The 567,733-nt window shown below is 43.9% G+C and overlaps 27 protein-coding genes, 1 long non-coding RNA gene, 1 other non-coding gene and 1 pseudogene across 57 annotated transcripts; 14 read left to right on the top strand and 16 right to left on the bottom strand.

Annotated features, from left to right (window-relative positions):
- Positions 1-347: 347 nt before the first annotated feature.
- Positions 348-12,619, bottom strand: FAM199X (family with sequence similarity 199, X-linked). The gene is made up of 6 exons (XM_072334769.1): positions 12,315-12,619; positions 9,548-9,767; positions 7,249-7,398; positions 6,761-6,922; positions 5,399-5,659; positions 348-5,042 (listed from the first exon to the last, which is right to left on the bottom strand). The coding sequence occupies exons 1-6, from the start codon at positions 12,494-12,496 to the stop codon at positions 4,872-4,874; spliced, it is 1,146 nt and encodes a 381-aa protein (XP_072190870.1). The 5' UTR covers positions 12,497-12,619; the 3' UTR covers positions 348-4,871.
- A 1-nt stretch (position 12,620) lies between these two features.
- On the top strand, positions 12,621-31,884 carry COMMD5 (COMM domain containing 5). Its single transcript, XM_072334771.1, has 7 exons — positions 12,621-12,856; positions 15,117-15,277; positions 16,320-16,348; positions 19,590-19,640; positions 23,619-23,714; positions 25,469-25,544; positions 29,468-31,884. Exons 1-7 carry the CDS (start codon positions 12,691-12,693, stop codon positions 29,567-29,569), a joined length of 681 nt encoding a protein of 226 aa, XP_072190872.1. The 5' UTR covers positions 12,621-12,690; the 3' UTR covers positions 29,570-31,884.
- A 2,767-nt stretch (positions 31,885-34,651) lies between these two features.
- LONRF3 (LON peptidase N-terminal domain and ring finger 3) lies at positions 34,652-49,733 on the top strand. Of its 2 annotated transcripts, XM_072334734.1 has the most exons (12): positions 34,656-35,293; positions 35,879-35,997; positions 36,470-36,592; positions 38,449-38,604; positions 39,913-40,156; positions 40,809-40,899; positions 43,447-43,561; positions 43,983-44,104; positions 44,617-44,775; positions 45,779-45,941; positions 46,420-46,569; positions 47,248-49,733. In XM_072334734.1, the coding sequence occupies exons 1-12, from the start codon at positions 34,723-34,725 to the stop codon at positions 47,404-47,406; spliced, it is 2,172 nt and encodes a 723-aa protein (XP_072190835.1). In that variant the 5' UTR covers positions 34,656-34,722; the 3' UTR covers positions 47,407-49,733. The 2 variants fall into 2 exon arrangements, with proteins under 2 accessions (XP_072190836.1, XP_072190835.1); XM_072334735.1 differs by lacking the exon at positions 38,449-38,604 and having other exon boundaries at positions 34,652-35,293.
- Positions 49,734-68,076: 18,343 nt separating this feature from the next.
- On the bottom strand, positions 68,077-118,687 carry KIAA1210 (KIAA1210 ortholog). Of its 7 annotated transcripts, none has more exons than XM_072336053.1 (12): positions 118,487-118,687; positions 93,370-93,446; positions 88,506-88,674; positions 85,647-85,776; positions 82,998-83,156; positions 81,674-81,739; positions 78,236-78,445; positions 77,589-77,691; positions 75,218-76,798; positions 74,297-74,457; positions 73,773-73,875; positions 68,077-70,153 (listed from the first exon to the last, which is right to left on the bottom strand). In XM_072336053.1, the coding sequence occupies exons 2-12, from the start codon at positions 93,434-93,436 to the stop codon at positions 69,981-69,983; spliced, it is 2,922 nt and encodes a 973-aa protein (XP_072192154.1). In that variant the 5' UTR covers positions 93,437-93,446; positions 118,487-118,687; the 3' UTR covers positions 68,077-69,980. The 7 variants fall into 7 exon arrangements, with proteins under 7 accessions (XP_072192154.1, XP_072192151.1, XP_072192148.1 ...); XM_072336050.1 differs by lacking the exon at positions 118,487-118,687 and adding an exon at positions 118,311-118,447; XM_072336047.1 differs by lacking the exon at positions 118,487-118,687 and adding an exon at positions 106,306-106,529 and having other exon boundaries at positions 75,233-76,798.
- Positions 118,688-120,669: 1,982 nt separating this feature from the next.
- On the top strand, positions 120,670-125,738 carry PGRMC1 (progesterone receptor membrane component 1). The gene is made up of 3 exons (XM_072336412.1): positions 120,670-121,036; positions 122,245-122,400; positions 123,815-125,738. The coding sequence occupies exons 1-3, from the start codon at positions 120,715-120,717 to the stop codon at positions 123,913-123,915; spliced, it is 579 nt and encodes a 192-aa protein (XP_072192513.1). The 5' UTR covers positions 120,670-120,714; the 3' UTR covers positions 123,916-125,738.
- A 146-nt stretch (positions 125,739-125,884) lies between these two features.
- LOC140251647 (A-kinase anchor protein 17B-like) lies at positions 125,885-138,040 on the bottom strand. Its single transcript, XM_072335654.1, has 3 exons — positions 137,662-138,040; positions 129,839-131,342; positions 125,885-129,262 (listed from the first exon to the last, which is right to left on the bottom strand). Exons 2-3 carry the CDS (start codon positions 131,220-131,222, stop codon positions 129,126-129,128), a joined length of 1,521 nt encoding a protein of 506 aa, XP_072191755.1. The 5' UTR covers positions 131,223-131,342; positions 137,662-138,040; the 3' UTR covers positions 125,885-129,125.
- A 3,019-nt stretch (positions 138,041-141,059) lies between these two features.
- Positions 141,060-166,246, bottom strand: LOC140251602 (uncharacterized). 5 transcript variants are annotated; one of them, XR_011903436.1, is made up of 19 exons: positions 166,197-166,246; positions 165,332-165,378; positions 165,068-165,129; positions 164,644-164,741; positions 163,241-163,334; positions 162,917-163,142; positions 161,741-162,123; positions 159,862-160,696; positions 159,464-159,502; positions 157,750-157,823; positions 156,459-156,527; positions 155,021-155,125; positions 154,151-154,246; positions 152,778-152,873; positions 152,287-152,441; positions 151,259-151,349; positions 150,829-150,901; positions 147,734-147,851; positions 141,061-141,307 (listed from the first exon to the last, which is right to left on the bottom strand). XR_011903436.1 is itself a non-coding variant. In XM_072335574.1 (18 exons), the coding sequence occupies exons 1-18, from the start codon at positions 166,209-166,211 to the stop codon at positions 141,265-141,267; spliced, it is 2,601 nt and encodes an 866-aa protein (XP_072191675.1). In that variant the 5' UTR covers positions 166,212-166,246; the 3' UTR covers positions 141,060-141,264. The 5 variants fall into 5 exon arrangements, 4 of the variants coding, with proteins under 4 accessions (XP_072191675.1, XP_072191676.1, XP_072191674.1 ...); XM_072335574.1 differs by lacking the exon at positions 147,734-147,851 and having other exon boundaries at positions 141,060-141,307; XM_072335575.1 differs by lacking the exon at positions 147,734-147,851 and having other exon boundaries at positions 141,166-141,307; positions 162,917-163,139.
- Positions 166,247-169,446: 3,200 nt separating this feature from the next.
- Positions 169,447-170,277, top strand: LOC140251745 (testis-specific serine/threonine-protein kinase 6-like). Its single transcript, XM_072335815.1, has one exon. The coding sequence runs from the start codon at positions 169,447-169,449 to the stop codon at positions 170,275-170,277; it is 831 nt and encodes a 276-aa protein (XP_072191916.1).
- Positions 170,278-180,081: 9,804 nt separating this feature from the next.
- Positions 180,082-180,912, top strand: LOC140251747 (testis-specific serine/threonine-protein kinase 6-like). Its single transcript, XM_072335816.1, has one exon. The coding sequence runs from the start codon at positions 180,082-180,084 to the stop codon at positions 180,910-180,912; it is 831 nt and encodes a 276-aa protein (XP_072191917.1).
- A 1,913-nt stretch (positions 180,913-182,825) lies between these two features.
- On the top strand, positions 182,826-197,180 carry SLC25A43 (solute carrier family 25 member 43). 2 transcript variants are annotated; one of them, XM_072335866.1, is made up of 5 exons: positions 182,826-183,143; positions 184,036-184,277; positions 184,625-184,797; positions 194,139-194,273; positions 195,316-197,180. In XM_072335866.1, the coding sequence occupies exons 1-5, from the start codon at positions 182,872-182,874 to the stop codon at positions 195,517-195,519; spliced, it is 1,026 nt and encodes a 341-aa protein (XP_072191967.1). In that variant the 5' UTR covers positions 182,826-182,871; the 3' UTR covers positions 195,520-197,180. The 2 variants fall into 2 exon arrangements, with proteins under 2 accessions (XP_072191967.1, XP_072191968.1); XM_072335867.1 differs by lacking the exons at positions 194,139-194,273; positions 195,316-197,180 and adding an exon at positions 187,681-194,112.
- Positions 197,181-197,791: 611 nt separating this feature from the next.
- On the top strand, positions 197,792-199,807 carry SLC25A5 (solute carrier family 25 member 5). The gene is made up of 4 exons (XM_072334917.1): positions 197,792-197,990; positions 198,104-198,590; positions 198,695-198,835; positions 199,411-199,807. Exons 1-4 carry the CDS (start codon positions 197,880-197,882, stop codon positions 199,566-199,568), a joined length of 897 nt encoding a protein of 298 aa, XP_072191018.1. The 5' UTR covers positions 197,792-197,879; the 3' UTR covers positions 199,569-199,807.
- A 2,828-nt stretch (positions 199,808-202,635) lies between these two features.
- Positions 202,636-207,593, bottom strand: STEEP1 (STING1 ER exit protein 1). Of its 3 annotated transcripts, none has more exons than XM_072334417.1 (7): positions 206,760-206,995; positions 206,529-206,646; positions 206,412-206,453; positions 206,162-206,300; positions 205,577-205,666; positions 205,359-205,451; positions 202,636-204,329 (listed from the first exon to the last, which is right to left on the bottom strand). In XM_072334417.1, the coding sequence occupies exons 1-7, from the start codon at positions 206,881-206,883 to the stop codon at positions 204,267-204,269; spliced, it is 669 nt and encodes a 222-aa protein (XP_072190518.1). In that variant the 5' UTR covers positions 206,884-206,995; the 3' UTR covers positions 202,636-204,266. The 3 variants fall into 3 exon arrangements, with proteins under 3 accessions (XP_072190518.1, XP_072190519.1, XP_072190517.1); XM_072334418.1 differs by lacking the exon at positions 206,760-206,995 and adding an exon at positions 207,467-207,593 and having other exon boundaries at positions 203,287-204,329; XM_072334416.1 differs by having other exon boundaries at positions 203,287-204,329; positions 206,786-206,915.
- UBE2A (ubiquitin conjugating enzyme E2 A) lies at positions 207,449-215,606 on the top strand. Its single transcript, XM_072334419.1, has 6 exons — positions 207,449-207,688; positions 207,943-208,023; positions 208,108-208,133; positions 212,687-212,776; positions 213,754-213,842; positions 214,228-215,606. Exons 1-6 carry the CDS (start codon positions 207,645-207,647, stop codon positions 214,354-214,356), a joined length of 459 nt encoding a protein of 152 aa, XP_072190520.1. The 5' UTR covers positions 207,449-207,644; the 3' UTR covers positions 214,357-215,606.
- A 2,004-nt stretch (positions 215,607-217,610) lies between these two features.
- Positions 217,611-225,600, bottom strand: NKRF (NFKB repressing factor). The gene is made up of 3 exons (XM_072334329.1): positions 225,294-225,600; positions 223,022-223,143; positions 217,611-220,519 (listed from the first exon to the last, which is right to left on the bottom strand). Exons 1-3 carry the CDS (start codon positions 225,485-225,487, stop codon positions 218,529-218,531), a joined length of 2,307 nt encoding a protein of 768 aa, XP_072190430.1. The 5' UTR covers positions 225,488-225,600; the 3' UTR covers positions 217,611-218,528.
- Positions 225,601-226,060: 460 nt separating this feature from the next.
- SEPTIN6 (septin 6) lies at positions 226,061-249,717 on the bottom strand. 9 transcript variants are annotated; one of them, XM_072334340.1, is made up of 11 exons: positions 249,464-249,589; positions 245,997-246,111; positions 239,814-240,009; positions 238,463-238,649; positions 238,074-238,235; positions 235,278-235,374; positions 234,831-234,999; positions 234,208-234,340; positions 233,333-233,523; positions 231,456-231,499; positions 228,977-229,084 (listed from the first exon to the last, which is right to left on the bottom strand). In XM_072334340.1, the coding sequence occupies exons 1-10, from the start codon at positions 249,488-249,490 to the stop codon at positions 231,496-231,498; spliced, it is 1,281 nt and encodes a 426-aa protein (XP_072190441.1). In that variant the 5' UTR covers positions 249,491-249,589; the 3' UTR covers positions 228,977-229,084; positions 231,456-231,495. The 9 variants fall into 9 exon arrangements, with proteins under 9 accessions (XP_072190437.1, XP_072190440.1, XP_072190438.1 ...); XM_072334336.1 differs by lacking the exons at positions 228,977-229,084; positions 231,456-231,499; positions 249,464-249,589 and adding exons at positions 226,061-226,563; positions 249,610-249,717; XM_072334339.1 differs by lacking the exons at positions 228,977-229,084; positions 231,456-231,499 and adding an exon at positions 226,061-226,563.
- Positions 249,718-251,438: 1,721 nt separating this feature from the next.
- Positions 251,439-253,751, bottom strand: RPL39 (ribosomal protein L39). Its single transcript, XM_072334351.1, has 3 exons — positions 253,649-253,751; positions 253,270-253,373; positions 251,439-251,772 (listed from the first exon to the last, which is right to left on the bottom strand). Exons 1-3 carry the CDS (start codon positions 253,649-253,651, stop codon positions 251,724-251,726), a joined length of 156 nt encoding a protein of 51 aa, XP_072190452.1. The 5' UTR covers positions 253,652-253,751; the 3' UTR covers positions 251,439-251,723.
- On the bottom strand, positions 252,194-252,325 carry LOC140252326 (small nucleolar RNA SNORA69). Its single transcript, XR_011903608.1, has one exon. It is a non-coding gene; the product is annotated as a small nucleolar RNA SNORA69 (small nucleolar RNA).
- A 30-nt stretch (positions 253,752-253,781) lies between the features above and the next one.
- Positions 253,782-261,478, bottom strand: UPF3B (UPF3B regulator of nonsense mediated mRNA decay). Of its 2 annotated transcripts, none has more exons than XR_011903365.1 (10): positions 261,161-261,478; positions 260,905-261,011; positions 260,720-260,826; positions 259,239-259,337; positions 258,808-258,918; positions 258,130-258,173; positions 257,280-257,468; positions 256,642-256,793; positions 255,641-256,397; positions 253,782-254,792 (listed from the first exon to the last, which is right to left on the bottom strand). XR_011903365.1 is itself a non-coding variant. In XM_072334332.1 (10 exons), the coding sequence occupies exons 1-10, from the start codon at positions 261,347-261,349 to the stop codon at positions 254,646-254,648; spliced, it is 1,458 nt and encodes a 485-aa protein (XP_072190433.1). In that variant the 5' UTR covers positions 261,350-261,476; the 3' UTR covers positions 253,782-254,645. The 2 variants fall into 2 exon arrangements, 1 of the variants encoding a protein (XP_072190433.1); XM_072334332.1 differs by having other exon boundaries at positions 255,641-255,953; positions 261,161-261,476.
- A 31-nt stretch (positions 261,479-261,509) lies between these two features.
- Positions 261,510-262,241, top strand: NDUFA1 (NADH:ubiquinone oxidoreductase subunit A1). The gene is made up of 3 exons (XM_072334352.1): positions 261,510-261,732; positions 261,852-261,941; positions 262,140-262,241. The coding sequence occupies exons 1-3, from the start codon at positions 261,631-261,633 to the stop codon at positions 262,158-262,160; spliced, it is 213 nt and encodes a 70-aa protein (XP_072190453.1). The 5' UTR covers positions 261,510-261,630; the 3' UTR covers positions 262,161-262,241.
- A 1,825-nt stretch (positions 262,242-264,066) lies between these two features.
- Positions 264,067-267,023, top strand: AKAP14 (A-kinase anchoring protein 14). The gene is made up of 5 exons (XM_072335136.1): positions 264,067-264,301; positions 264,386-264,477; positions 264,622-264,801; positions 265,575-265,627; positions 265,941-267,023. Exons 1-5 carry the CDS (start codon positions 264,187-264,189, stop codon positions 266,026-266,028), a joined length of 528 nt encoding a protein of 175 aa, XP_072191237.1. The 5' UTR covers positions 264,067-264,186; the 3' UTR covers positions 266,029-267,023.
- Positions 267,024-267,504: 481 nt separating this feature from the next.
- NKAP (NFKB activating protein) lies at positions 267,505-272,149 on the bottom strand. Its single transcript, XM_072335137.1, has 9 exons — positions 271,884-272,149; positions 271,536-271,616; positions 270,989-271,062; positions 270,681-270,800; positions 270,493-270,538; positions 270,000-270,115; positions 269,789-269,864; positions 269,149-269,298; positions 267,505-268,510 (listed from the first exon to the last, which is right to left on the bottom strand). The coding sequence occupies exons 1-9, from the start codon at positions 272,129-272,131 to the stop codon at positions 268,336-268,338; spliced, it is 1,086 nt and encodes a 361-aa protein (XP_072191238.1). The 5' UTR covers positions 272,132-272,149; the 3' UTR covers positions 267,505-268,335.
- Positions 272,150-272,225: 76 nt separating this feature from the next.
- On the top strand, positions 272,226-280,217 carry ZBTB33 (zinc finger and BTB domain containing 33). 2 transcript variants are annotated; one of them, XM_072334330.1, is made up of 2 exons: positions 272,226-272,380; positions 275,477-280,217. In XM_072334330.1, the coding sequence occupies exons 1-2, from the start codon at positions 272,353-272,355 to the stop codon at positions 277,513-277,515; spliced, it is 2,067 nt and encodes a 688-aa protein (XP_072190431.1). In that variant the 5' UTR covers positions 272,226-272,352; the 3' UTR covers positions 277,516-280,217. The 2 variants fall into 2 exon arrangements, with proteins under 2 accessions (XP_072190431.1, XP_072190432.1); XM_072334331.1 differs by lacking the exon at positions 272,226-272,380 and adding an exon at positions 274,522-274,591.
- TMEM255A (transmembrane protein 255A) lies at positions 279,937-302,904 on the bottom strand. 2 transcript variants are annotated; one of them, XM_072334348.1, is made up of 9 exons: positions 302,751-302,904; positions 300,084-300,226; positions 295,573-295,635; positions 292,124-292,213; positions 290,232-290,294; positions 289,226-289,314; positions 287,095-287,254; positions 286,352-286,495; positions 279,937-283,188 (listed from the first exon to the last, which is right to left on the bottom strand). In XM_072334348.1, the coding sequence occupies exons 1-9, from the start codon at positions 302,806-302,808 to the stop codon at positions 283,030-283,032; spliced, it is 969 nt and encodes a 322-aa protein (XP_072190449.1). In that variant the 5' UTR covers positions 302,809-302,904; the 3' UTR covers positions 279,937-283,029. The 2 variants fall into 2 exon arrangements, with proteins under 2 accessions (XP_072190449.1, XP_072190448.1); XM_072334347.1 differs by having other exon boundaries at positions 287,095-287,257.
- Positions 302,905-302,950: 46 nt separating this feature from the next.
- ATP1B4 (ATPase Na+/K+ transporting family member beta 4) lies at positions 302,951-311,183 on the top strand. The gene is made up of 9 exons (XM_072334350.1): positions 302,951-303,220; positions 304,493-304,545; positions 305,828-305,990; positions 307,174-307,302; positions 307,729-307,833; positions 308,206-308,402; positions 309,004-309,060; positions 309,321-309,416; positions 310,000-311,183. The coding sequence occupies exons 2-9, from the start codon at positions 304,501-304,503 to the stop codon at positions 310,159-310,161; spliced, it is 954 nt and encodes a 317-aa protein (XP_072190451.1). The 5' UTR covers positions 302,951-303,220; positions 304,493-304,500; the 3' UTR covers positions 310,162-311,183.
- Positions 311,181-329,175, bottom strand: LAMP2 (lysosomal associated membrane protein 2). 3 transcript variants are annotated; one of them, XM_072334343.1, is made up of 9 exons: positions 329,011-329,175; positions 326,084-326,202; positions 325,455-325,668; positions 324,758-324,919; positions 323,800-324,014; positions 322,218-322,337; positions 321,874-321,949; positions 320,917-321,084; positions 311,181-313,317 (listed from the first exon to the last, which is right to left on the bottom strand). In XM_072334343.1, exons 1-9 carry the CDS (start codon positions 329,075-329,077, stop codon positions 313,175-313,177), a joined length of 1,284 nt encoding a protein of 427 aa, XP_072190444.1. In that variant the 5' UTR covers positions 329,078-329,175; the 3' UTR covers positions 311,181-313,174. The 3 variants fall into 3 exon arrangements, with proteins under 3 accessions (XP_072190444.1, XP_072190446.1, XP_072190447.1); XM_072334345.1 differs by lacking the exon at positions 311,181-313,317 and adding an exon at positions 313,832-315,876; XM_072334346.1 differs by lacking the exon at positions 311,181-313,317 and adding an exon at positions 317,308-319,680 and having other exon boundaries at positions 329,011-329,171.
- A 2,481-nt stretch (positions 329,176-331,656) lies between these two features.
- On the top strand, positions 331,657-337,254 carry LOC140251095 (uncharacterized). 2 transcript variants are annotated; one of them, XR_011903366.1, is made up of 3 exons: positions 331,657-331,951; positions 333,291-333,865; positions 337,123-337,254. It is a non-coding gene; the product is annotated as an uncharacterized lncRNA (long non-coding RNA). The 2 variants fall into 2 exon arrangements; XR_011903367.1 differs by having other exon boundaries at positions 333,554-333,865.
- LOC140252340 (U6 spliceosomal RNA) lies at positions 333,420-333,519 on the bottom strand (annotated as a pseudogene).
- Positions 334,590-357,451, bottom strand: CUL4B (cullin 4B). The gene is made up of 21 exons (XM_072334353.1): positions 357,357-357,451; positions 356,075-356,584; positions 353,280-353,395; positions 349,766-349,869; positions 348,325-348,394; positions 347,828-347,901; positions 346,707-346,869; positions 346,520-346,609; positions 346,167-346,249; positions 345,059-345,126; positions 343,864-343,982; positions 343,131-343,323; positions 342,012-342,116; positions 341,627-341,737; positions 340,790-340,875; positions 339,871-339,978; positions 339,595-339,708; positions 338,861-338,966; positions 338,614-338,786; positions 337,920-338,072; positions 334,590-337,553 (listed from the first exon to the last, which is right to left on the bottom strand). The coding sequence occupies exons 1-21, from the start codon at positions 357,367-357,369 to the stop codon at positions 337,458-337,460; spliced, it is 2,655 nt and encodes an 884-aa protein (XP_072190454.1). The 5' UTR covers positions 357,370-357,451; the 3' UTR covers positions 334,590-337,457.
- A 734-nt stretch (positions 357,452-358,185) lies between these two features.
- On the top strand, positions 358,186-364,058 carry MCTS1 (MCTS1 re-initiation and release factor). Its single transcript, XM_072336473.1, has 6 exons — positions 358,186-358,325; positions 358,916-359,068; positions 359,753-359,850; positions 360,958-361,091; positions 362,023-362,090; positions 363,834-364,058. The coding sequence occupies exons 1-6, from the start codon at positions 358,315-358,317 to the stop codon at positions 363,913-363,915; spliced, it is 546 nt and encodes a 181-aa protein (XP_072192574.1). The 5' UTR covers positions 358,186-358,314; the 3' UTR covers positions 363,916-364,058.
- Positions 364,059-366,364: 2,306 nt separating this feature from the next.
- Positions 366,365-368,134, bottom strand: C1GALT1C1 (C1GALT1 specific chaperone 1). Its single transcript, XM_072335653.1, has 2 exons — positions 368,008-368,134; positions 366,365-367,745 (listed from the first exon to the last, which is right to left on the bottom strand). The coding sequence occupies exon 2, from the start codon at positions 367,738-367,740 to the stop codon at positions 366,784-366,786; it is 957 nt and encodes a 318-aa protein (XP_072191754.1). The 5' UTR covers positions 367,741-367,745; positions 368,008-368,134; the 3' UTR covers positions 366,365-366,783.
- Positions 368,135-567,733: the final 199,599 nt, after the last annotated feature.

Consider the following 567,733-nt stretch of genomic DNA (forward strand, 5'->3'; position numbering starts at 1 on the left):
ATGAACCAGCTGTTCTCACCTTTTCAGAAGGAGCTCATTTCCAGGTTGGGGGGGGGGAAGGAGAACAATTTTCATAATACAACACACGAAAACTCCAAGGTTGCAGAGGCAGAGAATTTGAAAGGAAGTTCAAAGACAGTGCAGAACACACAGGTTGGCATTAGCATCCTCACTGCAGCCGACTCAAACACTGCTTATCGCAACAAAAGCCGCCATCACATCCTGCCCGCTGCTGCACAGCCTGGTGAGCACCTCCAGTTTCTAGAATCTCTCCCATACCTGCTTCACTGTAGCAAATGAGAACTGACTTACAATACAGATACGTATTCATCACACACATGCCTTTAAGAGCACAACAGGCTATGAGTTTATAACAAAGTCTCATTAGGGATTTTCAATATTACAGGACAAGTGATAGCTTAATGACTACAGATAGCGAGGATGACAGCAGGAGAAAACCCAGTTATTGCTGGCAACAGAAGTGATCGGGTTTCCTACATCCAGGCCCACAGCTACACAGCATACAGTATATACTCCAAAAATCGTCTGGCACAAAAATCAGTAACAAAAGAGACAGTTTTCAATACAAAATCTTGGGTTATGTAATCTGTAATTTTTTTTCCCCCTAAGAAATGATTCTGATCAGGTTTTATGGTCAAACTACATTAGTTAGGGAGGGACTGGTTGGCCTTCTATCAAAGGAGTTCACCCGGTACATTTTACTTCTTTCTCCACAAAGAGTGAATACAAAAGCCCGGTGGATGAATAACCCTGTTCTGAACAAGATATCACATAGTTTAATAACTTTGCTACGCCATTAGTTTTAATTCCAACCTGTATTCCAATATGCACATGACTATTTTCAAATACAACAAAAACTTGAAGTAAACAGCATCAGTCATCAGCATGGCAATTGGTAAAATCCTTCACAACCTCAGTAAAATCTCTATAAACATTGTGGAAAGTAGATACAGAATGTACATAAAACAGTTCTCTATACAAAAGTGCATTTTAGCAGTAAAATTAGCAAAGAACCTGGAAAAAAAAAGGGGAAAAAAAAGCCTTAATTTAAGCAGTACCACTTAAACTACACCATCCACCTCACCCCCCAACTCAACCAAAACCAAAACCTCAAAGAAAAAACTCACTTTCTCCTTGCTTTGGTTATTAACTGTATTCAAGGCTTCAACGTCACTTTCTTTAATAGAAGAATTTATTTATAATTTGGAAATATCTTAAAGTTAGCCAGGTGAGAGAGAATGCAAGTATGATTGATCAGAGTTAAGCGTCAAAACAGACAAGCTTTGAATGGTATGAACATTTGCATTTGGTAGATTAATAATTTAACTTTGCAAACCTTAAATGGAAAACGGCGTGCTGATTGGGTCCTTTCTGCACCCCAAAACTGCGAGATTCATAAGCTTGAGAATTTTAAACCAATAAATCTAACAGCCATAAAAAAATGGCTTATAAGAATGAACCTCGAGACCCCCAGAACAGTCAGGTTTATGAGTATTTATAGACCAACGCATCGACTGAATTCAAAGCTCAAAGAGTGTTAAGAAAAAAAGAAATGGCTTTAGGCCATTCAGCATAGATGAATAGTAAATATTGCCATTTTATATGCTTCTATACCATATATGCGCTCTGTTGTAAATGCACATGAATAAATTCATATAGTTGTGTGTTTATTTCCATTCTTCCCCCAGAGAATGATTGTGACCTTCACAGGAATCAAACCACAGTATGAGAACTAAAAATCAAACCTAGGAAAGCCTTGCCCAACATCTTGATTGTTCATCTTAGAAAGCACCCCATACTCGGCATACCATCATTTAATCAGCTTCCCACATAAAGAAAAATAGTCCATGTCTTAACAGAGACAAAGGGCGATATTAGATACACACACAGATCAGACAGGTTTGTCAGGCAGCTAGCTTCCTTCCTTATAGTTAAAATTATGTTAGAAAAGAACGTTCTCTATTGTTTACAGTCTTATTGCAATCAGACTTTCAGTGCTCATTCTAAGCCTTTTTAGAGAAAAAGTTACCATGGAAGCAAATCATTAATGTTACACAGCTTAAATAATTACATTTGTATTACAGTGGGTACAAAGCACATAGTTACACAGCTTCAGTACCATGGAGCAATACATCCATTGCTGTTTTGTTATTGTTTTTTTCCTGTGTCTCTCTATTCTGCTTTTTAGGGTGACATTTTCCTTCAATGAAGGAAAAGTGCAATTTTGTTGTTGTTGTTTTTAAACACACTACAAAATAAGTGAATTTTAACAGTCCGTTGTTGTTCTGCATCTATCCGAACCCAGCAAGCTGTAGATAGCCTCCTGTAAAACAAAGCAGCAGCAGCTACGATCACTTAAACTTGAATCAGCAAGATGAGGTTTAACAACAGTTTCAACTGAGTAATGCAACAGGAACCCAATGCAAATTTTAAGCATACAGTATTCTGCAGGATGTGAAAAAAACCTCTCACCCCTACTCAAAATTAGGGTGTCATTAGAAACTAAGAAGGATGCAAAAAAAACAAAGCGCGTGTAGAAGTTTGTGATACAGTCTGAATTCCCACAGCTATTCCTAGCGCTGTTCTCAGAGATTCCAAGTACTCAGCACAGAGGTAAGCAAGCAGACATGAATGTTCTGACCAGAGTGTTCCTAGTTTCGTATTCTCAGGTTAAATCCGGAAGCACAAGATTACAGAGCTGTAAGTTATATGGCACCCCTGTAAACCTGCACTTTTCTGTCCATTTGTCTGAACGGAAGTAACGGAAGTACCCAGCTGGAGATGAGCCACCCCAACCAGCTACCATAGCGCCTGGGAACTTTTCTCCAATACAGCAGGTGAATAATTAGAACAATGTAATCACTTGGATTAATTTATATTCACTTAAGATCAAGCTGAAAATACTATCCTCTCTCATTTAATAACTTCGGGAATCTAGCAGACAGGTATCTCATCAAAACAAATGGGTTCAGCTCTCAGCATCTTCAAACTCCACCATCATGAGGCACTGCACCTTTGTACGCCACTAAGAACTTTTTAGTACTGTTTCTACAGAAGGAAGAGAGGTATCAATCAGTTATAGCGCAGTGCAAGTGAATACTGACAGGAAACGGTCACTTCTGGTTAGCAGCCAAATGATGAGCAATACATAGCTAACATCCAGGTTTAAAATGATATTTTTCTATCAATGGCCAAGTCAATGAGAGTGGCAAATTCCACATGTACTACTAACTAGATTATGGACCTCACTTTTACCTCACTGAAACCCTTTCAGAAGTCATTGTTCAGATATTTTGCTGACCTGATATTTCAGGGCTATAGGGAATGCCACCTCTAGAATTAACATACTCAGCTGTCATGACAAACAAGTGTGCACAAGACATGCAGAATTAGTGAGTGAGTCGCCCCACACCTACATAAAGTGGATTGTGCGATTCTGCAGGATTGGGCCACATGCTGCATTTACAGGCACCTGTGACCACATTGAACTCATTAATTAATGAGAGCAAAATGAAAGCAGTAAAGCATCAGGATTAAAAAAAGAGTAATTAAAAAAAAAAAAATCACCTTCCTGAACTCAGAACTAGAAAATACTTTTATGGCCCTTTAATTTTCACACTGAAATTTAGAAGGATTAATTTCATCTCAGGTGCTGGTGGAAAGAATATTGTAGCCAGTGGTACCAAGGTAAGGACAGAAGTCGCTTTACAAATAGTCATGATGAGGAAACAGGTTAAAATTACTACCTGTAAATCTGAATTTTAAGAGATACTTCAAAAGCAGGATTCCGAAGCACATTTGGAAGAGTGCAACAACCCACATGGAAGACTCATCCTCAGCTGGGTGGCAAAAGGAATAAGCATATAATTAGAAAAGACATAGCTGTGTCTACGCCTAATCTATCTTGCCTATGAAATTAATTTATTTAGACATAAGTTTAGAAATAAAGAAGACACCAAAGCTTTGTGCCTCTCGTTTGCAAATCTGTTTCCAGTAGCATTTTTAACTATTGTTAAGAAGTGTCCCAGACAACTTTATTAAAGATTAATGCACTTTTAATGCATAAAGGTATTACATTTGAATCTCTCTACAGCAATCGTTGGGATATACTGGCCAACCTTTACTATTGATCAGACTAAGACACTGAGCAGCCAAATAATTTTTTAAAGACTAAGTTTGCAAATTGTATGTTTTTGCCTTTATTTATTTATTTTTTAATCTACCTGCTTCCTAAACAACTATACAATTAGGCATTATTTCTGTATACAGATTTCCTGCTTTGGAAGTCCTGCTTCTTACTTTCTGTGCAGTTCAAGGTAATCTGCAACTACTAGAAATGGGATTCGTCACAGTATTCTGATTTTGTACAATCCAACAGAAAGACTAAAGAAAGCCTTACAGAATTAAAGTGTGTTTGGTACTACCTCCCTCTTTGCCCCCCAGGTTAAACAACTCTCCTAACAGGAAAGAAAGAGACAAAAGCAGCCAAGTTTAATTACACAAACTAAGTGAAAATAAAAGACTGGAATATAGAACTGCATACTTAGTGTCATCCAAAAGCATCCCTAGGTATATGCCTTGCAAGAAAGTCGCATGTTAGCCAAGTTCAGTTTTCTGTAACAACTATCTATTCAGCAGCTTTTCAGAAGTCAATTAAGTTTCTGAAGTCTTAGTTGCAAAATTAAGTCTCAAAAAGCTGAAGTTACTCAACTCTTAGAACAGCTTGCAAAAATTACACTTGAGGAAAGACCTGGTTTATACTGTTAACATTAATCAAAATTTGGTCAAGAAATACATGTAAACAATAATACATTTAAGGCTTAGAAAGAACACTGATAAATTCACCCCTGTCACATTAAAACATCCACATCTCCTTCATGGTCCTCTTCAGTCACTTTTAAAGAGAGCACTTCTTCATTAAGAAATAATCCACTCAGTCTTTCCTTACGAGCTTGTCTTTGCTCTTTCAGCTGTCTCTTGCGTAAGGCTTTTTGTTGCAATTTCCGTTGCTTGGAACGTTTCTGTCAAAATATAGAAAACAGACCAAAATGAGGTGCTGTTCAGTATATTAGAAACCACCTTTAAAGCTGCTAAATACATTGAACAGTGCATTAAGGTCTGGTCTGAAAAAATTAATGAAGTTAGATGAATAATTGCCCACTGAACTCTCACTCAGCTTACCCAAAAGCAATCAGAGGACCTACTCTACATACATCATGCCAGAAGGAATAGCCAGAACTGACCTGGCTAAATAACTTCAGCAGATCCACAGTTACTAAACACATTCTTTCAATACAGATACCCCAGTTAGGATCAATTAAGTGACAGTAGTAAGATATAAAGCTTAAAACATATGTATGTAATTAGAAATGTTTACTTTTGAATCCCGGATTCTTTCTGCAGCGCTTGTAGACAAGTTACTATCGCTGTGCGCTCGACTCATGTTGGCACTTGAATTTGAAGCAGAATTAGCAACACTAGAACCACTGCTGCTTGCCGAGCTGACCATGCTGGCACTGCTGCTGCTGACACTGGCACCACTCACACCGCTGGTACTGGCACAACTGTAGCTACTCCTTTTCCAGTTTTCCCTTGCAGATCGCTGACGAGGTCCGTGTTCCTTGATATAGTTTCTCACCTTTGGAAAAGATGCAGCAGAATTACTAAGGCTTGATAAATACTGCACGGAGATACCCCTCTGCATGTAAAAGAAACAGACTGCCTATCAATAATGATGAACAAATTCAGCTAGTCTCTTAGAACATTCTGCTGTGGCTGCTTAAGTCTTAAGCCACCTTACAACCACCAAGAGAACTAATTTAAGTAAGTGTTAACTTCATCACAGAAAGAAGAAACATGAGTAACAAGGTTCTGTTTTATCTTCCCTTCTGCTCATTCCCTTTAGTTTTCAAGTTACAATTATAACACAAAACAGAAAAACTAGCAAAATTCAGCTAAACTAAAATGTTTATCTAAGGTATTAAGATCGTTTATTTTGTTACAATTGAATAAAAGGAAAATTAGTACTTTAAGATGATACTTATTTTGAAGTGTAAAGCAGCCAAATCCACCCAGTGATTGTGGGGTGATTGTTTACCCTTTGCAATCTTTACACTCATCACAATCACAAATACAGAGCAACACAGGAGTTCAGTCTGTCAGGACTCTATCTTTTCCCAATAACACATCACAACACAACAGGCCAAGAAGGCAGTAGCATATACCTACCATACCAATCAGTTGCCATTCTTGTTAGAATACGTATTTTACAACATCTTTAAAATACGTTGGTTTATATCTTTTTACATTAAGTTTACAGTCTCCTCCTTAAGGAGAGGATTAATTCTTCTCCCTCTAATTCCTTTGAATCTTAAACACTAATTTATGCTCAGTTAGCAATTTCATCTCCTCAGTGAGACAACAGTCATGAAAAAGGAATCAGCTTTGTCAGAACTGGTTCCACAGCATAACTCGTTACATACATGCCAACATTTCAGAACTGACTGCTAGACTTCTAACAAGTACTGAGAATACATGATCGGTCTTTTATGTAAGTTTAATATATATAATACGTTTCTGAATTGGTTTCGTTCTTGACAATGTTGTGCACTAGTCTATTTCTAGTCTTGTATGTAACGATGATATAGGAGAATTGATCGTGACTCTAAGATTTTGCAAGACACAACTGACGTTAGAGGGACTGAAAAAAACAAAGGCTTACATACAAACCTTAACTCACCTGTTTCAATTTTTCATCTGTGAGACAGTTTAGTTCAATAATGAATTCACTATCTGTAGGTGATATCTGAGCAGTAGGATCAATAATTTTGATAATGTCAAGTTGCTCTCGAAGGCCCATTTCTGTACTGACTTTGCGACTTAAATATTCAATATATTCAACCTACAAGCCAAAGAAAAGCAAGCAATTTTTGAAGTGTACAAATTCTAAAAGAAAAGAAAAAAAAAGACTAAGAGAATAAAATGTTCTCAAATATTGCTTCCTATGATCCCTGGGTCACTGAGAAGCCGCAAAAACTCAAAGTGCAAGCTTGAGAATCTGTTAAACTACCCATTATGGTTGCAAAAAACAAGACAATGTCAAGAATCAAATGACACTGAATATAGTTGTGCTTACACCTACAGCAATTACCACGTCCTTTAAGATGTTGCACTGATTAGTTCTTCTGTATCTTAACAGTTCTCATGTGGGTAAAAAGTTGATTTCACCTGTTCATCGTTTGTCATTGCGCTCCATGGAAGTTCATCAAGATTCCTATGTTTGTTTTTCTTTTTCGGAAGCAGACATGGAGAGCTTGGAATACTAGGTATAACATCAGAAAGTACATCACTCCCACTTGTAATGTCACTGCCAGGCAGCTTGTAACATGCAAGAGAAAGAACAAAACCTTAGAAAACAGTAGACACATTTAAAGTCATTTCAACACAATTAACAATTCAAAACAGAGTCAAATTAGCAAATCATCGTTTATCTGTATGCTCTAACAACTACCTATTAATTACTAACAAACCTACAGTACTTGCTTTAACCTTTCAACAATCTGCAAGCACAGCAAACTCAAACCACCACTACTCTCAACATAGGCCTCTTTTTTTAAATTCCATTTAAATAAAGAACAGAATGATGTGGCATTTCAGTATTCCCCTTCTCCATCACCGTAAACTGCCCATTACATTCTAAAGCCAAACCTCATATTCTTACTTTAGGAAGGATCACTTCAGAGTAGGTCTCTAATTTATACCACATCCCATAATTACGTGATACAATTGAATTAAAATTGTTGTCATTTTCCTGGAAGCAACTGCAGAACTTTAGCTAACATCACAAGTACAACTGACATATAATTTCTGAATACATTTCCAGTTAAAGTGTGACAGCTGGATTACTCATAGTCAGAATCTGCCAGATAACACTGTCCAAAGCCTCAAAAGTCTTTCAAAAATGGTACAAGTTGAATCAATCATGTCTCTGAAAAAAAATATGGTCGTTAAAAACAAAAAAAGCTAGTTACTAATCAAACATGTTGTCAGCTAACTAAGATGTGAGAAATTCCTTCTTTTCTAAACAATTACCCAGTTTATCAGGCAACTAAAATGTCACAACTCGGTGAAACACTGAATCATTGGGATCCAACCAAATTGCTTCCACAGGCTGCACTGCACACTTGTAACTTCAAAACCTATAGAGACTAACAGACTAAAATAGTAAGAAATTCAGAGCAAATTTCAGTCCCCATTATCTTATACTTATTTTCATCTTTCAGAATAGAATTTGTACTTTCTGGAAAGCTGTATTTTCAGTCCCTATGCTTCATTTACGAGATGCTTTGTCTAAGCTTTATGACAAAATGCGAAAGTATTCTTTGGTGTATTCTGATGTACAATATTTCCCATTTCAAAGTTACGGGCACACTAAAAGTTCATTTAAAAGATTTAAGTGCTGGAGTACTGCACCCAGGCCTAAGGCCCCCAGCACAAAACGCACCTGGAACACAACCACAAAAGGGTCACAAGGATGCTCAGAGGGCTGGAGCACCTCTCATATGAAAACAGGCTGAGGGAGTCGGGCTTGTTTAGCTCGGTAAAGAGAATACTCTGGGGGGACCTCAAAGCAGCCTTCCAGTGCTTGAGAAGAGCTTATAAACAGAAGGGAGATCGCGATAGTGACAGGACAAGGGAAAATGGTTTTAAATCAAGAGGTTAGATATTAGGCAGAAATGTTTTTTACTCAGAGGCTGGAGAGGCATTGGTACTGCTGCCCAGAGAAGCTGTGAATGCCCTGTCCCTGTAGGCTCAAGGCTGGGCTGGATGGGGCCCTGGGCAGTTTGAGCTGGTGGGGAGAGGTTCCAACCTGCAGACGGGAAGAAGCTGGAACTGCATGGGCTTTGAGGTCCCTTCCTACCCAAGCCACTCTGTGATTATATTATATCATTAGAAGACTGATAAACAAAATAGTAAGGCCGAAGATACCTGAACTAGACCACATTGCATACAGACTAGAAAAAAAAAAAAAAAGCAGTTTACACTTTTTCACATCCAGGGGAGACAAAGAGAGCTCCTATATTTAACAGGCACCAAATAAATGGAAATAGGCTACAGCAAGACTTCTATGCTTTATCAAGCTGCCAGCTCAATTACCACAGAAGACTCAAGATGGCCAAATCACTGAAAACAGACATACAGATCTGGTTATACAACAACTGCAGAGCAGATCTCAAGGCATAACTTGCAGCTGTGAGGTTATGTCCTATATGTTGGTCGCAGAGAAATCACAATATGTAACCACTCGTCTTTGAGGAGCCAACCTTCAGACTCTCCTCAGACTAAACAGTCTGGGATGAAACAGAATGAAACGTTCTCCTTATCACTGAAGATTCAGATATCTGCTCTTAAGTTTCAGCAGTTATCAAGGAAAGAAAAACACAGAGGACTTTTCACCGAAAGCTAAATCCAGCACTTAATGACCTATAAAGAATTTTCCATTTACAGAGGAACATTCACAGTTTACCTGCCATTCAAACTCGCTGTCTGACCAATCCCAGTATGTACTGATAGAGGAAGAGACATCACTGCAGACACTGCCTTCGGGAAACAAATCAAAAGAGGTGAACTCCTGGTCATCCAACAGAGAATAGCAGTCATCCTGGTCACCAACTGAAACCGAGGAGAACAGCTCCTCACTGCACTCTGAGCTGGCTACACTAGTTCCACAGGAAGTCAAGTTCCATCTGTAAAACAGGACAAAACAAACAGAAAGTAGTAACTATATTGGCATTGAGTGTTCTGAGAAACGTTTAGTTCTCCTAGGGCTCAAAATGTTATCTCCACTTTGCTTGTCAGTAACACAACTACATCCATATTGAAATCCATTTAAATCATTAAATCATAAGTAAATCTATATTGAAGTTACTTTAAAAGGTCCGTAAACAACACCAAAAACAGCAAGGCAAAAATCCAAACATGTTTGTATCTTTATCGCAAAGCGTTAACACTTTCCATCTCAGAGTGCTGAACCCCACAGCGTGTACGTTTTTTGCCTTTTAAAAACATTTTAATATACAAAAGTTGCCTAAAACTATCACAAAGACTGAAATAAGAAAAACTAAGGAGGAAATCAATTAACCTTTTGGAAAATACAACAGTCACTAATCTACATTCCAAGTTAGAGGCCAGAAGTAATTCTAGGATGACGACCCCATACAAGACTACTATTTAACTGGGAAACGTAACGTGATATACCTGAGGTTTCATTATTCACTGTTTTCAACTCTGAATTGCAAAAGCAGACACGTCCAGAGAATATGTTGTTACAATTAAGTGCAAGATGGAAACGTGACGTATGAAAATGCCGCTATGCCAAATCTAAACAACTTTTTCCTCATAATTTCCTTAAAAAGAGAGTTAGCGTCGCTGCTGAAGTTAAACTACTGAAGACTCAGATTTCACAGAATGTATTTTCTGGGAGGAAGCCAGAATTTAACAAGCTTACAAAACCAGCTTCCATATCTGGATTTATATTACACGTTGGTAAAAAGTAGGTCGAGACAACTATGAGTCAGCACAGCACTGCAGTACAGCCAAAACTATTTGCAAAAGCTTTTAAAATTCACCATACCAATGCACACAGTAAGCTCTCTTTCCATCAGTATATGCACTTCGGTCCGGCTAACTAGAGAAACACTTTCTTATCTAACTGCAAAAGCTGAGCAGTGCCATAATGCAGACAGGCTGCTCTCCACCATCATTATTTAAGCCTCATACCTGGCTGGCTGTTTGCAGCGGACTCACTTCCACATCTATTTGGCAAGCATGAATTCATCTGACATCGAAAGCATTCCACAAACTTCCCTTTTAGAAGATTCAAGAGATCCTACTCTCCCTTTCTGCAACCCCTATCCACGTGCTGTGTCATACTGGTACTGACTTTTGCAGGCAGGGTAATCTATCAGTATATAATAGGAGAGAGGTGATAACTACATAATTCTGAACATCACAACAATTTTGATACTCATTAAACACTAAGGAAAGGTGAGAGAGCAGTTTCCAGACCTATTAGAACACAGGGTGAGGTATAGGGACTCTGCCACCAACCAACCACGTGCAGGCACCTCAGGTATGCAGTAGCATCACTGCAGGAATAGGCAGCCACCTCACACACAGGGGGCCTGCTCCACTTGCTGGGATAAACTAGGTGAGAAAGAAGGGGGAACCGCTTTTACAAGTACTTGTGACTTTAAGAAGTGGAAAGCCCTTGGGAGCAACAGTTTAACCAGTGCAAGGCTAGGCATGCCTTCACCCAATGCAACGCAGTACTGACTCAAAATGCCTTTCATATCCGGGTTTGTGAAATGAACAAGACTGGAGAAAACACTCAGGAAGCACAGGCCCACAGAAAGAGAAACAGAACGAATACATGGTACCCCTCAAAGCAGCATTTAGTCCACAAATACCAAGCATCTTACCATTCCTGTCACTAATAGATCTTAGGATAAAACACTATGTCATGACAACTATTTGATCAATGTTTCTCACACTGAATCGTTTCAGAACCAATAATTAAGAACCCGCCCTTTTGAAAAACACTTTTGAAGCGTTATTTCACACTTCACGCAGATTCAGTTGAGAGACTGTCTACTCATTAAGCTGCAGTAGAAACATTAACAACCAGTGGAAGCATTTTGTAGCACTGGAATGGAATCTAAAACTACCACACACCTGCCAAAGGCTGGAGTCTCACAAACGATTCTCCTAAAAGCTGCTGCCAAACTCAAGTTTAGTTCTACACATACACGGATGCAAATTAGGTTCTTAGGCAAGCAGGACTGTTTCGTTTTTATTTTTCAAGTGCAACTGGCATTTCTTTAGAGATGTACCAGCAGCTTCAGAGTAGGCCATCGCTACAAACCCCAGACTGAAGGATTTGCTCTTAAAGAGAAGCACTGCATGGGAACGCTGCAGTCACCGAGCTCCTGACTCACTCGTAAGCTCTGCAGGCTTGCTGATGTCCACGCCTCTGCTGATTTTAATTACAACAACCACAGCTCCCCCCACGTGCTCGTTCACAGCGCTCAGAACAGCGTTAAAATATAGATACACAAATATATATACATCGGGAAGAACCCATGCGCTTCAAAGCCCAGCGGAGCCCACACCGGTTACCGCCCACGGAGGCCAGAGATGCGCGGCCCTCCGCCAGGTCCGCACAGAACGGAGCCGCCCGCGGCACAGCCTCAGTCTCCGGGGCAGCACCTCTCGCCCCCCCCCGCCCCACCGACCTATTGGAGTGGAAGCGGTGCAGCGGGTCGGTGCGGTGGCAGGACGAGAGCTGGCAACCAAAGTCACTGACATCCAAGCAGCCCTCCTCGCTCAGGCTCCCGCCCCGCGGCGGGTGCTGGTGCGAGAGGAGCGGGCACGGCTCGTCGGGGGCTAGGAACTTCTCGTACAGCTCTTCGGTCATGGCGGCGACGGGCGGACGCCTCACACACGCAGAGGCCGAGCCGCAGGCACCGCCATGAGAGGCTGCTGGCAGGAAGTGCCAGGGCGCCGGACCGGCGGCCTTCTTCCGCCGCGCCGTCACAGCACAGCGTCCCCTGCCGCGCCGGAGGCCGAGCGGCTGCCCAGACGTCAGGGGGGGGAAGGAGCCGCAGCGCCATGGCGGCGGTGGCGGTGGGCAAGGCGGCGGGAGCGGCCTACGGGCACGGCGAGAGCGGCGGCGGCAGCGGAGGCTTCTTGGGGCCGCGGGTGCCGGCCGAGGTAGAGGCGATGGCCCGCGGCCTGCAGGAAGTAGGCAAGGAGACCTTCCGCCGCCTGCTGAAAGGTATGGCCCAGCGCAGGAAAGGGAGTTCCGTGCGGCGGTCAGCAGAGCAATGGGGCCGCAGGGATGGAGGGAAACGGCGCTCTGCCTTCCTCTGCACCAAGGGCTCTTGGCTGTGCTCCGATGCCTTTCCCTGCGTTTCGGTGCCATGTATATTGTTCACTTCGTTCCACCAAACTCACCCACAGCGGTGGGTGTCCCACACACTCATCGTCCCTCGGTCGCAGTCCCGGAGCTGCTCAGAAGCTGCGGGCCCCAGAGAGGTCGTGACCCTCGCGGGAAGGTGTTAGTTATGGCACTGGGGCTGTAGGGCTGAGCATGCTCTGCGTGGCTGCTGCAGGGCTTCTCTCTGTGAGAAAAGTAAGGTTTTCTCAAGGCACCTGCACTGCTGAAACCAGGCATTCCGTTGTGCTTGTTCAGTTGAGCAAATTTTTGTGTGCTAAATGATGGCAGAACAGCTGAAGGGACAAGCTGATCAAAAGAGCAGAACGTGTTTGTGGCTTTCTGAGGTGAGATCACACAAAATCAGAATCACAAAGCCATAAGGGTATAGCAGAGACCTCGGGACATCCCCGAGGTCAACCTCACCATGCGGTTCCCTACAGCGGTGGCACAGCAACACATCTAGGTGGCTTTGAGTATCTCCAGGTAGGGAGAACCCTCTCCACTTCTCAGGTCAGCTGTGCCTGGGCTGTGCCACACTCAAAGGAAAAAAGGTTTTCCTCGTGTTCATATGGAACTTCCTGCGTTCATCCTTTCCACTAACTGCCTCTCAGGCTTTTTCCTCGTTTTAGTCAATAGGAACTCAAAGCATCTGGTAGCTGGCAAGGTTTGGGTTTTTTGTTTGTTTTAAAGTCTCTGAGTGTTACTGCATATTGTTAGTAACAAATGGACTGGGAACAAATGGACTGGGAAGTCTGACTGGTCAGGGATGGCTGAAATTGTCAGCCGCGTTTTGGTGTGTCATACCTGCTTGCTACCCTAGGGGGAGCAAACAGTCCTTCGGATCTCGGGGTAGGACAAGTAAACAATGCCGTATTGGGTCATTACAGTGCTGGTGTCCGCCGCTGTTGGCAGGGTGGGCTCGCAGGCTCTTGTAGGGCTGGCAGAGGTATCCACTCGTCTTCTCTTCTTGATGGTCTGTGTGATTAACAGCTGGAAGAGCGCTGCAGGTCTTTGAAGACGACAGGCTATGTCGAAATTGCTCTGGTACTTGCACCAAGTTGTCTTTTTGGTATTCACCATTATCTCAGGGTTATCCAGTATTGTAGGCTCTGCTAAAATAGAAGTTTGTGACCCCATGTATCATCTACTGGGAGCAAGTGGCTTAGCAGAGGGGCTTCTTTGGGATGTGTTTTGGATTGTTTTCCCTCCATTTGACTGTTAGAAATGCTGTGTCAGCTCATATTTCTGAGTTCCTTCAACTATTCTGAGAAAAAAAAAAGTCTTGCATTCTAGGGCAAAGTGAGTAGCTTTTAAAAGAAGACATGGATTTTAAGCAGTTGTTAAGGTTGGGCTGTAGGAAGAAGACGTATTGTTATAAAAGCTGTCTAGACAAATTGGAACTGTATTTAAATAGCCGAGTAATAGTCAGCAACCTGTGTCCTGCACTGCATGTGATGTAATAAAAGGCCTCAGTGCTGATATGCATTCGGCTTTTTCAGTAAATTGGATTTCCTTCCAGTTCAGGGCTCATCACTGAAGTTGACGTGCCGTGTATAGTATTGCTACGTGGGTTTCCCTGAAAGCTTGTATTGTGCAGACTACAAGACTTGAAGGTTTAGTTTTGCCTCCTTGCTCTTTAATTGTTGGTCTCTACTGCTATCGAAAGATAAATTATGTGAAAAGGTGGAAAACAATGTTGAATTGTTTGCTCTCTTAGCGCTTTCAAACCTGTGTTTAAGAACTGTAATAAAGTTGTATGCAGACTTCCAATGTGAATGACTTTAACAATAGAAGCTCAAGTCAGACTTGAACTCATGAGCAATTGATTTTTATTAATCTTTATTCCATTATCCCACTGGAACATATTCCACAGTTTTAACGTCATCAGTTTCAAAATGCAAAAGCTTAATATGTTGACATTCTCTTCATAAAGTGACTGACCTGTGGTGGATGACGATCAGATGATCACTTCAACTGATAGCTTCATATCTGGAAAAATGTCAGCACAGTGAACAAGTAAAATCGGGTATAGAAGATGTTCACTATCTCCAAGTCTTCCACTTTTTAAAGGGATCTTGCTCTGCTGTCTTATTCACAGTCACTGTTAATGCATTGGAAGGAAAAGACTGCAAAGAATCTGTCAAGCTGATTGCAGAAAGCACCGATCTCTCCGAAGAGCAGCTTGCTTTCCTCATTTCTGGCATGTATACCCTTCTCCGAGAAGCACTGAGACTCCCCTTATCGACTTTCAAACAAGAAGTAAGTTGTGGGAGGGCCTGGAGCCTTAATCAGTTACAGCTGTGCCACATGTGAGTTACCATCTTAATGCTGTTTGCCGGAACGAGGAGCTTCACGTGAATATGTTGCTGCAAGTTGAGTTGTTAGAAGAAACTGTTAGAAACATAGAGATTTTTTTTTGCTTGGATAGGTTTATAGTGAGCTTTTAAATCTGTGCATCTTGTTTACTATGTGTGTTTATTAACTCCTGAAGAAAGCTTTGCAAAGTGTTATTTCATTGGCATCAACTCTCTTTCCTACTCTGTTTGTTCACATATACTGTTCATTTTGTTTACCCTTACTGACAAACAAATACAAGAAATTTTATGTCTTCATAGCTCTACCATAAGGGAAGGAAGAAATTCTGGTCAGAACAATATAGTGGAAACTGGGAGAAAGTGCTATTTCTGTTCATGCTATAGATGTTCTCTGTGAATGTGTGTATACCTGCCATGGTCCTGACTTGGATTCCCTCTTCATGGCTATTATCTTTTTTCTGTTATATCACCTTACACTTGCCTGATTTTATCCTTATGTGAGCAAACCTCTTCTGAGCTTCTGACGCCTCTCTCTAGTTAACAGGCTGTGTCCTTATTCACCCAGGCATATTGGGAAAACACATACTGCAGGAAACAGTGAGACAGTGCTCATCTTTTGCCACTGCCTTTATGTTGTCATAGTTTAAACAAGTTACTGCAAATCATATGTGAGAATAAGGTTATGTAATTACTCTAAAGACAAAGAGTGTTGTGAATAGCTACATGAAAGAAATGGCTGCGGTGCAGCTTTCAAAACATCAAATCTTCTGAGAGATTTCGGCCTTTAAAATTAATTTCTCACAAATTAATTGAACGCTTCTGGAAATTCTTTCCAGTGAGTAACCTGGCATTTCACATTTACTGGCACTTGAGACTAAAACTTTTGGGTGGGAGATAGGAAACAAGTAGCTACTGTTAATTCACTTGGTAAGAAACTATCTCTCATGACTGTATCCTGTAAAATTTCACCTTCTTTGTCTTTGTAGGTTTTTAAGGAAGACCTGAAGGAGCTCAGGTATGCCCGTTAATGCCTGTTAATGCCTGTTTTTTTTTCCATCTGTTTTGTTTGTCATTACTTTTATGTAGCTGCCTTCCCAAGTCAACTTTTTCTACACAACAAAGTTGGTATAGAAATTACCTGCAAATAACACATAATGCATCTGTTGCCAAATGTCATACAAAGCCAGAGGAAAAAAACAGGTGTTGTGTAAGGCTTGATTTAGCACTGAGCATGAGCAGTAAATTTTGCATGCTGAGGAGACTGGTCTAATTTAGTCTGTAATGTAGGTTATGCAAATGTGAGTGACCTTCTCTTTGCCATCTCCACCTTGCCCTGCAGTATATTTTAGCATGTTTGGTAAGATAGTGATAACGTTACAGAAGCTAAGAAACTGCCCTACTTCTTTTTCTTCTTTGAAAGGCCAATGATATAACACTCAAGAAATCCTACTACCTTGTTCAGTTATGATCTCTTCTGCCAGTTACCCAACAAAACGTAACATTTGTTACATTAGTCTGTTCAGAGTATCTGTGAATAGAAGTTTATATTCTAAAAGCCAGATTTCAGATAGGAAAAGCCTATAAAGATCATTACTATCTCCGTAGTTGAGAATAACAGCAGTTGATGCTTCCATCTGTAGAGAAACTTCTGTACCAACCAAGGTTCAAATACTTTAAGGTATTAATTTCCTACAATTCTTTGCATTCTGATTTCTATCTAGGATAAAAGGATTTCTACTTCCTTCTTTTCTCATCCTTATTTGTCTGTTAACCTGCAGATTGCCTTCTTCCTCGGGACAGTCATAAGCATAAGTTACTTCATGAGCAACTTCAGGTAGCTCAGATTTAAATGGATACAGATGGTGAGCTGTAATTGGGGCCATGTTGAACGCTGTCTTGTTTGTTGATTTTGTCTGAAGCAGAGAGCTGGAGTTTGGCTTTCCTTTTGTCTTGTGAGCTAAAAGGCAAGCTGCTTCCTCCAGCACATCGCAGAGATCACACCCAGGTTAAAGTCAGTCAGTAAGAAACTGATGAAATTCTTTTGGCCCAGTGGGAGTTGGTGTTTTTTGAGGTGCACACGGAATGTGTTAAATGTGACTATGGAATAACGAAGAGCTCCAAAAGCTCTGTGACAGTTTTCTGGGGATTGATGAATATTCCTGTATTGAGCAGTGGATAAAGTAGGTATACAGGAGTGTCAGAAGTCACTGGCTACGCTAGCTGCATACCCTGTGTCAAGAAATAAAGATTCCTGAGCACAGAGAACACATATAATTAACTGAGAAGCGGTGTCCTAGCATTATTGGCATCCAGTGTTTGAGCAGGTATTTTGTATTTTAAGGCAGAAAAATGCTTATTTCTTATTTTAGTTTTCTTTGCAAATGTATCTTTTAAGAGGATTGAGATCTGAGCCAGGTTACCTGTTCTCATTTCTCATGCATTCTAGTTTGATCTTTTCAGTGAAGCTGAGAATAAGTGATCTTATTCCTTCTAATTCCATCCATACAAAGTCTTGGAGTTCTGAATTTCCTGGTGATGCAGCTGGTATTGGCTTCTAGTTTTATTGGAAAGCGAGAGTCTGGGAAACATGCCCACTTGTGGTGAATTAGGTCAGTACTGCTGGTTTCATAGGATTGCCATCCCATAGCCCATATTTTTTTGTCCTGACTAACTAAGCCAGTGAGAATGAAATCATACTAAACTTTGGATGCTATTATTTTTCCTTCCTTTAATAACTTTGTGGCTCAGAACAATAACATGAGATTGAGACATCCTTATGGTAGATCTTATTCTCAGGATGTTCCTTTGAAAAATGATTACCACCTGTAGCTCAGGCCTGAGCTGCATCATGTTCTGTGTCTAAACTGCTTTGTATGTTCTAAGATGCTTGAGTTGGGAACAGAACTTTCAGCAAAATCATTAACTGTGGGGCAAAAATAAGGCAAGCATAAATGTAGCACTAATGCTTGACCCACAGTCTTACCGTCAAACAAGTATTGTGATAATTATCATAGTAATTGTATTATAAACCCTTCTTTCTTCAGCTTTTCTGCTATATTCAGAGGCTATTTGATGGATTAATGAGAAACTCTCATCTCTTTTGAGAGACACATGCAACTAAAAAATCAGTCTAGTCTCCCTTCCTCAGTTCCTGGTTTGCCTCAGTTGGCTGCCTTACTAGTATGAATTCAGTTCTCTTCGAGGTCTTTTCCACCCTGGGTAATTCTATTATTCCATGATAAGTACTATCTAAAAACCTGTTTAAACCCCACTTTTTCTTGAAAGGGTTCAAACTCAAATAATAGCCATTTCATTTTCCCACTGTGTGAGTTGATGAGTTGTTTTTTTTTTCCCCCACACTACAAGCCCTTTAGGACAGGTAACTTCTTTGTTTGCTTTGATTGTCTTTGATAGACTGCTGTGTATCTCAAGGCAGCGGTAAATAATGTCTCAGGGCACTGATTCATACTCAGTGTTGGATTTAACTGTGGCAGCTGAAGCAGTTACTTCCTCCACTTGTCCAGCATGCCTCTCTGTAGGAGATTACTGTCTCTGTGCAAAGGCAGCTGAACAGATAATGTTTGCTCTGCAGTCTTTGCAGTTCACAGCCTGATATATTGAACTGGAAATCAACAGCAGCTTATTTGTAAAGCAGCAACAGCGGAGGAATGGAAAAGTAGTGGAGTGCAAAAGGCAGATGGAGTGAGTTAGTCTGTTCAGCTTGTTTTAATGGTCTCATCAAATTTATCCGTGTTCTCCCCATGTTTGATATATTCTTCTTTGTAAGTACTCTTAGCCACAAGGGCTTCGGTTTTTACTTTCAAGGGAGCAAGTCATTCTGTCTTCTTTTCCTTGCACTTTTAAGGTGAAAGTGAAATGAAATGTATAGGCTTGGGATGTTTATAAGTGTGTGTTGTCTATCTGCCTTCTGCACTTGTCAGAGCCATCCATAAAACTTCTTTACTGAGAGAAATTAGGCAAATACAGGGTTCTTCTCAAACTCACTGTTGCCATTTTGGGTAGCACAGGAAGTTGTAGCACAGCTTTTAGGGTTCTTGTAAAAACAGCCTGTCCTCCTGAGAGCATATACTGAGTCAATACCGAAGTGCTTACATAAGAGATGATGGCAGTTTTAAGCAATGCAAAATGGAAAACGTTGATACTATTTTTGTGTTCTGCAATAGGTTTTTGCAGCTAAGCTCATATATTTGTGGTTACAAAACACTTGTCTATTTTCTATTGCTCTTTTCTTTAAGGATACCAGAAGATTTCATCACGGACTTTTCCAGTATCATCTTTGGTAACAGGTCAGTATTTTTGTGTATCACGTGTTGTGCAACCCTGCAGATGTACATATTCCAAGCCTGCTGAAGAAACAGCAAAATTCTCTAAACTCATGAGAGGAAGATTTGTCCCATTATTTGGATTCAGTGTAAATATTTGTTATTCATGGGTATGTATGCAATAAGTAGCTTTTGTTTTCATATTTTTCTTTGATTACCCTCAGTTTTTATCATGTTTTATATCCTCTGTAAAATGCATCATTACCTACAGATGAAGAGTAGATTGCAGAATTAAGTGTTCTTATCATCACCATCATTGCAAATTAGAGAAAAAGTGAAAGGTTTTTGTTGAGAAACAAGCTATGAGTATCCTTCTACGTGCTGTGGTTTGTAGAAACTTTCTCAGGCAGCATTTTATCATGTCTTAATGTACAGCTGAATTCAGACTGAGTGACTTGATACGTATGCTGTTACTCATTCACCAAGCAATATACCTCCTTACCTTCAGACTGTGTACCAGGCAAAAACTTCTTGAAAAGGCTCTTTGCTTTTCCTTAGAGGGATTCCCTTTTTTTTTGGTATGTTCTCTACTCAATTATATTTATCTTCTTCTGTATGTTGAAATTGCTTTAACTTCTTGCATATTTAGTGCTTTCTTCCTTGAGAGGGGAGGTCACTCAGCACATGGCATCACCAACCCAGAGCTGTTTCAGATATACTGACAATCATTGTTGCGGTATCTCACTTCCCCTCACAAAGGTCCGAATGCTGCTACTAACATTTAAAATATTTTTAATTTCCTTGGTTAAAATCTTGATTTAAAATGGATGGTTCTTGGAGTAAAAGATAAATTCAGCCTTCTCATATTTTCATTGTTATTCTGTTTGAATTATAGGTGTGAAAGAATGCAAAATTCATGGTTGCAAAGTGGAAATATTGTTTGCAGTGGAGAACAAAGTTAAATTTAGATGTCATTTGAAGCATGCATGATTGTCTGTTTTCTACTGTGAAATCACGATGCTGGAAAATTTAGCTTTTTCTCATTTCAAAAGCTGTGATTATCCAGTGTAATCTTACTCTGTGTTTTAAGATCAGAGAAGAGCACCTCAGATTTGATTTCTAGACAGATCTGCTTTTGTAATCGTAAGTGTAATAGTGAATCATGCATATGCTTATTGAATTGTAAATATATATGACTGTGATGATAAGAGGAGTATTAAGCAATAGCATCTGATCAAAAATTCAGTATGAGCTAGATAACCCAGAAAAATCAATTCCAGAGTTTTTAATACTTTTTCTGGCATCTTATCCTATTTTTGACATTTTGTTCATTAAGGAACATCTCTGAAGTGCTGGAAATTTAATGTTCTTATTTCTGTGTCTCCATAGTTCCATCAAATTATATAGACTGAAAGGGAAATGAAACTTGGCACATTCACAACGTAAAATAAGCATATGAAATTAAAACTAGCCATAACTTCCTCCACTTTCAATGTTTGTAGTAAATGTACTTCATTTTTGTTTTTAGATAGCATAGCTATAGTTTCTTGAGGAGTGAGCATTCTGTGTGCCATTTGACACATACTCGTTTATACGTTTTCTCTCTTCAGTGGCTTGCTGGGCTATATGGTTATGAGCATCTCAACCCATCCCAAATTTGTCTTCAATTTTGATATTGTTATGTCAGTTACTGCTCCAAATTCTCAAATCTTCCATCTTCAATTGCTCTGTTGCATCCTTTGGCAGGTGATGTTCTTGTCAGCAGGCATACCATTTTGGATGTTCTGTAATTGATCCATATTGCTTTACTCATTCTAACTTCTGTCTTAGGCACCATATGTGTGGTGACAGTGTATTGCAGCTGTCGGCACAGAGATTTTATCAAATGTAGCTGTATTCCATAGGTTGTGGATTCAAGGTTCGTTGAGTCTTTTTCTGCTCCATTTTGCTATTTCTCTTGGAAGCTGATTAAGGATATGTTGACCACTATGCACATTGTCAGCCTTACAGGATCCTTGCAGTTGTAATCCTCTCCACCCTGAGAAGGTGCTGACAGAAGCTGAATCTGAGCTATAAAAACTATCACTCAGAGGGGCTGGTATTGAAATGCAGTCCATTTTGGCCACAGGAATGCCATAATTTAACAGTCTCTGTTTGGACACTGCTGACCTTTCCCATCACTGCAAACTAACATCTTCCTGTTATCCCTCTTCATTCTGTGCCCAGTGCTGCTGCTACACTGAATGGATTGTCCTCCATTGAAGGGAGTAAGCGTGTCTTAAGGATGCAGCAGCAGCGTGGCTGTTTTTAGGCATTTCCCAAATTAAGCAATACTCTTACAGCAACTTGCCACTGAGGGAAAGGCCTGTTCTTATTGTTTAATCCTGCTAATGACCACTCTGGACTGTGACTCCTTATGGTTGCACCCAGCTGTGTGACCTACTTCCTATTCAGTACTCTATAGTGTGTGGGAACCAGCTGATCTATTTTCTCTGCTCATTACTTTGTTGTACCATTTGGGATGTATGTCACTTCTGACCAGCACTGCCCCACAGAAAAGAATGCATTCTTTTTTATATTACTTTTGCTAAATGCGAAAGTGTTGGAGGATCTTAGCCTATCCATATTTGGTACCTTATCAAGTTATTAATCTTTCTCGGCAGTTTCTAAAAGGACCATCTCACTTGCACAAAAGAGTCCAAGTTCCTACAGTCCCTGATTTGTTCAGAGGGGATTCCTTTCTGAGGTAAACTCTGTAATTAGATTATGTCTAGCACTGTGGATAAAGTATGTAATGTTTCTTAGCTGCCCTTAGCTGGAGTAGCTTTGAAACGTACCATAAATAACTACCAGAGACATGGGATACTTAGCAAAAAAAATAATAACAAAAGTGTAAGTAACACCTAAATCCAGTCTGTCCTCCTAATGAACCAGCTGAGTGATCTCATTCTGAAGGCACATATCTAAAAATGGGTGGTTGGTATGTCTTTGTGTTAGATTTGGTTTGTTAACTCTAAACCTAGAGTGTAAGATGCTATTAAAATTTTAAAGACTGTCAACCACCTGAAGTTTAATTGATGTCAGCTATACTTCCTTACAGAATGAAACTGAGGCTTGATGAGCCTGATTCTTCCTGTAATATATGTAATAAAGAAAGTCTGGGCCTTCTCAAACAGTAGTCTAGACAGAAGTTATGAAGGTTGTGTTGGAGTTGACTCATACATTACATAAGGAATTTGGAGGTTGAAAAGTATGCTGGATTAGCATGAGCCACGATGTGATTTCTTTTTATTTTGCTTCAGAGTACTCTCTAATGTCATTACATTTAAAACACTGCTGTGAGCAAATGCTGGATGCTTTCTGTTGAAGGAGCACGGTGAGCTTAGTCCAGCTTTGTGGCTTGAGCCATCTGTCTTCTGTTCTTGCTTGCTTGTTCCTGCTGGATTTGTTTGAAGATAGATTTGTAGGTCCCCTTTTCTATGCATTAGTCACATGAGAATTGAAATAATAGGATAGGCCAGCAACCATGATGACTTACTAAAATCTATAATGACCTGAGTTTACTGGAATTACACAGAATAGCTTTGTCTCTCTTTTTTTAATAGCTGTCATTGCAATTAAAGATAAGAAAAAAGGGTAATCTGAGTGCAGCTGTCTTAAACCCTCAGCTCATTCAGATCCATTGGGTCATCTGTGTGGGTGACTGAGCTCTGGCACAGGTTGTCCAGAGAAGTTGTGGATTCACCCTCCTTGGAGGTATTCAGAACATGCCTGGACATGGTCCTGGGCAGCCTACTCCTCTAGGTAGTCCTGCTTGAGCAGGTGGTTGGACCACGTATCCCTCCAATTTCGACCATTCCATGAAATCTCTTTAGGTGATGATAGATCTACAACAAGAAACAAGTTCCAGACAGGTGCATTCTGAGGAATCTTTCTCCCTTTAGATTGTTGTTGCTTTTGTGAATTTGCATTTCAGCTTCTCATTTCTGATTTGCTCTATAGGCGTCCTGCTTCTGAAGGCACAGCTCTGATGCAAGCAACTAGGCTGCCAAGTGTCCAGGACTTCAAGTGGAGAGTGGACGTAGCTATATCCACAAGGTAAAAAACAGAATTCTGCATGACCACAGAAGAGATTTTGTCCCAGGTTAAACTGACTTCCTGTGCTGCCTAAAATATTAACAGTGTTGAAGTGTATCTTACTGCATTAAATGGTAAGATACAGAGGGATTTTTTTAAACACTGTATACCAGTTGGTATGCAAAAGGTTACATGCACTTAATCAACAGGCTGCTGTCTTCATCTTCTGATAGTGATATATGTATTTTTTTTATGTGTCTTATTTGTTTACTCGCTAAAACTCCTGTGCTAGAATTATTTAACTCCAAGTTTTGGTCTCTCATTATTTTAAAACATGATAGATTTGATACAACTTCAGTCCTCGCTGATAATGGAAGCAATTAGATGGATTGAGCCACAAGCAGCCAGCCAGGGAGGGAAATTGCCTATTCAGCTTCTCAAGTAGGCTATCATTTATGTTTAGTGTGTGTTAAATAAAATTCCATATCCTACTTACATATCTACTGCTGTAGATAGAGGGGCTTCAAAAGAGCACCTTCACATTGCCTTAGTTATACAATTATTATTGACCTGCCTCCTAACTTCTTTCACAAAACAGGAATAAAAACCTCTGTGTGATCATCTTGTCTATGCCTGTAGTGGATGAATTCTTTCTGTTTGTCATAGCAGAGGCAGTTATGGGATGGATCTTTGGCTAGACAGGAAGTAGAAATCTTTTGTTATTTTCCTGATTTTTGTTTCAGTCTCACCAAGACTAACCAAGATGAAAGAAATTAGAAGATGATCCACTGTTTGTCAGTAGCTCAAATTGTTAGCACAAGAGACTTTTTGTTGTGCTCCTGCATTGCAGGATCTGAGGGAGGGTTCAGTCTCACTGCTGATGTAGATGAGAGAACAATAAGTGACTGGGGAGAATCTTTCTGAAAACAAGAAAAAGGTCTCCTAAGTAAAGATTGTGATAGCTACAAGTTCAAGTGCCTCTCAGATGAGCAGTGTTGTAAGCACTGCAAAGGTATCACGATGCAGAAAGATCTGTACCTATAAGAGAACAAAATGTACAGATAAACATCCTCAGATACAACTCTTGCAAGCTTTGGGCAAATCCTATTATTGCTTTCCAAACAGCACAGGAGCAACGCGTTACCCTTTTCTATTTTCCTTCTTATTTTCCTTTACAGTCATCCTCCCCATGGGAATTCTTGTTTATCATCCAGCATCAGCCTCTGTGGAGAGGCATGGCTTCTGGCTGTAACGCTTGTCAGTACCTGAGTAGGTTTTGGCAGCATCTGTTGATGAATCCTGCACAACAGTGACTCATTTCCCCTCTTTGGGTCATCATGTAAGATAAATAGCAATGCACAAATTTAGGATGGAGGCTGGGGGAGCTTGGTTCCTCAGATGAGATGGCAGATAAAAGAATGAAGGAATGGAAAAAGTTAATACAACATAGAAAACTGCACTAAAAAAAAGCCATGTGTTACTGCTAGCCAGAGTTGGTCAGCTCTTATGCCTGTCATAGTTTGTGTAAAACGAAAATCCTCCTGTTAGCATTTTCTTGCTTTATTAAGATATTCAGACTTTTTAGTCTAAATTGTGAAGTAAGTTTGACAGGACTCCCATCTTCATGACTTTCCAACCAGCCAGGTACCTGACCCTGTAATAAAAATTACTCATGTAAAGCCAATAGGAACATCTTAAATTGTTATTATACAATGGCATACTTGTCACACTGCTGATGTTTATTGTTGTAATACTAATAATGTAAATAATTTCAGTTCACTGGCCCGTGCTCTTCAACCATCCATTTTAATGCTGATGAAGCTTTCAGATGGGACAGCTCATCGCTTCGAAGTAAGTCTGATTGCCATAACAAATAAAAAAGAAAGCACTTAAAGTTCTTTTTAGGAAGTTGAACTACTTTCTAAAACATTAAAGTTTTTGTAAACAGTGCATTATCGGTTTGCTTTCCTCCATGTCCACTGCAACCATGTACAATGTGTATAACTGATTGCCAACCAAAATCATTTCATACCTTGTTCTTATGTGCATTTGGCTGAGAGCTCATTTGTTGTACAAATATTAGTTATATTAGTTACTGGAAAGTACTGTTGCATAACACCTAGTTTGTTTTAAAGTTATAGTTTTGGTATCAGCTGTAACTTTCAGACCTCATGATGGCTTTTTAGAGGAGAAAAATTACTAGGGTAGTTTATATAGGATATGATGCACTTGTGAACCTCCTGACTGGTAAAACATTCTTTTCTGTGGTAGTTTTGTTTTCTTTAGCACTGATCTCACTGCTAGAAAGAAAGTAAAAAGCTTATTTGTTTTTTACCTCAAGATTGGTCAGTGGCGGTATTTCTGATGCTGTGTGTAATGGCTTTCAAAATACAAAACAAAAAACATACATTCTTCCATGTTTTAACCTTTGAAACAGAATGCTATTTGTTCTATAAATAACATGGTAGTGCGCATAGGAGTTCAGTGCATAACAGTCATTATCACATTTGACCTCCTAAAAGATTTTGGCTTCAGTTCACATAGTAGTAGTAGTCTGGAAGAAGCACCAAAGCACTCTAGGCTGAGAGTTGGACTGATTTTAGTGTAATGTTTCACAATACAGCTGTTGGGGAAGGTATAAACTCTGTGCTACATTGCCAGGTGTTGGGGGTTTCACTTCACAGAAGATCAGATTCACCCCAGTGTGGATAGTCCTCAGAGCAGCCTGTTAGCCCTCTTTGAGATCTTCCATGGAACTTAAGTGATACCTTGGACTTCAGGTCGACTCTCCTCAGCATGTTGAGTTTTACTTAATAAAAGCTAGCACATGCTCTTAATTGTTACGATTTGGGGCTTTGCTTCTAGTCTGCAGTAGAGGTGTGTTGCTGTGCCTGGCTGGCGCATGCAGAAGTGCAGATAACTGATAGCAAATTGGATGCCTCTTCTTTCAAGTCATCTGTTTGCTGCTGCCAAGATCTGAATACCAAAGATCTGGCTGTAAAGGGGATTTTTCTATGATGGGTGATCTTCCTGCAGATAGTAGCTCCTTGATCCAAAACCAAATGCAGGTAAGCATAGTTCTCATCCCTTCAGTTTTCCTTCATTCCAGCAAGTACTGGTTGCCCTGTTATCCAACAGGGATTATGTAAATTGATAAAACACGAAGATTATCCCATTATGAACAGTTTTTAAAAGTATGTCACAGAAAGAAGTTGACCTGGTTGGTCTCCTCAGCTTTGTTTTGAGTGACAAGGGACTCTGTCAAAGAACTGTGTATCTTCAATGTAGACAAAGAAGTAGAGTAAATTAGCTAGTGCTTTGCAGAGCAGTCTGAGCCAGCACCAGTGCAGGCACAGGCATTTGTGTACTGCACTGGTGTTAATCTCTGCCCCTCAATCTATACCTGTGCTCAGATGTGTTCTCAGAAGGGCCTTATCAGTGCTTTAATATACTTCCTTCTATTTGGCTTCTCAAGCTTGAAATGGTACAGGAAAGTCCATGAGTCTTCTTGCCTCCTCTCAACCCTCGCAGTGAGTCTCATCCATGTAAAATCATAACTTACGGGTGCCATATTTGCATGATTCACAGAGAGCAGACATTATACTTCTATAACCTGATTTTACCTCTTAGCCTTTGAAAAGCTGATCTCCTTAGCTCTGAAGCTTGTGCTTAAACAAGTGCCTGCTATCGGTTTGTCCAGTTACTTTTGTAGCATTTGCAATGCTGAATGGCAGCACATTGTTCTTCGCTGTCTCAAGCTGTCATCTCTTTGAAGATGTTATCTCATTAGCTTATTCAGTAGTCTGATTTATGAAACTAACTGTAAACATACAGTCAGTGCACACAGCCATAAGGCTTCTTCTCCACTGTTGCAGTTACTCATCATTAATCCCTTGTAAAGCCAGGGTTTAACAAGGATAGATGTTGAGATAGGGAAACATGCTGTATTCAGTTTGGATAGAGCACTACTGCATTCATTAGTTAGATAGTTTTTTGTGGTAATATTCTCTTATAAATGGTAGTTTAATTCTTTATACTCATCTCCACCAACATGTATCACCTGATACAAGTGTTTAGTTGAATTAAACAGGTTTTGAATAAGTTAAATAATTAACTTTTCTAAATTGGAAGCCTCTTGTTCTGGGTGCACCATTTGAAAATTGAATATATATTGAGGCCTATATAAAGGTGTACAGGCTAAAAGAACTCATATTTGAGACATGTGTCTTTGTAAGTCATGCTTCTATATACATTTCTTCAAAAACTGAATCTAGTTTAATCTCTTCTAGTTGGCATCCACAAAACCTCATCAACGTGGCACCCCAGGGCAGCAGAGAAGCTTCATTTTGAGGTGTAACAAATCTGAAGTCACTAGTATAAAATCCGGGACTGGATTTTTCTACACAGAGCACTGTCTCCCATACCTCTTGCAGCATTTCAAAAGGAGATTCACCCAAATAATCAGAATTATTATGGTTGTGACCACGCTCTAAATATAACTTTGCAGAGGATGTGTCAGGGTAGCGTGTTGTTATGTGGGTTTGATATTTTGGATTTGCTTATTTGGAAATTTTGACCTCACATTGAGATCTGATGGCAGCAATTCTTTCATTGCCACATTTCTTTAGCCTAAAGAAAGTGTATGATCTGACATTCCCATCTTGGTTAGATAATAGTGGAGAGTTAGGGCAGGTCCTGAGCTGGCTAAACCAGTGGTTTCATTAGTTGGTTTTCTGTGCACTTGTACTGCATCAGTCTGGTTCAGACGTTCGTCTACTGCTTGTGATGACTGGATTCATTAGTCTGTCTGATATTCCCATGTTAGTTGCAAGTGTTGTGTGAGTGAGGAGTGGAAGTTTCCTTTATGGAGAGTTGCACTATCTTGAAATCAGTACTGTAATTTCTGTTAATTAAACTGTGATTTCTAGTCAACTAGCAGGAGCTCTTCTGTCATAGTGGCTTTAGCTAATCTTGGCCATCCTTAAGTTGCAATAACTTTTCTGGTGTTGAGATCACATCTGTTTTCTCTTCTTGTGTAAAATGAGAATGTCCTGTGGCTATTTTCCAGGTTGAATTCTGTCCTCTCATGTCAAAGCAAAAAAATAATAGGCTCTTGGGTGGCCCTTCTTTAGCTGTAGCATTCAAGTGCTTTAAAGACAAAGGCAGCAGATGGTTTGACAGAAGTCAGAACTGGGTCCAAATTAAAAGGCCCACAAATCATGAACCTTGACTGAATCTGCTGAACCACCCTTCTTTTTCTTAATGGAAAATTAGCAGTGGGAAATAATTGCTTTGGGAACTGTAGACCAGCGTGCAGGTCAGGGTGGATGTTTATTTTACTGTTCTAAAACCTAAAGAAATAGCAGGAAAAAACCTGATTCTTTCAGTAACTGAGAAGAGCAACTAGAGTATTTCATGTTTCACAATACCTTCTTAGACCTCACATCTTTGTATGAGGACTCTGCAAGAGTTTAGTGTTACTGAGATCCAACTCCTGATAGATACCTAGAGATACCTGCTGTTTTTTGGCAGCAGAAGCTTCCCTTTCATTCATACGTTATGAAGACAAATGGCCACCGTGAGATTTATTAACCTACAATCCTTTGTCTTAAGTGTAATATATATATGTGTGTGTGTGTGTGTGTGTTTTTATTATTATTATTTATTTTATTTATGTTAAAGAGAGATTGGACCAACACTCCAAAGGCATGCCCTGCCCAAAGCAGGGGTATCTAACCTGTGTCATGCTTGTTAAACTGAACTCTCTGTTTCAGGTGCCAGTTGCGAAGTTTCAGGAGCTGAGATACAACGTAGCCCTTATCCTGAAGGAGATGAATGATTTGGAGAAAAGAAGCGTACTGAAAATCCAGGACTGAGCGCTTCTGTAACTGGGATGTTGACAGAACAGATGTGAAACCTTCAGTGAAGGGTAAAGCGTGGGACCATCACCACTTTGCCTGTCTTATAACTGCAAAGTAGCATTTATTATGTCTGCTGTAAATATTTTTTCAAGTGTTAAAAGCACAAGCTCTTTTCTTAAGACTTAGGAAAAAAAAAACAAAAAATATATTGATGAAAAAGTATAATCCTATTTGCAAGCATTTTTTTTGCATGATTCATCAAAACATTTTTTAAATAACTCTCTTAAATGTAAGAACCATTTCTTCCTGATTATGATTCATCACTCTAATTATTTTTGAAAGCCTGCTACCGGAAGCACCATCAGTGTGTATCAGAAGAAAGCCCAGCAACGTGTCAAATAAAAAACACAACAGCAACAACTATTGTGCTGTAGTATGACAAATGTGAATTTGAGTTTGGCATAAGTAAAATTGCTGTCTGATTTCTTGATAAGTGACTCAAGTATAGGTTCATATATTCAGAAGCTAATTTTGAAGATATATGGGTTGAACTAATTCAGTGGAACTGTGGAAGGTGAAAGGTATAATCTAAGTCTTTACCTGGATGATCAGTATGCACTAAACTGGAGTCATCTTGTAGGTAGTGGAAATGCCTGCTTTGTTTCATATATTTCCCATTTGTCAGCTGAATTGTCTGGGTCTTATTACAGAACAGAAACTACTAGCATGGTAACAATATCCAGTAGCAGAAGACAGTAGCCTTGTAGATCACTACAGCTAATATACTCCTTAGTGGCGCATGCCAGAACCCAGGGTGAGGAGACTGTCTACAGCCCCTGGGAAGAAAGTCGGAGGTGAAAGTAAAAGTATATCCAACCAATACCCAGTCGAGCATGGGCTGAAGGCTCCATTGCTCCATTTGTAATGCTTGAAAGAATTCCCTTAACTAGGATCATATGTTTTAAGTCTCATTTATACTCAGTGGGACCACAGATATGTCCCTAAGGGCTTTGCTAAGAAGGGATGCATTCCTGAGTCAGTGCCTGAAAGAGTTTTCCCCCAGGAGTAAGGACATGGAGACTGAACAGCTAAACAGCACAGCTCGTGGGCCTTGGCGCGGGGTTTACTTACCTGTGACAGGTAGTTCAGAACATATATGCCATTGAATATATAACATTGTGGATTCAGGAAGGCTTTTACACTTCCACAAGTGTTTTTGTAGGAAAAGATAACTTGGCTCTTGGATTTTATGAATCACAATAGCCATAATATATTACTATCCTACTTTTTAAGAGGAGTCTTCTTTGATAGCAGTCCATATCAAGGTACAGACAGCTGAATTGTCACAAACCTGAAAGCCTATCAAACCTATACATGAAGCGTCCTGTAGTTTCATATAAATAACTTTGTAATTCTGAACTGTTCAAAAGCCACATGTTCTGGTTGCTGTCTTTGTAGGCCACTCATCAACTTCCACTCTGATTCATGTACCTTAACTGCTCTGTGAAGCTCACACCAAAGCAAATAAAAACAAATTAGCCCCAATAACTACAAGAGGACTGCAGATTGCATTAATTTGGTGTTTGCTTTTTGGTTTTGCTTTGTGAAGTTTGTTCTACTTTTTACTGGATTCACGTTATCACAAAGTGTGGAACAAAACATTTTCTTGTTGTGACTTTGCCCTTTTAAACGTTTATGTTTACGTGGTTTTGAGCTGGAGAATGTACCTCCACTAAGGCTATTAGTCAAGTCTTTCAAGACAAATGGAACACTGTGTGAGCGCACAGTGCATTCTATTCCTCAAGATATCTGCCAAGTACTTTTTTATTGGGCAACATAAAATAATCAGTGCATACTTTTATGCTCTAAACACAATCTGTTCGTTCGGTGGTTCTCTTGTGACAGCAGCGGTAGGTGTGCACCAGAAATGGGCATGCTTCCTGGCTGCATGCTTGCAGCCAGGCTGACCTTACGGTCTTGTTTGTCTCGCTGCACGTTATTACAAGAGTTTGCTGTTACCGGTAGTTTTCTGTGCACACTGACAGGTACTTAAACACTTGGGCTATTCTTACATACAAAAGGAGCTAATTTGAGTGTTGCTTTTGACAGATGATCTTTTTGCCAAAATGGCTGGTGAGAATGGCTGGCAGACAGTCCCTCAGCTTTGATAAAATAAGCCTTCCAATTGGTGAATTATGTATTAAATATTTGTTCAACATTGAAACATCTTGATTTGGTACCAGAATACTCTGGAATCTGAATACCACCGAACTTCTCATGGGAACATTTATCATTTCATTGCGGAATAAAAATAACCTTGTAAAACTCTGGGTATGTCTGAGCAGAACTGATTTTACCCAGCTCACTATAGGTTCAGTTATGCTTCAGAGACATGGTGTGAATCCCTCGTTCTTTATCACGAAGGGAAAGATCCAATTTGAACGGGATGCTTGCTGTGTGCATCCCAAGGTCTTATCAAGCTGATCACTTGATTGGGAGGTGACAAGGGCCTTTCCTGTGCTATACCCATAGTTTCCCCTGAAAAAAATAAACCCCTGGGGTTGGTGGGTTGTTCTGTTTGTCCTTCTATGTGATGGTGCCATCCTTTTCTTTAGACTGGTGGATGTATTTAGTATCGTAATTATAGTGATTTTTCTAACCATGGCAAGCAACATAACAAGTTCCCCCTTTACAGCTTTTCTTTCATTTCCTTTATGGCATAGGGAGGAATATTAGGCCTCCACTTTTCAATTGGCTCAGCCATCAGTCCAAAACTGTTGTTACCTATGAACTATTGCAGAGTGTGAGAGCACTTGTGTCTAAACACCTTTATTTGTTACGTGGCTTTTAACATCCCTGCTGCCAGCATAGAAGGAGCTCTGTCAGGAAAGATTGGAATGTCACATTTGGGTTAGTTGTGTATTGGAAGGGAAAGAAACAGGATTACTCACTGGTTTTGTGGTCTCAGCGTGTGATGCAGATTATAGCTCCAGAAGAGTGATGTAGAATGTAGTCGTGCTCTTACACTGTTCCACCAGCCATTAACTGCTGGAAGAAAACCAGTATTGTGCTCATTGTCATTAAAAGGAAGAAATTAAACCTCCCTTTGTAGAAAAATCATAGAAGGGAGGTGTGCTTTTGCAGAGTGAGTCACCTCCGAGCTGTAACTTCTGTTTAATTGAGAGATAAATCAGCTCTCAGTCTCCCAAGCAATGCAGGTAGGTAGGGGTTTGCAGCCCCACTGCTGCTCCAAATCCACAGATATCCACAGGTCCCTTCCAACTCACACGATACTATGATGATACTATGATGATATCTACGTATGCGAGTATAGGAAAACTCCATGCTTTCAGAATGTAAGATACAACAAAACAAAAGCAGCACATGCAGGTTAATTATGTACCTTCACATGTGCGACTGTCTTCACTCAGGAAGTCTCTGTGGAGCTGAGCTGGCTGTTGGAGCAAGGTGTTCTACAGTATTGTGCAGCCGTGCCGGTGAGAAGTAAAGCAGTGCCTTGCCTGCAAACTATTGTTAGTTAGTGGCTGTAACGTTCACTGCGTACCTGGCACACCCCACACAATACTCTCACTCACCAGGAGCTAGCAGAGGCAGAGCTTGCTGGTTCCTCCTGAGAAGTCCCAGAGCTGTTGCCCATCCACAATGAGATCTTCACTGTTCTTGAGCTCTGGTTAAACATCTGTGGCTCTGTGACCCTCAGACAGCTCCCAATACGTAGCAGTTTGCTGCTCTTTCCTCTGAGTGCTTCAGCCATGTCCCCGCAGTGTGATCAGGCTCCCAGGGGAATGTGGCACAGTGCTTCTCCAAGACCGCCAGCCAGCCCTGCATGCCTTTCAGTGTGCTGTAAATAGAAGCTGTGGAACTTCCTTTCAGAACACAAATCTGATTACGTTTTCTATGATCATCTATTTGCATTCCCTCTCCTGAATTCATGCGCTGCTAGCAAACCTCCCCTTCTACCACGGCTCTTATCTCTTTAAGCATCTGCTATGTAACTATGTAAATACTGTTGGCGTATCCCCGATAGAGAGATTGTCATCGCATCGCTACTGGTAACCAGCGGTTATGTCACTTTCCCTCGCTTGAATAGGCTTTGACTCATAGTGGTTTTCAGGACAATGGTTATAAAATAACACACAGAAGGGCTGCCGAGACGGTCGTTTTGCAATAGAGACAACTGTCGACCTCAAGAAAACATTTTTCCTTTTGTTAAGGCTGCTGTTGTTTCGTAACACGAGGCTTTCTCTCATGGAAGTTGGAAGACGATCTGTCTGTGTGCTGGTAGCATCAGTTCGCTGGGGAAAATGCCTGGCCATGTGTGCCAGCTCCTGCTGGCTGTCCTGCAGCATCACTCCACTCAAATAGGAGTTCTTCAGTGGTCCTTTCCTGGAGTCACCCAGTGCTGTGCTAATAGGCCAGACGGAGCCAGCAGTGTCAAATACCAGCAGTTATTGAATTCACCTTTTTCTTTGTTTATTTAAAGGACTCGCTTGGGAACTTTGTATATGGAGATATACGTATATTTTCAAAAGCCTTGGGGAGGAACTCTCATTTTTGGCAGGTGCAGAAAGCCTCACAACAGGGATGTCTGCAGGCGGGATCAGACAGAAGCCCCCCTGCGGCACGGCCCGTCCCTCTCCGCCGTCAGAAGGCCGTGCCGAGCTGACAGCTTCAGCGCTACGCGGCTTCTCGTTAAGAGAGCGACCAACCGCGGCTCCGACAGCGCCGCGGGGCACCTGCGGAGCGCGGGTGGATCCGGGGCGAGGCGCAGAACGGTACCCGAGCGCGGCCCGGCGGGGCGCTGACGGGACGCCCGCCGCGGGACGGCGACGGCGGCTCCCCCCCTGCCCGGACGGGCCGCGGGCGAGGCGGGCCGCCCCTCTGGCCGGGACGGGCCGTCGGCGGCGGTTACAAAACCAGGCGGTTTTGTAACAACCTGCGGGAGCTGCCCAATGAGCGCGGCCGCGCCGCGTCACGTGCCCGCCTTTATATAAGCGGCGGCGGGCCGGGACGCTCCCGGCGCGGGGCGGCAGCAGCATGGGCCGGCGGGGCCGCGCCGCGCCCGCGGCGCCACAGCCCACGCGCCTCGGCGCCCCCGGCCGCCCGTCCGGCTCGCGTTCCCGCTCGCGTTAGAGGCGCCGCCCGCCATGGGCTCCCGGCCGGAGCCGCTGCAGGCGCAGAACTTGGAGGCGGCGAGCGGCAGCCGCGGCCCCGAGTGGCGGGCGCTGCTCGGGCGGGCCGACGCGCTGGCCTTCGGCGGGCGGCTGCACGAGGCGCTGCCGCTGTACCAGCTGGCGTCCCGGCAGCGGCAGCTGCGCGCCGAGCAGCTGGAGAAGCTGGTGGAGTGCCTGGCGCAGGGCGTGCGGCTGAAGGAGGGGCTGCCGGCCGGGAGCGGCGCCCCGCAGCCTCGGGACTGGGACGGCTGCCGCTGCCGCAAGTGCCACGGCTTTCTCTTCGAGCCCGTCTCGCTGCCCTGCGGACACACCTTCTGCAAAAAGTGCCTGGAAAGGGACCGCGCGGCCGCCGCGCGTTGCGTGCTGTGCCGAGAGGAGGGCGGCGGGCGGCTGCCGCGGGTCAACGTCATCCTCAGCAACCTGCTGGGCAAGTGGTTCCCGCGGCAGGTGCGGGCTTCGCAGCTCCGCCACGAGGGGAACCTGCTCTACCGGGAGAAGAAGCTGCACGCCGCTCTGCAGAAGTACAACGAGGCGCTCAGCTTAGGTAACGCGCCCGGCCGGAGCCGGGTCCCGGGGCGGGCGGCGGGGGGAGCTCCGGCCCGAAGCGGAACTGGGTCAGGAGAGCGGCGGTTGCGTAAGGCGGCAGCCCGCGGCCCGGCCGCCCCCCGCCACCTCCCCCCCCCGCCCCACGGTGCCGTTGTGTAACCGCGAGGCGGGAGCGGGGCCGCCGCCCCCGGGGCTCCCCGGCACCGCGCCGCGCTCCTCGTGCGGCCGCTGAATGCGCGTAAACTTGGGTAGTTCAGGGTTTGCGACCCGGATCCGCGGCCGTCGTGGCGTCTCCGCGTGCTGCCTGCGCCCGCCCGGTCCCCCCGCCCGGGTCGCTCCCCGCCCGGTGCCCGTTTATGCAATTTACCCGGAGTTATATAATGCGCCGCCGCCGTTCCGCTGGAGTTGCACAAAAGAGGTTTCCGTATTTAATTTACTAGGGAGTTATTTCGGGATGGCTTATATTGGGCTTCGGTACAGTTTGGTAGGTGCGGTGCGTGTTTAAAAATAAAATGCTAAGGAATCAAACTTATATAACTGTTTTTAAACTGGGTTAATCGACCAACTTTTCTGTTTCCTGCAGCTCCCAATGACCACTTACTATACAGCAACCGGTCCCAGATTAACTCGACTCTGAAAGCTTGTGAGGATGCGCTGCACGATGCCGAGACAGCATGCAGGCTGCAGCCCTACTGGCTGAAAGTAAGTCCTCAGCCCCAGCGTGCTGTGCTTGCAGACCTTGGTGCTGTGCTGAGTAGAAAGCCATTCCTTGCTCAGAGCTGACTGATTGGGGAGGCTCCTGTGACTCATGGGCACTGAGCTGCTTTGTCCTGGAGCTCTGTGAGGTGAAGGGAAAGCAGTAATTCTGCAGGAGGAGTCGGCTTTGCTGTTTGTGACCCAGCAGGATTTTGAGTCCATGAGTCTCCAAAAGCTGAGTGCTGTGCTTCTATTTTGAGAGAAGAAAGCAAGCACTTGTTCGGATCTTCATGTGGAGGGAGCAGATTTGTCTGAGAGCAGCCGGGCTCAGGGACGTTGTGGGAACTGTATCTGCCAGAGAACACCTCGGCTCTACTGCTAGGGCTCTCATTGCTGTGCTGTGAAACTTGGGCACTGGTGGTGTCACAGGCTGAGGGGCTGTCAGCGAGCTCTCCGTGATGGCTGTGTTTCATTGCAGGGTCACTTAAGGAAAGGCCAGGCGTTGGCTAATCTAGGGAAAACAGAAGAAGCTTTAAGAGAGTTTCTGTTCTGCCTTGCTCTGGACATGGGGAACAAGACGGCCAAGTCTGAGGCTCAGAAGGTACGGTCCCCTAATCATCCAAACTGCATTGTTTTCATTGACCTGTCATAGAGAGGGTAAGATGTTTCTCCTTCCTCTCCCCTCATTACTGCAGAGTCATTGGGGGGAGGGGTGTCCTGGCTGCTTCTCACTCTTGGGCTGATGTCTGCCCCTTCCTTAAAGACAGGGAGGTAGCAAGAGTACAGGCACTAAGCAGGTAGATAGTACGTAGAAACAATTAGTGTTAGCACTAGCGAACTTGAAGTAAAAGTGAATTGCTAATAATTATTACCCACCGACTTCTGTGATTTCCTGTTTTCAAATTTCTCATGTTTCGTGGCTTGGCACCACGTTGCCACTGAGCAAGAGGGAGCCGGTATGGAGCATTGCATGGGGCTGGGATGCTGAGCCAACACACAGCGCCCAGCATGCTCTGCTGGGAGCAGCTGCTTTCTTCCACCACGGTTATGCTGTGACTGAGGCAGGGAGAGAAGCACTCAGCAAAGAGCTGCTTTAAGATTGTTTGTAAAGGTTGCTGCTAATAATTAATGTTTAAACCAACAGAGCAGATCTGCAGCAAGCCTTTTTTCAGTCGCAGACGAAGCTGTTACGTGTGTTCTTAAAGGGGTTTTGTACATTTTGTACAGTGTGCTGGTGCGGTGTTGTCCACCTCTTGAATAATACAATTACCATGAATGGGTGTTTTGACAATTGATCTCTCGTTGTTGAAGCTGAAAGGTTTTGCACCTCAGTGCTAGCTTGTGATAATAAAAACATAACCATTCTGGTTTCATTGCACTGCACGCTCTTTCACAGCACCACACCCAGCATTGGGGTTGGAGCTCTGTGACTTGGAATGCTCTGAAAGCACTGTGGCACTCGTGCAGTGAAACACTGCTCATGAAAGTAACCAGGTTTATAACCTTGTCAGCCATAGTGCAGTCAATCAGGTCTTTTATCTCACTTTGCATAGGGTTCTATCTCCTGTGATTTTTATTTTTTTTATCATGTTTTGGGGTTTGACAGGACTTTTCTTTTTCTGCGGTGTTCCATGCAGAATTTCACTGTCATTGTATCATGGTTTGTTTTCATAGTCATGCTGGGAGAGTTGCCGTGCACTAGAGCAGGAAGAACATACGTTTGGGTGTGTTTCTAGATTCAGACCCCAAACAGTTTTGTCCTAGACAATTTCAAGCAGTGGGGATCTGAGAAAAACATGGCTGATTACGGCCAACAGAATGACTTGTGCACTCATCTGACACAGAGTTCATCCGTGATGCAATGTCTTGCTGGGCTGTTTCCAAGGCCGTTTGCATAACAATGACATACTACTTTTTATCATATCCTTTGGGTGCAGCTGTGATGTTCTGCCCCTGCTAAGCGCCTGTCCGTGGTGTGGGATCAGAGCTGTCCTGCAGCTTCCTCAGACTGTGACAGAATCACTTCAGCGCTGTTTTGAAATCCATTTCTTGAAGTGTGGGAATTTCCCACAGTCTCTTTCTTTTATGATCGCTAGAAATGTGCCTGCAAGTGGCAGAAGCTGCTGCTCGGTGTAAGTTCACCCGCGTTCTGATAGCAAATGAAGGAATGGCATTATACAATGTTCTTGTATAAATGAATTAGAAGTAGTTCCAGCTTAGTGTATTGGAACAACATAAGTGCATGTGGGTGAAGCCTGTGAGATGAGTGCTTCCTGTGCTCTGTAAAAGCAGCTGGAAGTTTCTGATGTGCAGGAACAACAACAAGGTGTTGGGGGCTTGTGATGAGTTCTGAATGAAATGAAGGGTATTTCTGTCAGCCACTCCCTTTACTTGCTTTGTCATGTAGAGGTTGCGAGGAAGGAACTAAGTAGTGAAGTATTCTGTTTTATATCACAGCTTCTACTTAGTTTGTTTTCACTCATCCCGGGAAATGCTCAGGAACACTTACCCGATATCCTGCAGCTGTTGTCACATCACTCTAGATTAAAGGGGAACCTCCTAAGTTCAGTGGGATCTGGAGGCACCAGCCATGCCCTGCAGAGGTTGCTCAAGGTAATGAATGAGTCTGCTGTGTGGTTCTTCATTTTTCTGTGTGTTGTGTGTTCACGTGGGGAAGCCTTTCCTTTTCATCTCTGGGCGATGGGACGATGTGTTTTCTCAGGCATACTCCCTTACTGGGCACAGAAAGCAATGTAGATCTGGTGAAGCCTCTTGAACTGACTTCTTTACAAAATGTATGCAGGCATTGAGCAGTCTGTAGCCTATCCAAGCAGCTGGCAGGAGAACAGAGCCTCTGCTGTGCGGGTTAGGATGCCCTCCAAGGCCTCAGAATGCCCAAATTTGGGGTTTTAGTTTGAACTGTAACTGACCATGTGTCAGAAAGAAGTCATTCTGTGTTCAGGATTTATAAACCAAGAGACCACTGTGGGTTAGCTGATGTATTTTACACTGCTCTACAAGTTTGTTCTCACAGCTAAGGTACTGAGAACTGATGAAAAGGTTTAAGGTAGTGGGTTTGTGTAAGGACTGCTTTTTTTCCCTTCATCGAAACCTGAACTATGAGGATGTGATCTGCCTATACCGTACCTGTAGGAGAAAACTTTACTGATTCTTGGAAACAGAAGCGGTGGTTTTTGCTCAGCCTTGCTGAGGATAAGCAGTGCCTTCTGGAAGGACTGTTCTGAAAGGAAATCCTCCAATAGGACCCTGTCATGAAGTCAGTTGTTTGAGGGACAGCTTGCTCATCTTTCTACATGTTAAACATTACCACAGCATCTGCTTTTGGGTTCATCTGTGGTGTGGATGTGACAGGCAGATAGGTAATGTCCTGTGGCTGCTCTGTGCTGCAACGGGAGCAGCAACAGTTGTTTGATCTTTTGTGGAAGTAGTCTGTCACACAGAAGAGAGCTCTGTGCCTCTTCTTTCTTGCTGTCAATTTAGTGTTGATACTGCTTCCTTTGAGTAGAACTCATGTACTACTGGTCATTTTGATGGTTGGTACCATCTTCGTGGTATAAACAATACATATTATTAAGATTAGATTATTACAGCATAATTAAGTGATAGCAGTGTATTAAACCTGAGATTTAGATGGATCTCTGCCTAAATCAGGTACTAAGAGCAAGCAGTAAAGCCATGCATAAGGGCTGAGAGTACTGAGTGGTGCTGGGGGGTGGGTGTTGTATGCATACATCTGACGGTCAAGCTATGCCTCTGCAGAGCAATCCTCAAACTACTGTTCTTGAGCTACAGAGTCCTTCCTGTTGAGCCACAGCATGAAGGACTTGACAGGTTTAGGTGTTTTTTCCTTACCATGTGGATGAAGGTGGATGTTCTAATGTCAGCTCTCTCTTTTAACAGGTAAATGTGGAACAGAAAAAGGGCTTTCCTGTTCAAGAGGAACCAAATGTAACTAATTCTGGCTGTTTAAGAAAGTCTGTGCAAACCACAGAGAGTAGAAAGGACTGCTCAGAGGAAGAGAACAAGCCCACCTCTGTGCCAGAGCCTGCCTTCCTCATGTCTGAGAAGTGTGGCCTCCTGAAAAGGAAGGGCTGCTTGGAGGAGGCGAGGGCTGCAGAAGTGCCCTGCAAGCTCCTGAAGAAAGGTATGTGGAACTGATGTACCATCAGGGGAATCTTTGCTTGCATAAAAGCCTAGGAGAAGGATCCAAACTGCACTTCATTCTGTATATTTTTCTCATTAGTTTAATCAGGACGTAACGTGGAACGCTTCTTGTAGAAGTGACTGTTAGTCTAAAAAGGCAACTAGGGGAGCTGAGACAAGTGCTTGTTTGTTGGCAGAGCTCTGGGTCTTGTAACATTAATGCCATGCATGCTTTTGCCACTTTCTGGATCAATTAAAAAAAAATGCTTAAAAGCATGAGTTCTGTTTGCTTGAACACCTGAGGTGCAGCATTTTTTCGTTGTGTGGGATATATATATATATATAGTGGTGTGACAGAAAATCTTGTCCCCCATCAGACTTCTGGCACAGGATATTTTGAAGCTATTAATGCAGCACTAAATTCAATGCACTGTATGTCAGTATAGTGTCACTTCAGTTAAGGGTGGGGGCTTACTTGTGCCAGAACTGAGTGTGATGCTCTGTGTAGGAGATACTGCAGTGATGCTCAGTGGTTCGGCAGTTTGCACGTCGATGTTTAAACATTGGATGGTGGTTGTAGTTGCACAGGCTGGTTATGCTTTTGTAGCAGTGTGCAATCATATGGTAATGTATTTTCTTATTGTTGTCGCTAGATGCAGTCGATACAAAGGGAAGTAGCACTGGGCAACATACTCCATTTGAATCTGTGGATCCATCGGATCTGGATTGCTCCTTGTGTATGAGGTATTATTTCCTTGTGGATGTCTTGAGCTTGTAGAAAACCCCTTCCTTTTACAATCTAGCATCTTGTAGCTGAGCAGTGTGTAGTTTTCCCACTGATCTGAAACCGGTTCTTCTTAGAATTATTCATCCCTTAATGTGTTTCTTGACCTTTGGTTCTGAGCCCTGTGGTGAATAACCATGGGTTGGGCTGCCCCAGGTTGGTGATGGGAAGGACATGAGGTCCTGGTGAGAGTTGAGCACATTAATGGATATGTCACATTTCCCTTTCCCGTCACTTACACACAGCCACCCACTTGCGCTGTGCACACAGCCATAGGTTTCTCCTTTGGAATCTATAGAACTGTGTATGATATCATATAGTACATGAAATAGCTAATGAATGTTATGAACACATCAAGTTTGCATATAAAATTACCATTCTTGTTACAACCAGTGGGTCTTCAGAGCATGATTTTCCTGTGTTGCAAATGTGGCTCTGCTGTGCTTTATGTATACTGATGAAGGGGATTGCTTCCTTTTATTTCAAACACTAACATCTTTGAGGGAAAAATCTGCAAAGGCTTGCTTCTGCCTGGGATAAATCAGATGCGCCCCTCTGCCTCCATCTGCCTGCAGCTGAAATGCGCTCCAGAAGTGTACACAGCTGTCAAAACACTGGTACTGCTAAGAGCAGAACTTTCTTCTTGCAGAAAGCCACACAATGGCTCTGAGCTGCTTTTAATGAGTGCATGTTTAGGATCATGTCCACAAAATGCTTTTCAGATGCTTTTAATGGATTTGATTAGTCCTACTTCCTCATCCCCTGTTAAATCAGAAACAGGCAGACTACCATGCACTCCTAAAGGCGCTGAGCTTGAGGACTGCTGGGTCTGTGTGTCAGCACACGCGGGCCTGATATCTGGAGGGCAGCAGCTCCATAGCACTGTAACAATGAGGACAGTGTGTCACTAGGTTTTCGTCATGCTATTAATGCAGATAGGTCATAACTACTTCCTGCCACGTTCTTCAAGAGTATTTTAGGGATTTGGATCCAGAGACGCTTTGTACTAATTACCCAGTAACCCACTGACCTGCTCACAGGGAGCTGCTATTAGCCTACTTGTCTGGTGAAGCGGCCCAAACATTATTGATCCACAACAGCTCCAGCAGCAAGCAGAGAATAAGTCATGCTTGAAGCAATACAGGGAGAAGTGAGGAAGTGGCGCTCACAGAAATGATTACTCATTTTCTGTTGTTTAACAGAAAGCTGCTGGTGGCTTCATTGGAGGCAGGGCAGGATCACACATCTCAACAGGAATTTCTTGTCTCCAGATCCAGTAACAGCTACTAAATAATTACGTACACGGACCCTGAAACAATGCAGAGTCTGACATTTGCTATAGTTCAAACAGTAGCACAGTGCAGTGAGGTTTCTGTTCACGAAGCAGCTAACAAGGGTTTTCAACCATACAGTCCAGTTGCAGTAATAGGTGTGGCATTTTGGTTGTTTCTTTGTGTTCTGTAGTTTAAATATCAATATCTACAGTAACTAATGACATTTAATAAGGTGGTTGTGGCAGTCTTGAAGGGAGCCAGTAATGTGTATAAGTAGTCATCTTGTTAAAGGTACTAATAAATGTGGCTTTGTATGTTTATAACATCCATGTGTATAATGGAATTTAGTTTGCAGCTTTCTTAAACCTGATAAATTAGGACACGAGTACTATCTGAGACACTAAATGCTTAGACAGATATGCTGTGAAATTTGTGCCAAACAATTTTCTTTCTAGTTCAGAATATTTTGTATTTAAAAAAAGTATTTGTATCAGAGGTACTTACTGTCAAGGAAACCTCACTTTGCAATATCACTAATTGTAATAAGCCAGAACTCTGTGTGTAGAAATAAGTGTCACAGAGGTACCTGAGATGAGTGGGGTTAGACACTGAGCTGTTTTGAGATCTTGGCCTTCTAGATTGAAATATTTTCCTAGCTGAAACATGAACTTAATATAATTGCTTTTCCAGACAAGCAGTTTGAAGGTTAAAAACAATCTATTCCAACAGAACTGCTTTCCCAGTCCAGGTTAGAGTTAGTAATAATATGTGTGGTTTTTTTATAATGTTTGTGGCCTGTTATTGCAAAATGACTGTTTTCTGCTTTGCTCTGCACATCCAAGAACCCACATGGGTTCCACTCTACTAGTTGTGTAAGCGTTGCTCAATTTCATTAGAAAAAGTTGGATGGTCTGGCTTCATTTTCTGTTCATCATTTGTGTTGAATAAAATGAAGCCTGGACCTGTCTGAAGCTGCAGACATCACATGCACTGAAATCTGAGCTCAGAGGCCGTCTTTCACATTAGGCAGCAATAACAAATGTTGTAAGCTGAGTAAAGACAAGGGTTGGATGAAGGAATGAAAAACAAGGCACAACTTTATCTCTGGAGCAGTCAGTAGCTAAATTAGTGGATAAATGCAGCTTTTGTTTGTTGTTTTTTTTGGTATTGTCTTTTTCTGTTACTTTGGTACACGATATTGTTGTCTTCTCGTTTTTGGATTTCCCAATCCAGGCTCTTCTATGAACCTGTCACCACGCCTTGTGGACACACCTTCTGTCTCAAATGTCTTGAGAGATGCCTGGATCACAACCCCAAATGTCCCCTGTGCAAAGAAGGGCTCTCAGAGGTAAAAAAGCTAAGGTGTTCTCAGCATATATTCAGGAGCACAGAATAAGGTTAAGTAGCACCCTTAGAAACCCTCCAAACCCATGTTCAGTTTTGAGTAACGTAAGAAAAAGGTGGCTTCAGATGTCTTTGTGATTCCTGTGACTCAGAGCTTGTGTGTTCTCATCTTCCTTGTATTGACCTTCCCTGTATTTGGGAAGTTTGAGAAGGGGGGGCAGATTGCATACAGGTTATCTGAGGCAATGCTCCCAGCATCAGGAATAGTTCAATAATAACTTTGGTAGTGGTGCAAGCTTAGAAGGTGGTTTCAATGTACTGTAGACGTAAGGAAATGGAGCTTACAGGTGAGTGCTATGTGTGTAGTTTGAAATGTTAGGCACTGTCTGTAACTGCTTGTGGCTTTTGTTTGCTTCTTGCTGCAGTGTTTGGCTATGAGGAAATACTGCAAAACAGTACTAATGGAGGAATTAATAGCTAGATATCTTCCAGAGGAACTCACTGAAAGAAGAAAGATTTATGAAGAAGAAATAGCGGAGCTTTCCAAGTATGTAATGCATTTCCTTAAAATCCTCTCCTGATATGACTGCTGTTAGCTAACAAATAGCTCCTGCTGCTGTGGGACATGCAGATCACAGGATGGGCTTGGGCTGAAAGGGAGCTCACAGGATCCAGATCCCACCACTGCTCTTTGGGCAGGTGGCCACCCAGTAGATGCTAATAACAGAGCTTCATCCTTGGTATCAGTAATTAAAAGAGAATGGGGTCTTGGTGAAATTGTCTGGTTTTTATGCTTTAGAGCACACTGTGCTAAACAAGAAACAGGAGAAGATAGCTCGGATGTTGCCATTTTGACAAGCTGTAAAGCAATGTGGTTGCTCTTTATAGCCCTCCATGAAAGCCACAGAGCAAGATGATGGGTGGGAGCAATCTCACAGGCTGAGGGTTGGAAATTACCTATTAGGGAAAATTCTAAAGAACATTCTCGCACAAAACGTATGTGTTTTATACCTTGTCATTATTTTGGTAAAATGTCATCTGGTTTGTGTTTTCTTGCAGCCTAAATAAGAACGTTCCTATATTTGTCTGCACAATGGCTTATCCCACAGTCCCATGTCCTTTGCACATCTTTGAGCCCTGTTATCGCCTGATGATTCGAAGGTGCATGGAGACTGGCACCAAACAATTTGGGATGTGCATTAGTGACCCTGTGAAGGGGTGAGTGAGCAGCATGCTTGGACCATCTGGTCTACCCCGCTTAGTCTGGAGCAAGACTTCTTTGTAAAGAGTTGCAGATGGGTTTGTGCTACAGTCATCTCTCACAATAGTTCTCCAGTAGAGAAAGTTTCTCTACCACTTAAAGACACAGAGAAGACTGAAGCTGCTCTTCTGAGCAGTTGGATTCTGCCTAATACAGTTGCCTGTTATTCTTGAAGCATATGGTGCTTGTGGGTTCTTGCACAAAGTTGAGCCTCAGACCTCTTAAAACGCATGGCAAGGAAGTGTTCTCCACTGTTTTGAAATCTGTGTAATGCTCTGTCACACACCATCAAACTGAAACAGCAGCAAAGTACAGTGGTGTGTGTTTTTAAAGTAAGGAAAATAGTTAACTATTGGGATACGCTTCTGTCTTCACTGTTCTGAGCATGTTGGATGCTGCAGAGGTAGAACGATATCTTCCTAAAAGCTAGCTGAGCATTTGTATCGTGCCATTTACAGGCTGTCTCAGGAGCGAGGACCTTAATTGCCTGTGTTTAGCTTTCTTCAGTTTATTAGTGAGTGTACCCACAAGGTATATACACCATAAGAAGTGTGACATACTCAGAATCCCTACCTGTGAATAGCATCTGCTGAGAACGTAGGGAAGCTTTTTATTTATAGCTTTTATAGTCCTTCCGTAGTTCTAATATTGTGAATTGCACTTGCTCTGTACAAAGTGTCTGAACTTGCTGGAGTTACGGAAGTATGTTTCCAAGCTGTATAACTTTCATAAGTGGCCTGTACTCCAAAGTGTGTAGTTAATATTAAGCACATCAGATAGCCTGAATATTCCTGATAGTTTTGAAAACAATTGTTGAATAATTTAAGCTATTGCAGATCAGTACTATGAACAGCGGAAATGAGCTGACGCCGGTAAATGCCTTTGTGGTAGGCACTGACTGTATGGCAGTTTTTTGTAAGAGTAAGACTTGTTTACTTGCTTTTGTTCTGATTTAAATAGGTTTGCAGATTACGGCTGCATTCTGGAGATAAGAAACGTTGAATTCTTTGCTGATGGTCGCTCCGTTGTAGACAGCATTGGCAAGAGGAGATTTAAGGTGATACAGCACAGCCAGCGTGATGGCTACAACACAGCAGATATTGAGTACATTGAGGATCAAAAGGTGAATGCAGAAATATTTAAACCGTATGACATTTGAAATTCTAAGCCCATGTATTTGGTGAACTTCTTTTGTGGAACAGTTTCTAGTAAACCAATCTGTGGTATTTACTAAGTACTCATAGTTAAAGCTGGGAGATGTCATAGTTCTGTAATAGAGAAGGTGCTAAATGAACTTCAGCTATTTTCATGATCTTTTGTTCCGTGTTGCATGATGTTTATGAAAAAAATGTTTCACATAGCAATCCAGAGGTGTTTGTCCTGCAAATGTGCGCCTCTGCTTTGGAACATGAGATGAAAAGGGAAGTAATGGATAAATAAGTGTGTTTCGCTAGCATTCCTGATTTGTTTTAGAACTCCCTTGGTTTTCTTTCGCTCATTTCCTTTGTCCCTCCCCATCCCAGAGAGCCCTAAAAATAAACATTGTGCCTTTCCCAGCAGACAGATCTCAGTAACAGCAACCTCTTCCCATATCATTTCAGGTGCAAGGACAAGACTATGCTGCGCTACTTGTTCTCCATGATTCTGTCTACGATCAGGCCTACATGTGGTTTAATTCACTCAAGCAAGCACTGAAGAGTAGAATTCTCAGTCACTTTGGTCCAATGCCAGCTAAGGATCCTGACCCACAGGTATCCAGAGTTAGTGGCTTACGTAACTTCAGAGACACAGGTAGAAAAAGGATAGCTGATGAGCTAGGAAGAATCGTCTTCTGTGAGGAAAATAAGAATGCTCGTCATTTATCCTGCATAAGCAAAGTATCTGGGTTATGTTGGCATGCACCAGTAGTAGCACTATTGTGAACAGAAAGCTCATACTTAATGTTGGTAACTTCCTGAGAATACTTAAGCCACACAATGAATCCCAGGAGGTATAACTGTAAATGCCTTTTTGCCTATTCTACTTCCCCAATTAAATGAGTAAGAGAGAATAGGAAAGGAAACTCATTACTCAAGGACTGCAAATTACAGGGATCCTGAAAGAACAGAATGTAACAACAGAAATTAAACATGAAACAAGTATGAAGTACAAAGAAGGGATGTAGGTATCCCAAGGAACTAGATCTTTAATAAATTAGGGAAAAACCCATAGAAAGCCCAACCTACAAACTTATAGTTTAAAAAAAATAAGAAACAGTTTGGCTGTAGTTTTTGTTTCAGGCCAAGCTGTACTCACAAGCTATTAGGCTAACAATAAGATACCCTCCTTGCTAGTCTGCTATCCAGATGGTGTGTTTTCAAAGAAAATCTACAAAGCTAAGCTCTAACCATATATTTATTCCAACTTCTGCTTCTTTCCCCTTACTGCAGGCTAACCCTAATGGACCAGCCTGGTGCTGGTGGGTCCTAGCTGTCCTTCCACTTGAGAACAGAGCCCAGCTCCCTTTCCTTGCCATGAAATCCCTCAAAGACCGCTTGAATGGCATCAGACGTGTCCTTACATTCATGTCTCGTACAAGATCACGGTGATGGTGAGAAGGAGAGCTGTGAAGTCTCCCGCAGTACTTGACAGTAGAGTGTCTCTTGTAACTTCATCTAACTGCAATAATGTCTTACAGATTTGTGTCAGAATGTTTCCAGCCTGAATTTCAAAGAAAATAAGTTAAAAGGAGCAAGGGATGTTTATGGTTACTTTAATAGTTTCCATTTGGAACTCAGTTTCTGAGATGATTATTCAATTACTGCACTGCTAAATTAATAACAAATGTGATAGAACAAAAAGTGATCTTGTTTGCCATAAACCTTTTAAAAAGCTTAAGAGGTTTTTTTTGTTTTTAATTTATTTTTTTCTGTAGTGGGTAAAGGGTGAACTGTGCAGTTTAATGTGAAGCAGAATTAATAATGTTTATGCATTATTTCAATGAACTGCGTGGTCTTTTCCAAATGGTTCAGGTTTTATATAGCATTGTGTATAACAATGTTCACGACTTCCGTTTGATAATTTATTTTTGCACTATGATTTTTTTTTTGTTTGTTTCAAAATGTGTTATTTATGTGTTCATCCTCTATAGGAAAGTGAGCTGCTCTATTTATAGTGTTTTTATCCTGTATGTACAACTGAGGGATGGGGGGGGGGAGATGATTCTAGCAGTGCACAAAAAACTGCTTTGATCGTTTTTCAGCTATTTCTGTTCAATTACTTCGAATGTTTTTCTATTTGTCCCCAGTCCTACTGTAGCCTAAGAAGGCTTTTTTCCTCCCAAAACAGCCTGCTGTGATGTCTTTGAATACACAGACTGAGAGCTCATGCACAGTTGTTGGATCTTGACTCACTGCTTGTAACCAGGGCTCTGATAGCACAGTGCAGCCAAGCGCATCCTTAACCGTGAGCGCAGGTGTTAAAAATGCTTGGCTAAGTCAAGGCACGGATCAGTTGATGCCAGTGGGGATTTGCTGACAGAAGGCTCACCCTCCTAAAAACAGAACTGGAAGTATTAGTGTTTTTGTTTTAGATGGACAGATGTTTTTTAAATTATTTTTTTATATCAATTCTGGTTGCTGTTGAGATCAGCTTCACTTCCGGAGTGTCTGGGATTTGGTTTTGGAGTGTGCGTATGTGGGTGGAGGGAGGGTTATTTTCAACTGTAGGACTAACAGGGCAGTTTGTACCACATGAGATGGAACGTGTTGTAATAAATGCTGTTTATTCCATCCCAATCTTCAGGTTTCTGTTAGCTTCAAATCTCTGCCCAGCTGCTACGCTTCTATAAGCAAAGATGGGGTAGTGTTGCTAATAGTAGTTAACTCCTAAGGAAAACAAGGGAATTTTTGGATGATTGCTTCTAGCTAATGAGGCAGGTGAAAACAAGGCAAAAATGAGAATAGCATTAACTTTTTTTTGGCTTTAAGTCAACAAGCTGTTGGGTTGTGGTTTTTTTTGTGCTTTTTATTGCTTTCTGTCTACCAGTTTCTGGAGCTGGTCTTCCATGGGGCCAACTTTGACTTTCATTAATTTCAATGTGGGGAGAAGAAAAAACAACAAACCAAAACAGTTGTGGAATGCTACAATTTTTGTTGCTGTTTTTACCCAGGATAGCACCATCGCCCATTCCATGCCTTTATGGAACAGTGCAGTAGAATTCAATGTCAGTTTTCCATGTGTGGTTTTTTTTTTTCCCCCACCATCATTCTTTTGTCAGGAATATACATTAAGAGTAATTGCTGTACTCTCGAGTTTCCATAATATCTTTTATTCCCCCTCTTGTTAAATTGTACAGGACTTTCCCATAAGGGTACCAAAGGAAAAATGGAAGGCAAACACATTTCAGTTTTGTTATGCAAATTGAATATGTATCCTGTGTTTTGCATTTAGCTGTTCTAGAAATGCTACAGCTCATTTCCATACTGCTAGATTGCTGCACTCCTGGCATCTTCTGTAGGTGGTGCTTTCCATGCCTCTCTATGAACAATGTTTAGAATACGTGCTCTGAACAACAACTGTATGATGGCTGTGACATTTGTCTTCGAAAGTCAGAAGCAGTTCCTACTTGTTTGGAAGTGAAACTGCATTAAATGCAATTCTTCCTTAAACCATTATGTATTATGCATAATATAAGGAGACTACATTGCTCCTATAGAAAGTTAGCACTTAGTTCTTTGTATCTGTGGGGAAAAGGACCTCAGATAGCTATTTCATACTGTTTTTCTCATTGATCTTACTGTTCTTTTCCTGCATGTCTTCTGCATACTCATTATTTTGTTAATTCAGAAATTGCCATGGAAAGAATCCTCGATTCTATAAGTGAACATTGTCTTTCTTCCTTAGACTTGAGTAAAGCTGCCAGAATTTCCTAAGCAGAAATCTGTGTATACATGCACTGTGTTGTGAACCCCCAGTGTATTTGGTGTGACTTGGAAATATGAACTGCTGCCTACACTGCATGCAGGTGACCTGCGTACGCACAGCAAATTGACTCCATCAAGAAGTTTGGTCTGGGACTGCTCTGTGGCCACACGTCGTAGGTTAAGGGGTAGTTCATGCATTCCTTCAGAGGAAGAGGATTCTGAAACAAGTTTCTGAGAACACAAGCCTGCCCAGTAAAAGCTGGACAAGGAGTAGCCTTAGCCTTCAGCAGATTGGTATGGTGGTTTCAGCAGTGACCTTTACAAACACATCTTCTAGTTATGCCATGCTGTGGGTGATTCCGGTTGCATTAATTGGCACAAAGTTGTAAATGCAGCATTTATTACAGGCATACATAAACAACGGAGCAGGCTCAGACACATTCACTTTAATTGCAGAATCTGTATTGATCACATCTAACGGGGGGCTGGTGTTTTATTGACACTTCATTGCATTCAAGGCACTAGTTTCATTTCAATCACTCTTGCTTTTATTTAATAAAAAAATAAAAGGGGGGAGGGGAGAAAGCATGTCGTGGATTTACATTTCCTCTGTGGCTTGAAGTAGTGATTATTCTTTTCTTGTGAAGCCATAAGTAATGCATAGGCTTTTTACTGCTACCTTCAGGGAAGGTCATTTCCTTTGACCTTAAGTCATTGAGTTAAGATTACTAATATCAGAAGTTATTCAATTTTCATGGAAATGTGATCAGTCTCTTTTTTTTCCTGTGATGGAGAGTGAAGCCAATAACAGAATGATGCAAGCAAGTGCTGGTCTCCTGCTGGATATGGTGGTGAGCCGTCCAGGCAGCTGGAGACCTGCTGAAAGTGTTAGGCTTGCATCTGTGAGATGTACTTCATTCATTTGAAATCTCTTCCCACTTCTGTAGACTGGAATATTTAACAAAATACATCAAATAGCAGAGGCTGGCTGTATCACCTTTGCAATTTTTTCTGCATGTATTTGCCTTCTAATTAAACGGATGAGTTTTTTGGGGAAAATTACACTAATTTTCCCACTTATAGACAGACTTCTGTAGTAATATTGACTTACGTTGCCTTGTGTAGGAGTGGTTTCTGTGAGAACAGCTGTTATCTTGGCGTGGAGAGCTTTGACAGTAATCCTGAGGCACAGCTGGATTACAACTTGTGCAGTTTGACAGGGAGCTCAGACACAGCTGTAGAATGCAGTTTATTAATAAATTATAAATCAGTGTGGTAAAGTCTAATTGATGGTTGTAGTTTCAGGTGATGTTAGAACAATGTTAGTTGTATAGTCCTTTTTTTTTTCTATATATTTTTTTCCTTTAAGTGCTGATCTCTTCCATGAGTGTTAGCAATAAGAGACAAGCTGTCACGCTGCATGGCTGGCCTGCGCTTCTCTCCTTTGCGGCTGCTTGTGAGCAGAACACCTGAACCACAGATTTCCTCGCCCAGACTTGATTTTTAAATTAAAGTCATTGAAATTTGGATGCAGTAGGTCTGGTTTCACCTGCACTGTAAAGAAAGAGCTTTATGAAAGTCTATTTAGACAGTCTTTTGGTGAATCCTGCTTGGTGCTGAAGTTCTACTGGTGTTTAAATCAGTGACAGACAGGAGTTACACTGAAATGCAGCGCTTAGGATTTAAGAACACACAAGCTTACTTTGAAAAAATACATGTAGGCTCATTGCAGTTTTCTTTCCAGCCCAACTGGAACTGTGTGCACTTAGAGCAGTGCTTTCCTGTCCCCTGAGCCCAGCATCAGGGGCTCAGCTCGTATTGACAGCTTTGCAGCTTGACTTGTAAGTGGTGCAGCGCATCCTTAAGATCTGGTGGTCTGGGGCTTAGTCCAAAGCAGCTGGAAGTCTTTTAGAGCTACAGCAAGGTGGTAGTTCAGCCAAGTTGCTGTTGTGAGATGCTTTGTTAAATAAATGTGGTCTGGGTACGAGCATGAATCTGCTTTGTCAGGATTAAAATGATGGGTAATACTTTAAAAATAACAATTAAAAAAAAAAAAATAATGGAGCTATTACGTTGACTTACTCATCCAGGTGTCATGTGAATTGCTTACTAAGGATGGAGTTTCCTAAGGTCTAAAGTAACCCTCACATAGAAGTGCCTGTATTCTGTTATTGCCATTCTTGAGCTTTTTAAGAGAGTCACAGCCATATATTTTATAAATATGAGCATATGCACCTTTCAATCTTTAAATTTGCAGAACAAAGGTTTACAGAGCAGAAGTGTAGCAAAACCAGTGTACTGGCTTCTGTAATTCCCTGGTGGGGGATGAGGAAGTACAAAAGTGGGGAGGAACAGAGTATCTGTATAAGATGTCTTAATTTGGCACCATATACTTGTCCAATTTAGTTCCATCAAGCGATGTGGTTATAAGAGTGCCAGAAATATATCAAGCCATTCTAAATAAAAAGCTCTTTGTGGACCTTGTATATTCCATTTGTTTGTAAAACATCGTTTTTGTGCACTGTAATGAACTTGAAATGAAACTCTCACGCCACTGAACAGAGCTCTGTTCAGCTACCTCGACGTAAGGCTGGAAGTACTTTGTTTTTTTTCCAGTTTTGTTCACATTGTCATATAAAATATTTTTTAAGAAAAGATTCATAGTCCAAAGATCCTGTATTTGTTTGTAGATGTACCTGCAATTATGTTGTACCAACCAAGTCTGTGTGAAGCCTTGTTTGCTAATTAAAACTTTTGTGTTCTTTACTCTTTGGTTTGCATAACAAAGAACTAAAGGTGTGAACCGCTGTGCCACGGGAGCTGCTATTTGAGGTGTTTTAGAAAGAGGAACAAAGAACGCAGCGGAGATTCTGCAGCCACTGAGCACAATCTGATGTGGAGAAAGGAGCCTGCAGGAAGGAAGGCAGTTGCCCAATACTTAGCCTTTGGAAGGGACCCCTAGGGCATTTTCCCTCTTTGCTGTAGGAGAGAAAGGGCAATGGGAAGTGCTGAGAGCCTAGCATCTAGCACTGTGTGCTTCAGTGCCTCCTGTGCTGTTTGCCTTAGTGAGTTGCCTGTTGCTGTGATTAAAAACAATAGACAGGCTGCCTTCCAGATGCAGCCACAGCCAGGAAAAGTGAGCCCTATCTGCTTGTTAAGCTGCACCTGTGAACCCATGCAAACATGATGGCCCCCTCAGCTAGAAGCTCCATAGCACTTTTGAAGTCCCTGGCTTGTAGAAAAATGGAATTTTATTCATAAACCCAAGAGTGAGAGAACAGCTTTGCAGTTCATCCTACTGAAAATGTGGAAGAGTCACCAGTGTTTAGCTTTCAGAGATGGGCATGAGCTGGTCCTTGTCACCAAAGCAAGCTGTGTGCCGTGGCTGCTCTGCTGCTTCAATCCCATCACCTATAGCACCAGAGATCACCTCGCTGCTCTCTGATTTAAGGTTGCTCAGGTCCTGTATTTATTTTAGAATGCAGGGCACGGTCTGAAGGCTGCATTTCGTAAGCTAACAGCTAATTATGTCAGGGCTGTGGTTTTCAATAACAAACATTTGAATCTGAGCAGGGAAGTACTTTGGTTGAAGTGCTCTTCCACCAGGAAACAGCCAAAGCTGAAGCTTTGCTTGGGAACATGGCAGGTAAATTATTCCTTTTGGTTCTCAGTTTTAATTCCAAAAGCCTTCATTAAGAATGGCTTTTAGTTGTTGTTTAAAGCAGCAAATAAATAAATCTGGGGTAGCAGATGTATTTCCCAACTCTGGAGGTTCAGCATGCTTTGAAAGAGATTTATTCAACGGATTCATGAAGTGTTCTGCAGTCAACTATTTTATGTCTCACTTTAAAATGATAAAGGACTGTGGGGCTAAGCTTTGTTGTCGCTGTCATTCTTAAATCCGTGTTGCTTTCAAACAGAAAATTTTCTATCGGCTGCCACTAAGAACTCCAGAAATCACACAAGAGAACAGATGAAATGGTTCTTCCTAGTGGGCGGTAATGTCACAGGCCTTCTTCCTCAGCTATATTATAACTAGCCACTCAGCGAAGCCAAGTGAAAATGAACACACGGAGGCTACCTGAGAACCAGAGCACCATCAAAGAGCAGAGTTTGCCATGCTTAGCCCTCAGCTGCCACACACTGAATGGTTTACCTCTCCTCGTGGACAGCTTTCAGGTTGGTAAAGCAAAACTGACATCCTGAGTGAGCGTGCCGTCGCTAGCAGCTTTGTGCCAGCATGGCATCTTCTCTCGCAGTAGATCTGCTCTTGACTTGTAATGCTATAAGTGGAAGGAGAATTAAGCCATTTATGTAAGTGACTTTATATAACTGACTTATGGTGTATTATATGATGAAAAAAGGGAAAAAAAACACATGGCTTCTTTTTGTCTTTTCTATGAGCTGCAGGAAGATTTTGTAAGAGTAATAGTAGTAATAAATGGATTTCTCTATGTGTTTGATAGAGCTTCATCTGAGCTTTATCTGCATAGAGGCTTGAGCACGCATAGGAAATGTGGAAATAGGTGGCACAACAACGTGAAAGGATTTTATCAGGTCTGCAGACAGTGTAGGAAATCTGAATTCAGAACATCACCATTTAGACTGTAAGCTCGTTCAACAAAGCAATTAGCATTCAGTCTCTTCCACGGATGACTCAAATGATTTGCGCTGTGACTATTAGTACTGAACGTACCATCTGAGATGTGTTTTGAAGGCTTAGTGAAGCATTCATGATTTAAAAACAATTTCTACAAGTATTATTAATTTTTTAATCAATGAGAAGCCTGAGTTCCACCAAGGCTAAAGAACCTACAGAAGCGTTTTCAACAGAGCTGCATTCGTTTCCTTTATGCTTGACGCTGTTTTTCACTCCCGAGCGAACGCCGGCTATTTAATATTTGGGAAATCAGGGTCAGTAGAGTAAATGTTTCTGTAGCAATTTGGCAGACACACCTTTCATAACTCATAAAGTCACTCCTGGAAAGGCACAACTGGGTCGCAGAAGTGCATGGTGGGATGCTGCTTTCCAGTTATGCAACCAGGGTAACTAGAGGTTAGAGAAAGCACTTGAATAATGAGCTTTTTGCCAGAAAGAAGGGAAGAGAAAAACACAGTGTTTTTAATGCTGGCTTCTGAGCAGCAGCTCCTAATGTGTCTGGTTAGGAGTCATCAAACCGAAATAGAACCGAATGCGTCACAACTTTGAAGAATGGCAATTCACATCCCCAAAGAAAAATACATCTGCTTGCATTCCAAAAGCAAATCCTACCAGCTCTGCCATTCCCACTGATGATGCTAGAGCCACTGGCAGCGTGCTGCTCATCTTTTCTCCCAGCCCGTGTCACTACCTTCATCACTCCCTTCTGCTCTTCTTACTGTATCCATCACCCAGAAACAACGTCGCCCTTAGGGAGTCACATTTTATGTGCACCATTTTTATCACACTAAGCCGAACTCCTGTGTCCCTGACAGCTTATAACACCTTCATTTCTTCCACATTTTCTTTCCTGCTTTTATGTACTTTACTGGATTATTTCTTAATAAATATAATGAGAGAGGAATTCTTACATTGTTTCTTAGAAGGGAAGTTGTCTTTCTGCACAGTGAAGATTTCCCAAGGTTTGGAGGGCTAGGATATGGCCCAAGGGCACCAATTAACACATTAACTAACAGCTCCCATTGAGTCAGTGGATACTAGTTACAAAAAGTGAATCCTGCATTGCAAAGAGACTAAATAAAACAGTGCTTTTAACCACAATTATATCTCCTGCTACAGCTGCACACCAGATAAATATATTAATCAAAATGACCTCATTTTAGGCATGAGTAGCAGTGTGTTATATAACCATGTTAAGTATGCTGTTTTATTTCCCTCCCGCCAAGGAGAAATGGTGTTTGTCTTCTAAGGGTTCCAAATAAGTCTAAAATAAGTGATGGGAGAAAGAACAGGAGGGAGAGACGAAAGCAGGGGAATTAGTAAGCAAAGTGACTCACTCCCTGAGAGCAGAGGTGATGCCACACTCCACTGCTAAATGATTAGTTGCTCTGTAGGAAGCTGATGTCGTCATAAGCAGTCTCAGTGCTCCTCATATGCCCGGCCTTTCTCAGGATGGGAAGAACAGATGTGTTAGAAGAATGGAAGTGCCTTCTTTTCAGACCTCTCAACCAGTGACCTCAGCTTACAGCATTCCTTGTTGTTTCCAAAGCTGTTGGTGAAGGCTGCCCCCCAGAAACCAGGGGGCTTGCAGCATCCCCCGCCATCCTTTCTGTTCTTCAGAGAAAAGCAGCATTCAATTAATTCTTTTCTGGTGCTGCTAATCATGCTTTAAACAAGCTCACGAGCACCCTGAAAAGTAGACTATGCCTCCCCGCACACATAACAAGGCCAAAACTGGTCTGGATTGACACTGCACTGCAGCAAAAATGAGCGAGAGGCGTACATTTTTGCAATATAAGATCACTCAGGCAGAGAACTCTGATAAGCGCTGAAAATGTGAAAAACAAATGGCAGGGTATGCATTTCCCATTTGCTTATTACACACACATAAAAGAAACACTGTGTAGGCTTCGCTGCAGCATACCAGTGCATCCAACACTCAAAGGTTAGTTACATAAATGATAAGGCGTGGGCTTAAATGCTTCATTCAGCTTGTTAATTACTTGCTTTGTGGTCCGAGCCAACATTCTGAAACAGGTTCATCCAATATTGTGTTGCTTCCTCTGCATTTTCAGTTAGCGTATGAAGCTGAAGAGCTGGGAACAATTTGTTGCAATACATCAGGAGAGTCTCTTTTCTTTCCTAGCAATTCACAGAACAAACTTACTCAAACTCATCCACAGATGCTCTTTAAATGTCTTCCTTATTTCAGAGAATGATGAAATATACATCTTGGAACATTCTTTTTAAACGGGGGAACTGCTGGCTGCCGTGAGCTTATCTTTATTATTGGCATTTTGTGTTTCACTGGTACCTTCTCTGTACCCTATTTAAACATGAGGAAATGAATGGCAGCTTGTTAGAGGACTCTGACACACATACTCACCGCATCGCTGGCAGAAATGTTGTAGAAGCTCTGTCTTAATAGTAGATGGAAATAAATAGTTCCATATTCAGTTCAGTAAGCCAGAACACCAGCTTGGTCGATACCATGGGGAAGAACAACTGGTCAGTGCCAAACGGCCTATCCAAAGAAAGGCAGAACACCACTTATTTCATTATGTGCAGGCAGAAACCAGAGATGCAGAATTCCATATTGCCGTGGCAATAAATCATGCTGTACCTGGAACAAACTGTAACTACGCTACAAGGCATCTCATCAAGGTCGTACCTGGGAACTGCGTCTAAGATTTACTTCAAACAACAGGTTTGTTTTAAAAGCGGAACTGTGTAACTTGCCTTCATATCATCAGGGTGTGTTTGCAGACGTCTCAATTTCCTACTCAGAATGTTGGATGTTATAAGAACACAAATATGTTTTAGCAGCTACAATGAGGTGGAAGCAAATATTGTGGAAGTTTTTGACTCCTAACCTTATAAGGAACGCTAACTGACATCCTTTAAACCTCACCTTCTTATTTCTACATGAAGGCAGCATCTTTCTCCTCTATAATAAGGTTGCCAGTTGGCGATTTCTGAGTCACGAATGCAGATTAGCATTTGGATCTGAATTACAAGTCTTGAAAACCGGAGGTTGGCTGAAAGAGAAACCTCGTCGAGTCAATCCTATGGACCAAATGCAAACTACAGATTGCAGCTGCAAATCTGGGTGGAAGCGATCTGGTTGTGTGCAGTGCTGTAGAAAAGGTGATGAGATGTATCTCCTTGCCAGTCTAGGTATAATCTTTCCACATCATTTCTGGATTTTGCAGGACTGTTGCTCCCAAAGTGACTCATTCCTTTTGCTTCCACACTTTGGGTTATTTTCCCTGCTGGCGCTGTCTTGCTTCTCATTCCTCATGTTGTTCTTTCCTGCCCATGGGCCATATCATATCTTTCCATCAATATTTCAGCAGAATGACTCCCGGTTGGAATCAGTATGGATTTCTGCTTAAAAATTGATAGCACAATATGGCCCCAGGTTTCTGTTCCTGTGCACCTGTTCCTCTTAAGCTACAGTCCCTCTGTCTTTAATATTTCCATTCTTCAGATTGCTCAGAACACCAGAGTATTCTTAGCTGTATTTAAACCACCGAATGAATACAATTTCTAAATTAGAACGCACATAAAAAATGCCTTTTTTTGTTACCAAGCGAAGCTCAACTGCACAGTTTAGCAGATCTCACCATACAGATCACTTTTGTCTTCAGGCTAAACATTGGTTCTTCAAATTGAAGAAACTCCAGCTGGAGCTTTCTCTCTCTCTCAGACTCTCGGAGAGTGGGAAGCATTCCAGCCATGCCACCTAGACTTCAAGTAGGTCTCTCGGTTTTCGGGGACTCTCTCTGTTATATACTCAATCATATTGTATTATATTGTGTTATCTTGTATTCCGATATCGTATTTAGTAAAATAAGTTTTCCTCCTTAGATTGCCGCCGCTGTTCTCTTTTCCCATTCCCCTCTTCCCTTCACTTTTGGGCCAAGGACCCTACGGGGCGGCTGCCCCCCGTCACGGGCACAGGTAAATCTAGGTAAACCGTGACAACAAAATTCTGCTTTTATCAAAATGTGAGACTTTCTCCCAAAATTTCCCGTTTTTCTCTCCAGAATGACAGTTTTTCTCCTTGATATCAATTAATGTCCAAATATCTACATTTTCCTCCCGAATATCACAATTTATCCAAGAAACAGAACATGTTCTGTTAAATATCATACTTGATCCCACCAAGAAGACATTTTCTCCACAAAACACTGCATTTCATCCCATAAAGAAGATATTTTGTACACAAAAACATTCTTTTGAGCAAAATATGACATTTTCAAAATAAAATACACGTTTATTTCCAAAATATGAGAATTCCTCCACTTAACATAAATTTATGTCAAAGTTTACACATTTTTCCCCAGAATATCGCTATTAATCCCAGAAAAAAAAAATGATCTCACTAAAATATCACACTTTATCTTAGGGAAAAGAATTCCTCTCCCCAGAACGCTGCTTTTCATCCCCAAATGAAGACCATTACTACACGAATTTCATCTTTTCGGCTGCTAGCCTGTTCCAGGTTCCAGCAGTTTCATCTTCAAATTGAAGATGAAAACCACAAGATGTTCAGGATGCAGAAGGCAAAAATATAGGTTTCATAACTTGACAGTTATGCAACCATTTGCCTTTCATGTATTAAAACATTTAATTTTATGCTCTTATTTGCCTTTAATCTAAACACACATACAAAAAAAATACAAAAACCCAACAACCTGTGAACTGTCTTTAACATGGTGGGAATTGAAAGAAAAACAGTCCTCATCTATTTTAATCATTGCTGGTTACTTTTCCTCAAGATCTCCATTGTTTTCTAATTTACCTTCAGATCCCCCAGTACTCAGACAGCTCTACATCAAATCTCCGAGGCACCTCCACGATGCCAAGGATATAAGCTCTACTTGTGTTGCAGACCCGATCAAGGCAAGATTACTTTCAAATGCAATTCCCCTTACCTACCAAATCTCATTCTGAGCATCCACCCCAACAGCCAGAGCCCAGCATGCACCTCTCACCCAACACAGCACACCACGTGTTCCAGAGATGTGATACTTACAGCAGTGGGATGAAGACAATGGGATTAATCCCTTCACAGATCAAAACTAAATGAGGACTAAGCATGATCTGTACTTATATAAAATCCTTTTCTTCAACTTGGCTTCCCTCTAGTAAATCACACATTAATTCCCTCATGCAAAAATAAAGAAGCAAACCAGCAGAACATTTGCTGACTGTAAAGGCATAAATGAGAACGTTCTGCTTACAACCACAGATACTTTTATCCTGGTTTTCTAAGGGGGCTTCACATACAAAACTGCACCGCCTGTCCACCATCTCCAGTAAGTTTGGAACCAGGGGCTGGTTTTCAACCGGTTTTGCAGATTTCTACCACCCCCTTCATATGAAAGCAAACTGGCATTTGCAGATTTTACTTCTCACATCCTCAGGAGACTCTTGCACGCTTTGGCAATAGCAGCACAGTTCACTGAATGAGAAACACAAACAGAAAGGCTTATGAAGGATTTAGCAATTTTTTGTTAAGCTAAGGTCAAAACCCATTATCTTTAAAATTAAAAACAATAATAACTGAAGAACAGGAAGACAACCAGTTTGCCAGCCACCAAAGGCAGCCATTCCCCAGACTAGTGATGAATGAGACCACGTGGAAAGCTCAATCTGTGCTTTACATCACTGTGTGAACCTGCAGAACTGATACGCTTTGGTTTTGAAGTTAAAGAAGTTTAACTCAGACAGGGCCCAGTGCCTCACAATGCCATTTGGCAGTCATGGAATCATAGAATGGTTTGGGTTGGAAGGGATCTTTAAGATCATCTAGTTGCAACCCCGCTGCTATAGGCAGGGACACCCCCCGCTACAACAGGCTGCTCACAGCCCCATCCAGCCTGGCCTTGAATGCTTTCAGGGAGGGGGCATCCAGAGCACCTCTAGGCAACCTGTTCCAGTGCCTCACCACCCTCTCAGTAAAGAATTTCTTCCTAGTACCTAGTCTAAATCTACCCTCTGCCAGTTTAAAACCATTTCCCCTCATTCTGTCACTACATACCTCCCCCGTCATTTTAGAAGCAGAATTGCTCTTAGGAGAATGAAGATAAGAAGAGCTGAGAGCCTCAGATTTCTTCAAGCAAAACCCATGCCAACATCTCAAAGTGCTCTTGACCCTTCTGCAAAGTCTGGAAAATGGCACAAACTTAACACCTAATCAATGTGAGTTACAGCTGCTGGTAGAAAAACCCACCATGTATGTCTTCATTCCACGACCCCGCAGCCTTGTAAGGGCAGGGATCAGATGTTCCCAACCCCTGAAGAAAATCATCTTCATCTTCTCTAAGAACTGACACAAGTTGGTTGGGTTTGTCACGTTCAGCCAAGCTACACAATTTGGGTCATGCAAGTCAAGAGCAGCATTCTCCTGGTAACGTAGAGACTGAGAGGTGGTTGTTGGAACCTCTCTATGACCAATTGGAATCTGGCAGACCAGTTCCACAGCACAAAGCTAGCTCCTCACAGCTTCTAAATGAAGCACAAAGTCCTTAATGCTAGTTACTAAATGAGTAGTGGCATCTCAGTGGGTTGCCTTGGTGGATTAATTTTAAATGCATAATTCAATATAGAACCACATAAACCCTTATGAATAGAAATAGGGGTTATGTAAGCATGTTCTTACAGCATATATTGCTAACTCCTCAGTGAAGTTACCATTTCCGTGCTTTAGGTATACAGCTGCCACTCAGCCAATTCAAAAAGAGCCAAAAGAACAGCAGGCCTACCTGAAACCCATTGGCCATGTGGGAGATCAACCATTTCTGAGAAATCAATTCCTTTCCAACCAGTAACAGTTTACTTCAGCACACTGTGAATAACAATAAAAAAAGTCAGATTAGTTTGATGATCCCAGAAATACCCAGTCATCTTTTTAGGCAGGGATTAGTGCTGCCTCCACGGCAAATCCCTTTCTCATTGAATTCCTGCAGAACTGACCTGCAAAAATGATTAGCAGCTTCACTGGTTAAAAAATATGGTGAAAGGGTTACTACAATTTATTATTAAACATAATCAGATTAATTAAAGCAAGAACGTCAGGCTCGAGCTAATGGTAGCAGTAATGATGACTGCATGTTGATATAACAGCCATGATGCTCCTGGGCTGTAGCTTAACGTGGTTCATAAGAGCTAGAAAGAGGCAGGGTATTAAGAACAAAAATAAAAACCCCTCCAAACATTCCCAAGCTTTGAGGAATCTCAAACCCAGACCTGGACCAGAACATTACATCTGATTCACAGCTCCACAGCCCTCAGAACCAAAGCATTGGTTTTGGTCTCATCTGGTGAGAGGTCAGTAGAAAAAAGAATGGCATCAAGGAACCCAAAGAAACCAATATATATTAATTTGGAAAGAAACAGCTAATGGTAACCCACTGAGTTTTGGAGGGGCTGCCTAGGAAACATGGACTGTAGAGTGCCAGTGTGAATCTGGGGACGATTTCTCTCAAGTTCAGCATAATTCTGGCATATGCAGAAGATTTGACCCTAAGTTCTATGCTGAGATTTATATCTGAACAATACAGAAACAAAAAAAAAGCCCAGTTATAATCTTATTTAGAGCAGACTAATTCCATTTGCTTTAGTAGATTTGTTCCTGACTGGCAGAGTTGTTCCTGAGATTTGAAAGAAAGCCTGGAGTGCCACTTAGCATTGAAATCCTTCTTGTTATATTACATTTCCTTGGAAAATTGCATCAAGTCTGTTCTTGCTTAAGTCACTCCCAGAAAGAAAACCTCTTTGCTGAGGAACTGTGGGTACAGACCCATACTGTTAATAAAAATAAATGCAAGAGTATAGCAAGAATACCAGCTCCGTCTGGGAAAACTGTTGGGTTCATCTGCTCAGTCAATACAAAGGAGTCTGTGAGTCCATGCTTACAAAATTCCCATTATCAGTCCGAGTGACACTGCACAAGGCACAGAAATGGGATGTTCCAGCAGCACTGGCTCCGAATGCTGCCAGCATCGCTGGCTCAACATCTTTCACATGGCAGAAGCCATGAAAAACTCATTTTAAGGACCAGGCTATTATGCAATAGCCTTGGTTGCGTCAGCACAGCAAGGAAAGCGTTGGGAGAAGGCGGACTAAAAGCTGAGGCTCTGTGCCTGCAAGGCAGTGGCAGGGCAGGAACAAAGCCACTGACTCCAGGTGGGAGAGCTGTGGGCACTGGGCAGCCTGAGTTCCCTGCAGTGTGATCCACCCCTCTGCCTGCCATGCCTCCAGCATTCCAGGGACACAAGCAGTCTTTCGAAAGGAGTGGCAGACTAAAAATGAATTGGAGCTGGCAGTATGGCTGTATCGTCTCATTTTCCACACTGCCTCCAAAGGAGAAATCCAGATGAAAAAGGGTGGGAAAAAAACTATAAAGCAGCATTACAAATGGCATTTCCACTGTCTGCTTCAGCGACTCCAGCAAGGCTACTGCTACATGAGAACTGATGCTACTGGTCACATCGCTGCATGCAGTCCTGTGGCTACCTCTGCTGTAGGAAAGCTACCCCACCATCTTAATTGAACGTACCATGAAGGACACCAGAGATCGCATTTGGACAATTCCTGGCAACAACTCATCCAGATGTTTGTGCTCGTACTCTTCTTGCAGCACTGCAACAGGGAGCTTCTGTCTGAAAGAAAAGCAGAAGGTCCTGCAGTTGAGTGACTGCTGGAGCAGAGGCAAGCATGCTGCATGGAACAGCTACTCGTTGTTTGGATTGTAAAGGCTCCCAGAAGCAACTTACCAAACCTGGTTTTAGAGAAAGTATGTTTTCTTGGAACTTCTGATTGACACCATAGGATCCTTCAGGTCATGCTGTTTGGTGGCACTACATTGCCTAGGGGGGAGCGAGGCCCTCGAGGCCCTTCTGTATGAGCCAAAGCTGTCTCCAAGAGGTCTGAGGCTGATCACAGTTCCAGAGCCACACTGACCTGGTTTCCAGCCCTTGATTTCCAAGCGGTAACACCCAACTTCCCACCATCCAGCAATCCCTGGACTTGAGATAGCAACACCGTCCTCTGTCACAGCAGCCCCTATCACTTTACAGCCCAAACTGTGCTACTGGAGTCTGCATGACGTGGGAAGGGCCATGTGTATGTAAGATGGAATGACACAAAGATAGAAACAAAGATGGTAACAAATATTCAAAAGGTTATTTATAAGGAAAGAATCACTGATATGAATGCCTTCACTGGGAAATGCTGAGGCAATCTCCACCAAAGAGCAATCTCCAAGAGATGCTGCCTTTGTGGTGGTCAGCCCCTAAATGAGGTCTAGAGGAGATGGAGTCAAGCTCCCCCCAGTCCAGGAGCACAGCTAAATTACTCTCACCTGTGCTCCCACAGCTGACCAGACACTTACCTCAGCTGATTAATCAGAGGTTCAGGCTGTGATTACCAATTTCCCATACAGTGTAGCACACGGTCGTGCCCTTCCTGAGGTCCCTGGGAATGATATGGAGCAAAGCCCTATGCTACAGGATTGCACTTAACCCAGAGTCTCTAGGGAGATGACAGGAAGTTTGCCATCTGCTACTCCGAAGGAAAGTCAGCAAGCAGGGCCACAAAGCTTCCTGCTTTCAGCTGATACAGGTAGGAAATAAAGGACATTTCTAGTCAGGTTGGCATGTAGAATATGCAAGTGGAAGGAGAGACTAGAAACGTATCTTCATTTTTATGAAGGAATGTACCAATGTCTTGTTCTACTACAGTCTCATATAAAGTAATCATTAAGTAGTTCCTCTTCAATGCATCATTCCCAGCAGTGGTTTTAATATGATTATAAGAAAAAATAAACTTTCCTGATCCTTGCCAGAGTGCTTCACAAAATCTGGGCTTTGGCAATAAATTCTGCTCTGAAGCTATTAGACAAGTAGCAAGTAAAAAATGATGTCAATATGCATAGCACTTAATATGCAAGGCAAATACTCCTATTGATTGTTCTCTCTCCGTATGTAGCACGTCTTCACAGTCAGAACTCTTTTTTTTATAAACAAAGTGCAGCAAGGAGACACTTGTTTTCATAAGGGATCACAACACCAAGGGTGCTTATGTAATAAATCGTTCCGTCAAAATGCAAAACAGAAAATGAAGCTCTGTTTTCAAGCACGTCTGGTTTCTTTCCATGCAAACACAGATCAGGTCAGTGGTCTTTGAGCTCCACTGGCCTATGAAATGCTGTAGTGGAAACGCTAAGTCTGGTTCACACCTTGAACCAGTGATTGAGCACCTGGTGGGAAGGCAGGGCCAACCCAGGGGAGCTCAGGTGTAAACAGTGCAGCTGAGTGACTGGAATGGTGGAGCCAGGATCCACCCCTTCCCACGTTTCATCTAAGGGTTGGCAGTGGACGTGAAGGGGTTTTTCTGGAGATCTGTGCATACCTGAGTCCTTCTGAAGGTAAGTAGCTTCTTTCCTTTATTTGTGTGCCTGCAGCTGTTTATTTGAGTGAATTCTCTCTTGCTGCAGCTTAGAACCTTGCTGCTCTGCTGTCATTGCTCTGCTTTCCATCATGTTGCAAATGTTCCTCTAAAAGCCCATGTTTTCCTCTCCTTTGCAATGTGTATGATTCAGGCTCCAAGCTGAGTAAGTGCCTGTTGTGTTTAAAACACAGCTCTGGTTTTATGTAGATATATCCTAATTTGTGCATTTACTTGTGACAGAGAAGTCACTTTATTTACTCCCGTATGAATAAAACACACTTTCACAGCTCACAAAGCCCACGGAAGTTGTTTCCTCCTGCATGTACAACTGGTAACATGCCGACCCTCTGGGGGGCACATCTCCCCCTCAGTTTGCTTCTCAATGAGTGTTGCTTTTCTTCACTTGCCCACGTCACTAGTGACGTACAGCCAGTACTTAGGCCAGCAGGAGTGACACATCCACAGAAGGCAGCCAGCAATGTTTCTTGCTTGCTGGTTCTGCCAGTGCCAATGGCACCATTAAGGAAGGCTGCTACGAGGAGCACTATGGAAACACAACACAGCCCCAGGACTTTGACCCTTTCCCATACATTGCTGCCATTGCTACAGTGGCCTTGTTGTGTAATTTGGGAAAAAGTTACCTCAGTGCCACAGAAACATATTCCAGAGAAATGCCAGCTTCTAATTTGGAAGCACTCAACCTCACCCTGCTGTGTTGGAAAAATACCTTTAAGTTAAAACTAATTTGGAGGCCAAAGTAAGACAATAGGGCAAGTATAATGGAGTATCAACTAGAATTGCTGAACAAAATAGGTTAAGGAGATTTCTAAACAGAGCAGTGTTGCCAATACTGACATGTATGCGATCTTGGACTCGTTAGCTTCTCACTGGATTCCTGTAGAAAGTGGCTAACTGGAAAATGAGTTAAGGAAAAAGTAGGTTTGGGCCCATGTGTGAAAATCTAGAAAGTTTAGAGAGAGAAAGGAGCTATTCTGAGGTAGAGAGAAGAAAGGATGAGAGTTTCAGGTATGGAACAGCCTTCTGTATCAGAATGTTTGTGCCAGGCCCTTCTTTCTGCTTTTTCATTTCTATTTCAGACAAAATTTTATTAATGAAATACTCCACGACTTCAGTGGTTTTCATACCTACTTGTTTTCGTCTAGTTTGTCTCATAGATGAGAGCAGGAATTGGCAGTCAATCCTGTTTACATAAACGGCCTGTAGATTTTTCTGAACTGCCTTTAAAGAAAATAGCTATTAAAAGAATTTATTTCAAATCCCTCCTTACGCAACAGGAACCATAACAGCATCTCACTATTTCCATAATCAATAACCTGCCCCTCGAGTTGGGAGAAGCTGCAGAACTTTGGCTTAGCTTCCTTGTTAGAAGCTACGCTGCACAGCATTGCATTTCAAGTACTGCACTACGGTGTCCTGCTCTGAACCTTTTGTTTCTTGAGTTGAACTGATATTCATCCACAGATTCCCCTTCATCCAACCATACCCCTTCATTCATCCAGCTGGAAATACTTGAGCCACTTTTTTTTAATCTGTGAAGATGTTTGTTTGGTGGTTTTTTTGTTCCAAGTTTGGAATTTGCAGTTTATCTCACCTGCTTATTTCTATAAAATGTTAAGAAAAACAAAGACAGGTTGTACTCAACCTCTGCAGCAAGAACTAACCCAGGCTGTAAGAACATTAGTACCCCATAATGAATAAAGACTCTTTGGGTACAAGCCAAAATGTGCATAGAATGCAAGTGTACCAAGACAGAATCCTAAACAGATGTCAGGATTCCCTAAATGTGAGAGGTTTCACGCCATAATCGCCATAATGTTTGTCAAACCAGGGTAGGCCTAATGTTAAGTGCAGGTAGGGTACTTCATGCTAGATGAAAAGAGGGACATGTGTCTGAGTCTGCAGGCAGCTAATTGCCTCCATGGATACTAAAATCCTTCCAGTAACAGTTCTGAAGGACAAAGTATCATCACAGCATAATGTCTTTCCTGTATTGATCTGCAAAGCACTTAACTGAGCAAATGGGGCAAGCTCAACCTTTCTAAGCCAAGATGTTCTGCTGTTATATATATATATATACACACATATATTTCCAAGCAATTAAAAAGAAATTAAAATATTGCTACTTAGGGGAGCTCTGTCCAAGCACGACACAGGAAACAGGACAGTAGAGTTCTTCAGAATGGTTGGTCATTCCTTGCTATTCTAAGCCTACGCTTCACTCTCCTCCACTTTCACAAAAGCTTCCAGTCTCCCTGCTGTGATACTGTACAGGGAGTTGCATGTGGAAATCTGCTTCCTGCAACACCCAGAAGCCCTGTTCTCCTTGGGGATGGCACTAGCACCCTCTGCTGTTGTACAGGAGCACCAAAGCCAGCTGAAACTCAGTTCCAGCCCTGAGTGCAGAGCATCTCAGGAACAACCCTCGAGATCCTTTGCTGAAGGCCCTGAGCCTAAGCAGAATGAGCTTACTATGGTAGTTATTGCTCACCCATCACCTCCAATCAACAAGTGGGCAATGGGAAGTCAGAGTCTCACAAATGCAACAATCAGTTTTTATAAACGTGTCAATAAATCACCAATGATTCAGTGTTGATCTTAAAACCTCACCTTGTGGTTATCATAGTATCATAGTATCGTGCGAGTTGGAAGGGACCTTAGAGATCATCGAGTCCAACTCCTGGGATTCAAGCCCTCTAGTGTAGCAGAGTGGCAGTTTTACCCCTTGGTTATGTGAGTCTAGTTCTGACTTCTTCTTCCCCATGCTTTTTGACCTCTTGGCTGTAGAAAGAAACCGGAATAAAAGAACTTCAGAAACCCAGAAGGTAAGTAAATACCAAACGCAGCATCACATGACTCGTATGTTTCTTTCTTAAAGCAACCCCAAGCAGTCTTCCAGTGGCTAATGAGGAACTCTGAAACCCATCCAAATGAGTATACACAAACTTTCTTGTGACCACAGCAGTGCAGGCTGACCGTGACCTAGAGGAGCTGCAGCAGCCCCAGAACAAAAGGAGCCATCAGCCCTGTTTTATCTTTTTACATAGATTTAGGAAAACTTATTAGTATGACCAACTGTGCTGATCAGTGCCAGGCCACACAAAATCATCCCAAGACAAGATCTATGCAGTATATAGAGAGAGTATACATAGAGAGTAGATAGAGTAGATATAGTATGTGTGTATATATGTATATATATATAGAGAGAATATATATTAAGCAAATACCTCTTTTTATTTTTTTCCTTAATGAACAAGGGCCATATATTGCTCACTGTTTCCAAGGAGTTGCATCATCACCATTGACGACCACATTTAATAGTAAAATAAAAATGAGAATGAATTACAAAAGGGGTTCCTTCAAGACAAAGATTACAAAAGCATATGTACATACCAAACATAAAGGAAACAAGATCAAAAACAAAAACGGGGACGGAGAGATTCTAGTAACATTTGCATTACTTTAGGGAAAAAACCACAATCCACACTAACCAAAAGAGAAGAGTTTGCTGAGTAAAGAAATACATGTATTTTACATAGGGTCAGTAAGTGTCTGATGGGATGGCAGCTGGACAGAACTTCAGGAGTCAAAACTGAGTATGTCCACTTAAGTTACACCTAAAAGCTTCAGAGACATACAAATGCTTCAGATCTTTGCAAACAAAGAAATTACTGTTAAAATAAAGAAAGCAAGTAGTAAAATAGGCCGGGTTAACAAACCAGCAGTGAAATTCTTACTCTTGTTTTATGTTAGCATGAAACAAACAGAATCTATACTTTCAGTGAGCCCACTTGAGTAAGTTTTCACTTATATAGAAAAGTCCACAATCTAGCTCCTAATTAATGCTGTTTTCAATTACTGTGATCTATATATATTTAAATTCAGGCCAAAAACTGGAAGATTGAAGTCTTGATAATGAGTCTATTTTTTGTTTTGCAATTAATCCTATAGCTTTTTCCTCAAAAATACCTACCACCTATCCAGCTGAAAGCTGCCCATCGGCCAAGTTAGCCTTCAAATTCTACACTGACTGTAAACAAGAATTACAAATGTGCAATGCTGCAAAAAAACCCAAAAAGGACCAGTAGGCACCACTGTCTTTTAAGCCACCACCATCATTTCATAAAGCTTTTTTTCCAATAGCCCGCTCCTTTCAATGATGGCTTTATTAGACTGATGTTGGGTTATCAGTGAAAGACAGATGATGCACAGGGGAAAGTAGCTGCCCCTTAATCACACAAGAACATGAAAAATGGAGTGGCCTTTGTTAAAAACATGGTATCACTTCCCAGGTAGCAAACAGTTTCCATCCTCACACTATGCTTTAAGAGAGTTTGCAGATGAATCTCACAAAAAAGAAACCACTCTTTGCCATAATTAAAGGAAGGAGACTATTCCAGATTTCCAAACATACCACCCAAAGCAGTGTCTGCTTGAGCATGGTGGTTTTCTAGCATGTGGGAGAGGAAAGGAGGCATGTGGCTCTGGGTCATTCCACCTGGTATCGCTGAGCAAAGCACACAACCCACAGCACTGTGATTTCAAATTATCCAGAAGTCAAAATTACTCCAACACCCCCAGTGCTGTTTGGATCCCGCAGCTATCACAGAATAGGTCCATTAGCAATCAGAAGCAAATGCAGACTGCCCATCTTAAATGATTACACAGAAGTGTGATGACATCAATGCCCGTGAGTCACAATGATGCATCAGTGTACAGCATCATATCTATTTTATAGCATACAGTAATTCCTTAGCCAAAACCACATTGCACAAAACACTAGATTGTTCATGGAAACTTTTAAAAACGTATTTAGCAAGGGAAATGTTTCAAAAGCCTGAAGCATGTCTTCTTGGAGCATCAGTGTCTTTTAGTCAAATATGTAAGTGTATAACATAACCATCAAGTTTTCCTAGTAGCTGGTAGTAGAAAATGCTCTACTTGCTAATACTTCAAAATGAAGCCCCGGATGGCATTTCTTCACTGTGTATTTACATACAGCAGTCTGAGCAAATGTTCTAAGGCTCTAGTTTCTCAAAAAAATGATCACAGTGAAGAAGGATTTAAATGGAGTTAATGCAGCTATTGACGATACAACGAAGGACGCCCGTGTCATTTGCTATTGTACAATCTGGGGCATTTCACTCCATGCTTTGGCTTTCTTCTTGGCCAGGGATAGCCAGGGTGGTTCAGCAGGACTGCACGGTGTCATTGGCAGGTTAGAAGAGTGTCTCGTTTCCTTTTCAACAGCAGGAATCACAGATGCTTCCTGAGCAATAGGTCCAACTTTACCTGCCAACAAGAAGATATCCATCACTCATCAAAAGGCTAGAGAGTTAAAAACTCAGTTTCTGCCAATAATGCTTCCTTCTCTGGAAAGAAAATCATTTTACAGCCCAGAACGTCTGTGACTCAAGAATAAAAATCAGAGAAATTACTAAACTGGATATCACTGGTCCAGCTACAATGAAGGCTAGGACTGGCTACTGCAATGGAAAAATTTGTATCAAGCTTTTAGTTAACAAACTGCCTGCAAAAGAATCTTCTCCTCAGTACTAACAGCAAGTGTCTAGCCCCTGACATATGAAGATGTTCTTCTAAATTCTACAAACCTGGAGACTATAGCCCCGGGTATTTTTATAACACATCTGGGCTAACTCATTTCTTCATCTTTTCAAACCCTTAATTGCCATGACAGTGCCAAGCAAGGAGCTCCACTGGTTTCTTCTGCTCTGTGACTGGCAAGAATATCTAGGAATAAGACTATTGAGTATGAAGGAAAATGGAAGCAAAATACTTGAAGGGCAAGAATCACCTCAGGCTCACTGAAGGCTTAAAAGAAACTGGTATATGGTTTTCAATTCTTCTCCAGCAATATTGTTAAATACTAGGTAAAGGTCAAATGCAAGAAGGTGGGGTTCTGGTGAAGCTAGGTGCTCCTCTTACTTGCAGCCTAACACAAGCCTGTCATCCTCAGAGAGGGCAGAAGGCTGTAGATAGGACTCCTTGTATGGCTTTGAGTTACAGTTTAGAAAAGGCATCCTCCCTCCATCTTCTTTGAGAATTTTCAGAATTGATGACTTCAGACAGCCCAGCATGGGACATCACAGGTACAGCTCCTGCTTCTCAAGAAATGGTTCACAAGTCTTTCAACATTGTGCTCTCTCCATCCCTTTCAACCCATACAGGACTTCATTTTCATGTCTAAGTCAAGCTGGGAAAACTCAAGCATTTCCTCAATACCCCGTTAGCCTGTGTGTGGCATGTGGCTGGCAAGATGAGGCCGCTGTGCTCCAGCACAAGAACAGAGGCCACATAGGGACTTGAGCAACGCTAAGTACAGGAAACTTGATCTTGTCTGCTTTTAAATCAATGAGAAATGTCAATCAGCTCCATCAGCCACACTCCAGATCAAAGCCAAGAAGTTCCATATCTCCACACAGGAGGTCTCTTTTCACAGCCCTGGCTCACAGCTATCCTTGCAGGAGGCAAGCTATACTTAGGAATAATGGAGGAAGTGTACTATCCACTAAGAACAGGCTGCAGCTCTACATGCACAGCACATTTTTTGGAAGCACCTAGGAAGATAGAGGAATTTCAGTGTATTGAAAGTTTGAACATGGGTTTTCACTTTTCAGGAGACAAACCTCACCATGCTTAAAGTGGCAGAGACAAGAAGCAAGCTAGGTAGCCTTCCCATGGTTATGGCAACATGTGGGCTGTCACACAGCAAAACAAACCAATTGCACTGTTACATAAGTATCTGATTTCTTGGAATTTGCTTCCAAACTTAGCTGACATTGAGCTGTCCCAGCTTTTCTGCTGTGTACAGAATGTGCAGAATTGCACACAAGACCTCAGCCATCTATCATGGCAGAAGAAAACTGCTCAAGTTAACATAAGCCAAAAAGTAAAATCCAAATAAGTATCTATCTCCTCTGGATACTGAATCTGTATCCCCTCCACCAGCAGCACCTTCAGCTGGGTAAACTGCTGGCTGTGCTAATGGGAACTGAATAAGAAGAGTTTACATTTGGGATTCCTAACTTCCTGCTCACATACTGATTGTGCCGAGCGTTTCCCAAGTGTGATTTTCTGAGTAGTTAAAGAGTGATGTTTTCCTTCAATATCAGCACTGGTCAGAGTTCTCTGTGACATTCCAAGAGTGGAAGATTATCCCAAATTGCTGTCCCTGGAGGGGAGAAATAGCCCTTGGTTATCAGGAAAGTAGGTCAGTTCTTGGGAAGAGGTGATGCAGAAAAATGTTAATTCTGCTGCAAGGCCCACAGGCGAGATGAGCTCTGCTGGATGAGTAGCAGCACGCTTTGTGTAGTTCTGGGCTTCTGCTGAAGGATGCACGGCCCCCAAGACATGAATGATTCAGGGCAGAAATCCAGCCTGTTTGGGACAGCCTTTCAAAGGAAGACTGCCATTTAATCTGAGCAGAATTCTCACTTTGCACCTAAAACCATGAGATGAAGTTGACCTGTAAGAGAATACTTTCTCAAAAAGATGGTATTTCTATCCCCTGCCCATAGTTCAGCTAGCACGTGACATAGAGCCTCCCTGCAGGTGCACATCCTTAGCTGGTCAACTGCCTGGAGTAAGAGAGAAAGCTCATTTTGTAGCACTTATAAACTCAAAAAGGGATAAAGGGCCTATAAACAGCTGCCATGGGGAAGAGGCAGAGATGTAACCCCTTAGTATATCTAAATACAAGAATTCTGGGTGCTGTGGATTGTAAGGGGGAAATGGCCTCGTAGTGACAGTGTCAGCAACAGGAATCTGGATCAGAGGCACTCCTCTGACCTACTGAGGCATTTCTTATCTTCTTAGGCAGCGTCTGAAGTCAGTAGTGTTCAGCTCACATAAGATGCTTGTACAGCGGAAGAGCTGGCTTATCTGTACCTAGCTGGAGCATGCTTGGCACCACACTGAGTGAGCAGGGAGGTATAAGCTGCAGCCCAGCAGTAGCCCTGGAAAAGGCATGTGAGTCACAACTTCTGAGTCACACTCTTCCCTGCATTTCTCATACAGAGAATAGGAGTTAATAGGGCAGGAGAGGGGCCTTTCAGCCTCTGTTCTCCCAGGGGTGGAACTGACTCTTAGCTGTATTATTCCTGATGGATGTTTATTTAACCTCTTCTTGAACACATCCAGCAATGGAAATTGCAGACTGTCTAGAAGTCCTTAGCCTATTCCATGCTTCAGAACTCTTTATTGTTAAGAGGTTTTTCAGCCTCCCCAGTGCATTCTGAGCTCATGCAGGGCATGAGCTTCCTCTCTGCAGCAAATTAAGTCCTTCTGTAGACTAAACAACTCCACTCCCATCAGTATTTCCTGGCTGACTGGAGGTCTAGAAGACCTGACCTTTTTGCTGCACTCTTCTGGACAACGTCCAACTTCAGCTGGTCCCTGGAAAATGTTTTTTAGTATTGATCTTTGCCAGTAATAAATCACCATCCTGTTGACATGCCATTCCATGAACTGGCAGTGGAGATGAAAGCGCATCGCTTGCTTTCTCTGCTGAATGAGCCAGTACATGTAAAACTTAAACACATGACCTAACACATACACGATTTATGCAAACTACGACCATATGCAAACTACAGTCTGAACAGGCCTCATAAAAGCTTTGCTGATTATTCAAAAGAATAGAATCACAGAAACATTAAGGTTGGAAAATTTAGATCATGTTGCCCAATCATCCACCTACCACCAATATTGCCCACTAAACCATGTTCCTTAGAACCACGTCTACACAGTTTTTGATCTCCTCCAAGGATGGTGACTCAACCACCTCCTTGCACAGCCTGTTCCAGTGCAAGACCACTCTCCATTCCCTACCGCTCTTACCACTTACTGGAGTAAATTATATCCATTATGTAAAGATGTGGCTGAAAGAGAATACCTGCTGCAGCACACACACTGGTCTTCATTTGTGGTTGCTTCTCCTGAAGCCTCAAGTTAGAAGGCATGTTCTTCTGTGTGTTCTCACTACCACAGACAACTTGCTATAAAAGGAGGAAGAGAAAAAGAGAATGCAAATAAGAAACCTGCCAGACAGCTGTGTTCCTAAAGCTTGCCATTAGAGTTCTGGTAGCATCTGCAAACCTAACTATGGAAATGCAGAAAAAGACAAACAGGAGGGAGAAGGCAAGAAGTAAGATAGTTGTTACAAATACAGGGTCACTGCACGTGCAAGCAAGTTATCCTCTCTTTCTCACTGAGCAGGAATTTAAGGTTCGCACAGAAAATACGTGCAAGAGCCACTGGAGAAGCCAGACCTTCAGTACGATTTCTGCATTGAAGCAGAAGCACTGGAGCAGATCAGTGAATGCTGTCTGTAGGGCACCAATAGTGAGAAAGCTTCTGCGCTGCACAGCAGCTCTTGGTGAAGGATTCACCCCGAGGTAACTTTACTTAGAACTCTACCTCCTCTACCTCCTCTTGACCAACTTTGCTCGAGGTTTGCTCTTCAGCCTTCTGTTCCTTGGCGAGAGGGTGGCCCTGGAAACCCTTTTGTTTTAGTTTTGCCATGGAGATCCAAGCCGGCTGAGAGGAAGCGGTTTCCAAATGTAGAGAGGATGCTTTTTCTATAAAAGAAGTATTTTGGAAATAAAGAAAGGATTTAGGTCGTCAGCATAAAGCTGGAGTGTTTTCTGTTTCAAATCCTTCTGATTCTGTAATACCCTTTGAACACCGGGGAGATAAAATTACCTTCCCCGATGATCCTGTCCTTGGCAACAATCATTTTTCTGTTCATTCTAGAGTTTTTTACCCAATTCTGCTTCCGTTTAAGTCAATGGCAGAACTCCCGCTGAGACCATTATGAACTGGATTTTGCCTTTGAAACAACATCCTTACATCACTGATTACAGTAAGACAGCCATTATTTTTTCATGTAGCCTTTAAAACACAGGCTACCATTTTGCCTTTGGAGTATTTTAAATGAAGTGACTGTAGGAAAAAAACCCATGCCCCCATGCCCAGTGCAACTCCTAGTTAAGGTTTGAACTGCTGCAGTCTTGGAAATTAATTACGGAACAGCAGCAACTTTTACAAAGCTGTGTTAAAACTCCAACTATATGCAGAAATAGGTTGCACCAGAAACGTTCCAGATGCCCTTAAGCTGTTATTCTGATATTGTTCTTGCTGGAACACACCCCTCATTAAGATAAGACAAGAATTCTCTTGACTGGCTAAATCATCAAGCTATGAAATGATGGTAATAACAAACTCAAAGCTGAATTTGGTCCTCTTCAAGAGGATTTTATCTTTTGTTTGCCATTCTTTCTAAGGTCTTACATGGTCATTGCCTTCTACAGTGTTTGAATAAAAGTACAGCACAAATACCTGAAGGTTTAGTACCGTTTTGCTTCTTTGTCCCTTCTTCTGATCTTGTCTTGGGAGGACTTTTGTCTTCCAGATCAGCTTGTTTTAAAAATGATGCTGTGCTGACAGGAAGGCTCGGAGCTGGCTTCCCAGCACCTGCTGGCTTCTGATCCTCCTTGACAGCTGCAGAAGCAGTGACAGCAGCTGAGGGAAGCAGTTTCAGAGACTCAGCACAGCTTTCACTCTGGTACTTCAGTAAAGAAGATGTTCTCCTCAGTTTAACCCCAAATGGATTCTCAACATTTTTTGCTTCACGGTCAGCCCACTCCAGAGAAGAATTCAAATGCGAATCACCATCCTTATAATCTCGATCAAATCTGCTGCAGTTGTTTTTTATTGAATCCTGGACTGCATGTTCTTTTGTTATTCCTTCAAATAACTCTGGTCTTATAGGGGAGGTTGGGGAACTTCTGGTATAGGAATCTTCTTTTGAATTTGAACCCCCCGAGAGAGATCTTTGCCATGCAGGCGCAATGGTAAACCTCACTGGTTTCGCAGCAGCAGTCTTTAGCAGGCTCTGTGTATTTTCTTCTGAGGACTGACTGTCTTTCTCTGATTTCCTGTGAGAAGCTGTGCTCCTTACCTGGGACTCCTTGCAGTCATCATTAGGAGAGACACTGCATGTCAATCCAGCCAAACTTGAAGAGGCCAGACTTTCAATGCAAAGCTTTTCAGAAGTGTATGATGTGCAGGTTTGCTGACTGACTTGGTTGTCCTTTGAAACAGGACAAGGTATTTCTGCTTTAAAGCATACTTCTAATTTGCTGGGAGGTAGCACACAACCTGCTTCTAACACAGACACAGCAGTGTCTATTTTTTTTCCTGCATTGCTTTTGGATGGCTGAAATTCCTTATTTTCACAAGTTTCATTGTCATTTTTTGTTGCTGAGCTGTTTTCAGACTTCAAAACAGCCACTGTCTTGATGTCAGAAGAAGACTCTGAATCAGCTACAGCAACCTGTGAAGCGCTCAGAGCGGTATCTAAGACAGACTGGTTGCAACAGCTCTCATTAGTACCCAGAGAAGCTTCTACTTTGCCAATAAATAGTGCATCCCCCTTTTCCTGGTCTTTGACATTTTGGTCCACAGATTTTGCTGGGGATCTTTGTGCACCATATGCCAATACAGTTATACTCTCCATCTCCATGTCACTGCTACATGAGTCGGCTGCTAGTACACCTGGAAGCACAACAGCTCCTGCTTCAATTTGTTGAGATTTTGGAAGTGCGGATACTTCCACACTGGTATTTTGCTGATGTAATTTCAGTTCCCCAGCAGCCTCATCTGAACAATGCGGCACTGCAGCACTGTGCTGTTCCCCCAGGCTCACTGGTGGAGACTCAGGTTTCAGAAGGGATGTGGCTGCATTACAGTGATGGTCCATATCTGGAAGGCACGCATCTTCTTGCAGCAGAGTACAAGAGTCTTCTGCAACAAGTGTGGAACTGCAGGAGTCAGGGTCAGCATCAGCAGGATATTTTACACTTGGTGTCTCCTTAGAACCACCTCCCTTTGCATTATGTTCCACATGGGCTGATAAGTCTGTATTAAACAAAAGAGAAGAGCGTGCACTTCAAGGTTCAAGCACCATCTATATTAGTAATTGATACCAGATATGCAGTCATTTAGCAGTATTTCCCCATGTTTGGTTTCTATTATCTGAGAAAAATGGCTGTTAAAAATGTTCTAAAATAAAGTTAAATGAGTGTTGTCTGCTTAGGGTGTACCTAATCACTGGCTGTTTAGCTCCCTTCCATGCACATCCCTATTTGTAAGGGATTTATGGTGCTAAGTAAAAACGTATGTGTTATTTTGTAGAAATTTCAGTTGTTTTTACAAGCTAGATTACAGTTGTTTTACCACAGGTACTTAGCTGTTATTCAAATGATAAGAGGGGAAGCAGGAGAGGAAGGTCTGGTAAACAAGCCAATTAACATCACCTTACACACGTAACATACAATTACAGAATCACAGAATCATGGCATCACAGAATGGCTGGTGTTGGAGCGATGCTGAGGTTGTTTGCTTCTGAGTTTCAGCGAACTCATCCCAAGCCAATGTGACTTAACCAGCTGTGTAGCACTGGTACTTCTGAACCTGCTACATTCACCTCACTTATTTTTTAATGCTGTCCTCAAAGATCACCATTTCAGCACCACAGTTTGACTGGAGAATATGATGTCACCATCACGTTTCAGCAGCCAAGACTGGTTTTAAAGTATAAAACCAAGAAGGTGACTGGATTGAAAGAACTCTCAGCCCAAATAGGTCATGTCAGCCTACTATAGAAGAGTTCAATCCACTGTTTTGGAAAGTCACAAGTTTGTGTTACCTTCCCAATTGCTTTTATGCTGGTCACTCTCAAGTAATTCTGTTGGATTTCCCTTCTTCTCTGGAGTTGCACGAAGGCATGCTTCTTTCTCTGTGTGTTCCACCTAAGGAAGTGCAGAAAGATGTTTTAATTAGAAGAATAATGCACAAAAACTGTATTTTATACACACACACACATTTTTGAATACACAAAACATTTAGAAACAAAACCTGTTTTCTGTAATTTACCAGCTCTGTGGATAATGAGCCTGAAATCATTCACGTTTTAAGCTGTCAAAGGCAGCTCATGATGTCTCTCTCTAGAATCCCTGCAAAGGCACAACCCTTCCTACGGCCCTTCCTTTGGCATACAAAGAATTACACCACAGATAATATGAAATTGTTTGTAGAAATAGGCCTGGGCTCCTTTAAATCTGAAAACAAGCTTTTGAAACAAGAGGGATGTTTTTACAAATTAAATGTAACATGCGACCTTTTTTGACTGAATAATGAAAAATAATGAAGTTGCGCTTTTATTCAGCCCCTATAACACTGAAGTAACGGGGTGGTGAAAAATACGTGGTTTCCCATCTATTTCCAGAAAGGAAAAAGTAAAGGAAAGTGAGCATGTTCTTTCTGTACAGCAATCCTTTTCCAGAGGAGACTCACCTGGCTTTGCTGGCTCTTGCTGGTAAAGCCCTTCTGTTTCCGGGGGTTGATGGCAATGCGGTGCCGGGCAGCGGAGGTGTCCAGGCAGCTGATGGGGCTGGCAGGGATAGTGAAGTCAATGGGAAGGGAGCTGCTGCCCCGTGAGCCTGCAGCCCCTAGAGCAGCACAGGTTGAAGGACTGATGGGCCTAGAGGAAGCTGCGGAAGGTATCTGTAAAACACAGACACGTCACTGTAAGATTTGCTCACCCTCCCCACAGCTTTGAAACATCATTCCATTGCTAGCTTACTCTGTTTCAGAAGCCTGAAATGGCTGTATGTTTGGACATAAACCCTTACTTTAATGTCTAATGCACATCTGATGTCTATGCACACCTAATGCTGAGTTCCTCAGTTCTGCATGTTCACAGCTGTATATTACACAGAAGTGAGAAATGCTCACTGCAAGTGCCTCAGCTGCCCCCTCCCATTTACTATCTATCTGAGAAGCCATTTGCAATATATACACGCACCAGCAGGAGACACTGGTGCAGTTTTTATAGCTGCCTTTTCTTCCAGATAATGAGACACAACACAGGAATGTACTATTAAAAAGCCACAATAGTATGGGTATTTTCTCCTCATTCTTTCTAATTCCGAGAAAGTTACCACAACCAATTTGCTCTTAGTATCACTTTCCCAGAATAAAAACCAACGCTTCTCTCCAACACGTCTCCCAGAACCATCTCTCAGACAGTGACGTGGATCTCATCCTCATACCAGTGCTGCACTGGGGAACTAAAGAGCAGCAACCTCAGATTAAATGATCAAAATACAGTGTTTACAGAAGTGCTTGGAGAGAAACCCCTACACATGCAATGGGACTGGTACTGTTACTGATTTGAAATGCAGCCCTGCAAAATGTCACACATGCCCAACAAGACTGATTCAGCCTAACACACTCTTTACTTTGGCTTTGCCCACAAAAGCAGGTGAAACAGCCATGGGTTTGGCATTCCAATTTTGGTTTGGTTTAAGCCTGAGATAGTGCATGGAATTTAAAGCATACGTATGCTGATAAAGTTCTGAAGATAATGAAAGCATCTTAGCAACTCAGCTACAAAAACTGTCTAAGTACGCTGTTCTGTATTTAAAGCAACTAAAGCTCATTTCCTTATTCTTTATGCCATCATAGGTCTGAAACAAATTAGAACAGAATGTCTGAGATTCTGCTCATGTAAGTTTTATACACTGTGAAAAGATGAAGAAGAAAACATCCAGCTAATAAGCTATTACTGTAATTGTCTAAGATTAATGTTATGCTGAGCTCAAAAGGATCACATTCAAGTTCTGCCTTTCAATTATGGAATCACGATTCTGCTTATTTAATACACAAACCACCTGAAACTAGCACCTGAGCCACTGCTGTTATAAATGGCAAATGCATATAGCCTATTCCACCGAGGATATTCAGGATATTTTTTTCCTGTGAGCACTGACAGATGATTGGTATCTTCTCTCACCAACAGTGGAGCAGAGACAGGCTTTGCACACCAGTATTGAAGTATAAGGAAGATTTGGCACTGGTTCTCATGCAGTGATGGGAAGCTCATTTCCTACAGAGCGTTTGTGCCAAAAAATTGTTACCAAAAACAGAAGTGGAGTCCCTGCTTTGGTTTTATTTACACTGGGCTGAAGACACCACCAAGGAAGTTAGATTTCTATAAAGGCTCTGTGGCAAAGCAGCATCAGTGCTGGTCAGTGTCTCTGCAAAGTCACTTGATGCTGGCTTTGACAGCCTGACTTATCCCCAGTTAACCAGAAAGTGGGCATTTATAAATGCAGAAGCCTCCAAGAACTGACACCAGTGACAAACAGGGTTTTTTTCACACAGCGTGAAGCTCTTGTAAAGCCCAGTAACATAACAGAGGGCAAAGATGTTCAGTAACTATCCTCTGCATCAAAATCAGGGCAACAATAAAATGGAAACCACCGCATTGCATGTAGATTTGCAATGCTTAGGATCAAATTCTCTTTTTCCTTTAATAAATACAAATGCTATTAAATGGAATAACTGTTGTTGAGTTCTCGGTGCTCTTCAACATTTTTCTCATCTTTGGGATGAGGTCATTCCATGTAGCAACTCCTTCTACTAGTTCAGATCTTGGTATTACACAAAGACCTACAAATGCTACTGAACAAAAACACACCTGCTGATTGCTTCGGAATTATTATTTTTGATAAACACATAAGGAAGATTTCTGCTAAACCAAACTGCTCACCAAAAAAATACTGCGGTAAAGAAACAGAAAGAAATTAGCCAGATTGGTAGGGAACTGGTGAGAAAAAGGAAGAACCTTTCAGAAGGGGAATTCAGTAAAACACAGAAGAGGGGAAAGAGTTTCCTTCTGTTCCCACCTTTCTTTCTCAAAGGGGATGAGGATGAAAGACCAAAATAGTTCTGAAACTGCAGTGTCAGAAAGAAAGGGTTTTTTTGCATTGTAAGGAATAAACAGTACGCAGGCTTACAAAATGGAGTGTTTTAGTAACAGTGTAAAACAGGATCTGCATTAACGAAAGACACATGGAAGTAACAATAAATAAGGTAAGTTATTAGAAAGTAATGGCAACCTAAGTTACTTAGATCAGTTTGGGCTCTTTCCTGCATAGTCATCAGGATCCTTTCCTTTAGGAATGGAAAGATAAAGTGACAATTCCTACTTCTGACTTCTGGTCAGACACCTCTAGAGAGAATGGGAGTTTCCTCAGCAGTGGGCTGGCACTAAGCATTTGAGAGCGTGGGGTGGGCAGGAACTGCACTCAGCTCCAGCCAGCGGGGACAGTCAAGGAGAAAAACATGGCACTTTGCAAAAACATGACCTCTATATGTTGTGCCAGGCTGGTCAAGGAGTAGAATGTGTTGGCCTGACAGCGGAACTTGCTGCTTGTGACAGTCACTTGTCATCCAGAGTAAATGGCAAACCAGTGCAGACCTTTTCCTGATGAATACTTTGTGTAAAAAGGACAGATCCTGCATTTACTGCCAGTGATGAGAAGTAGGCCATTGCTTGCAAGCCACTGGTGGACAGGTGTTACTAAGATGTAAATGCAGCTGGGTATTTGGGCCCTGGGTCATGGAAAAGGAAATGAAGTGCTTCTAGTCCTTGTATCTTGTATTCTGCTGTGTAACTTTAAAGACTTAGACTGTGTTACAGAGCTGAATATGCTGTTCACATAAACTCCTTACCAGTAGATTTCTGCCTTTCTTTAATTGGTTCTTATTGGAAACTCTGTGAGAGATATGATTTCAATACAGCTGGCACCACTCTGGACTGTTCATGAACAGTTTGTTATGACATACTCTAACTCAAGATAGATAAATGAGTATTGTAATGGCTCCATACAGACATCACATATGGTATCTCAGGAAAGTTTATTAGCAGGAAGAGTAGCTATTTACCTGTTCATCTTCACTGTCTGTCCCGCCTAAACTCAAAGAGCTATGACGCTGAACAGGGTTGGAGGACTGTGGGATAAAATAAGGAAGAGGGTAAGTCAAGGGAAGGATCACAACAAATTACCTGGGACTGGGTATGTAGCATTAAAAATATGAAAAAATACAAGAGGAAAGTTATAGGAAGGGTGACTGCAAAGTCCCTGCCTCACAGAATACCTCTCATTTCTTCACTGGACACCAGACATGAGGTAGGGGAACTTTATCCTGCTACAAGATATGCCTTAAAGGTTGATCTCAAAGAACCAAAATGCTCTGCTGGGTGTATACGCAACAGGGCAACACGCACTTTAATGAGGAACTGAACCAACACATTTTTAAAAGTTATTTTCGTTTTTGGCTTATTGTTTTAAGAACTTTGAATTGACAAATGCTTGCATACTCACTCGAATCCAAAATCATGCATCTGCTGTAGAAAGGCTATTCATGAGAAAGATAATTCCAAGTCTCTCTTAGAGTCCCATCAGCACCTATTCTCATCAGACTCATGGGATTCTAACTTGCCTGTCAATTCAATTAATATTGCCCTGATTCTGAACTGTTTCATTCTAAAGCCAGTAGATTTTTCTGCATTCCCATTACTTCTGTTTTCCCTATTAGCTTTAAAACAACATAAATATCTTCCTCTTTTATATGTGCAGGCAACTGCCAATCTGTCCAGCTCTTTGGTGCTCAAAGACTTGTTCTCAGGCTGGGAGTAGAACAGTGACACTAACACACCCATGAATACTTCACTTTTTATGCGTTCAGCCCTGCGGACCTGCCAGGAGACACTGCCTTGCCTAAAGGCATTCAGAGTTGTCCTGTCAACTGACATATCATAAAGAGGAGAGTAAGTTGCAACTGCCCCAGCAGAGGTCTACATAAAGCCCAGAAAACTGTCCTTGTGTTCTTTGCAGTGATGAGTCCACCATACTCATAGATATAACTCTTTCTAGTTCTGACAGATAGGTACCATCACAAGTGCCTGGCAGTAGAAAGAGCTTTAAATCAGCAGGCAGTTCATTGCTGCAAACAGACTTCAATGAACCAAAGAATTATGCTCATTCACAAATGTGTACCTGAAATGAATGACTCCAGTGGTGATTTACACAAACATCACATCTAAATACCATAGGATTGCATAAAATAAGCAATGCAAAATGGCATCAAAACACATCTTTGTGGGTACAAAGGTTTTATCACAAGTGAACAAAAAAGGCCTTTCCCTTCCTCAATCAGATTTTATTTTTCAGTGCAGAAGGTCACTAAAGTGATGTAACAACTGTACCTTGCTTGGTGAATCGGTCAGAACTTCATGAAGGGTTGAAATGTCAGGAGGGCTTCTAGGCAATCCATCATCCTCCGAAACTGTGCCAGCATCTTCCATTTTCTTTCCAGTGATAACAAGTGGAGGAGATCCAAGCCTGATGTTTTGCTGCAGCTGAAGCTGTGGATAAAGAATAATACAGACTTTCAATGGCATTATCTGCATTTTGGAAACTTTTATCCCAGTTGCTCCTATTAGACATGAGGAGTCTTTTATTTAACAAAAATATTTGAAGGAACAAGCTATTCACTGAAAAAATAAAAGAAATAAAGAAAAAAAAAAAAGAAGAAACATTAATTAAATTTAATTATATCCATTAAGGACCCATAGTTAGAACAAACTTCCATGCAATACTAACATAAAAATCAGTTTTATTCAGTAAGTTATCCAAGACACATTTAACCAGGCAAGAAAATGCATAGCAGTATAACTAAGTTTAGGTTTAAACTTTTATCTTAGGTTTAAACATTCTCTAAACATGACATGTGCCAGGACACCCGAATAGTCCCACAGAGTACTGTGAGCCAGCAGTCCCCAACCCCAGGCTTATGAGGACAACTCTTTTTCCCAAAACCCTTCCAAATCCCACCAGCTTGTCACCATCCTCTGCTGCACAAATCAGTGAGACCCACTTCTTACAGAAAGAGAACTTTATTCAGTTTCTGGTCCACTCTAACAAGCTGCTTGTTCATTTGCCCCAGCATCACATTCTGGTTCTGTCTACAGCAAGAATGATAACAGTCAGGAACAACTAAGTTTGTAAAGGAGTGTGGAGATTCTTTTCCAAGCCTGCACAAAAGAAAGCTCTGGCAGACCTTGACCCTCAAAAAGCAAATGAAGTCTGTAACCTCACAAGGAGCCAGATGTTCCCTCAAACTGAAAAAGCTCCAAACTCAGGAAACACCATCACTAAAACTCTTGGCTTAAGTATTTTGACTATTTCAAACCTGGAATACAGTCGAGGTCTAAACAGCATTTTTGTGCTTCAGCTAAAAAGACCTCACTTGAATATCCCCAGGATAAACATGCAGACCTCTTTTTTCTTTCTGGTTCTTTTCTTATTGAGTTAACTTTGGAAATTCTACACCAAAATTTATGCTTTAAAACAGAGTTAAGCAGCTATCATTTGGTGGGATTCATTTGGAGCGTAACTCCTATAGCTCAAGCAGTTACACAGGGTAGCACAATGCCATCCTCTACCTCCAGGCCCCCAATTTAAATGGCTTTCCTTCCCTCTTATCCTCATCAGTCAAATAAGCACAAGCAGGAATGACAACGAACTGCACAAAGATTGCATTATATGGGGAAGAAAATATGACATACAACATATTTGTGCATTTAATGGGAAGGAACACACAGTCAATGTCCTCTCTCTTCACAACTTCCCAACTCTGAGTTACTAAATTTATTGCATGCAGACAGTAAAGTGGTAAGTGAGAAAGTATGAATTTTCAGTCTTTCTTCTAATAGTAGAAGTTAAATCTACACTGCTAAGAAAATACCTGCTTTTGTTGGTGCTTGGCTTTTCATCTGACAACGGTCAAACTGACAAAACCAAGCTGTCTTTTAAGACTATGAAAATAGTGCTGGCAGTATTAAGTTACCATGCAGGATGGCACGTGGATGAGGAGAGGGCACAGGGAGCTGGAGATAGTGTGAAGAGCCTTTTTTCCTCAGCAGAGATCTATCATACACAAACATGACCGTCCCTGCTGCTCCTATTGTTATGCAAAAAATACCCTGAATTGAAGGTTGGCTTATTTTGCAGTCTCATAGAAGAACAAGTCTCTCTGTGCATCTTCTGTTTCTTAACATGAGTTGCAATTGTGTTTTGCAACATGAAGCTCGCACTGGGCTGAGGAAGAATTTCAATGGCCTTTGGCTGCCTTATCAACAATTTGTTTTCGTCTCTGGAAAAACCTTAAACTTTTATCTCAGTGCTTGGAGCTGGATAACTATTTGAATGCAATTAGTGCAGTCAACAGTTGATAAGGGAGCTGTCAAGGAGGGATCGGTATGTGCTTTGGGAGAAGGAAATGACCTAGCAGAATACAGTATCCTCTGCTGGCAGAGAACGGAAGAATAATGATATAAATAAAGCTGTTGTTGATAATGACCTGACATATTCATCATCCCACACACTTGCGCAGCTCCTGGTGCTAACATGTACTGTGGAAAAAAAAAAATGCAGCCAGAATTGAAAATAAATAAATAAATAAAAGTCCAAAAACTCCAAAAAACACCTTTTGTAACAAAAATAATAGATAAAGGGATGCTCTGCAGTACAGATAAGAGGCCTTAACCCAAAAGAAGCAACTATGAAGTAAAGAATGGAGATTCCATTGGAAGAAGACTTAGTCATTAAAGAAAGATTCAGTTCACAGACTCTTGGACACACATCAGTTACACAGTATGGGACCGGGACAAGGCTGAAAACACCATGACTGTTCAAAGATGCAGCTTCCAACAAGCAGAACAGATCCAAATGTAGCAATCCTGCTTTGGATGCTTCAGTCAACAAAGATACGCAACAGAGGCAACAAGCAGCAGAGTTTCCTAGGAGACAATTAATAGAAGGCAGCACCATGAATGAAAGTAAGATGTTCTCACCTGCAAAGTTTTCACTTTTCCAGGTATGCATTCCTGAGATGACGTGTCACCTGCTGCACTTCCTGATACAGACTCAAAAATGAAGACACTGTCATGGGATAAGGCTTTGTTTCCCATGTTTCCTTTGGGCCTAGATGGAAGGAAAAGTGGTTAATGCCATAGGTACAGCTCTCCAATACTTTTCCTTGCACGGTGATCTTAAAGAAAAGGGAGTGAGACGTATCTCACTCAACTGCAAGCTAACTGTCCGAGGTAGTCACTGCTAGCTCCTTCTACACTCAGGAGGGAAGCAGAAGAACTTTTTAGGATGGAATTGAATGGAAGTGTCTATTTTAGGATGTGAGCAACATCAGCCTTGAACACACAGCCTAGTCTTTGTGGGTTAGAGAGGGAGTCAAGGATGATAGGTCAGGTGATGATGACATTCAGTTCTTTCTCTCTGTATATATATCATAACAATTGGACTTGATGACCTTGAAGGTCTTTTCCAACATAGAAGATTCAAGGATTCTACTTGCATTTGCAAGAGAATTACTGTATTTTTGTCTGGCAGTAGCAAAAAGAACACTGGATGAAATATATGTAGAGTTAACTGTAGATTTCATACAGACGAGTCTTTTAAGTACAAACATATGTGTGCAACTCTGGGAAGTATATTTTTATTTGCACTGAAGTAAAAGACACACTGTTAGTTAAACCCCTTGATGTTTTAGCTACTCTACTTCCAGCACTGCTCTCCCTGCGTAAAAGCTCAATTCATTCATGTGCAGCACCCCTGAAGCTTCTATGCCCAAGGACATGATGGGGCTTTCAACCCAGCTCTTTAACGCTGCCATCAGGGAAGCTTTTCTATTCCCATTCAAAACTCACACCTCTCAGAAAACTAAGAGGTAGTGGCGCATTATGCCCACTTCTCCTTCACAGATGACCAACCTCATCGATTCCCTGCAGCACCGCTGCTTTTGGTACATCTGGGGTTCGCCCCCTAGGTATTATTCAAAAAAGATTGCATGTTAAATGAAAATAAAAAGGAGGTGGAGGAATAGGAAGGGTAGAAGGAGGAAAAAGAAGCAAAACCAATACTCCTGTCTTAAGAACAACAAACAGCAAGATTGTTTTAGGACTAGCTTTGGTATTCAGCACGCCAGGAATTGCAAGGCTCAGGACCTGACTACAGACCCTTCAAAGCTGTACTTCCATTGGCTTTCAAGATCAGGTCTTCCAAATGATTTGTCCAGTCAGCCTCTCTAGGTGTCTATAAAGTGTTCTTGTGCCATGCAGTCTGGACAGGACAGGGTTTTCAAATAGCACAAACATACTTTTTTTTTTTTTTTCATAGTCCAACCAATCCTATGCCTAAGGGGTCAAAAATGGAGAGGTTTTACTGACTTCTCAATCTCTGGTCTTAATAAACAGTTTTATATCACTGGAGAGTAGGGAGAATAGGGCTGAAGAAGAGAGCATCTGGACTTGGAGAAGGGCAAGAGAAAAGTGTTCCCACACAGTCTCTGGACTTTAAGCCAGATCCCTCTTATGGGCTGATGGATTAAGCTCAGCCATTCCTAAACCTTTGGGACCAGGTTAGCTGAGTCACTACAACACTACAATTTCCTCTGCCTTAAAGAGGGGCTGTATAGCCAGTAACTTACTCTGTTAATATTATGCTAACAAATGAAAGAAATAAATCATTGTTTCCTTAAACCCAAACTGTTTTAATGTTGCAGTTGCAAAAGTACAACAGAGAGAGTGGAGAACGGTAGGACAAGGAGGTGCAAGGACCCATAAGAAAGTAATATCCATAAGTTATTCCACCAGGAGAAACCAGTAGCATCCAGCTGCACCTAATATCTTATTTGACAATACAGTGCATTTGGCAGCAACGCTGATTCCATGAATCTCACATTCATGGCTTCTGACAATATCTTATGCATTCAACAACACACTGTAAACCCTGGGAAGTGGCCAGTGTACTATCACACTTGGTCATTCCAGCCCATAGCTCCACAATCCAAGGCCTCAGATACTCAAAGAGAGGCCTGAGTAGTTCACGTGGAAGGAGAGGAAAGCAGCCAAGTTATAGGCTGCAAGATACTGACCCGTGACACCCCTGGTGAGAGACATAACCATGTTCAGAGGGTTGTCCTATTCTAGAAATAAAGCCAAGCAATTTAGGTGTTGTGGTCTATGGTTATAGATGAAGCAATATTAACAGCATAAGTTAGTAGTTTCTATTTAACTAAGTGAAAAAAGGATGGTTTTTTGAACTGACTCCATTCTGGGACCAGAGAACTGTTCTGGACACAAACCGCACTCATATGCATAGCACTTCACGGTGGCTGACACAAAACTAGAGGCCTTTTGTTGCTCTCTGTACCTAAATGGTTGTGCAAGAAAGTTAAACTAAGCAGCATTTTCATACTGGGAACACATAACGCTTTCTTTTTCCTTATCCCAACCAGAGAGCACAATTTATGTTAAAAAATAGCAACTCAACTTGGCGTGCATTCCCTGCACTGCAATATTCAGTCATTCTCCTCTTGTAAGGCTGATGATTATCAGACCTTCCAGGACAGATTTCAAAGACTAAAACCAATCAAAACAATCTGGGCTGTATTCAGTTTTACTGTCTACAGGGTTGGATCACCCCCAGCCCCTGGCTGCCCTCCCCCTCTCCTCCATGTTGGCTTTTGAAGCTAGTAGCAAAGAAAGAGGAAATTCCTGGAATTCCTTCATCAGCATTAGGGCTTGTTTTGCACAAACTTGGACGGCGGCTTCTCCTAAGGGGCCAACTTGTGCTTTCATCCTATTGCAGCAAGAGGTCTGCTTTTATTTATTTATTTTCCTTCCCCGCCAGCTTACCCAGCCTCCTTCGGTGAATGAAGTGTGTTAGCATCCAGCACATAGATGCTGACATCCCTGATGGACTGGCTAGGTTTTAAGTTACTCTCCCCCCTGGGAGGTGGAGGTTCTTTCCTTTTCTTCTTGGCAAAGAAGTTCTTGAAAGTCTGAAATCTGGATTTTTTCTTTCCTGCAAGATGAGAAAAATGAAAATTGATGGAAGTTGGAGGCATTGCTTAGCTTGGAGAAAGTTTTTTTCTTAAATTCTGGAGGAAGCCTATGGAGAGCCACGAGCAGGAGCTGCCCATTCAGTTCTAATCAGCTGCTTTGTAAATAATTCAGTGCCAGAGTCCTGTGAAAGGTGAAGCTGCCATTCTTAGACAGCTTACCTATAAAGAAACACTGGCCTTCAGCTGACAATGGTGCTGCCTACTTAGGTTCCAGGTTATGAAAAATGCACCTTATGTCGAGAACCTTTCTATCCACAACTGAACAGTGATAACACAAATCATACCAGAATAGTTTTAATAAAACAATGCTTTAAAGTCTTTCACTCTGAATGCCTTTAATTTGCCTGTTTACTTCTGCTTTTTCTTTACTCTGTGCTGTAAGAACACAGAGAGATTAAAACTGGCAAGCGAATTTAAAAACCCTAAAACCAAAATATCTGTTTCCACATTAAACCACTGCCCCAAATTAAAATGAGCTCCTCCAAGGTCAGTGGAGCAAGCTGAAATTAAGACACTCACCTACAGGACCCTAAACACAGCAGCTCTAAGAACACGGTTACAAAACTGTTGAGCTGATTTCAGATACTTCACTGTCAAAGTGAAAAGAAATACAAAAAGAACAGCACAGGCTGTATGAGACATAATTGATGTCTTTCATTTTGAGTAAACTAAGATATTTTATCATTATTATTTATATTTTCAATGCACAAGAGCTGCATTTTATTTGTCACTGACTCTTACACTCTGGGCCAAGCTATTGTACTAAGACCCTTGTGGTGGACATAAATGCATATGCAGAGCAATAACATCACTGCGTATCAGAGCCAAATTCATTGTTCAATTAATACTTTACAGAAGTTGGCATGATAAATGTTCACAGCTGGAAGATTCCTGAATAAGCAAGGCATTCTTTCCACAGTTATTGTCTTCTCCCAGTGATGATTTAGTCAGCAATGCTCCTTCTCAACGTGTGCCCTGTACGTGTAGGGATTTCTGCCAACAAGCCTTATCAGGGCTGAAACTGTGCCATCACACAGCTGCATCACGCACCACACAGTAGCCACTTTGAGAAGTAAACAATGATGATGAGATCTGCTCCCCCATCTCCTCGTGGCTCTCAGGCCCATCTCCAGCAGCATGCATCACGAAATACAAGAATGCAGCTGCCAAGGAAGATCTGCACTTCACTTTTCCACTGCTTTGACCTGTCACTGGGACCAAGCTATCTTTCAAACAGTACAGTGTGAAACTGCCAATGGATTCCTGCTCACCTAATGACGAGATGTGGAGCTCCCATGGAGGGTTTATCAGCAGAAGATCTCAAATTCTGCTTATCAGGTAGTAAGTGAACCAGGTGGTCATGGAAAACACACATGATAAATTGTCTCCCTCAAGACTCCAGAGCTGAGCCCAAAGCTTTTGGATTTAAGACTCTCATGAAGCTCAGTGAATTTCCTGCTTGGCCCAGAGAGAGATGGCAAAAGAAGACAGATCACACAGCAATCAGAAGAGCACTGTGCCCACAGAGAACACAGCTGTGTTGATCAAGACTTTAGAGTCTTCAGAAACACCTGTCACTCACATCAGCAGTTACACAACTTACACGGTATGCTCCCAGCAAACCTGACAAAGGGGAATTGGTTTATGTTAGATGAGCAAAACAAAAGATTAAATATTTTCATGAAGCAGTGCCCCCAAATTACCAGTCCAGCAATGCCTGCAAGCACATCCTGAAGACTCAAAGAGCAGAACAGCAGACTTGGCCACATATGGAGAGCTGTCCTGTACAGGCAGCCATCAGCGGTATGGACAGTGTATTACTGATGAGTGCAATTAGATGCCAGTATTTCCAGCAGCATCAGGTAAATGTTTGGAAAACAAACAAAAAAAACCTATCACCACCAACAAAAGAAATGATCCTAATAACATCTAAGGGAAAGATGTAAGAGAAACAGATATTAAGACCTACCACAAAGGAGAACATTGTCAGGGTACTACTCCAAACACACGTTTAGATCAGAAATGGTGCTAACTTTAGAACACAGCCTATAGAAAGGATTTGAGACCACCGCCAATTAGTAAACCTCAGCTGGTACGGGTGGGACAGTACCTGGGTACTGGTGCACAACACAAAGTCCTCCTGTGCAGACACACTGGTTACTTCAGTGCCTCCTCCAGACTCCAATGTATTACTGATGTCAAGGTACAACCCTCCAGCAATAATTCCTCTTCATCTGCATTCTGCTCAGCTGCATATCTTCAGCTGCTTCAGAGTGAGAAATGCTACATTTCTCTCAGCTCCAGAGGATGAGCAATTGCCATATTACAGCATGAGAAAGATACTAAACACTATGCTGTGCAGTGATGAAAACCATGGGGCTGCTCTGCACTGGAGCATTTGATGAAGACACCATTCAGAAGGGTAGTGTTCATATAACTGTCCTGCTGCAAACACTGTTAACAGCAGTGGTATATTTCCCTTATAGGTATGTACATTTAAGTGCGCTGTGACAAGGCCAATATATCACTAAATTGGTAGAGTGCTCCATGACAACTCAACTAATAGTATGCAGAAAGATCTTACTGCTTAAAATGGAAGATAGTTGTTGCATAACAAACATCTAGTCAAAACAGGGTGAGAAAACCCAAGCTCAGACAGCTGCCTACTCCCCACTCACCCACTGATAGACATTGACTCATCATTTCTGAATGCTTGCAGTAGCCAAAATTCCATTTTAAGGCATTAGAAATAAAATATTATATTTAAAGGCTACTGTCCTAACAAGCAAAAGCCTTCCTGAAAGTGAATTGCTTATTCTAACTGATATAGCTCATTAGTTTGAGATAAGAGAAAAGGAGCAGGGATAAGCATCTGCTTTCTCTGTAGAGTTTATTCTGTGTTGTTTTTTCTCTTTGTTTGTCTATCTCCTCTTTCGTTGCTTCTCCTGTGCACTGAAAGAATCAACACTCTCACTGCTCACTGCATAGTTCTTTTCTGTAACAGCACAGAAGATGAGAAGATGCTCTTTCCAGTGCAAAACTGAGACTGTAAAAAGCAGAAGAATTATCTGATTTGGGAGCTCAAAGATCATACTTAAATGAAACAGTTCATTCAGAGATACTCTGTTCTCTCTGACTTCCTAAGTTGTGGTCAGGGCATACTTTCCATTTTTTTTTTCCATCCAAATCCAGTAGATATTTTCACCAATAAAAATACAGGATTAAAAGCAAAGAAACCAACCAACAAAGCAGATAAGATTCTCAGAAGATGCCATTATTCTAGCTTCATTACAAACACTCAGCATTGCTAGACAGGCAATAAAATCAAGGAATTCAGCAAGGTTAGCATTGGATGCTGGTAGTTCATGGACAGTTACGCCGTCTATACTTGAAAGGAGCAGCAGGCACTAAAATCCCTGTAAAACCAGTCAGACAATCAGGGAAAGCCCACAAAATTAACCCAATTGACTTGACTGTGTAGGCTGGGAATTTCAGCCCCCTAAAGCCTTTGGGTCACTGAAAGCTATGAAGAAGAAGAGGTGAGACATCTCTACATGGGATGTAAACAAAGGATATTCTTAAAAAGCAAGGTAGGATTTTTCAGGTCGAGTCAAGTGTCCCTTGAATAATTCGGTAATAGTGCAGCAACTTCTAACTTCCTTGAGGTCTGGTTCAGTTGGAGACAGAAATGTCACTGTTTTTCTTAGAGCCAATGCTGAGGACAGCAAGGGATTTCCTGCCTTCCTTGTCACCAAGATCAGAGTTTGATCTGTTTCCTGAACACCAGCAAACTAGCACAAAATCTGCATCTGTGGGTTTTCTCACAAGGTCTCCAGTGTATCACAAACAACAGCAGCCAATGTGGTAAGCTAGATTACAAATTTAGGAAACCAGTTGCTACTGAGCATCCAACATCACACCACCTTCACCCTTATCCATCTGCCGTGCAAGGTTCAACTACGGGTTCCTTTGCCATTTGCTTCTCTCTTCTACCAATATTCTGTAGGCAGTAGATATATTTCTGAAGAAAGAAGCAAGATGACTTTTGAAACACTGAAACACTGAAGACGGTTGTGAAATGTTAGTCAAAGGAAAAGAAAAACTATCAAGTGGTACAACAGTCACTGCTGAAATGCCTCAGCTTTTGTGGTATTCTTCGTATTTGCTTAGCTCCCCAACACCAGACTGAACATTAGCACAGGGGATTTGCTTTAACTAAGACCACTCTGGCACAAAGGTATTTCCCCTTCCTTCAGATTATTCCATTCTCTCATGGCTGTTTGCTTCAGCCAATGCCACGAGTTGACAAGATAAGTAACAAATGGCTGTCTGTGCCAAGACCAGAGTGTAAGCTCAGCTCCCACAGACAGAGCTGGCTTACAGCATCTGTCACAGCAGATACGACAGCCAGCTCTCCATGCTCCAGTGTCCTGTTTTCTGAAAATCCAAGGCAGAACCAGAAAATAGCCAGAAAACTACTTTCCAGTAGGGCACATCAAACGCCCTTCCTATAATACTGCCAGCTAGCAAAGCCACACAGAAAAAAAAAAGTCAAAACAGAACTGTAAACCAGGTTCCTACAGATGGCCCTCTAACCTGAAGAAAACAAACCTTGGCTTCCAATTCAGCTATACAACCGGAGAACTCCTGCTTACCTGCGTACTCTTCGGCCGTCTCCCCTGGTTCAGGTGACTGTATGACATCTGTTGGCCCCGTAGCCATGATATAGTCACTGAAATGGAGATTAAGGTATTAGTTAAATTTTAGCCCACCTTTCCTGCAGACTATGATCCCACCTCACTCAAAGAAAGAGTGTGTCTGGATCCTTTCTAAAGCTGCATTCCCAAACGCTCATCACAAACAGGGCTCACGCGCTTATTTTGTATCTCAGCCACAGAACTCTTTTTCATTAGCACTTATTTCTCCAGTCAGAACTAATAGAGCAGCCTCACTTCGTGCCAGCGCCTCTCTCTGTTTAAGAATCCAGGATCAAAGTTTGCATCTAATGAAAATGTGACCGGCAAGGTCCGTCACGCTCCCCAGTGCCAGAATCATGAATCTTTATGCATGCTGTTTGCTACAGACTGACAGCTCCATGCACAGTTCCACGTACAAAGCATCTCAAGTAAGAGCTCTGCCGCCAGGGTTGGCATATTGCAGTGCCCTCACAGCAGGCAGCCTGTCAGCATTATTAAAATTAGTTAAGCATCAGCACTGAAGCATCATCCTGGGCTATGCTACATTTGTGGAAACCAATAGATCAAATTTATTTTGGATCCAGTGCAATCAGCTTTTAGCCACAAGCTTTGAAACCTTATCGCAAGCTGGGCTATTGATCAACCACATTAGCTGATGGCATCATCTTCCTCTCTGATGAAAACAAAAGTTCAGCCTAGTTTTAAGATCATTCAATGTTAACTGGCTCCACTTTGTATTTTCCAAGGCTCCTAAATGGGCGTCTGTCAGAAACAAAGGAATGAAGCAGCAGACCGCAAGAGTTACAGTACAAATGTCAAGCAACAATGGCAACGTGACAGTCCTGCACGCAGCTCATAAATACTGTCCTTTGTTGGGGAAGATCCCTAAGTGATACCCTTACACAGCAAGCAATTCCAACCTGCTGTGGCAGGACTTTAAGAGTAAGAAATCTCTACAAACAGCTGAAAACACCCCCAACCAAATCCTGCCCACTTTTCTGTGTGGTCAGACAATTTTCCACTTCAAAGCAGTATAGGACTGCCAACTTAAACTGCTTAGATATCTACTTGGCCAGATAGGAAACTACTGTATTTTTTCTCTATCAGCCACACCTCCAATCTGTCATGCCGCTGCTTCTCCCAGCCCGTGGACAGCCCCACAGAACCTCAGATATAAAAACGATGGGACTGGTGATGGGCTGCGGCTTTCTTCTACTTCAGCTCATCTTTAGCAGCGAGCATAGGAATGCACTAATGCACTGTCGGTCCAAACAATCTCATCTCACCTTGCAAAAATACAGTGAAAGTCATTGCAGGGACCAGGACTGGTTAGACCTTTTCTAAATAAGATGCACTGAAGATGGTTTTGAAACAACTGATAAACAATATTCAGAAGCAACCATAAGTAAGACTTGTATGATTTGGAAATGTCTGCATCTCCTGTGCATTTCAACTCAAATGGTCATTTGTGGACCTCCTCATACAGACTCTGTATTAAGAAGAAATTCTGATCTATATTCCCCCTTGATTTACACACCATGCAGACTGATGTTACAATTTTTCTTTAGGGAAAGGAAAATGCATTTGAAATAAAGCATCAAGGAAGCACTCCGTGAATGTACAAGGACAAACTGGAAAGTCCCCAAACTTGAGCTTATTTTCACAGCACACGAGTGGCACTGACATTTGGCTCATTTGCACCCCTAACTTCTGATATGCCCACCTTCAATATAATGAAAACATATGAGATCCATGTTTGTTTTTGCTGGCTCTACATTTATCTAAATCACTCCATCATCTCAGCTGCTTCCATCAGTCCCTGCAGACACTTCGACTGCTGCACTTATTACAAGTGCAAGCATTTATTTCCATTCGGTGCACCTTTTATACCAGTAGAACTATAATTGCAGGGCAGTTCAGCTCCGAGGCAATCTCTTTACGGGCAAATCAGCTCCTGCACTAACTCAATTTTATAGCTGAGCTCTCTGGGGCATATGGAGGTCAAGTGTCAATTGCAAGGGCACAATGCCTGTCTGCAGAAGTGCCCTCACTTAGGACCCTGATCACTGACCTGATCACTGGATCATCATTCCAGTGAACCAAACAGTGACTTGAGGTGAGGGAAACATCACAGGTTTTTACAATTTACAAGCATTTAGATGGCAAGAAAAAAATACAATATTTACAGCGAAAGTGTAAGTTCTATAACTGAAAGCTTGTGATGCAGCTGAAGGAAAGTTAGCACTTATTAGAAAGATGGTATTATATTAGAAAAAAGATGGTATCTTATTAGGAAGATGGTATTTAGATGTCAAATTCTGGTGGCAGTGTGTTTTATTTTACATGAGAAAAGCCAGCATCATTTCTGGGCTACAAACCCTAGCCTGGGGATTCATGTAATGGAGAAAAAGAGGACAAAAACTCATCAATACCGATCCATGTAAGTGCACAGGCATTAACTGGTTGAACCCTCAGACATTGACTACTGCCAGCCCTTAATGACAGCTGCCAGACGCGGTGCTGCATGTGGCCAGGATGTATTGATACCACATGTCCATTTCGATCAGCACCACATGCACCCTGCATGCTCCCCCAGAGCACCACACCATGAGACAAAGTTTTAAACAAATACTGTAAGCTCGCTGATTTTTAGTGAGAGAAATACTGGGAGAAATGAACGGAACAGCATTTTTGGTGCTTGTCTGGCAAGGAGATGTGAGGGGACAGGTCGGAGAAGGAGTCCACCAGAAGGCAAAGCAGAGGAAGCAATACAACCCTCACAAGGTTGCAGGGCTTTCTTTATTGCAAAGCAGGCAGCAGGAGCTAGCAGGTAATCACTGCCTATCCTTTCCTGGTTTGGTGGTTTGGATCTGGGCTCCCTGCTATCCCATACTCAGCTTCCATCCATCACCTTATCGTGGTGCGTTCACCTGGAGCTCTTCAACTCCTGAGAGCAACTAATCAGTCTGAAGAGAAGGCACTGCCCATGAACAGGAGAAGCAGCCTAGCCTCTCTCTCACCAGCTGCAGCAACTGCAGATACTTGGAATGCTCTACAGTGACTGGGCACATGAAATGCAACCCCAGGAGAGCTCTCTGAACATTCCCTTTTCTCAGCTAAGTACATCACCTGAATATGTGTTATCACATGGGGGAAAATGCAAACAAAAGAGAACTCCTTTCCATTCCTTGGTTTGTGCACTTCAGTAAATGGCTCCTGGGAAATCAGCCCTGTACAGCCCCCAGGTTTCCTGCACTTAACAAAGACCCAAGACAAAGAGAAGATCTCTTCTCAGCCCCATAGAGGGATACATATCCCTTGACACTTTGGACAGTGAGATGTCTCAGCACAGGGGAATGCATGCGCCCACTCAAGCCTCCAGGCAGCCAGTCATGGCCAGCATCCCCCAGCACATGGCTCTCTTCTGAGCTCTAGGCCTCACAAAAGAGCAAGATGTAAGACAGGTATGTACTCAGGTTATGTTCTTCAGTGAAAGGTGACCGGTTAAATTTTTACTTTTCTAATTAAAGCACGTTAGAGGACTTTGCTCTGACAAAATGGGGTTGATTGCTTCTTCCCTGGGAACCCTATAAGCCAACTATCAATAGACTCGTTAACCCACTGATAGTAAGTACAACAAAATTCTGTCTTCAGTTTCACCTCTGTAGCCCCACAGGGTGTCAGGGTCAGTCACAAAGCAAAACCAGAGCCCATGAGATTTCTGTTCCAGTTGCACATCCCTTGAGCCTATCAGAAACAAGGTTTCACTGTTCTCTGTACCCAGAACCAGAACCTGGCCCATCAGGTGCACTTTGAGCAGCATGGGACCCCAAAGACAGCTTGTTAAAAGAGGACACTGACCTCACACAGCTCATCCCACTGGATGCACTCTTCTAGAGTGCAGAGTTTCTAGGACAAATTTCCCATCTCTGATATGCAAGATGGTTTTCCCAGGCCACAGCTGGCATCACCACAACCCAACTGTGGCTGCTTTATGTAGGCACAAGAGAATGGCACAAATAGAAGCTTACTCAGAGACTCCGGCTGCTGCCTCCACTAATGATAGCGAAAGGCGAGGAGTTTACAAAGTTAATGAATACTGCTCGCATCATTCTATGGAGAGTAGAACAGCTTAACAAAGTTTAAGGCCCTTTTCAAAGGATCACAAGTAATATGACAATAGTAGTCTTCAGAAAGTCTAGATAAGCAGCTAATCGATAGAGCATCAATAAAAATGCCCTCCCAGGATCAAATAGGGGTCATAATTCTTCATAGCATCAGATAACAGTCAGCTGCTCCCCTCACAGAGATATCCAGAGTAAACAATGTTCACATAAAGAGATGTATTCACAGCTTTCACCCTGCGCTCAGCCAATACCCGCTCCCCATGCCCCATCCTCACACCTCAGCTTCCCAGCGAAGGCTTGCCAGAAGACAGTTCCCAGTGGGCTGGACTCTCTGTACCTACAGTCTGCTTTGAGAAGTCTCTGTCTGACCGATTCTGAAGGATTTCTGCTATTCAGCAGCTCCTGAAGCAATATGTGCTGCCCTCCCGGCGAGTGTGTGTGTAACACTAATGGAAAGCAGCTGGTGGGCTGAAGCTGACTTTAAAAAAAAAAAGTAGCAGGAGGAAATGCCTTTCATACAGTCACACGGGCTCAGTCTGTAATTGTGTGAGAAGCCAAAAGGATAAGAAGGGGGAAGGGCAAATGACAGAAACTATTTATAAGCTACGAGAGAAAACACAGCGGCAATGCGATGTCAGCAGCCTCGAACCAAGGGGCTCAGTGCTCTGCCCCTGCCCTGCTCCCCAAGATGCCCTCATGCTCAGCACTAAAGAACTGCAGTGTGGCCTCTGTACATGCAGGGACGTGGCTGCAGTGTACAGATGTGGAGCTGTGTTAGCTTAAACCTGGGCAGGTACCACAGCAGCTGAGCAGCTACCAATTTGCTCTTAGCTCAAAGGTCCCACTCATATCCAAGCTACCACAGCTTTGTGACAGCTGGCATCTGTACCAGCCATGTCAAGCTGCTGCCCTCATGCCCCTAATTACTCTGCAATGCTCATTAGCAGGACACCACACCACCACTGTCGGTGTGGGGATCCCTACTGCATGCTTGCATCAGCAGACAGCAGCACTAATATCCACCTGCTTACCAGGAACTAAGCCAAGAGCCGCTTCTCTGACAGTGATTTATAGGACCATTTTTCCAGTGCACTTTCTGGTCTGTGCATATCAGGAGAAACACGAGAGAACTTCGATCCAATCAAGGCTGGCACTTACCCAGCAACTCACTAAGCACATGCAGGGCTCAGCCAGCACTTTGAGCCCAGATGGATGCTCCAGTAGAGGAACGTGCATTAATTGCCCCAGCTGAACTGCACCATTTGGCACCAGCGTAGCAGTAAGTCAGTGCCTTTCCCATGTAATAATTCTTCTTTACACTACAGAACAGCTGGAACAAGGATCTTCCTCTCTTCCTAACAAGAAGCAACAGAGGCAGCAGGCAGCCAGCAATGGCCGAAGGAATGCACATGCTGCAGGCAGCAGCAGCTCCCTCAGATCTGCTGCCATGGGTACAGCCAGTGAGCTTGGGAAGGGGAGGACATGCACTGAACATAGACTCATACAATCAATTGAGTTAGAAGGGACACTTAAAGGCCATCAATTCCAACTTCCTGCACTGAACATGGACACCAACAGCTCCATCAGGTGCACAGAGCCTGTCCACCCTGACCTTGAGTGCCTTTGGGGATGGGGCACCACCTCTCCAGGCAACCTGTGCCAGTGCCTCATTGCCCTTATTGTGAAAAAAATTCCTTATATCCAATCTAAATCTCCACTCTTCTAGTTTGAAACCACTTCCCCTTGTCATGTCAACACAGATCCTGCTCAAGAGTCTGTTCTCGTCCTTCTTACAGTCTCTCTAGATGCTGACAGGCCACTCTCAGGTCTCCCTGGAGCCTTCCCTTCTCCATGCTGCACAGCCCCAGATCACAGCCTGTCTTCGCAGGGAGGTGTTCTGTCCCTCATATCATTTTTGTGGCCCCACACCAGCAAGGATGCAACAAGAGGTAGCCATGGAGCTGATCCAGTCAGAACCACTGCCTCTGGAAGCATCCCCCAAGCAGAGCAGCAGGAAGCCATGTTGCTATCTCCCTATGCCTGCATGCTCTCAGTGTAGGAGTCAGTTCTGGGGACAGGCCAAGCTGAGTTCCTCTGCGCTGCTGCATTCAAACCAAATCCACAAGATGCTGGGTATATTTGGCCACTGCTTTCTGGTTTATCCAAACCCTTAGCGTTTTGTAAGAGTGCCATACTCCTGTCTTTGGATCCCTGCTTATTCTCACAAAATGTGGGACATCATTACATCCTAGGCCTGGAAGAGGCTGTGGATGTTTTTAACAAACTAAGTTGTCTGAGTGATGCAGGAAAAAAAGGGGCTGAAACAATAGCCAACAGAAAGCCAGAACTGAAACACAGAACTTCAGGCTATGTCTGAAGCTCTACTTTTTTTTTCTAAAGCAATCCCTTATCCTTCACTTTGTGGGTTGAAGAACAGCTTAAGGATAGGAAAAAAAACCCATCAGATAGCTCACACTGCGCAGGACACACTGCTTTCAGGATGAGTCAATGAAGACATTTCATGCCCAGGAATTTAAAGTGCACTAAAGAGCAACAACAAAAGGAGCGACTAACAGAAAGGTCCCAGAGTCACTGTGTCATAACATTCACTCTGTGGATCCAACTCCCCAAACCAGGCAGCCAGCTCTAGGCTACAAGAGAGAAAAGCAAACCAGGCTCTGTGGACTCAGACTGCCTTTGGCAGGAAGCTCAGGAAATCACTCCATGTGAAGTCCCGGACCCAGCAGGGCAACATCTATTGGCTGTTCCCATGTGAAAATAAAGAAGGCCGGTTCCGTCTTGTGTTAAAACACACTGTCTGGCTAAACTTCATGGCCTTCCATTGCTTCTGGACCATAGTCAGAGCCAAAGGAAGGACTGGGGCAGCATCAACGTCTGTGAGAGGGGAAATTCTGGAGCTGTGTGTGACTCTGAGGGTTTCCAGGGAACCTCACACTGCTCCTTCCAGCCCCAGCGGGCATCCTGTGCAGCACAGGAGAGCCACCAGAACCAAAGGCAGTCACCCATGTGCCTCATAGATTCATAGAATCACAGAATCATTCAGGTTGGAAAGACCACTAAGGTATTCTAGTCCATCCATCAGTCCATGTGTGTGACTGTCCTAGGCCTTGTCACTCCGTGTGACATCCACCACTTTCATGAACACCTGCAGGGATGGTGACTCCACCACCTCTCTGGGCAGCTTGTTCCAATAACCCTCCACTCTGAGAAGTTGTTTGTCCTAGTATCCAACCTGAACCTCCGCTGGCATAACTTTGAGCAATCCCCAAGTCACTTCTGTCCCCAGGCTACTGAGTGACAGTTCTCTTTAGAGCAGCCACTACAAAGGGGACCTGCTTTGAGATTCCATTCACACACGCTCCTCTAAACTCAGACCATCTGAGCCATTGCTGGTTTGCACCGACAGAGCAGCGAGTTGCATTCAGCTTGAGGAAGGTGGAGACACCAGGGAGCAGAGAGGGTATCCAAAATTGGCTGAAATCCAGGAGGGTGACACCAAAGAGAGCAAGAACCACAGGACGGGTACTGACAAGAGGATATTTTGGCAAATGCACAGACGTGCACATGCATTCTGTAAGATCTTAACTGGCTGAGTCCTGCAAGAAAGGAAGCGATGAGACAATTTGCATTTTATGAAGGAAAACAATGAAATTTCAACTGCTGCAACATTCTTTTCACTCAGCTGAGAGCAGGGGAAGTAATTTGCTGGAGTGAATCGGCAAACAACTCCTCTGCACCTCAGCCAGGCTGTATTTTCCCCAGGTGCAGGGACAGCTTGAAGATTAACACCATGTCTGCAGCACGGTGCTGAGCCAGAGAGCTCACATACATCCCCCTCAAACCTGAAGCTCTGCAGGGATCGGAGCTGTGCTGTTAGGTGAGGGATACTTACAAAGCCTGGCCAGAGCACACAGTTACATATTTCTTAGAATGAATAAGCATAAATGAATTCATCTCAAATAAAAGTCATACATTCAGTTCTCTAATTAGCACCAGATCCTTGAAACTCTGAGGCCAAAAGAAACAACCACAACAAAAATTTGGGGCTGGAACACCGCCTTAGCTCTGGCTGAATGGTCAGAAAGTGGAACCTCTGTCTGCACAGCAACGTTCCCCTGCTCCAGCTGAGCATGCTGCTGTCCCTTTGGCCATGACGCAGCCACCAAGGTGCTACAACACGGTGACAGACCATGTGTGACCACCAGTACTCTGGTGCTTGTGCACCCATACAAGTGCGGCAGCATGCACCGGTGCAAACACAGTTAAAGGATGAGTGAGGACATTGTGGCCCAGACCTCTGCTTCTTCACCTACCTTGCAGTGGAAGCACTGCACTGCTAGCTCACTGCACTGCTCACAGCACAGTGAGCAGCAACAGCACATCATCTGCACACAAAATCAGACAGGATATGAACTGACTGGCTTTAATTTGTATAAACAGTGACGCCCACAATGAAGCCTTGGAGGGCCACCTGCCACCTCAGTACAAATAATTGTTATTACTGCTACCGCAGTGTATGAACGAATCAGAAGGCCTGCAGTTAGTGTTTCCTGTATTCAAAACACTTCTTAAAACTCCTTGATGTGTAACAGTTGAAACAACAATGGATTTAACTCAGAAATACGTGCTTTGATGACTGTAGAGGGTGGCTTTTGGAAAGAATCATGGCATTTTGTGCTCAAACGTATTCTTACAGCAGCAACCCATAAGAGAAGAAAAGAAGTAAGAACCCAGCCTTGCAATTCTCTTGGGTTTTCACCTGTCTCTCCATCTCAGCACTGCCAAGATCTGGTTGGCAATCAGTTGTCCCTGACCTACATAGCTCAGATAGGTTATCTACTGGAAGTACAACTTGAAGCTAGTACTTTTTTGTCTGAAGTATCCGTAGCCAGATTTCAGCTTCTAAGGCCAACTCGAGGCCTTTGCATCACAGCTATTAAATTTTCCAGACATCTGTACAGGGAGGAAACGACAAATTAATCTCTCTCTTTTGCTGAAAAGGTATAAAACCAGACACTCTGAGCTGCATAAGGAAAGAACATGAGGTAAAATTATGACAAGATGTTTTCAGGGCTCAACCTGGCACAGTATGGTAGACAAAAACTCCAGCCAAATGGTGCAGAAGAGTGAAAATCACATTCAGCAGATTGTCCCAAGCCAAGAAGCTTCTGCAGGACAGGCAGCATTAGGAGTGCATGTCCAGCAGACACTTGGTACTATAGTGATAGGGAGAGGGCTTCTGTGCTGAAACCAACCACAGGGGCACAGCTGCCTGGAACTCATCTGCCTGCAGCCAGCAAATGCACAACATCATGGCAGCTGCTTCGCCACAATGGCATGCTTAGCCACCAAACACCATGCAGAGAGAAGTGTGAGCAGCAGGAGGAGGACTAGCGAGGTGGAGTGACTCACTGGCTGTATTAAGACACAATTGAACTTCTTGCACAGGGATGAGTCAAAAGGAATGAATCAACAAATAGAAATAGTTCATCTTTCTGTTAATAATACAGCACCATTGTACTAACAGTGCTCAACTGCCTGTGGTGCCATGGCTCTGCCACCTCCTGGCTGCTTTTGTTCACCCTCTCTATTATTCTTGTGTAAGAAAAGAGGGCCTAAGTCTGAATGCTTTCAGTATTAAGCACTGAGCTGAGCAACCCTTGTGAGCTGAAGACAAAATGCTCACCACTGTCCAAATGCTGGTTAATTGTCATGGACAGGAGCAAGCTCATAGGTTGCACATTGAAGGACTACCAAGGGGTTATAATGCCTGGGGAGTCTTCTGATCAGATCACCATGTCTGACTTGGTCCCAGTGAAGAGAGCTCCCCACTTCCCAAAAAGTATATCCCTTCTCCAGTGCTTTGCCTCCTCTACCCTCTACACACCACTTCCTGAAACCTGGCACTGCCACCTCTGTCTGGAAGTGAACAGCCTGAAAAATGCTTCGCACCTCAGCGTGTGCTGAAGAGCAGAGCATGATGGGCAGTCTTCTGCCATAATCCCTCTGCAGTGGCATGGCTCCCAAAAGCAAGATGCTGCAGGAAGAAAACGAGCTGCTGACAGTTTGGAGCTGCCCGGCTCCCTTCAGTGCCAAGCTGCTACTTCAGTAGCACTTGGTGGAGCTCTAAAGCACTCCCAGGTCACTTCCAACAAAGCAGCAGCACCTAATCCTGAAAATAAACTTCACTGCCAATGACTTTCACCTCAAAATACAAGTATACTGACAATTTTCCAATGCATCCCTTGATCAAGAGCTCTTCTGAAATGCTGAACATGACTTCAGGACAAGAGTGCACATCAGCAGTTTTTGACAGTTTGGGACCAAAAGAAAGAAATGTATTACCCCACTGGAAGTGCAGAGCTTGGTGTAGCAGAACACATTCAAATTAAGTATGTCCATAATTCTGGGATTGCTTGCGAAAGCCACCATAAAATCTGCACTGACCACCTTAACTACAGACCAGTTAAATACGTTTCCTTGGAGTCTGTTATAGAAACTGGCTCTGAGCTGACAGGCAAAGCCTTCAGCCAAACACTTTATATAGCTTCTAACATACTATATTTGTCTTTGGAAATTGGCAGTTTGCATTGACCGTCGGTGAATCTTACTGTTCAAGCAACAACATTTTTAAGCTCATAATTACGTATCTGGCTAGTACCAGCAACAGAAAGGCAGATACTAACAGATTCTTCTGCGGGTCTTAGAAAACTGCATCATATCTGCTTAAAGCTGATGGGCTTTTCCAACAGCAGACCAGGACCAAGCACAACATAGCTCTGCAACAAGGATGAGCTACAAGACTTACTGCAGGAACAGTTCAAGATTGCTGGGGTTGCCAATGTTGGGTAAAGAGAAATGAACATAGAAAACAACCTGTAATTTTCATTCAGCTGATTAAGGTTGGTGCTGTTACATTACATTCAGATTTCTTAAGGTGGCATCTCATCAAAGAGCACTAACAAAGCACAGGGGCGGGACTCAATGCAGAATGATCGGCTCAGCCACACATCACTGCAGCGCACAAAGGCAAAACATGGGACACTGAAGGCTGATGTGACAGCAGCAGGAGACAATGACCCAAAGCAGTTCTTAGAACAGCCCAGGAGCCCCTGCTGGATGCAGCAGCTCAGAGGGAGCTCTCTCCCATTGTCACTGCTGGGTTTCAGCCCTCTGGGCTACTTTGGCTAAATCATTGCTTGTGCGCAAGCCAATTGCTTAAAACATAAAAAGCATTTCATTCACAAAGCAAACGAACTCCCACAGGTCCAACAACCACATGAGGATTTAGGGAAGCTTCTCCTGTGAATCCATCTGATGCTGTCCAGAAGGCCAAATGTTTTGGGTGAAACTCAAAAGGAACTTAATCCAAAATTAATCTCAGGCTCCAAACATAATTGTTGCCAAAATTAACGTCTGAGACTCATTCTAATAGTCAATAACCACTGCCAAAGCTGCACATAAAATTTGTAACGAGCACGAAGTCTTAATAGTCACTAATCCACTTGGGAACACATCACAGGGCTGAGACAACAGGATGAGGAACATAATCTACACACATACCCAGTGTCAAAACCAAACTGAAGAATAATGAGAAAGAAGAGTTTGTTTAGGGAGAAAATGCTGCCCTTTATGAACCAGGTGGATTTCCACAAGGAAGGAAGTGATCATGCCATACAAAAGAAGCTTCATCTGCTGCCCATCCCTTATAGCCTCTCCCTGCCTTCCACAACCACATTTCCCCCTCTTTCCTGAGGTAGACTTGCTTTCCAAGTACTTAGATCCCTTCTTGTAGGCACTGTCACAAGTTTCAAAGGAGGAAAAGAGTCAGCATGGGGTGGGAATGCTAACTGAAATCCAGAAAGAACTGGGAGACTTTGAAAACCCATAGTTCCAGCAGAGTAAAGTGAGACACCTGGCATAAGGAATGCAGCCTTTAGGAGAGGTACAAAGAGGAGGAGGAAGCTGCAAGTTTTACTTCTGAGCCTTCATCCGTACCTTTAAGTACCATCATTCACATCTTCAGCCTCAAGATACAATTTCGCTTGCTTTTCACTGTTAATTTTCACTTTCTGTAATCCTATATTGTATGCAAAAATAGAGCCCTCTACAGTCTGCTGATGCAAATAATCATCAAAACCCACCGCTCGCTTTTTGCAGCAGATATTTTTCTTCCACTCCTTAGCAGGGAGAATGTCAAAGGCAGAAGAAAAGCTGCCTTCATTGTCATTTAAAGCACCAACACTAACGTTTTGTCCCATCCACTTCTACCTCTGCAGCCCACTTGGCAATCAAAAGGATTTCTTGCAAATCCAATCTCTCAGCAGGGTGGAAATACACAACAAACCTCAGGTTAGATATACAAAAATGTTTCATATCAGATTTCTAGTTGAGTATTTTTTAAAGCCAACGTGCATTTCTCTATTTCTTGTTATTTGTTAATATGTGAGCAGCGCAGTTAATTAACAAAGAAAAGGACACTTTCCCATCACTACAACTAGACTGCAAAAGGTTCTTTCCCTTTTCAGTGTTTGCCGCTGGGCACGTATGTCTGTGACGGAAAAAGAAAGAACTAATTTTCATCAAATTGGCATTTCAGTCAGTATTGACTTTTTGCACTTCGTTGCTCAGAAGGGCACTTCAGTCCCAGGGCAGGAGCACACTGTGCAGTGCTGCTGCAGTACCAGAGAGGCAGAGTGTGAGTGTACCCACCGTGGTGCAGGGTAGAGCTCCGCATGGCACTTACTTCTCACTTCTCAGGCAACTGTAGAATCCGGCCATGGTCCTTCACAGAGATGTGCAGGCATTTAATTCATCCTTGTGCACAGATGCCAGCACGAAGACTCGGCAGCTCTGTGCCCTGCTCACCAAGTGCCCACACGCACGCACAAGAAAGGCAGCGTGCCGATGCAATTACTAGCCAGATAAAGTTCCTGATCTGAGGCCCTCAGACTCTGCTGAACCGTGTCCAAGGAGGGCTGTGCCTGCTCCATACATGGTTATGAATTGTTAACTCCCCCTTTCCCTGCCTCCCTCCAGCTCTTGGTGAGCACGGCATCCTAAGTGTCAAATACCATATGGCATTCGGTTCTGTCTCCCTGCGGGACTAATGAAGGGATTGGTTGTAATTAGGATATGAAGAAGCCCCAAAGAGATTATATTGTTATTGTTATTTTTTAAACAGACAGGCTACAGAAAATACTCGCATCATCACCATGCAAACCTGCAGCCACTCTCCAGCACACAAAGGGTGCACCAGACCTTCCAGCACAGGCATCAGCCCAACTCACTGTAAATCACAAGCAGTTCTAACATGCTGCTCCGCACATTAACAGCAAAAACTACATCCCTGCAGCACCACAAGGCCAGGTGAGAAGCACTGGAGTTTCAAACAGCCACTACATCTGTATTAGAAAAACCCAGCCTGGCAATGCCCACTGATGACACACACAGCTGCTGTACCTCACTGCCACTAGGAGACCCTCATGGGTTCAGAAGAAGGAAAACAGCTATGGTTTAATGCTGGGAACATCCCCATAGCAGCTCTGTTCAGAGGGTGACCCGTGCTCAGGGACAGCACGGCTGCCCACCCGTCAGCATTACATTGCATTAAGGCCATGCAGCACAGGTACCCACCATTTTGGCTTGCCTAGGCCACACTGAGTGAGCAGAAATCGCCTTGAGCCACATACACAAAGGTCGCTCCAAAAGTAATGCCCCCCCCAATTTATTTCCATGGAAACTACAACTGATACAGAAAGCACAATCACACCATTTCACAGAGTAAATTCTCAGCTACAGAACGCTATTTTTCAGTAAAGTCACCACTACTAGCTCTGTACTTTTGCCAGTGATGAACAAGAGCCTGTATGCTGGGCTTGTCAAAGCCTGCACCAGTGGAGATGCCTCACTGTCACTGTCACCACTGCTGAAACACACCACTCACTCCTCACTGTGTTCACATCCGCTGCTTGGTCTCTATCAACATTCAGCAAGCATCGATGGATGTCAGTTTCTAACATGGATTGTTTCTTCTAGAATATTAAGAGAAATATTTTAACATCTTTTCTGCAAGAGAGAGACAAAGTTTGAGAAATGTCCCCCTGGTGTATGGTCCCAGGACTGACTGTTGCAGCACCTTCGTAACAGTGCAGAACTGTGTAACCTATGAATTATGAACCTTTGAACTCTGTTTATTTTCTACGAAATCCCATACATCGAGGAAAGCTGTGACACAAATAGTAAATGATATCAAGTGCAAGAGCTGTCACTAACAAACTAAATCATATTCTCATCTAACTTCCCAGCAAAAGAGAGAAAACTTCCACAATGCCACCCACAGAAAAACCTTAAACGCAACCTAACCTGAAGAAGATGTGCTTTGTCTTTGCAAAAGATGCAAAACTGCAGTAGCACAAGTTGCGATTAGTTTCACTGCTGTCCTGAGTTACTGTGTTTGTCACAATGATTCCAGTCCAAGCTCTTCATCCTAATTATGAACCAGCTACGAACCTCAGCCTCCACCCATGGAGAAGCCCACAGGAAAAAAGAAAAGTCAAACCCAAGACTTTGGTTCTAAGATATCAACCACTGAGAAAGAATTCAGGGAGATTGCTGGGGAAACATTCTCACTGGCTGAGCGTACAAAACCTCGGACATGAGGCTGCATTTGAAATCTGCCCAGCATTTAGTTCAGAAAATGCTGCCAAAAGAAACATTTCTAGCAAGAAATGAAGGAAACCTCATCAGAAGCTCACATTTGTATTTAAAAGCAAGAAAGATCAAATGGCTTTCTAGTGGGAAGGCTCAGTCCTGGAGGCAGTGGAAGGGCGTAATCCTGATGGCTTTGCAAGAATCTGGTAGTTTTAACTAGCATAGAGTAAGGCCCCCAAGTTTCAAAAGATGGTATTTTTTACTAACACAAAGCAGATTCTGTGTCTCCTACCTGAGACTCTTTGCCTTCAGAATGTTTCCTGTCATCGCTTTTTTGTCTTTCATGTGTTTGTTTTTTGTCTTGAAGTTACTTACTTGAATGTGCAAATCTTCATCTGTTGGTGCTCATTTAGGTCAAATGTAGCCTTGTTCCCAGGAACTGGCAGATTTACCCACACACATTGCACCACTTAGAAAGACCCTTTGCTTTCCAAGAAGCACAGACTGGTAAACAGTCATTAAAAATAATTACCCCACCTCAGGATTTACTCCTTTTTATTCTCTATCTCCATATCAGTCTCCAAGCCGCTCCATGGCAGCATTTCTTATTCATGGCTCTGATTCTTCATTTCTAGCACAGATCCAAATAGCTGCACATTGAGCTTTCTGGGTAGAGATCCAAAACCCAAGATGTTAATAAATATCATGGCTCCAAGTCCACAGTGCAAGTAAGCAGTTCTGTGATGCTTACACAGGTCGTGCAGTCAAACAGGAGCCAAGCTGGCATTAGCTCGTTCTTTGTCAAGTGCTAAATGAGTGGGCTGCTCTGCTGCCAGTTAATTAATAAAGGCTGTTTTCAGCTCGCTAAGTAGATGAACACCAAATAACCACAGAATACAGACTTTGGCAAAATAAAGATCTTTCTTTAAAGATAGGGGAGAGAGCAAGTTTAGACACCTGGAAGCTGAATCAGATCTGAATTTCCTCTAAAGCCTGTGGCTTGGCCTGACTGAAAAAGCCCATTCTACCCATTTCTGTTTGAAACAAGCATTCCCCTTGACTTCTCCCAACTCACTACCATTGCTTCCCACCCACAGCCCAATAACCTTACTATTCCCTGTGATCACTGCTCATCCTAATCCACCTTCATCCTGTCTGTCTGTCTGCAGGTGGAGCGAGCGCTCCAGATGGCAAGGTGCCCTTCCTCGGGGTGATGCAGAGGTAGTGGCAGTGCCTGTGAAGCTCCCTGAGTTTCTCAATTTCACCAAAGGGAAAGAGCAAGGCAAGTCTGAGCAAAGACAGCAACTCAAGCATCGAGAAAGGCTGCACTATGATATAATTCACTGTTTCGTGGGCAATTTCGGCAAGAAAGACCTCTTCAAAGTAAGTAACCAACAGCAACTGGTAATCCAACACGGGAAACTCAAAATAAGCTGAAAACCAGCCCATTGCCACAGCCACTTCCTACACACACACCCGTACACAGGGTACACACCAGCAGCCCAACAACAGAGGTGTTAGGAGCTACACACACAACAAGCGATGCAAAATATGTTTCACGTCCAACAGATCTACTGCTTTTCTTGCAGCCTTTTGCAGCTAAATCTCCAAGGGCTAACTGTGTCCTTACCTTCTGGGCTCTGAGACAATAAACACTTCAGGCTTCTCAAAAAGCCCGCTTAAAGCTGGCTTGAGGGACATCTGGACATGGTGCATGGTGCAACACAGCAGGGATGGATCAGGTGTCAGACAGTTCTGACACCCACCATCTCCCCAGGAAGTCCATTCCAGCATTTGACCACTCTTTTGGACAATAAAAACATCACTGTTAAAAGCCACGCTATCAGAACTTTAAGCAACTGGGTTGGAATCACCCACAGTACTCTGCAGAAAGGAAAGAAGTGAAGATAAGAGGATTTCTGCCTTTCAGAGTTTGTACATCCATCTGTGATTAATATTAGGAGGAAAATGAGGGTCAAAGCCTATCTCTGACAGTAGAATACAGGAGCCTCTAACTGTGCATTATATCAGCTTCTCATTAACTGATCTGAGCCTGAAGAATTTGCGGTGATACTTGCTTTGGAGTCTAATTACTGTATGTTGATCTAATTATGTCTGCTTTTACACTTTGTGTGCAGTGTCTGGGATTTGGGGTATTTCTGTGGTTGTTATTTCCTGTTGGAGGACTTGCTGCAAGACCCTGCAATAAAAAGAATGCTGCAAAGGCTGCAGCAGTACATATAATCTCTAATTCTAGTGTCTGGCAATTCCAATTATGAACTGTTTCACAGTTTCTCACTAACATACTATCTTCAGTTTTGAGGAAGGAGCAAAGATAAACCTCAGTACGGTATATGCAGCATATTACTGAATTCTAAAACATGGCAAAAAAAGATACCAGTACACTACATCTGTCTTCCCTAGTCTGTGCCTCCTCTGTGTCCACACAGTCAAACACGATCCCCTCCTGGATTATCTAGAGATGAAGGTCAGACCAAGTGTCATTTAAAAGGTAATTTCCCCCAGATTTGCAGCAGGATCACAGAGGTATCCTCAGACTTCAGTGTCAGAAAACATCAATTGCCAAACAAACAGCAGCGATGGAGGGAGGAGTGTTTGAGTCACATTTCACTAATGTGCAATTGATTTGCATGTAAAAATGCATTACTTACAGAGAAATTAAGGACACCCATATATACACAGACAACATAGCAGGAAGCGCTGCCTCTCATGTCTCTGCTTTTTTTCCATCCAAGATCATAAATCTAAAATTTAACATTATAATGAGTTTGAATGAAAAGCAGATTTTTGTTATTTTTATTTTTTGACACAGAGGAAGAGCTTGGTATTTCCTGTGAAAACACCAGCATGGTCAACATTTTCTATACTGGAAAACTGTGGTTCTTTTGTCTGAGTTTCGGTAGTGTGGAAACTGAACAAAGGAGCTCTATTTCTACACTCTCTGACTTAGGAAAATACTGTGTTAAAACACATTACGTTCCAACAACACAACTTTTCCTTCTCGGAGTCCAGGCAGGCACCAATATGCAAGACCATCTGGAAAGAAATGTGAGAACACGGTATGTAGCTTCAGGCACATGGATCACTGCCTAGTCTACATGTCGAACATCAGAGGTAACAGCTACCGAGTCTAAACAAATATCCTGAGACGCCTTGAATAATGACTGGAGTTCTCTACACCCCATTCTTCCCAAATTCCCCTCTAGGGATAGATCCAGTCAATGTCCTTGCAACACACCAAGCTCCCTTGGAGACAGATCAGACCTACGCTGCCACTAATGCCTGTGCTGTGAATAAGCAATCAAGGTTAATGACTTCCCATGTATATTGGCTTCACACTAATGCGGGCCCACCTCTTCGACAGAATTACTCCTGATTTGTTTGCACAGGTATAATTAGGGACTTGCACATCTGGAAAAATGTTCTGAAATCCATCTGCATCCTGAATTTCTACTGCCACTGACATAAAAATTCAAAAGCAAAGGTCATCTCAGATACCATCTCACGGGCTGAAGTAATAAGACGGGAAATCACAGAAGCACAGCTCTGAGGAAAAGGCTGTCTGACTCCAGTGCCTGCAAACACAAGGCTAAAGATAAAGCCACCATTAACTTTCAGCAAAGGGCAGTGAGGTCCCAGAACGTCCTGCCTGCAGCCTCCATTGCTCCAAAGGGAAATGAACAGAAAAATACGAGTTAGAACTACACACTGCTGACATTTAACTCAAATTAGTAGGCAACGGTAACGTCTCTTTTCCTTTGTTAGCTTTCCTCTGCTTAAAGGCATGCACACAGTATCTGTTTCATTTCACAAACTGCAAAATAAGTAGAATGCACTGAGTAATAATAAATTTACTCCCACCACTTGGTATCTGCAAGATTAATCACAAGCACCAGACCTGTGTCCCTCTGCACAGAATGCAGTCCTTCTCCACGCTGCAGACACAGATGGGGAACTGAGGCAGAGTAATCCAGTGACTCTTCCAGAAACCACAAACCGAGACTGAACCCAAAGCTCCCGGTGCCTGGAACTGTGTTTTAGAGTCCTTTCCCATCCTCCCTCTCTCCATAACGACAGTCAGAAAGACCCTACAAGAATAGGCACCCTATAAATATCTAAAATGATAACTTTAAGTTCAACTAGCCAGGCTTCAGCTGTGGGAACTCCTACAGAATCACTGGCATCAAAAGGCTGAGTTACACTAGAAATCAATGACTCCACCTCGCAACTTGGTCCAGCCTGCCCAGAGTTTTCAAATCATCACATAATAAAACATACCCCATATTAAGCCAATTTTGCCAGAAGAGTTCCTTACTCCAGCAGAGTCCTGAGCACAGCAGCCTCGCACATTACTCAGATTCAAGTTCTGGGAGTCTTTAAATATCCAGTTTGTTCCCAACTGTCTCTTACATATGCTGGCACCGCTCCCATCAAAATGGGAAGGGAAAAATATCTAATAATTAAATATCTACGAGCAGGAAATACGCTAATTGCAGAAGAATTTTACCTAAACCTGTTGAATAAATTACAGTTCTGAGTCACCAAGTCACTTAAACTCATGCTTGAAGTGGATCTCAGCTTGGTCCATCCCATTTCAAAGGGTCCAACTACAGAGCCTAAGGATAGTGCTGAGCTGATGGATCCACCTACTGCCATAAAACCAGTGGTATCTGAAAAAGCTACTTGGGAGTCATGACAAATTGAAGTCTATTGCCCTCCTTCTGCTCTATGAAGTGGTTTAGGAGATACACACAGCTCTCCCAGGAAAAATGCCACTATCCAGCCCCACCACTCTGGTCCGTATTGCTGGCCCAGACACAACACACTTGAGATCCAACAGCATTAGCTTTGGGTATTGACTTCTTGCTTCCATCTTGGTAGTTTCTGTCCACTGAAATACCAGCCAACACTGCAAATCCCAATGGGACAAGGAGCACTTGTCAGCATGTGCCATGAGCTGAAAAGCCACCCACCTCTGCCACTGGTTTTAGCAGCACCTGTGTGAGAAGGCAAACACAGATCAAGACATGAAACAGCTCCTCTGAGTACAGCACAGAGGCTAATGCACCAATGCTGCCTGCAAGGGGACAAACTGAGGCACTGCCTGGATATAAGCCAGTGCACAGCCTAAGGACAAGGCACGCTTGCTCTGCGCTCAGCTGCCTTTAGACACAAATGCTAAGCAAGATCTCCATTTATCAAGGAATATTTTTATATAATGTGAATTACAAACTAGATTCGTCTTTAAAAGCAATGAAAGGTTGCTAAGAGAAGTTACAGGATGGATTTGAGTTGTTTTCTTGGCTGCAAAACACCAATACTGCACTATTTTCTCACAGTGGATGAGTTTTACTCTTTCACTAAGGCAACTGTTAACCACGTACGAACACTGCTGAGATTCTGGATATTTCCCCTAGATTGCGCAGAGTTTTTCCCCATAAATTCATACATAATTGCTAAATATAATGAGATATTAGTAAGATAATAACGATAACAAATCCCAAGGGAGTATCACTGAGTGTTGCAGGGTGACTGCTAGTTGTCAGTTAAACTGTTGATATACGATGAAGCTTTTTCTCTGCTCAGAGGCTGCTACAAAACCAGTGAGTATTCATCTCTGGAGAGTCCCGCATACGCTATGCATGGAAAATCCCCTTCACCAGGGAAAGGAACTTTCACAACTCTTCAGGTGTTGCTTTGCTCCCCTTTTTCTCTTTCCATTTAACACAATTTTACACCGCTTCTCATTAAAACCACAACATAAAACCCTTAGCATAGTCTATGAGCTTGACAAATCAACTAACATAAGAACCTCTGTGATAAACGATAGACTTTCCTTGACTCTGATTTCTTGCTTTAAGCTGATTTATTTAAAGAACCTTAACATTTTAATATATTTTCTTCCACAATAAAATATCACAGTGTTAGAAGTTTTAACACTTATTAAATCTTCTCTTCAGACATCACTGTGGCAACAAAGCGATATCTCACAAAGGCTACATCCCCCAAAAGAAAAGGACTTAAAATACATCAGCGCATGTCCATGTTGGACAATCAGTCCATGTTGGTAGTTAACACTTTTTCAACCAAGATTTAAAGAGTCAGTTATATAAACTCACGAGCTGCCTGTGAGGTGCTAAATAATTTCCTTGCAGACTTAAATGAAACACATAACTTGAAACAGCAACAAAGACAAGGAAGCACACTAACACATATGCCCAGCTCGCAGCACGTTCCTGGATAAGCATATTGTGTATATGGGACTGGAGTTTAAACTTATAGAGAAGCTCTTGGCCCATTTCTCAAATACTACGTAAACCACATAGCCAGGCTGCCCTGCTTTCTCTCCCTCACCCTTTCACATCTCCCAGCTGAGCAGTAAAATTCATCACAGAAAACAGAAGGTAAATTCAGAGCTCAGAAATCCTGGCACAGCTGTGACAGAAAACAGGTTGAGAGAATGTGTCTTTTCTAAGCCTTCCCCTGCCCATCACTACCAGTACACTGGAAAACATGAATGGTATTTTGAGTTGCAGAGACAAGATTTATCCTGGGATGTGAAGAAGAGCCTTAGGCCTCTGTTACCTGGCTGCAGTTGTGTGCAGCAAGTCAGCAACGAGACTGGAAACAATGCTGCTTTGCCTTGTACTGTGGACTTAATGTCGTGGGGTGGGCTGCAACTCCAAGTCTCTTAGGTTAGAAATGATTATTAATGATTACTTTTAAAAAGAGCATTGGCACTCAAAAGTGCAAAGATTCACCCAGTGTGTGGCAGCCTGACCCTCATGCTGGCAGGTACCTCTCCCACACAACCTCATGGAATACAAAAATGGTCTTACCAAGAGTAAACTGGGAGGAAGCATAAGGCACAGTCAGCTACAAACTACTGCAACGCTTTCTGACAAATTCTATTTATCAGATTTTCATGTTTAATGGTGACAGCCTCTTCATGTCAGCAAAGATCGGTGGAATTTAAGAGCTGTGTGTTCAGGAGGAAAAGGAAAGGGCTGGAACAGCAGGTAGCAATCCAAAGCACAGCAGTGAAAGCACAAGAAGCTGTGTACCTCCTTGGTGTACCACTTGGCTGAAATTAGCTCAACTTGTAAGCAAAGTACAAGTAAAATTAGGAGCACTAACCTCTATTTTACCCTACAGTCTTTTAACAAACAATTTACAGGGAAGCTGCGAAATCAGACCTTCATTACTTCCTACAGTTTTAAGTGCTTAGAGTAGTGCAGCCACCTCAAATTCAACACCTCTCAGTCAGCAAAACGATGCAACAAGTGGGTATTTTGGAAACAACATTTGGCACTCCCTTCACGTTCAGCTTCCGAACTGCTGCAGGTCCTACTTTCAAGCTTTGCTGGCTGTGTGTTTTGACTTCTTTTTGCCCAGCTTTGGTTTGTTCGTTGGTCAGAAGATTTAACATCTTGCATGACCGTTTGTCTGTGTGAACTATGACCTGAAGAGATCTCATGAGATTATGGGGAAACTGCAGTAGTTGGCAACAGCGAGGGAGGAATATAAGTTAAAATGATCCTTATTAATACCATCAGCTACAAATGTTAGCATCTGCTGCTCGCCAAAGAGGTGGTTTCAAGTTCTAACCTGCAGCACTCCTTCCATTGCACATACAAGCTGTCAACCAAAGATATGGAGATAAACCCCTGCGAATGGAGAGAAATGCATGTAGCTTTATGCTTAAACAGACTGAGCTTGAACAGGCTGAAGAATTGGCAGCTGTTCTGAAACTCATTTGAGGGAATGATAGGGGGACAGGACTGCGTTGCCACTAAAACTAACGTCAAGTAACAAACTCTCACCATGTTACTGAATTAATTTAGAAGAAACTGATGAAATTCAAATGGTATCTATGCTTGTGGCGTTGGCATGGCTTTTGAAAGCTATTTTAGACCTTCAGAGGATGTGTATGTATCTGCGTATGCGTGACTCAACACGATTCTGGTGGCATTCCAGTAAAGTCAAGCCACTGCAGCTCGAGACTGGGCCGCATCCAGAGCTCATTAAAAACACTGAGAATCCTTCCACCCAGACCAGCTCCCCAAATCATCACTTGTTGTTGCAGTCTGCAGCAGGGCTGGCAGTCACAGGGCTCTGTCCTCTGCTTGACTTATTACACAGCTGGGTGCTTACGTTACATAACGAAAGATATTGAGAACAACCACACCACATTCACTGTCCGCAATACAAACACAAGGATTACTGAAAATCCTCTGGGGGGAAAAAATAATTCAACTCTCTAGTTGGCCACACCAACGTGTACTTTCTTTTCATTTATACCGAGATTTCATAGAAATAAATACATATATAGAAACGGATCTCTAACATACTTCGTCAGTATCGAATACAATAAGCTTTCTGGTCAAAGTCGTAGTGGATTTTAGCAGAGATTAGGCAGTAAAGGATTAAAGACGTGTTTGCTGGTATTAAACGTTTTAGACTCTCTCCCATGTACACAAAGTATTGTTCACCAAGTGCTCATTTTCCCAGCTGTTAAAAAACAAGGAACACCTCAACCCTTCCTCAGCACTTATACAGGATCCCAGTATCCGCATGCGCAGATAGGGCTTTCTTGTGAAACGTTCTAAATAACCAGTGGACCCTACGCACCTTTATTTGGATTTTAAATACGGCCCTGTACTAAGCGGGTGCTTGGAGCAAGCTGAACTTCTCACTTTGACCACCATACAGCTTCTTCTGTCAAAATAAAACATAGCTGTGCTGCTGTCTGCAGCACTGGGACTGGTAAATTAAACCACGCTTCCAATGGAGAAGAACGTTAACTCTGAAAGAAAACACTTTGTAAGACAGGAATCTCAACTTTTTGGTTGAGCCTGTGCTTATTGGCCGCAGGAAAGACTGAAGAAAAGTCTACAGAAGTTTCTGCTCCCCAAATATCCAGATACAGCCAAAACCTCTGCTGGAGGTTGCAAAGGGACCAATAGTTTTGAGTCATCAGATCTGCACCAGGCACAGCTCCATCTTGTTGGTCACAGCCCATCAAATCACAAGCAAGGAACTTAAGTGAAACAACCATTCAAACTCAGAAACTGGTTCATATAACTTGGTTTTGCATAGTAGAGAAAGCACATAGTATAGATACATAACTGAATAAAATATTTTATCAAGGCAAGTATCTGTATTTCTCATAACAAATCTGCAAAGGTGCTGGAGTCCAAATTGTCATTGAATACATCGTGTGAGAGAAAAACAAATAGAAAACTGACATTCATGAAGCTGTTAAGAACAAAGCGCCTTTACACTTGGCTTTCGAGGGCTGTTTTAAGGGCTCCCAACAGTAATCGTTAAGCCACGTGTAAACTCCATCAAATTCCCCCAAATATCCAAAGCACAACGCAAAGCATAAAAGAGCAGCAGTAACAGTAACCCCGAGGGATGGGAACACGCGTACTCTTTCCAAACCCCGACTGCAAGGCTGAAGTCGATAGAAGCCCATCTCGGCCTGCGCCGGAGGGCTCGGACGGGCGCCGGGGCGGGGGGGAGGGGGGTGAGCTTTCCCCGCTCAGCATCGTGCAGGACGTGGCACGAGGACGCGGCAGCACGGCGGGGGGACACGCACGGCTCTGGGAGGCGCTGCCCAGGCAGGAGCTGGAGCAGAGAACGTGCAGGCGGTTTGATGGGCTCGGTGACGCTCCGCTCGCACCGCCCGCTGTTCGGTACCTCGAAGGGAGCGCTCGCCCTGACTCGAGCCCCTCCTACCGGCACAAGAGCTGTATCACAGGAAATTCGGCAAGGATGTGCGATTGAGCGAGTTTGCTCCCGGCACGCGGCTGTCTGTGAGTTCGTGTTTGTAACAGCAATGCAACAGCAAAGGGACCATCACGGACACAGCCCGTGCATCCTTCAGCTGGGAGGAGAACTTCGCTGCTCTCAGCGCGTCCCCGCCTCGGCCCGGCTCCTGCACCGCGCGGCTTCTGCTCCCGCAGCCCCGGGGCCGCACGCGTGCGGGACACGGCCGGCAGTGCCGGAGCGATGCAGGGGGCAAAAACGAAGCCGCGTTCGCATCGATCACTGCGGCGAGTCCGGCGAACCCACCTAGGTCAGACAGCTGCTCGCAGGCATCAGGCACAGAGGTCCGATCCCGGGGATCCCGCGGGTTCACGCGGACGCCAGACCCCGCGCTCCGGGGGCAGCGCGGAGGCAGCAACGCGTTCGCAGCCCTCCCCGGGAGCGCGCCCGGCCCCGCCGCGAGCACCCGCCCCGCCGCTCACCCGCCGCTTCCCGCAGCGCTCCGCAGCCCCGCGGCGGCGCCTCCCCGTAGTGCCGGGCTCCGAGTTCGCTCCACGGGGACGGGACGCGGTGCCGCCCCTGCTGCGGTGCGGCGTTGTGCTGCGGGCGGCCCCCGCGGCCCCGGCCCCGCCCGCAGCGCTTCCCGCACGTGTGCCGGGTCTGGGTGCCGCCAGGTGCTCCCCGGCAGCCCGAGCTGGGGTCAGAGCGAGCACAGAAGCAACCAGCCCTGCAACAGGTGGACATGTGGCTTGTATTTGGAAGGGTACCGAATGAAACTGAGCACCTGGGCCATTTGGGGAAAAACAAGTGGTACTCCTTCCACAGGTCCGTCTTCCTACCGCTGCCTTCTTTTTCAGCCACTCTCCCTTCACCTGTGCCACTTTGGATCTGGCCGCTGAACCAAAGGCAGTGAAAGCTCTGTTACGTGAAAGCAACGAGAACTCTTTGAAGCAGAAATGTCACTCATGCCAAGATAAGATTCTGTGCCTGTCTTGTGTTTCTGTAACTAACACGCTACATGAAAGCTCTGCCATCCTTCCGAAAGTCTGGTTAAAATAAATAAAGAAGTGAGTCCCATTTGGAGCTGGTTGATGCTGCAGAGATTTAGATGTATCTCCAGGAATGATGGAGTCTAAAGTCTGCAGCCAACGTTGAGAGCGTGTTTGGCCAACTGGAGCTGTGGGATGAGGGAGGGATTTTGTTTCCTTGGCACCAGTCAGTAGAAGAGTGAGATTACAGCTCCTCATCATTCTTTTCTTTTTCCTTGTTAGAAAGTGTTATGAAGATTTCTACTGCGCATTTAAAATATAATAATAATAAAGAAAAAAGCAGGAATACTTAGAAACAGTTTGACCCACTTTGATTTGTAAGGACATGCAATATATCTGAGTTCTGGTGCCATTTTCTTCAATTCATCCTCTTCTTCAACAAGGAGAACTGCTTCATCAACCCTTCTCATGGATTCTGTTAACCACAGCTTCAAGGAGGAAAAGACTGTTGTCTATAGAATGGCAAGAAGTAACTGTGGGAGCGCGGCTAATGCTTGTGGTATTCAGCTGATGCCAACTCAGTTCTGTCCATAACCTCAGTTCCATTTAAATGCACTGCCAGACAAATGTGCTACTGGGAAATGTGTAACGAGGGGCTCATGGATGCGGGTAATTCCAAATGATGTATCATCATTTTTATTAATGCGCATTTATTTCTAAGTATCTATTCCCATTCCCCCCCCCCCCCCCCAAATAAGACACATCTCGATACATTTGGGTATGATAGAAGGTAAGAAACAAAAACAAAAGGCATACAGTTGAGTAACTTAACTTGTGGTACCAGTGTTTATGTGGGAGATAACTTGAGATTTTATCAATCTTGGCAACATTTCCCAGCCCTCCTTTATCTAAGAATGAACTGCCCTTGCATGGTTTCTCTGGGATACCGGGTACAAACAGAGCTTATTTTCCCTCCCTTCAGTGTCAGTTCATGGTCAAATTCCAGGCTGGGTTATTTTGGTGTTTGGGTTTCTCTTGTACAAAATGTAAGCAACGAAAGAAAGATATCTCAATAGTTTTCTCTTTTTCCATCTAGTTCTCTAACATGTAATATCAACACAACAAGATCTAACAGCACCTCAATACCTGCACTGAACAGAGTTAAGCACCATCAAGGCAATACAGCTCCTCATTTGAATCATTCTAAAGCTCAGGAGATTTCTCCAGTATCTCAGTCAGGATCGAAACCCAAACCCGCCTCATTACCGACCACAGATCTCACTACTCCATCGATGAAACAACGAACTTTCTTCTCCCAGCTCGACAGCAGATGGGAACAAAAGGCAGCACCCACCAATGGAGACCAACTCCAAGACATTCTAGACCCATCTGGACGCCCACCTGTTTGACCTGCAGCAGGAACCCGCTTTAGCAGGGGTTGGACTCAATGTATCTCTAGAGGTCCCTTCCGACCACTGCCACTCTGTGTGACCAACAGCCCTGCTGGCTCACAGAGCTATGGCTCCTTCTGACAGTGAGAACTGACTCTTCCCTCACTTCAGCCCTCCGCACGATGGCGGCGGTCTCCTTACCCGTGCCATGGCCGCGCTCACAGCGCCCCCTGCCGGCAGGACCGCCGCCGCCGCCGCCCGCCCCTCGGCCGCCTCCCGCCCCGCCCCGCCCCGCCCCGCAGCTCGCCGTGCCGGAGCGCAGCCGAGCCGATGGCCGCCGAGGAGCCGGTGATGGCGGGCGAGGAGGCGGCGGCGACCGAGGGGGGCGGCCTGCTGCTGGAGATCGTGGGTTCGCCTCTCAACCTCAGCCTGCTGGGCCTCTGCCTCTTCCTGCTCTACCAGATCCTGCGGGGCGAGCGGCCCGCGGCGCAGCCGGGCGAGGCGGGTCCGCCGCCGCTGCCCAAGATGAAGCGCCGCGACTTCACGCTGGAGCAGCTGCGGCCCTACGACGGCGTGCGCGACCCGCGCATCCTCATGGCCGTCAACGGGAAGGTGTTCGACGTGACCCGCGCCAGCAAGTTCTACGGGCCGGGTGAGGGGCGGGGGCTTTGCTCGGACAGCTCGTAACGCGCGGCCTCCGGGGAACCTCCGCCGCCGCCTCGTTCCGAGCCGTGCCGGCCCCGCAATGCCGGGGCGGACCTGCCATCCCCGGCGCTTGTTGGGCGCTGCTTTATTGCATAATGTTTGTCTTAAAGGAATACGCAGCGAATTGGGTTGAGCTATCTCTGTCAGAGTGCACAGATTGCACGATGCGGGCAGGGTTCTTCGCTTCTAGCAGAGGTCTGAGAGAGAAACCGCACCGTTCGGCCGGGTGTCGGCTCACCCAGCTAGCGGGGTTACATCCGCGCTGCTGTGTGTGTGCCAGCTAAAAGCCACACGGTTTAATGACCGTGCTTTAGACGTTCCCTTTCTGAACGGTGTGAAATATGAGTGGCTCATCACAGGGTGCGGCCAGCTGGTTTTCTTTGCTAAGGAAAGGTACTATTCTTTGCTAAGGAAAGGTACTATTCTTTGCTAAGGAAAGGTACTATTATTCTTGATGAACGTAGGGAAAAGCGCGCTCTGAGAGGCGTGGAAGATGGCAGGCAGTGTGTGGTAACCAGAGTTCACAGGGCGCTCCTTTAATCTGCCTTAAGAACTCTCAGTGTCCAGTTGCAACATGTTTGTCATGCAAGCAAGTTAATCAGTAATGGCGTGTAGCAACAGCCTGTCTTGATAAGGAATCTCTGATACGCTGTGAACTGCTTTGGTCATTTGAGTTCATCTTGTGTTTTGAAAGCTTTAACAGATATCTCTTTCAATGTCCATGGACCTATGACAGTCCAGCATCTGCAGCACGTTTTCAGTCAAGTTTTTGTCCTTCCAGCTCTTGAAGTCTACAGCATCTCATAGAAACACTCTCATAGAAACACTCCATTTCACCTCAGACTTGCAAACCCACCCTTTGTTCCACGTTGTGAGGACGTCCTTCCCACGCCGTGTGCTTACTCCCTCCCTGTTGGTGTACTCCACACACCATTGCCTGCTGAAGTTCCAACAGACTCCTTATATTTCTCTGCATTGCTTTATTTCTTGTGCTCTTCTTCCATTTCTCTTTATTAGCAAGTAGAATAAAGGCTGAAAACACACTCAGAACAGGGCAGGAACTCATCATCTGTTTCACTTGGGGACTGTGATCCTTGAGGATCACGCAGCATCAGTTACTGCTGTAATCATAACGCTTGTGTTTTTATTTTGAAGATGGCCCGTATGGGATTTTTGCTGGGAGAGATGCATCCCGAGGTCTGGCCACTTTCTGCCTGGATAAGGAGGCTCTGAGGGATGACTACGATGACCTCTCTGATCTCAACGCTACACAGCAAGAGACCTTGAGGGACTGGGAGTCACAATTCACTTGTAAGTAATTATAAACCCATTTAGAAATGAGTAGCTAACCAGCGTGTAATCAGGGAAGCAGCAGTTAAAGGGCTGTTAGCAATTTGAAGCACCAGTGTGGAAGCTTACTTTGAGTTAATACCAGCCCTTCTGAGCTCTTGATACAGCTTTTAACCCTAAGTAAATTATCCTACATGACTTCATTAGTTTAGTGGCAAACTGTCCAGCTAACTTTCTTTGCAGAGGATGATCAGGTAAATGCTGTCTCTGGCCATTACCTTTCCAGTGACAGTCAGAGCAGCAAAGGGAAAGGCAACTTGCACACTTGGTATATTGTAAAATTAACAGAAGGAAGTCATTATCATAGTTGCCCTGTTTCTCTGTGCTTCGCTAGCTGTAGTTCTTAAGATGCAGCTCCAACTGCATAGTGCCACGTATTCCAACTTGCTACTCAAAAAGAACTTCCAGCCAGAGTTTTAAGGAGATTATCATGTTGACCTTGTACTCTGCTGGCACGGACTTTTCTTCATGTAACGCCACTTGGTCTCAGCCTTGACCTGGCACACCCCTACTATTTTGGCCCTGTCTTAATCAAGTCTGTTAAAGGTTGCTTTGCGATGCCAACAGCTGTGTTCCGGAAAACAGAACTGTGCTACCAAATTTCTAGCCTAACCTAGTGTTCAGATCTACCGTTTCAAGGGTCAAACAGTAGGATTGTCAGTAAACTGTGCTTTGTTTACTGTGCTTCTAGTAAACGGGACAATCAGTTCCTTTAAATTCCTGTTAATTCTAATAACAATGCCAGTATGAAATACCTATAATTAGAGGTACCTTCTGCTTTGAAACTGACAGCTGGGCATCAGCATTCTTAGTTCTTACGTATTTTTTTACCTGTTCAAATAAAGGCACAAAGCAGAAGCTTTAGCTGCATTATCAATTAGTAGGTCCGTCTTTATCTCCAGCAGAAAGGATCTCTTTGCAGTCCTGCTGGGCACAGTTAGCATACATCACAAGAAGCTTAAGTTACCTGTATGTATATATTTGTGTAACTAACATATTCTGACACCACCATTAGTTCAAAAACTAGCTTTGGTGTGGTGAGAGAAATACTCCAATCTGTGATTCTGCTTCTCTAGCTGGATGTTCTCTCATTTTACACGTCTACATTCATCCATCTTCTGGCTTGGCCAACAGAACAGCTTTATCTCATAAACTTTGCATATTTATTACGCTTGTTAGAACACTAACAGTACTTCAGGTGCTTTATTTTGGTTTCTTCCTTTTACTTCTCTCCACTGTTTGCAACACGGAGTTCAGATGTGTTTCTTTGCAATTAGGCACATTTTGCTAATTTAGGAAACCAATACGAGATCCAAAAAGTACATTTTCAGGGCAGAATAATGACTTCTTGTTTTTACTTGTTTCCGACTTCCAGTCAAGTATCACCACGTTGGTAAGCTGCTGAAGGACGGGGAGGAACCCACTGTATACTCTGATGAAGAAGAAAAAGATGCCCAGGATGCAAAGAAAGAGTAGGATGCAGTGAGGAACAGTCTGTTTTTGTATCTTAAAGGATCGTTTGTAACATTCCACTTCTGTTTCACAAGTTGCAGCAGCAACAAGGCTTACAAAAGGTCCAGACTTACAGCGAATCATGTTTCTCCTAAGCTTCCTCTTCAAATTCAGCAGTAAACTAGTACAGGTCTAATATCTGTCTTCCTCTGAAAGTGCATAATAGGAAGTATGCACCAAAAATGGCTGTGCAAAAGTAAACTGCGACTTTGGCAATAAAGGACTATTACTCTTTTTATTCTATCACTATTAGGGTTGAAATGCAGACCTTTTCACTAACAACCTAACACTGTAGACACAAGCATGAGAGTAAGTCACGAATATAACACAGATTGCACTGAATTTGGTTAGTGTTGGCTTCTGCAGGATCTGGGCCTTGCACTGCAGTCCCTTTAGAAAAGGGACAATATTTGTCCACGAAGCATCATACTCATTTGTGGTGCAAGATAATTCAACATTATGTCAAATAATTTGGCTTTTTGGAGCTAAACAGGGGCTTACAGATGAACCAATAACTGCTTTAAAAAAAGCCAAGAGGTTTTTGAGAAGTTAAATCACTTTTAGATGCTTAGAAAATAAATAAGGACTGAAGAATACTTGATGTATTCGGTCACACAGCTGCGTTAACATTCTCTGTTTACTTCTGAAGCACCTCTAAAGTGTTACGTAGATACTGACTGTAACTGAACATCCTTAAAACTAGGTTCGCTGTGAAGCACGACTTGGTGGGACTATCATTATTCACTTCTCTTTGTAGAAAAACTCTTCAAAGAATTTTAACAAAATGAAACCAGGAAAAGCAGCTGGTGATGATTTTTAGGCCTAAAGGAAGACTTGCTGGTGCATATGATTAACAAGTGCTCTTGTACAGGCAGTTTTAACTAGCAGAAAAACATTCATGGTCAAGGTAACTTCAGGGAGTTCCCTGGACAAAATAAATAATGGTGTGAGGCATTTCCTTGTCAAGGCTTTTGTTGCTCTGGAATGTTGCTGCTAAAAGAAATGGCAGAATCTCACGTACAACCAGCAATAGACCTGGCCATTGAATTGCTTTTATCTTGTTTGTTCTCTTAATCTGTTCATAATTACTGGGTTTGTTCCATCCATGTCATCCAGACTCCTACCAAAGGGGGCCAAATACATGGATTTGACCAGGGAAAAATGTGAATGTGCTCACATCCAAATACGTCTTTAAAATCTACCTGAAATTTCAAGGAGGAACTGATGATTTGCTGATCTCTTATAAATGTGCTGCCTTGTCCAGGTGGTTCTGCTTGGGTTCCAGGGGATATAGTGCCCATTAGTTAGATTTTCTGGTTTGACTCTTCTGATGACTTGTTTCCAATTGGCCACGTGACCAAAATGGTGAGCACAGTCCTGAGTGGGAAGGCACAATGTAGGCAAAATGGTTCAAAAGTGGAGTGTATTGCCCAGCAGGAGCTTTCATAAACAAGCTGTCACTACACGTTAAAGTGCCTGAGACATTCTGCAGTGAGAACCAATGACTTTCCGTCGGTCATAACACTGCTGTGGGGTTTTTCCCTGTCAGTTACACTGGGCCTTCAAATGAGCAGTGCAGTTGTTTGAGCCAGATTGCTTGTATAGTGTTACTGTGTGAACTACCTAATGAAGGTCTAGAGACAAATAAAAGTCTTGTCGTGACCTTTGTGTTGCTGTTTTATTTTTAGAGACATTTGTACTTTCTGCAAACTTCTTCTAATGGTTTACCTCAAATCAGAAACGTGCTTTTATCTGTTTAAGGCAGAAAATAAAAGCCTTGCATAATGGCGGTGTTTGTTTTTATTTACTGCAATTGAAATCAATGGTTAATTGTATGAAAAAAGCCCAAGTAACTGCTGGCACTGGGCAAAAGCTGCTCTGGAAGACCACATTGTAGTGAAGTTAGGCTGAGGTGCTGGAGAAAATGGATGTCTTCTCATGTTTTCTGCTGTTCATTGCAACTTGATCCCTTCGGCAATGACTGGCTGCAATGACTAAACAAAAAGAACCACACCAGGTAGCCAAACAGTTTGTATATTAACCAAAGGAGAGCAGGGTGAAAAGCTAAGTGCAGAGTGCTGTCATCAGTCTCCTTTGTGAAGTGTTGAAATACCAGTTATTCACGTGTCATGACAGCATACTTAATTATCTTACTTAATTATCTCTGCTCGCTCTTACCTCAAGTTGTACGTACGTACAAATGTTTTTGCTGGGAGTTGCATGGTTTTACAAAAGGTGAAGTAAATGGGGAGGCATTCCTACGTACTGCGTTCAAGCTCCAGATTACAAAGAAAAGGCCATATACTACATATGTATTATTATTAAATGCCAAGCAGGTGGACTGATACAGTAATAGGCTTCATGTATTTCTGCTTCAGAAACGATCTGTGGGATCGTGGCTTTGGCGTTCAGCATGAAGTACAACTGTCCACACAGATCAGATAACAAAGCTCCAGATCAGGCAGCTTTGCTTTATCAGTTCCTATCAATGGAGGTGAACACAAGAAGCAACAACAGAACTGGTGTATTTCTTTGTTTATACTGACAAGGGGAAATTCTGTGATCTTTTATATGCAACTATTGCACAGAGAAAAAAAAACTACCCTGTTGGTGCAACTGAAACATTTCGCATGGTTGACAAATACATTAGCAGATCTTTATTGTAACTGTATAAAACACTAAAAAAGGAAATTTCAAAGAGGCATGAATGTTCTCCACAATAGAAAATACTTCTGTTCGAGAAAACAAGGCGCTCTGGAGGGTGGATGTTTCCTAGATAAAAGCAAAATATTCTGAGTAGTCATTCATGATTCTCAATGGGCACTCAGCATCTCAACACGTGAGCAGAGGCAACTGGTAGAACTCAGCAGAGTGTGGCTCAGAAACCGGTATGAACCACCAGTACTGAACACTGGGAGAAAACCAATCTGCCACAAACAGCCACAACTTAAAAAAACCATTGTTTATTAGAGCAGAAGTTACAAATGTGGGTAATACGCTATAGAAGGAAGGCAACGTCATCACATTTACATAGTGACACATAATCAATTGAGCATACTAAAATGAAAGTTGAAATAATTAGTGTCTTGTATGTAGAACTGGTCCTGTCTGTCTTGCTATGGGACTTTGGCTCATAACAACTGTGACTGTCTTCTAAATACAGCCATCTGAGTAAATATGGATATAACTCAAGCTCCCAGACTCAGTTTTTACAGTTTTACTACCATGCAGCAGAAATTAAACAACATTTAACAGTTCTTGTAGAAATGTTATGTAAGCTTAACTATACTAAATAGATATCTCACTGCATGTGCCTTCAAAAAGACAGCTTATCGAAATCTCCTGAACATATCACGTTCTTGCCTCTAAATTGGAGGGATACGGATTTGAAGGGTAGACTAGTAAGAATAAGGAACTCGATGGATGGTCACAGCCAGAGGGTTGTGGTTAGTGGCTCCCATGTCCACGTGCAGACCAGTGACAAGCGGTGTTCCCCAGGAGCCCATCTTGGAACCTGTGTTCCTCAACATTTTAATCAATGACATAGAGATCAATGCACCCTCAGCAAGTCTGCTGATGACACCAAGCTGAACAGTGCAAGGTGACATACTAGAGGGAAGGGATGCCATCCAGACAGATCTGGACAGGCTTGAAAAGTGGATCCATGAAAACCTAACCATGTTCAACAAGGTCCAGTGCAAGGTGCTGAACTTGCATTGGGGCAATCTCAGATATGCGCACGGAGTGGGAGAAGAACTCCTTGGGAGCAGCCCTGCAGAGAAGGACCTGGGGGTCCTGGTGGGTGAAAAACTAGGTGTGAGCCAGCAGCGTGTGCTCACAGCCCAGAAGGCCAACAGCGTCCTGGACAACAGCATCAGCAGAGGGGTGGCAGTGGGCTGAGAGGGGACTGTCTCCTGCTCTGCCCTTGTGAGACCCTATCAGAAGTACTGTGTCCAGGCCTGGGGCCCACAGCACAAGAAGGATGTCGGGCTGTTGGAGCGGGTCCAGAGGAGGCCATGAAGATGCTCAGAGGGCTGGAGCACCTCTCTTCTAAAGAAGGACTGAGAGAGCTGGGATTGTTCAGCCTGGAAAAAAGAGGGCTCTGGGAAGACGGCACTGTGGCCTTCCAGAACTTGAAGGGAGTTTATAAGCAGGAGGGGGACTGTTTACATGGTCTGGTAGTGACTGTGTAAGGAGGCAAGGGAAAATGGTTTCAAACTGAAGGAGGGGACACATATTAGATATTAGGCAAGAATTCTTTATGCAGAAGGCAGTGAGGCCCTGGCACTGCTGCCCAGAGCTATGTGCACACATCCCTAGAGGCAGCCAAGGCTGGGCTGGGGGGGACCTATACAGGCAGAGCTGGGGGTGCAGCCAGCCCATGGCATGGCTTGGGCTGTGGGGGCTTTAAGGTCCCTTCCAACCCAAGCCATGCTGTGACTCTACGATTCTATTTTCAACCTGCATAAGTATGAGCTGTCACCATCCTGACAAACATTGCCCTTTAACTGCCCAACATTCAGAGCTGCGCTTAGAAAATCAGATTCTCAGAAGCGCTACATCCAGCAGTTATTGTGAAATCCTTCCTTCCAAAGAACAGCAGGTTTTCAGAAACACTTTCAGAACTGTGAAGAGTAAACAAGTGTTTTTCCACCATGAACTTTACAGTATATATGTTTTTTTCTTATTTAGAAAGCTATTATTCTCCACTACTATGTATAAATGTCCCCCACAGCTTCCAATTCCATCATTTGAACAATCTGATTGAGAAGGCACTTCATATCCTTGCTCTATGATTTGTATATTTATGTGCTTCTTGTTGTTTCTGTGTTTTTTTTTCCAGGGACTTGATATTACTACATACCGTATCTGTTAATGTAGGGAATTGAGTAAGTGTCAATCAGAGTCTATCTCTGAGATCTTAATCCATGAATCTTCAAATTCTTAGCAACTGGTCCATGAAACCTTGTCTGGCCCTGGAGAAAATTTTGGTCCTTGCATCCAAAAGGTAAATAAAGTCTCTGTTTCTGTGCTTGCTACACCAGTTAGATAATTCTAACTTAAGGAATTATCTAAGGAAAAAAGCCCAAGTATTTCCAATACCTTTTACTGGCTAAAGGGCTTTCTTCTTCCACCTCTACATAGGAGCTTAAAAGCTATTATATAGTAGCTGTTCAGCATCCTCTTCTGGGCTCTGCTCCACAGAAAGTATCTGTGCAGGGGTTTGTCTGAATTAGCTCAAGAGGAAAGAGAGGGCATCCTCTTTCATCTGCATCCATCTCTCTTCTCAATATTAATTTCCTCTCATCTCCTGTAGATAAGTAGATGAGAAAGTTACTTGAAATTAGTTTGTGAAGGGGGAGGGAGGGGAAGATATGGGGAGGTGGCTGTTAGGCAGCTGCCAGCAAACTCGAAAGCATAGTACATTGAGAAAAGGCTGTGAATAACAACATTCTGAGATGAAGCACTGCGTACGGAAATCAGGTGATCACCTAAACTGAAACCCGCTAACTTGAGATAGTAACCTCCCACACAGATGTACTATGCATTGAGCCGCCTTACAACTCTGTGGTTGTTCTAGAGCGTGTTGAGTCATTAGCATGCATGCTGTTATGAACAGAGTAACCACCTATCTACCAATATTTTACCCAATTAAGAGACAAATACTACTTTCCAGCTGCAGCTGCTCAAAGTGTTTCTGAGCCGAACTGACAAAACCTGTAGCTGCAGTGCAATCACAGTCTTTTGGTACCACTTTCACACCGCGTTAAGCTTTTAAAAACACTTACCGTCCATCGCTGTAAGAAGTGTGGCAACTAATCTAACCCACCACAGAACTGTGACTATCAATTGCATTCACCTCAGCTCTGATTTACCTCTCTCTCACCTGTGCGCCGGAGGGTCTCCTGAAGTGGAAAGCAATCAGAAGTGGTGATGCCTGGTGCTGCCGCGCCTGCGTGAAGTGTCTTGAATTTAACTTTGTTGTGGAAGGCTTTATTACATTTTCTTTGTATCTTTCTGAGTGACTCCAGCTGTATGCAACTCTCGGTCTCTGAAAAGCCACATTCATCAGACAAAAAGTCAGAAGAATTTTTCCTCTTTTTCTTCATTTTGTGAGTATTTTTCTCCTCTTCCCCGAAATGTCTCTCACTTTTCTGTCCTTCATGTCTTAATTTACTGCTAGACCTCTTGCATGACTTTTCAAGGTTATGATCACACTGCCTAGCCAAGCCCTCATGGGCAGAATTGGAACAGAAGTTACATTTGCTGCTTTCCTTTGTTTGACCTTCCAGAGTTACATTCTTGAAATAAACCAGTAATTTTCTCTCTTTCTCTCCTGAAGGCAAGCGCCCTTTATTACAATTGCTGTAGATTTGCTCACTCCTTTCTGTACTCTTCATTGCACCGCTGCGTGCCTCACTGAAGTACTTGGAATCACTGATCTCTTCCAACAAGTCCTTTAATTTGTGAGCAGATCTACAAGTTCTGTACGGTTTGGTAACATCATTTCTACCGTCTTCTCGTTCAAATTCCTCATCTCGAGCAGCAGCAGTGCAATCCAAAGAATGATTTTGTTCAGCATGCAATAAGTAATCAACAGAGAGCATGTCATTCCTCTGTATGTGCAACTTTTTTGCAAGCCTATCTGCATAGGTCTTATTTTTCCACACTGTGTCTGTTGACTCAAATTCCCCAGCAGTGATGACCAGTCTACAGTTATCATCGCTAGTGCAATTTCTATCACTGAGATTTTGTACAAGACTTACTTCTCTGAAATGCCGACCCTGCTTGTTACACAAGCTGATGTGAAAGCCACTATCATCATCGCACACCACTCTCTTCAACCAGGAATTGTTTGCAGAGTTTCTTGTCTCTAGGGAAACACGTTCATAGCTTGGTGTCTGATAGTAGTTTAATAAATAATGAATGAATTCATCAGTCTCATAAACCTTTTGCTTTCTGTAACCATCTTCAGAACCCGTCTGTGTGTGAACCACGTTCAGTGTTTGGTAGTCCCTTCCCTCTAGAGATTCAATGACCTTGCAGTCTTGAGTCACTGTAATCAGTAGAGATCCACAGCCAAAGGAGTTGTACGCATCTCTGCCCGTCAATCTGCCAAAACTCAAAGCTGCAGCCGGGTCATTTAAAATTGTCTTGACTATAGGAGAAGTAGATGCACGGAAGGCAGTCAAATCCTCACTACACAACCTGCTACTTTTTTGGGTTAACTGACACTTAAGCTCTTCCTTATGTTCCAAATCTTTGTGCATAAGATAACAGGAGTTAATCTGTTTCTGATGTATGGCTTTTAATGCTGTTCCAGAAAAGGAATCATCCTTCCTTATGCCCACTGAAGGATCCACTTTCTGACTTGCCAACTGCACAAAATCCTTCAAATAAAAATTGGGAAAATGGTTATGTACATTTATTGAGCGTAGAGAACTACAAAGACTGCAAGTTGCAAACTCATAAATATGCACTTCTACATTCAGAAGAATTACAAAGGAGACAAATTTAGCTTAATTCAGAGCTTGATCACACAATCTCACTACTCCTAGGCCAGAACTAAAGACACTTCTTTGTCTCAGAACAGGGCATTCTCACGTAACTAAGACAGTTGTCCTTTCAACTAATTCATCTACCTCACTACAATTGCTTCTGAAAACATTCATTTGATTACTGCATCACAACCCGTGTTGTTCGCAGTAGAAAAATTACTAGATTTTGTAGATAAGAATATTTTATTTAGACTAATTATTTTACTATGCATAGTTTTAATGGGTCCAAGTACAACCAATTTAATGCTTTTCATGCGATGAAACCAAGAAAATAAACATTTATTTAACTCATCAAATCCATATGAGGGCTGCTCCAAAAGTAATGCCTCCTGTGTTGTTCTGCTGGCCCACAACATCAGAGGAGGTGAACACTGATGGAGACCAAACAGTGGATGTCAGGACAGTGACAGCTGAGGTGTGTTTCAGCAGTGGTGGCAGCAAAGGAAAGACAAGCCACATTCTGGATGGCCATGCACAGCTGTCACACCATGAAATAAACAATGTCTCCATCAGCTCATCTGCGTGAATCACTATGTTGAAAAATAGCGATTTGCAGCTGAAAATTTGCTCCATAAAATAGTGTTACTGTGCTCTTTCTGTCTATTGTAGCTTCCATGGACATAAATGGGAGACATTACTTTCTGAGCAGCCTACATAATTAATGCCAAAATCGGGTGTTATGGAGCCCTAAAGTTCACACAGAATGGCAAAGGCAGCCTCTAACTTTAACTCTCAGTGAATGGTGGACCTTTACAAATCCTAAACATTAAGGACTGGTGAAAAATAGAATTGTTAAAGGGTTTTTTTAATGTAGCAAATAATGAAGACAATGTCATGTTAGTACCCCTCAGATTCCAGACTTTTTCACACCAAAGTACTAAAGTAAGCCTCCAAACATGAGTTTCTGTGCAAAACACTCCAATTTGTACCACTCCTCTGCTGACTTTCTCAAGATATTATCTAAATCAATCAAGTAAAACTCATAGCTTAGTGTTGGCACTACACAGAAACTATTAGAAATGAAATCAGCATAATCCATATGAACTTAATTCCTTCACTTGCAGATCTGAGACCAAACATCCTATACATTCCCATCCCTAATTTCTCTGTTTGCAGTGTTGGATCAAGTCTAATAGAGTTGAAGCAGTCCTTCCAGCCCTAACTTGGCATAAAAATGACAAGTATCATTTTCTAACATAGTATAGCTTCAAACAAGTATCAGTGTTTCTGGGTAGAGAAACACACTACCTTTGCTCCAAGGACAGTCACAAGATTTAGACCTCAGGCCTTCTCAGTGTTAAGTCATTCCTAAGACATTCTTTCAAACAGCAATAAGACACCAAATGTCTACCAAATTATTCAAACTTTAACAAATATCCTTCAAATTTTAAAGTATGTTTTAAAGTATTCTTACTTTCACATGGTTTAACAGCACTGTAAGCAGTCTGATAGACTCCACTCTTCTCTGAGCTAGCAGGGATTTCCTTTCTTCCCATTCAGGCACATTCTCTGGCCACTGCTGTTCTTCAGCTGGTACTTTGTGTTGCTTTTGGGGATGCTTTCCATCTCCATCTATCTGCCTCTCCTCTCGTCTTGAGCTTAGCTTTCTTTGTTCTCTCTTGAACTTTTTGTTCATCATCACGTTTTTTTCTGGGTAATTATCAATATGGGACAATTTAGATGACACTTGCTTTACTCTTTGAGTCCTGGGAGCTTGGATGTCAGACTTTGAACTGCTAATAATAAGCAACCTGTCACCAAGAATCCACATTTGACTAATAAGAAATGACAGTTGTTACAATAACATGTTTAAAGAAACATCACATATTGATGGCATGCATCTAACCGATGCACACATTTAGAACGTATCAGTTCTGTATTTACCTCTCCTAATGGTTTGTATTCTAGGCTTTACTTCATACATGCTGCCAAGACACACTCACGTTACCTTTTGTCTCCAAGGACACAATCAGAGACTGAACATATGGATCTAATTCTTACCTTAACAAAGCTCCCCTACGGATTAGCATGAGGGTGACATTAAGAGTTACAAGATCACTTCCATTGTTATAAAAATTCAAGTTGAAGCTGTCATCGCTTATTTGAAACCTTGTCCTGCAGAAAACAGATCTACTAAACAACCGACATGGTATGTTATGGAAAGTCCCAAAGAACTCAAGGAACAAAGTGTTCACACAAGTATTCAAAACTCCTATCTTTAAAGCATTTGGGTAAGAAGATATTCAATTAAAAACAGAAGCATAGCAATGTTTTCAGAGGTCCAACATTTTACATACTGTGTTAGAACCACAAAATCGTTTGAATTGGAAAGGACATTCACAGGCTGTCTGGTCTAACTCATCTGCGACGAACAGGGAAACCTACAGCTCCATCAGGAGATCAGAGCCCCATCCAACCTGACCAAGTTCTATTTGTGCTACAGAACTGCCACAGCATTCTAAAATTCAGGTTGGCTTTTTTGCTTTTGTTTTGATGGTTTTCTTTTCTTTTTTTTTCCTTAGACACAAAGGTGTGTAACATGGTTAATTACCAGTGACAGCGTGGGATGCAATACAAGCGCACTACCCACAGAATCTAAGCTTTTATATACTTCTGTTACTCATACACAAAACTCAAAACCACTGCCCTAATGATAACAACAACAACAACCAAAGAATGTGTAAAAAAGGGTGGAAGGAAAGGCAGAAAAACAGTGCTCATTCCTAGCTTTGGACCTTACAGTCAACTGGGAAGCAGCAAGAAATGCCTGTCACGTTAACTTTACTTCAAACCGTAAAGACACTGATTTGCGATGTTGCAGCACAGAACAATAGAAATAAACATATAAACAACACAACAAAACAACCTCAAGCAGAACCTTAAGCCTCAGTGCAATCTGAGGGCAACAGCTCCCAGATTTCACTCCAGGTCCACAGTATCATAGAATGGGCAAGTCTGAAAGGACCTCAGAATGTCTCTAGTCCAGCCACTGTCTCGTCACACTGACTCCATGTGATGCCTTACCCAGTGTGTTAGGTTGCTTCTCTTTCCCACAGTAACACAAAAACCATAAGGCATTGGTTCAAGTTCTCGGGATTCCTGCTTCCTCAAAGCCTGGGTTTTCACAGCTGACACTCCCTTCTCGTCCCTTGGTATGAAATAGTGTAACACATCAGAAGAAACAGCTGATGGACATTCTCTAAGAGTACAACCTCACCTTTCAACCCTCGGCTTTTTTTTTTCCCTCCCCCCCCTTTTTTTTTCTTTCCTTTTTTCTTTTTTTCCAACTGTGCTCCTGTTCTTGCAGCTTTAGTCTTTCCAGGCTTCTCTTTATGAATCCTTCCCTTAAGTGTCTGGTTGTATCAGAAGTCACCTGTCACAGAAGAAACAGAAGCAGACTTACTAGTCCAGTTTGCCATCAGTACAAACACTGACAACCTACCACGCAAAGGAGACATACTTGGTAACTACTAAATACTGCTGCACGTGAGAATTACCTTCTCTACTCTGGAAATACCAGAATGCCTTCTGAAGTTAACGCCATAAGACGTCAGCCAAGCTCAAACATGTAACCCAAAATGTCCCCTGCTGTGACACCAGGGGTTCACAAGCTGACAACATACCTTAGGCCAAACCTTTTGGAGACTCAAAGTTCAGTACGTTCAGTTCTGACAAAATTACTTCATTTACTCTCCGAGCAACATCTTTTGGATCAAATGCTTGTTTACACAGTAGGAAAGTATGAGCCCTACTGATGTGCACTGCATCTGATCAGCTTCACATGCACAAATGTGAGCACATTAAAAGAAAACGTTCAAGCAAACGGCATCAAAGTGTATCTATTCTAGCAAAGTCAGTGATGTGAGGTATTATTTCCAGCACAAAGTTTGGAGTTAAAGTTTTCTGCTGGAAAAAGACACTGAAACAGGCCAAACTCTGATAAGCCATTATGGACATCAGTTACTGGGCTGCTGAAATGAAGCCTGCAGACCACAAACTCTCCTATAATGCCACCCTAAGCATAGCACGTAACTAGTACTCAAAGAGTACTCCAAGTACTCAAGCAAAAAGGTATGTTTTTCCCTCCATGTGCTTATGTGCCTCCGAAGTTTATAAAGAGTTTTCAATTGGTTTGCAAAGATCTCTCAGTCCTAGCCCTAAGGCAAAAGAAGAACATCTAGCAAGTCAAAAATGTGTTAAATAGGAGAAATGCATTTCTCGCTGTGTAAGTGTATATGAAGCACATCGTTAGTTACCGAGGTCTTGCTGCTCCTCAGCGTGGCCTTTTGGAATCAGCCCTAACAAAATAACATGCTGTTATCTTTAGGCCTTAATTCTTCCAGGTTCACAAGGAATCAGACATTCAATGTATTTCCTTTCAACCACTCTGCTATGCTCACAACATCAGGAACATCTTTGCCCTTGCACTGTTGTTTATGACGATGACTTCAGACTCAAATGCCCCTTGCTACCTGCACGCCTTTCTTCTGCAATCCTATGTTCTGAAAAACCCAATGTATGCTTGGAAAGGAAAACAAACATTACTTAAATGTATTAAAAGCAACAAAACTAATGACCTGGGACTCTGAGGAACTGAGGCCAACCCTGCTGATGAATTCCTGCAAAACCCAATACATTCCTATCCCTCAGGATCTTAAAAGAATACAGCATCATAGTACAAATTCCAACTGGTTGGGATTGTAATAGACCACCAGTTCACTCCGTTCCACTTCAGCTGTACACAGCAACAAGCACAAACCCTGGCCATCATCCAGTCTCCAACTTAAATAGTACGAATCCCCAGACAGCACACAACACTGATTTGGTCAGTGCCACATACACTGAAACATGGCAGTCCTTTATGCTTACCTGCTATCACCACTGAAATGCACCCCCCAAACTACTGCGATGGAAACCTCAGTTATTGCTAATATATAACCATTACCCGCTCACGACTTCAAAGAAAGCCACAAGGATACATCAGCAACTCTGAAGCTGACTAGGTGTCTATATCATTCATTTCACATTAACTTAACCACCTTTGAACACCCTAAAATGTGTCACTTTAAGTTCATCCTCCAAACAAAACCAGACTTTAGGGAAACATCAACAGCCTGGCAATATTTCATATGAAACACTCTTGGTCTGTATTGAGTGCAACTGTAAGAATGATTTCAGTCGAAGATGGCCCTGAGATGTGCTCAGAGGACTGCTATCCTCAGCAGCTCTTACCAGCCCGTCTCCCAGCCAGCTGCTTGCTCCAGGCCCTGGGCCATCACAACTGTTTTTGGGACCACACCATCAGCTGGGCAAGGGATCTAGCTTGGGGGAAAGAGAAAAGAGTATTTGGCAGGTCACTTTTCAGACAGCTCTTGTTACAGCACTTCTCGAGCAGTCCAGAACCAGAAGGAGACCAGGAGAGCGTGAGGCAGCGGAAATACCTTAGCTCTGCAAAGGTAGCAGAACACAAATCCTACCAGCAAACGGCAATGTGGAAAGAGGATGTGCCGACCTGCAGCGCCAGCAGTTTATCACGCAGGGAAACGCATTTACCAGTCACTTGGTGGAGAGATTGAAACTCGGATGGCTTTTCCATAGGCAGTCAGCTTACCCGTGCTGTAAAGCCGGGACAAGACAAACCCGATCCGCCCCCGCCACGAACGGTAAGGCCGCAGCCCGCCGGGCAGAACACGCTTCACGTCCCAGCGGCCCGGCAGGCACCGCCCTCCCGATCGCCGAGGCCGCCCGCTCCGCACCCACCGCTCACCCGCACCGCGGGGCCGGAGCGGGGCGAGCCCGGCCAGTGCCGCAGCCCTGGAGTGTCGCCCCTTTTGAGCGGAGCGGCCCCCGCCCGTCACCCCGGCCGGCAGGGCGCCCCGACTGCAGGCTCGGGGAACGCGCCCGGCCCCACCGAGCCCCCCCGCAGCGCTGCCCCCGAACGAGAGCGAGCCCAGAATGGAGCCGAAGCTCCTCATCCGCCGAGCCCCGCTGCACCACCCGCCCCGCAGCCGCCCCACGAGACTCCCCGGCACTGCCGGTGCTCCCGAGGGAACGGAGCCGCCGAGCACGGCCCCCCCACGGCGCTGCCCCGCCCCAGCGCTCCCCCGCAGCGCCCCGTACCGGGCGGGCCGTGCCGTGCGGCTCCCCTTACCGCTACGGCCGCCGGCTCCGCACGCTTCCGGGCGCCCTTACCGCCACCACCCCCGGGGCGGAGCGCGGCGCACACCGGGCAGCGACGCGGCTGGGAGGGGGGACCGGCCCCGTCCGTCCGTGCCGTGGCCGCCGCCCTGAGTAGGCAGGAGGCGCGGAGCTGCCCCGCTGCTCTCCCCCCGGTGGGCGCCGCGGGCGGTGTTTGTTGTAGCGGTGTTGTGGCGGTGTTTGTTGTAGCGGCGTTGTAGCGGGGCACTGGGGCGGCGGTGCGGGGCGATCGCCCGGGATTTCCTGTGTGATGCTGGGGAGCGACTCGCAAAATTCGGGGCCGTAGCGGGCCCTGAAAGCCCTGCCTGCCCAGGTCAGCTGAGGGACCGTAGGATCACAGGACGGCTTGGGTTGGAAGGGCCGATAAAGATCATCCGTTCCCGGTTTCCTGCCATGAACAAGTCACCCGCACCAGCCCAGGCTGCCCGGGGCCCACCCAGCCCAGCCTGGATGCTGTACTGCAGCTCGGGCCTCACGAGGGCAGAGCAGATGGAGACGATCCCCTCCCTGCCCACTGCCAGCCCTGTTGGTGCAGCCCAGGTCACTGTTGGCCTCCCGAGCTGTGAGCGCACACTGCTGGCTCGTGTCTGGCTTTACACCCAGCAGGACTTTGCTGAGCACGGTCAGCTTTGCGTGGGACCGCAGTTCAAGCCCGTCCATGTCGGTCTGGATGGCATCCCTTCCTTCCGTGCCACCTCAGCGCTCAGTGCCAGCAGCCGTCGTGCTGAGGGCGCACCGCCCGCACGCTCCGTGTGGCTGCTACAGACGTTGCGCAGCGCCGCTCCGAGCACCGACCCCACACAAACACCACGCGGCCGCACAGCGCTTCCGGCACGAAACCGGAACGGAACCGGAAAGAACAGCGGAAAGGGAGACGGAAAATGAACCGAGAGGGAAACCGGAAGAGGCGGGGCCGGGCCGGACATCCGCTGTAGGGCCACGGGCCCGATGTGCGGAGCGTGCGGCCGATGCTGCTCGGCTCCATGCGGCACCTGCCCCGGGTTACCGGCAGCTGTCCTCCTGCACAGGAAAGGAAGGCACAATTGGAGCTAAAGTGAATTGCACAAGCCTTACGCCTTAGCAGATGAGTTAAAGCTGCTTATCTGCAGAGGAGCAAGTCTTATACAGCTTATTTATACAGCTGAATAACGTGAGAAAGCAGTCAGTTCTACACCAGCAGGCCACACACCAGCATAACCAGTTTGCTTCCCACAGGAGAGGAGGATCCTTGTACCTCAAGGTGTTGAAAAGACCAAACAGCTGACATGGCCAAACCAACCCTGAGCTGCCCAAAGCATGCAATGACCTCTTCTATCTCTGCCAGACCCTACAGAACTTTTGAGCTCAAGATATGAGCATTTGCTTCTATATCCACCTTATCTCAAGGCACAAATATTCAGAGTTAGGTAATAACAGAGCAACAGTTCTATAGCTCGTGCCACATCTGGTGCTAGTAAGTTATATACTGTACCTGTAACTGAGCCACAGTGCAACCACTCTAGACACTGGATAACCTGTCTCCTCTTCCTCTGTGTGGCAGAACAAAACCAGCAGATTGGGATGATTTTGGACACTGCTACCAACTGCTGTGACCCTGAGCTCTTCTGCAGCCTCACGTCGCTTCTGTTGTGACAGGGGAGCTCTGAGTTCTGGATGTTCCTGAATTCCTGATATTAAACCTGAGTCAATGTACAGAATTCACCGGAACTTCTGTGTAGTTATGACCGAGTCTAGCAGGTATAGGAAGGACATGATCGGATTGATTCATCAAGTTTAAGGGAAGTCAAAGAAAAAGGTGCATTCCTTCCTGCTTAGCAAAACACAGTACATTATATATGTGGTTCCTGCTTTGTTTCTACCCAGTGCATTGATTTGACCCAATTAAAAAAACCCCAATGTTATGGATTATTCCAGATGAAGACATCTCTGCTCCTACTTACAACAGTGTGGAAAAGAAAATCAGTAACGATTCCTGGTGTTAAACCTCAAGCACAAGAGAGCGTGACCCTGACTGAGCATCCAAGGGAAGGGAAAAGAGTCCTGAGATTGGTTTTCTGCTCAAGGGACTCAACAAAGCAACCTAATCAGCAGCTCAAAAGAACAAAGCAGCACTTGCATCAGTTTTGGTCTCTCTGTACAAATCTAGCATCCCCTTTCCACATCCAGCACTAGCAGGTACTTGCATGCATTTCCCACCCAGGCAAAAGAGGCAGTACACAGGAGTGCTGTGAAGGCTTGGGGGCTTAATCTAAAGCCTGATTCTCCACCGTGTTAATTGCAAATACTGTCTGGAATTGAGACAAGGCATCAAGACCTACTAAAACCAAAGGCCAGATTTTGTACCTGCAACGAGGCCCTTCCTGGCAAAATGCTATCCAGTGTTGTGAGGGCACAGTTAATGGGAGTTAACAGAACGTTCCAAGGTGGAAAATCTCTCTTGCTCTTATTTTTTTCCCTGTCGCATTTCAATGCCTCAGTACCATTTGTAGCATAGGTCACTGTTGCTCAGGAAAACATTTATTCTCACTCTCCCACCCTCTATCAAGTTTTTTCTATAGTGCCAGAATGGTTTTCAGACTGTTCCCAACTGCTAAGTTTTCAATGTCAGACAACCCTACAGCACTCAGTTGATAGTAAAAACAGCAAGTTGAGCTGTGGCAAAAGTGCCTTATAAACAAACAAAAACCCACACTAACTGCCAGCGCTACGCACTGTATACTTCAACCCAACCTGCATTTTAAATGATTCCTAGGGAGCTCTACTTTTGCTACTGACGTTAAGATTTTTGAGAAGCCATCTGAGTTGCCATGGAATTACTAACAGGTCTGTCTGTGCAGATTGAAATTCCTAGGAGATTAAAAAAATACCCTAAAAACTGACGTTCCTGGCAAATGAAAAACGAATGGGCGAGTTCTCAAACATCAGATCTCAGGAGCACTGAAAGATGATGACAGTATAGTAGCTCGGCTCTGCTTGTGATCTGTCTCTAAACTAAAAGATCCTACAACATTATAAGCTGGAGTTCCTGTACACCTATGGCAGTAACAGTGGTGATCCACACTGGAACCAAAGCCACTCAGTCAGGAACGCTGTTTTTCAAAGACAATCTGAATCGGCATATTGAACTTTCAAACTACTTTTAGAAGTTTGAGCCACTCCAATGGAACAGTTCACAGATTCTACCGGTGACGTTCTCATCACCACTCCATGTAGCTCACATTATACATATATTCTTTTTACAAGTCAAGCTCTTCATTTTCAAACGATTACTTGCAATTTCAACCTTCCATCCAACAGGCAGAAATTTCACTTGTAAATGATTTAGAAAGGCAAAGAAATCAAAACGGATTTGCATTATTTAATATTTATTAACAAGAAAGAAAAGCTAATTTGTAACAAACCATATATTTACAATTTACAGAGAGGGAAAACCTCTTTAAGACCAGTGAAACTACGTGCTCCCAGTACTGGGATATATTTCTACCTGGATGGTAATTAATGGTGTTCTTTAGAACTCTCTCCCATTAGACAATCTTCAATTCAGTTCAAGGTGAACTCATGGGGAAGAGGGCTCCGACAACACGCTTCCTGCAATCGTTCTAAAAAACAAAAAGAACAGAAATCAGCTCATCCAAATTAACACAGCCTTCAGATAGAAAGCAATGGAACACCTCTGTGCTTTAGCGTTAGTTACTAGTCAGTAACAACTTCCTATTCTACTCACAGCAGCAAAAATTTTAGAGCATCCACATACTCCAGTGGCAAATAATAAAGAAATATTAGTGTCACATTAAAGCACATTAGTCTAATTCAATTAAATATGGTCTCTAACAAACATGTTCCTCTGTATGAATTTGGAGCTGTCAAAGCTACGCGTGGTTTGAACACTGACACTTTTGGAAGTGGAAATTGGAATTGGACTTGGCAATGGGCAGAAAGAAGGGTAAGAAAGGCTTCTTTTGGTACATCAACCAGAAAAGGAAAGTCCAAGACAGCATATCACTCCTTAATGAGCAATACAGTTAGGCTAGTAACAACAGACAAGGAGAAGGCTGAGGTACTCAATATTTTTGCCTCAGTCTTCACTAGTGGATGCTCTACATGCAGCCCTCAAGCAGATAGCTCAGAAAGCAGAAGCTGAGGCAGCAATGCCCCTCCTGCTGTAAGTAATGATCAGGTTCACAACCACTTGAGGAACCTGAACATCTCTAAGTCTGTGGGTCCTGATGAGATGCAATCCAGGGTCCTGAGGGACCTGGCTGACACAGTTTCCAAGCCACTCTCAAAAGATATTTGGAAAGTCATGGCAGTCAGGTGAAGTCCCTGGTGGCTGGAACAAAGAAAGATGGCATCGCACTCATTTTTAAGATCAGTGGAAAGGGTGACCCAGGGAACTGCCAACCTGTCAGCCTCACCTCTGCGCTGGGGAAGATCATGATGCAGATCCTCCCAGAAGCTATGCTAAGGCACATGAAAATGAAGGAAATGATATGGGAGAACCAGCATGGCTTCACCCAAGGGCGCACCCTGCCTAACCAACCTTGTTGCTCTTTTATGATGGCTTAACTGCATCAGTGGACAAGGGAAGAGCCACTGATTTGGACTTCAGTAAGGTCTTTGACATGGTGCTTCATAACATTTTTCTCAGTTCAGTACACAAGGCACTGGTTGCAAGATTGTACTCAGAGTAGAGGTCAGTAACTCAATGTCTGGATGGAGATCAGTGATGAATGGTGTCCCTTGGAGGTCAGTATTTTATATCTTCAATGACAGTGGCAGTGGGGTTGAGCATACCCTCAAAGTCTGCAGATGACACCAACCTGTGTAGTGTGGTTGATGTGCCCTAAGGAATAGGATGCCATCCAGAGAGACCTAGACAGGCTTGAACAGTGGGCCCAGGTGAACCTTAAGAGGTTCAGCAAATCCCTGATATCAGTACAAACTGGGGGTTGTAAGGATAGAGCACAGCCCCACTGAAAAAAAAACAACTGGTGGTACTGGTGCACTGGAAGCTGAACACAAGCCACCAGGTGTGCCCTCAGCCCAGAGAGCCAACCGTACCCAGGGTAAAAGAAATATGGCCAGCAGGTCAAGGGAGTTGATCCTGCCCCTCTACTCTGAGCTGGAGACACCTCACCTGGAGTACTGTATCCAGATGTGCAGTCCTCAGTACAGACCTGTTGGAGCACTTCCAGAGGAGGACCACAAAAATGATCCAAGGGATGGAACACCTCTCCAATGAATACAGGCTGAGAGAGCTATGCCTGTTCAGCCTGGAGAAGAGAAGGCTTCAAGGTGACCTGATAGCAGCCTTTCAATACCTAAAGTGGGGCTATAAAAAAAGGAGGGGACAGATTCTTTAGCAGGGTCTGCTATGACAGAACAAGGGCAATTTTTTCCAAACTAAAAGAGGGAATAGTTAGACTGGATATAAGTTTTTTGTTTGTAATAAGGGTAGTAAAGCAGTGGGACAAGTTGCACCGAGGTGGTGGATGCCCCATCCCTGAAGACATTTGAGGTCAGGCTGGACAGGGCTCTGAGCACTGCACGTAGCTGTAGGCACCCCTGTTCATTGCAGGGGGGTTGGAAGGGGCCCTTAAAGGTCATCCAGTCCAACTCAAACAATTCTGTAATTCTATAATATTTGTGCACATGCAAATTCGCAGCAGTGGGCACGTGCTTCCATGCTAGACCACTGTGCCAAACAGCATTTCCACAGGCAACAGGAATGAAGATGTAAGAGCAGGTGAATACCTGGTCTAGGCTGCCAATACAAAATCAGGACATGGCATGGTGCCTAAGGGATGGCAGAGCCACTGAAAAATTGTGCCAAGGCAAAAGATATCACCAGAATGCTGAATTAGTGCTACAAGAGGTGCAGAAAACACATGTCGATGCTCTGTGTTATGTTTGGTCAGGGAAATGGCACTGAAAAGGATTCTTTTAGCAATGCAGTGCCAGCCTTGTGCTTGAGGGATGTGGCTCAAGGACAACCATGTGTGCCTGGAGGGGTGTCAGTTCCGCTTCTGCAGTCTGAAAAAAGGCAGATGACAATGACAAACACCTTGCCAGTGATGTCCTAAGCCAACCTTCTTGGGATTAAAACTGTGAAGTCACTCGTTAGGAGGACAGAGGCCAAAGGAAGCACTGCATCACTTCTCTCAGCACGAGCACTGGGAGCATTGCCAGGCCTTGTACAAAGCTTGAAGGAGAGGAGGCAGAGGAACAACCTCTGAAATAATTTGAATACCTGGAATTGAATTGGAAAAGTGAGTCACTGCAAACAACACCAACAAAACAAAAGGCCTTTGAAGAGAGCACTGGAAAACTCCCCTTCCCCCAAGTTACTTTAAGCTGCAAAACAAAAAATGCAGGAAGAGAATATTCTGACTTGATACAGGAGTTGAGAGAACTGAAACTGCGGCAAGTGAATGCCTCCTTACACAGCCACTGCAAGGAGCAAAAGGAGACACAAAGACATACCTTGGACAGACAAGGCAAGGTAACAACTGTCAGCTTGCATAGCAGGATACAGCGCATCACTCTGGTAGCACGTGTATAGATTCCCACAGAGAAAAGGAAGTTGTGATCAACACTTTTGAAATATATGTAATACTTTTCAGTATTACAATTTCAGGAATAATTTGAATTCAAGAAAAGTCAAGAGAAAAACCTGGACACTTAAGCAAAGTCCTTAGGCCATGCATACATTCAATACATTAAAAAATGCTTTTGAACTTCATCTGCACACATAGTTGTATGGAAATAGCCAAGGACAGGTGGAAGACTGAGGCATGCACCTCACTTGCAGCCCTTCACATCTCACCAGAGAGTTGAGCTTTGCAACTAATATGAAGAAAATCAGCCATAATGAAGTCAGAGAGCATTTGCTGGATGCAGAAAGGCCTCTGCAGTTATCACTTCATTGTCCTTCATGGGCCCAAACTGGGAGTCTCATACTTTGCCCTTAAGGTTTTTAACTTCTTAACCGGCTACTTAATTAGTCTTCCTTCCTGGACTTAATTGTAAATTTGTTTTGATTAATTAGCCTCAGAGCTGACTTGGTGCTTACTGGAATACAGGAGAAGTGCTTAGTTTCTTCAGTTTATAACCTACTGTACCCTATAGAAGCCCCTGCTTTGTCAGCATTAACATTTCAAGTTCAAATTGTGAAAAAACATTTTTATAATTAGCTTTCCTTTCCTGTAATTACCCCCTCTGTAATACAACACAAAAGTGGTGATGATATAAAGAAAGGCTAAGATTTAATAAGTTCATGTCTCTTGCCCAGAGGATTTTATTTCATGTTCTCTAATTGAATCTTCCAATTCTAGTAAAGCTAAATGCAAGTGATCACAGCACTGACCAAATCCCAAACCAAGAGTGTAAGCTGCCAGCACAGACAACCAAAAAGGTTTCCTTGCCCTTCAGAAAAGTCACGTTCTGCTTCATGAAAACCCTTCATGCAACCCTAGGCAAGCCAGTCTGCAACAACTTTGGACACTAGAACACTTACTTGAGAAGTAGTGCAGCTCTTCATTATGTTCACACCTCTCATACCGTTCCTCTCCCTCTTTACAGCACGTTGATTACCGAAAACACCCCCATGGTGATACCATCTCTGATATCTTGACCCATTCTCACGCAAACCATGAAGGAGTCCACAGCCCACAGGGAGTTCCTGCAGGTGCAGGCCTTGGGCTGGAGCTGCAGTCCATGAAGGGGAGTCCAAGATGGAGCAAATGATCCATCAGGAGCTTTGGTCCTTGGGGACCCTTGCTGGAGCAGTCCATTCCGGAAGGACTGCACCCTGTGGTATGGTTCTTGCTGGAGCTGGGGAGGGAGGTGATATCAGCAAGGAGGGTGGAGCAGGAGAGACCAAGTATTATGGACCCTACTGTGCTGCTCAAAGAAGAGTGAAGAAGGAGATGGGAGCAAAGCTCACCTTTCTGGGGAGAAGGGAAAAGGTGTTTCTAGTTTTAATTTTCATTGTCCTGCTCTTATTTTTGAGTTGCAGTAAATTAACCTTCCCAAGTTAATTCTGTTTGGGCTATGATGGTCATTGGTGAGTAATCTAAAGCCAGGCAATTTTTCATTTTTCTTTCTCCTCTTGCCCTGCTGAGGGAGAGGAGTGTGAGAGCATGGCTGGCTTCTGGCCTAGGTCAACCCACTGCACCTACTCACTTTATAAGCTTCCTGTACAGATATCAAGAGCACTGCAGTTCTTCAGTTTCCAAATTCAGAAGTCCTTACCTATCAAGCTGCATAGAGAAGTGTAAAATCTTACTTATCTTTTTTTCTGTGAACACTTAGATTTGTATTTCAATTCAACAGACTGAGAAAATACACACTCTGCTTCCTTCAGCTTATTTCATTTATTGTTTGTCTTGTGCTCTATACTAGAAAAGACTACAGAAATACAAAGCAAATGGAGTTTTACAGTCTTTTCTGTGTCTTTGCTTGGGCACAGCAGCTTAAATGAAGGAAAAAAGAAAAGAACACAGGTTTGTTGGTGGGCTCAAAAACACTGAGCAACTCCTATACCATATTCATTACTCAGTGTTTAGCAGCCAACTGTTTTGACTGGTGTCAACTATTTGTTTTCATCTTCAAACTGGACCATAGAAATTGATTGTGAATCTGAAAGGAGGGTTTTCCTATGTAACTGGAGAATTGCATCACAGAGAAAAGCTCTTCCGACTCAGCCTGTGAGCACCCATGTAAAGCGATAGGATAATAAGGTGTTCACTTGCAGCCATCAGTGCTATGAGAGTTCCACACCCCACAGATGGATGGATTCTCTAGAGAGGATCACTGCTTAAATGCTGCATTATAACACACATCACATAGCAGTGTATCAGGAAAAATGCAAGAAGCATCCCTTCGTGCTGAAATGCCTTTTTAGCTATTACAAAAATGAGGAAATTGCTCTTCAGTTTATATTTAATTCCTCAGGTGTTAATTTAATGACAGATAACTAATTCAGGTGCATACTTGAAAAATAGAAGGAATTGTGCGTGCACTTCAAAAGTTTGTTTTATCGGTGCTGTTTATTTCTCTGTAATTACTCAGCTCAGATTCTATGTTGTGTTTACCAATCTAAATATGTATGCACACACATCTGACAGCTTTGCAACCGTTCTCCTGCATCCTCCTTTAAATTACAAATAAAAGCTTTGTTCATTAAGACAAACAGTTTTATAACAAAAAGAAGCCTCCAAAACATTAGATTTTTCAGAACAATCTAAAAACCACTAAGTCCTTTTTCTCGAAGGAAACCAAAGCCTTGAAAAATCTAACTTTTCAGTTAAGTTCCTTAACATGTGTTTCTAGTTGCTATCAAAACGCTCACCACAGGACACATTTACCACCTAACATTAATTTTCAGCTCTCTCAACTACTGCTGTCTGAAAGTAACGAGTTAATATATCAAACCACACTTCCTCAAAGAACAGTGTATGGACCCAAGTAGCAGCAGAGGTGTGACCATCACCCCAACTTGAGTTCACAACACATAACACGTTAGCTAACAATTTGAGCATACCAAAGCAATCACAAACCTGGCTCAGATCCCTACTCTACTGTTAGAGATATTTTCTGTATTCTACTATAAATAAAAAGTTTTCCTATCCGAACTGAATATATAAACCACTAAAGTCTAGGAAATAAGTTAAGCACTGTTCTAAAAGCTGCAACATGGAAATAACATCAGAGAGACTCTAAAAATACATATCTAAGCTACAGTCCACAACATGCTCTCCATGGGCTATTTCCTTAGCATTTTGCCCAGTCCAGACTTTACCACACATCTGTTTGAGACCATCACAGTAGTCTGTGGAAACTGGATTACTAAACAAAGTAGAAAATACAACAGTTAAAAGAATCCCTCATTGGCAGGAAGAAAAATGCTAAATTCTCAGATTTCAGAGGGTTTTTTTCCCCATGTTAGTTTTTTTTTTTTTGCAATATCGCTTTTGATAAAGGAAAAACATGAACTGCCAAAGGTTACCAGTAGTCTGACATACACAGCAATGTAGGAAGCAGGAGTCACAGCAAGACCAACCAGAGGTGAAACATCAACTTTTTCCTTCCAATGACCAGTTCTCATTTGTCTCACTGGACAACTCAGCACCCACAGGAGCCCTGGAATGCAAACAGAACTTTGCAACTCAAGCTGTAGATTTTCCTGCATTTCCATGCACGACAAGACTACAAGTGTCAAGTTAAAATATCAAATGCAGTCCAGACAAAGGGTAAAAAAGCTCAACTCAGCTCCTGCTGTGCACTACTACTTTTAAAAACAGTTGTGTCTGCAACTAGTTCAGCCTGCATGCGAATAGAATCAACTTTGCAAGTTTCAATGCCAAATGCTAATGTCAAATGGAAACTGACACCAGAATTCAAGTGAATTTATCTGCATCTCTAACAAACTCTTCTTCCTCCCCTGTTCACAAAAGCCAAACCCTACTGAGTATAGGTGCCAATCAAGGACAAACAGCTTTAGAAAAGTAAAATCCCTTTCCTTTCCTTTCCAAAATAAGTCTTTTTTTCCTATAACTTTAGAACATTGGAGCCTCTTAAACTACTTTAAGAAATCACTATCTGTTTTCACTACAGACCCAGAGACACCTCATCAGGTGTTGCAGCAAAATATGTGTCACGTCACTATTTCTTAGAATGGAATCTAAACTAACACTGTGAAGGAAAATGAATGATGAAATCAATAACTGATTAGGGCAAGTACTTTTTCAAAACTGTGCAAAATGCAAGCTACATCCTTGACATAACTGATTTTAATACTCAAATAAGAAGCATTTTGAGATGCTGCTCAACAGCTGAACTGTTTTCTGCATTCTACATTGAACGTTTCACAGAAGAAATCAACTAGCTAGGAAGCAACCAAACCATCTAGCCTAAAAAGTGACTTACTTTTCCAAACCCACAGTACTCCGCTGACACTTTCAGTCACAGTTAAGAAGAGCAAACAGGCTTTTGTGGCATTCTGATGCTGAACTTGCACTTGAACGTCTGCCACTTTTCAGTCTCTGGCAAGAATCCATCTGCACACATAACTCACATAACTTCTGCTTAAAACATTCAGGATGGATTTCTCATCACTTACAAAAGAAACAAAGAAAATCCACTCAAAACCTTGCTGCAAAGTTGAGGTAAGACAACAGCAAGGCAGTGCTTCACCTCCATTTGAACCTACCAAACTAAAACGTGCTCCTTCAGAGTGGCAAGCTGACTTGAGTTCTCTGACAACACACATCCACATTTTCCTTTAAGGCCATCAGCTCCACAGTCCATACACATTCACCACCTTTGCAAGACATCCTTCTGCTCCCCAATCTTAGCAGGCAGATGCTCTGGAAATTTTGTTCTCCATTCCCTTCTTTCTGAACTCCCTGGTGGTCTTCAACACAACAAATTTTCTACTTCCCATTTTTCTACTTTCAGCTGGAGCCGATAAGCAGTTAGGCTTGGTGATCACCACATTTGTTCCCTGACTACTGGGAGACATGCTTAGGACAAGAGCAGATGTTCTTTAGGTTTAATGCTAGCCTTTCACTGTTTTCCAAGTGGCAAACTTCCAGATTTCTGTGAGCCTGTCTAAAGGGTTTAAAGCCTTACAGACAGAGAGCTTTATAGGTGGGATTCCCTCAAGCAGTGGAGAGAGTGTGTGTCCATCTGGTATATGACGTGACTCCAAAACAGAAGGGACATTTTAATCTCACTAACTTTGAGAACGCCAGCCAAGACCGAAAATTAGAAGAGCTGCCAAAATCAAGGTGTTATCAGCCACAACTGACTTTAAAAGGAAAAATAAAACAAATCTTATTGTAAACCACTTATAAAATTTGAGGTTGAGCAGAAAATAAGTTAGTTCCCTGCAAACTTAACTTCAACTGCAAATAGTTTTTAGCAAGAGGATGAACTAAATGGTAAACTGCCATACTCCTGTTTCATCTACTCAGGAATTCAGCAAGGCCTAGTCACTGAATGCAAAGATGCTCTCTAACTTCTAAGTATGCACAAAGTTGCCTTTCTGCACACTACTGAAAACAATGCCTGAAAGAGACTGAAGAAGTTTACGCAAAAAATTCACCCATCTAAAACATCTCTCACACAGAAATTGTAGCCCCAGAGTCTAAGCCTTTCCAGACATACAGTTTAGTTCTCACCTGTAAGGTTTTTGTTTGGTTGTTGTTTTTTATGGTGAGCACTTAAGCCAGTTCATCTTTCCTACTTTAATTGGTACTCTGGATTTAATACCAAGATCATGGCTGCTTACTAAGTCGGTCCTTGATCCTCAAATATGCAGTCCCTGAACAGTTTCCAATTCGATTTTCTCTCCCTCTTCTAGAATTGCAGTGACCTCACTTAGAAAACACTCTACCAGAGTAGCTGCAGCTTATCCTTATGCTCAGCCAGAAGGAACCTTGAAGAGCTTAGGAGACAAATGCATACCAACTGCTGTCTAGACCTGGCTTCTGGAGTATACAGCATAGTTACAGGTTTCCCAAAGGTCATCATTATTATTTGTTGATATTTGGCAATGACCTATCGCTGTTAAACAAAATAAAGCTATCCAGAACACCCAGAGCTTTACTATGAAAAATACAACTAATACAAATTTTAGATACTAATCATACCCCTGCTGGACAAGGAAGAAACTACTACCATGAACATATTAGAAGAATGCTGGACCACAGCATGCAAGCATTCCAGCAGGCCATCTCCTAGACAACAATTACTGAAGTACAAGCAGTATGGCTCTATGTGCAAAGAGGGATTATTCTGAGATTTATATTTTTGGGAGATTAGGTATTAAAGTGCACTTTGGAAAAATATGTTTTTCCCACTACTTTTCAAGTATATCTTACTGTCTTTGGATGAGAAAATGCCTGTTGCAAAGCGAGGCCCTTTGCTGCATCACTGAAGTTTGAGAGTAAACTTCTGAGTTGGCTTTGTAGCTCTATGTTGATTTCATCAGCTCTGCCTTAGTTTATAAAGTTAAACTGGGTGCACTTACACTTCGTATGCAAAAAAAAAACCATCAAAAAATACAAGACTTTAAATAGTATTTCAAGCAACTTCTTGGGAAAAAGTTCTTCACCTGTCTTTTTTGAGTTGTGTGAAATGAAGAACACTTTCCTCATCCAGAAGATTACGCACGTTATATCCATTTCCTATAAATAAAAACAGAAAAGGTTTTCTTTAGAAACCACCAGTAATCTTTGATGTTCTGTCCTGGCTTCAACAACTATATTTTTATTTGGTATATTTTGCCAGCTTTACACTGTCTGTTGAATGAGCCTTGAAGCCAACTCAGGTAAACAAGCACTGTTTGTACCACTACCTCTAGATTAGTTCACCAACCATGCCCATCGTTGGGGCCACATTCCCTTCTTCCTAATAAGGTACTTCCCCACTCTCTACCCAAACATAATTCTCCCAACCATTCACCTCAGTATTCATTCCTTCCTAACATGGTAATTTAGTCTAATCTGTTCCCAACAAATTGATTTTTAAAGACATGCACTTACCTGCTGGAACATAGAAATAATCCCCTGAAGTCAAGTAATACGATGTCTTATGCAAGGTGATAATAATCTTGCCACGGATAACATAGAAGGCCTTAACAGAAAGCCAAAAGATTCTAAGATAAGCAACATTTCCTCTGCAAAAGTTTAAGTTATCCAAGAAAAAATACTGTTTTGTTCATCATTTGTAATGAAATAGAATAATAAGATGAGCTGCAACTCCTTTTCCCCATCCATTGAAAATTAAGATGCACAACTTGAAAGGTGGTAGGGGGACAATATTTATTTAATACTTCTATCTTGCTTGCAATCCATTCAGTAAGCACACATGGACACGCATGATTAATGTGAAAGAAGAGTAATGTGCACGCAAATTACTTTCAGTAATTTCCTTTAATTGTAACTGTTTAGTTTCACAACTGTTATAATTTTTTTTTTAGTATTTCCTATATATATATATTTATATGTATCCACAGTTTAGGGAAAAAAAATATGAAAAACCCATTAACTACATATGCTACTTCTAACTCTAAGACTCTGGTCTCAAAGATAATCAGAGGGCTGGAAAAATCTCCTACAAAGACAGGCTGAGGGAACTAGGCTTGTTCAGCTCAGAGGAGAGAAGGCTTCAGGGAGGCTTGACAGTGGCCTTCCAATATTTAAAAGGGAGATTATAAGCAGGGTGGAAAACAACTTTTTGCAGTGCTGGATAGTAATAGGACAGAGGAGAATGGTTTATAACTAACAGAGGGGAGGATTTAGATTAGATGTCAGAGTGGTGAAGCCCTGGCACAGGATGCCCAGAGAGACTGTGAATGCTCCACCCCTGGAGGTGCTCAAGGCCAGGTTGGATGGGACCCTAGGCACCCCCACAATCTAGTGCCTGATTTAGTGGCTGACAGTCCTGTCCATGACAGAAGGAGGTTGGAACTAGGTGATCTTTGAGGTCCCTTCCAAGTCATTCTATGATTCTGTGATTTTCTGCTTACACAAAGACCACTGAAGACAAGGTATGGAAAAAGCATACTTACTATTGTATCCATGTGGACAAACTGGTGTCCCTTTTCTTTAAGAGGTTTCAAGATCAATTTACCAACAGCAAAATAAGATGTATTCAAACTTTTATATATTTTTATCGATTCATCTTCAAAGAAGCACGAGTGACTGCTTCCAGAGTTAATGCACTCTGCAGGGAAAGTCCATAAGATTAAACATTAATACTAACACAGTCATCCTCTTAGTTCTGCCCCTTTTTAAACTACATATGCTATGTATTGTCTCAGTGCAACAACCCCACCAGTTACACTTAATCATCAGCAGAAAAAAAAACAAAAACAAATCAGAACATTTGACTTCCTCTTTTTCTGTCTCTCAAAATGTTATCTGGAAAAGCAGTGAGCATTTCAACAGCTCACCTCTATATGCCCAAAAATGAAGGAGCAGTCTTCTTCCTACAGCAGTCCACACCTAAAAACTTACTACATAATACTGAAAGGTCCTTGGTTATATCCTTTTATCTTACCTAGAAGTACTTCCTGACTTGTTACTGGGTCCACTATGCTGGTTGGCTTAGAAGCATCACCCAGGGGGATATCCAAACATTCTGCTACCTCACTTCCTAAGGAGGAAAAAAATAAATCATTAAAATTCAGGAACTTGTTCTAGAAATTCAACTCAGCTAATGGGTCTTGAACACATTACTCTTTGTTAATACCCTTGAATTTTACGTTTCTAAAGAATAGTGCCTGGTAAAGCAGATAATGCATCACTTCTAGAGGCAGTTCAAAGAAATATAAAGTAGCCAATATTTTTTGTAACATACAGTATGAACAGTCACTACCAGCTCAGGCTTCCATAAACTTGCAAACAAACTTAAAAGCTGTACTCAGATCAAAGGTTCAGATAAATAAGAATCTTGTCTCCCCCGGTGGCCAAAAGCAGGCACACCTTTCACCTCCCAGAATACTGTAATGGAGCAATAGCTTCCACAGAATACCCTTCACATGTAGTGAATAAAGAAACAAGTGCAGCAGAAACATGCAGCAGAAATTCACACCAATATTCTCTGTTATCTCCCTTATTCTTTCTCCAGTGATCTGTTCACCCATGTTTTGTTTTGGAACTGTGTTAGGACTACAGTGTCTCTCCATCCTTGTTAGTATTTATTTCCTCACATAGAAATGCAGCAGTAACAAACAAAAGCTCCAGCGAGTCCCCATACAGAAAGGCATTTTTTACATCAAAATCTCTTCCAGAGAGAGAAAGAGAAAGCACAGAAAAATTTAATTAGGTTTCTTGTCTCTGATCCTACCCCCCTTCTGAGCACTACCTGTGCACCCATCATCTATTGGCTTCAAAAGGTCTAGCAAAGCTCCCCATTCCTAGGTGTTTAAGCATAGATTTATTGCCTACTTTTATCCATCTCGTGGATTGTTTGTAAATCTCTATTCACCTAGATCACAGTGTGTTTGAAATTAAATCACATTCAGATGCAATATTACAGTTGGTAGCAGCAAAATAACCAGAAGTTTTTATACCTTAACTATGCACTATAAAACTGAACGTGTGAGTATCATTAACCAGTGAAGCAATTAAGGGCAGAAGTACAGCTTATTTTCTTTCGTCTCAGCTTCAAGGGCACCACAACACCTCAGGATCAGTCATTTCTCTCTTCCTTCCCAACCCAGTGAAGTTTCAGACAGGATGATACAGCACTGGTGCACTACAGTAACAGGAATGTGTTTCTTTGTATCAGATCACTAACACATCCCATTACAAAAGGATTTTCAGATAGAAAATCTGGAGCTGTCAGAGGAGAAAAATCTTAGAGCAAAAGATTCATTACAGAAGGGCATTTCTGAAGTGTCAAAAGAGGAATAAAGTTTGTATTTATACTTGTTTTAGCTCTTTTCTGCTTATGATGACTCTTCAGTTTATTCTTCATGTGAGGTTCTGCTTCTGCACCTGCTATTCCACTAATTAAAAGCCTTCCTGAAAGAAAAGAAAGTTGAGTGCAACTCACTAACACATAATAATTAGTTTACAAGAGCAAAGATTTGCACAGCATATAATCATTCCACTTTGGTATATATTTCCTTGATGCACAACTTTTTATGTAGCTTTAGAAAGCCAGAACAAAATCAAAAAGCTTCCGAACATCAAGTACCTGAGAGTGCAATACACTTTTGAGATTTTAAAGAAAAGAGTATGATGGTAATGCATTCAAGGAACATTTCAGAAAGCCAGAACAGGAGAGTTAAGCTTTAAGACGAAGTGTTGAATTCAGGGACAAAAGGAAATACTGTTTCCAAGCAGACTGATTAATCAGGAAAAGACCAAATTAGTCTGAGTACAAGATGTATTACATCACCAAGGTTATTTAACACTGAGATTAGATAAACATTATAGTATCTGCTCTAGAAAGCAGTGCCTATACAATGAGAAATGCTCCCACATAGGATCCAATAAGCAGCTCCTCCTATCACAGAATGTCTGACATAGTAAACACACTAGTACAAATTGTTTTTTTAAAATCCTCTAAATTGTTAAAGCAAGTTTATTTAACATGTTCTGCTGAAATTAATTCTAGCTTAATCAGGAGTATTAGGAGAAAGACTAATCAGCTGAAGTCCATAAATAAACAACTTCATTCAAGTTCCCAAATAGCACAGCATCTCAAGGCTTTGATAGCACAGCATCAAACCATAAATTTACCCTTTACTGTCCAGTCAGAGTCAAGGACATGGGTACTTTGGAAACTCGTACCTGAAGGCTTCAATGTATAGGTTAATCGCTCTCCTCGCCAATATTCCAAAGGTTTAAGTCGTATCCTTTTTGTCCGACGAACATTAGGTGTGTTAGAAGGCAGCACTAATTTAAAGGATGAAATCAGTTCACAGTAAGTATGAAAATTAAATACTTAGAAATGGAAAACATTAAACAATACTTAGAAATTGAAAACATTAAACAATCTGCTGTTGTTCCATCTCAAGGGGTCAGAACTTCCCAGGTGATATTTATACCACTTTGCTTTCATACCAAAAAAAGAAAAGGGAATGAGGCATTGCCAGTAGGCTCCTTTTGCATACATTAGTATTTCACTCTGCTTTTTGTTAAGCAGTTACCATGCTAGCTTGACATTGGATTTCTTTCTATATACCTTAGTCAACCACTGATATATAGACAGTAGGAGCTCAGGAATATGGAGCGGCAAACATACTTTAATTACGAAGACAAATCCCTCAACAGTGAAATTTGAAGAATTTCATCAGCAAAAGTGGAAAGGTTTCACCTTGCTTATGGGGCAAGAGAGGAGTAACAGAGGGTGCCTGAGCTGCCTCTCTTCTCCCAGATTCTTATGTTCCATCTCCAAGGTCTGGAAAAAGAACAGTACTCTTGCCAACAGAAAATGCCATGCATTTCCAAGACATCTCAGATTTTTATCTTCTGACTTACTAGAATCAACTTCAATTTTTCTAAGCTGCAATGTATGAATACAGTAAGAATTTTACATTTTGTAAGGAAAAAAATAAAAGCTCCCTTAAGAGTTAAGAACAAATTAGTCAAGAATATTTAAATGCTAAAAAAAATAACGGTAAATTAAAAACAACAACAAGCTTTACCTATATTATTTTGTGCACAACAATATAGTTGTGTGCCTTCAAAAACTACAAGGAAGGAAATAATGAAAACAGATTAGTGTGGCATTACAACCCACCACATGCCCACTGTGCCATCCTCTCCCATAGGACCAATGCAGATACCACAGAAGGAAGCTTGTCTGCACTCTTAGTTACACTGTGCAAGATTAATTCAAACCCTCTCACTGAACTGTACGCAATGCGTTAACTCAAAAAACTGAAAGTGTAGCAATTAAAATAGTAAATGTCAAACACACAAAAAATGTTTTCAAAAGTTAAAAAAAATAAAGAGCGGGGTTATACAGAACTCAAAATAAGAGTTAACAAGCCTTGCCTATAAACATATTCCATGTACCTTCCAGATTGCTTTCCAAACTAAGGTTTTGAGTATTCTATATTTGCATAAAGTAGAAGATGTTCAGTGAACTAACAAATTCGCTCATTTGTTGTTGATGAATCACATTTCTAGGTGCCTCCCTGTGTTTCCTTCAGCAAAAATTTACATCAAGTTGGAAATTTATTTTGTATTTATGTACTTACAAGGTATTTTAAAATAATCTTACCTATTTTTTGCTTGCCTATCTCATCTGACAGTAGATTTTTTATCTGACAGTGCAGGTCTTCAGAACTATCTGAAAATACATTCAAAAAACCATCACAATAGACATTTATTTACTACTCATGACTTTTATTCAATCTATCTCCGAGATCCACAGCTCCTAATGTTAACGTTCCCTCTAACATTCTTTCTTTAAAGATTCACGAAACATAATGTAGATAAAATCGTGTAATTCATATATACAATAAAAAGCATAAGCTTGAAAGGTACAGGAAAACTATGCATTCAAGTAAATGTTCCTCAGACATCTCTCTAAAAAAAGTATTGTAAAAGTATTGTAACTACACGTATAATTTCACTGACTGAAGTGTGAGATCATTTACCTTTACATCCCCCAGTATAACTTCAAAACAAAGTTATTACTAGAACAGCCACTTACTAGGTCTGAAAAAACCATTACATGAACTAAGCAGCACTTATAACTGGCTTTAAAAGGAAGGAAAAGACTTTCTACCTCCAGGATTCACATGCATTACAGCAGTACATTTAACTTGCATAGAGCAACTTAACAGAGAAAACCAAGATATCCTTAGGTGAACAGACTATAGGGTGGGAAACTTAGCTCTACAGTGGCCTGAAGTGATTAAACACAGTACCTCTGCATAACAATGCATCAAATTGGTACAGACTTATTCTGCTCACAAAGGAGCAAAATTGCATCTGAGAGGTTCTTGGCAATACCAGGCAAAGCATTCACAGGCAGGCTAGCAGTCATATACAGAAAGAAGAGTGGAAGGGGCTCTCTGGCTATGCAGCACTCCTTCTGAGGATGCAGCCTCAGTGCAAGAGATGCTCTCCCTTCAGTGGCTGGCCCTTAGATGAGCCCAATGTGGCTCCACCTGGGTTCACCCCTTTTGGTCACCTGGGAGCACAGGTGCAAATAATGTCCCTGTGCCTCCTCAGCCAGCCACATCCATTCACCAGTTCAAGCTGTGACTTTGTATTTCCCCTACAAACCTGATCCTATAAAATCTGTTCTGAGTACTGTGCAAGGACAACCATATCCTGAAAGGCTTGATGCCTCAATGCAGTGCTTGTCCTTACACAGCTAACACAATATTAAGCTGGTGCGTACTGTACCATATACTTGGGCAGAACAGCAATTACAGCCAATTCAACACCTGCATATCTTATTCTGAAGAACAAGTGCTGAGGATACAATAGAGATTACTGTGCAATCACAGCCTATGCAGCTCATACATACAATGCATGAAAATATCAACTTCAAATAGTACCTGAAGATTCATTATTCTCTTCACGAGGCTTCCTTGGTGGAGTATATTTCTCAGAATGTTCCAGAACAAGCCCGCTTCAAAAGAAAGGAATAAAAAGACACCTGTTCAATGTGTCACACATCAAAGAAATGTTACAGCAATAGCAGAAACAGCAAAATCAAGTTGCTTTTTTAACAACACGTAGGTTTTTTTCCTTCCAAACACCTGTCTGCACTTGATTCAACACTGAAGCAGACGACCGCTGTTAGAAATCACAGGTCTTTTCATCACTTGCTCCTCTACTGAGTTCTGAGGCAGACAATCTGTGCTCACATCTAACCAGGCCTTGGAAAATTCTCATGACATTTTATCCTTTCTCTTGCCTTCCAAAAGAAACAGACGTTCTCTCTCCTCTGTAGCATTACAGAAGTAGTTTAAAGAAACATTCTACATGTTGTAAGCAAAGGACAGTAACAAAGTTTAGAATTTCAGCTGCATGTATCCTGTCATAAAACTATCCCCCTGATATAACAGTAATTATCATCCATACACACCTCCACCAGAAAGATTCTCCAAGCATTACACAGAACAGTTGCTGCATCAGTTTGTCCAACTGACATATGCACTAAGCTTGCCTCAACTAAAGCGTTACAGTTTTCAGTAGAATTATAGTAAAAGAATTTGTTACATTCACAATTTGCCTCTTCTATTCATTAAAGAGCCCACTGCATAAAGAAGGTATCTGAATATCTACAAACACAAACAAGGGTTTGGAGTGCAGATAATGTTGGATGCCTTACTCAGCTGGTGTGACGTTACTGGTAGCTCCTTACTTATGACAGAAAGCACAATTTAGAATCATAGAATGGCTCAGGATGGAGAGAACATTAAAGACTGTCCAGTCCTGATCCCTACTGCCACGGGCAGGGTTGCCAGCCACTACTTCAGACTACCCACAATAAACCCATACAACCTGGCCCTGAATGCCTCCAGAGATGGAGCATCCACAACCTCTCCACACAACCTGCTCCAGCACCTCACCACCCTCTGAATAAAAAAGACCTGCACTCTTTCAGTTTAAAGCCATTCTCCCTTGTACTGTCACCATCAGACCATGTAAAAAGTTGGTTCCTCCCCCACTTGTAAAGCTCTCTTCAGGTACTGGAAGGCAGCAGTGAGGTATCCCTTCAGCCTTCTGCAAGCTAAACAAGCCCAGCTCTCTCAACCATTCTTTGTAGGAGAGGTGCTCCAGCCCTCTGATCATCTCCATGCCCCTCATCTGGACCCACTCCAACAGCTCTGCATCCCTCCTCTACTGGTGGCCCCAGGCCTGCACACAGTACTCTAGATAAGGCCTTACATGGCTAAAGTAGAGGGAGACAATCACCTCCCTTGCCCTACTGGCCTCCCCTCGATTGATGCAGCCCAGGATACCTCCCAGGCTGCAAGAGCACACTTCTTGTCATGCTTTTCATCCATCAGGACCCCCAAGTCTTTCTCAGCAAGGTTGCTCTCAGTTTGTATGCATATCTGGGATTGCCTCAATCCAAGTGCAACACCTTCTGTATCAGCTTACTATGTTAGCTACGTGCCTCAGGTGTGAGTTATGATCCATTTCTACTGGCTTCTATACTAGGACACCACAGAGCACAGTAACTGCACCAAAGAGCTGAGCTCTCTCAGTACAGAAGGAGCGAGACTAAATGCAAGTTTTACAGACAATACAGGAAATTACCTTTCAAGACCCACAGCTTCCCCAGCTGCAGCAGAATGTCTAGAAGAGAAACAATTACTGCATTTAATGTAAGTCAGCAGTTTTACCTACTACAGGGAACCATTTAAGAGATTAATAAATAAATAAAAAGCAATGCAAAAACGAACCACCAAACCCTGGATCTGCTACTCAATCTCTAAATCACTCTTCAAAAACTCCAAGTTTCCTTAGGTACTTACAGACATGAGCCCTAGCACCCACCATTAATAACAGAATGGTGGTTACAACACTTGGTTTCTCTATCAGCTACTTAACCACCTGAAACAGCCACTTCTTTCAACAATGTAATCAATGTTCAAAATTTAACTGAATATACCAAGTCACACTACATTTTCTAATGAATTGAATGAATAGCTTACTGCAGTCTCTGGTGCTTGTTACTTTTGCTTTTTTCACTTGTTTTCACAGCAGATTGCTTGTGTTTTTTTCTTGCCACTTCCTGTGCAGAAGAACTGTCAGAATCTGTTGTATTTTGAGGCTCAGAGTCTCTTGTGATTGAGCAAACACTTTTATGGGCTCTGTGATGAATCCTTTTGACGATCTTCCCTGAAGACGTAGCTGATGATCTTTTGTTTTCAGAATTCTTCATGCTGTCTACAAGCTGCTGCAGTAACTCTGCAGCTTTTAAAGGAGTTTTGTTATTTACATCAGTAACTGATTCCAAAGCGTGCAATACTTTCTCAGCTTTTTCAGACTTAGTCAATTTCTGAAGCACAGAAGTCTGTAATTCCTGACGCGGAGGTGAAGTAAGCATTTCATTAGATTCAAAGGGCTCTCTTTCAAGTCCTTCTTCACAAAGTGCACTGTCAGAACTCTTCCATCTCTGTGGCTCAGGATTTTTATTATAATTTCTCTTAACGGATTTTTTCAACTTCTTCCCTTGGCTCTTCAACAGCTTATCATTTGCAAGTTTCTGCTTAGTTTGTTTCTTGTGAACCGAACGCTGATAAGCTTTTGAAGCAGACTGCTGGTATTTGCAAGGAGTAAGGTTCTTTTTTGGAGACAGCATCTGCTCTTGCTGATGCTCAGCTGAGGGCATTGGCAAATCCTCCCTTGGCAGCACCCTTCTTATCTTTTGTTCGTCATCAGATGCTTCTGAGTCCAATCCAAACAGCATCAGTTGTTCAGTTTCTGATTCACAGGACGTCTTTCTATGCTTGGAAGAGCCCTTAAGTGCATCCTTCTTAGATTTTCCTAGAAATACAAAGAACACATGGACATGAGTACCTTTTCCCTATAAAACCCAAAGAAATAAGTTTACATCTAAACACAAAATCAAAAAATCATGCGAACATTAAATATCACAAGAACTGATTTTTCCTTAACATTTGAAATAAAGCTTTCTCTAATTCTTATCATTTCCTAGCAGCAAAAGAGCAGAAATGTTACCTTGTATGTGCTTCCAGTTTTCAGTGCTACCTGCTAGAAAATTCTCCCCAGATAATTCATAAACTGACCTTCTCCATTTAAAGCACATATCTTAATCTCCTTTCTAGGGGTATAAGAGCAAAAGCTTGTGGGTGCCTACCGATTTATCAGCTCATAGGAAAAGACAGAACTGCAAACTTAATTTTTTGGACTCCTAACAGGAGAGGATAGGGTTGGGGGCAGAGGTGATTCTGTGTAGAAAAATACAGACTGTGGCCTGAATAGGCAACTAGCCCATGAGAAAGGGCTTGTGTTAGCTTGGGAACACAAGTCAACTGCCTCAAACTTCTGCAAGTAGCTGGAAGAAACTTGTTTGTGAGAAACTGCTTTGCAGTTATAACCAAGTATCCTTGTTTTCAGTGAATGACCTTACTAATCCTGATACTCCATGCTTTACTGTCTCCCACCTTTACAAATAAGGCCACAGTACTAAGGAGGTGGCATGGACATCTTGCTGGCCAGCCACCACCAGTAATGAGGATTTGGCAGAGACACTACCAGCTAGCCACCGTCAATAACACGGGTACTTCTCTATCAAACTGAAGAATATCAACTTGCTTCCACACATTTTCTCAAGATTGGTAAACCTAAACAGAAGTGCTGGCACTTTTGCATTACATAATCCACAAGTAAAAAAAAAAACAAAACACAGACTCGCTGCCTATATACACCCTGCGTACCTGGAACATCAATTAGGACTCCATTAATCTCTCATCTCCTTAATCTCCAGCTTCCAAACAGCCAACCCCAGAAAAATACCCAGTAAGGTGACATGGAAGGACAAGCCTGAAGATGAGTTAACTGACTTACCCACACGAGTACTGCTTTGTATTTGAGATTTAAGGACCTTTCTCTCACTGCCAGAAGAGATCGGATGGGATTCTGGCATTCTTTTCAAGTCACGTTGCACTCTGACATTCTTGATTTTCTGTTCACTATGTTCTTGAGCCTGTACCTTCATGTTCTTGCATTTCTTATCCGCTGTCTTTTCCTTTTCAGAGGACTGAGATTTCAAAATAGGAGTTGCAGAGCCATCTTTTTTTGACTTGTTGTTCTTGCGGGGTATTGAAAACCAAGACTTAAAAGACAGACAACCTGATTCTTCAATTAAAAACTCACAATCGCTTTCTATTTCTACATCTTGATCTTTCACAGGAGGAGGAGGAGTTGATGGTGCTTTTGAGACCGTGCACCTAAAGAAAGGAGGGAAAAAGCACTTACATTATTTGGGAGAACAACACCAGTGAAAATCAGCTGATTACCATAAAGCACATACACATGCTACAGGACATTCCCAGACAAATGATTCTAAAGCCCATCATCCACTGCACTTAATCTTCCAAAAATGATCACATCTCTGTTGTTTCATTGCTTTGGCCTCAAACGCGTGCCTTATTTTTCAGGTTCTGAGCAGTCAGCTTCTTATCAAACCACAGTGATTCACACTAACTCTTTCTCAGTCTCCTTTAATCACTGCTATGCTTCAGAACTACACAAGCTTTCCCTGTACCCTCCCAATCTACCTATCAAAACATCTGAAGACCAATCCGAAGCACATCTCATTAGCCTGCATACAACTCTGCCGACAAATGCAAACACAAGGTTAAAAAACTAAAAGCATTGTTAAATCCTACCTTCACAAAATATTTTAACGAGCTAAATCCTTTCCCAAAAGAATCTCAGGAGTGGATTATTTTGCAAGCAGACTGTTCTACGTTAAGCCTCAAAAGAAACCTTCTCTCAAGCGTTCCTGTTACAGATGCTAAAAAGATTGAAGAGATGGACAGCTTCTACTTCCATACAAGAGACAGAGCAATATGTTCTGTTCTTTGTATAACATCCCTATTTTCTCTCACAATTTGAGGTCCAGACATACAATTTTTTTTCATCTAATCTGGAATTATTTTTGTTCAGAATACAAACTCATTAACTGAAATCACTACTAATTTACCCTTAGAGTCAAAAACAACGACTACCTCTACTTACGTTTGTACAGGCGAAGTTTTTGCTTCCTCCACAAGAATAGGTGTTCCCACCACCCCATAATTATCCTCAGGATCTGATAACTTGGCAGGACTTTCACATAGTCCTTCCTCATCCTCGAATGTTAACACCCGTGTTTTGCCTCCAGGCACAGGACTGTTTGTTTTGGTAGAACCTGCTATGCAACTTTTTCTTCGTGGTTCTGGGTACAACACACATGGCTTCCCTGCTACACATATTAAATAGGTTTAGTTGTACTCAAAAGTTCATAATACCCCAAAGAAGAGTTAACCAGAAAACCTTACATTCAAAAACAGCACTACTAACCTTTGCTCCTGACTGTCTCAGCTGGTGTTGCAAGTAAGGACAATGCGGAATGACGGGTTCCACTTCCTACCACGTTATTTAACCCTGTGTCTGGCTGACATATTCAACAAAGAATGAGACAATCAAAGAAAAACATTTCACATAGCTGTGATATTCTGACAGGAATATAAACTTCTACCGAAAACAATACTTTCCTTACTTTAATACTTACAAATTTAAAGCACGGTTCTATTTCAATGGAACATTTCAGTTTTCTATTAGCTAAGACTTTCTAAAACTAACTGTGAATTTCCAACAAGTAAAAGTACTGCGTACATAAACAACAATTTGCAGTTTTGAAGAGACAGACTGCTATTCCCCAGGCAAGCTACGTCCTTTGATTAAAACAAATTAATTTAAACCAACTGATTCACCCACAATTATGTTAAGTTGAAGTTTTGCAATAAATACTTGAGATTATTCAGTATTCTCACATCAGACTGAAAGAAATAAATGCCAGTAGAAATGTTGCCCATTTAAATGCTATTAACAAAATATCCTATTTTCACATAAACACTAGAATCAAAGCATCAAAACAGGATGGAATGGGCTGCAGAAAAACTAGATGTGCATTGGTTTTTTAGACAATAAATCAGCAAGTCCTCAAAGCTACAAAGTTATTTTACAGATACTGCTTGTCAGGAGCTGGCAAGTTCCTTTTATAGAACTGTCTCTCAGTGTTGCCCTCTGCCTGACAGCAAAGAGCTGCATCCATACATCTGGTAGTGTCTAAAACGAACCAAACTGAGTCCATGACAGCCATATCCACCATCAATTATAGGACAGCATGCTTCAGTATGAGAGCACAAGAAATGTAACTATCCCAGATAGAAAGTCAAAAAAAGTTAGTAAAAACCTGAAAAAAAGCCATTAAATAAATCTTGTAAGAGACTAATTGCTATTTCAGTACAACAAACTAAGGAAAAAGATTACCAATAGAAAAACTATTACAGAACATTATGGCCTATATATTAATATTTTTGATATACAGAACTTATTCATTCAATGCTCCTACAGAAATCAATCCTAGTGATCCAAATGTGTACCCAAGTGAAGCTGTAACCAGCACTGTGCTGTGATAGCACTGTGATCAATCAGAATGGTTTAAGTGGGAAGGGATCCTAAAGACTGTCCAATTCAACTTCCCCTGCCAACACGGGCAGGGTTGCCAACCACTACATCAAGGCCCCATCCAACCTGGCCTTGATTGATCACCTCTCTGGGCAGCCTGTTCCAGTGCATCACTGCTCTATGAATCAAAAATTCCTTCCTAACATCTAACCTAAATCTCCCCTCTTTTAGTTTAAAGCCATTCCCCCTTGTTCTGTCACTATCAAATGACATAAAAAGCTGGTCTAGCTTACCCTAGTGCTCTGAGTTGAAGTCCTCTCCTGGTTTCTGACAAGAGGAGTTGAGGAACAGGCTGCATTTGGAGAGCTTATTGTGACATCAGTATCATCACCTACAAAGAAAAAGCTGTAAAGGATACTTGGAATCATACAGGCTTTTCTCAAACCACTGTGGTTTGTCAGGTTGCACTAAATCCAAACATTGCAGAAACTATTTACTCAGGAAAAAGATATGACCTCTGTAAGACAGCTTAGACAGTGTTTCAAGGGGCTACAAAGGGGGAGCTGGTAAAGACTAAGAAAAGTATTATCAACTTCTTTTTTTTCTTTCCTATTTAGTTTTGTATTTTGTATTCCTATTTTGTATTCCTACATACAGTACAAGAAAGAAAGGACTCTCTAACCAGCAAATTAAACATAGCACCAAATAAAAGCTTACATTCAAAACAATCCTGTATGTATTTCAGTACATTTTGACCAGGCTGTATATTGATCTTCTTTCTAGAAAGAAAAAAAATCAGTTCAGATTATTAAGGTTGGAAAAGATCTCTGAGTTCATTTAGTCCAACCAGCAACCCATCACCACCACTCCTGCTAACTGCGACCCTAAGACACACCATTAGTTTTAGCATTATGCTTAAAGAAGCCAACATAACTTCTCCAAACAAACGTATCTAAGATAAAAATCATAAAGGGAATTTACCCTCCTTGCCCGCAGAATCTTGCTCGGTAGTATTTTTTTAAGTGATCCTGTTAAGAAATAAGAATCAGCTGTTACTAAGCACGTTGCCGACAAACCAGGACAGCCTCCTGGGTGATGAGTAAACAAGTCTCAAAGATCCCTGGTTTACCTGAAGCCAGTACCAGCAAGTCTTATAAGCATCAGACAAACCCCAGCCACATTTCTAAGCGGATTTAGATGTTACTTATGATAATCAAAAACGAAAAAGCACGAACAAAACAAGACTAGTAAAGTAAGAAACAGCCCACTGCCACCATTCAGGATATGGTTGCATCTTCATATGGTCTTCTTCAGCAGGAAGAACCAGTCGGTTGTTCAGGTAACTGACTGACAAGATGCTGTCAGTTTGGAGACAGTGCAAAACCAACTTCTTTCCTGCTCAGTCACACAACTGAGTTCCTCATAACACATTCACCTATCAAGATCTTTCCAAACGCAACCCCCGCGCTCCTCTGTCAGGGCCGCAAGATGAGGGACAGTTTCAGCACGCCCAGCGCCCCCAGCTAACCCTAACCCCCGCACGGAAGGCTTCAGCGCTGAGCGCAGGCCCCGCTGCGGGCAGCCTGAAGGGAGCCTGAGGGCAGCGGGGCCGCTGCCACTGAGGGACGACACTGCGCTTCCACGGCCGCACCGCGCGGGTGGGACGGAAGCGCAACGCTACAGGCCGGCCGGCCTACCCACCACCTGACAGCGCGCTGAGGAGAAGGCTGCATCCCGGCCCCAAGAGACCGCCCCCGCCGCCCACCTCCCCCAGCCTACGCGCCCGGAGTCCGCTGCCTCTGCTGCCCCTGCTGCCGCCCGGGCCGCACTCCCCCCGCCCTCTTACCAAGCGCTCCGCCATCCCGGGGCCGCCGCGGCCGGAACGCCGCCGGCCCCTCTGCCGCTTTCAAACCTCAGCGGCCCCGCCGCCTCATCCTATTGGCCAGCGCCCGGCGCCCCGCCCACACTGCCTCGTCCTATTGGCCGGCGACCGCCTCGCGCAAACCAGGGTGGTTGTTTTTAGCGCGCGCGGCTCCTACTTCTTGAGGGCCGTTGCTGCGCGTGCGCAGACGCTGTAGGGCAGTTTCCCTCACGTTCTCAGCGCCTTTCTGGTCCCTGAGGGGAGGCAGCTCTAAGGTTTTCATTTGGTCTGTGAGAATTCAAGCGTGCGGATGCCCTTTTTTATCTTCTGCATCAGTCGGGTGCGAAGTCACATTCTGCCATGTAAACAAAACCAAAAGTGCAGCAGTGCGCTGCCGTTTAGCCAAAACCTGAGTCTTCAGCAAACTGAGGTTCTGCATAGAGAAAGTTGACTTTCCTGGATAGCGGCACGTCTGAAGCCTCCCAGCAGTCTCAGCTTTCCACAAGCCGTGAGGAGGTGCACCATGTCTGCTGGGGTTGGGAACAGGTTGAGGAGATAATTAAGAGGAGGATTTTTTGTAAATCTTTCTTTAGCCAAATGAGGGACCTGATCTACTCAGCACGTGGGCTGGATAAAAGTTTGCTTGTAGCAGCCACAAGCAGGAAATGCCAAGTGCGATCATCACTCTTCTTCCTAAATGCTATAGGGAAGGTCAGAAGCAAACTGAAACATAAAGGTTCTGGGAAACTGATGGAAATGTCAGCCCTCATCAGTCCAGCAAGGCCAGTGCTTCACTCCTAACCTACCCTCTCACTTTTCTATTTAAGGCTTTGATTTATCACCTCTTACAGAAAGAAACAAAAGTATTTGTTGTTGGTTTTTTTTTCCTCTGCTGACCTAAAAGCAAAGCACTGAGACTCCCTCTTTGAGGTGCTGCTTTTTCCCTCTTCCCTCAGTAGTATGAACTCTCTGGCTGAGGCTGACACAGAGCAAACAACAACAGGAGTGGAAAGGGTGAGGTTAAAACAAATCCTAAAAGCAAACAACAGGCAGAAGAAACCAACAACCAAACAGCAGAATTGATATCTAGAGGCCGCTGAGCAACAGCATGGAGCAGCCTGCAGAAGCCCCTCAGGCAGCACCCTGGTGAATCTCCCAGCAGAGACAGAGGCACACAGGTCTGCCCTTGTACTTCCAAGGTTACCTGCCAGCCCAGTGCTCGCAGTGCCAGGTAAGCTGCACCAGCTCACAAAGCTGACATGTTTAGGTGTTTCCTCAGAAAACTACTGCTAGGTGCTGGTAGAATGCTTCTCCATGCTGGCTGATGCAAATAGTTGTTCTGAAATGATGATATCTGGCTTAATTTGTGCTTTCATCTCATTTCTGTTCAAATTAGTCAAAAACAAACAAACAAAGTAAAATAAGTTACACAAGCTAACCATCAGAATCTCCAGGATCCCGTTATAATTTAACTACTGAATTGTATTATGATTATCACATCCTTGCTGAAATATGGATTGATTTTGAGCAGTTTCATAGCTACCTCCACAGAGAAAAGCTAATGCAATACATTAATACCAAGGCAGTTTGGGTGGTTATATTGCTTCAATGCATGATCTGTTTTCTGGAGAAGCGCATCTATCCTGAAGTCTCTAGCAACACACCACCATGTATTAGCTGTGCCTCTTTTTTCCTGTTGCAATGAGCTGATGGTTCCACATAGGTGGACTGTCTTCAAAATATAACTATGATCTACTGAGCCAGGACAATTATTTACAGCCCAAACTAGTAAATGCCCACATGCTTTTAATCAGTGCTACCATGTTCAGAGCACATACTTAACCAAGCTGATTGCTCTTTTTTAGCACTTGATAATAACAGTCCCAACATTTAGGGACCATGCCTATACTCACACCTCCACGGAAGCAGATGCACAAAGTAGAGAAAATGAGTTATGCATTGCAAAAAGGAGGTATCATCAAGAAACAGAAATAACACTGTGGCTCACAAATACAGGAACAAACCAGTAGCAGAGAAAACAGAAACTTCAAGAAACAAAAAGGAGACAATTGATTAGTGGTTCGTTTTTCTGCAGCACTAAAAATTATTCAGTGCTTTAGTGTAGCATGGCAATACCCTCATGTTTAAATAAAGCTCCTTTTACGGTCCTTTATTTATATCCCTCTATGTAAAAGCTCTTTGTTTCATGAAAAATCCCTCCTTCTGAACTATGGTTAACTACGATAATGAAATAGAGAAAAATGCAGAAACCATTCTCCTCTCAGTTGCATATGAACATATTATACACCCTGTAAGAAGAGCAAGACAATTATATTTACCTTGTGATGATGTTGATTTATGAATGCTACTGCATGTAATTCAAAGCGCGCAAAATACCACTTCATGTGCAGGAAGCACAGTTAGTAGGTCAGACTACTCACAGGCTCCTTGCTATTGTCCCCTACCTTGTCTTTACTTGCCCAGCAAGTAAAGCAGTGATCTCAAAATTATGTACAGACACTTAGACTGACCATATTTTTCTAAGCCCCTTTAAACTGATTAATATTAAAAACAATTAAATTCATTGCAAAAGATTTCAAGTTCAGTACCAGACTAGGATATGAGAAAACAAAGCTTAGACCATATACATCTTTCTACCTTGCAAAAAACTAGTAAACCATTTTCTTATTGCGTAAGGTGCATAGAAGACAAATAATTACAACCATCTATACAAATACTACAAACTTTTATTTAAATCAGCTATTTCTAACAACACTTCCTGCACTGTCATAATCAAACACTAAATATTAACATCCAGTCAAGGTGGCCTGTAATTAGAGGTGCTGCGTATCACTCTCCAGTGCCATTCTGTGTAGTTCTGAATTTAATGCAACCCAAATCCTGCAGAAAATAGCGATGGGTCCCCAGAGTGATTCTTTGCTCCAGAACACTCACAGTTAAACTCTAATCATCAGACAATCCCTGTTCTGAAAACTCAAGAGCAGAAAAAAATTAAAAAAATAAAAATATTCGGTGCTGGGTGTGTACGCAGGATGGGCTGGGACAGCCAAGAAGAGTGCAGAACAGATCACACTGATACCACAATCATAGTGAGGCGCTTCCCTGCCTCACAATGCCTGAGTGGACCTTCAGCCCCAAAGAGCACCTGTGGGACCACTGCAGGTGGAGGAAGGTCAACTGCGGACACACTTCCATCCCATCCACACCAGACAACATGCCAAACATCGATTTAGACAAGAAGGTGCTCCACAAGCTGGGTTTCACGCTGGGGGAGACCTTGGGAGAGGGTAAATTCTCCAAAGTGAAGGCGGCCACCTCCTCCAAGTACAAGGTCCCCCTCGCTATCAAGATGGTGGACAAGCGACGGGTCACCCAAGATTTCATGCAGAAGTTTCTGCCCCGGGAGCTCTCCATCCTCCGCAAGATTGACCATCCCAACATCGTGCTCGTCTTTGAGATCTTTGAGATGACCAACGGGATGGTCTACATTGTGATGGAGTCAGCAGGCACTGACCTGCAGCAGCGGCTGCATCAGACGGGCAAGCTGCCCTGCGTCCCCGACGCCCGGGACATCTTTGTGCAGGTTGTGGAGGCTGTGCACTACCTCCATGGCTGCAACATCGTGCACCGCGACCTCAAGTGTGAGAACATCCTGCTCAGTGCTGATGGTCGCCAGGCCAAGATTGCTGACTTTGGCCTCAGCAAGGAGGTGAGCAGCCTCCCAGAACTGAGCACCACCTTCTGCGGGACAGAAGCCTACGTGGCCCCGGAGCTGTGGCTGCGTTTCCCCCATGATGCCAAGAAGGTGGACGTGTGGAGCCTGGGGGTGGTCCTTTTTGCCATGGTGACTGGCTACTTGCCCTTCCACGGCTGCCTCTGCAACATGGTCCAGAATCAGCAGGATGGGGTCCTGCACCTGAGGAGGGTGTCCCAGCTGCCGGAGCCCTGCCAGGCCCTCATCGTCCAGCTTCTGCAGTTCTTCCCACACTCCCGGCCCAGCGTGGAGCAGGTGGCCAGCAACAGCTGGCTGAAGGGGGATAACTAAGGGGGGATCCTCCCCAGAGGCTGTGTCGGGACTGTCACATTTTGGTTCAATAAATGCTGTTGAGAAAAAGCTCATGAGCAGTTTGAGTAGCAGGCTGTAAAATAGGTTGGATCTGGAAGGAGTTGGAGGGCGAATTCAAATGTCTTTCTGGGCCATTTAACACTGCTGAATTGATTATCAAGCCAGAGCCACTATCTGTTCCATGGTCTGAAAACCAGACAAGTTTTAAAGCACAGTTGTGGAATCACGTAAGATCACAGAATGGCTCGGGCTGGAAGGGACCTGGCGCAGATCAATGCCTATCTCACCCCCTCAGACTGAGGGAAGGACTCAATGAAATTGACCTGCCATCGCTGGAGAGGATTGTGTCCTCTGGCAAAATGGGCTGTTGTCTCAGGCAATGGTCTCAGTCTCGGAGCCAGCGCTGCAGTGTTGGTATGCCTGGTTGAGATCAGATAGTTTCACAGGCAGCTCCCATGCTTTAGCAGCTGCCCACGTGGCATTTTGTCCAGCACGTCGTAGTTTCTGATGTAACCAGCAGCCCATGTTCTCAGATGGTGAATCCTTAATCCATCTAACTCCAGTCAGCATCTCAGCTTCATTGTTTCCTGGTGACTGTAGAGGTAGGTGGCCAGAAACGTGGTAGGCATTTATGGCCCATGTACATTCCAGTTAAACATGTATGTTTATACACATTCCATATGTCTAACCACATAGTTCTGCCCCACACTGGTCAGGCATGAGTGACCCATTCCTGGGTGGCCCACTCTGCAATCGAGAGTGAGCAGGGGATAGAGCCCTTGCTGTCAATCACTGGTGCCTGTTGTACATAAGAATGTATCAGCTGTGCAATATGGGTGCCTGATGGCACATGACGAGGCATTGTCGTCCGTGCCGTAATTTTCATCTCCCCTAAGCAATCTGCATTTGTGACCCTCAGTAGTACAAAGAGAGCTTGCATCGTAACAGAAGGTCATCCTATCAACAAAGCAAAGCACCACAACCGTATCCTGAAGGTCCCACAAGCCCTGTGGCTACTGCCCTCACCTGATTAGAATCTAAAGTCACCAGCTCAGAAGTGGCCAGATCCACTCTGGCAGTGTCACAAGTCCTTGCGTATAATAAACCTGTGGTGCTGGAGACGATTGTGGTGCCAGGGCTGTTTGTGTCATCGTGTGCTCCCACCACGCGCTCCGGCCCCCCTTTCCATGAAGCAGGAGCCCTTTGTTGCCTAATGTAAAATGGCATTGGTTTGCATAATGCCAACCCTTGTGGCATCGGGTGCATAGCCCCGGTCCAGGCAGCTGCACGGCCCTTCTGTTTGGGCAATTTCAGCAAAAATGTCCTGGCTGACCACATGCAAAGCAATTCTGAAAGTAATTCCATCGCTGCGAATGTTGCAGCCATCATGTTGCACTGATGATGCATGGTGCTCACTTTATTACAAGCGTCTACCACCTGGAAGAGGATAGGTTTATTCAGAGGCTGGAGAATTTTCTGACAGTCCTCGTTAGCATTTTCTATAGCCATCTGTTGTAGCAACATTTCCCATCCCTCCTCTTTTTCCGCCTGTTTGTTCAGACTCTCTTTCAGTTTGTCAATAAACTGCATGAAAGGTTCACCCAGCCCCTGCTTTACGTTAGTAAACAAATGTTGGGGTCTTTCCTGCATCAGGGACCATTAGAAAGGCACCTAGGGCTAAGTCTTTGGGTTGGCCTAAAGCCGCAACATTCAGTTGTACTTGAGCGGTTGTGGCAGTAATTGCCTTCCTTCAGCAAGGCTCCTGTACCAGCGACTTGTAAAGGGTCCCCATTTGGCCTACCCAAGTTCCCCATTGCCTTTTGTTGGGCAGATTCTCTCCATAATCCCATCCACATCATCTATTGAGTACTTCTTAAAATCTTGTCATAGAATCATAGAATCACACCATGGCCTGTGTGGATAAGGACCTCAATGATCATATAGCTGGGGAATTAGCTGCAGAGCATTTGTGCCAAAAGCAGACAAGGGACGTCTCCTTAAACCGTTGTGTGAGAGCACAGGAAAGTGCTACCAAATGCGGCCTCATCAAGGTTTTGGTCTGTTTTGTGACCAGAAGCTGAGCAGAGGAGCCCCTCTGAAGCAGGTCGCTGCAGTTGCCTGACTGCACAGCTCTTGCTTACTTCATGCAACTGCTGCATTGCAATAAATCTGGGCACGCTCCAGGCACCGGACGGATAGGTGCAGGGATCTGTCACGCAGCACAAAGTGCAGCGCATGCGAAACAGCATCAGCTGAGCAAACAGTGGCCTGGATGTTGTTGTCAGCTGTTTTGACTCGGACCAACAAAACTCTTTTGGTCCGCTGTTTAGTTCAATTAGCGCTTTGGAGACAGAACAGTAGTTTTCTGTTCTTCCTGACAAGACTCTCTGTAAATGGTTTATGGGCTGGTTCGGCCCAGTTCCGTGATGAGCGGGGCGGAGGGATTTCTCAGAATCCGTGCCTCCAGAGATAGGAAAACAGGGGACCACAAACTATCTGGAAAAAAAGTAAACTGCAACAATGTGATGAGAAATGAAATACTTTATTAAATAGAGTATCAGGAAAAATAAATAAATAAATAAATAAAAATAAGACAGTATAATACAATATAATTAGAACTGGGATTGACAGAATTGGATATAATGGAAAAGAGAATGTATGAAAAAGGTCTTATGCTAATGCTGAGATGTAGATGCGACAGTCAAGTTGAGCAGCAGGGAGGATAGCCAAAGGAAAGTGAGAGCATCAGATGACCCGCCTATGCCTTATGTGCATTCCCCCCTGTGCAGGAATGGTATCAGCACAGCGAACAGCCTCCTGGGGAACATAGTATCTTCTCTTTGGTATGCGGAACTGGGGCATTAGCACTTTAATTCCCAGTGCACTACATGATGTTATGATGTGGAATACCAATGACTCTCAGTTCCTTTTGCTTCCCGCTGCTGCCTCAGTGACGCTTCTTCACTGATTTCAAACGCTCCGCATACCCAGCAGTGCCCTTATGTGCACCACAGAGGTGTCAGCTGGAGGCTACCCTTTGAAACTGCTTCCGTTTCAGAATTTCCAACACACAATAACCTCCCGAGCGTGATAGTCCTTCAGCATAAGTATCCCTGTGAGCCCCCTGTGCCAAGCTAAGCCTGCTGCGACTGCAGGAAGGATGCACTGTGAGGTGGGGGTGATTAATTCTTGAGGGGCTGTCCTGCTGTGTCCCATGGGAGCTGCACAGCTTCTGGATGGCCAGCAACCAGCTCTGAGAAGTCACTGGGTGCTGGTGGCGCAACGCCGCTACTCTTCCTGTCTTGTGATGCAGCAGCAGCAGCAAATCCCGAACCCAAGCCCCCTCCTGAACAGAGCACGCCATGGCTGGCCCTCACCGTGAGTCCCCCAAGCAGGCCGGAGAGGTTCCTGTTGGCAAGGGGCCTCAGGCACAAAGGCCTTTTCCGTTCCTCTGCCACTAGAAGCACCCGTGCCTGGTGGCTGCCGTGTGGATATGGCATCATCCCAGACACATCCAGCCAAGGCAGAAGCTTTTGCCTCGGCATCTGTGTGCTTTGACATGGAAAGGGCTGTGCTCTGTGCCTGGCCATCTGACTCTCCTGAAGCTTCCGTGTCCGTGATGCTGGAAGAGCTGGGCATTTGCTGAGAAGCCTGCGGGTCCTGGCAGAAGTCTGTGGTCCTGGGGTTGACCCAGTGGTTTTCGATCTTTGGCTCTTCATCATGACCACCATCTCCCAGCTCATACTGTGAAACACAGGGAACCTCCTGCCCTGCTCTCTGCTTCCTCAGTTTCCTCGCCTGCCTGCTTATTTCCCTGAATTCGGCTAGGCTTTGCCCAGTATACGCCATGCAACTTGTACTCATCTCCTTCAGAAGCTCTTGCTTCGATAACAAGATCTCTATACATGACCTTTCAGCCTCATGGTGTGCCCACAGCTTAGCAGCTATCACTTGGCATGAGATGCACGGTTCGAGGACTGCTATGTGCTCATCAGCCCGGTTCCTCTTCTGGTGCCCTGGCGCGTAACCCCTGCCTGAGGAAGCAGGCTGAGCTTCTCTGCAGGCAGCTGCTGTTGCTGTATGCACTTGGTGATCAGACAGAGACGGCAAGCTGGGCATGGTGTCTGTGTTTTCCTGTAAGATGCTTCTGTGGGACAGTGTCTCATTGTGTTTCACATTGTTTGCCTGCAAGAGAAGTCAAGGAGAGAGGCCAAGTTACTTTGGGCACATCCCTGTGTAGCCCTCTGTGGCCCCTCTGCAAATGGTCCTGCAGCCTGGCCTTGTGGCACAGCTGCGTGGGCTGCTGCCACCCTGCACCACAGATCTGGTTGGGAAGAGACCAGCTCTTCTCTCTCCTGGCTCAGTCTGCTGTGGGGACAGCCCAGCTGTCTCCTCTAGCATGTCCTGCCTGCTTGTCAGCAGCCTGCTTGTCAGCAGCTCGCAGGACTGCCAGAGCCACTCCACCTGTGCCTGGTGGCTGTCGTGTGGACATGGCAGTGGCAGCGGCAGCAGCCTGTCCTTGTGGAGGGCAGATTCTGGGCTCTGGCTGCCTGCTGTTACTTTGTGGGGTGGCCTGCAGATCACCTGTGTGACAGAGAAGGAGAGGGACTGAGGCACCCATACTGACTCGACAGCACTCACTGTGCCACCAGGCCTGGGCCCAAGGTGCGGCCAGGCAGCTCCTGGCCATGGATGGCAAAGCTGAGCATGGCCAAGCTGCTCTCTGCCCTTGAGCTTCCGGGGCCATGTGGGAGCTTGGCTTTCCCAGGCATCAGTGGCTCTGTGTGGAGATACTCCCCGGTGTCAGGAAGCCCAGTGCTCAGGCTGTTGGTACTCAGGGCCAGCTGGCCGATGTTCCCCAACACCATGCCCCTCCTCCTGCTGCTCTGTAAGATCCTGTCATGCTGCTGGTCTCTCCCTCACTCCCTGAGCCTCACCTGGTGGTGCTCCTGGACGCTTGGCAGCCCTTCATTGGGCTGGGACTGAGCCTTAGGCTCCTCTTCCTTTGGCATCTGCATGTTGTCATCCAGAGACCAGAGAGAGGCACCCAGGGGAGCTGCTGCCTTTCAGCACAGTTGCTCTCCTCGGAGTGGGCACCCCAAGGACTCTGGCCCTGTCAGGGATGTCATTGCTATGAATACCCTTCTATGTCATAATGGCCTTTGGGCATGGTGCCTCACCCATCACAAAGCCCTGGAGGTGGTTGTGGGCCCACAGAGGCCCATGTGCTAGCAGCTGTCCTAGGGATAGCAGCTTGCATGCCCACAGGAAGGCATGGGTCAGCAGGGCCCCCTGCATTCTTCTGCCACACCTCCCCTTAGTCAGCCCAGTAGTCATCCATGGGCTCTTTCCCATAGCTCTAGCACCCGAGACCAGGCACAGCTCTTGTGGCAGGAGAGTCACGGACTCCATTGCTGGTGCAGAATGAAGAACTTCTATTGTACATGCTTACAACCTTTCATACCCATGCAACATCCCCTTGGTCACATGTACCAACCAGGCACCTTGTGTGTGTTTACTTCTGGCATAAGTAGCTACCAAGCTTGTTTACTCGTTTGCAAGATAATGACTTTCTTTGTCTCACAACTCCTCCTTTATTAATTTGAACAACAAGCATTTGGTATTAATATGAAGAGTATATATCGAGAAACATGTAACAACCGAAAAACACTTTAATCTGTGTGATCTTTTAGACCCATGGTCACAAACCTTGGTATCACCCATCAAACTAAACCCATGAGTTTTCAACATGTAGCTTTTGCCAACAAATAAAACAATTTTGAGGTAGTTGTCAGATAGCTTGACGCTGAGATATTGGCTGTAGTATCTACTATCCGGTTGCCTCCGTAGCTACTTTGGTACCCAGAAGGCTGTCACAGATCTGAAGAAGCAGCAGCAGATGTTGATGGCACAATCAAGCAGGGCCTTATGACTTCGGCTGGAACCCATCAAGGTCCAGCATCTGTGGAGACACAAGCATAACCTCTTCCACAAGTTATTAATGGCAACGGACCTTCCCATTGACCAGAACCCCAGTTTTTAACCATCACGGGTGCCTTCCCTGGAGTGCTTGCTCGTTCACCATTTGTTGAAGCAGAATGTCGAGCTATTGGTGGTCCACTCTTAACCTGCCACCGGTTCCAAAAATGTAATACGTACGTTGCTTTGGCCAGTCTCTCGGATGGGGATACACCACCCATTCCCCTTTTTTGTTTTAGCAGCATGGCCGTCAGTGTGCTGTGGATGTGTTCGATAATAGCTTCGCCTGTGGGTGTGTGTGGAATACCTGTAACATGTTTAATGCCCCAGGCCTGTAGGAAATAGATGCGTGTCAAGACATAGCTCAGGCTATTATCTGTTTTTATAATTCGTGGAACTCGCTGAATTGGAAATGCAACTAAGAGACGCTTACAAATGTCCCATGCCTTTTCTCCGGTATGAGGGGAGGCTGTGATCACACCAGAGAAGGTGTCCACTGTAACATGAACATATCTCAGGTGTCCAAGCTCAGGAACATGAATGACATCCATCTGCCACAATTCTAGTGCCTTCAGCCCCCTTAGGTTGACTCCATAAGACAACAGTGGTGTGATCTGCTGACAGGCAGGACACACAGTGGTTATTTGGCACACCTGGTTCAGTGTTAGTCCAAATGATTTCTGTAGCACTTTCACATTTTGATGGAAAAAGGTATGCGATAACCATGCCTGTTCAAATATACTAGGTGCAACCACAATACCTGCCAGTTGATCAGCAAGTCTATTGCCTTCTTTTAACAGTCCAGGCAAGGTGGAATGGGATCGAACATGTGCAATGAAGTAACATTCCTTTTGCATATTAAAAACCAAAGGTGTGGGATAAAGAAAGTCATTATATTGCTAATGAGTAAAAAAGCTCAGCAGTAACTTGAGCCAGACGTAAACAAAGACAAGGCACCTGGCTTCCACATGTGACCAGTTGTTGTTGCACGGGTATAAAAGGCTGTAAGCACCTACTGTAAATGTCCTTCGTCTTTCATTCTGCACCAGAATGCCGCGTGTGCAAGGGAGCTTGGAGCCCTCTTGCCTCAAAAAGGGAATACAGTAATGCGAATAGCTGCTCATTAAACACCTCTTTTAAAAATGCCGCTTCTATCCTGGTGACTATTCCAGTGATATATGCCGAGTCTGAAACAATACTAATAGGGTCAGAACATTTTTTAAATACGTGCACCTCCACAGCTAACTCTACTATCTAGGGAGATCCCTCTAAAATATGAATATCAAACATTCACCGCCCTTAAGAGTCCTGCCAAACAATAACTGAGCATCCTGTCCTTCCTGATCCATTTGTAAAGATAGTTAATGCATCTAATGGAATAGGGGAGCATTTGGGAAGATCCTGTAACCAAAAATCGGATTGTAATAATCTATGCCCTGGCAAATGCACTGATATAGTTCCAGGGAAGCCTTCTGTGGCCACCTGAAAAAGCAGAGAACTTTGAAACAACCACTGTAACATATTTAGAGATACTGGTAAAATAAGCACAGAAAGTTCCAACCCGCTCAGCGACATTAGTCTTTGCTGTACCCTGATGATGAGGTGTTGATCATTTCAACCTCTGAAGTGATATTGAAAACAGATGAGGCAGGAAGATCCATTCTAACATCAGGAGTGGGTCCTTTAATTTTGCATCCCATTGAAATAGGAGTGCACATGGCTGAAAGTCCGGATTCATAATTAACAATTGAAAGGGGAGAGCTGGATCATATCATTGAACCTGTCATCTAGACATTGCTGTGGCAACATCTGTGATGGTGATTTGCCCTGCCAGCATTGAATTTCACCCCGAATTTAATGCCGTGTCCCCTTTTAAATATTGGAATAACGGATGCAGCGTTTTGTTGCTTATGCCCAGTATGGGTCTGACCCAATTTATGGCTCCTAATAGTTTTTGCATATCATACAGGGTGCAAACCTCTGTGCTTATTTGTAAGCATTGTGGTGCTACGTTATGATTTGTAATTCACCAACCCAAATATCTCCAGGGTGAGCTCTCCTGAACTTCCTCAGGAGCCACTCATAACCCCTGACCTCTAACACACTCAAGAACAATGGTCATTGCATGCTGCATCTCTTCCCATGACTGGGTTGCCACAAGAATGTCATCCACAGAGTGATAAATAATTGCACTGGGCAACTTTTCCCGTGCAGGGGATAGAGCCTTTGCTATAAACCATGCACATACAGTGGGAGTTGGAAAAAGAACCGAGAGAGGAACCGGAAGAGGTGGGACTGGGCTGGACAACCCCTGTAGCGCCATGAGGCCTGATGTGCAGAGCCCGTGACCGATCAATGTTGCCTTGCAGCCTGGCTGCTTACCGCCCTGCGGCACCTGCCCCCGGGTTACCGGCAGCTGAGAGCAAGGCAACTCCGAACCAAGCGACAGTTTAGAAAGCTGACATTGGTTTATTGCAGCTTGTCTCCCCCCAGCTGTGCGCCGAGGGACGGAAGCACACTCGTTATGTCTGTTATAAAAACAAATGGCCGTCTGGTCCCCGAGGAGCACCCTCCTTTTGCCAGCACTGGGCGCACCTCGGTGTGCATGCAGGGGGTCCTTCCCCCGGCCTCCAGCCCAGGAAGCATCCCTGCCATCAGACAGGCCATAAGGAGGGACCGAGGGTGCTCTTTGGTGACCCTCGGGACACTCCCTGCACAGGAATGCCATCAACGTTTAGGCCCTTGCAGCTTGCCTGTACAAATGGCATCTGCAGAGAACTGTGTGCTTCTGAACCCCAGCCTGGACAGCAGATGAGACTCAGTGCAGTGATTGCTTGCCCATAGGAGCCAGGGCACTGCAAAGTCCCGCCCCCCTCCCTGGTTGCACATATGTAGCTATGGATGCATGATTCAATTAATTCCCTTCCTTCATGGAACTTTCAGAGCACTGTACAAGCTGCACTCATGGCAAGGCTCTCAGGAGCACTTTTTCCATGAGGACAGGCTGAGACACCTGGTGCTCCTCAGTGGAGAGAAGGTTCCAGAGGGACCTCATAGGGGCCTGTCTGTACTTGAAGGAGACCTGCAGGAATGCTGGGGAGGGGCTTTTATATGGGCATGTACCAACAGGACAAGTGCAAGTGTTTTTAAACTGGAATAGGCCATATTTAGACTGGATACTAGGAAGAAATTCTTTACTGTGAGGGTGGAGAGACACTTGAACATGTTGCTTTTGCTTTGAGCACAGCTCAAAGAAGTTCAAAAAGCTGATTCTTCTGAAAGACCAGGCTGCCCATCCATAGCACACCAAGCGGGAAATCCCACCTTGACAAACCACTTCCTGCACTGTCATAATCAAAAACTAAATATTAACATCCAGCCAAGGTGGTCTGTAATTAGACGTGGTACGTATCACTCTCCAGTGCCATTCTGTGTAGTTCTGATTTTAATGCAAGCGATATTCTGCAGAAAATATCTATGGGTTCCCGAGGTGATTCTTTGCTCCAGAACAGTCACAGTTAAACTCTTATCATCAGACAATCCCTGTTCTGAAAACTCAAGAGCAGAAAAAGATTAAAAAAAATAAAAATATTCGGTGCTGGGAGTTCTCCCAGTGTGTACGCAGGATGGGCTGGGACAGCCAAGAAGAGTGCGGAACGGATCACATATCACAATTGTAGTGAGGCACTTCCCTGCCTCACAATGCCTGAGTGGACCTTCAGCCCCACAGAGCACATGTGGGACCACTGCAGGTGGGGGAAGGTCGACAGTGGACACACTTCCATCCCATCCACACCAGACAACATGCCAAACATTGATTTAGACAAGAAGGTGCTCCACAAGCTGGGTTTCATGCTGGGGGAGACCTTGGGAGAGGGTAAATTCTCCAAAGTGAAGGCGGCCACCTCCTCCAAGTACAAGGTCCCCCTCGCTATCAAGATGGTGGACAAGCGACGGGTCACCCAAGATTTCATGCAGAAGTTTCTGCCCCGGGAGCTCTCCATCCTCCGCAAGCTTGACCATCCCAACATCGTGCTCGTCTTTGAGATCTTTGAGATGACCAACGGGATGGTCTACATCGTGATGGAGTCAGCAGGCACTGACCTGCAGCAGCGGCTGCATCAGACGGGCAAGCTGCCCTGCGTCCCCGACGCCCGGGACATCTTTGTGGAGGTTGTGGTGGCTGTGCACTACCTCCATGGCTGCAACATCGTGCACCGCGACCTCAAGTGTGAGAACATCCTGCTCAGTGCTGATGGTCGCCAGGCCAAGATTGCTGACTTTGGCTTCAGCAAGGAGGTGAGCAGCCTCCCGGAACTGAGCACCACCTTCTGCGGGACAGAAGCCTACGTGGCCCCAGAGCTGTGGCTGCGTTTCCCCCATGATGCCAAGAAGGTGGATGTGTGGAGCCTGGGGGTGGTCCTTTTTGCCATGGTGACTGGCTACTTGCCTTTCCACGGCTGCCTCTGCAACATGGTCCAGAATCAGCAGGATGGGGTCCTGCACCTGAGGAGGGTGTCCCAGCTGCCGGAGCCCTGCCAGGCCCTCATCGTCCAGCTGCTGCAGTTCTTCCCACACTCCCGGCCCAGCGTGGAGCAGGTGGCCAGCAACAGCTGGCTGAAGGGGGATAACTAAGGGGGGATCCTCCCCAGAGGCTGTGTCGGGACTGTCACATTTTGGTTCAATAAATGCTGTTGAGAAAAAGCTCATGAGCAGTTTGAGTAGTTGTGTGTGGGGGGGGGATTAAACTTCATGTCTTGGTGAGCCTTGGTCAATAACTTGGTCAGACTTGGTCAGACCCCTTCGCAAAGAAGATGAATAAGCCTGCCATTGGGGCAGACAACCAACAGCACTCTGAAATCCGGAGTAAGCATGGGATAGAGCCCTTGCTGTCAGTCGCTGGTGCCTGTTGTGCATAAGAGCCCTTGCTACAAACCATTGCTATATAGAGGGACTGTTTTTCCTTCCCTGGGGTAACACTGTCCAATGGTATCGTTTAGCTGGTTCAGACACATTTATGGAGGGAACTGAGAATGCAAATTTAGGCGCATCATGAGGATCCAGCAGAATGGTGAAGCAGCAGTCCCTTAAATCAGAAACTCTGTCCACTGTCCTGGGATCTGTCCCCCTGTTCGGACTAGCATTCACCTTCTCAAGCCATCTCCTGTCATAGAATCACAGAATCACAGCATGACCTGGGTTGATAATGTCCTCAGTGATCATCCAGTTTCAACACCCTTCTCGGGCAGGGTTGCCAGGCACTAGACGAGGCTGCGCAGAGACACATCCAGCCTGGCCTTGAATGCCTCTGGGGATGGGGCATCCACAACCTTCTTTGGTAACCGGTTCCAGTGCATCACCACCCTCTGAGTGAAAAACTTCCCCCTAATATCTAAGTTAAACATCCTCTGCCTCTGTTTAAAACCATTCCCGCTAGTCCTATCACTCTTCCACCTCATAAACAGACGTTCCCCCTCCATACAGACCTGGGAATTGCCTCTCGCATCAGCTGCGGAGCATTTGTGCCAAAAGCAGACGAGGGACGTCTCCTTAAACTGCTGTGTGAGAGCACAGGAAAGTGCTACCAAATGCGGCCTCATCAAGGTTTTGGTCTGTTTGGTGACCAGAAGCTGAGCAGAGGGGCCCCTCTGAAGCAGGTTGCTGCAGTTGCCTGACTGCACAGCCCTCAGGACCGCCTGCATCTCCTCTCCCCTCCTACTCTCCGCCTCCTGCACCTTTCTTCTGAAACCCAGAAATCGATGCATAGACACTTAACAGCAAAGTTTTGCTTCAAAGATTACATGATTCAGAGTCCATTCTACTTACACAGATAGTACATATTCATTAGTTACGTGCGAGACAACTGACGTGTACACGCCTATCTGAGGTAATGATTTATGAGGTTTCCGGTCCTCTACTCTTTGGTCTCTTCTACCGCCTAGCATCCTTTTAGCATTGTGGCAATCCAACCAACAGCCTTTTGCTTACTTCATACTTTGCTTGTCTGCTAGACAAACTTCCTTCCCTGATGCATGCTCAGTAGGGGAATGCCTATAAGTGATTGATGGGTACCAAAGTCATAACATTTGCTCACTCGGCACTCAGACATTATTGCTGGACATCCACTTGTCCTGGGATACAGAGAAGTTGGCAACCCTTTACTGAGATACCCTGGGGCGTTAGCCCGTCTCTCAGTGCTATATACCGGGGCGTTAGAAGATGAGGAGGAGAGAGGGGAATGTCTTGGCGTCTGTCTGTTGCATCCCAACCCCAGAGAGAGACAGCTCAGCCCTGCGTGGAGTCCAGTCAGCTTCCAAATACTTTGGCAGGACCTCATATTGCTCGCGCTTAACCACGGCCGCTTTGGGATGTATTCTTTAAGCGACTTTGCCCGATTCAAAATTTCAACCTACTACTGCCTTGGCGGATGTGAGGAGCCCCCGACGAGCTCCCCTCCTCCCCTTCTTTAGTCAGCTGCGCCCGGTCTGATCCGCTCCGCCCGGCGAGCCGGACCGGGGCGGGCACGGCCTGCGGCACCGCCCCCACGGAGGGCACACCCTTCGGGCCGAGACACTGCGGAGCCCCGCGGGGGCCATGGCCACCTGGCGGCGGGACGGGCGGCTGAGCGGCCCGCAGCGGCTGTGCTGTGCGGGGCTGGCGGGCGCGGTGAGCCTCAGCCTGACGGCGCCGCTGGAGCTGCTGACGGTGCTGGCGCAGGTGGGCACCTGGCACTGCGGGCGGGGGCTGCTCAGCGCCGGGCGCGGCCTGTGCCGCACCGAGGGCGTGCGGGCCCTGTGGAAAGGGAACCTCACCGCCTGCCTGCGGCTCTGCCCCTACAGCGCGCTGCAGATCGCCGCCTCCCGTCGGTAAGCTGCTGGGGGTCCCTGGGCCGGGCAGGGCCGCGCTCGGAGGGCGGGGGGAGCGGGGCCGCTGGGACCGCTCTGTGCTCGCGGGGGCTCCGCGGGGCCGCTGCTGGAGTCGTGCGGGTTCCGCGCGCGGTGCGTGCCGGCGGGTCTGGCTGATCCCTTCCGTCCGGAGCGGAGCTGCAGCGCTGCTCAGTCCCGAGTGGAGCCTTTCGATCACCCGTATCAAAGAAAGTAACTCGGTCAGGATGCAGATCTTTCCCCCGTTGCTGTTCAGCTGCCGTTCTGCAGCTCCCATCGCTCTTGGAGGTGATACGCCGCCTTATTTGCTTTAACGTCTCCGTGTCGGTGCTGACCCGGCAGCAGGTCGCGGGGCGGTTGGGGATGCTCGGGGGCTCTGCCCGGCCGTTCTGCCGCTCGCAGACCGGATTTTGGAAGTCCCTTGCCAAGCACAGTAAACTTGGGGGAAACAGTTCCTCACCATATCTTTGCAGCTTTTGTTGTTGTTGTTGAATTGGTTCTCTGCACCTCCGGCACAGGATTGCAGTTCAAACTGCGTGCATTCCGTGTGCGCTGCGAACTGCGGTGCAGGTGGAGCTACACAGGCTGCCCCAGAAAGCTCATTGGGGTCCTGGAAGCATCTGAGCTCATGAACGTTGCAGGTAAAGCAAACGGCACATGTGGAGCTGTGTTAGAGAATACAGGGAGGTTTTGGATTCAATATTTACCAAGGTTTCAACTCCTGCTATTGGAGGAGCTTGTGAGCAGAATAATGACATAGGATTGTATTCTGTGATTCTAATTATATCAAGAGCAATCTGCCCTCTTATTTCATGGTGTCTTTTTTTTTCTTTCTTTTACCATTAATGATATCTCTTTTATGCTTTTACTGTAGACTTGTTATACTTTTCACGGATGAGCTGGGCCATATTTCCCACTGGAGAGCTATCATAGCAGGAAGTCTGGCTGGCATGGTTGCAACTGTTGTGACTTACCCCACTGATGTAATTAAAACCCGGCTTATTGTGCAGAACAGACTGGAACCATCTTATGAAGGAATTCTTCATGCTTTTTACAAAATTTATCATCAAGAAGGACTTCTTGCACTTTACCGTGGTGTTACACCAGCTATATTAGGTAAATAATAATGGGGGAAATGACCTAACTGCACATTGCTTATTGTAGCTATATCACGCATTTGCTTTCTCACTTGATTTCAAAACAAATGACAGTGTTGTTCCATGGAAGGTACGTGGGTTTGCGAGGCACAACAATACTGATCTTTGCTGACTAGATGCTAAACTGTGAGGGTCTGATGGCAAACTGGCGGCTAGAAATAAAAGTTTTTCTAAATATTATCTCATTTGAGCAATGTGAGAAGTAAGCTGGCAGCAGTTTGTACTGTCTGTTTAGGCTATGTAATGAGAGCTGTTCTCTTTGTGCACAGTACACTAATACAAACCTTTGCATGGTTTGCTTTCTAGGTGCTGTCCCATTTTCTGCGGGCTCATTCTTTGTTTACATCAGTCTGGACAAAATCTGGCGAGAACCCATGGTTTGTTTTACTCCTCTTCAGAACTTCATAAATGGCTGTGTAGCAGCTGGTGTAGCGCAGACGCTTTCTTTCCCCTTTGAGACTGTCAAGAGGAAGATGCAGGTACAAAGCGCTGATGTTGCTATACTTTGTTAGAGGAGCCTGTTTTGGGAGCTTGGGATGAGAGTAGCCTTGTTTCTTGTACCACGTAGGCTACAGAGGCTGTGGTTTAGGTGGGTTGTGTTTTTGTCTTTTCTTTGTTTTTATATATCTGAAAATTGATGTTTTAAGACTGTTACACTTTGAGTGTAGGTTCAAGTATGCCATGGGATTTGTGTTTCCTTTCAGACTCTGCTTTATTACTACTTCATATAGTTCTGTCAAATTCTCACTGTTCAGAACTGTCGAATCTTCTGTCAAATACAAGCATTCCATTCATTTGGTATTAGCTAGGATGAATGAGATCCACGTCATTTCTAGTGTTGGCGTGTCTGCTGTTTATGCCTGGCATACATACTGATAATCAGTCACATGAAACTTGCTCAGCACATATTAAATCTGAAGGATTAGAACCATCTGACTCCTGTAGTTAATGGGTGACTTCACAGTTGCTCCCATTATCTTGCTGCTTCTTTTCCCTGAAAGTTTAGTTACAATGGTTAAAAACCAAACCAAACAGAAAACCTCAGGCCTGCAGCTTCTCTCTCATTGCCATAATTCATTTGATGTTGTCATCTTTCTCATCTTTTTGTTAGAGCTTCACCAGCAGAAAGACAGTGAATCGTTGTCATTCTTTGCTGGCTATTTGGCTACGGCATATGAATTCCTTCTTTCAGCCCAGTTCATGGAACTGTAAACTTAACAGGAAGCTTTTGTGATCTCACCCAAAACAATGTCATTTTGTGTGGCAGTGTTATAGAAATCTCCCCTCCCCCATCCTCTGGTGGTTAAGTCACAGGCTAGCAAAAGGTCATGGAGGCTGTGAATTCCCCTCTTCTTCTCCAGGGTTCCCTTTTCCAGACTCAGCATAGATCCGGTATCACAGAAGCATTCAGTGCCCTCTTTCCACCTTGTAAAAAAGGACATCAGCAGAAGTGTCTTTTTTGAGACCAGCTCATGTAGCCGATGTGTGCAAAAGGTAAACTTTAAGCTGAGCCCTTTCATTGAGTATCTCATAAAACATCTCACGTAAGAAGCAGGTTCTGGGAATGAAAACAGGTTATTTTTTCAGCTGTATAAATGGATTAATGAAAATCAGTTTCCTCCTACAGCTCTTATTTTTCTGTCAATCCTCGGGCTCACTGCAGTATTGTTGCCTGAAGATTAAAGAAAGCATGTAACGTCTTGTTTCCCTTTTAATCTTTTCAAACTGATGTGCCGGTCACTTAAACGTTCGGTTATTCAGTTTCCATAATCAGTTCAGAAGTAAGATCCAGGAGTGAATGGGGTGATGTTCTGTGTCCAGCTTTGTCTCAATAGGCAAGGGAGACATCATTCATCTTGTTGCCACTAGGCTGTGCTCTTTTGCCAATGGGGTGCTTAGAATGCCCAACACTTCCAGAATAAGGAGTTGGATTAACTTCCTAAATATGTAGGAAATAGATATGTTAAAAATATGTCTGAAGCAAAGAAACGCTCAGTGACGGAGAGTTTTTTTCTTCATGGATGTGTTGCAACAACTGAGTAATGATTTCCCAAGCTTACAGAGGCAACACCTGTCCAGCAGTTTATTCTGACAGCATGGGAGAATGCAGCTGTCTAGATGTGACAGCCCATAACTCACCTAACACTGGAAGTGACTCACGTAGGCCTGTCTGGAAATGAGATCTCTTGAAAATTGTGCCCAAACTGATATAAAGCACAGTATGGATCTTGTGTAACGTAATCCAAGAAGTGTTTTTCATAGTTAGCATTGGTGTGTTGCTCAGCTTTACAAGGATCATCTCTTCATCATGCATGCTTGCTGGTCTGCTCAGTCTGATGCGTGATGATCAGAAGACAGGGATGATCAGAGCAGCACCAGAATGGGTATCATGCAAAGGGGCATGGGAAAGAAGAGAATAAAGCAGGGAAAAATAGAGTTCTGAGGCATTTCAGTGTTCCACAGAGAACAGAGGAACACACATTTCTCTCTGAGTTCTCGTTTTCCTCAGCCATTTTATTCTGCTCAGCTTCCATTCAGTGACTCCATTTTTTAGCTGATAAAACGAGAGGTGTCCTGAAGCGTCTAGCCATGGTTGAACCTCATATGAGTGTCTTGCTTGGTTTTGAAGTCATAAACACTAGTTTTATATATGGAGAGGAACCCTGCATGTTGTAGAGGCCCATATCAGACGAAGGCAGTATATAGCCGAAGACAACTTCCAGTGAACCTGCTGGTGATGGAGAAGCAGGGAGTTACAAGGTAGTCTCAGGAGCTTCAGAAACTAGGCCATCTTCTCTGATGCTGGCACTGAGCACAGTCCTGAGCCCAAAACATACAGTTCAGATCTTTACCTGACATGCTGGGCAGTCTTTGAAGCGTCAGCTCCATCTGTCTCCTCGTCTAAAAAAGCATGAATTGTATGCAGAGATGCGGAATAAATTTAGCTATGAGAGGAAGCATAAGTACTATTTCTAGTCTCTGTTGTAATCATTTTGTTTCATCTTTTCTCATTTTACGCATCTGACTCCTACAGTCCCTATGTCAGCAGCTTCTGTCATTGGCGTCTGTGAGAGCAGTCAGTGAACAGTTCTCCCTCTTTGCTTTGGTGATGATTTATGATGTCAGATTTTCTCTGTAACCATGGTTTCTTCCTTCTCTGCTGCTAGAATTATCTTTATCATGTTTATTTTATTCTTTTTTCAAAGATGCTCTGTTTGGTAAATGAACTTGAATGACTTTCTTAAATGAGACGTTAATTAATGTGGTTGAGTCTTACTGAATGTGAGCGCTCTTTGTTGTGACTGTTCTAATTTTACTTCTTTGTCTTCCTCTCTTCACTTTGCTCCCAATTGGCATGTTAGAGACTTAAGAGGTACTGTATGCATGTTTCAGCATGGGCATATGGCTGTTGTGCATCTGCAGAAGGGGAATATGGAAGAAGAGGGTTGTTCAGAGGGCTGTTCTGCATTAAATACTTTCCTGATTCACTTATGCTTTCTCAGCTTCTGACCAAAAACTTATAATCTGTGCATCCTTCTGACTGTTCTTCTTGCCTTTTCTTTCTCATCTCACAGTATCTAAACGCTATTCAGTTTTATCTTGTTAGCTCATTTAAATGCATACAGGAATACTTTTAAGCCTGGAAATACCTGCATCTAAAGGAGCCTGTGTCCAAGGGCAGCACTGGTAATATTCTCCTTTCCCACATCATCTTTTTTTCTGTGATGACCTTCTGGAGTGCATAGTACACTGAACTGTGTGTGGTCTTTCAGCCAAGAAGGTTGGATTTAGAGCTCTTTACATGCCATACCGAATATTATTAGTAGACTGACACCAGCCCTAGGTGACGTGCAGAGCTGAGTATCTGTAAACATGCTAGAGGGCCATGCAAACCTAATACTCAAGTGTGGCCTTTCCCTCTCTGCATGTGGCCTTGGTGGTAAACTCAGCTGCCCCTGGCTGGCACTTCTCAGCTTTCAGTCCTCTTTGATGTGTGACTTGGGTGGTTTGGGAAGGCAAAATGCACAAGGATGGCCCTAAGGTCTCTCAGATCATCAGCTGTTACAGGTACCTCGCACATGCTTACGTGAACAAACTTTGCATGCATTGCAGAAGTTCTGTCCTGTGCTCATATTTTGCTGGTATTGCTTGTTTTAATTTCTTTAACTAAAAGTTGTCTGAACTCTCTTTTTCCAGTAGATGTTACTCAGGGGCAGCCATCAAATTCTTGTAAAATAAAATAAACATACTTCTACTATACTACAGGATTTGGCACATTTTTGGTGTTGACTGCATAGCATCCTTAAGTTTTGAGGACGTCTCTCAGGGTAAGGTGTTGTTCAATACGTCTGATCCTCCTACTTTAAAATCCAGGCTGTGGATTCCCTGTGCTGCTGCAAACAAACAGGTTCATTGTTCTTGGTCAGCATAGAGTGCTGCCACACATCCCCCATGACGTGGCCTCTGTTCAGTGACAGACGTGAATCAGTCGGACTACAGCTGCTTGTAAATCTATAGTACAGGAAGAGAGGTTGTCAATGGCTAGGGGTTGGTTTGTGGGTTTTTTTGGTCCTTTGGAGCACAGGATGCTCTTTGCAGGTGTTAAATTTATATATGATGTAAATGCTTTGAGTTCTTCGTAACCTAAAGAATCAGTAGTGCTGTCATAGCAGCCTCAGGAAGCTCACGAGCTGCAGTATCCCTGGCGTGTGTGAGATCTGCGGTGCTCTCAGATGGGAATATGTTACTGGAGCCGTGACCCAGTTTAAAAATAAAAAGTGCCTTTCAGGTCATGTGGTTCACATGACATCTCAGAAGCATACGTGCTGTGAGACTTTGTGCAGGGAGACCGTGTAGCAGTGAACTGCACAGGAGCCTGAGCCTTGAAAATGTTCAGAGACGGATCCATTTGGCCACCAAGTGGAGCAAATTGTGAGACAGCAAGGAGCAATACTGGCACTTCTAGTTCCGATTTTCCAGAAGGAAGCAGGAAAACATGCTGTACCCAGCTAGTTGTGAGAGGAAGGCAGGGTTAGGGAACCTTATGGCTACTATGGCCCCGTCACTTTCAGCAGGGTGATGGCCATGTCTCCAGAGCAACAGCCACCACTCGTATCCCCTGACATGAGTGCCATGTATTGGTTTGCAATGCGCCTGTGCTCGGAATGATACAGGAGCTCAAGCTTTGTGGATACTCCTTTTTTATATCTGATTTATTCTGATACAGTGTTGTTCTGTACCTCATCCACATAATGAAAATATGTCCACAGTAAAGCCCCAGTCCTTTAGAAACATTCATTTTCTCCTGAATTCCTACAAAGGCAGGGTGAGATGTGGGAACTCATGTTGCTTTTTGCTGTGTGCTGCATAGAAACAATCTAGCCTGCCTGCAGCTTTATGCCATTTAGAGAATCACTGCTCATGTATGTGAAATGTGTGCTCCTATTTGTAAGGCTTGAGCTGAATCATCACCACGCATTTGAAACGACCCCAAAGCCTCCATGCAAGGAGTTTGCACTGCCACCTTTAGGAAAAGAAGCTCTGTGTTCTTAATATCTAATATTTCTTTGTAGCATAAGTGTTAAGAGCAGGAGAAGCTGGCATCCAGCAGCAAGGAAGGGATTCTGCAACAGAGCACAGAGCTTCAGGATACAACAGACTTGGCAGTGGTGTATTTGAAGCTGGGGCAAACTCTTTCGAGCAAACAGTAAACTGTTTTGCACCCTCAGTGCCAATAATTTCAGCAAGGCAGAGAGATTTGGCCCCAGTTCATGTTGGAGAGAAGAGGACAACATGTTCTTAGAGTGCAGGAAGCTGTCAGTCAGCTGCTTTGCTGCAATGTGCTGGAAATGATTGCCTCCTCCTAGCTGGTCATTGTTTGCCTTATTGCATGCCTGAGGACCTTCACTGGGCTTTATGTTCTGATGCAGGGGTTAGTCAGTATTACCAGACTAACAGCACAGAAAAGACTGTCATACCCAGGTAAGGCTGTCTTTCAGGAAGGGAGAATGGCTTGCCCAGTACTTTACAGTTTTTTTCTCCAGTATTAATACTTGTTCACATCTCAGTTATCTCTTACTTGAGTAGTTTCTGATAAGCATTCAGTCTTCACTTGAGTGGAGTTTCTGTTGACTGCAGTAGCATTAGCCTGAATGAAAGCTACAGTATTTGTCCTTTGGTTTCCTTTGAACTGCAATTACACTTGCCTCTTACAAGTGTCCTCATTAGTGCAGGCTGCAAACACAAAGACTTCTTATTTTAGCTTCCAGATTAAGAGCATGAACTTGTGTGCTGTGTTATAAAATCCTTTCCTGTCTTTGTGAGTTTCTTTTGGTAATGGATCAAAAGTGTAGGACTCCAAATCTTTAGAAAATGTATAAATACCAAACATTTTTACTGTATCTGCCATCAAAATAGCATATCTCCCTGTGGTAGCTATAGGATAGTACTGCATAGTACTGCAATAGGAAGTAATAGTACTGCTGTAGTGTGCCATCAGCACTGCACAGTCAAATGGGAAGAATAACAGCTTTGTACCAATGAAGTTTTTAGAAACAGAAAGAGGGAGGGGAAAAGTACGTTAAATAGAAGTATTTCCAAATAATCACTTTTTAACCTGCAAATTCAGATAGTGGCAAACCAAATAGTCCTGAACTGCACATGGATATGTTGTATCTGCAAAGGGATGGAGGGGACCATGTGTCTGCGTTCTGCTTTGTCCCTCTCTTGCTGCTGAGAGCCTTGGGAAGATCAAAATGGTTGCTCTTTGAGTGGCACAGGTCCCACTGCAGCTGCAGTGGACTATATCAGCAGTTCAGTGCTTGGAAGAATAGGAAGTAAGGGGCTGGGGTAGCTTGTGGAGGTAGGAATCTTGAGAAAGGTGTGTGGGATTAGTTCCCAGTGTGGGTGTTATTTTGGCTCCCAGCTCACGCTGCTGACAGTGGGAGAGATGGGATCTGAGAAATCTGTTGGTAACCGTTAACTTTAACCAGTAGATGCTTTTGCAGTAGATGACTGCCATTCTGTGGACAATTGCTGCTTATGTACTGTGTCTGTGGTCTTAGAAATGCACTGCTCCCATAAGGCTGGAGGCCTGGTAGAGCACACTTTGCCCCACGGCCTGAAATGTTGAAAACAGCTGCAACCATAGTGAATGTTGCTCTAGGCAGTCTTTCAGTAAGTCTCTTAAGAGGTCACAGTCTGTGGGCAAAGCAGAAACAAGGGGCTTTGACTTACCTGTTCCTTTTTAACTGTGTTGTGTTTGCTGCACGCAGACCCTTACTGAATGCCAGCATTGGTTTTGTAGGCAGAAATACTACCATCAAAATCAATCTGTATGTGCCTTTGTTCTGTATGCAGTAACTAAGGGGATTAAGTTAAACTCCTGCTGTTAATTCTGGCAGGTCATGCCCTGTCTATCACAAAAGGACTTAAAAAGGAAGATCCACATCAGTAGCGTTCCTGCTTTCCTGAAGCCTTTCAGAAAGTTGTTCCCCTTCACTGTGTTGCTGCCTGTACCTTCCTTTACCATAGAAGCTTGTGGACACTGGCTCATAGGCTAGAAAAAAGAACAGGATTTTGATTCCAGATCTCCTATGACCACTGTTGCGTTATTAAGGGTATCTCCACCATTTGGGCACTCATCTAAGCATCTCTGATGGTAATGTTACCATTCTTACTGGAACTGGTCCCTGAAATCTCAGTTGCCACACTCTGCATCTTGTTTGGTATAATCATGAAAGTCTTCATAGAGCAGTTTCATAGAGCAGTTTCATAGAGCAGTTTCTCAATTACCGTCTTTCTTTCTGTGGGAGAGAGAGCCATTGCTTTTTAAACCCTTATTACCCCGTAAGTGAAAAAGCCAAGCAGACAGCTTCCCTGTAGCAAGGGAGCAGCAGTGAACACGTGCATGACCCTTGGCTACCAGCGTAGGTAGCTCTGTTACCTTGATCTTTCTGTAAAGGCAGGGCTGGTAATACTGTAAAGTCCAGTCAGTTAAATCCCATCACATCTGCTTCTCTGAGCCATAAACCAGGAGGCTGTGGGAGCTTGCACCAGAGATGGGAATTGCAGACACAATGATATCCCCATGGAACAGGAAAGGCCAATGTAGACACAAAGGGGCCAAGTGATGAGAGCAGTTCAACTGCTCTTTCCCCAGAAATGTGATCCCTCTCTTGCAAATCAGGTGTACACTGTTGGAAAAAGTTCAGAGAGAAGCAAATACTTCTGCATCCTTTTGTTTCAAGTGTAAAAGACCGCGGGTTAATCCTCAGCCCTAGTTGTGTCTGGGATAAAGGAGCCAGGGTATGACCAAGGAGATCCAGAAGCCACCAGATAAGGACATAGTGAAAGCACGTTGCCTGCTCTCTTAGTGCAGACAGCTGCTTTCCTAGAATCACCTCCCAAAGTCCCATCAGAACGAACGGTATATTTCATCTGTAACCTGCTGTCAGGAGCATTTCACATGCATTTCAATTGTACACAGAAATATCGGGGGATAAAAGAGAAGTCTGAAGAAGGCACGTGCAGTTTGTGGGGGGGGCCATTTGGTTTTGGTTTGTTTGGATGGTTTTTGTTCAGTTTCTTTTTCTTGTTTTTTTGTTGTTTTTGTTTTGTTTTGCTTTTTCATTCTAAAGTTTAGCTGTAGACTTGCCAGCAATGCAACAGGATACAGTAACCTTTAAACCATTTGGTTAGCGGCTTCCCTGGTATATCTGGAGCACGAGTCTTGATCCATTTTCACTTTTACCATCTAAGTTGCCAAGTGTTTGAAATGCTATAGCTCAGGCATGTAGAAAATGTCATCACCACTTGTCAGTTAACAAGCGGCTTGTCGTCACAGGGTTAGCAGCTCTGAGAAGCTGTGGGTTACTTTGACCAAGCAAGGAAGAAATGCTATATCATGTGGTATTTCAGCTAAAAGAGAAGATAATATCTGTATTCACCAACCGATTAGTGGTACTTGTCCTGTTCTTATCCAACTTCTGCCCTGTGATGATCAGCTGTATGTACCAATCGTCAAGTTGTATCCTGGGGTCCCCTCACGTTCCTGACTGAGAGTTGTTACTCGATGTGGATACGAGCGAGAGACCCTGATGTGCCAATGCAGAACAAACCCACAGCTTGCTGTGCACAGATGGGTGAGGATGGGATTATTTGAGGTCATGTTGTCCTGTCTGTGCCAACACAGTGGGAGATTAATGAAGGAAGGATTTTGCTGTTAAAAATGACACACTACACTTCCTCCACGTGAACCAGGACAGTCTACGCTGCAGTTGGAAATGTAGCATCAGTCCAGCAGGACGTTCCCAAGCTGACTGGTTTGGATGAACTGAGTGCGTAGCAAAGATACCAGAGCACAGGCACCAGCTGCTTGCCTGCAGCCTTCAGTGGGCTTGTACAGCCTGTGCTGAGATGTGGTGTTCCATCTCTGCTGTTGCTCCTCAGTGCATAGTGCAGTTTGCTCTTCTTGTTGCAGTGTAAACATGGCCTGAACAGAAAGAGTCAAGGCAGCGTGCTCCTGGCTTTCCTCCCAGGCTTCCCACCTGCTGGTGCTCCACTGCCAGGGTTCTGAAATCCCAGATGTGAGCAGTGACATGGAGGAAAAGGAAGTCCTGGTGGAAAGTATTGCTCCCTTTCATACCTCTCAGAGTGCGAAATCCCTCTCTGTTCAGTTTGTGCAGGCAAAATAGTTGATACTTCTTGGTTAAGAATCCAGGTCAGTCTGTTCCTTACCAGAATGGAGAAGATACTGACTTTTTCATTACGCCCATTTTCCTCTGCTTGCTGTGAACCCCTCTGGATGTGTCTTGAACAGGCGCAGAGTCCGTGGCTCCCTCACTGCGGCGCAGTGGATGTCCATTTCACAGGCATGGCTGACTGTTTTCGGCAGACCATGAAGTACAAAGGTGTGCTCGGACTTTGGAATGGCCTCACACCCAGCCTGCTCAAGGTGAGCTTTTGTTTTCATCGCTGAACTAAGGCATGCTCTTGCGCAACTGAAGTCATAAAGTATGCGGCATCCCTCCATACTTATTAATGGCTTATAGACAAAGGCAGTCACAGCGCAGGTATAACCTCAGGCAGGTTATTGGCTAACTCTGGATCACAGGTTTGGTTATATTTCTTTAGGTGCGAGTTCAGCTTCTGTGTGACTTCTTTCAAGTTCATTTGAATGCCCTGAGGAAAGGGAGTGTTTCTAACACGCAAGCCAGAGTATGGATAGGGGACAGCAAGTGATGCACGTAAAGCAGCTAACCAGGTTCTGCTTTTCATCTGAGCTCCAGTAATTTGACAGATTGTACCTATCTATAACAAAATATCTCTTCTATTAACCACTTCCACAGAAGTCGAAAGCTGTATCTTGCAATGAATTAGTACATGCTTATCAGTTACTGCAGCCCTTAAAGAGGTGAAAGCATGAAATAAAACATGGCAGCTTAAACATAAGGTTAATTATTTAGTGTAGCTATTTTACATGTTACAGTGCTGCATTGAGGATTACCTGTACAGGATACTACTGGTCAGCTGTTGAGTGGTAACAGAGCGTGACTAGTAGCAATGGCCTGGCTATGGCTGGCCCTGCCTTGTCTGGTATAAAGGCATGTAGCACCAGGGTCGCTCATTTTGCACACGGAAGAAGAAAGTTGTTCAGTCATTTTGCTTTATGGAGAATAAAGTCTGTGTTTCCTATTAGGATTTGCTGAGGTTGCTTAGGATTTGCTTAGATATTTTAGAAGTTGTGATAACTTACAGGCTAGCACAAACCATGTTCCTCATGATGTTGCTAGAATTAGGTATGTACTAGTAACAAACTCCTCAGCATGATGCAGGAGCTAGCTGAGTCTGAGGAGACTAACCACATAAATGAGCACAGTTCTATTAGCAGATCACATCGAACCTGAAATTCTAGAAGTTTCCCTTTATAAAAACATGTAGGAATGCTGTTCCTGCGTATAACACGCTGCTTTTTCTTCTTCTTTTTTTTTAATCAGATTGTTCCATACTTTGGTGTTATGTTCAGCACCTTTGAATTCTGCAAGCGGGTCTGTTTGTACAGAAATGGTTATATCGAATCTCCTTTAAGTTACAAGCTGACTCCTGGGGTGGACCAGAGTTTACTGCCACAAGAACTGAGAGAATTAAAGCACCTCCGAAGAGAAAACTTCGAGCCGAGCAAATCAGCTCTTGAAAACTGACATGAGAGCATCCATCGGAGAAGCCTTTTCTTCAGAAACTTTGCAAGAAAGATCACGCTGAAGCGCAGGTACCAGCATCTCAGCGAGTTGCACGGCTTTAGTGCTGAGACTGCAGGATGTGGGAGATGAAGAAGCTTTTATCTCATTGGCTGAATGGAGGCAAACAGTAAAAATAGTGAGCATGCACCAAGGAGGAGGAGAGATGCAACTGCTCCGAACACGCTGTATGCTATTGCAGCTTGAACTGATGCTATACTAGCTGCTTCTCAGTGCTGGATAGCCACTTTAAGATAAACCACTCGCAGAGAGAATGGAAACTGAGACAGGTACAAATGGCATCTTCAGAACATTAAGAAAGCTCAACTTGGACTTCTTTTTAAAGTAACTTGTGATAAGAAGTCGTCAGAAGATGGTAAGCAGACTGGATAGACAACATGCAAGAGTTCCAACTGGAATCTCCTCTTTAGTGACAGTGTGTGGACGTGGCATTCTGCAGATGCAGCATTAGTCTCAGTTCATTCACACTCCAGAATCCACTCTTCCGTTTTTGAGACTTAATAATTTCGTTCACGTCTTTGGCATAGCAATGAAAATGTGCTGCTGCTATTGTGTTGTAGACTGTAATACACTGGAATGACAATCTTGTAAACGTAGGTGCTTGCTGGGAATCGTTCTCCCTTTCTCCTGTGTACCTCCGTTATTTCAGGCTTAGGAAAAAAAAGAAGTTTTCCTGAAAATCTCTAACTGCAATATCTTCTGAAGAATGCAGTCCTTAAGTGTGCCAGCTGTCTCAGAGCCACCAGCCTTACGATGTTTTTCACTGTTCTTAAAGTTCTATTTTTATGCTAAACTGCTTCTCAGACCCTTGTGCTGCTCAGACCTGGCCTGCAGACGAGCACCATGCTCATGTCCTCTCACTTTCCCTCTTGAACTTCTGCAGTCTGGGACCCGCAGCACTTCCTTAGGTAGGAAACTTAGCACAACCTCCAGGTTCTCACTGATGCCACTGCAGTGAATAGGCCTCTCACCAGGCTAGGGCCCTTTCAGGAAACATAATAGCATTACCTGAGCTAATTGTAAGACCTGCTTTGCACTTGACTCTTAACACTGACGTACCCTACAGCTGAGCTCTTGTGGTATCTCCAGTAACGGGCTTGCTGTGCACTGCTACAGTGGCTGGTTTTGTTCTCACAGGGAAGCACAGATATTGATAGCAAAACTGAAGATGGCAGGGAGCAGCCCTTGTGGCTTCTGAGTCACGTGGAGGCTGTGTGAGTATTTCTGGCTCTCTCATCGATCTGCCTAGTGAAGGTGTTTCTCTGTGCCTCGGTTTCCCTATCTCTGCAAAGCGTCGTTACCAATACTGACGTTTATTTGATGTGTATAAATCAGGAAATACGGCTTGTGAGCAAGTTGGGGAAGAACTGGTTTCAGAGCCGTGCTTTTACATGGACTTTTTGTGTTCATTTGTACTGACGTTGTATTTCTAAGTAGATGTTAAAGATTGGATGATAGGTGCATATAAATGTTAACTCACCTCTTGAAACTTCATGAGACTCGAGTGAGTCAAAAAGGTACCTGTAACATGTTTGTGATACGCCACTGACCCCTCTGGATTACGGTTTATTCCTGAGGTCTATAAACCACTCTATCTTTGTATCAGCTTGTCTCATGCATTGAGCTGACGTTGATAGTACGAAGGGCTTTAAACAAAAGGAGGGGAAATTGCGCTCAGATGTCAGAACTTTCCGCAGGCCGTGGGCAGCCTGAGCCGTTGTGGCAGCCAGCCCACGGCAGGGCTGGGGCTGGGGGAGCTTTAAGGGTCGTGCTGCGGTTCCGTGAGAAATCCCTCCGAAAGGTAACGGAGCTGTTTCACGGAGCACTCGACCAGCCCGCTTCCACACCGCACCGTAACGTGGTGCGGGCACGGAGCAGCCCTGTGCTAAGCTTTGGGAGCTACGCCGCCGTGCCCGAGGCTCGGTGACAGGCCGAGCCGCGAGCGTTGATGCGGCGGGCCGGCTCCGGGCAGCACCACGGCCGGCTCCATCCCGGCCGGCTCCATCCCGCCCGGCTCCATCCCGCCGGTTCCATCCCGCCCGGGGCTCCCGCCGGCTCCGGGCGCGGCTCCCGCCGTTCCGCACCGCTCGGTGGTCCGAGGCCCCGCCCCCCTGCGGCGGCCCCGCCCCCTCCCGTAGCCAATGGGCGGGTGGAACGCGGCGGCGCGTTGCCGTGGCGCGCCCCCGCCCCCGTGTCCGCCGCCGCCCCTATATAAGGCGGCCATTTCGGCCCCGCGCCCGCCTCGCTGCCGCAGCGCCGCCTCCCCTCGCCTTCCGCCCGGCCTCTCCTCGCCGCCTCCCGCCATGGCCGACGCGGCCGTGTCCTTCCTCAAGGATTTCCTCGCCGGGGGGGTGGCGGCCGCCATCTCCAAGACCGCCGTCGCCCCCATCGAGCGGGTGAAGCTGCTGCTGCAGGTGAGCGGCGGGACGGGGGCGGCGGCCGCTCCAAGGTCGTCGCAAGGAGAGGGGGGCGGCGGGGCGGCGGGCGGGGGCGCGGAGCGGCGCTGACGGCGCGGTGGGCCTCGCAGGTGCAGCACGCCAGCAAGCAGATCGCCGCCGACAAGCAGTACAAGGGCATCATCGACTGCGTGGTGCGCATCCCGCGCGAGCAGGGCGTCCTCTCCTTCTGGCGCGGCAACCTGGCCAACGTGATCCGGTACTTCCCCACCCAAGCGCTCAACTTCGCCTTCAAGGACAAGTACAAGCAGATCTTCCTGGGCGGCGTGGACAAGCGCACCCAGTTCTGGCGGTACTTCGCCGGTAACCTGGCGTCCGGCGGCGCTGCCGGCGCTACCTCGCTCTGCTTCGTCTACCCCCTCGACTTCGCCCGAACCCGCCTGGCAGCCGACGTGGGGAAAGCCGGGGCCGACCGCGAGTTCGGCGGCCTCGGTGACTGCCTGGTGAAAATCTTCCGCTCGGATGGTCTCAGGGGCCTGTACCAGGGCTTCAACGTGTCCGTCCAGGGCATCATCATCTACAGAGCGGCCTACTTCGGCATCTACGATACTGCCAAGGGTAGGTGGGCCGGCACGGCGCTCCCTGGAGGGGTCGGCCCGCAGAGCTGCGCTGTGCTGCTGGCGGCTGGCCTGCTGCGCTCACACGGAGCCTCTCTCCCGCAGGAATGCTCCCCGACCCAAAGAACACCCACATCGTGGTCAGCTGGATGATTGCTCAGACGGTCACCGCGGTCGCCGGTTTGATCTCCTATCCCTTTGATACGGTTCGGCGCCGCATGATGATGCAGTCTGGCCGTAAAGGAAGTAAGTCGCTGCCTCCCTCCTTGTGTTAGGAGCTGGCGGGCATCCCTGAATCAACAGCTGGCAGTGGGTCTGTGCTGGGGGCAGGAGTGTGCTGCCCTTCACCAAGGCCTTTACGTTCCTTCTCATCCTGCAGGCTGCAGGATACAAGGGGACTGCAGAAGCAGGTGGCAGGTGGGGGGCAAACAGGTTGGCCTTGGTGGCGTCCCTGTAAGGGGAACGTGCAAGTTGGGTTTGTTCAGTAAGAAGGAATGGCAGAGCTTGCCCCAGGATGTTGCAAACTCGTGTCTCTGGGCCAAGAAAGGGGATGTCCTTCAGTGCAGGCATGGCCTGGCTGACTGCAATAGCTTTGGGGTCTGCAAGTTTGGGTGTCTAGGGAATAGTAGCTGCCTTCTGCTCAAACTGGTCCTTCCAGAGTCTCCTGGGGGTAACACAAACCTGGGCAATCTCATCATCTAAAAGTAAGTCAAGAAATGGATACATGAGGTTGTACAACTGCCAGATACATTAGGTGGGTTCTGACTTGGGTTTTGAGGGTCACATAGGCACCACGTTTCTAACGCTGTCTGTTCCCACAGCTGACATAATGTACAGTGGCACTATTGACTGCTGGCGGAAGATTGCCCGGGACGAGGGCTCCAAGGCGTTTTTCAAAGGTGCATGGTCGAACGTGCTGCGAGGAATGGGCGGCGCTTTCGTCTTAGTTCTGTATGACGAAATTAAGAAGTACACATAAGTTATTTGGTGTTCTGAACTGGCATGTTGTAATATGTTATCTATGACCATTCATGGACTTGTATGAAAACTGTCTAGTTACTAACAGTAACGGATGATATTTATACAGGTTGGCATGGGGCAGGGACAACCTCCTGCCTCGTCTTTATCAAATCATTCCCACTGCTGGGACTCAAACATGGTTTCTATTTCAGTCACTCCTGTTTAAAGAGTACAAAGGAATAAAAATCTGATGCCAGCTTTCTTTGTCTCATGCTTGTTCTCATAGCAGCTGCAGTGTGAGGGACCGGGGACCTCTGTGATTGTAGAGGGGGAAGGCAGAGCCCTGCATGACTGTGGGCTCCAGCATGTGAATGCAGTGCAGCCTGCTGAGAAGGTGTTTCCACCCTGGCAGCGGTCAGCAGTGAGTGCTGGTGGTAACTAAAGGAGATGTGCTGGCCCTGTGACACCAGTCCTGCCTTGGGGCCGTCTGTTCCATGGGGCTGATGAAAGCTCTTTTTGGGGAGTGCCAGGTGCCAGAACCTTTTCCTGCAAAGCACCAGCTGGACTAAACATCTGGGGACCACAGGAAAGTCGTAAGGAGTATCCACAGCAGCCTGGAAGAGCACAGCTGGCATCACATGTTCTGGCTTAGAAACTGAACTCCCTGCTTGGGCATGTTAAAACCCAGCCAGAGAAAACAAGTGTGGGTAATTGCTGCTCTTTCTGCGAAGCCCCTGGCTAGACTTGTCCTTGCGTGGAGGTGTTGGGCTGCTGGGTTGAGGTAAGATGGTGCCTGTCTACCTGCTGGGCCTGCCCGGATGGGAGCCAGCTTTGCAGGCACAGCAAGTGTTTGCCCGCTGAGAGCTGAGCTGCTCCATCTCACGTTTGGGGGAGATTCCTTCACGCTGATGGGGCAATTTGGGGGAAGCACACTGCGACTCAGGGCTGTGTGTGACTTGGCCTCTGCCCAGACTTCTTGGGGGACTACAAGCCACCAGAACACAGCTGTCAGCTCCCCGTGGAGGCTGCACTGGGCTGACCGCACTGCCTGCTGCTTCTGCTGCTCTTTGCTTCTCTGCCTGCTTGGACCTGCTCAAAGCGGTTGATCTCAATCACCAAAACTGATCTCAGCTGCTGTGTCCAGGGCAGGTAAACACACTTGTGTGGCAAAGGGCAGTAGTTTCTGTTACTGAAATAGAATTGGGGCTGCTGGGCACAAGTGCAGCACCAGCTGCTCACAGCCAGCATGGTTGGCTCACTGAATGGGTGTGTGGTGTTGGGGGTGCAAGAACGGTGGCACTGGTTGGTGGAGATGCAGGTCTGCAAGAGCCTTGCCTGGTGCTTCCTGGCTGTCCTGGAGCTCCCGAGGTGGAAATGAAACAGGCTGGAGTTTCCCTGTGAGCCATGCTACCCACTGCAGGCACTGCTGGGCCCTGGCAGGCTGCTCCTTCCAAAGTGGCCACTGGGCTGCCAAGCTGGGGAGCCTCTCACTGATTAAGGGCTCCCTGAGGTTATTGCTGTGTGCTGCTCAGCTCCCCTGGATCTTTTGGAACACTTTCTTTCCTGGTGGCAGACCAGGCCCGACCTCAGCCAGCAGTCCTGCGGGCAGGTGGGCTGGAAGCCAGGCTGCCCATGGGAGCACATCACAGGAGGGCTGGGATCTTTGCTCTTGCAGGGATTCTCTTTATAAGCAGCATTTTCCTGTGAGAAGTACTGCTCTGTTTCCCCTTCGCTGGTGGCTCATGGTGGCTGAGCTCCTGTGGGGCTGTTTTCCTCTCAACCCTTCCACCAGCAGCTGTAAATCCCGACTTATGAGCTGTTGACGCAGGCAGGCTGCCCACAGAATGGTGGTAAATATTTGCTAGCAACTGGGGCAGGTGCTGCATGGCACAGAGGACTGGCAGCAGCTCAGAGCGTGGCCTGTCCTGGACAGGGAGAAGGGGCACAGGAGCAGGGGAAGAGGTGGCTTTGGGTCACGGGGAGGAAATCGATACCATGACATCCACCCAAAGCCAGCGCGCTGTGTGTGCTGTGGGCAGAGATAAGGAGCAAATCAGGCTTTGCTATGCACAGCAATAGCCAGGTGCTGGTGACATAATGGCAAGGCTGGCCTCTGTGATGGGATGGCTGTGGGTGGCCAGTGCAGCCCAATGGGTCTCTTTCAGGTAACAATGTCAGAAGCTGAATCCAGTTGGGTTTAGGCTGTTCTGCCAGTGCTGTTACACAGCCACTTGCCTTGTCACCCCAAAAAGTTAGTGTGTATTTATTACTATCCACTGCAACAGTCCAGGGAGTCATAGCAAGCTGTGTGCTGGCTGCTGTACAGCCCAAGGCGAACTTTAAAGGCTCCAGAACCACTTGCCTCCTTCAGGTGGTGCCCAGTCCCATAGCTGCTGCTGGGGCTGCATGTGGGGTGAGATTTGTGGCCGCAGTTCTTCTATCTCCTGTGGGAGACATTGCCCATGTTTCACATGCACCACCCCAGCATGCTCACAGTGGGCACCACTGCTGCTCAAACCCAGCAACGTGCACACAGTTTTTGCCAGCTGCTGAGCAAGTTTGAGTGCTGCCTGGCACCCCAGCTTGCGTGGTGGTGGTAGGGGGACCCTACATCGTTTTGAATTGAGGACTTGAACTAGGAGCCCCTGCTTCCTGTTGCTGTTGTCAGATACCATCTTTTAACTCACTTAGCTCCAGAAATGAAACTCCAACTTGATTTAAATCATTGTGACCCAGATCTAGACAGACTCGTTAAGAAATGCATGCTTAATAATGCACCTTGTCAGAGTCTGTGTTCTGTAGATGTCCCAGCCATACATTGTATAACTAGTGTATTAAATATATCCAAGAGATGGTGAGGTTGGCAGAATGCTTACTTCTCTTTTCAAGCCTGTGAGAGAGCCCTGAGTTGAGGGAGGCAAAGCTCTCATTGCAAAAAGGCAACAAACACCTGATGTGCACGGCCTGGTATTTTAAAAGCAAGCAAGAAAAAACAGTTTTGTTGTGCCGCTGACGCAGCCTCAAGGCTTGAGATCCACAGCTGGAGAAATTGGTGACAGGGTTAATAACCACTTTGGACAAGCTACTCTGAGCCACGTGTTCACATTGTATTTGTGCTTCATCAAATTGCACTTTCCCAGCCCTGCCAGCAGCTCCTGTACAGCCCCACTTTGGCTGAAGTCCTCTGGTTTGTCACTCCCAGCCTTAACCCTAAACCTAACCTTTACCTATCTGTTGGATGACTCATAGCCCAAGCCTTATAACCATTATATTCAACAGGTTCTTAGGAGAGGGTGGCTTTTTTTTCCCCCATTTTATTTCCCTGCTGCTTACCTGGCTTTGGCAGCCCCACTCCCACTGGCTGTTCTCCACTCCCAGCTCTATCCAACTCACATCCCAGCCATAGGACTGGGGAGAATCCAGAGGGAAGAGTTGGTATCCAAGCCAACACACACTCGTGCAGTCAGCATCCCTGTGTTTCTGGAGGAAGGTGCACAAGTAACATTGATCTTCAGTGGGCTTCTTTCTTGGCGTTTCTTGAAGCAGGAAAGAGGGATGCATCCTTAATCTAAGCAGACCGAAGTTTCCCCATTGAAGGATATCAAGTCAGATGGAAAACCTACACTGATCATACAGAATCTTCCGTAAGAACTGTGTGAAATGAAGCATTTTGTATATTGCCTACCTGTTATATTATCACATGCAGGAGAATAAGAACACCCCAGGAAAGGTATTTTAGTTCAGATCCATTAAATGGCATTTAATCCCAAGTAACAGTGACACAGGCTGGGGGGGGAGTACTGTTATCACATCACTGAAGATGTAAAAGAAAACATAAAAGGATATTATTTCCCAAACAAGTTATTTTATGCACCGATTCTTAGCAGTGTCTTTGTGCAGGGCTGTGTCAATGTACTAAAAACAGTTTTCTTCATGTTCCACAGCTCCAATGGCTGGTGAGTTCAGAGATGCATGTGAATTCTGCTTTAAATGATCAGCAGTCTGATTCCAGGTACTTACAACTCTGAAAGATCAGCAATCCCATCAGTGCTTTCCAGCAATCTACTTCTACTCCTTAGAGGTGTAAATTATACTCTGGCAGGTTTTGTTTCCAGAAGTATAAAACAGGGCTGGATTTCATGTTGTAGTAGCCAGCAATGTAATTCCATACAGCTGCAGTTTTCCAGTGTTCAACAGTGGCTAAGAATTAAAGCCATGGCCAAGCACATACTGATTACCTGCAACAGCCTGCTTGCTGTTCACACTCCTGCACTGAAATGACCCACCTGTAAGAATGCAGCATGTTTTGGACACATTTTAAAATATCCCAATGAACAAAGCTTACTTTTGTAATGATTCTGCTGTACGGTTGATCTGTCTTAATACATTTATGGGTTTCTCCTACATTTCAAAACCATCAAAATGAAAAGACGGGTATCTAACGGTGCACTGAACTCACAAAGGCACCCAGCAAAGATTTTCTGACAAGTAAATGTTCTGTCTGCAACAGCTTGCCATTGTGTAGAGATCGGGTTTCCACAGTTTCCAGTGCTATTTCAGTTAGTACAATTCGTAGCAGAGCACCAACTACACCAGAGAGGTACTCATCTTCCAACCTGGTTGCACACTGATCTTCAATGTTGCCTTTGCCGACAGACCTGCAATAGCTTCTGGTAGCTTCCACTTGCCTCCAAAGACACAGCAGATGTGGAGTGCTTCATTTGAACTGGTTGTCGATCAGTGTTCCTTTCATCTTGGCTTTCTTGGCTTCCAACTCAGCCTAAGAAAATTATGACATAATCATATCTGGGAACGGTGTCTTTCTTATCCTGACATCACAAGCTTTTCACATCAGAAACAAGAGTAACTCAGTTCTTTACTGACTCCCTCCTCCCCTGCGGTACAAGGGGACTGCTTTTAAAGTCATAAAAAGCCTGAGTCTAACTGCACAGGTGACCATCTCATAGAATCACAGAATGGTTTGGGTTGGAATGAACCTTCAAGATCATTTAGGTCCAACCCCGCTGCTATAGGCAGGGACACCTCCCACTAGAGCAGGCTGCTCATAGTCCCATCCAGCCTGGCCTTGAATGCTTTCAGGGAGGGGGCATCCAGTGTCTCACCACCCTCGTGATAAAGAGCTTCCTCCTAATATCTAGTCTAAATCTACCCACTTCCATTTTAAAACCACTTTTCCTTGCCCTACTAAAACCTACCCTTATTAGAACTCCCTCTTCAGCTTTCCCGTAGGCCCCCACCCTGAGATGGAAGCTGCACGCTTTTCTCCCCTCATCTACTACTCTCCTGTCACAGCAGGCAAGATTAATTGTGACGTTCTTTCTGCTAATTCCTCAAGACACCTTTGTGCTGGTAGCTGAGCAGGCAGATCCTCTGCTGCAGCATTAGCCTGCCCTGACACCTCACAGTAAGGACCTGCTCTGTCAAGTGGGCTTGGCAGCACAGCATTAAAGATACTCCAACTGGCTGAGCCTCAGCATGCCCCCCTGCCTCCCCCAGCCTGTGTTCCCTGACCAATAGGCTGTGTGAGTCTCCCTGTAAAGATTCTGCTGTCTGCCCTTCAGTCAGTTCTGTAGGTAACCGTACAATTTTGCATTGAAGAAATCTAGAACATCTTTTCTCAAACTTTAAAGTAAAAGAAGCCTTCACTTTAAATAACACAGAAGTTATTTGCTACCCATGACCTTACCAGGACCCCTCTACGTCCAGAGTTGGACCTGCAAATAGCTTCTGTGTGCAAAGTTAACAGTTCTAATGGACTTGTGTTCATCACTAAAAACAAATCACTCACCAGCTCCTGTAGCCTTCTTTTGCTCATTCCTTTGCGTTCCAGCTGTTTCTCAATCACTTTTGCATTCTGTGCATAGGAATCTGCAATCTCCCTCTGAAACACAAATCACATCGCTTTGCAATAGCAAGCCCTGAAGCATCAACACCTCATGCAAACAGTGAGACAAGCGTCAGCTCTGAGCACTGGCATGACTGCCACCAAGGGCAGACAAAACTCACTGCTTCGATCTCCTCCTCCTCTTCATCGATTGTGGAAACGGTGACAGAACTGAACTTGCCCATGTCTTTGGTGCGTTTGGTCATCATCACCTGGATAAAAGGCAAAGCACTTCATTAAAACCTGGGACAAGTCCTGCCATTACGGATTATTTCCTCCTCTGAGGCTTTTAAGGTTTCTTATGCAAGTCACTACGATTACCTGAACTCAGAGAGTAGCAAAGGAATCTCCTTAACAATCTCTGGGCTTAGTGATACAATTATCAGAATCAAACTCATTGACGCTTCTAGCCAAATTCTGAGAACTTGCACACCTTTTGCCAACCTGACCTATTTACAGATGGAAGCTTTCAGGTGACTAAGTCTCAAAATAAGGCAAAATCCAGATTTCCAAATTGATCTTGCTTCTCTTGTGCCGGGAATTCCAGATGCAACAACCTGCTCAGTAGTAAACTAAAGGCAAAGAGGGAGAAGGCCCAGAATGGAATTGCTGTTTACAGATCCATTTCTTTCTTCTTCCTTAATATGTGACTTTACTTGCACCATACCGAAAGCAAAGGCAGCCCTTTCACTTCTAGAGCAGGTTACCTTCTTGGGAGGTTCTTGCTTCTGAGTATATATGTTGGTTTTCCCGAAGCCTTGTCCGAACTTGACCACAGCACCATCCACAATGAAAGTCACCGGAGCGTTCTTCTGTTGGTGCTGGTAGAAAAGCAGCAATCCACACCTGCAAATAACAGCGCATCCGTCAAATAAAAGCACATCCAACGCCGGGCTCAGGACTCGCAGTCAGCAGTGGCACGATCCCCGCTCCGCTCCCCAGGCAGCGCTCACTCACTTGCCGCACTTCTTCCGGAACTGCCGTTCTATGCCTTCGGGCCTGCGGACAGAGATGGGACAGGTCAGGGCCGGGACGTGTCATGGCCGCTACCCGGCCGGCTCCCCCCGCTCCAACCTGCGCAGGAAGACGGTCTCCTCCTCCTCGGCGTTGCAGAACTTGTGCGCGTGTTTGGCGGCGTCGATCACCCTGGCGCGGTCCCGGGGCCGCATGGGCAGCTTCTCCAGCTGGCAGTCTGCGAACACGGAGCATCAGGACACCGGCATCGCTACCGGCATCGCTACCGGCATCGCTACCGGCCCCGCCCCGCGCGTCCCCCCCGGCCCCGCCCGCCGCCGCCCCGCTCACCCAACACGAGCACCATCTGCCCGCACAGGCAGTAATAGACGTGCAGCGGTTTCTCGCCGTCATCGTACTCCTCGCGGTCGCGGGTGTCGGAGCAGACGACGGAGCGGGACACCACCTTGGGCATGGCGGCGGCGCGGGGCGGGGCGCTCTGACGGCGGCGCGCAGGCGCGGTCGACGCGAGGCCGGAAAGACTTCCGGTAGCTCAGGCCCGAGCGGGCGGGATTCGGCCCCGCGGGGAGCGCACCGGGGGTGTACCGGGGGTGTACCGGGGGCTCGGGGCAGGCCGGGCTCGCCCTGAGCGCGTCCGCAGCGCCTCGAATTAAACGTGAGAGTAGGGCTGAGGAAAATGGCTCCCACGTAACTCATCCCCCGGCACAGGCAGAAGTCGCGTGTTCTTACGCTTTATTACCGGCCCGGCAGAGCCCGTTTCCCCCCGTACTCCCCGTTGGCACACGGAGCAGCACGGCGGCCCCGCCCCGTCCCCTCCTCACAGCGCGTCCCGCCGGCGCCGCCGTGGGCAGCAGTTCCATCTCCCCCGTGACGTCACGGGCCCCGTCACCCCCCCGCCCGCCTCGGCTGTTGGTACGGCCCGCCGCCTCAGGCCCCGCCCCCCTCCCTCCTCCCACGGTGGGAGCGGCCGGGCCGGCAGCGCGGTGGCATCCGGCTCCGCCTCCCCCCCCCCCCTCCCCGCGGCTGTTGGTACGTGCCGGGATCGCCCGGCAGCAGGCGCAGGGATCGGTGCGGCCCCCGCCCCCGCCTCAGTGGTAGAGGCCGTGAGCGCTCCCGTTCGCCGGTGCCGCCGCCTCGGTCGGAGTTTCGCCGCCGTTCCCGGGCGCCTCGTCCTCCCTCCGGCGGTGTATGAGTGATTCGTAACCCCGACTCGCCATGTCCACTCCGGCCCGTAGGCGCCTCATGCGAGACTTCAAGAGGTACCGAGGCCGCCGGCGGAGGGCGGCGGGGGGTGAGAGGGCGCGGGGCTCGGCCCCGCCGGGCGCGGAGAGGGCCGCACAACATGGCGGCGGGGCAGGGCGCGCTCCGCCGATTGCGTAGCGCCGGGCCGCGCCGCCCGCCGCGGGTTACGCCGTTTGCGCAGCGGCGCCCGGCTCCCCGCCCGGGCTACGCCGAATGCGCAGGGGCGGGCGGGGGGCGGCGCCGCGCTGAGCCCGCACCGCTGTGCCCACAGGCTGCAGGAGGACCCCCCGGCCGGGGTGAGCGGGGCCCCCTCCGAGAACAACATCATGGTGTGGAACGCCGTCATCTTCGGGTGAGTAACGCGCGGAGGGAGGCGGGCGCGGGGCCGGCCGGGCCCTAACGCCGTAACGCTGTGCTCTGCTTCTTCCACCCGCAGGCCCGAGGGGACCCCCTTCGAGGACGGTGAGTGTGGCTGCGGGGTGGAGGGGGGGCAGCGGGAGGCGGGGGACGGTAGTGGGGTCCGAGGTTTGACCGAGCGTCCTGTGGAGCGGCGAGCAACTCCGGGTTGCGTTGAGGAGGGGACGGTACCACACGGGGCACCGCTCGGAGCCCAGCGTAGGGCTGCCCAGAGCCGGGTGTAGGGCTGCTGCCAAACTGCATTATTTGGGATACGTTCCTTCTGACGTTTCAGTGCTTTGCCCGTAAGTCCCGTGCAGACAGAATTCTGTGTTGGCATCTGTCGTGTTGAGCTGCAGTCAGTGGTACCCAGGGTTAAAGGTTAGAAGCAGCTTGTAGCTTCTCTAGCTGCCTCCGCAGACCCTGACCCAGGCCTTCTCTAGGCAGCTTCTGCTTGGCTTTGATGCCTCTTTCAGCCTTATTGACGTTATGAACACCTTAGCATCACTGTGAAAACTCATTAGACGTGAAGTGCTGCCTAAATGAAATCAAGGATGCATTTCTTAAGATACTTTAAGTGCAGGCTGTAATTAATCCTAGATCTCTGTGACTCATGCCAAGAATATAAGCAAAACTTCTCGACTCTTACATTGTTCTTGGCTGGTTTCTTGTTTGTGAGCATCTGAAGTTCCAAATGTTTTCTGTGAGGATTTAATATATTTTAAGTATTTGAGGCGGAAGAACTACAAAAGGTAGTTATTTCTTTTAACTGAGTAGTTAAGAATCCTGCTGGAGGAGCTGTTCAGAACACCAGTGTTTGGGACTTAAGCATTCCGTAACACTGCACATAAAGCTGGTAGACCAGATGCATTCTGTCATCTTTATTATAGAATCCTTTGAGTTGGAAGAACCTCTAAAGGTCATTTAATCCAACCTCCCTGCTATAGGCAGGAAAGCTGAGGGTTGAGGGCTCCCTTAAATCTCCCTGAGGGAGGCCTGGCCCCCTGCTGCTCTGCTTCTCCCACTGATCTGCTGTCTGTGTGCAGAGAGGCTTCTGCTTGCAGTGTGCTAAAGCACAGCTTGTTGTTGTGTTCAGTCTCTTCCAAGTGCAAAGTGAGTTTAACAAATGATATAATGGCTTTTTTTCCCCACATATTTCAACCTAGTTGCAGAAGATTGGAGGCCGCTTTAGTGATTTGTGCTGGTTTGATTTGTCCGTGCTTGGGTAGCATTGTGTCTTTATCTTTTAAACTTCGGGCACCTTGTGCTCACAGCAGCCTGAAGTCCAGGCAGACACCTGAGTATTGCTACTGCTGTCCCATTGTTTTGCCTGACCTTACAATCTTGCTGTGTGAAGGGCTACAGTCTTCTTAGCAGAACTTGTGTTTTTCACAGTGCACTCTCAGGAAAGCAGATCGTGTTTATCACTGTTTCTCTGGGACATACCTTACGTTGTGCTAGATAACGAAGTGCTGGGTGGAGCCCAGAGATACAACACTGCTGGTGCCTGCTCTGCCTTCTCCCTTTGGTGAGAGAACCGGTGGTAGCACAGTTCAGGTGCAGTTGAGTTTAATGTAGACTTATTTATAGTACGGAGCTGTTATTTGGGCTCGTTTTGTTCATGCCCTTGTGGATCCAATGTACACCGGAGTTCTGTAACCCTTCTTTATCAGGGCAGTACACATCTTGTTTTTAATCCCTGTCCCTCCTGGGTACTACTGTAAGACTTGAGGTTGTGAAAGTATCTATGATTCTATGAAAGTAGGCTGTGAAAAATGTCATGTGTTCTAGCTTTAAGAATTCCAACATGGTGGGAATTGCTTTTCTTCATCCTTGTTCTGGTGGATCCCTTTTCCAGTCTCAGCTTCTGAGGTTTCGTAGCTTTGCCTGAACTGAGAGCCCTAAGCTCCAATGCATGTTTACGTGCCGTGCAAAATGCTGATAACAACCCTCCCTTCCTTCCACCTCCAGACATTTGAGGTGTCTTCACAACTGAAGGATGACTTGGCCTGTGAGCAACTGCTAATTTAGATCAGCAGCAAAACTTCCATCTCCTGCTTTGAAAGCACTGAGTTGCAGATGCCTGCAGTAGGACTTCAGAGCTGTTTATCTTACCTTTCCCTTATTCCTTAGAACCCGTGTGCTTGTGTCACATGAACTGGTAATGTTGCCCCCATGATGGAATCCCAGGCTCCCCCAAGCCCTACAGACCCATTTCTTTCAAGCTGAATTTCGATGCTGTGGTTATAACACACGATTCCTGGCTTGAGGAGAGTTAAGTAACAGCTATTGCAGTATCCTGCCTTCCTGTCATTTTGCAGGCAGCTTGGACAGAGAAAGCAACGTGTTTGCCCTCAGTATGGTTTGTTCGTTACCAAAGGAATAGGGGTTCAGTATCCTCAGGTTGGAGAGGCAGGGACTGTTACAGTGTTATAGGCACTCATGTGGAGGAGCTTGGCAGGGCCATGGGCACTGCAGGGCCGGGCACGGGGCTTGGAGGAGCCTCCTCTGAGCTAAGGCAGGAGAAACAGATGGATGAGGTAAGTGCAGAACAGACGTGGGAACATTCTGGGATGAGGATGATCCCAGCATTTGTAGGATGACAGCGAATACAAAAATCTTTGTTCTAAAATGGGCTGTCAGGAAACTGTTGGAAGAATCACTAGTTGAAAGCTGTAAAGGTAGTGGCACTGTGGCCAATGGAGGAGTCATCCCAGCAGCGTGTTGTCATACCCAATTCCACTTGCGTGAGTGACCCCGGACTGCGGTTCACTGAGTCTTTGGAACTGTCTGCTAACGGAGCTCAGCAGTGAGCTGTTGCATGCTGCAGTTCTTCCAAAGAGCCATTGCTGCTTGGGATCCTGACTTTGAGTCAGGAGATACTCCAGCTGGAAAGTGTCCAGCCACTCACTCCAGTTGGCGTTAAAAGTAATGCTGTCCTCTCCGTAGTGAGATGGATGGCTTCCCTGTTTTTAGTTGTTTTAAATAGATTCTAAGACAGACCGGACTGCCCTAGATTTGTTCTTTGGCCATCTTACCTGTCTCTTCTTCATCTGCTTCAATGGGTGTTCTAAAATAGCATTCATTTGCTTGAGTAAATTTACTGAACTCTATTATGTGATGGTTTGGACTTGATTTTTACTCTGCTTGCTTAGTCAGCCTTCCACAGAAGCGTCTGCTTTAGTATTTCCTGAAGAAGGTACAGCAAAGCAGAGCTGGGACACAGTACTTGGGAGTCCCTGCTGTCTTTGGTTCAGAAGCTCTCACGTCACCAAGGCTGTGCTTTGTGGGGAAGGGAGGTATGAGGGCAGTCTGCAGCTGGCAGCTTGTTACAGACTTTCTAGCCTGTTTTTCAGGCTGGTCTCAAATCTGTCTCTGCGCCTCCGGATTAGCAGGAGTAAAACTTGAAAGCCTCACTGCAGGCTTCCACTTAATTGAATGATCTGAATGCACAGACTTTTCCTGTTTGGGAAAACTGTGATGTTCTTATTGTTCCTTTTGCTTTCCAATAGGATGACGTGCTGTTGGCTCTCTGCTCCGATGTTGTTGGGCTGCTAATAAAAATAGCAAACAAGCAAAAACTTGTTTTTAGGCAGCTGAGAACTCCCACTGCACAGAAACTGCTCCACTTGGAGCTGCACAGAAAGCTCTCAGGCATCTGTACTGACTTCATGTGCAAACTGGAACGTCGGAGCCATGACCTTTGTTATAGTTTATAGCCTTACAGAGGAGGATTCCCCAGTAAATCCCGCAGTTCCTTACTGATCTGTAAAAAGGGAAAGAGGTCAAAGATCTGTTGTTTGGCCACCAGCCACTGGCACACTTGCCAGCCAGATGAGGGAATAACCACAGTTAATCAGCAGGGATGAGCTTTGTAGGTGAGCCCCTGAATTCTGCTTTGGGCACTGTGTGTGTGGGGCAGGGAAGCTGTCCCTGATGGTGTCAGACCACCTCTTCAGGGCCAGGTGGTACATGTGCTGGGCAGCATGCCGTGGCTGCTACTGTAGGGTCCAGTGTGCTCCTCTTATGGGAGAGCTGTATGTTTGTACAGAGGTGCTCCGGGTATTCCTGGGCGTGCATAGGCACTTCATATTCTGGCACGTGCAATGTGAGGGCATAGCAAAGAGAAGGTTGCACTTTCCTTAGTTACTGATGTGGGTCACTAGCAGCGCTTAGTCCTTCAGACCCACATTTGGGCAGTTTATATGTCAGACTTCTGATGGTCAGATTGCCACAGCCTGAAGAGAAGGGCTGAAATCAGTCAGGTTAGTGCATTGCTGAGACTGGTTGGTCTGGGACTTAATAAGCCATTCCCAAAGGAAGGGTAGAATGTCTAGGAAGAATGCTGCTTGCAATGCCGCTTGCTTAACACCATGATCTCATTACCTGATTAGAAAAAAAACAAACAACCTTCAATTCTAAGCATCTTTTAGCAGTGACAGGAGGAACTCCCATAGCAGAGAGAAGTAGCAGCGTAGGACTCAGCAGTCTGCATTCTGAGCCCAGCAATGGATTCACAAGCACAGTTGTATCTGTTTATGATTATATAGGAATGATTCTTGGTCATCTGACGTAAATTTGTTCCAAATAAAGCTAATGTATTTCTCTTTCAACTCCAGGAACGTTCAAACTTACAATAGAATTCACAGAAGAATATCCAAATAAGCCACCTACTGTTAGATTTGTCTCTAAAATGTTTCATCCAAATGGTAAGTACTTACACAGTACATTTAATTGTAGCTTTCTGTAAGAGCTGCAGAAATAGACTATTTATAATAAAAGTTTCCACTCTCTAATAAGCACAATTCCAGTGTGCTGCTGTGCGGCTCCGATGGAGGTGACTGTGTGAGCTGTGCTCAGGCTTGAGATGAACAGAAGATGCCTCTCAGCCTGCAGGTGGTGCAGCGCGGTATTAGGAGGCTCCTCTTTCAGCTGTCTGCTGATACACATGACAGAACTCGAGAAGTTGAAGATGTTTGCTGTTCTCTATACGTACCATGTGCACAGAATTACACTTCCGATTGCAGTTGTCTTCTATCACTATTCTTTTTGTAGAACTGTGGGTCTGTATGAATGCCATACCTTGAAATGTAGTACTAGTTTCCAACTACAGCCAGTCCCTCCCCTTGGTCATTAAAGGTTGGTTCCTTGGCTCCAAGAAATACTAGCTTCACGAATACCTGAAACTTAGTAGGTATAGCTAAGTAAGCTACATACACATAGCAAGTAAGGCCTGCGTGGGCTAAGTGCGCTGAGGGAAGGTTCTTGTAGAGCTGTCATGAGACGAGGCATTATTGACTGCTGTGGATGTATTCTGGGGAAACCTTATATGTAAACAGCTCATTTTTAGCGTTCCCTATTTGGATCGCATGTGGAAAGCTTAACATTTTTGCCTTCAATCTCTTGGTGGTTTCATTTTTCCATAGCGGTGGCTGCAGTGTCACAGAGAATCTTGGCACTGAAGAACAAGCGGGGTTTGAGCTTTGTCACTGGCAGCTGCCTCCAGTATTCAGCCTCATCTCCTACATGCAGGCCTGTCTGATGGTTCCAGTCTGTCACACAGCACTGGCTTCTGTCCTGTTTGTCACTATGTGGGTTTTCAGGATCAGACAATGCAGGGAACAAACTGAGAAGCTATACAACATGCAGTTCCTGTTCTAAGCCATTCTTCTTGAACCTTTTCTAGTCTATGCAGATGGTAGTATATGTCTGGATATCCTTCAGAATCGCTGGAGTCCTACTTACGATGTCTCTTCCATCTTAACATCCATACAGGTAAAAAAGATTTCTGCGTGAAAAGGCAGAATTCAATTAGGTTGGGGTTTGTTTGTTTGTTTTAAGTAAACTGCTCAGGAAAAGCATTTTGGGCTCCTCAGAGCCAGTAGAGGAGCTCAGTGTTGGTATATGTTTAAGTATGAATACCCTGTGTAGATTAACCAGCCTTAGGGACGCTCAGAGGTTGCTGAAGGTGTCCAGCTCTGGATTGCACTGCTGAGAGCAAGACTGAAAGCTCGCAGTAACTTCCTACAGCTGGAGCGATGCAATGTGCCCTACCTGTATCTAGACGAACTTCTGCCCCCTTGCTAATGTGGATGGTCTAGAGAATATATTGCAGGGACTGTACTTCCACGGCTGAGCGTCTTTTCTTCTTTTTGCGCAGTCTCTGTTGGATGAGCCAAACCCCAACAGTCCAGCAAACAGCCAGGCAGCTCAGCTATACCAAGAGAATAAGCGGGAATATGAAAAACGGGTTTCTGCAATAGTAGAACAGAGTTGGCGTGATTGTTGACCCAGGATGATGCAAATGAACACTCTGGTGATGAGGAAAGTATATGAAGTGTCTGAGTCATCTTCCTCCTAGCATCACTGCATTTACTTTGAAAGCAGAATAGCTGTTGTGCCGTTGCCACCCTCCCTTGCTGAAGCTTCTTCTCCTTGGACATAATAAAGCACCCACTTTGAAGTCAAATGTACTGTACTTGGGTTACTTGCAAAAGAATTACTGACGCTGAATTCATTTTCTGTGGTCCCTCTCCAGTCTTAGGGCAGTATTGTGCATTTCTGTAGTGTACACTAAGCTTTTAATTGTAATTGTGTTATACACAGTGATGCTTATGTGTAGCTTGACAAAAAGGGATGTTTATATACATACACATTTTTTAACTGATATTACTAAAGTGCTGATCTGTCCAGGCTGGTCATTTACTATTGGTTTAGACTCCACTATGTTTGTAAGTACTGAGTGAAGAAGTAACCTTTTTATTTCCTTCATCTGTACTGCTTTACCAACTCTTACCTAGTTTGTAAGAACGCCACTTGTACACTTCACAGGTGAGATTTATGTACAGATGTACATAGATCCCTTCAGGTGTGGTACTTTGATCTGTACTTGGGGTGAGAAATAAAACCTCTGATTTATTCTTATGTTGGAAGTGAAGCGGTGTGTTAAGGGACACCCCTATGGAGACTGCTCCACTCTAGTGCTGTCACTGAGGCGTTACTGGACTAAAGCAGATAGAGCTGCGGTACTCTTGAGTTCAAGCCCTTCCATATGAAGGAAGAGGTAAAACCCAAAGTGTTCCAGAGGTGGAATGATTCTCCTTTTAGTGTCTTCTTCCCTCCCCTTATCTTTATCGGAGAAAGATATTTGGTATCCAGCTTTGCCTTGTGGAAAGTCTGAATAAAGTACGGGATAGGCACTTCAGTCTCTGCAGTTCCCAATCTTTGTAGTTTACTGTGGTTTATGTGAGCTACTGCTGCATGCTTGAGTTAGTTTCTCTTCAATTTTATCAAAGTATTTTTTCAACTCTGAGAAAACAGTTGTTAAGTCCAGACTCACTTTTTGTACGGCTAAGTTTGTACATTTGGATACAGTTCCTTAAGCAGCAGTGTGGGATGAAACCTGCCATTGTGTTGTCCGATGTTCCGGTGTCTTTTGTGTGCACATTGGTTTGTTAGTTAACAAGTATCACTTTGCACAAGTAACCCATGTAAGAAACTGTACATTTTTCAAAACTTGTAAATAAAGTGTAACCTTAATGCTTATTGTATAAATAGGCAAGAGCTGTGTAGCTGTGCTTATTCTGAGGCCGCAGGAGGGATCTCAGGCTGCACGCCAACTTGCGGCAGCAAGGCTGGGGCGTGCTCCAAGTGTCTGGGGCAGGAGCCGTGCTTTGACTTTATGTTCACAGTGCAGATGCAACACGAGCCTGTCCGCGTGGAGGAAGAACAGAAAGCTCAGCCGACATCACTCCTAGGAATAAGCTGCTGCAAAAAGAGCCTGCAATAGTATGTTAGTAACAGTAGCTTACAAGGCTCAGTAACTGACAGGAGAATCGTGCTTCTACTCTGTCCATCTTATGAAGAGAACGTGATGAGAATGACTGGCATCTAACAAAAGCTGGTAGCTGTTCTGCTCCTCAGCTCCACAAATAAGGCAGCCTGACAAGTAATTAAAAGATTCATCAGGCATTAGCCCGTTTCTGTGACAACACTTCACACACTGGGCAGGTCTGCCTTGCACAGGGCAGCCTTTCACCACTGCAGCTGTGCTTATTTGTGCTTGCTGGCTTTCCTAAAGGACTGTCTAAGCTGAACCCTTGTAATTGCTACTGAGCAATGTCAAGAAACCAACTACAGGAGGCAGACATAGGGGTCATTACATCTCATGCATAGGGCTAGAGCTGATAGGCCCTTAGGAGTGTGTCTGGACACAGTATATCTGGCTTGAGTCATCTTGATTCTTAAGCATCTGTTGTGCAAAATTCACCTAAATCAAGAGCCAGTTGAGCAGCCATCAGTGTAACACTGGTGTGCAATACCCCGACACCTGGGAAGACTGAAGCCAACCAAAAGGCATGAGAGGGATCTTGGCCATTTCCCTGTACCCTATGTAACTTCTGCCTCTGCAAGCAGAAACCTTTCTGAATGGCTCACATTAATCTCATACTATCACCCACACCACTCCCTCTGTTTTTCTATGTCTTGCTCCTCACTAAAAATCAGGATGGTATCAGCCCTAAGGCAGCCAGAAATGAAAAACTTCACCTTTACCACTTTCCTACGCAAGTCCTTAATCCACTAAATTTCAACCCATACAGTGCTGTTACCCTGTTCAGCAGAGATTTCTCAGCCCAGCACTGCCCTGGGGCTCCTGCTACTTTTCCTGGTGGCACCGAGCTCCAAGGACCTTCTGCAGAACCAAGCTGGGGAGAGGGAGCTGCACTCCTGCCTGCAGGAATACTCAGAAGTACCAGGCTTCTTCCACACTCCTACACCGCCATCTGCTAGAACCCAGCACCCCGAGAGCTGGATTCAAAGTAGAACGCACAATGCAAGAATAAAAACCCTTTCAGTATTTTCTGCCACATCATCCTTCCTACACAGCAGCAGGCTTTTATGACAGGTGCCCAAGCTGAAACCACCTAAAGACACACAGAGCTGCTTTCCCTGTCCCGAGCAAGTCTTACCTTTAAGTGAAGTCTTCCAGGAGAACCTCCTCCTCCTCACTGTTTGGCTGACAAATCCCAGCCTGTGCACGTCTCTAGCATCTCCTGCTCCATCAGCGGGGGTCAGTCACACAGAGCCAGGTATTAGAAACAATAGTGTCAGAAATGAAAACACAACGTAAAGAAATGAAGAGGCAAATATGGGGAGTAAACAAAAGCAATAGCTGAGGCATAAGCCAACAGGAGAACGGGCAAAGAATTGAGGCACTAGGATTAGTTTTACCAGCTGTCCTTGCACAAAGAATCCGCAGGCCCTGCTGGTGACCAAGAACGGCATCTCTAGGCAGACCTCCCCCTCGGCTCTTCCAAGCTCCCTGCCTGACCTCCCTGTTCTCCAGGCTGGGTGCTCCCCCGCGGCTCGCACAGCTCCATTTCACAGCCCTGCTGGAGGCTCAGCACAGGCAGCAGCCCGGCCTGCTCCACAGGCATGAGGAGCACTGCAGACTCCAGCACCAACCTGCACCATACTTCAGAGCAATGCAACCATTCGCTTGTGAATCACCCTTCACATAACATAAGCAGAGGTACAATAACAGAGAAATAATCAGGCACAGATTTAATTTTGCTTGGGTTAAAGAGCTCATATTCAAAGTAAAAAAATAAGTTATGTAACATTCCAACAAGCTACACTAGCATCTCTGATGCGTGGGCTCCGTGTTTACCTCCAGGTTTGCTATTTCACACTTCCCCGTGGTCTGTACACACGTCAAGCAGTGCTCCAAGGTAAAAATCCACTGGAATTATCTAAGTCCGATGCACTGATGAGTAAGGCGCATTCAGTGACTGTCAGTATGGGAGGCTCAAGGTAAAAGCCTGTGAATAAATCCGTACCGTTACACTGGGTAAGGACATTTCTCCACACAGGTGCACAGCAGAGACAAGACCTTTTGCTATATACACGTTTCTTAATAAATGCAGTTTTCACACATTTCTTTTTACACAAAAGGTGACAAAAGTTGTTTGGTTTTGTTGCTTTTTTTTCCCCAGAAATAAAGCTGTGTTTTTATTGTCATCAGTACCAACTTTACACACAGGTTTATTCCTCCAAACTGCATTTCCTTTGCTTTTTATCCTTTCTGTTTTTCAAACAAGGCATTTTTTCCCTTGCTGGGTCAAACAGGTTAAGAAGAATAAAGGAACGATAATTTCAAGTGGTGTCTAATTCTCTCCGTTGGGACACGTGCTTTCACTATTAGAAAACTATTAAAATGTGAAGGAACAAGAAATATCAAAGACATACAGTAACAGCACTACTGGTGTCGGGTTGTGCTAATATGCTCGAATAGAACTCGCTCGGTCCTAATCGTCTAGCAACGTTTCAGAAACCATAGGAGCAAAGTAAAAGACTTTAATGTTAACGTATCACGCAACAAGAAATGCAGCATCTCTTTCTTCAACCAGGCATCTAGAAATGTCATTTCTAACTTTCACCAATAAAATCGGACACTGAGCCTCAATTAGCTTGAGGCATAATGAGCTCGTAATGCCCAACATGGCCTTCTTGCTTCAGCTGGTCCAACAGATCCTCCTTGCGCCGCTTTCTGCTCACCACCAAGAACCTATCATGGCCTTGGCCATGAGATTTACTTTTAAGACCATATTTTTGGGCAATCTGATGTATCTGCTTCCGTTCATCATTGGTCAGTTCTGTAGAGAACGTCAAGTCAACGTGACTTTCTGAGTAGGCATAGTTTCGAATGATCTGTTCTATATCTCTCTTAGCGATTTTATTTACCCTTTCCACATCAAGCCCAAGTCCTTCCCTTTTAAACTGCTCCTTCACTGAGATGGGCTCTCTAATCCCTTCGCCGTCCTTCCCCAGGCCGCCACCTGTCCAGCCCATCTTTCTTAAAATTTGATTCCCGATGTTGTCTTCTTTGATCTTCTGTTTCAAAGCATCTTCTGCTGATCGCCCCCGAATCTCATTTCTGGAGATGACGTCTTCAATGGCGCCTTTCTTCAGGTTATTAACAACAGTTGGCTGAGTCTTTTTGAGGATCTTCACAGCTTCCTCTGCCGCCTCGTGCTTGACAGATTTCTTCACTCCGACTGCTTCTGCGATGAATTCGTTTTCAAGCAGCACCTTGCATTTCCACCGCATGCCAGTCATCCTTTCGAAGACGTACTCAACAGTCATCTTGTTGAACTGCGCGGTGTCATTCAGCGTGCACACCGGGTTACTGGAGTTCTCATAAACCACGAGGTCCTTCAGGTCCTTCTTCCTCCCAGGGCCTTGTGACGAGCGGCCCACTTTCTGCACCTGAGTCATTTTGATGGCTGTCAGGTTTGACTGCGTCTTCTGCAAGATTTTCAGTGCTTCATCAGCTGCAGCATGCTTGCTGGTCTTCTTAGTGCCATATCCCTCAGCTAAGCAGTGATCTTGTAGATACACTCGACAACGCCACATGCGGTTGGGCATGTAGTCGTATTTATATTCAACAGACATTTTGTTGTACGAGGCAGAATTGTTCAGTATTCCTATTGCGTCGCTGGCATTCTCTGTGAGAACAAAACTAGTCCAGTGTTTGCTGGCGGTAGTGGAACCTTTTGTGGATTCAGTACCGGGCTGTGCTGGGACACAGTCCCTGTTGGCTACTACAAACTCCTCATGAGGTTTGAGAGCAGGAGGGAAATCTGGGCAACTCACACCTGCCTGGCACACCACCAGGTCTTCACGATAGGTGTGCTTGAACTTCCTCTGCACAACCCGAACTTCTACAGACTTCTGTAGCAACCTGACTGCCAGTTCTGTGGCTCGATCCCTGGATCCATTTTTGCTGCCGGCGTAACCAGTGGTCAAGTAGACATTCTGACATCGTACTTCACAAGCAAAGCCATCTATTAGGAGCTTCTTACTCTTCGGGAGGTCAGCGGGGGCAATTTCTTTCAGAGGAACATAAATATATTCAGGATTTGTCTTGCATGCCTGAATTGAACGTGTCAAGAGATACGTATAGTTAATTTTATCAGTCCCCATGTTTGCATCTGGGTTAGTAAGATTTTTCCAGACAGCTGCTGACAGTTTCTCAATAAAACTCTGCTTCAGCATTATAGCTGATGGAGGGAAAGTCTCTGATACAGACTGGACAGCTGAGGGAGGAACAGAAACCTGCAACACGCCACTTGTGGCAACGTCCGTACTATTCACAGCCTTATTGGGAGCTGCTGCCTGGCTTGCAAAGCCAAACCCAGCTGAGTTGGAGTTCTGGGGATCCACACTCTGGGCATTCTCAAAATGAGAATCTATACAGTTTACAGCTGGCTGCGTTACACTGTTTGTATTTGCCTCTTGGTGCATCTCCTGTGTTTGGCTGTCCTGAGAATCTTCCTTCTTGTTATCCTTCTCAGCACTGGCTACAAAATGGATGGGTTCAAAACGTGGCCGCACGCGGAACCGAGGGACCATCTTTTTCGGAGGCTCAGGAACCTCTTTCCGCTCTGAACCTATGGGGTGGAAAACAATTACAAGATTACCAATAAATACAACAACAGAGAGAAATGCTTGCACAGAGTCATCTCCAAAAGGAGCATGCAGAATTCATGCACAGAATTACTTCTGAGACACAAATCAGAATGTTTCCTTCTTGATGTTTGCAACTGATCAAAACAGAACGTTCGTCCTTATGCAGGTCACTTCGTGGTACCTCCAGCTCTGCAACTAGCATACAAAAATCACTACATCTTCAGTTAAAAGGATTTTAGGTCTGACTCACTTGTTCTGCCCCACAGCACTGCCCACTGAACACATCCACTCATTTCTGAAGTGAGTCCACATTAGTGGTAGACCCCATATATTAACCAGAAGAAACGCAAACGAGGCACAGTATCCTGATATACAGAGCTCCTGCAGTAAATGACAAAGAACTGATAAGCAAAGATGCTACATCTAAAAGATAGCTACGCAACATTTCCACTGTGAAGACTTCTGCCAACTCAGGAACCTGAACATTCATAAGTCTATGGGTTCTGATGAGATGCATCCCAGAGTCTTGAGAGAACTGATTGACGTAGCCTCCAGTCACTTCTGATGGTTCTGAACAGACATGTCATCAGCTGAAGTCCCTGGTGACTGCAAAAAAGGCAGCATAGCATCCACTTTTAAGAAGGGTACAAAAGATTATCAAGGGAGCTACCAACCTGTCAGCCTCACCTCAGTGTTAGGGAAGATCCCAAAACTCCTGATAACTATGTTAAAGCACATGAAAGAGAAGGAGATGACCAGAGGAGGGCCACAAAAATGATCCAAGGGATGGAACACCTCCCTAGGAGGATATGCTGAGAGCTGGAGCTGTGCAGCATGGAGAAGGGAAGGCTGTGGGGAAAGCTGAGTGCGTCCTATCAGTATCTAGAGGGGCTGTAAGAAGGAAGGGAACAGACTCTTGAGCAGGGTCAGTTGTAAAAGTACAAGGGAAAACAGTTTCAAACTAAAATGAGAGATTTAGATTGGATGTAGGAAAAAGTTGGTTTAAGAGCGGCGAGGCACTGCAAAGGTTGCCTGGAGATGTAGTAGATGCCCCATCCTTGGAAACATTCGAGATGAAGCTGGACCGGGCTCTGAGCAACCTGTTCTAGCCTTAGATGTCCCTGTTCACTGCAGAGGAGTTGGACTAAATGACCTTTAATGGTCTCTTCCAAATCAAACAATTCTCAGATTCAGAGATTTTAGATTGTACAATGCAGCCCCCTCCCTCCACACTGAAGTGGTACATATATGCAATTCCACTAGAGGAGCAAAGGGCCACCTCAGTGCCTTGGAATGAACCATCTGATCCAATGCCAATGCGTGCAGCTGCAATACAGGTCTGGTAACATCTGTCTAGTCATCACACTATCAGCATACTTATCATAAACTAGTTCACTGCAGTTGAAAAAGAGTACTTGGCATACAGACACTCAAATCAGGTGGCAAAGCTCTTATGCGTATTAAATCCTTCAGTCATTGCTGTTTTGATGAATTATGACAAAGTTTCCATTTCTTGCTCAGCTTGGTATTTTGATGACTGCACTGCAGGAACACCTAAAGGCCCTCCCCAGTACAAGAGCTCTTTGCTGTGTGTAGCACACAACATGGAACCCTTCCTCCATAGCTGCTGCCTAAAAGAAATACACAGCACGGGATAAAGCAGTATTCTTCTCTGTTTTGCAGACGGGACAGGGAAGCCTAGAAAGATGACTGCATTATCAAAGTAAGAGAAGAAACTCTGGCAGAGCTAGGGATTGCATCCAGGCCTAGAGAGGAGTCCTGGCCTGTCCGAGCACCTGCATTTTAAAAAGCTACACTATTAACCAACACTGCCCCGCAGAGCAGAGGCCTGCTGCTCACATCCATAACCCACATCTCCAGGCTTCTCCTTCCTGAGAAGGGCAGGGAGCTCTGATGACTGGAGTGGAATAGAGCCAGCGGAGGAAGCCAACAAGACAGACAGCCACTCTGCCTACTGCATTTCCTCTTCTAGAACAGCTATAGCTGGAACATCTATCCCTGAGAGCAAGGGCTGTGCTGAGCTATGTGGGACTCCTCCAGGCCAAGTAGGAAATAAAAGGAAAACACCCAAGATCCACGCACTAGGCAGGTCCTATCTGAAAACCAGCATCTGAAAATAACTGCTTCTCAGGTCAGAGCATCACTTCACTACATCAAAGAAGGACAGACAGACAGTGATTTTTAATGACTCAGGTCCAATTCCCTAACACTATAATTAGCAAAAAACAATTACATAGCAATTTCAAATAAAAATTATAGTTTAGTTAAGCAAAAAACTTTGCCTGAATTAAATATGTCTGATGACATGGTAGAGGAAGAGAACAGTTGCAGTCCAGCAGAGCTCACCATGGCTGCTGCTCTCCAGCCTGCTAATGCTACCCTGCAGTTCCCAGGCTCCCTGCAGCCCACCCTCTACCCAACAGAAGGGCCAGGCCCCCGTGACACTCAACCAATGCACTTACTGTCAGGTGGGGACCGCTGTCTCTTCAGTGTCTTGCCAGGGACCAGTTCGAACGTCTGCATCTCCCCGATGTCAATGCCCTCTGCCATCTTGAGAACCTTTTCCATGACCTGCGAGCCATACCTGCGTGGATCCAAAACCAAACCATGTCAGGAGTGCTCCCACAAGGGGCACCCGGCCCCACCATCAACTCCCCCCCTGCACCTGTTCCAAGCCTAAATCACTCCTACAGTCTCTGTGTCAGCTAGGATTCCAGTCCCTCAGTACCTACCCCAGGCAGACAACTCAGCCTCACACAGGCCATAGAATAAAACCAGGTCATTTATGTTGCAGAACGTGGCCCAACAGAAGAGCAGAAGAGGCTCTCACCCTGCTGCTGCTGAGATGCTGGCACAGGACCTGACCAAAATCACCCCTCCTGCCACCCCTGGTGCTGGCAGGCGGCTCTGCAAGGTTGGGGCAGGACACTGCTAACAAGTTACTTATGACTACAGATGAACCTATGTGTGAATAACTCCTTTTCAGCTTGGTAGTTGTGCATGAAAGTTTTAAATCCCTGAGCCATGGAGGAGGTGAGGTGGCTGCAACCACATGGGCAGGACATACATGATACAGGACATACACTATCCAAGCTGGCCAGACAGCTCTGACCATCTAAGCTTTCCATTGCTTCTGGGACCTGACACGTTTTCAAATGATTTGCAAGCCCAAAGCTGAACAAGAAATAAAACTTAGCAATATGGCACAGAACTATATTCTGACAGCTCTGCACTGGGAGTCAGAAAGGAGAAAAGGCAATCTTGCACATGTACTGTGAAGTGCTCACCTTCTAAAGGCAGCAGCCAATGAAACAGTAACCTAAATTAGCTTTTAAACACTCCTGTTCCAAGGGCTCTGTCAATCTGCTCGCTCTGCACTCAGGAAAAGCCCTTCCTGTTCCTGAGAACCAGACAGAACTGAGACCTGTGCTCAATTCTGAGATCTGCACACGCACCAACACAGTGTTTGCCTCACCTGCTGACATTCAGCTCTGTGCCACTCCCCTGAGCACGGGAAGAACATGCTGGGACAGACGGGAGGAGCTGTGCAGTGGGGACAGCCCTCACCTAGAGCAGGGACAGGAGCCTGGATGGCTATCTGCACCTCATAGAGGGAAACACACACTGCCTTGGACAGCCGCATCAAATGTGCTGCCCTTTTCTAGCAGGCTTCTGAACAGCATTACATATGGCTTGGGAATGTCATTCTTCTTCAAAACAGATGGTCTTGTTTGGGGCACAGGTTTCTGCACGGAGGAAGACCAACCTGTCCCGGTATGAGCCTGTCTAACCTGGTCTTTGAAACCTCACCTCATGGAGGCTGCTCATGAAGGCAGAGGATGCCACGTCTGGTTAACTGCAATCCCCACAGTGCAACTTAAGTCTGTTACCTCTTCTGATTGCAGCAGTTGCAGAGCACGCTGTACTATTTCCTCCTCATTTTACAACTACCTTTAACATACCTGAGAACACACATCTTCCCTCAGCGACCTCTGAACTAATTACACCCTGTTATTTAACTCCTCCCTCACAGGTCTTGTTCTCTGGGCCCTCTGGACATTCTGCAGGCAATCTTCCAATTCAACACTCTGTTGGGTTTCATCAAAGGAAATTTTAAGGCTACAAAGATAGTGAAGGGTACAGAAGCCTTGATTTTAAAACACTAATCCATGCTTTAGAATTTGAAGTTACTTTAATACGAAGCTCAATTTTGATGCTCATAGAGCAGAACAGTTCAGCACTCGGATCAGAAAGAAATAGGAAACCATACAAGCCTACACCTAAACAAGCTGACTTGGATCTATGCAGATAATGCAGGATATTCCCTTGAGACTTCGGGGCGGCAATGCTAACAAAAGCAAAGCCACGTGCCTCTCAGGGTTTCCAAGTTCCTCCTGGCCACAGTACAGACTACCAAAGTTACTCAGTTATTTGGCAGCTGCTCCTGCCTTGAGAGCATCGCGTCCCATTGAAAAACGGTCCCAGCACCAGGTGAGTCAATCGGGGTGCGCCTCAGACTCCTCCCAGACCTACACGTCCCAGCGCTGGCAGCAGCGATCTGACAGAGCTTGGGAGCCTCTTCCATTTACCGGGCCATCCTCTCATGGTTCCCCAGGTCCTGGGGTCCCTCACTCCAGCTCTCCACGTCCTCCAGGGCCTCACCCGGGGCGACCCCCCTCACTTCGGTTCCTTCCCTTTCCAGCTCGGCCACCCCCCGCCCGCGGCGCAGCTCACCTGCAGCCCAGGAAGATGTGGTTGCTCCAGAGGACGGACAGCGCCAGCAGCTGGTCGATGGCGGCTCCGGGGTAACTGTGGAGGTGGCGGAGGATGAAGCGGCGGCGCGCGGCCCAGTGCCGCTCGCTCTCGCTGTACTGCCGCCACTGTTCCAGCACCTCTTCGGGCACCGCCTCCGGCGGCGGTGGGGACATCGCTCAGCGGGCAGAGCAGGCCGGCCCCGCCCCGCCGAGCTGGAAATACAACCGCCGGGCACGGGGACGGACGGCGGCGAAGGCGGCCCGGGCCCCAGAGGTGAGCAGGCCCCACGTGCGGCCCAGGCCGCGCCACGCCGCGGGACACCGGGCAGCGCCGCCTGGCCTGCTCCTGGCCTGCTCCGGCCCGGCCCGGCCCCGCTCCCCACGGCTCGGCCCGGCGGGAGCGCGCCTCCTCCCCGGCCTCCCCTTTCTCCACACCGAACCCTGGCACCGCTCTGGCGGAGCGCACCGGCGGCCCCTGCGTCACGTGGCCGCGCGAAACATCGCGAGACGGCGCGGGAGCGTCGAGTCCTCCCTGCGGCGGAAGGGCGCCGCCCGGCGGCGGGAAGAGCGCGGCTCCCACACGCTGCGCCCACGGAACCGAGCGGGGGCGGGCGGACACCGTGCGATGTTGGGACGGAGCTGGCACGGCTGGGAAATGGACATTAAGGCTGGACGGGCACAGCGGTGAGATGAGCCCAGCAGCCACGTGGGAGCAAGGCCGCCGGGTCAGGAAGGCACAGACAGCAGTGAAAACACACAGCTCGGGCTTTATTTCGCTGTTAAAATTAAACACTTTGCAGCTGCCGACGTCGCCCCGTGATTCTCATTCCTTTAGCCTTGCACAGGTCCCCAACCCAGCAGCGGTACACTGAAAATACTGCCCAGCTCCAAACAACCCTCCAGAAGCCCGCGACATTTACATTATTAAAGACATCATTAGGGAAAAAAAGGGGGAAAAAACAAAAGTTCCTAACCATATTTGAAAACGTCTTAACTACATCATTAGTCCAAACATCACATTTGTGTGCTCCAAAGCCGCGGGTCACCCACCAGCCCCCCGCTATCCTGCCACACGGATCACAGGACACCTCGTTTAGATACCATGCAAGTCAGTACAGAGCTGCTTTCCCGATACTAACACTGACATTTGTCCCCCCTCCCCCCCATCCAGACGCCCCCTGACCTCTTCTAGAAGCGGCAAATCTTCTCCCTCAGCCCCCGAGCAGCTGGCGAAGACAGATTAAAAAAAGCTACAGAGAGAGAAAGGGGAAAAAAAAGAGAGAAAAAAAAAACAACAAGAGAAGATTAGCACAAAAGAGAAAGGATTCACACAGCAGAGAAAAGAGATGCAACCTGAACACAGCTGACAGGAGAGGTGGAACCTCAGGAGAGGTGGAACCTCCTGCTGTGAGGTTTATATGTCGTGGCACCTTCCTGGAAATCACGCCAGTAAAACACTTCTTTTCTTTTAAAATGCTTTTAATTCCATTCTAAGAAGGCAAATGGTGAGGAAGAACAACCAGTGACTTGCAGTACGGGTTAAAGAGAAGAACCTGCGTTAAATGCTTCTTGTAACAGATCATCTTGAAACCACTGACTGGCCGTGGAATGGGGCGCTCAGTAATAAAGAACAAAGCAAACCACTCCAATTAGTTTAACTTGCTTTAAAAGAAAACAACACAAGAATTGTACAGGAAATAAAACTGCGTTCATAGCAAAACTGAGACAACACACTGCAGTCCTCCAGCTGCCTTCACTGCCCCAAAGGAAAAGGCCAGGCTGCGGCCTGCTAGCACGGGCAGACAGCCCGCTAACACAAGCTGAAGGCTGTGAGGTTTTAGCACCAGCCCAAACAACACCTTCCTAGAAAAATCCTCAGCAGTGGCTTGCGTTACCTATCCTGATAGCTCTGACACATGCTTCTCTTTCAACAGGCTTTGGGTTTGAAGGGCTTTTGTTGGAACTGTTTGCCAGCGTGCTCCCCCATGTTGCGGGACATGTGGATTCACCCTGCTTACACACAGTGCAACTGGAGGATCAGGGTCACAACTAGCAAGTCTGAAATGGCAACGCTTATTAAAGGCCAGTCTCTTCATAGCATTATCCAAACATAAAAAGAATAAACACACAAGACAGGTGACGTCATGAAAACAACCCCGAGTATGAAGGAAACTTTTTAATCTGACTCTCTGATAATCAAACTCAGGTGGTGGTGTCGTCTTAACGTCACCAATAAATACACTTAAACCGCACTGTTATTTTGCCAGCAAAAATAACTCTTACAGAACTTATTTTTACGTCTTTCTGTATGGAGAGGGACTGAGAGAAAGGAGGAGCTATTAACTGTATGGAGAAAAAAAAAAAGAGAGAGGAATTAAAGCTGCAGTGTCCCAAACTCGTTAGGACTCATTTGACATTATTTAATAAAGCAATAACCACCAGTACATAGTAAGACAAGTTCACAACAAGAGTATAGCAGAGAGTAACGCCATGGAAAGGTCACAGCTGAAATGCTGTCACGTTTTATTAGACCCTGTGATTTAACAAGTAAATGAAGGTCCATTCCAGCTCATTGTATTCAGGGATAATTACTCAGTACAGAGCCATGGGTTACTGTAAAAGAAGGGCAAAGAAAACAAAAAAAAACAAAAGAAGTAAATGTTAACCAGAATTCACTGTCTGATGAAGGCTTTATTTAAAAAACAAACAAACAACTCATCCAGAAATACACAGCAAAGACACCTGCAGGCAAACCACAGCTGCACTCGGCCACTGGCTGAACTCCTGGCCCCAAAGAGCAAACACCTTCCATTTTAGTGCAAATCTTGCATTAAAACAAGGCTTTTGCTGAATAGAAAAGAAGCAACTTGCCAACATCCGTACTCTACCAGATGTCAAAAATAATATAAAAAAATAAAATTAAAGGTGATACTTTTTGCATGAAACCGTGACATTTTTGGAATCACTGAGAAGAAAGGCAAAGAAACATCATCATCTTTCTTCACAGGCACTGGTATGTACAGCAAGGTGACCAGCTTTCCCTGAGATTGGATCCAGGATGTGCATCCAGCCCAGCACACTGAGAAGGAGTCAAGGCAGGAGATCCTTCGTGACCCCTGCAGCATTCAGAGAACACTTAGTTGCAAACCATGGATCCAAGTTTGAAAAATCCCCCAGGCTTGGGGACTGAGGTTTGGGTTCAGGCCCTCACATCTGTGAGGACTTCAAGTTTGGCCAAAAGTCCTTTAAAATGATTTGATTTGCACATGACGGCACGGCAGGGTAATGATAGGTTAGCGACTGCAAACTAAAACGGTGAGAGGGCAGCCAATCTCTTGAGATCACCTCACCCGTTTGCATTTGGTTTGCATTTGCATTTACAGTCGACCCCTGGGAGGCAGGAAAAGCACGCCGCCGAGCAGCTGCTGTCATCATGCAGCCTTGCACAACACAGAGGGAAGAGACAAAAAGCTGCACAACTGAGAAGTGGGGATGCTACAAGCGCTCGGCAGCCTGCTATTGGCCAGAGGGGGAGTTATCAGCCACAAGCATCTCTTGCCAGTTCCACAGAGGCTGTTGCTGAGTTCTTCACAGAAACAGCTGTAACCCAGAACAGCCAGGGGTGTGGACTGCTTAGAACAGACTGGTGAGCACAGTAAGGGAGCAATGAGTAAAGGTGAGCAAACAGGCACAATGGCATGGCTGCGTGTTAACCGAATGTGGGGGCATTTGCTTCTGGTGCGAAGGGAAAGGTTCTACAGGAAACCCGAACTGAAAATGAAAGAAAAAGGCAGATTAATGGCTTTATGGATTAATGACCAAAAAAAACACACACACACAAAAAAAAAAGAACATAAATGCTTCCTAACACACACACACAAATAGGAAATGTTGCTGTGTGTTAATAAAGTTTAATTTGACTACAAAACATGCCTTATGCAGACACACACACACACACACACTCAGCAGTGGGATAAACCGTGTTTCTTCTCTACAACAATCCTTTCACAGTTTTGCAAGCTACAGAACTCTTCAATTGTGACTTATTTATATCCTTGCAAAACACTGGGGCCCTGCAATACTTTCTGGATCAATATTGAGAGTATTATTCTGAATTCTGAAAAAGTACCATGTGTACATATTTAATTTAACCAGGACAAATGCCCATTGAAAAAAGGCACTGTCTGCGTTTGTACAGCAGAAACAAAGATGTTTATTTGATTCAAAGCCTCACACACAGTGTACAGTTACACGGACTGCCAAAAGCAATCCAACCCCAACAGAAATCAGTAATGTTCACTCTCAACTGCACTTTAGCCGTGCCTTCATGCTCAGAATGAACACTGTTGTTCTTTGAGCTTATTTATCTACATTCAGATCCTGAGAAGCACAGAATTGGTCTTTTCATTGTATTACAGTTACTGCTGGCAGCAGAGCCATTCATTCTACCAGACTGCTCAAGACGACTGCAGTGCAGGGCCCTTCTGAAGCTCTTCTCTTAGTGGAATGCCCTATTGAAATTAAACACCTCTCACTGACAGCGTAACATGTACTTGCTTTTCCACGTCTCTTGGTGGAGATAAGAGGTAAGGAATTGGTTAATCAGCTTTTCCCTACTTAAGGGCAGACCGTAAGGTAGTTAGGATTCCATCTGGTAGAAAACATAAATCCTAGGTTTGTGTGCAGGGAAAGGTGGTCTAGAGGCTGAGTTGTTGGGATGTTTTATAGTTAAATGCTGCCATTTCAGCATGTTCCCATCACAGGGAAATCTGTGCTCAGGCTGGGGGTGCTGTTGTCCTCATACTGGATAACAGATACTGTTGCTCTGTCAAGAAGCAAGACTTCCCTTAATAACTTTCCCTTTCCTCTCACCAGAGAATCAACAGCAAATTAAAAAGGCTCATTTAAAAACACTCAGCACAGCTGTAAGTAACTCGCTGTCATTAGCAGTTTAGCTAATAACTGTAATGATGCCCTCCTGCCAGGAAGGTGCATTTCATAGACATCTTTGTTTAAATTAGCTTTCATTTTACTATAGTTGTTGACACTTCCCACTGCAGATGCTTATTTATGGCAAGGTTTGTAAACCCATTCAGACATCCCTCTCTGTTTGACAAGCCTGCCCATGACCGTGTAGCTATTTCATATCCCTACTAATGTGAAGACATAGACACTCTGGACAGACTCACAGTGGGACACTGCTGACAGAGCTCTGCTTCAGTGGGAACCCCCTATGCCCTGGCAAAACTCATCGGAGACTCAGATGCTGGCTTTATTCAGAGGCAAAGTGCTCTGCCAGACTTTCTGGCCACAGCTTGAGCACAGCCTGCTCCTTCCACTAGCCTTACCCAAACCGCACACACTTGGCATGGCTCCCAGACATGCTACCAGAGAATATAAATCCACGGGGCAGCCCGTGGGACTATTAAAAAATGTCATAAAGCGTCTTAGTCTATATTCAGAGCTACTTGTTATCTCCTAACACTCCACATCTCTCATGATTTTGGAAAATCAACTATAGTGTGTGTGAGTACTGCCGATTGACTTCCTCTGGTGCTTTAGGATAAATGAAAACTCTAGTTTGGGCAGACTTTACCATCTGTTGGGAATGGAGGAAATAGAAACTAGTTTTGTATCCTGCACTGTAACCAAGTTAACCCTGTGACTTGAAGGGGTGGGAGCAAAGGAAGGAGAAGAAAGGAAAGAGATTTTCAGGCTAGCAGGGCTCCATCATCACATCTCCATAGCAATTGTTGCCATAGAATCGACACAGCCTACGTGATTAAAGAATCTCATTTAGTTCAGAGGGAGTTAGAAAAACAGACAGAACCAGCAAACTGCTAGAAACATTTATAAGGAAGAGGACCTGATCTTTGATTTTCCACATTTAATGTCCAAATATCGACTCCCTCTGCATTTTACTTTGCAAAATTTTTGAGGACACACTTCATGGTATCCTTTTTCTACAACTGTTTATAGAGGCAGAGTAGAAAAGCCCGTACAGTAAGGGGCCCGTACAGTAAGTAAGCAGAATAAGACAGAGATGATAACACTTAGAGGCTTCTGGACTTGCACAGGGTCTGCTTTTTCAGGAAGTGTAACCGATCCCACTGTGAGGTCTATGTATGTTAATGACGCTTACCAGGACAATGTGCCTCATGCACCATGCAGCCAAACAGCAGTTAACTGTAAAACAGCAAATGTGTAAGAGCTAATAATGACGATGATGATGTAAAAATAATCAAAAGAAACCAAGCCATGATTAGTGCAAACTACTGAGCTTTGGTCTAAAAGAGTAATCTGTAAAAGAAAAAGACTAGTGTACTGCCAGCCACTATTAAACAAGACACTGTTAAGCTACTGGCTTGTGAAATTCATGGATTGTTATAGAGACTTATGAACTAAACACCCAAATGAATCATTAAGGACAACTGGAGAGGTTAGAGCAAAGAAAGCACGGCCATTTTTAACACTGTTGTTTTCCTGGAGGAGGGAGAGACGACCTAATTTCTTCCCAAGCCTGAATCAAGCACTGATCTACCACTTGCGCAGAGTTCACCCTGCCCCAGAATTAACCAACAAAGATGGTACCAATGCATTTTCATAGGAGTATGTGTTGTGTTAGGAGTGCTTCTGAGATCAGAACTGCTTCTAGAAACAACTATGTGACTTGGGCCACAGCTGCTAAGTGCTGATAGTACAGAGCACATCTCTCTTCTTGGCATGGACAAATCTCAGCTCAGAAGTCTACAGTCCTCAGCATGCAGACATCTGAGAGCTGTAACCAAGAAAGAAACTCAGCTGTGTTCTCCTCACAGAGGCTGGGGAGAAAAGTCTGGCCCCAATTAGTCGCAGGCTCCTCAGTATGAAAACACATTAAAAAGCCCTGAAGGTAATTCAAAAGGGCAAATCAAAATATGCACTAAAAAGAGGAACAGACAAGCGAGAAAAGGGCAGGAGCACTAATTGCTCACTGCAAAAGAATGTTGACATTGTAGCAGATCCAGCTCTAAACTAAAATGACTAAAACAGGATCTGATTCTGGTTATTGGGTCTTTCCTCTCCTGTCTCTCTTGATTCCAAGTTTAACGGTTAAGGGTTATTTTTCCTGACAAGCAGTTCTCTCAGCTATCTGGGCATGTGCCATATTCTTTATATTAACAGCAGTTCCCCGTGTACTAAAACTGCCTTGTACAGGCAGGATTTACTATGGATTTGCTTCAGTGATGTGCAGACGGGGATTATACGACAATGGTATAAAAAACAGACGCTCATCTATCTGCACACTGCTTTTGTATACATGCTAAGGTGGGACAGCCCTCCATTTCAGATTATGTACCACTTCGCATTGCTAGGTGGATCAGGAAAACCGTTTCAGCTGCACAGCCGGGTTGCTATTGAGGAATTACAGAACATTAAGGCACTGCTGATATTCCAGAGCACGAGACACTGACAAGGGGCTGGAGATCCTGTCACACCATTCCCTTGCATGGGGAAACCTTCTAAATCTGTGCATTATCTCTCACTGTTTCTGGGAAGGTCCAATATTGTCACATGGCTGTAGAGACTACCAGAGACTTTCAGAGACTCTTATTTTGCAGATTGAAGAATTCAATACTATTATGTTCCCTGAATAATTTCCAAAGCTTTCTCTAAATCTAATCAAGACTGACATAGGACGCACTCCTCTCTGCAGTAGTGGGACACTCCAGCTAACCACACCCTAGCCTTCTTCCTCATCAGAGATGCTGACAGACCAAAGGAAGGGCAAGGGATCTCAGCCAGTGGAACCAAGTTCATCCTCTTCCATGCAGTCAGCAGCTAATATGGGAGACTAGTACTGTGCTCACTGCTCCTGAAGATGACACATAGAGCTAAAATGCATCCAGCTACCACTCAGCCTTACTAGGGATTATATCTGTCTGCAGAGCCCTGATAAGGACTGGCTAGATTAGGAAAGAGATATGAATACCCAGAAAATATTAAAAGAGAAGCAAATACATCAGGTTAATGACTTACTTTTTTCTTTCCTTATCTCTTTTAAGAGTTTGTGATCCTCCAGCCTGCTGAGCCTGAGATTGGAGCAATTCAGCTGCTGTCTTCCTTTGTTTAAATGCATTAACTTCATCATCCAAAGATTTCTTCTTATCCTCCAGTTTCTTTTTTTCATCCTGATGTAACTTCTTCAGACGATCAAACTTCTCATGGAGCTGGAGAGAAAAGAAAGAAGTGAACACCACCAGATACTCTGTTCACAGAAGAGAAACAGAGGATTCCCAAAAGATCTCAGCCCACAAATCTCTGTTGGACTTTACATCGTTTCTTACATCCTGACCTGACAATGCATAGACTAAGGGCAGGAAAGTCTTCTTCCAAAGCAGCATATACGACAAGCACTATTCTTGTGAGGAACCAGTGCACAGACTAACAACAGAGGACTGGGAGAGTATAATCGCAAACAAATAGATAAATAAATAATCAAACCATTTTCTTACCAGAGTTGTTGGCCGTGTTTCTTTTTGAAATGCATTAGTGGGTTTTCATGCCCCTCCCCAACACTAAGAAAGCTGTACGGGTAAATTTTTTATATAACAAGCTTACATCAGGGGTTCTGTTTCTCTCCTTGAATTCTGGCGTGCCAAAGCCGTCAGTCAGAATCAAAGTACATGGCACCTTCATGGTGCAGTATGCTGTACAGGCAATTGCTGCAATCTAGCTTTGTCCTACAGAACAAGTACCTTAATGAAACAAGTTAAACCTTAGCTGTTTTTTTTTTTGTTTTTGTTAGTTTATTAAAGTCCTAAACCACACTGCAGGAAGTGTGCATGGCAGCAGCAGCCTACTTGGAAGTATATCACACATAACCACGAAGAGACAAGTACTGTAGTCCTCACCTCTTTTTCAGCCTCCTTCAGCTCTGCCTCTTTTTCCTTGACCCTCTGGACAAACATTTGCCTCATTGCCTCTTCCTTTTTTTGCAGTTCCCCCAGAAACTCATTTCTTTTGGCCTCATAAGTTTCTTGTAAACTAAAGAGAAAGAAAAGCCCTGTGATACAACTGAGGATAAACTCCACTTTCCCCAAGTCTCTCAGATCAGGCTTTCACCATGGATACTGCTTTCATACCACCCCGCCCATGTATGCTCAAAGTCATCTTTCTGCAATCATTTCTGAGGTCTCTAAGCTATTATACTTCCCCTATATGTTGAACGCTGGGCAACTCAGAGAGACCAGCTGGCAACAGGCACTCGTTCAGATGGACACCTCTGTATCTCTGCGGCACTGACATTTTTCCAGCTGCCGTTTCACAATCAGCCCTGCACATGCTCACTGCGCTTTCATGTTCTCTCACTCAGCCAACACCTTTGCTGAAGTCTAGATCTATCTGACCTGGCAGGTTTTCTTGCCACACTGGCTCTTTATATGCTCTCTCGAGGACACATGCATACACACAAACACTCAGCGCATCCAGCGATGCCTCCTCCTTCAAGCTTCCCTGTCTACTCCAGGGATCCCACCTGAAGGGCTTGCTGTCCGGATCGGTGTCCTTGAAACCCATCTCTTCCAGTTTACATCGCCGGTACAGCTCATAGTGGCGTGTGTGGGTCTGTTCACGAAGGTCTTCCATGTTCACACGGATCAGCATCTCCCGCAGCTTCACAAAATCACAGTGAGCTTCATTCTCCACTGTAAGAAGACATTAAAGTGAAGAGAGGGGTAGAAACAAAGGTCTCTTCTCACATTCCCACCGGGCTACTCCTCCAGCAGATTTAACAGCCCTTCTGAACAGAGGCCACTGCTACTATTGGCCTGACACAAGGATTTATTATTGCAAGGACACAAAGGATAACCTCCCAGAAAAATTAAGGTCCAGCAGGTCCTTGCTCCTCTTACAAGAGCAAGTCCACTGCCTCCTGGTGGAAATGTCACCATTCATGCCATGAAATTTTCAGGTCTTGACTCACCCTGCACTGTGCCCCAAGGGTACTGACGAGCTTTCATCATTTTGTTTCCTATTTTCAACTCCTCCGTGCTCCCAATCACTGCAAATGGCAAGTGGGCCTGAAACACATTTAATACAACCTTTGTTAGTCCCTCTCAGCTCTGGTTGACTTGATAGCACACAGAGATTAGCACAGCCACCGTGCAAGACACTCATTACGCACACACTAATCTCAGGGAGTCTAGTCACTGGCCACTAGCCCAAGACAAGGGGAAGAAGGTTTTTGGAGACCTTGTTAGTGCTACCACTCTATGTCCTCTACCTGGCTGATCTTCCCAGCCACAGGGTCTCAGGTGAGATGAGCCAGTGCAAAACTAGCATCAGAGTGACAGCTCGAGCAACACGCTGTGTGGGTCTGCCTGCGGCGCTGTCCCAGGGGCTTGCCGGGGCTGAGGAGAACATCTGCACAAGCACAGAAGCAATAAACGAGCCTTCTTCAAGTCTTCTTTATTTTATCTCCCTCCCACTCCCTCGGCTCACACCAGAACACAAGATAGCTTGTTCTATCAGATCAAGAGACTGAAGTCTCTCCTACCCAGATAAACAGGTTTCCTGCCTGCTTGCTTTGTCCCTGCATCTTATCAGCTTCTGCCCCCACTGTGCATGCCCTGAGGTCTGCTGCTGGCTGAGCTGGGAAGGACCCTGCATTCACTGGGCTGTAGTGAGCCTACCCCATACTGATACTGGCTGGTGCTGCCTGTAGCATGTGCTGGGGCTCACCCTCACTGCTCCTTTATCAAAACTGCATCTTTTCTCAGGTTCTAAGGCACAGTGATGGCTTATAAAGACCTTGTGATACTGATGGCTGTGCAGCAAGAGGACAAAGGAGGCCGAATCCAGGGATCATAACCACAAGGAGGGATCCTGAAGACAGCAGAGCACAGCTGGTATTACTAATTCAACTGTGTCTCACTACTCTCTTTAAGCCAGGACACACACTCCACAAGGGACAGATGTTACCTGTACCTAGTACTTAGCTAAAAACAAGAAGAATTTGTTTGTTGTGACACAGACACACAGAATAGTCACTTCTGTGTAACAGTGGCTCCTGTTGTGTTCTATAGAGAAGTTAAGAGACTCTCCCAGTGCAAATTCAGCCAGGTTGGAATAAAACTGCTCTCAACACCACAGCAGAGCTCACCCCTTGTTTCCCAAACTCAGACAGGCAAAAAAACCCATCTCTGCTATCTCTGCTGCATCTATCTGTTGTGCCATGAGTGAGATCTCTCCCCACCTCCACTTGCTCCTTGGAAATATGCAACCTTCCACCAAGCTGCAAAGAAGTTGAGTGCAAGGTTTCAGTACTTAAAAATAAAGCTGCCAGCTCCATGCACTCACCCCTTCTGCTGAGTTCTGCGCAGAGACATTTGTTAGCTAGAGCCTTTAAACTGAGCTTGGTTCTGGGCAATTAAAAGTGCCTCAGGGTGCCAATGGTATGGAACATTGTTTACAGAAATAGGTAGAGAAGTTTTAATTTCACAGGTTATCTGAAATCGTGGAGAAGTGAGTAACAGGACAAGCAAACAACCTCAAGAACGGTGTTTTCTACTTGCAGAGTGTGGCTCATACAGTCAAATAGCAGAGCTGTCTGCAAGCACTCACAAAGATGAGCTCTTCAGCTTTTATTCCCTGGCCTCACAACTGTCTCATGAAGGACACAACAGTACGAGTAGGGCTCAGCGGTCAGTCTGGAGGGGCCATTCTGGGCTGTGAGGAGCACGTTCTGAAGATTTGTTTAATCCAACTGGTATCTAAATGCTGCACTCGACACCTTTGTTCACAGCTAAATACTTCTTCTGATCACAATGGCAGAGATCTTTTATCTTCAGTTCATTGATTTCCGCCACATCAGGCTGGATTCTCTTTGTTTAGTAAGTCAACTCTGAATGCAAAATACTCTGAAAAGAATTCCTCATGCATCAATACAATAACCTAAAATAAATGCTAAGTAATGAGTTCACATATTTTAAAACCTAATTTTACTTGCCATGCTAAAGATAATCAAAGCGGGTCATAAGCAAAACATTGAGTAATCAAGAGATCAGTCTCAATTTGCTGATCAGCGAGAAGCACAATTTGAGCAGGAAGACTACATTTATAACCTTTCAAAGATGTTGATCTGTTTGTACAGAGGGCAAATGACAAAAATTGAAGTTTCCTGTTCCACAATTTCAACTTTCTCGTATCAGCATTTAGTTGTACCTCAAATGAAGGGGTTGCTCTAACCAGCCCACTCCTCCTGGCCAATCTTTACACCTTTCACCAGAGCTGCAAGGCAAAACCAGACCAAGGACAGGAGGAGGAGACACCTGCAGGAGCAAGGCTTCACAGGAAACTCCCATCAAGGATAGCAAAGCTGTTTGGCGTGAGAAATGCAGAGCTTGCTGCAGACAGATAATACTCATCTGATTAATTCACAGCACAGGACTGTCCATGCCCAGCATGGCCAGACTTCACCATCTGTCCAATTCCCTGTATGTACCTCAACACTTACACCTTAAGATAAGGAAGCGGTTAAACTCCATCTGCTTGCTGACTAGAAAAGCCTGCCAGAGAGGCAGTAGCCTTCCTCAAGGCTCTGCCAGCCTAAGGTAACACTACAAAAATGGATCCTCTGTTCTTAAGACAGAAAATAAAAGGGAAAGTGGATTTAAGAAACATCGCAACATAGGCCACCACCACTACAGTGGTGTAGTAGTGACTACATAGGCTACAGTGACAGTGCTGTTCTGAGAGCAGGAAGTGCTGAGTCACTTACATTCATTGTTCCATTTATCTCTGCCACTGATTCATCATCTGTTGGGAACTGGTAGATCTGAACCCCATTACTGACCAGTTCACTTGTGATCTTGATTTTAAACTTGGTCAGCTCACTTTTGGAAATGGCATCGGATTTGGCAATGATAGGAATGATGTTGACCTGGAGAGAAACAGAGAGGTAAGTCCTAAGGTTTGTTCCAGGTAGTTTTTCCAAGTCTGTAGTGCAACTTATAAAAATCTTAGAAGCACTCAGTAAGTCTAAAGGATGCATCTGCCAACTTGGCCATAGCACAAGGGGTATGCAAGTAGGGAAACGTGCCCTAGAACAGCAGCAGCATTTCCATTACATGCAAGGTGACCTGCACAGTAACAGTTAAAATTGCCTACCTTGCTGTCAAGCTTCTTCATTGTTACCAAGTCCAAGGATTTCAGCGAGTGGCCTGTTGGAGCAATGAAGTACAAGCAAGCGTGGATCCGGGTGTCGTGGTAATTGTGCAAGACCCTCTTTATCTTCAGTTCTTCTTGCAAGTAGGCTTCAAACTGAGCATCAATGAACTCAACAATGGGCTTGTAGCTTTAATGAAAGGAAAAAAAATCTTTACATCTCATAGAGGTAAGCCACCTCTACTCCTTTGCTAGCTTGTTTAAAAATGAGCTGCTTCTTAGCTATTCACTTCCCAGGACCAATTCTCCAAATCTCCCCTCCTCCTTACCCATAAGAAATATAAATGTTGCATCACTAACAAGCAGATGTGGTCTTACTTAGACTCTATCAACCTGTTTGACAAAAATGCTGACTATTCAGCAGAGAGAAGAAACACTACTTAAAGGCTACTACAGAGGCTATGAATTACTACAGACTAATTTCCTCCAGAGAAAATGGCCTCATACTTCCAAATGCGAGAGTGAGAGATGCTTTTAAAAGGAGGGTTAATGCAGACTCATTGGCAGCAGTGTGTAAGTCTCACTTGCACCAAGGGAACAAATGGCTTGCTGCTCTCACAGTCCCAGTTCCTGCAGGTGAAAGATGCATCTCCATTCACTACTACCTTTGCCTGGTGTTCTGAGGCAGAAAAACTCTGCAACTTCCTTTCCAAGTCTATCTCAAATACAGAGCCTGTCAGACTCACAATGCAAAGGACATAAATGCATCTTAAAACTGAAGTGAAAATCCAATAGACCCAAAACAAAGCAAACTTCATCACAATGCCTCTGTGAAGATGCGCATTAGAGAGGACCTGATGGAATTACACACTCCTCCACCATGCTCTGGCCCTGCAGGGACATGAACTGCCAGAGATACTTCCCCAGATTACATTTCACTGATTACTCATCATGCTTCCACAGGAGAGATGGAAGAGCCCTGCCAGAAGTGGCTGTTAAGCCCAAGGGTTACTAGACCACACTTGGTTGCAAGTTTGTATTCAGTACAGCACACGGCAAAGAGCACAGAAATGCCCTGTAGCATTTCAGCAATCCCCACCAGATGAATTTGGGCAGAAGCCTACCAGCAGGCTGGTTATTGTTCTGACAGCATAACAAAAGCTGCTCTGATAGCTGCAGCACTGATAACACACCATGGTCTCTCTCTTCTTTTCTCCCTGTCCCATCCCAAACACAAAGACATGGGCAACTTGTAAGAAGGAAAGAGAGCAGAGTCTGGCCCAACTAGGACACAAAAGGAAACCCTCCATGAGTGAACTGGGTCATGCTACAGCCTCTCTGCCTCTTCACTTACCTGTCCTCTTTGTTGATTTGATCCCCAAAGCCCACTGTGCTTACAATAGTCAGTTTGAGGTTGACATTGCTCTCTTGCAGATCATAGGTACTGGACTTCAGCTGGACCCCAGGCTGTGAGTGAGATGCTGGGTCACCTTCAAATTTGGTGTTGAAAAGTGTGTCCATGAGAGTGGATTTACCAAGGCCAGTTTCCCCTGTTGGAGAAAGAGTCAGGATGTTTTGTTGAATATTAACATGGCTTGCCCTTTCAGCAAACCCTGTTAATTCAAACACTAATAGGGGTGAAACTGTAGCAGATGAAAGCAGATCTCATGCTCCAAAGGCACCCTCTGGCAAGCAGAAAGGCACGTACAATGGGAGGTCTGTATTCTGGGCAAATTACATTTCACAGTCTAATGGCCATTAATATCATTAGAATAGAGATTTGAAAAGAAAGAGTTGTAAAGACAAGGGGGAAAGCATCATTCAAATCCTGCAGCTACCCATAATGCACTACAGAAGATGCTGCTTTCATCAGTAGGCAAGGAGAGGAAGGGAGAAATGAGGCCCATTGCCTCTTCCTAAAATAGATGCTCCAGGTTAGTAGTTCTGTAATTAGCAGCCACTAAAATAGCTCACTTTGGTACAGAAACACTACGTCGGTTTCTATCCTACAGCAAGCTATGCAGTTGGTTTCTTGTACCCACAATACACTGAGTTGGGGAACAGCCTTCTAGCCTGTAGAGAGGCATTTTCTCTTCTATCTCTTTTCCATATACCTAAGGGCTGCACGACTTGCACTCAAAAATCTGCTTCCAAAAGCTCTGCAGCACTGAACTGTTACTTGGATTCCATCTATCACCGGAGAGCTGTTTCCTTATCCGGTGTGAACAGATGAATCTGAGAGACCAGTCATAAATTTGTTTTAGATACGTCCCAGGGAGAACAAAACAAACCTCCACGTGCTCATTCCACAGGGCAGCCTCCCTTGCCATGCTGACAACAGAGCCAGCTCTCCAAGTCTGCAGGATCTGCCTTTGCACTACGCCTATCAGCAGGCTGTCCTGCTGCCCTGGGAGGACCACTGTGTTTTGGGGAAACAATGATTTCTGAGCTGCTCTTCTGGCTTTTGCTGTAACTTCAGCAGGCAGCTGAACCCCACCCATTGCGTAGGCTGTTCCAGGCCCATCAGGGGACTGCGTCTCACTGAAGTAGCCCTCCCTCCTTCCCTAAGCCCTTAGATCCCAGCCAAACCGTCAGTATTTTCCTACTTCGCCCAGAAGAAAAGAGCTGCTCATTTTCATAGGTTTCAAGCTCTGTAACAGATCCAAAATTACATGAAATGCCCAATTCAATAAGGGGGAGCTCCTCCCCTTCCTCCTCTGTCCAAATCTCTGTGCCTCACCCCTGCAAGCAGGCAAATTCCTCTCTGCTGGCCAGAGAGGAGACTTTTCCAGCCCCAGGCTGAAGCACAAGGTAGTGCAAAACTCCACCACTCTGGGAACCGCACGCTGTCTGATGGCCAGGATTGTGTATCAGTTGTCTTTCCAGAAGGCAGCAAGAACGTCAACAGACACCTCAAGCAGCAAATGTGCCTGGGGAGCCTGCCAGCAGCCAGTGCCATACCATGCTAGGTGCACAACTTGGTGGCTCCTCTGTACTGACCTGTCTGGAGTCAGCACTTGCAGTGTACATATCTACAATCCTGCCCTATTTGGGATGAAAGGGTACCACTTTGCCCCAGTGGGTGCACAAAGCACGGAGCATTGCTGTGGTTTGGCTAAGGATTTCAAGAGTTAACACCAGAAAGCCTGCATGACCTCACCAGGCCTTTCTCAGGGATTCCAGGAAAGCAGCAGTGTAATAAAAAAAGACATCTAAATAGCTTGAGAAGGCAGCAGCATTTCCAGAGCTCCTGCCAAGGGTTTCTGCCTGGGCGGGCAGGACTGAGCAGGGAGCCCGCTGCATAGATCCTTAGCGGGCTCCTGGGGACAAGGGAGCTGCTCCTGCCCCACACTCCATCCCACAGGCAGCAGCCCCATGCCCAGCCCTGTGGCTGCGTGACAGGAACAGCATCACAGAGCTGGGCTGGGAACTGCCCTCCACAGCCAATATATGTCCCTATGAATAGTAGGCAAAACACACTGAAAACTACCCCTTATTTCTGCCTCCCTCCTCCTTTAAGGTGCAAAGCATCCACCTGAGGACAAGATCATTGTTCAGATACATCTCCAACTTCCTAATTATTGCCTACTTTAAACCAATTTCACACTTGGTTTTCAGCCGCAGCAGTGCAGAAGAGATGGAGGCAAATACTGAAGACAGAGTACGTCTTTATACTCCATCTCCTGCATGCTACACAGGGCCAGCAAAGGTGACTTTGAATTCATGATGAAGTTTTCCTTTTCAAAGGGGAAGATCTAAGCTGCTAAGACATGATTCCAAAGACAACAGTTTCCCACCCAAACACCTACAGACCATGTATAGAAAGCAGAATGCCCAGCCATCACCACAGCCAGGTCAGCATACACATCCCAGCAGCACACAAAACAGGCTCTGCACTGCGTGTCCTGTTGCCCCAGAACAACTCAGCCATAAATGAAGTGCTCTGCTATGTGAAATGCAACTAGAGCAGTGCTACTCTGAAGGGCAAACAGAAAGAACAGAGCATTTCTGAGTCTCCCAGGAGTTTCTACCCGAAACAGAGGCAGCTCCCTGCTGGCTGGGAGATGTAACCGCTGCCAAGTGCTGCTTGGAAGGATGGGAGTCCAGATGGAACAGATGGGCTGATGAAAAGGACAAGGCGGCTGCACTGGCTCCAGCCAGCAGCACGGGAATCTTCTCCAAAAACCAGAAATGATGAATGGGGATTAGGGCAGGCAGAATTACCATGGAAAAAGCAGCAGTGTATGCAAATCAAGCAAGAGGCGTCCTTGGCAGGGAGATTATTGCTTGATGTCAGGCTTAGATTTGATCTCCAAAACTGTACTTAAGCATTATGCAACCTTGCAGCGGTCTGCTCTCCGAGCTGCCAAAATGCTGAGAACAGACAAGGTAGGAATGGTGACCTTAATTGTTAACTCTGAGGCAGAAAGCTCTGGCAGCCATTGAAACCCAGCAGCATTGTGCCTTTCAGCACGGGGCAGATTTTAGGGCAGCCAGGCTCTGGACATGGGGCACCACCACTGCCAAAGCACCCTGCAAGCTAAACACCATAGCTGTAAAAGCCAAACCTCTTTGTCCCCTTTGAGTGTGGTGATTCAATCTGCTTTACCCCAGCATGTGTAAGGTGAACCAACAAACAGCTGCCTGCTGCCCCTCTACCCCCATGCTTCAGAGCCCCCTTTGTGTCATCCTCAGCCCACTCTCCAGGAGCAGGGAAGAGCCCTCAGAGCACTCAGCTGTTCAAAAGCACCAAGCGTTTGAACCCCTGCAAAGTCCTTTCAGGAGAGAGCAACACTTGCTCTTCCCCAGATTGACAACAGTGGCTCCAGACATCAAATAATGCCATCTTAAAGAAAATGTCTATGTGTGCACAGCCCTTTCATGTGAATAAATGGGAGCTAATCCAATGTAGCAGGTTTGTCAGGACGAGCCCTGAGGCAGGGCAGCCTGATAAGGCTGTATCTCATGGAGAGCAGAAAATAGTTCTCCTCATCTGACAGGCGGAATGGTGAGGAAAAGCCAGGCTGCCAGGGCAGGGGGAGGAATGCAGGTCCACAAATGATGCTGAAGAGCTACAGAGGGCCTTGCGGCTTCCCAGCCGCACTGCTGCTGCGTGGACCTGTGGCTCTCAGCTGGAGAAACCCTGTATTCAGCTGGTTGCACTACTGACCACAAAACCAATCACTTGGCAACCTCCAAGATTCCATCTCATCACCCCACAGCGAGCTGCTGCTGGAGAGCAGATGGCAGTTCTGCATGAGAAAACCCATGCACAGCCCTCCTTGCCCCAGCCAATGAGCACTCCCACATTTCCAAGCTCCTCTGGAGACCCAGTGCGGGGCTGAACTTACTGCATGGTGAAATAGTCCAGCTGGGGTGGTAATTCCAGCACAAACTGAATGCTGGGAAGTAATAAGCCAGAAACCGTTGGGTCCAGTTTGGGAGCTACTGAATGTGCAAAGGAAAGGAGGAACAAAACAGGAATCATTCTTTGTGAGAGTTCTCAGAGTTGTAGCACATCCTTGGGAAATGAGAAGGTCATTTCTACAGCAAAATAGCCATTTCGCATTGCACTGAGTACATTGCTTAGGGCAAATTCCTTGGAGGGAGGAAGGGGGAAACTCCTGCCTACAATGTGATACTAGTCTGATAAAACTATGATCTGGCCAAAAGTGAGAAAGTTTAACAAATGAAAACCGCAGCTTGTTGTTCCCCTCTCTTTGCCCCATCTCACTGAGCAATGCAGCCAGCACAGAACGTCTCGGCCATGGAAGACTTCCCCAGCCTTTGTACTGAATTAACACAATGAACATTTCAGCACAGAAGCTTCAGGAAGAAAATGGCTGTGCTGAGGAATATCAGAGAAACCATCCACAACCCCTAACTTCTTCAGAGAGCTTTGCTCTGTTAGTCTATCTTTGGCTCTCGTCTGACAGAGGAGACAGCTTTCAGCAGGAGAACAGCTAAAAACTGCTCTAATCTGGACGCTCTGCTGAGAGCCATTTTTGCAGCTTTCCTTGGCTCTTCCAGCAGGAGCTGGAGGAATCAGTGGCTCGGCTCCAGCATGGCGCAAAGTAAAGCTGTCACTGCATTTTTCCTCTGACAAACACCACACACTGCTGAAAAATGGGGAGTACCGAAGTGCCTTCCTGTCACATTCAGTGGCCTGTGTCATCAGTTCACCTATTTGCTGTTTTCTTGGCCTCGAGCCTCATTTGCTTTCTGTCCTTTCAGTTCTTCACCCCAAACTCCTGCTCCACAAGCAAGACCCAACAGTCTAAATGACACAGAGGTTTTTTTTTTCTTTCTAGGAGTTTAACTTTGTTACCACAAGTTCAAAGAGGCTCTGCTAAGCCATGTTAAAGTAGGAATCTGTCAACTAAACATTTGCAAATCTTTTTCTAAGGGAGTTTTTTTTTACATTTTTCTATGTAATAAACTCTCTTCATTTCAGGCTTAACTATGTTTGTGTTGCTACGATTCATAAAAGACTGACGTTAATAACTAATGCATATTGATCTTGGCAGGTCCTTGTTATTCAGAGGGACAAGCAATTACCGCACTCCAATGCTGCTCTGCAAAGAGGAAAGCAGAGGCGTTCAACTGCTTTCCACACATCAAGAGGAACCTCTAACCACAGGAGCCGTCCACTGCTGCACCTATAACTTGTAGAAAAACAAGCAGCAGCTCCATGTGTGCAAAAGGAACTACTGTCCAAGTTCAGGCTCTGGGACACAAGAGTTTCACAAGGTCGCATCTCTTTCCCATACAGAACAAACCACCTACTGACTCAGCCTGACAGTGACCTCCATTTGTCAGCAAAGTTTATCATCTCACAGGAATGCCCTTGTCAGGGAAAGTTCTCCTCACAGCTCCATTTAGCAGAGCTCTCTCCGCACTTCATTCCTTTCATCTCAGACTTAACCCTGCCCTGGGCACACAGGACCCTGTCCTGGGCCGGCACCCTGTGCCAGATCCCTCACAGAGCAGGACAAGCGGCCTCTGTGTGAGTGTGGGGCTGACCCCAGCTGAGACATGTAACACATGGCAGCACAGACAATTGCATCACCAGCCACAGTGTGGCCAGGCACTATTTTAATTCAAGTATGTACTGAAGGGAGGGGAAAAAAAAACAACAGCTTTTAGTGCTTTAAGAGGAACTTATTGTGTTAAAATAATTATTATAATAATTCAATATCTAACCACACAAGACCTCTGAACAAAGTTCTCCAGCACGAGCACCTATTTGCTTTAAGAAATATGAAATTGAATCACACCAGGCAAATAAAGATCATAATAAAAGCGTGGGATTTTAGGCATTTTATTCCTATGGTTCACTGCTTGGTAGAAAGCCATGCTCCACAACCCCAGCAGAGATTTCCCAGGACACCAGTAAATCATGTTACTTAAAACAGACAGAACAGAGGGATGGAAGTTTAAATCAAAGCTACTTTGTTAACTCTGTTACTTGTAAGCTACACCCAGTTGCAGAAAAGCCCTTTTCAGCAACACAACTTGGCCAGATGGAAATACTCACCCACACACAGGATGTTGAAACAAAACCCATGATTAACTGACTTATTAACCAGCTGGTCAGGCAAACTGTCAAATCCTACATGTCCAGAAAGGGGGACAGTACGACAGCCTTCACCCTGAAATGCAAGGAAAAATACACAATTGGTGTCATTTTCATGCAAAAGACACTTCTCCCTCCATACCCTGGAGACCTCACAAGTACAGCCAACTACACAGCCCATGCACAGATCTGTACGTACATTGTGAATCTTGCCTGTGCATGCTGCCCTTCTCCAAAACAAACCCAGACACAGAAAACAGCCCATCTGACTTATACGAGATGGTAGCCATGTCAGAAAAATATTGACCTGTGCAAAGCGTTCAATTCTCAAACACGACGGCCAAAAGCGAGGCGGAAAAAAAAACATTTGTTCCCTCCGAAATTATTGAGAGACTCAAGTTTCACCTTATGCTGAAAGCAAAAATAATCCCCACGGCAAAGGAAGGCATTAATGCTGCCTCCTCATATGAGCTTATTACAATTCACATTACAGCTTTGATTACAGATACAAGCTAGCAGCAACGAGGAAATCTGTACCTCCATCTGGTAGCTGAACAGCCCAAACACGGCCTCTGCACAGCTCGCTGCTGCAGCACACAGCAACACAGAATGCAGCCTTTGAGCTGCCAAACGCAGCAGTACCCTCCCCCCTCAGGCTGCAAGCCCGTTCAGATTCATAGAACGGCCATGAGAACCAGCAGAGCTGGAGACTGCCAGCACCAGGGGGATGCCTGCACAGCCAGGCAGTGCCACAACCCCTCGGATCTGTGTGTGCTGCACGTTCCTCTCCTGAAGCCCCCAGAAAGGTGTTTCTCTCTCCAGATCAAAAGCTTTTTTCTTAATAACCTACTCAGGAGCCAAACACAGAAAATTCCCCTCCAGCCGTTTAGGCACATCATCAGCTCACGAGAGATACTACAGCCATAAAGCAACTGTTCATAGGGGTATAATTCTCAGTTTATTCCTTCAAAACCCTGCTTTAACGTAAATAAGCCTGTTGGTAGGGACAACTGCGCTGTTTTTCTTTGTTAACTACACCAGTGTTTCGGGCTAGGAAAACGTCTTCAGGGACTGCATTACTCCAGCAGGCTGTCAAAGCATCATTCCGTGTTTCTGGTTTGCAGGTGCAGCTTTATTCCCCCTAATATGAAGATCCAAATAGATTTCAGGCATCAACTGTATCTACAGTCCTGCAAAGTACAAATATGTTTCCCTACAGACATATTTTGTATATCAATTCTTCCTGCTAAGCTGTTCACCCAACACCAGCATTATGCCTCCAGTCCTTCCTGAGCAGCTCTCACCCAAAGGACGCAGCACTGGAACATGCGTGGGGCTGTTTCCTCCCAGGGAAGGGAGTACACTGCCCCAGTGAAGGAGGAACGGGAGGGCAGGGCCTGCAGACAGCAGCCTTCCTGTGGATGGAGCGGCGGCACGGGTATCTGTAACACAGCCCTCAACCTGCATGCTGGGAGATGGTCTGAACACTGTTCTCCCCAGGAAGTGTGGGTGGGTGTGTGGGCTCTCATTAAAAGCAAATTTTCTCCACAGCCCTAAATATAAGCACGATCCAGATGGAAAAGAAAAATAAACAGTCAAAGTTAAACTACTCGGGCTCGGAGGAGGCATTTACCCTGCGAGTCATTTCCTGTGCGCTCCTCTTCTCGTCACCTGTGGTTTTAATCATGCAGTTACACCACGTTTCACATTTGTCTCAAGCCAGGAAACGAGTGCTGCAAAATGCGATTTTCAATTGCAGCAGCTGAGCCACCATGTCAAACACAGAGCCATGTGGCACAGGCAGCTGTAGTAGCCCCAGCCCAAAGCCCGCAAGGCCAGGACACAGCTAGAAGCAGATTTGGAGATGCCACTGCTGCCCATGTCCCTCTGGGTTGTCCATCTGACGCTAAGAGCCCTTGCACCTCCTCTGGCTTCAAGCCGTCATGGCTGTGCACCAAAGGCAAAGGCGGGCAGTGGAAAGGCAGTGTGAGCGCTGGCACTGCCCCAAGGTGCCCAACACTGTGTTTTTCCCACACACGCAGAATGACCTCTGAGGAGAATAGGCTGTTGTTGCTGAGGAAGCAGCAAAGCGTGTTTGCCACAAACAAGATTAAAAGAACAAAAAGAGCAACATGTGCTCCTGCTGCACTGCCAGGCAGGACTATCTCAGAGCAAAAGTAAAGGCTGGCCTTGTGAAGAAGTTGTTTCATTTCTCCATCCTGGAGGATTTTCACACCTTTTCTGAAGGCTGCTCCACACCACAGACACCACTACCCCAACTCCTACAGAGAAGTACTGGAATGATACAGGAAATGCAGAGGTGCTCTAACAATTTACCCCAAGCCTAACAGCACCGCACACTAGCGGTTTACACGAGGGGCACGAGGCTCAGACTGCAGCTGTCACAGGGCCCTGAGGATGAACAGCCATGAGAGTGGCACCCCAAGCCTCCTGCACCGAGGGGGTCCCACACTGCTGCACAGCAGGATGGAGAGACCTGCCTGAGCCTGAGCACCCGCACAGAGCTGCCCACAGAACCCCACTGCCACCGCAGCACTCAGCATGGCGGCTGCTGCCTCTGCTGAGAGCCGGGCCGGGAAATCCTGCACTGCAGCAGGGCTGCCCACACCAGGAGACAAGCAGCAGGTCCCGAAGCCAAGAGGCCCCACAGCCTGCTGTCCACACCGCGGCTTTTCAGATCGCATTTAACAGCATCAGATCCCCTCCCCTGACGTCGGCGTTGTGGCATCCTCTTCCCCAAACTACATTTGGCTCCAATTCAACAGCAAATTAGAGCAACGCTCGTACCAATTCGTTCTTGCTTGTTCAAGTCAGTAATTCCCTTTTGCAATTGCCCAGCACACAGCGATAAGACTCTCCTTGAAACAAACGCAACGCACAGGTAAAGACTTTGCATCTCTTTCCCTCACTCAGCTGATAACAGACCAGCAGGACGCACACAAAGGAAGAGCAAAAGAGAACGGCCGCAATGGATCGCACTCAGCCACCAAAGGGCCGCGCACCGCCCGCGCTCAGGCACAGCGCATCACCCCTGCACGCCAGCGCTTCCGAGCACTGCCGTTCTGACCGCTCTCGGCTCCATTTCTCGGTGCCGAAGGGCCGCGGATCACCGGACGGTTCGGCTCAGCTCCCGGCAGCGGCGTCCCCTGGCGATGCCGGCACACGGACCTGCCCCGCCGCACCGGGCAGCCGCACGGCCGCACGCCGCTCCCCCCGCACCGCGGCGCAGAACGCGGCGCAGCTCCCCGGGGCTCCCTGCGGGTGGGAGCACAGCGCCGCGGGACGAGGCCCACCCCGCCAGCAGCCACGGCGACCGCCGCTCCCCTCACGGGACCCCCGAAGCCCCCGCGACCCGCCCCGTGTGCCGCCCGGTGCCCGCGGCCCTGCCCGGCCCGACTCGCTCTCACCTGCCGCGCCACCTCGGCCGCCGCCATCGCTGCGCGCCCGCCACAGGGCCCGCCCCGCCCGGCCGGGCGGCTCCGGACGCGCCCACCGCGCCGCCTCACGGGGGGGGAACCGCCTCGTCGCCCCACGCCGCGAGCCCCGCCCGCACCTCGACCCCGCGCCGCTCCGCCGCCGCTTTCCTGCCCGGTGCCGCCGGTCCCGGCGCCGCCATTACGCTGCGGGAGGGAGGCGCGGGGTTACGGTCACCCCCGCGGCCGCTGGCGGTGGTGCGGGCCGGGCTGCGGGCGGGGCCGGGCTGCGGGCAGCGGAGCCGCGGTTGGACGCCGCGAGGAGCGCTGTTAGGGCGGGGGAAGGCGGGAGCCGTCGATGGTGTCCGTAATGGTGTGAGAGAGTAAGGGCGGTTATCCGTAGTAAGGGGTGTGCTCTCTGCTGGGCAAAGAACTGGCTGAGGGATGGGTCCAGAGAGTGGTGTTGAATGGAGTCACATCTAGATGGCAGCTGGTCACAAGTGTGGTTCTCCAATGGGTCAGTACCGGGGCCCAGCCTGTTCAACCTGGATGAGGGCACTGAGTTAAGCTGGCAGATGACACCAAGTTGGCAGGAGGCGATGATCTGCCTGGGGGCAGCAAGGCCCTACAGAGAGATGTGGACAGGCTGATTGCAGGGATGAGCTTCGACGAGATCAAGTGCTCTTTCATCACTACAACCCCAGGCAACACTACAGGCTTGGGGCAGAGCGGCTGGCAGGCTGCACAGAGAGAAAGGATCTGGGAACATGAGGTGACGGCCAGCTATAAAGGCTTGGGGTGTTTGATGTGTGGAGACTTGGGGGAGAATTGAGCCCAGCCAGGCACCCACAACTCTGAGAGCTCCACAGAAAAGTACTGCATGGATGCTGGGGCAGCCTCACACCCCTGCAAACGGCTGACTCCCAGACTTTGTCAGATGGGCATTTGCCTTCTTTGCAGCACTCGGCAGCAGGATGGGCTTTGCCACAGGCACACCCAGCAGCACTGCACCAATCCTGCCTGCTGAGCAGAGGTGATGGCTGACACCAGCCTACCCTGGAGAAGGGGACAGCACAGCCAGCATGGGCTCAGTGCTAAGTCACAGCACTAAGTCTCAGCCTCCTTCTGCAGCTCCCTGCAGCAAGTTGGCAATAGTTGGATGCCCTAGTTGAGAATGCAGGATCTGGGGAACTGAAGTGCTGACTCTGGTTTAATTCCTTCTCCCCCCTTTCTTTTTGAGTAACTTCTTATTACCATTCTGCTGACAGTGTTTTAGATTAAGCTGCACCTGTGGTTGGCATCAAGACAACTTCATCGAGCCATAACAGCTCCGAGCAACATGAAGCAGCAGGTTGTTCCGTGTTCTAGGGGCACATGCAGACATTACACTTACATCTATACACAGAATACTGGATTTTCTAGGAGATACATCTCTCCACTGCCCTTGATGTATTCTTCCCTTTCCAACCCCATAGATGAAGCTCTCAGCTATGCTGAACCCGCTCCACCACCAGGATCCAAATCTCTTGCTCCAGGAGCTGCTCTGCTCCACGCTGCACCCAAGAGCAGCTCCTGGAGCTGCAGACGCTGCAGGTACAGCTGTCTCCTCTGGGTGACTTGTGGCACAAGGCAAGATCCCTGTAAGTCTCCCACATCGCAGCCTGGGCTCCTGTGGGTCACAAAGTGAAGCCTTTCTCAAACCTCTGCCTACAAAAGCCCATATTTTTTCCCCAATTATTTGTCCCATAATAGATTTTCTTCAGACTAACTACTATAAAATCAGCTGTTTTTACTCCTTTTCTTTAAAAACTGATGTGTTTGGTGCTCTATGGTTTACAGTAATTGAGAAGACGTGGCCTCACCTGTCTGGAAAGAGCTGACAAGGTTTCCCACACTAGCTAAGAATGCGTCTGCAGAAGCACTACCTTTCTGTGCTGCTAACCCACCATACATGCACCAAATCAGCCAATTCATTCAGGACCATATTTATTAACAAGCCTGTACACTGTTAATACTTATGATTCCCAAAAGAAAGAACACTAATAGAACACAGTCTTCATGTTTCAGATGCCAAATGCTTCAAGATTGTTCCTGTTAATACCACGAGCCTGGACTGGCTCACAGAGCAAGAACTGAACGCCGCAGTCCAGTACTACAGAAGGAATGTCTTGAGGGTTGTTGATCAGCATTTGGGGGTCTATCAATCTGATGCAGAAAGACGAGCGTTATTAGAGCTCCCAGGAGACAGTCTCTCTTACAAGCCCAGTTTGGTCCTTCTCCAGTGTCTCCTTTTGGAGTTGTACCTAAGACAAAAACAGCATCAGTTAGCAAAATACACACAACTGAGCAGCCAGGTGGACTGAAACCACCTTTCATTAGCTCATCAGTAAAGCATTTCCATCGTGCTTCAAGCTGCCAACAAAAATCAACTCTGCATTTTCTTTCAGCTTAAATTCCCATCGGTTTACTTCCTTCATTTGCCAACCAGATAGCGCAGTACTGCAGAAAAGCCTCGAGAAAGAAACGTGTCTTAGAAAAAGGTGCATTAGCACTTAGCATGAGAATGTTCCACCTCCTCCCTTGGAGAGGAAAAAACCCCCATGTACACAGACTGCCCAATGACCATGAAAGCTATTTCCTGTAGCCTAAGGCAGAAACAACCATTTGTGATGATGAGCAGCACACAGAAAGCACACCCTTCTGGGAAGCTATATTCATTTATTCTTATGTTCCTGTTAAGGACAAACAGTTTCACCAACGCGCAGGTGAAACCAAAGACAGCATTAACAGAATTACTCTCAGCAGGGAAATGGCAGTACTCCCACAGAATGAAGCACTGCAATTGCAGCCTGCTATAGCGCACAGTTTGGAAGATAAACAGAAGCTCTTTTCATGCTGGTAACTGAAAGACAAGGAGCACACAACCTTAATTTTCCTAAAAGAGTTAACAGAAGCAAAAGGAACAGAACTCGGCAATTCTGTGCTGCCTCACTGCCACGGCCAGCTGCTGCCACTGCCATCCTTCTCACTACGTAGGAGAAAACAATGAGCTGGCTGCACAGTGACTGGACGGTACTGGCTGGCAGCTTCAAACCCAAGGGCTCACACTGCCACCATCATCTGCACGCCTCACACTGACCCGGTAGGTATGCTGCAATACTCCCTTACCATGCTTTCTTGAGCGTAGTGCTTGAAAATAAGTGCTACAGGCATAGAAAAGGGAACTACTGCAAAGTAATTTCAGTCACAAATCAAGCACCGTATGTTGTCGATTTCACCTCCCCTACACACAGAGACCTTTGGTTCTTCATGCAGTCTCTGTGCCTCAGAACACCTGTGTTCTGTATGCTGCTCCTTGAGAAGGCATCAAGAAATGGACGGCTATTGGAGGAAGGAGGAGCTGGAAGAGCAGTCCCAGGTGCAGAATGGATGTCTGTGTAACATTCTGCAGTAATTCTTCCACAGGTACGGTTTATGCTTTCAGTTTCAATGACTGACCATCTCAACAGTTAATTGATGCCAGAAGACACTTACAGAACACTGAAATGAACTCGAGAAGGAAAAGTTGGGAACCCCACACTCAGGAAAACACAATGGGCCGACAGAACCCGGGGAGATGTGCACCATGCAAACCCGTATGGAAGCTGCATCCGTGCACCACTGCACTTGTGAGTACGTGAGCACTGTTACCACAAGAACGAGGCTCTGCAGCCTTCAGGCCGCTCTGTGCAGGACTGTGACGCCGCGCCTGTGCGCTGCTGGGCCACAGCATCTCAAAGAGCGACAGCTGATCCCATTACCTGATCTTATTGCCCGTTTTCATGCGAATCCATTGCGGAATGGGGCGATTTTGCTTCTGCTTCTTCGCAAGGAAGCGTTTGATCTTGAAAGTCTTGTGAGACGACTGCAAAAGAAAGGGGCGGTCAGCGCGGCAGACCCGGGGAGCTCGGCCAGGCCCGGGGAGCTCGGCCAGGCCCGGGGAGCTCGGCCAGGCCCGGGGAGCTCGGCCAGGCCCGGGCAAGCCCCGCATCGACACGGTAAGGGGATAACCGGCGTCCACCCGCCCCGCCATGACCCCCCAGACCCCGCCGCGAGCCCCGAGCAGCGTCCAGCGTGAAGCGGGCTGGGAGCGGCGCGTCCCGGCGGCGGATGGCAGCGGATGGCAGCGGATGGCCTCACCATAGCGCTGCGCGGCGCGGCGTCCCGGCGATGGCGGCTGCGAAAGAGGCGGAAGGGGCGGGGCGAGGGCGGGGCGGCGGCGCGTGTGCACAGCGCCCCCCTGCGGCGCGGCGGAGTGACGCACTGCGGCAGCGACAGTTTGCGGACCTTTATTGGGCTCAGTACAAAAGCTACGGCTAAAAGGCGCTAGCTTAAAGGAGCCGCTACCGGCGAAGTCTCTTTCCGGGCTGTAAAACAACACCTGAAAACAGAGGGAAGATGAAGCACAGACCGAGGACGGCAGCTGGGAAACGTTTCACGCTCGAACAGAAGGGGATGCTCTGTACAACTACATCTGATCAAAATCAGCGTTTCGGCATTGGTAGACTTTGACAACAGAATTTCAAGCAGTATCCCATATCAAGCCAGCTTATTCATACACTCCAACTTAACCCTTTCTCGAGGAAGGGCTCTCCCCTCCTGAGCTCACTGTGCAATTCCAGATGTTCTCCCTTCCAGAACCAGAGCGCTCTGCTCCGTCCCTACCTCACCCACCGGCAGGCCTGGCTCGGTGCTACTGCTATTAAAGAGCTGTCGTTGCTTTGGAAGGAGCACCACACCACGCGTTAACAGCACACCACTGCAAGCTTGCTCTGCTTGAGTGCATCGAACGGTGGCTCCAATGGCTCTATATTAAAGCTCTGCATTAGATCCGGGTGTCATCTCCTCCCGACTGCGGGACTCATTTATTATCATACTTAAGGCCACAAAGTCTTTCTACTTTGCAAAGGTTCTCTTCTCCGTTGTAGTTAGATGCTAGGAAAATAAATTCAAATAACTGAAAATACAATGAGAACATTTCAAATTCCAAATCTACAACTGAGGTTCTTTAGCCAGAACCATCCAACAGCGCAATGCCCCCTCTTCTTCCTTTGTTCCTTCTTCGCTTCGAAGGCACTTCTGGATTGCGTAGTACAAGCTCTTTGGCTGCACAGAACACATAAGGCCTGCATGCTGGTCACTCCTCTTCCCTCACATTACTGCTCTCACTCTCTTGTTTCTTCTCTGCTCCCTGATCTGTGGACTTTGCAGCACTGTCTTCATACTGACACAATCTGCTTCGGCTTCGGGCTCCGGGCTGGTACAGCTGCATTGCTGGACGATCCTGAAATAAATCAAAACTATTTAGACCCCTTCAAAGCCCCAGCACTCTCAAGGTTACAATGACATCAGTAATATAACAGAAGGCTCAAATTCAAACTCCTCAGACCGTTCTAAAATATATTATTCCACCAAGGCAGCAATGTAAGTTCAACTGCCTCAAATCAAGGTTGTCCCTGTTCAAGCCACAAAGAACACTGCACCTGCTTGATGTTACCGGGACTTTACTTCTATTTTTGAGAGCCTAGTCTGGCTCTTCCTCCTGCAGAATGCAGACCAACTTTGAAGTTCCTCCAAAACCTCTTCCATTTGTACCCAATAATGTCTTAGGTGACACATAAGACTTACATAGTGATCCCTTACGCACTTGGACTGCAGAAGCAGAGCTGCAGAGCACATAAAACCGAACTCAAAACATTTCATCAAGAATTTATTCTTAGGATCTTCTGTTATATTTGGCATGTGGTAGCCTTGTCCCTGTTTTGGAGGAACCTGATCAACTGCTCTCCTACTCCAAGATAGATTTTCAGGCACATGCATCAAAAGATGCAGATTAGTGATGCTGTACCAACACCTGCCAACAGGCTGGATCTTTATCAGATGAAGTGGGATCAAGGTATTTACGATTTAGCCCACTACCTTGGCTTAATTCCTGTACAGTGACGAGGGGGAAAAACATAAAATCAATGTCTGAAAGCTTAGTAAACAAATGGGCAGCCTTTCTAGCAGTTTGTTACATTAACAGGGAGAACGACGACAGAAACAATACGGTTCTTTCCTCAAAGCGCATTTATCCTAAAAACACAGATCGGTCCCTATGAATTAACACATGAAACTGAAGAAATACAGCACCTTGTTTCTGATACGATCCCTCTTAATTGTATCCTCTTTTTTATCATCTTTGGTTACTTTCTCAGTTTTGTCCATGCCGCAGGTAAAGTCTGTAAGATCACTTTTCTTTCCCTTATCTCTGAGCAAGTCTCTCTCCTTTTTCACCTCTTCCTCTTTTCTTCTAAAAACCTTTTCTTTCTCAAAGCGTTCTTTCTGCCTCCGACGCTCTTCTTCCTGGCGTCTCAGTTTCTCCCTCTGTGCTCTCTCATATTCTCTGTCTCTTTCAAAATCTCTATCTCGATCCCTGTAGTCCTTTACACACTCATCTTCCGATCTGTATGAAAACAAAACTGAAGATGAAGCTCAAAAGATTCAGCAGAGTTGGGAGATCAACGTAATACTGGTGTAAATTTGCAATATGAAGACGACAGACTGGTAGGTTCTAGGTTTGGGAAACTGTCCTAACCCAAGTCATGCACGATAACCAGAGATGGCACCAAGTGCTGGCATTTCTTAGCCTTCTGGTCACATAGCTGGCCGAGTCTCCTCTGGCTTCCAAAGCATCTAAAGTTCTCTGCCACACAAGGCAGAACTGCACCCTGAACAGATCATGAAGCTGCTGAGAATTAGATTTCCACTTTGACCTTCTACAAGACTTAAAGGGACTAGTAACTGCGGTATGCCTCTCCTCTTGCCACAGTTAGCATTCTTTCATTGCCAGGATTGTGCTCTCAGCCTGCTGTAGGTCCCCTACACCTGGGCTTCTCTTGTGGAGTTCCTAGAGAGAGGTGCAAAAAACATCTTAAAGTTTGTCCACTAGTGAAGAAATGACGTAATTCACACATCTTCTTATAAGCACGGGGATGTTGCACTGCCACAGGAAACACATCCCACACCTTACAGCAGAAAAATCATCTGAAAGGGATTTCAAAACACGGTCATGGCAGAGAAGCCTGACCCTCGGTACGATCAGGAAACACGTTATATATACACATAGATATTTATAGCAAGTACTAAAATACTTTTTTGCCTTCTCTTCTTTTGTCTCCCCATCAGATCGTTTGGCAGATGCACTACTCGCATTTTTTTCCTCCCTCAGAGTCTCTTTTTCCAGTTTCTTGGATTTTTCTTTTTTCTCCAAGTCTTTCTCATCTTTTTCAGGCTTCTTAAGCAGCTACAAAGAAAACACAAGTCTCAACTAAAAAGCTCACTCTAATACATATTTGTCTGGCACAACACTGAAATTGCATCAGGGGAACCACAGCCCAGTAAGGAATACACATTAATTTTACTGCAAACTGCAGTACTTTAAAAGCTGGAGTGTATGAGTAAGCATCATCCACACAACATATTGGATTCTTTTTTCTTCCCTTAAAACACACGTTAGAAAGCTTAAAAATAAGTCTCTATTTCATAGTAAAATCACGATTTTGTTCACCACAGCATGTACAAGTCACGTGACAAAAGCTTTAAGTATTACTAGGAAGCATTACAGCACATTAATTTTTACAATGCCTACTATTAAATATTACAAAAAAAGTGGTAATTTACGAACACCGAACTCATGTGATTCTTCACACAGAGCACAATTTGAAAGACTTATATACAAATAATAGGGGAAAAGGAATGTAACAGTTTATAATAAAGAACTGTTCTAGACCTTAATCTTTGGTTCTTCTTTTGATCTGTCTCTTTCTTTTTCTGGGCATCTGTCTACTTTCTTCAGTTTTTCTGCTTCCTTTCTCTTTCTTCTCTCCTCCTCCTTCCATTTTCTTCTTTCTTCTTCCCTTTGTCTTTTTCTTTCCAATTCTCTCCTCCTCCTCTCCTCTCTCTTTTCCTCTCTGAGCCTCTATGTGTGTCAAAAACAAAGAATCAGTGTATCTCCGATCTAGCAAACATCCCTTTAAGCCCAACAGGGTATTTTGCTAAGAAGTGATGCAGTATTCCGTTAGAAAGCAACTCATCTCAAAACTCCTCCTATTACACAAATACTGTTTTCTCTATTATACTATTGTGAACCTGAACACATGACAGCGGCGATATTTTAAAGCACAGCACAAGTCAAGATTTATGGGAGGAAAAGAGACTGGACTCAGCCTTTATCATTCTAATTTCAATTAAATGTGTTTCATCAGCGATGTTCTGAATTGCTAGATATTAAAATGATATTATGTGCTAGGAGAATGATTATCTACAAGGACCTCAACCAGAACTGCATTAAAACACAAGCATTTAAATGGGATCTGGTTTGGCAGTGCCACAGAGATGTCCAGCATGGTGCTGGCTATGTCCAGAACACACAAAACACCACTGTAACTACAAAGGCCGGTGTTCTAATAGTTTAACATATGTGAACTAACTGTGAGCAAGGAAACTGGATCAAAAGCTGCTTCTTCAAGAAGAAGAGCAATAACATATCAATAAGCACCCTGCAATATATGCACTCATGCTCTAAAGAAGCCAATCATTGTACCTGCAAGCAACAAGAAGATTCTGGGCACAAGTCTTACCTGCTTATTTTTCAGGAAGTTCAGTAAGGGAGTAGTCTTTTTAGCTAGAAAACATACAAAAGCTGGTGTAAACAATGCTTTATCTGGCACTGCAATACCTGTAACACAATTCTATATCACATGAAGAAGCCTTATGGACTTTGCTGTCTACCTCCTCTTCTATCCAGCAATACAGTAGTGAAACAATTATTCCAAACCTGCTTCACAACAATAACCACAATCCTAAAACTTTGTTTAGAACACTAATAAGTTACCCAGCACACCTATCTGTAAAGGGACATTTACCCTGTATTATCTGTTTCTCAGCTTTCCTCACTGATACTTGTAACATGCTCCAAAGAAAGATCATTCTAGTCCGTTTTATTTGAGCATAATAAAACACCACCACACCTCATCAAAACGCAGCCACTCCACAGCCTTGTCCAGCTAATAAACATCTGATTAGCAGCTCAAAACCCAAAGGAAGATTACCATATAAAACTTAAAGAGAAAAATTTAGATCTTGGGAGTTAAAAAAAAACACCATTCAACACACTGAGCACCATTAGCCTAAAGGTTTAACAATACCAGGCAAATACAAAACACAGACCCTCAAAGGCTGAGAAATCACAGCTTAAAGATGCACCACATACTTTGGTTCTGTAGGAAAAGCTAACTATAGCGTGCAGATTTCCATACCGATCAGCTCTTTGTTTCTTGCCTCTATTTCCTCCAACAAGGTTTCAGGAGTGGAAGTTAACTTCTCATCATCCGCACTGTAACTTTCCAAAAACTTCTTGTACTCTGGATCTACAGAGGAGGTGAGAGAAGAAGAAACAAAGAAAAGTGTATTGGAGCATGGAAAGAACCCACTTGGTCATTGCTGGGAGTTTGGAATAGACTAATGCAAGTTGCGCTGTTTACGTGTTGCCTTGTTATGAACTGTCCACCTTCAAAGAATACGCTGTAAATATGGCAGCTATATTTAACAGATCTGCAGCCACTAACACAGCAGTAAGAAGGTTTGCATGCAATTAAACATCCTATTAATACACAAAATACTGCATTCAAACCACTTTTAGGACTTCCAAGTCTCTAAGCATGCAAAACAAGCGAGCCAGCTTTTATACCGTCTTCAATTGTCCCCGTTTTGGCATCCTTTTTCTTGCTCTTCTTCTTCGCAGCTTTCTGGAAAGGTGCAAACTCTACTATGGCAGCATATTCCTGACCTTTTAAGAGAGGAGGGGAAAAACTGCATTAAGATAGGAATGAAGCAGGTATGAAATAGAGCATATAATGCATGTGTAGAACAGAAAGATGAGCTGCGCCAGAAACACGCAATACTAGAAGGGACTAACGGAACAGCATAACAAATAAAGAATTCTCAAAGCTATTTAATGAAATAATGCTGTTAGAGAGAGCAAAATTCATGAAACAAATCATCTTGCAATGCTAACAAAATACCAGATTTGCAGATCCTGACCAACAGGGAAATGACAGACATACGGCTGCCTGCAGCCACACCACCCACATCCTGCAGACCACATCTGTGTCATGCAAGCAGCAGGGAACATTTCACCTTAAGGGGATTCAGGCAAATCTCACTTGTTACCAAATGCAATAGAATGCAACATCCACACACTGCAAACAGGCTTTGGAGTTTTATCTTCCAACAGGAAAGCTGCGTTTGTGGCAGCATTAATCTAGCACTGTCATTGGGCACAGTAAATACGAAGAGTGAGCCATTACGTTATAGAGGAGCATCTTTAGAAGATATCCAGGCATTATTAGAACCCAATGATGTAGCTCCTAAATAAAACGTTTTCACAGGCAGAGCTGCATGTCACATAAAGCACCCAGATGGATTAAAAGAGCCCACACAGACTTGAAACAAAGCTAAGTGGGAAATTCTCAGTCCACCAAAGCCCAGGAAACCACTCCTGTCACAGCTTCCACTGAACATGGGATTTTAAGGTCTGACAGGGAGTAGTAAGGATTGGTGTTACCCAATGTAAGCATTTTTTTTAATGTGAAAGCAAAGGATGAGAGATGCACTGAATATGTAAGGCGTAGTTAGAACAGGGCTAAGTAGCACTCAAACTCTTGGAGAAGCACCTCAAGAACAACACTTGTTTCCAACAAGATCAGTGTCTCTGGAGAGCAGATAACTCCACAATCAGCGCTGTAGTGAAAAACCTGCTCCCTGTACCAAACCAAGGCAGCTCACTCTGTCGTAAGCGAGACAGGCGTTGATTGGAACTACAGAGTGATCAAAGGTTGGAGCAGAGAGAGGTGGAACGAGGTGACACCACTATCCTCAGTCTCCACCCAATGGAAAGGACAGCACCCAGCACTCTGCTTGGCCGTCATGCAATGAGGGTGCACACCAGCATTAGCCATGCTGATACCACCCTCGCTTCTATAACGGCTCCAGCAGCACCTGAGCTGAGCACACCCACATTTGACATCTGATACCTAAAATTAACCTAACTTACTTCCCGCTGAGCATAAGGTGCTATTTTCGTTCGGATATCTTCTACCACGTTCATAGGGCCGCCAACAGGCCCACACACCGCTCTCCAGCCCCCAGCCCAGCCCCGAGGCCACCTGCCTTTGTGATCCACGAAGACATAGCCATCAAAGCGGTCCCGGAACAGCACAATGTCCTCCTGGTTTCTGAAGTTGATGTAGGCACGGGAGAAAACGTGCGGGTACAAACTGCGGGGAGAGGCGGGGAGAGGCGGTGAGCGGCCGGCAGGCGGGCCGCGGGGCGGGGAGCGGCGGGCGGGACCGTACCTGGAATCGTTAGCGAAGAACTCGAAGTAGTCGTGCTCGGGCAAGGGCTGCAGGTGCTCCTCCAGCTGCTCCCGGGTGAGGCTGGGCGGCAGCCGCCGGATCACCACCTGCAGCACGGCCCGCAGTTACCCAAAGCGCCGAGGGCCGCCCGCCGCTTTCTCTTTCCCTTCCTCTCCTCGTTCCTCTTCCACCCCCTCCCCGAGGCGGCCCCGACCCGTCACGGCCGCGCCAGGCCCCGCTCTGGGCCGGGCCGCACCTTGCTCAGCGTCTCCTTCTTGTCCTTGGGCCGCTCCAGCCGCTCGAGCTCCGCGCCGCCGCCGCCGCCGCCGCCGCTCCTCCCGTCCGAGCCGCCCGTCGCCCCCGAGCCGCCTCCCGGCGCCGCTCCCGGCCCGGCGGACACCCCGCGCCGCTCCTTGGGCCTGGCGTTCTCCTTGTCCTCCTTCATCCCGGGCCGCGAGGCAGCGCCGCGCACCACAACGCGCCCATTGGCCGACAGCGCCTCGCGGCTGCGCCGTAGCGGGCCGCCAACCTCGGCACAGGCCTTCTCGCCCCCGCGCGGCCTGGAAGAGTACGACTTCCGGCGTGCCCCGCGCCGAGTGGAACACTACAACTTCCGGCGCGCCCCGCGCGGCACGGAGCTGTGCGGCTGTGCGGCCCAGAGCGGGGCGTGCCGGGAGTGACCTCGGCCCGACTGGAAGCGGAGCCGGTGCCGGTGATCGCGGCGCCATGTGGTACGAGATCCTGCCCGGCATGGCCATCATGGGTGTCTGCCTCAGCATACCCGGGCTGTCCACCATCTACATGCACCGCTGGTGCAACGGCGGCAAGGTCAGCGTTCCCGGACCGCCTCGACCCTCCGAGGCTTCCCAGGCCGCGGCCCGGCTCCCAGCCCCCTTTCCCCGCCCTCCCCGCGTCCCTCCGTAACGCGCAGCCCCGTGTGCCCGCAGGAGAAGAGGGTCGCCCGCAATCCGTACCAATGGACGCTGATGGAGAGGGACCGGAGGCTGTCGGGGGTCAACAAGTACTACGTGTCCAAGGCAGGTGCCGGGCACGGGTTGCTGCTGGAACTTGCTGTGGGTGTGCTGGATGGGCTGCAGGACAAGGGCTGCGTTACAGTTTGGGTGCATGAGGGTTGAAAAGTAGCACGTAGAGCTCCGTGTCTGCACAGCAGCCATGGTTACAAGACAAGGGTTGTGCATTTACTGCTGTTACGTGTTCACTCTTTTTTTTCCCAGGGTCTGGAGAACATCGACTAAGGCAGCACAGCTCAAAGAAGCCACAGATCTGTATAGAACAATCGAGGTCTCTAATAAAGATACCCATGTATTTAACCGTTGTATCTGCGTCGCTGTAAGCTTTGGATGGAATTAGTTTCCTCTGGGAAAGAGAAATCGCTAGTTGCAAGATGTCAGATGTGGAAGTGAAATGCAGATCTTGGGTCACTTGTCACAGAGTGGAAACAAATGATGTTATACGGCACTCATAAGAGAGAAGCTAGGATATATTTATGTAACGTATTATGTAATGTAGGTATAATGTGGTGATTTAACAGCAACTTAACAAGATTTGAGATACCTGGATACATTTGGTTATTTACTGCATAGAACTCTCTATGGAGGCCCTCCCACTGAGTCACAAGGTTCAGAGTGGACACCCTCGCTTCTCAAACTTCAGTGATGAAGATAAAGAGCCCAAGCACAGCTGGATCCACTCCTAGTCCCAGACTTGGTCAACAGTTTATGCCTAAAGGATTATATGTGCACAATCAATCTAATATATAGTCTTAGTGAAGCTAGTAGATCCAATATAAGATGTGATCTTAGTGAGGCTAACAAAGCCTAAAACGTACTCTTAGTCACTTACAGCATGGTGTCTTGATGTCAAGAAGTACAAGAACTCTGTACAGGCGTAACCTCAACAGGTTTCCCTACTCGAGGGGAGATCCTGTTGAGCATCCAGCTGCTGTGCAGGATCGCTCAAGGTAGGCTCTTGGGCTGACTCACTGTTTGGGGGGTAAGATGATTGACTCACAGCCATAAGTTTGCTTCTGAGGTGTAAGCTCCATTGGTCTTGCACAAGCTGTCTGTGATCGGCTCTTTCAGTCCTCCAAGTCAGAAAGAAAGAATGGTTAATCTACAAGATTAACCATTATCAGTACTGTTTCTCATTGTCCACCTGCACAAGGCCTTGTCTGTAAGGTCAGGTTTAAGGAGGCAGCTGAGGGAATGGTGGCAGTGGGTGGCAGGGAGCATTACTGTCACATCAGCACAATGAACACTGAATCAAGTGTTTTACTGCGAGGCACAGAGATGTGGAACAACCAGAGACAATCAGATACTGAACAAGGCACAGTCATGTAAATTAGACATTTCTGAAACCACTGTGGCTGGAAAATTAAGCCTTAGCTACACAGAGGCTACAGAAATAGCTGGCAGCAAACAATCTTTATACTGAGGATGCCCAGCACTAGGAATCGTGTGTTAACTGCAGCTAAGCCTGATTCTCTGTTCTATAGAAGTGTCCTGGTAATGTAGTTTCCCTTATTTGCTCATAGCCACATTGAAAAAGCAACAAATACTGTGGGAAAAGATAACACACAGATGTAAAGAGAGTTCTGAATTTACACCAGCATAAATGACAGCAAGCTTAGACACAAATTTACATCTGAATTCCTGCCATGGGTGGTTGGGATGTGACCAAAGAGTTCCTCAGTGTCCTGAGCAATACATCCGTGGTGGTTTGTGTCCCTGAGCAGGGCCAGAAGCACCTGATGCTGCTCTGGGGGCACTCTGTGCTCAGGCTCTACAACGAGCTGGCTGAGTAAGGCCTTCCAGCTGCTCAGACTTCCTAAACATCACCAGCCTTGAGTTTAGCCCAGGACAGGCCTGTCAAAGCTGCCTGTTTGTTCCCATGGTAACCTCCCCTTGTCACGGAAGAGTGGCTGCTGGGGATTTTGCACCCTGTGTTCTGTGAAAATACTAGAAGCCTTTTCCACCAGCAGCCCTCAGGCTCTGAGGGGCCCCGTGCCAAGGCACCTCTGAGCAACAGGACAGCCCGGCTGTGTTTGCAGAGCACAGAGCTGCAGGAAGGTTCCGTACCCAAAATGTCCTTGGGCAGACTCATGGGTTGGCTCATGGGTTGCCATGCCAACAGAACACAAACAGCACTGCTGGAGCTCCTTCACACACTGCCAGCCATCACTTATCTACGCTCCTCCAGACCTCCCCCAGCCTGGGAAGGACATTTCCAAAGTAAGGGCTTCTCTTAACAGAGGTCAAGACAATGGACGAGGAAAATGAAAACGCTGCCATGGAGAAGGCAGTGCACATGATTGTGAAAAAGGCGACTCGTGCTGCACAGGAATATTATCTAAACATTGTACAGAAAGAAGAAGAAGGTAGCGTGCTCGCTCTATTTGCTATATCTTACCGTGTGTCAGAGCTTTCCCAGAAGGATTTTCACAGCATTTTGTCCTTTTCAGAAGCTGAATACACTGCCAGAAACATTCAGTGGACAACATGTGAAAACTTCTCAGTGGAGAAGGGACGGCAGCAAATTGAAGAGTACATTTCTGTGAGTGACAATTCCACCCTCTCAGTTAGATTGTGCCCTCTTACCATTGAACGGTGTGAAACATGAATAAAAGCACCTCAGTTCCTTTTGGCACCTCCCTTTGGTTATGTCTGCTAGACAGACTGTGCTCTGTTTGTTCAGCAGACGTGGGAGCTTCACGAGAGCTGGCTTCACTGTTCAGAGTTTCTCTGGGAAGAAGATCTTCAGTACAGCAAGAAGTACCACTACAGAGTTCTCTGGAGCATCCCAACACGCAGAAAACCCATCCCACAAGCAACAGCAAGCACCTATTTTGTGATAGAGATCTCAAAAATCAAACCTATTGTAAGTATTCAGAAGTAGCACGCAGCAATCCTTTAAGGTATGGCAGTCAAACACCAGCTTTCCTTACCTTGAACGAGAGGAAGCTGTAATTTAAACTGTAATTAGCCTCTAACAACAGATCCTTGGAGTTAAAGTTTGTAACCACACTCCAAAGGGACCAGTTTTATTATTGAGACCATATTTAATACTTTTGCCTTGGTATCATGTTACATAATATTCTGTAAAAGGCTTGAGAATGCTAATTAGTAAAGCATAATATTCAAAAGGTATTTCCTCCTTTTTACTCCTTCCTTTAAGTTTCCATTTCACTTGCTACTGAAATTCTTTGATGAATGATATCACGTCCACTTCCACGGCTTATTATTCACCTGTACTTGAGTATTTTCTGACTCAAACCCAAATCTAACCTGCACACTGTAGGCTTTTATGTCCCCATTCAGAACTTACACGTTGTCACACTGTACCTTTGCCTTTCTAGCTGGTGGCTGTGGACCCCCAAGCAGCAACCCAGAAATCACTGCCACTGATCACAGATCTTATCCTAGCACACATGGGAATTAACATGGGAATTTCAGAGTCATTCCCTTCAGAAGAGAAAACGTAGAGGCCGTAAACCAAAACTGAAAATGGTGCAAATCCGTATCAGAAACGCTGCACAAATACAGAGTTGTTTTTAAAGAGGTAGATGTTAGTTCTCATCTTACCAAAACATTTGCTTTTTTTGGCCCTGTAGCTCAGTATGTGAGCTTCACCCTGTCTCTCCTCTCTCGCAGACCCTGCCTGTGGATGTATACTTCTTTCTGGAGTCCGGCAGGCTGATTCACAGGTATGCACTGTTACTTTTCCATCACTGCCATGACTGGGGAGGTTCTAGCAAGCTGTTCCTTGCCTAAACAAGCGGGCAGCCTGTTGTAAATGAGATGTTCACACTTACATCAGAGATGCAGATGAAGATGTCCACATTTTGCTAAGCAAAACCAAACGACCCTGCCTTCACTCCACCACAAGCGTGAGCAGCCACACCTGCATTCTACATAATGAGCTTTTAATAGCTTAGTGCAGTTCTAGCAAGGATTTATGTTTTAAGCAGATAGGTAGGTGTTATTCTTGCTATTTACCCCTTTTACTTTCTCCTCCAGACCAGAACGCTGTCGATTTAGAGAAAAGTGGTTGAAGGACATCATTGAAAATAAACTCATACTCAGGGAAAGGCTTAAGTTACCATGAGCAGCTTCAACTCGCCACCACTCTTGGTATTTTGTGGAGAATCAATGCAAGGAAGGAAAAACAGTTATTTCTTCTTAACTTGTGGATTACTTTGTAGGTGTGGAAGCAAAATTTAATCTGTATTAAATCAACTATGGGCTGAGCAGGCTGCTGGTTTTCCATTATAGTCCCCTTGCAGATATGGGTGAGTGCAACAGGTCAAATAGAACCAGGTTCCAGAATGCAGATAGGAAGAAGCAGCTGGGCTGGGTTTGCCATTTGTGAATGCCAAACCTGCAGAACTCCAGGGCAAAAAGAAGTTACTGGACTTATCAGGGCAAGGAAGTGGCTGGATGGTCACAGCCAGAAGGTTGTGATCAACGGCTTTATGTCCAGGTAGAGGCCCACGACGAGTGGTGTCCTCCAGGGGTCCATCTTGGGAGCAGTGCTCTTCAGCATCTTTCTCAGTGACATGGAGGATGAGATCAGCTGATGAGACCGAGTGGTGCAGCTAACACAGTTGAAGATGCCAACCAGAGGGACCTGGACAGGCTTGAAAAGTGGGCCTATGAGGAGCTAATGAAGTTCAACAAGGCCAAGAGCAAAGTCTTGCAACCGAGTAGGGCAATCCCAGGTATGTGTACAGTCTGGGAGGAGAACACATTGAGAGGAGCCCTGTGGAGGACTTGGGGATTCTGGTGGACAGAAAAAGCTGGACATGAGTTAGCAACATGGTTTTGCAGCCTGCAAGGCCAACAGTGTTCTGGGCCGCATCAACAGAGGGATGGCAGCAGGGCGAGGAAGGGAATTGTTCCCCTCTGCATTGCCCTTGTGAGGTCCCATCTAGATGCTCAAAGAGCTGGAGCACCTCTCCTCTAAAGAAAGGCTGAGGGAACTGGGCTTCAGCCTGGAGAAGAGAGGGCTTCAGGGAGACCTCACTGTGGCCTTTCAGTACCTGAAGTGGCCTAAATGAAATGTGGGAACAGACGCTTTATCAAGGGATCTTCCCAGCAGTCGTGGCTTTAAATCAAAAGAAAAGAGATTACGTTAGATACTTGAAGGAAATTCTTCATTCAGAGAGTACTGTTGCCCTGGCACTGCTGTCCAGAGCTGTGGGTGCTCATCCCTGGAGGTGCCCAAGGTCTGGCTGGGTGGGCCTTGGGCAGCCTGAGCTGGGGGGAGCAGCCAGCCCATGGCAGGGAGTTGGGACTGGATGACCTTCAAGGACCCTTCCAACCCAAGCCTTTCTGTGAGTCTATTGTTTTTGTCACACAAACACTCGAGGCATCTCTGCTGCCAAAACTACAACACAGATGAGAGAAGAAAAAAATACCCTCAAGAATGCATTCTGGCTTAAAATACATTCTAGAACAAATAACTCCCTTCTTTTTGGAAATATACAGCTAAATCAAAGTAAGCCACCACAGAAGTAGCCTTCTGAGTAAATTTTAAAACAAGCTGTGCCATGCTATTGAATTAGACCAAAGGAGAATAACGCAGAAATTAAAATAAGACTTTAATCTAGAACATTTCCATAGGCAAGATAAAATAAAATAAACTGAAAGATACTTCCTTGTTACCACCTGTCTACAACCAGGTTCCAATCACTGCACCCCACTGCTCCAATACCTATGTATAACATAGTAGAAATAGAAGCAAGCAACTTATCTGTTTGCCACAGGTTTTGGTAGAATCAAGACCAGACCCTGCTACTACTGTTACTGCCATCTTATACCCCAGTTGCAGTCTGCTTCCTTTAAAGTAACTGAAGGTAATCTATATTAAATTACAAACTTATTCCTATTTACAAGTGTACTTGGCATCACAAAACAAACTCAACTTTGTTTTGGGACAAAAGAAAAATAAAAATCTAAGACTTACAAAAAAATACATAAACAGGAATTGAGGAATTCCTTAATTTTCACAGCCATCAGTCTCAGCTTGCTGCGATGGCCAACCTACTCTCATTAGTGAGAAAAAATGCAAAGCAGCACTTATCAGCATCAGCAGCACGTCCCAGAGCCCTCCCATGGGATCCAGCTGCTTGTCCAACTCTAAACGAGCACAGAATGTTACTACTTCCAAACTTCCTTGCCCGTTCCTTCCCTGCAATCTTTCAGTTTACAGCGATTCCCTGCAGATGGTGAGCAAATCATCCAAGATAATCTGATAGAAGTAATCCCATTTTCTTGATACAAATCATTGGTTCCCTGGGCTTGGTCCTGTTGGGTGAAAGGCACTGCAACACTTGCAGGTATTTTCAAATCACGGCTGGAACAGGTCAGCTGCTGCTTGACAGCCTCTATGGCCTACAGTTCAAATGGGGAATTATTTTTCCTCTTTGCCCTTAGTCTTTCTGTAGACCATCTCTCGAAAGCTTGCAAGGATCTTATTCTCTCTTTTTCTCCTCTCCTCCTGGTTGAAGGATGCCAGAGCTCTCTTTTCATCTGCGCTGTAAATTTGGTTCTCTTTACGCAGACGCACAGCTTCCATTCGACGATGTCTGTGGAAGAAAACATTGTATACATAAGCACGGGCAGAAGGACGTAACGCACCATGACAGCTTCCATCCATTAACTGACCTGAAGGTTTTGAAGGGCTAATAAACAAAGACACATAAACCAGGGAACCCAAACTGCACAGAAACCTCCAAGGAATGAGCATAGCTGAGCTGACTTCAGAGGTTGTCTGCTCTCAGGCAGTGAGCAGGAAGTCCCTCATGCTCCCAAGGTGTCGGGGTGCTAGCTTGCCAAAATACAAATGAACCTCCTTTTGTACTGGTAGAAGAAGAAGGTATGGTGAACCTCCCACATTAATTTGTCTCATACCAAAGAGCCAGCGCACAGCCTCTGCTGTCCAAACACACAACCCTTAAAGCCACCGGAGACAAGCATCTAATTTGAAATAACGAGAATGAGAAGCATACTATCTGGGAATAATTTTGATTCTTCAGGAAAAAGCGACCTTAAGAAACTATGCATCTATATATAGCAGTAGAGTTCAGCATATGTCACTGGAAGCGTACAGGGCACGTGCTCTTCGGAGCTTTCAGCTAGAGCCTGGAAACAGCTTTTCAGCAGGCCAACAAAGGAAGCAGCTTTGGATAATGTTACTGAGATATTACCATCATAAAAAACATACCTGCTGCCACTCATTACGTAACCGGAGCTCTCAAACGATGCGATTTCTTCACTAGTCAAGCCAATCTCACCTCTCCGAGGAATGCGTTTTCCTGCTTTTACGTACTCTGCCATTGCTGCACCTTCACCCGGCAACAGGGCGTGCCCATAGCTAAATAAACAGAGACAAACAGCAGCGATTTTAGTCAGCCTCAACTAGAGTGAGCCTGAGCCAAACATCCAGCTCCCCCAGTCACTACCAGCTACATTTTAAGGACTTTCTTACTCCTTCCCAAGTACGTTCCCATTTCATACTTATGGCTAATCTTAGCAAGAACATTTTAAATAACCAGCTTAATAAATTCCGGTTAACCAGTACTGAAGGCTGTATAAAGTCACAGCACTGCAGAGCATTAGAGTAAAGGCACTTTACTGAAGTAAAAAACAATTAATTTTCTACGAATCCAGGCTAAAATGCGTAAAAGAGACTTTTCTACTTGAACTCATGTCAGAGTAAAGACTAGCAACCACTACCACTTCTGTCTTAGTTTCTGGTACAGCATCCCTCTCTGATATAGATCATATTATTTTAGGTCTTTCTGAGCAGAAATCTTCACGCTAGATTTACTTGACTCAATCGAGGTACCATTTAGAGTACTCACTTCAAAGGCCTATCGTCTTGAGACGCATGTGTTTTGGGAGCTTCTGGTCCAATCAAGCTATCAGCTTCTGTATTTTCTGCAACGATCAAATAGTGAAGCAGATTAATATTGTGCCTCTTCTTTGTTATCAGAGCAGTCAAAAGGTCAGCAAACACTTAACAAAAAGCATGAAAACACCAAGAAGATTCAAGACAAATCTACGGGAACCTACTTGATCTCTCAATCCAGAGATCCTCCCCTTGAATTGTTCCATCATCAGAATCTTCACTGCTGGAATCGCTGGATTCCTTCCGGCTCTTCTTAGTTTTCTTTTTTTTGTACTTCTTCCTGCAATAACGCCACAGTTACCCACCAACACTTAAGGTGAAAGAACATGCTAGGAGTCATACTCAAGTTATGAGTTTCTCAAGGTACCTTCCACCAAGAACGGTCTGCATTTACATTGTTGTTTGATTGAAAACAACCAATAGTTAAACAAAGACAACACATCCACTGTTCTGCCTTTCATACAGCGCTAGAAAGTGGCTCCCTGTGTTTCAAGGATCCCTCTGTGCTCTGGGATTCTGTACATTTGAAGCCAGTCAAATTATGATTATCCACCGGCATTTACAGCTCTAATCACAGGAGCATTCAGCCTCCCTCAGTTCCTGCTAAGAGGGTGCTTAAAGGTAGATGCAATTACACTTAACAGCCTGGAAACTTACTTCCTGTGCTTCCTTTTCTTCTTTTTGTTTTTCTTTTTATCTTCATCTGAAAAAAAAAAAAAAAAAAGAAAAAAGAACAAAAAAAAAGGGAAGATTTCGCATCATCAAAAAGTGTACGCTGTAAATGAATGAATGCCTCCACCAGAACGCCTTAGGACACAGCTTGGACATGATCTGTTCTTCCTTACCACTGGAGCTCTGGTCGGACTCGGACTCGCTGTCACTGTCCTCAGAATGTTTTCTGTGTTTCCGTTTGGACGCCTTTCGTTTTCTCTTCTTTCGCTTCTTCTTCTTTTTCCTTTTTTCCTCTGGAATGTTTACAAAAGAGAACAGAAAAAGATGAAGACTTAGTTCCGTATATACATCTGGACCTTCCCGAAGCAACAGGGCTTATCACACTCACTCCAACCGGTCAGTGAACTTCTTGACAGCAACAACAGCAGTTTCTAGGTAGCTACTGGCTATCAAAACGAGTTGTATAAACAAAGCCAAATACCTTCCGAGCTGGAATCCGAAGAGCTGCTCTTGGATTTTGCTTCTTCGTCTTCTACTGGGGTGTGCTCATCAGAACTGAAGAAAAACAAGTTTGCTTTTAAAGACCTATTTTGTAGCATTTAGTAACCAAAGATCAAATGCACACATACACTGAAACGCATGCTTGCAGATTTGGAGCCAGTACTTGCAACAGAGCAAACTGTGCAATGGTCAGCGTGCGAGACAGCAACTGTTCTCAGAACCACAGCAGAAAAGGCACCTAATCTGCAGTATAGAACATATCATAGAATGGCCTGAGTTGAAAAGGACCGTGAGGATCATCTAGTTTCAACCCCCCCTGCCACGGGAAATCACATAATGGCGTCACGTCTTGAGTAACTGATACGATGGGATTATTTGAATAACATCAGTTTGCTTATGTTGGTTCAGGTGCTTCTGACCCAATGAATTGTGGCCACTGGGGCAGCGGAAGGCTGATGCGTTACTGTAAATTCTTCTAGAATTGGTATCATGAAAACCAGAGAGCGAGAAGCAAGACTGTGCCTTACTCAGGGTCAGGAACCTTTGGCGAAAGCCCCCAGACTTCAGGTGCACCCAGCTCTCCAATCCTCTCTCTCTCATTCAGTCTCCTGGAATGAAGAACACCGTTACTGGAGGCTGACGTGCTGCACCCAGCGAGCACCTGCTGCACGTCTTATGCCGGCGGGCACGTCCGACTTCTATAACAGCGTGAGGAAGGGAGTTAAAACCCAACCTCAACCCAACCCGCGCCCGCAGGGCGAGCGGGCAGAGGCCACCCCGGCACCCAGGTGCTCGGGCGCTGACCGCGGCTCCCAGCCGGCAGCAATACGTGCCGTTCGACCCGCCCGGCCCCCCGTTCCGCGGGCGGCACTCGCCTCTGCCGCAGGATCTCCTCCTTCTCCTTCTCGTAGTACTCGGGCCAGGCCTTGCCGTGGTGGTGCCCGTGGTGCGCGGAGGCACGAGGCCCGCCGGGGCTGCGTTCCCGGGAGCGGGACCAGCTGCGGCTCCGCCGGTGGCAGCCGCGCCGCGAACCGTTGCGGGACCGGGAGCGGGACCGGGAGCGGCGGCCGCGACGCTCGGGGCTGGCAGCGGGCGGGCTGCGGGAGCGCGACACCGGCGCCATGATGGCGCGGCGGCACGTCCGGGCGGCGCGGCGGCACTTCCGGCGGCCGCCGCGCCGCGCTGCGCTGCTGTGCCGGGGGCGGGCGGCGGCGGCGGCGGGGCGGAAGCGGGGCAGCCCCGCCCGCGGGGCGCATTGCCCCAGCCGCCCGTGCGGCAACACGGCGCCACGGCGGCGGCGTTCCCGGCAGCGGCGGGGCTGCTCTTTTGTCACCGCCCGGCACTATGGAGGCGCGGGCAGAGCCGCGGCCAGGTAAGGCAGCGCGGGCGGCGGCCGGGAGCCGCCGGGGGTCCGGCTCGGCCGGGCAGCGCCGCGCGGCGGACGGCGGACCGGGCCTGCAGCCGGTCTCGGCGGTGCTGCGGGAGCGGCCGGGGAGCAAACGGTGCGGACCCGGATGAGGAGGCAGCGAGTGGAAGCGCTCGCCGGGGCGCGATCCCCGGTGCCGGCCGGCCGCTCTGCCCGCGCTGCTCTCGCACCGATCCCGGGTCGGTCCGGCCCCCGCCGCTGTCAGAACGGCTGTCAGCGTAGGGCGGCCTCGTTCCCGCACAGCGGCTGGTGTCTGTACGGACGAGGAAGGCCGTTCACGCCGCGCGTTGGTGCGGGTGCGTGTGACCGCATCGGTTCGGCTCCGGATGGCGCCGCAGGTTCGCACGGAACCGCTGCTCGCCGTGCCCGGGCGCAGCGCGCTGCCGCCATGCTGCGGGTGTCTGGAGCGCCGGGCGGACACGGCTGTTATTTACGCGGCTGCCGTTTGCTCGCGGCGGGGTCATGGGAACGAGACAGGTGGGAGCCTGCAGTGGCTCTGCCAGCCCAGTCCGTACTGCGTGATGCGCGTTCCGTGCCCGCGCTTCCCATCTCGGGAGGAACCGGAACGCAGCCCTGTCCCCGCCCGAGCCCTGCACCCCCGGCGCGGCACACAAGGTTACGACACCAACGGGCAGAGCTGGTTGCTGCTAAGCCAGATTTCTGGCGCTGGGACCCGCCCCTGTGGCCACTAAAAGCACCCAGAGGAGCAGCCATCCTGCCGCCGGGGCTCTGGCATCATGGATGCAGCCCCCAGCTCAGCGTGGTGCCCGGCGCTGAGGCAGCTCCTGGAGCGAGCAGTGGGTGCCTCCATGCCGACGGCTGCCCATGTCAGACACATCTTTTCACCACACAGAACATTTCTCTCTCTCTCTCTTTAGAACAAGTCTTTAAAACAAGTTTTTCTTCCCACAAACTTCCCTTATTAACAAGCAAAAAAGAGGCCTCTTCCAATTGCTTAACGGAGAGCTTGGTGCTGAGCTGTGGACCATCCGACCAGTTCGTTTTCCCCTCGCAAAAGGAGGATCTGAAGGATGAGAGGCCAAAGAATGGTTTAGGTTGAACCAGCAGACATTTCTGGAGGAGAAAAACATGCCTATGGTGTTGTTTTCATCAGATAGAACTTCCTGTATAAAGATGACTGAGAACCTGTGTCAAAGGAGATCCAAGGGAGCGTTCCATGAGGAAGCAGAGCCTGCCTTTCCCCCTGCTTGTTCTTTCCTGTTATTCTTTTTTCCTCGTTCAGTTCTCAGGAAAAGCCTAGGAATAAACAGAAGCTGGTTTTGTGACATTTCGATCTGAGGCCTCTCTTTAAAAGAGGCAGCTCTGCTGCAGGCTGTGCAAAGGCAGGCAGTGTGAGGACCATCTTGTTGATGTGTGTCAGGACTGGGTGTGCCAATGGTTTCGGTTGGAGCTGACAGGCAGATGCTTGATCTTGGCAGATCCGAGTCTTCAGAAACATCCAGAACCTCGTGGTTCAAACCCACAAAGTCTGCAGGAACAGAAACAAGGAACAGATCAGGAACCGCAGATAAAACGTGGCGTGACCTTGGGTTCTCTTTGAGAATGCTCCAGACACACACACACTGTCTCGTGTGCTTGCTGCTTGGTGTGCATGCTGCTTGGTGTGCATGCTGCTTGGTGTGCATGCTGCTCGGTGTGCATGCTGCTTGGATGGCTGTCCGTGGGACGCGCCTGGGAGCTGCGCTTTGCCTCAGGATGTGTGAGTGTGGCTCCTCCATGGCACAACGCAAGTGAGGCCGCAGCATGACCCCCCTGCTCCTGCCAAGATCCCGGGGCTCTGCAGCACTCGTGCCTCCACTTCGTTGTCGCACACGATCCACCGCAGGACAGGGGCTAGGCGGCTCCGAGGCGGGCAGCGGGAGCGCAGCGTCAAGGCCGGAGCGAGGCCGCCACTCCCGCCTCTCGAGGTCTGCGTTCCCCGCGTCCCAGGCGCTCCCGAAGGCCGCCGAAGCCGCTCGGGTCTGGGAGCCGAAGGCTGCCGAGCGCGCTCGGGCGGAGCGCCGGTCCCGCGGGGCAGGGCAGCGCGTCGCAGCGCCTCCTGCCGGCCGCGCTCAGGGGGCGGCGCCCGAGCCCGAAGAGCGGCGGCTGCGGCGGGGCCCGGTGCCCGCGAACGCGGGGCAGGTTGGCGGGTGCCAGGTAACGCGGGCCCCGGTTCCGCTCTTCGCGCCGCGGCTCTCCCTTCTCCGTTCCGCCCGCCTCGCCTCGAGCGGGAAGCGGCGGCGGAGGGTACGGCCTGGCCGCGCGGCGGGGCCCCCTCGGCGCCGGGCAGGCCGCGCTCCGGGTCCGCCGCCTGTTAGCGCGGCCCGCGACCGCCCGGCCGGCGGGTGGGAAACTTGGCCCGGCCGCGGGGGGTCGGGGCCGGGCGCTCGGCGGCCGTCGGCCCGCCCTGCGCCGTGCGGGGCGCCGGGAGCGGGGACCTCCCGCTCGTGTCTGCTTGCGGCCTTTGAGGCGCCGAGGTCAGGCGCTGCCCGGGCCGGTTCGGCTCCGCGCTGCCGCCGCGCCGCGGCCTCCTGCGGGAATGAGCTGCGTGAGCTGCGGCGAAATGAATGCGTGCGGGGGACGCGGAGGAGAAGGGCCGGCGGCGTTGCCTGCCACATCGGGGGTGGCTGCCTGTTCTGCTTGTGTGGCCCTTAGAGAGCTGGGTGCTCCCGAGCTTCTCCTAACTGTACGGGATATTTTCATAATATCATATTCATAAATGTAAACGTTAATAAATCATTAACGTTCAGCCTTTCAGAGAAGCCCAGTCTGGCATCTTGCTTCTCATATTTACCTCACTTGCCGCTGAATCGAAAGCGGGTTTTTCCCCTGGTATAAACAGTATATTTAGGGCTGCACATGCCTCGTGTGGACAAACACGACATCTGCACAGTGCTGTGACACACGAGCTTATGAATAATACCTCACGTGGAGATTTGTTTTTTCAGAGGATGGAGTAAACTGAACAGGCAGAAATGCTGCCATACAGTTAAAGTTCTCAGTGTGTGGTTTTGCTTGATGCCTCTTACTTTCTTTTTACAGGAATGGAGGGGGAAAAACTGATTTCCGCAACAGACACGCAGTACTCCAGTTCACTCCTTCAGTCTTTGAATGAACAACGTGGCCACGGGCTTTTCTGTGATGTTACTGTTATCGTGGAGGACCGGAAGTTTCGAGCTCACAGGAACATTCTTTCTGCCTCGAGCACGTATTTCCACCAGCTTTTGTTGGTGGCTGGGCAAGTAGTTGAATTGAGCTTTGTGAGAGCTGAGATTTTTGCTGAAATACTTAATTATATGTATAGTTCCAAAATAATCTCTGTTCGAGCCGACTTAATTGATGAATTGATTAAATCGGGGCAGCAGTTGGGTATTAAATTCCTAGCCGATCTGTCCGTAGCTCCATCTGATGGAAGAAGCGTGCCAGGCGAGGACAAAGACGGTGCTTCGAGAGCTTCAGCTTCTGGCCCCACTCAGAAGGATGCTGAAACACAGGTACCTGCCATCAGGCAGGAGGGTCGAGAGGTGACGGGTTGGATGCCGGTTATAACTGAATCCTTCTCTCTACATGGCATAGCCTACGAGACTCCAAAAATAACAGTGACTGATTCAGATGATGACGACGATGTCATCTTCTGCTCTGAGATTGTTCCACCAAAAGAATGTACTAAAGATGCGAGTGCTGCAATCCAGAACCAGCCTTGCCCAAATGCACTTGGAGTTTCTGACCAAAAGTCATGTGGCAGTGGTGGCTCCCCGCTTTTGTCCAGCACCACATCGGCTCAAATACTTACTTCCTCTGCTAATCAGCTGAACCCAAACCAAACCCTGTCAAGTGCTGAATCGCTCGTCCCTGGGATACCACAGCATTCGACAACTGAGCTCATTTTGCTGAATCGGCCCCCAGTGAACCCCTCGCCCAGTGTCAGCTCCTCGCATCAAACGCACGTGCCCCCAACCATTAATCTGGTTGAGGACAGCCGGAAGCCATCTGATAAAGGTCCCTCAGCTGAAGTGGAAACCGCTGCTGTTGATGTAGAAGAGGTGGTTGAGGACAGCGATGATGTCATCAGCTCCTCTAGTCCTAGTTCAGTCAGCAATAGCTCTTCAGTTCAGCAGCCTTCTGTACCCAAAGCGGCACCCTCTGAAGGATCGGGAGTGCAGAAAAAACAGCTCGTTACGTTTCCACAAGAGCAATCTTCTAAACCTGGGGAATTTAAAATAAAAATCTCGGATGTTTTTACTGGAAACAACAAGGAACTTGCTCCAGGTATAGCGTCAAAACACGCGGGAGAAGGGCAGAAAATCATAACGTTAGATACGGCAACTGAAATAGGAGGCTTATCCACAGGCTGCAAGGTTTATGCAAATATTGGCGAGGACACTTATGACATAGTCATTCCAATTAAGGATGATCCCGAGGAAGGAGAAGCCAAGCCTGATGAAACCCCTAGAACATCCGATGGTGATTCCTCAAGCAGGAAACGCATGAAAGTAAAGCACGATGACCATTACGAGCTGATAGTGGATGGAAGGGTCTACTACATCTGTATTGTATGTAAGAGATCGTACGTGTGTCTGACGAGTTTACGGAGACATTTTAATGTTCATTCCTGGGAGAAGAAGTATCCGTGTCGATACTGTGATAAAGTTTTCCCTCTTGCAGAATACCGTACAAAGCATGAAATTCACCACACTGGTGAGCGGAGGTACCAGTGCTTGACGTGCGGCAAGTCTTTCATCAACTACCAGATTATGGCCTCACACATAAGGTCAGTTCATAGCCAAGACCCTTCGGGAGATAACAAGCTTTATCGACTGCATCCTTGCAAGTCTTTGCGGATCAGACAGTACGCATACATTTCTGATCGCTCAAGCAGCTTACCGGTAATAAACGAGAATAGAATCGTTTATCGTGTTGACGCAGCAAAGGATAGCACTGAAGGAACAACATCTAATTCTCCAAACAAACAAATGAGCTGGGATGATATTTTCGTTCCGCAGGGAAATGATGCAATTTTCAAGCAAAATCAATCAGAGGGTAGTTCTGAATTTGAGTTTATAATACCAGAATCTTACTGAAATGCATTACATGCCGGGAAAAGGCTTCAGAGAGTATATACTGCAGCTTTTACAAATGAACTATTAAAGTAATTGTAAAACAGATTGTTCAGAGTGAAAACATGCGAACTTGTTCGACAAAGTCATCAAATGGTAGTACTTAGATGGGTCATTGGTAGCTGCAAATAACTTGTGGAAGCCATTCATTGGAAAGTGTACTTGAATGCTGATTCAGACGTTTCCAAGGAGCTGGCAGTGTTTGCAAGTACGTTCATTTTGATCAGAACATGGGGATTTGTGGCTGGAAAAAAGTGCAGCTTTCTCCTAAAGAGCGAGAAATCTGATTTCGAAAGTAATTCGAGGTATTTCCTGTACCCATACTTAGGTAAATCCTTTCTTTCATGTTAGCACTTTAATGCTGAATTGTGCTTCATGATTCATGAAGAAAACAGTAAGATTTTCTATGGCAGCGTTTTCAGTATCAAACCACTGAAGAGAATCATAGGCCTTGTGTTATTTTTCTGAACAACATGTTACCGCAAGGGTCCAAAATGACTGATCCAGCAGTTTGGAGCAGTGCGTTTTTCAGCTAGCATCTTAATTGTGCTTTTATAAGCAATACAAATCATCCGTCTTCACGCAGGTATTCTTGCCGATGAGAGATACTCAGTTTGGTTTAACTTGAGCACGCTTTTAATTGTGCTAGGCATTATGGTAAGTAGGATAGTCAGCGTCTGGGCCATTCTGTTTCACTCTGTGCATCAGGGAAAATGTCAGTGCTCAGTAGTGCAGGAATCAAGAACACAAACTTTTGTTTTCTTCTCCCTTAGGAAAGGTTTCAATGTGGTATAAAAAAAGTAATCCCAAAGGCTTTGAAATGTACTTAGGATGGAGGAATCCTCTGAGTGCTGCATCGGTGCTGAGACTGCTGAGGATCTCCTGTATGTCTTTGGCTACATCTTTAAATGGAACAGGAATTCAGTTTTTTAATTCTCCCATTTCTGGGGGGTGTCACCTTACAATAATGATGTGACTGCGTTCAGAAAATGCCTGCCATCCCTCATACTCCACTGCATCATCTCTACAATTGCCTGCTTGTCGCCTGTTTTCACTTTTAGGCTGCTTCTATAGCTCCTTTTCCTTACATTCTTGGTCAGTGAGAAGATAATTAGGAGAAATCCAACAGGAGCAAGAGAAGGAGACCTGAGGAAAAACAGCAGTCGTAGTGTAGCACTTCAGGTTTAGTGGCTTACTGCATTTTTCTGTGGTGAGATGAAAGCTGCTCAGAAATTCTAGTGGTTACTGAGGAAGACTGTTGTGCATAATAGCAGTTAGTTACTGTTGCTCTCATTGCTTAAACCTTTTTATTTTCAAGTTTCACATAAGCACTTGTTCCTCTAACCTTCGATGTTAAGGTTTAGGCATGTATTTTAGATGTGCAAGGTATTTAAATAGTAAATGGTTCAAATTCAGCTTGAGCTGTAAGAAAGGGTGCTGCAAAGGTGGGAGAAAGAGGAGAATCTCTTTTCTTTTTACATGTGATACGCAGCAATTCTGTTTCATAGGCCAAAAATGTTACATGCCTGGTTGCTTTCCAGACTGTGTTGCAACCCCTTTGAATGTAAGGGGGTATGCTTTCAGATGTTACATGTTGGATGTAGTCTGAGATGGCATTTCAGCAGCTTCACAAGAATAAAGTACTGATTGCCTGGTGTAGCTGGCCACATGCTACATAGGAACGTCTTGAACTTACCGTCATGCAGTGGTTTTGTTGTGGACGTGACACACATGGAATGAAGCACACGCTGCATTCAGTTGTACTGAAAAATAGTGGCTACAAATGTACTAAAAAACTTAAACTGTGCCTACTGATGGGTCTCTTTGTGGAGGAAAACTGGAAAATTAGGGCTTTGTAACTGTATTTCTGCTAGAAGACTCGTGCGTGCCTGCTGTCTCAGGGGCTTCAGTTTTCCTTAGAAGTGATATTTGATATCCAAAGTCCAGAGGTCACATAATGTGGGTTGTTGTTTTTTTAATTCACTATTTATTGATTTGGAAACGCATCAGATCCCGTCTTTTTAAGCTTTTTGTTTGTTTGTTTGTTTTAATGGGGCCATGAGCATTTGTGTTTCGGTTTCTGGCTATTACACTTGTATTTGTTTTTACCATTAAGCTTCCAGATTAACGTCATGAAAGGCAATTACATGACTAAGAAATTGCCTTGGGGTAAGGAAAGGAAAAGACTGAATCTGAAAAATCATTCGCATCAAACTCGACCATTTCAGAGGCGCACCCAGCAAACCTCGCGGCCATTCTCACACAGCTGACAACCCAAACGGAGCTGCCACCAGATGTAATAACGGGGACGGCGTCGGTCCTGTATGGTTTCTCTGGAGATTCATACCATAGCATTCCAGTGAATGAACAAAATAAAAATGGAGATGAAAAAAAAACTGGCTGCTTATTTATTTTGTACCGTTAAGGCATGCAGCTTAGGAACAGATGCAGAAGCCAACAACTACACGTGAGCATTGAGTTTGACAGCTATTAACTGCGGACTGTTCCATGTGAAACACTGCTAACTTTTGCCACATCTGTAATGTATATATTTGTACAGTCTTTCTTGAACATACTTTTTAAAGTTGCGTTCTACTTTTCATTAATCAATACTTGATTCTTAGTTCTTAGAGCTTTCTATGGCAAAAATAAAACGTTTAATTCTAGAGATGTGCAGCATGCTTCTTTTCAGTGGCAGATCAACTCCTCCACATCAGAGGACCAACAGCTCATACCACCGTGCTCCAGCTCCATCTGAACAGCAGGGCAAGCCCTACAGGCTGCTTGTGCTTTCTCATTTGGGCAGGGCCGCTAAACAATGAAGCCAGGGGAGCACCTGGGGCTTAACAGAATAGAAGAACCACCACCACAGTGGTAGAACCACCAGTTTCCCAATATAGCAAATACTGTTTGTTGTTAAAGAGGTGCAGTTGTGCCGAATTCCTCCATGAACGCTGAAGGCGCTCTTAAAACACAAAACTTGTTAAAACATCAAATGCAGCTTATGAACGCTTACAAAAGTCACACCAGTTTATTGGACCTTGGTAAAGTAATAAAAGGGTACAGATGGTTCACAGTTCTACATTCCTGTTAGAAATGATGAGCACAGTGCAGAAGGTTGCATTCACATGAAACACTCGCTTTACTTGAGCAGAAGGAAACACGTAATTCAAGAGAAAAACAGGTAATTTTTTCAATGTGACAACGGCCTCATCGTATTACAGTGAATTTAAAGCAACAATGTCATTTTTGCTTAAGTATTCCTTAGAAAACAAGAATTCTGATTGACAATTCCCTAAGTTTAGTGCTTCTGTCAAGTCAAACTCGATGACACGATTGTTTCCTTATTGTTTCTCTGTCGCTCAGTTCTGTTCCCCTCCCAGATCTGCCTCTGTCCTGCCCTGCGGTGCTCTGGCCCCCCGAGCCCTGCTCAGTAGACAGGCACAAATGGTATCGTGTGTTTGTTGGCACTGGGACAGGACTGGGACCTCCCATTTCAAAGATGCAGCAATACCAAATTTTGTGATTGAAGTGAACGTGGCCTTCAAATTCCAGGTTTGCGGGTAGATTTGAAATCGCACACAATCTCTTTAAAAAAGATTTCATCCAGAAAAAAAACCATAATATAAAATGGATGAGACTCTTAATATGTTGTTTTCAGTAATGCAGATTTCCAAGAGCTGCACTTGAAACTATCCGCAGTAAAACAGAACGCCACCAGGACGTGATCTGCACACACTACTGCTTTCAATGCCGTGACTGTACTCCCTTCCCCAGCTACTCTTTTCACTTGTTGCTGGAGGAAAGCTATGTTTGTTTCCAGAGAAACAGTTCCATCCATGAGCTGCCTAACACACTAGCGGTGAGTGGACAGTGGAATGAGAAGGTTAACACGCAGCCCAGCCTCAAGGCTTCGCAAATGCATAGTATTGCAAACAGCATTATAAAGTGTGGTGTACTTTTCAAAGTGAGATCAGGGACTTCAGCGTTCATTTTCCTTGTTGACAGCATTTCGTTTTCAGTTTAAAAGTAGAGGCCACAGCTTAATATGTAACTGTTGATTTTCTCCCTGGCACGTGGACCAATTTTATATTCAGCATGACAGATTGAGCTGTTGGGTATCTTCTCGTCTGCAGCAGAGCTGAATGTAAATGTATGCAATTTGGGATTAGGGCCAGCAATCTGATGCAAAGGACAGTCCATTTTTAGGAAATAAGGAATAAAATGTCAATACCTTACTTTTCCTCTCTGAAGCGAGCAGCTGGGAATGCTCAGGCTGAGCAGCTCAGGTCTAAAAGCCGTCATCTGAGGTCACTTACTGGAGTAGAACCACACTTTACAGGACACTGTGTCACGTAACAAAGCTGACCTTCTTTTGTTATGCAGGACGCATGCAAAATCTGTTGGAATCTAGATCAATCAGCACAGTCATCAGCTGAAGATTAAATGAAAGTCACAACGATAATTGCAAATTCCTATCAGCTTCATCCTATATTACACGGTGTTGAATTTTATCCATGTGAGACTTACATCTTGGAGAACTGGTCGTGGAAATTCCCTATGTGCAGCCCATAACACAGCTACTAAGACACTGCTTATTCAAGGTGCCGATTCAACCCGTTAAAAATTACAAGCTTAATGTCCTAACCAAGCAGAAGGAAAAAGAAAAGTGTTTCCACTGCATTGCTCCAGTGGCTTGTGGGCAGTTTCTGAAGATGTGGGCAGTGCAGCCGCCCAGACGGTTTGATTTCAGCATCGTGACAAAGAATCCGGCAGACAACTGCATTTCACCTTCTGTCTCAAGAAATGTCCCAAAATAAATCAGCTAATTGAGCTTTTCCCCTAATAAATAAATAAATAAATAGATATTCCCATTGTTCTGCTGACACATAAGATAACACCCTATTTAGTTACCTCTATTTATTAAAGACACTGTCCCGGCTCCTCACTAGGGTTCCCATCCTGTAGACAGTAACCAATAAATGAGGTGAGCCAAGCTCTGCAGCCCCACAAAATCCCCCAAAACTGGTAGCCAAAGGCCAAACACAAAACAAGCATCAGGTTGAGCTGTCTGCAAGCACCCTCACCTCCAGCAGAATGATGCTCCTGGTCAGCTGTGGATCCTGGCTACCCTTACGTCAGCTTGTCTCAAGATGGAGTAAGGCAGACCAGAATCTATTGTCTGCGTGTATCACTTTATTAAAAACCAAGGACGCCATGACCCTCACTGTAAAATGAAGAGGCTGGGATTTAGGTCCCCTGCAAAACGTCAGCAGTATGTCCCCTTCCTTCCACCCCATGACCCCATGGTTAAACGTCTGAAATAAGTCTCGCAAGAATGAACCATCCAATCCAGTATTCATGTTTGCAATTATCTTCTGTATCTATTCCCCCCCTTCCTCCCACAGTAAGATATAAACACAAAATGTTCACAATCATTTCACTGGCAAGTATTTAGTTCTTCTTTCCCCTCATTCTTTATGGTGTATAAGGTGGTGGCTTTTCAAAAGGTGGAAAATACGGTGGCGAGTACCGAGGAGGAGCGTTGGAGGACCACATGTAGCTGGGAGATGGTGACACTGACTGTGGGTCATCTGAGAGGCCAGAGGGAGTGGAGGCCGGGAACACGCTGGAATGCTGCAGGGAGGAAGCAAGAATGCTGTAACATCTCTGACTGTGAAGGGCTGCTGTAGAACAGGATTACATTACAGAGCAGAGGAAGATTAATATTTCAAGAGTCAGCTCTGCAAAGCATACAGACATACAGACATATGAGTACACGAATCCCTCGTTGCTCTCACGGTAAGCACAGTAACAGTGCTGCATAATGAAACTCCTGAGACCTGAAATGGAAGGAGCATTCTGGTTCTCTCTCATCGCTTCTGCTGTGTACCTGCTTGCATCTCATGTAGCCTGGACAACCGAAAGCTGATGAGTCTCTTTCACATCTCAGCTTTCATATATCAGCCACTGGCAACAAACAGGCTGCAGTTTCTTTTTGCCCTAGTTGTTATCATCCATTAGAATAATAATAATGGCAGCAAACAATTTATTCCATCAGTAAGTAAAAAGCTTCAAAAAGTTTTACATCAGAAATGTGTACATGCCTGAAAATTACTTTCTGCTCTCCAGAATCCCTTTGTTCTCCGCCAACACCTTGGGTTGCATGACTGCTGGCACCGCCACAGAGCTGTGAAAACATTACCCCTGACAAGCACATTCTCAGGCTGAACCTTGCATTCCTGACTGCCACCTGGCCCACACTAAGACAGTGCTCACAGAGCAGCCTGGGCAAGGCGCTGGGCCCTGCTCCCAGCACTCTGCACTCCTGGGGAGAAGCACATTCCAGTGCCAGGCCCTGAGCCCCTTGTGCTGCTCTGGATGTGGTTCATCCTTTGGGTGCAGGCATAGCTGCCAAACCTGAGCAGCAGGCTGCAGCAGGAAGGATGCACTGTTGAGGGGCCCACGGCCCACTCACACCTGCCAGGCTGAGCTGCAAACAGCGTTCAAGGTCGGGTTTTATCTCATCAGTTCCTTTTTTGAAACCCTGCACCACTTCTCTAAACTGACCCATGGCAGCTTATTCTGCAGCCACATAACCCACTGAAACCCAACAGCAATTCACACTGATCACTTCTGTTTGAAATAACACGGCAACGTTTTCAATCCACACTCACCCCACCGGTGCAGAGATGTTTATTTGGACAGAGACTGCCACGGCAGCACAGCGGGCACCAGTCAGCAAAGCCAGTCCACCAAGCATCTGAGCACTGCTGCCTGGCAACAGCCCGGAGCTGGGAGGAGAGCTGCCTTTGTTGCCTCTGCAGAGCTGGCCTGGCTCTGGTGTCAGGCTGCTGCCTGGCCCTGCTAATGCATCCAGCCACTGGGAAGACAACGCTCATTTCCCTCCATCAATGGGAAATCTGGGGCAAAACAACTGCCTCTGGCCACCAAACCACACAAAGGGAGGCACAGCACGCAGCCTGCTGCCACCCCAGCACCTTTCCTCCTGCCCTGTTCCTGTCCCGGCCCATCGCAAAGCCCCTGTCACCACACAGCCCTCTGTCAGCAGATGACACCTACCATAGCGCTGGCTGTTATTAATTCCCATCGACTTGTGCTCTTCCAAAAACCAGAGAGCTAGTTCTGCCATCTTACTGTTGTGTGAGAAAGCAGAGATGCAGAGGCACAAACTCTCTCAGAAATTCAGGACTTTTTTTTCTTGGAAAAGATGGGTGAATGACTGGGAAGTGCTGAATGGGGCAACTCTTGCACCGAAGGAAATGCAGCTTCTGACAGGGATGGGAGAAGGAAGCAAGGCTGGGCCTGCTCCATGCACCACCACGGGGACAGCAGGGCAGAAGGCATCAGGGTGGCAAAGACACTGATCAGATCAGACAAGAGAAAGAGCAATCACTACCAGGGGCCTCAGCTAATGTTCCCATGTGGGTTCCCAAGTTTCCTGGAGAAAAGCAAGGCTCGGACTTAGAACAGCACCTGAAAGTGAGACCTGGCTATTTAAAATTTAGATTACTTTAACTGATGATCAGCTTTTGTGTCAGCTCCTAAGCCAACACCTGTGGCATCACAGCAGTGACAGACAGGGGCTTTCATCTGGTGGCTGAGATGTAAGCACTAAGAGAGCCCCAGCAGTGCTTTTGGTTGAAAAGCAGGGCAAATCCACCCATGCTGAGATCTCTGCTGGTGGGGCTGCGGCACAGACATGCACAGAATTAAACTGTGCTTATTATCAGCTGAGCGTCTGGCAAATGGACTTTGCAGAGAAGCTTGCTTAGATAATATGCTGAGGTTGGAATCTCTACAGCAGGAAAAAGTTACACAGCACTGCTGACTGCCTTAGGTTGCACTGACTTCAAAAATGTGTCAAATCTGTACAGATAAGTCCCAGAAATTTTGGTGTTCAGACATTTATGGGATGTTCTGACAGCAGCATTGTTCAGTGGCCCCAGCAATAAAACCTAATCTGTTTAGATGCAAGCTGCCTTTAATGCACAGCTCTGATGACAGAGATTGTGGCTATTACAGACCATATCTCATAGCTGACATCCACGAACTCTTAAGCTCTCGTTAATTAAAAAGAAGTCCCCAGCTGTGATAGTTGCAAAGAAAATGTAAGACATGAAAGTTACCACCACCGTTCCAGTAACATCCAATTGAAAGAAGAGCTGAGGTGAAACAATCTCATCCCATTTCAACAAGTGAAAACTGATGCTGACAGCAAGATTCAAATGAAATCACTGTTTCTAGCAGCACAGTTCCGTAACTCAGAACAGACAGAGACTACAGCAGCAGTGGTGTCTGCAGGGACTGTTCTTAGACCAGTTGAAACGTGTGAGAAAAACAGAAGAGCTTGTCAGTCAATACTTGTTTTTGAGAGCTCAAAGACCTTGTTTCCAAAAGCTCTTCTATTTCTCTCAGGCACAGCAGTTAGCCTAATAAAAACTAGCACCTGAACATCTTGCTTTGCCTCTATCCTCAGTGCACAGCAGGTGCCAGAGGCAGTGCCTATTTTTAATGTGGCCTCAACTGGTGAACCACAGGGGAAGCAGGCAGCACGCCCTGTTGCCTTCTTTTCAAGGAGAGCTTTCAGGAAACTGTTGTCTTAGTAGGAGAGAGTGCTGCCAAGCACCAGCAGCTAGAAGGAAAGCTCTGGTATTCTTTGCATGAACAGGAAAATTAAACTGTGTAAATGATTGAAAGACAGGCCTCCAGAGTCCCGCAGACAGGGCTGCATTTAACCTTCCAGCCAAAGAAGAAAACAAACGGTAACGTTCTGTACCTGAAAGTCATATGCAGAGTAGGGAGGCAGGTGAGGAGTGCTGTGGTAGTAGGTGTTGTAAGACGTCACCTGTGGCCTTGAGTAATAGGACACCGTAGGATGTGCATTTTCAACTGTGCAGTTCAGTGTAGGAAGGGAAGGAGTCTGTTAAAACAAAGAGAGCATCTCAGCTGCTAACCCAGACAACTTCAGTCACCAAAAACAGACAGCTGAATGAACACAGGTATGCTAAGAGGAGCAGAGTGTGTCTTTTAGACGGAGCTCAACTCTGCCCCAGAACAAGCCTGGCAACAGCTCGGTGCATGCTACTACTGAAACAATTCAGACTGCATCTTCACAATGGGGAGGAAGAACCCTACTAGTGCTACAAAATAACAGCTCATGAACAACCAGCACACATTTCCTTGTAGAAGGCCAATGCTATGAAAAGGAAGATCTGCTCTAAACAAAAAGTTCATTGTTATTCACTCCGGTACTGCAACACCTGTCAGAAGGTTCCTTCTGAAAACAAAGTCTGTATTTCTGTTCACCTTTTCTAATTGTATTCAGGTAGTGACACTAGAGCAGAAAAGTGACTTGTTTTCACTTTTTCCTGACAGTTTTTTCATGCCCTTCTTCCTGGCCAGATTGCAGTGATGCAAAGATCATTTGCACAGAGCTACCAACAGTTGTTTTCATGATTATTTTAAAAAGGCAACTTGATGCATTTGTTTGAACGCACAGAGAACTTGGTATCATCTTACCATGTCTTTAAAACCTCCGAGTATCGCTGCTGTAATGATCCCCAGGAACAGCCCCACTATGTTCAAAATTGTTGCTGACCAAAGCAAGTGGTAAAGGTGGATGATGTCCTGGCAGCTGCTGACATCGATGTATTCGTAGTATCCTCCCGAAATCTCTACTCTGCTGGATAAGGGGAATAAATAAATAAATAAAATGCACCATACAATAAATCTAAGCACTTCCAATGGACAGTAAAACACTATCTGCAATTTAATGATAGCCTGGACCTCGCCACTGAAATGGGAGCAGGGATAAAGCTTGCGAGATCCCACTTGTGTAGCATCTAAGATCTCCCTGCATGATAACAGTGGAAGAGATGGCCTGATATGTTGTGAAACAAAGAAGTCCTGCCAGCCCTACTAATATCAAACTGCCCTTGAGTCTGGATCTGCCTTTTATTTCCATCACCTGAAATTTCCAGAGCCAACCCTTTGTCCTGGAGGCTTCCCAAGGACAAATCTGACCTGGAATCACACAGAGAAACCAGCCCATGTCCCAAGGAAGGGCCACACTGGAGGCTTCTCACAGCCACACACACAAGCAGCTAGATGGGAGGAACGCAGGAATGAATGGCTGGCTTCCAGCCACCAGGCACATCTGTCTCAGCCTCCCCTACTCAAGCGGTCATCCTTTCCATCTCTACCATGGCATGAGCTGGCAGGATTCTTCTGCAAGAGCCATTCTCCTTTCCTCCTCACTCACTTTCAGCTTCTCCTTTTCCTTTTTCCCAGCCTTTGCTGTAGTGACTCACTGCAAAAGAGACTGCACTGGGAGAGACAAGGATTTCAAGCAGAGTCGAAGCAGAGGTTAAACAAGCGGCTTGGCTGCAAAGCCCTGCATGTTAGCCTGAACGGCCTGAACTAGGTAATGTGAGCACAGACCTGGACAGTCTTTAACACCACAGCCTGTAAGTGCTGCCTGCACAGCCCAATCTTACGCAGATGTGCAAGAGTGTACTGTTCTCAGTGAGCCCTGCTGCATCATCAACAATATTCAGCACCAAAGATAAAAGGCTGAGATCCCAAAAGAACCAGCACTTCTTCAGTGCAAAGCACTTGTGTGGCACCAAGCAAGATTAAGTCTGAAATAATTACTTGAAATAGGGGAAAATAGGTCAGAGGCAGAAACCTCAACCCAGCTAACTGGGAAAAAATCCACCCAGTAATACAGAACAGTTAGATTTTTCTGTTCCAATCACTTCTGTGTCATTCACCTCATTTAGTAAAAACAAATTACGTTCTGCAAATTCTCATACAGAAACATACTGCAGAAACCAGGGATTACCGTTCCCAGCACCCAAAACCACCCTCTCCTAATAGAATCTCTTGATCTCCCACCACTACAGTCAGTGATTTAAGTGGGGGCCAGCCCATGAGAAATATTAACCCTGAAACAGCCCTAAGGCAAGATCCAGGACTACAAAAATCATTTATTCTTTGCTGACACACACCAGGCACTCTGAACGACTTAAGCTGTATGTGCGCTGAGGTTAATTCAAGCACAGCAGCCAGATCTAACAACAGCAAGATCGCCGTGCAGGGGTGCTCTATTGGTAATCACTCTTCTGAATCATCCTTGCACAGTGCTGTGACACACATTTATAAGCATGCAGGTAGCACTAGCTCGTGAACGCTCCTCCCTGTTACTGGAATGGAGAACAAAACAATGAGGAAAATGAGGAAGAACAGCGTCCCAGTTTTCGTAACTATCCTCTAAAATTAAATAAAACCCAACAGATAAGGAATGCCAACAGGTAAGGAGGGTTAGGATGAAGCACAATAAGGGAAAAAAAGGGAAGAAGACCTAGAATGAAAGTAATGGAAACTCTCGCCCACTCTTCCAGCTGGGCTGGCCTGCAGTGCACTTACACATAGTTGGCATTGCTTTAGCATACTTCACATACCCCTTTACTCTTACTTGTCCCCTTTCTGACTCTGTGTCCTTATGGCAAACAACTATCGCTTTGGTTCCCCTCCCACAACAGCTGTCATTAATATTTTGTTCCAGCATTTTCCCTTCAGAAACCCACCAACCAGCACGACCACTGCTTGCCCTGCCCGTGCCAGGAATGGTATTTCTAAGCTTACTCACTTTCCGCAGTTGTACAAGTCACAGCAGAAGCAGGTGTTGGTTTTTATTTTTGGGGTGCACGGTGCACGGCGTTGCGGGTGACAGACTGCCTGTGTGAATTCAGAACAAACGCAAAGTACATACGGATGTAATCAACAAACAATTTCTGCTGCCATTTGGCCTGCTCTACATCTAATTGATCCTAAAATCAGCCCCAGGGAGATCTTTCTTTCCTTATCCTGCTGCACAGCTCTTACAGTCCGCAATAAAGATGCATGGGACTAGAGTGGATCACAGCCCCTTCCTTCTACCATGGGGAAGTGACAGATAAGCATAGGAAGTAGGTTGTGTAACTCCTGCAAACAGACAAGGCATTGCTGAAGAAAGGCTTTCGCAGATGGCAAATTAGGGCAGGAGGCTGACACTAACTGAAGGAAAGATTCCCATACTGGAAAACAACTGAGAAAAGAGACTGACTGCCTGTGGGTAGTATCACCGAAGCTAACCCAGACGGTCTTTTGGCCAGAAAGAGAACAGACCCCACCAATGCCATGGCATAGTATTTTATTTGCACAGCAAGCATTTTAAGGTGAAACATAGTAGTTATTCATAACTCCTCAGAAATGTGGGAGTAAACCTAGAGGGACTCTCAGCACAGAGCATAGGCAGCCAATAGTGTCTGTATGCTCTAATGTGGTGTGGCATGAACACCCACCCTCACAGGGCTCTGTGGAGAAGACAAAAGCAGGAATTACTGCTGTCAGGATTCTGAATCCGCATTCTGTTCTGGTAATTTGTGTGCAGCTGAAGATAGATAGAAATCAGTGTGCCTTCCTCTCCCATCCCTCTCCTTTCTGCCTGCTCCTTTCCAGGCACAGTAGCACTGGCAGAGGAAAGCAGCCCCAGCTCCCAGCTGCTGCTGACTGCAGAGCTCTGGGGATGGTGGCAGCAGCCTGGTGGAAGGCTTCTGCACCTGCAAGGCAAAGCCAGCCATGTGAGAAGGCAGCACAGCCCAACCCGCTCTCACCTCTGGTGGTGTGGTGCTCTTGGAGTAGTACTGGCATCGTCCTGCATACAGCGGCCGCAGGTCCTGCCAAAAGAAGAGCACCAGGTTTAATGCCATGGCAAAAAAACAATCCTGATGGCCTCTAGGCCAGAGGTGCGGGCCAGGCTTCAGAGGGACCCTTGCTCTGTCTCAGCACCCAGCCATGGCAGCCACCACCCCAGCCCCCAACAGCTTCTGGTTGCAGTGCTGTGGGGTGTATGTCTGTAGCAGCTACGTGGGAGCAGAAGCTCTTAAGCCAGCCTTACCCAGACAGGGTTTCTGCCCCACAAGGAATTAATTATTCATTTATCCCTCATTTCCCCAGAGGTCTCCTCCCAGGGCCGCCTGACGTGTTTCCAAGGGCTCTTCATACTGAATCATTGCAATTTATCATTGAATGGTTGGGAAATCTGTCCTTCTGGGCTCCTGAGTGAATGGTGGGAAACCTCTGGAGGATTAGGGACAGCTCAGCCTGCAAACAAACACGTTACCTTCTTTTGCTCACAGGCAGCCTGCTTCCCAAAATGCAATGCTGAGTTCCCACCGCAGCGAGGGCAGGCAGTGGCAGCTCCCTCATTTGCACGCACCGGCTGTGGGGACACACCGTGCCTGAGCCATCCCACAGGCAGACGGGCCTGCTCTGCGGGTGTAACCCAGCACACCGGGCCGCAGAGGGAACGCTATGTGCTCGGGTGCTGGGAGCACGTCTCTGGCCAGACAGCGACATTCTTGGGTGGTTAGGAGGTGAAGCGAGGCCAAAAGCACACCCGTTAATCAAGAGGCAGAAACCAGAGCCCCTGTCACCCTGCCACAGACGCACAAGTATGCTGGCAGCGGGTGGGACTGACTGCCCACTCACATCATCACCCAGCCTGTCAGGCCAGCGTCCCAAAACTCAGGGCCAACCTGCTCCACGTGGCCAGGATCAGCCAGGAGCCTCATTTTATCAGTGCTCACACTTCACAAGCCCGTGAAAGGGGTCAGAGGTGGCCATAGCTTGCTCATCACCAATGGGGACCTATCACACACCTGCGGAGCTCCATCTGCTCTGCAAGCAAACCTGGCTGTCCTGCAGTCTTTCTACTGTTGGAACAAACCGAGGCAGGAAAGGGGAGTCTGCTTTACCACTAAGAACCAGCTGACACGTGGAGTTTCCATCAATGATATCTGTGACATCCTAACATTTCTTTCCATTCCGATTACAAATAAACTCAAAATGAGTCTCTTTAATCTCATTTTTCAAAAATATATATATATATTTTTTAAGAAAAGCCATCAAACACCAACACTGCAGGAAAAAAAACAACAACCTGCAGTTCTAAGTTTCAACATAAAACTTCAGACAGGATCGTGTTTTTTCCATTGCGATACTAATAGCTGAAGTTTTTGCACATCCCTCTGCTCACAACTGCAGTAGCTTCTATTGTTTTCTGAGTCATCAAATGGAAGCTTGGAGCCCACTGAAATAACTTCCTGCTTATACTGAAGCCCCTCAAAGAGCTTCATACCCAATGGCTTCCCTCGACTACAACACCCAGCTGTTCAATCGGTACTAGGAGCTTCTGCTAACGCAACATGCAAAGTCAGACATGCAACTGCTCCTACCTTGTCACGTGGCACCAGCTAATTCAGTAAATACATGAAGCACGCACAGAAGAACTAAAGCAATGTTTTAACATCTTAATGCTTACTGCTCATTTCAGGATATTTTTGTGAAGCTGACGAATTTTTCTACATTTTGCAGTTTAAACCGGTATTCAGCACGCGGTATGTATTTATAGAGCTGGATGTGGTCCGGTGTGGGATGTGAACACATCACCTGTTTTCCTAGAGTACGAGTACTGTAGGATTCTGGTTTTCCTGGAAGCACTTACTATGTGTCTGGCAGCAAAGACACCATCTACAATGGCACAGCAGAATGCAGCAATGACGCCAAAGCTGATGAAGACGATCGATGCAACCAGCTAAGGAAGGAAAACAAAGCAAAGCGTCATGTGCTTCTCCACAACCAAACATTCTGCGTCCTTTCCACACGGATATAGAAACCACAGTCAATAAGCCCTCAAGCAATCAATGACCCAAATGTTTGCCCAGGCTGCACAGACTGGTCTCATTGAAGTCAATGGGATGTGTGTCTCAGAGGCACTTGTTCTCCCATGGAGGTAGAGGCAAGGCAGTGGGAGCAGAACAGTAGTGCCAGACAACTTGATACTGTAATGTAAGTTCTTCGATGACTCCAAAGCGCTATACTTAGGCTGAGCATACACCTCCTCTTCTGGCTGCTGCTTGTCCTTAACTCCTCCCTGCCGAGAAAAGAGGAATTTCTTCTCCCTGCTACCCAGAGAGCTGCAGGCGAGCTGCTCGTATGAATGCTCCAATGGCCATCTCAGCCCACTAGCCACAGTGGCTTCTGTTTCTGGTACTGTCCGTTAGTTACAACAGCCACGCTGTTTCTCTGTCATAACCAGTGAACCCACAACATGGGGAAAAGCGCAGCTTCTTACAATCCCAGTGAAAAGAATGCTTTTCTGCAGCTTTGGTTATTCTGCAGTAAGTTTCCCTCTGTACTTTCCTGCATCTCCGGCATCCATGAAAGGATATCCTCCCTTAAAAGCATAACCCTTGGAGATGGGAAGTGAGCCAACCACTTTGTACACACAATTAGGTTATTTGTCCTCTCCACTGGCAGATAGGAACTGCTAACATGGTTATTTAAAATGATACAAAGTTAATTATGATACTTTTATAACAGCCTCATTAGGATCCAAGGATCTGGTGTCAGAAATGGGTTTGCTGCCCTCACATATGTCAGTTTCCTCTCCCTGAGCTGGAGAAAGAGAAGCCTGAAGTCAGATACACTGAGTAGAATTCAGACAAGACAGACTGGGCTTGGATAATGTAGGAACCCTAAAATAGGCGCATTCTGATCTGAAGTTGCCTTTGGGCAACTTTACAGAGACACAAGGTTTGTGAACCTGGTGGTAATGGCTCTCCTATGGCATGAGCGGCTGTCACACAGCATCATAAAGCACTGACTTTTGGCTGGCAAAGTGCTGACCATGCAGTTCCCCAAAAGGCAGAGCTGCCCGCAGTGCTGGCACCTCCTTGCTCTCCCTTGCTCTGCTGAGCGCAAGGCGCAGACACGCGGCATGAAAGCCAATCTGCTGGGGTGGGAGAAAGGCGAGCTGGTTATTTCTGTCTGCAGACTGCAAAGAATTCAGGCTTGAGCCAGTTTTCCCTTTGGCCAAGTTGGCACACTCAGGTCCTCATGCTCCCCAGACACCTCCTGGGCAGAAACAGGCACAGGAACATGGCTGTAGAAGTTGCTTTTAGCTCATCCTGACATCACCACGAGGGACTGAGTAATGAGAACGCACTCAGTCTTAGAGTAAAGAAGGGCTCTGGGGAAGTCCATACAAAATAAAAGCATCCTGCACCACCTGTGGTATTACGGAAATGTAATGGGCAAGACTGCCACTGTAAAATTAAGCACCCCTGGGTGAGACAAGACATGAATAAGGTATGGAGACCATGACCAACAGCTACTGCGTGTCCTCTACAGTCAGGGTAGACTCACGCCAGCCTGCAAACAGGCAGCAGTGATGCAATCCTTGCAAAGCTGGGTCACACATGGTTTTTAGGACACAATGACACAGATGAGAGTAACAGACACCGGCTACCCAGCGCCCTTTGGAATAAACAAGCAAGCCAGGTCAGAGCCACACTGCCATGTACTGATAGTTCTGTGTGAAATGGATTGGTATAACGATTGCTCAACCAGGCTCTGGCCTGCTGTTTTACACAATAAGCAAGAAGCTTGGAAACCCTACAAGGACAGATGGAACAGGACGTTCTTTTCTTGCACAGTCAGGGTAAAAACAGCAAAAAATAGCCATGGGGAAGTCCACCTACCCTGCACCCTGTCTGACTCTGGGAAAGAAAGGTTTCCTCTCCTGCAGGGTCTGTCCCACCTTCTCCCTGCTGACAGCACCATGCTCTGCAGGGATTACGCTTCTAACAAAGCAAAGGGCAGACCAGTACATGCAGGAATTTTTACAGACTCCCACAACCAAGCTTGTTTTAGCCCTGGTCAGCAGCACACACTATTAAGCATCCATGAGCCCACCTGCAGAGGCAGTTCCACTGCTGCAAAAGCAGGCAACGCTAGTGGGCAAGCAGGACATGCTGCAGGGTCAGATAGCTGCAGCATCATTTCCCTGTGCCATCTCACATGGGGAAGACCTGCAGGAAGACCTTGCCACTAAGGTCTGGGGAAGCTGCACAGACAGCAGCTGCTTATGCTCCATGTGCTACAGCTGCTGCTTTCAGCACAGATGAGAAGAGAGGGTTGTGAAGCAGCACCTGCAAAACATGGCTATGTCTCTGATGTCCCCTAAAGAACAACACACAAGTCTCCTGCGCTTATCAAAGAAGGCAATCTGGGGTGCTCTGCCCTCACTGCACTAAGATTCTCAGCATAAGAAACACCCCTTGCGGTGTAAGGAAAGAAGCAGAAAGTTGTGGTCTTCACATGCACCTTCCATGCTTCTCACACCCCAACTGCAGTTCTACTGCCCCAAAAAATGTCTTGGTTTTAATTCCTGCTTCAAGAGGTGTTTGAAAACAAGGAATAGAAACACACACATCGATTAGCAACACTGGAGATGTTGGCTGCTTTGCAGTTCTATTGCAACATTGATTCTTTTCGTTGTGTCAATGTCTCAAGTCATTTGTTCTCCAGATGCAGAATTTTCTAACCCAAGCAGAGAACTCCGAGCAGTCAGCCTGGCCTTCTGATGGGCCCTCTGCAGGCTTTCCCCTCCAGTCTCTGGGTTGGCTGTTTGATCTCTCCTTCTGTGTCCTTTCCTTGGATTAGAATGTGGCCAAAAGCAGTCTTCACAGAGCTTCAAGCTTCTAGGAATTTATTTGAAAAGATTTAAAATAAATGTATTATACCTAGACTGTTACGTGTCACATACTGTGACAGCTCAACATAAAAAGTGCTGGGCATAAGTCTATGAAGTGCCAAGTATCCTGAAATCTCCAAACACTCTATTTCAAGCCCTTGAAAAATCCCACTGAGTTCAATGAGACTGTCTATAGTCACTTTGTGCTTCTTTGAGCATCTTCTCAGATTTAGAAAAGTATCTGGGTTAACAGCCTTGTTCTCCTGGGCTGCCAGGAACCAGCTATAGCTCTCAAGAGGCATGCAACGCTAGCCTAGAAGGGTTAGGAAAACAAATAACGTTCTTTACACACAGAATTCAAATTAGTCTTTAAAACAAACAAACAAACCAACCCAACAACTGCATTATGAACTTACCATTTGCCTTTTGTTTTCTATCAAGTTTGATCCAATTATCCCAAGGAATGACCCAAAACCAAGCTGAAAGACAACATATTGTTAGCATTTAGAACACAAAGACACCCAGTGAATTTCACATACAGACAGAACGTAAATCCAGAAGCAGAAAAAGAGCACACTGAATTCACGAGCACTCTTCCCTCAGCAAGGAACTTAGTGGAGTCTCCCACTAGCTGGGACTGCCAAGCATAGCCCTCATGTAACACCAAAAGCATGTGTAAAAACCAAAAGGATGAATACTGTCTCCAGCACCTGGTAATGCTCAGAAATGGGTGGATGAGGACATGGACTGCTGCCTTGGAACTACCTTACCAACATTCAGTAGCTCTCAGATGCAGACCTAGCAGGACACCACTAGCGACCTCAGGACCAGACTCCAGTAACCTCACCAAGGGTTTGAGCAACCACCTAGGTTTTCAGCTCACACTTTCTTAATACAAAGTATGAAATAAGGGCAAACTCGTACTCTGGAAAGCTTTTTTTTGACACCTTCTATTTCTCCCACAGTTTAGGGGTGATGTTTCATCAGCCCAGGTCTCTTACCAGAAGCTCACACCAGCCCAGCTAACAGAAGGAGCAACTCCAGCAAAAGCATCTCTTCCTCTTGCTGGCAACTCTTTCATTTCAGCTCAGCAAAGCCTATTAGGAGCAGTTTCCCACCCCATTTCTCTGTGGCCATAAGCTATTCAGCTGTGGAGGTATTTAGCTGGAGAAGTTTCTAAGACACAACACACCTCAACCAGACTAAAAGCAAGGAACTGTGCACTACAGAGGAAGATCCAGGAGTGCTTCTGTAAGGGTCATAACCAGAAAGGCCTTTTATCGGTGCGTAGCAGAACTCTGGGTTGGCAAAGAGAAATGCTGTGCAAGTCCTACAATTGTTATTGCTCCTGTTCAGCAGGTTACAAAGTCATTTGATAGACAAGGGTGGTAAAGATCTGGATGAGAAAGCTAAGAAACTGGACAGCTCGCGAGGAAGCAGAGTAAGGCACAAAATAAGCTGCAGTGACTCAAGAACAGGCCAAGTAACAACCTGGACTCTAAATTTAAGATGTCAGAAGGGAAAGCAAAGCCTTAACAAATCTAGTACTAACAAGGAGAGGCACGAGCAGAGCTTAGCAGGTACAAATGTGAGGAAGAGTTGGTGTCAAATCTTATCCCGCTCTCCTTAATCCCTGTAACATTTGGTGCCAGCACTGGAAACAGCAAGGGCTGCTGCCTCCAGCAGCAAGGGATTAAAGTTAAGCAGCCGACCTGGCTTCTGCTTCCCATCTATCCTGTCTGTACTGCACCCTGAGCTCGCTCCACATCAGAGACCAGCTACCATGGTGTGAAGCACAGCAATGATGCCCAGCACTGCTCAGCACCCTGGCTGCAGGCAGGTGGGACAGAGAGCTGGGGGGCTGCTGAACTGCCCCAAACCTATCTGCTGACACTTCTGGGCTGGTCCCTTATTTTATTCAGCCTGAGCCAACAACCATCCTCAGCTTCCCCAAATAAGGGGAGTTTAAAAGTTCCATTTCTAACCCAAAAGCTCAGCAATCCAGGCATTACAGAGAGATGGATCCTGGTAATATTTTCAGCCTGGTGATATCCAGCAGCAGGGAAGCTGTCTGGCATCGCAATCCTAATGCAAACATTCAAGAAAACCATTCTGTGCCCTTTAAACTTAATCCAATACCTTTAAGAGAAACATGCGTGTGGCACCTCAGAGCAGCCACAAACCAGAAGGTGGAAGACTTGAAATAATTTAAGATAATTGAAAAAGAAGGAATTGGAGTGATCCACTATTTCCAATGGCCAAAGAGAAATCAGTGGATTCTCATCCTGAGTTAATGGGGAAAACACAAAAGAAAAAACAGTTATTCACCAGAGACCTCAGTAATGTGCATCAGTTACATCATTGTTATCTGCTGGTGGATTGTCTGAAAGTAGAACAGAATACAAACAAAAATGCTTCTCCAGAGGAAAGCCCCAGACCAACCTGCTTGACAAGAAACCGCTGAGGAAGAAGTTTTACCAGTAAAAGCCTGAGAAAGGTCAAACATTTACCCCAGTGCTTGAAGCTGTTCTAACTTGTACCACATGGATGGCCTTTAGCAAGGAAAAGGAAAGGAGACTTTTGAAAGCCCTGTTCTGTCTGTGGCCTTCACGGAGGCACTGTCCCCTTCCTGAATGTGGCTGCTGTGCCAGATGTGGCTGCTGCTGCTGCTGGGTACTTGCCCTCTGTGCCTCCTGATCACTACTGTTGCAATCCAGGCTTCCCAAGCCTGGATCAGTCATCCACAGCTGAGGCTATTTCCCATGGAGGAACAGTTGAAGGGTTCACAGAAGTAGCTGTGAAGGGATCCCGTGGTCAGGGTTGGGGGTGACATCTGCCAGGCTATGGATGTGTCATCATGCCCTCAGATCCAGCTTTTCCAGATGCATCAGTGAGGAACTGCACTATTTGTGGGGGAAAAAAACCACAAAATCCCCCTTAAGGATGGAAGGTCTCCAATGACTGTTTCGGTCCTTCCTCAAGAGCAGAGGCCAGGGTGATCCTATTTCCTTGCAAACAGATGCTTCTTTGCTTGGCCGAGACAGGAGATCAAAGCAGGGCAGGAGAGAGCACCGGGCCAGGAGCATCCCAGAGGCCAGTTGGAACAACACAAAGCTGCTCTTAGAGAAGCCTGTGCCAGCATGTATATGGAGCCATCACATCCAGGGCAGCTGCTCGCCACCCAGCCTGCTGTGTGACTGCAGATGGAGCCTCAGGCTCTGCTTGCTCACTCACTTTGCGGCCCTGGGCTGTGGAGCACTAAGCTAGCTTAGACCAGAGTGTTGTGGTTCCTTGGTTCCTTCTCACCAATGCAGCACAGCCCCACTGGTGGCACACAGAGGCCCCTGGGGTGAGCGTGCACGGTCCCCACAGTGGCACAGAGCTGCCGCAGAAGTCACTGCTCAGGGACATCTCCCCAGCAGCCCATGCCGCAGTGGGCCCCCTCAGCAGAGCAAAGGAATAAGGCCCAGTTTGTTACAAAGCATCAGCTGCTCTCAGTGCCTACTGAAGCATCCAGCAGCAAACGGGAACGCTTTCCTGTTTGGGAAGCCAGGCGAGGCTGTCACGCATTTCCACACAGCAGATCAATGGACCGAGGGGGAAATCAGTGAGGGCCGACACACACAGGCAGGCTGCCTCCACGTAAAGGCAGCAACCTACTGCCCTGCCTGAGCGCAGGAATACACGAAACCGCCGAGCAGACAAGAGTTGCAGGAAAGACGTAAGCGATGCTGACGTTGCCGGAGCATAAATAGCAAGGGAGATGTCACGGGGCTGCGCACACCAGCCCGCCATCTGCGGCGCTCCCGGGGCTGCTCCAGGCACGAGGCCTGCACACTGACAGCGCGGGGGCTGCACAGGGAGCTGGGAGCCGGCCTGACACCCTGCTCAGCACCTTTCCTCACTGCTTCTCTTTTTCAAAGATCAGGTCTAAGTGTGGAGTTACCAGAATCAATAAACCAGAAAGCAAGAAGGCAAGAACAGCTCTCTGCCTATCCGAGCTGGCTTTAAGCCTCCAACTTTGAGGCTCTGAACCCAACCATGCAGAACCCACAGCTGTCACACCAGAAGTTTCCAGCCACATGCAGCTCCCAAGAGACAAAAGTAGCTGCAGCTTGGTCCTTTTGTGCTCCCTTACAAGATGCCCCAGACACGCACAGCAACAGGCCAGGATGTGCTATCCAGCTCACTCTGAACCTCTGCTCAGGCAGCAGAGCACATGCAGTCTGGGCTGGGCACAAGGTACTCTCCCCACATGCTTCTGTAGGGAGCTGTACTCTGCTGGCAGGAATGCTGGACACCAGTGAGCTTCTCTGGCTTAAGCTATTTGAAGCTGCAATAGCCCATTTTCATTTATTGATTTAAAAATAAAATAAAAATCAATGCATTAGCTGTTTTGATGTGGATGCTCTGCCTGCAAGTTGCCCGAACAGCTCTCCACATGGAGACTCCCAATTGCTGAACACTTCTGCAAGGGAACTTTAGGACCATAGATTCACACAAGCAGTATCTCACTACTGGACTTGACATTGGGCCCGTTCCAATGGAACTCTTCCATTGCAAGATCCAGACTCCCTGCTTTTCCTGGCACTTCTTGTCCTGTCTGGCTGGGGTAAATCTGATGCATCCAAACAAAGCATTCAGGTTGCTTTGACTGATGTAAGACCTATTTATTTGTCTCACCTCTAGATCAAAAGCATGTAATTACTTCAGCTCTGAGGAAACTTCCACTTGACTGGATGGGATTTTTGCATGGGAATGAGCAGCAGGTGCAAAATAATAATAAAACAAATGAATCAAATGGCAATGAAGTAGCTGGGCATACATTAATATTCAGAACAAGATCACCCTTTATAACATTTGCAGCATCACAAAGGACTTTGTAGGCAATACGTTTTCTAGACCTACCTAGGAGTTCTATACTTACAATAACCCCTGGGTAATAACCTCCAACAGTCACATTTTGGGTTCTTGTTGTAGCAGCTAGGCCCACCGTTAGAATTAATACTGACACAATGAGGAGAGTCACAGTTACGTAGAGGGAATTTCTTTTTCTTCTATTGAACGACCCTAAAAACACACATACACAACAGAATTTGCTAATTCCATCTGGGGACAGTCACGGTATCACAAGATTTTTTCCTCCCACCACCAACCAACATCACGGTGAATTTTCTTTCATGGTTTTGGCTGCCTCTTTTCACCTTCACTAATGTGCTCTATCAATCTCTACGCTAGGATACCCGAGTGTGCATTTACATATCGTTGCTCAGATGCGGATGAAGAGATCCTTAAGAACCGTAACTTTGCAAAGCCCTTTTAGATACAGTAGAGCCTCCTTGGGACAACCGAGCTAACAAGAAATGCTACCACAAGGCACTCATTCCTTTTCCGGTCTGCCTGCTTACCTTAAGTCAAACAGCCACACTATAGGCCACCTATTTGAGGGGGGGAAATCTTGGCTGTAAACATGTCACAAGGTGTCCACAGTTGTCCAAATAAAGTCACAGCCACTCCTCCTGCTGCAGCAACCTCTGCTTTCAGCAAGGACCAGGTATTTTTAGACGTCTGAATAACGAACTGTGGATTAGGGAAACTCATATATATATACAGCTGCCTAATTCTGGTTTCTTTCTTTGTTTAATGTATTTATAGATCTCCCAAATGACCGCAAATATAAAACAGCGATCCCATCAGCCAAAAGAAAAGCCAGCTTCCATCTTATGCTCAGCGACATCTGCAGGGGTGCTTGTTCAGAGCGTATTCTGCAATCTTTAAATCACTTTTTGGAACGATCCTTTTGATTCTATGTCATACATTATGTAAACACAACCCGGCAGAAGTGAGCAGCTGGCACAACAATGGGCTGTAATGGTTCCCTGCCACCTGAGGCGTGCCTGCTGCTGGGGCCACTCCAAATCACAGCTCACAGCACGGGGCTCCCCAGAGCACCCAAATGTATTGCCCATCTCCAGAGGCTCCCAAGCGGTGTGCACATCACCAGCTGCACCTCACAGGGTACTCTGAAGCAGGGCAGAAATGTGCCCCAAGAGAGCACAGGGCTACCTTTACTCCTGCCGAGCATATGCCCTAAAGCAAGTCGCCCATGGGACACCCCACCTGAGGCACGCAGGCTCCTTGGCAGACGCAGAAATGAATCCATAACTCAGCTGTGTGGAGAGGACTTGGCCAAGGCCAACACAACTGCCCTGCCCACATTTGCCAGACAGGAGCCCCTCAGGCCCCAAAGGCAGCTTGCTGTCTTGAAGAAGCACAGCCCAAGTGCCTACTCTTCCTCAGGGTGTGAATGTACCTGCAGCAAAGCTACCCATGCCGTTTGCCTTCACACCAGCAGCCGTACTGATACACTTGGGCACAAACCAGCTCTTTCTCCACTGGGACGGCTCTCCCCCTGCACAACGCCTGCTGCAGGGTACCCTCACCAAGGCTCCCAACAGGCTGCACGGTGCCATCAGCCACACAAGGAGGTGCACCAGGAGGTCCAGGGCAGGAGGGGTGTGCAGGGAAAGGAGCATCCTGCTGACCCACTGGGGTCTCCTGGAGGCATTACCCCACAAACCCCCTTGCTTGTGCCCCTAAGCACAGCTGTAACCACAGCATGGGGACACTGCAAGGGCCAAAAGCAAGCTCTTAGTTACAATTAGTATCTAGGCAGCCAAATAAGTAACGATTGGAGCAGCCCAGACAGCACCTTTTATCAGCGCTCTCATTTTATTCTCCGAGATCTGACAATAAGCTGCTAATACAAGACCTAGACATCTCTGTGTTACAATCCACGAAGATATCCCATCCTCCTGCTGCCTCCCAAACACCAGCACTTCCACCGTGCTCCAGGACACCTAAACACACCGCGGTCACTGACCCCATGATGTGAGCTGCAGGGTTCTTACAGCGGGCCATGCAGGGCAACCCTATGGGGCGGGCTGAATGCAAGGTGACAGCAAATACTCAGCCCAAAGCACGCTGCCTGTGCGTATGGAACCTGTTTTGCAACAGCCCTGCTTACCACACTGGCATTTTTACATTATTTCCTAGCTCACAACCGAGACGCACGAACGTGCAATGAGGTAAAACAAAAGGTCTCCTATCGGAGCACTTCTGACAGCTTCCGATTATTCCTCACTGCAAAAACAAACATTAGCGCTTTCACTTCAGGTGCAAAGAGAAACAACCGCAATCCTTTAACGCGGAAGCACTGAGTGACCATCCAACTCCGGGTCCGTTCCGGAGCATCAGTCCCGCTGCTTCTCCCGCAATGGGTGCCGGGCACACCGCTCCGGCTCCTCGCGCCGGCTTCAAAGCCATCGTTCCCGTGTCAGACCTCCGCAACGCCCTCTTCGCAGGGCGGCCGCAGACGCTCCGAACGCGAGCTGCCGGCGGGGCTACCCTGTACGGCTCTCCGAGCTCGGGACGCCGCACACCGCCGTGCCGCCCCGCCGCGCCCGCGCTCTGCCCCCCCGCCCGAAGCGCACGGGCACGGCGCAGCCCCCACCGCGCTCTGCGGGGACGCGGCCCCGCACCCCTCCGCGCGACGCGGCGACCCGGCCCCGCTCCCGGTCCGGCCCCCACTCACCCACGGAGTCGGGGAGGGCGATGCCGCCCGGCCGCTGCTGAGTCAGGGACTGCCGCATGCTGCCCGCCGCAGCCCGCCGGGCCACGGCCGCGGCCACAGCCCGGGCAGCGGCGGAGCGGCGCCTGCGCGGCGGCAGAGGCGGGCGGCGGGCCGGGGGCGGGATGAAGGGGGGGCCGGGCCGGGGGTGTCGTCGGCCCTGTGCCGTACTCGGAGCCGCGGCTCAGCCCGGGCGGGAGTTGCGCACGGCGGGCTGTGACCGGGACAGGCCCTCCGTGTCCGTTCCCCACGCCGGCTTTGCGAAATGCACCTTCCCGGCAGGGTCCGCGATTGCTTGTAAATCACCGTAATGCCGCGGGCTGAGAGCCGCTAAGTGCCAGTCGTGTCATTATCTGAAGCTGGAGCATATTTCATCGAGTTAAAAAGAGCGAATCCTCTCTCTGCTTCGACCTCCTCGTCCCCGCTTCTATCAGGTGCCAGCCTAATTATCAGCCTCCCGCGGGAGCAGAGCAGAGCAATTAGCGGGCAGGGCAGCGGCCGTTCGCCTGGAGCGCAGCGGCACAGCCCCGCGTGAGAGCAGTGCTGCTGTCCGCACGGCCCCGGCCCCGAAGGCTGCACGGAGGCTCCGGCTCCCCGCGCTGCCGCGTTCCCGGAGCAGGCAGGTCAGCCCTGGCAGCTCGGCACGGCCCGGGGCCGCTGCCAGAACCCTTTATTTCCCGCTGCGCCCATTTGCTCGCACCGCCGGGAGCGGCTCTCGGCCACGTGCGGGTGTGAGATGGCGCGTGGCCTGCTGGACTCTGCTGCAGCGTGATGGCGGGGCGGCATTCCCCGCCGCTAAATGGAGCACGGCTGCGGGCACGTGGGGGGTGTTTGGGGATGAGCTGCGCCGCTGTCTGGTGCTTGTGCTGGGCCTAATGGCGTAAAGCAAGCCGCGATGTTGTCAAGCTGCCCCTGCTGTTCTCGAGAGCTGTCCAGAACGCTGCGGGGCTGGCGGCTCCCACGTGCCCTCTGGGCCCTCTGGCAGAGCTGTGTGGGTCTGGCCCTATGGAAGGGCTGTGCCCACACCCCTCGTCCAACCTTCCAGCATGCTGATTGTGCACAGCAGTGGGAGCCCAGTGCCGTACCCCCAGTGCAGGTGTTTGCACCCATAACTCACGACAAGGGAAATTTTGACACCCCCCTCCAGCCTGGTGCAGGAAGCCGATGCTGTGCTTCTGGGTAAGTATCACCCTGCCCTGCTGCTGCTCCTCTCTGCACCGGGAGGGGTTTGCAGACATGAAGTAGAATCCCACAGCGACTGACAGGCACACGTGTGCAGACACGGAGCCCCTGTGATGTGCTGGTGTTTGTGAACGGACACCCCTCTCCTCACAGTGCCCACATTCCCTTGTCGGATGTTTCTGCTGCTGGAGGCCCTCCAGCAGTACAGTACGGTTGCAAAGGGCACCAGGTGGCAAGGCCTTGCACTGAGGATGGGATCCTGTTGCGTTGAGCTCACCCCTCTTATGAAAGCAAGTTATTTTTTGATCTGCTGCTGAGCACCAAAGTCTCCCGGCCGAGTGAGACAAAGCAGCACGGTTTGCCGGCTGCAGCAGGCGGGGGTCTCCTGGCCTCATGGGTCAGCTGGAGCCAGCGGCTGGGCTGGGGGCTGCGGAGGGGAGTGGGGGCCCCGTGGTGGGCACGAAGCTGCTGGGCTCAGCCCTGCGTTCCTGCGGTGCTAACATTTGCGTTTGTCTGCGTTTCAGAGCCGGGGATGGAGATGAACGCTGCCTCCGAGGGAGGCACCCGCCGGGGGCTGGTAAGTGTCGGGGGCTGCAGCCACAGCTCATTTCACAGCAGGGAAAGCGGCAGCTCTGCTTCTGGAAATGCTGCTCAGTGCTTCTGCAGAATGCCAACGCTGTGCCCTGGGCAGGGGGCAGACAGAGCTGGCTTCGCCCATAATGGCTCCATGCAGCTACTTGTGGCTGCCCATCAGTCCCTGCATGCTGCCCACCCTCAGCACCCTGCAGCACGGATGGCCTGGCCAGCTGCCCCAGCCCCCTCTGCTTGCTGCCAAGACAGCGGGAAGGGAGCTTCACTGGGTGCTGGATCCTCCATTTAGTGAGGAGGAGAGTGGGAGGAGGGAGAACACTTTTCTCCTTGTCCTCCTCCTCTTCATCGCTCCTCCCTGCAGGTGTCCCGGCAGCTACCTGCAGAGCACACCCATATCTCTCCCTGTTTCTCACTGCTTTGCATTGTCCGTATATATGAGCAGAGCTCAATCTCCTGCATTTGGAGGCATTTCTGAGCCAGACTTTGCTTAGCTGTTGGCTATGTCTCAGGGCAAACTGCAGGGTATAAATACATTGCTGGGCCAACAGGTGCCTGCGGCCAGCGGGTTTCCATGGCCCTGAGCACAAACACAGTGCAGGTGCCAGTGCAGCTGCTGCGGGGCCGCACTCACAGCAGGCTTATGGAAATGGACACGGTCAGAGCCAGCCAGCAGTGCTGAGCCCTGTGCTACTGCGCAGGCAGATGACAGACTGCATCCAGACTCTGTTCTATGTGCCATCCATCTGGTGTCCTAAGTCAGCATCCGACCTTGAAACAAAGCTCAGCTTTGGGGAGAAACGCATCCCACTGCCCAGACCGTGCCCCAGGGTCACACCGAGCCCTGAGCTGCACCCTGCTGAGAGAAATAAAGTGGATGCTCTCTTAAACAATGCTGCCTGGTGTCTCTGCAGTAATACGGAAAACATGGGCTTGTGATAAGAGATAGTGTAGACATGTGGGAACAGCCACAGCTCTCCCCACTCGCTGGCTGTCCCCTGGCCGTGTCAAAAAGACAAAGCTCTGTACGTGTGAGGACAGGGGGGTGGCATGTGGGGTGGCCACAGTGATATTGTGCCATGGGAAAATGAGCGCTGGGATCTCAGCGAGCCTCAGACAGAACAGCCCCAAACTGCCTCTCTTTAACTCAAGAGTGATGATGGGAAAATGGAAATTTGAAACATTTCCAGCTATTAAGTGCTTTTGCGTTTATTTTTGGCCAATGAGATGCTCAGGCTGCCCGTGGGGGCTGTGTTCTGTAACTCTTCCAGGAAAATAAGCATGAAGAGAAAGTGCAGGATCCCAACAGAGGGGAGGCAGAGACCAAGGCAGAGATGGGGAACAAAACATGGGCAGAGCTGGCCGGGGAGATGAAGACTTTCCTGTGGAACCCAGAGGAGAGAACCTGCATGGGGAGAACAGCCAAGAGCTGGGGTAGGTCCTTGTTTGAGCCCCATTTTCAGCAGCCATTGCATTTTCTGCTTCACAGTGGATGCACTTGCCTGAGAACGTTCCTGCCAGCCCTGACCACTGCTCTGTTAGAGCTGCTAGGGCTGCACATTTGATGGGAGCAATAAAACCAGTGAGTGGGGGGTGTGAGGATGAGCAGAAAATCACCTTTGGTCTGGATGCCAGTATTCATCCAGAACGCATAAACAAAGACTTTGGGCTGCTCAGAGCACATCCTGGGAAGGTGTGAACAGTCCAAGGGAGCACAGGGCCTGGCCCTGCTGCAGCCACCACCTGGCTCCTGCCACTGCAAGTGGGGAATAACCCCTCACCTGGCAAGATGCATGGGGAAGGCCCATCCCCATCCCTGTCCCCATCCCCATCCCCTTTCTGCTCCTCAGGCACAGCACAGTGTCCACAGCAGAGCATTGTGGTGGGGCTGGATGTGGCCCCAGGAGCGGTGCTGCATTTACAGGCACAGGGAGGGCACAGTGAGCTGTTGATATGTTGCCCAGTGCCCCACAGCTGGACATTCATAGCCCTGGAGTGCCTGGGAGATCTCTGAGAGCATTAGATTTAACAGAGAACAGAGCTGTATTCCACACTCTGGTGTCACAGGTGATGAGGTGGATGTTGACCAGCCTGGGATATCAGGTCCCAGCTATCAGAGCTCAGTGCCTCGGTGGCAGCTCCATCTGCCCGGTGCAGCCCGCAGCAGGACGCAGTCCTCTAACAGTTCCCAGCCCCATGTTTGCACACAGCTGCGTTCCCAGGGCTCCCCCTGCGCCGCTGTCACGTTTCTCCTGGGAAATGTTTGGGTTAGGTTTTGCTTCGCTCGGAGCCGGGGGGTGTTATTCATAGGCTGCGGCCTCATGAGACATCCTAAGCCGTCAGCCTGGCCGAGAGGAAAACAAACCCTAGATCATGGACGTCAGGGCTGAGGCAGCCTGAGTTGTGGTGGGAGCACCTCGGTGCCCAACCCAGCTCTGGAAGGGCTGTGCCACAGAATGGATGGCAGCTGTCCCATACTCAGGGTTTCGGTAGCACTGTGTCCATTTGGCAGCCCAAAATCCTGTGGTCAGGGTGGGCTTGGTGCTGTGGAGCAGCTGTGCATCCCTGCAGGCAGTGCTCTGCTTGCACTGACAGCCGTGTGCCCTCTGTTCCACAGGCCTGATCTTACTGTTCTACTTCATCTTCTACACGTGCCTGGCGGGGATGTTTGCCTTCTGCATGTATGTGATGCTGCTCACCCTGAGCCCCTACACACCCACCTACCGGGACCGTGTGTCTCCACCAGGTACGGCCCCAGTGTCCCACTGCCACATGGGACAGGTGTGATGGAAGGGCTGGGGAGGCAGGAATAAACAGTATTGCATTTGCTGTCAATTTATACCTCAGATCTTCAAAGTGCCAATCAAGAGTATCTTTATGTCATATTATTTGGAGGAGTGGATGTGAGATAATGTTCTAAACCTCCTTTCCCCGTGGCAGAAGGAGCATTTTCCTTGGGCTCTCATGTTGGTGGGAAGGATCCAAGACCCTGCCTCGCTCTGTCTGGGAGCATAGGGGGCCCTCAGCCACCCTGTGCTGTGAGTGGTGGTGGAGGACGATGGCTGTCTGGGAGCTGGGGCCTGAGCTACCCACAGCGGGCCTGGCCCTGCACTGCTGCCCCAGGCCCATGGCGGGCCTTGCCCCACTCTAACAGCACCTGTTTCACCCCCAGGAGTAATGATCAGACCATACCTGAACGGCTTTACTATTGCCTTCAATGTCTCCAAGCCCAGCACGTGGCAGCCATATGTGGACAGCATGCACCAGTTCCTAGCAGGTGGGCAGGGGGCTGCGGTGCGGGCAAGCTTTGTGCAATGAAGGGCCGTGCGGTGTAGCACATGGGATGAACCATGGGGTGAGAGCTCAGCTAACACGTGGGGATGGCACGGGGATGAGCCCAGCTCTGGAGCTGGGCAGGGTAACAGCAGCCCCAGCCCCTGTGCAGAGGGATCCTCACAGGGAGATCAACTCTGGATGTCTCCCAGCTCCTTACTGGAGGGAAGGCTTTGAGAGCCTTGGGAGCTGTGGCAGGGGAAACTGTCCTATCCCACGCCTATTCCTGGGTGTGATCCTTGGCATCTGGATCCACTCAGAACATGGATCTGAGCAGGTCTTGAGGAGCATTAACGGCTCTTTTACTCCCCACCAGCTTATGATGACAAAGTTCAAGAAGAGAAGAACATCGAGTGCGTCTCAGGACAGTACTTCATCCAGGGGGACAACGACAGTGAGGAGAAGAAGGCCTGCCAGTTCAAGCGCTCCCTGCTGCAGAACTGCTCAGGGATCGAGGATCCAACATTTGGCTTCTCTAAGGGCCAGCCCTGCATCCTGCTGAAGATGAACCGGGTACAGAAAAGTCTGTTTGTCCTTGTTCCTCCCTTCAGTGTACCCCAGCAGACAGGCTAAAACCAGTGCAGGGCCCAAAACTCAACCTCTTCCCAGGTCCATGGAAAAGGGAACGAGAAATCCAAACCTGCGTATACCTGCCAGAAAGTATTACAAAGAAGCACTGCAAAATTGGCTAGGTTAGATTTGATGAAGAGCTGGGAGCTCTCAGAATGTGTGCCACACTCCTCTCGGGGAGGAACTGAGCTTTAACGCTGCGCCCCAAGCTGTCTCTTTATGATAGGTGTTTTCATAGAGCCGAATTCATTTGCAATGTTCTGGTGCCAGGACAGCTCAGTGTGTATTGCTGGCAAAACAAACACAAAGGGGAGCAAGTTGTGCACGGGGAGGTGGCTGTGTCCCAGCAGGGATGCTCCCAACACTCCGCTCTGCCCCTCCTGCCAGGCACCCACCCAGTGCTCAGCCACGGGCAGGTGGCACAGTGCAGGGTGGTGAGACACTGTGCTCCTGAGCGTTGTGGTGAGCAAGAGCCCTCGGAAGGAAGGCAGCTCACACGTGGCACTGTACTACATACAGCTATGGATGTCTTTTGTTTCTGCAGATCATAGGCTACCGTCCTGGTGCTGGGGTCCCTGTGAATGTGGACTGCCAAGTGCAGGTACTGCTGTGCCCATGCCCTTGCTTCAGTTGTGTGTGCCCCTCACAGCCTCCTGTTATCTCGCAGTTAGGAATTGGGAACAGCTGCATCCCTCTACAGCCCCCACCCCCCCAAGAGTGCTCCACAAGCAGCACAGGGGGAAGCAGCTGGGATGGGGAGCTGCAGGCGATAGGGGCTAAAGTTCCTTCACCTCCCTGCAAGGGGAGTGCGTTTTGTGTCCCACACACTGCGCATGAACCTTTGTTTTGTTTCTGTCCCAGAAAGGCAATGAGAGCGATCTGAGGTCAGTGGACTTCTACCCTGGGAACGGCACATTTGACCTCATGTATTACCCCTACTATGGCAAACTCACGCACGTAAGTAAGGACGCAGATGACCCAGCAGCTGTGTTACCTCTCTTGGGAAAGGAGTGGCGGGTACACAGAGGTGTTTCTGGCTATTTTGGGCAGGTGCAGGAGGGAGGCTGCAGGCACTGGGATTACAGTACTCTATTTCTATCTCTGACAAACCAGAGGAAACCCTCAGGGACATCCCTTCCCCCTTCCAGCAGCGGGGATGGTCACATTCAGCTCCCGCAGCCCAGAACAGGCTTTGTTAGGGCCTCAGAGCTCCCAGCAGCAGGGAGCTGTGGCAGGGTGTGCTGGGGTGGCATGGAGGGAAAGCCCCCCAGAACCTTCAGTGGCTGATGTGCCAGGGCCCCTGCAAGGCGGGCAGCTGGCACAAGGCAATTGGAGAGCAGCAGCTGTTCCTGACAGTGACAGCCTGCACTGCTGGGGGTTTTTCTTTGGTGCTTGGAGTGATGAAGGGCACAGGGAAAAGCAATGAGCTGCCCCGTGACGGTGAATCAATTACTCAAGGTATTCACCAAACACAGCAGAGCCTTGCCTGCTTTTCTGCTCCCTGAAGAACCGAACTCAACGCATCTTTCTCTTTTTTCAGGTCAACTACACGTCCCCGCTGGTGGCCATGCACTTCACAGATGTGAAGAGGAATAGTTTGGTCCCCATTCAGTGCAAGCTGAACGGGAAAGGGATCATCAATGACATTAACAGTGACCGCTTCCTGGGCCGGATCATCTTCACGCTCAGCATTGGAAAGTAGCCAGCAAGCACAGGGTGTGAGGTTAAGTCAGTCAGAGGCTTTTCCTTTCTAAAACATAAAGACAGCTTTTTTTTCCTGTTGTTTTTTTTCCCCTTTCTTCCGCTAGGAAAACAGACACGTGGAAATTTTTTGTTAACTTATTATTTTTTTTATAGTTAGGAAACAAATGAGATGCAACAGCGTGGAACCACATCTTTCAGCATCTGATATAGATCACAATTAGTCAATATTAGAAGCTACACCTCGGGCAGAGGAATTGCAAAAGCATTTCAGTTTTTATTAGAAGAACTCTGGTACCTGAACACTGTTTCCATATGATCTTTTACACGTGACCTCTGTTTTAGTCTTTACAGTAGTTTTAGGTGCACTTCTCAGGCAACAGCTAACGAGATGGTGGTTTATCAGTACTATTCCTGTTCAAATACCAAACAGCAAACATTCTGGATGATGCTTGCAATGACAAGATATAAACCTCAAAGCACCACTGGGACTGCTGGCAGCAGCAGCACCCTGCCTGCAGCTCTGCCCACCTGGCCCATACAGGATGCCGCAGCCCGGCCCCATCCCCAGCTCCTGGGCCAGCATTGTGGCTGTGCCAGCCCTGAGAGGCCTCAACAAGGCTTCCTCTGTGTTAAGGATGATCACGTTAATTGCTATCTTTGTTCCCTAGGACAGCAAGGCACAGCGGTGATTTCAGCATCTAGGCAAACACTTTGATTCTACAGGCACTCAGACTCATTTTAGTTCTGATTATTTGGAAAATGAGACCTTTTATTATACATGCCTTCAGACTTAACATACAGAGGGTGTACTTCACCTCTCAGTTACCATCAGGACAGGACACCTTAGGACCATGCACTTAGGAAAGCACACTTACTAGAAATACTGACTGAACAAGAGCACTGTGGTATGTTTGCCCTACATCCTCGTCCAGATACTTAATCTGCCATCACTGCTGATCTATATAAGTCTCTAAGAAGCCCTTTTTTGTATTTATTGAAAATAAAAAGTGACAACGGTCTAATTAACTCTGTGGTATCATTCTTAAAACTCGAGTGGGATTTGTGACTTCAGCCCCATTGCTGCTCGCAGGGGACCAATCTCCACAGCTGCGAGTACCACGAGCAGTGAATCCCAAGCACCGGTAAGTTCCCAGAGCCAAAGAGCTGGGAAGCTCAGTGCAGAGAAGTCTCACCATACGGTATCACAGCTGACCATTCAGCAAAAGCTGCTGCTTAAAAACCATCAAAAATATTAACCAGAGAATAGCTTCTGCTGACAAACACACTGCAGTGGTGCTGCTTTTGGCATCAGAAATAAGTTACAACCACAGGTATCATAATTGCGGTAGGTTTGTTAAAGCGCTCTTGCTTCTTTGGATCCCAAAGGGAAACAACTCCCATAGCTTCAGGCCACCCCACAGGGCTGCTGAGAAGCCCTGGGAAACCACACGCACACCTGCTTATGCTAAAGCAGAACTGCACCACCATCAGAGTTCACCCTGTTTTCTGTGTGCATGTTCTGCACTCAGCAGGTTCATTCCAGCATCTGGAGAATTGTATCCACCATTCTTCATGCCACAACCGACTCAGTTTCTGATTTCTACTGGAGTCCAGGTAAGTCCTTTCTACACACATATATATGTATCGAATGCGTGCACATCCAGGCCATATTTTAGCAAAATAATGCAGCAAGCGATGCTAAAGTGGTGTGAGACAGTTTGATCTACAACCTGAGCATGGAGCCACAGCCAGAATGCACCTGCTGCAGCAGAGAGCAGCCATTCTGCCGAGGGACCCATCACTGCTAACCCCGGGCAGCTCCAAGAGCCGCCTCCGTCTGACCAACACACACCGGTGGGAGCAAAGCAGCACTCAGCCACAGACCGTGAGCTTCTGTCTTAGTACAGTTCTGGTATGGAACACAGAACTGGAAAAGAAAGGACACTGAAAGCAGCTTTGGACAAGGCAGGTGCTCTTTTCTTTCACAAGTCGCTTTCTTTACTACAGAGTATCTGCTTTACGCTCACAATTTCTCACACCTCTTGTGCTCTTACCCGCTTCAAAGTTTTGTCTGAGAGAGTAATAATTAGGAGGTTAAAGCCAGATTAATCCTATAAGTAAATTCCTAGATTGCAGCTTTTCCGCATTCCCCTTTTTGCCTGTGAAACTGCAAGGATTTCAGCACAACGCGCTCTCCATCCTCAGAACACCCAACCCTCTTGACCCTCCCATCCTCGTTCCACAATCGAGTTCAGAACAAAAAGGAGAAGACAGTCAAAGAAAGCAACACAAACCGTGTACTTTAGTGGACCGACGGCTTTCCTGAGTAGCGAGAACTCTCCAGGACAGAGTCTCATCTTAGCAAATAGGGGAGTTACAGGCACACCAGTGCAAAGCAATTGCACACACATGAGCAGTCAGCCTCTCCATACTCATCTTAAACACATGAATTTACTAGGAGAGCAGGTGTTCTCCTCAGAGTAGGTTGATTTATTAGCGAGGTACTACCTTTACATTCAGAAGGAGGGAATTCAGACTGGTTCACAGGAACAAGCTGCTAAACGATGAAAGAAGACAACAGCCACAAGCCAAGTTCCAGACAGAAGCACATGAGCTTTGTTTTCATTTTCCCACAGCACGAACAATCCTTCTCAGTGCAGCATTCATACCTTTATCGCGTGGTTTTAGCTCTATCAATATCTGATAACTGTACACAACTAGAAATTTTCTCATATAAAAGGACTAAAGAACAGAAGGAAGGTCTCTCAGTGTCAGCTGTAGTCAACCGCGTCTCTCACATGGACACACGTAACCCCGCTCACTCCTATGGTGCTCAGGGTAGCTTCAATAGCTTCAAGTACATTTTCCAATTCATCTCATGCCATATTATTTTGTTGTGATGCGGTTTTGTAGTTTTTAATTAAAAAAAACCCTACAAACGTTTGGTTTGTTTTTAAAGGGACGGGTCAGGAGAAGAGCACAGGGGTGGCAGCAGAGAAGTAATCAAGAGATTATACAGACTGATAGCCAGTACGACTTTTTCTTCTTCCAATGATATAAGATATAAAGACAAGAATGATAAGGAAGCCAAGTGCCATGCCAACTGCGATTGGGATAAGAAAGTTGAGGTCAGAATCAGCAAAGCATTCTTCAGCTGCAGAAAGAACAAGAAAACAAACAAAAAACAAAAAGGGAAGTGAGAACAAATTAGTAAAGGAAACCGAGCATCAGAAACCAAGTAAAGCAAGGAGCAAAGACGCTTAACGTTTCTGAGAACATCGTATTACATACGTAATATATTTGAAGTAAAACCAGCATTGAGCGGATTCTTTAAACATGTACTACCCACGTCATCTGCGATTTCTGCATTACCTTCCATCTTGCTTTGCAGCACTCACGGGTGCATTAGGGATGTATGGACAAGGCAGTGAGCCGAGCACATCGGCCACTCACAGCTCAGTTAACAGCAATAAAGCGACATAAAACACAGGCTGGCACAGTGCTGCCTTACTAAAAGACTCCCCAAACCCCCCAGCCACCACCATTTCTCAAGGCTTCGGACACACAGAAGGCTGACAGGCATCAAACCAACTCCTGAGGAATCCAAAGGACAGCCCAGGGACATGTGCTGAAAGCATGGAATGGAAAACACTGAGGGACCATCTTTTGGGTGAGTAACTTTATTTATTTTCAATACAAATACAAGAAAAGTGTTATCGGTGTTGGCAGAGAATGATGCAGGTCTGACCGAAATCAACCGAAGAGAACAAAGAGGAGACAGCTGTAATACTACAATAGCTTTCAATACACCAGTTGGAAAGGATGCAGTGAACTCCTGAGTGACGCAAAGACTCAGAGCAAGCATTAGTGACCAACACTGGGAACTCATTCCAAACTCCGTGGTGCACCATGAGCACTCACAGAAGCAGGGCTCAGCACTCTGCACCCATTGCAAGACAGAGCAGAGCTCTGTGCACGCGGTGCCAAGAGGAAACGCTCCATAAGATGAGATACCATGTCAGCACGCTGCTCCAGCACTGCAAAGGTGGCAGAGGTGACTGGCTTTCTGCTTTTACAGCAGGTTGTTGTTTTGCTTTTTTTTGCTTGAGTTTATATGAGAACAGAGTAAGCAACACACTGCCAAAAGTTATCAGCTGTTAAGTGAGTATTTAAGCTATCTGAGCATCTGAATCAGTCTTGGTGATGGGAAGTTTACAGTCCAGCACTGCAGCTTTCCAAGAAAGGCTGTGTAAGGCCTTTTGTTCGGAGGTAGGAAAGCAAGAGCACATGGAAACTCAGCACCTAAGAACACTGAGCTCTGGCAAAGCTGAAGGCACCTACTGCCAAGCTGAGCAATGCTCCAAAGTGGGGAAAAAGGAACAGAATGTGTATCTTACACCATGAGCTAAGTGAGGTCATTCCGACTGCTGAAGAAAGTATTGAAGCACCTCGAAAGAGAAGCTTCAATTGTGCTATGAGTTCAGGCACCTCAGATCACTGGAGATCAACACCCACAATTGAATTACTACGTGCTGGATAATAGGCTATTACTACAAAAGAACTTGCTAGGGATGAAAAGTGCCCAGCAGACAGCAAAAGAAATTCCCTTTTTGTCTTCTTTAAAGGAAGGCGATTGTTGTAACATGCATTACAATACAGCACTGTTGCAAGACACTAACTGACAGTACAAAAAGGGGTTAATGTTTGATACCAAGAACATCCCATCTTTCACCTCTCTTAAGTTCGCCACTGCTGTTGGCTCGTGCCTATCCATGTGTTGCTGCTACACAAGCGTTAGGAGCTTCTGAGAAGCATCTGCAGAGACACAACTGGACAAGTGCACATCTCCATGAGCAGACTCCATGTTTAGGCTGTATGAACGGGGGCTGAGTTTTAGCCATTTCATTGAACAGATGTTCAAAATAACCAGAAACTTTGGCTACCAAGATTTTTGGGCCTGATGTGAAAAGTCACCTTCCCTTCTAATTACAATTACGAGATGCAACTAATAGCCCTTTTTCTTATTGGTTTTGTTTTGTTTCTTTTCCCATTGGAGGAATGCAGGCATTCATTCACCAGCTGAAAAAGTTCATGAGGACAACTACCATGGCATCTTTAAGCTAAAAGACCAGAAATCTTGGTATCTTTGAGCACGGTTATAATATTTAGTAAACTGTATATAAGGCACAGTCAATAATAATTGAAACAAACTGCAGCGCATGGCAGATTATATACATTAATACTCAACATCCACAAGCACACATCAAATGCCGTTTCCACAGTCCAGAACAAAACCATGTTTATTCATATAATGCCATCGCGTGTCTTTACAACTCTGAAATTTGATGTGTGGTATTTTAGAGAAAAAGCCATCAGTTCATCAGTTGATTATGACCACGGTCTGTGCTACTTGTAAAGAAAAATATATAAACCACAACAATGAATTCCACGTCAGTTCTTAGGCAGTTGCTAGGCTTTAGTAAGCGTTCTGACTGGGCAGAGCTGCTGCTCCAAGTCTTTTGAGTTCAGATTTAGTAATTTACTTCGAGAAAGTTAAAAACTTTCCCATTTCAAAACTGCTCATATCCAGCATTACTGTGCTTCTTGTGGCCCAAAAAGTAAGCCATAATTACTAGGACAACTAATCCTCCCAAAGCTGCTCCTACTGCTATAGGTACAATGAAGTAGTCCACCTCTGGGCTGCAGTCTTCAGCTAAATAGAAAAAGGGCAAGTTTGAAAGAGAAATGCATTTTAATATACTTAATATCATGACCACGCTCTACTTATTTAGAACAGTTATCCTCTCCCCGCCAGGACATTAAGACACTCATCTTGTCTTTGTCCTCCTCCCCCTCCCCAAAGTACAGCAGCAATAGCCCCCCTTCTGGAACATCATACAGACTCCTAATTCTATCACCTCTTTTGATGAAAAGCTGCTATCTGTACATTACTGCACATTTATTGCTACTGTATATCCCTAGTACACCATGATGTGCAGGCTTCCCTTGTGTAGGTACCTACTGTGGGAGATGGAGAGGTCAGCTTGGCCCCTGCGTTGTGTTGCTAACTCGCGACACCTACTGCAGGTCTCCAGGATGGAGATCAATGCTAGAGATACAATTATTCAAAATAATAATGTTTTGAGTAAAAATAAACAACTAGATTTTCAAGTTACAAAGTCGTCATGCTTATTGTAGGACAACAGTAACATCCGCTCTGCTGCTTCTTTCTAGTTCTGTCATAGACTCATCCAGACTGGCATGTACCAATGAGCTGATAACAGCTTGGTATCTGCAGTCCCACAGCCTTAAGAATGCAAGCTGCTATGATTTTTATTGTAATATCTGTTATGCATCCTATTAAAAAGCTTCAGCTGACCTCAGCTTACATTTTAGAAATCCAGTTGTTTTTTTTCTTTAGGTAGCAAACAAGGAGGTAAGTATAATTTAATGATAATATAATATGCAGTGCAGACTAGAATCGTGGGGGAAGGTATAGCATTAGATGGCACTTGTTCCTCCTGCCTCATCACCAGTGTTCAAAATACAGGTAAGGGTAAAGGGAAGACTAATGTCTCCTGCTGCAGAAAAAACAAAGCACTGAGTAGTATTACTACCAGAAGATCTGGCTGCACAGCCAGGATCGCACTGCTTCTCCCTTGGAGGATGAAGCTGCTAACCAGCTCCCAGAAGGCCCCTAATGCTTTCCCATTCTCACTAAATGTAGGGACTTGCTTTACTTCCTAGGATGACCTCAAAAAGAAGAGCTGAACTTTTCATAGCTGTACATCAGCCTAAGACAGCTTGCAAAAATCACATGAGGAAGGCATCTTGTCTGGAAAGAGCTGCGATTGCCAAAAGAGTTTACAAGCAAATTTCTAACGATGAACCAGTCCTGTAGCGTTTCAATTAGCTCTCAAGTTGTCTTCTGTTAGATGATTGCACCCAAGCACACTTCAGAATGTGCTGAAAAGCAAAACATTTAAGACACAGGCAACCGAGGACTCTCTGAGGAGTGCTTTCACAAGTCATACAACAGAATCTCAGGTATAGACTGATTAAAGTTGGCCTTGCTCATTTATTTTCTTTTAGAAAAGATAATACAAGATGTCTGCTTTCAAATCGGTTAAAAAGTATGAACAAGTTTCCTTAAGAAACAGAACAATCTTTATTATTTAGAGCACAGGTTGAGCAGGTTGACAGTTCCCTACGGAGCAACACAGACAGGAAAACTGGTGGTTTTATAACAACAGGCAATCAGGTGAAACTGAGACGTTTTGGAACCAGGTAACTGCACATCAGTCTAGGAGCACTTTAATCTTGGCGCCAATAGACTCGGAGATGGAGATCAGCTTCCAGGTTTTTGCAAGGAGGCATTTAGTTTGGTTGACTTTCTATTGCAAAGCACTGCCATCTTCTATTTCATCACTTAGAAACCATACACAGCTCAAAAACTCGCGCGATCAGATGAGGACAGTGTGGTGACTACTCCTTGACACAAGCGTATGTATATCTGGTGACACTGAACATCAGTCAGTAAAATGCTTAAAAAAACGTATACGAACTTCTGCATTTAAGGATATATCAACATGAAAAATCATTAGAGCCACTAGTTGATATTTTTTTTTAATTAAAAAGTAAAGCCTTGAAGTCTGTTTGGAGATGAAGCTTACAGGCGTTCCCCACTTTCATTAAAATGATTTCCAGTAACTGATGCAAAACTCAAGCTGTAGACTACAAGCTATGGCAAGCTTTATCCACCCATTCTTGCTTCCCTAGATAGTGGTAAGATGAAAACTTTCACCCAAAAAACGTTAACTGAAAGAAGTGGTTTGTATACAAACATGCCACAGACATCTCTACAGCCCTAGAAAACACTTAATAAAACACAAAACCAGCTTTGTTGCAGGCTAAACTCATTCTAAAGGAGACAACTATGCTTGTTAAATGACTAGTTTAAGCAGCTTGTGTTATGACGTAAGTAAAAAGTCACACGTTGTTTAGAAAACTTTGTTTTCCCCATGCAATAAAAACTATTACAGCACAAAGAGGACAGAAAAAGGTTGCAGCAAGGGTTAATCTCTATAGAGCTGCAGCTTATGGACAGTCCACCTGCACTGTATATTTAAACTAGTCGGCCTTTCCACACAGCAGGAAAAATAGGTGTAGTGGGTCCATCTCAGACTTGTTTGGCTTTTGCATTCTTAACATTGATAAAAGCTACACGGCACACAGTCAAACATAAAGTACATTAAACACTGAGCACGTCAATGGCAGAAGGTTATAATGTGGATTTCGATTAGCAGAGAACCATTCCAGATGAAGACTTAAAGACAACTCAAGTTGCAGCAACAGATACTGGCTCATTGAACAAAAGCATCCTTGAAGTTACAATGGTCATTCAAAGCAATAAGATAGACCAGTTCTGTGCAAAGTATAAAGTTAAGTGCACTTCAAAGTTCTGGACTATTTAGAACAGTTATTCCCTTTAAATTGATGCCAGCAAAAAAAAAAACAAAAACCCAAAACTGCATGAATGTAGCAGAATTCTGCCTCAGTTGAATATTTCAGGGGATTGCCATGATGAACAATTCATGCCTAGTAATTCATTAAAAAAAAAAAGAAAAAAGAAAACAAAAAAGCCCACTTTTTTTTTTTGAAAAGCATTTGGAAACTGCACCAAATTCTTCCAACACATCCTCCACCTGGCAGGGATAGGTTGCCCACTTTGTACGTACAGCCATGGTATGGGGATGGCCACCAAAACCACCGAGGCAGGAGGAAACTACTCAAACTCCATCAAAGCTAAGTAAGTTACTGCTGCCACTTCAAAAAAAATCCCTCAGACACCAGCCTGAAGTTCAACTGTATGAAAAACAAAGCTGTTACTGGGCATCATACAATGGTAACTACTATGTGAGTCAACACGGTGACTAATGCTGCCAACTTAACCCACAAATACGACAACAACTAAGGAATGCAGAGGAGAGAAGCAAGTACAAATCCTATGCAATTCTGCGATTTGCCCAATGAACATGAGTTTAGGATGTGCTCTATTTCAGGCTACAATTTATGAAAAGAAAAAATAAACCCTAAACATTTCAAGGTTTTGTTCAAAATGAAACCCTTAGCCTAGTTATTAATGCAGTAGCGATATCTGCCATCTTCAGAACAGCTATGAGACTCACGTCATCTTCTCGGAGCTGGAAAACTAAAAACGAAGTTCTGCTTCATTTGAGACAAACATTCTCCCTTTGCTTCCCAACTCCAACTAGCTGTGGCTGGTATTTAGTTGTTAAGATTCGGGGCTTTTTTGGACTTCGGAACTTGCACTTGCTTCATTAAGGGTGAAATCAGAACAGTGATTACATTTTGATTCACAAAGTTTGATATCCAGCATAGCTTTTCCTTCTGCCAATTATGTAAGCAATCACTATAATGACAATCAAGCCAGCAAGTGCAGCACCAACTACAATTGGGATTAGAATGGTGTCATCATCCAGCGAACACTCCTGGGCTGTAGATAAGAAAAAGGTTGCAACAAGAAATAAATAAAGACAGAATACTTGCCAAGTGTGGTATAAAAACCTATTTTCCTTAACATGAAGACGAACAAAATCAAGTATTTTTACAGGTTTGTACTAAGAAAGAACAAACTGCAGAGTTCTCACGGGTATTTCTAGCATACGCTAAGGATTATAATCATTCTGTACATTTGATAATCTAACAAGCTAAAGGTACTGCCCTGGTGTATGAGCATTCATGTGCACAAAATCCGTACAAACAAGGGAGCAGCTATTCTTCTATTGCTAAGGCAGAAAAAAACTCATCTATTTCATGCTTAAGGCAAGCCTGGTACATTTACTGATTTAAAACAAAGTACCCTGGATTCGGTGTTGAGAACATATCAAGAACTGAGATATGTTACAGTGAGACCATTAATTGTGAGGAAGAAGAAGCTAGCTGCAACTAGAAATATGGGGTGAAACGGTACTGTAACTCCTCAGAGCATCTGATGATAAATACTGGTCACACTGCACACAACCTGGGGAGACAACTTACCACTCCCCAGGAAAAAAAACGAGCTCAAAAATCCACACTCAGATTATACAGCTACAGATTAACCTGCAAGTACTGTTACGAAACACAAGGACTCTATGCTAAAGATTATTAAGAAGTTCATTTTAATCTCTCCACTCTTCCCCAGACACAACTAGGATAATGAAGGAAACAACATCTTAGAATGTTTCTTTGGTCCTGCATATAGAAGACTGTTTCCAGAAGAAGCTGTTAGCAGTGTTGTGGAAAAAAGAACTACTCCCTAGGAACATTTAGACCATTTTTAGACCTGTAGGTCTAAAGAATTGCCTGAAGATGTTAAAGTTCACTTCTATTTTTTTCCCATTTTCTTATACATTCAATATTCTATATGCTAAGATGTCAGAAGTTTTCTAACCCATTATGCAAGGCAATGCTAAGGCCCTCTTCAGCGCCTCTAGCTCCTTCAAGGGGGGAACCAACATGCTTAATAGATCTGTTCTTTTTGTTTGTTTTTATAAAATCATATTGAGAATAAAGCTGACAAAGCTGACAACCTGAACCTGAATGTCAGCCTTAGAAGTTTCATTTCATGTATACAAAAAAACCAAAAGCTTCAGAAAATAAGAAGTACTTATGGCCAGCTCTGGTACTTTTTAGCAAGTGAGAAGTTTACAAGTGTTTCAAGAATTAGCACACAAATAAAATAACTTACCTATTGAGAATTTGTTTTCTTTCACAAGGAATGGTTGAACCCATAGGTTAAAAGTATGTACTTGAAGATCTTCGTTAATCTCAAGAGTTTGCTCCTTACGGCACATATAAGAATTACCAAGGGAAGCATCCCATTTGCTGAAGTTGTTGTTATCTGCACTTAAAATGACTAAACAAAGGGGAAAAAAAAGAAAAAAAAAAAGAAAAAAAAAAGGGAAATTTCCATGCCTATTTTAAGTACAAGAAATGCCAATACATTCATGGGACTGAGGAGCTGGCTCTAGATGGACCAGCTTTTCAGGTTTGGCTACTCTAAAATACAAAGCAGTCTTATGTTTGATCGCTTACTTTCACTGCCTGGCTTCTTTCAGATATTATAATACTTAGCAGTAGCCTATCTTCCATATAAATATGACATTAGGCTTTTCTCATACCTTCACTCATCCCAACACAGAAGTAGCGCAGGCACTTTAGTGCTCTTTTAACTGCAGTAACTGTGACAACTTAAAAATATATATTTCTGATTTGGAAGAAAAACGTATGCTTGAGTTTTTGAAGGACTGGACTCCTCTCCAGTGTTGAGCAGAAGCGATAGGAAGATACTGCACCATTTTCAAGCAAAAACAACAGCTGGCTTAGGAAAAACAAAAAGCTTTAGAGTTGACAAAACTTATTTTGTACCTCAGAATGTTACATTACTGAGAACTGTAATGTGAGAGAAGCCTTCTCAATTTACATTTATCAAAAAGAGGTTCTGCTGACAGAAGTCTCAGTACAACTCAACGCTGTTGTTTCAAATAACCCCTGTGATCTTTTGTGTTTGTTACTCTTGTTCATATCAACTAAAAGACTGAGATGTAGGAAGTCACAGTAAGCATGAGCAGTATTTTGATCAGAAGTACACGATTCAATGTAAAAACTGAAGTTTACATTCACTTCAAAGGCAGGCATTACTTACCAGAACCATTCTGATGGTTGAGTAGTGTAACATTCACCTCTCTCAGATAAAACTTTTGTACACTTGTACTTGCATTCTGTTCAACAAGCAAGAACCAACTGTCAGTGTGTCATCCTGCATTTTCAATTTCAATAACATGTTTCTAAAGTTCAGTACATTTACCACAGTCCTACGTTTCCCCACAACTTCATCCCAAATACCCTTTTGCCCTGAGGCAAATGGCAGTCAACTAGTCAGTCTCACTTCCTTTATGGAAACACCGTATCAGCAGCAAGTTGCAGGACTTTACCACAAATGCTCATCACGCAATGCTGTTAAAGCAGAAGCTAGTAGAAGTTACTTACAACAATGAACGTGAAATCAATTAATGTCCTGTTTCCATCATTCAATTTCAGAGTAGCTGATGTGTTACCACACGTCCCATCTGCATGAGTTGTTTTTGGATCGATGTTGATCAGAAGAGGCTGAAATACATACATACCATGTCAAAGGCACTCAGCTAACTTGCATCTATAATTTCATTTAGCAGCAATCATAAGCTTGAAGAGCATGTAATATATAGGAGAAGACAGCACAAAGTCTAGCTACTACCTAACCAAAGCTGCTTGAGTTACTTTACATGCTGGTAACACTGAGACAAACTGCCCTGTGAAGTTTCACTTCCACTTAATAAATACATAAAAAGAAAGGTCAGGGCAGTTTTCCCTCCTGCACCTAAAAGCAAAGCTTAGCTGCTTAGCTTTGGCTCCCTCTGTGGGAAAAGACAGTAACTGCAGGGCCCAAGAACACCAGAAAGTTCCAGTCTTTCAATGATCTTGTATGTACTCCTAGTAACCAGTTGGGTTTGAGCAAGGTAAGGGTTTGCAGCTAACTACGTAATAGGCCACAGAATTATCCCACGGTCAGAGAAGTGTTTTGTACACTTGGAAGCAGTTCTGGAAAGCCAGTAGTGCACCAAGCAAACACTCTGCACTCACGTTTCATACAAAAAAACCCCAAAACAATCCCACAGCAACTTTTCTGCTCTTCTTCATCAGCTCCAACACAGCCAAAAGAGAGGTGCTGCACCTACATCAGGGCAATCTAAAACACCAGTACAAACTGAGGATGGCTTCCTGGAAAAGGACGTGGGGGTACTTATGAATGAAAAACTTGAAATGAGCCAGTAATGCACAACTGCAGTCTAGAAAGCCAAGTGCATCCTGGATTGCATCAAAAGTGCAGCCAACAAGGCAAGGGAGGTGATTCTTCCCCTCTGCAGTACTCTTGTGAGACTCAGTTTGGAGTGCTGCACTGCATCCTGGGGTCCTCCAGCACAATAAGGACATGGACCTCTTGGAGTGAGTACAGAGAGCTATGAAAGCAATCAGAGGACTAGAGATACAAAAACGGGCTGAGCTATCTGGGGTTGTTGTATGATTCTAATATAAATTAGATCTGAAACAACAACAGATAATCTTCGTGACTTAAAGATTTGTTCTGTAAAGAATGTAAAAGCTTGTTTAGCCTAAGGGTTGTTCAGACTAAAGAAGTAAAGAAGGCATGAGAGACCTTACTGCAGCCTTCCAATACTTAAAGGAAGCTCATAAGAAAGATGGGGAAAGAGCTCTGACCAAGTTGTGTAGCAATAAGACCAACAGTAACTGTTTTAAAATAAAAGAGAGTAAGTTCATTCAGATTAGATGCAAAGAAATTCTTTACTACGAAGGTGATGAGGCACTGGCACATCTTGCCCAGAGAAACTGAATGCCACATCCCTGGAGGCATTCAAGGCTGGTCTGGGTGGGGCCCTGGGCAGCCAGATCTAGTGGAGCTGTCCCTGTCCTAAGGCAGGGAAAAGCTGGGACTAGATGAGCTTTAAGGTACTTTTCAACTCAAATCATTCTATGATTCTATTCCGAACTTGAAAAACATTAAGAGAGGCACCTTGTCTTGGGAAACATTCAGCTGCAGCCCCACAGTAGCCAGAAGACAAGTTTTATTTCCAGTTTTAAGAGAATAGTTTCCTGTGACTGGATTCTCAGCAGGTTTGGGAGCGGTGGTTGGAGCAGGTGAAACGGTGGTAGATGCAGTAGTTACATTGGAGACAGTAGGCAGAACAGTCGGTGCAGCAGTAGGTGTATCAGCATGACACCTGGACTCTGAAAAGAAGGTTGAACCACTTCAGTGATGAAGATTTTTGTAAGGCCTATGGCTGAGAGGTCAGTTTGATACAGATACCCATTTCTAAGTTGAAATCTAAGTTCAATGCGAACCTGCTCATCAGCAAGCGAAGAGTCTCTAACTCAGCACTATGGCACAGCACTCCGAGTGATTAACAGCTGCAATTTATTCTAAGAAATTCTATGTTACTCACTGTTTTAAATCCACGTACACAACAATACTACTTTTCCAATACACTGGAGCAAAACACATCCACAAAATGTGTTTTAGTGCTTATAAAACTGATATATGTTGCAATTTAAGTAAACAATGTCATATGTAACAGGATGATATGCCGGTCTAGTAGAACCACAAGACAACAGGCTACCACAGGCTTTGTATTATTTTAATGAAAAATGAACATGAATTTTCCACTGAAAACAGAAAGCAATCAGTTGAAAAACCTGCAAGCTCAAATGATCTACTTTGCAGAAACATTTCTGGAGTGTCTAATAACCTCAAATGCACTCATTATTAGAGTACTGCCCGGAACATTACTACACAACTGGATGTGCCCTATTGATATCCCCTTTTTTTCCAGGAACAAGGAAAGAAATAGTTGAAGACTACATATACATATATACATACACACACACACACACATATATATATACATATACACACACACACACATATATTTACATTTATATTTATAAGCCCATTTACAATTTGGAACACTCACCTTTTTTACCAATTGTGCCATTCTGAACAAAAGGCTGCATAGTAACATTCCAGAAAATCTGTGTTACATTTTCCGCTTCAAAAGAGGTGGTATGATGACACACAAAGACATTATTCAGTTGAATTGGATGCATAGCATCCTTTACAACAATTGTAACTGGTCCTACGAATAAAAACAAATATTTTAATGCCTTGTTTACCACAAGAACATTCACAGGTAGCGTTACATTTCCTATAATTCATAAGACAAAGAAATAACAGCAATTAAGTCTAACAGTCCTAACCTCTCTCAAATGCTTTGCCCACGTGTTCTGACCTGATGTGACACAGAGAAGTCTTAAGGAGAACACTAAGGCTTTGTTCAAGAAAAAGCACCATATTGATAGGACTAAGTACACGAATAAACCCTAACGCTTTTTGTTTTGCTACACAGAAGGTGAACACACAGAAATCAGCCTTTAATGTACTAGCAGCTACCCCCCATCAAGCCTGTTCATATGGTTAACCCTCCCTTTCTGACCTACCTAAAGGCACTAGTCAAGCTAGCTTAAGGCACTAGTTAACCTAACTAGTCTGTACTCTTATCCAGTACACAGGTACTACGAGCAACAGCAGCATATGGCACTGAAGTAGTTACGCTTTTAGTACTTCAAACTTTGGAAAAGCCAGGCACGGCCAGGGACATGAGATAATGCTACCTTGTCTTCTAGCATCAGGAAAGACAGCAGTATCGTTGGTGTTGTAGGTAAACGTGATAAACTCAGCCCGGTAAGTCTCGTTGTTTTTTGTGAAGTTAATGCTCCAAGAGTGGCCATCTCCAAACTGCACTGTCAGAAGCGCAGCTTGTGTGTCACTGCCACAGATGCTCCCGTTGTGTGTCACAGTGGGTGTCAAATCCAAGCTTGCATTTTTCTAAAAGAAAGAAGTTTGCACTGTTTTCAGATCACCATTTGTCCCTACAGCAGCCTTATAAACCTGCCAGAGTTCGATGGAACCTTTACAAACGAAGTTACAGATTTAACTTGGCCAATAAGCTCCACTACACCAAAGCACAACCAGCACTCCCTGATCAGCCTCAGAATACTGCTACATCGAGAAATAAAACCCACCAAGTTAGACCACTGTGTCTTCTAGGTGCAGTACAGCACTTGTGTTATTTACTTGTGTTATTACTTCAGAAGTTATGCTTTGCTTTAAAATGGATGTTTAGGAATGCTCTTAATGATTTCCTTTACCGAGAAAACCAATAAACTAAATACAAAATGTATCCAATTGTTTTATTTCATACTGAACGCAGTTCTCAACAGGAGTTCCTCCAAATACTTACATAATCACTACTGTTTGTTTCATATTTTATCAAGAATTTCATCATCCATTGTGCGTACAAGCATGTAACATTAGAGGCATCCTTTATATCTACTTCCACTGCATAAGACTGGAAAAAACCTGTAAGATACAATGATTAGCTATTAAGACATAGACTTTACACTTATTACAAAGTAGTACATTATTTCAGACTGGATTCTATTTGTCAGACATTGAACTGATAGCTAGATATCTAATAAATGGTAAAACTAGGAACCCTACCACGAAGTTATCAATGTTAAATACTAACTGAGAGGATAATTTACAGTCTACTTGCCTGACCAAGGCCAACAAATTAGATGAGCATTAGCTTTCTGCTGACTGAAACTGAGTAAACCAAACTGCATGAACGCAGCATTCAGCACAATGCAGTGCTTGTCGACCAGAGTCTCCATGTTGTTTCATCAATGGCACGACTCCAGCTGACCTCAGTGTGCTTTCATGGCATCCCTACAGTTTCTGGCTCAAAGGACACGGATGTTAAATTTCATTCAAGGTTTTAGAGAACTTGTTGCAGTTGGATTTTTAACCCAGCCTGACTCCCAACACAGAGACTTCCCCAAAGCCAGTTCTCATTTGGTTTTGTTCAACATTCCCAGCCTGCCACAGTTCCCTAAAACAGACAGGATTGAAACATTAGAAGAATCATTCCTGACTAACATAAGGTTGATGTCAGGCTCATTTCCCTAAAGTGATGGTAACCGTGATTGCACAGTTCTCTTCAACAACCATTCAAGTCTTCCACCCCTCAACACACAGAATCCACCCTACTTCACACTCTGCATCACACTCTGCCTTGACATTAAGGACTTCCTCCCTGCCCCATACCGGTTCTCCTCCATCATCAACACAAAGCTCAGCACACAAGCCAGCTGGCTGTAACAGCATTCAAGTGCAGCCTGCATTGTTTATGCAGTTTGGAGTACCTTATGTAAGAAGCATCCAAGGTAGAGCCAGGAGAAACTTGACCATGTTGGCTCTGAAGCTCAACACCACACCATTAATTTATCAGTGCTGGATGCCTAATATAACTATTCTGTGGTAAGAACACAGACTAAGGACAAGGCAGTAAATGAGGGTTTTCACATGGTTTATTCTAAACTTGAAGCAGCTAACCTCAAGGAGTTCTAGCTTCAGCAATGGCAGCAAATACATCACCCCACCTGATAGCAAGCATAATACCTGATGATAACACTTAAGCATCACGTTCAGTAACCCAAGCCATACTCTATTTGTTTACAGGAGGCACATAAACACGCACCCTGTCCCCAGCAGCTCACGGAACAACTTATTAAATAAGCTCTAAGAGTCTCCTGATAACAGCCATACAACAGCAGGGTAACAGATACAAGCAATAGGTCTCACACCTAGGCTAGGCGCCTGCTCGTTGTTAAAGCAACAGTGCAGCGTGGCTTTTAAAAGAGTTACTGTTTGTGCAGAGATGGATGGTGCAACCAAGAGATAACAGCTTTGCAATCTGCTACCACATAGCACCGGAACTCGTTGCCAAGAGTCAGTTTGGAGTGCCAGCAACACTAAAACTCCTTCCCTTCTGACTCGAGGAGGGATCTGATATTGCACCTGTGCAGCAGCGCTTCTCAATTCAGAAAGAAGGCGGCCAAATCTAAAGCTTTGGGCAACCAGTGCAACCCATAAACACACACACACACACCTGCAGGACACATCGCCTGGCATGCCGAGTGACTCCTCTGAGCCACAACGTGTGCAATCCAAAAAGAGAATGAACCAAAGAGGATTTGGATCTTAGTGCCTCAGTAACTTGATGTGCAATGCTGTGGTTTTTCTTTATTTAACTTTTGGGTGCTATGTGACATTAGCAAGGCTCTTCCACCTTCAAAAAAGATACGGGAGCGTGACATTCTGTTTTTGCTGGGAGTTAGTGGGGAACAGGAGGGAGGAACCACACTGCTTGGGACCAACAAGGCCCTCAGAATGATGCAGTATCAGAAGCAGCGGCTTAAGTAGTACACAGGCTGCTCTCTTTGCAGGGAAAACAGCTAGAAAGTAACTTCTCCAAAGGGGATATTTCAGCATAGGTGCTACTAAATAGGACAGCAAAGAGAAATACCACACCGAGCAAGTTCACAGGGCAGACCTGGCACACCCTGACCTACTTAGTTAGTTATGCTGACAGCAAGTAACTGCAACTGTAAAAGCAGATATCGGTGTTTTCTCCCCAGTAGGACTTCTTTCCAGATGACATAAGTAAACACACGTTCCCCACGCTGCAAAGCATTTGCTCTACCTCTAAATAACTGAGAACACACGCGGGCAGAGGTGACAAAGACCGAGCGCAGCTGCAGGAAGCAGGAGCACAGCAACCGGCCGTGTGAGCTGCGACACTTATCGCACAGCATTGGAAAAGCAGAGGCCCCAAAGCCTCGCCGCACGGAGCAGCCCGGCCCAGCTCCTCTCACACCGCTTCCCGTAAGGGCGATGCCCCTCCGCCAGCGCGCAGCTCCGCGCTTCAGACACGGAGCCGTGGCAGCGGCCTCCCGACTAGAGCTTCCTTATTTCCCTTTTTATTGTGCTCCAGAAGAAGGAAAAGCGGGAGCCCCGCGAGGTGCCGTTTCCCCTCTGCAAGGACAGGCGTGGGGCCGCACCAGGAGGCCGCGGGCAGCGGCTCCTCGCCCCGCTCTGACCCGGGGAGGCGCCTCCCGGCCCGGCTGATCTCCGCCGTGCCGCCCTGCCCGCCCCGGCCGCTCCGTCCCGGCCGCGCTCCCCCTCGGCCGCCCCCGCTCTCCGGGCCCATCCCCGGCCGTCCCGCAGTACGGCAGCCGGCCGCGTCACGTGCCCCGGGGACAGCGGCACGCGCTGCCAGCACACCCCCACCCCGCAACGCAACGCGACGCCGCCCGCCCCGCTCACCGCAGGTGCCGAGCAGCAGCAGCAGCAGCAAGAACGCGAGTCCGGCGGGGCGGCGCGGCGGGGCCATGCTGCCGGTAAAGGGGCTCTTCCGAGGGGCAGGCGGGCGCGGCGAGAGCGTCGACAGCGGTCATGTGAGGGGAGGGGCGGCGCCGCCGATCGCCGCGGCGGAGCTCGATCCCACGGCTCGCGGATCGGGCGCCCCTGGCGGTGCCGCGGGCGGGCGGGTTTTCCGCAGCAGGCGGGGATGGCGGCGGGGCCGGGGCGCTTCCTCCGCCTGTAGCGGCCCTGAGGGATGTCAGTCGCCTTTGGAACCAGCACCTGAATGTTGTAGCACTCCCGCCTTTCTCCTTCCCGTTGAGAAGGACGGGGCATTACAGGGGCTGGCAGAGACCTGCCTCTGCTGTCTTCACGTTCTCTCGCTTCGCTGCAAAGTCCTCGACGTTGTAAATACCCAAATAATTGATCAGGACAGTATCTCTGATAGAGCAGATTTTACCCGCAGTTGCAATGGCGGCTATCCTGCAAGCAGGAGTGCCTGCAGAAAACCGTTACACCTTTTATGCCCTATTACCCAACTCTTATCTCTTCCTCCCCTGGCTCCTCATTGGCTTGAGTACTTCATGCTCACAATCTTCCTGACACTCGGCTAAACACACAGATACCAGCTAACCATACATTTTTGCTAGCTAAGCATAAATCACTAATTATTGAACTCCTAACGTTTGCTCACTCAACACTCGGTCATTATTTTTCTGGATATCTGCTTGTCCTTGGATAGAGAGAAGTCTGGAAGGAGGACAGAGGGGAGTCTTGATGGCTGCCTGCTGCATCCCAGCCTACACACACAGCCAGGCACTCCAGCCTTGTGAGGAGGCCCTGCCTGCTTTGATGTTTGTTAAGCCTGCTTTTCCTATGCTGAGGGTCTCTTTTCCAAACAGAGTATCCTTACAATATGCTTTCTAGTCCATAACACTGTACTTATACTATTTGCAACACTGAAATCCTACTGCAGTTTTGCAAGCAAGAATTAATCACACAGTTCAGCAACTATATTTCTAAAGTATGCTACTAACATATGTGGCACTTCTACTTTTTCACATCAGCTATTTGAAAGGACGAGTTACAAAACACAAATAAATTGTGATCTGCTTCTTCGGATCAGTTCCCCCTTTTTGATACCTAATGCAGAAACAACATTGCATTCCTACATCTTCCTAAAGAGTCACCTCTGAGAGAGTTAAGAGCAATTACATCAAGAGGACTTCAATATTTGGACAGAGACACTGAAGTGGGCATGAATGAATGGCAAGAGAAGAAAAGGTTTGGTATGTGTCAGGCACTTTGTGCTCTGCAATATCACATTTTGCACTAACTGGAACATTTACTTCAGGATGTGTAGCTTCATTTATAATTGTTGGTATATTCAAATATCCCCTTGTTCTGAGTAAAGAACCCTGACTTGTTTTGATCTCTCACTTGTACATAAGAAATGGACTGTGAAATGACGAGACCTTCTGCAGAAGGAAGTGGCAGCCTGACTACCTTGTCTGCATTGTGCTGGCTTAGCAGAGTGTGAAATGAAACCGAATGGCAGATATCATAACAAGCAAATCAGGTTCTGTTCAATAGCGCAGAAGGAAATTAGCATCTGGTATAGGACTAAAATAATAGGACAGCTTACAGTTTAATACAAGGAAAGATGGTGGGGTTGGTTGGTTCCTAGTAAGTTCTGTGGAAAGCCGGTATGTTCAGTACTGGCAGCTTCCAGCCTCTGACAAATACCCATTGTATCTTATTGATCATGAGCAATTTATTTGTGCGGAGTTGCAGCTTAAAGGTAGCAGTATTTGTGTGCCTGCAGGACTTCAGCTGTGTGAGATCCATCTCCTGTGGCCAGCTGTTTTCCTCTGACAATAGAGGCTCGAATGATTGTGACTGTGATGCAGAAAAAATGCCTTTCCTTTTGCTTAGAGAAGGAGATTATTTTGCATTTGGCATGGCCTTGGGGTCCGCTGATGGGTGTCAAGCTGATGCTGTTTTCCTAAGACACTCCTTCCATTGTCTGCTGGATCTGAACAAGACTGGGATGTTTCTGTACAGCATTATGTTTTTACTGCATGTTTGATGTCACTGATTTCAACAAGGCACTGTCACGTACAGAACACAGGTCTGCAGCACGCTCTGATTTCTTATTTAGGATTTGGTTCATAAATTCGAGCCTTATTTCAGATAGACAGGCTGTTCTATGGCCTTCGTTCACAACACATGCTAGATGTGCAGCATATGCTTAATCCTGTGTGAATCCTTCAGCTACGTGCATATGATGTCTGTAATGAGACTTTCCTTAATCCAGAGACCTGCAAAAGGCAACGGATGCCAGAAGCGAAGCGTTCTGTGCTTAATGAAGAAGTGACTGCTTTATTCCAATTGTTTTTTGGGGTTCCGATGCTCACTGAGGTTCTCCTCCTCATGCAGCTCCACTTTTCAAGCTGTGCAGCAGCACGGGGACGCGCTGAGCTCTGGGCACCCACATGAGTTACGGCGCTGCCCAGCACAGCCTGGCAGCAGAGTGCTTCAGCTGCGGCTGTTACTGGGGAAGCACGACGGCCACAGCTCTAGAACAATCGCTTTCTATCTAAACTGTGTGAAAGCTGCACTTCACTCTCGCTCGGAGCAGATGGTGGCGTTTCTGAGCTGCTGCTTTTCTGGAGGAGGTGGTGATGGGAAACCAAGCCATTAAATGCTGCTGGGCCAGCAAACTGCTGAGTCAAGACTGGGGCGATCACGTGGAATGCCAAAAAAAGAAAGCTTTGTGCTGAGGTGAAGGATCAGAGCGCAGGCTGCAGCAGGCGGCTGCAGGACTTCCTGCAAAAGCCCACTGAGAGCTCACGCTGTGACACAGCTGGAAAAACATGTTCCCAGCCTGCAGGCAGAAGCAAAGGTAGGGAGGCGGTGCTGGGCCACGGGCATATTATACAAGCGTGCTCAAGACATCATTTTAACCATGTGTTGGCTGGCATATTGGGAAGTATCAGTAATCAGGAATTTGTACTTTTAGCTACATATAAGCTGGCTTCCTGGGGATACGTGTCAGCTTTGGAGAGGAAACTGCCTTGTGAAGATGCTCAGCTTCACATATCGGGCACCTCCCACTTACGCTCTTATGAAAGCACATTGACAGTAACTTGTTTGGAGAAATTTTGGCAGGAAGCTTCATGCTCAAGCAGAAAGCTGTGTCTAAAAGCACAAGGGTGGAAGGGAAACTGCATGGGACGTAACCATTATCTTAGTGGGATGTTTTACTGCAGGGCTGCAGCACTCTCCTTTGACACAGCACACCAGCACAACCCCTCTATGGGCACAGCCCTCAGTCACACGCTACGTCCAGCCCTGAGACAGTGCCTCTCCCTGCCTTGTCCTGAGCAGCAGAACTGGTGTAGGCAACAGCAGCTATCCTGCTTGTAGCTCCTCATCCAGACGCCTCTCGAACACTGCCAGGGATGGCGACTCCACCACCTCCCTGGGCAGCCATTCCAGTGCCTGTCCACTCTCTGAGAGAAAAAGTTCTTGCTTATATCTAATCTAAGCCTCCTCTGGTACAACTTGCAGCCATTTCCTCAGGTCCTGTTTGTTGCCTGGGAGAAGAAGCCAAGCCCCTCCTCATCACAGCCTCCCTTCAGGAAGTTGTGAAATGCAATGAGGTCTCCCCTGAGCCTCCTCTTCTCCAGGATAAACAATCCCAGCTCCCTGAGCTGTTCCTCCTAAGCCTTGTGCTCCAGACCCCTCATCAGTTTTGTTGCCCTTCTCTGGACACGTTCCAGGGCCTTGATGTCTTTCTTGTAGTGAGGGGCCCAAAACTGAACACAATACTTGAGGTGAGACCTCACCAGAGCTGAGTACAGAGGGATGATTACATCTCTGCTCCTGCTGGCCACACTATTTCTAATGCAGGCCAGGATGCCACTGGCCCTCTTGGCCACCTGAGCACACTGTCAGCTCACATTCAGCTGAGCATCAGCCAACACCCCCAGGTCCCTTTCCTCTTCACAGTCATCCAGCCACCCAGCCCCAAGCCTATAGCGCTGCATGGGGTTATTGTGGACAAAGTGCAGGACCCGGCACTTGGCCTTGTTGAACCGCATCCCATTTACCTCAGCCCAGGGATCCAGCCTATGGAGATCCCTCTGAAGGGCCTCCCTACCCTCAGGCAGATCAACACCACCTCCCAACTTGGTGTCATCTGCAAACTTACTGATGGTGCACTCAATCCCCTCATCCAGGTCATCAGTGAAGATATTAAACAAGATGGGCCCCAGTACCGACCCCTGGAGGACACCACTTGTAACAGGTCGCCAGCTGGACTTAACTCCATTAATTACTACCCACTGGGCACGGCCCTCCAGCCAGTAAAATGTATGGAATGCTTCACGAATTTGGGTGTCAGTCTTGTGCGGGGCCATGCTCATCTTCTCTGTATTGTTCTGTATCGTTACTTAAGTGTTTTAACACTGAAATACTTCATGATATTCCTCTTTTCCTCCAGGTCTAAAACAGAGGAGCTTCAAGCTGATGAACAGACGTTATGCTTATCTTAAGGAGATAAGCCTAACTGAAAGCATAATGTCTGCTGCGCAGCAGCTACTTGCCCTAAGTGCAAGAGAGCTTTAGTTATGGCATTGGCATAGGCTACCCTGAATGTAGAAAGACAGCTTTGAAAGTTACTCTCCTGCAGCTCTCTGTGCTTTCGAACCCTTTCTCCAGAAGCAAAGAATGGAAATAACTCAGGAATGGAATCTGCTTAGAAAACTCATGGGGATTTTAATGACCGAATGCAAAAGGAACTACTCGGATTCAGGTAGCAAACAGGTATTTTGCTAGCAGAGCACAAGCTGAAGGTTTTAAAGAAGCCACAAACATGGGAAGCCCGACATACAGCAGTTTGAGGAAGAAGGCATTTTACACGAGTTTATCAACACAAAACTGTTTAATATTTATTAAATGACACAAAATACCTAGATAACAGACTCACTCTCTGAAAGGACATGTATTTACATTATTTACCAACTTTAAGAAAGACTCTCTGTACCCATATCAGACTTGTTATGAAACATTAAAAAGGTTTTGCTGCTCTTTGCATCAACGGATGCAATGGTGACACATGCCCTGTTTGCAAGTCTGCATAAACTCTTTAACTTTTTGATGCAGTGAAAAAGCACAACTTTATATTCCGGTAGCCGAGTGAAGAGGCTTCTGAGAAGTAACAGGGTTAGTTGTTGTCTTCTTCCCGCTCCAGACATACTCTGAAGAATCGTTATACAAAAAGTATATTACATTTTTGAATGCTGCTGTAACTCTTACAATTTTAGTGTAACTTCCCAAAGAAATTATTCTTCCTACTGTATGAAATCACTAGGAACCAACCCAACCAAGTGCTATTCGGACATGTAGAAAGCTTGAGGGCGAATGATATGCTTAGGAAAACAAAAATCAACCGGCTGACTGATAAGAAAAGAGCAGAGACCAAAATATGAAGCACAGCTAAAGCAACTTCATTTGCTAGGGTTTTTTTTTTAATGGTTTTTTTTTTTTTATCCTTTTTATTAACTATTTACTTTGGCACCTTCGTGTAAACTATAGAACAAAACAATGTTTACAACACATTTGCAATTACAGCATTTAAACAAAATGGTCACTTTTTAAACCAGCCATGACAAAAAAAGAAAAATATTCCATTTACGGGTATAAAGATTAAAAAAAAACCTTAAAATAGATCCTTCTAAGAATAAACTGCAATTTCTTATGAACAAGGTGCTATAAACTGCATGCAAGAGTCAAGATTAAAAATGTGTGGCCAAACAGACGAGCCGTGTTCTAGCCAAATGAGCAGTGGTCCAAACCCACTTGTTTTTTCCATACAGAGATAGATATGGCTCAATAGGCAGGCACATGATCCCAGCAAGAGGTTGCAGAGTTGTACAGCCGGACAATAAACCTTGGCTGCGGCTTTGTCACGAACAAGGAATGAGTGAGACCTTAGCAGAAGAGATGAATAAGTTCATGGGGAAAAGCCATGGAGAATGAGAAGCCTTCTCCCCTCCCTCTCACTCCTCAGCCCAGTCAGTGTTCTCAATGTCTGCTCTTTGGGTTGCTTTAACTGCATTGCCGCTCGGGGCTGCCTCAGATCACCAAAGTCTTATGAGAGCTGAGGGTATTTTTAATGTAATAATTCCTGCATTTAAGTTACTGAAGTGGATGGGATAAAAATTCAATAGGCCCTTGTACCTGCCTGCGTAGCCTGACTGACTGTAACAAGCTTATCCAACGAGGGAGGATTTTACCAGAATAGGTATTTTTAATGTGTGACGGTGTTTGATTGATTCGCAAGAACCAAGTGAAGGGAACAGGTTCAACGGCAATTCCTGTCTCACAAAGAGTTTGTTCCTTCTCCAAAATACCATTTTAAAAGGAATCTTTTATTGGCTAAAAATACAAAACACAAGAAAAAGGAACGCTGAATGGAAAACACAGAAGGGTTTTTTTTTGAAGGGGGGGGAAGGCATTCTTCTCTCCCCAGAGGATCGCCACTTGAAATAAGACTTAAAGACTTGGCTCAGGAGCAATCTTCAAGCTTTTTACCAAATAATTCTATTAATAATTTTCCTTACAGAGACAGTGGTGGCCCTGGATGCCTGCCAGTAGTTATGCTGTAACAGGGTCAATGGTTAAGGCAGATTTTCTGCACATCGTGTAAAGAACTGTATTACAGTTACTAGAGGGTGACAGTAAGTAATTCAGTAGGAGAAAAAATAACCACCTGCTCCATCTGTCAACTGAGGACTGCATACAAAAGAAGCCTGAGAAAATACACAGCTGAAGAAAATACAGAATTAAACAATGGACCAAAAAAGCATTAAGGATGGGACGCATCAGATACAAAACACACACACACACACCCACCCTCTCTCACATGTAGGCCCCTGAAAGTGGGATCACAGTGATAAAAAGTTAGAGATCATAGAGCGCTAAGTTACACTGTCACTAAAAAGAAAGTAACATCTTGCTTACAGGAAATATCTGGTATTCCCCAGGACTGTTAGTGCCTGAACAAAGATGAGGTTTTTCATTGTGCTCTGCAACACAGCTGATTGTAGGTCTTAAGCTTGGCTGTAAGGAAGAACTGTTACGTAGAGGAGTTACCTTTTCTGTTGGCATTTTCTTACCCCACCTATTCCTGCCATACTGCTACAGCAATAAAATAATGCAACCTGTTGAAAAAAAACTCTACATTCAAGTGACTTATTCTCCCATGTCTTATCAAGGTGTAAAGAATGCTCTCTGGTCACCTAACACAATGTTTTAGATGCCTTACAGCAATACTTAACTATCTTTCTGTATGAGAGGTAGGCTTCTGGGTTCTCGGAGGCCTGCCACATCTAGGGCTGAGTTCTTAAAGCTTTAAGTTAAAGCAATCCAAAGCAGGGCAGTCTTGCAAGCGCCCTGTCTAAACCTTGAGGTTTGTTCAAGTTCAGAATGTTGCAAAGCAAAACAAGTATTAAAATGAATTTGTAGTTTTTGTTCTTATAGCATTGCCACAAGAACATTGTGGCTTTTCATAAATACCTTTAAATAGATTCTCTTGTGTAGAGTATTGCTGCCAAGAGGTGAAGGCCTCCTACCCACGTCCAGTAAAAACTGTCACTTTTGTTTCTGTTATGGCTGTTTTATGCTTAAAATTCCCAAAGGTGAGCACTAAGTCTTACAGGCAAGCCATATAAATACAAATCTGAACTTGTTTTGTTGTAGCAGTTATTTAAGAATGATATTTGTATATATATATGCCCACACTACAAACTTCTATAAATCATTTTATATTGGTACCATTTTGCCTTAACTGCAACCAAGAACGTATTCCACTAGATCAGCAATAAGCACAGCTTGGCTTATGCCCCATTTCCCCTCCCCCTTGAGAAAAAATCCTCGTGTGGGTATCCATCCAAACCAATGGTATGTTGCTAACTGAAATGCATTCTGTACAGTAAATTAAAAGTTTGCATGCAGTTTAAGCATTTTAAAGGCTATTTTCTTATATTAACCTTCTGTTTCCATTTAAAGGTGTGAAAGACATCTGTCATATCAAAGGACTCTCCTCTTCAGACCCAGAGTCAAATGGAATTACGAAGACCAGATACTTTCTTGCAGCTTCCTGCACATCTTACTAAATAACATGCAAAGAGTTCAACAGCATTCTTCTTAAAATGTAAATAGTACTCTTTAAATGGGCATGTTAACCACTGAAAGAAGTCCACTCTACTATACTCCTCCATTACACTGCTTTCATTCAGTCATCGGTAGTATAAAAAGTCAATTAACGGGATTAACAGGCTAGTTTATCCACTGGCAATTGCGTATGACACCAAGTGTGCAGTAAAACAAAGGCCAACATATGTTTATGCAATATAGTTGTACTGATTTGGGTTTTCTTTATCTCTTTCCATGTAGTCTCTGTCAATTAAGGATTCTATTCTCTTCTTAAGGTCAGCAGGCTGTAAACGAAAGCAGATGTCAGCGTTATTATGTTGTAGTCAATGCTTCTCAATTCTACCTAAGCCAAATACCTGTGCAATTTGAGATGATTGATGAAACTAATTATAATTTACATCTCTCAACACATCAAAGCTTCTTAAACTTGCAACGTATAATTAAAGAGAAAGTTACAAAATGAGATAGAATGCACAATATATCTGAGTTCAGATGTTATCACAGAAGCATAGAATCTATGTTGTCTAAATTATGTCACAGTCAGGAAAGATGACACGCGTTTCAGATAGAAGCACCGTTTAACTGAGGACAGGTCAAAGAAAGTGAAGAGAGGCAACAAATATTAAAAGCAAAAGAAATCAGTACTACACCTTTACTGGGAATTTAAGCTGGTTGTAGACCTCTGACACAAGCAAGTTATGACTCAGTGTCTTTCGCATCTTCATAATTCGTACGATAGCGGCATCGATCTGGTATTGCCGGTCCTGGAATACTCTCTCTGTAGTGCTTGCCTGCTCCTCTACCTGATGGATCCATTTAAAAAGAGTTTTAAAGAGAACACCAGAACCGTTGAATCCATTCTTCTTCATATCTAAGACAAATCTTATTGTGAGACACTAAAAGGTCTGCTGTAAAATACTGGACATAAATCCTACAAAATATGGAAGTCCTCTGCCTTAAGAACTTGTACCCAGGAGTCAAATCTTCGTACAGATTTGACATTGGATAACAAATTCACAATTAATTTGTTTCTCTGTTCACAAATCAGTAAAGCTCCAGGGAATGATTAAGGATGAACAGAACATTCACTACTTAGAACCTCTGCTAATCAACTTTAGAGATGTCAAGGATGATTGACATCTAAGTTAGCACGGAAGCTCATGTTTAGATCTCCACTATTAAGTTTGCGCTATCATCTAAAATATATGTGCATCCTTCACACAGATACCATTATGTACATTACAACTGAGAGGAATAAAGCTTGTAAATGGACAAGCAACAAAACCAAGAATAAAAACCTACAGTATTAGGAAAAGACAACAAAAAAGACAACCAAAAATATACCGTTTCTTTCATCTGAATTTGGTTGATTTTTATCCTGAACAGCTTATGTCTGAAATCATCATTGCATGTGAATTTATCACCATCTTCCACATCTTTTCCTTTGGGGCTCTTAGTCAGCACTCTAGCTTTGCCACAAGCCAGAGACTGAAGCGTCCTTCTCAGCTCTCCATCCTCTAAAGCAGAAACAAGTTGTTTAGTATTTTCACTCAAGAACACACTCGAAGCAGTTGGTGTTTTTAGTACCAACCTATCCCAGTGGCTTGCTTTATCTCCTCTAGACTGAACTCCTCTCCTTCATTAAACATGAGCAGCACTAGTGTCTGGAACAAGGAGACCTGAAGTTCTTTTTTGCCCTATCACAGAGGAAATAACAGACGTCATTAGGCTGTTTTTAGGGAGGGATCAACTATGTAAATTACTTCACTTACAGGAAGCAGTTGCTCCTTATTCATTTTGAATATGAAAGAATAAAAGTTATTGATCTCATGCTTACTACAAAATACAGAACAAGACAGAGGTCAGATAAGACTGCCATACCCACTGACTAAATTTGCTAATGTACATATCAACTTCAGACAAATTCAAATCCAAGGCGTGCTTACAATTACAAATTGAAAGACCTTTAATCCAAAGTGTAATGCAAGCATTAGTTTAAAAACATAGTTGCTATTACTATGTCTTTAATAACTAAGTTGGATAATACTTGTTTTATCATCAACGTTATCAGAAATAAACTTAGTAAACATTCCCAGCTTTCAAGGGAAATCTTCCTTCCCAAGATATATTCATGCCCACAAAGAAACAATAAAGGGAAATACTTGGAAACTCTCTAAAAACTGCTATGTTCTTCCAAAACTTGTTCTTAATGAAAACACTCCTACGTTTGCCATCAGAGAACAAAAAGCATCTCTATATGTTCCTAAGGTACACCCATATTTGGATCTGGCAAAGCCACAGGAATAGGAGAAACAAGACACTCACCTCTTTAAATTCTGCTTTTAGCACACAGTGTCCTAGAGTTGATTGCCACTGAAGTTTCCTACCACTGTGTTTTCCTAAGTAAAAGGTTTTGAAAATCTCCTGCAGTTTTACCATCTAAAAAATTGGACAAACAAACAAACAGAATAAGCCATGATACCAAATCATTTTGACTTTAAAAGCATTTCCCTCCGCTCTGCAATCAAGACAAGTTGCAGATGACATCAAGGTGCAGTTCTGTTAGGTTGCTACTTGGTATAGTGTATGCATAATCATTACCTCTGGGGGCAGGTGGACCTCCATAGGCACGTAGGTTGGCCAATAACCCATAGTCAAGATATTCACTGTCAGTTCAATATTGCCAGGTACATTCTGATTTTGCATATACTGCAGAAATAAACACATTGAGAGAAAACTATGTTTATTACCTTTGTTTTCAGCAGAACTGAAAAGCTAGCCAGAGCAGGTGCAACGAGAGCACAGAAGGCAATAACTCTGTGATGCCTTTGCTACATAAAATGCAGGTTATGTAGAAGAAAATGAGAATACAAAGAAAAGCGCTTTTCTAATATTCTAAAGGTGCTTTACAGGAAGATAATAACAAGAATGCTTTAGCAGGCTGATCTGAAAATGCATCTAGTTACATGTGAATTGAGGAAAGTAAGATGAACTTTGCTTACGATCAAAATAGTATAGAACTGCCATAAATAATGGCCAAAAGGATTGTCCTAGAGGCATCGTTACCTGCTTAAATGACTGAACTTATCAGACAGTCCCTTCAGAATACAGTGTTATTAACTAGCATTAAAATGTTTTTAAGTTTACAATTCTTCTTGCGTTCCATTTATTTTCCCTTCTCTTTTTTCCCCTCGTTTTTAGAACTACTTCTTCCAGTTTCATTCCTGCTTTATTGGTCAAGAAAACCACTAAGAAATTCAGCAACATTTTCAAGAAGTACAGAAACCAGAAATCAACTCCCAACGATTTTCAGTAGGAACTGCTTTCCCTGTTGGACATTTGGGCACTCCCTTTGAAAGCAATCACTTATATTACAGAGGAGTGGAATAATCCAAAAGGAGTTTAACTCCAATTACAATAGAAATGTTTACAGTTGAAAACATTCTGTATCTCTTACTAGACCTTTTGAGAATACCTCACTCAAAAAACCAGTAAATGAAGGCAGGCTTTCCAGCAGTACCTGTTTAAATTGTATCATTATGTCTTTTGAAAGCTCCATATCTTTAAACATTCCTTCAAGTTTGCTTGTGAAAGCAGCTCCACATTCTATATTAAAAACAAACAAACAAACACAAATCCATTCTTAAAAATAACTTCTTTAAAATAACTTCTTTAAAATCAGTACACTACATATAAAAATGCATATTGAAGCAGGATGACGTGTCATCAAGTGTTCTTAAATATAAGACCTGGATTTAATTAAGATAATAAAGATACAAACAAGGGGGGGGGGGGGGTAGGGGGGAAAAATGTTTTAGTGTAGCAGTTACTTTGCAGTCAAATTCTTTTCCCCACGTGGAAAACAGACCATTCTTCCTCAAACTGCACCAGCAATTTGTCACTCAGACTTTTATTCTGGTCTTAATGAGCTCCCTGCCAAAATGTCCCAGTGGTGGAACAACTCCCTGAGCTGTAAAAATCCTGCTCCTACCACCCACAGACTCCATTCTAAACCAATGAAGACCAGACTACAAAGCTGCTAGCCCACAGCTTCACATTACTGGCCTTATATGGAGTAAATAATAAGAGAGGCCATCCTCAAGTTCTCTGAACATATCATTGATAAACTCTGCATGCAATGTCAACACTATCCCACAAGGCAAAATACAGAATGAGGTTAAAACTGTTGGGTTTTGGCTATTACTGTTGCAGTTACTAAATTTAAAGCAAATGATTCTCCTCAAAATCACCAAAAGATTTTTGCTGTCATATGGAGGAAAATATAAACAGTACCTCTGAGCAGTCCCATTAGAGTGACTGTTTTCAAAAGAAAGCTGAAAGAACCACAGATATTTACCATGTTTGAGTTTAGAAAGCATAGACTTTTCAGCATCTACTGAAGCACTCTTCCCAACTAATAGTCTCTTTGCTAGATCTTTCTTATAGAAGGCCTCAAACACATCTTTTCCTGTAAGAGATGAAATTTGACAGTGATCACAAAACACTGGGAGCTTTTATATCAACATTTAGGCTATTAGGGCTATTATTAGGCCTAATTCAAAGCTCAGTAAAACAAAAAAGGACCTTGACATTAATATTTCAATAGATTTGGAGACAGATCTCATGAGAATTTTAACTCACTAAACAGCACTGCACTTACTTAAAAAGACTGCGAAAGTGAATTCAGTGTACCTTTATGTTGCTGATTAAATGATTGTAGCCACATAAAAAAGAACACTTACCGTATATGAATCTAAATATGATCATAATTTTATCCAGCATTTTTTCAAGTTCTTCATCAGTAGCTTCTTTGTTGCCTGCCCGAAGCTTTGAATCTACATATTTAGCTAAAAGAACATTAAAGAACAAGTTCAGCACACACCCAGTGTCACAATGAAACAGTACCTTGATGTTTTTTTGCTTTTATATCTAATATTGTTAAATGTTTTGGAAATTAAAGGATCTTAAAGTTGCTTTAATCACAGATGCTACAGTTATAAAACATTCTAGTCTAATATCTTTTCAGATAAGCAATTACTGTGCCTTAACTTTAGTAGAGTTAAATAACATTTTTGTGCATGCATGAAATTCTGTCTGTATTACAATCTTGGTGTAGAAAGCCAAACTGCTATAGGTTAACATGACCGTAATAGTAAAGATCATGATAAAGAAAAAATGATACATAAACTAGTATTTAAATGTATTGGCTACACCACCCAATTTCTGATAGACTAAAATCTAACTTCCAATTGTTTGGTAAGCATGTGACAAAGAAGGGCAGAAAGCATCATGCCACAGGCCTAAGAGCACAACGGGTAGCAAAGCAAGTATTAGGTACCATCCAGACAAACCATTAGGGTATTCCCAATTGCAGAGAGCTAGACACATAACACATGAAGATGTAAGCAACCTTTGTTGTAAGCTACAGAGTCTCTGTTTCCAAGGAGACGATGAGTACAGTGCATTGCCATCTCTCTCCACTTTTATGCACAAAAACATAAAAACAAATATCTATGTGGAACCCCAACTGCTCTGTGCATGTGATGAATGCGCAGCTACGTAAGCTTCTGAAAAAGTCAAAATTACTAGCACATTCTCAAAACTGGAAGCCAGTCAATTGCTGGAATACAGAAGTGCTAATGGCTTGCACTTTTCTATAACCTTGCCAATTAATTGTAAAGCTTAATGGTAAACCTCTGAAAGAATTCACCAGCATAACAAAGCACAAGAGATCTCACAGTGTGAGGATGCATTATGTGTTAAAGCACAACACACAATTCCATCACATCGCAGCTGCACTGGCAACTCCCTCCTGCCCCTCCCACCAAATTCTCACATGGGAAGAGATAGAAACAAAATACCTATGAGTTCAGCTGGCTTATTTGGTCTTTTGTTAATGAATGTTTCAAAGGCTTCTTTCATGGCATTTACAAACTTCTCATTCTTGAGAAAGCAAACATCAATAATATGGTCAACCTTATCTTTAAAATCAAGCAGTTCTTGGACCATGGTTTTGTCTTTTTCTGGATTAATTACTATGGTGCTTCCAAATGCCTGCAAAATAAAACATATCTTTCAAGTATCCTGAGCAACGAATGTAAATGACAACATTTCTAAAGCCTAAGTTATCTTTGTAGTCTTTTGGTTTTGAGATTCACATTAAGTCACACTAATACAACAGAAGAAACAGCATCATAAATGAATTACTCCATAATCATTCTCAGAACTCGCAAGTCAATTCAAAACCAAATTAACAAACTCAAGAGCTTTTCTTTTTCTGACAGCAAATTTTAAAATGGTGACGAGAGAAGTGTTCCGTCAGTATCAAAAAGCATATGGCTAAATATAGTTCTTTCTCACAGCTAGCCATAAACAAAACGACTCTTAATTTGTTTACAGTTTGGTAAGTAAACACCTGATATTTCCTGCAATATGACTTGAACAGTTCCGGTTCTTTACCCAGTAGGGTTGAAAGGCCATAGATTAAATACTTATCAGCAAGCAATGTTTAATTCTCACAGAGATGCAGTAGTTTCCAGAGATCACTAAAGTATCCCTGTATAAATTCCACTGACAGAGTTCTAAAACCAATACCTTTATGTACTCAATCCAGTGTTGCAAGAGAACCTGCACTCCGCCTCTCACACGACTGAATAACTGATACAGAAGGGACAGGTCTTGAATTCGGTTTTCATCCAGAAGGTGGTTCAAACCTGCAAGTAAGAGAATTTTAGTGGAAGTTAAAAACCTACAGTAATTCAAAGACAGCACAGCTTATAACTCCAGCAAAGGACCTGTTCAGAGCCAGTATTTCTTACTGGTCAGTGAGCGGGCTGTTTTTGTTTGTTTGTTTTTTTCCCCCCCTCCCTGGTTTGGAAAACTATCCCACTAACAGAAAGAGCGAAATGCAGAATGGCTACTTGAGCTGATTCTTAGGCTACTTCCCATAACAGATCATACCACTTTTGCTTACTTCTGCTTTACTATTCCCTTAAAATCTGAGGAGTTTCTGCTCTACTGATCAGTAGGAAGGCTTTCTTGGTAATTCCAGCGGACAATTTACAGGTGTTTGAAGGCAAGCAGCTTCAAGAAATAGCTTCACCTTCCACTTCAAAGTTTTTGGCAAAAGGCCTGACACTCAACAGAAAGGCTCTCAGAAAAGTAGCTGGGTAAATACTAAACGCTTGACATTCCTCTGAACAAAGAATCTGTCCCAGATGTGCAAAATGATATTCACACACCTCTTCCATCCAGATTCTGGCAAGCAAGAACGAGATTATTTCGTTACACAACTTTTGACGAACCCATATTTATCTCCAGACCATCTCTCAGAGTAAGAAAGGATCATTCTGACTCCACAGATACTGCTGCAGAGCTGTGGCAGCTCAAGTTTGTTTATTTATTTTTAAAACAAGTTGCATTCTATGAGTTTCAAGTAATCAGTATCTCCCCATACTGGTAAACCCATAATTCAAAGGCTACTCCCTTACTTTTCATCTCTAAAATGATACTTAACACGTTGCACTGAAGAGAACCTTATTTACTTATGTATTTAGTTTTTGCTGTATATCTGAAAACCATCACTGTGGCCCTGACAAAAACAGTAGTTGCCAACTCACAAAATGGTCGGTGCTATTTCATGAACCGAGTTGCAAAGAGCATTACAGAATGACGCAAGCTTCTGTCCTCCCCCAGCATCTGAGTCTGTATTTATTTATTTATTCTGCATTACAAGAACTGAAAGCCCCAAGCAATAATTAGAAACATTTCTATAAAGAGGAAAGATTACCTTTCTGGAGAATGGCTGTTAAATGTTCACCTAGAAGTTGCTTTTCTACAGTAGCAATAAGTGGCTTCCTATAGAAGAAAATGTTTAGAATTACTTTTCTTTTTTCCAGTACTGACAAATCCATTTTTTGAGATGATGTTAACTAGACTTGTCATCGGGAGTGCTTTTATTATCTGTGGCCAAGGACCTAAAATGGGAATATATATATTTATCCTTTTTCCTTCTCAGTAAACATCATTTTTTCCCCGTTTTTTGACTGAGGAATTAATTCTCACATTAAAAGCATGCAGTGACCTCTAAGCAGCTGGACAAAGATTCCACAAGTGAAGAAGCGGAGCAAGAATTCTATCAAAGAATACACCTTTTCCTGCTTCGTGGGAGTTTTGTCTTGGGAGCAGGAAATAAAGACATCTCAAGAGCCAAGAGGTTTTCAAACAAAATAAGGAGGCAGCCACTGATAACTGTGTGGAAGAAGCCACTAAATGAGCCCAAGTTTTTAACAGCGTAAGGAGGGAAGAAATCAAAATTAAAGTTGGTAGCAGCAAAGCACCTTCCTCACTGGAAACCGGCTGTTGAAGAAGTTGCTAATAATTGCTCATAGTTTTATTACAGTGGTGACCACAGCAACCACAGCTTTATGTTAGAAGGACATTTCTCCTACCCTACAGTGATGACTTCCACCTGGTTTACATTTAGGGACAAGATTTCCTCAAAAACTGAAAAGTGACATCGGTCAGTATCTCACACTCCATAACGAAGAAGAAAATTTTCTTGTGTAAACGTGAAGTTTTTTTTTACTTGAGAATTCTCTCAAATCAGTTGGCTCTATCTTTTTCAGGTAAGATTATAGTTGATTATTTGCATTTCAAGAAGACATTCAGAGGCTGCCACTCCCAGTCTATTTCTCCAAGCAGATCCCCAACAACGTTTAAGTCAAAATTAATAGTGGCTCAGGAAAGAAGAATATCAGATCTGTCAATCAAGACAGTTTTCATCATAACCAAGAAATTTTGGAGAACAAAAAGCATTTGATAATCAGTCAGTAACTGAAACAAACTGATGGCCGTCAAAAGAAGAGCTAAACCAAGCAAAGAGCGATTGCACTTACTGCGTGCTCTGATCCAAGTAAGTGATTATCCTATCTGCTTCTTCTTCCAAGCGCTTGTTGACATGGTGAAGATATTCTGGAACCTGGAAATGCCAGCATAGTTTTGTATGTTTTAAAAAATCAAGACAGGAAAAACTTGGTAATATTGGCCGACAGCAGCAACAGATCCAGTTCTAAGGGGCAATCAACAGCATGCTGAAGGCAACTCCAAGCAAATTTGCTTTTCAGACTATGATAAAACATACAAGGCACATTGTAGCCCAATGCACTGAGTGATGCAGCAGAATAGTTCCTCTCCTTGAAAAACACTCAATTATTAGGTATAACAAAATATCATCAAGCATTCAAAATACCTCGCGTTCCTGCATAAGCCTCTGTCCTTCTGCTGCATACAGACGGTTAGTCTCTTCCAAGAATCTGTGCTCAAAAGAATCTTGATAAATCTAGAGAAACACCAGAACAATCCATGGTAAAACTTACTAAACACTAAATAAGAATAAGCTATTTATTGATTTAAAGTTAACACAGAGTTCTACTCACCTGCAAGTCAGAAAGCATGCTTAGAAGGCTTCGCAATAAGCTCCTATCAATAGCCTCACCATTTCTTTCCCTCTCAATCAGCAGAAGAATGCCATCTATAGTTTTGTTCTGAACCTTCTGATCACTGATTATATGAGTCCTGAACAATTCTAGCCCCATATCCCTAAAAGAAAATAAAAAAATTAATAAATTAAGAATCACCTCTAAATAATTCATTAATAAAACATGACCCAGATTTAACAGAGAGCCCAATAGCTTTCTCCAAATCCCTCATTCCTCTGCCCCCTAATCACTTAAGATGGATAAACACATAGATACTAAAATAATGATAACACACCAGCAATAAACTACAGATTTTGAAGACCAAAGCACACATTTTTCCTAAATAATCACTGAACTTTTGCAGCACTTTCATTTTTACTTGGCAGATGACAGAAAGCTGTTTGAACAGCAGCCTCCACAAGGAAAGGAGAATATTATTCTGGGCCTCAATCCCATACTTAAGCTGTTGGGCAATATTCCTTTTTGTCCATCACTTCCTAATCTTTATTTCTCTTCGGCAGCCTTCAGAAGAACTCGGTGAGTTGAAAGACAAAGGATCACAGCTTTAGGCATGTCAATTCAAATGCTCCATGAATTTGGAAATGCCATTCTGAACACTTCTATCCATCATTCTTTTATTCCGTGGCAAAGTAATTCGCATAGTTTAGCTTCCAATAAGAGCCAAACACAGTATGGTAATGGCATCAAAGGGCATTTGCTCAACGACTAGAATAAGAGAGGAAGAATAATTTGTTCCTATTTTAGGAAACTTTTCGCCTTCCAAAACATTCAAAGAATACTACACATGTAAGGAGCCATAACCAGACAAGCCAAACCCTAGCACTTCAGCTGCCGAACATACCCTTTCCTTTTTATTATGCAAACTGGATGCTGATATCTACTTAGCTGAGACTTTCTATCAGTTATTCTAGAAGAATCTGTAATTCACGGTAAGAACATTAAAAATGCAAGAAGGAGGTACATATTCACCATCTAATTTACAGGTCAGTGGAAAGTACTTTGCCAGACAAGTGATAATTTAAATAACTCCCTCATAATGTTATTCTTTGTGACCTTACCAAATAGATGGCAGCATTGAATTCTGAAGTACGTAAGTTCGGTCCAAGAACAAAAAAATACTTCTAATCATAATCTGGGATGAGAAGAAATCAAAAAAGCCACAATTATTTCACTCTTGAAACTGAAGAGCAAAACAAATTACGCTCAATGACAACAACAAAGAAATCCCCAAGTGAAGTATCAAGCAGTTTGTGCAGAGCGCGTTGCCAATCCCAGAGGGACATTCAATGTGACACTGTGCATCCTCCCCCAGAAAAGAAGAATAGCTTCTTTCATAATAGGTACCTGCTCCAATGTCACACCATATCAAGAAATACACTACTGTATTTTCAAGTCTCTATTTCTAATACACTAGATACAATGTATTTCACAAAGAAGCCTTATCAAAATATAAGGCAATGTCTCAGAAGCATGTCTCCTTGGTAAAGGAACAGAATTAAGTAAAGCGCCAGCTGAACTAGTAAACTGCGTTTCTTCACAAAGAAAAAAAACTTACCATTTGTCTGCAGTGATCTTGCCAACATTTGTCTATTTTCTTTAGAAAAAGAACACTATCCAATGAATCCATGAAGAAATCATTAAGAAAATTATGAATAACAGATTGCATTAGCACTGACTTTAATTAAACAAACAAACAAACAACCACTTAACAACGCAACAAACTGATCTATTACCAAGCAGAACCACCTAATTTCTTTCAAGTCGTTTATTTCCAATGCAGGCCATGGTATAAACATACTATTTTCAGTAATGACAAACCCCAATAATTCTAACTTTGAATGTTTTGTCCATTGTCACATCTTGGTGAGGATATGCGTAGAGAACACTGAAAACCCACACACTTGAGACCCCAATAATCCATGACATACACAAGTTGCTCCAAAAGTAACGCCTCCAATTTATTTCCACAGAAACAACCAGAAGGGGCACAGTAACACTAGCTGATAGAGCATGACAGAACAAAGTCACAGCTACAAAACACTGTTTTTCAACAGTCACCACCACTAGCTCTGCATTTGCATCAGCCGTGAACAGAAGCCTGCATGCCACTCTCATAACTATCTGCACCAGCCCTCACTGTGCTCACATCTACTGTTTGGTATCCATCCATGATCAGCAAGTGTCAGTGAATGTCAATGTGTGCATTTTTTCTGCATGAAGGAATTAAGTTCCAGCCCTTTGCTCCTGACACACTCCCATGTCAGGTGCCATTCTGCCAGAGTACTCCTCTGCTGCTGTCACACAGCCACACAACATAACAGGACATTGGTGGGAAGGTTCAGCCTCTACTGCCATTCCATCAACATCATAAAATAGGAGGCAATACTTTTAGAGCAGCCCTCCTATGTAAAAGTCCACTTCTACATACAGGTACCGTAACTTCAGCTCACATTAACAGGTAACATCAGGAGATAAAATTTGTCCTCAAAATTCTTGTACTCAGCTTGCAGCACAATTCTGGTACCAATCAAAACCCACTTAACAGGATCTCATTCTGATGCAACTCCAGACTTCTCCAGATGAAGTATTTTGATCCCCAGAACCAGTATTGTCGTACCTTCCCAGACCAGTAGGACTTTTCAAACAAGACAGGAACTAGCTGCTCCAACTTTCCTATTCACCTCAACAAGGCAATTCGAGCGCGTGATACAATGAACAGTCTTTCAAGTCTTACTCTGAAGTCTAATCTGAACTTCTATAAAATGTCAAAATGTTTCCTAAGTACTAATGAAACTTTCTCAACAAGTTTGCAGATGGTTACAAAGGAACCAGAATTGGTCTTCACGAGGTCCTTACAAAAGCACAAATAGACCCAACTATGCAAAAACCAGGAATTCAGCTCACCATAGTTCAGTGTCATGAACTACTTAGAGAAATCCATCACTACAGACTGGCAGGTAAAAACATTTTGGGTTGTCAACAGCTAAAAAGGATATTCTCTGAACTGGTGAATTTGTGCTTTAATGTGGTCTTCACAGATTTGTCTCAATTGTTTGTACAAGTTTGCTGAAATCTTGTAGGAGCAGAGATTTTCAACAGCCTGAAATAAAGAGAAAGTGATTATAAGAAGTCTGTTTATGCTCTCACATGTGGTTTTACAAGGAAAAAAAAAGACACGGGATTCTTTTGCTTCTCACTCAAAGTCCATCATCTGATTGTAGCACTTAACATTTGCATGCCAAACACCAGAGATACGTGACATTGCACCTGTACTAAGAGACAAAGGAGAGCTGTGCCCTGAGCAGATTAGAACATAAGAGCTTCTTAATTTCAGTGCACAGAGCACACCTATTCCATCACACTGAAGCCCCCTCAAATACTTGCTAACAGCCACCATTACAAGCACAGCAATAACCAGAGCAGTTAAAACTCCTGGGGTACACAGCACTTCTTGATGTAGGCAGCACAAGTGCAGTCAGTAAATATGGGCTCTGTGATACAGCAAAGCTGGATCAAAATAAAAACCAGCCAACACTGCCAACAGGAAAATCAAACTTGCATAAGCTCGACAGAAAGAAACAGGTAGAGCAAGAGTAAGAATGACAATGAAAGCTGAGCCAGCATCTTCCGAGCACCAAAGTACAGAAATATGAGCCAGGTATGCAACATCTGAATCCAGATTATTAGAAAAGACAGAAATCGTCAAAATACACAGATCTCAATATTTGTAAACAGCGATAAATTTAACTCTTAACATGTAAGGAATCCCAAACAAATACAACAATACAATAAGAACACTTTCCAGATTATAGTTCAGAGTAGGTTGTGAAAGATATCGTGCTGTACCACCCACAGGGGTAGGCTCAACATTAATTCCCAAGATCTGCTGCTGTTTAATGGCTACTCTTATTTCAGAAGAAAAAGATGATTGAAAACACCAAATATAAAGAGACCGATAAAGTTCCATTGAGTGCAGTAAGCGAACTAGTACTTCTCTCACTTATTTTGGAGGAGTCAACAAAGAGCAAGAAAGATGGATGTTCCTGACTTGCTAGTTGCCTGCATAGCCCTGCCAGCCTCACTTCTAACCAGCACTCTGAACCCAGCAGCTATTTCGCTGTACTTCACCAGCAGCTGAGAGCTCCTGCTCAGCTCAGCCACTTCAGCTGAACATCCTCCTAACTGCTGCCTATCAACCCAAGTGCTATTTAACCACACTGCCACAAATCCTTAGAAAACTCGGCCTTTCCGCTGCAGGCAGAAAAACACACCTATTAGCATATATGAGCATGTGCTTGTTTTTTATATATCATTCATATAAAAGCTGTGTTTTCCCATTAGTGCATCAGAAATCCCAAAATCTTGAGCAGAATTATCATGCGCTAGAATACCGAATACAAAGCTGCTGCATCTTTGTTGGCAACAACCACAATATTTTTTATCTGTGAATTCTGCCCAGCTTACTGGCATTATTATAATGATTTTTAAGAGGACAAACTTCCTAAGCACACAGATAAAAGTTTGACCAGATTTACTCCATGAAGCACAACTTTGCTGCAACGCTACTGCCAATTTTATTGCTAGACTTCCAAGACATAATTCTATATAAGGGATTCCTGATAACTTTAGAAGCTGTAATTCATCAAGTGGTTTTATTCTGAATTGCCAAATTAAAACTTTTCATCAAGACATCGGTGTCTTACAGGTGGTCAAAACATCTGAATCTGTGTTCAAGATGAATTCTAGTCCTTTAATTAAAGCATCCAAACTAGGGTTCGTGTTAGGGAAAGCAGGGACAAAACAAGCACTGCTCTGACGAGGGAACCTCAGAACTTCCCAGAAGTACTGTGATCAATTAAGGGAAAAAGAAGAAATTATAGATAAGGTACCAAAGATCGAGATCTTTACTTTCTGGTATTAACAGAAGAATTGTTCCCATAAAGCTGCAGCCAGTTCCACAGACTTTCAGCCACTCACAACTGTGTTCTCTCTCCTCTTGGAGGGGGAGTAGATTAAGTACAAAACTAACAGCCACAAACTAACAAAACCTCAATGTTTGCTCAGCAAGGTTTTCCAACACAGACAAGAGTGAAGCTAAACAACTCCATTAAAAAAGGCACCCTGTTTTGATACGTGCAGCAGCAACTTCTGCAGACTTCACAGCTTCCTCTATGCTCGGATAACGGTGTCTGCCAAGACACATTTGGAATCAGATCCATTTACCAAACAGTTATTCAGAAATGACAGCAATATGCACTGAAAACACCAGTGATTCCCAATCATTTTAAATCACAACATTTTTAGATTTATAAAAAGAACAGGAGAGAAATAATACTTGATTGCACACTATTTTCTTAAAAGGCATCTACATTATCATGATGTTAAAGCAGATTTAAAAGAATAATCCTATCCTTTTTTGTTAGCACAAGTGTCATCAAAAACGAAGGCTGCGAGAAAAAACAGCAGGAATTTAAGCGGCAACTTCATAGCATGATACAAAGTTGTATTAACAACCTTGCATCTTTAAGTCATTATGAATGCAGTGCAGTACTTGAATGGCAGTCATTTGCTCTGCTGTTCAGTCTAGAAACAAGTTATTTTAAACATGAGCTAATATTGTGATCTGCACTTTGTCATTAGTTTCACCACTGAGCATTATAAAAAAATTGTCACAACCTTAAAAATGCACCAAACCAAGGAACTTGGCCTGGGACGATCCAGGTTTCACAAGGAAAATAACTTATTTTTCCCCTTGATCTGATCCCAAACCTTGTGCAAACTGCATTTCTGCCCCCAGCTTTCCACAGAAACCAGGAAAATCTAATACAGTGTTTACCGGGAAGGGGAGGGAATGAGGAAGAACAAACTCAAAAACAAATGAACTGAACAACAGATAAAGAAACAGAGAGCAACCGACAAGGTAATAAAACCTTACAAAATAATTAGAGTGCTTCCCTATACCCAGCTTAAGCAGTAATGCCACTAAAACCGTAAGTTCAGAGTAGGTAAGGAGGAAAAGTCGACTCCCTATCACATTAGCTGAAAATGAAAAGTTTATAAATAAAACGTTATGAGATGCAGCTTAAGACCGATCACTTCCTTAAAGGTTTAGGGCAAAACAGTCAGAGCTGCTGCTGGAAACAAAGAGATGTTAGTTCTCAGTTAGACATAATGCTGAATGACAAGCAATTACAGACAAACCGAACCAAGACAGTATTATATTAACTTTTAGAAAGGCAAACAAAAAACGTTGGTTTTCAAATGAATTACCTATGAGCCTCAATCAGAACTGTCAGTCATCCTTTTCTTACCTAAACACCACCATTTTAGGATTGTCATATTTCTCCTTTAGCAGCTACACACCAGAAATCCCAAATACAGCCACTTGCCTTATTTGTCAACAGAACGTCACATTCCTACCATTGCTGTAAGATCAAACAACAGGAAAAGACACCAAAAAAAACACAAGCCATCAAAAAAATCCCTCACCTCAACACTTAAGGCACTTACCTGATAGAGCTCCTCTAAGTTGTACTTAATGGAAGTACTGTTCTGGATTGCTTCTACAGCTTCTTTCAGTTTTTGCCAGGTTTCATCTGTGTAGTTTTCAGGCAATTTGGGTTTATCTTGAAAAGAAATTATTTGATAGAGTTTGAGAAAGCGTTTAGTAAGAGCAAAACATTTTACCTTTTACCAAAAGCACAAATGTAACTCAGAAAGGAGGATGTATAGGTTGATGTTTTAGGTTATACTTCACATGTGAAAAAAAAAGCAATAAGGCAAAAGCAGTTTCTTACATTTGAAATAGTAACACACTAAAAATCCAGCACTACTCTCCATGTACACATGACAACATCAGCAGCCCTGAGAGTCTGTGATTGTATTGAATGATACAAATAGAAAACAATCCCAATAACATGTCTATGCAGCTCAGTGAGGGGAGCACTAAAACCCAGGAAGATTGTTCCGCATTTTCATTACATGCCCTTCTAGTACCAGAACAGCACAGCTAACAGAGGGGAAAAAAAATAAGCAAACAAAACAACAAAAGCTGAAAGTGATGGATTAAGGGATACGGAGTCGTGCACAGCATATTTCTAATTAAATATATGAATTCAACTCCGCATTAATATTTGGAAAGAAGCTCCCAAGTAATGCACATAGAAATACTTAGTTTAATACAGGTTTTATGGTCACAAGGAAAAATCTCTGGGTTTCTAACTAATCTATTTATGTTTCTCTTGGGTTTGCCCAGAGGATATTTGTAGAGTTTAAGGCCTCTTCTAATGCTTGTATAGCTCAAGTGTTTGCAGATTTTCCAGAGAGGCCCTGCTACACAGCGCCCACAACAAGACCAAAGCAATTACCGCAGCATGAAAAAGATTACCCGTGTCACATTCTTAGAAAACCAAGACTACTTTAAAATTATGTGTTGTCAGGTTAGCTCAAATGACCCCTTTTGCTGGGTCGTGGAATTTCCCACATGGAGATGGGAAAGGGAGAAAAACCAGGAAGTCAGATGCATATCCATGTCACCAACAAGTGCGTTCAAATGGACTTCTGCAAACTTAAAGGTAAAAAACAACAGCAACAAACCCCAACAAACACCTCAAAGCTTTTTTTATTGGGGATAAAAAAAATAATCCTATTTCTGTTTACTTCCCCCTCCCAAACATTTCCCTACAGTACTGGCAATATCCCAACACTGACTGTACCGTACAGAGACAACTTGCCACAACTGGGACTTGTTCATTTCCACTAGCCTGCAATGAATACGGCATACAGGAGTAAACACCAAGATACTGAATCTTAGGAAGTTGTAAAGGATGTGTATTGCTATGGCAGACAAAAGCACACTACGATTATTAGTCATCTTGGCAGATGAGCATAAATAAAAACCAGAGATGCAGATTCTCAAGACATTCTTTTTAAGGAAGTGATTCCAAGACCAATTTATAAGCAATGGCTATTGCAGCACCATGCCATCCATGGCATGGAGTTAATACTTTAAATGTGAAAAGTTGCCTTCTCTTTAAAATAAGAGAGTACATGCAGTGACAGCATTTATTTCTTGCCATCATGCATCCTAAATACAAGGTTTTAAAGCAACCAAATTAACAGATGGTGACATGGCAGCACGGGAAACAGACTGGGAACGTTCTTGAGAATTAAGTAGTCCTTAAAGCAAAAAGTCACACTGGAACGTTACAGTGGCTCAGGTAATCCTAATCCTCACCTTCTGTGCTATCTCTGCAGCACATTTCTATCAACTGCCTCTTTAGACGTAAGTTTTAATCTCTGTCAGATCTTTAAGCCCTCTCTTCTCCCACCCAAACATAAGAAGAAAAACAAAAACACTCAGGAAAGTAAGTTTTTGAACTACTTTAAAAGAGAAGAATGGACTAAGAAGAAAATCTCACAATTCTCAGACGTTTTTAGGATAAAAACTACAGAATTTTAGCTAGGATCTCTGCCTTCACCTACTTCAGTTTTGTTCATTAGAATATCATGCAGCATTCACATCAGAAAGCCTCGTTTCCCTGCTTCAGTTGATCTCAAGTAACAACACTGGAAAAGCTCCACCATGTTGGTTGAGAAATTACAAAATAATGTAAATTTGAAAAGAAAAGCAAGAGCATATTAAAGTAGAAAAGATGTTAAAAATTAAGCAATAACTGCGGCAGTGATGATACTGCAAGGAAAATAACCTGAAAAAGTCTGAAGTACCTACTCTGAAGTCAAGTAGGGGAAGCAGAAAGGAAATCCGCCTTAATAGCCAGATAATCACCTTAGTTTCAACATTTAAAACTAAGCACAAGCAGATTAACCTACAAACAGACAAAATAAACGTGGGCAAGACATGGAGATTCAAGTCTACTTTTTTTTTTTTAAAGTATACTTTGCAAAGACTTACCATAAACAAGGCTAAACTATACAGTATACCCTGAGTCAAGATTACTGGAAAAGTGCTTTCAAACCTCAGAAGTTTGATCAAAGGTGATTTACACACTTTGGCAGTAAAACGTTTCCTTCAAGATACTAGATAGGGCCTTCTCCTCAACAGAGTGAATGCAGTCAGAACAATAAGCCCAGGCAGGGAAGTCTGGCTCAGATGTGCACGTGATTGGGCAAGGATGCATCATCAACATAACCCCCCTTTACATAAGACTAAGAACGTTTACCACAAAAAAGCATTTCCTGTAAAACCTGGAGCTATTTGAAAGCCAACCGGTTTTCATGTTGAAAACAAAACACAAAGTTGAGCGCCAGCTCCGCAGAGATTGTGAGGAATTATGCTCTGTTACCTTTAAAGTTCTTGATCACTAATTTCTTAGCGGAGCCAGGTTTACTGTTGGCGAAACTGGACACAGTAGAGGAGGCAGCTTTGGTCAGGCCGTTGGCATGGTGCCCTACGGCCACTGAAGAAATTAAAAGGCTTTTATTTTTGAGCTGCTGTTGGTGCTGCTGTTGAGAAGAGGCAGCGGGAGAGGAGGAGGAAGAAGACTCTTCAGCCATCTTCACATCGAGTCCGATAAAATCCAAGGAGTCCTCAAAGCGCAGCTTCTTCTGGAGGTGATGGTTGGAGGAGGCAACCCCCGAGGAGGAGCACGAAGAGGTGGTGATGACTAAAGAAGATGAGGAGGAGTTGTTTTTGGAAGGAGATGACGAGCAGGAGGAAATGGAATCAAATTCCTCTCTTTCAGAGTTGCTGTTATTTAACTTTCTCTTCTTGCAGGAGGAGCTGCTGCCGCTACTACCATCAGTGGCAGGCCTGACCTCCTGAGCTGCAGTGGAGGGGTTGGGGGAAGAGAAACCTGTGGGAAACATGAACACACAGAAATGAGCGGGCTGAGGGGCATCAAATCCTGGCAGCGCGACAAAGAGGAGAGAGGTCTTCCGTCAGCCTCTGGCGTCTCTCAGCGGAGTCTTTTAACTCCCTTCTCCTTATCGACAGAGTCCCTCGGTATTCCCCCTCCTCCGCCTTCTTACTCCTCGGAGGAATCACCGGATCTCCCCTCTTCCCCTTCTCTTTGTGACTTTCTTTCTCTTCGCAGCTCTCCTCCGTCTCCCGCCGCCACTCCTCCCTCAAGACAGCGCCTCCGCCCCCACCTCTCGCCACCCGCGGGCTCTTCTCAGCGCCGTTCTCCGGCCCCGGCGGCTCCCCGCTGCCCCGACACCTCTCCTCCTCCGAGCGGCAGCGGGAGGGCCGAGCGAGGCCACAGCCCCCCGGCCTCAGCGGCCTCAGCGCAGCCCCCGCCGCCCGCTCCCACGCGCGCTCCGCGGGGCTCCCGCTCGCCCCTCTCCGCTCGCCCCTCTCCGCTGCCGGGGCGCTGCCGGGGCAGCCGGGCCCGGGGCTTGTTATTGTCACTACAGGCGGGGAGGGAGCCTAAAGATGGCGGCGCATCCGCTCGCTGTGCATGCCGGGGCGCGGCCGCCCCACGGGCCCCGCTTCGGCCCCGCTTCGGCCCCAGCGGCGCGGCGCTGCCCGCGAGGCCCTTCCTCCCGCCCGCCCCTCCCGCCGCTCCCGCGCGCTGCCCCGCAGCCGCCGCCTCTCCCCGGCCTCCGTCTCGCTGCCCTCTGACCCACCGGAAGTGATCATGGTTGCCGGCCGCTCTAACGGCCGCCCGCCGGACCCCCTCGCGCGCCGGCGCAGGGCGTGGCGTCTGGGGGGGCGTGGCCCCGCGGCGGCGCCGTTGTGGCTGACGGCCGGTCCGCGCGCCGGGTTGTGCGCAGGCGCGGGGCGGGCGCTGGGCCGGGCGATGCCGGCCGTGTCCGTGCGGGGGGCGCGGCGGGGACTGAACGGCCCCGCAGGGTGTGAGCGCTGGTGGCGCTGGGTGGGGACCGGGCTGTGCTGTGTGGGGACTGCCGCGGCGGCTGTGCCGTTTTCCCATTGAAACGCGGGAGGGGAGGTCTAAATGTTTGTCGGTTACGTGCCTGAGTATTGTACCGTGCTTTAATCCTGAACTGACTGTGTTTTAGCGCTTAAATAAACTATGCCGCGTGTGAAAGCTTCATTGTACTTTGCACGGCTGCTGTCATTTGTAAGCGTCACGTTTTAATGAGTTGTTATTGTATCACGATTGATTTGATATAGACAAGGAGCTTCTAGGAAGATCACACCGGCTGGCAGTGTGTTCAGCTCCTGAAGGGCACCGCCTGCCCGCAGCACGGAACACCGGCACACCGCAGCACGGAACACCGACACACCGCCCTTTGATGGGCACGGTCCTTCCGCGGCCGCGCTGAGGCACAACACCCGGCCCTGCGCAGCACGACAGCCACAGCCCATGTTGCCGTCCGTGCGCATGCGCAGAGACGCAGCGCGGCCTGCTGGGAGTTGCAGTCCAGCCCGGCGCGGTGACTGCGCGCGTTCCGTTGTCATGGAGCGGCGCGACAGGCCGTAAAGCGCGCGGCGTTTCCGGCTGGCGCGGAGTGGGAGGGCCGGGACCTCGTGTGAGGAGCGCGGAGGCCCGGCAGCCCGCCCCGCGCCCGCCGGTCCACGCCCGGCCCAGGCTCTCGCTCTCCCGGCCCCCACCGCCCCAGGATGTTCAAAAAGTGAGTGGGGCAGAGCGGGGCAGGGTGGGGCCGGCCGTAGGAGGCCGGTATGGGCCCTGTGAGTGCGCTCGGCCGGGCGCGGCGCTCCATCTGCCGCAGCGGTAGGGCCGGGGCGCTGCGGGAGGGGCCTGCCCCGCTCACCCCGACCGTCTTGCGTGCGTCCTCAGCCTTCATCCTGCGCTCTGCCTTCCAGCTCGTTGATGCCTGAGGAAAGGAAAAGAAGCGATTTGGGGCGTTCCGTTGTCGAAACTTTGGGATGATGCACAGCGCAGGCGGGGGGCTGTGTAAACGCGCCTGGCCGGGCTGTAAGCGGTTCTGCTGTCAGCGAAAGCTGCCCCACGAGGCAGTGAAAGGCGCTAGGAGCCCCTTTGGTGCGGTCAGTGTTCGGGCTGGCTGCAGCTGTTGGGGGTAACCCTGCCTGTCCCCGCCCAGGGCCGGCGTCACGGCTCTTGTAATGCGGTACATCAAAGTTGGGCACATTATGTTGTTAACTTTTTCTAACCAGTGTATACTTGTTTAAGGACGCTCTGTAAATGCCACATCGTTTGGGCAGCAAAGTCTGTGTTTCTGAAATGTTTTTCGCTTGGCAGATTTGATGAAAAGGAGAACGTATCAAACTGTATCCAGCTGAAGACTTCAGTTATTAAAGGTATTAAGAACCAGCTGATAGACCAATTTCCTGTTATTGAACCATGGCTAAACCAAATTATGCCAAAGAAAGACCCTGTCAAAATAGTAAGATGGTAAGTTTCTTTTTGTTTAACCTCTGTTTCCAACATGCTTGGGTTACTTCATGTATATTTTTACTTTCTATAGAGGAACAGCCTAGGGGCTTTAAAAAGCATGTATCCATTCTTGTAGATAGAAGTGCTTGTTATAACCAGCCAGAAATATTGTGTGTGCTTATCATGCTGTTGAAAGCACGCTTGTAGGGTGCTGGAGGAAAATGGGAATGCCTGGTGGTAAACATCTGACCTGTACAGTGACTCTTGGGATTAGCTTGTTGTTGAAGGGAAGCATTCAGCTTTATGGCTTCAGAAGATCAAACTTGTATAGATAGCTTCCAGGCGTGCTTTTATTTATTATTATTATTTTCTAAACTACTATTACTGATTCTGGGTTTCCATCTATTGTTTGGTTTACTTTTTAAAAATTATTTTATTTTTATTTGTTTTATTTTATTAGAGGATAGGATATTTTTTGCTGGCTTTTGTGACCAGCTGCCTGTCTGTCTGCAGAACAGGAGAGGGAATAGTGCATGAGGCCAATACTGAAGAAGAAAGCATCTGGTATTTTTAGTTTTATACGTTCCTGATAATTGACTACCTTAATTATCCTCAATTGCCAACATAGATCAGAATATGTGAAGCCTTTAACTTACGAAAGAGCTAAGTCATTGTTAAGGTTACATTTATTTTATTCTGCAGTCATGAACATATAGAAATCCTCACTGTGAATGGAGAATTGCTGTTCTTCAGACAAAGAGAAGGGATTTTTTACCCGACGTTAAGGTTACTTCACAAATGTAAGTTCTCTGAGGATGGTGGTTGTGGGAGCAGAGGGGTGAGTGTGTCAATCAAGAAGACCTCTGTAAAACAGTTAAAAATACCTTTTGATATTTATATAGCGCCTCATACATGTTATAGATCTTAAAGATGTATCATATTTCTGGCTGTATTTGCATTACTGCTTCTAGGTGGCTTGTTTTCTCCAAAATAAATGTAATTCTCTATGTTTAGTAATCTGACCTTTAATTTTTAGGTATTACATTGCAGAATTCTTGGTGGACTTCGTGTGGAGTGATTTTTCTCTCAGAATCTATATTTCTTGTTGTTAATCTTGTTATCCTATGTTTGTCGTTTCAAGCCTTTCTTTGAACCATTTTTGCTGCATTTAAACACTTGTAGGTTCTTACTGCAAAAGTAGTCTTTAACCAGGTGTTCAATGATGCAATGGATGCTCGTCTCCTAGAACTTATATTGTGTAGTTTTTACTTCTTAAAATATAATCTTTTGCATTACTTTATCTCTACTTTTGCTGTTCTCCTCCATTCTGTTACTGCTTTGGATGGCTTTGGCTGTCCATAAAACGTTGATCTGTATTCAAAAACCATGTTTGAAATAGTTGATGTTGCACAAACTTGGACGGTGCCTTTGAGGACTGACATTCGTGAATTTTGTCTGCCTTTGCCTATTTTGTCCCATTATTTCTGAAGCGTTTATTTGTAGTGGAAGAAACTGTATGTATGGTTATGGGGTTTTTGTTTGTTTGTTTCCTTTTGAGGGATTTAACATCCCTTAGGATGTAGGCACTTCAGTGATTGTTTTGTTTGGTGAAGCTTGTTACAGTTTTTATCGCTTTTATAAGGGCTGTGTGCACATGCAGGAAGGACTGGCCTAGTGTTTAGTTCTGAGATTCCCAGCCTTTGGCTCTCAGAACAAAGATTTAATCAGGAAAAACAGTACCCGTGTTTTTTTCAGGACATTGTTGCCCAGCATGAGTGCTGCTAATCATTTCTAAACCTTCTTGCCCATGCAGCACGTTATACATCTAATTGCCCCGGTATGGTAATGAATTATTCATATTGTTATCTTAATGTATTAATTGTAATGCTGTATCTTTCCCCTCTTAGATCCATTTATTCTACCACATCAGCAGGTTGATAAAGGAGCCATTAAATTTGTACTAAGTGGAGCTAATATAATGTGTCCTGGCCTGACGTCTCCTGGAGCAAAACTTTACCCTGCTGCCGTTGATACTGTTGTTGTATCCTTCTTTAATTATGAATTACTTCTTGCTGAGTTGAATTTGTATGTGTATGTTCTCAGCTGGTTACGAACTTAATTACTTTGGTGTTGAATATTATTTCATGGAATAACTAGTAATCTGAAAAGATTTGCAAAGCTCTGAATGTTATTTGGAAAGATTCATATTGTTCTTAATTCTTTTTTTTCCTGTTGTGGTGTTTCAAAGCCCCCCAGAATTAACTATTCCTGCTGTGCTTGGTTAGATGGGAGGCTCTTCTGTTAATGTAATGGGCAGTAGAAGCTGCTCTGGTGTTAGGCAGGGTTGCTGACAGAGGTGAGGTACAACATAATTTTTTGCCCTGCTTCCTTTAAACAATTATCTCCTTCAGTTATAGAAGAGCACAGTTCATTTCTTAGGGAATGAATGCATTACTGAGAAAGGAGCTGTGAGCACATTCAGTATCAGTGCCAGCCTCTACGGCTGTTGTTGCTATTCAGATGCGATTGGAGAAGATGCACACTTAGTATTACATGCTTCTGAGCTTGGAGAAGGATGTCTCATTTCTTCTCATATCTCATTCCTTCAGATATGTCTCAGTTCTTCTGTACAGTGTGATGTAAAATGGTGCCATGTGTAGCTGCAGCATCAGTGTTAGATGTGAAGGAACATATGAAGAATTGTGTTGGGAGATTGTTTTGCAATTGCTATTTGAAGTTCATAAATATGTGCTTCACAGTCTGTGCGCTGATTCAGCTGTTCATTTTGCCTACCTTCAAGAGCTAGTGCTCTGCAATTACTGGAGAGACAAAAGTTCTGCTAGGAAGTTTGATGCTATTTTGTGAAGTGATTTCCTCAAGTTACTTGTTACTGCTTTTACTTTTTGGAAATAACATTAAAAAAAAAAAGCAACCAAACAAACCAACCTGTTTTCCTTAGCGGTAATTTTGAGGCAATAATGGCAGAAGGAAAACAACATGCATTATGTGTGGGAGTCATGAAGATGTCAGCCGATGACATGTAAGTGTTGTAAAAAATGAAATATAACTTGTCCCATGCCATAATTTCTTCTTTAGTTTGCAATTTAAGCTCTACTGTCAAAGTTATTGAATCACTGTTGCAATGTGTTTCTTTTATGTATAGCGTTTATTTAAGCTTTTTTAGTTAACATTAAGCTGGGAGAAAGGAGGCAAGGAGTGTCTTTCCTAGTTATTTATTCACCAAATGGAGTCAAAATAGTTACTTTATGTGAATATAGATATAGAAGACAAACAACTTTGGTGGTGTCTCTGAATGTCAATATTTCTTACGCTCTGATAATACTTCCTCAGAGATTCTGCCGAACAAAGAAATACCTCTGAGCATTTACTGCCTGTGCTGGGTGGAAGTTGTAATTTGGATCTGAACAGGCTGAAATGTTATTTATTTTCATGTAAGGGCAGCAGAGGCTGAAGTCCTACTGGTATTTGGATGACCAGTTGGTCTTTTTAGTTTTTGCCTTGGACCCACATGCAGCATTCCTGTCTAAAATCCTTGCTAGCTAAGCTTCTCGTGAGATGTAGAGATCTGGTTGGGGGTAAATGCCGGATGAAATGGAGGCATACAACTGAAAAGAATGTTGATTATTCTTAGCATTCTGATAATCCAGAATTAGGAGATGAGACTTTCTTTTTGGTCATCTTAAGTCCTATGATATCTTGCAGTGTGTTGATCTTGCAGCCATTTTACAAAGCAGCCCTAGTAGGTCTGGGCTGCTTTGGTTCCAGCCCCACCTAGCTGTACTGTGGGTGACAAAGCTGGTTCTGATGGAAACAAATTACTCTTTCTTACGGGGATAATTCTCATTTGGATTATCTTTCTCTGTACCACATCACTGTGTGGTTATAAGCAGTAATGAAAGCACAGGGGAAAGCTGGGTATATGTTCCAATGGACAGGTTTTGGACCTGCTGTAGTCAATGAATAATTATTTCCCTGAATTATTTGCGGTGACTTTGATAGATTCAAAGAAAAGGTTAAGAGAAAGAATATATAACTCCATTTGTCCCATCCTACATCTTCAGAGATTTGCCGTGGTCATTGAAAGCCTGGGCGTTCCTAATCCTTACTTCAAATTCACTTGACTATTGTATTCCCGTGGGAAGTAACATGAACTGGAAAGGGAAATGACAGTGCTCTGTGCGTGCTGTTTTCTGTGGTACCATCTAAAACAGAAAATTGAGAAACAGTAGTATTTAGATCACTTTGTATTGTGATACTCGATGCGTTAATGGAATTAACACAGGTATTTTCCTTCTTGATTCCCAGGGGATTTAAACTTTTCTGCCCTAGGATGATGAGTTTTGTCTTGTTCATTGTGATAGAAATAGATCTTTTTTTTCCATGGAATTCACTAACTGGAAAGAAAGATGAGCACAAATCCAGTGTGATTGTACAAAACCACCATTTTTAAGAGCTCACTTGACTCCTATTACATAGGAAAAGTCCATATGTAAAATGCTGCAAGTCCTTGTCATGTTACTTTAGCATTTGTAGTCCTTTATTAATAGGTGGGTGTCTTGCAGCTAGAAGCAAAGCAGCTCACCTGCATTTGATTCTGCAACACAGTAGGAACCATGAGGTCAAATTCTGTATTCCTGACGTGTTTTCTGTTATCCCATCCTGCAATTAGACGAGTCATTTGCAAGCACAGTGTACTTTCAATGTGGTGTTTTGTACTGCTCCAACATTAACCTAATACTTTTGTGCTTTTGTTCTTCAACAGTGAGAAGGTCAACAAAGGGATTGGTATTGAAAATATCCATTATTTAAATGATGGTCTTTGGCATATGAAGACATACAAGTGAAACAAAAGGAACTGTGTTACTCCAAGGGAATGCACTTAGGTTAAATGTGGACTGCTTTGTAATTCCTCGTTTTTAATGTGACTGAATGTACAAATTATTTTGTTCTGTGGCAATGCTAAATAAAACAAGTGAATGCAAAAGTACTGATAGGCTACGATAGTTTTCTAGATTTCTTTTTACTACAGTTTTTAAATGGTTTGTCTTAAACCCCAATCTTCAGTCACTGAAGGAATCTGGTGGGAAAAATCCTGCACAGACTGTGAGTAGAATTTCAAATGAAAAGGAGGAAAAAGCCAAGGAATGTTTACATTTTTATGCTCCTCTAAAACAGTAATGTAAAATGTACATGAAACATCGTTAGTACCGTTTCTCAAACCTTCATAACACTTCAGAATTTCTTGCTTCTGATTTAACATCTCACTAGCTTATCTCCTTATTGAATGTGGAGAAATGTTTTCGTTTTTGTTTTTTTTTTTAACTTATTAACAGCATTAACTTTAGTATTTTACTTCAGGAATACTTCAAGAAGCGTTTATCAATAGGATTTAAGAACATAAAGTCGTATGTGGACTATAAAGTCTTCTATCTTAGTTCATAACTTAAGAATATATATAAGCTCAAATTTCTACCTACCGATACTGATACTGCTCTCCCTACTGTGGCATTTACTGCAGTGGTGGTCACGCTCCAAATGGAGTACGTGCCAGTTGGTGCCTGATGTGCTATTCCCTGTTTGCGCCTTACTATAGGAGCAGAAACAAAATCACTGTTCAACAAAAGCACGATAGCAAAACATAGCTCTAGAGCCAAGTGTGACTTCAAAAGGGATGTCAGCTTCTGGAGGCTGTTACACAGGTACACCTGCACCAGTGTATAGAGAGCACTGTTTTAGTAATCCACCACTTTGTTCAGTGATTGCATACTCAAAGCTGTGTCTATGAAAAACAGGCTGTGCCATGGAATTATTGAATAAACTAAGAAAACATTAAGGTTTACTGTTCGTAACTCTGTCTCTGGAAGTATTTATTAATATCTTAAGCCTCTTTTCTAACACTTGTATTTTACTAATGGTAGGGCTCGATTTTTGTGTAGTGCCCTGCATGTTTTATTTTGTGACCTTTACAGCAGATAATGACAGAGGTGTTCTCAGTCTAATTCTGAAGTCAAATTACAACCCAAGAGATATAAGTATTAATAAGTGCTACTCTTAAATTACTTCCGCAAAATTATTTGCACGACTGCTTTTGAAAAGGACAAGGTGTATCTGAAAATATACATGTAATTATCACTGTAATTTTCGTATCCTATACCGCTACACTGCAGACAGAAGTTGGGTCAAACCTCAGGCCTTCAGAATAGTAGTGGACATTATTACACATTTTAAAGACTCTGCCATAATTTATTAGTGCTGTGGGGAATCAGTTTGTGCCTCAGTGGTTCCTTTGTGTATAAAACAAGATAGTCCTGTGGCTTTTTTTCTTCTATTTTGTCCCTAAGTCTTTTCTGAAACAGCTGTGCTATCTGCCTTGGTGCCATTCTGAATAAGAGATGGTGCTCAGAACAGAATACTGTAGCTACTTATCAGCTCTGGTTTAGCTGTTTCACAACCCTTCCTCCCCCTTTGCAGCTAAAGCTAGGCTGTAATATTGCAGATAGCACAGCTTTCTTCAACAGACTAACCTTGTGTCTTCTAAGCTCTTGTATAGGTAATGTAGTAGCAATGAAGTCCAAGGCAGTACCACTTTAAGCCTTTGCAATGTCTAGGTTGGGTAAGTGGATTCTAAATGGAGTAAACACACCAAAGTGCTGTTTATTACCACTTAACTGTAACTGGTGGAGGAAAAGAATGAGGCAAGGTGACGTGTGAAGCTTGAGATTTCAAACGCACATAAAGTGTAGGAGAGTTCTGTACTGGTTTTTTTTTGTGCACTGAATGTGTTTGGCATTGTGAACAAAGAAAGGCTGAGTGTGGAAGCATGTTGATCTATCTGCACTTTGGTGTTCAGAAATGTCTGTAAATAGAGCTGTACTTTATACTTGTGTTCACAACTAACCAGCTTCCGTGTAAACACTATTAGCACCTCTAACACTGAAGACAAATAGAACTTTTGTTCTAATGTTCTTATTTAACAACTCTAAATGAGCAATTACTCCTGTGCTAACAGGCTACCTGACCGTACCGATATTTATGTAACGCTAATATTCAAATGTAGTTATCTCATTCTTTGGGAGATTAAGAAAGGCGGTCTAAAGGTCACTTCATATTATTCTGCATTGACTTCTCAATAGATTTCTTCTGTCAGTTACTTCCTGCTAGCTTGTTTCTGAGTTAGGAGATTGTACATAAAGCAACAGGTGCACCCTATGGACTGCCTAACCAGTGTAATTCAAGCTGCTCTATACTTCAGCGTAAAGGAAATCACATGAAAATTGGGTCTTTCAGACTGAATCTGTAGTCAGTTTTATTGGTACGTCTTAAAAAGATATAAAGACATTCCGGAAGTGTCTGGAAGAATTGAGAGAATCAAAATCTTGCAAAAATAGATTTATAGCAGACTAAAGTTCTTTTGACTTTTCATTAATAAATACTTAGATATACAACCTCCCTCCCTCCCCCCCCCATAAACTTCATTTCCTTTTATCCCAAACAACTTCTTTATCGTCCGTTCTAGCACTGTCAAAAAGCCAGAATCGTTCTTGTATAAAAGACTTAGAAAGTTCTCCTTCCGCTTTTAAAATTAAGAGCTTTACCAAATCCTTGTGCAAAAAAAGTACACGAGTACGATTGGATAAGAAAATCGAGTGTCTGTACAAATGCGTGTCATGAGAACAGCTGCCTCCTTGGTCCCATCTCCTCCCTGAAAGACATCAGTCATTGTCTGAACCCGCAGGGGGTGAGAAGACGAGAGCATCGCTGTAAGTGTGGCCGTAGGGCCGCAGCCTGTAAACGCCGTACATCATCACGTGCATGTGGTTGGGAGACAGTCCGTTGAAAGTGATGGCCATATCTGAGCAGCAGCCGTCCACCACCTGCTCAGGCCGACTAGCCATTGCCTCTTTAATGAGAGCGTTGACCGATTTGGTGTTAAAAACATCCTTTCCTTCGGAGTCCTCTGCGTTCTCAGCAATCACTCCGGTATACTTCAGGCACACTGCTAGTTGTTTGTCCTCAGAAAGCTTCCAGATCATACCGCCTTGCTCTGGACATTTGTCAGAGTCTTCAAAGACGTGTGAGAGTCGTCTTAACGATTCAATGCTCAAAACAATTCCTCCCTCCCCATCTACGTACTCTAGGTCACCAGATTTCATAGTATGGCCTATATAAAAAGGCTGCGCAGGGTCTTTCTTCAGTAAGAAATACTTGAGATTTTCAATAATAGCAAACGTTGTTGGATAGGCAAGGAAGAACCAGTTGAATTCATCTTTATAACGTTCATAGGTTATCTTGTAAGCTTTTCTCATCATTGTCCACATATCGTTGGTGTTGAGGACCACGGCGTTGAACACTTTAACGTTCTCAGAGCTGTAGAAGTCTGCCTTGTCGCAGTGCTTGCTCCAGGTGTCTTTCACTGCAGCCCAGTGACCGATGTCTTTGGGTTTGACGAGGACGATGCAGTAAACGCGGATGCTCTGGCTGAGCTCCAGTCGTTCATCTTCCGAAAGATTTAACACTTCTTCTTTGTTCGGAGCCTGAATGTGATGGTGCTCGTGACGATGCGCTCTGGTCCCGTGGCCGATCTTAACGTGTCCGAGGAGCGTGACCACTACGCAGAATACTCCTCCCAGCAGCACGCCCTTCATGAAAGAGCTGCTTTCGGAGAGCATCGTTCCTGGAAAAGAGACGCACTTTAGGGACTTTAGGACAAGCGCTCCCCACCGTTTCCGTGTGTAAGCGTGGCGGCGGGCACCGGGCAGCCCTTCCGCGGGCAGGTGCCTTCCGCACTCTCTGCTCTCATCCGCGGCCCCCACCGAGCTGCCGTCTCGGGCCGAGCCCCGCGGCCCCCGCTGCCCCCAGCCGCCGCGGCCGTGCCCGCTCCCGTTTTCCCCCGCGCCGTCGGTAACCGCGCCAGGCCCGACTCCGCCGCCACTCACCGGCGCCAGGACACCGGCACCCGCCGCGTCCCGCCCCTTCCGCCTCCTGTTCCGGTTCCCGGCGGAAATGCCGCGCGGATCTTCCGCTCCCGGTTGCCCCCGGCTCCCCTCGCGGCGGTCGCTGGGCGGCGTCGCCGTTTCGCAGCACCCCGCAGTGGTGCCGCACGCGCCGTTCGGTTCGGGAGGGCCTCATTAAAGCGAAGGCGAGATGTGCCGCGATGTTTTGTCCCGGTGTTGCAGAAACCCGCTGCTCTCCTACAGCTGTACCCGGGAGGTGGCCGGCGGGCTCGTGTTGGGCACGAGGGTGTCGTTTCTGACTGGATTTGGGGACTGTAAGCTCGTGATTAAAGAAACTTATCTCAGCTCCCCGTGTTGCCACCTGCAGATTGCTGTGTGCCAGGGGAGGTCCTGTCCTGCACCCACAGCTAGTCTCATGTAAGAGATGTGATCTGAGGCAGGGAGTATCAGTGCCAACCGATGTGGGCAGGTGCTTGGCCAGCAGGGCCTCCTTCACAGTGGGGAGTAGAGCTGCTCCTGGAATGGGAGCACGGGAAATGAACGTGTATCTACCTGGAGAAAGAAGTAATGCCACAGCTGTCTTTTGAGGAGCCTGCTGGTCGCTGCTGTGTCTGATAGCAAGGTGAGAATGAGGAAGAGGAACCCCCTTATACAGCTCTTGGTACTCAAAGAGAAACACCTAATAATCACAGTCACCTCCTGAGGGTCACTCAGGTACATCTTGCCTGCCTGCACTGGCTCAGCCAAGGATGATGGAAGCAAGCATGTCATCTGAAGGGTGGGCATTATCTGCAGGTTGGCATTATCTGTAGGTTGGCATTATCTGCTGGCTGGGCAGCCCAGTGCTGCTGCAGGCAGAAAAATATAGCCCCGAAAGCTCAAGAGATGATGCAGAAATACACGAGCTGTTTGATTACCCGGCAGTATTCTCCCACAGCTCATGAATATATTTATCTCTGGAGCTTTGTGGTGTGTGGGCTTTTAAACAGCTGAGTCCTAAAGCTTATCAGAAGCATCAGCTATTGCCTAAAATTGTGACAGAAATTTAACGCCAATATGTGTTTTTCTCCTTTCCTTTTGTTTGTGTGAAATACAGTGTGTTTCAGGCAAGGTGCTGCTAAATGTAAACCATAGAGCACTGGGAGCAAAGCTCTGCTAAACACAGAGATGATGTCTTTGAACTGATTAATGCCATTTTCTCAGATTATTGAGGTAAAATGGCTTTGAGATGCCTGAGAGTCACTCGCAGGGGTTCCAAAACATAGGTGCTACAGCCTGAAGGCAGAGCATGGAGGAGGCATAGTAGCTGCATGAGCCTCCTGTGCTGCCTTTCAGCTTCTTGCAGTCTGAAACCCACTGCTTTCCCAGGGCACTCAGACACTTGTTTTCAAAGCATTGGTCCTTTCCCCACTTTGTGTCCTTGACAGATGTAGTTTAGGAGAACGTGGTTGTGGAGAGAGATTTAATAGGGCCTGGGATTTACAACGACTCATTTTGTATTAGCATTTTGTATTAGCCAGCCATACAGCTGTTCTGGGGCTGGCAGAAATCAGAGGGGACTCCCCGAGCGTAACCCTGTGTGTGCATTGGAGTGAAGAAGGCAACGTGTGCCTTAAACGTCAGAAGTGTGTAGTGGAAGATCTCTGAGCCCACCTTGTGGAGACTTTTGAAAGCTCACAAGATGACGGTGCCTCACACCCAGACGTTAGTTATTGTTTGTAAATGTCAGTTTTATTTGGGCAGGGTTGGGGAGAAGAGTCCCTCCTTCTGTATGAGCAGAAAGTTAAAGACTGCCTCATGGAACAGCATGTAGTAGTCTATGGGGCCTGATGACACGGATCAGGGTCCTGAAGGAACTGGCTGGTGTGGCTGTCAGGCAAAGTCCCTGGTGTCTGGAGAACGAGAAATATCACTCCCATTTTTAAGGGAGTGTTCAAGGATATTGGATGGGGCCCTTGGCAACCTGTTGGCAACCCTGCCCCCAGCAGTTGGAATTAGGTGGTCTTTATATCCCTTGCAACCCACTCCATTTATGACTCTATGAAAATATGACCACTGTCAATGCAGATGGTCTAGAAAAAAACAAAGTTTAGTTTTATACCTTATGCCATAATGCTGACAAATGTGAGGAACAGTACTGGTACTTACATGGAGCCCTTGAGCTTTGTTTAAATACCTGAATTTCCATACAAGTAGAGATACTTTGCCTAGAGGCTGTAACATTCAAGTCCAGTGAAGTAATTAGTAGGTGTCACACTTTGTGTCTATAGCAAGACTGAATGTGGGAATGGGAGAGGAGTTGCTCAAGAAGTAAAAACAGATTAGTATATTTGCTTGATTACCTTATTCTAGATAAAGCAAGGAGTAACTACAACTTTTCTTAGCAGACAGTGAAGCTACTAAGATCTTGGTAGGAATGAGCAAAGAGAGCTCTTTAAACATTAGATTCCCATGTTTTAATCTCAGTTTGATTGATTTATTTATGTTCTGGCTCTAGTTGTTTTATTTTCACAGAGAATGCTTAGCAACCTGCTTTTTTTTCCTTCCACCTGAATGCTTTGGAGAGTGCTTTCAGGTTCTTAAGGCTGGTGCACGTTTTGCAGGCAAGCATTCCTCTGTAGTACTTAGGAGCTGTAATGCACTCTCTAGGTTCTGGCACCAGAGGGAACAAACAGAAGTGATGTTGTCTTATAATGGGTACAGACATTCACTGAATAGGCTGTAGCCAGTAAAGAACGTTACATGATTGGCACGTGCTCTCATTTTGCTAGTGATACAATTTGCCCCTTCACTTGCCAAGCTTTGTTCAGTGAGGTGTTCAAAGGTAATTGATCTCTGGCCTTCGTGATGTCTGAGCTGTTGGAAAAATGAAGCAGACCCCATGAAAGGTGCACCAAATGCAAGCTGTGCTGGAAGCTGAAGTACTGTTGCTGCCCTTGATCCTTTCCTGCAAAATAAAAAGATTATTTTGGGTACTACTATGAAACAGATGTGGAAAGTCAAAGGAATAGAAGCAAAAGCAGCTGAATACAAAGCCTCACCTCTGAGTGTTTTATGAACGCAGCGTGTGTGCACGTAGAACTGCAGCCTGGCTTTGGTTCTGGTCTCGCAGCTCCTCATTGGTGACAACAGTGCTGGCAATTGAGAACACAGTTGCGGATAGCAAGTTGCACTTAGTGATGCACCGCATTTTGTTTTTCTTTCTTTCCTCTCACGTTTCAGCTATTGGTGTTTGCTTAAAATACTATGATTTCTATTTATTTATTTATTTTTCCCCTTTTGCTAGATAAGGGGATATAGTGTTTAGCAGAAGATTCTATCCCTGCAGCTGTTTGTCCTCAGATCTTACCTATGTCCTTGTATTCAAAGGGAATACATTTATGAAGTTGGTTGACGGATTAATGAAGCCTCCTAGAAATTCAGCAGGAAGAGCTGAATATCAAACAGAAAACTACGTGGGCATTACTTTGGTTAATTAAGGTTGTTTAGACACCAAAGAGAAACCCTAACTTGGCACTTCCTGTGTGTCAAAAACATCTCTTCCTTCAAATGAGTGTTTAAACCTTGTAGGGGATGTAAATCAAGAGGCAAGCAGTCAGAGGGAACTGATAAATAGCAATGGGCTGCAGCACTGCCCTGATTACCTCAATAGGTGCTGGAGGAGGTGTAGGATGGGAAGGGATGATGGGCTGGTCTGCAAGCGTGCTCTTGCAGCTGGCATTGCCAGGCTTCACCCGCCGAGTCTCAAGCCTGAAGGCAATCAGTGAGACTGGAGTGAAGAAAAAAAGAGACTGAGCTACTGGTTGCTTGGGTGATGGGAGGGGTTTCCTGGTTGGTCTACACCAAAATCCTTATTGGAAAGGGGGAGAAAACTGAGATTTTATGCATTCATTCTTGTGATAAATGGAAAGTCGTGCCTGTCTTGTGGAAGCTGGAGAAAGCCAGCTGCATTGTAGAGTTAAGGTTTTCCTCTCCAGTATTGGGTAGGTCTGGAGGTTACTCCCTAGGTCTCCTGGGGGGTTTATTTTGTCCATGATACACTGCTCTGTTTTGTGCACTGCTTCAAGTGTGCATCTCAGAGTGTGTTTCACAGCAAAATCATGCATTACAGTGGGTGGTAGAGGTAAGCAAACATACCTATTGAGTAAATTAATAGAGAACTTTAATAGATCTGGATGTAATCGGAGCGGCATGGGATGTGAGACTTGGAGAGCCCAAGAACTGGACGCAGTCAAACACAGCAGGCACCTCTTGGGTTGGTGGAAATGGAGTTGAAGCTGTGTGGTGATGAGGTGAATAGAAAACTTGAGAAATTAGAAGCTCATCTTACCACACTGAGTCACAACTATGTTAAATCCAAGCACAGTTAAGCTAGAAAAGTAGGTGTTCTGGGGTTTAACTGTCCCAAGTGAATGCCACCTCTCCACACTGCTTTCCTTACCTGTCTGTAGAGAACCTCATCACAGAGCATTAGGTACTCAGAAGGAGGTTTGCTTATCTGACATGTATTGGTCATCTAGTCCAACTCCCCTGCAATAAACAGCAGACTTACAGCTTGATCAGGTTCTGAGGACCCCATCCAGCATGACCTAAAAAACCTGTGCCAGTGGCTCACTGCACTTACTGCAAAATATGTTTTTGTTATATCCAACCTTAATCTACACTCTTTAAGCTTGAAGCCATTTCCCCTTCTGTAACAACAGACCCTGCTTAAGAGTCTGTCCCCTTCCATCTTACAGCCCTTCTAGATACTGAAAGGCCACAGCACCCTTCTCCATGCTGCACACCCCAGCTCTGAGCCTGTCTTTGCAGGGAGGTGTTCCATCCCTCGGATCATTTTTGTGGCCTTCCCCTGGATGCACTCCAACAGCTCCGTGTCCCTCCTGTGCTGAGCACTCTCCATCTGGATGCAGTTCTCCAGGTGATGTCTCACAGTGCGGAGCAGAGGGGCAGATCCCTTCCCTTGCCCTGCTAGCTGCACTGCTTTGGATGCACCCAGGATGTTGTTGGCTTTCTAGGCTGCAAGGGCACAGTGCTGGCTCATACCCATCCACCAGTATCCCCAGGTCCTTTTCAGCAAGGCTGTACTCCATCCTACCACCCCCCAGCTTGTATTGATAGTGTAGGTTGCCATGACCCAGATGCCAGGCCTCACACTCAACTTTCTTGAACCTCATGAGATTCTCCTGGGCCTACTGCTCAGCCTGTCTGGCTCTCTCTGGATGGCATCCTGTCTCTTAGGTGTGCTGGTCACACCACACAGCTTCGTGTCATCTGCAAACTGCTGAGGGTGCACTCAATCCCACTGTTGTTGTCATTAATGCCAAAGAGCATCCATGTCAAAGAGCACTGGTCCCAACATCAAAAGACTCTACAGGCTATTTGCGTCTTCTGCACGTGTGCGCAGCCGTGTGTGGCACCATGTCCTTGCCATGGGACTGGGCTCTGGGCAAAGGATGAGAGCTTTAAACAGGAGATTTATCTTATTTTAATACTAATTTAATGTCCTGGGTATTTACCTCTGAAAAACTGTTCTCTCTAGATTTTGTACAGAATACCAGAATTACTGGATGACATCTTATGGCCACATTATATAGGAGATAATGCATAATGAGCTCTTTTAGCCTTGGAATCTTTAAATTTGATTAACCATGTTAAACAATGGTTTTAAATCACTTTCCTCTTTTCTCCGTGAACACTGTCAAGGAAAGTCTTGACATTGAAATAGCTGTTATTTAAATGATGCCCTCAAGCACAGGAAGATATAAAAGTAGCAAAATACTTGAAAGGAACTTAACTAATTTTGAACTGCCATATAGTTTCTTGTTTCTATTAGGCATAGTTGAATGGAAAAATACATCTTATTTACTGTCTGTGCTAAGTCAATCAAGTGGATGCTAACATCCTGCTTGCTGCAGCAATTCTGCTGAAATTAAACCGACATGCCACATCTTTAAGGAGTTTGCTTTTGCCAGTCTGAGCCCCCAGCATTTGAAAACTGTGGGTTCAGCAGAAGCTTTCAGACTGTGTAGGTAAAAACCTTCATGAGCAGCAGTGACAGACAGTCCCATGACTCACAGACAAGACCTGGTGGGAAGCTGGCTTGTTGGGCACTGCCTTGGTGTGACTCACAGACATGGGTGGTGTCTTGGCTCCCAGGAGCTGTGGTCCCTGTGAACATCTGAGGCCTTGCCTCTGTTTGGTTACCTGCAGCCTGGGACTGCAGAAATGCTCCTGGTGTAGCATTTATTGACAAATAGGAAATAGTTATTGTTACTAGATGGAAAGATCTGGGAGGTTCTATTGATGTTATATTAAGGGAGGAGAAGGAAGAGAAAGGGTAGAGATAGCAGAGCTTCTGGGGGGTCTAATATGATGATAGCTTCCATGAGATGCTTTCTTGAGCTAAACATTGACACCATTTTCTTTTGACAGGGGCAGTCAGGCTCTGAAATAGCCAGACCTCCAAACAGACGTTTGCTTTGCTGTGCTGATATTGAAGCGGAAGACTCTGGAGCTTTGTGTGCAGAGGCCAAATGAATGTGTACCTCTGTTTGCAGCAAACTGAAGTTACTTGTGTGGTTTAGTGGAGAGATGTGCCAAAAATGTTATACTCCTGTTCCTGGGGGCCTGTGCAGAGCAGCCTGAGGGTGCTGCTGCCCTGGGACTGCCATCAGATGTAGAAGCTTTGTGTCTTCTGGTGAAGCAAGGATGGGAACAGTGCTAATGGCATGCATGAGTGAGCAGGGAGTAATGTGCACTACAGGCAAAAGGGGAGAGAACAGAGGGGGTGAAGCTGCTGCACTGAAATCACTCATCAGATTTCAGCCTCTTTCCCTTTCTAACAGGTGATGACACTGTTGTTGTTACATGGATTCTCAATTTGGCCAGCCATAGCTTGCTGTCTGGGTCCTTTCCATTCACTTTGTACGTTCCAGCCTGATATTGGCCTGCTGGCTCACACAGCCTCATGCTGCTGCAGCTGCTATGCCAGAGCCCTCAGTGGAGCCATTGCTGTCAGCAACCAAGCCACAGTGCTGCTGAGCTCTGCCTTTTGTTGGCTTGATGGGCACCTGTCTCATGTACAAATGCAAAGGTACTGCTCTGCTCCTTAGGGCATGGGTGGAAATGCACCCGGGGGATCGCAGTCCCCAATCCGGTGCTGCTCCTGTCCCTTGCAATGCTGGTGGATGTGGTGTTGATGGAACAAGGGGCTGTGCCACCCCTGAACTCCCAGCAGTCCTTTGTGGCAGGGTTGGCCAGGATCAAGGCAGCAGGGACAGATGGGATGTCACACTTCTGAATTCACAGTGCAAAGGTTGGTGGTCAGTGATGAGTAGCGTCCCCCAGCGGTGAGTGCTGGGGATACTCTTTATTATCTTCATCAGTGACATTGACAGTGGGGTGGAGTCCACTCAGCAAGTTTGTTGATGACATCAAGCTGTGTTGTGTGGTCAGCCACCCAAGGGACAGGATGCCATCCAGAGGGACACAGATGGGATGAGCACTGGACCCAGGAGAATCTCATGAGGTTCAACAAATGCAAATGCAAGCTCTGGCACCTGGGTTGTGGCAACCCCCACTGTCAAGATAGTCTGGGGAAGGAAGGATTGAGCGCGGCCCTGCCAAGAAAAGATGGCTGCTGGACATGAGCCAACACTGTGCCCTCACAGCCCAGAAAGCCAACCAGATCCTGGGTGCATCCAAAGCAGCACAGACAGCAAGGCAAGGGAGGAGACCTTCCCCTGCATCCAGATGGGGAGTGCTCAGCACAGGAGAGACATGGAGCTGTTGGAGCGACTCCAGAGGAGGGCCACAAAAATGATCCGAGGGATGGAGCAGCTCCCTGCGAGGACAAGCGTAGTTTCACTTGTTGGCGTCCTGGATTATGCATGACCATGACCTCTTTTTGCACTCATCTCTAAGCATCTACCTTAAGGTAAGGATCATGCAGTTGCTGTTTGTTATGCCTTCTTTCATTTAGGCTTAATTTTGTTATCCTGTTATTCTGAGTAAATCTTTGTGAACAAATGATGGATGTTTGGGCTAATTATCGGTACAAGGGGCTGTGAAGGAACAGAAGAATGTGTTTGGGAGTGTGAATTGTCAGTGATGTACAGTATCTATTCGCACTCTAAAAGACCGAATTCAAAGTGATAATTATACGCTGTTTTTGCTGTTTAAGTGGTTTAATGCCATTAAGACTTTGCTACTTAATGGAAAAGCTTAGAATCAAACTAGCATGGGAATACTAAAAAATTTAATGGGTTTCTGTTTAAGTCATTCTTCCTATTAGGAAACAAATCTACCAAAATATATAACTAGGTCTTTGGATTCAATTATTAATCCTCTCTTAATATGAAGAGCAAAATTATCATTTGACAGTATTTCTCTGAAATAGAATTTTAATGATACCATCATCTTGTAGCTGAACATGATTTTTCCCAATTGGAACAAAGTTAGAGGATACTTAGCACTGAATCAATTTCAGTTATTAACCCTAAGCAGTTACAATATACCATCAACAGCATGTCTTGAACACTCATCAAACAGAAACGTTGTCACTGCTTTCTCATCCATCATCTGGGTTCACTGTATGAGCAAAAGGCTTAGGAACATGGCAGCTGCAATGGGATTGTAGAAGCAATGTGTGGGAAGGGAAGAGTGCCATCTACCTGGAAGGATTTTCAATGGTCAGATCCTGATATCCAAAATCTGATTAGCTTTATCATGACAGGATCTTGTCTGCTGAAGAAATATGCTGTAGTTTAGGTGAAGTGCTTGTTTTGACTACGGGATGAAAAAAGGGGGCAGGTAGGAGACTGATCTGCTAGTGGGTTGCCCTTTTGCAGGTTGGTTCTGGAGCAAATGGACTGGGGTGTAGCCCAGGCTCCTTGAGAGGGGATGGCGATGGTGAAGTTGTATAGCAAGGAGCTGTTTGTTCTAAACATTATTGCAAAGTCAAACCAGGGATAATCCCTTGTAGAATCTCCATGAGTCTTTTCTGGGAAGAATCCAGGTAAAAGTAGGGAGACTCGATTCAATTCACTTTTCATGATCAGTCGCGTACCTCCAGATGTACTTTTATCTCACTATTCCCTGGGACTTTATGCATCCCCTCAGAAGACCACATAAACTCAAGAGATCTAGGCAGATCTTTGCTGGGTGGCAATAACTGCCACAGCTGCTTTGTTTCCATTATCTAACAGCAGCTGGTTGTGCTTTAGGATTCATATCCTGGAAAACTAAAGTTAGGAATCATGCCACATGATGCTGTGCTGTTGGGATGTTGGTAATTTGACAGCAGTAGCTTCCTGTCACATCTGAAAATCAAGCTGCCTCTCCAGGCTAACAAGATGTCCATCCTTCATACTGCAAATATTTTAGGATTTCATGCAATGTGACTCAAGTTGATACTGAAAAAGGGGCTTGTTTGGCTTGTTAGTCATATTAAAATTCCGTGTGTTCATGAGAGAATACCCACTGTTTCAGGTAGCCAGTCTGTTTGGACTATAAGATGTTACGTATTGCCTTTTCATCTACTGTGATCCCAAATTGTGTTGGCAGTAGCTAGACTAATTGTAGGAGTTTTCTGTCTGGAAGTCCATCAGGAGTACCACCACACCAATATTAACACGGGTTCTACTACCATTCCCCCTCCTTGGTTTGAACCAAAGGGAAGTTGGAGTACAGGATCAAGCCCCTAATTTGTTACTTACATTTGACGTGAAGCTTAGTGTCCAAGGTCAAGCTAAGAGGTTAGCGGAATAACTCATGCCTGAGAGCAACTCATCATGTTAGACAGAAAGCACTTTGGTCCAAGGCACAGCATGTTGGAAGACTGCCACTTCCTTTCTCTTTCAGTACTCTTCTGCATTCCCACTGCTGTAAACAGCCTCTTCCTTTCTCTCCGAGTGGAACTGGGCTTCCTTCCTGAAGCCTTCCCAAATTCAAATTGCATTTGGCAATAATTTTGTGTTTGTGTTTGATACAAAAGTTTTCAAAGGAACTCCACAGACACTAATCAGGGTAAAAATGCAAATCTAAAATCAGTCTTATTCTAATGTTTCCTTTGGAAAGCATTTAATTTCTTACAAGCGCACTTTGGCAGATGATGTGGCCCTTACGGTAATAAATCAAGGGAGCATGAGACACTTCACTGCAGCTGCAGCACGGCTAGTTAGGATCCTATTCAAGAAAAAGGCTTAGGCAGTGTATTTTCTTTCCTGTACTCGGCTGTACCATTCCTCCTCCTTATAGATCAAGTGAAAAGACTCTCAGAATGCTCTTATAATTGTCTCCTTGGAGTTACAATCTGCAAATGCTTTTTCTAGAAGATAAAAATACCCAAATTTTAATGGAGCCTTTTAAAATGGCACGTCATTAACACTCCAACCTCCTTCACGGTTTTGTAAATCTCTTTAATAAGGGTGAGAAGAAGCTTAGAGAGGTCTCTTTGATTAAAGGTTTGACCTGGAATTGCTTTGAATTTGTATTATGGAGTCAGCCGGTTTAGCGAAGTGGTCTGAACAGAGAATCTTTTGAATTACTTTGCAGGTAGAGCTGTAAAGAGAATAAGTATTATATAAAACTTCCTAAAACCACAGCAGAACCAATTAACCATCAGAGGACTATACCGAAAAGCTGAATCCACAGAGCATGGAGAGTAAAGTGCCTTACTAGCCTACAGCTTCAGTGTGCCATGTTTGAGTTCCTGTGGCAGAACCTCCAGGTGAGGAGGTTCTATGCTCCCAAGGTCCCTCCAGCCTCAGGGCTCCTGCAGGCTTCTAGCACTTTTGGGGAATGGCCCAATTCAGTAAGAAATAGGATCAAGTCAGTGAGTTCCATGGACCTGACTATATTTCTCTGCAGGATAGAGGGGGCTTGTTTCTCCCTGCTATAACCTTTTGTAGGATCTCTAAAGCTCGGGCAAAACTTTGTGTGGGGCAGTAACCCTACACTGGATTTACTGCACAACATTCAGCGTCTGCCTTTGGGAGTGCATAGGAGCAGAACCATCCAACAGATACGGAGCTCATGATAAGTTGGAGACTCACAGCCAGAAAAGTCAGGTTTACTTTGTCGATATCTTTTTTCTTTGTTTGATTTTAGCTTTTGTGGCATGAATACACTGACAACATCCCTGCAACCATCAGCTAAGAGCAGGGACTTGCAGCACACATAAATCAGCACTGCTGTGCAGGCTGCCTTTGCTCCAGAGAATCCAAGTCTGTTTTCTTTGTAGACCCTCATGTCAGGTGTCAGCATGATGGAGGATGCCTTGAACGTAGTTGAATTTGGAAGACCTGGGAGCAGAAACATAGAGTTAAGAATACCATTGTGAAGTCAGATGGGGGATCAGTTTTAATTCCCTCCATTTGCCTTTTTTCTTGTGTTTTGGGCTCTGCAGAATTGCAAACAGCATACATAGAGCAAGAAGAGCTTGTGCATCTGAAATACCCATAGCAATTGGTGATGTCAGCTGAGCCTTCCACAAAAGCAACAGAATTTCCTGAGCAGGGACAGCATTGCCCAGACTTTCCCAAAGCCCAAGTGTCAGCACATTCCTTCAGCTGCCCCTATCTCCTGCCGCTCTACCTTTGCCAAGGTGCTAGGGCATGTTCTTTGAGGCTTCCCTCATGTGGGAGGTCTGTGCAGTCCTGCAGGGGATAGCTGGTTCTCCTTTCTTTCCTCCCCTGCCCTTGGTGCAGGATGTGCCACCTGCTTTGTAAAATGTCACTTGGAGCAGCTCTTCTCAGGCAGACCAGGCAGCTTCAGTGCTGCTGGTGGGGAAGGGGGAAAGGCAGACAGGAGTGGTTTTTTCTCTCTCAGCTGCTGGACCAGCAAGGCTGCTCAGAGTGGGCTCAGATCTGGAGCAGGGAAGGATGGAGGATCCCTAGAAGGAGTGGGCAGAGTAGAGATGGTGGAAGTGGCATGCCAGAAAGCTTTTTGGCTTTAAAGTGAAAGGTCTTCCTGGCTCCTGAAGGAAAGACTGTTCAGTGGCATGCTAGTTATTTCTGTCAATTTGGAGGGAATATTTTGAAAAGGAAGACTTCTAGTGGTGTGTTCTGATAAAATGTTCTTTCTCCCCTGCAATGATAGCTTTAAAGACGCTGAAAGTGAATTTATTGGAATCCAGTGTACAATATACACATCAACTTGATGGCTGAACACAGACAGATATTTCTGCAGGACACTCAGTGGTTTTAAGCATTCCTGAAGTTGGTGACAGAGGAAGTTTTGGCTCTTATCAGGAACCCTTAGCGTTCCCTTAGGGTATGCCCCATTTCTACAGGCTTTGGGGAAACTCAGTACTGAGCTGCTCTATCTGATTAGGTTGCAGCCAAGCTGAAATGCTATTGAGGAAGGCATTGCTGCAGAGATGCTCGCAAAAGGAAAGTACTGAAGGTGATCCCTGAAGTAGCTGGTATTCAAAGTGCAGCTCAAGTGAGGACATGGCACATCAGATGGGACAGGGCAGAGGATATGGCAGGGCACTTGCAGTGCTGCTTTCAGACAGCTGTGCCAGATACACTGAAGGCATCTGGAGAGTTTGAACATTTGAAGTTTCGTTGCTGTTCCTTTTGAGGAAAGACAGTATATATACGTTCCTTAAACAGCAGCAGCTGGGTACCTGCCTCCATCTGTGGTCAACAAGCAATCTGAACAAGGTGAAGCACTGAGCTGATTTTGGTGGAACAGTGGGATGCAGCTCTTTTGTGACCCCCCAGCAAGCTGCATACCTCCTCCTGGAGAGAGATTTTTCCTAGTTATTCCTGCCTGGGATAGCCTGGCTGTTTTGGAAAGGCAGTTGCAGCATTAAAATCTACTCAAAAGACAGATGATGGAGCCAGGACAAAACTTCAGTCTGTGCAGTGTACTGTAATAGTGGGACAGTAACGAAGTGGCCACTCCAGGTCATTGCCCTCTTTGTCTCAGTGGGGAGCGCTGGTCATTACCCTTGCTTTGGTCTACCTGCTATTAACATGGTTCACATGGAGATGTGGATGGTGAAGTCTGGGGCTCAGAACACTGCAGTTCTGTGCTGCGTGTGGGGCAGCGCGGTGCCAGACTGCCTCTTGTGTTTGGTGCTGAGGTTCAAAGCCATGGTGGAATTTCTAAAGGGGCAGTGCTGAGATAAATCCAGCTGCTGTGCAGGTGAGGGGTTTATCCACCACTTCCCCTTGTTACATATGGAATCTTGTCATCACCACCCCTGTTGGAATCATCCCCCTTCCTCACCCTCAGTTTCCACAGAGGGGAACTGGGGCTCCTCACTTTGAATACTGCTTTGAATGCCTAAGCAGGCTGTATGTGCCCCTTCATGCACATAAAAAGGGAGGAGGAAAAATAAAAATATCACCTTCTATTCCTTGGAGCTCTGACATCTGTCTCATATTCTTGATTTCCTTACTATGCCATTTCCTCATCTATTTTACTGGGTGCATAGGAGCCTTTATTGCTTCCAGTATTTGGATAAAATGAAAGTTATCGGATATTAGCTATTAGAAGCTAAATGAATAGCTCCTGAAACTGTTTTCTTGCTGGGAATCATTAATATACCATACGGATTCAAGTCATGTAGCTAATATTGCACCCAGAATTACTAAACCTATTCCTTTTGAGCCCTTAATGCCTTACTGGACAGGAGAGGAGGGGTTATTTAAGTGGCCAAGGTTTCAAACATGTCTGTACTGCAGTCATTCAAAATGTTACACGTGCCATCAAATTGTCAGCAAGACTCATGAAGAGCTGAGAACAGAGCTGCCTCCTGACTGCCCAGGATGCTGGGCACCTCCTCACCTCTCTGTGACAGAGGTCTGGAAAGAGGTGGGACTTAGGACGGGAGCACACAGTACTCAGCTCAGTGGGCACTGGGGGGGTGGGAAAGGCTGAGAGGAAATTGGGAGGTGGAGTGAGGGCAAGAGGCTTCCCTGGCTGATAGAGATTTCAGCTCAAGCAGCTTGGAGTGGCTGTCAGTGCTCTCAGCCTCATGCAAACACAAAATTAAACACATTGGCTTTAATTACCTTCCTCGTGCCTTTCTCATGTTTACCTTCTGTATGCCGGGAAACAGTTATTCTGGCTCAGCTGACAAATGGTAGTTCATTAGGATATGGTAATTTGATTGCTTGTGATTGTTTTTCTCTGCTTTTAGCATTTGAGACTGTTCTAAGTCATAAGGGAAAGAGTCCTGATTTATGCCACAAAAAACCCCCCACGAAACTCCCCCCCCCCAAAAAAAAAACACCCCAAAGGAATATTAATTCCAAGAAACAAAATAGTCTGTTACCATAAATGGCTGCTAACTGCAGTGATTATTAAACTTAAATGTATCCACCCCCTCCATGTGGCACCACAGCACTTAGTGCAGAGGCCTGAGTGCTGGGTGAAACTGAAGAGGAACAGTGGAAGCTTTATAGCTCAGCCAGGCATTCAGGTACTACTGGTTTGGAGAGCCTGATGGGTGAGACAGGCCTCAGGACAACAGGTGGAGCTGTGCTGAAGTTTGTGAACTAACTCAACGCCAATGCACCCATTTCTCCTATGGTTTAATAACAGTGCTTCTGTTGACTTACTTGCGTTACCTTGTCTCATGAGATGAGACCTGTAACAGAGATGGAGAGCTTCCTTCTGCACCTGTGTGGATTCACTCAACAAGGGGATTAAAACTGGACTTTAACCTAGCAGCTCTCTCGCTGTTGAGCATCAGGACATTCTTGGTAACAAGAGTGCTGCTCTTCCCAAGGCTGTGGAGAGCCTTGGGAAGGCTGGGAACTTCACAACACGTGAGCAAACCTGACCCCAGAGGAGCTGAGTGTGCTTTGGGAGAGAAAGAATGGTTTGAAAGCCTCTCCTTCATGCAGGTATAGGTAATTCTACTGCCTGTTGTATTTTAACTCCAGTTGCCCTTCAAGCACACATCTAAACTTGTTCCTGCAAGGGACCCTGTAGGCCCTTTCATCTGGACTGTTTGGAATCTGATGTTGAAGGACTTGTGATAAAATTCCACACATTAAATTGGGAAACTAGCGGCATGATATATAATAAACTGCAGCATTGTGTGCATATGGCTCTTGGCACGATATTACACTTAGTCTATGAAGACTGTTCTCACAAAGTAAATACATAAAACAAATTCACAAAGCCTCTGCATTCACAGCACTCATTCTCCAGTGACACGTTCCTTCTCTGCCAGCTCCGCAGCACCTTCTGAAAGACCTGGTTCACTCTAGATGTGCTAGGGGTGATGGAAACCATCTCTATTCATGACACACAATGAAACCCAGTATCCTATTTTAAGAACAAAAGTCAGATAGCTGTAGGTACAGCTAATGAAGCAAGTGCCTGAAGGAGAGTCCACATGGGTCACCCAGTGGTGCTGAAGGAACATCAGCAGCCTTATTCTTTAGTAGCTGTGTTGGAAATGTCCAGAATGCTTTTTGTCTTTGGGCTCTGGAGAGTGCTGGGCTCCACGCTGTGCTGTCCCAGCACACCAGTCTGAGAACAGTGCTCCTCAGGAATGGAAGGGATGTTAGGGAGGCAAAGAATGGACAGGGAACCTCTCAACCCTCATTCTTTTCTCCCTGCCAAATCTGATCAATGGCCCCGATACTTGGGAATGCTGTAGAGAAAACAACAGGTGTGCCTGGGCCAAGACTAGCTATCCTAGTGGGAGCAGGGGCTGCCTTGTTGGACTCGTTTCTTTTTTTCATTTTCTCTTACAGATGGCTTGTTTCATCTTGCCTCCAGTTTTATTCATCTCTGTTTCTGAACAGAGCTTTATGGTTGGGAGATGTGGGTGGGTTTTTTGTTGTTATTATTATTTTGTACTTCGTTATTGTTTGTAAGAAGATGAGTTGTACAGTACTTAATTAGGAGGGTGGAGAGCATCTCACAATAAGACCTCCCTGGTGTGACGGCCTTGTGCTTCAGCTGCAGAGGCTGTATTGATTAATTTGCGCAGCCTTGAAGTGCTATTGTGCTGCTTACATTCAGTCTAGCAAATGGTGTTTTTGTAATGAAGTGGAAAGGGTCTGAAATAATGAGACACAAAAAGAACCTCTGTGGTGGAGCAATGGAAAACTTCATCTTCTTAAAAAATGGACAGTGCACCTTCTCCTGGGTGATTAGTTGGCCTGAGGATGGGGCAGCACATCATGGTGACTGCTCTGCTTTCTTCCGTCTGAGATGATGGAGGGAAGGCAGTCTTTGAAATGAAGATGAGAACACAGTGAGGGTGCTTAAACTGACTACAGGCTCCCGGATCGATGTGATGAGTAAACTTAGACAAGGAACAGCACATCACAAAAGCACACAGATTATGCTCTACCCATGCAGGGATGAGAAGGAAGCTCTCACTTACACCTCGAGAAAATCCACATCAAACCCAAACCCCCAAATCTGTCATGCTATTTCTTATGCTATTTCTTATTCTGAAGGCAGGCAACCTACCAGGCATCTAGGTCTGTTTTCTGAGAGAAAAGAAACCAAATCTCTTCATATTAGAGGGGTTGAATAGTCCCATGGGCATCTCTATCTTATGGTGCATTAATTGTAGGAAGAAAGGTGGGAGAGAAACAGGAGGGAGACATTTCTCCTCGGCAGTATCCTGATTGCCATATAAAACGCAGTCCTTGTGATTGACAGTATGCATTTGAACTGAATGCAAGACAAGCTGATCAGCCCTATTGTATCAAGGCCTGTGATGCTTCTACCAGCTCCAAGCCTCTTCAGTTTGCAGAACAACAATAAGCGCCTAATGATATTTGCTCCTTACAAATGAGTCAGTCTCAGGCCCAGTTCCTTTGGAATTGCAGGCTGTTGCCTTCTTATGCTGCTGGGTGAAGGCAAAGGTGGCTGGAGAGGCATTCTGCAGGATACAACCATAGGGAGGCTGTGCTGCTGAGTACAGCAGTGGGGCTGCTGATCTCCGCCTGCATTTCTGTTTTCCCGAAAGCCCAGAATGACTTGCCAGGAATAGGATCCAGCTGTATGGTGGTACCGATCTTTCTGCTCTCTGCATGTATTTTTGAGATGAATACATGTTAAAACTAACCCAATAGCCATAAAAATCAGGAAAAAGTAGCCTGCTTGTAATAAAAATGTCAGACCCGCTTGTTCTTATTTAAGAGGAAAGAGTCACTGTGTGTATTGGAGATGGGGCCTGTGGGAAAGGTTTTAGGAGATTCTCTACATTCTGTCTCAGTGCAGCACTGATGGCTACTTTGGAGCAGAGCTACTTAAAATAATAGTTTGATGGCTTCATTAAACTCTAAGTTTCCCCAGTGCAGAGTATAGTCCAGAGAGAGGCTTTTTTTAGTACGCTCTTAAAAAGTCAACAGTCCGACCCTCCCCGATGTATACCCTTCTCTGTGAAAACAAATGGTGCTGTAACTACTCCAAGTCCCAGCCCTGCTCAAAGCTTTCCTCTAATTAAATAAATAAATAAGATAGGCTTTATTTGTCTAAACTTTTGTGTTACCTGAATTAGAGAACTGTGGATTTGGTCCCAGCGTAATATGAATGCAATTGCAAAAATCAATGCATAAAACAGGGCCTGGAAGAGAATTATATTTAACGGGAGACAGAAAATCAAAACAGATTCCAGACAAATTAGAAATGAAGACTGCAACAGCTTGCGCTAAGTTTGCCTTATGGGGAAAGCTCATTAATGCAACTAAGGTGATTTTTTGTTTTTTGGCCAGAACTCCCTGTCAGAAGTATTGGCCCATGTCATGTGTTCTGTGACTTGATACAGCGGTGAGAGTAGCTGGTCAACAGTGATAAAAGGATAAAAAACGATAATTAGAGCTTTACTTTACAACGTGTTGGAACTTGAAAGATATTAAAAGGTGCTGATACAAAGGCTGAGCAACTGAGCTGTAGCAATATCACAGACAACAGAAGCAATATAGTCTTTAGTCTAGAGAAATATCCTGTATTTCCCTGATCTAATAAAGTTTATTGGATCCATAATTTATTTTAGAAAAGGATCCAAATGCTTTGGATGTGTTTAACCTAATGCAGTCTTAACCTTGCTAAAATGAAAGGGCTCTGTCTTGCATGTCATGCTGAAAAAGATCTCCCAAATATAAAGCTTTTGGAAGAGAACAGTCACTTGTGGTTACTATATTGGAGTCGATTGTGGACTCTACAGTCTTCTCCAAAATGAGAATTCCACTCTCTTTCATATGGGTTCATTAAATTTAAAATTTAAATAGCACTGAAGTTATAACTCTTCACTATCTAGGCTGTGAGCAGGAAGATGATGTTTAATGAGACGTCACTGCTGTCTGCAACTGCCTGATTGGAGAACATGGAGGAGGCTGAGCTGAGCTCTGCTTGGAAGGGCACAATGATGGGGCAAGAGGCAATGGGTGCAAGCCATTCATCTTCCTGGTCCTGTACCATTTCTGGGTGCTAGGCTCTTTTGTCTTTTCTGACTGGGATTTTTTCTGCCTGGAGGAGCTGAAGGAGCTTGTACAAGGTGAGCCGGCTATTTACAGCTGCCTATCATTCTGTCAGAGGGGTGTTCTATGTGCTTGATGGCCATTGCTCCATTTGGATGGATAGTTTAGAAGCCTTCAGTGCACTAAAAGACCACTGTTTCCTTTCTCCCTTCAGTTACTGCAGCATTCTTTAGGCATCCTCTTTGCTTCATTCATCAACAACAACAAAAAGCTTAATGAGCCCCACTCCTGATTTTCTGTTGGTTTGCCTGTCTGAAATGGTCCTTTCCAAGAGGATATATTAATGGCACTGTTATCTCTTGATCGTGTCGATGTTAATGCACGTAAGTGCTGTTTCTGCCTCATTCTCACATAATTGTGTTTGGAAAATGAGGTTATGTTTGCTTTCTTGATTAAGAAGGTTCTAAGACATTTTTGCATGCCTTGTGGGTAATAACTTATGAAAAGAGCTAGGAGAGAAGCCCAGCAGTAGAGATTCTTGGCATTTCCCTAGCACTTCCCTCTGCTGAGCAGAAAGCAGTTTGTGAATGCTAATGAAATCAGCTTTGCATTACTCCAGTGAAGTAGCTGTGCCTTATTCCCATGAGAAAGATGGAGGCACTGCATGACTAAGTGACTAGCTGGGATTCAGTATGTCTGCTGGGACTCTGCACATGGTTAGGTGCTGGCTCTCAGTACTGGACCCAAGGGCCAAACTGGAATAGAGTTCAGTGGCCTGGTAATTTTTTTCCTAGAAAATACTGCTGGTGGAAGCCATCATTTTAATCTCTTTTTTTTTTTTTCTTTTATTTTTATTACGAGCCTTCTGGTGCTCCTTCATAGCTGTTGAGTAGTCAGGATCTGTGTTTGACTATAGCATTTAAACAGATCTGTATTAGTCTGTTCCACTGTCTTGCATACTCCTGATTATTCTCTACCTAACTTGTTTGAGTAGCTTCTTATAGTTTTACTGTTATAACATCGTATTATTATAACATTTGTCCGAGCTTTCTAAAGCTTTTCAGGAGGAACCTGGAAAACAAAAAAGGTTGGCTGTGGAGGGCCTGAGCTGTTTGTTCATGTACAGGTTGAAACTGTCAGTGGATCTGCTTGGGCAGCTTTGCTGACATGTGAGGATGGGTTACATGGGGTTCGCAGGGGTTTTTTAGCTGTGTGCATGTTCAGTTCAGGAAATTTGTTGAGGTCCTATACTTGGTGGGATGAAGCTGCTGGATGCAGCAGTGCTACAGCTGTTTTAACAATGCTGCATCCCAGCCAGCTTCAGGACTGGTACTCTTATGTGCTCTACCCTGCTGAGAATGGCATAAATTAGAGCCCATGCAAGGAGGCCAGCAAACAGCTTTAATTTAGTGGCTGCTAAGTGCTGCTGATCCCCAGGATCCACTCAGGAGGTAATTCTCTAAACGTGTGTCAGGGAGGTGATTGCTAACCCCAGCTTGTTGGCAGCATTGCCACATGTTTCAATGCGGGGCTAGAGCAGCAGGGAGGCACTTGTACCTCAGGTGGTTTTTGAGAGAGGCAAGTAGTTAAATCATAGGCTGGATTGTTATGCAAAATGGGTTGTAGTGTGGGGCATGCACCAGCGTGCCAACAAGAAGCAACAGGAGTTTGTCTCCTGTTCTTCAGTCTACGGGTTTTCACGCGGTAGGTCAGATTGTGAAGCCCCAACTCACATGGACATGTGCACACAAAAGCATTTGACAGAAATTGGGTCTTGTCAGTGTTCTCACTATTGTAACAAATTACCTTATTAGTATTAGTAAAAATTGCTTTTTAAAAAAATATTTTATTTGTGGCAGAAGGGAGACAAAGGGCAGTTGGCTGTCTTAACTGCTTCACTCCACAGAGTCAGCTAAGATGGAAAGTTACTGCAGCATGAAGATCAGAGCAAAGACCCCAATGGAGTGCAGCTGGCTCAAATCAGCCTTGATTAATCCATCATCTCTGACTGCAAATTGGTGCTGTGGAGCTGTCAGGGTCACTGCACACAGGACAAGGCTGATGCTGAGCCTTTCTTGAGGGGCTGGGCTTTCCCTCCTTTGCACCAAACCCTAAATGAGTAATACTTAAAGAATGAAGGGAGCAGTGATGCCTAACAAAGACTTATCTCCCTCCTTTCTGTACTTGGGCTTAAATCCTCAAGAGGACAGATACATTGGTACCAAAAAGTCCAAATTCAAAATCCTTGCAAGCCTGTTAGCTCCCTGTTGATAGGTTTATTCATTTTCTGTTATTGAAGTGCCACAGGTGCCTTAAATTCTGTCTGGACTCAGAGTTAAAGGACACCTGTGCTGGGTGTGCTAATTTCCAGCTGGGGCCGTAGCCTGGCTGATCTTGCCTTGCCATAGGCCTGTCTGTTTTCCTAGAGGTTTTATTTCAGCCTTTTCTTCCTTTGTTTTTGGAGATCTTTGCTAGTCTTGTAGGTGAGTGTTGTGCCTGCTAGAGTGCCTGCCTCTGGGAGCAGCTGGCTGTTCAGGTAGGAAAGAGTGAGTATGATGTTCTGATGCTGGAGTTTGGGCATAATGAGAAGGAAGGAATTAGGAGCTCTCATGTAAAATACCATATTGGAGGCTGGAGGAGTGGGGAAGGGCTGCAAAGCAGGTGTTCTTTGCTAGTATACTTGCGTCTTGTAGGTAGAAGAAACAGCCAGAGGAAACGCTGGTTAGTATGGAGTAAGTGGGAAAAAGTGTGTATAAAACAGGGATGTTCATTCAATGAATCTTTTTTCTTCTTAGCTCAGGAAGTCTAGGAGACTTAAAGTATGTGGGAAAGTCTCTATCTTTGTAGCTGAGAGAAAAAGCACTTCAGAGAAACCTGTGTTCTGTGTGTTTCCCACTGACAACCTTAAGAGGCTCCTGTTGTGTTCTTGGGCATTACTATTAATTACTGCTGGAGCTAGGTAACAGCAGGTAGTTGGGAACATCACAGATAACTCATAAGCCACAGGGAAAGAAGAGCGTAGGAGGGAGCATTGGTGTTATTTTACTGCTGGGCTCCGTGCTGAGCAGTGACAACTGGTCTTGATGTGCCTCACTACAACCGAATTATGTTCCTGTGAGAGTCTTCTGCAGGGCTCCTTGTTTGGTGAATGGACCTTTGTGGCTCATGGCCTGCAGTGTATGGCAGTGTCTGCATGGCACAGAGGGACCCTGGGAGCAGCACAATTCAGACACCACACGCTACTCTGTGGGGCTAAACAACTAAAACAGGGAGCTGCAGAACCGCTCCCTCCCCCCTTATTTTTCCCTTGCAACAGCCTAAACTTTAGTGCTCTGATAAACATGGTGTTTTTCTATCAAAAGAAAAGTTTATAGTACTTCTTTTTATTAAAGTGCATCCTTAAGGAATAGTCCATCATATTGAATAAATTACCTAAATGTTTTCCTAGTACTTGCTTTAATAGAATCATTAGTACCACAATGACTTACAATGCAAAATGTCAACTAACCAGAAAATGCTTTGCAGTTCTCCTGATGTTATTTTCCTGGGCTCTTCATATGTATAATGTTGCCACACATTTTGTAAGCTAAGATCCTTGTGTGTTTATTTTCAAAGTAGATGTTGCATTAATAAGCTGAAAGCCTCCTTAAAGCAAGGTTTTAGGGCAGCTGGATCCTGATGAACCTGTAATAGCTGTTGGTTGTTGGGATCAACAACTTTCTGAGCTCTGTAGAGTACTGGGTGGCTGCAGAACTGCAATCCAAACTCAGCTGCAGATATGTCACCCTCTGCTCCATCCACACATCATAAATGCCTAGAAGAGGAAAGCATCTGCTGAACTAGAAGATTCCTAAATGTGAACCATCAATTTAACCAGTTATAATTTATTCCTTTCTTACTTAATTACTATGGCTAAAATTAATGTTTTGGATTTTTTTTTTCTTATTTTCTAACAGTATTACCATAAGGAAAGATTCCTTATTCCTAAACTGCAGATTCAGTGCATCTACAGGCAACAGTTTATCCCAGTGGAATGAACTAGTAGTATAGGTAGAGGGGTGAAAGGCTGAGGATTGTCTGCTTGCAAATTCCATGGCCAATCTTTAGAGCATTGAGGACACCATAACACAAGGTGAAAATGCACTTTTAATTAAATAGTTACTTGCTCTGGACATTGGTAGTTTTATTATATTTTTTAAGTTAAAAAATAGCTGAACAAAGTCTTGTACCTATTTCTGAGAAGAACTTGCCTGGTTTGTGTAGGTCTTGAAAGTGGCTACTGAGCTCAGCAGGTGTCATAACAAATGCAGTCAAGGAGAGCCAGTGTGGTTTAGTTTCTCTCAGGAGCTTTTCTTATGCTTGCGTATTCTCTGGATCCCCAGTTATCCTGACAACTTCATGCCTGACTGAGTCCAGCACACTGGTGTCTTGTACTGAAAACTAGAAATACTGCTTTCACAAGTGACAGAGGGGTGAATTTACTCCTCTGCACTCGCGCTGATCCAGCCCAGTGTGTACTTGTCCTCCTTTGCTCCAAGGGCATGTTGCTATTCAACCTGTCTGTTAGGATTCCTAGATCTGTGCACACCTGTGTTGCTGCCTGGAGTCATTTCATTTCGAATGCAAGAGTTAGTGTTTCCTGAGCTTTGTGATGTTCCCCTTGATTCATGTCCTCAGCCTGCTGATACCCACCAATGGGGTTTTCAGCGGGCACAGCACTGCTGCTCGCTGGAGTATTGGGCATTCCCCTCAACTTGCTGTTGTTTGCCAAGCTGCTGAGAATGTCATTCTAGACATTAAAAGACATTAAACAGCACTGGCTCCATTATTGATCTCTGAGGGATGTTACTAATGGTGCGTTGAACTTGGTGGAGTTGATGACAACATTAGGGGTTTTTACTTCAACCAGTCATGCTGTGCTTATAGGATTAGGGTAGTAGCAGCTGATGCCATACATGTTTTACTGTGTTGCACACAATATGCCTGGATGCATTTCCTCTTTTTGGCAAACTTTTTCCATGATCTCTCCATTTCAAAAAAGAACCATGTGCTGCTTTTGTTAGTTATAATCTGTGGCTTGTGTTTCCAAGTGCAGCCTCTGGAGCTCAGTTGTTCTGTGCTGAAGGGCTGTTATGTTTCTGATGGTGTGCTATTCCCTGCACTGTGTGGCTTGTGTTTCAGGAGCAGCACTTCCCATGTTTTGGGGTGAAGTGTTGCTAACCTGTTGCTTTGCTGTGTGCTCCGCACCAGGGGATCAGGGTATGCTGGACAGCTGTGAGGCAGACAGTGTGCCCAGAATGTGAAGGGGATGTCCACTATAACACTCATTGTTTTGACTCATTGCTTTGATTGTCTCCTGCCTGAGTTCAGCTACTAATGATTGCCCCAGGGGCAGTGTTGGTTATAGAACATTGGCTTTGGGGATTGCTTCTATTAGCAATAATGGACTTTAATTACAAGTGAGTGGAGGTTGCTTAGATCCTATTAGCGTGGACTGTAACTTTGATTACCAGCTGCCCTGCTCCTGATAATGGGAAACAAGTTAGATGTCGGGGAGCAGCAAGGGCAGTCTGCTCTGCAAGAGAAAGTGAGCTGGCAGTCACAGGTGGCCATGAGCCAGTAGAGTAACGACCACCTTCAGTTTACAGACACCTTCTCAAACACGGGGAGAGGGCATGGCTCAGACCTTCCAGCTCATTGTTCCTTTGGCTTTGTTTGCTGTAAGGGTCAGAGCTGGCTTTGAGTAGTTGAACCCTGCCGGAGAGATGTTACAGAGCACCTTGGTATGCTTGGACCCTTACATTACAGCAGGAGAGGTGAATCTCTTTAATTTGCACATCCAGTAAGTTGGAGGGAGGTGCTACTGAGGATTAACTATGTCTGTTTTATTTTTTATTTTTAAACTTTCTGACGTGAGCTATGTTCTTATAGCTGATGAAGGGAATTAGGGCCTGAAGCTTAATGCCTTTTGTCTAGAAACCTAATCAGCTGTGAGACTGATCATTCAAAACAGATAACGGGTGGTTAATGAAGATTCCTGGGATAAGTGTGAGAATACAAGGTGCACTGAGAACACACAGGAATGAAAGGAAGAATTGTGTATTTTGGCAGTGAGCTTGATGGGATGTGAATTAGGGAGCCATTTGGTCAGCCTGAGTATGGTATGATGTATTGTGGAATCTGATTTCCTGATTACTCTAGTGCAAAAAGAGGATGTTTATAGATCAAGACTCAAATCCATTGTCTCGTCTCCCTACTTGAGAGCAGGACTGTGTTTCTTGTTTGTGCTCTTGTCAGTTTTTATGGCATTCCATCTCCTGTACTGCTCAAAGTAAATCACTCACTAATTAACGAAGAAAACCTTCCAGGGTTTAATGACATAGATTTATTTGAGCCTTCTCAGCTTTAAGACCTGTCTAGTCTTGTGACAGCCAGCACTTAACAAATGACAAATCATTTTATAAATACCTGTGATGTCCCCTGTGATCTTATCTACTCTGTTGAGGAGAAGACAGATGGCCAAATGGCAAGGCAGCTCTTCTGGTTTTACTACTTTTCCACTGTTTTTCATACCATGAGGCTTCCAAACTCATGCAACTATGGTTTTAACAAGTATATTGTGCTGCAGATGCTTTGATGGTCATACTTTCATGGAATCCTTAGTGTTGGAAGGGACCTTTAGAGGTCATAAAGTCCAACATTCCTGCAATGAATAGGGACACCAACAGCTCAATCAGATGCTCAGAATGTGGTCCAGCCTGCACTTGAGTGTCTCCAAGTCCTTTTTGGCAGAGCTGTACTCTGTCCGTACATTCAGTCCCAACTGGCTTCTCTTTGTTTTATGCAATTACTGGGCACAGATTTAATGTACTACTTTTTTGCTTTCCCAAGGAAGTTATGTCAAATGGAGTCTAATGTTAATCTCTGTAGAAATGCACTGAGATGATTTTCCTGTTCAAAAATACTGCTGCCCGGCATCATTCTGTTTATGATTTCCAGTTAACTTGCTTAACAATCTGACAGTGCTTCTGTCTGAGCCAATCTCATTCAAACATCCTAATGATTTTTGTGAGGTGTTGTTGTGGATGCTTGACAAAAGTCTGGATATCACATCCTATGTTCCCTTCAGTTACTATTTTTGTAATTTAATCAAACAAAGCAATCAGTCTTCCTTGTCCCAGTCTGTTTTATTGGCTATAGTGTCATTGCAAACATTGAGCGCATGGTGGAGTTTTCAGCTTGGATTAAAGTTTGACTGTGTTTCAGTGAGAGTTACTGGGGCTGCTATGTTTTCTGACTGGACAGACAGGCATAACAGTGTGGGTGGTGAAAACAGGGATGGCACACATGACAGGCTGCAGTCTGTGCTGTGTCTAGAGCAGTGGTACTATGCAGATGCTGATGCAGTAGAAACCATACAATTGCTTAGTGTGTCCTCTGTCTCTAATGCATTGTGCTTATGAAGGATGAGAGAAAGGCCTCACAGTAAAAGAGAGAAAGGGACTTCACAGAAACTGGGATGGGGTACTGAAAAGATTTTGTTAGAAGAATGGGGATTGCAGACACTGGGCCTGGAATAACATGGGGATGAAGGCCATAAATATAAGGGTGTGTGGAAAATCGGCTCTACATGCACAAACAGCCCGAGGACAGTGAGGTGATTAGATGTCCACAGGGCAAGCTGGAACCACTCTGGGGGTGCCCCTCCTGCAGAGTCAAAAGTTTACAGCAAGGAAGACTATGAGCCATTATGAGGAAGATGGCCACCCCCACAGCTCACTATGCACATGCAAGAGGGGAGGGACTGCATACTAATGGGGTCTTGGGAATGTAATGAGTATGTATCTGAATTCCTGCAACTACTGATTATGTATTAGCTCAGCCTATATCCGTAGCATACTATTTCCTAACAGTGTGCAAGTTAGGTGGAGCTATCCCCCTTGCACCAGGGTGTATGTGCATTGCTAATTAAACTTACCTGCTCTATGTCCTTACAGACTATGGGGTTTGATTTCTGCACATCACTTATTCATGTAGGCTGTTTCTGCTCGCTTCTGTTCTCTGAGTTTTAATTTGCAAGTCTCTGGTCTTTGACTTGATCTTTCAAGTGCCACAGCAATACATGTATGATGTACTAAAGCACTTTTCTGAGACAAGGGGGCTCTTCAGAGATGTCTGAAGGAGCTGTGGTTCTCAAGGACTAACAAGATTTGTTCTGGTTTAAAGCTAACTGTATGATGAACTAGTGACAAAAATTCAAATGCATCGTCTTTACATAACCTAGTGAAGGGAGCTTGCTCTCCTTGGTTGGAATATGGTTGGAACTGGTGAGGTTCATGAAGAACTGAAACAGGCTGCCCAGAGAATTGATGGAGTCTCCTATGGAGATACTTGACACTTGTCTGGATGCCTACTTGTGTGACCTGCTGTAGGAAACTTGCATTAGTATCATAGAATCAATCATAGAATTGCTCAGGTTGGAAAAGACCTTTGACATCATCAAGTCCAACTGCACGCTAACCATGCTACCCTAATTCTAACAACCCTCTGCTAAATCATGTCCCTGAGTACCGCATCCAAATGGTTTTTAAACACATCCAGGGATGGTGACTCAACCACCTTCCTGGGGAGCCAATTCCAGTGCTTAATAATCCTTTCAGTAAAGAAATTTTTTCCTGATATATCCAACCTAAATGTCCCCTGGCACAACTTGAGGCTGTTTCCCCTCATCCTGTCACCAGTGAGAAGAGAACAACCCTTCTCTTGCACCTTTCAGGTATTGGAAGAGAGCAATAAGGTCTCCACTCAGCTTTTTCTTCACCGGACTAAACAGTCTCAGTTCCTTCAGTAGCTCCTCATAAGGTGCATTCTCTAAGCCCTTCACAAGCTTTATTGCCTTTCTTTGGATCTGCTCCAGCACCTCAATGTCCTTTCTGCATTGAGGTGTCCAAAACTGAGCACAGTACTTGAGGTGGGGCCTCACCAATGCCAAGTACAGGAGCAGGGTGACATCCCTAGTCCTGCTCACCACACCATATGTGATACAAGCCAGGATGATGGAGAGTGGCTTGGCAACTACATCCGCCAACTCTGTCAGGTTGGACTCGATCTCTTGAAGTCCCTTCCAGCCCCTTCTGCTCTGTGTCCCTCACTTGTGTGCTTCAGCATCAGCACAAGGGAAACTGAGGAAACAGAACTTAATATTAAATGCTTCAAGCTGTGGAATGCTGTCCTGCATGGCAGAGTTGCAGGACAGGGAAGCACTCCGGGTCTCTGCCTCTGGACTGAGAGGCTTGAGGGGGAGAGCTAGGTGGAGCCCGCAGCCTTGCCCTGCTCAATGGGAAGGAGCAGGGTGCTGGTAGTGTCCAGCTGGAGCAAGTGCTGGGGTGCTCCCTGCTTTCCTGGCAGTGCTGCTGTGCTGACCCTGTTTGTTTGAATGGCTCCTGCTCATGGGAATCTGTCTAACAGGAATCGGAGTTTAGCCTTGCAGGGCTGGCTGGGCTGGAGGGCTGTGCAGGCACCTGAAAAACTTCATTCTGGGACACTCAGCATGCTGCTTCTAGCATCTCTATGCCCTGGCTTCTGAGGAATCACAGCAGCGCTCTGATGCCATGCTAACTGTTATCTTTCTTCTTCCACACCTCGGAAAGATGAGGACTCTGGTTTGTGCCCTGTATATGCTGCATTACAGCCTGGCTGCACTGGCACTCTGGACTCATACCACATGCAGAAGGTGCAGCTGTGGCTGAGGAATGTGCTGATTCTTGATACTGTGCTGCTGTTAGGTTATGTGGGGGTGGGGGGATGGTCAAGATTGCTACAGCTCCTGCTGTCTTCCCCTGACTCCTGACTGGCTAAAACAACCTGATATGCACAGTTTTCTGGAAATCAGGAAATAACATCAGGAACAACTGCATGTGCTCAGAAGTGTGTCACCCAAAGAAATGAAATGGGTAACGTTGCCCTGAGCAAATAGGATTTATAGCAATTTCAGTATGTGGGTGTGGGAGAAAATGCAGACAAGTAAAAGAAAAGAAATATTGGTTGTTATTTTTTCAAGTAATAGTAGTGTAAAATATTGTCCCTGGGATAGAAAAGTTACCTTGATTCTGAAATAATGCACTCAGGCTCTGGCTGTCAGTGTTATATCAAAGCCTCAGTAAATTTTTCATTCCCCCAGGCATTATTTCACAGCTATTGTCTTTCATACCAAACTCCATTTGTAACGCGTATTTATAGCTGGAGTGATCTTTGAGATTCTTCATAATATATAAAAATGAGGAGGCTGCCACAAAATGGCTTTTGGTTTCCTCACGGGTTTGCAAAATAGATGTTAAAAGCAGATGATTTAAAACAGCAATTTTATTAAAAATGTATTATTGTCATTTGTAGCTTTCACAGCCATTCACCATAACTACGCTGGCTTCCAAGGATGCCATGAGAAGCTTTGAATCTGCAGCTGTCTTCTCAGTTTATTTCAAGCTTTGAGGCAACAAATCTGCTGGACCATATTTATGCTAAGTAATCGTGTGCCAGATTTGTGTCAATAGAGGCTCTGGTTCACTCTTGGAAAAAAGAAAAAATAAATGTCTCTCTATACGTGTATATATATATATACACATTAAGCCTAATGGGCTGTTCTGCTATTCTGCAGACCACTGCCTGGGTAGGTCCATAAACGCTTGTGTATATCACAGCTACTGGCTTTTGGGAATGACCTGCTCAGAGCTGCCCAGGCCCCATGTGCATTTAGGTAGATCAGCCTTGAGCCAACCCTCTTTGTCCAGATGACACGAGCAGCATATGAAGCAGGCATTGCAGCCTGGCGTCATTGGGAAGCTGGGATGTGCAGTTCAGCTTTGCTGCTGGTGTCAGAAATTCCTTATTGAGCAAGGTCTCATTCAGCCTTCTTCTGCTTTGAAAGGATCAGCACATACCAGGCTGCATCACCCTGGTTGGTCTGTCAAAGCAATGCAAAGCAATGGCATTTAATGAAGACAGGTTAAATAGGCCAGACTGCACGTTCAGCAGTTACAACTCAAGATTCAATACAGATATCTCTGGAAAAAGCTATTGGTGAGAGGAGCAGCTGTGTTAGTAAGGAATGAAGTGGTGGGAGAAGACTGATTCTTAGCACTTGGCAAGCAGGAAACATGTTGGTAAAGGAGTATTGATGCATATCTGAATTCATGTGTCCACATTTCTTGAACTGGGGTGGGCAACAGCACCCTCATTAGCAGCAGAAAAAGGGTTTCCTCTAGTGCAGGTGCTGCAAGAGGTCACGTTCTCTCCTTATCACACATGCTTCCAGCAAAGTGAAAGCATGGCTGTCCTGCCCCACTCTTCTTTTCACACCTGTGTGAGGGACAGCTGGGAGAAAGCTGTGTCTTTGCAGGCTGAGGGGGAGAACGTCTTCTGTTATGTTGTTTAGGCAGCTTCCTCTCCCATCTTCTCTAACTGTTGAAGAGCCAGATAAAATACAGGTGTGGGAAAGGCTTTGACAGCTTGGTGCAGCCTATTGATTAAGTTGACACTTATGTCAGCAATAGTGGAGAAAGCTCAGCTCGACTGGGGTAATGGCAGTGCTACAAACCCTGCTTTTGGGAGCCGAGTTAGTGAGAGAAAGCAGTATTTTCTCTCTCGAGAAACAAATAAGATCCTCACTTGCTACATTATGGCATCAAGGAATTACATCATAAATTGCTATTTTTGTCATTAAACTGCAGGGCATTTTTTTAAAGCTAAGTGTTCATAAACAAAACAAAGTGGAGACATTAAAGCAGACAGGTTATACTTCAAGGTAGCGACTCCATCACTTTTTTTCCCCACCTCCTGTTTTTATTATTCTTTGCTTCTGATAATAGCTTCTTTAGAGGAGGCTTTAAAAATGGATTGTCCATGATGTTCTTCAGTGTGTCAGATATAAATAAAGAAGTGCTGCATGTTATTTTGTTGAAAGCTTCTTGTAGCGCTTTGTAATCAGGGCAATTATAACTTTGCCTGTAGTTTGTCTTGTGGGTTTGCTGTGCGCACCAATTAAATCAGTCAAGAATTGAACATAATTGCTTGGCCTCCTTGTACATCTGGAAACTTGCTTAGAGTGTAGTGATTTCTAAAGCTGACTCCCCTGGATCCTACATTATTTATGGTAGCAGTTTTTCTTATCTTTCCAAATACGCCTTGAGAGTTTTCTGCATCTTTTTTTTCCCCTTCACTTCTTACTACTTCAGTGTGTGGATCTCAGTCAAAGGTTAATGATATACACCTGAAAAGTGCAGAGCTACTACCCCCTGTCAGGGGAAGGCAGTGAGAAGAAAGGGGCAGTTTGGGGTGGGCCGGGTGCAAGGCAAGGGGGGATGCTTATCTGAAGGAGCTTCAGAGCCTGGGGGCTTCAGTGGTGAGTGTCCTGATACGAGGTGCATGCACTTGGGTAGGGAGGGGTAAGAGCTGGTGCCTTCAGATAGCAGCTTACTCTCTGTTCTCTACTTCAGTATCTGCCATTCTGATTTTGTGTCCTCTTAAGCTGACTATATATGTTCCTTAGTGTATACAAGCTTGATTCTTTTCTGGAAACACTTTCTTTGCCAAAAGAAAAAAAAAGAAAAAAAGAAAAAAAAGAAAAGAAGTGAGTTTATTTTACATGCTTTCTTCATAGTACAGTCTGTGACTTGCTTCATGGAATGGATGTCCAAATGATGACAATTCACCACACTGCTGTGCTCTTTCCCTTTTATGCTAGTATGTCCCAGTTTGATGATAAGGAAATGGCAGCTGAGCTACAGATCAGGAGCTGCCTCCTGGGGCAGCACAGCCCAAGGCTCCTGCCTTCTTTGTGGGCAGCATCTGCAGGGAGCAGGTGGTGGCTGGGGGTGGACAAGTAGTTTGAGTAAAGTAGGACATCTGTTTTTCAAAGGGATGTTTGAAGCTCTGGATTATAAAATGTAATGTCAGCAAAACAAACAAAACAAGGGAATCCAGCACTGCATTGCTGAGGGAACATTTCTGAACAGAAACCCCGTGGTCTGAGTCATTAAAGCAACCAAGCCCACAACCCACTTTTGTTTAAGGAATTCCTTATGATCCTTTCATCCTTCTTAGCGCTGGGGTTGATAAAGGAATTGGGAGTGCCTTTGGATGTAAAAATAGTTACATTATGAGCAGATTAAGAATAATAAAGGACAAAAAGTCTTTCAAGGATGATTCCAACCGTGTGATGGCACAGCCCAAACGCTGAAATTGGCACTGATCGAATTTGTTGCTATGGCTCTTTAAAAGCAGTAGAACTATTAGTTGTCATTTATTTATTTATTTAATCTGACAAATCAAATAAATCCATTATCTAAATGCAGCTACATTTCTGTCAGGGGAGAGTGAGGGATTAATGTCTTATTGGTTATCTCATGAGATCTGGAAGTAGATTTCTTATCTCTTTGTTCTCCTGGGTTTTGTTTCCCGATTGGTGTAATTTGTTCAGTATACATCTAACAAATGTATTTACTAAAAGTCTGAAAATGATGACAGAGCATACGCTGGATTTATCATAGAAATTGATACGCACTGTGCAGTGTAGACACTTTAAATAATGCCTCTTTGCTGCAAAACAGTTTTACTGGTTTGGTAAAGGAGTATTAGGCGCTGAAGGGCTATAGCATTATGTTAAGCATAACAGCTTAATATCTTTACGATGATCTGGATGAGGGCATTGAGTGCACCCTCCCTAAGTTTGCAGGTGACACCAAGTTGGCAGGAAGTGTTGATCTTCTGGGAGTAGCAAGGCCACGTGAGGCTGCATCTTGAGTATTGTGTTCAGTTTTGGGCTCCTCACTACAAGATCATTGAGGTCCTGGAGTGTGTCCAGAAAAGTGTAACAGAGCTGTGAGGGGTCTGGAGGACAAATCTTATAGGGAGTGCTGTGGGAACTGGGATGGTTCAGTCTGGAGAAGAGGAAGTTCAGGGGAGACCATATTGCTCTCTACAGCTACCTGTAAGGAGACTGTGGTGAGGTGATGATTGGCCTCTGCTCCCATGTAACTAGTGATATGGCAAGAGGAAATGGTTCAGGTTGGATATTAGGAAAATTTTGTTCTCTGAAAGAGTGGTCAGAGGCTGGAATGGGTTACGTGGGGGAAGTGGTAGAGACACCATCCCTGGAATTGTTCCAAAAAAACGTGGATTTGTGGTACTAAGGTACATGGTTAATGGGTAGTATTGGTGGTATGTGAATGGTTGGAATAGATGATCTTTGAGGCCTTTTCCAACCCTACTGATTCTATGATTCTAGCTCATAATATAGTCTGACTGTGGCTCAAAAACTAAGTAGAAGCACAAACACATGAATAACCTCTGAAATATGCCATACTTCTGCTGTTCTTCTGCCTTCTTGGTAGTGGCCAGCAGGATTAGGCATCTCATGCTGAGCCTTAAGCATGAGATAATTAAGTAGTAGTAGGTGGGCTTGAAGCAAGAGGTTAACAGTCCTTGTGCTTCTGACTTCTAATTTATGAACTGTGGCATTCAGGTGTCGCTCATTCTGGGCTTTTGATGTGGTCTGTCCTCTGTACTGAAGGAAGTGTGTAGATATATTCTGAGCAATTTCTTTATTGCTCTTAGTGAATTAAGTTACATACTTGGATGTATGGATGGGATACTTGGGATGGAGACTTCATCTTTCAAATGAGTATTGAAATGTATGCCTTAATCATTACATATTCCAAGAACACTTGGTAAATTTAGGGACATGTGTCTGTTTGCTCATTACAGATTTCAAAATCGCAGACTTAAAATAATCCCTGTGAAATGTTACTGTATGATGTTTAATTGGATTTGATACATGTATACAATAAAGTGTTGTTTATGCTTTAATATGAGATGTGTTCATCTCATGAGATGTTGAATGGGTTTTTTCTATAACATACTAGTGTGAGGAGAAACCAAGGAAGGTGCCACTGAGCTTCTTCAGCAGTTGGAGTAGAGGAAAACGTCTGGTGTATAGCAAGACCATCAATGGGGAGATATGAACTGGAGGGTCAAAATGGATTCTGAGGTGGTGAGGAAGGCTGGTGAGCTGACCAGAGAAAGGTATGTGTTCTGTGCTCCAGGATTATTATACACTCAAGATCAATCTAAAAATTGATGCAGCCTGAAAGATGTCTTTTGACTGTTTGTAGCAGCCATGATGACATTGTTTCTTAAATACATGTAAGAACTAGCAGATAAGTTTCTATTATCATGACATCAGTTTACTGAAACTAAACCTTTAATTGAGATAGAAGAATTATTAAAGATACATGGCTTTAAAATAATGATAAAGGAGTATTGCACAGTGTGCAGGAGAAGATGTTTTTTTCTTTTTTTCCTTGTGAGTGTTGAGCTCTGTACCTAATAAATGCTTTAGAACAACAGTGGGATGTGAAATGTCCAGTCAAGACTTGGTGGAAGTATTCTCCATCTACTGGCAGATGATGATGGTGTGTTAATACAGAGGTGGTGATGGTTTTTGCCACTTCTGTTACGAGTGTGTCCTATCCAGAGTTGATGCAAATAACCTGTATTCTGGAAGTATCCCAGGTATCTTATCCTACATGCCATCCATCTCAGCTTTTTCCTTTTCTTTTGTTTTCTTCCAGTGATAAAATGTTCATCATTAATCAACATGCTATTTTATAAACCTGTTTTAATGTTATGTTGCTTTCTCCTTGCCTTTCTGCTTTCTCTGGTGTTACTCTGTTCAGACAATAGGTCAGCTTTCTCAGGTTACAGGTACAACTTCTGCGTTGCTGCAGTGTTAGGGCTGGGCACCATTGCTCCTGGTCCAGTTGAGACTGAGCAACTGGTTCGTTCTTCATGTGCTGAGAGGCTCAGTGATACAAGTCTTGCCAGTGAATTAGAAGAGACTGCTAGCAGGTCTTTCCCAGTAATGTTGTACCTCATTTGTTTGATCTGTGCAAGGAGATGTGTGTTTCCTGCTCATTTGAGTACCTTTAAGTGCTATCGGGGATGCCCAGTGCTGGACTGAAAATTTCAGGGCAGGGGGAAGGACCCCTGGTGAGAAGGGATTAAAAAAGAAAAACCAGTTAACAAAGATGGAGGGTTAAAAAATAGAGAGGGAAAACTCTAAATCAATTAAACCTATACCCCAGTCCCAGTCCTGCCCCAAAAGACAAGTGTGGATGGCAGTACCTGTGGGAGATGGGCAAAACCGCCTGAGATCTTTTTTTCACTTAGTACTGAGGCCTTCGATATAATGTAGTAAAATAATACTTAACAATGGTCCTCCATCTAGCATGGTTTTTTTTTCTAGCTTTTAGAGTTGATTAAGACAATTACAGTTTATGAAAATGCTGGGAGAACTCGGTTTGGAAAATCTGCAATCTTGTGTTAATTTGTGTGCAAACTGACCTTTTTGAAAGCCCTCGATTTTTGGCAACTAATTGAAAGATAATTAAACACGAGTTGCAGTAAAACATAGGGAGCTCAAGGCTTTTTGTCCTTTAAAATCTACCAGGATTTTTTTTTTTTCCCTTGTTTTCATTAGTGGGAATGGGTGTTTTCGTGGGTGACTTGGAGTGTTGGGGGGAAAAACACAGGAGGGGAGATGTAATAGCAGGCTTTGGATTGCTAGCTGTGAGCTGATTTAAGCTCTATAATGCTTTCTTGAAACTTTTCGTATATACTTTCTCTGAAGAGTAATCCAACATTATATAATTACGACCCAAAGTGTGAATTTGTCATCCCCCCCCCCCCCCAGTAAATTATAGCGCTATAAAAACAGGGAGATGCACGTTTCTTTTCTCTGAAAGTTATGATAGAGTGAAAGAGCTGGTGTGGGACACGCTATTAAGACATTTCCCTTCTTTCATCATTTGATGGCGCTCCTTTCTGCTGGATTAACTGACACTCTTTGTTTTCAAGGAGGAACTCTGAAAAATAGCTTTCTCTGTGGCAGGATACAGTTTGATAGTAATACAGCTGAAGAGAAAAAATAAATGTGTTTTTCAGCTACTTTTCTAAGCAAGATGCAGTATTACTTTAATAAACTGAACTCAGCGTAAGACTTTGAAGAATGAATGTTCTAAACATTAAAATTTAAATGCATAAGCAAAACAGTTGTTTTTCAGCCCAAGTACTCTGTAACTGGTAGTTTAAAAGCACTCATCTGATTTCCTTGCAAGCCAGAAGACTTGCATAAAAGCTCTTCAGTGCTGCCGTAATTGGATTTTACAGGCAGCAATTTGCATCATCCTTTACCTTTGCATTTTGTATGTGGAAACAGACCTGCTGCATCTCCTTTGAGGGTGGAAGAACTGTGAGGCTGAGGAGCTGTATCTCCTTGAGGTCTTCGCATAAGAGACTTCTCCACTTAGGGGTATGTTTCAGTGGGAGAGGGTTTGTGTGTGCTGGGCGTCAGGGCTGGCAGCAGCAGTAGGAAGTCACAGTATGTTGCAAGGAAATTAGAGGTTCTGTTTCCCAATTCAGTTCCCCTTTTCTCATCTTTCCAGTCTTCAATATTTTAAGTAAAACATGAGGAAAACAATATATATATAAAAATGGAAGCAAGCTAAAACTTGAGCTCTACTCTGTATTCTTGTTCTGAATTAATCCTAAAGTATGTCACAAACAGCCTGGTCTGTCCCTTTCTGATCTCAGAGGGCCTGGTGTGCCTCTTCTCCTGTGCAGAAGAAAGAAGCAATCCCAGAGCAGCGTTTAAGATGGCACTCATGTACAGCAGGTGCTGGGTAATAAAGGACATGAGACATGAGTGGAAAGGGTATAATCTTCTTGCATGACATCTGTGGAGTCCTTTGATTTTAAGCATAAATCATGAGTGTACAGCTGCTGAACTTAGAAGACAGCTTTCAGCAAGTTATTCGTGAATGCAGTTCTATCATCAGATAATGAAAGGGTAACTGGATAAATTACAACAAACCCTGCCAGAGGCTGCAAGGATAAGCACCTCTGAGGAAGGAAAGAGCTTGCACCAGACAGAAGCATCTAGATGTTTTTGGTGCTTGCTTGACTGTGGTGGCTTCTGCTAAGAAGGCTGAAAATTGCCATGAGAGTAGCAGTCATCCTGCATCCAGTCAATAATTATAAGGGTGCAACAGGTATGTTATAGAGCAGCCTGGGACACCGGCATGAAAAGAGGCTGGAAGGATTTCCTGGCTTTCTTAGGCAAATCCAGCCTACCACTTCTACTGAGAGGAAACTAAGGCAATGAACCACACTCTGATTAGCAGGCAAGAGGGAAGACAGTGAAGCTGAGGTTCTGAGAGAAAGGTTTCAAATGGTTTTCCCTAATGAGGTGAATATTACCTGAGAGTAGAAGAGTACCTTTCATTCAGAAGAACTTAAAAGTTTAAGCTCCTCCTGATAAGAGGCTGCTGATAAGAGCTTACACAGCTCTCTCCATCCACTTGTGTGTCTCTCTTCTGGCCTTCATGCTTGTCCCATGATCTGATGTTGTCAGGATTCCACATCAGAATTACTGCTTTGTCCTTTTCAGACAGGAAATACTTTATTACATGGTGTGATATTTGTTCCTTCCTCTGTTAGTGACTGTTGTTTGCTGAGTGCATCCCTCTGCCTGTGGCAGGAGTCTCATGCTGCATGTGCTGACTTACCTAGAGAACCTGACTCTAGCTGCTGCTTTGTACCTGGAGCTTTATTTTTCCTGGAGATAATTATATATATGTATACATGCATGCAGATATCCTGGATAAATATATGTGTGTGTGTAGTATACACATGTATATTTTAATCTGAGTGGTGGTTCTGTAGTGATCTGAACAGAAGATGGCTTGGAAGGGTTTGTGCCGATCTGGGCCTCTAGTCTCACCTACAGGAAATTCAAGTCCAGGATAGTGTTAATCCTAATCTAATTTATATAGGTACTCTGCCTGTGAGTGTGATTTATTTCCTTCTTTCTTTCTCTGGTACGAGATCTTATTAAACGTACAGCTGTCATCCAGTTCTGTTTGTTGGCACTCTGTGGCTCTGTTACTGTGTAAGTTATCAAATTAACTTTTTTTTCCTTTCCATTATAATTACTGGTCTAATTAATAGTACAATAAAACTCTGCTACCCATTGGGAGCAGCAGTAACTGCAAGGTGTTTCTTCTTGTAAGAGTGCCAGCACAGAGTAAGCTTCAGCTGAAAGTATGGATGCTCAGCTGGCACTGAAAATATCAACTCATGGACCTGCTGCTGAGTAGTGTATTTTTTTTCCTACCTCTGGATAGCAGTGGTGTTCTGCAGGTTATATTCTTTCATGGTTAATCATGAGTAGTAATTCTGGCCAGTCTGATGTCATGGTGTAATCCTTAATTTGCACAGTATGGGTTTTGCATACTGAGTGTAAGGGGCAGTGCTTCACAGAGGGTGCTGGTGGCGGTGCCGGATCCTGCTCCAGTCTTTTTCCCAAGATATGACTGTAGATGTCAGTGTTTAACTAGTGCAGTGTTGCTGACTGTTCTGCTGCATTAATTTAAGTCAGCGTTTGATTCTGGCTCTTTGCTGCAGTGGGGAAAAATGTGCTTTCAATCTGGGACTCAGTACCTGAAAAGAGCAGTCTCCTTCAATGAAACAGCACTTGATTCAAGATTCAAAAGCCTTCTTCCCTCATTCATAACAAAATTCCCCCATCGACCTTGCATCTTGCCACAAAAAAAATAAATTAATCTGAATTAGACTTGTAAATATGTGCTGTTGATTGCAAGCTGTGTTTTTTTTTCTGCATGTGATAGGATGCCATAAGTTGTTGCCAAATGTTATTCATGAGAAGCATAAAATAGTTCGGCATGTTTTTCAGTACATCCCAAATTTTTCATTAAGGATTTTCATCCCTGACTTGTATTGTTTGAGTCATGTTTTGTATTGTTTGAGTCATGTTTTTAATGGGATGGCTGAAGCCCAGTGGGTCAGCTTGAAGGCTTCTGCTGTGGCAGAAGTCTGTAACTGCAGAACCCAGCAATTCTTTGTACAGTATATGCGGTTTTTACTGTCTTAATTGTATAATTCGAAGTCCTGATTCTTATGCCTGATTTGAAGGGCACTGATCCTTTGTATTATTGTTTTGAAAAATGAAAGCAGGGGGGAAATTACCCAGAATTTGGAGCATCTGACAAACCGTGGAGCTGAATTTCATGCTATGTGAAGGTTACAGATAAAAAAACAAACTTAGCAAGTGTATGTTGTTGTAGGTATCTTGAATGTATTGCAACACGACAGGTTAATTTATGCTCCTGTGCCTGATTTCCAGCGTAACAGGCACTGCTTATTATAAAGGCCTTCCAGGCAAGTGCATCCATCACCACCCATGACATCTTTCAGCTAACAGAATGACGTGTAAATAGGACTTGAGTTCAGTGTGATCTGATTGTCTAGTGCCAGAAGCAAACCCTGCAGAGCACTTTCTGCTATATACATTAAAATGCTTTTTCAGCATTCCAGTTAAAATTTAAACAGACAAACAGCATCAGGTGCAGCTGGAGGAGAGAATGAATTCCAACGAGAAATCAAAGGGGAGATTCTTGTGAAAGAATGTTGGGGGAACAAGAGGGAAGAAGGTGGGGAGTGGGGCTCCTGTAAGGGGACAGGTGGGAAGTGGAGAGAGAATGATTGTGTTTCAGTGAGGGCAGCTCCCAGCTGAGAGGATGGATGCTGCTTAACAAGGACCTGAATTGATCTCTTCTGAACCTGTGTGTGCAGTTCTGATGACCCGTGTCTGAGGAAAATAAACTGGTGCAAAGGAAGACTGCTAGTGTGGTAAGGAGAATAGAGAGCTTATTTTAAGAGAGGAGTCTGGAAGGGGTTGGCTGGCTTGCTTAGTGTAGTATAACAAAGGCCATGAGGGGAAACATTTGCTTATAAATACATCAAGGAGATAAATATGAAGCAAGGAGAAGGCTTCAGCTGGAGGCCACTTTAAGATTAGATCTTCGTAAGGGCTGCTCCTGGCATGAAGGCAGGGCCATAATATGCCTGTGTTTTTCTTGCCCACAGAAGAGGAGCTGATACAGCGCTCTGGTGGGAGTGCTGGAAGACACACCACTGTACTGAAGATGATAACTGATGGGCTGAGGGCTGTGCTTCCTTACAGCAGGTTATCATTGAATCCTTAGAGTTGGAAGGGACTTTTAAGGCCGTCCAGTCCAACTCCCCTGTAATGAACAGGAACACCACAGGTAGATCATGTTGCCCAGGGCCTGGTCCGACCTTACCCTGAAAGTCTCTAGGGATGGGTCATCAACTGCATCCCTGGGCAACCTGTTCCAGCGCCTCACCACCCTCACTGTATGAGACTGAAGAGAGTCTCCTGGAAGAAGAAAGCACAGTGGTCATGTTGTACGAGGACCTTCCAGATGGGAATCTTGTGACTTCATCCTGTATGCATGTTTCTGTTAATGGTTACGGGCTCCAATGGAGCTTGCCACAGGCAGGAGGGTTTGCCCACGCAGATGTCAGACTAAAGCTTTTACAGGACCTTTTAACATAAGGATTTCTCATTGTTTGCTTTGTGGCAGCCTGCCACTTCTAATCAAATCTAAACTCAGAGGGTTTTCTGGAGTACGGGAAGGCTCTGGGGTAGGGCTGGAAATAGCAATAACCCAGTTGTCAATCAGAGAAATGTAGAATGGTTGAACCCCCAAAGGCATACTGTAGGTTCAGCTCTTGGCCAGCCTGAATTGGGCTCCATCTTCAACTTGGCATCTCATATTTTGGGTGAGTGATTTTAGTTCCAGCAAAGTCCAATTTTTTGCTCTTCTGATCAGAAAAAATTCTGTTAAAAAAAGAAAGAAAAAAGTGCAAACCAGTGTTGGAAACAGACATATGCTAACGAGATCTCTGAGGAAAGTGTGTTGGAGGAAAAAGCTGAGAACAGTGTGTGCTTTGGAACAGTGCAGCTGGGTTTTGCCAGAGTCCAGGTGGTTGTTAAAGGTGCTCAGACTGCCACATCTATCTCCATAAATGTGAGGTGCAGGCTGTTTTCCTGTGTTGCAAAGTTGCATTTGTTTGCTTACATACAAAGGCAGCTGCTGCTGGCTTAGCTGGTCTCTGAAATCCTCTGAAATCAGTTCAACTGTCACTGTACAAGTTGGGCATAAAAAGCAGTGTTTCCTAACTTATCTGGAGATTTTACAGTGTGCTGTGGAAAATAACTAAATGGCTAGCAAGATTTCTTAACTTTAGATATTAATTGCCATTGTTTCTGAACTTTTTTGTTGAAATGCATGCTAGGAGATGCTGCTTACATCAATAAAAGCCTGAGGCTTTCTTAATGTAAAACTCTTAATTAAATCTGCTAGGAGAAGAGATTTTTCATTGTTTTATGTACCTCTATAGCAATACATAAAAGTGAAAGAATAAATGTATAGACATTAGACAGCTGAATCTTGCTGTCTAATTGTGGGCAGGTCAGGGTTCCTGAAGTAGATGCATTGCATGTGTGTGGCTCATAATGGTGCGTGTGGAAGACCCACAGTCTTTTAACACTACACATAGGCTATCCTCTCTCCATGCTACTAATTGCCAGTGGTTTAACTGGAGTGGCTTTGCTCTGCACAAGGTCTGCCTGCACCAGATTCTGTCACTGGGAGCCCTTTAAATTGAAAGCTGACTTAAAGCTTTGCAGTGAGCAGCTCTCAGGGGAAATGCTTCAGAGCAAAGTGCAATAAAGGGGAAAAGTTTCCCTCTGGGAAGATTTTTCTGGATTATAGTCAAGCTTAGGAGGTGCAGTGGTCCAGTTCCCTACAGGAAGCATGTGTCCAGTTTTCCTTATTGGACTGAATTTTAGCTATAGCTTGAGGCCCTTCTATTCTTCGGCATCACATCAAACAGCCTTTTTGCTTTGTGAAGGCGTTGCCAAAGAAACTGTATTGCTGAAAAATATATCCGAATCCAAAAATGTTAACTGCATCCTATCTGTGTTGGTGAATTTGTTCTGTGTTTGTGAATCACCAGCACCTCCTACAATCAAACCTGGTCAGGTCTCTCTGCTTGCACATTCCTTTTGACCGCCTGCTAGCTGATCTTCAAGCTTCTGTCACTTAGAAGGAACATGCTGAAAGTCAGATCCTGTGCTCCCAGGGAACCTGGAGGTTCAGAAATCCACTGAGCTTTGCACTTTTCCTGCCTCTTACAGGACTTGGCATCCAAAGTCCAAGCAGGCTGCGTTTTTATGAAGAGTTTGAAGCAGGGAAAAATTTTGCTCCAAGGGTTTTTACATCATTTCAGCTTGGATTAAGTACATTTCTTTACCTCATGGGACAGTCTTGGAGTGTCTAACCAGGGTTCCCTTTGGATGAATCTGAACTACAAATATTGTCTAGAATTGCATCTAATACACTCGGATGACCAATGGGCGCTTTGGTATGTGAGGCTAACTGGATTTTACCTGAAAGTGGGTCTCTCAAATGTGTGTAATGCAAATATAGTCCTTTCAGCATTGATTGCATTATTCTGTAGATCTGCCCCCATTGAACTGTACTACTTGTCAGTGCGGGCATAACCTGAGCTCCTTTCAAGTTAATAGTGAAATACCACTTTGATCCACAAATTCATTCAGTGTCAAGAAGATAAACCTATGGAATACACATAAAATGCCAGTAGACAGCCATTCTTTATAACCTTGTGACTTGCAGTTAAGACTTGTGTATATCTTGGTATTATTGGCATAAGTTACACCGAAGCTCAAGGTCAGACATTAATATTCCCTAAATTCATTTCAAAAGCAAACAGTCCAACAAACCAAACCTGACTTTGGAACAGCCCTAAAACAAGCAGCCCAAACAGTTGTGCTGGAAAGCCAGGCTCTTTGTGGTCATTTTTAACTGGTGAGATGCTCGGTGAAAAGCCAAGACTGGCATTTCTGGTGAAAGAGAAATGTTCTTCTGTGGAAGCACTCTGTAGAATGTGCTTCCTTTCTCCTGACACCTTGCTCTTCAGGTAGGATTGTGCTGCCCTTGATGTTAATGCCAGAATTCCTTTGGATCCCACCAGATACGGCTTTTCTGTCAGTCAGCCTTTGTCTCACATCAGGGCTGTGTTGCAGGAAAACCTCTATCTGAATTTGCATATGCAGCATGAGGATTTGCATATTTCCCTCTGATGTACTGCCCACCTTTTGTTCCTTTTACTTCCTTATAGCAAAGCAGAAATGATTGTAGGTGGTAGCAAACTGGTGACAACACTGACTTGAGGCTCAGTGCTGCGCTGTTAGATGAAATAGTATCTCATGCAGTGGCAGTGGGTATGGGTGGGGGGGAATCTTTTGACTCGTTGAGCCTGTACGTGGCAAGTTCTAAATTATGATCCCTATCAGTTTATGTGGGGCTTGGGGTCATTCTGGGCAGTGTTTCCTTTAACTTGATTTAAATTGTGTCAAGTCCCTGGGTTCTGGGGAGAAGAGGGAAGGTTGTGTAATTGCAGAGTATTAAAATCCTCAGGCAGGGTTAGTTCAGAATATGAAAACTCAATTACTGGTTCTGGCACTTGCTGATACATCACAGGTTTTCTTGCCACGTGCTGCACACCACACAGTTTGAGTCAAATTCCTGGTTCACTGCATGCTGAAGCTGTAGTCATCCTAACTTGCATCCAGCAGCCTTATAAGGACAGCTCTGTTAGTAACTGGAATAGTTTGCATCAGCCTCTACCTGTAGTTCTGAGGTACAAACCATGGAGGTTACATAATATGGGTTCTCAAGCAGGGTGAGATCATCTGCTTGGACCAAGACAGTACACTGTGCTGCAGCTTATTTCCATACATGTCTGTGCATATACTAAGTTGGCAATGGGAGCTGTGGCAGAATGGTGGTCTGTATGTGGTTCCCTTGATTAAAGTACATCAGCACCTTTCTGTCAAAGGCTTGGTGTGTAGGGCTTCTTCAGGGTTTCTTAAGAAAGGCTTTTCAGTGTTTGAGGTATTCAGAACGCCTGGAAACAGCGCTGCTAATCCTCAGGAACTGTAAAGAATGGCAGTAGCATGCTCAGCAGAATGCAACACTACAGCTTACAGGCTACCATGGAACTGGAAATTAGATCTAGTTGTAAGCTTTTCATTAATACAAGCACCCAAGTGACCTTGGGCAATTTCTTCCCCTTGCTTCGGTTTCTTTTTCTATCTTTTCCGTCTTTACTATCAGCACAGAGTGCTTTCCTGGCAAGAATTGTCTGTTATTTTGTGACCTCTAGCAGGAGGAGCGCGTACTCTTTGTTCACACCTCTGGATGCTTCTGCAGTGTTAGTGAAAATAAGCTTTCACAGAACAGTGTAATTGTGATCTTTCAATATCCATTTAGTGTGTAAACAGTATTCAGGGCAAGCCTTTGAGGTCCTGTCAGGGAACTGGTAAGCATGTTACACTCAGCTTCATAGCTTAGCTGCTGTGTTCCTTGGTGGTGGTGGACTTTCTCCATGAGGGTGTTAACAAGCTTAATGACTGCCAGGTTCTCCTCCATGTAACATCCTCAGGCAAAAGGAAGCATGCAAATATAAAGCATATCTTCAGAATGGCTTCAACCTTTAGAAGTTTGGGTGTGAATAAGTGTGTGACCAACAGCAGCAGAGTGCCTGCAAGAAATTATTGGTATGTATTTGGAGTTCTCTGTTAATCGGTTGGAGTACAGCTAGTCCTGAAGGTGGGAAGACAGCCTCTGAAACTGGTCTTTCAGTGCTCAGGTACTGTCTCTTGTAACAAGGAACTCTCAAATGTCTTGGTGTTGTGTGAGTGCTTATCTGCTTCTGCAGCGAATGACTTCATCCTGAACTGGTGACAGCAGCAATGGCACACAGGCTGCCTGCTTACACCGGCTGCTTTGAGGTACCTACATTCTGGGAGAGGCTCAACAGATGTTTGTCTGCAGATTTTGAGCGCAGTGAACTTGTGCCGTTGTTTGAGTTATCCTTAACACTGCACATCTTGCACCTGGGAGAAGCTTTTGCTTCTGAAATTGCCTGAGTCTCCAGGACAGCTTGTGTAAGTGAATGTAGCAACAATGGGCTTCTTGAATGACTTGTGCTCCTCCTTTGATCCTTCTGATCTCAAGTGTGTATTTTGAGTTCTTAGCTAAACTTGTTAATATAATGGTAGTTCAAATACTATGACCCATGACCATCATTGTAGAGGACTATCTTATTCACACCTATGGAGTATCTCTTTGCTACCAGGAACGGTACAAAGCATTTGCTTTCTGAGCAAAAGAAGTGACAAAGCTTAGAGTGAAGATAGCCTGTTGATGCTTGTAACTACTACCTCCTGTTTTAGGATGACTTTCATGTAGTTGAATAACTTGAGTTTGATTTGTTTTTTTTTTTCTTGACCTTTGTTAGTATCTCCCTGCTGAGATCTCATCTCTCATTTAGTGGTTCCTTTGTGTTTTGTGAAGATGGTGCCTGTGTAACTTCAGGGATGTTCTGAAGGGTTCTGATAGCTGGTGATGTGTTGAGTCTTAACTCTGAGCTCTAGTGCAGGTATTTGTAAACATGAGAAAATGTAACAAGAAAAGCTCTGCAGCTGTGTCATGCTTTCTTGGATAGATGGAGCATGTGGCACTTAAAGTGGTTGGGAATGTATTGGAATTGCAAATCCTCCTGCCCTTTCCAGGTGACAGGGACAGGGCCCAAATACAGCCTTACGTTTACTTAAATTGCCATGTCAGCTCTGCTAAGCATGATGCAAAGTGCTATCGACTTGACTTCACATAACGTTTTTGTCTCAGCCAAGCCTGGACAGTGTATATCTTCCACTTGAGAAAGCAACCTCTCTACCCCAAGCCCCAGACAAATCCCACAACTGGTTTCAATGAACACGTTTCTGTTTCAGTGATAGGCAAATGTCTGCTTTATTAAATGCTGTTTTATTAAAGAACTGTGTGAAGATCAAGGAAGCGTTAGTCCAGTAAGTCTTGAATTATTCACAAAATCTCCCCAGGTTCCTGAATAACTGGAACAATAAGTAACACTAAAAGTTGAGCTGGTGGATAACTTCAAAGCTATGCTAATTTGCATAAAAAGAACTGATAACTGCAGAAGTAATTATTGATTTGGTTACTGATTCTGTCTGTAAAATTTCTTTGAGCTTAGACGAATTTAGCAATTTCATGTGGCTTGCTCTGACCCTGGAGTTTTTTCTATGTTGTACATATATTTGATGTTATTAGATTTGCTTGCAGTAATCCTTAGGGATATGTAGTCTTTCCACAAGATCAGTAGTGCTTTCTTGCTAACAAGCTTTTTTGAGGATAATATTTCCAAATATACTGCACTCAGTATAAAGCCATGTAAGTGTTAATTGAAACAGATTGAGGTTTGCACCTTCTGTTAGAATTTTATTCGGAATGATAGAAAATAAGCTCTGTATAGGACTCTTTTTGCTCAGACATCACAAACACAAATCTTACCCACCATAGGCTACAGTTATACAAGATACTTTTTCCTTCAGATTTATAGCTGGAAATGGATGTGGTACGTGTTGGTAATTGTTGATATTCTAATGACAGCTGTGGTGAGTGAGATCAAATATGTATATAATATATATATACATATGTATATATATATATAATCAGTGTGGAGGATGTTGTACATATGGAATAGTCCAACTTGGGTGTGACTGAGCCATTAATTGGAATGCAGTCATCTTCTTGGAGACTTGTTATTTATCTCTCTTAGTTCTTGAAAGAAAATGTATTGATTCCTACAGTTCTAATATCAGAATCAATATAAACACCAAGTTTCTGATCAGTGTGCGTTATATGTGAAGTGTCTGCATGTCTGGGGGGCTGGAGCATCTCTCTTTTGAGGAACGGCTGAGAGACCTGGCACTACTCAGTCTGCAGAAGATTGAAGAGAACTTGGTACTTATCAATATCTAAAGGGTGGGAGTCATGACTACAAGGAAGTAGCTTCTAAGACAGACTACAATGGAGGTTGTTGAAATTAAATTGTGTGGTGGAAAAGGCACTGCAATGATTGCAGTAGATACAGTATGGGTAGTCGTACTAGTGAAAGGCCAGCTGGACAGTAAAATGGCCCAGCAGGAGGTAGGTTATGCAGGGCCTAACTCTTGCCTGTGAAAGAGTGAATTGTAGGCTTTCCTTTGTAACAGTCAATGGGAAAATTAAGACTGAGCCCTGACTGTCAAAAATTCATTAAGTAGTTGGAATACCTGCAAGAATAAGCCCCTTGAACTGGGGGTAAATATCTGACTTTCTAGCCTAAAAAGAGACCAAGGTAGTTTATTCCCTGAAAAGCGTTCATTTGTACAGTTGCCGTATAACAATTGCCTGTAATTGTTCAAGATGGGAGGATAGTACTTGCTAAGCTCCTGGCTTGGAAGTAACTGCTACAGGGCTGTGAGAAATGGACATGGTACATGGAAGCCTTGGTGGATCTTGGTGTCTGTGGGTTACAGTGTAAGGGCCAGCCCCTATGACTCTTGTTACGGTGCTGCAAATGCAGTGCTGAATTTACTTTCCAGCACCCAAAGACTGCATACTTGTTTTGGAGTAGAAATGCAGCCTGTGATGAACTTTTTCCTTCTCCATTATCTCTCTAAAGCTTTGAGACAAAGTCATTTCTGCTGCAAGCCTTACGTGCTGAAGAGCCAGTCTGGGGACAACTTGGTGTGTGCATAATAAAAAAGGTTAAAAGGGATAAATGCTGCGAACTGTGACTCCAGCCCCCTTTTGAATTCTGACCTTCAGGATGAAAGGCAGCTTCATGAAACACCACCTCCTGACTTGTTCCAGCATCCATCCTTGCAGCTGCTGAGCACTGTTGACACAGTATTGAATTTCTTCAGTGTGCAGCCCATTTATCTGGCTGACGCTGTGAGGGATGATGCTGCTGATGGCCCCAGGAGAGAACCAGTGCTGCACAGAAGCTCGCTCAGCTCAGGGTGCCACCAGCAGGCCCTCGTTAAATAGATCTTGAATCTGGGGCTCCCAGTGGGTTAGTGCTGGAAGCGTGCATCATCCATCCTCCTTGCTGTGCTGCCAGGCCCAGGTTTTACAGCAGCACAGGCGGTTTATTATTCTTTGGTCACTGCTGACCTCAGTAATGGTCTGCACAACTTCTGGAGGAAAAAAAAAAGTATCAAAGCCATTTTAAAAGTGCTTTCTTTGCTCAGTGGCATCTCTAAGCCCTGGGGGCTTTGCTGCCTTATCCTTTGCATCTTTGGGACTGTCCTAGGGTACAGCATCCTTGTGGTCCTCATAGTGCATTAGAGGGTACGTGCATCCTATTGTTTCATGTGTTGAGAGGTGTAACATTGAAAATGCATAGCTTCTATCATGAGACAATGCTATTTTTTGAAGGGAATGTGAGATAATGTTTCAGATTTGCTTCTTGACCCAATGATAATAGATTGTCATTTGGTCTAGGTTCAGAGGCTCAGAATAGGAAAGCAGGTAAATGGTGCTTAACTCCTGGTTGCAGGCGTATCTTACTAACATGCATGCCTCCTGAGAGATGGCCTTGTATTAAATACTAAATGATGTATTAGCATAACATCTGAACGTGCTTTGATTACAGCTTTGCCTCAGTCCTTTTTGTGGAGGTGAATGTAAAAATGCACATTACTCCTTCCAGTAGAGCTATGTTTTGTTCAGCGTAGGGGGGGAGTTTGATCTCTGATTGCTGTGGATCTCTGACTTGTAGTGCTGAGGTGTCTCCTGAGGCTCCAGAAGAGGATGGCTGATGAGACTTCACTGGTGAAATACAGTGAATACCTCTCGGTAGCATTAATTGCTGTCTGGAGCAATCTGTGGGAGGACAGAGTAGAGCTGGTGTGTTATTGAAATGCTCCTGTTACAGCTCAATTTCTGCAGAACTAACAGCGAATACTGTCCATTTTCTTCCATAAGATTTCACTCTTTGCTCCTAATTAGGAAAGCTCATGCTAAAATGACAGTTTATTTTTCACATCTCATTTTCCCATTCTTAAATAGCTTCAGATTTCTGTCATGCCTTTTAAGGACTTCTAAATGCAAGTGCTTGAGCCAAAGGAGAAGAACGTGTTATTGTTGTATGCTGTTTTCATATCAGATGCGAAAAGAATTCTGGCAATGCATTACAGATGCACTGGTGTGGTCTGTGCTCAGTAGCAGTGATTTGTGCTATTTTCTCTCATGAGGAATTTCATCATTAACTTCTTTTTGTCTTTAGAAGGAGTTGAATTTCAGCTGTAGCTGTATGTCCTCAATAGCCAGGTCATTATTTATGCTATTAAAAATACTAGAGTACTTTTCCAGTGCCCAGAGCTGTGCCAAATGCAGAGATTGGCATGTTCTCACCAGTGTGCTGTGAGATGAGGGCTAGCTTTTTTTGTTTTGGAAGAACTGTTTGTGCTCAAACCCAGAAACTTCCTGATGCAGGTCGTCTTGATTAAATGTGAATTAAGACTGTACAACTTGCAGGCTTGTATTATGCTTTTCAGAAAGATTGTTTTGGCGCACCTACTACATGTTCAAGATCCCAGTTTTCAGGCCTGGCAGTGAAACAGTAGTTTGGATCCCTGCACATGTTTTCAGAATAGGTTGTCCAAGGAGATGAATTCTCTCAAAAATAGCAATATGTGAAGTCCTGTTAGTATTCTTAGCAGTCTTATTAGCAACAAAGAGTCAGCATCTGGACCTGCAGTGACAAAGCGCGTGAAGTCATGGGAGTCATGGATGAGCAGCTCTGGTGTGCTCTCAAAGCAGGGCCTCCACAGAGACTTCAGCTCCCTGAGTATGATACAGATGATGATACTTTGTGCTGTACATTCTCACAGTGCTGTACAAACATTTGTAGTAATTAATCCTCCTTGCTCCTGTGGGGAAGGTGAGTATTTGTGGTTATTTCAGTTGTAGCTCTGGAAAAATCACAGGCTACCACTGGCTTGTTACTGTTGTGCTGCTGTGATCCTGAGCAGATGCCACTTCATTTGTATCATGGTGTCATCAGAAATATACTAAAGACTTCCAGCTGGTCCCGGTTCTCGAATACCTTCCCATAACATGATGTGAACATGGCTGATCTGTGAGCTAGGCTCACTCCCTCTCTTGCTGGCAGCTTCTCAGCAGCTCTGATCTGCCCCCTGTGTTGTCCCCCTGAAGCTCTTGCTAGAATCCAAAAGAGAATGAAAACTCCTCTTTTGTAGTGCTGAGTACAGCAGTAAAGTCCAGCTTGAGGTTTTGTTTTGGTAACGCTTATGCAAGTTCAACACTATTTCTGTGCACCAGATAGATAGGCTCTGAGATTTACTTTCATCACTGGATTCCAATGCTACTATACCTTCACACCAGGTTACCTCCCAAATTTGAAGCAGACTGGAGAAGCACTGTTGATCTTCCCACTGCCAGATCTGAAACATGCTCATAAACTGCCCCTAGACTAGTCTTGCTGTCAGTAAGTGCTTGTTCTTGGTGGCACTTCCATCCTGTTTGCCTGAGCAAACCTGTATCAGGGTGCTGTGAAGAGAATAATAAAGGAGAAAGACCAATTGCATGCACAAAATAATACCTGTTTGTGTTACTAGTCATTATATTTGCACTTGAATTAATGCAAGTATGTAAGGCAAGGTGTTCTGATCCTTTCCTGTTGGCTTGCATGTGCGAAGCCATGTGTATATTTGTGTATCTGTCATCTGATGATCCTGCAGATATGAAGAGTGGCTGTTTTTCCTTTTATTTTGGTTGCATAAATACTTGGATGTTTGTTTCAGCTGCTCTGGGGGCTTTAGAGATTCTGCCCTAAAGGGATGGAATTTCTAGCCAAGCTCTTTATTCAAAGCAAAGTTCTTTGGAATATTTTCTTTTATCATGTTCTGTAAATGAGAGAGAGGCCCAAAGGAAAAGGCTGTGGCTTGAAACAGAAGGAAAACATCAGCCTGGCTGCAGAAGCAGCTAAAATATTCATTTCTAGTAGGCTGGAGAACAACATACGTTAGATCGGCTTAACTTTTTCCAGGTATAAACTCTGTGGTGACATGCACTGCCACATGCAGGAAGAAAGGCTTCCTGAAGTAGAACATCGGATGGAGCGCTCGGTGAACACAGGGTAGTGGATGCAGGACGGTGTTTGTTTAAAAGGCAGCTGACATTTGTCAGGAGATATGGCAAATGTGCCATTATTTTTTATTTTCTACATAACCTGCGAGATATCAGACATATTCTAATGAGATTCTGAAATACCAAGCTTATAAATATTGATAGAGAAAGTTCATTCTCATCCTTAGAGAGATTGCATTCTGCAATTATACAGCTTCACTCATGTGAACTGTATTGCAATTTGTTCTTCTGTCTCCTTCACGGGAGAAGCTGTTTCAGAGTTACAGTTCAATCTCTGTTCTCAATCAGCCCTCTTTTGCCACCTGTATTTCTAAGCTGATGAGATACTTAAAATTGCCTGGTATTCAGATGCCAAACAAGGAGATTTCAAAGGCTTGTGTGCAAAACTTATGTGGTGATGGCAGCAGCTGTTTTCTGTTAGAAGGGTATGAAAGTTGGCCACAGTTCCCCGCTTTAGAGGAAAATGTTGTGCTTTCAACCAAAGCTTTTAAAAAATGTTGGCTTATTCATCGTGTTCCCCCCCACCCACATACACCAGAATTCCTTAATTCCTTTGATTTCAAGGCTTTGTGAATAGATTTTGTCAAATGTGCTGTGGGTTGAGCCATGTAGATGCATGTTCTTGTGGAAAATGGGGCTGTAACTCCAGAGTGTGCTATGGTTCTTCAACCAGTTGCAGTGAATACGTGTAAGACTTTACACTAACCTTCATTTAGTTCACCACAGTAAAGCCCATCCGATTAGCTTCAGACTTGAGGGAGAGCAAACCCAAACAACAACAAAAATCCACTACTACCAAAAGAACCCAACAAAGAAACAGTCCTTCAGCCCAGCAGAGGGATTTTCACTGCTCTGGGTAGCATCTGCTGTGAGCTGACAGGGAGATTCCCCCTGGTAATCTGCAAGAGGTGTGTACATCATCTTTTGCTGCTCGAGCATCTTCCAAGCTGAAGGCAAAGCTTTTGTATCTGGCTTGGAATTAAAGATATTTAAAGCAAATGCTGTGTGGGGAAAAGTGACCGGCTTTAGCTGCTGATATGTGGTCCTAAGATAGGGAAGCTGTCCACTTAACACAGTACAGGCTTGCTGTTGGTCTGGGGATGCTCCATCGTGGGCACTGAAGCAGAAAGGGGAGAATCGAGTGAATTTTGAAGGCACTGCCTTTCTCTGCTGGCTACAGGCTTCTTGCCTGCTGTCCCCCAGTTTGATGGTATTTTCAGATCTGTTAACAGTAATCGTCTATCATTATGACTCCAGTCTTTGTTCTCTAAATAGAAAATAAGCCATGCAGTGAATAGATCAAAGCTGCCTTAACAGTGTGCTTTCTGTCAAGTGTATATACTCTCAGCAGAGCTGTATCCAAACTGACTGCTGTTAATCTGTTGTTGGTACCCAGCGAGAGCATGTAAATGCATGAGATATTGAAGTAAACTGTATCCTAAAGTTCTTGCCCTCAGAATTATGCTAATAATTGATTTTTGGTATATATTGCAATTTGTTCATGCAGAACCATAATGTATTCACTTACTATGTAGTAGAAGGGCTTCTGAAATTACCTGGTTCTGTGAGTGTGAACCCATGTTAGTAACAACCCAAAAAATCAAACACAAGCAAAAATACAAACCCCTCAGAGCCTGGAGCTCTATGGCCTGCCTCTGATTTGACAAACAGAGCAAAGTCATCCAGTTTAGCAGCTGTTTTGGAGCCTTTGTAGAATTAAGTACCTTGTTGCAGAAGGTAATGGTTATTCAGGTGCCCCCTTTCCTCTATATGATATCACTGAGTCCGTGTTACGGAGATTGCTGGGGAAGGAACCAGGCAGAGGAAGATGACTCACCTCTAGCAGAGCGTATCTGCAAGATACAAGGGGAAGTTAAAGCAGCATGAGCTGAAGAATTGTTTTCATGACATGCAAACTGTGCTGATAAATGTACTGTGGGAGGGAGACTGCAGAAGATTACCTGTGGAGGATGGAAGCTCCCTCTGGGCTCCATGCCAGCCAGAACTCACACGGTTGTGGCAGGTACTGGGCTGAAGCTGAACTGAAATCCTGTTGAGAGGCTGAAAAATGCTTTTGTTTTGGCAAGAGTCTAGAGCACTCGTATTCAGTAATGCAGTGGGGGTGATTGACTGTATTTGTTGTAGCTATCTTGGACCTATTCTGCATGAAGTGAATATCCCCTGGATGTATGCCAAGCCAGCATATTGGATATATTCTGGTAGATATTGGCCTGGGATGGGACATGCCCTGGAATAGGTTTCCTAGCATTGTGCAAGCCAGCACAAGGTGACTTTGGCATCTTACTGGTGGAACAGCTGTGCAGCATGAGGTTTTTCCAACTAGTGCCTCATTAAACTGGTGCAGTAGGTCCTCCAAGAACAGCCACTTTATCCCTTCTTAGAGAAATGACTTCTCTGCAGTTCAGTACAACTACAGTATTTGGTTTTTTTCTCTGTTGGTAACTGCATCCCATATTTTTCTCTTTCCCTCCTCCATCCCTTCTCTCCCTGATACAGCTGCATTTCACTGGCAGCTGTGGTAACCTGGGGGATTTCCACTCCATAGGTATGTTTGCTGCTTTGACCTGTCCTTTGTGGAAATAGTGCTTCTTCCTGCACATGACTTTGGCATCATAAGGTCAAAGCCTTCAGGCTCTCTGAAAGCAAGTGCTGTGAAGTGCAGCGAGCTTGAATTTAGCAAGAGCTTTAGTTGCCTAGAATTAAATGTGTGTATAACTTTTTTATCCTTTGGAGGAAAGACCACAATATTCAGTCATGGATGTAGAACTCATCAATCTTTCAGGCTGGTGCTGTGGCTTGTGGTAGTATTGATGAATGCCAACTGCAAGGCTCTGCTTGATGCAAAGCAGCTGTGGTATGAACCTCTCTGTGCTTTAGAAGTCATTTAGTGTAAACAGCTTTTCTAACAACAGGCTGTGATAAGACTGACTGCGGACTTGTAATGTTCCCCCAATGCAGTGCAGCTTATACGGGGAAGTTAAATGCTTTTAGAGTGGGCAAAACAAGAATATCTGTAATGGATATTTCCTGCTCATATGAAGGAAGAGTGAATAGAGCAGAACTTGTACAAAAATGCATTATACTTCATCAGGAAAGGCTGCATGCATAAATTCTCTCTGAAGTATAACATTAAGGTATGCTTCAAGGACACGGGCAGATCTGTTCTCTAGGTGTTTATATGTGAAGATTTCTCATAAGTTGATGCATTGCTACTTTGCGTTTGTACAAGGATGGCTCCAGTGTGGAATGAGGAAATCTTGAACAGCCCTGGGTAGTGCTTTTATTATAATTCTAAACTTGAGGAACCACATTTTTCATAATTAGGGATAAAAGCTGGAGCTGTGGAATGACTTTTTTTATTAAAGAATAACTGAATATTTCTGGCAGATATGTGAATATGTACATGAATTAGTCTTTGGGATTATTAGTAATAAGATGGTGAATCTTTCTTGGTAATGTGGGAAATATTTCCATAGAATTGATTGCTTACCTACAGTTCAGTCCCTGTGTTTTAGGACAAAGTAAAATTTACACTGCGTATCAATGTGTTTTTTACCATATTTTTATAGCCAATTTTGTTTCACATAAGTGACAGATCTTAGAAGAACGCTTATGAAATAAGCAGATGACCTGCTTGTGTTTGTTGGTTATTAACGCTGAAGCCAATGAAGACATAACAAAAGAGTGGAAAAACAAGGTAACGTAGCTCCAGTTGATATTAGGCAGTGCAATCAGGAGACAGTAGGGAAGCAGGAGGGAAAAATGTCGGTGTATGTGCTGAATGATCTTCAGTAAGGCATCCTTAGTGAGGTCTTTTTTACCTCTCTTCTTGGGAGACAAGGCTGACTGGTTTTGAACTTCAAGACTGAGCTCTTATTGTTTGGTTTAAATAGCAAAATGTTTGAGATCTCCTATTGACTGAGTGTGGGTAGTGCTCATCAAAACTGTTTCCTGATAGAGCTTGCTGGCATCATGTCTGTGCAAGCAAAATGTAAGTGTACTTGAGTATGTGGCTGCGATGTAGAGCAGCAGGGCTGTGGTGTGCTGGAAGAGAGCTGTGCTGCTGGCATGGCAAGGAGAGGTTGTGCAGGGATGTAGAGCTGTTTCCCTTTTCCATTCTGTGTATTTAAGCCGTCAGGAGCAATTTCTTTTACCGGCTCATAAGTGACTTTTCCATTAACAAGATGCTATTTCATCCACCACAAACTAGATAGAGATCTAATAGAGATCTATTGAGGGGAAACACAGTGGGTCTGGTACAAATGTGGGGGAAACGATGGTGAGAGCGCTGCTGTCTCCATTGTCTTCAGGTTACTGCAGATGCTAATGTAGCTTCCATGTTGCTGTGTTGGGGAAAGCAATCCAAATATTTTCTAGCAGGTTTTTTTTTTAACTTCCATATTCCAAAACTATTCATACTGCAGTGCTGCATCTTGCTCAAGTGGCAGGATCTGCTACATTGCTGGCACTTTATAGGAATGTATTCTGAAAAGGTGAGGCGGGTTCAGCAGCTGGAGATAAAGATGATGAAGGGAACTTGGCCAGGATAAAAGGATGATGTTGCATGACTGAGAATCTCTGAGAATCTCTTGCTGAAGCAGCTACTGGCCATGGCATGGTAAGAGCTGACAGGTACTGTGTGGCACCTCTCATAGAGATTTCCTAGAGATATTTGGACAGATTTGAGACCTTGCACTTCGCTGTCTGCTTATTTAGGTAAAGGGAACTTGAGAACAGACAAAAGGAATAAACATATTGATACTGTAGATGAACTGTTTACGTTCATTTTACTGGAAGGAGAAATAGACAATTGGTTTGGGCAGATTCACTGTTTTCTGTTGTTTGCCTTGTAGTCTTAAATTATCATTTAGGTTTACGAATGTAACAATAATTCCCTCTTGGTTACTGTGAATGGAAAATACAGCATCTATGAACAGATTGGAAGGATAAAATAAGAGAGAGTGCACCTTATTGCATAAGAGTAGTAATAAGTGAGCACACAAGTTTTACATTCCATTTCAGACTCCTTGTTGGAAAAAATAAAAAAGCATTTCCATGCAGGTCTTATTTCCTATTGTGCACTATTTTGTCTCTGTGTCCAAAAGATGATGCCTAGAGAAAGAATAAATGGAACAAGTGAATATACTCTAGTCTTCTGGCTGCTGAAGATACTCTCAGCAATCAATACTTCGGGATTTTGACCCTCTGGGAAAGCAGAGGTTCTTTAATATATCTTTAGGAACCTGACAGGTTAAATCATGCTTTGGTTCCCTGTCAAATGACTGTGCTGGAAAGTGAGCTATCCAATTAGAAAATGAGCTTTGAGAAGCAATATTAGGAGTTGCAAAACTCTGTCAAATCTAGGGATGCAAACTGGTGTTTTGGCAGGTGGGGATGGCAGATAAACACCAACTGAGATCTTTTAGAAATGCAGAATTTAGAAGCACCTATCAAGGGACTAGGTGGCTCAGACTGGTAATAAATAATGTGCTATTTGCCTGTTTAAATTCAGTGTAGGCTTGCAAGAATGCCGCTTTCTTTGCTGACAACTGTATTATAGGTGAAAATGCCACTGGACTCCAGTATTGTGTGTATCTGTGCTGCATATTCATTTGTTTTGTGCATGAATGAGTTTTCTACTTTGTTAGAATGATGGATTACACTTGGTACAGATGGGACTGGTGCTGGCCAGGGTATCCTCATTAGTTTAGTGAGGAAATTCCCCTTGGTTTCACTGGGAGCACACTTATGCTGGTGCTGAAGGGCCTTTGAAGGCTGACTTTGGCCCATGGCCACTTGCAGGGCAAAGGGAGGCTTTTGTGCCAAGGCAGCAACATGTTCAGTATTTGCAGTGTTTGTTTGCAGATGAGACATGGGTGCAAAGATACAAACTCTCAGTCCTTGTTAATGTCACTTTTCACCCATGATAATGGAATCTGGCACATTTCAATCCTCCTTGAATGCTCTTGCAAGAATGTGGCATCGCGCAGCCTGTGAAGGTAGTTAGCCCTGGTAGAGTGCAAAGTGACTAGTGACAGTAAGTGCTCTGTCTTTCCAAATCATTTAAAAAACTGAAAGTCTTTGACATACAAGTAGAACAGTTTCTGATCAGCATGACTTGAAAAAAGCATGCTGTAAATGTTCTAAAAAGTGTGGAGGTGTTGAACTGCCTGGGAATTTGCTAATGAGAGCATTGTCTTTATCCATTTTGTGCTGTGAGTAGCTGCCTTTCACTAAGTCTGCACAGCTCAAACTGCCAAGTTATGTATCAGAAATTTCCCCAGACCCAGGAGTATCGAAATATGTTCTGCTTCATATTTTTGTTGTTTATCTGGATGAGGAGATTGAGTAAGTTAGCAGCAAGTTTGCAATGACACTGAGTTGGGTGGAAGTGTCGATCTGCCTGAGGGCAGCAAGGTCCTACAGAGGTATCTGGACAGGGTGATCACTGGGCTGAGGCCAACGGGATGAGCTTCAATGAGACCAAGTGCTGAGTCCTGCTCCATGGTCACAACAACCCCAGGCAATGCAGGTGGTGGAGTCACCAACCCTGGGGGTGTTCAAGGAATGATTGGATGTTGTGTTGAGGGACGCAGTTTAGTGGGAGCTATTGGTAATAGGTGAATGGTTGGACTGGATGATCTTTTAGGTCTTTTCCAACCTTGGTGATTCTGCGATTCTATAGGCTTGGGCAGAGTGGCTGGCAGGCTGCACAGAGGGGGGGGGTCTGGGGGTGTGAGGTGACAGCTGGATGTGAGCAAGCAGTGTGCCCAGGTGGCAGAGGCCAACGGCATCCTGGCCTGTGTCACAAATAGTGCAGCCAGCAGGAGCAACGAGGTGATATTTTCCTGTGTGCATTTTGCTCTAGGTGTTGTGGCCAGGCTCTCTCCTCTGGCTGTGGTTTCAGACACCTAGAGAGCCTGGATGGGACCTGTTTGGGCTCACTACAAATCCCAAGCCTTTTCTTGCTGGTATTCACCGAGATCCCATTTTATATGTTCTCTTTGATAGATGATAGACGTTGTTTGAGGGCTCATGGATGTGATCAAGGCTGTAAACTTCCTTTCTTGTCTAAGTTTTTTTCTAGATCATGTCAGTACAAGAGTTTGTGGCTGACACTGTGCTCTGTCAAACTCTTGCATATAAGGAAATGTCTGAAATACTGGAACTGAGAAGGACAGAAAATGTATTTAGGTGTTGCTTTTGGCTCCTTTTCTCCCTCTGTGTTGCTTCAATAGGGGCATGCAACCCAGTGCTACCTACATGTTCACTAGAAGCATGTGAATTTTTTTTGTTATATTCTATTCTATTTTCATTCAATGTTTTGGGGGGGATAAGATAACCCAAAGTGAGATAGGCATTCTTAAAGTGATAATTATCACATTTAGGTGGCAGGCTGAATGGTTCTTTATTTGCTTGTACAAGTTTGCCAGCAGTGGTTCTGCCCTGGGTTTTGTCCCCAGAATTCTGGCTGGTCTGGGATTTCAGTGATCCTGAGTGGCAGAGCTGCCTACTCCTTTGCGTTTCAGAGTGAACTGTGTTAAATGGAAAGCTGAACTTCCTTCAACGATGATTAAAATACTTTTGTAATGGTAGATAACATGCCTTTTCAAAATGTAGCTTGTTTTTCAGTGTCACACGTTTGCGTGGCAATACTTGAATTAGAGGTGTTTCTATCGCTTGCTGAGGTTGTTTTATACATTGCTTCTGGAGGAGGGAAATACTTGGTGGAATATGGGACACATTGAGTTGATAAAGGACCAGAAGCTCATATCTCTCTTTCCCAGCCTTTTGGATTCCAGATACCTGTGCAGGGTCTGGTTAGATGAATACCAGAGCTTATGACTCAACACTGCCATTTCAGCTTCATAGAAACACATTCCAAAAATACACTGAAAAATAAAGCTGTTCGGCTGGTCTTTTCTAGCAGAAGAAAATGAGGCTTCGTGTGATATAGCACTAGTTATTGTGTAGTGATTTAGTAAGCATTTTAAAAATCCATTTATTCAGTGCTAGAGTTATACGTTTCTGTCTTGGGCAGCATCTTGTATTGTTGAATCCAGGCACTGCTGACAGCAGGGAGGTACTTAAAAGCCTGATGACTAATGCAAGGGTTTTATGTTAACGGAAAATATTTTTGCTATGCCATTCTTATATATGTACATTACTAATTCTAGTAATAATTTTTATTCATTAGCTGGTCATCGATGACCTATGTCTTTGCCAATTTGCTTGAGCTGGAGCTTTTTCCCAGCTACTCGCAATGACATTTGTAGCTCTCGCCCACCAGTGGCTGTTCTCTGCCTGATGGTTGCTGTGTTTCAGTGAATCATTCTGCTCCACACCTCTGCTTCTTAGCAAATTGCCTTCTGAGCCCTGGCACTGAAATGCAATTGGTTATGCTTCATTATCTCATTCAATAGAAATTCAGTCTCCTGAAGACTGCAAGTAAGTTTCCTCTTTGTCTGAAAGACACAGAATTCGACTGCAAACTTGTAGGTCTTTTTTGAAGCAGGGAAGGGAGGAAAACGCTGAACTGAACCTGATTCAACACGCTGTGACAGAATTGCTTGGATGCTTTTCCTCTGTAACTTGCATGTGGAAGCTGAGAGCTGCAGACAAGAGATCTGGCTCAGCAGTGAGGGATGTGGACAGGGCTGGTGGCTATCACACTGCTTGAGCGAGGGACATTGGTGACTTCAGACCTCACAGTTATCCTCAGAGCCTGATGCTTTGGCAAACTGAATGTGTGTTGCTCATATAATCTAGATAAACTCTCCAGGCAGACCTCATGTAATCATCATGCATTAACTGTTGTAGAAGGTACTGTGCTTTCTGTTCAGTGAGGATAGAGGTCCGGTCAGGAACTATAAGAGTAGGTCAGTCAGTCATAAATGGAGGCAGTTGTTACTGCCCAAACTAAGGATAAATGATTTATTCACACTTAAAGGAATCCCTACCTTACTATGCTTAATTCCTACTCCTGTCTTAAGATTGGCTGAATGTGTGAAAGAGATTTCTAGCCTCAGTTCCCAGTATGTGAACTCCTGCTGAGACAAGGACAGTGTGTGGTAGTGGAAGGAATGGCACGCAGGTACAAACACTTGGACATCCCTTTTTCTTCTTCTTCTTCTGTGGAGTGAGGTAGAGGAGTGACTTTAACACTGTGCAAATCCAGTGCTGCTGTTCTGCGGAAGTCCAAACTCTGGGGTTTGTAAGCTTTGGCTGCTCCTGGTCCCAACCTCTGTCCCCTTCTAGTTCTCAGCTCTGCCTCACTCTGTCCTCAGGTTTGCTGGGTTATTCTGTGTCAGCCTTGTGAGCTCAGAGGATTTTTCAGAGTGATGCCTTTATTTATTTATTTTGTTTCCTGTTCTTCAGTCCTGCCAGACTGCCCTGCAGCAAAATGCATTTCAGATAGGAGCTCCCACTAGTCCCTCTAGGAATAAGTCACTGCTTCATTTCTCATCCGTAAAAGGGAAGCAATCACTGCCGCTGTCTCATGTGATACAGGAATAGGAAGTTCATTTGCAGCCGTGTGATGGTGGGGCTCCATAGACATGAAGCCATCCAAGACTTTTTAGGACAGGTGTGTAGCTGTGTCTTTCAAGATTTCTCCTTTCCTTACTGGTTTGATTCTATAGGATCATCCCCTAAAAAAATCATTAATTTAGTATACGCTTTTGGCAGAGAAAAACAGCATTGATCCTCAGGGAAGACAAGCAGCATGAAGAACAGCCTCCTTTCTTATGCTCTGTGACTATTAGCATCTGTTGGTTGAAGATGAACTGCAGCTTGTACTTCCCAGTTATAAAAATAATTAAACAAAAAAGGAAAAAGAAAATAATTCCCCAGGCATATTTTTTCTTTTACGTTTGGGTAATTCTCTCGTGATGTAATAAAATGTGATGGCCTTGCCAGCCCTTGCTGAGCTGCTTTCTATATTGACTTGGCCTGTTTCTCACAGAGCTGAGATTTTGACTATCTGGTAGTAAAGGTTTTGCTGCTGCCTGCACTCTGCCTGGTCACACTGCTGATATGTCAGGCAAGAAAGGGGTTGGAAAGCTCTTGTATCTCACTGTATTATGCTTTGCTGTAGAATAGGCTCTTTCCAGATGTTAGTGTAGATGTTCTTGCATGCAAACCTAACTATTTAACACGTACATTATGGAGAGCTGGGTTAAAAGGAGTTCTTTTTAAAATTAGTGATAACTTGATGTTTTTGTGCATTTTCCTTGTTTTGCTATTAGATTCCTCTGGACTTTTGTCATTGACAACGTGCCTCTGGCTCCCATTGCCTGCCTGTTTTCATTAAAATGTCCCTATTCCTTTTTCTTGATAACCAGGAAGGATTACAGAAATGCCGCCTGCTTTTTGGCATATTCCTTGCCTTAGCCAAGTGTTCTCTTGCTCTGCAGACTGGGGCTTTATCTTGTGCTGCTATCCCTATTTAATAATGTTACAAGCAACCATCAGTAATCTAATGTCCCAGCTGTTCTTGGTTTGGGGAGTGAAATGAGAGACATTGTGCAGAAACCAAATATATTCCAACTGCTTCTGCAATAATAAACAAGTACTTTTGTGATTAGCAGAACTAATGAAAACTGTTTTCCTATGGCTTTGTGACTCATGGTGGATTCTCTTTGTAACTAAATTATTCTAATGCCATCATAGTGAGATGGAACTTTATAAGGCACCAGAGAATTGCAACAAGTGAGGATGAGTTAAGGAGAGAGTATTATGGTCAAGGGGAGAGCTTTAACTGAGCTCATAACGGTGAGCTCTGGAGGATTCACAACAGCTCACAAGAAAAAAGAAGTGGAATTTCTCACACCTAATGGAAAAATTTGAGAGAGGTTTTCTGCAATTAGGCACACAAAATGAATCTTTCCCACCCACTGGATGTTAGAGTTAGTCAAGGTTAGCAGCTGTGTTTCTGCTGCAGAAGGATTTTCAGGATGATGTATGTAACACTGATCTGGCCCTGAAGGTGATACCTTCCAGCTCACTGGCCTCTCTGCCCATGCTCGTTGTCAGACACTGGGATGTGTGTGCTCGCTGAATGCATTTATAAGAAATGTTTTGAGAAAAGTGTCTTGTCCTACCCAAAGGAATAAGAATGGGAGGGTATGGGATGCTCTTCACGAACTTGATTCAAGTGGACTTTCTCAGGCTGCTTCCTGTTAAAGTAGCCCTTCTCAGAGCATTGTGCCTGATGTGACTGAAACCCCACCCACAAAGGACAATTCCCAGTGGTCTCTGTGATCACAGGTGCCCACCTGGGCAGCCTGGTCTACTATTAGATAAGGAGGCTGGGGGCCCTGCCTGCGATAGGGGGGTTGGAGCTTAATGAACCCTGAGATCACCTCCAACCCAATTCTATGATGGATAAGGACTGAGCTCACCTTGTCTTATACTCTCTGTTCACCATAGCATCTTTCGAATTTTATGATAAACAGACAATCCGGTAGTGAAAAAAAGATTTGTACCCATAGAGAACTGTGTTCAGATGGAAAGCTGTCAGGGAATAGGTTTACATGTGACTATGGCAGCAGGCAGAGAGAATCTCAGGGGCCCTTTCACGTAAAGCCTCACATCAACCCAGTCTAATTTAAAGGAGGCTTGTGTGGGCTTTGCTGGGGATGATTATTGTGGGGGTGTCTGTCAGGGGTACTCAAGACCTGAGTTTGCCCGATGGTCTCTGGCTTTGCTATTACTTTTGCCCAGATGCTCTTATTTCCTGATTCTTTGTACAGTCCTTCCATTGCAGCTCTTTCACTCCATGGTGTAGGTGTGTAAGGGCATGTCTGCCTGCAGCAAACCTAGCTGGAAAGGTAGCTCAGTGGCTTTTGTCTGATTAATGGTGCTTTGCCCTATGGACTGAGGCAGTGTGAAACCTGCCCTTGTGTTTTATGAGGAAGATCTTTGGTTTACTGAAACACCGGGGCATTAATGGGACACTGTTTATATTTCGAGTCTAAACTGAAGTTCACTACTACTGTTTAATTGGCTTTTTTTGCGATTCTTTAGTATGTTTGTCCAATACTTTGCCCTTCACAACTATTTTCCAAATACCTTTTTATTCTTTTTCCTTGTCTTTTCAGTGATGTGTCAGCAGTTCCTTATATGAAGAATTTCCTAGCTGAGCTGCTATGGGTGATAAAAAACATTGTTTTTAGTGAAAGCAGCTTAAGAAATAGAATGCAAAAATACCAATGTAGGACACCTCAAAATCTCAGCTGCTCCAGGGAGTGAAAGGCTCTGAAATCCCCAGGAGAGGTAAAGTTCAGTACAAAATGTGAATGCTGTGAATTTGCTCACTCTAAGAGCAGGCAAGCTGCTGACCAGTGATGCTGGCGTTGTTCTTATTCCCTCCAGTGTTTTGCTTTTTCCTGTTCATCTTCTAAAAATCATTAGTGCTGGCACCGTCTCCTACCTCAAGACAGTGTGAAGTGTTGTATAAATGTTGTGTAAAGCATTGTTGAATGCCTGCCTAGTATTTTCCTGAAAAGATTCCGGGCTCCCTGGCAGACTTGCTTTGGCAGTCTGAGTTGGACAGAAGATAACAAAATACTAATGCAGCGTCCAGTTCAAGCACTTTTTTCTCTTAATTACCATTGCATTGTGCTTAGCTGCGCACTCAGTACTCCTTTCACCTGGCTAAAGGTAGTTACAAATGAATACAATGTTTCCCACATTGAACTGCGCCTTGGGCAGTCTGGGGAAGACTAGCCAGGTGAAACACTGTGGTGTTTCAGACAGGATTTAGGTGTTTGTTGAGTAGTATTATAACAGGTGAAGCTTACCCTGAAATGTAGGTGCTAGACAGATGCGCTGTGTGGTCTGGGCAGGCTTTAGCTTACGTATGTGGAATCAGTCTCCTCCAAATACTCGGAAGTGAAAATTGGTTTGCCAAAATCATGCTTTAGCCATTCAGCTCCACCATTTAGCTCTTTAAAATTCCTGCTCAGCCCCTGCCAAGCTAGGAAGACTGTGGTGTTTCCTTGGGAAGAAGTTCCTTTAGTTCTTGCTTCTGACCCAGATGCTGGGAAAGCAGGAACTATCGAGATCTTGATGCTGGTGCATAGTTAGGAACATAACTTGCATCTTAGTCCATAATAGTCTGACCCAGGCTGGCTTGCATGTATAGCTCAGGCTTTCTGCTACTTGCATCAATACTTGCATTGATCTCTCATTGTTCTGGTTAATATCTAATTGCTGTGTACACATGGGACAGCTTTAGCACCTCAGACTGAGTGTGTCATATAGACATTGCTAGCAGAATTGCCCTGTGTGGCACACAGCTTACTTTTGAGCAGTTACCTGGTACCTTAGTTCACAGTAAGCGATCTGCTTTGGAACAAGAGAATAAGTTTGTAGCATTATTCCTACCTCCTCTTCTTCCTGGCAGTATTTCAGCTTCCTCCCTGTGCTGCCTTGCCTTGTGCTTGGTTTAGCTTACAGCTGTACTTGCGCAACCCCAGTGCGCTGGTTTATTTTGAACTGTTGCCACCTGTTGGTGGGAATGCTTTCAGAGGAGTCCTTCTGTTGTTCACTCCTGGTGAATTCACCCCATGCTGTCAGCTTTAAGCCTCTCCCAGTCAAAAGCTTCCATGTGGATCTCTTTGAATGTTCTGGATATAATTATTCTTCTCAATAGCTGCACCTCTGGCCTCTTCTAGGGGAAGTCACTGCTGTCTAGTGTGGTAAAGAGCATGCTTTCCTCTTAAGACACTTTCAAGATACCCTTCCTTGCTTATCTTTAGTGTCTGCTTCCTTTGCTTATTCCTTTTCTTCCAAGTCTTATCTGTCTGGATCCCCCAGGTGTCCAAAAGATAGCTCTCAGTTGACAAAATGCTTTGTCCTTGTCATAAAGGATCTGTTGCCTTATCCAGGTACTTCTGAAGACTTCACCACCTTCCTCACTAGCTAGTTATCTCCTACAATATAAAGGATTGCAGATCCCCATGTAACCAGGAAGAAAGTTGATTAACAAAGGGAGAAAATTTGTGGTTGCATACTAATTACTAGCTTGGCCTTTTCTTCTTGCTGCCCAAAGTCTTCTATAGGTAACCTTAGCAAAGGACAAGCATCATGGGGCACTTCACCTGCAATGCTGTGGGATGCTCTCAGGTGAACCCAATGCTGGGGTGAACCCAATGCTGGGTGGCTGCAGTCACTTCAGAGGTGGAGGTGTGACCCAATATGAAATACACGTATATGCAGTTCTGATCTGTGCAATTGTACTGTCCCACATGCACCAAACAGATCAACATAGTGCTTCCATATTCCATCTTAATGTGAAGGAACAGTGTCAGGTAAGGTTTGGCAAACCAGGGATGGATTATTCCTAGGTCACGTAGCTACCTTTGGGGGAGCTCACATAGTCTTTGAAAAGACTTTCTTTATCCTTTAGGTGATCAGACTTGTAATTGAAGCAAACAGCAATACCTTTATGGTACCCTATGGTTTGTTCTTTATCTCAAGTGAAAGTAGCTTTGTAAAGGGTGTTTAGTCACTGCAGTGCCGAGTCACGAATGATGAAGTTTCTGGCAAGCTGGAATGGGGGCACAAATGGTACAGGGTAACTGTTGTCATGGAGCAGAACAGACACGTTCATTTTTGATTTATTCATAACCCAGGGTGGGGGGGAAGGGGAATCCATGTTTGCCAAAGGGGAAGAATAGAATCAGTAGAGAAAGACATTTGCTTTTCCAAGCTAGTGAGAAGGTATTAAAATATGAGTTAAAAAAAAAAGCCATAAAAATGTCTCGACAGTGTAATTTTAATCTTAAAATTAGGAAAGCATACAAGTGGATTGTAATGTGTTGCAATAATGGAGAAATGATTGATGACGTGCATTTGGAGTGACTTTTTGAGGTAGAGTACGGAGAATGGGGTAAATACATTTCACAGTGACAACATGTTACTTTCCTCTTTTTTACTTTATATTATGGCTCTGCGGGGCGTTTTTCTACAAGGGAGGAAAACAGGCCAGTGTTAGGCAAAGAGATAGAAAGAGCTTCATCAAAAGACTAAAGCCTAGGGACAGGCAGAGGGAGGTTTATGTGAGGATGAAAGAGATGCAGCAGAGCAGAAAAAAAGAAAAAAAGATGAAGTAAAATCACCTATTGCAGTAAAAGTGCATTGTATGGGAAATATCAATTTAGTTCCCGCATGCCAGCTGGTAGTCTAGAGTTAGGTGGGTTTTCCCATGTTGTTCAGAGCCGTAAGAAGTCTCTCTCCAGTCTTAGAATCAAGTTTCCTCAAAGAACAAGTGGAAAAAGCTCTAGTTAGAAGCTTTGTACTCTTTCCCCTTAATAGTCGCTCTAGTATGTGTACTTTTCAGGGGTGTAGACATGCTGCTCCTTCATATTCCTGTGCCTGCTGTTTAGGGTTAGCTTTCCTTCTCCAGAATTTTCCATGCTGGCTGGCATATTTGGTACTTGGAATCCCCTTGCTCCTGCTCTGACACAATTTCTGGTAAAAATAAATAAAGGGTGCTTTTATCTCCAAGTACTAAATTGATTTATCCCTGAGTTCGTGTCCAAACACATCTATGGGAATGGGATCATCAGATTACAGAAAACAGACCAACTCCATCCCTTTGGTACATGTTTGAGAAATGTTTGCAGCATGAAATCTTTTCTTCCAAGATTTTCAGCAGCTTTCAGCTTCCCTGTGGGTGTAGCATGGAAACACTTGTGAGCTACATGGATGTTTCATCTGTTTCCTGCTGTGAGGCAATAAGCAATAGTCCTGCTGGCAATAATGACACCTGGTGTGCAGGAAGAAGGTATTAATGGCAGCTACCAATCAAAGAGCTGGTTAAAACAGATGGACGCAATGGCCCTTCCTGCTTCAGGCTGGATGGATGAGGCCATTTCACCCTAGGTAGGTGAAGTAGGAAGCTTCAAGAACTCCATTGGGCCTGAGGATATATATGGCAAGGCCAATAAACTTCAACTGGAAAGTCTGACGGCAGCAACCTAGGGACTGCATTTTCTGTGTGAGAGTCAAGTTGAAGGATAAAGAAGCTTGGGGTGGTGAGTGCAGAGGTGGAGCTTCTCCACGGCATAGGGTTTGTGGCACAGACTGAGCACATAGCTGAGTTAGGAGAGCACTGTCTCCTCTTTGTTGTCCAGGCAAACGGGATTTGGGAAGTTCTTTGTTAATTGCAAAAGCACTAAAGGGAGCTTCTCACCCACATAATCCATTTTCACACTGAAAAAGAACACTCATGGGTCTTAAGAGTTTTACTTAAATAATCGGTTTCTTAGCCATTTGCGTCTTGGAAATGATTTTGCAGTCTAGGGCCCTCAATCTTATTTCAAGCGCATAATATAAATCTTTTTAAGGCTGAATAATGGATTCTGAGAAGAAAGAGGAGAAAGTGGAGCTGACGGAAGCCATGGATAAGAGAAAGCTGTACCACACAGAGGCTGCAAGTTTGGTATTAGAATTCTCTTCTGGAGGTCTGAGACTTGCAGAAGTCTCTGCCCATGGGGAGTAATGTAGGCCTTCTGATATTCCACCTTATATCTGTGCATCTTGGAATAGAGATTCGGATATTGAATGTTTGCAAAGCATTGCTCGAGTCGGGTGCTGCCTGGAGAAAATGAACTGTGTGAACTGCTGTGAAATGAGCTTGTCTCTGTTCTAACACTGAGAAGAAATCAACATGTTTTTGACATACTTGAGCCAAAAATCCAGAATGTTAATGGCAGGAATAAACTCCTATAGATCGCGTGGCCTGACCCCCTTGGGGAACCACTGTTTCCTCAATTAAGTGAAATACTACATCCTGTTTTTTTTTCTTTTCTTTTTTTTCCTCATATACTGTGATTTCCAGACGTGGATGGATTGTTGCCAAAACCAGGGAGCTAGTGAGTCCAGAAGATCAATGAAGAAGCACGTGTTAAAAGTGCAGATAGAAAAGTCTGTATCATTGCAGTTTGATACAGTTCTAGTGTTGATAGTCAGGTGACCTTTAACACAGGCTAAAATAGCTTTTAATAATTTTAATTAACTTTATTCCTAAAGAATGCTGTAGTCATGAATAAACCTTTGTTGAGGATTGGAATTGCTCAGAAGGTTTTGTCATCTTTTAATTAGTCTTGATAATGAAGACCTCATTTTAGACGAAAACTTAATTTAGTGGTCGTGGTATTGAATGACCTTGATGTGGTTAAGACACTTGACTGTGTGTGTGTGTGTGTGTGTGGGAAATGCAAATAATGGGGGCTGCTTTGGCTCGCAGCCTTGGTGAGGTACTGGGTGTTACTTGAAATCTGCTTGCTTTGCAGGTCAGATTGAAGAATGCCTGAGATGAGCAATAAATTTTTTCCTGCCGTTAGGAGGTTGAACCTGCTGATTAACGCACCTCTCATTTCTTATAGATGCTTGAATTCACCCTTCCTTTGAATTTTCTTTGTGGTGCAAGACGTTTCCAACCCTTTTTATTTTTATTTTTTTTAATAGGTGCTAAATGAGAGCTGTGACTCATCAGTCTGATAATTGAATGCAAACATGTGATTTATTCTAACTACAATAGTTTTGAATGTGCTGCACTAAATTCCTGTAACAGGTTGCTCCTGCAAGTGAGAGTGTGCTTGAAGTAGAGAGAGCGATGGTTTGGCACCTTGCTTCATTGAGAGGCTCATATATCTTGGAATTTGTAATGTAGGGGTATGTTTTATTGTACCTTGAACTCAAGGCATTTATTTTTCCTGCCCTCTTTTTTTTTTTTTTTTTTTTTCCTCTTAGACTGAAGATCCCATCTGTAGTTTATTTCAGTATTTGCTTTATTATAATTTCATTTTTGATCCTGAACTATCTCTTAAGCTACTTATGTGAATTGCTTTTTCAGAGTGAATAGGAGCCTGCACTGGAGCGTACAGCAGCAGTGGCTGAAACAGTACTAAGCTGCAGAGAAAGCTCCTCCTGGCATCGTCTGAGTTGTGAAAAGAGAAAGCAAGCTGTGGTTTCACTGGGGGGCCAGTACACAGGACACTGGTAGTGCTTGGTCTCCATACCTGGTTTTGCAGTAGTCACTTTATTTCCAGGATCTCTGTGGTGCCTCGAGTTGCACCAGGGTAAATTTAGGTTGGACATCAGGAAAAACTTCTTTGCTGAAAGGGATGTTAAGCACTGGAATAGGCTCCCCAGGGAGGTGGTTGAGTCACCATCCCTGGATGTGTTTAAAAACGGTTTGGATGCTCAGGGACATGATTTAGTGGAGGGCTGTTAGTTAGGGTAGTATGGTTAAGTTGTGGTAGGACTCGATAATCCTTATGGTCTTTTCCAACCTGAGCAATTCTATGATTCCATATCTGTCTATCTATCTATCTATCCATCTATCTATATATTTTTTCTTCTTTTCCTCTAAAAAAGGGGATGATGCACATTGCCTAGCTTAGTGATCTACTGATGGAAAGCTTTCTCTATAAGCTATTATTACTAAGTAGTGCTCATCAGGCATTGTAATGCAAATGAAGTAAAGACAATGTAAATGACCTCTTAAAACCGAGTAAAAATACTGGTGACATGTCTGTTTGTGTGGGAGTGAGATGGAAGAATAGGAAATAAGATGGAACAACTGAAAGTAACTGGACTTTTCTCCATCTGGATTAGCAATTGGAGCTTGTTTTTTGTCTGCATACATGACGAGCTTTATGGCAGTGTCTCAGGTACCAATAATATCTGAGCCTTTACCATAATTTGCTGTGTTTTTCCAAGTGCGTGATCATATGTGTCACCCCAGAAGTTGGTGGGAAGTGTAGCGTTAAATTTTGCCTGTTAGGATTACTCTGCTGTCCCGTTCCCTTCAACAGAAGGTACTTTTCTGCCCCACTGAAGCATGGCTGACTGGCACGCTGACATGTTGTGCTGCAGAACAGACGGATGTAGCTGGGGAGAAGGGGTCATGTTTGGCTTAAAAAATAGGTGTTTATAACTGCACAGGTTGTGATGCACGGTGTTTTTATTTCTATTTTTTAAATGCACTGTCTTCACTCTGTCACCGTGTGATTCCTGACTGTGGATGAATGCTGATCAAACTTTGGTCATTATGTATTTGAACATCATCTGTCTTGACAGACTGTTGAGGACTATACAGTTATTGAGGACTATAGCAGCTGTGAATCAGGATAGGATCCTGTCTGTTGTGCACTCATTCTTCTAGATTATTCTTGAGGGGAAATGAAAAGGGAGGAGGAACGAAAACAAAACCCCTTATGTAATGATCAACCAAGTCAGAGCATATGCTAGGCACTGCACATGGGCTGTCTGTTCTCACGGCATCTCTCATTGATATGTTGGGACTACTGTCTATGAACTTGGGCAGTGAAGCAACGATAATGAAATATTTTTAGTTAGTGCTGTTTTAGTGTTCCATATATTTGCTTCTGCTGCAGCATATTTTGGGTATATTCTAAATATCGTGAAGTTGAATCTTTGTGTCCACAAATTACGGTACTAAATTCAAACTTTCTTCCCTCTATATCCATAGCCTTAAATTTACAGAATTGTGAAACAGTGACTGTATTTCTTTGTGATTTGGATTTGACCATGGTTTTTTTTGGACATGATGAGTAAATGCAGTACATTGTTTCCAAATGACATAATCTCCGGAAACCTATAAAATCATTTTGTGTTTAACTGGCTGTTAACACTTCTGCCATGTTAACAGTTAGAATTTTATGGAGACGAATAGGAAGCTTACTGCTTATGTAAGGCCTGCTTTGGAACTGCAGTGCAAGCTGTTCACAACAGAAATGCAAATAGCTTCACAATCTTGAGCCTTCCAGTCTGCTCTTTGCTCCTGGATTACTGTGATGGCACTTTTACATTTACTTTGACAACGCTACCTGCCACTGATAAAGAAGTGAGTCTAGAATTGAAGGGAACCATTTGAATAACGTTACTGTATTTATAAAAATTGTCCCTTGGGGGCAGAGCGTGGCTACAGATGAGCAAAATCCATCTTCCTTCATTTAATCCACTGCTGTTAATTTGGTATTCACTTTAGGAGTCTTCTGCTGGCCAGTTGGAAAACTACTTCTTGTCTGTTTACAGAGCCCTCTGAACTCAAAAGTGTCAAAAAAAAAGAGTAAAATGGAAGAGAGGGGAAGCAACCCAACCTTGCTTTAGAACTCTGCAGCTCAGCTTTGGCATCTGAAGGGCAGCTCTGGGAGCTATTAGCTCCTGCCTATCTTAGTTAAGGAAAAATAATCTGTTAAAATGAAACCATGACAAGATGTTCAGAATTCTTTTGAGCTTATTAGACAGCGAGGCAGAGGGAGCCTTGATGAAGCTGATCATAGTGGAAAGCTCTGTCATAGGTCAGGGAGCTCAATCTGGATGAAAGTAGGACAGTAATGCTGGGAGAATGGATTGTGTAGTGCTACTGATAGCCTGGTCCCAGTAGTTGTTGTGGAGAAGGGAATTCAGAATGCAGTATATGGGAAAGAGGAGGAGAATGTCCTTACAAACTGAGGAGAAACCCATACCAGATATATTGCTGGACATACAATGAATAAGACTTGTGTTTTGAAGATGATGGCTTCCTTTAAAATAACAGGTTAGGATTCCTATTGGTGATACTGCCTCTTTTCTTAAATATCCCATTTGCACAGGAACTGATTAGACTGCACCCATAGTCATCTGGGTCTTTGGTGATGTAAGGGGCAGGGTCACCATTTCTGTATGGATAATCTTTCTCCTGTGCACTTAATCCAGATGCAGTCCATTTCCATAAAGCTGATTGCTCTTTCTAACCTTTACAGGACCATGATACCGATTCATCCTTAGTGATCTCTTTGCTTTGGCATCTCCCTTCGTGTAACATGCTCCTCAGACTGGGGTCTCTAACCTTTTATGTTTTCTACTAAGTGTCAACAGCTGAAGCTATTGAAAGGGGGCTGTGAGCTGGGAAAAAGCTGGGAGATGGTGTTAGTTCTTACTGCTAATGTGTTAACAGTAAGAAACAAGCCACACGGAGTACGTTAGAGCCCTGGTGGATTTATGGCTGTTAGTTTCTGACTCAGCGGTATTGGTGGTCCGGATGGACTGCTTGCTTTGCCTGGTAAACAGTGAAAGAGGAGAGTGGAATGCATTGTGGCTGCTAGAAGCTGTAGGGAAATCAGAGTAGCCAGGGCTCTGAAAAATGAATGTTTGTTAACAGCTAATTCTAGTTACTCATTTTCTGCCTCTTTGGTGACCTTAAAAGGCATGCTTACCTCAAGTTTGTGGATTCCAACCACAATTGCCTTTGGCTGCAATGCTGTTAAAATTTCACAAGTTTTTCATATTGTATCTTTAATGTTTCTTTTTCAAGGATTCTAACATACTTCAAAGTGCTTTGTGGAGGTGAACTTGAAGCTTACAGGATTTATTACATCGTGTTTCCTACATGCCTGGGAACAACAGTGCTTTGGAAAAGGATCCTGAAGCTCCTCAGTCTATGAGAGAGCTAGTGACAAATGGGAATAGAAGCAAAATGATTTCTATCACTCCTGGTATGTTTTAAACTATAGACTATAAAACTGTTTGGGACCACCTGATGGTCCATCGACCTCTCTCTGTGTCACAGTGGGTTGGGTGACAGCTCCTAGATCAGCCCTTGCAGTGATCTTGTGTTTCAAGCATTTAAAAGAGCCTCTCTTGGCTTTATTTTTGTTAGTTTTGCACTATGTTCAGTGTATCTTTCTTAGTCTGTGATCCGCATTTTCCCTGTTCCATTTTAAGCCTATTTGTTTTTATGCTGTGGCAAACAAATTACAAATTCTTACATTGTGATATTATAGCCATAACAGTACTACTAATTTGTAGTTGCACAGTGCTTAGTAAGAAGCCAGTCCCATGTTTTATGAAGGAAGTGGAAAGTCAGTTTTTCATCTCACCCGGTGTTTTGTCATACAAAATTTAGTGCTGTGTCTGCAGGCTGGGCTGCAGTTTCCTGGATTTCTTCTCATGTGAATTCCTCTTTGAAGTTCTGAAGTCTAAGAAAAGTTGCTTTGTCTTGTGTGAGTGTAGGCGGTGGGTTTACGGTTAGGGGGTGAAGCTTTCCGGATCAAGTAGTGGCAACTGAGATGCTGCATGGTACATGGATAGTCCTTCAAGTTTAATTTATTTGAGGACTGAGAACTGCTCAGGAGTGGAGTTGCTCTTTTGCACCGCCATAGATACAGCAGGATATGAAGTCACTGGCGATGAGTTATAATGGAGGCTAACTGTACAGATTAGTCAAGCAAGCATAAAAGTGACGTCAGTCTTTCCCCCTCACATTTCCTTCTGAGAGGATGAAGTTATTAGGAGACTGGTAGGAACACAAGCAAGCGTCTTGCATTCTCAGCCAAATTAGCTTTATAGTTCAGCTTACTTTTCTCCTGGATTGAACCTTGCAAACTGCTTAAATGACTCAACAGGGGAAAAAAGTGAGCATTTAGCGAAGTCTCTTTTTGGTGTAATGGTTATACCTCTGTTAGTCAGCAATGCAGTCTTGAATCCCCAAGGATTCAGCTCAGAGCCTGGCTAGGAGCAGGGTGCTGCACTGGAGTGCAGAGGCACAATCTTTCTCCATTGGTTGCTGCTCACAGGGCTCTGCAGATGGTGTGTGCTGTTTCACAGCTGGGCAGCAGTGTTTAGAGTTGGGTGATGTGGGAAGAAGGATGCTCTGTCCCTCCTCAGGTAGGCATTTCTTCACCAGTATTTAAAGCAGGAAGGCATTTTTACTTCTGACCATTTATAGCAAGGCAGACTGAGGTTCCTCAGCCTAAGGCTGCTCTGTTTCTGTGGAAATTTACTGTTGAATAAGAATGCCTTAAGCTCCTGTTGGTGTGGCTGTTCGGTATGATCAAGTTTTTACCTCAGGACTGGACTGGGCAATTGCCTCTGTTTGTGAAGAAGGGAGAACACTGAGTGTTGGGCACTCCCTGTGTGTTCCTCCGCAGGATGGACAAAACCTTGCAAGGCTGGGTGTGACACGTGGCAGATCCTGCTGTGTGCTAGTTCTGCAAGTGCTGACCACCTATAGTGGAGATGAGCTTTCCTTTGTACCGTGGCATATCTCTTCAAATAAAAATAGTAGGGTTTTCTTAGTTATTCCTGCCCTCCTGTAGAAGGGAACAGGCAGAACTGTCGGTGTTCTGCCCAGAGAGCTGCTCTTTCCCTCCAACCCCCCTCCCACCCCAACAGCTTTTGTCTGGTATGTTCTCTAGGAGGATGAAGCCATCCTGCCTCTCTGGTGTGCTGCAGGCACCAGGCTGCTGTCTCAGGCTGTTCTTCCCTGAAGTCCCAGCAGCAGTAATACAGGGCTCATGTTGTCAGATGCTTTTTATCCCTTCTGTCTGTGCTGCCCCAGGGGGGCTCTTTGTTGTACTGTAGTGCTGCTTTCACACAAAGTATTGCATCTTGCAGCACAAGCATTGTGGTGCTGAGTCTAAACAGCTGCAGGCTGCGCTGTGAGCTTTCCAGGCAGACTGCAAATAGCCATCCTCCTTTTCGGTGCAGTTCTGTCCATCCAAAGCATTATGGCCATCATATATTTCCAGAAGAGGTTATTGAGTTACTAGCTGGCTTTTCCAGTGTGATATTTCACACATAAGGGGAGTTTTTTTTATCCTCACTACTGCCCGGTGCAGTTTTTAGTGGGTTATATTTTACCCACCTGACACACTTAAAGTGTCTGGTTTGGGTTGGCTTTCCTTGTTTTGCAAAGTTTGCAGTGGAAAGCAAGGAGGAAGTGCAGAATACACACCTTTGGTGCATCGCAACTGTGGAGGATGAGCTCATTGGGTTGTTTTCCTTGGCCCTCTGGAAGGAAGCAATGCCGTGCTCTGTCACATTGGTAGAGCAGGGTTTTGCAGATGGTTTTTGAGCTCACTTCCCCAGTGTGGGCCTGTTGTGGGAATTTAGGTGGACTACTGGCTTGCGTATGCACCAGCAGTGTGTGCATCCTTTGGAGACATCACCAAGGCTCTGCGCACAAGTCAGTGGGGACCAGCTGCATCGGAGCTTATCACTTCTTAATGACTACTTAAGAGTTGTCTCAAAGATGTTTGTTAGCATGACCTCTTCGCTGGCATTTAGATGCATTTTCCTCTCCCTGTCAAATTCACCTTTTTTTTTATGGTAGACTGCTCTTCTTTTTCATGGTATATACATAAATTCTTCTTTTGCAGTTAGAGATGCAGGTTTACTTTGAGATGTATTGTTATCCTTATACAGCAGGCTTACCTTCATAATACATTTTTTGTGCTATGTTTATAAGCAAAAAGAGCCTAGAGGATAAAAAATGCGTGTCTGATAAGCTATCATTTGGAACAGTTGGTTGCCAACGTTGCTAATATGAAAATAAGTAATTCTAATGCAGACTTAGTATTTGAATATGGCAAGAGCTGGAACTTAATTGCCCCAAACTACATGCTTACTGATCTGCATCAGGTCACACTTGTACACATTATTGCCTGCCTTTCAGCTGTGCATCTTTTTCTTTCTGGACTTCATGAGAAAGGTCTTGGCAGAAGCTGAAGCATGGAGCTCATCTATCAACCAAGAATATATTAAAACACAAGTGGGTGTTACCTTTCCTGCATGTCCATTTTGATGGTGAGAAGTAAATGCATGGATTCAGGCAGGCAGAAGGAAAGCTTTCATCTTGGCAATGGTGCAGAGCTGCCTATGTCGCAGGCTCTGGGCAAGTGGCTGCTTAAAGAGCAGAGAGTGGCCTGCAACACAGACAGGAAAGCTGCCAGCGGTGAGAGAGATTTAGTTGGCACATTTTTGTTATATTCAGTCTAAATCTCCCCTCTTTTAACTTGAAACTATTTCCCCTTGTTCTGTCACAACAAACCTTGCTCATGAATCTGTCCTCTTCCATCTTACAGCCCCTCTAGATACTGTCAGGCTGCTCAGCCTTCCCTTCTCCAGGCTGCACACCCCAGCTCTCAGCCTGTCCTCACAGGGAGGTGTTCCATCCCTCGGATCATTTTTGTGGCCCTCTGGATTCACTCCAACAGCCCCGTGTCTCTCCTGTGCTGAGCGCTCCCCATCTGGATGCAGCACTCCAGTGACACCTCACAGTGCGAAGCAGAGGAGCGGATCCCCTCCCTTGCCCTGTTGGCTGTGATGCTTTGGATGCTCCCAGGATCTGATTGGCTTTATGGGCAGCGAGGGCCCAGTCCTTGCTTGTGCCCAGGTGCCATCCACCAGGCAACCACCTGGCAACCACCCCAAGCCCTTTTTGGCAAAGCTGTGTTTTCATCCTTTCATCCCCCAGCTTATATTGGTATGACCCAAATATAAGTTGCCATGACCCAAGTGCCAGACCTTGCAGTTGGCTGCACTTGTCCATGGTCAGTACCTGATCAAGAACAGAGTGTGGCTGAGACTTTGGGACTGCATAAATGAAATTAACTAAACCTGTATGCATAGCACCGGGCTGAAAAAAAAGAACCGTGTTTACTTCCAGGCCCCACAGAGCTCTATCCATTTGCCTCGACATTACTTTAAGAGAAAAATAACCAGCTGGGTTTTGTTACCTCCCTGAAAGTCAACGAATCATGTGTAAAGTTTCTGGTACAAAAATACAACTATTTTGCATACCGGAAATGAGGGATATCACTTATTCTGTGACTTGAGTCAGTCATGTATATAGGTTGCATGAGTGTACATTTCTGTAGCATGCTAAGTGATGGATCTCGGGACACCTTTGGCAGTATTCTCAGGGCAAGCAATATTTGAATGTCATTCCAAAAAACTGTGGAAGTTGAATCAGTGCTATCGATCTGAGTCTGAAATCTTTGGGAAGTTTTTCCTCTTTGTTCCTCTGGAAAACAGGTGTTTCCTGATACCTTGTGAAAAAAGATGAAGCTCTTTCTCATTTTTTTTTTCCTCTGGGGTCTTCTTATTTTTATTTTTATTTATTTTTTTATTTATTTTTGACAACGTTTTGATGATGATTTTTGATATGATTTGACCATCCCTTCGAGATTTGCTGCTGCTTGTCAATGTTTGTGCAGGTAAATATCGCACTGCTCCCTTTTGTTCCAGTAAAACCATGACATTTCTGTGTAATGCTTTCCCAAACAAGTAATGGTATTTTGACCTACGCAGGGTGGGCTCAGTGCTCCTGCTGTGAAAGCAGACTTGCAGGATGTGCTTTCAGTTTATTTGTTTCACTTTTGACAAGAAAGCAAATACATCAGCATTTACTTGTCAGTACATTTCCGTAGTGGCTTTGAACAATGGCCCTCATCTCTGTGTTACCCTGTTGTGTAGTGATTATGTGGTAAGCTCTGATTTATTAGGGGATGTATGTGAAACACAGTAACTAATGATGCAGTATCGGAAGGATTAATTTAGCAACAAGCAAGTGCCTACTTTGTGATGGAACGTGTGTTGATGAGCTGAGGATTACTGTTGATGTGACGTTGATGACTGGTGTAATAACTGGCTTAACTACGTTTATTGGTGCTTGCTTTAGGAATGCCAACTATATCATTGGAAATGACACATGAAAAGAATATTAAAAACAAGAAATAATTTATTGCTGGAACCTTTGTAGCCTTTTCTCTGATGCCGTATTCCTGCTGCTCATTCAACATGTTTGTGCCTATGGTGAGAAAAGTTGTTCTTTTTATCAGTTGTCTTTGGTGGTGGAGTTGAAATGTTGCTCCTCTTAGTGTGTTCTACAGGAACTGAACACTTGGAAATTTTCGGTATGCTGGTGTAACTTTGAGTGACCTACATAACTTGCTGCTCAGGAAGCTGAAATGTAAGTAACTTTGTAAACTGGAAATGTGGCAATATTTATGCCAGTTTATGATTTTATCTGTGAAAACACAGTACAGCTCTGTGTTAATTTGGTTCGTGATATCCTTCCAGGTGACGTATTTTTGACTAGGTATTAATTAGAAACTAATCATTATTTTCTTCACCTGGAGTGAAGGAAGGAGTCTGGCAGGAAAAATAAATGAAGCAGAGAAATGGAGGATACACTGCCTTCTGATGCTTTAATTGGGCATCCTGATGGTACTGCTGTGTCCCTGTTTGTGGGAGTTTGGAACCCATGTACCCAGTGATGCAGGCGCAGGGTTTTGAGGTGCTTGGCCTGACTCATTATGGTGCGTGGTGAATAATAGGAGCTGGCTAAATGAGCACTGCAAGCACAGCAAGCAGATACCAAAATCTGATGAGTACTGTCAATGAAATGGCAAGTAGGATGGGCAAGTGGTCTTTGTGGTATGAAATCAGACATTCTGGTTGCCTTCCCTATGGCTGTGTTACCTAACTGTGTACTATTTTGTGAGCCAGAAATATTCTCTACCCATAGTTCTGTAGAGCTTTATGATCTAGCTGCAGCAGAAAGCTGGCATCTCTGCTGGCGTAGAGTATTCCAAAGCAGAGAATTTTTCCTGTAAACGTGATTCAGTGACTTAGAGAAATCGTTTCAACAGCCTACTTTCTGTAATGGAAAAATAAATGCAGAGCAAATAAAATTTCATACTGGTAGAAGTTATGAGGGAAATAATTTCAATACATTGTGAGCAAATTTTGTTACGTATAGTAAGACATTGTGAAATAGGCTTTTATTTTTTTCCATCTGGATGTTCCCTGGTTTCTGTGCAACTCTAACATAATTTCTTCTGATTTTTAAGCTCTCCCTCATATTCGGTTGACTTCCTAATGACATGCAGCGGTATCTTACAAATTGTGAGAAGAACTGACAAAGATGAACTTAAATGATTTTGTTGATGCAAAACGTTTCACTGCAGTCTATTCTCAGAGTGATATATGTAAACAGTTGAAGGTGCTCTTGTATTTCTGCCATCGAACTTGGGCTAGAGCTGGGGGAAGTCATTGCCGTGAATGCTTTTTCTTCCTGAAAATGCTGATTTGAAGTGTAAAGCTTCATTGCTTTTTCAGAAGAGGAAAAAAAAAATAATTAAGTTTTGAAGTATGAGGTTTCTACCCTGCATCAGAAATGGGGCAGCCTTGAGGTAGGCATTCAGGGCTCCCTGGGGTTTTGGTCTCAACCTCTGCTGCTGGAGCTTCTCATCTTTGTGTAAATTAAATCTTAGTGGGAAGCACACTTAAACCTGTGGTCTATCATGTACTGGCTGTATGTCACACCTTATCTTTGTATCTTGCCTGCGGTAAACATTTATAAATAAAAGGTAGCTCAGCTCTAAAGGAGTGCTGTCCCTGGCTGGCAGTGATAACTGGAGGTAGTATCACTTACTGGGTTGTGCAAGACTGATGTGCAGAAGTTATTTTGCTGTCATGTGAAACAATTATTCTGGGACCTCACTGTCTTTACTCCTTGGAGATTTCTTTTGATTTTTTCCTCTTCCTTCTTCCCCTCACTGAGCACACGGAAATGCCCTGGCAATCAGCCTGACACTTACTGGCTGCCCGAACGACCTCCCACCAAACCCCAGCCTCCAAACTGGTAGTGATGGCAAGAGCCCCTTGCTGGGGGGGGGAGGGTTGTTGGGCACCTTCTGCTCTCTGCTGTGCTGTGTCTGAAGGTTGAAAGAGAGCTGGATAGAGCCCAGAGGCAGCAGGCTCAGTCTCCAGACAGCAGCGCTGCACATGCTGTCCCAGCCCTTCCCATGCTCCAGGCCGTGGCCATCTCTCACGCACAGTTATTTATTGTTTTGCTCCTGTTTGTGGCACTCTGATTGTGTGGCTATAGTGATTTAATCAGCACCTCTGGGATCTGGGTACTGTCACTGCAGCCAAATCAGCCCAAGAAATGCACTTGCTTGAGCTGACTGGTACTGGCTTGATGTGGGAGAGAGGAACAAATCTCCCTGGCTTGTGATGCATTGAGTAGAGAAATTACTATTAAACCTTTTGATGTGGCAATGCCATTCTTACTTCCCTGTTTGCCACTGAGAAGCTTTTAGTGTCTAGACAAAGAATGGAGTAATCAATGATGGTTGATTTCCATAAACATTATTGTGAACATACAGTGACAAATGCAAACGATCCTATTTGTACAGGTTAAGTTAATTGAAAACCAGTCTCACCAACCAGCTTTTAAAACAATCCTTGCGGGAGTTATGTGGGAACTTCCCATTAGTTGCATCATTTCACATGTAGTAAGTGTTTGATGGGGATTTTTTTTTCTTGCTGCAGTCATTACCTGGTGCTGTCAGGTGCAAAATACAATGTGACTCGATCGACCTGCCTTCCTTGTCCCAGTACGGACAGTGACGTATTCTTCTGCATGAGCTGGTTTCCATAGATGTGGACAGGGGCTGATAATTACTTACTTGTACCAGACAACAAAAGCGGAGCGTGTCCCATTCTGAAAGAAAACTGATTTGAAAGAGAACAATGGGAGATAGCACAGAAACTATTTAACTCCAGTCCTTCCTGCTTGCAGCTGCATTGGAAACAAGGCAGTGGAATTATCTCGCTGATGGAGAATTCTAAAAACACCACTCAGCCTTTTTCTGAACTTGTTTTCCTGGGGGGAGGGGTGAGGTGAGGGAAGTACAGGCAAAAACACACTCAACAAATAGAAGCTTATTTTTGCCATACCCTAAAAACTACATCAAACCCTCTAACATATTCCTGGTTTACTGTGCAGAAGTGGTTAAGGTGTGTTTTTACAGCAATATTTGGATGTTCTTGTGAAGCTTCCTGCAGCAGACTTACTTTACAGATTTATGTTGTGGTTTTTTTATTGTTTCTAGATGAAAGTTTGAAAGCTCCTGATGTTTCGTTGTATACCACTGAAACTCTTTGGGGCACAACTGCTCACTATCAGCTGTCCCAGGGGAGCTGTGCCCCCCTTCCCAAGCCACTTGAATATCCATCTGAAAGAAGCTGTCACGCTTAAAACGCCTTTTTCTTTCCCAGTCACATCTTGTCTTGTTCTAAAGTACTGTCTTGTTTGTGAAAATCATACGAAGAATGATGCAAATTCCTTTAGATTCTGAAATTCCAAGCAGAGTAGGGGCCAGGAACTTAGCTTGAATGGTGCTAGCGGGTGACCAGCTAATGAGTAACTTAACTCCACAGAGTGTTGAATTGCCTTTAAGCACATTGTTACGGCTCAGCCTGAGAGTAGCCTCGTGGTAGGGGATATTTCTTGTATAACTGAAAGTAGTTTTGTTAAATCAGGGTCAGCATCTGCAGCACTGTGCAGGAAAGGAGTCCTTAAATTATTATTAAAATGACAATCAGTAAAATACCTACTGGTTGGCCAGCATTCAAGTTGCATCAGCATTGCTAAGTGCAGTTAGGGAGCAGCTGTAGTTGGAAAAAGGAGTTTCTTGCTGGGAGCACACAGGTATGGTGATGGCAAGTGCCCTGGGCTGACAAAGGGCTGTACTAAAGCCAAGGGCATGTGTGCCCCATGAGCAGGTGGTGTGGCTGACCCCATTTCTCAGGCCGTCAGGTGCTGAGCTGGAGAGTAGTGCCAGGCCAGAGGGAACTACATTATTACTTCTGCTGGAGCCCAATCCAAGCCAGCTGCTTCTCCTGCTGTGCTGGAGCAGAGTTGGGGTGGGTTGTTGGCTCAGGCACCTCTGCTTCCCCCCAGCCCCAGCAGTGGAAAAGTGGTGTTAACTCTGCTATTACAGTACTAGAAGCAAGAAACTCTGAGCTGCTCTGTTCCAGTAGGGTTATGATGACTTTGTCTACTGACAGTACTGCTAATCTTTCAAATAAATCTTCAGTGGGAAATTAAATTAGAAGGAAGTTATGGAAGTACGGTAAATGGTTGTCCTTGTGGCCTTTGATAGTGTGCACAATGTTAACAGGGCTGGAGAACCTAGTCCTCGTTGTAGTTTTTCTTGCTGTATGGAAACTGATGCCTATACTTCTCTACAATGCAACCTATATACAGAAGACTCCTAGACAAAGTGAAGAAAATACAGTATAAGTGACGTCTGAATGCACATCAAGGGCAACTAATTTAGGCAAAGGTGGAAAATGAACGCTACCGAGTTCTTTGGATAATGCAGTTAATAACATTTCCAATTACTTTTTTTTTTCACCCTCACAGGAAAAGTGATTCATATTGTAAAAATGCTCTATTTATTTCAACTAAACTATCCTTTCAGCTGATGGAAGGTGATGCCTCTGCCTTGAAAAAAGCTTGAAATAGTTTAGCTCTGCTGATCTCGAGTGTTCCCTTTCTGGAGGACTACAATGCATTTCTATTTTTATTAATTTCTTCAGATGGGCAGCTTTTGTGTAAAGAGTGAGCTTGAATAAGCACTTATTTTTGAAGTTGTCTGTAGAATCATCTTATATCCTGTTGGAGAGAGAAGACAATGCTGTGGAAATGAAAAATGAGCTTGTGTGAGAAGTTATCTTTCCTCCAAGATTCTACGGAAATAGTGTTTCACAGCAGGGTTTATTACTTTTCCCTAAGATATATAGACATGTTATCAGTGCAATGCACCTACTGGATTCGTAGAGAAGTGACATCACATTCCAAGTTGCAAATAATATTGCGTGGATCTTAGGGAGTCAGAGAACTTTGATGCCTCAGTTCAGCTTCAGCCGTGTTGTTTGTGTCTCTTGGTATCTCAAGAACTTTTCTGTAATTAAGTCGTTCTAATTTTCTTTTCTCAAAAACCTAACTAATACATTCCAGATATTTCACTGGAGATAGAGCTGTGCTTAAAAAGATAAGCCAAAAATGGGAAATGGAAGGACTAGAAATAATCTCACTGGATATTTGAAATATCTGTGCTGAGTGGATGTTGCATAGGTACCTGTTGAGCCTGGGAGACACGTTCTTGGTAGATATACACACTGCCATTCAGTGCAGACTGTAAAATCTGAAATATAACCTTAGTCTGAAAAAAATAATACAGGCACGGAACCACATATATAAATATATTCAGTGCTTTAGGATTTAAAACTTCAGGTGATCTCTTCTTGTACCTAGGATTGCAATAAAAATCTCTACTTTTTGAATGGAAGGATAAAGGCTCAACCCATTGTCCTTGGTATTAGCACTGACTGATTGTATTTAATAAATGTTTTTTTCTGGGTGTAATAATTTCTGAGAGAGAGAGTTCTCTCTGGAAAGCTTAAGAGGAGAAAAAAAAGCAGACAAGATAATGACAAGGATTGCTGCTGTCTGGTGATATGGAGTTACACATGTTCTCTGCTTGAAGTAAAGTAACATCTGGGTATGAGCATGAGCTCATCAATAAAGTCACGTGTGTCTGGATCAAGTCAGAATGGAGCCTACTCTAGACATGGTGGTTATTTAGGATGGGAAGATGCTCCCTCCAGTAGTGCTGGAAGCCTCTCTGTGGCAAGTCGTAATGCCATCCTTTGCATTTTTATTTGAATTCAACAAATTGCAAGTGTCAGCTTCTAAAAACATTAGCAGTAAATTGAGGACCTCGTTTGTAACTGTAAGGAAGAATATTACTGCTTTAAACATGCAAATTGATAAGCAAGGAAACAGTCTCTTCTTTGCATCTGCCTTGTAATTGTTGATCTGTGACTGCATGGCTGAGGCCTTTGAGAAGTATAAATTATTAGACCAGGAGAATTTCTCTGGATTGCTCCATATTAAGTGGTAAGGGTCTCCTGGGCATTCAACCGTTTGGGTGAGTGCAGACTGTGACATTGCATGAAGGCCATCAGAACGGTGTATCCATCTACTTTCTAACTGTAGTGTAAATAATGTTCCTCTGCTAGTTTAGAAAGAATGCCTGAAGGTTCTGGTAGCAGTGGCTGAAATCTCTGCCAGGCATACCTTGCAGGGCTTCTGTGGCATGACCTGCTCCTCAACGCTAATAACAGAAGGGACAGCTGTTAGTCCAAAATTGCTCATATGAAATGAAACAGCAAAAACTCATTTTAAACTTAGACTTTTCTGGTGCTAATCACTGTTGTAGGGCAAGAGTTAACACTGCCTTTGGAGTCTTATCCTTCAGCTTTCCTGCCTGTGAGTACTGTGCTGTGATGGCACCTGAGAAGCTGTGAAGAGCTGCAATGGATGCCATTAAATAGAACTGCCTCAAAAATTGGTAATTCTTGTTATAATGATTTCAAGACACAATGGACAGATGACTGCTGTGCTCCTTCTGCCTCAGGCTGAGTGATGAAATTATTTTCAAGCCACTCAACTAGAAGCAGAACATCCCTTATAGGAAACTTGTATAGAATTTAATAGATGCTTAACGATAACTGATGGTTCTTCCTGCCTGTAGGGTTCTCAAGGTGTTTCTCTGTCCCACTGAATGCTAGAAGACTTTTTCACAGGGAATGCTATGAAAAGTCAGTATGCTGATTGATTTTTGAAAGCACCTTCACATCTTCATGTTTTATTTATGTTGGAAGTATCAGAATACGTTTTATGCTAGTCCAGAAAAAACAGAAGGTTGCTGAAGTCCCCGTGAGGTGGACCGAGGCCTTGAGATTGAATGGAGTAAATCCTGGTAAAGCTGCCTTCAGTGCAGAGCAGACCTGAGGGTGCTTGCCTGTCTCTTGATTGTCTCAGATAGGGGACCACAAGTCAGAGCACTTTCAGTCATTTGGTATAAACCGTAGAGAAATGTCTGTTGCATTCCATTCAGCCATTCAGTTCTATGCTGTACTTTTAACACGAAGGTCTAAGTGAGCACCTGTGTTTTCCAAGGTCCTGTTTTCCATCTTATAATGTTCTATGGGTTCTAGATCTTGGCAAGGAAAAGAAATTGTCCCAGGGGCTTGTGGCATTCAGTCCACATCAGGGTTACTCTTTGCAGCATTTCTGGTAGAGTATTTACTGTTGTTAAGAGTAACACGTTGCCTCTGCTGTTGCTTAACATATTTATGTAATTTTTCTTCATAGAGAGGCAAATTATAGGGAAGTGACTGTCAATCACAAATAGATTGCAGAAAAGAATATTGCTGATCCTTTAAAAAAAGAAGTGACAAACAGTGTTGTTCTTTATTAATAAGTTAATTCCCAACAATATGACTTAATTTGGCCTCTGATCACTCCTCATTTTTGTCCCGCCTCATCAAAATAGCTTTTCTGCTCATTTCTGACTTCCTTCTTTACTACTTCTGTTGTGGTAGAATAACGAGCTTTTCTCAAAAGGAATGAGAACCTGCAGAGTTTACGGACAACTTGATTCCTAAAGAAGATGTAAAACCATCCCTGGTTTCCTTGGAAGATGCAGTGGCTGTCATGGCAGAGTGTGCTAATTGGCATCTTCATGTTGATGCTCTGTCAACTCTTTGCTCCACCAAGCGCTCAAAATGCGGCATAAATGTGGATGGGCTGAAAGGACTTGTTTTCCCTCAGCCAGCAGCAGCTGGAGGAAGCCGCATGTGTTCTAAGCAAGAGTGGTCTGAGTGTTCAGTGCATTTGGAATCCAGGCTATTTATAAAAATTCCCTTGGTACATGAGGAGGGAAAATGTTTTCTAAGTTTCACGTATTTATCCGTTCACTCCAAACAGAGATGCCTTCATTCTGTTCCCAACTGTGAGATGATGGATGGGTCAGAATTCTCTTGCTCAAAAAGTGGATACAATCAGGAATGTAATTGATGGATTGAATTCAGTGCTATATTTAAAACCTTTTCAGGTTTCTGGTGGGGGACTTGTTTGTGCCAGTTGCAGAGGAGCCTTTTGCTTACTGGGCCCAGGGCTAAGGCAGCCAATCTCATCTTAGGTGCTGCTACCCAAGTGCCTTGTGGTTACTACTGTTATGGGCCTGAGTAAAACCAGTGTTTTGAAGATAGTCTCTTGTCTGAGCTATCTATTGCTTGTAGATGTGAGCAGACAGGTGGCAAAACCGCAAATGGAATGCTAGAAAAAATACAGAACACAAGCTCTGTGGCTAGGGTGAGTGTTGGCAGTGCCCTCGTGATTGAAGCCCATCCCATGGCTGCTTGGTGCCAGTAGTTGGGTCATGCAGCAAGGCGCCTGTGGCACCCTCTGGTCCTACTGGCTTCAGCATGCAGCTGCTTGAATGTTTTCAGTTGGAACCAGCTCACATGTTGTGCTGCTGCTGTATTTCTTGTATGTTTTTCCCTAAACCTCAGAAGTACTCTGTCTCTTAGCTTTTGTTTCATTTTCTACAAACTTGTATTTTTATCTGGGTAAGGGTAAGTCCCTTTGTGGCTTCTAATTGCTTACAGTTTTACTGAGGTAATACAGATATAATTTTACCATCAGGTGTTGTTCTCTCAAGTTGTTGTCAGAAATGTTGAATGTTATTTGAAACACAAATGTGTGTGAGAGATGAAAGATGACCATTAAACCACAGAAAGTGGTGAGCACAGTGAAGGTTATGCAGAAAGCTCAAAACCATTAATGAGAGCATGGAAAAAAAGTTATCTTCATTTATGAATAAAGAGATAAAATAAAATTACCTTAAAATGGAATGGTTCTGTTCTGGTGTTCCAGCTGGGGCTGAGCAGCTGATTTTTTGTGTGTCTGGTGAAAGCAAGGGGCCAGAGCATCAGTGGTTTGGGTTGGCAGCCTATTTGGATTGCACTTTATTTCTGAAGGTGGCTTGTCCAATTTGATGGCACGTAAAGATTGCATTTTCCTCTTAAGCGCTAGAACACACGGTGTCTACAGGCTAGCGTGGAAGAATGTAGGTGGTTTGTGTAGGAAGTGTGCAGGATAAGCAGTACAGAGAAGTTCTGTGAAAGGAAAAAAAAAACCCCAACAATGTGCTTTTCAAAGGCAATGAGAAATTAGAGCTATAGATGTAAGAAGCTGAATAGAATAATTTGCAAAGCATTTCAGTCTTGTTCAGTCTCTTGCAAAGCTAAAATACTTCCAGCAGTGCATTTCTTTTGCCATTTGCTCAAGAATCCTGGGCTGAATAGCCAAGTCATCTGCAAAATGGCAGGAAAATGCATCTTGATTGGATGGGAAGAAGCTGGACATAGCCATCAGCAATCCAGAGATGCAACACAAGCACTCGAGATCACTTTAGCTGAATTTAAATGACTTTTATGGGGTAATATTCATATGGTGTCAGAGTTGTTTAAGTATCTAGCTAGTTTCTTAATATGATAATGAACATTGAAAATCACCAATATAACAGATGTTAAAGCTGGGCAATTAATTTCTGATGTAGTGAAGCTTCCTGTGGCGATAATGAACCTTGCGCTTTAAAGAAATTCTTTAATGTATGTTCTGTGTGTCATCTTGTTCAATAGACTTCTGTCCTTTATGCGTCTAATAGTTTTCCTCTCTTAGGGCTACATTATTTGTATCTTCATACCCTTCAGCAGAAAAGATATGATTGAGATTATGGGATAGGCAGGTAACACATGGGTCACCGCATCCAGTCTATACAGCAGGTGTTGTACTGAGACAGTTTCACAGCAACAGCTCCTCTTGCACGCAACCTAGCTACTGTGAGGAGATCACACTTATTCAGAAAATGAAGTTGTTTAGGACAAAGACCAGAAAGCTTCGGCTACTCTAATGCCAAGTGCTGCAGTAGGGAAGAAGCATCCTCTGCTCCTCTCTGCAGCCCCGAGGTCCGTGGAGCAGCCCTTGATTTCCCAAGCAGCCCAGATTGCCTTCCTTCAAAGCTGTAAATCTGTCAGTTGCCTTTAGATACTGGAACTAAAAATCCCATGAGGGAGACGAGCTGTTTATACAATAGGTTGAGAGGGTTTTAGTGCCGAGACTTCAGCTTAATATTTTACAGCCCTTTCTATCCTTTTAACTACACTGAGGTCACAGAAGTCAGATGAGGGATGAGGATGCTCCCTTCTGTTTTACTGCCGTTGAAAACAGTTTGCATGCAGAGCTACTCTTCCTTTCTTCTGCTCCCTCCAAAGTCTCTCCTTCCATTAGTCCTCCCTGCTCTCCTCCTCCAGAACTTCTCCTCATGCTTGCTTTCTTTCTCCCTTTCCAAATTGCTACATTCATCACTGTCGACTTCCCCTTCTTTTGTAAACTCCTTCAGCTTATCTTTTGCTTCAGATAAATGGTTTGAATTTTTTAGATGTTTCCAGGTTTCTTCTGTGTTTTTCTTACGCATAATCTTTGGCACTCTTTTTTTTTCAGATATAAATATTAATTAGGGTTGATTTTTATATTGAGGACTGTGAGACTATTTTGCTCTCATCTGTATTTTGTGTGCCAAATTTCATGCGATCAGCAGTGCTCAAAATGAGTATCATAAGGGAAAATGATTTAGAGAACTTTCCTTTTCTTGCAATGGTAAAAGAAACTCATACTTTAGGAAGAGGTAGAGAAAAGCATGGGTGGGATATGACATTGAAGCAGCATGTACTTTGGGCTGTTATTTTTGGTGTTGGTCTGATGTGTTTAGGCTGACTTTAGCAAAATGCAGATTTACACTAACGTCAGCTTGCTATTGCTGAAGTGGCTCCTATGAAGATACCGGATATGGAAAAAATTAAGGAGATCCAAAAAGAAAAAGCTAAGTCTCGCTGTGATCTCATGTGTGGGCACTTAGACCAGCCCAGTTTTCTCTACGAGCTGAGTGCCAGCTATGCACTGACAGTGCCCCCAGCATAATGCTTGCCAAGGCTATCGTGGGTGAGGGGCTCTTCTCATAAGCTGCTGTGTGGTTTTATTCCAAAGTTACAGGGAGGGGGGAGAATCTTAGTTGTGAAATTTATCACGCGGTTTGCTCTCCTTTTATTTGATCACATCGCTGTCCCCTTTGTCTTTCCTTGCCTCAGATTTAAGCTTCTTGTCACAACCTTCCAGCACTGTGTGACTCCTCACAGCACATCTTTCCTGCATGGATTTCTCAGTGTGCTGCTGGATTTTCTTCCTTTCCAGCTTGACACCTCTGAATCTCCCTTAAGGTATCACAAAATAACACAGTCCTTGGGCTGCATCTCTATCTCCAATAAATGCTGTTCCAGCTGTGCTGCCTGCAATGGGTCTGCCTGGTAATTGCCAGTGTTTGCTCTTCTTTCTTCTCCCTCTTTTCCTTCTCAAGAGAGTGACCAGATGCGTTTCCCATCAGCCCTTTTCCTGATGTCTTTGGTCTAGACAGTCAAAGTTTTTCTGTTTTGGGGATTTTCTGTCCTGAACAGTGACTAAAGCTGTAGAACTGACAAGCTGTGAGCTTAAGTAAAGTGATTTAAGAGATTTAAATAATAATAATAAAAACACAAAACCATGATCTCCTAGAAGTCTACTGGAGTGCCACAAGGATGATGAAAGGCCTAGAGGGTTTCCTGTGTGAGGAAAGGCTGAGAGACCTTGGGCTGTCCAGCTTGGGGAAAAGAAGACCTAGGGGGGATCTGATAAACATTTATAAATATCTAAAAGGAGAAGGGAGGCAAATGGATGAAGCCAGGCTCTTCTTGGTGGAGTGTGGTGGTAGAACAGGGAGCAATGACCTAAATCTTGAACATCCGAAGTTCCATACAAACATGCAGAAGAACTTCTTTATAGTAAGGGTGATGGAGAACTGGAGCAGGCAGCCCACAGAGGTGATGGAGTCTCCTCATATGAAGATATTCAGGACCCGCCTGGATGCCCACCTGTACCACCTGCTGTGGGAAACCTTTTCCTAGTAGTGGGTTGGACTTGATTTCTAGAGGTCCCTTCCAACCCCTGCCATTCTGTGATGTAGGAAAAATCTGGATACGTTTAAAATGGGAGGGAAAAACGGATCTGAGATGCCATTAAAGAATGCTTGGAAATGTTAAGTAGACTACTTTAAAAAATACATGGCCTGTTGCTAGCAGGCTAAAACAATATTACGTTTTTAGTATTTCTTCTGAAAGCTTATGTATAATAAATGTCATTGATGTGACTTTGAGTGAAAATATCACTGGCGCTGTAGTAAAACTGCTGGAGCGTAATGTTTAGTTTTTTATTCCCTCACTTAAAAAAAACAACAACAAAAAAGTATATTTTGGATACTTCTTTTAATTGCTGCATTTCCCTCAAAGGACCCTGACAGAAGCTTTAATTTATGGTCTTCATAACCATGGGTAGTGCAGGGAGTTTAGACTTTCACTTTTGTTATTGTAGCTTTATTAAATATGAATGTGCCTTGCCACAGAAGGGAAAACTAAATCAGACTGAATTTGTTGCGCTTTACATAATTATGCATTGAGAACAATGTATAATTAATAAAGTCATCGTAGATTCAAGCTATGGAACGCTATTACTAGTAAAATATTTTTTTTAAGGTGAGGGATTCCTGTGTCTTCTCTGGGGAAGGAACTAAACCAAAACAAACTCCAAGTAGAAATGTCACACTAATAAATTAAATCACTTGAATGATAAATTCCTCTCTGTTCTAGAGAAGCAGGGAATGGTTTTGAACTCAAATGAACCTGCGTGATCTTTCTCCCCTCTCTTTTCTTCATCTGAATTTTTGTTGTCGCTACAAAGTTGTGTAGTTAAACTTAAATTGATATTAAATTAATGCTTTATAGCTCAATTTTTAATGTGACAAACAAAGCACTTCTGGACCCTTTCCCAGCACCATAAGGCAGGCACAATATACATTAAGACTGATGAGGAAGGCAGGAATTTGTCAAAGCTTGTGAAACTTAACAATAGATTTCATATTTATACCTGAAAGGAAAGGAAGAACGCAGTACTGTTAATGTTTTGTTTCAGGAGGCTTGGGCTTTCTGTTCTTAATGTTTCTCTTCTCTCTGCCAATTGCTGTGTTTTAGAGAGCTGAAAGAGCAGATGAAATCTCACTCAAGCAAATGTGCTTCAAACATGCAAAGGAGAATAGAGTGGCACCACATCAGCTGTGCATCCCTGTTCTGCCCAGGCTGCTTGTGTTCCTCAGCCTGTGGAAAGCCTGGAAAATGCAATGCTTGGGACTGAAGTAATGGTTGCAAAGCAGATGGCTGGCATCAGTTCTCCACTCTGTTGACATTGCTTCCTTATTTTGAAGAAACAAACAAACAAACAAACAATCCCTTAGTATCCCTACTGTGAGAAGCCAGAATCTATCATTCTATGCTCAGCTGTGTTCTCTTTTCTCCAGGAGGACCTGGATGTTTCTTTAGAGCCTGGGTACACTGTGGCTTGGTACGTTGTGTGGGCCCCCCCTGCAGTGGGGCCTGGGTGCCAGTGTGCTGGTAGCTGGGCTGGAGCACAGTGCTCATCATCAATGTGGGCATCCAGGAAAGCAGAATCAAAATGTTTCTCTCTCCTCCCCAGCAGGAGAGTAGTTGATTGAACATACCTTTTAATTGCCAACAGTTTTAGGATCTTACACACAGTTATGAAGCTGCTTAAATTAATTGTTTATAAATTAGAGGAGTGAGAGACAGTAAAGATGAAACTTCTACGCAGGTGTCTCTTTGCCACTGTTCTGACGCTGCTCTTAAAGCAGCTGTGAAGATGACCCACTGAAACAATGTGGTCAGAAAGAAAGTTAGGTCATGTTTCTCTAGACTGATGTCTGACCTTATAGAATTGTAGAATCATAGAATCACTCGGGTTGGAAAAGACTTCAAGATACATTGAGTCCAACCACAACCTAACTATACTACCCTAACTAACTACCCTCCACTAAATCATTGTAATAATGAGCCATTTGGTCTTGTTTGGGAATCAATTTTGGGATATATTCTTGTCAGCAACTGAATTTTGGAGCAATCCTGAAAAGAGAAGTATTAGGAGGTGGCCTGATTCCCTCTGCGACTGTACTTGTATTGGCATCTTGGCTTGTATCAGGAATGGTGTGGTGAGCAGGACTAGGGAAGTCATCCTGCCCCTGTGCTTGGCACTGGTGAGGCCTCACCTTGAGTGTTGTGTTCAGTTTTGGACAACTCAATACAGAAAGGATGTGGAAGTGCTGGAGCAGGCCCAAAGAAGGGCAGTATGGCTGGTGAAGGGCTTGGAGAATATGCCTTATAAAGAGCAACTGAAGGAATCGAGGCTGTTCAGTCTTGGGAAGAGGAGGCTGAAGGAAGACCTTGTTGCTTTCTTCCAATACCTGAAAGGTGCTTGTAGTGTGAGCCAGGTTGGTCTCTTCTCACTGGTAACAGGTGACGGGATGAGGGAAAATGGCTTTAAGTTGTGCCAGGGTAAGTTTAGATTGGATATCAGGATAAACTTCTTTACTGAAAGGATTGTTAAGCACTGCAATAGGCTCCCCATGGAGGTGGTTGAGTCACCATCCTTGAAGATGTTTAAAAACCATTTGGACGTGGTGCTCAAGGACATGATTTAACAGAGGGTTGTTAGAGTTAGGATAGCATGGTTAGGTTGCAGTTGGACTTAATGATGTTGAAGGTCTTTTCCAACCTCAGCAAGTCTATGGTTCTATGCTGAAGGTGGTAAGTGGAAGAAAAACAATGCAGGCAGAAGCAGAATCCAAATCCATTTGGATTCGAATCATCCAGGCAAAAGAAGTTATTTCTTTGGAGTAGTTGCTAGTGGAGGTATTTTGGTGGAGTTATTTTGGGGGCAATTACTGAAGCATTGAGATGATTTCCTCTGAACCAGAACATACAAGATCTGTAACAGACACATAGTTCTTGCTACTTGAAGCTGATGGTATTACTTTTAGAGGGGGAAAGTAGATTTCAATCATAAAGATAGCTTGTCTTTTTCATAGATTAGGAGAGAAAGATGAAACAAATTGAACATTTTTTGTGCTACAGTCTTGATTTCTATGTAGTGCTGCTGCTGCTGTTCTAAATCAGCTCAATCTGTGCTGTCAGAGCAGGAGGGTAATGAATAAAATGGTCACCTCAAGTTTCCCCATCAAGTGGGTTCAAAAGAAGTAAATCAGCGCAGAGAGCAGGAAGGATTTTTTCCAGCTGCTAACAAGGAAGAGATTCTGCTGACGTTCTGTTGAGCCAACAGCATTCACCAGCTCCTTTGCTTGCTTTGGGTTCAGTGTGAATAGTTCTGCTCTGTAAGCTTTTCCCACAAAGGTAACCTCATGTTTGTCTCATAACCGGTGGCTGCTTTTGAAATGCTGGTGAATTCAAATCACAAGGAGCATTTCCCTAGTGCTTACATGTACGATAATACAAGCTTAGAACAGGAATATGCAGCAGTCTTTTTCCGCCTTCATTTACTTACACAAAGGCTCAAAGCTTGCCTGTGGTTAAATCCAACTTCAGCTTGTGGGTTTCAGCATGAGAGATAGCGAAAGGAATATCAAGCGTGTTTGCAGGCCGCACAAACCCAATGTGATTCTTGACTTGCTTTGTTTTATTCCATCTGACATACTCAGAAAAATGCAGGATTAACAACGCCTCTGAATATATTCTTCTCTTAGAGCAGGTTCTGTACGATTCATCCCTGCCCCCCCAGGAACCTGTTCCAATTGGGCAGAGCTTTAAGGATTAATATCGTACAGATAAAAATGGTCTCCCTTAAGAGCACTCAAAAGAAAATTGTGAGGTAGGCGAAACTTCAGGGAATTTGTGTAATAATTCTTGAGATTCTACAAAATAAGCAGACAACCACTTTGTGTATTAGATAAAGCTTCTGAGTAGTCTTCAAGGTTGCAATATATTATTACTTGTGAGACAAGTACAGCTTTTACTTATCTGCACTGTAATTCTTCCATCTGCTATTGAAATCCGTGAGACGCTGTGTCATTTAAAGCTCAAAAAGCCCACAAAAAAGGCCCAGGACCTTTAAAACCCCCTTATGAATATAACGATAATGATGTATTTCTAAGAAGTAAGCATGTCAGTTCCCAGATTATTATGTTTGTATCAGCACCTGTCATCATGTGGTCTACAACTGTTAAATCCAGCTTCAGGAACAACTCTGGGTATTCCACAGCCCAGAGAATGCAAAGCAAAAATGGATGCGAATCGGCTCTCAATATGATTGCAGATGTTTTGTCTGAAGTTGGAGGAGAAGGCTGCTTTGTCCCCCCATGCTTCATCTGTGTGGCTACTGTATTTCAGGAGCCTTTTCCCTGCTTGGTTTCCCTGTTCTTGCACAGGCGGTGCTGTGGGTTGGGCACAGCTCTTGCCATGTCTGCTGTGGTCAGGCTGCACTGTGGGCTCTGGGGCTTGCTTTGGTTTATGGCAGTGAGAGCCATGTGCTGCCATGTATCCTGCCAGGAGCGCACTTTGGCCCTGTTGGAATAACTCATAGCTGATAAAACAATAGTGTGTGGCTAACTGGCAGGCAGCATGCGCTCCTGACATTTACACTGCTGGATGAAGGATTTCTCCCCTCCTTAGCCAGACACCAAAGCACATGTGCTCTCTGAGGATGTGTTTGGGAGCTGCCAATGAATAATTACTGCCCTACTGAAGCCTGCTAGCTCATCTGCTTGGAGACAATATCTCTATTATTATTTATTTTCTTTGCTTGTCTGGCTTGGTTGTTCTTGCCTCTTTTCTCAGCAGGGCCACCATAGCATCTGACCATCTCAGGGGATGACAAGCATGTTCATCCAGCCCCAGTGCCACAGGTACAACACACTCTCTAAGCCTGATTTGTCCTTTCCGCAACTAGAGGCCAGATTCTAAAAAGATCAAATCCCTGTTAGTCTTTCTTTTAACCCAAGTTTAGCTGCCAAACAGCACCTGATTGCTTGAGTGTTTTAATGACCCATCAGCTGCTCTGTGTTGCTGGTATGTTGCTCTGGGGCCCAACATTGTTTCTGCAGAAATCTGCAGCAAGTCTCTGTAGCCTGTAACTGGGAAAATCTCCCAGACAGTGGTGTTTGGGTATCATAAGCACACTGTGGTCTCCTAATGCAGCAGTGCAACCTTCATATCTGTGTGCACAGCTTCCTGATACTGGGCTTTCTAGCTGGAAGCATTCACCACTCACTTGCTAGTTAAAGTGCTTTCTAACCAACATGTAATTTGGGTTCAGCCTCCTCCCTGGGTGCTGCAAACCATGTTCCGTGTGTGAACTCAGCTCATTTCTCAGGGTGCCACCAGGAGCACAGCCTGCTCGTCCGGGAGAAGCAGTGCGCTGGCCTATGGAGTGGAAGTCTGTTTCCAGTGCCTGTGTCCCCAGTGCTCTCTCTGCCTCTTAAGAGCAAATAAACAGGAAGAACAAATCGTTCTTAAACCTTTGCTTTCTGAAGGTACCAGACTCAGAAATCCCGTGTTGTGTATCTGGCATGCTTAATGAAATAGAAAAAACGACAGTATTGAAGCAAGAGCTGTGAATGCAGTAAAGCAACAGCCCCTCTGCCTCTTTTATTTGATTTCACAGGTATTTTCTCAGGAGAGCCTTCTAAGCAATTTCCTAGATAAACACTAGATACCTTTGTTTACCTTTATCTTTTCCCATCAACCTAATGTTGGATTTTGGATAAACAACCTTTTGTGCGTTCCTCCAAAGCCTTTGTGTGTAATAAATGATGTAGGGAAGTAGTAAAGAAGAGAAATAAGACAGGGAAAAATACCATTTTTCTTGTCTCGCCTTTGCACCCTGCGGTAAGATGCAACACGCAGAGAAGTTGGCCACTTGATACATTGTTTCTTATCTAAACAAAATTTGATAGCAATTTTTCCCTGAATTGCTTTAACTTGCATGGCTTGTTGGCTCCTTTCTTACACTTAAGTTCTTGTGTTGCGGTGTGTTGGAAACGAGCCTGTTACACAACAGTGAATAGCACAGTAGTTATATTAGTCTGTACTAACCACCAGAAGATTTAGTTTTTATTTTTTTTTCCTTGCTGCAGGTCAATTAATTTATAAAATGAGAACATCTTGTGCAAATACCAAGATAAGTTCAAAGTTTGGGACTTAAGATCTGCTGCATCCCACGTTTAATTAGACACACGCAATAAATTACAAACAGTGATTATGGAAGAAGGGGGGAGGAGGAGATAATGGCCACATATTGGGGAGAAAGTTTTCTGCAGTCTCCTTAGGAGTAAACAAGCCTTTTCTTTAATGATCTGTGCTAGTCTTTGGAATGAGAATATCTGACTCCAAGAGCTGCGTTAAAAACAGTGAGGAAAATCCAGTTGTGCTCGGAAGTGTTTGCCACTTGGTTTGTCTTTGTTGTCTGAAATGGTAAAAACTGAAGTCAACTTCAAAAAAGGAGTCAGAAATCCAGCTGGGCTCACCCATTTCTTGTTTTAGAAGGGAAATGGGATTTTTAGGGTAATGCTGAGCAAACCCTGGAGGTCTCAGTAGTCTCTGAGAACTGAGTTACTGAATTCAGGATACTGAAGCATAAGAGAACAGCTGCTCTACTGAGGGTTTGCTTCTGGACTTCCTGGTATTCGAGTGGTAATAGCCTCTCTTGGGCTGTTAACTGATAACACTTAATAGATCGGTGAAGTGTACGAGGTCACCAGTAGCATAGAAAGGGGGGAGAAGGCACTGAGAGAAAAGAAGATCAACTCTTGTTGCTGCTTCTAATACAGTGTAAGATAATACAGCACTGAGGCAGAGCAGCTCTGCTGAAAGCTTGCTCTTCCTTGGAACTGCTGGCTTTCTCCTGTTCCCTGTGATAGTGAGGCTTGGGAAACTTGAGGCGGTACTCACCGGCATCTAACAGTGCCATATTGATTGATGGGGTGGTTTGAGAGGTGCTTAATTCCTGTGGAAATTTATTGCGGCTGGAGAATGATAATGGGGACCTTGTGCGCTAAAGAGGCTTGTAAGAGACAGCTATTTGTCTTGTACAGCATTTGTAGCCTTTCATTAAACCCTTAGCATAACTCTTAGGCTTAAGATTGTTGGTGATGTGGAGTTTCTCAAGCCAGTGCTTTGATCCATGGTGTATTTTCCCCCCTCCTTGTGCTTTGGACGAGTGCAGCTAATGGTGCTAGAAGCAGTTGGAAGAATATTAATGAGGGGGAGGAGGAAAAGACAGTTGGGGTTTGAAAGGCATCTGCAAGTGGGATGTGATTAACAGCGATTACAAATGAGTCACTTTCTGATTGTGCAGGTCGTGCTTACATATGTTTGCAGCTCTTGCTGAATCAGGTATTGTTTATATCAGGTATAAAGGCAATGTTGTGTCAGTGCGTGAAAAATGGTTTTACTGAGAATGGAGACAAATTAATAGAAACCATTTCAGAATGAGCTGAAACCTTGGGTGTGCACTAAAGAACATCTAAAGGATTGCGTATTAGTCAAACTGTGGCACTTTGTTCCTGAGTACTCATGCTGCTGTCACTTATCCGGGTGGAAAGGCAGTTTAACGCTATTCTTAACAGAGTACATCTGCCTTTCCTAAGCCTTGTTAGAATCAAAGGTGTCATCAATCCTCATCTGATTTTGGAGGTTAATATAAAGTCTTTTTGCTACTCAATTTACCATGATGCACTGTCGCATGTGTGGGAATGCTTCCCATTATTTCAAGCCTTAATTTACTGTTGTAAAATGCAGAACTTAACATAAACTGGAAAGATATATATTTATTCTGCAAGGTAGCTCTCAGCCAGCAAATGAAGAGGGAGTTTTATTAGTTTTTAGGTCTCAGTCAGTTGAGCAGTCTTTGTCAAACTGGTGAAGGCATCATTAAGATCTGCGAGGAGATTTGTATTAGGATAACAAGAATTATCATCTTTCTCTGACCAGAAAGTTCTTTTGAGATTGACTTAGTTTTACTCTTCTTTATCTTTTGTTCCTGTTTCTTAGGCAATAGCCCAGCCTACAGTTATTTTTTCCTCCTTTGACAGGAGGCATAAGTGTTAAAATGCTTATTAACATAAGCCAAAGCTATGCATTTGAATACACCCACATTCAAACTGGAAACTTGCCATCTGGGACCATCTCTGTAAAACCTGTCTCTGGTGCTGCTTCAGATGCCTTTTGGAGAGCACTGTATAAGAGAATTTATTTGTTTCTCTGTTTTTAACAGTCTCCAACTTCTCTAGCTGTCACTTTCTTGATTTTCATCAGATACAGCTGCACGAATGCTACCGTATGGAGATTTCCATTTGCTATGAAGTGATACAGTGCACGTAGTGTGTAGGTTCTATCAATGGTTTTCATTTGATTAAATATGTAATGGTTTATTTGGCAAGCTCACTATTTTGATTGCTTCATTCCCAGCAACTCCATTTCTAATTAATTTTCTGGGTTTGTGTTTTTTAGGAAGGGGCTGGAATGAGGAAAAATACTGAGTGATTACTGACAGCCCTGCCTTAAATGCAAAGCGAAATAAAGTGCGATAGAAAGGTGGTGCTGCTTAAAGATGCTGCGCTGGTGCTGGATAGAATATTTTAAGATTTGTTTTCATCTAACGTGAGTTAGGTTGAAAGCTGGATTCATGAGATAAAATGACATCAGGAGTTATGTTATACTGTTCCTATGAGTCTTACATGCAAATCACGACTCAGACTTCACCACGTGAACGGCAGCAAAATTCTTGTAAATGCAAATTCTTTATAAGCAAAGGTTATCTAAGATTTGCACTTTGCAGGATGATGGGAAACAAGGTTTGGAGGAGGTTAGCAGCAATACAAGTTCATAGTAAGGAGGAAGCTGACTATTGTAGTGTAACCTTGCCTGTGTGTTGAATTTATTTTGCATGCCTCTTTAGTCGTTTTTCTAATCAGTGCATAAAAATTCTGACCACTAATAGAATAGAAAACAGAATGCTCAGGACTTACAGGTTCTCTACCAGCGCATCCATCCTTTATTTGTAGCAGTGAATAAAGTAGAAATAGTAGTGAACTAAATAGGGATGGGCCACTTTCTGGAACTAAGATCAAGTGGCACAGAGCACACAGTCTCTCTTCCCTCTCCCAACCCGCAGATTAGGCATTAGAAAGCATCCCCTGCTTGTGCTCAGCTGGGTGGGCTGAAGCACAAGGCTGTCAGCAGTCTTGGTGATGCTCTGGTATGGTTGGTCACTGTTGTGAGCTTGGCAACGTAATCTTGTTTCTCAGCAGTAATCGGCTGTATGGATTTAACAGTCGTCCTTGCCCCCTTCCCCCATTTTCTTTTTTATCCTTTTTATGCTTCTTCAAGCAAGACATGCATGTGCTTTCCTCATCTGTTGTATGTCTGTGCTCTTTATGAACATAACTTCTGGTTGATATCATCTATGAGAGTAACCATTGACAGGAACTGGTAAAGGTGCATTCTGTTGGGATTGCTTGTTTCCACCCTTTTGTAGGAGTAGAATAGCAGAGTACTTAAGATTGTGCTGATACGAACTTGTCCGCAGTGAGGCTTTGTAACACTGTACTTCTACAGGGTGAGCCCTTAGATTTTCAGTCTATTATAATGAGGATAGTCCCTTCTTCCAGCCTCAGAAGGTCTGATATGTGTGTCTGGGTGTTCTCATGTTCATGACACGTGGGGAAGAGATTTGCTTAAGGAATTTCTGTGAGGATGTGATTATGGGGAAGTTTTCAAGAAAATACCAACTTTCCTTAAGAAAACTAAAATGCTTCCTGGAATGTAAGATAGTCTAGGTTGTAAGGGCGTCTCTGGTCCAACTCCTGCTCAATGTAGGAATAATTCTGAGATCAGCGTAGGGTTTTATCCAGTCAGGTTTTGAAAACCTCCAAGGTGGGTCCCTATTCCACTGTTCAAATGACCTCGTGGGGGAAGATGTCTTTCCTTAAATCTCATGTGAACCTTCAGTTTCTTTCTGTCATCTCTCGTCCTCCCCCTGTGCTCTGCTGTAAGAGCCTGGCTCGGTCTCTTTGATAGGCTCCACGTGAGGATGAGGTGCCTGACAGTGGGCTCCTGAAGCTCTCTCTTTCAAGACTGAATAAGCCTATAATGCTTAGCCTCTCTTTACAAGGCAAGTGTTGCAGAATCAGATCACCTACAAATTTAGCACCAGGTTTCTTATGGTCGTGCACTTTGCAAAAAGTGAGACTTGTTTTCATGCTCTGTTTTGGCCAGTGAGCAGTACCCTGCATTGGGTCTGTCCCATCCCCTTGCTCACACTGGGAGGATGATGGAGAGACATTCTCTTGGGTATATAGATAGGGACATGAGCTTATTTAGTTAGAAGCATTTCTGTTATTCATTTAGGATATAAAAAAGGCCAACACATGCTAAATTTCTTTAATTAAACTCGAATTGCTTAATTTAACTAATGTGTTTACTCATACAGTCTCAGACCATGTAAGTACTCTTATCCCCAGACACGTTATGCATCTGAAGCCCAAGAGTTCAGTTTTCATTTAAAACAGGGAGAAAAGAATGCACCATTTCTTTTGTGTTGGTGAATAAGAAATACCAGCATATCTGCAATATTTTTAAGGACAATCATTTGACTTAGAGCTGGAAACATATCTGACTTCACAGCAATTATACTGCTGCTTCATTTCCCCTGTTTCAACATGTGATGCTGAAAAATAAACACATTTCATGTCTTGGCAATGATCGCACACTGCTTCAATTTATGAAGTCCCTTGAGGCCTCTGTTTAAACAAAAACGGACAGAAATGGCAGGTGAGTATTTCTCTAAACGGAGAAATAATTGCCTAATTTGTGGCAGGAAGATGTGACTACCTAACAATTACCATTTTGCACAAAATGAGGCTTTGTAGCATTTAATTGCATTATTCAAGAGGACGGGAGAAAGAAGAAGGAAGAGGATAATTTCTTCTGTCTCCTGTATGCTCAGAAAACACGTGCCTTATGGGTTACAAACCTGGTGCTCCAGCAGATGTCCTCCAATGTGGCACTGCTCCACACAGTGCCAGGGGGCTGGCAGAAGTGGCACTCTGGGACAGAAGCAAAGTCCTCTGACAGAGGTCAGATTCTTGGCCTCTGCTTTGGTTTTTAAGTTGTTTATCATATTGCAGATAGAAAATAGGAACTTAAGGATGTTTGGACAACTCTTCTCTTTCCCCCCATGTCCTTCAGCGAAGAAGTTTGTTCTTACACCCCTGCAGGTTCAGCAAGATGTGATCACTTGTGGTGAGTTTAGGAAGACACTGGACTTTCTGTGTAGAGTGAAAATGTTGCCAAACCCAATTGGTGCAGTCCTGCATCGGGTCCCAAGAGAGTCAGATTATGTGGTTAGGTTTTAAGAGAATGGAGAAGTTTTAAAATTGCTTTCCAATTTTGGACTGTTTAGTGGTTAGCTTCTTCTTATAAAGCCACAAAAACTGAAAGGATTCTTTAGAAAGATGTACAAAACAATGAAAATGAAGAATCTTCGGGGGGTTCGGCATGGAGGGAAAAAACCCACATGAAATGGCACAAGTTCAAGAGGTGTCTGGATGAGGAGCTACGAGATATGGTTTAGTGGCTTGTGATAGCAACGATAGTGGGAGGACAGTTGGAATAGATGATCTTGAGGGTCCTTTCCAACCTTGTGATTCTGTGATTCTGAGTTAAAGCACTGTGCTGCATGTAGCCGTCAAACCAGTGGTTAATGGTCAGGAGGATCATATGGCATTATCTGAACTCCATAGTGCGATCTAAGCGAGGTAGACTATGCAGACCTTGAAAATAATGGAACAAACAACCATTCTTCATTTAGCAGTCTTTTTCTAGGTTCACTGACCCCTAATTTCCCTTAGGATACATCACAAAAAGAAAAAAAAACAACGAAAGTTTGCCTATAGCATGTGTGTCCGGGAAAATCTCTAAAGGATAAACTAACTCATTTTAATATATTCTATATTTAATATGAGAGTGCTTTGTTATGTAAAAGCAGTTAAAGGATAGTTTGTTAATCTGACATGGAGAAAGCAGTTGAAATTGGTGCATTCCAGGAAGCTGAAAATTTTTAATTAAAAATGCCAGGCTAATTTGTTTCACTCTGAGCTGTTGCTATTTTGCTACTGGGCTGTTGTGCAGTCCTGTCGGCTATTTGTCTGAATATAAATAACAGCAATTTTCACACTTGTCTCTCCCTGCAGTTTCTCAAAAAGTTTGGTTATAGCGTCAAATTAATTTCATATCTGCTGAGCAGGTTTTTAATGCAAACAGCTTTCAACAGCGAATTTTCTCTCTTGTAACTCCAAACAAATAGACTGGCCACACACAGGAGCACTGTTTTGAAGCATTCTGAGGTTATCATAGAATCATTAAGGTTGGAAAAGACCTCCAAGATCATCAAGTCCAACCATCAGTCCGTCACCACTATGCCTACTGCCAGGTCCGCTAAGCTGTCATCCTTTGATGAGCATCTCAAAGGATGCTCAGAGCCTGATCTGGAGATGCTCAGCCCCATTGGATGGTACCAGTGCTCCTCTATTTCAAGATAATACCATCAAGGACAAACACCCTGGCAGAAGTGCTTGACAGCTCAGGCCTCTCACATTGAGTGTGAGCATTTCCCAACTACCTTTTGTCTTGCGGCATTACTTGGCAGGAATTTCTGTTGACAGGAATTTCAGCATAGGGCTGCTTTAGGGGCTTTTGGATACTTAATCAGCTGACCAAAACAGCAAGACATCTCTTCAAACAGAGAAATATCAGAAACCTTGAGGTTATTGTTATTTTGGGAGCTCTGGCTGCGTTTTGTGCTCACATGGCAGCTGCGAGGGCAGGTAATTGGACTGCTAGGTACAAATTCTCAGGTGCGTAACAAGGAAGAGCAGGTACCGGTGTATCAGATGTCTGACATCGTTTGGAGTAAAAGGTTGAACTTTGTGAAAGATCTTTTGAAAGCTTTTTTTCTCATGAATGAGTGCAGTGACAGAAAAACCTTTTACAAGAGGTTGTAATCTCTTTCTCCAAACCGGATGTGATTAAAAAGGAAAACGGTTGGATTCTCGTTTTCCCAATTATCTGTGGAAATGGGTGGATGTAAAAACTTGAAAAGCAGTGACAATCTGACCCTGTCATTACCAATTGTACAAATAGCAGGAAAATCACCTGACCAAATCCCAGCAGTGCCTGAAAGCTACAAAGCCCCTGGGAAAGTTGTGGCTTGTCTCTCACCTTTGGACAAATTGGCACTTACGGCACTGTTGGCACATAATACACACTGCTGTGGTAATTGGCTGAAAGAGTGAAAAAACAAACGCACAGAAAAATAGTAACCCATGTTGCTCCCTTAGCATAAGCCCAGAGCTCCTGGAAAGGGAAGAACTTTTCCATCAGCAGGAGCAGTATTGGCCCTTCCTGGAAAGGAGTGGTTGTCCTCTATCAAAATAGAAACAAAACAAAGCCCTGGTACTCTGTTTCATAGAGATCTGTGTTGCTTCAGTCCTGTGCTCACAGGAGAGCAGTTGGAGTCACAGGTGTACCAGTTAATAAGGTGGTAATTACCTAGCAGGAGAATAATAGGTGATAAGACCTTAAGTTAAAGGTTGTTGACTGCTAATGGTCTGGTTTTTTTTTCTGTGTTGGTAGAACATCCAATACCCATAGGTATTGTGTGCCCCCAGTGGTGCAGTGGTATAAAGTGCTGCTTGCGGCACCGAAGGGCCCGGGTTCAAATCCCCCCCTGTGGCGCAGGGGGTAGAAGTGCTGCTCGAAACCCGGGAGTTGGACTCGATGATCTCTAAGGTCCCTTCCAACTCGCACAATACTATGATACTATGATATGATACCTGAGAAGCATGGCTGTGAGAGGACCGAGTGATCTGGTCCTTGTCCGTATTGTATCTGTGATAGTATCTTATCTGAAGGGAACGGTAGTGTTTATTTATTTAAAAGAAAAAAAAAAATGGGAATTTTGTTTATATTATCTTAAAACATTGGTGATTTGGCTGTTCAAGTTTACTTAATCCAGTGTGGATATAAAAAAAAATGACATGGTAAAATTGCCATTCTTCTTAATCTCCACTTTCTCAGTTCCCTTGTGCTATGAGTTGCAGGCAAAATGTTTTGACTCATTCTGGTTTTCTATTTGTTTCTAGAAACTTACTTTGATCTCCAGAATAAGTGATAACTTAGAATGAGGTGAGATTTCAGAGGCTCGTAAAAGCCATTCAATCAAGTTTGAATGAGCCAGTTTCTTATTCAATACACTAGCCCTGGAAAAAGAGGTGGATATCATTTCTTGGATGTGTTTCTGTTGATTGCTGGCACTGTCCACCTGAGTATATTCCTGCCTGGGGCTTTGGCATTGTTTAATAGTAAGTCAGAATAGTCAAATATGTATTCTTGAGATGAATCATTGATTTTAGCATCCCATGTCTGCTTTGTCTTGAAGAACCCATCACTTTGTAATGATGTTTCCTTAATACATACATGAGTAGATGAACAAGACAGAAGAGTGGTATGTTTGGCAGAAATGAAGAAACGGGTAAGAGTTAAAACAGTCAAAACAAACCCATCAGCACCAGCAGGAAAGAAAATAAAGATAAAATCAGTGATGGTTCCAATTAAGTTTGAGCTGTGATCCTCCTCAGTCCTTTCAAACCTTGCCCAGCGCTCTGAACTTCAGGATTCAGTAATTTTTGCTGTGTCTGAAAAATCTTCATTGCTGGTTGGATGTTAAAACTTGAGAACAGTCATTTCTGGCATTTTTTTTCTGTCACAAGCCTTTATTGACCTTGAGTAGCTCATATTTTTATCTGTGCTGTAAGCTGATTTGTGTGGAATTGAGCTGATGTGCCTGCAGTAATAATGCAGTACCTCCATGCTCTTCCACGGAACCTTTCACTGACAGATCTCAACGCTTTTCTGAAGTTCAGGTGGACTGGTTCAGTTTTATGGACATGATGCTGCAGTGAATGAAGTAGCACAAGATTGCCCAACCAACAGTGGGTGTAGGAGCAGAACCTACACCTCCCACACTGCCTCTGGGGTCTGTCCATCACGTTTCATGGCTACAACTCTCATTCAAAGCAAGTTAAGAGTTTTGAATAACTACATAACTACTGATGTCTGGTTGAATCTTCAACCTCATTTTTTGCTGTGGATGCTTGGGCTGGCACTGCTAAGAGGCTATCAGGCACATACTTATATAACTGTTCTTTGGAGATGCGTTGAAAAGCTGGTGTTGCTGTCTGTAAAGTAGAAATATGTTAACTTGGAGGAATGAGATGAGATCCCCCACAGCGCGAATCACAATAATCTCTGTGGCTAATGCTATGTTACCCTGGAGGAATTGATTTCACGGTTGCTGGGCTCTGTGCTGGGGCAGCCATGCTGCTGGGTGCTCTCAGGGCACAAAGCCCCATGTGAGGAGAGCAGAGGGGTTGCTGTGTTGGTGAGTGGTGTCTGTGCCTGGGCCTTCTTTCCTTTTGTTGGCTTTCATGTCTCCTGCTGCTCTACTGACTCCTGAGGGGTGTTAGGGAGCATGTGGATAGAAGGGGCATGGATGCCAAGCAGCAAGTACTGCTGCTGCAGGTTCTCCTTTACTCTTACGAGGTGAGGTTAAAGGTGCAGCTTAAATGGAAAAGCACTGGGAAATTTCTTATCCTGCAAGGAGTCTCAGCATGTCCTAATGGTGGATAATCATGTGAAATCATGTTGTTATAGCTTAACTGCGTTCACTGAGGTGCCCCTGCAATTTCATAGATTGGTTTTCTGCTCGTTGCAAGTGCTTGCTTTCCTTACACGTGCATCTCCTTGTTAGTGCAGCCATCTCATGGGCTAACTGTTGCTCGCCCTGATCTATGAGCAGCAGGCACCGTGGGTTACTCAAAGGTATCTACAGAATGGTGGCTTCTGAGGGAGAAAAATCACCAAGGGTTAAGTGGAGACAGCGGTATTTAGTAAAATACATTTGAAATCTTTCTCTGAAATAATCACTCAGAATTTATAGTGAATATTGGATCATTTGCAAAAATTGATGTTTTGTAGTTTGATTGTTTGATGCAGAGCACTTAAATATGCACAAGCTGTTTCTTCATATATAGTTCTAATTCCCATTTGCTTCACAGCTACCTGCACTCTCTGAATCTCCTTTTTAATAATATGGCGACATGTCTTTATAAATTAGGAGATCTATGTCCTTGACTCACGGTCTTTTTATTTTCCATCCATCTAAACAGCCCACAGCCACTGCTAGATAAGTATCACAGTGTTCTTTCTGTCAGATGTACGGTATGACAAAATATTGTTCAGCGGAGGTCTTTCAATTTTTGGTGCAAGTGTATAACCCTGGGAGGGACTGCAGGCATCCCTTCTCTTCCTATCCATGAGTTTTGTTCAATTCACCTCATAGTATAGCCAGTACATTACAGTAAGGCAGAAACCTCATCTGAATTAGGAAGTTTTATGGTGTTGGAAATCCACTACCTGCAAAACACCTCTGAATCTGGCCCAGGGTTTTGATGATATGAGGTCTGTGCATAGTGGTGGAAATAGAAGCATGGGGTTCTTCTGTGGAGGTATTAAAGCTTTGATTTCTGTCTATGCTAAATGCCATTGTAGACCCAGCCTCCCTCAAAACTAGCTGTATGATAGAAGTTACTCATTTGTTAGTGTATGACCAGTTTTGTTAGCATCCTTGTTGGACTACAGTTCCAGGAGTTATGTGTTGAGAATGGTACTTGTTCATTGATTTTATCCAAATGAAAAGGAATAATACTCTGGGAACTTTTTGATTGTGTTAGCTTTTGCTGGAGGTTTTCATAACCCTCATGTTTTTATTTACTTTAACTTAGCAGTACGTATCTAAACTTTGCACCTTTCCGTGGCTGTCAAAGACCCACTTTGTTATTGCCTACAGTGTAGTTGTTTCTGCACTTCAGAGTGAAAACACCATCTTCAAAAGTGGCAACCAATATAACAGGAGGTGTCAGCAGCACATCTATAATGCTGGAGCACTGTATAGAAAGACAAAACTGATGAGATATTATTCTAGCAACATTTATGCCTCTTTTCTCATAATTCATTTCTCTAAAATCTGTTGCTGCTCGGCGTCTGCCTAAGAGCTCTGCTTCCTGCAAGGGGGAACAGCTGCAGTGTTCCAATTACATCTCAGTCCCAAGCACCTCAAGGACACTGCTCTTCTGCAAAGGCAAGTTTTGGATGTTTTAATCTTGACAAGTTAGGGTTTTTTTGTTGTTTGTTTTTTTTTTAATATCAAAACCCGCAAAAACATTAAAAAGCAAAACAAAAGTCCTGAAACGATGTAAAATCTGTTTCCAAATCTTTTTTTCTTTTTTTTTTCTTTTCTTTTCTTTTCTTTTCTTTTTTTTTTTTTTCTTAAATCTTTGAGCATTTCTCATTTGTGCATTGAGGATTTCATTTCTCTGATGTATCTAATCCATTTATTATGGATCTCTTCAAATTCTGTTTTCCTCCCTGTGTAACACCGAAGCCCAAAGTAGGATTTCTTCACTTGCCTGTGAATGTGAACTTCTTATTCAGGAGAGCCATCTGATGAGTCATTCATTCTTTGAGTGAAAATCAATTTTGTATCTCTTTTTTTTTCTGCCAGGATCTGGGGTGAAAAGTGTGATAATGTTCTCTGTCACAGATCTGTGCATTCCTAAAGAGAATTTCTCTTGGGAGAGAACGTATTACAGGTAATGATTTTGCTTGCCAGCTATGTAATGCAGGGATAGCTACATTTACTGGAGTTCTTTTGAATACTCTGGTAAGTTTTTTCATCAAAGACCAAACCCAAATCTCACCAATGTTTGTGAGATTTGTGAATGCTGAAATGTCGCAGTGTAAAGCTTGCTCTACTAACCAGGTTGTCTCATGCATAGATCTGGGTTAATATATCCATGGAAACAATTACGTACTTTCACAACAGTAGTGTAGATTGCCCAGTTTTGTGAATTTGTGGAGAAAAATCAGGATCGTGCCACTGATACTCATTTAGTACTTCTGAAATTCGCATCTTTCTAAAACTTGATAGTTCCTGCTCTGAAACAGATTTGCTTTCCTCCACGTTTTGGGTCCTGTGTGTTTTGAAAGCACAGATTTTGAACATTTTTATCTCAAAACAGGAAGCAAGAACATGTAATTTCTTCGTAAGTTACCTTGTTAATGGAGTTTTCCTTCCAAGTAGGTGTGCCTGGAATGCTGCTAGTTAGTTCCCCGATTCCAGGTGGTTTCCTTAATTGCAGGTTTCCCCAGTGCAGAGAGAGAACTTCAGCTTTAATTACCTTTATAGTAGTGCATGAGGGTTTTCTTTTTTGTTGGCTAATCTCAGCTGCTTCATCTGTTGCAGAGCAAACTGAGCATTTTGTCATTAGTGTGCTGCTGTAAGACAAAAATAGCTCATTTTGTGTGCCCGAGTATAATGGAATTGTCTACTTCTGGTAACCGGTGTTTGTCCATGATGACATGGACATGGGTGAGCACCTTGTCACTGTTGTGTCTTGGATTCATCCCTGTATTTTGCAGGGTCTGGACCTTGGTTTGCAGGCAAGTGGAAGGAGCAGGGGAGAACTTGAGTAAGAAAAGTCCTTTAAACTGCTTTTGAGAAGAACATTTCATTAAAGCATTTATTTTTCTTTTTAACACCGGTGCCTGGAAAACCATTTATTTTGATCTGTGAGACTTTATTTAGATTAACAGTTACCCTAAAACCATAACAGCCACTATAAAATATGATCGTTCCCATCTTAAGAGTTTGGGAGTAATTGGATTTGTCTGGGCTGCTGTTGGTGAAGTGCTCACCTCCCTACACCTGGGACCAGCAGTGCTTAATTGGACCTCAGCTGTACAGCACAGCCACTCTTCCCTCTGGCAGCAGCAGCAGCAGGAGGGAGCAGACATTCACAGGCTGATTAGCTGTCGCTGGTCCGGTTGATGATTTTCTCTTTCCAGCAATTTTCCCGAGTTTGTAATGCTGTAAAAGAACTGCGCTGAAAAAACAAACAAACAAAACGTGTCTCCATGCTTTAGCAAGAGGAGAGCCTGAGTTTGGACACTCCCATGTTTCTTCTTGATGTTCTGAGATGCTAACGCGGGCCTCACATACCAAGGAAGCCTTTCTGGAGTGGGACTGTAAATCTTTAAAGGGAGATAACGATAGAATTGCTGATGCCACCTGATTATATCAGTGTGAATGGGACTGCCAAAATACAATTAAAGAAACAGCTTACATTCTCTGTCTTCTAGGCAGGATACAATTGTTCATGTCATTACCACACTTGTTATTTTCCCGGTGACAATTGATTTAAAGTAGTGTTTGGAAAACGTATGTGCTTATTCTCTCGGTGCTGATTTATGACGTGATAAGGAAGTGCCAAACTTCTTAGCAATAAAAGAGGTTCTGTGCAGTCTGGTATGCAGTCAGCATCTCATCCTCCAGTCCCTGAAGACTAATGGATAGACTGAAGGAATTAGTGCTGGCTGCCATTTAGTGCAGAGGCATTTAATACAGGTGATGTGTGGCACAAGGCTGCCTGGTTCTGCTGCTGTGCCCAGAGAACTGGGAGGCAGAATGATGCACTATGGCATTAAAGGCTCCAACTTTGCACAGCCCATGGCTATGAGCACTGGCATTGCTGGGAGAGGTGGTGTGTTGTATATGTGGGGGCTCTGTGAGGGCTGTGCTTAGCTCCTCCAGCCTTGCCTTGTGCCTGCTCAGTAGACTTTACTATCTGTGCCATAATAACTCTTTTTTTGCTCACTGCATTCATTTTGCCCAGGGTTTGTCTGGCTTTGGAATAGAAACTGAAATTAAACTTATGCAGAAAAATGGTACTTTAAAGTAAATCAACAGTATATGCGCTGCGTAATGAGGAGAAATGTAGTGAAAATATGTTTCCTATTTTCCTATAATGTGTCATCTAGTGCTGATGTTTTAAAGACAAAGCACTCTGAAGTAGGCTGATTTCCAGTCAAAAATCTTGTTCTGGAGATCTCAGGTTCCCAAACAAGTTTCTGTTAACAGATAAGAAAAGGGGAAAATTCCAATTTTTTTTTTAATCCTGGCTGCTCTTTTACTTGGGGAAAAAATGATGTATTGAACTGAATGAGACAGAAGGAGAGGAGAAATGGAACAAAGGAGAATATATTCGTGGAACTTGCTGGAGAAGTAGCTAAAATGTCAAAGCTTGGTTTATTACATCATGAAACTGCAGCTCAGAGGCTCAGACAGTGACTCCCTCACCTCATTTTTTTTCATGAGCTTTGTCAATAGCATATAATTGCAAAGATTAGCATTTAATTTGTTAATTTGTTTCAGTGGGAACCCAGGAACTTTAGGCATCGATTAATATTTCTGTAACACATTGAAGCTGATGTCTATAAAGAAAAAAAAAATGCATGTTTGAAATTTAAGCTATTTTAAACATAACTAGTTCTAATTAACTGTTGAAAAATGATAGAACAAAATGCCTTGAATCAATATATTCCAGTTGTTAGATCACCATATTCTAGTCATGATTTGCTCAGATGCAGAGCACCACATTACCCGGCTTCTTAAAGCAGAGTCTTCATGTATGCACACAGAGGTGCCGACATGCTCTGCTGTGGTACAGAAGTGGTGCTTTCTAAAGTAGCAGCTGTTTGCTTGTGCCCTGGGAACAGTCTTTGGTGGGCACAGCACAGAGCAGTATCCTGTCCAGAGATTTTGGGCAGCTGGGGTTGCTGCTGAGGGATGCTTCTGTTATACTGAAAGGGATGGAGTGTGTGGCATTGAGCTAGGCTCCTCTTGGAGAGGGCTGCATGTAAGGGTGAGAGGCAGCAGACCCTTGGGGTAGAGACCTCTCAAGGGCCCTTTCAACCTGAATTATTTCAACCTGATTCTCCTGTCAGGTTTGGGATGAGGGCTCTGCTGCCTCCAGCAGTGGGTTTGCATCTGACTGATGGCGCTGTGCCCTTCTGCCCCACCACCCCAGACGACTTTAGATGCAAATTCCCTGTTTTGAATCTTCCCGCATGCTGCTGAGTAATGCTGAAAGTGTCATTACTTTGTTAGGATTTGTGTAAAACTCTTTTTTGTGGCCTGGATGAAACTTTCTTGTTGTTTACCAAGCTGTCTGTATAATAAGCACTCGTGTTACTTGCTCAATTCCTAGTGATGTGTATTTCCCAATGGGATGATGAATATCATTGCAAATCAGCTTCCCTTTATGAATGGCTTTGTATTGCCTGTCGCTTCCTGTTTTGCTGGTTTTGTTTAAGAGTGTTACACAGATAGTGGCATTTGGCCCAGAAGAAGGATGTCTCAAAGAGTAATGGTGGATTTCTTTAATGAGGGTCATTGTTATTTGTAATGCACTGACCTGATCATGAATTAGGTTTCCACTGTGCCTTATAAAACCACAGGGCAAAAACAGTTTGAGTTTTAAAGAAGAGCTGACCAAAGTGTAGGTAAAATGTCAACAAAACGGACTATAAAAAGAACAAAACATGTTAAAAAAGTAACTTTAGGGGACAGGATGGAAAACAAATGTTCATGGCTTAATTAAAGCTACAAAGAACTCGTCTGTTTCAAAGCTGAGGCTGATTGTGTGTTAATGTTTCTCTCTTGTACGAAATCCACTTTTGACCTTTCAATAGAACACAGTATCTCATTGAAGAGAAAACGACTCATTAAAAGTGAACGTGGTAGATAATATCTACTAATCAATGGTATGGAAATTCTTTAGGCCTCAGACTTGGTCTTTATATGCATCTCTTGGGAATCAATATTGTTTCCAAGTAACTAAAACAAAATCGATGAGAGACATAGATTTCATTTTGGTTACAAATCATTAATTTCCAGTGTTTCTGAACTTTAAGCTACAAACCAAATCTTTGTAAAATTGCCTTTTAAAGAACAAAAGGTGGTCAGGGGATCCTGACAAGTTGTGTTGTTTGAGGTACAGCACCTTGCAAGTTTCTATTTCTGTAAGAGTTGTCCCCTGTGTTCTTGCAGTGTGCTGCTACTGCAAATAAGCTGTGAGCAAGGCTGGTGCAAATACTCTGTCAGTGCATTGAAGATACATAGTGGGAAGAAAATAGGAGATTTTTCTGTCCTTCCTTTTTACATTGTCTTTTTATTCTTCTTTGCTGTATGCTCCTGTAGAAAATGCTGTATACAAAATTACCAAGCTTGTTCAGCCATCACTGTCTTCCTAGCAGTCCCTTGTCTTGTATAAATCCTTTCTCAACATGCTGCCACAAAACTGGTATCCTCAAACAAACAAACCAAAAACAGAACAAAGCAACCCCCCCCAAAATACCACTAGTGTCATTCATTAACACACTCTTATGTGATGTGATTTTGGATGAGAAGGAATGGCCTCAGGTTACTGTTTCAGTGTTTCACAGAACCAAGCAGAGTCAACGTTGTTTCGTTGGATACTGTGCTAGAAAGTCAGCAGCAGCCACACTGAGCACCTGATCTGTATTACTGGTGCTCAGGGAAGAAGAGGCCTATTGTAAGAGCATCTCCTCATCATCTATAACCTGCAGAACATCCTTCCTGGTTCCCATCACAGAAACCCTAATTGGTGTCCTTAGCTTTATTCTGTTGGATGGTGTGTACAGTGACAGAAGCTTTGCTGGTTTTCTTAATAATGTTCCATGGTTGCATCCTTCCCCCCACCTCTGAAGTTAAGTTTGTTTGAACCAGTGTCATACTGTGGAAAAAAGAAAAACTGAAACTCAGCTGCAGAACATTCAGTTTTGTACTACAAAAGATTAGGAGTGCTTTACATGCACTCGAAATCTCCAAATGCAATGTAATGTGATTGGAAAGTGTTACTGGATTCATATTTGCACACCGTTTTGTTCTTTGCTGGTTTGAAGATGTGAATTCTCCCAGCTCCTTGGTAATGTTCCCTGTGGAGGTAAGTGAAGAAAAGGAGAAATCTTGACTTCTAACTGCTGCTGTGCTGGCACGTTGTTTGTGTAATTAACACAGAGACAGATTTAACATGGAGAGTAAGACTTGCAGCAGCAGTGAAACTTCAGGAAATTTGTTAAAAGGAACCAAGAGGAGAAGTTGTTGCTGGAAGAAAGAAGTAGAGTTGCAGAAGCTCTAATTGGAATTGACTGAATGTAGCAATAAAGCATTTGAAAGTGTTCTTGTGAATAAAACCTGATGATTTGATTTGCTGATATTGCATACCGTTTGAATCACTTATTCGCAAGCATCTGGTTGAGATAACTCTAATTCACACGAACAAACCAAAGGCAAAAGCACCGTGAATATTTGCATGCTGTTTCTGAGGTATTCCCCCTGCGAGTGACTCATGGTCCTTCTGCAAAAGTTTTTGTTTTCTTTCAATTTTACCCAAAGGACTGTAAAAGTTACATGTGTGGTGAGGGGCTCCTGAAACTCAGAGTGTTTGTTGAGCACTCATGTGTTAAAACAAAGAAATGGAAAAGGGAAAACTCAGGTGTGACTATCCTGCAGTGACAAGTGTGAATTACACGTGGCTGCAGTGTATGAGCAGAAGTGGCCTTGGGTGCTTATCACTGCTTTCATTTTAAAGATTAATCCAAGGTCTGCAAGAGTTAACCCAATATTTACAAATCTTGATTACCAAAGGAATTGTGACTAATACAGTGCAGCCTGTGATATGATAAATCCCACCTCTGAGAAGTCATAGCTATTTGCAAGCCTTTGAGAAGCATCATAAGCGTGTGGTAAAGAGCGTTAATTTACAGTAGCTTTTCTACCTTGCAGATGTTCTGAGTGGTTTGATGGGCTCACAGAGTGGCTTTGTGCAGGTTTGACTTCTGTATCTTTCTGCTGTCCCCTTTTTATGCCAGATCAAATATCACTCACTCTTCTGTAGCAGGCTCTATATTGTAATGCATATTATAGTGACATAATGATATGTTTCCTCTGCAAGTAAGGAGCACTTTCTGTACTCAGAGCCATATATTCTTCTGGGCTCTGGCAGAAATGTAAGACTACATTATTTTTCATTTTGTCCTCTTTCAGCTGCATGCTGTGCGGTCTCTGACAGTCCCCTTAGTGACAGCAAGCTCCCAGCTCACAGGGAGAGTCCTTATTAGGTCAACTTCACTTTCATCCTCTCTTGCCAGTTCTAAAATTCTCCCTGGGAGTTGTCATCTCCTCAATCCCCCCTGACGTGTGTGAGCCCCATGCCCCATATCAAGGGAAGAAAATACCAATGGGTGACATAGGGGAAGGACGACGAGAGTCTTTGTCCTGTTTGCCGGTTGGCTGGGATGAGTCTGAAGGTCATGATATGGAATTTCCTCTGTTGTATAGGATAGTTAACTTCTCTATTTAACTCTTTTAATTTAATTTTAATTCTTCAATTTAATTTTAATTCTTCAATTTAATTCTTTTTCTTGCGTCTACATATCTAAGGAAAAATGTAGAATCTATGTATTGATTGCTTTTTCTTCACTTTTTTCTGGTGTAGTGTCGCTCTCACCCCATCCTTTTGTGGCATTCTTGCACATGTGAGTAGGAGCAATGAAAGCAGAAAAAGGTTCTCTTCTTTGGACAGTTCGTACACTCCAAAAACTGCTCTGTACCTATGTTGTCCAAATAGTTGCTGGCTGGAGTGCTTTGACTTTTCTCATAGCTAAGCACTGATAACATAAAGTCCTAGGCATCCCTTTGGGCTCACTTTGCTCTTAGCTCTTTGCACTCAGCTTGCTGCTCTGCTGTCCGGCCCACTGGCTGCTGAATGGTACTGAGGTTTGTTCCTGTGCTTGGGGCTTGGTTAGATGTGTGATGTCCCCTTCAAAATCAGGACTGATTTCTTCTGCCCTGAAACATTGATAAACTTAACGTGAGTCCTGATCCTGCAGAGTCTTCTCCATGTGTTTAACTGTTTGTGGTGGGTGTCATCCCTGGCTGTAGGGAGTGGTGTTGAATGCAACCTTGTGGGCAGGAGGTCGTGGTGATTTTGTAACACATCGTCCAAGCTCACAGTTTGTGCGTGCTTATGTGTATGAGTAAAAGGAGCTACAGGAATTCCTTTCCTTCCCTCAGGTTTTTAGCCCGAATGACAGTGCTGGCTTTTTGACTTGTTGGTTTTTACAGATTCCTTTGCTAGGGTCCTAGTTATTGAATTGATTAGTCTTTTTTTAGCTATATGTTTCAATATGCAGATATAGAAAAGAGGCTGCTATGCCCACTGAGGTTTGATTTTGTAAAGACCCCGTTCTATTGAATTTTGAAGATGGTACTTTGAAAATTAATTTGTTCTCAAGATCCAATCCAATCTACCAAATGAGAACTGAAGGAACCTTTTTCTACAAAGCTGATGATAAAGTTCGAATGAGGTCACCATCAGTTTGACCACATGCTTCAAACAAAGAGAACCAATAAAAAAACATTTAGTCATTGTCTTCTTTGAGACCAAAGGTACTGATTAATTAGGACTAACTGCAAGTTAAGAGTTCCTTTTGCTGTCAGTATGTGTCATACAAGATGCATCAGTTCTCTTACAGGCATTTATCACAGGAATTTTATGCCTCCCATTACTGAGAGAAGCACACCAGGACTCCTACTAAATAATATGCATTACAGTTAATGCAATCATTTCTTTCATGACCTTGTGATGCAAATGAGAGATGGTAGGTCGTCTTGCTGATATCAGTGTAAATATATTGCTAAATGGCTTTGGGGTCAGAGAGAGAGCATCATTTCTTCTGACCTCATGTCCAGCTTTCCATTCCCACTTGCTGTATTAATCCTGAATTTATCCCAATTAAAACTGCTTTAGTTGAAAAATATATTGGGACACACTGGCGTTAATCTGCTTAATCATATTTTCAGGCAAACTTTACTATCCACTGTTACTGATTTCTGAGGGTGGAAACTGAATGTGTCTACAAGTGCAAACTTCAGCTGATGGGACGTTCCAATCCTTCATCATTGCTATTGCTCTCACAACAACTGATAAAAGCTTTGTCCAAAAGGTGCTAGTAGCAAGTCAGTCAAATAAAAGACTTGAAAAAAATATCTACTCCCCGGGGTTATCTTTGCAGCATTATAGATTTAGAGTACATTTTCCTTTCCTTCTTACTATAGCAAAAAGGGAAAATATATGGATTCTCATATCCCATAGACTCTTATTATTAGTGCAGGATTGTATCATATTGCAAGTGATTGTATCATAGAAATCAGCAGAACTTTTCCTGTTGCCTGCATTTTCTACTACTAAGTCTTCGTTTAAGGCACATAATTGGGAAAGAACAGAATGATGAGACAAGCCAGCTTCAATCCAATAAGAAGAAGAGCTGGGGCATAAGGAGCTACACAGTTAAATAAATAGGAGATCAAGCAGACAGTTCTCAAATGTCTTTTGTATGGTCAGCAGTGGTGGGGACGGCAACACATTTTCAAGACTGGGTGAAAGCAGGATAATGGCTCTGTGTGCAGTTAGGGATACATAAGCTCCTCCCTAGCTTCCAGTTTGGAGTTGGCCTTAAGTGCAACATGGATTCATCTACACTGGTGGCTGTTCATCACTGGTGGTTAACAGTTTTGGTACATACTGTTTACAAGCATTTGCTGAAGTGGGAGATGCCTTATGGTTCTGCTGTTATTGCTTGTGCTAGATAGATCTAGACAGCAGCCTCCCAAATGTGATTTTGTTGCTGCAAGAGAGGAGGCAGCCAGTTATGCTGTAGATCATGCTGGATTATTGATTAAAATTCAGTGTACACAGACTTTTATAAACTCCAAGAATTTAGGAGGGTTTCCTTTTCTTGAAGTCTCTTGTCTGATTTAATCAGACTTGAAACAATTTTAAAGAATATTTCTTAGGCTATTCTTGATCCCATGAAGGAAGTGGGGGAAACATATCCTCAAATAAGACCTATTTCTTGTGTCTTTACAGTTGATTTTCTTTTCTTTACTACAAATGTATTGAGAATGATCTGAAAGACCACAGTTACACAGGCTCCTATGCTGCTGTGGCTGCTTTCCCAGTCTGGATGTGTACTCATAAGTAGAGTTTGCCTTAGGTGTCTTATTCTAAGTAAATATGTCCTCTACCTCTTCAGTAAGAGGCTTGGATCCTAACACTTTTATTTTTTGAAAGCACTGAGTTTGAAATAAAAGAGCAGGCAAAGGTGGGAGGGGGAATTGAGGTAAAGGGAGTTACTTGAGACCAAATGGGAGATAATTAGTTATAACATGGCTTCTGTCATCAGACCGCTGCCGTGTGCCTCAGTAAAGAGCCAGTTTTGTTAGCAAGGGCTTTACTGGATCATCTATTGCTCTTGTCTCTCCAGGTTTTATTTGATGTCTTTGGGAAGCAATCGGAATGAAAATCCTGTGTGTTCTTCCCTCATTTCTCCTTTTCTATTTTGTTTTATTTTATTTTATTTATTTATTTATTTATTTTGGGTCAAGGTTCTTCTCAAAACCTTTGGAGGTTTTCCAGACCGACGGAGTTAATACTTCTAATAACTGAGTTCTGTTGCATTAGCTCTGTTCCATTGAGACATTACAATGATCGATAGCATAAAAATAAGACATGGCTACAATTCCCATGAAGGAAGATTAACTGCCTCTATAGATTTCAAATAGCAGAAGGATATGAATGGAGAAAGGAAAATAGCCCACGCTTTCCCCAAACGCTTTGTATATACAAAGGACATCCCTTGTGCCAAATTCCCCATTGTGTGTATGAGAGAAAGGTAAGGAATAGCAGGGGAGTTGTGAGTGCACAGGTTGGTGTTCTGCAAATGCCAGTGTGGCCTTGTGCTGCAAATGGGTGTTCGTGCTGATCCCAGGGGTGGTCTGTGACAAAAGGATGGATGATTTTGGCTCAGTTCTGTGAGTGCTCTTGACAGGTAGGAAGATTAATGGGATGAACACAAGAAAAATGTATCAGGAGGGTATTTTTTCTTTGGAAAGATTAAGAATTTAAATGAGAATGCTTTGAGTGTAGGTGTGCCAATACACTGTGAGGGCCCCACTATGTCAAAAGGTTTTGTATGTCCCACCCCTGCATGGCATTTGGCTGCAGGAGGCCACATCCAACACTTTCACTGCTGAGAAGTGTAAGGAGAAACCTCATTCATGCAGAGCCAGGCCCTGTGGTTCAGGAGATGTTTGTAAGCTCCAGTATCTCATATTTGGTCCTTGCCTGAGATATGCTTCTCGGTGTTTTGCCCTGCCATCTACGTTGGTGTTTTTTGACTTGATGCCTTAGCTTGATAGGTCTCCTCTGCTCTTTTTGCTTGGCACTTGGTGTAGTGGCATCCTCGGCTCCAGGCTCATCTGTCATAGCAAGGTCAGCCATGTCCCAGCAGGGAGCACTGTGTGCCTTCAGGAGCTGCGTCCCAGGCAGATTTAAGTAAGTCTCTCTTGAGTCCTATGTTACTTGACTTAGAGAGTATGAAAGGTAGAACTGAAACTTGGGCTTTGTGTCCAGTTTGGGTGACCATGGGGCACTTGGGCTGCAAGCTGTGATGTGCTGTTATCACTTGGGTCTACTAAGAAATTCGTGCAGTAAAGCTGAGACACTTGCCTGCCCCATATGGTGGTGTCAATGGAAAGAGAAGAAAGGTGGTGGAGGAGCTGTTAAGTGTCTGTCTTACTGCATGGGCTGCTCTGAAAGTAATACCTCCTGTGTTATGAAGTTGACCCATGACATGAGAGACAGATGGTGGCATGGCAGTAGAGGCTGAACCTTCCCATTGGTATCCCATTACATTTTGTGGCTGTGTGACAGATGGAAAGAGAGCAGTTATGGCAGAATGACATCTGACATGGAAGTGCATGTAGAGCATAGGGGTGTCATTGAATTCCTCCACGCAGAAACAGCACCTGTTGACATTCATTGATGCTTGCTGAATTTGATGGAGACCAAACAGCAAATGTGAGCACAGCAAAGTCTGGGTGGTGCATTTCAGCAGTGATGACAGCGACAGTGGTCACCTCTGTTTGTGGAGATTTTTGCAAGTATAGCATGCAAGCTCTAGTTCATCACTGGTGAAAATGCAGAACTAGTGGCGGTGACTGTGTTGAAAACCACTGTTTTGTAGCTGAGAATTTGCTGTATCAAATAATGTTATTGTGCTCTTTGTATCTGTTGTTGTTTCCCTGGAAATAAATAGGAGGCATTACTTATGGAGGGACCTACATATACATTAGTCTGGTGTAGGTAGCACTTTACAAGGAAACACACTGGCTTTCCGTGAGGACTTTTTTTTCCCAAGAAGTGACCTTAACAACGATAATGCTGCCATTTGCTCAGGTCTGTTATTTTCCACTGCAAAGCCCAAGTGCATAAATGCTGAAGGTTTTGTGTTTGATCTTGCTAACGACCTACAGATTTGTTCTGTTTGCCCTTGCACTTCTCATTCTTCAGTTTGTTGAAAGTCCTACATTTAATTACAGTCAAACAGCTGCTGTTACTTCAGAAACATGCACATTAGAGACACGAACACTTTCAAATTATTAAATTTAGTGTGATGAACCATTTTGTGTGCATGTGAACTTTTACCCTGTCTAATGTGTGTAACTGAGCAAACTTGTATCGCGTGCTCTGCACTTTTCAAGAGTAAGCAGAAAACTCATTTTTTTTCCCCAATGAAAACAAAGTTCTATCTTTGCTGGTTTTCTGATGTTAGCAACACCAAAGCTGGATTTTGCAGTTGCCTTGCTTTGCATGTTTCAGTATGATCCTTACGTCTGGTGAGTGAAATCACTGTACTTAGAATGGCTGATTTGTGTGTTCAGTTTGCATCACTGCACATGTGCCCATGTGTGCTAGCAATAGTAAAAACATATTAGTATTTCTTATGGTACCTGACATGGCACTGATTAGCCAAGAGGGGATGCCGATGAGGATGTAGGCTCCAAGGATTTAATGTTGTTGTTGAGAGCTAGCTTGCGTATCTCCTCACAGTGCTGTGTGCAGTCTTGTAATAAAGAATAACTTACTATATGCCACTAACCAAACAGTATCTTAACACACAGGAATTTGCATTCCTTACTGGCAGTGTGGAGGATGTCCCTTCTTATCCTCCATTCAAGACAATGCAGAGTCTCACTGTCCTGAATGAAATTATCATTGTAGCATGACAGTACTACATGTGTGCACTACCCTGAATACCTGGAGTACAGAACAAGGAGCTAGTGTTAGAGCAGAGGCTGTGGGATTTGGAAGAGTGGGAGGCTCTGTAGACAGTGTGGAGATGGGGTAGTTAGGCCAAGGCCCAACTGGAACTGGACTTAGCAAGGGCTGCAAAGAAGAAGAAAGAAGGCTGCTACAGGTACACTAAACAGAAAAGAAAAGTCCAAGAAGGTGCACTCTTTCCTAGTGAGCAATACAGGCAGCTTGGTAACAATGGGCAAGAAGGCTGAAGTACTTTGCGTTGGTCTTCACTGGCAACTGTTCTTTACACATCCCTGAAGTGGATGGGTCAGAAGATGAGGGCTGGGGAAGCGGTGTTCCTCCTGCTGTGAGCTAAGGTCAGGTTTGCAAACATTTGAGGAACCTGAACATCCATAAGTCTGTGGGTCCCAATGAGATGCATCTCAGAATCCTCAGGAAATCGGCTGCTGTAGCCTCTAAGCCACTCCCGATAATATCTGCTAAGTCACAGCAGTCAGGTGAAGTCCCTGGTGACTGGAAGAAAGGCAGTGTTGGACCCAATTTTAAGAAGGGTAAAAAGAACAAGTCAGGGAAATACCAACCTCAGTGCTGGGAAAGATCATGGAGCAGATCGTCCCAGAAGCTATGCTAAGGCACATGGAGAATGAGGTGATACATGACATGGCTTCACCAAAGGCAGGTCCTGCCTGACCGACCTTGTGGCCTTTTATGATGTAGCTGCATCAGTGGACAAAGAAAGAGATATTGATGTTACCTATCTGAACTTCAGTAAGGCCTTTGACACAGTGTTCCACAACATTTTTCTCTCCAAATTGGAAAGATATGGGTTTGATGGGTGGACCGTTTGATGGATGAGGAACTGATTGTGATATCATATAGAGATCGTACCCAGAGAGTGGTGATCGATGGCTCAACATCCAGATGGAGATTGGTGACCATGGTGTTCCTCAGATATCACTGAAGGGGCTGGTGCTTTTTAACCACTTTATCCCTGATATCAACAGTGGGATCAGGTGCACCCTCAGCAGTTTGCAGATGATGCCAAGCTGTGTGGTGCGGCCAACATGTCCAAGGGATGGGATGCCATCCAGAGAGAGCCAGACAGACTGAGCAGTGGGCAGATTCGTTATCAGAGTTTGTTGTGATAGGACAAAGAGAAGTACCTTCAAACTACAGAGGAGAGATTTAGTTTGAATGTAAGGGAGAAGTTCTTTACAGTAAGGGCAGTGAGGCACTGATTCAGGTTGCCCAGAGATAGTGATGTCCCATCCCTGAAGACATTCAAGGTCAGGCTGGACTGGGCTCTGAGCACCTGATGAAATTGTAGGGGGTTCCCTGTTCATTGCAGATGAGTTGGACTAGATGACCTTTAAAGGCCCCTTCCAACTGAAAACATTCTGTGAATCTATGATTCTGCATCAGAACAAAGGTCTTGTCATCAACAGTTTCCTGACATGTAGAGAATGCAAATAGCTCCATGCAGCATCTTTATAGGAGCTGTTTTAAACCAAAATCATTAGGTGCTGTAGCATGTTTTAATGGCAATTAGTTTCTGACTACTGCTAAGGGTTCCTCATCTACCACTGGTTCTAATTATTCTATTTTGGCTCATTGACTTGCAAAATTGCTGAACGAGTCCTTTGTTACAAAACACCATATTCAAAGCATGTCTGATGGAAACACGGGCCTACTCATCATCTTTGTATCGCAATTGAGAACTTGTCACTGTGGAGCGAAGTATTGGAGAAAAACAGGAATTTTTGCGAATGATTCTTGAAAGAAATTAAAGTTGTTATATTTAGGATATGTCTACTTGTCAGTCATACTTTAGCTGCCTTACAGTAGAGGGCAGAAGTGAATTCTTTTCAATTTGCAATTTTCAGGCTTGTAAATTGGAAAATCCATATCTGCCCTTTCTAGCTTAAGAAGGATTGACAGAGAAAGGTCACATTTTTAAAATGAATATGTTAGGTATTACCCGTTATGTTCTGTCATTATTTTCAGATTTTATATCGGTCCATTGCAATAGGTTTTGAGTACCTGGTAATCTTTAATGCGGTTATACTCAGAACACCCTTGTGACAGAGGGAAGTCCTATTATCTCTGTTTATAACTAGAATAGTCAATTGCAACAGGTTCTGTGGGCTTTTCTGTGGTTGTATAAGAAGTCTGTAATAAAATCTATTGTCACGTTGCTGTTGCTTGACCCCCCATTTAGGTCATTGGAGTGTCTCTGCTGTTTGTAAGGATGAATAAGGAGGAAGAGTCTGAGATGTTTGGTTTAATTAAGTAACAGTGATGGATCTAAGACATTTTAACCAGAGAGCTCTTTGAAGTGTATAAGCAGTAAGCAAGAAATTATTATTAAGGATGGAATGAGGGATAAAATTAGGAAGGGTAAGACAATAAAATGGTCTCTCAAAGGAGATGTGGGAGGCATTTTAAAAATGAGCAGCAGAATGTTGCTGTACTTTCAACATGGTGCTTTCAAATGATGGTTTTACCCTAGAAGTAGCAGCTCCTTAGTGTTGGGGAGACTGAGGTACCTGGGTGGTTATCCAGTTGAATGGTTTCAGTGCAGGTGCATATCGTGTACTAAAAGCTATACAGCAGGTGGCTTTCTCAGATGGAGAAGATAACCTCGAATGTACTCTGGAGCAGAGGAATGGATAAAATATAGCAAAGGGAGCATGGCTGCCCAGCATTCTGAGAGACAGGCTGTAAGAAGACAAGTGTGAGTGGGAATGGGGAGAGGTGATATGGCAGTGCAAAAAGCAGGAGGGAAGGTGCAGTAGAGGCTATCTCTGAGAGAAGTCAGTGCAGATGTCTCCTTTGAATAAAGCAAATTGAGACTTCTGGGGAGGCTTGAGTCCATTGGTTGGGGAGGGAGAAAATGAGAGCTTGGTCCTTAAGGCAGTGGAGGTGATGGTATGTCTGCAAGATCAAGTTCCACAACCATGCTTGAACTGAGAGCTGAGAAACCCTGTGCTTCAGTTCTTTTTCATGTCATGAAATTATTAAATTTGCATGTTTTGAGGGACTGAAAATTTCCTTTAAACTGCAGTTTGCAGTTTATCATTGTGGTGACATTTCCATTGGCATGAAGTGAGATCAGAGGAGTTGTGTGAATTTGCATGAGCTGCTTTTTATTTATCGAGTGTTTAAAGATTCTCCTGTATGTTGAAACCTCCTAGGCTGCTTGCCCGTTACTGAAATACCATACGTAAAATTCTGGGTTAGGGGAATATGTTGGTGAATGTAACCAAAGAGACTGTTTCTCTTTATATTTCACCTCTGTGTCATGTCAGGGAAACTCCACAGATTTATCTGAGTGGGAGCAGATTCAGGCCCCAAACCTCCTCGGTTTGCAATAGGAACGGTGTAACAAATTAACAAATCACGTTCCTACAAACAAAAAACTCCAGCACACCACCCTAATGAACCTTTTAGTAATGAAGTAATCATAGCTGGATCACACAAGGGTACAAACGTATCTATCTAACTCATATGCTTTTCTGTTCTGCCTGACCATCCATTTGTGGCATTTCTCTGCTGCAGAAGCACAGCACAATGCTCCTGCTGACTGGACAGAGGGTCAGATCAATACAGGGTAAATTCCTGTTAATGAGGTTTTGATTCTTTGACATTTCCAATCAATGTTTACTTGAAACGCATGGCGGGAGTCTGATGTTTGCCATCCAGCTCTCAATGGTTTCTCAAGCAAGAAGTCACAGATATTTGTGTCTTGTGCTTTTTATTTTTATTTATTATTATTTTATTTTATTTTATTTTTAATTGGAGGTCGTAAATTCATGTTGCTCAGTGTGAATTAGCTCCTTAATATGCCATTGGCCTGCAGGTAAAGGGAAAGCTTGCTTTTGTCTGTTTAAAACCTGGTAGAAAGAAAATAACATATATAACATATATGACCCATGTCACTTAATTAGTAACTAATTTAATTCCATGACAGTGACTACGTGACAAATAAACTAGCCTTGTGTATGCCTGTGATGCAAATGGGATCTGATGAACATCAGAGGTGCACACCCAAAAGAATCTGCCAGCCATGCCGCTATTTGCTGTGCTTTGCCAACATGTAATTATTGGGCATTGCTCTTGCTGAGGAGCAGGTAGTGGTGGCTGACGAATGCCCAGTTAGATAGTGAAAGCTCCTGGCAAACTCCAGCTGTGGGAACTGGGACTGCTGCAGCTTCCTCCCTGTTAGGCGGCTCATTTTGAGCTGTTCATTACGACTCACCATTTTCTGTAAACATGAAGATGTTTGTGTTGTATACTCTGCAGAGCTACTGCAATCATTCATTTGAGAAGGGCTTGTCACATCAGGGAAAGGCCACTGCTTAAAAGTTTTATTTTAAAGTGTAGCTCGAGGCCTGGCACAATAATTTCCAGTTAGCTAAAAAGGAACTTGCTGGAGGCCAGCTTGTTGGGAACAGGCAAACCAGCATCTGAAAATTTGGCCAGCCAGAGCTCTGCTGTAGGAGGTCACTCAGGGATGGAAGGAGAAAGTTGTGTCATATGCACCCTCTGTGCTCAGACTGAATGTTCTTGACACTGGGGACCCTCTGCAGCAAAGAATAAAAAGAGCTACGCTCTAGACGAGCTGACCCTGCAGCCAACACGGATTGTTCAGGCAGCCACGAAGCTGAGGTCAGAACACAGCCACCTTAATTGTGATGAATCACAGCTTATGTTTCTGAAGAGGAGAAAAACTGAATCTACTGAAACTGAAACATAATAAAATAAAATGCCTCTAATACAGGGTAATCATGTGCATTTGCCTTACGCATAATGATTTATAGGGCCTTAAATGTACTTCCAATTTCTGCCCCTTTTATTCTATGTAGTCTGGCAGAGCCGATCTGTTGAACTTGGATTTGAGAATAACACAATGCAGCCAGCCTAGCTGTGCTCCCAGGCAGAGCCATGCTTTTTCTTTTGGATGAAAATATTTATTAAACTCATCTTCTGCTGGCTTTTTTATCCTCCAGGATGAATAAAAGTTTCCACTCCAATTAATAGCTAACCAAAAATGAAGACTATTTGTTTGCGGTCTTGGTGGATGAAATCACTCTTGGCAAATGCTGCGAATTGCTTCGGTAGTATCTTTTCAGAAATATAAGATGGAACAGCAATTGCAGTCAGTTATCAGCTTTTCTCTGCAAGGCTTTGATCCTTAGAGCTTTTTTTCCCCCCTTTTGCTAGTATGCGTACCCCTCAAATAGAAATGCAACAAGATACCGAAATTGCTGACTGCCTTTTGTTTGATATCGATTGGGCTCATTGATGCTGCATTATCTAAGACTAAATTGGCATCAACTTTTTTTCCCCCTGAAGCCTGAAGATTTTGAGTTCTTTTTAATTGTTGGAGGAAGGTCAGCAGAGAGTGTACCCTCTGGCTTTTCATCTTAGACAGAAATGTCCTAAATGAACAGAAAACTGCACGTCAGCAAAGTGAACTCGTGCTGAAAGCGATGTGTAGGCTTCTCATGTTTTGCGTTTGTGATGACATAAGCTTTGACCTTGGCATGTATCTTTTAGAAAGAAGAGTAACATTTGTTCCCTTCAGCCTAATAGCAGTGCTGATGGCAGGAACCCTGCACTTGCATGAACAACAGATCCTGAGCCGCCGCAAATTGCAGCCCTGGTTGGAGGAAGACCTTTAATATTGAAGTGCCGTTCCGTTCTTATTTCCTGATGTAGGGTTCCTAGCTTCTCTCTTTCTACACTTGGAACGTAAGTGGTAAGAGACATGGATGGTCAGGGCTTGATGTAGTGAACTAATCTATTTGGTTGCTCCTTAGCCTGTCAGGCAGATGGGGAGCTGAACTGCTAGGTAGGATTGTTCCAATGGCTTAGGGGAATTTCTGAGCTCATTGTTTTTTCCCCTCCAATGGCAGGGAGGGAATGGGTGGGTCCCCTCTGCAGCATCCCTGCTTTTGGCCCCAGAAAGGGGCAGTGGATGAGGCTGGGTGTGTGGGAACTGAAGCTGTGGGGACAGGAGTCCTGTTCATTTCTTCCTGAGCATCCACTGAGCCCTCTGCTGTGTCCTGTGGCCCAGCTGTGAGACACGGGTTGAAATGAGGAAAATTTGGGACGAAAGCTGTATCTCACAAGCAGCTGGTAGGGTGGAGGTGCCAGCACTGTCTGTGGTGACCTTCCTACTGGAAGGAGTCTGGGCAGTGTGTGGTCTCATGCTCCAGCACTGTGGGAGGAGATGAATTTCAGCATCTCCTTTTAAAGGCATTTGCTTCAAAGGCCGTGGCTGACCACAGTCAGATTGAATGCAAAGGGGCAAGTTCATTTTGCATCCACCTGTTCTCATCCAAAATTATGAAAAAAACCCTCAGTCCCAATTCCCTCAAGGCTTTGGCTTGTATTTCTTTGTTGAGACGGGAGGTTCATAAATAGGAGAATAGCTGCCCATCTGTTAGGGATGCAAAAGAGGAGAAACACAGTTGATCCTCTGATCCCCACACCCAAAGTTCTGCTCATCCTGAGGGGGAGCAAATTCAGTTTTCCTCCTGAAGCCCAGTGAGAACAAGAAGGAAATGGAGTGGCTGTAAAATTTCTCAGCATTTGAAAGAATATGTGGAGGATAAAACAGGCCTGGGGGCATCACAGTGGCTTTGAACAAAGCTGGAAGCGTTACTGGTCTTTTTGCAGAGGTCTGTGTAAACAGTTTCCACTTGGGTGAATTCAGAGGCTTCCCTGGTCTGATGTGAGATTTCATTTCAGTTGTCCCCAGTGTGTCAGGGACATTCTCAGGCAAATGGCAGTTGGGAGATTTTTCATGTCACCAATTTGACCATCTGCCTTTGACAATAAAACGTGTGCAGAACTTGATGAGGTGCTGCAAGAAAGTGCAGGAGGCAGTGGGAAAAACGCTGCAAGCTCTTCGTGTCTCATTTCTGCCCAAGCCTGCAGCCAGGGAAAGCTGTGGAGCAGATGTAAGCCTACAAGGGGGGAATTTTGTGCACTGAATAACTGGAAGTGGATTGCCAGCCCTCAGATATGAACCAGCTATGAGAAACGTGAGAGTACTTGTGGGAATTTGCACCAAATCTGTGTGTGAAATCTCTTCTTGGAAAGCTGCAATATTTGTGCTTCTCTGTATAGTTGTACAGTGTGCTGAACATCCCAAGGAGATGGGAGAAGGCTCTGTGGTTTGTGCACCTGATTTGGTTTAGGATGTCCTGGTGGGGTTTAGAACACCCCACCTATGGGCTCTTGGGGAAAAGTAGCAAGAATTGTTCTGTGACCAACAGACCTAAGAGTTGTGTGGTTGTGCAGGGGGAGGGCTGGGGATGCCGGGCACCTACCAGGGCACCTGCCAGCTTTCTTCTACCATCACAGGCCAGCTTTCTTTTCAGCTCCCTTTCTATTCCAGTCTTGTGATTTCCATCCAGAAGTGCACTTGGGCCTGAAAACACATGGTCCATTTCCATCAGGAGGTGTTGGAGAAAGGATTGGAGAAACAAGTGTGTTCCAATTTCCATCCAAAGATCCCTCATACAGACCCAAGCTCTCTGCTGTCTAATGAAGTGTAAAAGTTGCAAGTCCCAGTGTCAAGCTGCGTAAGTGCATTGCTTTGTATGTATCAGAGCCTCTTGGTTGCTCAAGAGATGGACTAAAGTGCAAACAGAATGTGTAGTTATCAATCAAATGCCTTGAAGGTTTCTAAGTGTCAAGAACTGGTCTGTCTTTAGAAAAATAACTTCTGGGAGTGCAACCAGGAAAGATCAGCTAATTTTTTCTAATTATTATTATTGTTTTTTTAAAAAAAGAACAGAGCTGTGAAGTGTTAAAATGAGTCAGCAGTGCAGTTAACAGCTTACATTTCTGACTCAGATCATTTCACCCCTCTTTCCTTATGGCACCTCCTTTCTCTGTCTTTGGCTGTGGAGGTGCTGGTCCTGCTATGCTGGGGGCTTTGTGTGCCGGAGCCTGAGGAGGGAAACAGCACCAAGCAGAGGGGAAATCAATAAAGAGAAGCAGATGGTGTGTTTATCCAATAAGTCCCAGTCCCATTTCTTTTCATCTGCTTGACACAGCTGTGTCCAGAGGGAGCCATAACTGCGAGAGGGATACCTGCCCACTCTGCAGCAGTGCTGCGGCACTCCATAGCCATGTGGGAGGAGGAGCAGCACTGCTCTGTGCAGCAGCTCTGCGTGTCTGCATTCACAGGGAAAGGGCTACTCTGGAAAAGTGGAAAGCCAAAACATTTTCCACCTGCTGAAGAAACAGGGAAAGGACTCTTTTTCTTTTAAGGATCAGAAATTTGTTTGGAGCTGGGCCTTGTTCATGCACTGCAAGGAGTTCCTTTGATTTATGCTGAGCTGATTTTGGAGGACACTTTTCTCTGGTGATTAGCAGCATTTGGTTGGTGTTTTATTGTGCTGCGTTAAGCACAGTTATTTTCTGCTTGGCAAATACCCAGGTCAGTATGCAAAGAGAAAAGTCACGGCACCTCCCATGAAAAGGAACCTGGGGGCTCTGCTCCTCCTCTGCTCTCCCTTCCTGTCATTTTTCCATGTCTGGGCCAACTTCTTCCACAGCACTCACACCCCCCCCTTGCTCTCCGTCACTGAGAGGCTATGCCCGTTTCCCTGCAGAGGCACTGAAGCTGGGATCCCCCACACCAGCTCTTTGTCACCCTGCTGGGGCTGTGCTCCCCTTTTAGCACACCTGTGACCCATCAGCTGAATTCACAGCTTTGCTACACTGGGGTTTGATGTGAGGCAAGGCCCTCCCCTCCTTTTCAGGCTGTGTTTAGGAGAGCTGGATTTAGTTTTCCCTTTCTGCAGAGCTTTAAATGTTGAGGGGCTCTACTTAATTATTAGTGTTCTCCTATCCTGTAGGCTTCAGGAAGTGAGATTTTTTAGCACAAAGGAAGATCAGATGTTCAGAGAGACTGTTGGGAGGTGTGATATGAAACACTCAGATTTCTTTTCTTGCAGAGTGCGTTATGGATCATATTGCCCCAATCCGTTCTCATTACACCTATCTGGTGACTTGAACTCATTTCCTTACTTTGAGAAGGTACCTGGGAAAGAATTGATTCAGAAAGTAGTTCATGGTGGTGCAGTCTTTTAAGAGTTTAGAAAAGTAGGCAAAAGGGATGTCTTAAGTAGAATAGTTTGTCATTCTGCAGACTCCATGCCTGCAGGTGTTTTCTCCATGGTAGGGGAGATCTGCTCTTGCCACACTTCTGTGCTTTGTCTGTTCATCTGAGCTCTTCAAGGAAACTTGGATGTAGGTGTGAAGATGCGTAGTAGTGATTTACTACGTGAAGTAACAGAGAGCCAGCAAAGGCTGTTTACAAATTGGCTTTCTAAGCTCTTTTGGACTGTCATAGTATTTGTGGTGTGTATTTCTGAGCATCTCATCTGCATGTTCAGCATTCTGTACTCAAGATTACTTTTCAATTCTTCGTTGTCAGCTCATGGCCTGCAAAAAGAGTCAATCACTCTTCCACCCAAATACCTGTTTATGCCGACATCAGAGAGACCTTTAAAATCATCTTTCTGCTATGTGTTGAAAATGTGTTTACAGCAGGACAGCATCTTAATACCGTGTATATCCCAAATTGCAGAACAAATCCCATATGTAGCTCCGCTCCTTTCAGTAGAACCCTCTAATAATAGACCTCTGGTCTTTTCCCGTACTCATCAATTTTGCCTCAAAAGCCAATAAATGTTTGATGCATGCTTAATAATCTAATGAAAAAGTGATTTTCTGCTGTGTCATATTTCTTTTCATTAGATATTTTAAGGAGGATGTAATGTTGGTACTGTTCCCAGATGCTTCATGAAAACAAATACTAATACCTAATTACTGCCTTACAACCACTTTATTCTTTGTGGTGGTGGTAATTTATAACAGAATATTATTAATTAGACCAGAGGCTTGGTCCCATTTGCTGAGGTATCTGCCTTTCTGATCTCATTTTTTTCCCCTTTAGCACATACATCATTGTCATTTTTTAATAGAGACAAAATAATGCTAAAATGCATTCTTAACTGTGACTTTGTCAAAGTTTTACCTGAGTTTCTGGGAGATGAAAGGCAGTGAATGAAGTCACTTGGTGCCTTTATCTACGTCGTCTTTGTCATCAGAGTAGTCTGAGGGGTTAATGTCCTAACTAATACCAATGATTTTGAAGAGTGGCATCTGTTCTCAAACCAGAAACCATTCATGGAAAAGAGACCAAGTGCTCTTCAAAGAGTTCAGACATAGGAAGGAGTGCATAGCAGAACAAATCCGGTAACAGTAAAATCAAACCGGCTGTGACATTTTTGTAGTGACAGAGAGCTGTGGTACACCCAGCAATAAGCCTTCTTGTCTGAGGTCCTGTGGTGTCTGGGCACCTCTGGGTATCACACATGATACTGAGGGCCTGATGTGCAAGCACAATGCTCTCCATCCTATTCAACATTGTTGACTGAAGCCAAAAGGTTGTCTTATTTGATTTAAGAATAATGTACAGTTACATATTCTGGTTGATACATTTATATCCTGTAGAGTGTTTTTTTCCCCCCCAAGATTCAGATAGCCTATTTTATGGAATGTAGTACTCACTACCACCAAGCCATTGTCAACAGAGAAATTATTGTGCTTGCACAAAATAGTAAAATGTTTCTCTGGTGCAAATGAATTCATACATAGGCTTAGTTGCCTATAATTGTATATACAATTATACAATTATAGCTCTCTATAACTTCCTGAAGGGAAGTTGTGGTGAGCTGGGGGTTGGCCTTTTCTCTCATGTAGACAGTGATAGAACTAGAGGGAATGGTTTCAAGCTGCGACAGGGGAGGTTCAGGCTGGACATTAGGAAGTATTTCTTCTCAGAAAGGGTAGTCAGGCATTGGAATGCACTGCCCAGGGAGGTGGTAGAGTCACCGACCATGGGAGTGTTCAAGAAACGTTTGGATGTTGTGTTGAGGAGTATGGTTTAGCTGGGAAGTATTGGTAATGGTTGGACTGTATGATCTTCTAGGTCTTTTCCAACCTTGATAATTCTGTAATTCTGTAATTCTGTAATTCTGTAATTCTGTAATTCTGTAATTCTGTAATTCTGTAATTCTGTAATACAAACTGAGCCCAATATCATCAATAGTTTCTTACAAATGCTCACTGTTATACCATCCAGATCTGTTTGGACTTCAGCTCTATTCACATTTAGCATTCTGTGATCCTTTGAGTTTGCATTCTACGATTCTATATTTAGCCATTCAGTTGTGAATCTGTTTCTTGACAACCTGGCAAAATACAAGATAGATAATAAAATGACAATGTAGTTAATGTTCATTGGCAACATATTTCTGCACATTATTGTCACAACTGAATTAAATTATGTAAAATAAAAAGCCCAAAACAACAAAACTAAAACACTCAAAAAACAACAAAAGACTGAACCTGCAAGCAGATTTAAATTAGTACTTAAATAATAAATTGTTAACTAGTCTCATCTGACTTTCCATAAAATCTGTGTTCTTCCATTTTCAGGTGGGTTGCCTGCAGGGGTAATCAAGAGAAGAAAGGCTTGAGAGTAGAGGGAAAAAAGTTAGGCTTTGAATTCACTAGTTGCAACTTTGGTTCTTTCTCTGGAAGACTCTTATTATCAATGGATGGATTCTCTCAAAATGTTAATTCCTATTTATTGTCTTCTAAACCCACAAGTAATGAAAATTATTTCTTTAATCAAAAAGGAAAAATGAGGTGGTGTAATACACCATTAGGTAAGCCTGAAAGTGCTACACAGGAGTTATAAACTACTTTTTATGATGCATAATAATGACTTTTATTCTTGAGACAAGACTGACATTCTTGCAGCTGAAACGCGTGTTAGGATTATGTGGTAGAAAGCTATTTTGGTATTACAATGTAATTTGCAATGAGAAATATGGTTGGTGAACTGGGATGGTAGATTTTGTCCCTGGTGACTTCTGGTTTTTGGACTGTCCAGCTGGTGTCTGCCCCATTCACACAGGGAGCAGATGAGGGCGAGGTGAAGATCAAGATGGGATTCCAGGACCCTCTGGGCTCCCCTAAGGGTTGTGATGGGTTTTAGGATAAGTTTGTGTGTTGTAGTTTGGTTACTCATTCATGATGTGGTAGCTGTTGGACAAGACTCTTAGCTGGTAAATGCACTCATAGCCCAGGTAACTATGGAGCTGCACTGTCCTATACTTTCTGCTGTACATTGCACTTGTGCTTTTTTCCTACATTTGCAAATGAGCAAATAGCCCAGAAGTTTTAGTGGAAGATACAACAACTTTATAGTAGTTCTCAGAGCAGTTCAAGACTTCTCAGCAGAGCAGATAAAACTGTATTTCCCTGCCCTACCCAGAGGGCTGGGAGCAGAAGTGGGACAGGGAACAGTGCAGGGGGAGGGCTGAAGAACTGGGCTGCTGACTCACACTCACTGGGGAGGCTGGCAGGAGCTGGGTCAATGACCACTCTGCAGCCCGCAGAGCAGCCCCTGCTTGACCCCTGCATGTAGGGCGAGAACAGTCTGTCCACCATTAGAGTTTCATCTCAGTTGCTGCTGTATGGAGAGTGACTCAAGGCAGACAGCTCCTGTAGAGATGCTCATCTGTCCCTGTTTTTTAGCACCCATCCGTAGGGCTGTAATCTGGGTGCTTTTCTTGTGTGTGCTCAGTCTCTGATGTTTTTGCCTGTTTTCTGTTTGTCTTCAGCCTTTTCCTGTTGAAGCATCTTTACTTAGTGGTATTTATCATCTTGCTGGCAGTGGCCATTTGTTTAGGGTGCCTGATGCACGTGATGGCAGATCCTCCTGCTGCTGCAGAACGGCAGCAGTGTGGGCAGTGGGTGCTGGCTGCAATGCAGTGGTGGTGCCCACAGCCAGGAAAAAGAGCATCCAGAAGACAACAAAACCATTGTACTTTTCTTAGGTGGGCTTCCTAAAGGCCCCCAAATGCTCCTTTTATATTAGAGATGTGCTTTTCCCAGAGCTGCATTCCAATCTTAAGCTTTGTAACGTAATAAGTGAAAATGATTCTTTCCATACCTCCCATCTCTGAGCACGTGAATACTGTACCCTTGTTAAGAATGTTTCAGATATTTTCCTTTTTGTGAATAGTGTTAGTAATGCACTTCAAAGAGTGAAGTATCCGTGTGCTGGCTGTGCAGGATTTTATACAATACTTAAGATTTTTTTCTGGGTCCTCTTGTCGCTCCCATGACTTGATATAGAATGGCTCACAAAGGAGACCAGGTGCAAAGTGTCCATAGAGAGCACATTGAGTTTAGGCTCTCAAACCCATGGGGAAATGTTCTGTTATCCCCTGGGGTTCATGTGGCAATCGGGTTCACAGATGCTACATCTAGAAAAATGAATTGAGAAGGGCCATTGAAGATGCTAAACTTGCAGTGCATTTGCTTGTAACATGATTTTGAAACTCAAGCAAAAAGAATAGCAGGATGAGCTATTAAAATTCAGCTTTACATCTGACAGGAAAGGTAGCGCAAGCCCATTTCCACAGGCATTGGCTTTTGCTATTTTGTTCTTATTCTTAATATTTTGCTTAATTAATTAAAAAGAACAAATATAACTTGGAAATATTTGCATCACTGCAGCATACTTCTATTTCCAGGGTTTATCTGCAGTAATGTTAAGATATAAGATTTGTCTTTATTTTTATCTTTTTGAAGGTGATTGTTTTAGCAAATAAAAATAATGAAGGCAGCAAGGCAGCTGTGTGTTTCAGTTTTCAGATGGTGCAGGGCATGATTAGCATAGACTGCAAGGGAGCAGACAGCATGGATTAAACAACATGCTCAAATCACTCTCAGGCTTTTCCTCAGGGCACTGTTCATTAATTCAAACAACAACAAAAAAGCCCTCACAAGGCAACACAAAATGAAGCATCTTTCCTCAACTAGCACAGCTGCTGGCTGCCTTGCTTGCTTGCTTGGGGCTGGTTCCAGGAGTCACCTTCCCCTTCTAATCCTGCAAATGAGTCCCTTACAAAGAAGAAAAGACCTGGGATGAAATTGACCTCAAAACCTGGGATGAACTGGAGGAAGGGGTTCTGAGTTTATGAAAAGCAGGTTGTGTTACATATACCATTAATACAATTATATTGATATGTTAATAATCTCTAACTCTGCGGCTGTGAGCTCTTTGGAAGGAGTTTTGGGGTTTTGCTTCCTGGAAGAAGAGCTGAGTTTCCAGCTGTTTCCATACAAGTTGCTCCCTGCTCAGTGGTCGAGGTGGGCAGACAGTGGCACGTTGCCCTCAGATGCTGGGAAATGTAGGGATTGAATTCAATTTGTAAACAGACACCTTGAGCTGCTACAAATAGGACTTTTGAAATGCCTTTAGCTTATATGCTTGAATGCTAGATGACTTTTAATTGGCTCTGGGTTTGGTAGATTCAAGACCTGGTGCTCAAGAAGACCCCCTGCATTGCTAGTGGGATCAGTTCTTTCCACTGACCCTTGGAACAGTGTAGGGCTCTTCTCCTGTCTTAGTAATCCCTGTCCCATAAGCAGGGCTGTGTTGTTGTCCCCTTGATTTTTGTTTCACATGTGAGGCTGGTTCTCTTGCAAATCTACCTCATTCTGAATTTGATCAGTGAACATTATCATGACTGTGTCCCTTTAACAAATGTAATGATGTGTAACAAGGCCTGCAGTAAGTAATTACTTCGACTCTCTTACTAATTAATTACCTGAGGATATTTATGGTCTGTTCAGCATGGAAGAACTGGCACTGAAAAAATAAAAAGGAACGCATTTGCAGAAATGTTCCTAGTGTAAAGGGTGCTATATTAATGCTTTATTTCAAGAACTAATGTTAATACATTTTTTTTGGTTGAAATAATTGAATTCCAGCCCTTCTGGTTCATAGAAGAGTCATGCATTTTCTCCAAGTAAATATTCCAGTCTTTTGTTATGAAATTGTAGAAGTTAAAATCAAAACTGATGTGTTTATTCTTGCGTCCCCATTCTTTTTCCCTTTCTTGGTTCCTGTAGAATAGGTGCTGTTTTTTGTTACTGCAGAATAGCCTACCCCTGGGAGTTGTGCACAACTTTTTGTACAACCCTTGTTTTAAGTTCTGGCATTCTTGAAATCAGAGCATGTGATTTTATTGAGAGCTGATTTCATGTAACAGTTAACAACTCTAACGTTAACAGAGGCAAGCAGAAGAATTGGAAATTCTCGCTACTTTGACATGATGCAGTGGGATGGATGATCAGACCTTCCCAGTGGGAATTTTGACAAGTGTAGAAATGCAGAAGTACAAGTTCATATCTGTATGTCCTGCTGTTGTAACATTTCCAGCAATTAATTGATGGGCTAAGCAGTAGAATCTGCTCTCCTTGTCAGTGATTAGGAAAAAAAAAAGCTCAACATGAACCAGTCTTATTTTCTAGTTTATTTATTGTATATTATTATTTCCGATTGCTGTTGTCTTGACTGTGATGAAGCTTGAGATGATGAGCATTATCTGAGAGGTGGTTTCATGAATTGCAGTGACACAAGGTGGCAGGGAAGCAGGATGGAGGGTATGGGGATAGTAGAAGGGATGGTAGTCAGCTCTTAAATGGGGTCTAGGAGAGGTGCAGCCGGGCTCCACCCCTTCTGGTAGCACAGGAGAATTGCCTTCACCTGTGCTCCTAGGGCTGACTTATTGCTTGCCTCTGGTGGTTAATCAGAGGTTCAGGCCATGATTCAGCAGTTCCCATACACTCCACTCCTTCAGGGCATGAACCAATGATTAAGTTAAATAAAGGGTGAGCTTTCCTAATACAGAGATTTGATACACTGTGATGCAATTTCCTGTCATGATGCATGTTGGTACAATTAGTGACAAGTGATGATCAGTGAATGTACATGTTTTTTTATGGGACAGTGCTCGATGATGCTACTGGAGGCATGTGGTTGTGAGTTGCAGGTTCATCCAGTGCTCCATCAGTCCCATGAAGACCATGGGCAGGCCCAGACCTTGCACCTTTTGAAGATTTATAGCCCATCCTCTCTGTTGCAAATAGGCAGTTAATGAATCTGCTGCCTGTCCTACCACCTCCAGTGAATCAGATGTCAACAGGAGATCATCAGTATAATGATATAAATTAACATCATCAGATTTTTTTCCAGTTAGCCAGGTCACACGCCACTAGGTTATGACAATATGTCGGCGAATGCATGTACCCCTGTGGCAGGACCCCACAGGATGTCTATGCCTAGGATGTATTCCTGGACTGGGGCCATAGACACTTTATACTCCTGGGGTGGGAGACACTCAGCCCTCAATTTCAACCATGTTTGGGTGATGGGAATAGTCTGTCCCCCAAAACCACCAGTCATCACTCTGTTCCCATCAAATTTGGTTGTACCTCCATAGATAATTGACGTTTCGGCTCCAGTGTCTACTGAAGCCATAACTCTTTGAATATTTTTCCGGGACCGATAAATTGTCAGTTCATCATAGGGCCTCTGGTCCTGTCTGGACACCACAGGGGAATTAGAATCCCCCGTTATGCCATAAAGTGTGCTTTGGGCAGATCTTTTGCCTCTGGTGGCTTGGGCATCATGGCCCAAGACACCTGGGGAGGCTTTTTTTCCTGTTAGGTACTATAAAGTCTTCCAAATTCCGTGTTGTAATTGGTAATCTATTTATAACTCTTACCCTGCGTTTCTTGTGATAATTCTGAAATTTCTGATAGTCTTTTAATTGTTTCCAGAGCTGGAGAAGAATAAAATTGGGCTGGCAGTCAATCTTAGCAAATTGGACCCCAGTCCAAGTTAGATTGTTAATCATTTGTTTTTGGGAAACCCTTATGGGTCCCGATTGAGGAACTCATGTAGCCGGCCTCTTTTAATCACCGTCAGGACTTTGGCTTCTTCTAATATCTGTATATCACGGCTAGTCCGCAGGCCCTCTGTTTCTCCAAGGTTGGCTACTAATTGAGCAGCCTGCGGGACCACCGCCTCTGATGCCACCAGGGGATTTAATACTGAGACCAGAGTGGGGCAGCAGGGACACTAATTAGCATGAACACTGAAGTCTGTGGGTACTTTGGAAGTTAACACAACTTGTGAGGATTTTCTTCCTCAGTTGCTTTATAATCCTCAAAGTGTTTTGTTTTAGTGTTTTGTTTTGCTGTGTGCGTAGTGCTGTAGATCCTGATTGTAATGGGTGAACTGCTGCCAGCTACCACTCTGTTAGCTCCCATGTGTAGATAGCTGCTCTGAACGTGGCTGTGTGGTTAGTGGGTCTTTACATGAGGTCATCTACGTATTCCGAAGGTTGAAGGGAAGTATTTCTGGGTCATTCAAGCTTTTGTTTGTTTGTATGCTATTTGATAAAATAGCAGCAATTAGTGTCATCTTTCTGAGAAACAGGAGTGATCTTATCAAATTTTGGGAGAAGGTTAATGCTAATGCATGTTATTTATATGACTTTGCATTGAAGAATTTCAATTTGCAGCATGAACAGTTCAATTTCTATTTAGGGTGTAGTTCCAAAGGAAGTATAATTACAGTCAAGGGGTGTCACAGAGCTGGTGAAGCATTTGGTTAAGAAAACATAAGAGATATTTTGTGAAAACATTTTAGGGTTATGCCTTCCTAAATACAGAGGAAACATAACTAAGTGAGAAAAAAACCTATTACTCAGTTTGGGCGTTTAGAATCATAGAATCATTTGAGTTGGAAGGGTCCTTGTCTTTCCTGAGGCCATCCATACACAGCCTCAGAACATTCCTGTACTCTTCCCAGAGGACCTGGACCCAGATTCCACTGCCTGTACATTTTCTTCTTGCTCTCCAGCTTGACCAGCATGTACTGGTTCAACAATGCTGATCTCTTGCGTTTCTTTCCTGAGTTCCTACACCTCAGGATGGAGAGCTCTGCTGCTCTGTGGAAAGTTCCCTTAAAGATCTGTCAGCCCTACTCTGTTGCGTGGTCCTTTGAGGTCCATTTCCCAGGAGGGGTTGTTTACTAGCTCCCTGCAGAGCTGGAATTTGGTTTTCCTAATACTTTGCATCCTGATTTCACTCTATGTCTGATATTCTTCAGGAGCATGAAATCCGCCATTGCACTATCACTGTAGCCCAGACAGCATCCAATCCTGATTTCACTAATCACAGAATCACAGAATTATCAAGGTTGGAAAAGACCTAGAAGATCATCCAGTCCAATCATCACCAATACTTTTCAGCTAAATCATATCCCTCAACACAACATCCAAACGTTTCTGCAAATGAAACGTAATCGGTTCATTTGCATTTGTGAGGTCAAGTATCACATCCCCCCTGGTGGGGCTGTCTATTACTTGGCTCAAGGCGTTATGCTTGATGAGTTCCAGGAGCCTCCTGGGTTGCGTGCAGCTTGCTGTACTACTTTTCTAGCAGATGTCAGAGTAGTTGAAGTCTCCCAGCAGGATGAGAGCCTGCAGTCGTGACACATCCTGTAACTGGAGGAAGGTGGCTTCATCTAGAAGCTCTGCTTGTTCAGGTGGCCAGTAATAGACACCAGCTGTAAGGCTTTCTTTGTTGCCTCTGTCCCCAGTTCTCACCCATAAGCTTTTGACTTGCTTGTGACAGTTCTTCAGGGATAGCTCTTCACACACCATTCCTTCTGCAGCATAGAGGGCAATGCCTCTACCCCTCCTTTCATGTCTCACTTCCGAACAGCTTGTAGTCATCGATAGCCCCACTGCACTCATGGGAATCATTCCTCCAGATTTTTGCAACAGCAACTACATCATGGTTTTCTAGTAGCACAGTGGCTTCCAGCTCCTTGTGTTTGTTTCGCAGAGGTTGTGCATTGGTATGGAGAAAATTCAACTGGGCCTTGTTGCCTTCTTGGAAGATAACTACTTGAGAACTCCTCTGAAGTATTTCCCTTGAGTTTCCCTGTGGCCTTCTCTATAGTTTCAGTGTGTCCTGGCTTATTTTAAGATTTCAAGTGCTGCAGTGTGGTCAGCAGGCTTGGGGCCCCTACAAGAGCTCTGTCCCTCTAAGCTAGCTATGCTGTCCTTCACATGGTCACGGGTAGTCTCACTATCACCCTGCTCCCCCGTCAAACCTAGATAAAGCCCTGCCAATGAGCTCTTTCCACTCTCATAAAAGATGAATGAATAAATAATCCTACACTGAACTTGGTTCACTGCATTTTTGAAATAACCACCTCTGCTATATCCAGCACACACATGAGACTGTATCCATTCTTCCAAAAAGAGCTGTAATTAGTTGCACCTTTATCAGATTTTTTTTTTTCAATCTGTCATGTTTGAGCTCTTTTTGTTAATGAGAAGATGATTCAGTACCATGTCAAAGCAGACATAAATCTACTCAGTGGCAGTACATATAATTCATTTGAAGTGGATACAATTGATACTTATTTAATATGGACAAAATTTGAAGATGCCCATTTTTCTTCACCTTTCCAGTTGGTTTTCCCTGGCACAGTATGAATGCTTCATGTGACCATGATTGTCTCCCATAAGCACCTGTCCAGCCGTACTGTTTAATCCACTCATTTACAGCAATCTTTGCTTGTAGGAAAATACTGAGATGCAATCAGGCAGAGCTGTCAGATTTTTCTGTGTCTGAATGCAAGATGCTGATTACTGTTGCCACTGCTAGCTGAATTACACTATTAAAGGCTTTTATGAAGTATTTGCATTGCTTGTTCATACAAATATAAAATCTTGGCAACACCACGGTGAAAAGGGAAACAATGCTCATCTTATGACACTTTTCTTCTAAGACAAGGCAGCAACAATAATCTGTGGAAAACATCTATATACACAGCACATTTGATAATGTCTTTTTGTTTGTTAATTGCTAAATTATTTAAACTACATCTCTCTCTGTTGCATACAGATTGCTGTGCACTCTCTGCATGCATTCTCTAGAATGCAGAGGTGATAGAGATGGGCAGACCTGTGCCCCTGTGGGATGTGCATGACATGTTGTGTGCCGCTGCTGTTCTGGAGGATAGGGAGGGAAATCAGAAAACAGACCAGCAAGCATGGGATAGGAAATTGCTAGAATAATAGTCGTGTTATTGCAGAAAGGTTATATGTGGGGCAGTAAGCCTACTGTTGTGTAATGTTTGTTAGCAGTGGATAAGTCCATGTGGAAGACACTGTACAGAGAGGTGGAAGCCTTTGTCATTGGGATTAGTGCAAATTATGTCTGAGACAAGATGAACCGAGTAGTGGTTCAGCCTTCCTGGTGTTCTCCAGGAAACTCCCTGTCTTAGAATATACAGGTGTTGGAGATGTTGAGTGAAGAAGCAATTTCAGAGAGGTCTTACCACGCTACAGTATTCCCGAGGCAAGGAAGAAGGGTCATGGGTTCTCTTACAAAGCAGGAACACCTCAAGCTTTCTTTGCTGTCAGCAGCAGCTGAAAACAAAAGTAAGTATAAATTTTTGTGAATTCCCAGGAAGCCTGTGTGGTGGTGCTGAGGCACAGCTGCTTTTTTTCTGCTGTCGCTTTGGTACTGCATTGTTTCTTGTGTTCCTTTGTATCAATTATGCTCCAAATACAAAAGAAAATATCCCATTGTCTTAGTGATAGCCGCTCACAGCAGACTTGGTTACAAAGCCGTTTAGCAGCCAGAGCTCAGCAGCACAGGAAAACTTTCCTACAGCTTCATCCTTGGCAGCAGGGAATGGCACAGCAGTATGGGCAAGGTCTGCAGTGGCAACACTTGTGAAAAGGAACTGCTTGAAATGGAGTTGTTAGGAAACGGCACAAAACCATAATCCTGGCAGTGACCTGCTGTTCTCCCTTGGCACCTTTCTAAGAAGTGTCTGTGTTATACAGTAATACACTTGGGAAAAAAAATTGCCTTCCTTGTCTTCTTGTTTTATTGCTTGCAAATGTCAGTCTCCAAATTGCCGGTGCATTTCTATTATTCAGTAGCTATTTAATAAGATGGGGTAAAGATTTTGCATTTTGGCTGTTGCTTTCAATTTAACAGGCACTGTTTGGTGCAGGTTGAAAGTTCCAGGAGACATTTGCTCTTGTCCAGCCATAAACTGGAGTTATAAGCACTTCTTCTACACTTTAAGACAATGCTTTTGTGCTTCTCACTTTAATTTGTGCCTGTTATCAGTGCAGGGCTGTCAAGAAACTGTGTTGCTGGAGAGGACAAACAGTTGTCAAGAGTAATTTAATACTTGATTATTTCTGCAAGCTGTATGACATAATGATTTATCCTATGTTTTAATACTACCTGTTTTCATTCTTATTACTTTGTATCTTTTAGCTGACAGAGAAATAATTTCAACCTGGAGCCAAGTTATAACTTCTGTACTCTAATAAGGGTTGAAAATATGACAAAATAAATTCTACTGACCTGAAAGCAAATATAATGAGAATATGGAATGTAGCAGTTTCATTGTCAATGTGGGATAATCCTTGGTGGTTGTGCATTTCCCTGTTTAATGTGTTAGAGCCATCGAACTTGCATTTCGAAGGATCTGTTGCCTTACGAAGGTCCCAGCTTAAAGCAAGAGATGCAAAGTTGGAGGTCCTAGATTCTTGTTTGGAATCTGCCATAAAAACATGATGCCCGTGCTGTGTGTGTACTTTTATCACTTGGCCTCTGTTTCCCACCCATTATCTATTTAGTGATAAGTAAGGCGGTATGAAGTATTCTTGCAAAAAACCCTATAAATATCACACATAATCAAATTAGCTAAATATTCAGCAATTTCACTCTCATTAGGCCATATGAGCCCATTTCCTTCTGCCAGTTTCAATTAATCCATTGTTGAAATGGTTGACAGCATGTGACTGCCTTTGCTGCCTCCTGTCTCTTCACTTAGCACATGAGAGGCTGATGGGCTGAAGACTCTTGTCAGCCTCTTCTGATGTGGTTTGCCAACAGATGGCAACAGGTCTTTGAGGAGAACCCAGTTGTTGCTACTTTCAGCATCAACACAGAATTTCAGCACTGTCTGGGAGAGGGACATAACGTGATCCAAGCCTGCTTCCAGCCTCAGACGTTCTTTTATCAATTAGCAAAACTGCTGATGGATTTGACACCGCCTTGGGAATGCCTGTGTCCCACAGGATGCGATCTGCTATGCATACTGATGGTGATCTGCTCTGCAGAAAGTTGGGAGATACAGAAGTCGAATGTAGGGTATAATTTTTTCTTATTGGTAAGACAGTCTTTCCTGTTTTCCTGGAAAGGGTAGAGTGCAAAGTCTGATGTTTACTGGAGGCACTATTGTGCATAGTGTATGGGCAGACATTACAAACAGAAGCACACCAGGTCCAATCTTCACCCAGGCAACGCTGCCTAAGTAGTATATTGAGTTCAGTGCTGTACAAGGGCTGGATGGTTATTGTGTGATGTGCTGGGAAGTGCTGGTATAATTACCATGCTCAGCATTTTACAGTTTCACATAGCACTCAAGCTGCTAAAAGGAGCAAGTGCCAGCAGTGGGGCTGGTCAGGGCTTGACTTCCCAGGCATGTTGGTGACTCACTTTCCTGCCACTGGCTCCAGCACGTTTGCCATTCTCACTTGTAGCTCCTGTCACGAGCCCCAAAATGAATACTTACATGTGATTCATTAAAGGAGAGACTGCTGCAGTGTGCAACGCAGGGCTGAAGGTAATCAGCTGGGGTCATGCTCTTGTAAGCAGTAAGGAGCGAGAAGAAAGCAAGAGGGAGTTGCCTTGTTAAAATAAAGGGCTTGCAGAATGCTGAGATGAGAGGTGTGGTGAAGCTTGGGTCCATGCAGTGTTCATCACAAGATGGACATGTCCATGTCTGCTTTGCACAATTGTGGTTTATAGCTCTCAACTTGGTCCAAATGATGAGAACACCACAGCACATCAGGAATGATCATCCTCGTTGCAAAGGTGCTGGAAGTGATCCCGTTGGTGCTTAGGTTTATGTTTTAAAATGGATTTAGATCCTCAATTTATTTGCTTTTTCTCTCTCACCCTTAAAAACTGTAAGTGCCTGACAGCAACAGTTCTGGCTTTTATCATCTTCATCTGCAGCTCACATGTATTCACCAGTCTTATTCATCTCTGATTACATTCTTGTAGGTCTTCAGCAGCCTCTGGTAGGAAGCATGCTTTGGTATTTTGGCCATTTTCATTCTCCTGTTCACCATATGCTGTGGCAGATTTATGAAGGATTACATCTGCATAATCACCAACCTGTTTTATTTCATCAGCTGTTCCAGTTGGCAGCACCAGGTGCTTTCCTCAGTCTTTCTGCTTTCTCCCTTTTAGTTTTGTTCATTGCCCACAAAACAAATGGTCCTCCTATGGCCACCTAAATGGTTGCCATTTTCTTATTACCATATGGCTCATCCCTCAGTGGCTCATGTGACGTGCAGAAGTTGCCTACCCAACAAGCCTTGCTGGCAGTCGTTTCTCACAGACCAGGGCTGTTGCTGCCGCCTGGGGATACTGTTTGTGCAACTTCTGATGCGATAAAGTGATCTCAACGTTGCGTCCTTCTCTGTGACTTCTGCATGTGTTTTGTCTTCACATAAATGATCATTGTATCAATTCATAAATGGATCTTCTTCTTAGCGAAATGCGATGGAACTTACTCAGGAGTGAGGAAAAACTGATTTTATCTCAGAAATTAACATTTGTCTACAAAATAAAATGTGTTCAGTTGACAACCTGTTGCTGTTCCTTACTAGAAGGAGTGCCCAGGTAGTGCCTCTATTAGTGACTGCAGTGTTCGTTTCCACCTGAGTTTATCTCACAGATCTTGTTGTGTTTCAGAACCGTTTTTGTGTTTTTTTCCTTTGTTTAGAACAGGAGGTCCCTGGGAGCCATCTGGGACCTACTGTGTTATTTACCACGGAGGTAATAATACAGTGATACATTTTAAACTGCTTTTTAATGCGTTTTCTGGCAAATTGTCTGTTGCTATGCTAGGTGTGAAATCATCTTAAGGGGGACAAGTGGTATTGGCATTTGTACAGGCTTGTTGATTCTAACTAACATTTGCATTAGATTAGAACGGTAAATGCTGTCTTCAGTGCAGAAACGTTTTGCATGTTCTCAATGGCATTTTAAAATGGAGTATTGCCGGTTTGTATATGAGTCAGCTGAAATTACAGAAAACGTTTCCTTTAAAATACCATCTGAATAGAAACAGCTGTCATATCACACAGAACCTGAAACAAAGCATAGTGCGAAACTTGTGTGGCATGTAATAACCCTAGTATTAGAATCTATAATGTTTTAATTTCTTCCTTGGGATATCTTTTGTGCTCTTGGAATAGTACATTTACATGTGAATGGAAAAAGCTAAATTATATTCCTAGGTTCAAGCAAAGAAGCTAATTTCTAACGCTACTGATAGAACAACTTCTTCAATTTTATTGCTAACATCATTGTATCAGGCTAAAACTCTTCTTATTGCCATCAGCGTGTTTGTCAGGTGAAGTCCTGAGATCATATAAATATTTTATGAGGTTCGATGAGCAGTGAAAATAATCTTGCTAAGACTTGTCTCACTAGTAGAATCATCAGTACTACAGTTTCTCTTATTTTTATTGGAAGTTATTAGTATTCAACTTGGCTTATACTCATCTTTCTGTTTACCTGTGAAAGCAGTGAAACTCTCTGCAGTTTCATGTAGTTCTGTGTCCAGGGATGGGCAATGGAGCTATGAAGGGTCTGGAGGTCTGGGGTCTGATGGGGAGTGGCTGAGGGAACTGGAATGGGTCGGTCTGGAGAGGAGGAGGCTCAGGGGAGATCCCATCACTCTCCACATCTTCCTAAAAGGAGATTGTTGCAAAGAGGGGGTTGGCCTCTGCTGTCTGTACCTACTGATGGGATGAGCGGTAATGGCCTCAAGTTTCTCCAGAGGAGGTTCACGTTGGGTATTAGGAAAAATTTCTTCTCTGAAAGAGTGGTCAGATGCTGGAATGGGCTGCCCAGTGGAGGTGGTTGAGTCACCATCCCTGGAGGTGTTCAAGAAAGATTTAGATGTTGTACTAAGGGAGGTGGTTCAGTTGGGAAGTATTGGTGATAGGTGGACAGTGGGACTAGATGATCTTGGAGGTGTTTTCCAACCCTGGTGATTCTGTGAATATCAGTTCATTTTAATTCAGGGAAAATTCCATGGTCATTTTCACAAGTCATTTTTTAAATTGGTATATGTCTCTATATGTATATGCATCTACCCTAAATCCACATATATATTTATATACGTGTGTGCAGGTATTGAGTTCTGTGAAGCAAACAAATGGGTGGAAAAGCCAGAAATGATATCTTATACCGGTCCATTTGGGTGCTATAGAATAATATGAAATATCATTTTTGGAAGGGCCATCAAAATGAAATCTGGAGTGTATTTGAAATCAAAATGATCTGGAGGCACAGCAAACACAGGACGTTTTATTTATTGCAAAGAAGTTTCACAAAGAGGGAAGATAAGAGTGACTGGGTAAACAAGTAGCTTTTCGATAGCAGATAAACCTGTAAAATGAAATCAGTTGACTGATGGACGGAAAATATTATACGTCTGTTCTCTGAGCTGTATTATCCATTTCACGGATGCTGAAGCAGCAGGCTGGCTTCTTCACCTCTCCTGCTGGCAGTGTAAAATGGCAGCTACTGTATTTAGTTAAATTGTCACTTTAGTGATTAATGATTTCTAGAGGCAGCACAGAAATACAGGCTGAAACCTAATGGTTAAAAAGAAGAAAGGGTGGAATGTTCAGATCACCCTTCATAGCATTTAGGGCTGGCATGGGATGTAGATGAAGAGGATCATAATCTTCTCCTCCTGATGCTGGAGACTTCATTCTGGTCAAAATATGGCTGAGTCTGGGTCTTGAAAACATGCAAACAGTATTTTAGGTGAAACTTATTATTAGATTTAACTTCTGTTAAAGAAGGATTTCCAAATGCCAAACTGAGAGTAAGGCACAACATGAAGAAAGGTGGAGTGCAGACTGGCTCTCACACATTACTGTACGCTCATTGTCTTTAAATGCACTTAGAAAAAAACATGCTTTGAAGTCTGCATAGATCTTTCAGCATAAAAGCAATTGGGCTTTATTGAGGTTTATTAAGCAGTCGGGTTGAGCCACATGCTTTTGAACTTGGCAAGTAAATTAAAGACCTCAGTTTGGGATTAAATAGTTCTGGGAAATAATATGGAAATGTATTAAGAATTTTCCTTGTTCTTGAATTCCTGCATTGTACCTGCATAGCAGAGGGGATTATTATCATCTGGTAACCTGGTGCAATGCTTTAATTAAAAGCTACAGTCAATACAAAGAAAAAATGATGTATCAGAGATGAAGGGGAGCCTGTCAGTACTGACTGTTGTGTTTCTGATGGCCTAAGTGCCAGAGCGGATTCTTGAAGAAGTTTAATTCCCCTTTCCCTCCAGGTATTCTTTTAAATAAAGAAAATAGTGCAGCAGGAGTTGCATGAAGACCAGTGAAAGCTCCCCAGGTACTTTTTATTGCAAAGTCTCAGATTTTGCACAAGATTTTGTGCTATACAACAGACGTACTCAAATGGAGCCTTCGCAGTAGCTCTAAGATGCTTTCTTCATCAGTAGCTATCTGAAATAAAGATACCCATGTGGAGATGTGTAACATGCGTAACTCAGGGACTGAGTGTGCTCTTGTCATGGAATAGGATTCAACTGATGTCATGTTAAAAATCTGGGAGTATTTCCAGATACAGGAATCCTCATTCACTCAACAGCTACACGGAAAGGAGAGCAAAAAGCTACCAGACAGCTGTAGGGCAATTTAACTCCATGGAGGGAAGGGCAATAGAAGTGTAAGCACCAGTTCATCTGTACTCAGTGTCTGATAGCACAGATGCTTCTGAAAGACATGGGAATCACAGTTTTGCTGTGCCTAATAAAAGTGGGGCACAAAATGTTGGAATTTTGTTGCGATATCTTTAAGTTCCTATCAGATTGCTAACATTGCCTGAAAGCCCATTTCCATGACTGCACTTTACTGCCTGCCTTTCACCAAGTGAGAATCTCAGCCCTTAAGTGATGCCTGCCTTGCTTTTTTTTTTCTCCTTGGTCAAGGGTCTCAGTAATTTTCATACTGAGTATTTTTGGCACTTCTTAACCAGTTGAAAGTCCCCTTCTGCATCTAGTAATGTCCTCTTCTGTCCTAGCACTCCATTGCACAAGCACTAGAGATCTAGAGGACTTCACAGGTTTTATATTACTCCTCTATTAATGTTCTAGAACTGCCTGGAGGTTTGATTTTTATTTTAAATATTCTTCTTAGTCCATGGCCTCTCTCCTGATAGTATCAGCTTAAGGACATTACTTGCTGCTGAGTTAAAACAACTTGGATTTCAGAGTGCTTTTCATGCTGTTGCTGCTTATGCTGTCATTACGGAAAGGATAGTTTGTACCTAAAATGATGCATTTGAATCCGAAATCTGGAATTTTGCAGCATCCAGGGAAATGCGCATCTCCTTTGGTATTAATATTTATTTTAAATTAATTTCAAAAGCACTGAATGATTACTGGGCCAGATCTACAGAGAAGTAACCATGTTTGTTGATGAAAGAGTTGCTGTTTGATCAAAAATATTCATAACAATTACGATCAAGATAGCAGCTTTAATTCCTCAAATACCTCGTAGGCAGCGGGATCTTTGAGCCTGTGGCAAAAATATACACAGTGCAAAGAATTGTTTTATCTTCTCTGACTTCCTATTGCCTCAGGGATATGATGCAGCAGTTGTTTCAGCTGAGTACGAGTTATGCATTACTATGCTGTAGAGAGGTTTTGTTTGGAATTTTCCCAGGATATGTGTTGATGGTATTTTTTCATTTGTATAAAAGGCTTCGGTACTATGATAAGCACATTGATCTTGCCTCAGTTGTCACTTGGGAAGAGAGCATCCTGTTCCCTCTTTTTGTGGCATTGTCTCCTAACTGACAAGATATCTGCATCTATTGTACTCTTTTCTTGTTCTCCTTTCACTCTGACTGTCATGGCAATATGTGCAGGTGCTAATCTATACGCTTAGGGACAATACGTTAATGAAAGAAGAATTGTCTATATCCCCTAACAAAAATATCTTCAGTTCACAGTGCCCCTTTTCACTGATGTAACATTTTACTTACTCTAAAAAAAATTCAAACTATGGAGAAAGCTTCTCAAGAGTGGAGAGATTAGTCACAAAAATCTGCTTTGTATGTCATTTAAGCAATATATAAAATAGCCAAAATTAGTATTAGCTCTCTCACACTGAGATTTTAGCAAAAAAAAATATTAAACAGTATGTAGAACTGAGAAGGAATCTGAACTTAAGTGTCATCCTCTAAGGGGATGCTATTGTACCCTGCCGCATCCTATTGTTATGCAAAGATATTGTATACTTGATGAAGGATGTTCTTTCCATGGATACTGTGATTCAGGCTTATATTAAAAGAGAGGGTAGGAATAAATGTATCAACAAAGAGGGATTTTCTCATGCTCAGATAGATTCTGAATTTCTAATTCTCTAGCGTAATAATGACTTGTCGTCCAGATTTGCTCAGAACAGCCATGAAATGGACATGTGGAGTCTGTCCAGCGCTGTCAGAAACACATTGAAAAACAAGACAAAATGCTTAGTGGATCACCACTTTATTTATCAGGAAGGAGCAGCTTTAGAATTTATGCTAAATGGAGAAGTAAAAAGCAAGTAAAAACCACTTGCAGGTGATGAGAATTTCATAGTTTAGAAACGTGCACTTGAACAAAAGATGACTAACAAATGTTAGCCATGGGTAATCATGCATCCCAAAATTAATATGACATCTATAGTGAATAATCTAGCCTAAAATAATTCTATACTTTATCAAAAGCAACTGTGTCTTCGTTTCTGAAAATCTGAGGGTGCCTTACCTTGATTCTTATATTTCAGGTTCTCATTTTTATTTCCAAGTGATTCAGATTCTTACGCTCAAGGGGCTAAAGCAGCTGAACTAGAAACCTTTCTGTGCAGACCAATATTTTATAGTCACTGCTAGTGTCCCTTCACTGACCTCAACAGCAGTCATGCGGGCACATATTCTGTTCGAGTAACAAGTGCTGTAAGTTACCTACTGTGTGAATTAATTCAGCTTCAATAAACAGAAACTGCTAAACGGTGTCAAATTGTGGGCAGAAGATATATGAAGATTTTCCCCTAAAGATGAGTCTAACAAGTTATCAGGTCAGTTTTGAGGAACGCTACATAAAACCTGGTAGACCATGTAAGATTTTGTATTCACAAAACCAACTGTCGTGGTCTGATTTTCACATCAGAGCCAAAATATGGTAAACATGTTTCAAAAACTGTTGCCATGCAGTAGATTTACAAAATGTATTGTTAGCTTCATACTTGCTGCTATATCGATTTGATACTTGCACGCCAGATAAATCAATCTTTTTCTATAGAATGCACTTCAAAGAACAGTTCTTAGCACAATATTATGATACCATACAAATGGCTGATTTAAGTCTATTGTTTTGTATGGCATTAGAGAAACATGTAACTTCTTATCTCGTCTCCAGTTCCAATGCAGTGGGTTTTGTAGCTCTAACAAGTTCCAGTTGTGTGTGTTACTGATTATAGTTAACAAAATCCTTGTTACTACCTTTTCCTGTAAGACATAGTTGGATGCAGAATTACATGCTTAGATGCATGTATTTTTATAATGGATGCCATTAGAGAGTACGATTTAACAAAGTGCACATTCTAAAGATTTGGTCAGTGCTCTCCATTGGTGTCTACACACACCAGAACAGTTTCTTAGAAATGAGGAATAGGACAAGCTGATCTTGGCTTGCATCTGAAATGAAATGGGGTGCTGCATTTGTTGACCAACCTGAACTTTTCTTTATCTTTCCTTTCTTAGCTCTTTGACTCATTTCCATTTTATTTACTTGCTCCTGAACTCTGATTTCCCATCCCTCCCCCCCCCAGTGCTTCACATATAAACCACGTCCCTCTTGTTTCCCTTTCATCTACACAGAGAGCTATACAGAGAGATGGGGGTTTAGAGCACCTCAAAGATGGGTATTTATGAAATGACTGTGATTTCACTACATATCAAACCTGAAGAAACTTGCACAACAAGCTGTCCCAGAAGGTACTCTGGATCACATTTCTTACACAGAAGAATGTAGAAGGTGAGGTGGAGAAATCTATGGTTCAAGATAATAAATGTTTTCTTTTGTGTTTGTTATTATACTCTAGGATTAGTAACTCTACGGGCCTTCAGTAAAATATTGGAAAGGAATATCCAGGTTAATGCAGTTCAGTAAAATCCCACCTTTACAAACTACAAGTCACAGAGCTCTTTGTTTAACAGAGTGGTTATCTGAGAAGAAATGAGCCCTAAGTGAAAGAGTTTAATTTCTTCTGCCTACCACAGATTCATGCTAGTCCTAACATAGTAGATGTAAAACTCATGTATGACTATGGCTTGGGACAGAGGCTGTTTCCCAAGAGGTTGCTTGCACCACCTTTGCTACAATGCAGAATTTCCCCTCAAGGGTGTTTTCATTTCATTTCTGTTGATCGAAAGTTTGAGACTCACTAAATTCAGCCAAGGACAGAGCTTATTCAGTTGTCCAGCTACCAAATGTATTTGTCATCTCTTTTGTTTTCTTCTCTTTTAACTTGTCTAAGACTTTTTGAATGATAAATGGCTGCTCTAATTAGCTATTCAGCATAGGTAAGAACGAGCAGCTTCTTTAATGCCTGTACTTTTAGGATGAATGTGATTTCTGTACCATAGAATAGTTACTAAAATGACTCCTATTTTATGAGAAAGGAAATGTTCTTTTTACTTCAATTGAAAAACTTTTTTTTTTTCTGTGTTTTGCAAAATGTAACTAATTTCTTTTACACTTTCATTGATTGGATTTTGCAATTCAAAACATCTTTTACCCGTACACTTGTACATATTAAAGAGAAACAATTCATCTGAAATGAGATGCTTCACACTCAATTATATCTAAATTTCTCATCTACAACTCTTGATTTCAATCTTGGGTGTCTGTGCAGCTATTGAGGCTGAAACAATGTAGAAAGAAAATGCTGTTATTTTCAATTTGTAGCAATTATACTCAGAGCAAAGCAGATGTGGTGTCTTTCAGTTTCCACGTATAGAAAACGCAGGCAACATGTGGGAAGGTTGGCTGATTTCTATTAGAGAAAATCCCAGAATCATAAGGGTTAGAAAGGACCTCTGGAGATCATCTACTCCACCCCCACCCCACGCTAAAGCAAGTCCTCTAGAGTAGGCTGCATAGCAAAGCATGAGCAAACCACCTGCTGTGAGCACTTGGTATAAAAAGCAAGGCTAATGTATAGATTGCCACCAAATTGTATTGCATCTAAACCAGAGCAGGCAAAAAAATGTCCCTCTAGGTTTCAGAGAGTGTAAACAATTCACAGATGGATTATTGTGGAGATAGAAAACAGGTCCTCCTGAGTGTGTACACAGTCTGAAAACAAACTTCTTGAAGACAGCAGTGCTCTAAGATGCAGTAAAGTCCTTTCACGCTTAGGATGTGGATATGACTGAAGCATTACCACAACTAGGATTTGAATCTGTGCTTATGGTGAGATTAAGTGGAAGGAGCTTTCTTGAATCAGGGCCATAAGTAGGTGCCTACATTTTACTCTGTTGTAATACAGGCATGGTGAACTTGTGGTATTATGTACAGGGATCTCTTGAGGTAGATTAGCAAGATATTGGGAATGTTAATGCAACCTGAATGCACCTACTCCCAACACATGCCTGGCATGCCAAGGAAGCATAAAACATCATGCTCTGATTTAGTTAATAAAGATCCTGGAATTATGTGTCTACTCAAACCCTCCCTAGCATTGAATAGCTGTATTTTGGAGCTGAAACACTCAGAACAATGCTGGGAAAGTGTATGTTTGGCTAAATTGGAAGTTATGTAGCCAAAAATCACTGTTGCAATAAGGAATATAGATTTTCATCCTACTAGAACTTATCATGGAATGCTGTTTTAGCAGCCATCCTGAGTATCAACTAGAATCAGGTCTTCTCTATTCCCAGCTCCTCTCGGCATGGCTAATGGAGGCTTGCAGCACTTTGTGAACAATGCTGATAACCTGCACTTCCAAGATGAGCGCACTTCTTCAGATCTCTGATTTGTTCTATTTGACTGTCATGCGTGAGGAAATTGAACAAGCACAGAACAGTTTACACACACCTTGTTACGGTTTAGAACAGCAATGCCCCTGAAGGAGTGTGTTTAGAAGTGTCTGAAAACTTGTGTTTACCTTGGTGGGAACTTAAAGGATGAAAGTAACCTAGACATGACCTAAAAACTGAATGTGCCTGATTTTACACCAATTGTAGTGCAGTTGTTCCACTTTTAGTGTTATTATTATAGCTGTTTCTCTAGCAGTAACTTGGAGAACTCAGTAAAGTTCTGGATCCTGTTATGTTGAGGTTTTTTGTTTGTTTGTTTTTTCTTTTTTCTCAAGATGTAACAAGATCATTATCTTGTCCAAATACTTTTTAAAATGTGATATGTGTGAGCTTGAAGCAGGGTATAGGAACTGCAACCTTCTACACTTAGTGCTGTCACCCTGCAGAGCTCTGCTCCATGCAGTTCTCTCTGGTTCTGAGAATATTTCTGGTCTGTGAGACAGAACAGCTTTAAGAGAAGAAATGGAAAGCAAATGTCATCATTGTGTGTTTTGGCCTCACAGTGGGAAGGTGTGCTTGCAAAATAAAACTGATGGGGGGGTTATTCAGAGCATAGGAGAAAGGCAAAATGACAGGACTGCCTGCGTGGCTCAGGACTTCTTTAGGGTTCCACCTTACAATTAGGGTTTTTCCTGAAAGGAATGTGTATCTGAGTCGGCATCAGGAGAAGATGAAACTGGACCCAATTCACCATCTCCTGGATAAATGCTTTTTTGCTCCTGGGGAAGGAAGAGGAGGCTCTGATCTTCCCTGCTCCTTTTGGAAGGCTGTATTCAGTCTCTCAGAGAGTTGCTAAAAGAGCTCAGGCTGTGCCTCTAGCAGAATACTATCCTGTACTTGACCATCTGGTCAAACCCATGCTCTAGGAATAATCTCTTGCCTGCTTTAAAGCAAAACTAGTCAAAAAGAGATTCTGCAGCAAATTATTTCTTGCTCTGGGGGCTGTTGAGAGGGATATTGCTAGAGGCAGCGCGAGGCACCAAGTCACAGTGACATCCGCAATGCTCCTAAGTACCTTTCATAAGAAAGGTCAAGAATAGCCTTTTTCCTCTCTGTGAAGTTTCTTCAGTCAGCTGGAGCCTTGTCTGGCTCTTTTGCTGCAGGTCAGCCTAGCTTTCTACCAAGGGACTTCTTGATTCACAAGGCTGTATTTCTTTACTCCTACGACATTTTCTATACGTCCTCCCTACCCACTGGTTGTTTGACCAGGTGGTTTTTGGTTTATAGTTGCCACCTTCACAGAACACAAATTTGAGAGAAACAATCAAAAAAAGACCCACCAGCAAACGGATTTGTGTATGATGAGAAACATCCAAGTGTGTGTCCTTTAAAAAAGGAAGTTACCTAACGGTCCTCCCTGTGCTGATGACCATCACCCATCACACTTTTGGACTGTAGTTCAGGAGGAGGAATGAACTGTGATGATCTGTGCTATCAAAATAGAATTTGCAGACTGACACAGATTTACAGGGAGTTCATAAACTATGCACTGATTTCCAGGATATGGAAACTGCAGAGTTAATTTTTGCTAGTTCTCATTACAAGAACAGCTGTGACCATTTAAAAATCATTTTGACATTGCTTTTCAGTATAAACATAATGCAACATAGGCTATTAAATTAAGCATTGCAAACTGTAAAGGTAGCTGTGTTTAGATTTAATATATTTGGTGATCAAAAATCAAAGCTTCACAGAAGTTAGGACCTGCTGAGCATAATTAAACTGCATTGTTAAAATATACTGTCAGCAAAATAAAATGCAGGCTAAGGTAAAGTATATGGAACCTGCCATAAATTGAAATCCTGCCAGTTTACCTGCAGCTTGTTTGTTCCTCAGTCATGCTGAAGATAGATGAGTTGGAAAGAAGTAGTTATTACCTTTCTCTTTGAGGTGCTCAAGCTTTGTCTCTATTAGAAAAGCTATTGCTTCAACTCCATGCAGTGTGAAAGGCAATTGTACCATCAAATACCTGCAAAAAGGAGGAAGGAGTTGTACTTTTAATTGCATTACAGAAATACGATTCGAGATTTTTTGGTTTCTTTGCCTGTACTATTCAGAGGAAGCAAAATGCGACAAAGTACAAATCAAGGTTTTTTTGGACTAGCTTTCTGCTGTGTCCAGATTAGATGCTGCAGATTCTTTAGTAGTCAGCATGACTTCTGCCTGATTTTCTTAAATAATAACAATAATAAAAAGACTAAAAAGAAGCCCAGCACAGTTGCATCATGTCTAGGCTTCTCCAAGTTAAAAGAAAATAAAAAAAATCTGAATTTTATCTCTGTTTTTCAAGAGTTTAAATTTCCAAGGGCTTTTGTGTGTGTGTGTGTGTATGTGTGCGCACTAAAGATGTGTGCCTGTCTCAGTACTGGGAGCACAGGATTTTGTACACTGTGATCAGGGTTCTGTTGTACTGTCGCAGACTTCTGCAGGGGATGTGGAGATGTTCAGTTCCAATAGTATTTCATTGTTCATGAATGTTATGGGTGACTCAGTACTGCACAAAGCAGGCATGTAAGATCTTATAATTTGCAAATTCTTCTAGTTTCAAAGCTATTAAAAACATTATATATATATATATATATATATATATATATATATACATATATATATATATATATATATATATATATATACACACATATATATGTACCCCTTTGCTTGGTCTTATTTAAGGGCAGGTTACAGTCTAGCAGCAGGCTATGAGAAGATGTTCTGTTTAGGTACATCACGTTTCCAGCAGCACTCACAAAAGCAATGTTTGTGAGGGAACTAAGTATTTCATGATCTTGCTTCAAATTCCTTCATTTTGGATGAGCAGATTTTTCTTATAACATGCTTTGCAGTCACAGATGGAGTGCAGAATTCAGTGTTGTTTTATGCGTCCTGGAAGTGAAAGTTTTGCTTGGGAATTAAATTCCACTGATTCAACTATAGGAAAGTGGGGAAATGTTAACATCCCCCTCACTTCATTAGTCAGAAGGATAAGGCATGAAGGTTAAAATACTAATTTGGCAAAATACAGAAAAATGTTGCACAATTTTTATCCACACTTACTAAAGCTGTTTTTATGGCTGCTGTGTCTCACCCCGGTTGTGATGCAGTGGGTACATTGCACAGGCACTGCTGTTGTGTGCCATGTCACAAAAACCTCAATGGTAAATCTTCACGTTTATTACTTTTAGCAGCATCTTTGTGTTGCTCTTTTTTGAAACAGGAGTAAGGTTTCCCCTGCACACCTCCAGCAGCCTGTACTGCACTAAGCACAGTCAACAGAGAGCTCTGGAATAAGCAAGGTGATGCATGAGTCCTGACAGGAAGGTGTTGTGGGGGGAAGCAGAGAGCTTCACTTCCTTTAGCTGAGTGAGGCATGGGGTCTTCCTTGACTCTCCTGTGCCCAGAACTCTGCAGCCAGGAATGATGGCCTGTCTGAGGGACAGGAGAGATATGAGGACACAGGGGATGTTCCAGGAGTGGAAGAGCCCAGCTGACTGGAGGGAAGGCTGCAAGGATGCAGGCCAAGTATTGTCTTGGGCACACCCTGAGATTTAATAGTTGCTGTATTAGTGCTAAACCAGCTCTGGAGATGAGTGATGACTTCAAGCAAGCAAGCAAGCCTGTGGTAAATGTGTTTCCTTCAGCGTTGACCTGAGTTTTGTTTAAAAGGCTTTTCCAGGCAGGGCTGAAGGTGAATCTCAATAGGTTTGTCCTAGGCTTGATCTTAGTAGCTGCTTATTAGGGCACTGTATGTTATATATTTGAATTGTTAGAGACTGATACATGCTTAAGTTTGCATGTGAGAAGTAGAAGCCAAGCAGACGCATAGTATAGGACCACACAGGAGGACTGTGCCTGGTGGTGGCAGCAGCCATTTTGGGTCTGGGAACAGCTTCATTACCTTGCCTCGTCTTGTGGCAGAGGCATGCTGTGTGTGATTTGCAGTGTTCAATTAAGGAAGTAAAACTTCTCTGCTTCATAAAAATTGAAAGCTGCTGATCCTGACGTGTAATCTGCAAAGGTGTCTGTCAGACTGTTTCAAAAACAGCATACTGCAAATTGAAATTTACTAAACTGGCAAAACGCCGTCAGGGGAATTATGATGAGCCTGTGGAAGAAAGGGCGCTGTCAGATAATTTGAACAACTTTGAGCAAAGATGCTGCAAATGCCCTTATTTTTTATGCTCCTCAGAGGGCAAGAGGACGGGTGTCATTTTCCAGCCTCTGAGGTGGGTGTTCTGGCAGGAGAGGGTGGCTGTCCTACACAGCCAGCCTGAGGTGTTATCTGCTGTTTAATCCACACTGCCCCACTGCACTGTCCCTTGTGCTCTTTCCCTTGGATATCTGGCTCCCAAGCTGACCTGTCCCTCACAGCATTGGGGTATGCTTCATCTCCCCTTCCAGCTCTGCCTTGCCAGCCTCTGGCAGAAGCTCTCTTCTACTGAATCTTATGCCAGTGTCCATGTGGCAGTGCAGGAATCAAAGCTGGTAAGTGTTGTTCCTCAGGCAGCGCTGTTTGCTGCTATCTGCCAGTGTGACACCGTGCATTTCTTCTGTGCAGTTAGACCCAGTGTAGGGTTTTAGCTCAGAGATGGTGGTGGATGTAATTTTTTATTGTGCCTATTGGGAACACAATTTGACTAGAAATACAACTGATACTTTGGAGTATTTAGTGTTGGCTTTAACAAAGAGTTATATGTAAGCTGAAATAAAAGCCATAGTTTATGTATCGCTCTTTAAAAGGAAATATGTACAAGCTGGCTTTTATATTTGGACATATTCTTTTTGCTGGCAACACACCTTAGCTAACAAAGCGGGATTTCTTACATTTTCACAAACTGAGGATTACTGCTACTATCAGGAGAAACCGAAATCTAAAACAGTGAAACCTTTTTGTTGTTATCATAAAATCCAAGGTGTCTGAAGAAATCTGCTGCATGTTTGGTTTCTGTAGACCTTAAATGCAAACAAACGACGACAAACAAAAAAGCCCAAGTTTTTTTAGGAACTTAAATTAGATTTACTAGGCACTAATGTCATATTTCAGGTTCTCGTTTTTGCTTTTTCCCCCTCATGATCAGTGCCATACTTTATTTCTTCAGTTCCCCAGAGTTTCAGAAAAGATCTCTGAGCAGTTTGGCACTTCCAAACTATTTCTTTATTGCTTTATTGCTGGGTATCACTGATATTTGATAATCTGTATATAGTCATATTGAAGAGTATATTCCCGTGAACTTCATTAATATTTTTATAGGCAATATATCCATGAGTTCTTAATATTCAATATTTTCCTAAATTTCTCTTTAGAAATACCAATATTTACAATGAAATGAACACTACTGCATCATTAAAATTGCTTTTATTCTTTGCATGTACCTATCTCTGCTGTTGGACCTAGAAAGATTTTCTTATTCCTCTTAAGACTAAACGTTCTCTCATTCTGCCTCCTTGTGTCCTTTATTTTTTTGTTGTGAGCCTATAACTGATGCCTAAGGTACAGACTGCCCTCATATAACCCACTTGACTGCTCAGCATAAATGAGATTTTTAATGGTCTGGTTACTTGTCATTAATTGGCTCAGACAGGCTTGAATTTTGTCACACATCTTGACCTTTATTGAGCCAACAGCTTTCACAAATAAAGGTCAACAAATTCTGGCCTTGGCACCTCTTTATAGAATTACTTTGATCACATATGCCAAAATCCAAATCTCTGGTCCCTAGAAGTGCTTCTATAAATACACACAGTCTAGCGTATGACTGGACCTGAAACATTAAAATATACTTTACACTAGCAGCAGTTTCAATAATTCACTCTCTGCTGACACCAGTATGCTTTAGTCTTTGAGGGGTAAAACCAAAGAACCACGCTTGAAAACCAACCACCTTGCTTAGCTGAGGCACAGCACAATCCATCTTCATGTGTCTTTTTGTCTGTTCACGACCTGAGCGTGAAGCGATCAGAGTAATGCCTGGTTAACCTGTGCATTTGTTCTTTAAAGCATGGAATAAAGAGTTAGCAGCATTAGTGAGCCTTTTGTGTAGTAAAAACGCCATATGGACAGGTATGATCTTAGGTGCATACAGAAAAAGAAATGCTTACCAGATCTTGAGCTTATTCAATATAAAAAATGATCTGTTTTTATGAGGTTTCCATGTGTGCAGCGTTTAAGACATGAATGAAATGTTATCCGCAAGTTAATGTCTTGTTTATATACTGAATTTTTTACATTTTATATGAAAGCAGCCAGGTTGTGCTTGTACTTCTGTGTGCCTGTATTTCTCCCTGAGACAACATGTAGCACTTTTAGGTTCAATAGAGGAAGAGCAAAAACAACATTTTTATCACAAGGAAGTTAAGACAGCTTATTTGTGGAGCAGTCCTGTTTGTGTGTGTGATTCATGGCCTGCTGGTGCTCTCTGTAACCTTTCTGTGAATATAGGGCACTGTTGTCTACCCGTGTGTGCTGCTCTCCAAGTCCCATGGGTCCACAACTATTAATAGCTCTTATTTCCAGGCTTTCTTGAACTGTGCTTTTCTTTCCCTGTGGTTCATTTGTCCTAGGTGTTTATGAGTCTTGTAGCTTTGACTTTTGTGAGCTGTAATTGGGGCTGGACGTGCTCCTGTGTCAATATTCTCTGAAATCTGCCAGGGTAGGAAGAGTGCAATTTACAGTTGTTCTTGTAAATGGCAGAAGCAAATATACTAATGAACATGACATATGGCATTACGTGACAAAATTCGCAGTGGCAATGCCCTTCGTTTTAATGGCAGTTCTTTAAAGCTGCTCAAGCTGTGTGAATCTTTGGGCATGGTTCATGCTTGTAATGTTTTAAATATGCAATTTCAGATGTTGGCCTTTAATTTTATGAGTAAAAGTGATAGTCCACCCAAGATATTGAAAGCTTACAAAATGTTTAAGGTGAAAAACTAGAGAATGGCAGTCCTTCAGAACTCCTGGCTTTAATTAGCAGGGTTTCCCTTGTTGTATCTGGGATGCGGTGAAGTGAGCAAAAGCTGAGGGACCGCATATGTAAGGTTACTGCAAGGTCTATAAAGGATTTTTTCATGACAGGACAATTGCGAACAATCTGTTTCACCTTTGTTACACGTATAAGTAGCACATATCTTAAAGGAAAATAATGAAAAGCCACAACTTTCTGGTTTAGATCAGCCTTATTTGCTTCAGGGTTTGGAAACTCCATGATGCCAAATGGAGCTGGCCCAGCTGTCATATTTTGAGGTAAAATGAATAAGATGTTTTTAAGTACGGATGTACTGTATGCTCAGCTTAACAAGGCTATTTATATTCTTTCATCAATATGAGATGTCTTTTACTCTTTTATGATGAAGAAAAAGATGTAAGAAATGAAGTCAGTGTTGTGAGGTGAGGAACTTAGAAGGACTTCTCATCTTAATGTACTTTTAGCCATTTAAAGGCAGCACTGAAGTGTTCAGAGAAACTGTGAAACAAGCCTGAACTGTATACTGCTCAATTTTAATCATGGAGATGCTAATTGCCCTGCTTTGCTATTCAGTGCTCTAAAAAAAGCCATCCAAGTTGCTATATTTTTGTCATTGACAGAATCTTGCTAAAAGTCTTTCGTTTTAGAGTAAAGTCAGAATACTTGAAGGCAGATGCCCTTCTGGTGATGCTGATATTTCACCCCTGGCTTTGCCCTCAGTTTCTATTTACTTTGACATCAGAAAACTCTCAAGCAATTATGAAGTGTGTATACTTCTTTTTCTTACAGGATTAGTATACAATCATGAGATTTACCGATTTCAGTGATAATTTCACTGTTTCTTTTTCCCTTCAGGTAACCCTTGTTAGTGAAACAGCTACTATCTGCATGATATCTTAACACACCTGAAATGTAACTGAATTAAACCTGATACAAGGCCTCTTGATCTTAAAAGTCAGAGCCCAGCTCAAAGAAAGGACAGGGAGAGTCAGTAGCTCAGGCAGATAAACAATGAATACAGGCATTTACTACTTCATCTGAAACTATCCCTTCAGATGATAATGAGCTATCAAAAAGTACTTTAAATTAATTTGCCTGCTGTTCACCTCTTCTTTTCCCTGTTCACTCTTGCAGGTTGTTGCCCCATACAGTATATTTAATCACAGTTTGGAAATACATATTGTGCACAGTTAATTCTGCATTGGCACAGCAGGTGAGTGTGGTATAGATGAGTACTATTTTAGATCCATTGACTGTAATTTCTCCAGGCCAGAGGCTGTAACTTCTTTTGTTTATATTTATGATGCTAAAGATAATGAGACTTTGATCCTAAGTTGTGAAGAACTAACTGAACGCAGGCAGTACATTATCATTAATCTTAGAAGGTAGGTGGAGAATAGCGCTTCATGCCCTCATCTTGGTATGATTTAAAAGCTGATCTCTGAATGAAAGTGGCTTGAAAATGGAATAAAAAATAAAAACAATAACACAACAAGATTTTTTCTTTTAGATTTCAGCTTTTTATTAGTGCCCACATTGAGATCAGTAATGTTTCACTTCTTTTAGAGTAATTCTTACTATGGAGAATAAAAGGGTATTAACGTTTTCTCACAATTTAGGCATAGTCAACCTTTCATCTTTTTTATCACTTTAATATCCTTTCCGATATCTTAAAAGATTTTAATGAGGTAAATGCTTTCCTTTCACTTCTTCTAAACAGTATTATCTCTACTGTGACATCTTATTTCAAGATTAATGTTCCTGTAGTGCATAAGGTTATAACGAAATATCCCAAATAACCCTTAGTTTCTTAGAAACCTTTAGAAATCTGATAATTATCTTGCCCCACAGCAGGTAATTTCATTCCCATTGTATTGAAGAATACATTACTATTTTCTTTTCCAATTCCTGTTTTAAGATGGATATTTTTCAACATATTAGAAGATCATTACTAACTCAAAATAGACTTATGAAACTGGTAATTTGCCTGTCAAAAACGGGCCACAGATGTAGCTGAGAGAGGTATACTAATGGAATGGCACTAATGCAATTTCACAAATAACTTAATGAAGCATGTAAAGCATATTTCTTCCATTAAGTACACATAGCATGAAGTCGCATTTTGCTTACTGGGTGTGAAAAATATTTTTAATCAGCTTAAAGATGAAGAGACTCTTCAAGGTTATGCTACTGAAAGCCATAAGAAGGAAAAAATTCAACAGAAGACTAGAGAGAAAAAAAAAACAACAAAACAACCCAAAACACAACAAAGCAGCAGAATCTCTTTGCATATGTGCCTTTGTGGGGCCCTTAGTCTCCAAGAAAGAACAGCATGATGTAGGATGGCTGTTCTTCAGTGTGCAAGCTGGTGCTCTCAGATGTTCTTCTGCCTTATCCCAAGGTGTGCAATGAGGGGAAAAACAAATGAGAGGTAATGTTTTGGGCTATGTTAAGCACAAAAGCACTGAGACATTAATGTGCAGAGCTTTAAACCCCTTTATAACCCTGCTGGGTGCAGTCCCAGCAACTGAAACCTGCGTGATGTTTGCCCAGATCTTTGATGGTAGGTTATCCTTCAGAATACTTGTTTATGGAGCTCACCATGAATGCAGCACCTCTTGAATAGAGCTAGGGGGTGTGTGTAGGAAATTCTTTCCTCCAACATTCCTTATTCCCTTGCTCAGAGGACTTCTGTGAAGCCACGTGCTCACTCACATGACAGCAATGTTACCTCCTCACTGTCACTGGAAGTTTTTGTGTGGAAATGCAGGCAGGTGTGAAACACTATGTGTTCTCCTGGCTGCTGCTGCTGCTGTCACTGCCTGCGCATGGCTCAGCAGAGAGCTTTATTGTTACTTAGATGAGTGCTGCACTGAACGATAACAGAGGAAACAAAGACAAAATAAATGAAAAAAGTAGTACCATAAACTAGAGGGTCCCACTATGAATTTATTGAAGGTGTCGTGGCTTAACGAGAATGTTTTCAGAGGATTTAAGTAGAGACCCAAGGCTATTCCCAAATGTCTTCCCAATCTTTCCTTTTCTAAAGGTCAGTGTGATGGAGCATACAGTTAGCTTCTCACACTGAGATCATGTATTGCTGACAATCTATACTCCCAATTACCATTTTTTTCCAGTCTCCAGAGTGAGCTTGGCCCGCCATGCCTGGTTACGTTAATGTCATTCTGTAATGCCATTAACAATAAATGCACCGAATGCCAATACAATGCTAATCTGTACCATTCTGAGTGATGCAGTTCTTACAGCTTTTTATGTGTCTAAAAAAAAAATAGCTTAAATCCCCTGAACCTTTTATTTCATCATAGAATATTATTGCTGAGGTGAAGAAATAGTTGACACATTTTCTTATTGTAGGTACTGGTAAATTAATCTGTGTATGTTCTTGTTACAGTGCCAATAGTGTGTTACTGTCCATTGCAGTGCTGGCAGGAGAAAAAAAATTCCATTTTTCTTTTATTTATGCTTTACTACTGAAGCTTTGAGTCAGAAAAGAAGAAAATGTATTCATCCAAGCACTTTAGTGTGTACTCATATTCTTGACTAATGACATCAGATAGCATTAGATTTCTGTTTTAAGCTTGGATACTTGCGTTAAAGGTCTCTGCTGATGGCTGCTTAAGTTTTTCATCTCGCCAGTAATTCATCAAAATAGTGAAAATGCAACCTTGGGTTGAACCAAGCCCCGAAGCATTCAATGCTTTTGATGAATTTAAAAGTAAAATGTGTCTTTTTTTATTATTATTATTTTTTCATTCAAAAGATAACGTTTCATTTAATTTTGAACATTTCATAGAAAATACATTTTATATTTACATGCCGGATTTCAGTTAGGAAATGTCCAAATTTATTCACAGTTGTAAATATTTTTTTGCTAAATTTTACTTAAAAATTAGATTTGTCACATCTTGCTGATAAATGTGTATTAAATATTTTGCTCAAAGAACTGCACTCTATTGGAGACTAAAACCAACAACATTAGAACACCTTTTGAAGTAAAGGATCTATAGTCAATTAGAAATAGTACAAGTAGCACTTTGAAGAGCTCATCTTTTTGTGTGCATATGGGATGGGATTTACACAGGTTGCAAAGGCATTCTTCTAGTGCTCAGAAGTGGACTTGGAATCACAGAATCATAGAATCACCAAGGCTGGAAAAGACCTACAAGATCATGCAGTCCAACCATCCGCCCATCACCAATAGTTCTCACTAAACCATGTTCCTCAACACAATGTCCAAACGTTCCTTGAACACCTCCTGGGTCGGTGATTCCACCACCTCCTTGGGCAGCGCATTCCACTGCCTAACCACCCTTTCTGAGAAAGCAATTCACCCTTTCTTCTGAGCAATTCAGAGTCTGCCCTTCAGAAGTCCAAGGCAGCAGTTTTGCTGCTCTGCCTCCTGGCACCACCAAGAGTCGAGAACTGTACCATTTCATTGTCAGTCTGTCCAAGACAGCCCCCAACCTCAACATCTGCCTGATTTTATCTTCTTCCCCCTTCATATCTTAATGATATGAATGATATGAAGTTAGCCAGCATATGTCTTTGATCTATATAGGTCGCTCCAAAAGTAATGCCTCCTATTTATTTCTGTAGAAACTACAACAGATGCAAACAGCATAATAATACAGTTTGAGAGAGCGAGTTCTCAGCTACAAAACAGTCTTTTCCAGTGTAGCCACAACCATGAGCTATGCATTTTTGCTGAGCCTTTATAACGCACTTGTGAATCTACAAGTTAGTCCAGAACGTGGCTTGTCTTTTATGTCACTGTCAGCACTGCTGAAACGTACCACCCACTGCCTCGCGATGCTCACATCCACTCTTTGGTCTCCATTAAGTCAATGGTCATCCAGCAAGTGTCAGTTAATGTCAATGGGTGCAGTTATTTCTGCATGGAGATATTCGGTTCAACATCTTTGCTTCACAGACATTTCCTTGTCAGACGCCATTTTGTCACACTGCCATTTTGTCACTGGCTGACATCTGTCAGATGGCAACAAAATGTAACAGGGGAAGTGAGAAGGTTCAACCTCTACTGCTGTACAGCCAACATCTGCCTCTGATGTTGTGGGCCAACAGAATAAAAGAGAAGGCCTTGCTTTTGGAGCAGCCCTCATACATGTAACTGAGTGAGTAAAATGGTTCGTTTTGGTGAGCCTCTTTCACTAGGATGCACCCAACAGGCCTTCTAGGAGCTGATCATTTAAAAATATAGTAGGCAGGTTAAAATATGTATAATATTCTAGAACATCTGAAATACTCCAAATCCTATTTTTTTCTTCTTTATCTGTGAAGGAAAAGGTCCTTTTATTCATTCTTTCATAAAAGAGCATTCCTTTTATGTGAAGAACCTGCCATGCACATCTATAAATGCAAGAATCTGTAAAAGAGAAGAATTGCAGCAGCTCTTTTCATTAAATGACCACAAAACAGGATGAAGGCTTCACTAATCTTGTTGATTTCTTACACTGTAGTTCTCTTTAGTCATCTCTACCAACACAAGCAATCTAAAATATATAGGACGGAAAAAAAGTTTTTTGAGTTAGCCAAAGATTTTGCTGAAAAATAAAAGGAAATTGTCCTGCTTTGAACAACTTACTTGTGTGTTATAGGACTATTTGGCATGTCATTGAAAGCCTTTTGGGATATATACCCCTAATTACAGCTTTATTGAAGAACGCAGGGAAAATCCTTCACTAGTTTGTCTAATAAAATCTGTTAGGGAGCTTAATTTATAGCACCTGTTTTCTGATTAATTTCTATGCACATGTTTTGTGTGTGGTACTGCTAAAGTCACATGGGAATTTGCAGTGGAATCACTGTGGATTTATCCACCTAATTTTTGCCCCCAAGGCAGACCATCAAGGTCTAAGTTTTGGAAATCACATTTATGCTCTTGTTCTGAGCTATGAGGCTGATTTCCCTCTGGCTGCTACCTGATAGAAATTGGGAATTAATCTCATTGATTTCAGCTGTTACGCTCATAGTAAGTCTGCTTAATGGAAGTTCACTTATTTAACACATGGTAGTGATGTGGAATGAACAGAGCAGCCGGTTGTAGCAGAAGTGGCTTTGCTATTTCTACTTCTCTTTCTGATAGGACAACCTGAGAAAGATTTGTTATTATTATTCTCTTTCAGGAATTAATGCTTTGTCAGAGTTAAAAGCTAGCATTTAAGAATTGTGATTGAGGTCTCAGAGGGGATGGAGTCGAGCTCCACCCCTCCCGGGAGCACAGCTACATCACTCTCACCTGTGCTCCCACAGCTGACCCCATACTTGCCTCAGCTGATTAATCAGAGGTTCAGGCTGTGATTACCAATCTCCCATACAGCTATTTACCGAAGTAAGGGAAAAAATGATAAAATGATAGAGAGCCAATAGAGGTAGTTAACTTCTTTGAATAATTATCCATTAACAGTTTTGATAATTATAGATGAAGTCCTGAACTTAATCTTACAAAAACCTACTGAAGCCAGAAGCAGGAAGATCACTATGCATGTTAATTATTTTTTTGTGAATGCTTTCTTTCATTTTTAGCTTTCCAGCTCTCTGCTCCCATTTCCCCTAATGTTTCATAGGTATAAGATAAATTTGATAAGGTCTGAGGTAAATTTGATAAGGTTTGAATTCCCTGCAAGCATGATGTAGGTAGAAAATTAACTGATACATTTTCATGCATCCATAATTGTTATTAACCTATGTCTGTCTTAAGAGGGTTTTCACAACTGCCCATGGTCCTTGTGATGAATTCATAAGCCCTATTCAAAAGGGGAAGGAAATCAAATTAGAGTATAAATGATAGGAAATAAAAAACAACGATCAGTAAACAGAAACTACTTCACATCAATTGGAGTCCAAGTGTCTTTTCAGAAATTGACCGTTTCTCATGCCAAATTAAGAGATCAAGAATGAAATTACCAGTCGTTCATCAGCTCTAGCTCAGAAGCATGTTAATAAAGAAAGCAGTGCCAGGAGCCTTTAAAAATAGGAAGAAATCTCCTTATTTTGTACATTGCTGTTGGTGTTAGTAAGAAGGCAAATTATGATGCAAGACCAAGCATGTGTGCATATGCACACATGGAATTGCTAATGGAATTACTAATTACTAACATGAATTACTATTTTTTTTTATTATTTTGTTTACTTTTTCAGATTTCATCATAGACAAAAGATGTTGCATTATTATAATCTAATAAATTCTGATCAGTGCTATAAAAGTCACAGAGTATCCTGAGCTGGAAGAGACCTGCTTGGATTATGGATTTCAACTCCTGGCCCCACATAGCACCACTGTAAGGAAAACTGTTGATCACAACCTATACCTCTGATTAACCACCTGAGGCAAGCAATCAGTCAGCTGTGGGAGCACAAGTGAAGGTAATTCAGCTGTGCTACCAGAAGGGATGGACCTTGGCTCCACCTCATTTAAGGTCTGACTACCACTAAGGCAGGATCTCTTTCTCTGGAGGTTGTTCCTGTGTGGAGTTTACTGTGAACCTTCAACATCGGTGAGCATTTTCCCTTTATCCTTCTATCACGATAATCTTTGGTGTGAAACATCTGGTTTAATCTCTGTTTACCTGTCAACTGTACAACCATGTACAATTCAAGCCCTATGTCTGAGAGTGATGTCTTAATGTTTCTTGACCTGTGGCAGCTCAGGGCTGTGATTCCTGCCCTGGGTAGCCTGTTCCAGTGCCTGACTGCTGTGTTTAAATATATGCGTATGTATATAAACACCCTTAGCTTGTATTATAAAGAATTGGTTTACTTTGTAAACAGATAGTTTTCATGCTGAACTTTTCCAATAGATACTAAGGAAAAGCTCAGTGCATTTTCTACTTAGTAACTACTTGTAGCAGGCACTGTTTATGTGCTGGAAGTGTTCCACATAAACCCATTTCTACTGGGATTTTGCAGTGTTGAGTTGAAATAGCATGTTGATCAGGTAAATACTGCCAGCGAAACTTGGCTTCCTGTAACTCATTTAGTTCTCTTCCTCTGTAGGGAATTCATTTGGTCTATAGAGTAAACACACCAGAAATGTTTTTTCTCTTATTGTACTTGTTGCTTCCTGGTGGCATTACTGGGTTTGTTTGAACAGACTGAACTGGCACTGAAAATACAACTGAGCTTTATCTACGTTGAATTTTGTCTGTAATTCTTGCATTGGTGCTCAGTTAAGTTAATGAAGTTGCAGTGATATAAATGAGGGCCCAGGAATTCCAGAGTTTATTGCTAATTGCCGCTGCTGCTGCAAGGACATGTGAAGGGTAGTGAGTTTACTGGGGCTCCTAATTGTAGTGTCAGTGTCCAGCAGCTGGCAATCTCTGCCTTTTGTGTGAGGCTATCAGCTGCGCAATGTGCAAGACCGGGCAGTTATGTCTTGTCATTTGCAGATACTGGTGGTCTCTGATTTTTGAAAGCATATCCTAAATGATATACTTTCAGAATAGGGAAGATTGTTTCAGCTGAAGGATTTTAAGGACCTGAGGCCGAACCTGAGAAACCATGTTTTACAAAAATGCAATGATGTCAGCTAGCTGTCAGAACTGCACTGTGCAATAAGGTCTATAGTAAAAACTAAATATAATGAGAATGTGCTGATATAACTGTAGAAACTTGTAGAATTTGAAAGCTACACTCAATTTGTTGTGCTTGTAAGGATTACTATTTCTTATCAAATGTTTCTGATTTCAGAGCAATGAGGTTTCTGCCTATATGTTCTTTAGCACCAAATTTAGCAGCTGCAGAGCTTTGCGCTATAGCTTTGATAGGAGAAAGATAGGAGAGACTGTCAGAAACAAGGATAAAAAAAATACTAGGAAATCCTTGATCTACATTAAATATATTGACTACAAAACTTGAGTGCAGAGATGTGCAGAAATGGGTTATACAACTTAGCATTGATTGTACTGAGCTACACAGTGCAGAAGCTTCACCTGTGATCAAAACTCATCACCGCATTGTGCTCTGTTAGATTGTTGCAAATGTAGCATTTCGAGTTTAGCAGCTGAGAGATTGAGAGGAGCACTCAGCTGGGCCTTCCTGAAGGCAGAGGGAAGCTGAAGGAGACAGCACGGTTCCTGCCTAGAGCCGTGTGGGAGTGCTAGGCCTAATGCCCTCGTGTCCTTGCCTGTGTGACCAGATACTGATCCCTGCTGTGGAAAGTAGGAGTACCAATGGGGCAGACTTCTCTCTGAGGCCATGGCTCAGGAGCTTGCTGTTTGGCCCTAGTCCAACCACACAAAGTTCACTAAAATGAAGTTCAGCAACAGCCTGTAGAGCACCCACAAAGCATGTGCCTGGTAGGGGAGTTAGTATTTGGGGAAGGTGTGAAGGATGAGATTTCTGCATGTCAGGCGTGTTAAAAAGAGGCACCCTGGAGAAGTGCCTCTATTTGAGATCTGAAACTCTTCTGGGTATTTTTTTTAAGTGAGACCTTGTTATGATTTTGCAGTTTGGTTGGTGTTGCTATTCCACATCAGAACATCATGTGGGATAATGGCAGTCAAGGAGACAAGTTTTTTCTTTTTTCTTCTTCTCTGTGGACTTAAATGGGCGTGGGGGGAGGGGGCGGCACCGGAGGGGAGGTCGGGAAGGGGACGGGGTTTTTCGCCTGGTTCCCTGCGAGGAGACAGCGTGGTCGGAGCTTCCCGCCTCCCACAGCCCGCCGGTGAGATTGGGACTTTGTTTTCTCCTTGTTGAAACTCTCTCGTTGTTGTTTAGTGTTATTGGGTTCATTAAACTGCCTCTCGTTCTCAGATCATTCTTTTTTTTTTCGTTTTTTCCCTCCTAGACCCCTTCGCAATCTCCCTCCCCTTCCCCTCTCGGAGCGCACGTGGCCGGGCCAGGCCGCACCTCACCGTGCTGTTAGAGGGGGGGGGGAGGTATTTTGTTCCTTCTCTGCCCGGGTTTGTTCCCTCTGTCACGGAGAGAGATTTGTGGTTAGTGGGTGTCCTGAAAGGCTTCAAGAAGCTGCTGTTGCTTTCTCTGTGCTGTTTTCCATTTCTTTGAAAAAGTGCTTCGTGGATTAAAGAAAGCACAGTGAAAGTCTTTAGTGCATCTGCTTCCTGATTACATCCCGAGCATTCAGGTTTAACTTGCATGACCTTGGTTTTGCTCTGGTTGATATTCAAGCTGTAATTTCACACTTAATCTTTCAAAACATTCAGAAGAGGGAACCAATTTTGTTCAATTTCAGCAACAAGTGTTGCATCTCTTGTAGTCAAGGTCAGTGAGACTGCAGCAGCCAACCTGAATACTTGGATTAAATGTGTGGCAAATTGAACATAATCAATTACAATTAAAGAGCTTAGCAATACAATCTCAAAATTACTTTTGAGATAAATGCAAAATCTCATTATTTGTTTATGACTTTTAAGGGGCATTTTTCTCTTAAATGCTTATGACGGTTCTTGAAATGAAAAAGCAGCAAATTTAATAGCAGTAACAGGTTGTAGACTTCTCAAAATGTAGTTCACCTGTGGTGCTTGTGATTGCAGGGCTTTTTTTGTTGGTTTTGAAAATAGATAGTTGAACTAAGAAGCAAAATGAATCATATGGCGAACGGATAATGATCTTTGGAATGGCACAAAAAGCATCAGAATTATTGACTGATTACATGTAAAGTAGTAAGTTTGAAGGCTACCTGAAACCCTGCTGTTCACTGAATCTAATCTCACATTTGCAATGGCCAGTAGGTTCCAACAGTTTGTGGTCAGCTTGAATGGTACTGTGTTGAGTCCTGCGTGGCTTTGTGCTAAGCTATGGCTGAATTAAGAAGTTTGTCAGACTTTTGGGAGTTGTATCATGAAACCAAACAGTTTTCTTACATCACAGGGGTGTGCATGCCACGGTATCTGTAAGCATAACTAAGGTAACTTTCACTGTGGTGTTGTGGTTTTCCAGAGCAGGGAAAACCATCCTTTGTTGTGAACCACACAAAACCTGTCAGGGATGCTGGCAGTGAAATCCATGAATGGCTTAGTGCTTTCCTCACTGGCATTGCTACCTGAGCTGACCGGGGTGTATTTGTGTTGCACATATACCATAATTACAACTGCAAAATGGACAGATATGTAAATATATCTTCAGACCTTTGGTAGTGTGATAAATGCATCTCTGGAAACTGCATTTCCTGTTCTAGCCTTCTCTAGCAACCTTACTTTGTTGTAGTTGTTCTTGTCTCTGTAATACAGGCCAGAAGCAGCTGGGCTCTGTGGCTCATCTCCTTGCGAGGAGCAATTGGTTGCTCTCTGGAAGTCATCTGCTTGATGCTGTGGTAGGTTTTAATCCTGGGAGAATCTATCTGAGCGTTGAGTTCCCCCATTTCCTTGTGTGGGTGAATTTCTCTGATAGCTCTCTTCAGTGCTGAGCTAATGGATTGTTAATTCTCACATTAATGAGTGCAGAGACAACCATCAGATTGTGTTAGACTTAGTAATCACACAGGCAACCATGTGTATTAGTTATGGTTCTGTAAGTAAACATTACCTCCTAGGGTTTGAGTAGGACTCGGTGTAACCTGAGCTATGTTAGCAAGTGTTATTTTGGCTTGCAAAATGACTGTAAAATAGAAAGAAGTGTTAATAGAAAATAAACCTTCAATAAAATGTAGATATAATTTTGATAAGTACAGAAGATATTTTGAAACCTTAAAAAAAAAATCATTATGTAAGCTTAGAAAACTTTAGTTTTTGGACTGAAACAATTCAGTTTATTCAGCCTGACTTTTCAAATAGTTTTCTGAGATCCAAATTGTAAGTAAGAGGGCAGATACTTCTAGTTGCTGGGCTTTATTCAATGCTTTTTACATGCCTTATTGTTAATTGTCTTATGCAAGACTCAAAGCAGCTTTAAAAGAATTTAAGCCCCTGAAAGCAAAAATATTTTGTACATAGGCCAAAATGTTCCCCCTATTTCACTCTCAGTGGCACTGTGTCTCAGGAAATATGGCCATCTACCAAAGCTGACTCAAACACAATGAGGTGGAAAAACATGACCTTCAGAAGGATGATTTAGCATGTAGATTGTAGAATACATTTCTATTAGATTGCTTGCAGCTTGGAACCATTGAAGATATTTGTAAAAGAGCTTTGCAAATACGGCATGTTGCCATGTAAACAAGCTGCTATTATTAGGAATAAATTTTGCTTGATATGGAGAGTAGTTTCTTGGTATTTACACAGTGGAATTCTCACGTCACAAACCTTATTTAATCCTTGTGTTGGGAGAGCCTTGCTACCTGTATGTGGAAATCACCTTCCTTTTCACCATCTTTGAATGATTGCTTTTCATACAGAAGTTAGCTGCTCATATCCAAAATTTTACTTGTAAAACAAGCAGAGTTAAAATGAGCACTTGCTATATAGCATAAAATTCCCTAATCCAAAGCCTTTCTCCTTCATTTGCTGCATGGCTCAAATCTGAGGGAATGCCTTCTCTTAATCCTGGCAGTGTTCCTGGCCCCTCTGTGTGCTTCCTGGTTGATTTTTGCTCATTCCATATGGTGCTTAAACTCCAAGCATCTCTGCCCAGACTCTATAGCTGCTTGTAGGCTAGGTCTAGCACCATGTGGTCCTAAAAGCGACTTCTATGCCAGAAAGATATTACTCAGATCTGCTATTAATAGTAATATTGACTGTGATAATAAGGTTGTGTTCTACCATAATTCTGAAAAATCAGGAATGCATGGGCAGATTTGGTGAGGGGTAAGAAGTATTAGTAGAAAAACTAAATAAAGAACTGATGTGAGATATTTTTTTTTTTTCTATGGCATTTGTATTGGTCTTCACATGTAGTGTTAGTACCAAACTCAGTGCAACAGAGCTTAGTTAGGACTGCCTATCTCCAGTGCGTAATCAGGGCTATAAAAATGATTGGATCTGATGTCATGATGAGAGTGTGCTTGTCCCCCTTTTTTCCTGCCATTATGTCTGCCTGCACCTGTAACAACCGTTGTTCTTCCCCTAAAGCTGTGTCTAAAGCTTGGTGGCTGCCCAGCTGGGGAGCTGCACAGTGCATGGCAGAGCCTGGAGAACACAGCAACTTTCTATGCCTTGGCCTCAGCTGGACAAAGGAATTGTCATGTGTGTGTGGCATGGCTAAATTTATTCAAACATGCATATTAGCACTGAGGTCAGCTCTTGAACCTTTTGGCATGTGCTGAATCTTGTGACACGACCTGTGGGAAGATGAGATTGTCCCCATATTCCTCTTTTGATGACATCTTTGGGTGAGAGGCAGATATCCGTGGGTTTTATTCCAGGTCAGGGGTATGTTTTGGAGTTAGTCTTTTGATGATCTGTCTATATGAACTTTACTCAGCATCAGGGAAGACTCCTGAAGTCTATGAACTGAATTGCTTCTGGGTAAAACAAAACTAGAAGACATGCTCTGGGAGCAGACATGCAATGATCCAAGTGCAAATGAGCTTTCAGTACATAGGACCAGACTAAAACTAGTCTGAAGTGGATGAAACACCTGCTATGTGCATAGCATGGTTATCAGGACCTCAGCATCTTTTTAGTCTACAAGCCTGCTATTAGCGCTCTCTGTTTTATAATTAACATATGCATTGCATAATAACTATAAATTTCAAAATCACAGTATTTGATGAGGAGAGTCAGAGATTTACAGCTCCTTTTTCTTCTCTGTGGCCATGTGATGTAGGCATAGCTCTGTGATTGTGCCATCATCCCACCCACACCACGATTCAGTCCTCCTGATGTAACACCATAAAGACAGATGTGGTCTTTCATGCTGACTTCCTCTAGAGCACTGGCCTCAGGTGTAGTGGAGTTGAATGAACAATAGTGTTAATTTTCTGAGAGATGATACAATCTGTTCATAAACGTTTGTAGAGGGATCTGAAGATTTTGAAAAGAGTTGCTAGGACTTGCAATAAAAGAGTGACAGATGCTTGAGTAACCTTCAAGAGTGGTTATAAGGAAGTTATATGGAGTAAGAGAGTTACTGGGGTGGAACAAATTGGGTCAGGCAGAGCAGCTAAGACAGGAGAAGAGTCAATATTTGGAGAGGAGTTGCAGGCTGTTGTTGTCCAGGGTAAGCAGGATGAGAATGCTATTGATCTTAGATATTTATAGAGCACCCATCACTGTAGTATATAATGTAATCAATACTCCCATTTTCAGGGGCATTCATGAGAAGCATGACATTTTAGAGAACCTGCTGATGGAAGTGGAATGGGTCCTTGTGTCTGTATGTTTCTGCTCACACAGATAGCCAAAGAGCCTATGAGAGCCGGTGCCAAATTCTCCAGCTGCTTTGAGGACAGAAATGTCTGTCGGCATGTTTCAAGTTTGACATTGACTTCACTCAAGTAGCTCATCTGCAAATTGCATCATTTTGAGGCAAAATCCCCATTTCAAATGCAAAATTCAGGATTCAAATTAAAGATTTATGACTTCTGTCTGTCAGTTTTGATTCCATCATGTGTTCATTAGTCATGCCCTACTGTACCACCCTGTAACTGTGCTGACTGATGTTGACCACAGACATTATATATGATCCCTTCTGATACATTAGTTAATTACAAAGGAAATCAGCCTGTTCCTGGCAAATTCAAATCAGTCTTAAGATTTCATGGAGAGACAATTAATTATGAGGAAAGTTATTTATGAATTTACTAAGAAAGTGGATCTGTTCTCATTAAAATAAGCTTGAAGGTACAAAATGATGATAAAATCGGTTACCTACTTAACTCTTTTGGTGCATGTTACTCTAATGAGCTGAGAGACTCTGAGATTTCTCATTTAGTACTTACAATTAAGTTCATCTAATGTAAGGCAGAAGGAGAACTGGAAGGGACTTGCTTTACACGTGTTGGGAAGTATGAAGGAACAGACATGTATATGCACAGATTTTCTTACTTTAAAAAATGTTTAGATGCTGGTCAACTTTTGTCTTTGCTTTGTTTGTTTATATATAGGAAAGTTTGCACATAGTCCTGATTTAATCCAAGTAGAAGGCAGGTTTAAACTCAGGGATTGCACAGATATTGTCATTTAATCCAGGGAGCCATGATAGAATTGGACATGGTCTTTGAAATATTACTTTCCTTATGTTATTGTTTTTCACATTGTATCTTCTGATAAGATTTTGCCATCATGATGCAGTTTTCAGATCCCGAGATACCTTTTTCTTTCTCTTTACTCTAGACATGCCAAGCACTCATTTAAGAGCAAGGGATGTGGACCGTTTGGTCACTTATACATACATATCTGACCATTGGCAAAGATTGAGAGATGTTAACCATCCCCTCACTATCACCAATAGATTATCTGTATGAAGGGATTTGAAAAGGATGACTAGTATACAGACCTGTAAATCTACGCAGATGTAAAGTTATACTAAAACTATATTTTCAAGGCATTTGAAGTCATGAAAAGCATCAAAATTGCCAAATGATGTGGTAGATTTGTAAGATGTGGTTACATCTGGGCTGAGAGACATACCACATCTTGGTTCTTTGACAGGATGGCTGCAGTACCGATCACACAGCAACAACTATCATGTCCAGGTGACCTCCTGGTTTAAATTTTCACTCCAGTTGATTTTGCAGGATAGCAACATATAACTTTTCTGTGACTGAGTGTGCACTCACGTTTGTTTTCACAGATGTTTCTTTTAAGATCAGTAAAACGAAGAGGAAAAAGGTGATGTGTTCTTGAGAATGTGTTTACTGGATGATTGGAGAGCAGTCATCATGACATCCATGTAATAGGTGCTGTTCTGCCTTCTCCCTGGCTTCCAAAAATGTATGTTTTTTTCATATAAAAATTGCAACTTGCAAAGGAAGTTTCACTTGAAAAGATTGCTTGTTTCCTCTCAGTTATTTCTGTGACATTGAAAGGTCACTGATGGATAGCATTCTGTGTACATAGTGCTCAGGCTGAGGGACAATGTGAATAATGGCATTGATGAGGGGAAGTATGTTACTCTGTGAGTATGCTGAGAACTAGAGCTGTGTGATAGAACAATCTCAGAAATCAACTAAACAACCAAGAAGAGACAACTTTATTCATTTATTTGGGCATCAAATTAAATAGCTCAGAATCCTTCTAAGCTTGCAGTATTTCTCAGCCAAAATTCAGATATCCATCTGAATTCTATAATTTGATTATTTTTTCTGAATAATACCAATATCTCTGATGGAACTTATCCATTCTAAAAGGATCTGATGCTTTAACCTGCAAGTCACTGGTTATTTGTGGATATATCCAAACTGCTCTCTAATATAAAAGTTTTTTTTTCAAGCCAGAGAAACATTTCAGTTCTTTTTCAGTTTTTTTTCAGTTTTTTTTTTCCCCCTGGAGGATTTGAATGTCATCTTCTGGTTTGGTCTAGGTCAGCAGCTTAAAAAAATTGAGGAAAGAAAGTGAAAATGCTCTCTATCTTCTGGCGCTTTTCTTACATGATTATTTTTAGAAGCGGTGATAAATGAAGTTTCTTTTGCTATTTACATTTCCTGTCCCTAATTTGTACTGCAGTGCTCATGGATCTCCTTGAAATGTAAAGTTAGGCCACTTCTAGAAACTCACTTCAATTTGCATCGGGAGTTGCATGTCAGTCCTTTGTAGACATCTGGGATAGTGTTGGATCAGCTTGCGGATCCTGTGAAACCTGGGCAGTTTATTCATAAGTATGAAGTGAAGAAGGACAGTGTGATTCGTTCAGAAGTATTGGCTAAATCAGTTGTAAGTGCCAAAATTGAATGCACGATGACACAATGTTTTATTTTTAATTGTGTTTTGTTAAATGCAGACATTTTACTCAGTGTCAGGTTCAGGAAAGATCTCAGATATATCATAAATAGTCTGCTATGTTTTTTTGAGGAGTACTTTTTTCTCCTGTTATATTGCTTGCAAGTTAATATATTCTCCCTCTTGTCTTTTGGCATCTATGTGGCAGTGACAATAAACAATCACCTTTAGACCCAGATGCAATAAATCAACATGTTTTTTAGTTCATATCAATGTCAAATCAACTAGTCAGACTGGCTACGCGTCGTGCTGTAGTTTAATAAACCTAGACCAGTTGTATTGTATAATTCTGTTATTTTGCACCAAAGGAGATGCTTGACTTAAAGAGAAGGATGTGTGGTTTAAAATTAAAGCTGCTGTAGTTGCGGTCCCAGCAACAGCAGTATTGCCTGTGAAAGATCTCTATGATCTGTCAGCTTCTCAAGTGTAACGTGCAGGCTGGATCAGCAACAAGAAACTGGATAGAGCCTTAAAATTTATCATGTGGGAAAGTTCTGTGTTGAGTTTGGAGAAGTTACATTCAGATTATAGGTGATCCCATTTCCTGTCTTGTGATCCTTGTAGGAAAAACTAACTGGTGTTTGACGATCAGTGAAATTGCATGTACATTTATTGTTCCTTAGCAGTCAGGAAGAGAAAGAGATTAGTGGGGAAGGGATGTGAACAGTCATGATTTCCTTCTTGTAGAAAGCTCTTTCAAAAAATTGTGGATTTTTCAGTTTTCATAATCCTAATTTGCTTCAACTGATTTTTATTTTCTATTATTTTAGCATAATTAGATGTTCTATTGTCTCTGAGAAGTTGCTTCCTTTTCTAAAGTGAGTTCTGTGCATTGCCTGTCTAGCAGGGTTGTGGGCTCTTCAGACTCATTTGGTCATGGTGGAAGGATGAGACACAGCCTCCTGGACACACAACTGGTACAATGTCTGGAAGTGACAAAAGTTATGTTCTTGAGGCAAACCTCAACTTTCTACCCTCATAAAGAATCTAAGATGGCTACATTACCAAAGCCTGTTCCTTTCAAACTGTTTAGACTTAATTGGTAGTCTGCTTATCCCAGCTCATTTTCAGCTGCAGAAAACATGAGAACAAAATGGAAAGTGGTTTCCTGAGGCAGGCATTTGCTGCTGCTTCAGCAGGGCTTTGCAGAGGGAAGCTGTTGTAAAGCCTTTTCCCCTGGAGCTGTGGCTCTGAATAAAGGGCCACACTTGCGAGCCAAGTGATGAACTTATGTCCTTCTATTCACTTTGATGGCATGCCCTTCATTTAGGCCCCCTGATAACCTGAGCTCAGTTATAATCTAAAGCCGGCTGAGAAAATTTCCTTCTCATCTTGGCAAAACATCAATGCGAATTTAAACTGTAAAATGCACTCACAGTGAAAGCCTGTTTCCCCATGATTCTTGTGGTTCTTCTGAAGCTCTTTCTGTGCGTGAACAATCTGTGAAAGCACTTTAAATACTCACGAACACATTCATTAATTTGGAATTATTCAGTGAATGACATATGTAATTATGACTCAGTGTGTGGGTTGCCTATAAAGGATCAACTCTGAAGCGGTAGTGGGGATTCACTCGAAGCTGTTTGCTATTTGTGTGATACAATCAGCCCCCATCAGTGTTGGGATAGCACTGCAGTTCTTTCTCGGTGGCTCTTGAGTTTCCAAATCACTTTCTCAGTGTGGCCTGGCCTGGCTAGGGGACTGGTGTGGCAGACCTGGTCTGTGTTCAGCAAGTTGTGGCAACACCATGACCCTAAAGCACATCCAAAGTCCCACATTTCCTTCTTTCTCCTGACGGTGCCTTGCTCTCAGTCCTGCTGGGGCTGTTGCAGTCTGGTTTGGAGGAGTTCCTGGGCCCTGAATCAGTGTCACCCACATGCTGTGCTCACCAACGTACTGTGCTGCTCCTGAGCATCTTACTCCTCTTCAGCAATTGCTGATGGAACTCTGTATGTAACACATTCATAATCACAGTATATGGAACTGTTCCTCAAGATGCAGGCTGCCACTTACATGATTCATCGAATTCATTTTCCCTCTCTCTCTTTCAAGACATCTTTCTGCTCTCTTTGATGAATCTAGCTCAGAGCCTATTATTTATACAGGGCACACTGTTGCTGCGCAGTTGACACCCATGTGTATCTACGTTGTTGATGCTTTCCTAATAGTTAGTGGTTACTGTTAAGATTAAATCAATCATTTTAGATCAGATGGGGCAGAAGCGCTGGAACTCAAGTTAATGTACAAACCAGGACAGCTTCCTTAAATCTTTTCATTTACATAGAGCATTAATTAATAGAAATGCAGAGAGTTTTAGAAATTCTATTTGTTCTGATATTTAGCAACAGCATGAAAATAAATCTGCCATACTCCTTACTAAAAATTGATTGGACATCTAATTAGTTAATATGATGACTTTGTATATTATTTTTATCATCATTCTTACTTCCTAGCCAGTGGGTTTATTGAGAGTAAAAGAAAGGCATAATCTTCAGCTCGGAAAGTGCTGTTGTAGAATGTGGTTTGAATATATCAAGACTGACAGGGTGAGTGAAGCTGAAGGAGATTGTATCTGTGCTGGTAGCGTTACGTGGTGTTCTAGGCATGGCATATTTTGGCAATTAGTGCAACTATTTCAGAGCTCTGTTGTTTAACAGTTATAATTGAAGTTGCAGTGTGTGGTACATTTACGTTTACATCTTGTATTTAGACAGAGGTGCATTTGTTTAGAAGCTATAAAATGCAAAATTTGTTTCTCATTTCTCTATACTTTGCTTATTGAGGGAAATATAAACAAAATCATTTTGCAGTTTGAAGTTATGTAGTCCCTAGAGGACAGTATTTGCATCTTAAATGTGACTTGAATATTAGCTTTACTTTTTTTTACCTCTAAATAAAATGTTATGATTTGTATAGTTGTTTAATTTGTATATTATATGTGCCCCTAGAAAATAAACCTATCAAGAACCAGAGGTTTCTAGCTATGGAAATAGCTTTTGGTATGGGATTCTTAGGAGTAATATTAATAATGCTCTTCACTTAGACCAGTATCTGAGTTTTCTTTCTCGGAAATATTTTCATAGCTTGCAAATATTTTTTGCTACTCAAGGTTTCAAAAGAGAAAGGAAATTGGAAAAAATGGGTCTTTGTGTACAGCTTGCTACAAGAAGTGATGGATGAGCTTTGCCTTCCTCAGCAAGGTCTCCTTTGTAACTTTGCTGATAGGAGCAAGCTTTGGGTTTTCTCACGTATTGCTGGTTCTAGCTGCACCTGTGAGACCTGTCCTCGAGGCACATCTGTTATTTTTGTACCACAGATTCTGTAGTGCTGCAGGGGCAGCATTCAAAACCCAAATTACTCATAGGTGATGTTCTCTAGTGACTGGGAGAAACAGAGTGCGAGAAGAGATCTATTGAAAAGACTGTCAGGGTTGCACATTCAGAGATGCATTTTGGCAAGGCTGCATGTCTGCACTTTGCTAATAACTATTTGCTGTGGACCAATTACTGTTTCTCTTCAGTTTTGAGCAGGCATTCTTTGTTAACACTGTGCAAATGCTCTGCTCTTCCCAACACGGGGAAGGGGAAGTCATGTGGAAACCATCACATGCTAAGAGCTGTTAAATGTTCTCTCTCAAAGAATAAAAACTGGATGATCTATAATACAAATTAGTAAATTCTGCAAGAGGATCAATTGTCTTTGGAAAACAAAGCTATTTCTCTTGCTGTTTCTATGAATATTTATAGTCCCAGTTGCTACAAAGATATTGCAGATTTGTTCTGAATCTTTCTGAAAGTTGCAAAATCAACATTGGAATTTTAAAATGGAGATTGTTCATTTGTACCAACATTGATTTTTAGTTGTCAAACAATGCTAATATGAAAAGTAAAAAGACCATTCATATTTGTGCAGTCCAAATGAGGATTAGGCCCTGATGATTCATTAAGTTCTGCCGCAAATACACTTTATAGTCTGAGATGCTTCAGTTTCTTAGGAGCTGTTTAAGATTTGTTGCAGGTTTGCCAAGGATAGGAAAATTGTTTTTACAGTGAAAATCCTGAATGTGATATCTGGTATCTTTGAAAGTAGCTGATGTTAGAACTGATCCGTAGATACACTGAATCTTTTCATGGCGATAGTGACTCAATGCTTGTTTTTAGCATATCACATCGAGTGCTTTCTCATGAGATACTTTGTCACTATCAATGCCACCCAAGCTTTTTGGACCCAGTTTTGTCCTGCTGGCTTCATCCTGCCCACAGGTTTGCTGAATGAACTTGGAGCGCAGCCCATTGCCTGGGGGAGCTGCCAGGTGCTCTCTGGCAGGGCAGGCATCCCTGGGCTGGAGGGAAGGTGCTGGAGCACATTGTGTTTCCTTAACACCTGTCTGGTGATCATCTGCAGTTTGGAACTGGTCTGTTTTCCCTAAACTGGAGAAATGTGTAGGTTGTGCCTTGTGAAGGAGGAGGCCTCTTTAGCTACAAAGGCCCCTTAAGGCTGGCCAGCAGTTGCTGCCCTAAGGAAGTGGAGGAATTTAATAGTCACAGAGATGTCAAATAAGATCAAAAAAATTGTAAGAATTTGGATTCTGCCCTCAAATAGGAGGGAAGCTCCCATTTGTGTTGCCCTGCTTTTATCCCAGACCTCTTGCCTGTTATTTCAGGTCATAGTTGTAATTTTTCATATTATATATGAAGGGTGTAGGAGTTTAAATGGCAACCAAAGATTAGTTTGCCTCAGGGTCCCACTTTCCAAATTTGGGAAGCCAAAGTGATATTGTTATTAGCAAATTGTGATCCCAAACTGTTTTATTTGTACATTTCTGTAGCAGTCAGAGGCCTTAATATGGAGTCATGTTAAAGTCTGTGATCATTCTTTGCAGCTCTGATCCCAGAACCCAAAATAGACTAATTGGAAATAGCACGCTGTACACTTTAAATGGTACTTCCATACTTGTCTTTTAGAAAAGTACATACTAAAGGTGCAACTGCACAGTGAGAGAATGAGCGCCTGTAGGAGAAAAAGGAGGGGAGCAAAAAGGGAAAAAGTGGGCTCTTTCATTTCTGAAAAGAGGGAGCGGGTCTGAAACACTAAAAGGTTTGGCAGCCTATACCTACAGAATGAAACTGCTGGTGGCAGCTCAGTGCTTCTTGGCAATACAGCTGCCTGAGTAGGCAATGAAGGGACTTGTTTTTTTTTCTGTTTTGCAAGCTGTAAGTATACTAAGATTTCTGTCAGTCCCTCTGTCTTGCTTGAAGGGGGCAGAGAGGCACTGTGCTTCTTCATAGCATCATTCTTCTGGCAAAGCTTTTGAAGTGCACCTAAAGTAGAAATAAAGCTATGGAAGCAGAAAACTAGAAGGGTGGAGGCTGTGAAATACCATCCTATAAAATCACAGGGGCAGAAAAGCTGGAGGGAGAAAAAGGAGAAGCTTCTTGATAGACTCTGAAAGTGTTCTATGGTTTAGTTAGGAACCTGTGAAGAAGGAAAAGACTGTGAGGAAGAGCCCTTTCAGCAGGGGGAAGGCTGCTGGTCGTGTAGAGGAAGAATCTTCTAGACTAGTCAATCCAGCCCACAGCAGGAGGGTTGGAACTGGGTGAATTTTAAGGTCTCTTTCCTACCCATTCTATGATTCTGTGGTTCTATGGTATAAGAAGACCTTGAGATATTAAGTCTTGGTTTTATGATACTAATAAATTATCAAATATTGTAATGACAATAATGATAAAATCAACTGAGCATTCTTGCTGGCTCTTTTGACCTCTGAAGTGTTTCTGAAATTTTAAATATATACTTTTTCACAATAATACTTTAATGCGAGTTTATTCCCCTAGACTGTTTCACTGTAATATCTCAGCTGATTGATCATCAATTCAAATCTACACATTAAACAGGTCTTTCTTTTTCCTGGTGAAACTGAAGCTGGAAGTCACATTGCAACTTGCTGTTCTCCATGAAGGTACTTTAAAAGATGGTCTCTGAACAGAGACTGTACATAAATCTCACAATTTATTACATTCATTAGTATCTAGATAAAGGTTATTAGACAATCAATCAGGGCCATGTCTCATTACCCTTTAGTACTTGGGGTGTTTTCGAGGTTTTCAGTATAGAGTCACGTTATTTTCTTCCTTGCTGCTGAGCAAAGAACTCCTCCAAGTGGATATTGTCTAAACTGGAGAATTGGAACATTAAGAGGAGACCACATGAGAAATTCTAATGACTCAGGCAGTATATTTGTCTTCCTGAATGAATACAAAGGAGGAGATGTTCTTTCCAGATGGAGAAGCGGATGAGTCATTTAAAGGGCAGATAAAATGCAAGGTCTGTGGGAGAGAACATGATGTGGCAGATAGAGGTAGTAGCTAGCAGTGTAGTTTTGGCTGAGGAGACAAACCAGGATATGAGCATGTCTGGTGTGAACTTCTGTCTCATTTTTAGCTTTTGCAAGAGCACTGCCTAGGTACTGCCAGGCTGTTTCTGCAGCAGACCATAGGAGAATGATTCTGTTCAGATCAGCAGTCACAGGACTGGTGGGAACGTTCTCTGCCCAGTGGAGCTGCATTCATGTATGCTGACAGGGAATTAACTTCTGAATGCTTATCTGGTGTTCCAGCCCTTTTCATTTTTTAACCTGGGGCTAGTAAACTTATGTCAACTGCTTTTCTCAAAGCATTTCAGCATTTAGGCACTGTTTATCTGGGCTCCTCAAGTACAGAGACAAGAAAAATCACCAAAATTTAAAAATAATAATTGAATTTATATAAATGTCAGTGGTATTTCCAGCCAAGCTATGGGGAAATAGGTTTGGGATATATATATATTGGGCCAGTTTACTCTGCTATCCCTTATTAGTAATGATACTTGCATCCACGCTGATGTTCAAGATAGCTGTTCACAAGATCTCTTTTCTATCCTCTGTATGTATGTACTGTGCACCGGGATGACTAATGACTGCATGAGCTTTGTGACATTTATAGTGTAGTGTGGAACTAGATTGCTAATAGGTTTCTGTCCTAGCTCCGATTTACTGATCTTTTGCCAAAAGTCTCACTGAAAATGAGGCTGTTTTGCATTGGTTCTGGTTTTCCAAACTTCGATTGTAAACTTCAGGTAACATGTTCCTGTCCTGCTGAAGGTGCTTTTAGTTTTAGAACAGAATAGAATAATAGAGTTGGAAGGGAATTTTTCTGATAATCTAGTCCAAATGCCAGTGCTTAACCACTCTCATGGCAAAGAAGATTCCTATAATTCAGCCTGAACCTCCTCTGGTGCAGTTTTGTGCCATTTCCATGCATCCTGCTTTTGATTCCCAGGAGCAGAGCTCAGCAGCTCCTTTTCCACTTTCCACCTCAAGAAGCTGCAGAGCAATGAGGTCACCTTAGAGCCTCCTTTTCTCCAGAGCAGACAACCCAAATGTCCTCCCTCAGCTTCTCACAGAACGTGCCTTCCAGCCCTTGTACCAGCTTTGGTGCCTCATCTGGAAGCTTTTAAGGATCTTATCATCCATTTTATACAATGGAACCCAAAACTGTACACAGTATGCAAGGTGAGGCTACATCAGTGGGAGAGAGATCACACTGTAGTGGGAGAATCTTGTTGGCTATGCTGGGTTTAATGCACCCCAAAATGTTGTTTGCTGCCAGGCATGCTGCTGGCTCACACTGAACCTACTGTCAGCAGCACTCCCAGGTTTCCTTGCTTCTGAGCTGCTACTCAGCCACTCATCTCCCATTTGAATCTGGCATTGCTCCATCCCAGGCACAGCACCTGGCATTTGCCTTTGTTGAACTTCGTGCTGTTGCTCATTGTCCAATTTTAAGTTGGGATTTTGTAAGTGTAAATCTTTTTGTGAAGCTCATCTGTTTTCACTGTACGACTCAGCCTCTCTTCCCTCAGGGCTGATGAGACTTGGGAAGAGGAAAAGAACCTCCTTACTCATGCTGCTGCACCCTGTGCAGTGCCATGGCACATGCTGTTGTCTGCTGCACTGTGGGAGCTGGGAAGAGCAGCTCTACTTCTGAATGGAGCAATTCAAGCTGCGTGGCAATTTGTCAGGAGTTGTGAATCTTGTCCAAGCAATGATGCTTTGTCATTTTCTTTTCCAATGTGAAAGCTGTGGTTTGCTGTCAGACAAAGCAAGTGTGATAGGAGGGTAATTGCCTAACACTCTCCAGGAGAGAATGGGAGAGCAGAAAAGTGTGTGACTGATTATTTATTATTGTATGATCCATTTTGTATAATAGAGGCACAAAGTTATAATCAGACAGATCTCCGCCGTGGAGCTGGTCAATGTGATTTTGAGCAAAGAAGTATTGACTAAAATTGCTGACTTTTGTGTTTTATAATGATGTTAGGGGAATTTTGATATCAATGCCACTTGAAGACAAAGTCATTCAAATTTGCACAGCTGATGGGATTATTCAAGGGAAGAACATAAAGTCATCAAGATATGCTGTATTCTAAAGGTTGATGAGTTAGGACTTGCATTTGTCAGTAACCCTACAGTAGATCATTAGTTTCTTTTCAAAAGTTGTTTCTGTTGAAATACATTGATGCATCTATTCCAGAGCAGAATCAGGAAACTTGCCCTTTGGTATTGCTCTGTGTCACCAGAGTAACTGGGAAATGAACTTCTGTATGCTCTTTTAACTGGGATATGCTCAGTTTGCTGTTGTGTCAAAGGACTTGCTGTAAATTAAACTAGAAGTTGCTTGACTGCTTATCAAGTTTTTTGCCTCATCACTAGTAGAACAGCATGCCAAAATGACTGAAAGTTAATATCATGCTCTCTGACATCAGTCCTACTGTTGTATCACTCACAGAATGAATTTTCATTGTCAGTAAAATTTAAAAAACATTTACATATATCAAACTCACAATTCTGGAACCCTGTAATGTCCTTTCAGTATATGACATGGATCCCAGAAGCAAAGTGACAGCTATATATCTATCTACTAGATTGTTCATTATCAGCTGAAGACAGGGGCATAATATCGCTGCACATTTTCTCCTGTGAATGCCTGTGCAGAGAGAAATGAAGATGGAAAATGGGAAACTATTGCTCACATTTGCTTTAGTGGCAACATCTAATATAAGTTTGAAGTATTTTTGGAGAGGCAGTGTTTTCCATTTTCCTAGGTTCCTTCGCTTCTTCCTGCAAGGCCAGTCCTTTGCATGGATCACAAAAGTTGATGAGATCCAGGGTGCTCCTTAGGAACCCCATCAATGTGTCTGCTCAGTGTGGTGGGCCTTCCTCAAAGCTTTGGTTACCTTCACAGCTGCCCCAGAGCAGCACCTCATGTCAGCAGTCGAGAGATCTGCTTTGAAAAGCAACAGATAGCAGGAGCAGTGAAAGAAAAAAAGCAGCTAGTGTGAGTGTCTGAGGGCTGTGTGGGAAGAAGGGTGAAATCTCCAGTCCCATGCACAATGCATGCCTGCACGTGTTGCTCACAGCATCACTGTTGACCAATAAATAGCATCTGTTTCATCTTCCTTGAAGTAAAATAAACAAAGTAGCATGTTGAGTACTCCTAAGAAAGCACAGTGTTCTTGTCTGCAGTCCCCATACCCTGTAGGGAAAGAGATCACTAAACATGTCCCTAGTGCTTTGTACCAATACTACTGTGTTATCCTTTGGGAGATCCCCACTCATTTGTGAAGGGTTTCTTAGATCATCTTCTACTTCATCATCAGTACCAGGAGCAGCTGGATGCTGGGGGTGGACTCTGGTGTGGAGAATCTACACATAAACAAAGGAGTGAGATCAGACTGGGCAGATACTAATCCATTCCAAGGTTAGTTAGTTACAGTCCCATAAGCCTGTTTGTAGGCTTTGCCAATGTTTTTATTGTTAGTTTCAGTGCTGGAAAGCCAAGAGCTACTTTTTCAGCTTATAGACGTTATCATACCTTGTGTGATCATGCATCCTACAGAAAATTCAAGTGAAGTGAATGAGAGAAGCCCAGGTTTTACTGAGATAGCTTGCTATTAAGGACAAAAAGGGAAGGAGTAGCAAACTATACCTCTTAATGACACGTTTCTGCTACAGCGTTGAGTGAGCATCCATCTCGTTCTTTTGAGGATAAGTTTATGCTGCTGTGGGTGAATGCCTGGGATCTGTGTCAGTCTCAAAGTTCATCTGGAGCTGTAGCTGCAGCACTGGCACCGCAGTGCTGGCACGCTCCTCTGGCATCCAAGGCTCTGGAATGCGCCTGATCTTTTGACTGTATTGTTCTTAGTGTCTATGAAGAACAACGATGTCCAAGGGATGCTACTGCACTTTACCGCCACCCTGTTCACATAGCTGTTGCAATTGAGGAAGGATGCTTACATTTGCTCCTAGCACAGGCATAGTCAGGGTGAAGGCGTGTTACTGTCCAGGTACGTGGTGATGAAATCATTGTGTCTCATACCACCAGGTGTGTTCACATCTGGCACGTTCCATAGAGCATAACAGTAAAAGAACAGAACAAACTTAATGAGGAGTGTGGAGATTTGCACGGCCTGGCACAGGGCACCTAGAGGAGGTATTTTTATTTGTTTGTGTGTGTGTGTGTGTGTGTGTGTGTAAAAGTAGTAAAAGCAGTTTGGTATTTGGAGGATTCGGTTTTAAAGCTACAGCTAAATGCAGGTTTGTTTTGTCTTGGGGCACTAGCAGTGATGGGAGGAGATGGGAAAGAGAGATGAAAGCTCCCTTTGGAGGACAGCTGCATTTTCTGGTGTGTATTTTCACATTTCAGCTTTTGATTGCATTTCATTGTTCAGCAATAATCCTATAAATCCCCATGCTTGCTATTTGCAGCAGCAGTGGTGGCTGGCATCAATGAACTTTAGAGAAGTAGGTTTTCATGTATTGCTTAATTGGGTCATACCAATTAAATGCTTGGTGCTTTGTCATTACAAGAAATGGTCATAAAAAAGGAAATATAAAGCAACTGCGTCTTGACATGTTGCATTTTTTTGCTCCCTGAAAAGCATTTGCATGTAAAAACTGAGAATCCAATTATTTACATTCACAAAAGTAAAAAGTATGTGTGAAGATCTGGTGTATGGATAGCAGAGTGCATCCCACAGCACTGCAGATGGAGGCTGCTGCTGCAGGCTGAGTCACGATGTGCTCAGGATTTGTCTCAGGCTGATGTCAGTTAATTGATAAATTCCACATATTCATTTTTTACTGCTGGTGCTCTATCAAACCAATAAAATACATCTACAAGGATGTTTTCAGCTGGAAGTCTGTTTCCATTGTGAGTGCACTGCTGGGATCAGAATGTATTTCCCTCTTTATTTAAGATAGGTCTCTTATTATAAAATGCTGTCAGAGAAATAGAATTGCCACCCACTGAAACCAACATAAGTCATGGACAAGTGGGAATATAAATGGATTTAAAGCCGTAGATAAGAGATTTACTCTGTTTGCTATGTTCAGGCGTCATTGTGGGTCTTCAGGCTGGGATATGGCTCTATCTTGGCAGAGCAGGTTACCTGGTTAATACCATGCTTCAGCTGTGGACAGTAGGATTTCTTAATATACATGCTTGTTGATATGGTGAACCCTGAGGTTTACTGTGTCCCTTTCAGGAATGAAATGATTTAAACTTCTGATCCCTCCCTGAAGTGAGAAAGTAGAGACCTGAGGGTGGCAGCTGCCTTGCTACCTTCAGAGGTCTCAAGAGCATTGTATTCTTTTATCCCATTTTACAGAGATGTTGATTCCTTAGAGGAAAGGTCTTTTGCTGCAGTGCACATATGTGAACTTCACCTTACATTTCCTTCTTAGTTGCTAGCTGCAGTTCTGGCAGGTGTTTTATTGCCTCCAGTGTGAAGGGTGCAACCTGCAGCTGTGGGGGCAAAGGGCCAAAGGAGAAGAGTATCTGAATGGCAAACCTCCAGCTAGTGATCTGTGCCACAGCTTCATTTTGCAGGCTGCCTTCTGATCCTGGGTTGGGTCCCAAAACATAGATAAAAATTCTCCTGGAAGACTCCTAGCCCTAGGTGCAGCATCGCCACGTATCATTCCACTGGCACCAAGTGCACTGTTTGCTGCAAGGCATGACTGAACTTGGTTGTCTTGAGTTTGTGTAGTGCTTTGACATGCATAATGTATATCATATTAGCTTTTTTAGAATGTCATCATCATAAAGCAGGAAGAAAAATTATCTTTCCTGGTAAAAAATGAGGGAAGTAGGAGCATGTGGTTTATTTGCTCTCTGAATTATTTTTTTGAGGGGGGGATCCATCAGTTACCATGTTGATGAGTGCTCTGTGTTAGAATGGGACAACCTGGTGCACAGAGATGTCCTTGCTCCCAGGACAACACTGTATGAGACAGTGTGGGCAAGAGTCTTAATAGGTGGTCATGCACAGGGATTTAAAATACACTTTAATCAAGACATCTGTCATTCCTTTAACTCATTCAGTGAAAGGATTCCACTAGGGTTGAAAAGATTCCTTTTAATTAGTTTGGCAAGTTTCATAAATTAAGCTGTCTAAATGCACTGCAGACTTTGCTCTATCACTACCATGCTTCACTTGTGAAGGATTGTTTGCATTTATTCTTCTACGTATTTCTTCTTTAAGAAGAATTCTAGATTCGTTTATGTTTCCTTTTTATTTTCTCTCCTTTTTCCCCTTTCTGTCTCTGTAGTATTACTGCTGCTGAAAATGTGAATCACTGTTTGAATCACTGCTCTCTGAGACCATTGGAAATATATGCTTTTGGGTGACAAATTTGTTTTTCACACATACAGCAAATATCATGCGGAAGAAATTATTCTAAGGAACTGAAGACAGAGAGATGCAAGATTCAAAGTGATTTTCCACAGCCAGCAGGGACTGGGAAGTGACAGGAGTGGATTAGGCTGGGGGTTTACATCCTAACCCATCGGTATTTCAGGATGAAATTGGGACTTAAATGTCTGAGTCAGACATCACTACCACCGTCAGTTTCAGATGGGGAACGCTGGAGGAGCAGTTCCAAGTTACCAGTCTGAATATTTTGTGATAATTGCAAATTTTCTGGGGTCGCTACTTCAGACAGATATTTCCCTTCTTTAGGAGCAGTTCTAATGTGCTTTTTCATAAGTGTGTTGGAGATTTGTGAATGCTCCCAGGGACTTTAAAACAGCTGCTGGAATCGGGTCCTTTTGCAGAGCCAGAATGCTGCTGTGTCACTGCAGCAGGCCTCTTGCTGGGGTGAAGGGTCATTTAGAGATCTGAAGTACTTGGTGCTGACATTTAACTTTCACTTACAGTTGTGACTTCCTTGCCTCGCAGTTTTTCTCTAGTGCAAAACACAGTAAAAAAAGACCATAGATATGACATTCCTGGTTTGGGAACCAGGAAGCACTGGAAAACATCTCAGAGGATGCTCTTACAAATATGCTGCACTGCACACTTCTGTTTATCCAGAATGTCAGGTAATGCAGAGCCCACAGTCCTTCACTTAGCCATAGCCTTAGGGGCTGGCTGGAGAAAATGGAAGCCTTTCTTATATTTATAGTGGCTTTACTAACAATTTTACACTATGGAACTGCTGAACATTCTACCACAGGGAGCTGTGGTTCTTTCTATTCAGTTCAGAATAATCTTATGTAGGGAGGCTGAAACCTTCTCCTCTGCTGCCTCTAATAAATATTACATGCCTGACATTTGAGCCTTGTTTCTCACAGTCACTGGTATCCTTCTGATAGGAGAGCCAGAGGCCCTATTAGGTGAGAAACCAACTGTGCTGGCATCTAACTTGTGAAACCTGTTCTCCATGAAGTGTCTTAAAAATGACCCCGACATCCTGGCTGGGAGCAATTCCAGCAGCTCAGCTGATCCTGTGAAAGCTCCACTTGGTTGACAGCACATAATCTTGTCTATGGAATAACACTGCCTGGTTTCATATGAACACCCCAGGGTCTAGATGAACTCTTCGGGATGCAGGAAGAATCAAACTCAAGGTATCACTCCAGACGTTTGTTGTACCTCTGGAAAATGAACAGCATGAACACAACCCAGTAGTTTTAGTATATTTTTTAGTGGTCATTAATCATCTTTTTTTCCCTTAATGTTATATTTGTGTTGTTTTTATCTTTGCATTCTACTTACGTGTTTGCAGAAAAAGGAGTAGAATAAAAATTGCACTTGGAATTTACTGGGAGCTGCATGTCAGGATCTGAGTCCAGGCTAAAATGCATCCTGTGCTCAAAACAACCCCAAAATATCATTATAACCCCATCATATCATTAAGTCTGAATAACTATTTCCCTCCCAGAATTACTCTCTTTTAGTCTCACAGGAAAAAAAGAAAAGCTGGCTTTTTCCACATCCATGTGAGTTTTTTGTTCATAATTCATGTCAGGAAGCCTTTTTACATTTGGACACTAATATGTCTTGCAGGTTCAAAGTACAGAGTCTGTCAGATATGTGTCATGTCAGAAGCCTCAAGAAAGTGGTTTTAATCTGTGCAGGCTTTAGACAAGGTAAAAAGATAGGGGCAAAAAAAGAAAAGAGTAAAAGATCATGTGAAAGAATGACTTTCTGCAGGAGTCCTAAGCTACCTGAGTCTGTAGATAAGGTGGAGACCCAGAGAGGAGAAGAGCAAAAGGCTGGGAAATGAAACTAGCAGTTGACTGGGAGCTGAAAAACAGGAGAGAGAAGATGCCAGACTTGAAGGAACAAGGATGCTATTCTGGGTTCAGTGGGTGGGGTGAGAGCAGCCCAATGACAAGGAGCTGAGAAGAACACGCGGAACTTTTCTGCAGTACACATCGCTCCCTGTTTCATCGACAGACACACGTATATTATAAAACTCTGTGTGGGGGAGCCACATGGTGGTTTCCTCTATCTTTTAAAAAACCCAAATGAAATATTTCATGATTTACCACCTGTCAGCTTCTTTAGATTTTTTTCACCTTTGCTTTCTCAGTTGTTGGAGGCAAATGTTTTCTGTCGTTTGCTGCTAGCTTTCCCTGCCCACCTCCCCACTGCAGCCACCGAGCTGACGTGGCTCTGGGCAATGCTTCACGCCTCTCAGTGACAGAAATCCCCCTGCTTGCCCACGGACCAGGCTTGCTCTTATGGCATTCAGCAGTGGAGCAGGGCCAGGAGTGACAGGAAGGGTGGCTTTTCTGTGCCTGGGGGAACAATCTGTGAAGGACGTGGACAGGAAAAGAGGGAAGGTGGGAAGTATGTCTGCTATGTCCCAGGCTTGAGAGACTCGAGGGATGGTTCAGTCTGCACAAAGTTTCCACGAGACCTAGATGCACAGCTTGTGGAGAAGATCTCTTCTGAGCAGGATTCAGAACCTTTACTTCAACTGTTTTTTTCATCCCCTTGTTTCCATTTGTTAAGCATGGAAAATGTTGAACATAACAGTGACAGAAACGAGTGGCCCTCACTAGAGGTGTTAGAAGAGTCTGAGTGTAGGAAGCCAGGATTTCAGGGTGATGAGGATACCCTGAGAGTCTGCATAAATTCAGATGGCCTCTAACACATTACTGAGGATGGTTGCTTGCAAATTATTTTCTTTGTTTCATGCAGTGGTTCCCCCCCTTACAAGAAAAAAGAGAACATTTAAATCTGTCGGAGTAGAAGATACTCTAATCAATCTAACACATGCATAGCATATTTACGGCTTTATATGTGCTTTTGTTGATAGATCTGGACAAGCAGCATGCTAATTGCTGATCTCCAGAGAGGTTAGGAGGAGAATCATTAAAGGAGAAGTCTTTGGCATAATGAAAAATTGTGATGGTCTTTTCCAGCTTTCTTCAGTGTGCTTGTGAACAACAGGGGGGCTCACCTGATTTAAAAAAATGTTATATATTTTGTAGTACATGTCCGTAATATCATTATGTAAGAGCTGTTTTCAGGAATTAAAAGGATGAGTAAGGCAGGCATCATCCCTCACAAGGGCAAGCAACATCAGGATTAAAATGCAAAATGGATTATATTTATTTGGAATTTTCTCTGTCATTTAGTGCAGGTTCTTTAATTTGTTCCTCTCTCCTTGTATTGAATTTAATTAAATACAGCATAGATTTATGAGTCAGGGCAATATGATTTTTTTTTTTTTTTAAGCAGGCTTATTTGTTCCTCAGATGAGTTCTCTCCAAGGTGTTGCCATTATATGCCTGGATTACTGCTGGCACTGCAGAAAGTTCACTCATATGCAGTAACTGCAGATAGGAAAGACACTTCTTGTAGGCTTGATGAAATCTGCCAGTCCCCATGGCTACACAGCTACACTCATCTGCATCAATTACTTAAGAAATCTTCATTGATGATGCATCTTAAATTACTCACCATGGAACTAATACTTTTAGATGCATGCATGGTTTATCTCACGTATCCTGTAATCGTAGCGTATTTACTTTGTATGTTTGTCTAGGCTCTTCCACAGTTCTCTTTATTTTTTCATTCAAGAAATAATTAAAAGAAAAAAATTCTGTGTAATTTAATGTTGGTACAAATGGTTAATGTATCTGAGGGCTCTGTGAGATCATGCCCATCAGCAAGAACTGAAAAATTAAGTCATTAAGTTGATGACAATAGTAAAGAGGAAAATAATACCAATGGTAAAAATTAGTTTGTGACCCTTTCTGGCTACAGATTTCCAGATAGGTGGTGCTGTAAAGTTAACGAGGTAGCTAATCACACTTTGTCAGTGATGGATATATAATTGTTAATTCATGCAGGTTTCGATTATTTCTGTAAATCAAAAGATAATAAGGGATCTGATTAGGCCTATTTCATGTGTCCAGCTCACCCAAGAGAAGACCTTTTGCTCTTATGAGTATAAGGGCACGTTATTCATGTTCTGTAAGCCTGCATGTATTTTTCTCAAATACAGTTCTGAAATACACCTATGTACAGCTGCAGTTGTGTGAGAACAGTCTGACCCAGCCACACCAAATTCAATGGAAAGACCCTCACTGAATCAAATTAAGTGAGAGGAAGCACAACGTTGCTTTAGGGGTTTCTCTGTTCCTCCAGTGACTGTAATACACTGAAAAACATTACTAATTGTTGGGTTCAAAACCTTAGAGTGATGTAGGGGGTTGGAACTACATGATCCTTGAGGTCCCTTCCAACCCGGGTCATTCTGTGATTCTGTAGCTGCCAACTATTCTCACGATAGTTATTTTGTTGGGTTTGCCTTTACCAGTGCTCAATAGAATGGTTTTAATTCATATTTTTAAAAATTGATAATGATTTTTTTGTTTATTTGTTTTTGTTTTTACAAGAGTAAAGAATACGTAAAATTCCAGGTTAAGCTGAGCCTGTGGCAACCTTCCCACTGCTTTCAAATAGAAGTTCACTGGCAGGAAGTCATTTGCCAAACAGACATATTCCATTTCCAAATGGATGCTGCACCTTATCGTGGGATAGGGATCAATCTAAGGAGGTCCTGTGTCAGCCTCGCCTTCATTTTTGGCACTATTTCTGTTAAAGCTGTGTGAAAATTTCATAAGCTCTATGAAATTTGAGGCCAATTTATCTCAGTTCCGTAAAAGGGGCAGAAGTGGCAGAGGAATTTCAGACAGTTTGAGGAAGCCGAGGAGTTTTGGGATTTTAATCAGATATTACAAGAGAAGTCTTTGGTTACAACCAAGTTTTTGATCAAACTTGATGTTTTCAGCTGAATTTCATGTTCCAATCTGAGGTTCAGTCACACTCTTAACTAAGAGAGAAAGGATAGTTGTCAACTGATACTGAATGAAGTTTTCCTGAAGGTGAAATGTCTCATTCGTTAAGTTGTATGTTACTGCTACTATGGCCACTTTTTAACAACAATTTGTACTGTTGTTTCTCTTTCTTTTTAGTAACAAAATTGGTGAGAAGATGAGGACTGACATATTGTTTTGGAAAGGCATGAAAATGTGTGGGTATGATGTAGCCATATGTGAGAGAAAGAAATGGGACATGATAAGCAAATCAAGCAGGAATATTTTCCATTTCTCCTATGAAAACGTGGAAATACCCCTACATTTTCACCTTTAATTTAGATCAAAGGATTAGGAGAAATAAAGTAGTCATTTGTAAGGAAGAGGAAGGAATTCATGATTACCACATATCAAGTCTCATCTTTTTAAAATGAAGATTACAGTTTTCTGTATCTTTGTGGTCTTGCCTATTAAGTTACTGGTTGCTGTCATGAGCTTAATGTATTTAAAAAATATATAAAAGCAATCATGCATAGGCTATAAGCCTTCTGAGTTACGTTCTGGTGCATTAGCCACGGGAATTCATGTCTTCCACAGAAGGTTTTTTCAGTGAACTACTTTAAAAAATATGAGATGCTTCCTGCAACTTATGTTTTCGGCTTCACAGGTTATAAAGGTAGAAGGGAAGACTCTGCTTGTCTGATCTCCTGGTCACAGTATTCATTTTTCTTTGCAGCAGAGGATATCTTCTGGGAAATGGAGGTATAAAGATAGTAACTTTTGGTGAGCTGCTAAGCTCACCATTAAATTATTTCTGGACAGATTTTGTGTGGCCTTCATCTCTAGCATTGGCTTCACCTGCTGGACTGTAAACTTCATCATAGCATGGCATGGTTTCTTTTCTCTTTGAGTTTATGAGACTAAAGCTTTCCTCTAAATCGTGTTGGAAAGACATCTCAAAAATACAGAACCGGTAGCTGAGAGGCCGACTAGCATCACATTCATAGACTCTGAAAGGCCAGTCAGCAATACTGCAGGTGCTTTGGATGTTGAGCAAGGTAGCGTCAGAACCTAAACTTGCTTCTTAGATGATTAAAGGAGGATTTAAAATCTGATCTTTGTTTTCTCTTCTAAATCTGTCCATATCCGTAGATGCACATGAGCTCTTCTGTTCTAACACTGCTTTTCTGTGTGGTCATATCTTTTAGACTGTGCGTAGAGACTGTCTAAAAAATAATGTTCAAATTCTGATTGTTTTATGGTAATAGTTTGACAGATGAGTCTCTGAGTTAGTTCCAGGATGAGGCTGCATGCCCTCACAGGGAGGCGGGCATTTTCACAGGCACTGTATGTGAGTAAATTTTTGTGTCCAGGGCCATGAAAATGAGATCCCTGGAAATCCTTGTTTAAGCTGGAGCTCTCCAGAACATCAGTTCAAAACTGATGAGGGAATTCTTAGACTCAGGCTCTTGCAGCAGAACGAGTCAGATCCATGCGGGGAAGCCAGGGCTGGGGTTGCCAGCCAGCCATTGCAGGAAGGAGGCTGAGGTCATTTTTGCCCTCAGAGACTGAGGTACACCAAGCAATGGGACATTGCTCCCTTCTCAAATGCCTAAAGCACTTGAGCTGTGAAACTTCAGCAATTTTACTGTAATTTCAGTCACAACTGTCAGAGTGCTAAAAAGCATATTGAGTTTCAGAATCAACATATGCTGGCATTTCTAAAATGAATTTCTCATCTCCTTCAGGATTTCACTTTATGGGAATCATGAAGTATCAGAATTTCTTCTCCGTTGTTTCTGTCCTGAAGACTCGTTCGCTGTTGCTGCAGTTCCCCGTATTTTTTTCATCTCCAGTGCTTTCCAAGGTGGAGCAATCAGATTTCATGCAACATGAGGCTCAGTATAGGGTTATAAAACGGCACAATAGTATTTTCTCTTTTATTATCTCTTCCTTTCTAATAATTCCTAACATTTTATTTGCCTTTTATAATGCTTCTGAGTAGCAAGCTGATGTTTTCATGGTACTATATATTATAACTCCAAGATGGGCTCCTTGAGGGGTAGTAGCTAATTTAGACTCGGTCGTGGAATATGCACAGTTAAGGTTACTGTTCCTTGTGTGTTACTTCACATTTATTGACACTGAATTTTGTCTGTAAGTTTATTGCCTAATCATTCTATATCATGACACTCTTGTGCAAATCTTTGTAGTTTGATTGCCTTTTTACTGCCTTGAATCACTTGTAATCACTGTATCAAATGTTGCTATTCTGGCCAGCCCTTCTCCAGATAGTTTATTAAAAAACTAAGTAGTGAAAGCCTCAAGGCAGAGTTTTCATTTGAATCCTTCCTACTTATCCCTACTTTAGTTTCCTTTTAATCCGTTATTAATCCATAATAAAACATTCCTATGTCATTTTACGAACCTTTGGTTAAAAAATCCTACTGAAAAACTTCTAGAAATTTTTACTACAAGTTATAACTAGCTTTTCTGTGCCCTGCTGAGAACTCAAACATGTCTCTGTGGTACAGCTTACCTGTACAAGGACTGTGTGTTGACTGACTGTTTTTTATTGTAACAGGTTTGCTCCTGTATTTTCTATTCTCATATAATATACATTCTTATATAAACTTTATTCTTATAAATTCAGTCTTAAACTAATATTAAATTAAACTATATTAAATTTTAGGTGGAAATTCTTTACTCAGAGGGTGCTGAGGCCCTGGTACTGTTGCCCAGAGCTGTGGGTGCCCATCCCTGGACATACCCAAGGTTTGGCTGGGTGGGCCCTGGGCAGCCTGAGCTTCAAGGTCCCTCCCAGCCCAAGCCATTCTATGATGCTATGATGTTATGATTGCTATAATAGTTCAGTGGTGTTACATTTAAGATTCATGAGTTCCTCTGTGTCCTGTAATTTGTTACTATTCCTTTTTTTGTTGTTGTTGTCTCCCTTCTCCTAACACAACAATTTAAAACAAATCCTCTGATATATCCATAAAGGCTGTTGAGTTCAAGTGTCTGCACGTATCCCAGTGACAGCAATTTGTTGGCTTTTCTTCTTTGGCATTATCCTCCATGAATGATCCCTTTCTATCCCTGTTATCACCTGGTCATGCAGAAGGACTGATTGCCTACGTACTTTGGCACTTCTTTAAGAATTAGTTGTTAGTTTTTGTCTTCTTGTAGTTGTTTCTCAAGAAAAGATCTCAAGGTCTCTGTTTGTATGCTTTTGTGTGTGTGTTTTAATATATAGCTTGCTAGGTAGTCTGTTCTACTGTGTTTTCCTTCTTGGAGACTTTTGCAGTACTTGAAACATACCTTCTTGATTCTAGTAGATTCTGTTATTGAACTACACTGGCTTTCTTGAGCTCCTTAAAGATTTTTTTTCCATATGTTGCATGCTTTTGCTGATGTCATTATATATAACATCACCCTCGAAAATGTAACACTTCAGCTGTTGCTTCTGAATTCCCTTACTGAAAATAAGCAGAAGCGCAAGAGATTTTGGGTTCCTTTTATCCTGTATGATGACCTCCTACATGTTGGGAATCTTCTGTAATACTGTGCCTTTGACAACAATATTCTGAGTAAGGTCGTAAACACTATTCTATATGAAATCAAGAATTAAGTTTAAGGTTTTAGGTTAGGGTTTTAGGTTAGGGCTGCCCAAAAAGCAGTTACTTTTGCTATCTAATAGTTTTGTATTGCCTACACTGACAAGTATCCAGTTTACCTGAGCGCAGTTGAAACCTTCTGTTATTAATTACGCTTTGTGTCCTTGAAGTTGCTCTTCACAGTCGTCATCGTCTTACTGGTAAATTAGTGGTATAAACTTACTGCTTTTCTTTTGTTGCTGAGGACTGGAATTACAATCCGTGGTGATTCTGTTCCTTGTTGATATGTTTAATTTACTTATCAAAATTCATTCTGAGCTTTCTTTAGCAAACAGACTGTATGTATTTGTTCTGGTTGCCTATTTTTAGGCTCAAATTTAGCATTTCTTTGTTGTAACTTTTATTTAATGCTTCCTACTGGCATTTCATTGAAGTTTGTCCTATGCTTTGCTGGAGGGTACAGAACTGTTCTGACTTTGCTCATTGGAGAAGAGTTATTCTACTCCTATCAACTTTCTTTACATTTCAGTTCAAAAACACTTCCGTACAACCATTTTAAATACATTTCCTGGACAGTTAATGCCATGTTAATGTCTGGGTATGCTTGGCAAACATCTGTCAGAAGAGTTACAGAGATATCTGAACCTGCTGTGTGGCTAGGAGATGGACTATATGACCTCCGACCATCCCTTCCAGACTTACCTTTTCCTTTAAATTCATATCTAAGTAAACAGATGCAACTTCTGAAATCTTAACAAGTATCAGATCCGTATTTTTTTTTTCCTGTTATTGGAGATTGGAGCTCCTCAAAGATAAAGATACTGAATATTCTATTGAAGTACTAGAGAGAACGATTCTGATGTACTTTTTACTGCTGTTTTAGGACTGAAGTACAGAAAGGTCTTTTCTTCCCACATTCCTTAAAATAGTCAGCCATAGCTCCAGTACACATTCAGTACTTGCTTTTAAGAAATAGGATTTTTCTTTTAATGTTGATGGCAATATGTTTGGAGTCCTTTAAAATACCCTCTTAGGTTAAATGATTTCCTATAGCATGACACAACATGGCAGAATTCATTCAATGAAATTAGAATGGTGAATTGGCTTGAAAAACATAGAAGAAAAGCACTCTAAAAAGAGCTGCATGCAGAAATGGAAAATAGATTTTTTCTTACATATTTGTTGATAAAAATTGTGCTACTGAACAGCACACTTCTAGTTACTGCAGTGGTTAGGTAACCATGCAGCCTAGGTTAAATAGAACACTTGTGATTCCTAATGTATTACCCTTCTCCCTAAACATGCCTTCTGTGAAAACACTCTTATTTTCACTGTGTATTTGTCTGAAATAGCAGAAGGGGCAGTCATGCCATACTTTATTTCACTTGCATTCAACACGGTGCTTGCTAAGAATAGGTGGATATCATTGTATAAAAAGTAGCATAATGGCATGTGACTGTATTTTCAATGAGGGAGGCAGTATGTGACTGTACTGTCAATGAGACTGCTGCCTCACACTTTGTTATGCAGTCCTGCTTTCATGAAATCAAAATATGGATGACTCATTGTACCCACTCCAGTATTGTCACAGTGTATCTCCGTTGCACAAAAACGGTATTTAAGACTTTCTAATCATGTTACAAATCATCTTGATAATTCCTCATGGTGTTGGTAGTGAGCAATAGACTTCAGGAACTATTTTCAAAATATCCATTACGTAAAGACAGAGGCATTACATTTATCTGTGAAGTAAACGTGATCACTGACCTCTGATGCAGAATGATGCTGATGAAAGCACTGACAGTGTTACTGAACTTCTAAATAGGAAAATTAACATAATCAATTTGACATTAAATATGTGCTACTACAACCGATTTAATGTTGTTCTTGGTAATGCCAAACTTCCAATCTAATTCAGTGCCCAGAGACATGGGTAAAACTTGCAGGTGCAGGTCACCAGAGTATAGAAATAGGGGTATATGCTTTTGAATTTGAAATACAGGAAAGATTTAGAAGATATGTCAGCAAAAAGTGAGATAGTGGAAGAGAGATGGAAATAATAAGACAGAAACATTATACTCAATGATGGAAAGAAAAAAAAAAATGATATAAAATTTAGTGTTTTGAAAATTAATGCACATGGGACAAACAAACAGAGCCGTAGATACATAAGAGTGGACTCTGAATCCTCTATTATTGTTCAGGGAACAAATCTTGGAGTAATTGTGGACATCCCTCTAAAGAATCATTCAATTTCTTAGCAATAAATTAGGATTCGAAGCATTATTAGTGTAGGAAATGAGAGCAAAGCTGAGAACATTATTACACCACCATATATTCCCCATTTGCCCATATCTTGATTTTTTTCTTCCAGCTCTGCCCTCACAGCCATGATATAGCCAGCATTGAAAACACAAGAAGAAGGCAGGCTATTATGGTTGGTCAGAAGTTCTGGAAGGTTTCGCATTAGGAAGGTACCAAAGAGGCAAGGATTCTTCAGTCTAGAAGTGAAATGACTGAGGGGAATGATATATATAAATTCACACAGGATGTCTTGGGATCCTTTTCAACCCGAGACATTCTATGATTCTGTGGCACGTGGATCACAAACATTGTTGTTTCCTGTAGAAGAAAACTAGAAGTCTCTTAAGCTGTTAGGTAGAAGAGTTAAACAAATGAAAAGATGGATTTCTTGTACATACTTAGCTGCAAAATTCATGATTACTGGAAGTTTCAGAGTACAAAACTGTACATTGGTGTAAGAAAGGATCTGGCAGATTAGCAAGGTGTAGACACATACAGCTGTGGTGACTAAACGCGATTGCCTGGTTGCAGCCACTGGCTCAAAAAGACCTAGATAGGATAGATACCTGAGACCTCTGAGTACATGCACAAGTGGCAGTTTCAATACTTTTTGTCATATACTCCTTCCTGCCCAGTCACTGCTGGAGACAGAGTTATACTGAGGCTAAACTAACTTTTGGGTAGCCCTAGTAAGAAGTTACAATGTTCTCACCTGGAAAACTGGCGTGCAACCACCAAACAAAGAGGGTGGTAGGTTTTTATATCCTTCTGGCTAACTTAGAATCTCCAGATTGAAACCAGAGATGATATCAGATGGATAATTTGGTGTTTGGGTACTCTGAACTTTTACCCATTGTTGTCTTCTGTGATTGCAGTGTGTAGATCTGAAATGGCTGCACTAGATGAGTCTCTGATTTCTGTCTTGAATTGTAAGCTTTTGGGAATGAAAAACCTCCCTACAAGTCAAAATATCTTTCTGAGCATACCGA

This window comes from Excalfactoria chinensis, chromosome 4 (genome assembly GCF_039878825.1).
Source record: "Excalfactoria chinensis isolate bCotChi1 chromosome 4, bCotChi1.hap2, whole genome shotgun sequence".
In the NCBI taxonomy this organism is placed as follows: Eukaryota; Metazoa; Chordata; class Aves; order Galliformes; family Phasianidae; genus Excalfactoria; species Excalfactoria chinensis.

Excerpts from the sequence above, each read along its gene's own strand:
- FAM199X (XM_072334769.1), bottom strand. The coding sequence starts at position 12,496 with ATGACCGAAGAGCTGTACGAGAAGTTCCTAGCCCCCGACGAGCCGTGC. Across the intron at positions 9,768-12,314 it reads CACCGCTTCCACTCCAATAG|ATGGAACTTGACTTCCTGTG; the intron begins GTCGGTGGGGCG and ends CCTGTTTTACAG. Across the intron at positions 7,399-9,547 it reads ACAGCGAGTTTGAATGGCAG|CTGCCTGGCAGTGACATTAC; the intron begins GTAAACTGTGAA and ends GCATGTTACAAG.
- COMMD5 (XM_072334771.1), top strand. The coding sequence starts at position 12,691 with ATGGCGGCGGTGGCGGTGGGCAAGGCGGCGGGAGCGGCCTACGGGCAC. Across the intron at positions 19,641-23,618 it reads AGTATCATCTTTGGTAACAG|GCGTCCTGCTTCTGAAGGCA; the intron begins GTCAGTATTTTT and ends TTTGCTCTATAG. Across the intron at positions 25,545-29,467 it reads GGACAGCTCATCGCTTCGAA|GTGCCAGTTGCGAAGTTTCA; the intron begins GTAAGTCTGATT and ends TCTCTGTTTCAG.
- LONRF3 (XM_072334734.1), top strand. The coding sequence starts at position 34,723 with ATGGGCTCCCGGCCGGAGCCGCTGCAGGCGCAGAACTTGGAGGCGGCG. Across the intron at positions 40,900-43,446 it reads GATTGCTCCTTGTGTATGAG|GCTCTTCTATGAACCTGTCA; the intron begins GTATTATTTCCT and ends TTCCCAATCCAG. Across the intron at positions 44,776-45,778 it reads ATTAGTGACCCTGTGAAGGG|GTTTGCAGATTACGGCTGCA; the intron begins GTGAGTGAGCAG and ends TGATTTAAATAG.
- KIAA1210 (XM_072336046.1), bottom strand. The coding sequence starts at position 106,340 with ATGGCCGGATTCTACAGTTGCCTGAGAAGTGAGAA. Across the intron at positions 81,740-82,997 it reads TGACCGATTCACCAAGCAAG|TCCTCCAACCCTGTTCAGCG; the intron begins GTACAGTTGTTA and ends TTTATCCCACAG. Across the intron at positions 74,458-75,217 it reads AAACGGTACTAAACCTTCAG|AAAAAGCATCCTCTCTACAT; the intron begins GTATTTGTGCTG and ends CTTCTTTTATAG.
- PGRMC1 (XM_072336412.1), top strand. The coding sequence starts at position 120,715 with ATGGCCGCCGAGGAGCCGGTGATGGCGGGCGAGGAGGCGGCGGCGACC. Across the intron at positions 121,037-122,244 it reads CAGCAAGTTCTACGGGCCGG|ATGGCCCGTATGGGATTTTT; the intron begins GTGAGGGGCGGG and ends TTTATTTTGAAG. Across the intron at positions 122,401-123,814 it reads CTGGGAGTCACAATTCACTT|TCAAGTATCACCACGTTGGT; the intron begins GTAAGTAATTAT and ends TCCGACTTCCAG.
- LOC140251647 (XM_072335654.1), bottom strand. The coding sequence starts at position 131,222 with ATGCACAAAGATTTGGAACATAAGGAAGAGCTTAAGTGTCAGTTAACC. Across the intron at positions 129,263-129,838 it reads GGAGACCCTCCGGCGCACAG|GAGATGAGAGGAAATTAATA; the intron begins GTGAGAGAGAGG and ends ACTTATCTACAG.
- LOC140251602 (XM_072335572.1), bottom strand. Across the intron at positions 165,130-165,331 it reads AGATTCTGCGGGCAAGGAGG|AAAGAAGATCAATATACAGC; the intron begins GTAAATTCCCTT and ends TTTTCTTTCTAG. Across the intron at positions 147,852-150,828 it reads ACACAACTCAAAAAAGACAG|GGCTCCTGTGGGTGCTGAGT; the intron begins GTGAAGAACTTT and ends TTTGCATTCCAG.
- LOC140251745 (XM_072335815.1), top strand. The coding sequence starts at position 169,447 with ATGCCAAACATCGATTTAGACAAGAAGGTGCTCCACAAGCTGGGTTTC.
- LOC140251747 (XM_072335816.1), top strand. The coding sequence starts at position 180,082 with ATGCCAAACATTGATTTAGACAAGAAGGTGCTCCACAAGCTGGGTTTC.
- SLC25A43 (XM_072335866.1), top strand. The coding sequence starts at position 182,872 with ATGGCCACCTGGCGGCGGGACGGGCGGCTGAGCGGCCCGCAGCGGCTG. Across the intron at positions 183,144-184,035 it reads CAGATCGCCGCCTCCCGTCG|ACTTGTTATACTTTTCACGG; the intron begins GTAAGCTGCTGG and ends CTTTTACTGTAG. Across the intron at positions 194,274-195,315 it reads TCACACCCAGCCTGCTCAAG|ATTGTTCCATACTTTGGTGT; the intron begins GTGAGCTTTTGT and ends TTTTTTAATCAG.
- SLC25A5 (XM_072334917.1), top strand. The coding sequence starts at position 197,880 with ATGGCCGACGCGGCCGTGTCCTTCCTCAAGGATTTCCTCGCCGGGGGG. Across the intron at positions 197,991-198,103 it reads GGGTGAAGCTGCTGCTGCAG|GTGCAGCACGCCAGCAAGCA; the intron begins GTGAGCGGCGGG and ends TGGGCCTCGCAG. Across the intron at positions 198,836-199,410 it reads GCAGTCTGGCCGTAAAGGAA|CTGACATAATGTACAGTGGC; the intron begins GTAAGTCGCTGC and ends CTGTTCCCACAG.
- STEEP1 (XM_072334417.1), bottom strand. The coding sequence starts at position 206,883 with ATGCCCAAGGTGGTGTCCCGCTCCGTCGTCTGCTCCGACACCCGCGAC. Across the intron at positions 206,301-206,411 it reads TTCCGGAAGAAGTGCGGCAA|GTGTGGATTGCTGCTTTTCT; the intron begins GTGAGTGAGCGC and ends TGTTATTTGCAG. Across the intron at positions 205,452-205,576 it reads AGGAGGAGGAGATCGAAGCA|AGGGAGATTGCAGATTCCTA; the intron begins GTGAGTTTTGTC and ends TTTGTGTTTCAG.
- UBE2A (XM_072334419.1), top strand. The coding sequence starts at position 207,645 with ATGTCCACTCCGGCCCGTAGGCGCCTCATGCGAGACTTCAAGAG. Across the intron at positions 208,024-208,107 it reads TGGAACGCCGTCATCTTCGG|GCCCGAGGGGACCCCCTTCG; the intron begins GTGAGTAACGCG and ends TTCCACCCGCAG. Across the intron at positions 213,843-214,227 it reads CCATCTTAACATCCATACAG|TCTCTGTTGGATGAGCCAAA; the intron begins GTAAAAAAGATT and ends CTTTTTGCGCAG.
- NKRF (XM_072334329.1), bottom strand. The coding sequence starts at position 225,487 with ATGTCCCCACCGCCGCCGGAGGCGGTGCCCGAAGAGGTGCTGGAACAG. Across the intron at positions 223,144-225,293 it reads CACATCTTCCTGGGCTGCAG|GTATGGCTCGCAGGTCATGG; the intron begins GTGAGCTGCGCC and ends GGATCCACGCAG. Across the intron at positions 220,520-223,021 it reads ACAGCGGTCCCCACCTGACA|GTTCAGAGCGGAAAGAGGTT; the intron begins GTAAGTGCATTG and ends TCCACCCCATAG.
- SEPTIN6 (XM_072334333.1), bottom strand. The coding sequence starts at position 249,672 with ATGGCGGCGCCGGGACCGGCGGCACCGGGCAGGAAAGCGGCGGCGGAG. Across the intron at positions 235,375-238,073 it reads AGATAAATGGAACAATGAAT|GCCCACTTGCCATTTGCAGT; the intron begins GTAAGTGACTCA and ends AATGTGTTTCAG. Across the intron at positions 233,524-234,207 it reads TGAAGGAGGCTGAAAAAGAG|CTCCATGAGAAGTTTGATCG; the intron begins GTGAGGACTACA and ends TTTTCTCTCCAG.
- RPL39 (XM_072334351.1), bottom strand. Across the intron at positions 251,773-253,269 it reads AAAACGGGCAATAAGATCAG|GTACAACTCCAAAAGGAGAC; the intron begins GTAATGGGATCA and ends TTTTTGTCTTAG.
- UPF3B (XM_072334332.1), bottom strand. The coding sequence starts at position 261,349 with ATGAAGGAGGACAAGGAGAACGCCAGGCCCAAGGAGCGGCGCGGGGTG. Across the intron at positions 258,174-258,807 it reads AAGAAACAAAGAGCTGATCG|CTAAAAAGACTACTCCCTTA; the intron begins GTATGGAAATCT and ends TATGTTTTCTAG. Across the intron at positions 255,954-256,641 it reads AAAGAAGAGAAGGCAAAAAA|ATCGGAAGATGAGTGTGTAA; the intron begins GTATTTTAGTAC and ends GTTTTCATACAG.
- NDUFA1 (XM_072334352.1), top strand. The coding sequence starts at position 261,631 with ATGTGGTACGAGATCCTGCCCGGCATGGCCATCATGGGTGTCTGCCTC. Across the intron at positions 261,733-261,851 it reads GCTGGTGCAACGGCGGCAAG|GAGAAGAGGGTCGCCCGCAA; the intron begins GTCAGCGTTCCC and ends GTGTGCCCGCAG. Across the intron at positions 261,942-262,139 it reads ACAAGTACTACGTGTCCAAG|GGTCTGGAGAACATCGACTA; the intron begins GCAGGTGCCGGG and ends TTTTTTTCCCAG.
- AKAP14 (XM_072335136.1), top strand. The coding sequence starts at position 264,187 with ATGGACGAGGAAAATGAAAACGCTGCCATGGAGAAGGCAGTGCACATG. Across the intron at positions 264,478-264,621 it reads AAATTGAAGAGTACATTTCT|ACGTGGGAGCTTCACGAGAG; the intron begins GTGAGTGACAAT and ends TTTGTTCAGCAG. Across the intron at positions 265,628-265,940 it reads TCCGGCAGGCTGATTCACAG|ACCAGAACGCTGTCGATTTA; the intron begins GTATGCACTGTT and ends TTTCTCCTCCAG.
- NKAP (XM_072335137.1), bottom strand. The coding sequence starts at position 272,131 with ATGGCGCCGGTGTCGCGCTCCCGCAGCCCGCCCGCTGCCAGCCCCGAG. Across the intron at positions 271,617-271,883 it reads GAGGAGATCCTGCGGCAGAG|GAGACTGAATGAGAGAGAGA; the intron begins GCGAGTGCCGCC and ends TCTTCATTCCAG. Across the intron at positions 270,539-270,680 it reads GTCCGACCAGAGCTCCAGTG|ATGAAGATAAAAAGAAAAAC; the intron begins GTAAGGAAGAAC and ends TTTTTTTTTCAG.
- ZBTB33 (XM_072334330.1), top strand. The coding sequence starts at position 272,353 with ATGGAGGCGCGGGCAGAGCCGCGGCCAG. Across the intron at positions 272,381-275,476 it reads GCGGGCAGAGCCGCGGCCAG|GAATGGAGGGGGAAAAACTG; the intron begins GTAAGGCAGCGC and ends TTCTTTTTACAG.
- TMEM255A (XM_072334347.1), bottom strand. The coding sequence starts at position 302,808 with ATGCGGCAGTCCCTGACTCAGCAGCGGCCGGGCGGCATCGCCCTCCCC. Across the intron at positions 290,295-292,123 it reads TCTTTGCTGCCAGACACATA|GACCTGCGGCCGCTGTATGC; the intron begins GTAAGTGCTTCC and ends TTCTTTTGGCAG. Across the intron at positions 283,189-286,351 it reads ACTCTGCATATGACTTTCAG|CATTCCAGCGTGTTCCCGGC; the intron begins GTACAGAACGTT and ends TCCTCCCTGCAG.
- ATP1B4 (XM_072334350.1), top strand. The coding sequence starts at position 304,501 with ATGGAGATGAACGCTGCCTCCGAGGGAGGCACCCGCCGGGGGCTG. Across the intron at positions 305,991-307,173 it reads GAGAACAGCCAAGAGCTGGG|GCCTGATCTTACTGTTCTAC; the intron begins GTAGGTCCTTGT and ends TCTGTTCCACAG. Across the intron at positions 309,061-309,320 it reads ATGTGGACTGCCAAGTGCAG|AAAGGCAATGAGAGCGATCT; the intron begins GTACTGCTGTGC and ends TTTCTGTCCCAG.
- LAMP2 (XM_072334343.1), bottom strand. The coding sequence starts at position 329,077 with ATGGCCCCGCCGCGCCGCCCCGCCGGACTCGCGTTCTTGCTGCTGCTG. Across the intron at positions 324,920-325,454 it reads TCCTGATGCTAGAAGACAAG|GACCAGTTACAATTGTTGTA; the intron begins GTAGCATTATCT and ends TTTTATTCGTAG. Across the intron at positions 322,338-323,799 it reads TGAATGTTTCCCAAGACAAG|CCTCTTCTGATCAACATCGA; the intron begins GTGCCTCTCTTA and ends TATGTATTTCAG.
- CUL4B (XM_072334353.1), bottom strand. Across the intron at positions 348,395-349,765 it reads CAAATTCACCAGTTCAGAGA|GGATTCATTGGATAGTGTTC; the intron begins ATATCCTTTTTA and ends TGATTTCTTCAT. Across the intron at positions 342,117-343,130 it reads TAAGCCAGCTGAACTCATAG|CTAAATATGTAGATTCAAAG; the intron begins GTATTTTGTTTC and ends ATGTTCTTTTAG.
- MCTS1 (XM_072336473.1), top strand. Across the intron at positions 359,069-359,752 it reads CCTGTCAAAATAGTAAGATG|TCATGAACATATAGAAATCC; the intron begins GTAAGTTTCTTT and ends TTTATTCTGCAG. Across the intron at positions 362,091-363,833 it reads AAGATGTCAGCCGATGACAT|TGAGAAGGTCAACAAAGGGA; the intron begins GTAAGTGTTGTA and ends GTTCTTCAACAG.
- C1GALT1C1 (XM_072335653.1), bottom strand. The coding sequence starts at position 367,740 with ATGCTCTCCGAAAGCAGCTCTTTCATGAAGGGCGTGCTGCTGGGAGGA.